This window comes from Microcebus murinus, chromosome 19, assembly GCF_040939455.1.
Source record: "Microcebus murinus isolate Inina chromosome 19, M.murinus_Inina_mat1.0, whole genome shotgun sequence".
NCBI classification, from domain to species: Eukaryota; Metazoa; Chordata; class Mammalia; order Primates; family Cheirogaleidae; genus Microcebus; species Microcebus murinus.
In genome coordinates this window covers 7,711,237-8,287,952 of record NC_134122.1, presented here as the reverse complement: position 1 = coordinate 8,287,952, position 576,716 = coordinate 7,711,237, and the positions used below count along the sequence as shown (strand labels likewise).

The window sequence follows — 576,716 nt, the reverse complement described above, 5'->3', positions numbered from 1 at the left end:
TGAATATGGGTCATATGAAATATCCCAATCTGAGGAATAGAAAGAAAAAAGAATGAAGAAAAACGAACATAGCCTAAAAGAGTCTATGGGATACCATCAAATATACCAACAAACAGAAAATGGCAGTCCCAGAGGGACAGAAAGTGGCAGAAAGAATATCTGAAGAAATAAGAGATGAAAACTCCACAAATTTGATCAAAGACATCAATCTATATATCCAAGAATCTTAGAGAACTCTGTGAAAGATAATTGCAGAGAGCTCCACACTAATGCATATTTTTATAATAGGAACTGTCAAAAACCAAAGAGACAGAGGGGATCTGGAAAATAGCAAGAGAGGCCACCTGTGGTGGCTCACACCTGTAATCCTAGCACCCTGGGAGGCCAAAGCAGGAGGATTCCCTGAGGTCAGGAGTTAGAGACCAGCCTGAGCAACAGCAAGACCCCATCCCCACTAAAAATAGGAAGAAATTAGCTGGGCATGGTGGGGCATGCCTGTAGTCCCAGCTCCTTGGGAGGCTGAGGCAGAAGGATCGCTTGAGCCCAGGAATTTGAGGTTGCTGTGAGCTAGGCTGATGCTATCGCACTCTAGCCAGGGCAATAGGGCAACACTCTGTTGAAAAAAAAAAAAAAAGAAAGAAAATACCAAGAGAGAAGCACCTCATCATGTACAAAGGATCCTTTAAAACTTCATCAAGATGTACACTTATCACATGAAGACTTTTTTCTCTATATATATTTGTGGTAGATTGCCACAATAATGACTCCCCAATTTGTTCACATCTCCCTGTATCCAGATTCTTGCTAGACCCTTTCTACACTGACTCTGGACTTGGCCATATGTTTCTCTTTGGCTAATGAGACAACAGCAAATGGGATGTAACAGGTCCCTGAAAAATGCTTTTGCACTGGGACTTGCCTTCTCTTGTCATTCCTGGAAATTCTGCTGCCATGTGAACAAAATCCAGGCTAGCCTGCTGGAGAATGGAAGAGCACATGGAGAGAAAATTCAGCTATGTCATCCTTCCAGCCTAGTGGCCTGGTATGTCAACATCTAAAACCCAAGCATAACCTCACCGAGTCCTTCCCAGAATTGTGGCCTGCATAATTTTGAGCTAATAAATCATCGTTGTTTCAAACTAGTAAATTGTGGGCTGATTTGTTACACAGCAAAAGCTAACTGATAAAAGATAATATTTCAATGAACACTGCTTTTTAGGAAAAGAAGTAATGGAGCGGGTAGCCTTCTTGAATTGAAAGTAAATCTGAATCTTCTTCGACCCTCTCTCTTGCAATTGCACATGCTCCATATGGTAGAGACATTTGGAAGCTGTACCTGAGATGTTGCAAGATCTCATGAGATAACCATATTTATTTGCACTATTCTATAGAGATTTCTTTGTATCCTTAAAGCTAAGAAAACAGGTATCAGGCATATCTTAGCAGTCTTTTTGTCAACACTGAAGCAAGGAACAAATGATAATTGAGTCAGTGGCTGGAAGACAGTGCTACTCAAAGAATGGTCTACAGACTTGCACCAACAGTCGGCAAACAGTTATTGGTTTGCTGTGAGATGAGGACAGAAAGTGGCAATAAGTTTGGTATCTTGGCCTGGCACAGTGGCTCATGCCTGTAATCCTAGCACTCTGGGAGGTTGAGGCAGGTGGATAACTCAAGCTCAGGAGTTCAAAACCAGCCTGAGCAAGAGTGAGACCCCGTCTCTAATAAAAATAGAAAGAAATTGATTGGCCAACTAAAAATATATAGAAAAATTAGCCGGGCATGGTGGCGCATGCCTGTAGTCCCAGCTACTCAGGAGGCTGAGGCAGGAGGATCGCTTGAGCCCAGGAGTTTGAGGTTGCTGTGAGCTAGGCTGACACCATGGCACTCTAGCCTGGGCAACAGAGTGAGACTCTGTCTCAAACAAAAACAATAAAAAAAAAAAAAAAAAAAAAAGAGTTTGGTATCTTAGTAGCAATTTAAGATTGCTAAGAAAATTTTATTATATTTTACAGTAATGTGGCCCACAACAGATGGGAGGAACAACCCCAACTGATCTTTTTACTGAAGATAGGGAGCTAAGTAATGCTTCTAAAGCTATCTTATGCTATCTTTACTTATCAAAGGGATTTTGTTGTTTCTCTTTGTTGTTCCCATTGCACTTTATCTTCTCTCCACATTTTATCACTTCTTCAGGCTGCCATTACCATATGGATGGAATGGAAGACAAGAAATGATAGGATAGGATATTACTTGTTGATCTTTTTCTTATTCAAGACCAAAGGTTTTCTACCCAGACTGTACATTAAATCACCTAATCCAAAAAAAAAAAAGAAGAAAATCACCAAATCCAATTAATGTATATCAATTAAATCTTAATAAAGCTATTTAATTTTTTCAATCTCTGAATTTGTACTATATTCTAGATATTCAGATTTTGTTGGTCTGGGTGGGATCTGGACATTGGGCTTATTTTATACTTTTTTGTTTTTTGGGGGTTTTTTTGAGACAGAGTCTCACTCTATTGCCCTGGCTAGAGTGGCGTGGTGTCAGCCTAGCTCACAGCAACATCAAACTCTTGGGCTCAAGTGATCCTTCTGCCTCAGCCTCCCGAGTAGCTGGGACTACAGGCATATGCCACCAAACCCGGCTAATTTTTTCTATATATATTAGTTGGCCGATTAATTTCTTTCTATTCATAGTAGAGACGGGGTCTTGCTCTTGCTCAGGCTGGTTTCAAACTCCTGACCTCAAGCAATCTGCCCGACTCGGCCTCCCAGAGTGCTAGGATTACAGGCATGAGCCACCATGCCCGGCCTAGGCTTATTTTAAAAAGGTCCTCAGCTGGATCTAATATACAGTCAGCATTTAGAACTACTACCCAGTTTGTAGTCTCTACCAGAATAAAGATTGGATAGTAAATGCCTTTTTGTACTCATATAGCATAAACTGGGCTCCTCACACTGGAGTATGTAGGAATATGCAGTTCTAGGTCAAGGGATATGCCCAGCTAGACCAGAAACACAGTACCCATTGACAGAAGGTAGACTTTCTTTGAAGATTTAGGGAGTCTGGTCCATAACTTCTAAGATGGGTTCCAACGATCCCCACTTGGGAATCACACCCTATTTAATTCCCTTCTCATTGAGTGTCAGTTGGACTTGCAACTGCTTCTAACAAACAGAATATGGCAGAAGTTATTGCATGTCACATTTGAGATTCGGTTATAACAAGAACATGAATTTCTCAACTGACACTGGAAGCTAAGAGACAATAAAGAGGAAATTCTGTGGGGAAATTAATTTCAATCCAGAATTCTATACCTAGCTAAACTATTGCATTATGAGGAAATAATAAAGACACTTCAGATGCACAAACTTACCTAAGATTTACCTCGCATGCACTTCTATTAGGAAGCTATAGGAAGATGTGCTCCAGGAAAATGAGGAAGTAAACCAAGAAAGAGGAAGTCACAGGATCCAGGAATCAGGTACTATAATAGGAGAAGAATGAAGGAAATTCCCAGGACCATGGAGATAGAAATCTCAAGCCTACAAATTTGCAGGAGACTTAGAGGAAAGTCCCTTTAGGAATAGATCAAAGGACTCTGAGAGAGATTTCCTTAAGAAGAGGTAACTGATAGCAATTTATAACATTTGCACATACCATTGGGAGAAATGGTATGTGCAAATGTTAGGGAGTTAAATACCATTGGGAGAAATGGTACGTGCAAATGTTAGGGAGTTAAATTTGAGATAAGTACATCTGAAACTAAACAAATCTAAGAACGGTTATTAATGAGATGGAAAATAAAATTGACAGAAAAAAGGTGATCATGGTATACTCCACGGACAAACTATTCATTGCTATAATAATTTTTACATTATGTTTACACTAAAGATTGATCCAAAATTGTGATACAACTATACAGAGAAGATGAAGGAATAGGAAGTGTACGTGGCTGAGTTCCTGGGTCGGGGGAATATGATCAAAGAGAAGTAATTTTTATCTTTCGTAATGTGAAGTCAATATGATAATGTTCCAGACAAAAAGTTCAAGATGACCAATAAAAGCTTTTTAGTGATGTGCATGTATAATTAATAAAAATAAAACTTTAGGCCAGGCATGGTGGCTCACACCTGTAATCCCAGCACTCTGGGAGGCTCAAATGGGCGGATCGCTCAAGGTCAGGAGTTCGAAACCAGCCTGAGCAAGAGCAAGACCCCATCTCTACTAAAAACAAAAAGAAATTAATTGGCCAACTAAAAATATTAAAAAAAATTTTAATAAAAAACTTTAAAAGATGGCCGGGCGCTGTGGCTCACGCCTGTAATCCTAGCTCTTGGGAGGCCGAGGCGGGCGGATTGCTCAAGGTCAGGAGTTCAAAACCAGCCTGAGCAAGAGTGAGACCCCGTCTCTACTATAAATAGAAAGAAATTAATTGGCCAACTGATATATATATAAAAAAAAATTAGCCGGGCATGATGGCGCATGCCTGTAGTCCCAGCTACTCGGGAGGCTGAGGCAGAAGGATCACTCAAGCCCAGGAGTTTGAGGTTGCTGTGAGCTAGGCTGACGCCACGGCACTCACTCTAGCCTGGACAACAAAGTGAGACTCTGTCTCAAAAAAAAAAAAAAAAAAAAACTTTAAAAGATATTTAGGCTGGGTGCGTTGGCTCATGCCTGTAATCCCAGCACTTTGGGAGGCCAAGGCAGAAGAATTGTTTGAGGCCAGGAGTTTGAGATCAGCCTGGACAACATAGTAATACCTTGTCTCTACAAAACTTAAAAAAAAAAATTTAGGCCTGGCGCGGTGCCTCACGCCTCTAATCCTAGCACTCTGGGAGGCCAAGGTGGGCGGATTGCTCAAGGTCAGGAGTTCGAAACCAGCCTGAGCAAGAGCTAGACCCTGTCTCCACCATAAAATAGAAAGAAATTAATTGGCCAACTAATATATATAGGAAAAAAATAGCCGGGCATGGTGGCACATGCCTGTAGTCCCAGCTACTGGGGAGGCTGAGGCAGCAGGATTGCTTGAGTCCAGGAGTTTGAGGTTGCTGTGAGCTAGGGTGACGCCATGGCACTCACTCTAGTCTGGGTAACAAAGCGAGACTCTGTCTCAAAAAAAAAAAAAAAAAAATTAGCCAGGCATAGTGGCACTCACCTGTAGTCCCAGTTACTTAAGAGGCTGAGGCAGAAGGATCACTTGAGCCCAGGAGTTTGAGCAGGGGTCCTCAAACTTTTTAAACAGGGGGCCAGTTCACTGTTCCTCAGACCGTTGGAGAGTGTGCACTGTGGGCCCGGGACAAGTTGCCTGCTAAGCAGGACAGGCAGCAGCAACAAAAACAGCCAGTGGGTCAGATAAATGTCCTCGGCGGGTAGCATGTGGCACACGGGCAGTTAGTTTGAGGATGCCTGAGTTTGAGGCTGCAGTGAATTATGATTGTCCCACTGCCCTTCAGCCTAGGTGACAGACCCATCACAAAAATGAAAAAAAAAAAAAAAAATTTAGTGAACTAATGTGTACAAAAGGCCTGGCATCTCCTAGGAAAGTCATAAATATTTGTTGAAAGTTGAATAAGTGTAAAAATGAACAATAACAAAAGTCGTCATAGGGGTTTTTTTTTTCACATACATGGAAGATTATTTTAGGATTCAAAAAGTTAAACTATGAAATTTCAAAATTAAAACTGGTGAAGGCTATTGGACCATAAAGATTACCCTTGTTTATGCTTTCCTACTGACTTTGCAGACAATGTAGTGTACATATTTCAAGTTTAATCTTGATAAAGGATGATCTGTCTCTTTAGCAACTGAAATAAGTGAGCTCATATACATTCAGAATGCACTAAGCCTGTGTGAAAACAAAAGTGACTCCATCTTCAATGCTAACCTGCCATGTTGACTTTTTGATTTGAAACAGAATCTCACTCTGTGCCCGGGCAAGAGTGCCATGGCATCAGCTTAGCTCACAGCAACCTCAAACTCCTGGGCTCTAGTAATCCTCCTGCCTCAGCCTCCCAAGTAGCTAGGACTACAGGCATGCGCCACCATCCCTGGCTAATTTTTTCTATATATTTTTAGTTGGTCAATTAATTTTTTTCCTTTTTTAGTAGAGATGGGGTCTCGCTCTTGCACAGGCTGGTTTCGAACTCCTGAACTCAAGGGATCTGCCGGCCTGGCCTCCCAGAGTGCTAGGATTACAGGCGTGAGCCACCGCGCCAGGCCCATGTTGACTTCTGATTAACCCCAGTACCAGGAATGCCTCCTGATTTCTACTTTATTTAATGTCCCAGGTGTCAGAACATGTACTCACCATAAATCCTGCTCTAGGTCAAAGCAACTCTGATGTTATCGCACAGATTATAAGCTATGACGCACAGAGCATTGCCTGTTCTGGAAGGTTGCCTTTAATTACACTACACATTTTGCATACACTCTTTTTCTATGGTATATAAGCACGGGGTCTGGGGGGGTGACAGTGCGGACATGTACCTATCTCGCTGCTGCCAAAGACTGCGCTTCTGTCCTTAAGTTCCCCAAGAAATCACCATTTACCAACAAACTGCACTTGTCTGCCTCCTTCTTTGGTTTCTCACCTTCTTCTACATTTGGGGCTCACTTTGCATATATTGCCCTTCCACGAAATACCCTGCAAACTCTGAAATTATTCCATTCTTGTCAAAGCTTTACTTTGGGCGAAGTCACAACACTTGGGTATCTGAGCAGTAGACAATAATGTCGTTAAAAGAAAGGTGCCTGCCCAAGATAGTGTTACAGAATATAAGGTGTCTTTGATGGCACAGTTTATGAAAACATCCACAGGGTGATAATTATGCAAAGAGGGAAAGGCACCACTTTTTTAGTCTCCTGGACTTTCCCACATGGTTGCATCACTGCCAAGGATATGGCCCAAATAGAGTAAGAATTCTGGTAGGCTACAGCTGCTTCCCCCTTCCTGATTTGAGAGAGTCTTTATACATCTATGGTCCCTCTCTGCAGGGAAGACTTAGGTCATATATCTGTTTACCATATGCTCGTCATGAGTCTCTGGTCTCCAATGGATTGATAGAAAATCACTACAGCACAGCCCAAAACATTTACATTACTTAATGCTTGTTAGTCTGGTAACCAGCACAAACCAACCCAGCACATTCCTGACCATTTATTTGAAGGCTAGCCTCCAAAGTCTGCTTTTATTACAATTAGGCTCTAGATCTGAGGTCGGTTTTTACCCAGATTATCTCAAATGATGTACTAAAGTGAAACTTTGCTTTAATATTTGTTTCCACTGCATAAGCTCAAGTTTTATTCAATCCAGGGTTTTTTCTTTTTTACTTAAGTCAACTTTATGGATGTACCATTACATTTAAAAAAATGCACATATTTTAAATGCAAAATGAGTTCTGAGAAACAGAAGCACCATAATAGTGAAGATATGGAACATTTCTATCACCTACCCTCCCCCAAATTTCCTTGTACCCTTTGTAGTCACCCCAACCCCAAGATCTGCTTTCAATCAAAATATTAGTTGTGTGTGTTCTAGAATTTATTATAAGTGAAATTATACAGTACTATATTTAATCATTTATTTATTTATTTTTATTTTGAGACAGAGTCTCACTTTGTTGTCCAGACTAGAGTGAGTGCTGTGGCATCAGCCTAGCTCACAGCAACCTCACACTCCTGGGCTCAAGCAATCCTTCTGCCTCAGCCTCCCAAGCAGCTGGGACTACAGGCATGCGCCACCGTGCCCAGCGCTAATTTTTTCTATATATATTAGTTGGCCAATTAATGTCCTTCTATTTATAGTAGAGACGGGGTCTCACTCTTTCTCAGACTGGTTTCGAACTCCTGACCTTGAGCAATCCACCCGCCTTGGCCTCCCAGAGTGCTAGGATTACAGGCGTGAGCCACCTCGCCCAGCCCATCCATGTTGTTTTGTTCAGTTTTTTCTTTTTAAATGGGGAGTAGCATTCTATTGTATGGATGAACCACACTTCGTTTATCCATTCCCTGTTCATGGGCCTTTGGGTTCTTTCCAGTTTTGTCAATTGTGAATAAAGTTGCTCTGAACCTGTGTGTATAAATTGTTCAGCAAACATGTTTCTTGTTTACCTGGCAGTGCAATTACTAGGCCATATGATAAGTATATGTTTAACTTCAGGGGTCAGCAAAAGTTTTTTCTGAGGATCAGAAAGTAAATGATTTAGGCTTTGCAGGCCATGCAGTTTCTATTGCAACTTCTCAAGCCTGCTGTTGTAGTATGAAAGCAGTCATAGGCAATACATAATTGAGCGGGTCTGTCTGTGTCCCAATAAAACTTTATAAAAACAGGCAGTGAGCCTGATTTGGTTCAACAGACTATAGTTTGCTGAACCCTGGCTTAATCCAAAGTTGTAAAGATTCATTCCTATATTTTATTTAGATATTTTATAGCTGTAGCTTTTATATAGAGATCTAGATTGATTTTGAGTTAATGTTTGTATATGGTGTGAAGTTACAGTCCAGGTTCCTTTTTTTGGTTCATACTATTTTTCTTATTTTGGTATCATTTGTTGAAGACTGTTCTTTCCCTCTTTGAATTGCTTTGGCACCTTTATCTAAAACCAATTTACTGTTTCAGAACTTCCTATTTGTTTCTTTTGATCTATATGTTTATTATCATACCAATATCCCATGGTTTTGATCACTGTGATTTTATAGTAGTCTAGAGATCAGAGAATACAAATCTGTTTCCTTTTTCAAAATTGCTTTGCCTAATGTAGGCCCTCCACATTTCTGTATAAATTATACAACCCATTGGTTACTTTAGATTAAAAAACAGCTGCGGGCCAGGCGTTGTGGCTCACGCCTATAATCCTTGCACTCTGGGAGGCCGAAGTTGGCGGATCTTTTGAGCTTAGGAGTTTGAGACTAGCCTGAGCAAGAGTGAGACCTCATCTCTACTAAAAAGGAATATAAATAAATTGGCTGGACAACTAAAAAAGAAATATAAATAAATATATATATACATATATATATATAAAATTAGCTGGGCATGGTGGCACATGTATGTAGTTCCAGCTACTTGGGAGGCTGAGGCAGGAGGATTGCTTGAGCCCAGGAGTTTGAGGTTGCTGTGAGCTAGGCTGACAGCACGGCACTCTAGCCCAGTGAGATTGTCTCAATAAATAAATAAATAAATAATATATAATAATAAATAAAATTAAAAATAGCTGCGGTGATTTTGATACTTACTATATTGGATAGAGAAATATAATAAGAATTAACATGTTAACAATTCTGAGTTTTCTAAACCATGAGTACTTAACATTCTGACATGTATATGTACAATTTTTGGTTTTTTGGGTTTTTTTTGAGACAGAGTCACACTCTGTCATCCAGGCTAGAGTGCTATGACATCAGCCTAGCTCACAGCAACCTCAAACTCCTGAACTCAAGCAATCCTCCTGCCTCAGCCTCCCAAGTAGCTGAAACTACAGGCACATAGCCACAACACCCAGCTAATTTTCCTGTTTTTAGTAGAGACAGGTTTCCAGTTTTAGCGTTGGGCACGGTGGCGCATGCCTGTAGTCCCAGCTACTTGGGAGGCTGAGGCAGCAGGATTGCTTGAGCCCAGAGTTTGATACCAACTCTTGCTCAGGTTGATATCAAACTCCTGACCGCAAGTGATCCTCCTGCTTTGGCCTCAGAGAGTGCTACGATTACAGGAGGGAGCCACTGCGCCCAGCCACTACAATTTTTTTTTTGAGACAAAGTCTCACTTTGTTGCCCAGGCTAGAGTGAGTGCCCTGGCGTGTCAGCCTAGCTCACAGTAACCTCAATCTCCTAGGCTCAAGCGATCCTAATGCCTCAGCCTCCCAGGTAGCTAGGACTAGAGGCATGCACCACCATGCTCGGCTAAATTTTTGTATGTATATTTTTAGTTGGTCAATTATTTTCTTTCTATTTTTAATAGAGACAGGGTCTTGCTCAGGCTGGTTTCGAACTCCTGACCTCCAGCAATCCACCCGCCTCGGCCTCCCAGAGTGCTAGGATTACAGGCATGAGCCACCACGCCTGGCCTGCCACTACAATTTTTGTTAAAAAGTTTACTAGTGGCCGAGCGCGATGGCTCACGCCTGTAATCCTACCACTCTGGGAGGCCGAGGCAGGTGGATCACTCGAGGTCAGGAGTTCGAAACCAGCCTGAGCAAGAACAAGACCCCGTCTCTACTATAAATAGAAACAAATTAATTGGCCAACTAATATATATATAGAAAAAATTAGCCGGGCATGGTGGCGCATGCCTGTAGTCCCAGGTACTCGGGAGGCTGAGGCAGGAGGATCACTTGAGCCCAGGAGTTTGAGGTTGCTGTGAGCTAGGCTGACGCCACAGCACTCACTCTAGCCTGGGCAACAAAGTGAGACTCTGTCCCAAAAAACAAAACAAAACAAAACAAAAAATTTTACTGGTAATCTGAGTGCTGGTATCATCAAAAAAATTTTTTTTTACTTTTTTGTATCAAAAATATTATTTTAAGAATATTTAGCTAGTCCAGAAAAAGATACTAATTTTGATCATGCAACAGCTCCATTTAATTTGAATGATTCAGAGACAATTAACTATATTAGCAAAAATGAGGATAATTGTTCCTTTCTTTCCAACAAAAATAGAAGATTCATTATCAAAAGAAAAAAATATTTGTCCTTGAGAACTAAACTGTCAAAGGTAATTGAGGAAAAGAAAACAAGGAATCATATATTCACCTAAATCAAAGTTACTTAGTGCACCTTCACCCAAATAATTCTTTTGTACAATGTGAATTCATGATCTATTTTCTCTTTTGAAAGCAAAATAAAATGTATTTCCTAGCTTTCCCCAATAGAAAAAGCCAAGAAACAATGACCAATGTAATGGCAATGGACCATCCTAGTGTTCAGTCTAAATATTATTTCCTACTCTAAGAAACCACTGCCTCTTAGAAAAATCGCTGATTCCAGGTCTGGAACAGGAAAGTACAAATTAACCTGGAACATCCCACATCCAAGGGGAAGGGAATTGAGTTTCACCTCTTAAATAGAGGAGTATTCTAGAATTTGTGGACATATTTTGAAACTACCACGAACTCATTTTGATTTTTTAAAAGGTGCCCAAATCTGTACATATCTTTATGAAACTCAAACAATATAGAAACATTTTTATACAGTAAAAATTGAAATGTCCTCTCCACAAGGAAACTTGCCCATATCCCTAACTCCAACCTTCCTAGTATGACTTTACAGACTTTATCCTAAATACACACACACACACACACACACACACACACACACACAGAGGTTTAGAGTTTTGATTATTACATGAATGGGCTTACTCTACCATCCTATTTATTAAGACATCATATCTTGGCCGGGCGCAGTGGCTCACGCCTGTAATCCTTGCACTCTGGGAGGCTGAGGCGGGCGGATTGCTCAAGGTCAGGAGTTCGATACCAGCCTGAGCAAGAGCGAGACGCCGTCTCTACTATAAATAGAAATTAATTGGCCAACTAATATATATAGATAAAAAAATTAACTGGGCATGGTGGTGCATGCCTGTAGTCGTCCCAGCTACTTAGGAGGCTGATGTAGGAGGATTGCTTGAGACCAGGAGTGTGAGGTTGCTGTGAGTTAGGCTGACGCCACAGCACTTACTCTAGCCTGGGCAACAAAGCAAGGCTCTGCCTCAAAAAAAGAAAAAAAGAAGGAAAAAAAGACATCATATCTTGAAGCTCTTTGTGTGTTAGCATAAAGATAGCTCATTCTTCTTTAAAACTGCACCATATTTCCTTGTGTTGATGTATAGTAATTTATGTAACCAATTCCCAACTGGAAAGCATACATGATGTACACACTCTTTTTTCTATTATACACATTGTTGCAGGGAAATCTTTTCACAGTCTTGTCCTCTTAAGTTCTGGAAATTAAACACCTAGGAGCGAAAAAAGCAGTTAAGGGGTTAAAGGGTGTGTATATGTGGGTATGACGGTATGAGTTAAAGGGTATGTATATGTTAAAATTTGAGTAATTGCCAAATGGTGGGTTCAGGAATAAATGGGTCTGAAAGGGAAGTTGTTCCAAGGAAAAGAACAGAATTTTATCAGCTAGGCTGTTTTATAAGTAACAGAAAACAACCCAAAATAGCTCATGGGAAAGGGGAGGATGTTTATTAAAAGAGAGAAGGGCCAGGGCAGGGGCTTACTCTCTTGTAATCCCAGCACTTTGGGAGACTGAAGCAGGAGCATTCTGTAAGCATATGAGCTCAAGATCAGCTTGTGCAACATAGTGGAGACCCTGTCTCTACAAAAAGTAAAAAAAATAGCCAGGCCAGGTGGTATGTGCCTGTAGTTCCAGCTACTCGGGAGGCTGAGGCAGGAGGATCACTTAAGCCCAGGAGTATGAGGTTGCAGTGAGCTATGACGACACCACTGCGCTCTAGCCTGGGTAACAAAGTGAGACCCTATCTCAGAAAAAAGAAAGAAAAGAAAGAGAGAAGAATAGAGCCAGGCTGTAGTAACATAAGTGAATGAGGATTCTATCTCTCATCTCTACTTTTCCATCTATATGGTAGATGGAACGTGACTACCCCAAAGGCTCCATATTTGCATCCCTATCCAAGAGACCCATCTAGACTAATCGGAACCCCAGGTTTCAAAAGGAGGTAGCCTCCTTGGCTCAGACTGGGCCTGGTGAGTGGAAGATGGGGAAGGGTCCTAAACTACTAATGGAGGACCTCCCACTGCCAGAACGTAACCTCCCACTCATAATAAAACATCAGGGTTGTGGGTAAACTATTTCCAGAGAAAAGACAACATCGTGATCTCATGTGATACAGACACATTATGTGTTAATCAAATTTACTGCTCTAAGAATTAACACAGAACCAGATTCAATGAAAGTAACAGAAAATTGGAGGACTTCTGAAGTTAGTGATTGTAAAATAGTGTCTCCTGTCACCTCCTCCATGCAGGGACTAAGATCCCGCAGATTCAAAGTAGCTTGAAAATGTGCAGTGGAAATGCAAAGTTACTTAGTGCAACTTTAGCCTGATAGTGTTGGCTTTCCTGGAGTTTTAAAAAAAGAAGGAAAAAAAAAGACACAGAACTGCCACCGAGACTCAGTAGGAAGTAAGGCGCCGAGCAGCAGGGCGCCCTGGTGAGCCAGGGGCAGGCCTTGACGCAGCAAACCCCTCACTCCGCAAGACCTGCTGGCCACGGCGGCCTGCCGTTATCCAGACCCCTCCGCCCCACCCGGGTTGTGCGGCTGCGCCATTGGGCCACAGAAATGGCCGATGACAATGGCGGCCACCGGAAGTTCCGGTTCAGACCCGGCGGCTGAAAAGGTGAGGACACCGCGCGCGAGCTCCGCCCCCTCAGCGTCAGCCAATGAGCTGCGCAGATCTGGGACTCAGGGTGACCTTTCAGTCCCTGTTGGATGAAACAACCACTGGAAAAGGTTTTCAGGGCCGCAAGTGGGCAGGCCGAGGACAAGGATGGTTTGGACCGTTGCTCTTGACGGGAAGCCAGAGATGGTAGAATGGCCTACCGCCTTGGGCCAGTCAAGGGTGCCCACCACCCCTGGGGAAGATTCACTGGCCGCTGTGGAAAGCCCACGCATATAATATGACCAAGCCGCTTTCTGCCTTTTTACACATTCGTATGATAAAGTAGAGCTAGAAAGTCGCGTGGCTTGTAAATCATTTGTTTTTTGTTTTATTTTATTTATTTTTGAGACAGAGTCTCACTCTGTTGCCCAGGCTAGAGTGCCATGGTGTCAGCCTAGCTCACAGCAACCTCAAACTCCTGGGCTCAAGCGATCCTTCTGCCTCGGCCTCCCAAGTAGCTGGGACTACAGGCATGCGCCACCATGCCTGGCTTATTTTTTCTGTGTATTTTTAGTTGGCCAATTAATTTCTTTCTATTTTTAGTAGAGATGGTCTCCTTTTGCTCAGGCTGGTTTCGAACTCTTGACCTTGAGCGATCCTCCGGCCTTGGTCTCCCAGAATGCTAGGATTATAGGTGTGAGACACGAAGCGACAGCAGGAGCAGCAATGGTCCATGTCCATGTTGGTCAGTGGTTTAAAGCTGTGGTCCCCAACCCCAGGAGAGGAGGCTACGGAACTCTGCTTCCACCCTCTGCCCCCTCCCCAGAAAAATTGCCTTGTAGTGGCAGCTTTTCGCTCTGGAGTTTGGTGGAGAATGGATAATTACTCGAAATGCACAGTATTCAAAGAGAAGGGGAGAGACCAAAGTCTTAAGGAGAAAATAGCCTCCTCTGCTAAGTTCCTTCCCGTATTTATTACCAAGGATACGTGCGAGAGGTCGGGGAATACACAAGAATGTGGAAACTTAAGCAAACATAACTCTTCACAGATAAGGAACAAGATGTGCAGATATCAGCTAATAATTCTTAGAACAAAGAACTTGGCTAGAGGACAAAGGTCTGGGGCGTTTGCCAACTTATTTAACGACATTGGTACACATCAGCTGTTTTCAGCTGACCTTTGCACACAGCAAACAAGCAGCTTCAGGTGGGCATTTTCGTCTGTCCCTTCATTCACCCTGCTTACATCCTTTCCATCCATCCATCCTTTCTTCTAGGCCCAGCTCCAATATGGTCTTCCATGGAACCAGTCCCTGGTGCCAAAAAGGTTGGGGACCAATGGTTTAGAGGACACGGACCAAAAGGCCCATAGGAGGAAGAGGAGAAGCTTCCATGCCAGTCTGGGCATATTTATAAGATGTCTTCATATTATAACCATGTTCTCTGTGTACATGTTATCCCTCACTGTATATACAGCTGACAATGCTAAGTACTTTTTTGGAGTATCTAGTCTTTTTAGATGTTCTAATGCATTTCATTTAATATTGCATGTGCATTAAAGGATAAACATGATCTTATGTCCAAAGTAGTTTAAAAGTACAGGAACGGCCAGGCGTGGTGGCTCACATCTGTAATCCTAGCACTCTGGGAGGTTGAGGCAGGCAGATTGCTCAAGGTCAGGAGTTCAAAACCAGCCTGAACAAGAGCGAGACCCCATCTCTACTAAAAAATAGAAGGAAATTAATTGGCCGACTAAAAATATATAGAAAAAATGAACCGGGCATGGTGGCGCATGCCTGTAGTCCCAGCTACTGGGGAGGCTGAGGTGGGTGGATCGTTCAAAGTCAGGAGTTTCAAAACCAGCAAGAGCAAGAGCGAGACCCTGTCTCTACTAAAAATAGAAACTGATTGGCCAGCTAAAAATATACAGAAAAAATTAGCAGGGCATGGTGGTGCATGCCTGTAGTCCCAGCTACTCAGGAGGCGGAGCCAGAAGGATCGCCTGAGCCCAGGAGTTTGAGGTTGCTGTGAGCTAGGCTGACACTATGGCACTCTAGCCTGGGCAACAGAGTGAGACTCTGTCTCCAAAAAAAAATAAAGTTTGTTTCATGCTTGCCTTGCCTTTGGTGTGTCTTCTTCGGCCAAGAGCGCACCAAGATCCATGAGCAGACAACTGCTGCTTGCGGCAATGAATTTGCCGCAAAATTAAAAAAAAACAAAAACTGTTTCTAATTTTTTCTTGCTCAACAGCCTTTCCTACTTTAAAGAAGGCATCTTCTGGTCTCCCACAGTATACTTGGAAGACTTGACTCACAGATTGAGGCCATAGGCCCTGGGGGGTCTGTCCCCTACCTCTCCCAGTTGCCCCTGGGACTGAGCACATGGGTTACCCAGCAAACCCTAGCCAGGTCCAAAGCACACGGGCGTGCCAGTGTCAAAGTGTTACAGCGGGTCATTCCGAGGACATTCCGAGGGGCGGGCTCAGAGGGGTCTCACCACCAGTCTGAGCCCCCTCTACCCAATTTTTCCCACTTTTATTAGGTTGGGGTAGCCTGAGAGGTGGGGTCTCAGGTGGCTAATGTGCCAGATGATGCACCAGGTAATAGGTTAGTATTATGTTGATGCACCAGGTAATTGGTAAGTATTATGTTGATGCACCAGGTAATGGGTTAGTATTATGTTGATGCACCAGGTAATGGGTTAGTATTATGTTGATGCACCAGGTAATAGGTTAGTATTATGTTGATGCACCAGGTAATAGGTTAGTATTATGTTGATGCACCAGGTAATAGGTTAGTATTATGTTGATGAGGGTCTCCTGAAGGGCAGGGGGGTCTCAGGTGGCTGATGCATCAGGTGACAGATGGGGGTCTTCCTTATCACCAGAGCCACTGGCTGGGAAGCTCTGGTTTTAAGGGTTATTAAGGAAATAGAAGCCACTGGACCTGGCAATTGATTTGACAAGGGAGGCGAGTGTGAACTAAAATAAAATCTTAAGCCTCCCAGTAGACTGAATGGGGCACCCCAGAAAAACCTTCAAGCTGAGTTTCTGGCCATGAGTTGAAGGGGAGGTCAGACACACTTTGTCATGTCCCCTCCCTTTTGGAGATATTCTTTGTAACAAAAAGATGCAACAGGCCTAAGGCCATATAAGAGAAACCTTAAACCACACCTGCAGGCCATTGATTGACTTAAGAGAACTCTTCAGTTTCAGTAAATGTCTCCAGGCTTGTGGCTGATTAACAGACATCCTTAAGTTAAAACATTCCAAGCCTTTATGGGACTGCAAACTATTACAACCTCTATGGAAAGTAATATGGAGATACCTCAAAGAGCTACAAGTAAAACTACCATTGGATCCGGCAATCCCATTACTGGGCATCCACCCAAAGGAACAAAAGACATTCTATAAAAAAAGACACCTTCACTAGAATGTTTATAGCAGCACAATTCACAATTGCAAACATGTGGAAATCAATGGAAACCAAGTGCCCATCAATACACGAGTGGATTAATAAAATATGGTGTATATATACCATGGAGTTCTACTCAGCCACAAAAAACAATGGTGATCTAGCACGTCTTGTATTATCCTGCATAGAGCTGGAACCCATTCTACTCAATGAAGTATCACAAAAATGGAAAAACAATCACATGTATTCACCATCAAATTGGTGTTAACTGACCAACACTTAAGTGCACATATGGTAGTAACATTGATCGGGTGTCGGGCATGTGGGAGGGGGTAGAAGGGATGGGTATATTGGACACGCTTGAAGCTCTGACTGGGGCGGAACAAAGGTAATATGTGTAACCTAAACATTTGTACCCCCATAATATGCTGAAATTAAAAAAAAATTCCATATGGTAGTAACATTGATTGGGTGTTGGGTAGATGGGAGGGGGTAGAGGGGATGGATATATTGGACATGCTTGAAGCTCTGACTGGGGCGGGGCAAAAGCAATATATGTAACCGAAACACTTGTACCTCCGTAATATACTGAAATAAAAAAATCCAAGCCTTTAGACAAAGTTTCATTCCTTTAACCCAGGGGTCCCCAACCTATGATGAGTTGTATAATTATTTCATTATATATTACAATGCAATGATAATAGAAATAAAGTACACAATAAATGTAATGCATTTGAATCAGCCCGAAACAATGCTCTCCTCCCCTGTCCATGGAAAAATTGTCTTTCATGAAAATGGTCCCTAGGGCCAAAAAGGTTGGGGACCTTGCTAACCAATTACAAATCAAAGAATCTTTAAACCCACCTGTTACATTTGTTCCAGGTGGGAACCCAAAAAGCGTGTATAGGACGGAATGCGATTAATGGAAAACTCAGGCTTGTAAAACAGCTGCAAGTCTGGAGAGTCCCCGGGACACTGTAAATCTAACAGACAGCACCAGCCAGCATCCCCCTCTCCCCAAGGGAGGAAATTTATCCCTCCCTAGCTGAAGGATTGATGCGACTGGAACAGGGATCCTAGGAGCTGGTTGTCTGAAAAATAATTTATTACAAGTGTCTGTCCTGGCCCAGTTACTTACTCCCCCCAGAAAAACTCTCCATAAAACCAAAGCTTTCCCCTCCCTCATGGTGGCCTCCACCCATCTGCACCCAGATGCTCAAAATAACCAGCATTTTGCTACACACGAGGCTTTGTGTCTCTCACTCAGCTTTGGACCTAACACCACCCATATAACCTGTAGGCTCCTCCTCTGGCTTTGAGATGTTCTGCCTTTCCAGACCAAACCAACGTGTGTCGTCCACATAGTGACTCAGGGTCTTACGTGTATTGTAATTCCTGTCTTCGTGAGTATATAAAACCAAACTATAACCCAGCTACTCCAGGCGGCACATTTTCTTTTTTTATTTATTTATTTTCCCAGGCACATTTTCTTAGGACCTCCTGAGGCCCTGTGCTCTGGGCCAGTCAATAAATCTCTTTAAATTATTTTACAGAGTCTACGGTTTTTCCCATTAACACAAGTAAGATGAGGGAATGCAGTGTCTGTTTGGGCAACAGGGTGGAGAGTGGCCCTGCAGATGCTAGCGAGCAAGGATGCTCATAGGGTGGGATCACAGGGGCCTTACCAGGAAGGTGGCTTTGAAGCTCTGGAATGTGTGACAAGAGAAGGGGGAGGGGAAGTGGGAAAGGGGGATGGGGAGGTATACATAGAATATTCTTCATCAGACCTTCCCTTCATCATCCACTGATGCAGTTGTTGAGGTTTGTATCTGGCAAGGTTTGACTTTCAGGCAAAGGTTCTCATAAATAAATAAAAAACCTCAGACAATAAATGGCCTTCCATGCCCTGAGGGCTTTGATTTGAGGGAGGTGGCAATCTTTCCGGTGCAAAAAGAATTCCCAGAGAATCCTACTCAACCTGTAAGACCACTTCTGTCTTTTTTTTTTTTTTTTTTTTTTTTTGAGACAGAGTCTCACTTTGTTGCCCAGGCTAGAGTAAGTGCCATGGTGTCAGCCTAGCTCACAGCAACCTCATACTCCTGGGCTCAAGCAATCCTGCTGCCTCAGCCTCCCAAGTAGCTGGGACTACAGGCGTGTGCCACCATGCCCCGCTAATTTTTTCTATATATATTAGTTGGCCAATGAATTTCTATTTATATTAGAGACGGTGTCTCGCTCTTGCTCAAGCTAGTTTCAAACTCTTGAACTCGAGCGATCCGCCCACCTCGGCCTCCCAGAGTGCTAGGATTACAGGCGTGAGCCACCGCTCCCAGCCTTGAAATGTATTATAAAAGGTCATAGTCATTTCAGAAGGGAGTAGCGGGGGTGGAGGGTGGGCTGTGGTTGGGGGGTTTCTGGACTATAGTACATGAACATATTCAAGTTGAGGACTGAACTCTAATTTTTTTTGCTAAAAACTCCTTCCTAAGGAGGCCAGCTGAGTCAGGCTGACAAATGGTAAATTCCCATTAAGCGGCTTTTGTTAACCAAACGAAGCAGTGGTTTACTTCCTGACCTGATTCTGGTATGGCATTAACATCACCTAAAAGATAAGAAGCCCCTGTCTTAACTCAAGCATCCTAGCAGATGCCTATTCTTAAATTTAAAACATCTTAAAACATCCTAGCAGGTGCCTATTGTAAATTTAAAATGTCCTCCTGTCTGGACCTCCCAGAGTGCTCATACCCTTATCTTAAAGTAAGCATATCCTTTCTGGTCTTCTAGATAAAGTCTAACTCTCTCAGCCAATTGCCAGCCAAAGAATCTTTAAACCCTCCTATAACCTGTAAGCCCCCCCGCTTCGAGATGTCCCACCTTTTTGGGCCAAACCAATGTATGCCTCTCATGTATTGATTTGTGACTTTGCCTGTAACCCCTGTCTCTGTGAAAATGTATAAAACTGAACTGTAACCCAGCCACAGCGAGTCCACTTGCCCAAGCCTCTTGGCAGTGGCTCTGGGTCATGGTCCTCAAATTTGGCTCAGAATAAATCTCTTTAAAATTATTTTACAGAGTTTGGCTTTTTTACATCGACAAAGTATTGCTTCGGGGACTATATAAAGACACACATCACATAAAAGATGTTCTAGCAATTTTCCTACAATTTGTTCTATAGCATGATTAGTAACAGTTGCTACTGCGATAATTTGACGGCTATATTTTTACATTTTGACTCACAGTACCATGAAAAGAAATCCAACGTGGAAACGATTACGTCAGAGGTTCGGAGACAGGATCCAGGAGGGTGTGAGGAGTCGCACCCCGGTTGCAATCTCGTCCACATCCAGGTTCGATCAGAACTTTTCAATTGGGCCAAATCAAAAAAACGCCCTGAAGCAGCAGCTGCGTTCCGTTAGAACTGTTTGCACCGGGCCTGATCGCAAACCTGGGGAGGCCAATGCGCTAAATTAAGCAGATCATCTTCTGGAAACATCCTCAAATGTCAATAGGCCTGTAGGGGAATAAAACAACTTCTTATCTGAGGACCGGGAGCCCCTTTAAATTGTCAGGCACTGAGGCACAGCAATGTAGCAGCAGTCACGACACTCCCCCTGGAGCTACATAATTGCCTTTTCCCTTTTTTTGAGACACAGTCTCACTCTGTCACCCTGGGTAGAGTGCAGTGGTGTCATCTTAGCTCACTGCAACCTCCAACTCCTGGGCTCAAGCAATCCTCCTGCCTCAGGCTCATGAGTAGCTGGGACTACACTCCTGTAACACCACGCAGGACCAATTTTTCTATGTTTTGTAGAGATGGGGTCTTGCTCTTCCTCAGGCTGGTCTCCAATTCCTGGATTCAAGCGACTCTCCTGTGTATCTGGGACTACAGATGCACACCACCACACCCGGCTATTTTTTTTTCTATTTTTAGTAGAGACGGGGCATTGCTCAGGCTGGTCTTGAACTCCTCAACTTAAGCAATCCTCCCGAGTCAGCCTCCAAAAATGCTGAGCCCCTGCTCTGACCAAATAATTACCTCTTGAAGCCACTTACTATGTAGGCTCTAGACTGACTCCAGCTATCCATAAAATGCCACACACCCGACAACCCGACAACGCACAACCAGTGTTATTTCTGTAAACCGAAGAGAATTCCCGATGCACAACTTGTGCAATCCCCTTTCTCCTGATTTTCTTTCAAAACTCAAGCCTCTTTTGTTCTCCAGGGCACTATGGTGTGTGCCCCATGGCAATTTGGTGTGTCCTGGCTTGCATTCCTGCGCTTTGTCCAAATAAAGTCTATTTTGCCCCTCCTTTCAGGTCTGCTGGCCGTTTGTCAAAGGCAGATAAAGGCTTCCACTTGTGCAAATTTGCAGGAAACCTCCATGAGCCCGGCCAGCCTCACCTGGATGGAACATGATTTAGCTGCTCGTTGGACTCGTGTCTCCTGAATTGCAATTCTTAAAAAAATGCCTTCTCTTTTGTCTGTGGGGTGCTGGTTTTATGTCTTATTAGTCGACCCTCCTTAATTCCTCCTGAACTTTGGGGATGGTTTTTCTACAGGCACAGTTGGCTCAGGGGCCAGGGGTGGAAGCACTGGGAGAATTTAGCAGGGAAGGCGCCGCTGGGTCTGAGTCCGGTTGAAAGGATCAAGCTTTCTTTGTTTCACGCAGGGGAGGGAGGTGATTACCTCCTTTCCCCCTCCTCCTCCTCCTCCTGGGGATGTCTCTTTGAAAACACAATCGGCCCCACAGGAAGTTGAAGGAGTGAAGGATGTGCCAGATTGGTATACTGAGTATTTTAAGCTGGAAATATTGGAGAAATCGTAGTTTTAGGAAAGGTGAGCTCCTCATCTCTTCCTGCACGCAGCCAGCCACGGTAACAGGAGGGGCGCCCTCCCCTCTCCAGGGAGAGACAACAGCCCCGAGACTGGGGACTGTGGGGGTGTAAAGGGCCTGGAAAAGTACACCTAACGAAGTGACCCTTGTCTTCCACTAGTTTTACGGGCCCCAATACATCTCCTGGTGACACCTGTAGAAATTTACTGCCCCTAGCCAGATCCCTGCAAACAAAAATAAAATCCTAAGCCTCCCAGCTAACTGAGTGGACCCCCACTTGGCCAAGGGGACTCCAGAAAAACCTTGCAGCTGAGTTGCTGGCCTAGTTATGCCCCATCCCTTTTGGAGACATTCTTTGTTAACAAGGAGATACCAAATCCTTAGCAGGCCTAAGGCCATGCGAGACAAAGCTTAAACCACACCTGCTGCTGTCCATTTACTAAACAGATCATTTGCATTTCCATTAACAGACATCCTTAAAACATTCCAAACCTTTACAAAAACAGGCATTTATTTAACCAATTGCAAATCAAATCTTTAAACCAACAGGTAACCGCCCCCACCCCTGCTTGAGGTGTCCTGCCTTTTCCGGCCAAACCAATATATGCCTTCCAGGTATTGATTTATGACTTTACACGTAATAGCTGTCTCCCTAAAATGTATAAAACCAAACTCAAGGATTTTTGGACTCGGCTCTCTGGGCCACGGTCACACGCATTTGGCTCGGAACAAACCTCTTTAAATTATTCTACAGAGTTTGAGTTCTTTTCCATTAACATCCCATTTGTTGTGTTATTTCTTCTCAAATTTCTCATTCTTTGTCTAAAAAGAATAAAAGTATCTTGTTTGGGCTACTTCTGGGGATTTCACTCTCTTGCGAAATCCCCACGTTCAGGTAAACCTAATAAAATGGGCATGTTTTCTTTTATTAACCTAACTGGTATCAATTTGATTTCTTCGACACCAGCCTGAACACTGCCTGAGCACAGTCAGACCCCGTCTCTAAAAAAAAAAAAAAATTTGATTTCTAGATCCAGCCAAATAGCTTACATAAGAGCTTAAGGAGGGGGCTTGACAGTGATCTCTGGCTCCCCTATAAGGTTTAAACTTTGGATTTTACAATACAAAATTGTGGGCTTTCTGATCCTTGGAATTGTAAACAGATACCTCCAAGGCTGACATAGAAATCCCTCACAAGGCATATAGCAGACAGTTACAGAGATAAGATGTTTTAATTATTCTTTCTTCAACTTTTCTGTATAAATGTGTGTAAAATTCTGTCCAGACTTTGTCCGGACTGTTAACCCTGAAAACCAAAGGAGGAGGAGGAATGAACAGATCAGCAGCAACGAACATCTGGTCAGGGACCAAGGTTACAATCCAGGTAGCAGAGACTGTACCACCTAAGAGCGTTCAGGGACTTGCATTTATAGGAACTTATTTAGATTACATAAATTGTCACATTTCATAGGTGGATTAAACAAATAAATCTTCCGTCATTGGTAGAAAGATGCATTTGTGTCAGTTCGTCAGGAAAAATCTATATACAGAAGGTTCATAAAGGTTACGACCAGTTTCCTTGTATTGTACATTGTTGAGAACATGGTTGTTTGTAAAGGAATTGTTTCTCACAGTTTCTCTGTGGGTCTCAAAGTTTGGCAGCAATTCGACATGGAGCCAGTAGCCCAAGATGGAGTCGCTGATGGCAAACCTGGAACGTTGCTGAGCTCAATGACCCGAGACAAAGACTCTGTCCTTGACCGAACTCTACTCAGGCTTTCCCGAACTCAGTAGGTTTTACCTTTGCTATCTGATCACCTTTAATCTCTAACTGGGTTCCTCACCCCTGCCATCCCCTAGGTAATGTCTGAATACCCTGGCCCTCGTGCAGCAAGAATCCTGTTATGCCTGCCTCTTAGTAATTTTCCATCCAGATGCCCCCCCTCCCCAGCAGGGAGGAGCAGGCGTGATGGGGTCCTTTGGGTCAATCTATTTTATGCAGCCACAGGGAAAGGATGACTGGGAGGACGAGACAGAAGAAGGAGTAAGGATTTGTCAGGAGCTGAGATTTATCTCCAGACTCGGAAATTCTTTTGGGTCAATCGCCAACATGCTAAAATGTCCTTTGGACATCTTTGAGGAGGAAATGGAAAGAGAACTCCAGAGTCAGGAAATTTGAATTGTAGTCTAAAGAGCTAGGAGGCCTTGGGCACGTTAGCAACCTGCTCTGCACCCGGTAGGAGGGAATACTAAGAAAAGTATTCATGGCCTGGCGCGTGGTGGCTCATGCCTGTAATCCTAGCACCCTGGGAGGCTGAGACGGGCGGATTGCTCGAGGCCAGGAGTTCGAAACCAGCCTGAGAAAGAATGAGACCCCTATAAATAGAAAGAAATTAATTGGCCAACTAATATACATAGAAAAAATGAGCCGGGCATGGTGGCGCATGCCTGTAGTCCCAGCTACTCGGGAGGCTGAGGCAGGAGGATTGCTTGAGCCCAGGAGTTTGAGGTTGCTGTGAGCTAGGCTGATGCCATGGCACTCACTCTAGCCTGGGCAACAAAGTAAGACTCTGTCTCAAAAAAAAAAAAAAAAAAATTCACATTGCTAATTTGATTCTTCATAAAATCTCTCCCTCTACTTTAAAATATTTGTGGTCCTTATGAGTGTTGGAGTGCTGATGAGCATTGAATTTCTCTAATGTATGCTACTGCAATATCACAAATCGAGCAAATCATCTTAACTTTAGCAGAAACAAAATAATATTGCAATTCCCAAGCCTCATTAAAAAAATCTGTTTTCTTCAGCATTCTCTTGGTCTTCTTTGACATGATGGGCTATTAAGCAGACAGAATTAAAAAATACTGTTGAGCTGTGCAACTATTCACAAATTCCACTGCAAACAGAAACACAGTGCACTGTTGTCAAAGGCTGATAACAGGCTGGCGTACTCGACCCCCATAAACTCTCGCCAACCAGTCTGTGCCAGTCAGGCAGGGAAAGTTAGAACTAAATCATGAGCGTAGCAGCCTTGAAGTCAGCCCTTATGGCTTATTAACGTTCTAATTGTGCAGGTCAACGTGGGAGGATTATTTCGTTGAAACTTATTTTATTCTTTGGTATTTTAAATGCATTCATTTTAAAAACAAATAAAAATATAAAAGACGAACAAAAACGTATTAATAAAAATAAAAGGATTTGTTCCATAAAATTTGGATTCAGTCAAAAGGCCGCACGTAAGGACCTGGGAGGCCACGTGCGCGGTCTTAAGACTGCAGGTTCCGCCCCCGGGCACCGCAAAGATTTTCTGGGCACTATTAAAATCTCACGGGAATGTAACCATCTGCCTCACTAGCCATCCTCCTCTTCCTACCTGCCTTTTCCCCTTTAAAGAAATTCGTAAATACTAAGCCACCTGAAAACCTCTCAGAAGAGCACAGGCCACAAGTCTGTCACTTGTGTTTTCCTGGGGATACCGTCAAAGCTCTGCTTCAACAAACCTGGACAGATTGACACTCTTGCCTCAGTCTCTCAGCTGGATTGACAGTAGAAACAGGTGGATTATTATTGACTAAGCTGCCCCTAACAGTAGCCTGGGAACCTCTTGTCTGGTTTGGGATCCCTTGGTCTGTGGTTTGGGGAAGGGCTCCACGTACTATTTATGGCCTTTCTTTTCCTACCCTTTATTCTAAGCAGCCTGCATTATCTCCAACAGCAAAGTCAAGAGACCAGCCTCACGGTCCGTGCGTGCTTGTACCAACAGGAGCTGGTACAGGTACACGTTTGCCGATGGAGTAGAACGTGACGCGTATGAAACCAGGGGTTGGACCGGGAGGTCAGGGTTAACACGTCTGAGAACTGCTCTCAGACCTATTGACTGGCCTCTCAGGGAGGAAGCCTGGCTTCCCGTGCAGTCTGTTTGGGTTACAGAAACTGGTAAAAGCTGAGTGTGAGAGAGTAAACATCCTGGCAGAATGCTGATGTGATGGAACGGGGCTACAGTGGGATGTTTAATCAAACGGACCATGGCCCAAGGTCATACCATGGCCAGGCTGACACACCCTCAACCACAGAGCTGGTAAACCAGAGGCCAGGCTCCACCTCCTGGAGTCTGACCTGGTTCCACTAAGTCTGTGTTCTGCCCTGTATGGCAGTGGGCATCGGGGTCGGGGGCCACACTCCTGACCTTGCCATCTCCATATCCCTCCCAGTAGCTTCGTCCTCCACTTGGTGTACCTGCTGTCAGTCCTCCTCCCTTACTTGCTCAGTAATCCCCATAAAATCTTTTCTCACCTCCATCCTGAACTCTTGGCATCCTGGAACTTGCCAAGACCCATCTAACTCTCTTAGGAGTTAGAAAAATCTGAGGTGTCTTCTCAAATAAATTGAGCAGAAAAACAGTGAAGAGAGCCTGGCCACTGGCATCACAATAGGTTTCACATAGGAAAAGGGTGCAGGGGGGCTGGACCATTTATTGAGTTGGTAAAAAAAAAAAAAAAAAAAAAAGACTTTTATTACTTTCATATTCTAAGAGGACATGAGAGGTGGCATACGATACATATAAACACGGCATTTCCCCCTCATTCATATGAGTTGCGTACAGAAGTCCGTTCACAAAGCTTTCCATCAGCATGGTCACCCTTGAACAACTCGAGGGTTAGACCACTGCCCCTGCGCAGTGGAAGATCAATATGACTTTTAAAGCCTCACCAATAACATAAAGTCTATTAACATATATATTTTATATGTTACACGAATCATACACCATATGCTCACAATAAAGTAAGCCGGATAAAAGAAAAATGTTAAGAGAATCATAAGAGGAGGGAGGAGGGCATGGGCAATATATGTAACCTTAACATTCGTGCCCCCATAATACACTAAAAAAAAAAAAAGAAAAAAAATCGTAAGAAAAGATACATTTATAGGACCGTACAATGTTTATCGATACCGTAAGTTCATGGTGTCTGTTTACAAGATGAATCCTATCTGAAAAGGCAGCAACCGCCACTGCAGCCCTCAGTCTACAGCACATCCCAAGCAATTCAGCTTCTTCTTGCAATGTCATGACTCTTCTCTGCTTCTTGAGAGCACTCGCAGCACCGCTAGCGGCACTTCGGATGGGTCCCATGGTGTTATTAAAGGTGTACAGGATTGTGCTAAACATGATGAGAAATACACAAGAACCATTAAAGATCACTTTGTACTGTGATACAAAATTTCCCTGGAGGTCAGGCCCACGCCTATAATCCTAGCACTCTGGGAGACCAACGTGGGAAGATCGTTTGAGGTCAGGAGTTCGAGACCAGCCTGAGCAAGAGCGAGACCCCGTCTCTACTAAAAATAGAAAAATTAGCCGGACATGGTAGTGCGTGCCTATAGTCCCAGCTACTTGGGGGGCTGAGGCAGGAGGATCGCTTGAGCCCAGAAGTCTTGGGCTGTGGTGTACTAAGCCCATTGGTATCCGGCATCTGTATGGTGACCTTCTGGGAGCAGGGGACCACCAGGTTGCCTAAGGAGGGATAAACTGGCCCAGGTTGGAAACAGAGAAGGTGAAAACTTCCATGCTGGTTAGTAGTGGGATCACAACTATGAACAGCCTCTGCACTCCAGCCTGAGCAACATAGGGAGACCTTGTCGCTAAAATAAATTGAGTTCAAATAAATCAAAATAGATCAAGAAAAAATTTGGAAAGGCAAGGAAATTATGATTTAAATTTGGATGTGTGATGTTATATCTGTTTGGTGTTACAGTCAAAATAAATGCTGCAAACAGGGTTGTTTGGTAGGAAAGATTTAATTGTATATGTCAGGTGCTCAACAGATATTTAATTTTTACCATGGTATGTTTATCCAGGAAGCCAGGATGTCAAAAGAGATAGGGGTTGAAAAGAGAAAAAGTGTCCAAAATTTTTTAAAAATTAAAAAATTAAAATAAAATTAAAATTAAAAATTTTTACATGATCCAGATATCGATAACAACTTGAACAATCTGTTGATAGAAGTGGAATTTTGTTGTTTGATGTCGTCATTAATTGGTGATATATCTCATTCACAGCCTTGTTTGTGAAGTTACAATTTAACCCAAACAATTGTGAACTAAAATACAATTTTAAGGCTCACCCCCTACTGGATGACTAAATGGATCCCCTTGTGGCCAAAGGAATGCCCTAAAACTAAATTGCCTGATAGGAGGAGGGGGGTCAGACAGGCCTTATGTTCCCCTCCCTTCTTGGGGACATCCTTTGTGACAGGCCTAAGGCTGTGCAAGACAAACCTACAGGTCCTCAATTTACACAACAAATCTATGTCTGGTGGCTTATCTCTGATAACAGCTCCTTATGTTAAAACATTCCAAGCCTTTAAACAAAGCTTCATGTCTTACCAATTACAAGCCAAAGAATCTTTAAACCCACCTATAACCTGTAAGCACCTCCTCATTTGAGATGGCCACCTTTTCAGGCCAAACCAATGTATGCCTCCCACGTATTGATTTAGGACTTTACCTATAATCCCTGTCTCCCTAAAATGTATAAAACCAAACTATAAGGCTGGTGGGGGGGGCCGTCGGGGGGGGGGGCCCTCCCCTCCCTAGATAAAAAGAAAAGGCTCAGGAGACCAGACCTGCCAAGGACAACTGCCAGGCCCTGCAGAAAACAAACAGCACCTGGATGTCCACGCGATAAGAAAGTTTTCGGTTCCTGGATTCTGCAAATACTGCCGGCCCCTCCTATTTCTCAATGACCACCAAAGGTCACCCCAGTTCTTCCCGCCAAAAGTCCTTAGCTGACTTAAAACGGTATAAAAGCCTTCCCCCCTTTCAAACGGATGCCACTTCCTGCCCTCGCCTTGGGACCCATGAACCTCGTCCGGGAATGCACAATAAAGCCATGTTGTTTGGCCCCCCTCTCTCTCTCTCTGTCTTTTCTTTTCACCTCTGGGGAAACCTTTACACAAACTGTAACCTAACCACATCAAGTCCACTTGCTGAAGGCTTCTTGGGAGTGACTCCGGGTCATAGTCCACAAATGTGGCTCAGAATAAACTTCTTTCAAATATTTCAGAGTTTGGAGTTTGAGATCAGCCTGAGCAAGAGCAAGACTCTGCTGTCCTCAAAAAAATAGAAAAAAATAGCTGGGCACCTTGGTGAGCACCTATAGTCCCAGCTACTGGGGAGGCTGAGGCAAGAGAAGCGTTTTGAGCCCAGGAGTTTGAGGTTGCTGTGAGCTATGCTGATGCCAGGGCACTCTAACCCAGGGAACAGAGAGATCTCTCTCAAAAAAAAAAATCAGACTTTGATTACTATTTACACCTTGTGGGTCTACATTATTTTAATATGGACCGTTTCACAGTTGTTTTAAGAGTTGACAGAAAGTCTGTCCTTGACCAAACTTTACTGAAATTCCTCTGAGTCCTCTTCCCAATTAGGTCTCACCTTTTGGGCTTCTTTTTTTTTTTTTTTTTTTTGAGACAGAGTCTCGCTTTGTTGCACAGGCTAGAGTGAGTGCCGTGGCATCAGCCTAGCTCACAGCAACCTCAAACTCCTGGCTCAAGCAATCCTCCTGCCTCAGCCTCCCAAGTAGCTGGAACTACAGGCATGCGCCACCATGCCCGGCTAATTTTTTGTATATATTAGTTGGCCAATTAATTTCTTTCTATTTATAGTAGAGATGGGGTCTCGCTCTTGCTCAAGCTGGTTTCGAACTCCTGACCTCGAGTAATCAGCCCGCCTCAGCCTCCCAGAGTGCTAGGATTACAGGCATGAGCCACCACGCCCGGCCTCTTTTGGGCTTCTGTGTCCTCCTTTGTGTCAATTTTTTTTTTTTCCAAGATAGGGTCTCCCTCAGTCATTCTAGGCAGGTATTTGCTATGTTACCAAGGCTAGTCTCAGACTCCTGGCCTCAAATGATCTTCCTGCCTCCCAAAGTGCTGGGATTACAGACTGTGTTGCCCAATTTTAGCAAGAATCCTGCAAAGGAAAGCAGTTTAGCCAGAATTCCCCACCCTTGACATCTGATCACATTCCTCACCCTGCACCATCCCCTCATGGGTCCTAAGGCCCTACCCTGCCTGCAGCAAACATCTTGATAGGTCAGTTTAACCAGAACCCCTACCCCAGCCCTGACGTTTCCTGTTAGTAATTTTCCAGTCCTTGACCCCCTACGCTGTTTCTGGGCAGTAAATTGCCACTCGCATTTGTTGTATTTGGAATTGAGCCTATTTCTATACTGAGGTCTCTTTTTTGCTATTGCAATAGTTGCTGAATAAAATCTAGTTTTGTTTGTTTGTTTGTTTTTGCCACCATGGAGGCCAAGGGAAAGACTCCCCTTTGCCCTCTAGTTTGCTGAAAAATTAAACTCACAAAAGGAGATTAATAGCAGAAATGGCATCCAATGCATTAACGTGCGCACAGAGGGGAATCATGGAGTGACTCCCCAAACTCCCAAATGGGGTGCAGATGCTTATAGACCATCTTTAGGTTACAGAAAGAATGGGGGCTCCGGGCATGGCCAAAACCAGGTTATAGTGGTGAACTGGGTTATCCGATTACCCTGGCTGCTCAGGTTCTGCGAGAAAGAAAGAAGAGGCTTGGCTTGCAAAAGTGATCTTGTTTCTTTCTTTCTTTTTTTTTTTTTTTTTTTTGAGACAGAGTCTCACTCTTTTGCCCAGGCTAGAGTGAGTGCCATGGCATCAGCCTTGCTCACAGCAACCTCAAACTCCTGGGCTCAAGCAATCCTCAAGCAATCCTGCCTTAGCCTCCCGAGTAGCTGGGACTACAGGCACGCACCACCATGCTCGGCTAATTTTTTCTATATATATTAGTTGGCCAATTAATTTCTTTCTATTTATAGTAGAGACGAAGTCTTGCTCTTGCTCAGGCTGGTTTAGAACTCTTGAACTCGAGCAATCCGAGCAATCCGCCCTCCTGGGCCTTGATCTTGTTTATTTGTTGTTGTTGTTGTTGTTTGTTTTCAGAAAGAAGTACTAGAGTGAAAAAGGTGGTCTTGTTATGCAGATGAACTCTCAGGGTAGCAGCCAGCAGAGAGAATAGAAGGTGTTTCTTTAATCTCCCCCATGAAACACAGCATGGCAAGGCTACTTCTGCTTGCTGGCTCTCTACACAGCCATGTCCAAATATGTGAAAGAAATATATTTTGGGGTAAAATATTTTGATTTCCAGCCGGGCGTGGTGGCTCACGCCCGTAATCCTACCACTCTGGCAGGCCAAGGCGGGTGGATCGTTTGACCTCAGGAGTTCGAGACCAGCCCGAGCAAGAGAGAGGCCCTGTTTCTACTAAAAATAGAAAGAAATTAGCTGGACAACTAAATATGGTAAGAGAAACCCCCATCTATTACTTGGGTCGCATCAGGCACCGGAGACCCCCACCACTCACATCAGCATAACACTAACCTGTTACCGGCCCATCAACTAGTCTATTGCCTGGCATCAGCATAACACTAAATCTACTGCCTGGGGCATCAAGATAATAATAACCTGTTACCTGACACATCAACTAACCTACACCTGATACCCCACCCTTCAGACACCCCCCCCCCACAACTTAAAAGTGGGAAAAATTGGGTAGAAGGGACTCAGAATTTGGTGGCGAGACCCCTCTGAGCCTGCTGGCGAATAAACCTTGGTTCTTCGACTCTCTGTGTGCTGCTCAGTTTGTCCTTGGGACCACCTGTTGTTGTAGAACAGGAATGGGAGTAGGGGTGACTCCATGACAGGCTGAACCTCCTGGAGTAAGCCTAAGTTTCGGTTTCCCGACCAGGGTCCTCCCACTTCCCCGAAATGACGCTAATTACAACCGGAGAGTCCTGGGCTCGGAACCGACCAATCAGGAGCCAACACCACCTCGGAGCCAACCAATCAGGAGCCAATGCGATCAGCCAGTTGTAAAGGAGCAAATGAACTGGGGTGGGAGGAGGGATGGTGTGTCCTGCGTATGTAACCCACAGAAAAGTATAAAAGCTCAACCTTTGCCCCAGGGCGGGGTCATGGTCTGGAGGGGGGCCACAGCATTGGTGCTCTGGGACTTTGGACCCGAGCTAGCCAATAAACTCCTTTGTTATTTGCAGCCTCAGTGACTCTGCCTCTCTGTCCCTGGGGCTGAGGAAACCGCGCTGTAACACTTGCTCTAACAAAAATATAGAGAAAAAATTAGCAGGGCTTGGTGGCACACGACTGTAGTCCCAGCTACCCAGGACTGAGGCCGAGGCAGGTGGATTGCTCGAGTTCAAGAGTTCGAAACCAGACTGAGCAAGAGAGAGACCCCATCTCTACTATAAATAGAAAGAAATCAATTGGCCATCAAATATATATAGAAAAAACTACCCGGGCATGGTGGCGCATGCCTGTAGTCCCAGCTACTCGGGAGGCTGAGGCAGCAGGATTGCTTGAGCCCAGGAGTTTGAGGTTGCTGTGAGCTAGGCTGATGCCACGGCACTCACTCTAGCCTGGGCAACAGAGCGAGGCTCTGTCTTAAAAAGAAAAAAAAGAAAAGAAAAGAAAGAAAAAATATTTTGATTTCCTTCACTACTTTAACTACTGCCCATCTCTGGTTTTTCTGGACAGAGTTAAAATGGTTACTGTCTGAAAAGCACTTAGACTAGAACCTGGCACACAGTAAGTACTATATGTCTTAGCTTTGTGATTAATTTTTTTTCTTTTTTTCTAACTGCTGGTGGCAGGGGCCCCCTCCCCTCCCTAGATGGAAAAAGAAAACGCTTAGTGACCTGACCTGCCAAGGACAAACTGCCAGGCCCCACTGAGAGGAACCACACCCAGATCTCCACCTGGATTCCCTGCTGGATTCCACAATACCTCCAGCCCCTCCTATTTCTCAACGACCTTCCAAGGTCACAATAGAGAATCCCAGCTCTTCCTGCCACAAGTCCCTAGCCCCGCCCAAAGGGTATAAAAGGCCTCAGCCCCTTCAAACTGCGGCGACTTCCGGCCCCCCCCCCCCCCCCCCCGCTCTTGGGGCCCCAGAACCTCGTCCACGAGTGTATAATAAAGCCACGTGGTTTGGCCCCCCTACTCTTTCTCTTTCTGTGTCTCTTTTCTTTTCGCCACCTTACACTAACCTTCTCGAATCAAACGTATCATTAATTTTGGAGCCTTGTACATCAGTTTCCCGACTGAAGGGAGCGCAGACACGTCTCTGCTAAGTAGGTCTGTGAAGCACCCCCAGTCCCCCTGCCTAACTCTCTAAATCGCCTGGACCCCGGGGCCTCCCCCAACCTCCCACATGCTTCCCTCCCCTCCCTGCCCAAGGCCTGGGTCTGGGCTGTTTTCTTCTTTTGTTCTTTAACGGCTTTCCAAAGAGGCAGCTTCTTATCCTTTTTCAAGGGCAGTTATCTGCTCCACTCCCTTCTCCCCAAGGCCGTTCGTTCTCAGCCTGCTCCGCGGGCAGCAGCTGCCCCTCTATCTACATCGATGGTGTCCTCACTGGGCTTTGAGGAGGGGGTTGAGAGAAGGTTTGAAGCCGGGGACCCCTTCTAAAATGCCTGGGAAGTCTGGGGTCACGTGGAAAGCCGAAGACTTCATAACAATTCCATAATCCTTTTTGGGTTTTCACGGCGGCTGCCAGGGTGGTCAGAAAAAGGAAAATTGATAAGAAAATTTTAGCTGAGGCCCATGATGGCTGCAGTCAGGCTGGTGGGCAACAAAACCTCAGCCTACAAGCCAAAGCTGACCTCCTGTGAAACCGGAGTTCGTTGAATATTTCACCGCAGGTACTGGTTGTGAACTAAAATGCTCACCCCCACACCGGCAGACTGAATGGACCCCCTCGTGGCCAAAGGAATATCCTAAAGCAAAATTGCCTGGCAGGGGGAGGGAGGTCAGACAGGCCTTATCATGCCCCCCTCCCTTCTAGGAAACTTCCTTTGTAACCCATTAACAGGCCTAAGGGTATGCAAGACAAACCTGCAGGCCCTCAATTTATGCAACAAATGGTGGCTTATCTCTGGTAAACAGTTTACTTAAAACATTCCAAGCCTTTAGACAAAGCTTCATGTCTTTAGCCAATTACAATCTGAAGAAACTTTAAACCCACCTATCACCTGTAAGCCTCCCTTCACCCCCACTTCGAGATGGCCCTCCTTTTTGGGCCAAACCAATGTATGCCTCCCACATATTGATTGATGGCTTTATCTGTAACCCCTGTCTCTAAAATGTATAAAGACCAAACTGTAACCCAGCCATGACCAGTCTACTTGCCCAAGGCCTCTTGGCAGTGGCTCCCGGTCATGGTCCTCAAATTTGGCTCAGAATAAATCTCTTTAATACTCCTGGATACAGCTGGAACCCATTCTACTACGTGAAGTATCTCAAGAATGGAAAAACAAGCACCACATGTACTCACCAACAAATTGGAATTAACAGATCAACACCTAAGTGGACATATAGGAGTAACATTTATCGGGTGTCGGGAGGGTGGGAGGGGGCAGGAGGGGAAGGGTATATACAACCACAACGAGTAAGATGTGCAACATCTGGGGGATGGACACACTTGAAGCTCTTACTCGAGGGGGGAGGGGGCATGGGCAATATATGTAACCTCAACACTTGTACCCCCATAATACGCAAAATTAAAAAATAAATAAATAAATCTCTTTAAAATTATTTTGCAGAGTTTGGCTTTTTTTCCGTTGACATGGTCATAAACCTGTTTATGAGATGTGGAACAAAGACAGGATATGATCTGCACCCTCTGGCAGACCCTCCACCAGACCCCAAGATGCCTATCCTTTCTCCCTCCCACTGGGCCACTTAGTCACCTTATCACTGAGCACCAGTCACAAGCACAGGAACGGAATTGCTGCTGCACTCACCAGCTTCTCCTACTTCTGTGCCAAACGTATCCCCCTGTTAGAAAATGTATATGTACTGTGCCTCATGTAACCTACTTCGGGACACATTCTCCGTCTATACTGAGTCTGTGTTCCCAGGTTTAAATCCTCAAACTTGGCTCAGAATAAATCTAACCATGATTTCTCCAAGTTCTAGTGCCTGTTATTTTACTTTTTGGTCAAAGAGTCACATATTTTTCTTTCCTCCACAAAGCTGCATCCACGCTTCCCACCCACCTCCTGCCCACCTGTTTTTAACTATAGGTATATTTGCCCAGCGAAACCAGAATTAACAAAAAGCTATAGTTAGGACCATCGTCAGTACCCAGTTTCTTTTTTATTTTTGAGACAGGATTTCACTCAGTCACCCGGGCTGGAGTGCAGTGGTGCAATCATAGCTCACGGCAGCCTCAAACTCCAGAGCTTCAGTGATCCTCCTGCCTCAGCCTCCTGAGTACCTGGGACTCCAGGCACACACCACCACACCTGGCTAATTTTAAAAAACGTTTTGTAGAGACAGTCTTGCTATGTTGCCCAGGCTGGTGTCGAACTCCTGGCCTCAAGCAATCCACCTACCTCAACCTCCCAAAGTGCTGGGATTACATACTTGTGCCACAGTGCCCAGCCAGTCAGTACCCAGTTTTGAAGAGTCTTTGTGGAAACTCCTATAACCAGACAAAAATCCTGGTCTGCACATAGGAATTCAGTAGTAGCCATCTCAAAAGCAAAATCTGTAGAAATATATTGAAATGAAAAAATGAAATTAATTAAAAACATATATATATATATATATATATATACAGTGATTTTTCAATAGCAAGGGACAGAAACGCAAACCAGACTGTCTTCAGCAATAAATGCAGAAATTTTTGACTTATAACTGAGACGTCTACTGGGACCAGGTTCAGGGACAGCTGGATGCTCCAATGATGTGATCTAGGTGCTCAAACGATGTGATCAAAAATCCCTTTCTCTTACAGCCATTAAAAATGTTTAAAAAAAAAAAAATCCCTTTCTCTCCTTCCTCCCTCCTTCCTTTTACTAATTTCTTGGTTGGCCATTTATATTTTCTAGCTTAATTACTGGGTAATTTCTACATGAATTGCCCCCTGGTAATAAAATGTTTTTATTCCTACAGTTAAGCAGCCCCCATGGAAAGAGAGATCCTCTTGTTTAATAATTCTCAAAAAGTCCTGGATTTGAGTCTTATCACTCTGGCCCGGAACACTTGCCCATCTCTTAGCCAATCACAATGGCCCAGGAAACAAAACGCTTTGGGTGCCTGGACCTCATCCGTGGGCCTATCCCAGAGGGAAGGGCTGGGGTCAGTCCTGGTGGGGTCAGGCTCCATGGCAATCACACAATCTGAAAGTAGGAGGAAGTTCCCTGTGAGATCTGGCATCATTCCCAGGGGGAGAGTGGATGTGGGACAGGTGAAGAGTTTTACCCACTGCAATCAGCCCCTAGTGATGGTATTGGATGGAGGGGGAGGGGAGTTACTAAACTTTTGTGTATGGTCCTTTGTTCTGTTTGGTTTGTCACTACCAGCATATATTACATTTAAATTTACTTTTGGGAGTTTAATCAAGCTAAAACCAAAATACAATAATCCCCCTTATCCACGATTTTTGCTTTCTATGGTTTTAGCTACCCATGGCACAGTAGAATAAGATATTTGGTGAAAGAGAGAGAGAGAAAGAAAGAAAGAGAGTGAGAGGACATTTTTAAAGTTTTTATTACAGTATATTGTTATGATTATTCTATTATTTATTATTTTTTTTTAGACAGAGTCTTGTCGCTCTGTTGCCTGGGCTAGAGTGCTGTGGCGTCAGCCTAGCTCACAGCAACTTCAAACTCCTGGGCTCAAGTAATCCTCCTACCTCAGCCTCCTGAGTAGCTGGGACTACACGCATGTGCCACCATGCCTGGCTAATTTTTCCTATATATTTTTAGTTGTCCAGCTAATTTCTTTCCATTTTTAGTAGAGATGGGGTCTCGCTCTTGCTCAGGCTGGTCTTGAACTCCTGACCTTGAGCAATCCGCCCACCTTGGCCTCCCAGAGTGCTAGGATTACAGGTGTGAGCCACTATGCCTGGCCTGATTATCCTATTTTGTTATTAGTTATAGTTTTTCATCTCTTACTGTGCCTAATTTATAAATTAAGCTTTATGGTATGTATATATAAAACATAGCATATATTAGGGTTTAGGACTATCCTCAGTTTCAGGCGTCCACTGGGGGTCTCGAAATGTATCCCCCCATTGATAAGGGGGGGCTACTGTAAAACAAATAACCCAACATGTAGGTGATTGACTTTGTTCATGCAGATGCAGGGACCAAGGCAGGTTCACTGAAAGAGAAACTCACAAGGCTGGACTGGCGGCTCACACCTGTAATCACAGCACTCTGGGAGGCCAAGGAAGGCGGATTGCTCGAGGTCAGGAGTTTGAAACCAGCCTGAGCAAGAGCGAGACCCCGTCTCTACTATAAATAGAAAGAAATTAATTGGCCAACTAATATATATAGAAAAAACTAGCCGGGCATGGTGGCGCATGCCTGTAGTCCCAGCTACTCGGGAGGCTGAGGCAGGAAGATTGCTTGAGCCCAGGAGTTTGAGGTTGCTGTGAGCTAGGCTGACGCCATGGCACTCACTCTAGCCAGGGCAACAAAGCGAGACTCTGTCTCAAAAAAATAAAGAGAGCAACTCACAAGAAGGCAGATTAATAAGAGAAAGGGATTACAGATTTATTTACTGTGCATACAGTGAGAACCAGAGAGATTGCCCAATACCCCAATGGGGTCCAGGAGCTTATGTAGCCTCCTAAGGTTACAGAAAGAATGGGGGCTTGGATCCTGGTAAAACAGATCATGGAAGGGGAGCTGGAGAAGAATTCTATGGAAGAATGGGGGCTTGGATCCTGGTAAAACAGATCATGCAAGGGGAGCCAGAGAAGAATTCTATGGAGGGGCAATAAATGATTACCAGCGAGAATGATTAGATCTGGGAGAATTTAGCTTGTACATAGTTTTCTTGGAATTGAAACAATCTTTGGACAGTCCTTATCTTGTAAAGGGGTCTGCTCGTGTGTGGTTACATTCTTGGTTTTCTTTCCTGTAATGGATGATGAGATAACAGCTAGGAAAACAGGAGGACTGTTCTCTTTGGTGGGTCCGTCCTGTCTTTATGTAGTCAGGGCAAAAGTCTCTTCCGAAGCCTGCTGATCTTGGGGATTTGGGTTCAAAATCCTCGTGATACCACAAAGCCGTATTTTGGGGTGGAATTACCTGAGCTCCTTCACAGACAACTTGTGGTTTTCTGGGCCATCTGTTTTCAAATCTGCAAAACAGGCCGGGCGTGGTGGCTCACGCCTGTAATCCTAGCACTCTGGGAGGCTGAGGAGGGCGGATTGCTCAAGATCAGGAGTTCAAAACTAGCCTGAGCGAGACCCTGTCTCTACTAAAAATAGAAAGAAATTAATTGGCCAACTAATATATATAGAAAAAATTAGCCAGGCATGGTGGCGCATGCCTGTAGTCCCAGCTACTCGGGAGGCTGAGGCAGGAGGATTGCTTGAGCCCAGGAGTCTGAGGTTGCTGTGAGCTAGGCTGACGCCATGGCACTCACTCTAGCCTAGGCAACAAAGTGAGACTCTGTCTCAAAAAAAAAAAAAAAATCTGCAAAATAAAATACAGGATGAAAGAGGTTAGGGTGAGTAATTGTGGAAGATTAGCGGATGAGGAAACCCTTCTTTTTGTCTGGTTGATGGGGAAAAATCCCTGGGGCCCAGAGGAGGTGCCACATATGCATAGCCTGCTGCTGATTGGATGGGTGCTCTTTCAATCCTGCTACTGATTGGTTGCTTTTGAAACCCACTGCTGATTGGACAACACTTATGCTCACAGTTGATTGGTTGTGTGTAACCCCCAAAATTGTATAAAACTGGAGAAGAACAAGGAAGCGGTGCTCAGAATTTGGTGGCATGCTCCTCTGAGCCCGCAGGCTGTTTCCCTGGTCAGTCGCTGTTAACATTTGCTGTAACATGGCGACTGGAGCTTGGTAGAATGAATAGTTTAAAGGAATGAGGCGGAGCTGGCCAATAACTGCCTTGCTCAGGAATCTTCACTGGTGTCTATATCTTACTTTGAAATACATCCTCTCTCCCCACAAAAAAGTATGGGTTGATGGATGGATGGAAGAATGGATAGATATATGATAAGGCAAGTATGGTAAAATGCTAATTAGTAAAATCTAGATAATAAGAATTAATACATGGGTATTCATGAAAAAAATCTTTACAACTTTTCCCTATCTTTAAAATTTTTCATAATAAAATGCTGAGGGAAACCCTCAATGACTCCCCATTGCCTACAGAGTAAATCAACATCTTTCGTGACATTACTCAGTCTACCCTCCCAGACTTAATCTAATGACCTCTTTCCTGTACCTGTTTCCCAAACTGGGGTTTTCCTGGAGGGTGTGGGGTCGGTATTGTAGGGCTCTTTAGCAATTACTGGTCCAACACATGTTTACCCAGTGCTCCTGACAGACTGACCGATTGTGGCTGTTTGAGACAGAGCAAGGCATGGTTTGCCAGTTTTTACTATGATCATCCCAATTTACAGGTGAGAAAACTGATGCTCACGGGGTTAAATAATTGGCATAAGCTCCCACAGCCAAAATTTAAACCCAGGCCATGTGACTCCAAAGTCTACACCTTACTGCCAGCTGGGACCGAAAGCAAAGGTCTGTAGGACATGATTCATTACTTGGCCCATGGGCCAGGCAGCAAAAGTACCATAGAGTATGGAAATTGACCTAAACCAACTGGCATGCAAAGTAATTCAACTCCCAACTGTCCAATCAAAATGGTTCCACGGTGACGTCTGAGCCACTAGGGAGGTCCCAATCCAGGAAGTATAAAACAAGACGCAGACCATAACCAAGTCCATTTTACCGCACCCTTTCGTGTGCTCTTTTCCTGCTGCGACGACAGGTCCGGTTGTCATCTGTGGTGCATGCATCACATCACACTCTGTAAACCTGTATCTTGGTCTTGCTCTATAATCCTATCTTTCGCTCCTCAGTAAACCTCATCTTCGTGCTTGCCTTACTTTGGTGCGTCTGGTCATTCTTCGGCTATGAGCGTGTCAAGAACTGACATTTTCACACTGAAACCTGATGCAAGGGCCTTGGGGGAAGAGCATTTCAGGCAGAGGGAACAGCTGTGCAAAGGGGGACAAATCCTCCCAATGATAAAAACCTGGTTCCGAGCCGGGCGTGGTGGCTCACGCCTGTAATCCTAGCTCTCTGGGAGGCTGAGGCGGGTGGATTGCTCAAGGTCAGGAGTTCGAAACCAGCCCAAGCAAGAGCGAGACCCCCATCTCTACTATAAATAGAAAGAAATTATTTGGCCAACTAAGATATATATAGAAAAAATTAGAGCTGGGCATGGTGGTGCATGCCTGTAGTCCCAGCTACTGGGGAGGCTGAGGCAGGAGGATCGCTTGAGCCCAGGAGTTTGAGGTTGCTGTGAGCTAGGCTGACGCCACGGCACTCACTCTAGCCTGGGCAACAGAGTGAGACTCTGTCTCAAAAAAAAAAAAACAAACAAAAACAAACAAAACCTGGTTCCGGGGGAGACTGGCACAAGGTGAAATTGGCGAGAGAACCAGGGGCCAGGTTACGCAGTTAACGTTAATGCAGCGAGACAGCACGGGTGGGATTTTATAGACAGGGGGTGCGACGCAGATACTCTTTATGTCGTTGAAGATGGCGCTGGGCTATGGCGTGAAGGATGGAATGGAACAGGGTGGGACTGGAAGGCCTTCCTGATGCCATCAGCAAAGGAGGCCGATTCCCACCCACCTCAGTTTGTCACGTTAGCTGAACTCACCAGCTCACGGCGCAGTTGTCCATCCCACAGAGGGACGTGATCGTCATAGCAACAAAGAAAACACTCACAGTCCATTATCTCGCCTCTGTGGAGACACTCCGAAACCCGTGTCGCCAAATACAATCTTCTGCTCGTGGAATGTACCTTTTCACGGGCATTGACTTGGCACAATGTGGCCATTTATCAGAATGTCAGGGGCCATTGTCTTAAACATTCAGGGACCTAAGGAAGCTGCCTGTTCCTGCGAGCAGTGCAGGAAGCCTCTTTCTAATTATAGCCCTTCTGAATTCCTTGTCCTTTACTTTAAATAAAGTGTCTAGCCATATGTTCAATGAGTAGTATTCTAAGTTTCATATCTTGCCTCATTTTCTTTGGAATCTGTCAATGTCAGAGCTTTTTACAGTGCTACTGTAAAAATAATGTACTGAACTTTGGTTGAGAAAACTGGCTTTTCTGAAGATAAAGCAATTTTTTAAAAAGGTTGTGTGGGAGTCTGTGTCCTGGTTGCAAAAATAGTGAAATCAGGCCTTTCAACTAATTCCCTACTTAGAATTTAGCTAGCTTTTTCAACGTTGCGTTAACTGTTTTGCCTGGATTTAAACCCATTTTGTTTGCAGTTCAAAATCATCTCATACTTTTAACTAAGTTCATGGAATATCTTTACCCAGAGGCAGCCAGAGTTGGAGAAAAGTAATGACTAAATAAAATGCATTGAATATATATGAGAACAGAGACAGACATAATGTCCTGTCTCTGAATTAAACCATATTGGGACCAGGAATACTTTTCAACAGTCTTATATCAAATAACATGGAGCCCAGGCTTAAGACACTTAGAAGTCCTTGCTCCTAAATTTGGGGTAGGGAAACTTTTCATGTTGGAAGGCTATATTAATTTAGCTGTAATCAAGCCTGCATTTAAGAAACTTCAGTTAGATATACTTAAAAATGTACATTATTTTGTAAAAATCTAAGTACTATATATTAATAATTTTAGAAAATAAAAACTATCCATTAATTTTAAAGTTACCTAAGCTTCTAATGACTTTGTTGCATCTGCTTTTTGTTGGAAAGCATTTGAATATTTGGTTGCAGCATGGAGGTCAGCAGTTTCAGTTGATCCTCTAGATGAGTATCAGTCACCTGTGGCCTTAAGGACATCTTGATTTGGGTTAGGTAGGAGAGTGTAGATTCTCAACAATAAGAAGTTGAAAAGCAAGAAAGCATTTTTTTTGGGCATATTGCTGAAGGCGTGGGTATTCTGTTGCATTTTTCCATATTTCAGTTGGATCTTTCTTAGTAGCATCAAATAATGACTATAAAATGTCATCTACTGAGAGCTCAATCAATGTCATCTGTAGTTCTTTAGGTGCCTTGGTGATATCAAGTAGGAGAGGCCGAAGTGCAACTTTGAGTGTGATGTCATGAATCTCAAAGTCAGTGAACCTTTCATTGTATTCTCCAATTAGTAGGTCTATAACAGCTGTGTATCTTTCAAATGATTCGCATATATCACCCTGCTCATTAATAAGCTTTGCTAACTGGGGAAAACATTCATCTGAAATTTCCTTTTTAAGAAGAGTTTTGGAAAAAAAATAGCTATTGTTGAAATGCCAGGATTTTTTTGCCTCATACCATATATAGACTTAGTTTTACCTTGCAAAGGAATATTTAAGTCATTTTGATTTGACATGATATCACATAGAAGTGCTGCATTCCTATAGAAATCTTCCTTCAATCATTCACATTGCTGATTCTGTTCTTCATAAAATTTAACTGTCTATTCTTGCAGAGATAAAATTTTCACTAACACCTGTTCCGGCAATAGCCAACACACTTAAGAATGATATAGCAAATCCACACTGAATATATGTCATCTTTCAACTTTAGTATGTTAGGAAATTGATGATGGCGTGTTGCATTTGCACAAATATAATTAGCAATACTTATAACTTGTTGCAAAGTGTCACTTAAAATCTCCCTTTAGCACAGAGATTTTGGCAATGCAAGATACAATGAAAAGAAATGAGAGCCTCTGGATCTGTTAATACTTTTTTTAATCTATGCAATAAACCCTTCATGCTTTCCTGTCATGGAAGGTGCACCATCTGTACATACACTCACTAAATTTACCAAGTTCTGTCCAACTTCATGACATTTATCTTGAAAGTTGTTGAAGATATCTATTCCCCTTGTTTTGTTCACAAGAGTGCACAAAGCAAGCAACTCTTCATAGCAAAGAAAATCTTCTGTTATGACCTGAATGAAATATAAAACCTGCACTGAATCTGTAGTGCCAGTTGATTCATCCAAAGTAATTGAATAATAAATATTTTCCTTTTGAAGTATTGCATGAAGTTGTTCTGTTAAGCTGAAGGCTAATTCATGCTGCCAATCAGTTATGGTTCTTGAAAGAGGCTTTGTTTGTACTTGGAAACATTATCGGGTTTAAGCATCCTAACAACTTCAACAATGCATTCTCTCACCATTTCTACATCACTGAATGGCTTCCCTTTTTTCCTGAGTATATAAGCTACTTTGTAAGTTGCTTCAGCGCATTATTTCCAGGTCTTATTGCTGCTTGAAAGAATTGTCTTTGCTTTTGCTTTTTGTCTTTTGATTGCTGCAATACAATCTTTTGTGCCTCTCCCTCTAATTTAAAATATTCGTGGTCCGGCTGGCATGGTGGCTCACACCTGTAATCCTAGCACTCTGGGAGGCCAAGGCGGGTGGATCGCTCAAGGTCAGGAGTTTGAAACCAGCCTGAGCAAGAGCGAGACCCTGTCTCTACTATAAATAGAAAAAAATTTATTAGCCAACTAATACATATTGAAAAAATTAGCCGGGCATGGTGGTGCATGCCTGTAGTCCCAGCTACTCGGGAAGCTGAGGCAGAAGGATTTCTTGAGCCCAGGAGTTTGAGGTTGCTGTGAGCTAGGCTGACACCACGGCACTCACTCTAGTCTGGCCAACAAAGTGAGACTCTGTGTCATAAAAAAATACATGCAATAAAAATAAAATAAAATATTCATGGTCCTTATGAGCATTATAATGCTGATAAGCATTGAATTTCTTTAATGTTGATATTGCAGTATCACAAAGCAAGCAAATTATCTTATCTTTAGCAGAAACAAGATAATATTGCAAATTCCTAATCCTCATTAGAGAAATCTGTTTTCTTCCCTCAGCATTTTCTTGGTCATCGTTGACACGATGGGCTGATTAAAAAATACTGTGGAGCCGTGCAACTATTCACAAACACCACTTCAAACAGAAACACAGTGCAGGGTTGTCAAAAACTGATGACAGACTGGTGTACTCGACCCCCATAAACTCTCCTCCACCAGCCTCATGAGGTAGTGGCGCCAGTCAGGCGAGGGAAGTTAGAACTAAATCATGAGCGAAGCAGCCGTCAATTTAGCCCGTGTGGCTTATTAATGTTCTAATTGTGCCCGTCAATCTGGTAGGATTATTTTGTTGAAGTTTATTTTATCCTTTGGTATTTTAAAAATAAAATAAAAATATAAAAGACGAATACAAATGTATTAATATGAATAAAAAGATTTGTTCTGTAAAATTTGGATTCAATCAAAAGCCTGCACTTAAGGACCTACAAGGCCACATGTGGCCTTAATGCTGCGGGTTCCCCACCAGTCCTAGAAGGTAAGTTTGTGAACCAGCCAAAATAGGTCGATCCTCAAGATTTGCTTCAAGACTTGGGAAACATTGTGCCCACCTACCTAAAGCTACCATCTCGTAAACTCTGCCCTAGTTACAAATACTCCTTGCTAATGAAAGGGGTCAAACTATGCCACGTTGGCGTAAGAATTATTTTGAGCTGAAGATAATTAAGAATCAACAGATGCAAGAAGAATTCTCTGCCCTCCCCTTCTCTATCTGAAAACAATTCATAAATTTCCCTTTGAGAAAGGTGCTCCTATCCCACCTCATACCAAGGAAAGAAAAGTGACTCGTCATTAATCAGGAGTCAATACCAAGAGGAATTTGTAAAAAATAGGCCTTACTACAATAGTCTTTACCTTCCATTATTTCTCCCCACATGTTTCCTACTCACTTCCCCAGAATTTATTGTTTTTTAAGGCCCAAATGTTTGTTAAAGGGGGACATAAGCCCCCTAGATGAGTCTAACTGTGTCTTTGAGTTTTTTCATCTTTTCTGTAAATTCCCATGCAAGTAAATATTAATAACAATTGTGTGCCTTTTCTCTTGTGACTCTGTCTTTTGTTAGTTTAATCAGCAGGCCCCAGTTACTAAACCTAAGAGGGTAGAGGAAAAGCTTTTCCTCTTTGACAGTAATTTCTCCATTTCGTGATACTACCTAGACCAGGCTTCCTCAAACTACGGCCTGCGGGCCACATGTGGGTGTTTTTTCACTTCAAGATAAGATATGTGCAGTGTGCATAGGAATTTGTTCATAGTTTTTTTTTTAAACTATAGTCCGGCCCTCCAACAGTCTGATGGACAGTGAACTGGCCCCCTGTTTAAAAAGTTTGAGGACCCCTGACCTAGACCCTGTCAAAGTGGTATTCCCCCCTAGTGCAGTAAATGTAATAAATTTAGTTTTGTGTGATCAGTAGGCTTTATCAGAGATCCTTGGGGAGTTGACAGCCAACATACATATAGAGTGTGTGTGTGTGTGTGTGTGTGGTATAAATGCAGCAAAACTCCCACCAAAATGCAGTGGTTGGAATGATTTGGTTGCATAAAATGTAGGATGATCATGAAGGTAATGAAATTCCCTTTTGCATGATCAATCTTTCCTTCTCAGTTGTGAGCCATTTACACTTAGAACCATGATCTAGCCTTACAAGTATGTTTAAAGTTTACTCTACATGAAAAACCTGGTGTGGCAGATTGGAAAACGACTGCAATTCTTGACCTTTCCCTCTAACAATGCCCTTTGCAATGTAACCTTGAAGCTCCTCCCATCAAGAGATGGAGTCCGATGCCTCAGCCCTCCAGTCACACCTGGCACAGGGACTTGCTGTGGCCAAAGGATGCAGCAGAATCCAGGGTGTGCCGGCTCTGGGTCTGGGCCTCAACAGAGCCTTCCATCTTTTGCTGAAGAAGCTCTTGGAACCCTGAACCTCCCATATGAACAAACATAGAGCAGCCTACTGGAGAACAAGAGATCATATGTAGAAATGTGTCCAGGCTGCAACCAGCCTACCCGTCATGTGAGAAAGCTTAGCCTAGATCCACAGAGCCACCTCCTCAAGCCTCACCTGGCACAGATGCGTGAGCCCCACTGAGACCAGCAGAATCATCTAGCTGACCCTATAGACTCTACATGCCTATTATTGTTAAGGCTTTGAGTTTTGGGATAGTTTGTTATGCAGCAGTAGCTGACTAATACATACAGCATGGCAGACACTGTTCATTGCCTAAAAACATCAATTTCCCTCTCTTCTTCCCAGCTAACAAAATTCAATTTTTTTTGACCTTAGAGAAGGTAGGTAGTGGCTAATTACATTGTTCCACATCTGGCTACACATAAGAATGGGCACATGATCCAGCCTGGCTTCTCATGGGACCACCCCTATGGTCACTATGATGAGCTCAAAGATGACCGTGTGATTGAAGGTACACCAACCAAAATTGCTCTCTGGAGTTTTATATATGGAGACTAGACATGAGAAGAACACGCTTAAGTCAGGCCGGGTGCGGTGGCTCACGCCTGTAATCCTAGCACTCTGGGAGGCCGAGGCGGGAGGATTGCTCGCGGTCAGGAGTTCGAAACCAGCCTGAGCAACAGCAACACCCCGTCTCTACTATAAAATAGAAAGAAATTAATTGGCCAATATATATAGAAAAAATTAGCCGGGCATGGTGATGCATGCCTGTAGTCCCAGCTACTCGGGAGGCTGAGGCAGGAGGATTGCTTGAGCCCAGGAGTTTGAGGTTGCTGTGAGCTAGGCTGACGCCTCGGCACTCACTCCAGCCTGGGCAACAAAGCGAGACTCTGTCTCAAAAAAAAAAAAAAGAAAAACATGGTTAAGTCAGATTGATTTCTTTTAGGATATAAGAAATGAATTTTATTATTTATTTATTTATTTATTTATTTTGAGACAGAGTCTCACTCTGTTGCCCAGGCTGGAGTGAGTGCCGTGGCGTCAGCCTAGTTAACAGCAACCTCAAACTCCTGGGCTCAAGCGATCCTCCTGCCTCAGCCTCCCGAGTAGCTGGGACTACAGGCATGCATCACCATGCCCGGCTAATTTTTTCTATATATATTATTTGGCCAATTAATTTCTTTCTATTTTATAGTAGAGACGGGGTCTCGCTGTTGCTCAGGCTGGTTTCGAACTCCTGACCTCGAGCAATCCGCCCGCCTCGGCCTCCCAGAGTGCTAGGATTACAGGCGTGAGCCACCGCGCCCGGCCAGAAATGAATTTTATATCTCAATATTTTAGAGAAATTTCATACAATTCATATCTGGAACGGTTAACTTAAATGTCACCTCCATCATACTACAAGTTCATAGCGAGCCTGTAGACTTCCGGGAAGAGAAATCCTGTATAAAGATAAGATGATACATAATTATGTTTATGATTCCCACTGAAATTTTCTTTTGTGCCTGGATAAAAAGAGTTGTAGCAGTGGCTGTTTATAATGGATAGGAGAATCAGGTCAAACAAACTCATCTCCAAGGAGATTTAAAAATTTAAAATGCTTTTGAAACCCTTCTTGATAGAGACCACATTTTATCCTTTTTCTTTGAATTCTATCATTCTGGGCCCTGTTTGCCAGTCCCAGCAAATTGTCTCACATCGATATTTTAGACTGAAGCTCCATCTTCTGGAGAAGAAATGGCATGGAACAACTGCTCGACACATCGACTAACAAAGTCAGTTTGGAAGTTCCTGAGATGTCTTTCTTAGTCATCTGGACAATTTCTCTTTGGTAGCTCATTTTTCCTCCTTTGGAAGGATGTCATCTCAGCTGGGCAGGGAAACTAGATGTGGGCTATTCATCACCTGCCCTTTCTCAGAGAGAGATTCATAGCATAGTTCCATCTTTATGTTTATGGTTTCTATAGCAGGAGCCTGATTGGAACGACGTTCTTCTCCTGGGCATGTTCCTCCTTTGATCCTTCCTATCATTGAATAGGGCCTGGGTATTATTTTTTCACCTCCAGAGAAATCAATTTCTCTGCAGCTTTTGCTATATTTTGTTCATGTGGTCTATTCCGAAGCTCCTTTTTGAATTATTTTAAGATGTAGTTTACTTTGATGGCATAATTTTGAGAGATTCAAAAGTGGTCAATTTTTGTTTTTGTTTTTTCTTAAAAATAAACTTAGTTTTTTAAGAATTGTTTTTTGTTTTTGTTTTTTTGAGACAGACTCATGCTCTGTCACCCAGGCTGGAGTGCAGTGGCATCAGCCTAGCACACAGCAACCTCAAACTCCTGGGCTCAAGCAATGCTCCTGCCTCAGCCTCCTGAGTAGCTGGGACTACAGGTATGCACCACCATGCCTGGCTAATTTTTTCTATTTTTGGTAGAGACAGGGTCTTGCTCTTGCTCAGGCTGGTCTTGAACTAACTCCTGAGCTCAAGGGATCCTCCCACCTTGGCCTCCCAGAGTGCTAGGATCACAGGTGTGTACCACCACACCTGGCAAGAATAGGTTTAGATTAAGAGAAAAATCATGAAGACAGTACAGAGTCCCCATATGCCCTGCACTCAGTTTCCCCTATTGTTATCTTCCATTAGCGTGGCATAACTTATAATTGATGGACCAATATTGGTATAATTATTATTAACTGCTAATAAAGTCTATACCTTTTCCAGATTGCCTTAGTTTGGCATAACTTATAATTGATAGACCAATATTGATGTGCTTTTATTAACTAAAGCCCATACTTTATTCATATTTCCTTAGTTTTTACTTAGCGACTTTTTCTTTTTCTTTTTGAGACAGAGTCTCGCTTTGTTGCCCAGGCTAGAGTGAGTGCCGTGGCGTCAGCCTAGCTCACAGCAACCTCAAACTCCTGGGCTCAAGTGATCTTCCTAGTAAATGGTCAGAATTCTCCTGCTTGGAAAATATATCTATTGTCCCTCATTTATTTATTTATCCGACCAGGTATTTCTATCAGTATGGACTCTTGGATATTTTGAGACAGTTAACTTTTCAATCTAGGGTGTGAGAGCCAAGGGTGCTGGTGATCATAATGGCTCCCCACCACCGGCACCACCACTGAGAGTTGAGAGCAGACGAAGTGAACGGGGCACGTGGAGTCTCTTAGAACAATGCCTGGCTCCTAGTAGGCAAATATATAAGTGTTAGTTATTGTTGTCATCTGGAAAACTATATTTTTCATCACCTCAATCTATGAGGTTGTTTTCCTCCAAGTGCACACATTGGCCACATTGACCCACCACCGCCAGGACGTGGTGGCAGGTGTCTAGTCATCAAGCTCTTTCCTGGAGTTTGCCTTTTTTTTTTTTTTCCGTTTAGGTTTGTTATGCAGCAGGAGGCGTTTGCCTTTTGGGCTGGTGATGAGGCTGGTGAAGGGCACGGGCACGTCTCTAAGCATAGGCTCGAGTTTTTCCTTGAGAGTCTAAAACCTTGACTCCATAACTCTTCTAGTCTCTGGTTCAAGGAGCCCCAGATCGGTTTTCAAGATGTCTCGGGATGAAGTCAGCTTTGGTGGTTCTAATTCTCTGTTAAGAGGAGAAAGAATGGGGACCTCGAAGGCAGACAGATTTGGGCTCCAATTCTGGCCCTGCTTCTCGCTTTCTGTGTTGCCCCTGGCAGGTGATCTAACTCATTCGTGCCTCAGTGTCCTCATCTGTGAAGTGGGGATAGTAAGAGTGACAACTTCACAGGGTTGCTGTGATGATTAAGAGAGAGACTTCCCAACCTTAACACTTGTACCCCCATAATACGCTAAAATTAAAAAAAATAAAATAAAAAAATAAACTTAAAAAAAAAAAGAAGAGAGACTTCCCGCTGAGCAATGAACACAATGTCTAGCACATAGCAAGAACCTGATAAATGTTTGGTGGTAGAATAATCATAATGAGTAATAATGATAATTTGTTTCTGGTACATAGACCCCGTAATAATCTCCTGTCTGGAGAACTTGCAGAAACCCTGGTTGAGTTTCATTCTCATGCAAACCGATGACCAGAGGCGGGCTAGTGAGTGCTTAATAACCTCAGTCTAGTCCTGAGAAAACATCAAATTAAAGGATATTCTACAAAATAACTGATCTGCACTCCTCCAAAGTGTCAAAGTCATGAAAAATAACAGAAGACTGAGACCCTGTCAGAAGTTGGAGGAGACCCAGGAAGACATAACGGAATGCAAGGTGGGCTCCTGATCCGATCATGGAGGGATGAAGGGTGCAGAGTATTTTGAGCTGAAAGCATTTGAGTTCCTGAAAGCCCTTGTCTGCCTAAAAGCAGAGCCTCCCAGAAGAACATAAAAGAACTCGATTGTCATAAATCCCCTCCCTGGGAGCAGCTGCGGGCTTCTCTGAGAAGGAAGTGAGTGTCACACCCAAGCAGACATTGTCACAGAACCTCTCCTATTGTCAGGGCGGTCCACCAAAACCAGCCTGTTTCGCTTATCCCGCTCCCGAATTGAGCAGCTACTGATACACAGAGATGATGAGGTGATTTGGGGACATATTTCTGATTGGCTGATTACTATGTAAATGGGGTGACTTTTGTGAAAACTTGTCATTGGCTAACTGTAACCCCCCCAAAGGTATAAAACTAAAAGAAAAAAATGGGCTGGGCGTGGTGGCTCACACCTGTAATCCTAGCAGTCTGGGAGGCCGAGGTGATTGGTCCAGGTTGGGAGTTCTAAACCAGCCTGAGCGAGACCCAGTCTCTACTAAAAATAGAAAGAAATTAATTGACCAACTGAAAACATATATACAAAAAATTAGCCGGGCATGGTGGCACATGCCTGTAGTCCCAGCTACTCGGGAGGCTGAGGCAGCAGGATCGCTTGAGCCCAGGAGTTTGAGGTTGCTGTGAGCTAGGCTGACGCCACGGCACTCACTCTAGCCTGGGCAACAAAGTGAGACTCTGTCTCAAAAAAAAAAACAAAACAAACAAACAAAAAAAACTAAAAGAAAACAAAAAAGGGGCACTCAGAGTTTGGTGGCAGATATGCCTCTCTGAGCCTGCCGGGGAAATAAAGCTGACTCTCCAACTCTCCCTGCGCTGCTGCCCGGGTTTTTTTTTTTTTTTTTTTTCGGCCAAGAGCTGTTCACACCTGCCGGAACACTATCTCCCATCTATTCTCCTAGGCACCCATTTATCTTTCCATAAAGTCATTTGTTTTTCACAAATGCCCTTTCTCCCCATCCTCTCACCTATGAGGTTGGTGTGTAAGCCCCACATTCTAACCACTGCTTGGAGTCACAGTGTTTTGGGGTGAACTCCCAAAAACACAGGTACGGACACACCAAGACAAAGACTTGCCTTTTCTCTTGCTAATCTGTCTTTTGTCAGCTTAATGTCCAGGCCCCCAGTCCCTGAACAAAAGCAGGCAGAGGAAACGCGTTTTAGTGGAAAAACTGGTGAAAATCGAGTAAGGTCTGCGGCGAATTGTCCCAGTGCTAATTTCCTGGTTTTGGTCATCGTGCTCAAGCTCTGTAAGACCCCAACATTAGGGAAATCTAGGCGGGGTATACACAGGAATGCTCTGTGCTATTTTTGCAACTTCCCTGTAAATCTAAAAGTATTTCAAAATAAAAACGTTAAAAGCAGTGCAAAATCACAGCAATCACACCATCAAAGAGCTGAGGACTCGAAGCCAGCCCACTCTGGACTTATTATTGTTGTGATTTTAATTTTGATTTTTTTAGCTGGACACTATTGATTAGAATTCCACTCTGGGTTTAAATCCTGATCCTTCTACTAGTGAGCTGAGTGAAGCTGGGGCAAGTTAGCCTGGGACTGTCTGTCAATTTCCTCATCCATAAAATGGGCACAATGGTGACAACATGACCCACCTTAGCTGGGTGTGGAGGTACAGTCCTGTGTAAAGCTGGTAGTGCCTGCTGGTGTTCTGCAGAGCCACACCCGTCACACCTGCTGCTTTGGCCCCTCCTGTTTGTGCTGGGCTGGGGAGAGGCACAGGCCCTGCAGCCAGTCTCTGGTGTCAATGGAAAAGAAACCGAACTCTGCAAAATAATTTTATTATTTTTTTTTAGACAGAGTCTCGCTTTATTGCCCAGGCTAGAGTGAGTGCTGTGGTGTCAGCCTAGCTCACAGCAACCTCAAACTCCTGGGCTCAAGGGATCCTCCTGCCTCAGCCTCCCAAGGAGATGGGACTACAGGCATGTGCCACCATGCCTGGCTAATTTTTTGTTTCGAACTTTTTTTTTTCTTTTTCTGAGACAGAGTCTCACTCTGTTGCCCAGGCTAGAGTGCTGTGGCATCAATCTAGCTCACAGCAACCTCAAACTCCTGGGCTCAAGTGATCCTCCTGCCTCAGCCTCCTGAGTGGCTGAGACTACAGGTATGTGTCACCATGTCTGGCTAATTTTTCCTATATATAGATAGTTGGCCAATTAATTTCTTTCTATTTTTAGGAGAGATGGGATCTCGCTTTTGCTCAGGCTGGTTTCAAACTCCCGACCTTGAGCGATCTGCCTGCCTCAGCCTCCCAGAGTGCTAGGATTACAAGTGTGAGCCACCACGCCTGGCCCTGGCTAATTTTTTGTATATATATTTTTAGTTGGTCAATTAATTTCTTTCTATTTTTAGTAGAGACAGAGTGTTGCTCAGGCTGGTTTCGAACTCCTGACCTTGAGCAATCTGCCTGCCTCGGCCTCCCAGAGTGCTAGGATTACAGGCGTGAGCCACTATATGCCTGGCCTAAGTTTTTTTTAAAATAAGTTAAAAACTAAAAATAAAAAAAAGACTCTTTGACTTATAATTGGTGAAAGACATGAAACTTTGTCTAAAGGCTTGGAATGTTTTAAACATGATAAAGAGCTGTTTTGTCCCGGCCCTCGGGACCTTCTGTTACTCGTGGGGGTCAAGGGGGATCGTGCCTGAAAGAGATGGGCGAGAGAAAGGAACGAGACCAAGCAAATGGTTGTCAAGGTCTACTTTACTTGGCTTCCTTGTAGGTTTTATAAGCATACAGAAACAAGGAAGTAGAAACAGAAAAATAGAGTGGGGTGATGATGAGTCTTGGGTTTGGGCTAATTAGCCCCAACCAGCGTCTTATCAGTATCGAGGCTGTTTGTGACTGATTACTCAACCCCAACCTGGCAAGTGGTCGGGAACAATTGCAGTTAGCACACCCTGGAGCATTTCGCGGTCAGCGCACGTCATGGAATGCATTCTTTTCAGAGCTACAGCTGGAGGGTGGGGTGCTGTTTTTGTCCTAGGAATTTTCCAGGGCGAAGCCCGTGCGTAGGACAAGTCATAGGGGTGTTGAGGGTCCCAGCTTCTAACATCTCCCCCTCTCTTTATTAATATGAGGAAGATTTATTATATAGGTTGGTGGAGAGCCTGTCTTAGGCTACGCGATGGGCTTCCGCGACCAGCACCCTAAATATAAGATTGGGCGATTGATGTGAAGGTGAGGCCTCTGTCTTAGGCTATGTAGGTGGCATCCAGCTCCGGCACTTCTGATTATGAAGTGTGCCCTCGGGCATGGACCTACACTATTCCCGTCATGGAGTCACCTCACCGTCGGCAGGGTGTGCATTTGGTACACGGCATCGCGATAATCCCGTCATGGGCGTCTCCACAGCTTTTGGAACCAACTGCGTTCCATGTCTGAGGCAAGGTCTGAGAAATTTAGACCTTTAGTGGGTGTATTGGGAGACTCTTCATGGAGGTCTTCTCTGGAGCCTCTTAGTTCTAGCCGTTGGTAAAACAGGGAGACCGATTTTTGTGTGGCTGCGTCTACCTGTGACTTGACAAAATCAGTGAGTTTTTTGAATGCCCAAGGCCCAAAGGTGAGAAACAACAGAAAGCCTACAAGCGGCCCTAAGACACTGGGAAGCAATGTGGATAGCCAGGGGATGTAGAAAACCAATTTTGATACCATGCTTCACTCTGTTCTCTCCGTTTTTTCCTATCTTCTAGGCTTTGTCTAACTCTTTCAATTCTATCTTCTACTAGGCCTGTTTTGTCTGTGTAGAAGCAACATTCTTCCTTAAGTGCTGCGCACAAACCTCCTTCTTGGAGGAACACTAAGTCTAGGCCCCTTCTATTTTGTAACACTACCTCAGAAAGTGAAGCGAGGGATTCTTTGAGATATTTTAGGCCCTGCTGTAGCTCTCGGAGGTCATTATCGATGGCTACAGAGAGCTGCAGGTATTGCTGGTTGGAGGTGACTAGAGAGGCTATGCCTGTTCCAGCCCCTGTGGCACCAAGGCCTAGAACAACTGCGAGTGTTATGGCCGTGATGGGCTCTCTCTTTTCTCGGGGCATTGTGGTGCCGCGCTCCCAAAATTTGAGCAATTCGTCAGCAGGATGTACAGTGAGTCTGGGGAAGAGCATGACTAACACACAATATTCTCTATGCTCAAGAAACGTTGCAGTGACTATATACGGGGTAAGGCCGGAAGAACAAGCAAAATAAGAGTTATTAGGTGCCTGAGTATACTGAAAGGTGGAGTTGACAGTAATTGACTGATTGCATATTTTCTCTAAGGGTGCAGGGGGGGAGGAGCATTCTTGGGCCAAGAAGGCAAAGGCCTAGGCCTGTGACTTGGCTGTTAGGCCATCATGGCAAAAGGAGGGTAGTGAGTGACATCCATTTGCCAGAGCTCCCCAGGGATCAGGCCGCGAGGGTTGACTCCTAGGTGTGGTTCAGGGAGAAGGGTAAAACAGGCTCTGCATTGGCGGATGATCTCTCTGGCTTGTTCTCTAGTAATGGAGAATTTAAGTCTGAGGGTATGGGCATTGAGATGGCGTAAATTATGAGCTTGGCGTGCAGCGCAAACAGGATCAACAGTGATAGTGTGGACTGCGCCTGCAACGCGGGTTGCCTGATCAACAAGATTATTTCCAGCGACTAGAGGCCCGGGAAGGCCAGTGTGGGCACGAATATGGCCTATGAAAAAGGGCGTAGAGCAGGAGTGAATGAGTCTTTGTAGTTCTTGAAACATTTGAGTGGTATTGTTAGAGGGCCGAATATGAGGCACAGTTTCTAAAGTGGCGACAGCATGAGCAACATAAGAACTATCAGTATATAAGTTAAATGGTGACTGATCTATGTGTTTGAAGACCGCGACTAAGGCCGCTAACTCAACGAGTTGAGCAGAGGAGAATCCGGTGGGAAAACTGCGGACCTGGCCATTAATGGTATAGGCCGCGGTGCCTGAGGAGGATCCGTTGGTAAAGACTAAGACGGCTCCTGGAATGGGGGAGACTCTTGTTCTCTTGGGAAATATTACAGGTGTCCGATAGAGGAACTGAATTAATTTATTAGGGGGGTAATGATTATCTAGTTTGCCCTGGAAAGACGTACAGTTAACCGCCCAGTCATCATCATTTTGTATTAGCCACCGAATTTGAGAAGCATTGTGAGGGAGTATTATGATATCTGGATCCTTTCCAAAGAGCTTAAGGGAGTTTTCTCACCCCAAGCGAATAATTTTAGCTACTAAGTAAGGGTAGGTGGGAAGGACTTTAGGGGGGGAAGCCGATAGGTGAACCCAAAAAAGGGGCTTGCCCTGCCAGAAGAGTCCCGTGGGTGAAAAGGGGGTAGGGAGGACAATGAAGTACAAGGGGGAGTCGGGGGAGAAGTAGCCAATGGCCTGGGCATTTATGGCCTGCTCGACCAAATTAAGTGCTTGCTGCCCTTCTTTAGTTAGGGAGCGTGGAGAGGTTGCATTGGCATCTCCCTGCAGGATGTCAAACAGGGGTTTTAACTGTCCTGTGGTGAGTTTTAAATATGGGCGAAGCCAATTAATGTCTCCTAGAAGGCGCTGAAAATCATTAAGGCATTGAAGAGAGTCTTTTCTGATTTGTACCTTTTGGGAGAGGACCTTATTGGGGAACAATTCAAAGCCTAAGAACAGGTGAGGGGGGCAGACCTGAATTTTTTCAGGGGACAAGCGGAGGCCTCGAGCTTGTAAGGCCAAGACAACCTGCATGGTAACTTGATGTAAGGTTGCCTCGTCGGCTCCGGCGAGAAGAATGTCATCCATATAATGAATTATATATAGCTGAGGATGTTGAATTTTAAAAGAATCAATTGTCTGTGCCACATATTTTTGGCAAAGGGTAGGGCTGTTGGCCATGCCTTGAGGCAATACTCGCCATTGGAAGCGCGGAGAGGGTCCTATACAGTTTACTACCGGGAGTCTGAACGCAAAGCGTTTGCAGTCATCTGGGTGCAACGGTATGGAGAAGAAGCAGTTTTTTAGGTCAATGACTATCTTATAGTAGCCTTTGGGGATAGCTACGGGCGAAGGCAAACCAGGCTGGAGTGCCCCCATGGGAACCATTGTTTGGTTAACAGCTCGTAAGTCTTGTAGCAGCCGCCATTTGCCAGTCCTTTTTTGAATGACGAAAATGGGGGTGTTCCATGGTGAAGTAGAGGGCTCTATGTGTCCAGCAGCTAATTGTTCCTGCACTAACGCTGTAGCTGCGGCTAGCTTGTTAGACGGGAGGGGCCACTGATCGATCCAGACAGGGGAGTCACTTTTCCAAGTGATTTTATCTGCCTGAAGTGCAGGGGGATCAATGGCCCTTACGAAAAATGGTCTTTGAACCCTAGTCCTGATCTGTCTGACTTAGGGAGGGTGGTTAGGGGTGCTTTTAGTCCCTGACCCTCTTTGCCTAAACCCTGTCCTGGGAGGAATCCCTGTTTAAGCATTTGGCTGGTTACAACTTCATTGGGGCTGCACATAATGACATTCATCTGTGCAAGGATATCACGCCCCCATAAGTTAACAGGTAGGCTCGGGACTACAAAGGGTTGAGTGGTGCCTCTGTTTCCCTCAGAGTCTTCCCATGTCAAAATTTTTGAGCTCTGGAAAGTATCTTTAGACTGTCCTATACCTTGTAAGTGCGTAAGGGAGGGCTGCAGTGGCCATGAATCGGGCCAGGCGTCTTGGGCAATAACTGTGGAATCGGCGCCTGAATCAAGAAGGCCTTCAAAAAGTTTACCATCTAATTTTAGCCGCAGGGTGGGCCGTTCTTTGGTGATAGCTTGGACCCAATAGAGATCAGAAGAGCCAGGGCAAGAAGCACCTCGGTTAGAGGCGATAGCTGGGAAGGATGTATTAAGGAGCAAGGGCAATGCCTGAGCTAAGCACTGTCCCTTAGAGACATACACAGGGCCTGTAAGCGCACTGGCTAAGATGTTAATTTCCCCGGTGAAGTCACTATCTACTATGGAGGGGTGGACTATGAGTCCCGAAAGAGTGGAGGAGGCTCGGCCCAGAATAAAAAAGAACATATTAGCCGGGGGGGCGGGGGGGGGGTCCAAAGGAGCCAGTGGGCAAAATTTGAACACCATCCTCAGGTCTTAATATTGTGTCGGAGGCGGCACACAAGTCCACTCCTGCGCTCCCTGTGGTTGCTCAGAGGAGTCTAGAGTCTGGGGGCTCTCTTGTCGGCTGTTCCCCGAGGCCGACTGAAATTGAATAGGACGGGGGGCCTGGGGCTGGCCCCTCAGGCCGTTTCCCAAAAGGGAAAGGGGTTTCCAAAGACATCAGTCTTGGAGCAGCACTGATTGGCCCAATGCTTTCCCCTCCTACAGCGAGGACAGAGGGAGGGGGGCTGGGCTGGCCTGCCTGGCGGTCCACTGAGGTTAGGGGTAGCAGAGGAGACGGCTAGGGGGCACTGCCTCGCAAAGTGCCCTGGTTGACCGCATTTAAAGCAGTCCCTCTGCACCGCGGTCCCTTGGATGGCGGCCCCAACCGCAAGCTGCACGGCCTGCGATACCTTATGGGCAAAGGGGTCAACATCGTTACACATTCTAATCATGTCATTAAGGTCTTAGTCTTTAACTTTGCCCCTGAGGATGGCCCTACAAGTGCTGTTGGCATTTTCATAGGCCAATTGTTTAATGAGTTTATTATCGCCATCCTCCGGTCCGAGGGTCCTCTCAGCAGATTCTAAAAGCCTACCTACAAATTCACTAAAGCCCTCTTGAGCTCCCTGGGTGATTTTTGTCAGGGGAGTAAGAACAGATCCCGTAGAGGGAAGTGTTCGCCAGGCGCCGAAGGCGGCTGCAGTGGTCTGAGACAAAAGCCCAATTGGGAGTCTCCTTTGGCGCTGTTCAGTGGCAAATCTCCCTTGTCCACTAAGCTTTTCAAGGGTCCAATTGGGGTTTTTTAAATTATTAGCAGCCGTGGTCTGACAGCGGTCGAGAAAGTCGGCCTTCCAAGAGAGGAACTGTCCGCGAGAAAGGACCGCCTGTACTAGTTTGACCCATTCTCCGGGGAGCAGGTAGCCGCCCCCCGAGGCTGCCTCTAGGAGGGAGTAGGTAAAGGGTGCATTGGGCCCATACGTCCTAACAGCAGAATTTAGTTCTTTTAAGGTTTTAAACTTTAGTCTGCAAAATTCAGTGGGCTCTGCAGTGGGCCCCAGGACTGTCTCCTCCGGGGGGTCATCACTTTCACTTTCCCTTTCTCTCTCTTCTGTATCCTCATTATCTGAATCTTGGGGCGGGGACTGGCTCGAAGAAGGGGCAGCAAGGTCTTCTCGCCTATTAGACCGGGTAACTACCGGGAATGCTAGGGCTTTATGGGAGGACTTTAAGGATTTAGTGTTTAAGGTGGCGTGCGATTGGGCGGTCTCATGACGTGGGTGGCTAATGAAAACAGAATCTTTAAGCGTATCTTGGAGAGAGGACAAGTCTTTGGAAAGCTGGGCAAACTCTTTTTGAAGTTGTAAGACATCCTTTAATTGCGTAACCCTTTGACTTAAGTCTTTTTTGGCACGCAAAAGCAAGGGCATTGTAAGGGGAGGCATTAACGAAGGTGCGCAAATCTGGGGCGCGTAAGGAGGAGGTCTATGGGGGGCCGTGGTAGGAGGCGGCCATTCGGGATTGTGATATTGGGCCGCCTCCTCTTCGAGGGTTGCCTCTTCCGCGGGGTCGAGGGACTCTGGGAGGGGTTGTTTCTTGAATACCGGGTAATTAAATGCATGAGGGGCTGTACCCTCGGGCAAGGGAGGGTAGAGGGTCTTGGTGTCTGGCCTACTATTCGGGGCTCGTCCCTAGATGTCTGGAGCTCAGCGAGGGGTCCTGAGGGGACATATTAATACAAACCGAGGGGCTAGGGGAAGGGCATGTTGGTCCCTCAGGATTATTAGGGGAAGCTGGCCCTTTAGCCGGCTCTAAAGATGTTTTCGAAGCGGACCAAGACACAGGTCGGAGGCAGAATTCTGCTACCGAGAGCAGCTGCTTTTTATTGGGTTCTGAATCTGCTCCCTCAACAATATCTCTGATTAGTCCCCAGTACGAGAAAACGGATACAGGGACGGCATCTGGGCCTTGATTCAGAAGTAAATTGTTTAAATCTCTACCTACTTTTTGCCACTTGTGTGGGTGAATCTCAGGTCCACCAACAATAAGCCAGGGACAAGCTCGGTCAATGAACACAAAAAACTTTACTAGGTCCTTTTTCTTAACTCTAATTCCTCTCTCTCTGAGTGAGGCCTTGAGATCCTTAATGAAAACGGCCTCTTTAGACAAAGAATGGCCCATCTCGATGGAGTGACAATGTAAAAAATTTACTCACCAGACCGTCGACTCTGTGAGCGGCAGAACGAGGGTCTCTGTAGGGTTTTCTTCGGCCGAAGAGCGCTCTGCGGCGTCACCCGACAAAGGTCCGTACCTCGTGCCCCACGTTGGGCGCCACTTGTCCCGGCCTGCGGGACCTTCTGTTACTCGTGGGGGTCAAGGGGGATCGTGCCTGAAAGAGATGGGCGAGAGAAAGGAACGAGACCAAGCAAATGGTTGTCAAGGTCTACTTTACTTGGATTCCTTGTAGGTTTTATAAGCATACAGAAACAAGGAAGTAGAAACAGGAAAATAGAGTGGGGTGACGATGAGGCTTGGGTTTGGGCTAATCAGCCCCAACCAGGTCTTATCAGTGTCAAGGCTGTTTGTGACTGATTACTCAACCCCAACCTGGCAGGTGGTCGGGAACAATTGCAGCCAGCACTCCCTGGAGCATTTCGCGGTCAGCACGTCATGGAATGCATTCTTTTCAGAGCTACAGCCGGAGGGTGGGGTGTTGTTTTTGTCCTAGGAATTTTCCAGGGCGAAGCCCTTGCGTAGGACAAGTCATAGGGGTGTTGAGGGTCCCAGCTTCTACCACTGTTTATCAGTGATAAGCCAGGACAGTGTAAATTGAGGGACTGCAGGTGTGTCTCGTGCAGCCTTAGGCCTGTTCATGGGTTACAAAGGATGTCCCCAAGTAGAGAGGGGGCATGATGAGGCACCTCTGACCTCCCTCCTCCTGGCAGGCAGTTTGTTTTTAGGATATCCCCTCGGCCAAGAGGGGGTCCACTCAGTCAGCCGGTGAGGGGTGAGCCTTGACATTTTATTTTAGTTCACACTGGTGGGGCCAACCTTGCTCTAAGAAGAGAGATGTCATCCAAAATTCTTCTTTGTCTTTTAAAACAGAGGAGGTTTAGGCCAAGCAAATGGTGTTTTTTCCCTTGTAATTCTTCTTTCTATAGCCAGACAAAAAGGCACTCACCCTCAAGGACATTTATCTGTGTCTGTCCTGTTCTCTAGCCTCTCTGTGACCTTGAATGGCGGCTTTTTGGAAGGAGAAGCCCAGTGCCCTGTTTTCTGTCTTCAGCTGACGCCGCAGTCGGGCTGCTCGGGTCCCCAGCAGGGAGGAGCAGGCGTGATGGGGTCCGTTTGGGTCAATCTATTTTATGCAGCCACAGGGAAAGGATGACTGGGAGGAGGAGACAGAAGAGGGAGTCAGGATTTGTCAGGAGCTGGGATTTGTCTCCAGACTTGGAAATTCTTTTGGGTCAATCGCCAACATGCTAAAAGGTCCTTTGGGCATCTTTGAGGAGGAAATGGAAAGAGAACTCCAGAGTCAGGAAATTTGAATTGTAGTCTAAAGAGCTAGGAGGCCTTAGGCACGTTAGCAACCTGCTCTGCACCCGGTAGGAGGGAATACTAAGAAAAGTATTCACTAAATCATCTGCCAAATGCCTCACGTCACTGAATGAGCTAGACAACGCCATGAGGTAGACATTAGGCTAGTAACCCAACAACTGTGATGGCAAGATTAGCAACACCAGCAATTATGTTTTAACTCTTACCATGTGCCAGGCAGTGGGGGTTCAAAGTGCCTAGACCCATCCTTTGGCCATTCAAAATCTAGGGGTGAAGAGAAACGGACAAGTTGTGCTATAAAAGGAAATATATTTGGTTTTTATCCTATCCAACCATCCATGTATCTATCCAATAAGTTTTTTTTCGGGGGGGGGGGGAACAGAGTCTTGTTCTAGAGTGTAGTGGCATCATCATAGCTCACTACAACATCAAACTCCTGGGCTCAAGTGATCCTCCTGCCTCAGCCTCCTGAGTAGCTGGGACTACAAGTGTGCACCACGATGCCTGGTAATTAGCCCAGCTAATTTTTCTGTTTTTAGTAGGGATGGGGGTCTCATTCTTACTGAGATTGGTCTCCCCGAGTGCTAGGATTACAGGCATGAACCACTGCACCCAGCCCATAACCTTTGTTTTAAATATAATATATAATTTATATTTACATATAAATATATAATTATAAATAAATTTAATACTTAAATTTTTAATAGGGGTTGTATTTTTTTTGTTGTTGTTTGTTTGTTTTTTTGAGACAGAGTCTCGCTTTGTTGCCCAGGCTAGAGTGAATGCCGTGGCGTCAGCCTAGCTCACAGCAACCTCAAACTCCTGGGCTCAAGCAATCCTCCTGCCTCAGCCTCTGGAGTAACTGGGACTACAGGCATGCCCAGCTAATTTTTTCTATATGTATTAGTTGGCCAATTAATTTCTTTCTATTTATAGTAGAGACGGGGTCTTGCTCTTGCTCAGGCTGGTTTCGAACTCCTGACCTCGAGCAATCCACCCACCTCGGCTTCCCAGAGTGCTAGGATTACAGGCGTGAGCCACGCGCCTGGCCATAGGGGTTGTATTTAAGAATCAGTTTAGAAGATTCCTGAAAATGTAGCAGTCAGCTCTCGTGAGCAGTCTGCATTGGCTCCATACCCCACTGCTTCTGACATCTTTGGCTCCCTCACCTCCATACCCAACCCATTACCTAGACCTGTTGATTTAATCACCTAAATTTCTTCTTAAAACAATTCTTGGCCAGGCATGGTGGCTCACACCTGTAATCCTAGCACTTTGGGAGGCCAAGGTGGGAGGATCACTTGGGGCTAGGAGTTTGAGACCAGCCTGGGCAACATAGTGAGACCCCAGCTTTCCAAAATAATTAAAAAATTAGCTGGGTGTGGTGGTACAGGACTGTAGTTTCAGTTATTCCAGAGACCGAGGCAGGAAGATCCCTTGAACTCAGGAGTTCAAGACCAGCCTGGGCAAGAGAAAGACTCCATCTCTACAAAAACTAGAAAAATTAGCCAGGCTTGGTGGTACACAGGAGGATCACTTGAGCCCAGGAGTTTGAGGTTGCAGCGACCTATGATGACACCACTGTACTCTGGTAGGGGCAACAGAGCAAGACCCTATAGAAAGGAAAGAAAGAAAAGAAAGAAAGAAAAGAAAGACATGCCTGTAGTCCCAGCTACTCAGGAGGCTGAGGCAGCAGGATTGCTTGAGCCCAGAGTTTGAGGTTGCTGTGAGCTAGGCTGACACCACGGCACTCACTCTAGCCTGGGCAACAAAGCAAGACTCTGTCTCAAAAAAAAAAAAAAAAGTAAAAAAAGAAAAAAAAGAAAGAAAGAAAAGAAAAGAAGAGAAGAGAAAAGAGAAGAGGAAAGAGAAGCGAAAAGAGAAGCGAAAAGAGAAGAGGAAAGAGAAGCGAAAAGAGAAGAGAAAAGAGAAGAAGAGAAAAGAGAAAAGAAAAGAAAAGAAACCCCAAAACCTAATTCTCTTTTCTCCATCTTCACCGCCACCCTTCTGGTCCGAGACGTGGTCCTCTGCTGCCTGGATTGCTGCAGACCCCCTTCTGACCTTTAATTTTCATATGCTCTTCCTTCCCTCAGATTCTTTCTTACTCGTGAAGCTAGAGACATCTTTTTAAAATAGATTTTGTTTTCCAGGGACGTTTTAGGTGCCCAGCAAAACGGCAGGACAGGTGCAGAGACTTCCCGCAGACCTCTTGCCCCAGCACGCGCACAGCCCCTGCCATCCACGTCCCCCACGGCTCACTCTTGGTGCCGCACACCCCCTGGGTTTGGGCGGATGTACTCCACCGCGACAGGTATCCACCATGGCAGGGCCGGACGCAGCAGTTCCACCGCCCGAAAAATCCTTTGCGCTCCGCCTTTCGTCCCTCCCTCCCCGCTGACCTCTGGAAGCCAGGGGGCCTTTTTTTTTTTTTTTTTTTTTTACCGTCTCCATAGTTTTGCCTTTTCCAGAATGTCGTAGAGGTGGAGTCACACCATGTGTGGCCTTCACTGATTGGCGTCCTTCACTTAGTATAATAACAAGCATTTACATTTCCTCTGTGTCTTCTCCTGGCTTGAGAGCTCATGAGAGATATCTTTTCAAAATGCAAATCAGACACCCTCCTAAGGCCTTCTGCTCTTAGGATAAAAGCCATCCCCTTAGTCTGGGTCACAGGGACCTGCACACTCAGGCTCAGCACTCTTCTAGCTCCGGTTCCTCCTGCTCTGCCCAAACCTGCCTCCCTCTGTCCCCTGTGCGGTCCTCACCCCTCTCCCCTGCCAGGACTCCCGCAGGTGCCGGGGCTCTCTTCCCGATGGCTGCTCCTTCCCCTTCGGCACCTGGGCAACGCTTGTCCCTCCTCAAGCATCCTTTCCTCAGGGCCTCCTCTGCCCCCTCTGGGTTAAAACCTCCTAGTTGAGACCCTTTCATTCAGCACACGCTTGACGAAACCTTCGCTGTGTGTCTGATAATTGTCTGTCTCCTCCCGTTGGACATTAAGACATTTGAGGACAAGGATCCAAGCACAGTGTCTGGCCCGTAAGGGATGGTCAGTAAATATTTGCTGAATGAATGAATGTGGCTCAAAACTAATGAACGCTGAGTGTTGTAAGTCTGGTGTTTCTTTAACATGTTCCAAATATCATTGTCCAATGACATCCGAGGCTTGGTCAGATCCCCGACCCAGAACACCTCCAAGTCTTCCTCCTTGGTTAAGGTGCATCTCACTTCACTCTTTACATCGGCATTTATTCCTTTTGCCAATTTATGCTCTTTATTTATTATACAAAGACCGCTACACTGCGGTAAGAGATGTTGGGACCCACAGAATGATTCCCCAAAGTGAAGTCCATAGAAGCAGCATCAGAAGCAAAGTCTGGGCCGGGCACGGTGGCTCACGCCTGTAATCCTAGCACTCTGGGAGGCCGAGGTGGGTGGATCGCTCAAGGTAAGGAGTTAGAAACCAGCCTGAGCAAGAGTGAGACCCCCGTTTCTACTATAAATAGAAAGAAATTAATTGGCCAACTAATACATATAGAAAAAATTAGCTGGGCATGCCTGTAGTCCCAGCTACTCGGGAGGCTGAGGCAGGAGGATTGCTTGAGCCCAGGAGTTTGAGGTTGCTGTGAGCTAGGCTGACGCCACTGCACTCTAGCTCAGGCAACAGAGTGAGACTCTGTCTCAAAAAAAAAAAAAAAAATGTAAAGATGAATCTCTAAATTTAGGTTTTTGTTTGTTTTGTTTTGTCTGAAAGAAAGAATTGCAATTTGGGGCATGCACACAGACCAATTCATCTTTGGTATAACTGAAGAACAAAGAGAAGGATGGGAGTTTTATATAAAAAAAAGGAATGTTAGATGTTGTCCTGGGAGAAAGTTCGTTGGTATTATTAATATTAGTAGTAAGTTTGGGGAGCTGCCGGCTCTGACTAGTAGGCAATGGACGTGGGCAACGTTAGTCCTAGAGTCGCAGCAAGTTAGCTCAGCGGTGATAGACAGAACTAGTTCCAGGTTACAACAGATAGTTTCAGCCGCTGGACTTGCAGAGAATGATATTTCTAGAGCAATGTTGTGTACCCTGAGTGATTTTCCCCGGCCCCTCGGCCCTGATTTAGGTGAGTGTGACAAGAATGGCCCAGTTTGTACCATCAACTTTCACATGACCTACAATCAAACAAGGTAGGTCAGGTGATTTCTGTATGTCCAGTTTTTATATAAAAAGGCAGTCGGGGGAGTGAGAGTCATATTTTTAGGTTTCATGGTTGGCTCTGGGGAAAAGAGGTTCTGGTTTTTCTGATCCGCCTTGGGCAAGAGGGATTCCGGTTTCTGTGGCTTGCCTCGGGGGAGAACGAGGGGCCAGGGACAGGAGGGCAGGAGAAGGTCGGAGAGACAGACTTTGCTTCTTTTTTTTTGAGACAGAGTCTCACTTTGTTGCCCGAGGTAGAATGCCGTGGCGTCAGCCTAGCTCACAGCAACCTCAAACTCCTGGGCTCAAGCGATCCTCCTGCCTCAGCCTCCTGAGTAGCTGGCACTATAGGCACATGCCACCACAACAGGTTAATTTTTAAATTTTTTATAGAGATGGAGGATCTTGCTATTTTGCCCAGGTTGGTCTCACACTTCTGGCCTCAAGCAGTTCTGCCACGGCTTCCCAAAGTGCTGGGATTACAGGCGGTTGTCCCTGCACCCGAATTATCTCTACATTTTTATTTTGACTTTGACAGTCACAAGATTCCCATTCCGGGGGTTGGGGGGGCATCCTTTGCAGTATCTAGAAGGAAGGAATGCTGTTCAGAGAGGCCAAGAAGAATCTAAACAGGCCTTGCTGGGTTCCCCACTCAGCATACTAGTATTACATCCATTTTTGTCCAATCATATTTCTACACGATCATCCATATACTTTGTTGAGCCTAAGCATAAAACTGGACAGCATCCTCTGTATCTTTGGGTCTTCATTCTGAAGGCTCCTGTGTCACATAAAACTATCCCATAAATTCGCATGTCTTTCTTCCAGTAATCTGCCTCTTGTCAGTTGATTTCCAGCAAACCTTCAGAGGGCAAAGGGGGAGCTTTTCCCTTGCCCCTAGAGGAATAAGAAATGTAGAAACTGTTTTGTTTTCTGTATTTCTCCTAGGTTGAGTTTTCCAGAAACAAGATGAATATTTACAGCAGTATGAACGAGCTCGCTTATCACCAAGTGCTGGCTTTGTAGAAGTCCCCTGGATGCCGGTACCTCTCACTCTTTTCTTTTCGAGTCTTTTGGCCAGTAATTACTGTCTAGGGTTTTGGACAAGAAAGGAAATCCGTCATTGGCACAAAGCCCTTGTTTGTGTATTCGAAAAGACATTATCCAGAGTGGGAGGATTCATTAAAGTTGCTCAAACACTCCGAGCCATTCTTTTAGCACCATTCGTCTGTGGCGCTTTGGGGCAGAAATTAATCAAATTTTTGGCAGAGATTGGTAGGCTGTTACTGTTGGTTGAGGATTTGATCTATTGTTTTCTTAAAGTGGGAGGAAGAGATACCAACTGCCCAGCTAAGGCCGAATCAATTGGATGGTAATTTACATGGGAAGGATTAGCCATTCCTCCCCGTGGAGGGTGAAATGGAATACCTTTGAGCGGGTGATGTGCCCGGAGGGTCTTTTCCCACGGAAACTACAGCCCACGACTCTTGGTTCCTAGTTTAATTTTAGGGCATCTCAGGGCCAGGGCTTCCCTAGCTTTGCCTGAAATATCCAACCTCTGGATACAAAGTAGAGAATCTCATTCATATCGAGATGGCCCTGAGCATGTGGGAGTTTGACCTTGTGTTAAGGGACTGAAGAGATCTTCTGTTCGAAGTGTGGGGACTGAGGGAAAACTGCCCCTTCACCTTCCCTGAAAAATCAGCTGAGGAAAGGCAGATTAACAGGCATACAATTTATTATCATGCACAGAGGGAAAGGGCACAGAGTGACTGCCCTGCCACACAATGGGGCACAGCAGGATACATACCCTTCTAAGGGGAAAGGGAGATGGAGAAGGGTGGATGATTTTACCGGAGTAGTAAATGACTTTTAGGGGGATTGTCCTGACCCAGGGCAATGTGTGTTGGGCCCACAGAGCAGACAATGGTTTGTGACAAAAGTCTGTCCAGGCGTGCTGACAGATTTCAGTCTTTCTTCATGTGATATGAGTTCAGTTAATGCAAACTCAGGGAAGGAAGGGACCACAGGCCATTGTTTGCTTCTTTGGTGGGTTTGCACCTGAAGTAGATAAAGAGGGAACTTAGAGAACAATTTCATCCTATGCACCAATTGGGAGAGACAGAGCATTGAGAGACAGGAGGAGGGAGGAGGAGGAAGGAAGAGGAGGGGGGAGGAGGAAGAAGGAGGGAGGAGGAGGAGGGAGGAGGGAGGAGGAGGAGGGGTAGGAGAGAGGAGGAGGGGGAGGAGGGGGATGAAACAGGAGGAGGGGGAGGAAGAAGGAGGAGGGGGAGGAGGGAGGAGGAGCAGCAGCTATGGTCCTTTGTTCTGTTTGGTTTGTCACTACCAGCGTATATTTCGTTTAAATTTACTCTTCATCAAAGCCAGCTCAGTATAATTGAGTAAAATGTACAACAAATGAAATATCATATCCAAAATAATTGCAAGCGAATCAAAGGAAGCTATTATGATTATTGTTAACTTTCTCATCACTGCAACTGCATAACATCTTCGTGTCTATAGCAAAGTACCAGTTAGTGGAAGGTGCAAGGTGGAAGATGTCACACACAAAAAAGGGCAGCCTAAGAATTAGAGGTTACATCTTCTCTTTTCTATCCCTTTTCTCAGATACTCAGTTCTGCATTCCCTCCTCCCCATCCCACCAACACCAGCTGACATCACCACTGCCTTGGTCTGGCCTGTCTCTACACTGCTGGTAGAATGACTGTTCCATCAGACAAATCAGATAATTCACTCTCTCTTCCTCCTCTACTACTCCTTTGTCCAACACCTATTTACTGAGCATCTATTATGTGCCAGCCACTAACCTAGGAGCTGGGGCCACAACCACGAACATGACAGGTGAGATCCCTTGTAATAATGTTCTTCATCCTCCTCCTCCTGCTCTACCTTCCCCTTCACCCCTGCCCTAGTTTCACTACCTGAGGCTCCAATACTAGACCTTTTTGGATTTTGTATTGCCACGGCCCTGCACAACAGGCCCTATTTCCATACATGTTTCTGCAATAGATGAATGAATTCTCTATTTATTGAAATGATTTCATCAGAGCCTGGAGGCCAGAGCTGTTAACAGAAGGAATTAAAAAATTAGCTGGAGTCTTTCCATTTTTATTAAAATATGAGTCAATACAATAACAAAATCATTACGGAAATTAATAAAATGGAAAGCAAAACTCTTCCATGTCTCTAACCTCAAGAGAGAGAGACAATTTGATGTATGCTCCTCCAATTTGTTTCTCCCTTCTGATGTAGCTGTATCTTTCTCTGTACACACCTACATATGTATATTTATATTCTGTATATAATTTAAAAAACCCAAACAGGATCATAGTAGTCAAGTGAATCTTCAACTGCTTTTTAATTTTTTTCTTTTTCCATTTGATAATATATTTTGGCATGGATTGTACTGAATTTCCTTTAAATTCCTTTCCAACTCTAAACTGTGTGTTTCTGAATCAAGGCCAAAAGCTCACTTATTTTTATTAACTAGTTCGTATTATTATAAAAGAAATCCATGTACATGATGAGTATGCTAAACAGTAGGGAAGGGAATAAAAAGAAATGTAAAAGCCTTCCTCCTCTCTGCAGTGTTTCACTCTCCCAAAGTTGACTATTTTCACAGTTTCCTGAGTACCTTTTCAGAACCTTTCAGAAAGGTCCAGGGCAAACAAATATACATCCTCCCCACCCTGCCCACCCCTACTTTTTTCCCACTTGTTATATAATTCAATGGAAAGAATTCCAAGCATGTAACAACTTTATTTAGGGTAAATTTTTATTTCAAGAACCCCTGGAGGCCGGGCGTGGTGGCTCACGCCTGTAATCCTAGCACTCTGGGAGGCCGAGGCGGGCGGATTGCTCAAGGTCAGGAGTTCGAAACCAGTCTGAGCGAGACCCCATCTCTACCAAAAATAGAAATAAATTAATTGACCAACTAAAAATATATATGCAAAAAATTAGCCGGGCATGGTGGCGCATGCCTGTAGTCCCAGCTACTCGGGAGGCTGAGGCAGAAGGATCGCTGAGCCCCGGAGATTGAGGTTGCTGTGAGCCAGGCTGACGCCACGGCACTCACTCTAGCCTGGGCAACAAAGTGAGACTCTGTCTCAAAAAAAAAAAGAACCCCTGGAAAACCAATGAAATCATTAGGTCTGAAAATCGTCAAGTACTTGGTTGCATAGCCATGGCACAAATTGCTTGCCATTGTTTAAAAGCCATTCTCTTGGCTGGTGCGGTGGTGGCTCACGCCTGTAATCCTAGTGCTCTGGGAGGCCGAGGTGGGCAGATCGCTCAAGGTCAGGAGTTCAAAACCAGCCTGAGCAAAAGCGAGACCCCGTCTCTACTAAAACATAGAAAGACATTAACTGACCAGCTAAAAATATATAGAAAAAATTAGCTAGGCATGGTGGCGCATGCCTGTAGTCCCAGCTACTCGAGAGGCTGAGGCAGGAGGATCGCTTGAGCCCAGGAGTTTGAGGTTGCTGTGAGCTAGGCTGATGCCACGGCACTCTAGCCCAGGCAACAGAGTGAGACTCTGTCTCAAAATAAATAAGTAAAATGAATGAATGAATGAATGAATGAATAAATAAATAAAAGCCGTTCTCTTCTTCTATGATAAGAAATCCACCAGGTGGTAGCTGGACAGGCTTCCCAGAACTAAAACTACATTTCCCAGCCTCCTTTGTAATAGGGTATGTCTATGTGACTACATTTTGTCCAATAGGCAATGAGAAGAAAAGCCAGGTGGGGGGACAACTTCCCGCTTATGCCTTAAAGTATGGTGGTGTTCCTTCCTTGTGTCATTTCCTCCTTTTTACTGGTTGGAATGTGGACCTCAGACCAGGTGAAAACAGGACAGCACCTTAGAGATAAAGACGCAATGAGACAAAAGGATCTTGGGCTCCTGACACCTTTGTGAAGCAGAACTCCCCAAACTGCTTTTGGACTTTGGGAGAGAGAAATATATCAATATTTGCATTTTGCTCTTATAAGCTACGGCTGTTTGAGGTCTGTGCTATACACAGGTGACTGTCTGCCCTCTCAGTGAGCATTATTACTGAGAAAGAAAAGAAAATTTTTGTCTGAGGCATGTGAGTCCCCTTTAAATTATCAGACCCAGAGAGACATTAAAATGAGATACTAGTCACATCACACTCCCAGAAGCCATAAATTAACCTAACATGCCCTACACTGGACACCGTAACTCGTATCCTATAATTCAACAATGGATAGCCAATCAATATTCAATGCTATTTCTATAAACCAATGAGAATTCCTGAAAAAATAACTCTTGTAATCACTCCCTCTCCTGATTCATCCTTTTTTCTTTAAAAACTTTGGCTTCTCCTTTGTTCTCCACAGCCCTCCCCAGTGTTTCCTGGGCTGCCATCCTCAACCTTGGCCAAAATAAACTCTCTATATTAATTTTTTTTTTTTTTTTTTTTTTTTGAGACAGAGTCTCACTTTGTTGTCCAGGCTAGAGTGAGTGCCGTGGCGTCAGCCTAGCTCACAGCAACCTCACACTCCTGGGCTTGAGTGATCCTTCTGCCTCAGCCCCCCGAGTGGCTGGGACTACAGGCATGCGCCACCATGCCCGGCTAATTTTTTATATATATATATCAGTTGGCCAATTAATTTCTTTCTATTTATAGTAGAGACGGGGTCTCGCTCTTGCTCAGGCTGGTTTTGAACTCCTGACCTCGAGCAATCCGCCCGCCTCGGCCTCCCAAGAGCTAGGATTACAGGCGTGAGCCACAGCGCCCGGCCTCTATATTAATTTTGATCTCAGTTCCCTTCTTTAGGTTGACATAATAAGATCTTATTTCCTTGTGCAAAGGTCAATCTTCTGAATCACAGAAAACACCAAGGATGAGTTAAGAATGTTCTATCATGATGGTTAAAATTATTCTGGGGACATTAATCCCAAAGTCAATCCCTTGGAGAGAGGAAACGCAAGGGAAAAAACTCCTGTGAACATCAACAAGGCAGGAACAGAGATACGTAAGCTATTTCTTTCCCATCTTAGTCTCTAGTTTCTTCCTCAGGAAACAAGGGCAGGACCACAAGGACCCCCTGGAACAGAAGACTTTTTGCTCAGGATACATTTCCTACTAAGCCAGTAGCAGATTTTCTGCCTCTACACATGATGACTTTTCTGGGAGGCATCTGACTTTCCAACAGTAACTGAAGTTAATAGAGAAGGGCAGTTAGGAGAAGACGTTTTAAATATTGGCAAAGGGGAGAGAGGGTGCAGATAGCTGGGACGTAGGTTTTCCCTGTTGTCAGCATGAGGAGTCACATCCGTGGAAGCTGGGAGGAAGCTCCTGTCCCCAGCTCCTGACCGAGTGTCGGACTTGATTATTAGCTGGTGACATAGTTCTGCATACGGGTCCTGACCAGGCTTGGGAGCAGCAGGGAGAAGAGGCTAAAGGAAAGCTCCATGGTAAGGATAGTTGGGAATTTCTCAGGAGGGCCAAGGAGCAGGCCACTCTATCATCTACAATAACAACAATAACATAGGTGTTGAGACTCATTAAGTAGAACCACCTAAAATTTGGAAATAAGGCAAAAAAAAAAAAAAAAGAGAGAGAGAGAGTGTCATACTAGAACATTATTTTTAACAAACCTGCCTAAAACATTTTTAACTTTCTAGGAGTATACAACTCTATTGCACAAGTGATTAGGGCCCAGATATCTTACAATTCTGTAAAACTTATGTGGTGTAGTGATTTTTTCTTTTCTGTCCAATGGAGAAAATAAACTCAAAGGTTGCAGTTTTATAGCCCTGTAAGATATTAACTACAGTGATTTTGTGTCTAGTTTGGTAAGAGCCTTTGTGGCTCAGCATTCTTGTGCTTGCTTTTTAATGTTTATAACAATTTGGTTTCTCACATGGAACTGCCTTGTCATTATTTTGCTTCCTTCATAAATGAGTTAAATAAGACTTGGATACATGCATAAGATCTATTTGAATGAGAATGATTTTTTTTTTTTTTTTGAGATGTGTCACTGTGTCACTCAGGCTGGACTGCAATAATATCATAGTTGACTGCAACCTCAGACTTTGGGGCTCAAGCAATCCTCTCACTTCAGCCTGCCAAGTAGCTAGGACTATAAGTATGCACCGCCATGCCTGGCTAAATTTTTAAAAAAAATTTTTTGTAGAGATGGGGTCTCACTATGTTGTCCAGACTGGTCTCTAAACTCCTGGGCTCAAGGGATCCTCCTGCATGGGCCTCCCAAAGTGCTAGCATTACAGGCATGAGCTACCATGACTGGCTGAAAATGATTGTTTTTAAGAAAAGCTTTTGAGAATTATGCTTTGATGGAGTTTTTAGGGCTCTGAAACTGATGCCCCAAAATATTATGCTTTGATATGCTGAACTGAAGAAAGACCTGTAAGGTCTCTCTGACTCCCCCACCCCCACTCCCTTCTCTCCATCCTCTGTGTCTCCCAAAGCACAGGGTGAAGGTCTCTGCAGTTCCTCGTCTGCCTGAGTCGGGGCCTGCCAAGGTGGGAAGAAGTGACCTCTGGCCCTTTCCCTGAGTTTTCATTAACTGAACTCATACTGCAGAAAGACTGAGTGTGTCAGCACACCGGACAGACCTTTGTCCCTTTGGAGCTCAGAAAATAACACTCCAGGCCAGGCGCGGTGGCTCATGCCTGTAATCCTAGCACTCTGGGAGGCTGAGGCGGGCGGATCGCTCGAGATCAGGAGTTTGAAACCAGCCTGAGCAAGAGCAAGACCCCGTCTCTACTATAAATAGAAAGAAATTCATTGGCCAACTAATATATATAGAAAAAATTAGCTGGACATGGTGGCGTATGCCTGTAGTCCCAGCTCCTCGGGAGGCTGAGGCAGGAGGATCGCTTGAGCCCAGGAGTTTGAGGTTGCTGTGAGCTAGGCTGACGCCACGGCACTCACTCTAGCCTGGGCAACACAGCGAGACTCTGTCTCAAAATAAATAAATAAATAAATAAAATCACACTCCAAAATGAAGGCCTCAGAAGTCAAAGGTTCTCTTTGGCCTTCTCCTGTCCTCCTGTCCCCCAGCCCCATTCTGCCCTGAGGCTGGCCATAGAAACTAGAACCCCCCTTCCCCAAAGGGGGTCATGGAAACCAGAACCCCTTTCCCCCCTAGCCAGCCACAAAACCTATAAACATTACTCTCACTTTCCTTCTGCCTTTCTGTGTAAAACCTGGGCAAAAAGAAATGATGTGATTTACCTTGTTTGACTACAGGTCATAAGACGCCCCCATTCCAGAGAGGGCCCCCACACCCAGAAGAAAGGAATGCATGCTCAGAGAGGCCAAGAACATTCTAGATAGACAGGTCTTGCTGAGTTTTCCCACTCAGTCTATTAGCGTTAGATCGTACGCTTTTTCTCCAATCATATTTCTACAGGATCATCTATGCTTTGTTGAACCTAACCATAAAAATGGATAATTTCCTCTGTATCTTTGGATATTCCTTCTGAAGGCTCCCATGTCATGTAAAACTATGATCAAATAAATGTGTATGCCTTTTCTCCTATTAATCAATCTGCCCTGTGTCAGTGATTTGCAGCCATAGTTTGAGGATGCCTGCTTAGCGTAATAAAGTCCGGCTGTTGGAGGGAGGCTCCCTCTGGCGCCCTGGAAGTTCTGACTATTGTGTAGATCCTTTTCCCTGAGAGGGAACTAGGGGCCTCCTGTGGGTGCCACAGAGCCATGACATGTTCTTCAAGTCCCCTGAATTCTCCTAAAAATCACTTATTAATCTCCTAAAAATCATCCATACTTCCCCATTTCCCTTTCCCCCAACAAAGGTATGTAACCAGCCGTACCCCACGGAGCTACTTACTCATTCTCCTGCGATTCCCTCATGCTATGCATAGTAAGATAAATTTGGATGCCTTTTCTCCAATTAATCTCCCTTATGTGAGATGATTTTTCAGCAAACCTTCAGAGGGTGGAGGACAAGTTTTTCCCTTGGCCCCGACAGAGTACAAGGTTTGACCTCAGGAAGCCTGGTTTTGAGCACCGGGTCTAACAATGAAACTGCCCTTCAGTGGCCGGGCACGGTGGCTCACGCCTGTAATCCTAGCACTCTGGGAGGCCGAGGCGGGCAGATTGCTCGAGGTCAGGAGTTCGAAACCAGCCTGAGCAAGAGCAAGATCCTGTCTCTACTAAAAATAGAAAGAAATTAATTGGCCAACTAAAAATACATATAAAAAATTAGCCGGGCATGGTGGTGCATGCCTGTAGTCCCAGCTACTCGGGAGGCTGAGGCAGGAGGATCCCTTGAGCCCAGGAGTTTGAGGTTGCTGTGAGCTACGCTGATGCCACAGCACTCTAGCCCAGGTGATAAAGTGAGACTCTGTCTCAAAAAAAAAAAAAAAAAAAGAGACTGCCCTTCAATGACGGGGTATGAGGTGAGAACTATGGCAAAGGCTGAGCTAAAAATAAGGCTAATAATTAGTCGCTGTCCCCCTGTTTGCTTCTCCATAATTGCCACTCCGGAGGCAGATTCTTAACTTTCTCCATGGATAATATCACCTTTGTGAAACCTAGGGGTAGCTTCTGAGATGTCTTCCAGGTCCCGAATTCCATGGAACGGCTGACCCACCCAGGCCAGCGGCCCAGACCGGGGACCTGACTCCACTGGTCTTGTGACCCTCACCCAAGAACCTGGTCAGCAAAGAAGACAGTTTCTACAATGCTGTGGTTCTGCCCCAACCCCAGCCTATGGCCAGATACAACTGCCTCCCAAATTCTCAGAGAGGAGGATTTGAGAAATTTATCCCATCTCCCCACTTAGCGCTATGCCGGATAAAGACTCTTTATCCGAAGAATAAAGAAAGTGGGACTTACTCAGCGTGTGGGCGTGTGGGCTTCTTCTCCGGCAGCAGTGGTGGTGGTGGGGGGTTGGCAAACGAACCTGGATGGGCGGCAAGGGCACTTCTCAGCTCTGTGATCGGGAGCATGCCTCTCACCCTCTCGGAGCCTCACCTGCCTCATCCATAAAGTGGAGACAGGACAACCAGCATCTCCTAGGGACAGGACTGGCTCACAGTATGAATCTATTAAAGGCAGTGTCAGCAAATGAGAAATACAATCGAGGCCAGGTGTGGTGGCTCACGCCTGTAATCCTAGCACTCTGGGAGGCCGAGGTGGGCGGATCGCTCGAGGTCAGGAGTTCGAAACCAGCCTGAGCAAGAGCGAGACCTGTCTCTACTATAAATAGAAAGAACTTAATTGGCCAACTAATATATATAGAAAAAATTAGCCGGGCATGGTGGCGTATGCCTGTAGTCCTAGCTACTCGGGAGGCTGAGGCAGGAGGATTGCTTGAGCCCAGGAGTTTGAGGTTGCTGTGAGCTAGGCTGACGCCACGGCACTATAGCCCGGGCAACAGAGTGAGACTCTGTCTCGAAACAAACAAAAAAAACCCCAAAACAAAACAAAAAAGAAATAAAATCAACACTATGAAGCTGCAAAAGAAAAGAGAAGGCAGTTTAATTTGGGTTTTTAGGAATCACAATTTGGGAGACAGATCTAGCCGAGCAGCTGCACCGTGCTCCGTCCAGGTGGGGTTAGCCAGGGCCCACGGGGGTTCACTTTGAGTTCACACAGGTGGAAGGTGTTGCACAGTCCCGCGCTGGTGATGGCTGGTTGACAGCTTAGACTGTCTCCAGGCGGGATCGGCTTAATTCGGGGCAACTGTCTCTTCGGGAGGTTCACACAGGCCCCGTGTGAACAGCTCAAACCAAACGCAGCTGCTTCTTCCCGACGTTTTCCATTTGGCCGCGTCCACCAGGTCAAATTCCGTGTTGTGGGGAGCTGTCCTGAAGACAGGAACCTTGGGCTGTGGCTGCTGCCCAGAAGACTGGGGTCCTCGGTGACTCAGCACTTGTCCCCAGGTATGGCTCTCCCATCCTGATTCTACCGGTGTTTCAGGCTTAGGTACGCAGCACAGTTAGTCAGTAGCTAAAAATTAGCCTCACAGGCTCCAGAGGCTTTGCCCTGGAGCTAACAATAGAGAGAAATAGAAGATGGAAATTGATTATTTGTAAGCTTGACTAAATAAAGGTTTTGTGATATTAGTTGATGACCCCTGAATGGAAACTTTTAGCTAATAGGAAAGAGGCATGTGTGCCTCTGCACATAAGCAGTTACCCTATTGTATTGGCTCTCCTTTTCTCTTGTATAAATGCAGCCCCTAAAATAAACGTGGCACGGCAGTCCTCCCAGACTCCGTCCTCCCGTTCCCATCTGTGTCTTGTCTCTTTACTTCTCATCCTCACCCCCAACTCCAGGTTCTGCAGGTCGCCGGTGCTGGAACCGACTCCTCGTGCCCTCCCGGCTCTGTCTTAGGGACCTGTGGCACGGTCGCCTCTGCTGTGGGGCTGTGCTCGCAGCAGCCGCTGTCCTGCGTGCCAGGAGCCGCGTGAGACAGAATTAGACAAGGAGTTCCCCGCCAGCCCCCACTCCCACCTGCGACTCCCTCCCAGTTTCCAGGGGCTGCACCTGCAGAGCAGTAGTGGGAATTGTTTTACATGCAACCCAAGTCGGAGGAAAGAGGAGACACTTTAGAGCAGGGGTCCTCAAACTTTTTAAACAGGGGGCCAGTTCGCTGTCCCTCAGCCCGTTGGAGGGCCGTGGGAGAGTGCGGCACACATTCCATGCATGGGCACTGTGGGCCCGGATGGGATGAGCCGGCTGCTAAGCAGGACAGGCAGTGGTGGCAAAAACACCTGCCAGGCGGGATATCTGTCCTCAGCAGGTTGCATGTGGCCTCAGCCATAGTTTGAGGATGCCTGCTTAGCATAATAAAGCCGGGCTGTTGGAGGGAGGCTCCCTCTGGCGCCCTGGAAGTTCTGACTATTGTGTAGATCCTTTTCCCTGAGAGGGAACTAGGGGCCTCCTGTCTTCATGCCCCCAGGGGGCCCAAGTCTATCCCAGGTAACTGGATACAAGGAGACCACTGCAAACTGGCAGAGAAGACGTGTCACAGGTGGGGTTGGGGCGCACATGCCCAGAGGAAAGACCAGATAGGCTGACGTGGGCCATCGCAGGGCCAAGAGGCCAAGCCAGACAGAGGGAGATTCTGGGTCCAGGTCTCAAGGTGAGTAGGTGACAGAGGCAAGATTTGAATCCACGGAGAGAGCAGAAAAAGGCAGAAGAGGGACTCCCATCACTTTCTTCTGTCTGATGTACAGAGAGCAACTGAGTCCTCTAGAAAAGAGCTGCTGCTTTACGTTATTTTATTTTATTTTATTTTATTATTTTATTCTTAGAGACAGGGTCTCACTCTGTCACCCAGGCCGGAGTGCAGTGGTGTGATCTCAGCTCACTGCAGCCTGGAACTGCTGGCCTCAGGGGATCCTCCTGCCTTAGCCTCCTGAGCAATTGGGACCACAGGCGCAAGCCACAGAGCCGGACTTTACATTTTTTGAGATTTGAAAATATTTTATGAATTATTGTTAGTATTTTGACAATGAACGGCAGCAGGGGCCAGCAAAGTTTTTCTTCAAAGGGCCAGATAGTAAATATTTTAGTCTTTGTGGGTCACACAGTCTCTGTCATAAATATTCAACTCTGCCCCCATCGTGGCACAAAAGTAGGCACGGAGGATAATAAACAAATGGGTGTGGCTGTGTTCCAATAAAACTTTATTTATAAAAAGAGGGTGCAGGCTGGACTTGGTCCCTGGAAGGTAGTTTGCTATATACCATTGTGTCTTTCCATTATGAGGGACATGATAAATAAGGTATCTTTTTTTTTTTTTTTTTGAGACAGAGTCTCACTCTGTTGCCCAGGCTAGAGTGAGTGCCGTGGCGTCAGCCTAGCTCACAGCAACCTCAAACTCCTGGGCTCAGGCGATCCTCCTGTCTCAGCCTCCCAAGTAGCTGGGACTACAGGCATGTGCCACCATGCCCGGCTAATTTTTTGTATATATATTTTTAGTTGTGCAATTAATTTCTTTCTATTTTTAGTAGAGACGGGGTCTTGCTCAGGCTGGTTTTGAACTCCTGACCTCGAGCAATCCGCCTGCCTCAGCCTCCCAGAGTGCTAGGATTACAGGCATGAGCCACCGCGCCCGGCTGATAAATAAGGTATCTTTTAACCTTTATAGCAATGGGGTACAGATTTTTATCCTCATTTAACAGCGGAAGAAACGGAGGCTTAGAGGGGCACTTTCTAAGGCTTCACAGCTAGGAGGTAAAGGAGTTGGGATGAACCCAGAACTAACTGCTCCAAAGACCATGCGTGCCCTGTGGACTATGGTGACATCACATCCTAGATGTATAACGATTATGAATTTCACCTATGCTCATTGGGGAGGAGGGAAGAGAAAGGGGAGGAAAGGAAGGAGAGAGAGTTCTAAATACCTGGGACATTCACCCTTCAGTCAGCAATATGTGCTCTGGGGCAGCCAAGTGATGAGATGTGACCGCTGGTCCCCTGGCAGTCTGGGGCCCAGCATGGCTCTCATTCTCTGAGCAGATTGCTCTATGTTAAAGAAGGAGTTTTAGGTGGAGGGGTGTTACAGCCTGGCCCCCAAACATAGCGCACCCATACCGTCTAGTGCCTGGCCCAGGTGCTAGTGATGTCTCCTTTTACTGCAGGACAAGGAGGGCTGGCTGGGCTGGGTCTAATTAGGGATGATGCAGGCGAGTGGTCTTTATGAAGAGCCTTCAAAGATAATTCAGTCTGCATGTAATATCCACCTTAAGTGCTGGTTCTAAAACCCAGCCCTACCAGGCCCAGGCAAGGAGGCCCCTAGTTTGGTAAAGCCATGGCATTCAGCTCCTTGGCCATAGTCTATGATTCTGAGGTTTTTCTGGAGGTTGTAGATTCTTGCCTGGGTGCTAAAGAGTCCTGGGTGTGGTCAGTGTTGGCTGAGACCCACCACGGGTCTGCCCAGAGCTCAAGAGAGTTGATGCGCTTGTCACCTGAGAGATGAAATGATGGCAGTCGATCTCTATAAACTGTTGCCATTGACTGGTAGACACGCTCCCTGCCACCCGTGCTTTGCAGTCAGGGCTCTGCCCTACAGGTGTGTTGGGAAGAGCATGAAGTCTTCCTCCTGTTCTATCACTGGTTTGCTCTATCAGCTCCGGCTCTGTGTGGTTCCACGCTGCGTCAATTTCATCTGTTAGATGGAGCTGGTATTGCCCGGGAAAGAAAATGAATATTAGGGTAATGAAAACTATAATTATTACTTAGCGAGTGAGTGAGTGATGCTTTGTCATCATTAATCTCATTTCTTCTTCCTTCATTTAAGCATTTTTGTTTATGACTTTCTGAGTCAGCCTCATTTACCCCCTAACTGTGGAGGTCACTCAGATGCTAGGCGACCACGCACCCCGGCTTCCCTGCCTGCCCCCGGTTCTAACCCTGAAGCTCAATCCCTACCTGGGTCTTTTTCTTGCTTCTGAGCCAACGAAAAGCCATCCCAAGCTCCAGGGTTGGTAACAGTGGCTGCAGCCCTGCAGGAACCTGGGTCTTCAGGGAGGCAGGTGCATGAGGACATGGTGTAGACCACGTGGGTCACCAGTGGGCCTGACCCAGGGCACCGCTGGGATGGAGCAGAGCTTTCCTCCAGACCAGTCTTGCCTTTGCAAATGCAGGGCAGGAGAGTGTGGTGGATTAAAAGCAAGTACGAGTATTCCTTGCTATCTCACTTCATTTGCACAGTGAGTGTTTGTTTAGAAACGGATTGCAGTAATCTGAAGTCAGACCAGCCTGGGTTCAAATCCTGACCCTCCCAGTGTAACTGGGTGAAATTGAATAATGCATTCAATTTATCTGAGCCTGACCTTCTTTATCTGTAAGATGGTGATAAAACCTACCTCCAGGAGCTGGTGCAATGAGACAACGTGCCTGAAAGGCCTGGGAAGTTTTCAGTAAATGTTAACTGCGCTTATCTGGCTAAAATTATTCGATGTGAGTACGCAGGGCCAGCCTCAGAGGGCAGTTCAGTCCATGGCGAAGTATGAGCTGCTGGCGGTTTGCAGACAATTCTCTACTGGCCTCTTGTCCATACCTTACGAAACAAAGTACTCACTGCCTTTTCAAAAAAGTTCTGGACTTTTCAAGGGTGTTTGTATAATGAACAGCTTTGGAAAAATAGAGACGGTGTCTCCCTCTAGAGCAAAGGGGAGCTTGCTCACTGCCTGTTATAAAAGACTGAAGTTCCCTAGGCTTAGGGTTCCTTTCCCATATTGCATCGCACTGTGCGTGCAGCAATCATTTGACGATTTGTGTTACTCCTTGGGAATTGGGGCTTGAGGATCTGGCACAAAAAATGCTGACTGCTGCTAATGCAGTGAGCAATAAATTCCTTTGCCAGCCAGGCGTGGCTCACGCCTGTAATCCTAGCTCTTTGGCTGACTGAGGTGGGAGGATTGCTTGATGCCAGGAGTTTGAGACCAGCTTGAGCAACATAGTGAGACCCTGTCTCTCCAAAAAATAAAAAATTAGCTGGGCATGGTGGTGTGACCTGTAGTCCCAGCTACTCAGGAAGCTGAGCCCAGGAGGTGGAGGCTGCACTGAGCTATGAGGACGCCACTGCACTCTAGCCCAGGCAACAGATCGAGACCCTGTCTCAAAAAAATAAAAATATTTCCTTTGTAACCCAGGAGTCTCATGTCTTTTACCAATATCTATAAACCGTGGCAGGCTCATTTATTAGCATGCACAGCTCAGACCCCTCACACCTGTGGCCACTGACCTGGTCACACTGGACAGGAGGAGGAGAGAAGGAGGCAGGGGGACAAACCTCCTTCCTGGAGTGTTTGGTCAGTGGCACATGTCTCCCCCAAAGGGCGCGCCTTCTGCTCCAAGGCCTGCAGTTCTGTCTGCAGAGGAATCCTTCTGGAACCATTGCTGAGGGGGAGAATGAGAGACCACATAGGACAAAACATCAGGTATTACCTTTTGCATAGAAAAAATGTTCCCTAAACTCCAGGTCTTTGAGTATCATCTTGATTTTCATTTTTGCCATATCTACTTATAATCTCTATAATTACTTTCATAATACTATTTTTAATTTAATTTTATTTTTTTAGAGACAGGGTCTCACACTGTTTCCCAGGCTGGAGTGCAGTGGCATGTTCATAGCTCACTGCAAGCTCAAACTCCATCTGAGCACTTGGGACCACAGGCATGCACCACCATGCCTGGCCCAGAATGCTATTTTTAATTGACTTGCCCTTTTATTTACTTAGATAATTCTTTTAGAAAGAAACTTTATATTACCATAGTACATGGAAAACTCAGCATCACTGTGTCATTGGAAGACACTTTGCAAAAAGATACAATGAAAGCAAAAGAATGCTATCAAATAATTGCTAAATACAGTTGCCTCTGAAGACCTCAGTCCTATTTGTATTGTTGCAAAGGAACATTAGCCAGGATTTGAGAAGTTTTAGAGATGAACTAGCACCAAACAGACGGTGTCCTTGGTGTCATGGGCAGCACTGGAAGATAAATGAAAAGCTTACATGCTTGATATTAGCCTAAAAAAAAAAAAAAAAAAAAGAAAGGAAAGGGATGACCTCTTGATTGTAGGGGCCATGGGAGAACTTCCCCTTCACTCTCTGCAGGTTCGCTGAAAATCAACTGGCAAAAGGTAGATTAATAGGAGAAAAGGAATACAAATTTATTAGCTCACGGGGGACGATCACAGATTACTCAGTATCCCAATGGGGTATAGTTCTTATATATCCTACTTCTTAGGGGCAAGGGAAGACGGGGAAGTGCAGATGGTTTTAGGGGGTAGTGAATGATATTTAGGGAAAGTCAATGGGCTTGAAGGACATACAATGACCTCGGACAAAGTCTGTAGGACCTGCAGGGCAGATAATGGCTTGTGACACAAGTCTGTCCAGGTGTGTTAAGAGACTTCAGTCTTTCTTCCTGCGATATGAGTTCAATTAATGAAAACCCAAAGAAGGAACCAGAGGTCATTGTTTTCTTCTTTGGGGAGTCCAGACTTTAGGCAGATAAGGGAACTTCAGAGAACAACTGCATTCTGTGTGCTTTGGGAGAGACAGAGAAATGAGAGACAGGAGGGCGGGATGGCCAGAGAGACCTTAAGGCTCCTTCTTCAGTCTAGGGTGTCCAAGCATCATATTTTGGAGTATTGGGTTTCTGAGGCCCAACATAACCATATGATTCACGGTTATCGAATGGCATGGGAACTTGCTACCCCAAATCGCCCAAGTATTGGCAGGGGCTTAGGTGCCTCACTTTTGGAAACACCGGTTAGGAGTGATGTCCAACAGAAGGGTCTTCTGCTTCCAGAATGCCTTCTCTCCCTTCCGGCTCAGAGTTGCCTCACCTCCAGAACCTCAGAAGGCATCTTCCAAAACTCCAATCTCAGCCCCATTTCACGACTCCCTATTTCCCTGAGGATAGTGTCCAAGTCTTCAACCAGCAGCCAAGGTCATCCGCATTCTGGGCTCAAGCCCACCCAACCCTCGTCCTGCGTTAGTCAAACAGGACCACTTACAGCTCATTCATTCATTCAGCAATCTATTGAGAGCCAGGCACTGTTCTAGACCCTGGGGCCACCGCTCTACTCACTTTTGCTGTCATGGGCCCCTTCCTCCATAAAAAAATAATAAGAGTATAAAAAATCATATTTTACAACTGTGTTGGTGCAAAAGCAAATACAACCTATTCTGGATAATAAGGAGTATTGTTATGTATTCATTATGATCATATGGATGTGTGACTTCCAATTTTAAAATAAAATGAAAATTAAAACACGATATTTACAGTAGCATGGGCCCTATGCACTGCATCTACCGTGCCCGAGGGGACGTCAGTCTTGCCCGGGGCACCATGAGTGGACACACACACAAAATACCTGTACAACTGAAGCCACGGTCTTGTTTCGTGAATATTTTGGTTTTTTCCCCTCTCTGAACCTTTGCCCTCTCGGCCTCCAACTCTGTTTCTCCCCTCCTCTGCTTGGTTGGCAATGTTCAAGCATGCCCTGCTTGGCGTAGAGGATTTGTTTCTAGACACCAAAGAGTGCTGCCAGTCGAATCCGCCCTGGGTCATCCTGGTTCATGGCAATTGATTTTCACCATAATTTGTTAACTCTGAACAGCTCAATTATGGGATTGCTGGTCGATGTCTCTGGTAGCTGCAACCAGGCGGGGAGTACAAACCAACGCACTCTTTAAGCCTTTAGAATCGTACACTGTAATATCCAGCTCCTGAATTGGGCTGTGAAGAATCCCTGTTTGTTTATCTTGTGCAAAACGCTCTGACTAATCGCTGGGAGTTGCAAGACTAGCAGCCTGAAAATAGGATGCTAATGACCAGAGGAGAGACAGCAGCAGAGTAAACAAGCCCAGCAGACTGGGGGCCCCTCTGGGGCCAGAGGAAAACAGTGATTTCCTCAGCCTTTGACCGAGTGCCCTGGGAGTCCTTTGGAGACAGCTGCAGGGGCAGCTCCGGAGGAGCCAGATGCACAGTCCTCAAAGGCTCAGGTCGCTCACCAGCTTCTTCCATCGCTTGGTCAGTGTGTACAGACCAACCGCAGTGTGCAAGACCCCGGCCAGGACCAGAAACACTGGCCGGGCTGAGGAAGCCCCTCTTGGTGACTGGGTCCCTCCCCCAGAGGTTAATGTCCAAGGAATGTTTTCACGGCACACTCTTAGCAGTTATTGTTCCGCTCTCTGTCTGGTTACTTATCCATTCCTTGAATAAAATGTTGCACATTTCATTTACCTTTATTTTTTTGTATAGTATTTGAAAGCAAATCCCGGCCAATGTCATATTTTACCCTTAAACACTTCAATAGGCATCTCTAGAAAATAAAGGGCCTTTTCTTATGCCACTTCAGTGATCACATTTAATAACTCAACTATCATTCCTTATGTAATCGCTGGTCTATAGTCCACTTTTTTTTTTATTTTTTATTTTGGCATTATAGTCCACTTTTTGGATTGTCTTCATGATGTATTTTTTTTTTTTTGAGACAGAGTCTCGCTTTGTCGTCCAGGCTAGAGTGAGTGCCGTGGCGTCAGCCTAGCTCGCTGCAACCTCAAACTCCTGGGCTCAAGCGATCCTCCTGCCTCAGCCTCCCGAGTAGCTGGGACTATAGGCATGCGCCACCATGCCCGGCTAATTTTTTCTCTATATATTAGTTGGCCAATTAAGTTCTTTCTATTTTTAGTAGAGACGGGGTCTCGCTGTTGCTCAGGCTGGTTTCGAACTCCTGACCTCGAGCGATCCAACCGCCTCAGCCTCCCAGAGTGCTAGGATTACAGGTGTGAGCCAGCGCGCCTGGCCCATGACGTCTTTATATAATGGGGTTTTCGAATCAGGATCCAAACAAACTCCACAGCCTGCAGTTGGTTGTTCTGCCTCTTGAATCTTCATAAATCCAGAACAGGGTCCCCACGTCCCCCTGCACCAGGACATTAACTTGTGCAGGACACCAATTCAAAGTTTGTTTTCTTTCCTCTCACACACTCTCTGAACTCTGCAGGCTCTTGGGGCTTGCTGGAAGTTAGGTTTTTTTTTTTTTTTTCATTAACAAATGATTTATTTTTCTATTTGTAATGGACATTAATTATAAGCTTTTAAAAAAGCGGGTGGTAAGATCCATTCTCTGTGCAGAGTTAATTTTTTTTTTTTTCGGCATATTATGGGGGTACAGATTTTAAGGTTTCAATAAATGCCCATTTCCCCCCTCCCCCCAAAAGTCTGAGTCTCCATCATGACCATCCCCCAGATGGTGCACATCTCACTCATTGTGTATGTATATACCCGCCCCCCTCCCCCCTCCCACCTGCCCAATACCCTATTACTGTAGCACCTATGTGTCCACTTAGGTGCTGATCAGTTAATACCAGTTTGCTGATGAGTATATGTGGTGCTTGTTTTTCCATTCTTGGGATACTTCACTTAGTAGTATGGGTTCCAGCTCTAACCAGGAAAATATAAGATGTGCTATGTCACCGTTGTTTCTTAGAGCTGAATAGTACTCCATGGTATACATATACCACATTTTATTAATCCATTCTTGGATTGATTGGAAGTTAGGTTTTTGTCAACCTAAAACCAGCAAAAGGTGCAGGGTCCATTTAAAAACATTTATTCAAGTGCAAAGTGTGACAGGAGGCCACAGGAAGTGGGGGATGGAGGTGGAGAAACAGAGAACAACCAGGCATGTTGATCAGTGCCCCTAGGGCAGGGAAAAGTGAAGAGTGTGTGTATAGGCAGAGGAGTGGAACAGAATTGCAACATTTTCCATTAAAGGCTAACATCTGGCTTACTTAACAGTCTATTGCAAAGAAGTAACAATCACAAGGGTCTCTATTTCCAACCTCATTTAGTGTAGGAGTGAATGAAGACTAGGGAGTCTGGTTAATGTGCAACCTCTCAACACAAAGGTCTGGAAGCAACGGGACTCAGTCTCCAGGGTTAGCTTTTTTCCCCTTGGCATTATACATTTGGAAGATCTTGATTTTTTTTTTTTTTTAATACAGTTTTGAAGAGGTTGGTGGAATTCCTTCAGGGAGGTGGGGAGGTGACAGGCTGTCAAGTAGTTGGAGATGGTGCAGATGTTCATTGTAAATCTAAGGTTTGGTTATTTGGGCTGCGGTGGGGTAGGGAGGGAAGAAGACACACCACACACCCGTAGCAGTGTGGGGCCAGCTGAGCTGCGGCTGGGGACAGGAGGAACAGCAGGCGGCCTGGAGCCAGGAGGGCTGAGACACAAAACTGCGGAAGACCTCAGAGGCAGAAGAAACTTAGAAGGAAAACAGCAGCCCATATTTCTCGCTGTCTTTAATATACACTACTGGTCATTTGGTTTTTTTGTTTGTTTTGCTCCCTCTCTGCCCCCCAAGTTCATGAAATGAAGGACTTTCTCTTCCAAGGCCACCACTATGTCTCTGTTACAGCAAGGTGTACAGCAAGTGTTACTGTAAGATACTGGGCTGGAAGGACAATGGACACCTTCCAGCTTCTGTTCACTGCTTGCTTGCTAACCGCAAGGCATTATGAGTGCATTATGGGATGCAGAGGAGAAAGACAAAGAACGCGGAAACCGGAGTCTCGCAGCTAGGACCCGGAACAGGTTGGAGCCTATCGGGGGCAGGATGGAGTAAGAATCACTGTGGGGCGGATGCATGACCAGTGTGTAAACAGCTTGGGTATAAAAGGCTCACTAACACACAAAGGGGGGTCCCTGCCCAAAGAAGAGGCCACTGCACTGGCACTCTGGGGGCTCGGACCCTAGCTCGAGCTAGACAATAACACTCCTTTTGATAATTACAACCTCGGTGACTCTGTTTTTTTGTCCCGAGGCCCTGTGAATCTCGGCTATCTAACTTTACAGCTAAACAACAGAGTGACACACCATCCCCCTTCCTTGTTCTCCTCCAGTTTGTATACCCTTGGTAGGACTCAAAAAGCGTCCAATCAGCAACAAGCTTTAACATCCAATCAGCATCAAACTTTAACATCCCATCAGCATCAAGTTCTAACATACAATCAGCATCAAGCTTTAACATCCAATCAGCAACAAGCTTTAACATCCAATCAGCAACAGTGGGATTCAAAAAGTACCCAATCAGGGTCACTCGAGCAGCGCTGCTGGAGGACAGGAGCAGGCGGCTGAGCATGGAGCGAGGGCCCGGACTGGCATTGGAGGCCCAACCCCAGCAGCAGGCACCTGCCTTGGCCTCCAGCCTGCCAGGCACAGCACCGGCCCTCAGGGATGCAGACCGGCAGGGAGGCGGCCAGAGGCCAAGTCCTGGCGCCCAAACGTATTCCCCATCATCTCTAGCACTCAGAACAATGCCTGACTCAGAGGGAGGGCTCAGTATTTGTTGGATGAATGAATGAATGAACCTCTGGCTCAGACGCCTCCTTTGCTGGGGTTGGAGATACCACCCATCTGTAGTGTGTTGGAAGGATTCAGTGACTCAAGTGTGTTAGTTTCTTTGCCTTTGGAAAGTGAACTCTTTGATATTAGTGGGTTTTGCATATTCTATATTTTTCTGACACTGTCCGGATGGCAAATGCCCCGTGTCATCCTGTAATCTTGTGTTTCTCTGTGCAATGACACCTACCAATTTTTGGTCCGGAAAATACATTTATCTCACTGAGCCTTAGGTTGCTCATCTGCAAAGTGGGAATAATAATAATAAAAATATCAACTTTGTAGTAGGGTTCTTGGAAAGATTTACTGAGATGAACATAAGATACCCAATGTTTAGTGTCCAGTAGGCATTCAATAAACATTTATTGCATGATTGGATGAATAGGTGGGCATGTAAACAAAGGCAAAATGCACCCAAATAAAGTTGGTTAATCTAGTTGACATCGATCTGTGAAGCTATTAGCACATTGTTTTTGTATTTGTTTGAAAACTTAATTTGTTTAATTGTTTATCCTGCTTAATTTGGTCAACCACTCTTGGTGAGTCTGATTAATTAATGTGGATGATAAAGAGACGTTTTATACTCTCAGTGGCCTCAGATGACTTTTTGAATCCCCCGAAGTTGTTGCTTGGCTAAAAACAAGCTCGGGATTCCAGGATACTTGCTTATGGGAAAGAGGGAATTAATGCATACTAATTTTGATTATTCTTGTGTCCTTAAAGGGAAAATAGGTGATATTTAGCAACTGTGTCCTGTAAGACAGAAATACATTTGTCCTATTTGACTGGCCAAATCCCAGCAAGATGTGATTTAAGGACACACAGTTTGTGAAAGAAGAAAGCTGCTTCTTAATGAAATTCAAAGAACATGTTGAAAGACTCAAAGCAAATCACTCAAGCCTTCCACACTCTCCCTCCACCATCTGAACCTACACTTCAATCCTAAATTGCCACTTAGAGCTTGTAACTTTGGGGAGGGTCACAATTTCTCTTGGCTCCCAAAAGAAACCAGGTAGAAGGTAGAAACATTTCTCTTACCTACATTGTTATTAGCAATAAGAACGGCTCACCGGTGTTGGGTACTAAGACGCTGACAAGAACAACACCGCTGTTCTCCCAGTGGTCCTACAGTTATTCCTGGTCCACAGTCCGGAAAAGCCAGGCTCAGAAAAATCAGGACTTCCCCAAACTCTTGTTGCCCCCAGCAGGCTACCATTCTCATTTAAATATCGCACAAGGACATACACTTCTTCCTTGTCTTCAAATAAAACCACCCAATCTCCTCCCCCTTACTCACCTTCTCACCCCTAATTGAATCCAGGTAATTGAGAGAAGCTATTAAGATAGCTTTTCAATTTCCACAAAGTATAGCAGTATAAGAAGTAGGGGAGTTCATTGTGTTATTTTGCAATTTTTTTTTTTTTTTTTTTGAGACAGAGTCTCGCTTTGTTGCCCAGGCTAGAGTGAGTGCCATGGCGTCAGCCTAGCTCACAGCAACCTCAAACTCCTGGGCTCAAGTGATCCTACTGCCTCAGCTTCCCGAGTAGCTGGTATCACAGGCATGTGCCACCATGCCTGGCTAATTTTTCTATCTTTAGTAGAGAGGGGGGATCTGGCTCTTGCTCGGGCTGGTCTTGAACTCCTGACCTCAAGCAATCTTTCTGCCTCAGCCTCCCAGAGTGCCATCACACCTGTTGGTTTTTTTTTTGTTGTTTTTTTTTTGAGACAGGATCTCACTATGTTGCCCAGGCTGGAGTGCAGTGGCTATTCACAGGCACAATCATAGCCTCAAACTCCTGGCCTCAATTGATCCTCCCTCCTCAGCCTCCTGATAGAAGTTTTTAATGTTTTCAAAATAAAAAGTTTAATTCTAAAAAATGAAAACATCCACAAAAGAATTGAAAGCAGAGACTCGAACAGATATCTGCACACCAATGTTCATAGCAGCATTATTCACAATAGCCAAAAGGTGGAAACAACCCAAGCGTCCATCTGTGGATGAATGGATAAACAAATTGTGGTGTTTACATACCATGGAATATCATCCAGCCTTAAAAAGGAATGGAATTCTGATACATGCTGTAATGTTGTACTTTGAACTTTGCAGACATCATGCCAAGTGAAATAAGCCAGACACAGAAGGACAAATATTATATTTTATGATTCAACTTCTATGACATACCCCAAATAGTCAAATTCACAGAGACGGAAAGTAGAACAGTGGTTGTCCCGGGCTGGCAGGAAGAGGGAATAGGGAATTAGTGTTTAATAGATACAGAATTTCTGTTTGGGATGATGATAAAGACCTGGGATGAGGCCGGGCGCGGTGGCTCACGCCTGTAATCCTAGCTCTCTAGGAGGCTGAGGTGGGCGGATTGCTCGAGGTCAGGAGTTCGAAACCAGCCCGAGCAAGAGCGAGACCCCGTCTCTACTATAAATAGAAAGAAATTAATTGTCCAACTAGTATATATAGAAAAAATCAGCCAGGCATGGTGGTGCATGTCTGTAGTCCCAGCTACCCGGGAGGCTGAGGCAGCAGGATCACTCGAGCCCAGGAGTTTGAGGTTGCTATGAGCTAGGCTGACGCCACGGCACTCACTCTAGCCTGGGCAACAGAGTGAGACTCTGTCTCAAAAAAACCCCCACAAAACCTGGGATGGTGAAGCTGGTGATGGTTGCACAACAATGTGAACGTGCTGAATGCCACTGAACTGTGCACTGAAATACAGTTCCAATAACAAATTTCTTGTTATGTGGCTGGGCGCTGTGGCTCACGCTTGAGCTCAGGAGTTGGAGACCAGCCTGAGCAAAAGGGAGACCCCATCTCTACTAAAAATAGAAAAATTAGCCGGGCGTGGTGGCGCATGCCTGTAGTCCCAGCTACTCGGGAGGCTGAGGCAGGAGGATCACTTGAGCCTTCAAGTTGGAGGTTGCAGTGAGCTAGGATGACACCACAGCACTCTACCCAGGGTGACAGAGTGAGACTCTGGTTTAAAAGAAAAAAAAAATTCGTGTTATGTATATTTTACCATAATAAAGAAAAAGAGGAAAAAAACAACAAAAACATTTGGCTTCAAAAGGAACTAATTCATTCAACTCGTGGAGTCAGGCACAGTGCTAGGCACTAGCCAGACAGCTCAGATGAAGACAGTTCCTGCGTCATAGAGCTAACGGTTTACTAAGGGAGACCGACATCAAATAAATAGCCACGGAAATAAAAGTGTGACTCAAACGCCGAGCCGTTAATGCAGAGCCTTATTGTCACCTGCTCTGTTAGGTCCGAATGGAAGTTTTGGCCATTTCTCTACGACTCTGTCTCTTTCAGGATCAAAAAGAATGTCTTCGTTCGTTTATCCTTTACGACAGCTGCTAGAGTGATGTTCGAAATTTGAAGTCGGATCATGGGACTCGGCTGCTCCAAGCCTGCCAATAAACTCTCAGCACAATGGACATAAAAACAAAGTCCTCACTCCCCCCCCACCCCTGCCAGGCCCCAGGTGATCCGCCCTGGCCCCAGGCCCCAGCTCATTTTCTGCCGCTTCCCACCTCCTTCTTGGGGGGCTGTGATCCAATGTCTCCTCTTGCAAGAGGCCATCTGGGAAGGAAAGGGTTACGGCTGGGCTGTCACCCATCCCCCTTCAGGGGAGAGAGGACAGTAAAAGAAAGAGATGAGATGATCAGGCCAGATCTCCTAGTAAGCACCACAGAGAGATAAGGGAGGCAGGTGTTTGTTCAGCTGCTGGGTCTGGGCTATGTTGTTACAGCAGACAGTCTCTGAGCGGCCTTGGTCTGATGTGACAGTCCTGTCCTTGTTTATCTCACCTTCCTTTGACCACATGGTCCACAGTGGCTCATTCTTCCAGTCCCTCCTTACCCTTGATCTTGCAGTTCTTTTCTTCACACCGTTTATCACTCTCTGATAACATAGTTGCTGTTGTATTGGTTTCCTAGGCCTACAAAGTACCATACACTGGTGGTTTAAACAATAGAAATTGGCCAGGCACAACGGCTCATGCCTGTAATCAATCCCAGCACTCTGGGAGGCAGAGGCAGGAGGATTGCTTGAGGCCAGGAGTTTGAGGTCAGCCTGGGCAACACAGCAAGACCCCATCTCTGCAAAAAAATAGAAAAATTAGCCTGTCGTGGTGGCCAGCCACTCAGGAGACGGAGGCAGGAGGATTGCTTAGAGCCCAGGATTTGGAGACTGCAGTGAGCTAAGATCACGCCACTGCATTCCAGCCTGGGTGACAGAGCAAGACCCTGCCTCTAAAAAAAAAAAAAAAAAAAATTAAAAATAACAAAAATAAAAATTAAGAAAGCAACAGAAATTTCTTCTCTCGAAGTTCTGTAGGCCAGAAGTGTGAGATCGAGGCTTGGGCAGGCCCCTCTCTCCTTTAATGCTCTAGGGGAGGGTGCCTGCTGCCGGTGGCTGCCAGCGGTCCCTGTCATTCCTTGGCTCGCAAATTCATCACTCCACTCTCTGCCTTTGTCTTTATGCAGCCTTCTCCCCGTGTCTGTGTTCAATTTGCCTCTTCTTATAAAGAGACCCACCAGTCACTGGTTTTGGGGCCCACCCTAATCCAGTACGACCTCACCCTAACTTGATTCTATCTGCAAAGACATTATTTCCAAGTCAGGTCACATTCATAGGGACTGGGGCTTAGGGCTTGAGAGTGTCATTTTTGGGGGACACAATTTTACCCATTCCAGGTGTTAATTAGTTTATTTCATTTATTTTGTATCTTCCCTCCTGCTACAGGGAGGCCTGCCTGGTCCTTTCTCCTTGCTCTAGCCCCGGCACCAGGAGTGGCATTGGAGACGCAAAACAGTTGCTCAGAAACAGTCCGTCGAATTAATAAGTGAATTTGAAACTCTGATTTCAATGCTCAGATGAAAGTCCTGGCACCGACGCGTCCCCAGTGCCCCTCTCACCCCCACGGTTTGGGACCAGTGCCCTAGGAAACAGCAGCGACCTCATAAAAGCCCTGGAAGGAACGGTTCACCCAGGGAGTTTTGCAAATTTTCATCCAGAACAAGAAATAGCTTGTAGCGGCGGACGCATTGCGATTAGTCTTTCATGAGCAAGCATTAGTTGCAGAGATTTTGTGTTTGAGTATGGCAAAATGTTCTTATGCCCAAAAGAAATGAAACCCACAGAGAGATTTTTATGTTCCTACTATGATCTGGATTCATACAGAAAAAATAACTTTAAAAAACCCCGTTTTTTTTACATGTCACATTCTGATTGACTAGAAGGATACCAGAAATTAACTGTTGTGCTATCAACACAATTTTTAAAGTGTTGGCCTTGACGCTGAGCCCCACCCATGTTTAAGTTTGGGTCTGGCCTTGGTCTTAGCATTCTCCTGAGAGTCTTTGCACTGGGTCTCAGGGCGGTTGTTGCCATCTCTTTGCTGATCTGCCAATCTCATCAGCAAGCTGGATAGAGCTCAGAACACAGGAAATAGCTATTTAATTTAATTGGTCATAGTTCTCAATTAGCAGGACCTCAAATTTAATAGCATTTGTACTTGTAAGCACATTGGACTAAAACATCTTTTTTCCTGGGGCTTGGGAGACTTCCCTGGTGAACCTGCCTTACATAAGGCAGCAGGATCTGGAGGTTTGGAAACAGAAACCTGGTTTAGAGCCCTCCCTGTGGACTTTACTCGCTGTCTGACCTTGGGCAAGACACTGAACCACTCTGAACCTCAGTGTCCTCATCTGTAAAATGGGAATTTATGACTGCTTTCAGGGTAAGCTAGGGATCAAATGAGATATTATAGGTGAAGTTCTTAGTCCAGTGTGTGCAAAGGGATCAAGTAATTTTGGGGGGCGGTGGGGGCACGGGTATTGAGGTGACAACATTACTGTTTTGAACATTGTTTGGAATTGATTCATTAGAATTATGCAAGTTGAGTTGGCATTCCAGAAGTTTATTGTTTGTTTTTTTAACAATACAGGGAGCATGAAAGAAGGCTATACGAGGTAGATTTGGAATAATACTGAATTGCTCAAAAAATGGTAGCTATCTCTTGCCTTTCATGTCATCTAGGGTCCCAGGGGGTGGGAGTTAAGCACAGGAAAGACTCTAATGTGTCCTGGGCATAGACACAGAGTCTTTCCCTGCATACCTTTCATACTTCTGCCACATAATTGACTCCGGTATTAATAGTATAAATGGATAACATAGTGCATATTAAAACTTTTCTTGAAAATAAAGATAGCATTGGTGATTACTGCATGTTACTGAGGTCATGGAGTGTAGTGTTAAGACTATGGTCCAGGCCGAACGCAGTGCCTCACACCTGTAATCCTAGGACTCTGGGAGGCCGAGGTGGGAAGATCGTTTGAGCTCAGGAGTTCGAGACCAACCTGAGCAAGAGCGAGACACCATCTCTACTAAAAAAATAGAAAGCAATTAGCTGAACAACTAAAATAAATATATATATATGTGTGTGTGTGTGTGTGTGTATATATATATATACATATAAAAAATTAGCCGGGTGTGGTGGCGCATGCCTGTAGTCCCAGCTACTCCGGAGGCTGAGGCAGGAGGATTGCTTGAGCCCAGGAGTTTGAGGTTGCTGTGAGCGAGGCTGATGCCACGGCACTCTAGCCTGGGCAACAGAGTGAGACTCTGTCTTAAAAAAAAACAAAAGACTATGGTCCAAATGCCAGTTCTCTCCCTTACTGGCTATGTGTCCTGCTCACAGTCACTACCTCTCTGAACTGCAGTGTGCTCAGCGGTAAGATGGAAAAGATAACAGGACCCACCTCTTATCAGATGAATCTGCATGTGGGCAGCAGCTAGAATAGCATCTGACATCAAGTGGGCGCATAGCAAATGTGAGGACTCATTTCAGCAAAATTTTCCCCATTTCTATGGAAAAGCCTTTTGTGTCTCTAAAGCATGTTCTTCCATGATGACTTATTTTGCTTACTGTTCATCCAGATGGAAATTTTAGATGCAAACAAGGTGGACATTGGTCTAAACAATTGAAAAATCAGAAACTGGAACTGGGTTTGCAAACAGGCAATTTTCTTGACTTTCGCCATAACCACCATTGGACGGAGTTGCTATTAAATAGAATCGCTGTCTTGAGAGAAATTTAGCCTTTCTGGGCTGTGGGACCTTTGACCTTTGCAGTGACCGACACCTCTTTGGAGGTGAGGAGCGAAGTGGTCATCACCTCTACTGGGACTGTTTGCTGCACTGCTTCACTGCACACAACATGGCACCAGAGATCGCTGTATTTCTTTTTTTAAAACATGGAATCCTTTTGGCCAAGAATACATTTGCTTTTTTATCTCTTAGGGCTCATTTTGGAGCTAAAATAAAATGTTAAAAATTAATTTTAACTGCAAACGAAGTCTCTGGGAACCACAGACGCCAGAAACGTGTCCTGTGGTCGCCCCTGCCTTTGGCAGTCACTCACCTGCGCCTGACCGCCCAGGGTGTGTCTTCTGGAGTGTGTCTGGGGGGCTGTAGTCCTAGGGTCGTACATGGTGCAGTGGCCCAAAAAGCTTGGGAAACACTGGGTTAAATGCCGCCAAATTGGCTTCTGCAATTAACAAGATCGTTCATGTGAATATTCATTTCATTTATTCACTTATCACATCCTTAACTGCGTGCTTCCCAGCGTTTTGCTAGGAGTGGGGATGCCATAGTGAGCTAGACTGGATCTCTGACTTCCCAGAGCTCCAGGAATAATGACTGCAGGACTTCCCAGGGTCTCAATTAACTGAAGATGCCTAGTTTGCTCAAAAAGGAATGGGGTATCCTGCATTTGTGGTCCCGAGATCCTTTTTTTTTTTGAGACAGAGTCTCACTTTGTTGCCCAGGCTAGAGTGAGTGCCGTGGTGTCAGCCTAGCTCACAGCAACCTCAAACTCCTGGGCTCAAGCGGTCCTTCTGCCTCAGCCTCCCAAGTAGCTGGAACTACAGGCATGTGCCACCATGCCCAGCTAATTTTTCTATATATATATATATTAGTTGGCCAATTAATGTCTTTCTATTTCTAGTAGAGACAGGGTCTCGTTCTTGCTCAGGCTGGTTTCGAACTCCTGACCTCGAGCAAGCCGCTCGTCTAGGCCTCCTAGAGTGCTAGGATTACAGGCGTGAGCCAACGTGCTGGGCCTATATATATTTTTAGTTGGTCAATTAATTTCTTTTTTTTTTTTTAAATAATTTCCATACTTATTCATGCTGTAAAAGGAAAGAATTTCTTTCATAATTTTTTTTAACCTACCATTACGAACATAATATTTTTGAGATCCTTTTTAAAGAGAAACACTTTTTGAGTTCAGTATTCATTGGGACACACCTTTGGGAAACTCTTGAGTCAGGAGTGTCATTGCTTCATTGTGGGCGCCGTAACCACCCCCAAACCCTGGTGTGCTCAGAAACCTGGCATTTACCTTGTGCCCTTCCCATGCATCATTGTGTTTAATTCCTACGATGATTCTCAGGTCGATACTTTATCATCCCTACTTGACGAGGAAACTGAGGCACAGAGAAGCGATGCAATCTGCCCGAGACCACCCTGCTGGGAAGGGGCAGAGCCCACATTTGGACCCTGGTAGAACCCTGCAGAGCCACTTTAACACAGGGATTTTTGACCCAGGGCGATTTTGTTCCCCGGGTAACAGTGAGCAACGCCAGGAGATGCTTTTGGCTTGTCACTAGTGGAGATGGGGGCGCCATTGGCATCTTGTGGGTAGAGGCCAGGGATGCTGCTAAACACCCTAAAACGCACAGGACAGTGCCCATAACAAAGAATTGTCAGTCCCGAATGTTGACCGTTTCGAGGTTGAGAAACCCTGCTTCCGCTGATACAGGACATAGGTTTTAGGTCCACGCGCACCTGACAATTTAGTGGGGAGACGGAACGAACGGACATACTAATTCTACTGCGAGCCAAGAGGCGTGCTACGGAAAGGGTGCAAACCATCTCTACGGCCCTCGTTCAGGCCTTCTTATTTCTTCATCTTTATTGCACAGCCACATCATTGCTAAGTCCACTCCGGGCCACTTCAGCTTGGGGAAGCCACTGAGCCAGTCCCCCCTGACTTCTGGCGCCTCCTGGTGGCCTCAGGAGAAACTCCTCGGAGACCCTGCCAAGTCCTTCCCCACGTGGCCTCAGCTGCCCCTACTCCACCCATCCCTGGGGCACCAAGCACCCTGACGCAGTCCTGTCTCCCACCCCAACCCCGGTTGGGCAGTCACTTCCTGGCCGCAGCCTGGGGCCTCTCATGGTGCTGCCCTCTCTGATCGGACTCCCCACCCCCAAATTCTTCTTTTCCTTTGCAAACTCTGCTCCCCACTTGAGGCTGTGCTCAAAGGCCCTGTCTTCGGCACACACTCTCTTCCTGATTTTCCCAGAAAGAACGAATCGCAGGGTCTTTTGTGCTTCCAGCTCCTTGGACACGGCTCAGGGATTCATGGTTAGGTGGTCACTTGCTGACTTGTATGTCGCCCTGTCTGTCCATCTGGCTGTCGCTCAACCTGTGGCTTCTAAGCCTGACTATGAAATGTCCTGGAGGAAAACAAGAAAACAAATGCAGCCCTCACCACTGTATTTCAACACAGTAGATCTAGGATGAGGCTCAGGAATCTGTACACATGTTTGCATTGCCGGGAGGTTCTGCAGTACCTAAAGTTTGAAAAGCAATTCCTATGTTCTTGTAGTTGAGATCTAGCTCCAATGTCGCCTCCTCAGAGAGGCTTTCTCTGACCATCTTCTGCTCCTGCCTGCCGTCTCTTTCATATCACTTGATGTTATTTCTGTGCAGAGCATGTCCTGCTGTTTGACATGTTTCTTGTTTATTTGGCTAATTACGGGGGAAACAGTCTAGCGTGGTGGTTAAGAGCATAGACTCTATGTCCTGGGTTAGGAGCTTGGTCCACCATTTACCAGCTTGAGGATTTGGTTCTTATTTGACCCCTCCAAGTCTCAGTTTCCCCGATCCATAAAATGGGATTATAATAGTACCAACAGCAAAGGGTCATTATGAGGATGAAATCAGTAGGACCTGTGATGTGCTTGGAAGAGTGTGGAAATCACAGAGTGCTGTGCTTGCACCGTGACCTGGCTAGCTGCAGGTTTTCCCCAGCAAGACTGAACCCAAACTGGGGCCTTGAACATTCCCAGGTACTGATAAAGGTATCTAGGTTGTTACTCCAAGCACTAAAAGAAACAGGCCCCGGCTCTGAGCCAAATTTCTTAAATCCTCATACAAACTCCATGCCCCGAGCCCCCTGCTGTGGACATACCTGGGTAGAACACCCCCTTTCTCTCGCCATCCATAGGGAAGATTGCTGTAGCCCTCGGTAGGTAAGTTCCCCTAATACATGCTTTGAACTGATCAACCTGGTGTTTAGCGCTTCTTTCTTTGGAATCCCAGCTGGTCCCACTTTGGGAGGGTTTGGGGCACTCCCTTGTGGGAACTCCCCTGTTGCCAATTTGGGGAACTCCCCTGCTGCTGGTTTGGCCATATGAAGCACGGCAGCCAGAACATGGTAAGTCCTCCATACACATTAGGGGTTATTATTTATTTATTGTCTGTTTCTACCACTGAAATGCAAGCCCCATGAGGGCAGACACCATGACTGTCTTGTTGCTGCTATAATCCCAGCCCCTGGAATGATGCCTGACATATAGGAGGAGCTCAGTCAGTATTTACTGGATGGATGCATGCATGGATGGGTGGATGAATGCTTGGGTGCATGGATGTAAGGATGGCTGCATGGATGGCTGCATGGCTGCATGGCTGCATGGATGGATGGGCAGATGGATGCATGGATGAGTGGATAGATGCATGGGTGCCTGAATGCATGGATGGAGCATGGATGTATGAATGCATGGGTGCATGGATGGATGGAAGGATGGATGAATGGAAGCATGGATGCATGGATGGATGGATGAACTCCTGGACTTTACTGGGAGCTCAGAGGGGCAGGGGACTGTGTCTGATCCAGCTCTTTATGTCAAGCACCTGGCATGGGCCTGGCCCAAAGTTGGTGCTCAGGAAATGTTTGTTGAGTGAACGTGTGAATCCATGAATGGGGATTGGGTGGGAGTGTGTTGGGAATTTGATGGAAGACACAATGGCTGGGAGTGGATCTGAAAAAAATTCTCAATAGGCATGATATTTTTGAGCTGTATCATAAAGAATCTGAATATTCAGGAACACAGAGGGCATTGCAAGGAAAGGTCCAGATTGAGCAAACTCTGGGAAACAGGGAATGGACGGGCCAGTTGGGCTGCAGCATGGTGCAGGGGACCTGTGACAGGAGAGCATGGTGGTCACGTGCCAGTGTCTTGCATTCGTCATACCTGGCTACCAACCTTAGCTGGGTGGTTGGGGGTAAGTTACCGCATCTCTGAGCCCTTGTTCCCTTGTCTCACGGGCTTGTCATGCAGATGAAACACAGTCATGTAGATACTGTGCCTGGCATGCTGTATTAATTTCCTCATCAAGTATTTATTGAGTGCCTGTTGTATACTTGGCAGAGGCTGTGAGTGTCTGGGGGGTGTGCAGTCTGGCCAGGCACCCGCTGGAGCCCAGTACAGGTTTCTGCTATCATTGAGTGTATTAGACAAGGCTGGAAGGAGGCGGCCTGAGGACTTATTGTTGGAGACTCTGAGGGCCAAGCCAAGGCAAGGCATGGGGACGTGGCTTTGTGGGTTTCGTAGGGTTGTTGGAGGGAGGGATGCGATTCATGGCGAGTGTTGGGAATATTAGTCCAGCAGGTGGGTGCCAGATGGATGCAGGACCGGTGAAGACTAGATGTGGGGAGTTTCTATTATGCCAAGAGGCTCTGGGCTTGGGCTGGTCTCAAGCTGGGATTCCGGAGTGTGGGCGAGGACAGAAGGGGACGCCGTGCACATGCCGGCCTGGCCAGGTCCGGGCGCGGACTGGCTACGGGGAGCCCCGAGGCGAATGAGTGAGACGTGGCACTCGGGTTCCAGCGTTGGCACCGGAAGGCTGGTGCTGCCCCCAGAGACAGAGAAGGCCGGGAGGAGCTCGTCTTCCAGGGGCAGGTGACGAACCAACGCCGAGACCCATTGAGTTTGAGATCCTAAGAGGACCGTTTGAGGGGAGACACGGAGGACTAGAAGGCTGAGAGGGGGGACCAGAGAAGAATCCCTAGAAGCACAAGGAATGGCCAGCCCGCGCCTGCTACTGGTCCTCCGCCAAGTGTGGGGCAGGGGCGGTGGGGGAAGCAGGTGCTGTTCTCGCCCTGGTGGGGCTTCCTCTGTCGTGGAGGAGACAGCGGAGCAATGTGCCCGGTGCTTTCCCTAATGAATAACCGTAAGTGCTTTGAAAGAAGCAAGATAAAGCAGTAGCGAGTGTGTCTGGGGCTGGCTCCCTAGAAGCAGGATCTGAGGAGACGACGACTGTGCGGGTGGCTTATTGAGGGGAGGCTCCCAGGGGAAGGGAGGTCAGGGCAGCCAGGCGGACGGTCCCCTGGAGAAGGCTGCGTTGTGAGCCTCCCGCAGCCAGTGTCCCCAGCAGCGGGGATGGGGCGGTGGCCTCAGGACGTCCACAGTGTCTGTCCCTAGCGGTCAGGGAGGTGGCGGCAAGGCTGAGGCCGGAAGCCTGGGGAGGGGCTGCCAGGAGGAGCCCGGGCTCTGGGGTGGGTGGAGGGAAGGGGGGGGGCTCAGCATTCCAAGCAGAGGGAACAGCATCGCCATCGTCCTGATACAGGAATGAGCTTGCTGTATTCTGTGCGACATTTTAAATTAAACCGTTGAGGCCGGGCGCGGTGGCTCACGCCTGTAATCCTAGCACTCTGGGAGGCCGAGGTGGGCAGATGGCTCGAGGTCAGGAGTTCAAAACCAGCCTGAGCAAGAGCGAGACCCCGTCTCCACTATAAATAGAAAGAAATTAATTGGCCAACTGATACATATAGAAAAAATTAGCCGGGCATGGTGGCGCATGCCTGTAGTCCCAGCTACTCAGGAGGCTGAGGCAGGAGGATCGCTTGAGCCCAGGAGTTTGAGGTTGCTGTGAGCTAGGCTGATGCCACGGCACTCACTCTAGCCTGGGCAACAGAGTGAGACTCTGTCTCAAAAAAAATATATAAATAAATAAATAAATAAAATAAATTAAACTGTTGAATTTAGTATATTAAATAATTTCATAATTAAGTTTTAATATTCCAAATTAATATTTGATATTAAAGGAAGCCAGCGTGGCTGGAATTTCTGGGCCGAGGGAAGAGTGACCCACCATGAGGTCAGAGGATCATGAGAGACTCATAAACTGTGACGAAAAGTCTGGATTTTATGCTAAGAACCATGAGATGCCTTGGGAGAGGTTTTAGGTGAGCAGTTGCCGAGACCTGATTTACGTTTCAAGACCATTCTCGATGCTGCGCAGAAAGTGCAGTGGGGTGGGGCGACAGTGGGAACCCACCGTGCTAAAAACTTTATAGGCCTTCATGCGAATCCCACAGTTGTCCCCATTTTACAGAGGTGGCGACTGAGGCCCGGTGAGGGTGAGCAAGCTGCCCAAAGACATACAGCCAGCGGGTCGGCAGAGCTGGGATTCGATCGCAGCCCCGTGTCGCTGCAGAGCGTGAGCTCACGGCCCCCTCAGGGTCTGCCTGTTCCTCACCCTGACCCAGCAACACCCAGCACAGGGCAGCGGCTCCAGGGACGTTGGTTGGAGGAAGAGCGTGGGAGTGAGTGGATCTGAACGGGAAGCACAGGCAGAGAGGTGGAGAAAGAGCCGACAGGAGCAGGCAGGGGCGGAGAAGTGGGCGGAGAAGGGAGTTAGGGGAGGGTGGTGGCGTGGGCAGCGGTCACCAAATTTAAATGCTCCTAAGTGGCACCCTCGGGCCATGGAAAAGATGCTGGGCTGGGAGAGTGGGCGTCGTTGGTGGCCCTGGCTTGGGCAGGTTTGGGTGGCGTAGGGAGGAAGCCAGATTGCAACGGATTAAGGAGTGAGGGGGTGGCGAGATTTGCTGTCCTGATTCAGCCGCAGCGCAGCCGGGGCTGGCTCTCCTCCCACAGGTGCGGGCTCCGCATGCGGCGGGAACACGTGTGCCTGCTCGTGCCACATGCATGCGAGGGGGTGGAGGGGGCGGTCAGGGAGGACCAGGGCGCGGGGGTGGGGGGCCGGGGGCAGCCAGGTGCACAGCCCGAAACGGAGAACAGAGGGCTGTGGGCTGCACCAGGCCGCATGTGCGAGTCCCCACTTGTGGGCTGTGTCGGGGGTTCCTACGGGGGCCGGGACGCCCGTCTTTGGAGATGGCAGAGGGAAAGAGGGAGTGGAAGGAGAGAGAAAGTGCTGAGCTGGGCAGGGAGGCCGGCAGAGTGGGGTATTTGACAAGGGCGTAGCAGAAGTAGCAACCAATAAATAACAGCAGTTGTTTATCGAGGACCTGCCATGTGCCCAGCACTGTGCAAAGGGCACTTAATCGTCCTGCGAATCCCAACCTTACGAGGGGTGTATTAGTTGCATTATTCTCACGCTGCAGATGGGGAAAGTCAGCGCCGAGTCAAGTCACGTGACCACCGCTGTAGTGCTCAGATGGGACATGGGCTTGGCAGACTCAAAGCCCCCGACCTTAACCTCTTTTTGGTGCTGTTGCTTTCACCAAAACTTTCTGGTTAAAGTGCAAACACCTTCCTGGGAGGGGGTGACAGGTGGAATTCGGAGGCAAGGAGGCCTGGGTACCCGTCACTGCCCTGTGACTTTGGGTCACTCCCACCCCACAGGGCTCAGTTTCCTTTTCTGCAAAGTGGGGATATGGAGACACTTTGGGAAGGCTGATGTGAGAAGCAGCTAGATAAGGGCGATTCATGCATTCATTCATGCATTCATTCATTCAGCAGCAGGTGTGTTGAGCACCTGTGCGTGCCGGGTGCTACGCTGGTTGCTGGGAAGACAGTTAAGAACTAGATGAAGACTATGATCTCCTGGACCTTAAATGTAGTGGAGAGGGATGGAGAATAAGTGAGTAATGAATTGACTAGATAGTTCTGGATCACAATAGGTTTGCGAAGAAGAGAATGTGTAATAACGAGAGCAAGGAAGCATGACGGCTCGGGGGCTTTGCAAATCGTTATCTGTGGGGCAAGCGGCAGCGGGCAGTGTGATGCTTCAACTTCCTGCCCCAAACAGAATGGTCCAGAAACCTCCGCCTACATATGCCGGGACAATGGGAAAATCCACTCCAAAGATGTGGGATTTGGGATAAGACTTGCCACGCCTTTCCATTGGTTATGTTATCCTTGCAATGACAATGTATCTTAGAGACCCAGAGAGGTTAAGTTACCTATCTGAGGTCACAGAGCTGAAAAAATGATGAGACCAAGAGACACCTAAACAACTGGATTCAGGGAACTGTGCCCGTCACCAGTAAGCCACTGAGAGGACGGGCACTCCCTGTTAAAACGCCACCGTCAACCCTGGAATGAATAACCCACAGGGCTCTTTGTAGCTGTCGCATGGAATTTCAGAGTGCGAAGGTGCCCTCAGTGATCATTCAGGGGCGTGAAGATCAGAGAGGTGACGTCCCTGCCCAAGGGCACACAGCAAGGCAGCCACAGAGCTGCGTTAGGAGCCTGAGGACAGATGTCTCTCCAGGGCATGGTGCTGTCTGTCTCCAGCCTGAGGCTCGTTCAGGGGGTGCTTGTCAGCTGATCACCGCACCTCAAAGGTCCGTCAGCTGCGCTGGCTCTGCACAGCAGCCGGTCTTTACGGGCAGGGACATTCGTACGCCCTTTATTCGGGCAAAACCCATTCCAGAATTTGAGTAACTGGGGACACGCTTCACTGAGCCCCGGGCGCCTGAGTTGGCTCGCGCTGGGTGACGATGACTCACTTTTATTGCCCCGTCGCGTTCCAGCCTGTGCCCGCTGCAGATGACCTTGCGGGAGGCCGCAGCTGGCCCGGAGGGACGGAGGGAGCCGCTCCCGGGCTCGCCTGGTCCTGCCTGCGGCAAAGGCGCCATCCAGCCCTCCCTCCTCCCCTGCTCAGCTTCCCCTGCCCACCTCGCTCTTCTCGTTTCTGCAATCTGTCCCCTTGGGGAGGAAACCTGCCACCATTTGGGCCCAGGATGAGTAATCGGTACTTAGAAGAAAAATAAAGATGCCAAACACGTCCACACGTTCGCCCGAGCCGCGCCGGTTTTCTTTCAGACCCCAGTGGCGCGCGGCCCTGACTCGCTCGCCCAAGCACCCTTTCCCACGCGCCTCCCTGGGCCGCACGTGGCTGGGAGCAAGAGAGACAAAGCGGCCCCTGGGCTTTGGGGCACAAGGGAACAGCTGTAAGCGGACATTTGAAACGGCGACCCCCGCGGGCGGCAGCCCCGGTCTTTGCAGGCAGCCTGGATTCTGGCTGTGCTCTGGGAACCTGGCGCGTGGGTCAGAGCCTCCTCTGTGGGCATCCTGGTTCAGACAGCGCAGTTACGACCCACAGTCGCTTACTCATTCGACAAACAAGTGACCAGCACCCCAGCTCCTGGTCGGAGGTGCCGCAGGGCACAGCACACATGGGGTCCGGCTGACATGGAGTTTATGGTCTAGGGGGGCGGATGATTCTCGGGGGGTAATAGCAGCGGCTACCGCATGACAAGTGCCACGCAGAAGGGCGGGAGTACATAACGCACCCCCTGCCCTGGCTGGGAGTCTTCAGGGAATGTGCTTCCGTCCCACCCTGCAGCCTGGCTGTGGCCCGTCCTCGATGCTGTTCGCGTCCTTTAGATGAGCAACAGAGCCCGAAGACGCGGAGACCACAGAGTGCCCCCCCCCGCCCCCCTCCCCCGCAGCTGTGATGCCTATAAGTGATCACGTTTTTCTCCTGCAAGATCTTGTAACTGTATCAAAGATGTGCTTGGTCTTCAACGTAGAACGTGAGTGAAATGGCTCGAGCCGGAAGTCTCTCTGTCCTGGTTGTGACCTGGTGACTGACAGCGCCCTGTGTTGACATCTGTGTTTCCATCTATCCAGCTAGCCACGCACCCCTCCATCTACTTTATCTTTCTACCTTCCATCGCCACACATGTAAAAAACCAATCAAGCCCGGATGCCCATGGACTCTGGGCAGGGCTACTCAAACGTGGCACCGCTCACATCCTGGGCCAGATAATGCTTTGTTCTCTGGTGGGGGCGGGGGCCTGTCCTGCATATTGTGAGGTGTTGAGCGGCTTCCCTGGTCTCCTCCCACTCATTCCGGTAATACTCCCCCGCCCCGAGTTGCGACAGCCAAAAAAATGTCTCGAGACAAGTCCAATGTCCCCCTGCCATAGGGCATGACCTCTCCCTTCTCCCACCTCCGCCCCCAGATCCTGAGTCTCACGATGGACCTTCCCACAGCTGAGTTGCCAGCCTGGCCCCGGCGTCCGCCCCTGACCTCGTCTCAAACCCTCCTTGCTCACGCGACGGTCCCGAGGTTCCAGCTGAGTCGCCTTCCCCGGGCTGGGGACAGAGCCAAGGCTGGAGTCTGAGGCTGAGCCGACCCTCGGGTTGGCCCGATCATCTGCACGGGCACTGGGCCGTGTCACTGGGGATGTCCCTTGGGGTTCACACGCTCGGAGACCTTCCGGACCGCTGTTCTCCCCAGCACTGCTGTGCCCCCTCCCAACCATCTGTCTTCTCCAGGAAGTCGCTGCTCTCCGCGTTCTTCAGAAACTGATACGGCTCTAGAGGATCTTCCAGCTCTAAAGGGAGTTTATGTGACCACGTGGAGTTCTCAGTAGACATTAACGCCCTATCAGAATCACAGAGCCATAGAACTTAATGGGACTGAGGGAAGAAACAGAAACTGACCGTCTCTCCGTTCTGCGGGCCAGAAATCTGAGATCAAGGAGCCTGCAGGGCCCTCTCCCTCTGCACCCTTCCTCGTCTCCTCCCCTCTGAGGGCCCTCTCCCTCTGCACCCTTCCTCGTCTCCTCCCCGCTGCTCCTGGAGTGCCAGAGACCTGAGGCTCTTTGGCTCCCAGCCGCATAGCCCCAGTCGAGGCCTTGTGGCCACACGACCTTCTGCCTGCATCTCTGCCTTCACGTGGCCGCTTCTTGTGAGGACACCGATCATGCCGGGCTACAGACCACTCACTCCGGCAAGACCTCACACCGACTTCACCCGTTGCACCTGCGCAATCCTATTCCAAGGTAGGTCACGTTCACACGCTGGTGTTAGGACTTCCGCGGGTCTTTTTCCCGGCGGGGCTGAGTTACCTAACTCCACGCGCCTGCTGTTGGTGTCTGTTGTCCTCTGCTCTTATTCCTGTTTGTGTTTGCGTCTCTGTCCGTCCCCTCCCCTGCTGCTTCCTTTCCATCTCCCCTTGCGTGGCTACGATACTGACCTGCAGTAACATCACTTTATTTGCTGCCTGTGAAGTGCAGTTCTCCCTTGGACTAGGAAGCCCGTTGCGTTATATTCTTGCTGCTGCTGTAACAAGTTAGCACCAACGTCATGGCTTAAAACAACACAAGTTCATCACCTTACGGTTCCGGAGGTCAGAGGTCCAAAATGCGCTGTATAGGGGCTAAAATCAAGGCGTCGGCAGGGCTGTGTTCCTTCCCGAGGCTCCAGGGGGAATCCGTTTCTCTGTCTTTCCCAGCGGCTAGGGGCCGCCTGCGTCCCTGGGCTCGCGGCCCCTTCCTCGTCTTCCGAACGCTTCACTCTGCCTCCTCATCGTGACTCCTCCTTCCGACCTTCCCGCTTCCCTTCCGTAAGGGCCCTGGGATGACCCAGGAGCATGTCCCCATGTCCAGTTCCCTAACTCTATCGCCTTTGCCAAGTCCCTTTGCCATGCGAGGTGACGCGTTTACAGGTCCTGGGGATTCAGATGCGAACGTCTCTGGGGGGCATTGCCATCATGGGCCCACGAATGAAGGATGTTCTTACCCGTACTCAGAAGCTGTGTGCCTCTCTGCAGAGGCAGTCCCCTCGTATAAAGGACCGCGACAGGACAGGAGCAAATACCAAGGTGGGAGTGGGGATACCTGCCTGTAATTGCTAAGCGGACTGCCGTTTCTGAACCAAGAATCAGGGCTTACGTCAGGTCCAACAGATAACTATCCCATTCAAAATGGGGCAGTCCCCAAATGTCCAGGACATCAGGCCACCGTGGACCCCCATATCCAACCAAGTCCTGTCAATTCTCAGGCATGTGGGGATTCACCCACGTCTCCCCACCCCTACGGCTGCCTCCCTGTCCCAGCCACCATCGCGCCTCACCTAGGTGACCACGGTCACCCCCTAACAAGTCTCCTGCAGCCACCCAGCAGCCCGAGGGATGACACCCGCTCTTCCAGAGAGCATCGGCCCAGACCCCTCTCTGCCAAGAACGCCTTCCCTGGCCACCAGAGAGGTCAGCTCTGTCCCCTGTGCGTGTCCTCCTCTTGCAACGCAGACCCACCTTGGCTGTCACTACTGGGTTAAGGCCGTCCACCCTGCCAGACTTTAAGCTCCACGAGGGCAGAGCTTGTCTCGTTCACCATTAAGTCCAGAGGGCAGCAGCTGATATGTGGTGAACCCTCAGCACAGAGGCACTGGCCGGGCACAGTGGCTCATGCCTGTAATCCTAGCTCTCTGGGAGGTCGAGGTGGGAGGATTGCTCGAGGTCAGGAGTTTGAGACCAGCCTGAGCAAGAGCGAGACCCCGTCTCTACTATAAATAGAAAGAAATTAATTGGCCAACGAATATGTATAGAAAAAATTAGCCGGGCATGGTGGCGCATGCCTGTAGTCCCAGCTACTCGGGAGGCTGAGACAGCAGGATCGCTTGAGCCCAGGAGTTTGAGGTTGCTGTGAGCTAGGCTGACGCCACGGCACTCACTCTAGCCTGGGCAACAAAGTGAGACTCTGTCTCAAAACACACACACACACACACACACACACACAGCCACTAAGAGACTGACAGATGGGCTCCGATCTCAAATGACTGAGTGACTTGGAGAAAGTTTTATTCAACCCCTGGGAGCTTCAGCCGCCTCATCTAGAAAAGGGGTGGTAGGGATGGGTTTTACATTCGCCATAGGTATGTTCAGTGCCCTTTCTCTCTCTCTTTCCATCCATCCGTTGTTGGGAGGCACAAGTGAGCGGAGTGTTTGAGAGGCAGCAGGGTACAGCGGAAAGAGTGCAGAAGTCAGAGAGGCCTGGCTTGGAGTCGTGATTCTGCTGTTCTATGCTGTGTGACCTTGCGGCAACTCACTGAGCCTCTCTGAGCCTGGCTTTACTCATCTGTAAAGACAGGGACACTAACAGCACCAGCAGAGTCACATGGCATTGTGTATAAAAGCACAGAGCCAGGACAGAGTCGCTGCTTTATGAAAATGAAAGCAATTAGTATTGCTGTTATTAAAAAACACTTGACATGATAAAATCCATTACCAATCCTTTTTTTTTTTTTTTTTTTTTCTTTTAGAGACCCGTTGTCGGGCAGAGCAATGTGGTTTACTTCCTACTACCCCAAACTCCTTCTCTCCACCAGTTCCCTACTCCTCAGCACTTGTTCTGTTCCGGAAACTTGGCAGATAGTGTGTGCAGTTATTTTCAGAGGAACGAGTGGGTAAAATCGGCAGCAATTCCCCCGGAGTGTCTGTGCCCGGGGAGTATGAGTTTATGGTGCATCTGCTTTGTGTATAAAAGCCTCGGCCTCCCCCCCCACCGCCCCCCTGCCGCAGGGGCAGAGCGAGCGGGGACCTGGCCGCCGCCTGCACCGCTCTGTCCCTGCAGCGGAGGGTTGCCGGCCAGCCTGCATGGCTGGTGGGAGGTAAACAGCCATGAGGATTTTCCCTCCAGGCGCCTGGATGGGCAGAGGAAAGAGGGCACCGCTGGAGGGCAGGGGCTTTAGAAGGACTTGGGAGAGTTCAGAGGGTCCCTCCCCCACCCGCAGCCCAAGCTGAGACGATGATGAAAATGATAGTGACCATGGTGGTGGCTGATGGCACAGCGGCCCCCACTCCCACCGACTCAGCTAGGAATGCCTAGGCGGGAGCGCCTCAACTCCCCCCGTGTGTGTGTGGGGGTCTTCCTCACTGCCCTGCTTGGGGGCCACAGGCTGCCTTAGGTCTGTGGCTGTCTGGGGGTGGGGCGTGTTGTGGCCGAGGGAGGCACGTGCTCTTGGGGCGCCTGTACGTGGGGTGAATGCATGACCGTAGGGCGGGCGCCTCTGTTGCCCCAGAGGGCTGCCGTGGAGCAGGGGCGGAGAGCGGAGGAGGGTCTCCTCCCTCTCCTTCCCCCCCCCCCATCCCTTTCTCCCTCCAAACCCGAGTCCTGCCAACAGCGTGTCTCTCACGGTAGCTCTTGTGGCAGGTCACGCTAATCCTCTACCGACCCTTAGCGACAGAGCCAACACGACCTTAGGGATAGAAAGTCCTTTCCCCTTTTCTAAAGGGCAGGGGGGCTCAGTCTTTAGCAAACACAAAATTGCTACTTTCTAAAACCCAGAGCTCAGTTTTTATAATTATAAAACAAAAACAAACAGGCCGATTCATTACTTTAACCCGTATTTGAATCTCTCCCTCCATTTTGCGGGAGAAGAAACCAAAGCTCGGAGGGGAGAGAACCGGCAGCCCTGCCAGGGTTCCAACGCCGCAGGCCATTGGCGTAACCATGGCATCCTCTCCCCTCCTCAGTGACCTTGGGCAACGCAGACTCTCTGAGCCTCAGTTCGCCACCCTGTTCCAGGGAGAGGACACCTACCTTGCAGGGTGGCAGTGACAGTTGTGCAGTGGGGATGACGATAGTGGCAGGTGCTTGCAGGTGGCAGTGACAGTTGTGCAGTGGGGATGACGACAGTGGCAGGTGCTTGCAGGGTGGCAGTGACAGTTGTGCAATGGCAGTGACGATAGTGGCAGGTGCTTGCAGGGTGGCAGTGACAGTTGTGCAATGGCGGTGACGATAGTGGCAGGTGCTTGCAGGGTGGCAGTGACAGTTGTGCAATGGTGGTACGATAGTGGCAGGTGCTTGCAGGGTGGCAGTGACAGTTGTGCAGTGGCGATGACGATAGTGACTAGTGCTTGCAGGGTGGCAGTGACAGTTGTGCAATGGCAGTGACAATAGTGGCAGGTGCTTGCAGGGTGGCAGTGACAGTTGTGCAGTGGCGATGACGATAGTGACTAGTGCTTGCAGGGTGGCAGTGACAGTTGTGCAATGGCAGTGATGATAGTGGCAGGTGCTTGTAGGGTGGCAGTGACAGTTGTGCAATGGTGGTGACGATAGTGGCAGGTGCTTGCAGGTGGCAGTGACAGTTGTGCAGTGGCGATGACGATAGTGGCAGGTGCTTGCACACACGACGCTCCCTGCTTGTCTCCCTTGAAGCATCTTTTACGTGCGGACACAACAGCCCTGCGAATGGGCGCTCGGGTCACAGGGCTGGAGGCGACGCACGCAATGCAATTACGACAGCGCCTGACATGCAGGGGGCTGGGATGCTGGGTCTTATTATCACTGGTGGCAGTGACACGAGATGAAGCCGGTCTTGGGCCTGAGAGGACTCACGAAAGCACTGCCTTCATCAACATTGGCTCCCATGCTTTGGGAACTTTCTAGCATGTTCCCTCCAGTTTGGCTGTTGCATTCTCTTGGCACCTTCCAAAAGATAGGCAGTCCCCAGACACGTAGCGGAGAGAAGTGATGTCTCTCTCTAAAGCGCTCTGCTCTGCTCTGCTCTGCTCTGCCCTGGGCGTCCCTGCCCGTGTTGGGCGGCAGCGCCCCTGAGCGCAGGTCCAGCCGGTTACTGGTTTCTGCATGCAGGGACCCTGGTGCTTCTCTTCGGAGGAACCAGGAAAAACGCCTGCACCCCCGGGGAGAGGGAGTGGCCGGCGTGGCCCAGCCGTGTGCTCCGAGTCACGGGCATGGCTCCGGCTGTCGGTGGCGGGTCCCCGAGCAGCACGGCTCTTTCCCCGGGAGCTGCTGCAGCCCCTGCAGCGCCAGCTCCCTCTGCAAGGGGGAACCTGGCAGCGGGAGCAGCAGCCCACTGGCGTCTGAGCGCCAGCTGGCACGCTGGGACCAGCGACAGAACCGAGTGCTTGTTTCCTTGGGATCGGGTGGGAGGGAATCCGGGGCCCCAGCGCCACCGCGGTGGGAATAATAACAGTGATGTCAACAATGACAACAACACAGCCGCAGCAGCAGCCACCGTTTCAGGGGTGTCAGACTGTTTGTCAGGCGCTCTGCATTGGTTGTCAGGGTTCACCGGTAATAACCCCAGGAGGTGGGTGTCATGCCCGCATGTTACAGGTGCTTCAGGACCCCATGCCCCAGGTCAGAGGGCCACCGAGTAACCAAGAGAGGCTTCCGACACAGATCCGCCTGATGACAGAGCCGGGGTTCTCTCCGTTGCACCACGTGGGGTTTGAGGGCGCAGTGGCCCCAGTATGTGGCAGCCACTGGGACCGTGGCTGGGATTGAATCCGGTCTCTCCCCCTTCCCAGCTTGTGACCTAGGGCAGCGTGCTTGCCTGAGCCTCAGTTTCCTCATTAGCACTGATGGCAAAGGTAGTGTCTCACTCGTAGCGTCATTACGAGGATTAAATGACGCAGCACTTAACAAGGCTCAATGCCTTGAAACGTAACGGGGTTTCTCAACCTCGACGTTGAGATTTGGGGCCAGATAATTGTTCCCCGTGGGGGGCTGTCCTGTGCGGTGTGGCATGTTTAGCAGCTTCCCTGGCCTCTATCCGCCAGATGACAGTAGCAGCCCTATGGTTGTGATAAACAAAAAAATGTCGCCAGACATAGATAGATGTCTACTGGGGGCCGCAGGAGGAAGGAAAGGTTGCCTCCGTTTGAGAATCGGTGGCACATAGGAAGCGCCGATGCATGCTGGGAGTTTTATGATGGTCATTCTGACCAGACCGTGCGCTACCTGCAAGCTGGTCTGCTGAGGGAAGCCTTTGGGGAAGCCCTTAAACAGCCTCCCTGCCAGCGGGGTAGCCACTCATGGGACTTTGGAGCTTTCCCCTGGCTGCAAGTGGCTGAAGGGAAAAACACCCTAGATGCAGAGCTACGCTTCCTCTTTGATGTTTTTTTTTTAAGACACAGAGTCTCGCTTTGTTGCCCAGGCCAGAGTGAGTGCCGTGGCGTCAGCCCAGCTCACAGCAACCTCCAACTCCTGGGCTCAAGTGATCCTCCTGCCTCAGCCTCCCGAGTAGCTGGGACTACAACAGGCATGTGCCACCAAGCCTGGCTAATTTTTTCTATATATATCAGTTGGCCAATTAATTTCTTTCTATTTATAGTAGAGACAGGGTCTTGCTCTTGCTCAGGCTGGTTTTGAACTCCTGACCTCGAGCGATCCACCCAGATCGCTCTCCTCCCAGAGTGGGCCTCGGCCTCCCAGAGTGCTAGGATTACAGGTGTGAGCCACCACTGCGCCTGGCTCCCCTTTGATGTTAATAAGCAGTTTTTGCTCCCAGTTCCTTTTGCGGGGACCGTTTCAAAGTGCCTGGGCCTTCTGCCTCGCTATGACTACCCGTGCGGACTTCCTTTAAAGCGGTCTGGGGTCGCCCATCACTTCACTAATCCAGGCAGCAGCAACCGAGCACCTCTTGTATGCCGGACTCTCATAGGAGAAGGGTGTTTATTGAGCCCGCACCTCTCAGGCCCTTACAGGGTGTCAGGCACCGTCCTAAGTTTCTGGCCCACGTCATCCCGGTCCGCCGTCTGTGATGGTTTTATGTGTCAGCTTGGCGGGGTCAGGGAGGCCCAGATACCTGGTAAAACGTTATCTCTGCGTGTGTCTGTAAGGATGTCTGCAGTGAGATGAGGTCAGCATGTGGAAGCGGGGCCGGAGTGAAGATCTGCCCTCCCCAGCGTGGGTGGACGTCGTCCAAGCTGTCGACGCCCGAATGGAGCAAAAGGTAGAGGAGGGAGGAAGTCGTCCGCTCCTACCTGCTTCACCACTCGAGCCGGGACATCACGGCTCATCTTCTCCTGCCCTGGGACTGGAATGTGCACCTCGGCTCCCTGGTTCCGAGGCCTTCCCACCTGGACTGAATTACACCCTGGCTCCCCGCGTCTCCCGGTGGCAGATGGCCGGTGGTGGGGCTTCTCAGCCTCCGTAATCCTGTGAGCCAATTCCTCATGATAAATCTCCATCTGTACGCATAACCTATCGGTTCTGTTTCCCTGGAGGAGCCCGATGAGTACACCCTCGACACGTGCCTGTCGTCAACCCCATTTCACAGATGAGGAAAACGAGGTGCAGAAGAGTTAGAGCTTCTTGTCTGTGATTGCACAGCCAGCCAGGGGAGGGACAGGTGGCTCCTACCCAGGTGGGGCTGGCTCCAGGGCCACCTCGGGAATCTGCCGTAGATGAGACGTCCTGCGCTTAGGGGGCTCACAGCCTGGGGGGGAAGCCAGGTGATGGCAGCACAGGGGGAGGACAGAGACAAGCAGGGGACGACGCATCTGTATCGGTGTGGTCAGGAAAGGCACACCCAAGAAGACAGGCTGGAATTCAGCCTTAAAAGGCCAGGTGATGAGCGGGACAGTGGCATTCTGGCTGCAAGGACAGCGGCCTAGAGTCCCAGAGTCCAGAGACGTAGAACTACCGATGGGCTGGAGCCAGGAGTGTGAGGCAAGGACCGCTGGGAGATGACAAAGGGGAGATGGTCCAGGGCCAGACCCCAAAGGGTGCCAAGCAGTGGGACTAGAACGCCAGAGAAACCCGTTACTCTCTGTGAAAAATACCCAGGGTGGATTGGGCTGGTGGGACGTGGTTAAAGTAGGATAGCAGGTACATGTTTATTAAGTGAAAGAACGAGAAAAGCCAATGCCTTTAGAAATGTTGGCCAAAAAATGGACAGAATTGCACGGAGCTCCAGGAGACCTGAGCATGAGTTATCTTGCCCGCTGTGTCGGGATTGCTGGATCGCACAACTCCAGGGGGCGCCACCCGCATCACAGTCGAGATCAGTGGTGCTCTGCGGAGCAGTGCTGTCCACTAGCACGTTCCCAAAGGTGGGACTGTTCGATGTTTGTGCTGCCTGTTACGACAGCCGGTAGCCACCGGCCACATGTGTCTACTAAGCACTTGAAATGTAGCTGGTGTGGCCTAGCAACTGAACTTTAAATTTTATTTGATTTTAACTAATTAAAATTAAAATAGCTGCCTGTGCCTAGTGGCTGCCGTTTGGACAGCGGAGCCCTGGAGCGCCCGGTTGGTATTGCCTGTAAGTTGTGGCAGTGACCTGTATGTTCCTTTCAGAACATTGTCATTTTTCCTTGTGTCCTTCTTCAGGAGTGCTAGAGTGAAACATGCAGTGGAACAAACTGGCAGGCATCCCAAAGATAATTAATGGTTTGAGTGATGTGAAAAAGCCAAAACCAGCCAACCGACAAACCAAACAACCAACAAACTCAAATGGCCAGTCAGTGAGAAAGTTGGCATGCTTGATATCCCTGGAACAGAGAGCGTTGGCTGGGCGGTGTTGGAGGAGTCGGGGGAATCTGTCTCAAGCTGTACAGGAGGACCTGCTGAGTCAGGGTTTCAGCTCGCACCACGTGTGAGCGTCTTTCAACTAGGGTGGTGCCTGCTTGCGAGTTGAATGAATGCCTCCAGTTCTTCACCCCTCCCTGTAGCCACGATCTTTGACTTGGGCCATTGCAACTCCTCCCGTGGAAGAGGCAGGATTGCCCCTTGATTATGGGATCCACTTTAGCCAATGGAATGGCAGTAGGTTTGATGCCAATGAAGGCTTGAAAAGCGCTTGCATGACACAACTTGCCACATTGCACCTCCCTCGTCACCATGAGAAGGACCTGCATGGGCAGTTCCCAGGGAGTGGATGGGAAGCAGGTAGCACAGAGCTGCTGCACCAGCCCTGCCCGGCCCAGCCCGGTCCCAGCCAGCCCAGAGATACACCAGTGAGCTCCGGCTGGATCAGCCAAGCCCAGCCAGTCACAGGCACGTGAGTTTCATCTGATGTCACTGAGATTTCATAGTTGTTTTGTAGCAGAGGTTAACTGATCCATGGCTGTTAATTATGTGATTTGAACTGTCCTTATTCTCCCTGAGAATTGAAATTTCAGTGTTTTAAAAAAAAATATGGAATGCTTCATGAATTTGTATGTCATCCTTGTGCAGGGACCATGCTAATCTTCTTCGTATCCTTCTAATTTTAGCACATGTGCCGCTGAGGCGAACATGAAATTCCAGTATTTAATGGTCTATATTACCATCCTTTCTGCCCTTTGATACTCTGGTTTCTTTTGATGGCATTTGCAAGTTAAATATTTCTTTTGGACTTTTAAGGGCAATACATAGTCATTTTAGAAAGTAGTATGAAAAAGAAACTTTAAAAATCACGCAGAATATCAACCCCCAGACATGACTATTACCATTTTCTTGTATGTTCTTTCAGAAACATACAGAGATAGATACATACATATCTGTACATGCAAACAGCCCCCCCCACACACATGGGATCATATTATATAGATCTGTGTTCTGCATTATTTTATTTAGCTCAATATTATATACATCAGCATTTCTCTACATCATTAAATATTCTCCAGGAACATGATTCTTAACAGCTGCACATTAATATTCTATGGTATGGCTGCATCATATTTTATTTAACCATTCCCTATTTTTGGACATTTCAACTCTTTGCAATTTTTCACTATTACAAATGATGCTGCAATGTTCATCTTTGTACATAAATCTCTGTGTGCTTCCGTGATTGTTCCCTTAGGCTGTGTTCCTAGAAGTGAAATTCCTCGGTGAAAGGGTCTGAACAATTTTAATAAGGCATTGCCAAGTCGTCCCCCGGAAAGGGCAATTTATAACCCTGCCAGCAGATTAGGCAAGGGGCTGGTGTTTGTAATTTACAAAGGCACATTGGGGAAATTTGAAAGCAGCCTGGGACTGGAGTCTCTATGGGTCTGTGGTTTACACGGGACCATCAACCTGGAGTCATGTGGAACTCTATTAAATGTGACATTGAGGGGTGACCCTGCAAAGAATCAGGTGGCCCCAGTGCTCTTCGCCTACCCGATCACGTCTAGCTTTGTGATCTCTGGTTAGAGCCTGGATAGCGTTGTTTAGAGGAAATAGACACAACCTGACTTTTAAAGTTCGTGGCCCAGCAGATGTCTTCTTACCTGACATACCTGCCCCTGCTGAACATCCCAGTCACCTACGGGCAACTCCATCGCTGTATAACCCGGACACCTTGCCAATCTACCTATTCTCTGTGAGCCCAGTTTCCTCATCAGTAAAAAAATGAGGGTAAAATTGTGATTTAAATGGGCAAAGCATCTAACAAAGAGCTTGATGCTGGAGGTTACTCTACAAAAAGTAAATTTTGTCCTAATGAGGACAAAATGAGGAACCAACCCTGCAGGTGAAGTGGGAAATGGTTCTTTGACTCTTGAATATCCTAGATGAAGTTTTCATGGGTTTTTGACAAACGAGAAAAATGACGATGTAGACAATTATGAACAGAGATACATGTATTTGTAAAGGCTTGTCCTTTACTGTGAAATAGTATGCTTTTGATTTTTTTTTAAGAGCTAGACATCTTTTCTAAAGTGAAATGTGGAAATTTGTGTCTGGTAATAGCCAAGTAGGTGCCTATTGGGCTGACCTTCCCATGGGTAACAGATTTAATCCCTGTAAAAATAAAAAAGAGCCTCAACTACCTAAAGGATGGGTGATAGTGGCTTAAACTCCAATAGAAAACCTGCATTTCTTCTGGCCTGAAGAGGAGAAGACAGAGTTATAGACACCTGCTCTAATAGGAAAGCGAGGCAGAGGATACAGGAAAGGAGCCAGAGACAGGAGACTCAATTCTCTATATAAAATCTGCCAAATCTCTGGCTGGCTTCTGAAGTATCTATGCACAGGGCAAACCTTACTCAGCCCGGATAGAGCTAAAAGAAAAGAACTGAAAAATGAGCTGCTGCCCAACTGGCAGAGATTCCTGTTCGAGCCCAACCAAGTTAATCGCCTCCAAAAAAAAAAAAAAAACCAAACCAACACTCTTTGGAGAAATAGAACAGAATCCAGAGTCTCCACAATATAACATTCACAATATCTAGGATATAATCAAAAAATCATGCTACATGCAAACAAATAGGAAAATGTGACCCATTCTTGAAAGAAAAGACAATGACTGGAGACTGACTCTGTAATGACCCAGATGTCAGAATTAGCAGACAAGTATTTTTAAAGCAGCTATTCTTGCAAAACTCAGTGATGTAAGGGGGAAATCTGCTCACGATAAAGATGAAAAGATAAGAAATTTCAGCCAAAAATAGAAACAATTAGAGAGAAACAAATGGAAATTCTAGGTCTAGAATATGCAATACCTAAAATAAAACATTCACAGGAAGGGGTTGACTACAGAATAAAGAGGACAAGAGCACGAGTCGTGAATTTGAAGATGAGTCAATAGTATTTTCTGAAATATTGATTGATGTGCTTTCCCCCATTTATATCCCTCCTACCTCAATCTAAGCAGATGGCCGGGCTCCTTGCCTAAGGGGAGAGATGGGACAATATGAAAAGCAGAAGAAAGTCTGCAAGTGCCTGCCTGCCTTGAGTGTCCAAAAGCCTAAGCCCTTTGGAGAAAACAAACGATTCAGGAGAATTCCAAAATGTCTAGAACAATCAGAGCTCGAAGACAGTGGGGCTTCTCCCTAGACTGAAGGGAAGGGAGGGCAAAGGGGAGCTGAGCAGAAACAAGGTGTCCCCTGGAGAAAGAGCAAGGCCAGGGGTGCCACGGAGGGTCTGGTGCTGTCGGGTAGAAGCTCGCTCTGCTCACGGCTCATTGGGCAGAACTAGTCACGTGGCCCCGCTCAGCCACACAGGGCTTGGAGGGGTTTCCCCATCATAAACCTACAGAGCAGAAAGCTGAAAATATTTCAGGAACGGTGCCGGCGATTACCATGGTGTTCATCTTTGCAACCCAAGTCTTTCCCCACTGGAATTACCAGAAATGCCTCCTGTTACGGACTAAAGGTGTCCTTCTGAAATTCACAGCTGGGAGCTCTAAGCCTCACTGTGATGGGAGATAGGGCCTTTGGGAGGTAATTAGGGTTGGATGAGGTCGTGAGACTGGAGACCCTATGACGGGATTGGTGCCTTTGTAAGAAGAGACCCAGGAGAGCTTGCTTTCTCTCTGTGCCGTGTGGGGATATAGAGAGAAGGCAGCCGTCTAGGAACCAGGCGGTGGGTCCTCACCACGCTGACGCTTTGACCTTGGACTTCCATCCTCCACAACTGTGAGAAAATAACTTTCTGTTGTGTAAGCCCTGCAGTCTATGGGGTTTGTTAGGGCAGCCCAAACTGATACAGCTCCTATGGGATCTCCCTGCCGGAGTCTCCTGACCTTTGACCAGTCTCCATCCAGTCCTCCTCCTCCAGAAAGCCAGTGTCACGGGAGAAAATGGGATGATCTCAAGTGACACAACTTCACCTAACTGGTTTGGGATTGGTTTAGATCTCTTCTTCTGGGGTGAGTGTGCTGCCCGGTCTTGCCGGTCCAGACCCACGGCGGGGCAGTTCACAATTCATCATAGTAACAAGTTGTTCCCTCCTTATCTGTGGCCTTGTCACCATGTGGGAGGTTTCCTCCCCTCGCAGCCACAGCGATTCTTCTCTTATCTCAGGCGACCTTGGAAAACCAAACCTCCTCCCTTCATCACTCAAGGAATGCAGGTGCAGACTAGACTTACAGAGACCTGTGCAGCTGGTGGGGAAAACCAGGGGTGATGGTTCCATCCAGGCCTGAAAGTTCCATCCAGGCCTCCCACCTCCTGGCCTCTCCTGCCCCATCTCATGTCTTTTCTCTGGGTGCCCATTGTTCTCTTGGCACACCGAACAGTTTGCAACTTCCCGAGGGCGCCGATCTTTCCCGCCTTTCGCTCTCCTGGGAATGCCCTTCTCCTCTGTCTTCCATGTGGGCGCCCACAGGTTCATCCACCAAAGGTAATTCCTGAACATCTAGGGAGTGTTAGGTGCCACCCCAGGTGCAGAGCATACAGCAGTGGAGGGGGACAGACACAATCCTCGCCCTGAGGGAGCTGCCAGTCCAGTGGGGGAAGCCAGGCGTTAAGCAGAGAACCCCCAAGGAGCCGTGCCGAGAATGACTACGGCAGGTGCCTACGGGGAGGACAGTAAGGAGGACCTAATGCGGATGACAGTAGTCTGGGATGCTTGGCTGGGGAAGGGGCATTTAAGCTGAAACCTGGGCCGGGCGCGGCGGCTCACACCTGTAATCCTAGCACTCTGGGAGGAGGCCGAGGAGGGCGGATCGCTCAAGGTCAGGAGTTCGAAACCAGCCTGAGCAAGAGCGAGACCCCGTCTCTACTATAAATAGAAAGAAATTAATCAACCAACTAAACATATATATATATATATATATGGAAAAAAAAAAAAGCTGAAACGTGGCGTGTGGGCAGAGACCAGCCAGGTGAAGGTTGGAGAAGAGCTTCCCAGAGGGAGCAACAGCATCTACGGAACCAGAGTGCCCACAGCCGGAAGGCGCTCTGTGCTTTCGGAAAACGATGGGGCACTAGAGCCAGGCCAGCTCGTCCAGGCTCCACTCAACGTCCTCCCTCCGCGGAGCCTGCTCCGACCCGTCTGCGCCCGACAGCACGTGGCACGCCCTTCCTTCACGCACACTTCTGCCAACACCGCTCGTGTATGTTGCCCAAATGCCGCTGGGGCGCCCCTGTCCCTCGGGGGCTCATTTGGTCCCACCACAGATGTTTGTTGAGCGCCCGCCACGTGCCAGATTCCGTGGACACGCTGGTAAGTAGAGTAGGGCCCCTGCCTTCACGAAGTTCAATTCTGGGACCAGGGAGACGATAAACAAGGGAATGCATAAATCAGCGGTTCAAGTTCAGAGGACGGAAAGCATCACGAAGAGACTGATACAGAATTATGTGGCGCAAATTGAGGGGGGAGGTGCTGGAATACACAGAGCGCCAAGGAAGGACTCACGCGGGGAGGTAACACTTGAGCTGACAACTGAATGATGAGAATGATGCGGAGGACCCAGCCTTGAGAAGAGCATGGGGGTGAGAGGGTAGTCGAGGCAGAGCAAAGTGCCAGTGCAAAGGCCCCGGGGTGGGAGCAAGAGGCACGGTTCAAGGGTCAGAAAGAGGGATCTTACAGGGTCACGAAAGCCAGGGTGAGAACCCTGGATTTTGTTCTAAAGGCAACGGGAAGCCATCGGAGGGTCTTAAACAGAGGCAGGCTATGAACTGGACTCGGAACGGCAGGAGTTTAGGTGTCAAGACCTAGTTGCATTTTAAAGGCTCAGTCTGGCTGCTGGTGAGGAGTGGATGGTGTGGGAGGGGCAGGCTTAGAAGCAGGAGACCACGTAGGAGGCTGCTATAGTCTTCCTGGTGGGTGCTGGCGGCAGCTTGCAGCCTGGCCTCAAATGTCCCTGGTTGCCTGGTCTGAGACGGCCCAAAGCCTCCCCGTGCTTTCTCCAGGGCTCAGCTCCTTGCTGTCTCGGTTCACTCCCTTGCTGAGGACGACAGGCGACACACCACGCATGCTCCTCCTGGCCTCCCCGTTCAGGTCCTGGCACCCCCCTTCGTGTTCCAATCTGGGGAACAAACAAATCCCCCTCACTGTGGCATATGGAGCAGTTTCCTCCTCTTTTCTCACAGTCTTGGCGCCCGCAGCATTCACGCCCTTAGGAATCGATTCTGCCCCCAGTGAACCTACTAAGACGCGCGCTCGAATGAACACAGCACTTCCCCAAAAGGACTCCCGGCCGAGGAAACAGTCTTCGGTTGGTGGCACGCCAGCCTCTGCGGGCAGCCGGAGCGCTGTCTCGGCGGCACGGCCGTGTATGGATAATAATAACATGTGCGTCCTGGGCGGGGTTTTTTCCAGAATCAGGCTCTGGATGAGGATCCACGTGCAGGCGTTTATTAGGAAAGTGCTCCGGGGAGAAACTGGCCTCAGAGCTGGGAGGGGGAAGTAGCCAAGCAAGGGTGAGATTTTAGACCAAGTTCAGCCCCGGCCTGATCCCGGGGGAGCTCTGGAGGGTAAGTGATGCCTTCGAGTGTGTCCTGCCTTGGGCCCAGGAGCGGCTGGGCTTTCTGTCCCCCCCCACCCCACGAGTCATCGGTTAAGGGCTGCCCTGGTGGTGCTGTGGGGTCGCAGATATCAGTGACGGGCTCCTGCGGCCCGAGGGCAGTCTCTGGAGGAAGGCGCCGGAGCGAGCTGGGCACACACAACCTTGGACACGAGCACAAAGGCCGGGTAAAAACGGGGCAGAGCACCCCCGCCGTCCGCTCCCGTTCCCAGAAGGACGGGTACAAGGTGGGTGCTCAGTGGTGTTTGTTGAATGAATCAAAGACATTATTGTCCAAGATTACAGTCTGGTGTGGATGACAGTGGGCACGAAGGGACCAGAAAGGCAGAAAACTCTTCTTAGCAAAGAAGGCTCTTCCAAGCTTCAGGAACAGCATGCAGGCAGGCAGGGCTTGCAATGCCAGGGTCATGGCAGCTGTGGTCTCGGATGTCATCATGGTGGTCAGCCCTGCCCTGTTGTCTGAGAATGTCCCAGCAGCAATCATTACGTGTGTGTAGTGTTTCGACATTGACGAGTGCCTTTGACATTTAACTTTCCCCATAGGGTCTTTAAAACATGCACACGGAAGAGATTATTCCCATTTCAGAGATGAGTTTTCTCATCTCCTGGGCCAGAGTGCCGTGGCGTCATCCTAGCTCACAGCAACCTCAAACACCTGGGCTTAAGCAATCCTCTTGCCTCAGCCTCCCAAGTAGCTGGGACTACAGGTGCATACCACCAGACCCAGCTAATTTTTCTATTTTTAGTAGAGACGGGGTCTCACTCTTGCACAGGCTGGTCTCCAACTCCTGAGCTCAAGAAATCCTCCCACCTCGGCCTCCCGGAGTGCTAAGATTACAGGCGTGAGCCGCCGCGCCAGCCCAAGTCCTGGCTTTGACACTTGCTGTGTGACTTTGAGAATGTTACCTCCCCTCTCTGCGCATGGTCTCTTCATCCATACAATGAAGACTTTGGACTTAATTTCCAACTTCCTGCAGCTGGAACTTCCTCTCCCACACACCTCTGCGTTTACCCTTTTGTGGTGGGAGCTGCCTTTGCAGGCTCTGATCTGAGCTGCCCCTGCTGGGCGGCCCCTCCTCTTGTCCTGATTCTCCGCACTCCAGCTGCTTCTCCATCTTTGGGGAGCCCTGTCTCCATCAGGGGCCTCCCTCCTCATTCCACAGGGGGTTGCCGGATCATTCCGCTTGGCTGGTTGTTTACAAAACGAGAGGTTGACCACGATCCCCTTCCCTTTCCGGTTAATATCTGCAATTTGCCCTCATTTAATCCGCATGTTTTAGCTATTAGTTTGCTCACCTTCCACAATTCTTTTCAAGCACCCTTGGGCTCGTAAAGCATTGTTCCAAGTGGCGTGTTGCCTATTTTAAGAACTTAATTTGTTTGTAATGTGCACATCAGCTGCTTCGTTTGTTTCTTGCTGGTAATTAACTTTTAAGCTGATGCCGTTCCCCCGGCCAAAAGTGAAACTCGAGGTAAAGTTGGTAAGATTAATCATGCTGGCTGCATCCAAATCTTCTGACATCTTCGTCGGACTCAGCAAGTTTGGGGGAAAAATGGTAATTTTTTTTCCCTTCCACTCCCATCTGTTACCCTGCCGATCTTGGAGCCAATCCACCCATTAGTGGGCTTGAGTGTCGGAGCTGGAAGCTGACACTTTTCAGTTTCTATACCAAGGCAGGCAGACTTTTCCTCCAAACCCTCTCACCCTGCGACTGGAACCCATCTCTTCCTTCCTGAGGGGGTCCCTGGACTCCTGGGCGCTGATGAATCATGAAACGGTTGTGTAATACCTCCCAGCTTCCCTTAGCGCCCGTGTAGAGTTAGTTGCTAATTTCCACGGTCTTTTGCAGCTACACGAATTAGCAACGTCCCGGGTTTATAGTCTGCATCGGTGGGGCGAGTGTATATACGTAACTTTATTAAGTTAATCTTTCTGTCTAAAGATGCCCTACCTGCGGGTTAGGGGTGACATTTAAATGCCAGGCAACATTCCTTCATGGCAAAGCACTTTGGGGAAATTAGGTTGTGCTAGATCAGTGCTTCTCAAACCTTACTGTGTAACTCCTGGGTGAAATTACGATTCGGGAGGTCTAGGACAGGGCCCGAGAACCTGCACATCGAGAAGCTCCCAGAGGGGCTGACGGGGCTGGTCTAGGACCACGCGTTGAGAGGAAGGCAGTAGCTGCCAGCTTCGTGAGGGCTGGGATTTCATCATTCTTGCTCCTCATTGGCATATGGACACTCCTGACTATTTGGAGGCTGGATGACTGAATGAGCTACGCCCAGGAATGTAGATAAACCCCTAGCGGATCGATCTTATCAGAGTGAGACGTCTTCCTTCTTATTCTCACACTAGCGCAAAAAAAAAAAAGTAGTAATTTTACATTTTTCCCGATTTAGGAAGGGCTAAATGTCATACGCAGATATATCCTCCATCTATATGGTATTTATGTGTGTGTGTGCGCACACACATATGTTTGGCTTTTGGAGATGAATTTATAGTAACAGAACTGCTCTTCATCATGCATAGCTTTCTAAGTATAGCCTGCCGCCTTCATCCGAAAGGGCCCACTTCCAGAGAGCCCTGCAGATTGAGAAATCCTTGTTCCTGTTTTTAAAATTCTTCAGAGAGCTGCCTGGTTTTCCCTCTAAAGCACAGGTTTTTCCAGTGTTCTTCCAGATTTCTAATCACGTCAATGGGGGAGCTTCAATTAAGCGCCGGCTTTCTGGAACACTCTCTCGCACACCTTAAAGCATCTATCATCCTCCTGCTACTTTGGTGGGTTGTCAAGTTTCCATGAGGCCACAATGGTAAACACACACACACACACACACACACACACACACACACACACACACACACACACACACACACTCACACACTCTCTCTCTCTCTCTCTCACTGTATTTTTTGAAAGTGGGAGATCAGGACTTATCTGTCTGATAAGGGTGCTCCTATAAAGAGCTAGCAGGGCAGAATATTTTAAATTGGATCCTTTGCCCAAGGTGCCTATTTTTACATTTACATGGAATCTCATAGTCCGTTCCTGCAGGAGGCCCTGCGAACTCCTTCAGCTTCAGGCTCCACCTGCACCCCTTCCTCCAAGACAGGCTGATTACCCCGCGAGGACACCTGAGCTATGGTGCATTTCTGGGGTTTCCTGGCTGGCCCCTGTGGTTGTGGGACAAAGCCGAAAGGAGGAACAGAGGAGCTCAGAGGTTGCCGCTTGCCTGAGGCCTCATGCCTAAGGGGTGGCGGATACACTCCGCAAACCACCGCGCAAACTCAGGCGGCCTGACCCAGAGCCGGTGGTCTTAACTGTTCTGCCCCACCGTTGAGTGTTTCCAGCTTAAGCGCCAAGGAGTCTTCCGAGGACGTTGTTCCAGTGCAGATTCTGATTCCACAGGTCAGAGGTAGAGCCTGCTCTTCTGCAGGTCTGACGAGCTCCCAGGTGAGGCCGAGGGTGGCGACCTGTGACCCACACTCTGAGAACCACTGCTCCGGGGGGTCTCACCCTGACTGCATTGGAATCACCCAGGAATCTTTTAAAAACTGCCACCTTGGCCCAACCCCAGAAATTCTGGTTTAGTTGCAGCAGCCTGGGCTTCATGCATTTTTCAAAGCTCCAGGGTGAATCTAGCGTGTAGCTGGGCTGAGAACCACTGCTCCAGGGCCTGTGCTGAGACTTCATCTGTTTCAGGGTCCCCTGAGACCCCCGCCCAGCTGCCGTCCTGCCGAACAGTCCACGTGCCCCCACATCTGGGATGGGGAGCCCAGACGGAGGCATCCTCAGCATCCCCTCCAGCCCCCCCTGCCCCCGTGCTGTCCTGGGCTGGGCGGTTGGACAGGAAGTGCTCCGGGTACCGTGGCAGTGGGGGGCGGGCAGGTGTGAGGCTAAATCTGGCCACGGGCACCACAAGGAGGGGAACAGAGATCTCCTCCGGGCCGGCCAGGAGACACTTCCAAGCTGTTCTGTGCCGAAACGCTCGGCTGCCGAGCTGAAAATAGCTTCTGCATTGCTGAAGAGGCTACCTGAGGGTCCCCTCCTGCGGGGGGTCCTGGGATCCCGGGGAAGCCGACACCACCGGGCTGCGATGTGTCCGCCAGTCCTGGAACGCCGAGTGCCTGCGGGTCTCTGTGGAAGGAAAGGGTCGGGCCGACGCGGCTCCTCTCCGCCCCGTCACGGAGCCACAGGGGAGGCTCAGCTGGTCCCGCTGCTTTGCGGCAATCTAGGACCTCGCTGGAGATGCTTCCGGGGACATGTCGCTTCCCCATGGCTGCTACTGCAGATACGCACAAACCAAGTGGCTTAGAGCAGCACAGATTTGTTACCTTACAGTTCTGGAGGTCAGTAGCCAGACCTGGGTCTCAGTGGGCTAATAATACGCAGGGGTGCCTTTCTGGAGGCTGCAGGGGCGAATGCTGCCCGCACTCCTCGGCTTGGGGCCCCTTCCTGCATCGGCAAGGCCAGCAGCCGCAGCAGGCCGAGTGCTTCTCACATTATAGCACTCTGGCCTTTCCTGCCTCCCTCTTCTGCTTTTTTTTTTAAAAAACTGCTCACTGGATCAATATTTATTAGGCATCTACGCAGTGCCGGGCACCAGGCAGGGCACTTTGCATCCAATGGGAATGAAACAGACAAAATCTCGACTTTCATGGAGTTTATATTCCAGGGAAGAGGCCAATAAAAACAAAACCGATAAGTAGATATATTATGAACCATATTAGAAGATAAGTTCCATGGAGGAGAAAATACAGAGGAGGAGGATGGGGAATACTATTAACAAATGACCCTCTTTCACTTTTAACGACCTCTTCTGATTGGATCGGGCCCACCCAGATACTCCCGGATAATCTCTCTATTTTAAAGTTAGCTGATTAACAACCTAAAATGCATATGGAAACTTGATTCCCCTTTGTCAGGTAACAGAACTTTGCAGTCACAGGTTCTGGGCATTAGGATGTGACATCTTTGGGGCGGGGATGTGACTCTGCCCAGCTCAGGGACTCTCAGTCCCGGACCTCGGTGCCCCTCCTTTCTGATCTCCCACTTCAACCAGAGCAGTTCCGTTCGGTATCTGCTTCCGTGCAACCTTTCCTTTGCAGGAAGTACTTCAAAGCTAGCAAAAGCCTTTCAAGCAATGCGCTGGTCCCTTGGCACTCCTGGGCCAGCGGCCTGAACGTCGCCGGGCAGCTTGCTGGGGGTGCAGAGTCCCAGGCTCCCCTGGACCTACTGAGCCAGAATCTGCATTTTGTCACAGACTGGGACAAGCTGTGACCACATGGAAGTGTGAAAAGGACCGGGGTAGCTCCCCGCCACGTTGGCAGCTCACAAAACCACCCAGAGAGTTTCGGAAACATCGATGTCTGGGTCCCACTGAAGACTCATCGGCCGGGGGTGCCGTCAAGGGCGTTGGGATTTTCCGAATCTGCTGGGTGATTTTAATTGAGAATAGCTGGTCTGGTTTAGCTTCCTCCTGGTGCAGAAGAGGAAATTTCTCAGAAAGTAGGGGGAGGCAGTGTAGGAATCCACCCGTCATGGCGAAAGCTGCTCTCATTCAAGGCAGTGGAGGTGACCGGGCCAGGGGTGCGCAGAGCGTCGTCGCTGCCACCCCCAGAGGAGGCAGGTCTCGTGACTTCCTGGATTGAGGTCTTCTGTCTCTACCGAGAAAACAAAAACAATAAAAACAACAACACGGCAATGTGGGTGGAGAGAGGGGAGGGAGGAAGCGGCTTTTCTCCCCCTTCTTTCTGGATCCTTTTATAGAGTTTGAATTGTTTTTAATGTCAAGCATGTTGTAGTGTTTTTTTTTTTTTTTTCGAGACAGAGTCTCACTTGTTGCCCGGGCTAAAGTGAGTGCTGTGGCGTCAGCCTAGCTCACAGCAACCTCAAACTCCTGGGCTCAAGCAATCCTCATACCTCAGCCTCCCAAGTAGCTGGGACTACAGGCATGTGCCACCATGCCTAGCTAATTTTTTTCTACATATTTTTAGTTGTCCAACTGATTTCTTTCTTTTTTTTAGTAGAGATGGGGTCTTGCTCTTGCTCAAGCTGGTCTTGAACTCCTGACCTCGAGCGATCCACCCGCCTCGGCCTCCTAGAGTGCTAGGATTACAGGCGTGAGCCACCGCGCCCAGCCATGTTGTACTTTTAATATATAAAAAATATTAAAGACTAGTTAAAAAAACAGGTGATAATGAAAACTCAAGGGCTCTGATAATAGCAACCATTTTTTCGAACCCCTGCCATGTTCCAAGAACGTTGTATACGTGTTTTCCATGGAATCCCCCCTGTGTCTTGGCAAGGTGGGAAATAATTGCCCTATTTTGTACTTTTTTGGGAGGCCCTCCAGAGTTCTGTGGTTGAGGCACTGGAATCTTGCTGAGGACTGAAAACCTGAATGACCCACAATGAGCTGGTGGCTTGGTCCCTGTCATAAGGTGGGAGGGGTGTGTGTTCAGCAGCCCCTAAAGATCTTATCACAGTCTCCTGTTTCCACCAGTCACTTGCTCTGTGGGTCACTGAACCTTGACCATGAACTTGACCATGAGCAGACAACCAGGAACAAGGTGCCGTGTGCTCCTGGCCACGACCCCCAACTCTTCCTCCTCTGGCTGGGGACAAACCACTTGCCTTTGCCTTTTTTTTTTTTTTTTTAATTTTTTTTTAATTTTGGCATATTATGGGGGTACAGATTTTAAGGTTTCAATAAATGCCCATTTCCCCCCCTCCCCCCAAAAGTCTGAGTCTTCATCATGACCATCCCCCAGATGGTGCACATCTCACTCATTGTGTATGTATATACCCGCCCCCCTCCCCCCTCCCACCTCCCCAATACCCTATTACTGTAGCACCTATGTGTCCACTTAGGTGCTACTCAGGCCTTTGCCTTTTTAAATTTGGTTCCTAAACAGTCTTGGGGCACAATCATGCGATACAGAGGAAACGATTAGAACTTTAATTATTATTACTGATATTTCAGAGTTCAAGCCCAATGGATAACGCTTATCTACTTTACTGGATTAGTTGTTGTAAGGATGATAATAATGATCATAATAAATAGCTAGTAACATTTCCTGAGGTTTAGTCCTTGCCAGGTTCTGTTCTCGAGTGCCTAGGAGGGCTCACAGCCCCATTTGACAGATGAGAAGATCGAGGCACAGAGATTCAATGGGCCATGCTTGGGAATGGCCCGTGGCCACCAGGCGCCTGGCAAGTTGCACTCAGGGCTTCCTGTCACGCTCCCTCTCCCTGACCCCAGAGCAGGCTCCGAGGATGCCCCGTAAGGCCCCCCTGGCCGAGGGTCCTCACTCGGGGGGGACGTCGCCCCGTCTTTTCACCTCAGTTTCCTCTGCGCGGCTCTGCTCTTCTCTAGGAGGTGCTGGGAGGATTCTGTAAATAGTTCCCTCGAGGTGCTGGAAGCGCTGGGTGGAGAAACTCACTATAAATACCCGGCGCTTATAATTAGCTTTCGTGGCGGCACAGTTCTGCTGTGGAGGAGGCGAACACCTGCAGGGGCAGAGAGTCACAGTGGAGGCCCCGGGGCGCTTGAGAGCAGCTTCTTGGCCCCACCTGAGCTGGAGAGGACCTGTGAGGAGTGGGGACCCCCAGACAAGGACACGCTCCCTCCCCATCCCCCACTCCCTCTCCCCGACACCCCCTGCAAGTGAGTGCACCCCCCCGGAGCCTCAGTTTCCCCGTCTGTGAGATGCATGGTGCCATAACGCCCACGAAAGCGTCTTGCGGGGCCGTCACTACCTGTCACTCATCAGGATGATGCAGCCTGGCCCTGGGGTTGCCAGGAGAGAAAGCGACGTCAGCACAGGTGTGACTTTCCTGAGCCTTAGACTAGAGCCGGCCCTTACAAGAGCAGCGGGAACTCCTTCGGGAAGCAAACGCCCGGGAACGGACCCGGGCCGTGCGCAGACGTAAGAAGGGGACGGGAGCTCCCCAAACTTTGACAGTGGTCTCTGGAGGGACACCCTCCCGGTCAGTCGGCCATCTGACCCTCTGGCTATCTGGCCCATGCCACCGGCCTGCTCTGCTGTCAGCCTCGTGAGAGCACTGTCAGGATGAGCCGCTGGGAGTCAGGCGCCGTCTAAGGCTCGTCTTTGGCGCTGATCACATGGAGGGGGGGAAGCTTGTCAACCAGGGCCACCCGAAAGGCCCGATCTCGGCAGGTGGGGATAATCACCCCTGCTGTGAGGAGTTAAAGATAATGTGTAGAAAGCTCCCAGCATTGCTGCATGGAGTGGGTGCTTAGCACACGCGAGGTTCCTCTCGTTCCCTTCGCCTGCACAGCTCGTCAGATGTCATCTGGCTTGCAGTCGATGGCCCTCTCCTACCCACAGACTGTCTGAGCCTCCCGGTGGCGGCAGAGGCACCCAGTGGCTGCGTCTAACTCCGTGGTCCTTCCCCGAGTGAGACTCACTTCTTGCTCACCGCGGTTCCCCTCAAACGTGTGTCTGGAGTCTTTTTCCTTTCTGGCCTGGCGCCTTCCCGGATGTTGCTGGGACCTGCCCAGCCTGGGCGACAGTGCGGCCCAGACGCATGCGCTACTCCCCCTCCTTCGGGCGGAAAGTCCTGGAAAGCTTCCTGCACACTTCTCAGGAGGTTCCTGCAGCATGGAGCTTCTGTTGACCCCGGGGGTGACCTTGACGAGGAACATGTATGTGAGTTTCCTTCCTATGTCTTTCCTCTCCCTGGTTCCTGCTTCCTGAAATCGCCTCCCAAATCATCCGCCGGCACCCAAACCCTCGTCTCGGGCTCTGCTTTGGGCGAAGCCAACCCATGAGAGCATCACAGCTTAGAGCAAGATTCGAGTCCCTGCTGTGGCTGCAGGGCCCTGCACGATGCTCTTCTGTCATCCCAACCGCATCGGCCACCCTCTTCCCCGTGCCTGCCGCCGTCCCCGCCACTCCGGTCACTTCTTCTACCTTGCCAGGCATTCCCTCCTCAGGGCCTTTGCACATGCTGTTCTCCCTGAGTGGGATGCCCTTCCCCTTGTCCTTCCTCTGAGTCCACCCTGCCATCCTCCAGCGCTCAGCCTACATGCCAGTCCCTGCCACAGCGTCCCTCCCCCTGGCCTTAGAGCTCTTTCGGGTTCCAACCCCCTTCATTCTCTCTCATAACAACTTGTTTCCTTCCCTTCGTGTGGACGTGGAGCTGTGTATTTATCCGAGTGTTTATTTGTTAATGATCTGTGTCGCACTAGACTGTAACCCCGTGTGAATAGGGACACATGAGCTCCGGAGCATCCAGAAAGCCCCTGGCACCTGGGCATAAATACTCACTGAATACATGTGGAATACGGGCAGGTTGGTGGGCTCCCCCTCCTCGTGTCCCAAGCTTTCTCTCTCTCTTTTTTTTTTTTTTTTTGAGACAGATTCTCACTTTGTTGCCCAGGCTACAGTGAATGCCTTGGCGTCAGCCTAGCTCACAGCAACCTCAAACTCCTGGGCTCAAGCAATCCTCCTGCTTCAGCCTCCCAAGTAGCTGGGACTACAGGCATGCACCACCATGCCCAGCTCATTTTTTCTATATATATTAGTTGGCCAATTAATTTCTTTCTATTTATAGTAGAGACGGGGTCTTGCTCTTGCTCAGGCTGATCTCGAACTCCTGACCTTGAGCGATCCGCCAGCCTCGGCCTCCCAGAGTGCTAGGATTACAGGCGTGAGCCACCGCGCCCGGCCCCCAAGCCTTCTCTACTCTGCCTGGCTACGGGATATGGGCAGAGGGATCTCGTGGAAGTGGGGGTGGGGCAGGGCTCTGGAGCGGGGGAGGTGAGAAGAGCCAGTCCCTGTCCCCATCCTCATCTTCCTCACCCCTGCACCTCCAGGACCAGAGCAGCACTTGAATGAGCCACGCCAGCCCAGGCTCAGGCTCTGGGACCCCATAACCGAGCACTTCCTCCACGGCCAGGGGATTTCTTGCCCACCTGGCGGGCGAGCTGTGATCCCAGGATTCTAGGTCTTCCTGTGCAGCACGGCTGGGGCGTGACTGCAGGGGACCGGAGTCAGCCTCTGTCATCGCCAGCCTCTGTAAGGACAGGCCCGTCCTGCAGCCAGTCTGGAGACTCTGTGCTTACCTCCAGAGATGCTGGGACCATGGGCTTGGCCGAGAAAGGATGGGATGCATTGATCAGGGGTTTATAACATGCTGCGTGACGTCCAAAACTGCCCGGAGGTGCCCTGTACCCACTTGCTTATTGGAAGCACATAGATGGATTGTCTGCACCTGGCTCCGGTTATTGTGCCTGGTGACTCCCCCTGGTTTTGGCTATGTGACCAGAGGGAAATAACATGAACAAATGTCTCATTGAACTTACGCCGTGGCGTCCCCGAGGCCCAGATCCCCCCCATGCATCTAGGCCGTTCACGGTCCAGAGACCAAGCTCGTCCCCTGTGACTGTGCGGGCGCCTTAGCAACTGCTCGTGGATGCGGCGGATCTTTCTGAAGCTGCTCCCAGCTTCCCCACTCTTACTGTTCTGCGTCCTTTGCCTGCAGTAAAACCTTTCAGGACTTGTACTTTGAGTCCTGTGAGTGCCTTCGGTGGTCTGACCCGGCGTGACTGCGCAGCCTCTCTTTTGCTGGGCTCTGGCTCCTGGCAGTTTCCTCTCCTGGTACAGAAATCGTAGCACCCTTGGGGGGTCACTGGCTCTGGCACCTGCTTCTTAGGGAGGAGAAGGAAGAGCCCTGAGGACCCAGCCCGAGTCTCACCAACCAGAAGGCAGAGCAGCAGAGACCCAACCTGAAGGTGTGAATGGCCCATAATCACCGAGCACTAGACTCTAAGAAAATAACGTGACCTATAATCCCATTACCAGAGACAACACAATGGCCCACATTTTAATTCAGTGCCTTTTAACCTTTTTCCCCCACATACATATTTCAATATAATTGAAATATATTGAATAAACCATATTATGTCCTATTCTTTAACATTGCATTATAAGCCTTAGTTGATGATCTTGTAAAGACTCAATTTCCTCATTCGTAAAATAATAATAATAATAATGATAATGGTGATGATGATGATAATATCAGTACCTACATTCCAGGGCTATTGTGATGAAATGACATAATGCACACAGAACCTTTCGGCCCAGCGTGTGGGATATACCAAGGGCTCAGCCAAAATTATTATTATAACAAAATACTTTAAAATCACAAATGGGTGCAGAGCAGTCTGAGCGAATATGTCATTAGTCATGTGACTATTCCTTTATTGAACCCACAGGTAATGTTTAAGAATCTTGCTATCTTAACTCCCAACTCAGTGCTTTTTCTACTCGGGGATTATATTACCTTTTTTGCAATGTGAGATGCAAAATGTCGGTGCTGATGTCACCAGAGTCCATGTGGTTGTGGATAAGTGGTCACAAGCTGCAGAAAAAGCAAGGGGTGCCCTGAGCTGCTTGACCCTGGGGTGACGAGGCCATTTAGGTGTGCAAGCGTCTTGGAGCCGAGTGGGGAGGAGCTGGCAGATGCACGGTGACAGAGGCAGGGGACGGTCTGCCACACAGATGCGGGCAGCAGATGGAGCAGGAGAGCACGCTCCAGTTGGGCTGGGGAGGAGGGCGGCGAGGGCAGGCCAGACCGGGCACCGAGGTGGTGCTACTAGGTGTATGTCTCAGTTTGAATCCCTCTGAAATCAGAGCCTGAGACAAGCACCTGGGTGCAGGTGTTTTATTTAGGAGAGGGACCCCAGGAAGCAGGACGAGGAAACAGGCAGAGTGAATCTCAGAAGGGGAAAAAGCCAATGAAAGGCGCGCTGCTGACAACTGGGTCTCGGTGGGTCTGCGAGAACAAGCTCCGGAGTTGCTCCCCCAGGGCAGGGGCCTGGCATTTACCCATGGGGGGGGGCTGCAGGTCGCCCACGGCGTGACTCTGCAATTCCAGGCTGCCTTGTGCGTGGAGACCCAACAGACTGGGATTCTGTGGTTCTAGAGAAAGCCCCCAAAGAGAAACTTGGAGAGACTCGGACGCCCGAGGCGAGCCGTGTGGGGACCAGACGGGCAGCTGCAACCACAGCTGGCGGGCGGGGGCCTGAGAGCAGACGGAGGATTCGCTTCCCAAGGATGCCCTTGCTCTGCAGCTTGGCCTCCCACCGCAGGCAGGAGTTTCCCCTTATTCTGCGAGAATCTCCGCGCTGGCCGCACTTTCTTCCCGTGTCCCCTGGCGCCGGCGGCTGGCCATGGGCCGGAGGAGACGTCCGGAGAGCTGCAGCTCCTTCCTTGCGGGCTAGACCGGTGTCCTCAGAGGACCCCGCTCCTTCCCTGACTCTTCTTCTCGCCCCCTCCTGCCCGTGTCCTAACCCGCTCACACAGCCGGCGAGCCTGACCGTGGCTGGGGCGTCTGCCCTGTCAGGTGGCCCAAACGCCAACGTCACCCCTCAATGGTGGCTGCCGCTGACATTCATTGAGCGCTCACTGCAAACGGGGCCCCGTGCGAGGTGCGACCCTCATCTCATTTAATCCTAACAACCGCTCCTTGTGCCAGGCTCCCCGACTCCCCCCCGTGCAGCCGAGGAGACGGGTCTCAGGGAGTGTGGTACTTTCTGGCACCACGTGGAGCTGGGCTCGGTCTTACCCACTTCGCCTGCTCCCGTCTTTGAGCAAGTCCCCCTTTTGTGACATGCCTGTGTTCAGAAACTCAAGGGCCCACTTCAGGTTTCTTCTGGAAGCTTCGCTGGAGGGTGTTCCTGGAGGGGCCTTTACTTACCTGCTTGGTCCTGGGTAGGAGACGACGCTTAGTGCTCAGAAAAATGATGATCAAAGTAACAGTGTGACTGTTCCTTGAGTAACTACCGTGCGCTTGTCCCCTCTGTACCCGTCCAAGCCCTGGACAGAAGAGGAAAATGGGGTTCAGCGAAGCGACTTACTGAAAGCCACACACGTGGTGAGTGTGGGAACCAGGCTTGGGGTTCCGTCTATTTGAGTGCAAAGCCCACGAGATCCCCCTCTAGCGCTTATGGGGCGCTGCCTGCAGGGTGGCCATGAAGTTCAAAAACGGAGGTTGGCATGCATCTAAAATGGTTCATTGACATTAAAATACACGACCAAATGATGTATGGGGCCAGACGTTACGATCTCCCTGTAGGTACCCGTTGGGAGGGGAGGGGCTGGGAAATGGCTCAAGGTCACAGGTAGCTTTGACGTAAGCACTGGGAGGTGAGAACGATGTCCAGGCAGAGGGACGCTGTGCAAACTGGTTTCTTTTAGGACAAGAATTGGCTCGAAGGTCCTCTGAGAAATCCGAGGTCCTCTGTCACTTTCAGGAAGGGGAAGTGGAGGCCCCGAGAGAGGAAATGAGCAATCTGAGCCCCCACCGCCTTTCGGGGACGGACCCGTCGAATGGCAGCTCTCCGCGGCACATGCCCACCGCGAAGCCTGAGCCCGGCCGCCCGGCTCAGCTCTGAGGATGCCCGGAGGATGAGCGGTGTCCTGTGGCTCCTTCCCTCCCCCACCCTAGCGTGCAGCCTCCCCAGCCCGTTCCTCCCCTCTCTGACTAAGAGAACCCCCGAGGGCCCCCTCTGCCAGCCCCCAACCGCCCCCTCTCTCCCGGAGCCCCCAGGCCTGTGCGCGGGGGCTCCACGGAGAAGAAGCAGGGCCGTGGGCGGGGCGAGCGGGATAATTATACTCTTAGAAGGTTTGACTCTCTGGCTGAGAAGCAGGGAGGCAGTTCTTCCTGCCCGGTTTGGGAGCTGGGTCTGAGTCAGAACCCATCTCCCACAGCTCAGCCTCCTGCGTGTCTGGAGCGGCTGGTCCTGCCTTGCCCTTCCACCCTTGGGCCAGGCCTCGCGCCAGTTCATTCACTTACGAAATGCTGATTATGTGCTTGCTGCACGCCAAGCTCTGTGTGGAGCCCGGGGACACAGATGGGGGGCCGAGGGCAGGGATGACATGACGTGGTGGCTAACAGTGCCTTCCGTCAGCCAGGCTCCCTAGGTTGCAATCTTGGCTCCACCATTTGCCAGCAGAACAATTTTTCATGCATTGTCTAAACGTTCTGTGCCTTACTTTCTTGTTCTGAGAAATGGGCATTATAAATATCCCCCTTGTACAGCAAAGGGGAGAACATATGTAAACTGCTAAGCACAGTGCCTGCAGCAAGTTGAAGGCATACACAAGGGGAGTTGTCACAGCTGTTATTATTTTTAAAATTTTTATTAAAGAGATAAATAATGTACAGTTTCTGCTCTGGAAAAGCACGTAATCTACAGTAGGGATGGCAAGGATGTTTCATTTTACCTGTCAACTCTGGCTGATTGATAGAGGCTGCTTGGAGTACTGTGTCAAGAAAGATTCTGAGGCTCAGTCCAGACCCATCAGGAAAAAGAGAACAATTGGTTAGGGTTAGGTTTTAGAGAAGGTGGAGGTGGCACATGTGCCTAGTACCAGCCATCCCTGTTGGTCCTGAAGAGGAGAAGAGGAGGGAGTGGGGACGGTGGTCAGAAATTTAGAGGAGTGTAGAGTCAGACCTGATCAGGTATTTGAGACAAGTGTTGGAGAATCCAGGGCTGCCTAAGACCTGTTCCTATGTGGATATTTCTAAGCATCCGTAAGAGATGGTGGGTTGTCCCTGCTCCAGAGAGGCAAGAGATTTTTGTTAGACGGTGCACACAGGTTTGAATCCTGTGTCTCAATTCCCTATCTGAATCCTTCCATCATTTTGGATTTTGGTGAGGATTAAATAAGATAGTATTGTGTAAGTCAAGAAATTAGACAGAGTGAAGGAAACAGTCAACAGAGTGAAAAGGCATCCCGTGGAATGGGAGAAAATGTTTGCAAACCCTGTATCTGATAAGGGTTGATGTCCAGAATACATAACGAACTCTCATGAGTTAACAACAACAGCAAAACCAAATAACTCAATTAAAAATGGCCAAAGGACATAAACAGACATTTCTCCAAAGAAAACATGCAAATAGCCAACAAGCATATGAAAAAGTGTTCAACATCATACTCTGTAGGGAAATGCACATCAAAATCGCAATGAGGTACCACCTCATGCCCATTAGGATGGCCATTAGCCAAAAACCCAGAAAAAAGCAAGTGTTGATGAGGATGTGGCGAAACTGGAACCCTGTGCACTATTGGTGGGATTGTAAAATGATGCAGCGAGTATGAAAAACAATAGAGGTCTTTCAAAAAAATAAAACTAGAATTACCATCTGGCCCAGCAATCCCACTTCTGTGCATACAGATACTCCCCGACTTACGACAGGGCCATGTTCCAATAAACCCATTGTAAGTTGAAAATATTGTAGGTTGAAAATATTGTAGGTTGCAAAAGCATTTAATATACCTAACCCACTGAAAATCATAGCTTAGCCCAGCCTACCTTAAACATGCTCAGAGCACTTACATAAACCTACAGTTGGGCAGGATCAACTAACACAAACCTATTTTATTAACAAAGTGTTGACTATCTCATGTAATTTGTTGACTACTGTACTAAAAGTGAAAAACGGAGTGGTTGCATGGGTGCCGGAAGCACAGTTTCTACTGACTTTGTATTGCTTTTGCACCATCGTAAAGCCAAACAATCATAAGTTGAACCATCGTAAGTCGGGGATGTACATCCAAAAGCACTGAGAACAGATCTCAAAGAGCTATTTCCACGCCCATGTTCATTGCAGCATTATTCACAATAGCCAAGAGGTGGAAGCAACCTAAATGTCCATTGGCAGATGAGCGGATAAAGAAAATGTAGCATATACACACAGCGGAATATTATTCAGCCTTAAAGAAGAAGAAAATCCTGTCGTATGTTCAACATGGTTGAGCCTTGGGAACATTATGCTAAGTAAAAGAAGCCAGTCCCAAAGACACGAATACTGCATGATTCTATTCATATTTACAAGAGGTATCTAAAGCAGGCAAGATTATAGAAACAGAAAGGAGAATGAGGGTTGTCAGGTGCTGGGGAGAGGAGGGAAAGGAAGCTGTTGTTCAGTGGATATAGAGTTTCAGTTTCGCAAGATGAGAAAGTTCTAGAGATTGTGCGTATGACCCATGTGACAATATGCATATAGCCAACACTACTGTACTATATACTTAAAAATGATTAAGATGGTAAATCTTATTAACATGTGTATGTATTATTTTTCTTACCATAATAATTAAAAAAAAAAGAATTTAGAACAGTACCTGGCTTATAAGCACTCAAAAACTGGTGGAGAGCCATGAATATTTTGTTTGCCGTAAAGAACTGGAGGGTGGGCCCGAGCTGTCTTTGTAATCCATTATCAGTCAAATAGTTCTACTCTGTGTGAAAGCCAGGAACAATCAAGGATTAGCTGGAACAATCAAACTGTTAAAAAATAGAGGATTAGTTGGAAAGAGCTTAGCACTTCAAACAATTGGTGAATTGCTCAAATAAATTGTGGTAGGTTACACAACATTATGTAAAATGCAATTCCATTTTACAAAACGAAAAAGTATTAATTCATGTAAGACCAGAAAAAGATTTGGAAATGTGAACACCTTGGAGTTAACAGTGATCGTCCTGAGTGGGTGGGTTGTGGGCGTGCTCATTAGGATTCTTAACAGAAGCCAACTTGGGCTAATTAAGCCGAAGAGGAGTTTGTTAAAGGGATTTGGGGGAGTCCCAGTCCTCCAGTGGGTGCCTCAACTTTCAGGGGCATTACCTGAGCTTGTCTGGTGAGGGGACCACTGTCACCACCAGCGAGCCACGGGTCTTCCAGCTTGTCCAGAGCTCTGTGGCCCAGGAACTCAACCCTGAAGCCACCACGATTCCCGAGTCTCATTAGCTCAACTCTTTGTGTCTGACATAGATCTATGACTAAGTATCTGTATGACTAATGGATCAGTAGCCCAGAACAAGGTACACATAAGCCCTTCCTCCAACTCATGGAGTCCATGGGTGGGTTGCTCCTCAATCCAGTTCCCCTCAGCCCCTGCTCCCTGGTGGGCTGGTTCCTCTGGTGGATAGTCTGGGGCTTTCCACTGTGGTCAAATCTCTTCCTAGTCATTAGGGAACAATGTCTCCCAGCCCTTGCTAACCTGTTGGCCCTTTTCACTCTTCTTTCTGGCCTCTGTCTGTGGTACTCAACCAGTATCAAGATCATCAGACCCTTCTCTTACCTTATAGCACCTTTTGGCATGAGAAGGTTCTGAAGGAAGGTTTTTTTATGGGAGGGTCTCAGTAGGAGTTAGGGTGAATCTGGAAGGCTTCATGGAAGAGGAGGTTCTGCGATGAACCCTAAAGGACAGTTAGGATTTTCGCAGGCAGGGCTAGAATGGGGAAGAGAGAAGGGCAAAGGCACTCTGTGGCCGTGATGGGTCAAGACAAAACAAGACTGCTCCACGACCATGCCAAAACATGAGACAAACACAGACAGAACACGAGCATTGCCCAAACCACAAAAGGGACCAAACAGCCTCCGTCCTGGCTCATTAGAGTGACCACTGCTTCTCCACCAATTATAGCTTTAGCCTTGCTCCCTCACTTTCCAGATTACATTTATTAAGATACCCAATTATAGACTTTTCTCCTGCTTCCTTATAGCATTCAATCTGGAGCAAAGTCCCACTTTCTTAAACCCTCCTCCAAATTACCTAACAGGAGCCCAAATTCTATAATAAGGCCTTCCTAGCATGTTCCTATGGAGATGCCCCACATGGTATGAGTTTCCCTCGTTGCAACAAGCCAGTAAACCCAATTTTGTTTAACCCTGGGCGTGTTCTCGTGGTCTTTGGCTGGAAGGCATCAATACTTGCTTTCCATCATTCGCAACCCAAGATCTTTCAAGCCTCCAGGGCAGGTGCCTCCGTTTGGAATGCGGATTTCTTCCTCCCTCACCTTGCTCTCTCTCCTTCATCCTTCAAGATCCATAGCAGTGGTTACTGTGTTTTGAACCCTTCTATGCTCCAAGTACCGTGCTTTGTCTTATTACTTGCATTAAGCTACCCATTTTGCAGGTTAAGAAATTGAGGCTCAGAGAGGCTAGTTAACTAACTCAAGGCCACACAGATTCGAGGCGGCATGCTTTTAACCATTACACTGATACTTCCCAAGTTTTAGTGCATATAAGGATCATGCATCTTATTAAAATATTTCTCTCCTGGGTCCCATCCCTAGAGATTTGGGTTGAGCAGGTATATTAGTTTCTATTGCTTCAGAATAAATCCCCACAAATATGGCAGCTTAAAACAGCACACATTTATTATATCATAGTTTCTATGGGTCAGGAGTCCAGGCACAGCTTAACTGGGTCGTCTGCTCAGGGTCTCACAAGGCTGCAATCAGGGCATTGGATGGGCTGTGTTCTCATCTGAAGGCCTGACTAGGGAAGAACCCATTTCCAGACTCACATAAGGTGTTGGTAGAATTTATTTGCTTTGCAGCTGCATGATGGAGAGCTCTGGTTTCTTACTGGCTATAAGTGGGAGGCCACCCCCAGGTCTAAGAGACATTCCGTTGTTGCCTGCCACACGACTTCCTCCATAGACATGACTGTTTGCTTCTTTGGGGCTGGCAAGAGACCCTCTCAAGTGTGTTAAGACTGAGTCTTATGTAATGAAGTGTAATCACAGGTGTGACATCCCTCCCATCACCCCTGCCATCTCCTATTGGTTAGAAGCAAGACCCTGGTCCTAATTCCACCCAAGGGAAGGGAATTACACCAAGGTATAACATCAGGTGGCTCACAGGGGACATCTGAGAATTCTGTCCGTCCTGGCAGGTCTGGGGTGGGCCTGTTAACCTTCATCATAATGTGCCCATCCCCCTAAGTGATTCAGATGCAGGTGGAAGGTGAGGCCTTATGCAGGAGACGGTGCAAGGTGGTAGAAAGTATGTGAACCATGCCTGGGTCCAAATCCTTTCACTTGGAACTTGGAGCAAATTCCTTAAACCTTAAAAGCTTCATTGCCTCTATTTTAAAAATAGGAACCATGATCATCATTGCCATAACTACTTCATAGGGCTGTTTTGAGGATTCAATGAGATAATACCAGCAGACTACCTGGAGCACAGTAAGCAATCAGTAGATGTTAGGTATCATGCTGTTGCGTAATACCTCCTTCCAGCTCAAATGGAAAAGAAGGTTCTCAAAACCCTTTCCCTCCAGTCCTTCCTGGGTAGATCTGGAGTTGGTCTTTGGGACTTCTGCAGCCCCTTTGCTCTCTGCTATCACAGTCCTTATCTGTTTATTATGTTTTCCCCTTGGACTGAGAGCGTGTTAAGGCAAGATGGCATTTCAGTTACACCAGGCTAGGTTTTGCTGCTGTAACAAACAGCCCCCAAAGCTCAGTGGCCTCTGACAGCAAAGGTTTGTTTCTGCCTCATGTTGCATGTCCACTGTGGGTTGGCAATGGCTGTGCTCCATGCCATCTTCACTCTGGGACCTGGCAGATGGAAGAACCTCTAGGTGGAACATTGCCAGTCTCCAGGCAGACCAAAAAAAAAAAAAAAAAAGACATAGTGAAAAATGCGTGGGCTCTTCAATCTGCTGGGAAGTGACATGTGTCAGTTCCACCTGCATAGTAGTGGCCAAAACAAGGCACATGGCCCTTCTTAAATTCAATAGGGTAGATATATAAATATCTATAAAAACCTTCTTGCAGGAGGTAATCCAGAACATTTGGAAAGCAGTGTTAAAATTAACCCGGAAACTTTATAAAATTAATTTTATGAATAACAACAACAATACTAATAGTAGCACAACACCAAAGTTTTCACATAAATTAACCCATTTTATCCTCAAAACAGCCTTGTAAGGAAGGGACTATTGTTATCCCCATTTTACAGATGGGGAAACTGAGGCACCGAGTGGTTAAATTCACAGGCACAAGACTGCAGAGGGTAAATGGAACCTCCTGGGCAGTGCAGCCATGATGGAGATGGAGCAGAGGACCAGGAAGGAGCCGCGGTACAAGATTCCTGGAACCAATTGGTTCCACCAGGTTCCTCCCTCCTGTGGCTGCTCCTCAGTGACCTTTTCCTCTGCACTGGGCTCTGTGGGTCCCCAGCCCTTCCTATAGTTCTTGTTCAGCTTCCCGATGAAAATCCTGTGTTTAAGGCCTGCTGAACACCATAAAAATGTCAATTACGTTGATTTAAAAACGCTCCCAGTCTCATTAACAACAAACTGTTGTTAGCGCTGTTGCAGCCAGACAGGGCTAAGAATAAATAATATGAATATTAAAAGGGTTCTGGTGTCATTAATTATCAATAATAAATTATCCCTCATCTCCATCCTTTCTCTGGCTGCCGGGGGTGGTGCTTTCTTCTCTTGGGCAGGAAGAGTCATCACTAGACGTCTGAGACTGGGCTTTGTCATCTGCTGCAGAGAGAGGGAGGGAATGCAGAGAGTGTAGACTCAGCCCCCGGAATCACGGCTCTGCCTTGTGACCTCTGGTCTGACGATGTAAAATCGCTGGGCATGGTGCAGCAGAGCAAGCTGACAGGTGTGGGCTACAACCCAGTCCGTCTGACCCAGAGCAGGCGCCCTAGCAATGTTTGGTGGATGAATACATAAATGGGAATAAAGGTATGAGCTTCCACTTGCACCTGAGTGTAGCTCCCGAGCTCTGTGACTCTGAATGTGTCACTTAACCTCTCTGTGTCAGTTCCTTCTTCTGATAATTAGTGGCTACTTCAAAGGTTTGCAAAGATTAAAAGAGACGATGCATGTTAGAGCCCCAGGCATGCTGTAAGTGCTCAATGAATATTACTCATCATCATCTTCGCCATTGTTTTAATTACAATCGCAATTCTGTGGTGGAGGAACTTATGGCGTCTCTATCTTATGTCCTCAAAGGAATATTCTGCAGCCATTAAAAATGATGTTGCAGACTTCTCCATAATGAGGAAAATTATCTTAAAATTACATTAAAAAAAGTAAATTGTAGAATTTTATGTGCCTTGTGATTGCAGCGATGTTAAGATGGACAAAAATTGGAAAGGAATATATCAAAACATTATTGATGGTTTTTTCCTAGGTGGTAGTTATTATGTTTTCTTTGGTATATTTTCTGTGGTTTTTTACTTTTTACAACAAGCATGTTTTTGTTTACTATAAAAATTTCCCCCCCCCACACAAAAGTAGAGAGACTAGTATTATGAATAGCCATAAACCCATCACTTAGATTTTATGATTGCTAACATTTTGCCATATTTGTGGCATCTTCTTTTTTTCTTTTGAGTGAAATATATCAAGGTTACTGAAATCAGGCTATTTTACTCCTAAGTGTTTCAGTATGTATCTCTAAAAAAATTAAGGATATTTATCTACCTAATGGCAATATCATGATTATATCTGACAAAATTAAGACTAATCTCCCCTCTTTTATTTTATTTTATTTTTTGAGACAGGGTTCTGTTGCCCAGGCTAGAGTGCAGTGGTGTCATCATAGCTCACTGCAACGTCAAACTCCTGGGCTCAGGCTATCCTCTTGCCTCAGCCACCCCAGTAGCTGGGACTACAGGTGTGTACCACCATGCATGGCTAATTTTTCTATTTTTTTTTTTTTTTTTGTAGAGACAGGGTCTTACTCTTGCTCAGGCTGGTCTGAAACTCCTGACCTCAAGCAATCCTCCTGCCTCAGCCTCCCAGAGTGCTAGGATTATAGGCATGAACCATCGTGTCTGACCAGAATAAGGAATAATCTCTTAATGTTATCTAATACATAGTCCATATTCAAATTTCCCCAATTTCCTTCAAAATATTTTTTTCTTTTTCTTTCCTTTCATTCTTTCTTTTTTTTTCCTCCACAAAAGATTTGTTTGAACCATATCCAATCCGGGACCATACATTGCATTTAGCTGTCATGTATTACAGCTCTCTTTAAATCTAGAACAACATACCTCTAACCCTTTGTCCATCACATTGACTTGTTGAATAGACTAGACCCATCATTCCATTGAGGGTCCCGCCTTCAATGGTCTTGCCTTATGTCTTTGCCTTTCTTTTTGGTGGCACTGATTTTATAATATAAGGACAATGTGATAAAGATGCCGGCTCTATAGTTTCTAGCCAGGTGCTCTTCTAAGCACTTTATTTTCATTATCTTATTCAATTCTTACAATAAACCCATGATGTAAGGATTCTTTTTATCAATGACGAAAATGAAACTCACAAGTAAAATACTTTGCCAATGCCACAGAGCTGGGCAGACCAGCTCTCAAGCCAGCACACATAACCACCCTGCCATATTAAAAGAATGGAAAGAGATGCTACAAACTAGGAAGGCAAGTAGGGAAGCCAACCCTGCCTTTCCTTGGGGATGCTCAACCAAAACTGAGGAGCAGATTCCCCAGGACGCCCCAGGACTATCCTGGAGGGAGGCAATAGATCAGCCGTGCCAATGAATGGCTCTTCAGCCAGAGCTTGGAGCTGTTCTGCGTCATGTCTGACATTTCCTCCTGTTTCCTTTCTCTTCCATTATTAGCAGGTTGGAAGGGTTCCTAAGAAGCTGGGTCTGCTATTCAAAGGTAGACCCGGAGAACGGCCCTCAAGGGATGTCCCTTCCTACGGATGCCTCCATAGCTACCAGGGCGGGGGACACATGGGCTTTACCAATGATTACATTCTTGGGTCTTCATTCATGAGCATTCTGGAAAAATCAGGCAAGTACACAGTGTGTTCTGGGAAAGAACACTGGAGGAGGAGCTCAAGCACCTGGGTGCTTACCTGGATTTGCCTCTGCCATGGATAGGCTGTGTGTCATTGGCCATGACACCCAGCTTCCCCGAGCCTCAGTGCCCTCTGTCTTGTACTAGGTTTAATGCTGTCAGTTCTGTTTTCTTTGTGAGGTTGTTATAGATGGGGATAATAGTAGAAGCACTTTGAAAAGTAACCATGGGAATATAAGGACACCCTGTAGGGTCTACAGTGGAGTTCTGGCTAGGCAGGTAGCAGGAGGTTCCCAGGAGTGCTGCCATGTTCTAACATGACCCCGCCCCAAAGTGATGGCTGATTGGTCAAGGAGTTGGCAACTGATCTGTGTTGGGCCAATGAATCCCTGCCCTGGGATTTTTGACCTTGGGAAGGGAAGGTGGTCAGTCATTGTTTCCTGTCAGGTTAGATCTAAACTGTGAAAGAGGAAGATTTGCTATGAGTGTTCCTTGACTGTGGAGGGAGACAGTTTGGAGAGGGAGGGGGAATGCAGTAAGACAGTGAGAGCAAGAGAGGGGGAGAGAGATAAATGAGACCCAGATTCCAGCGGTTCTTGGAATCTACTTGTATCGAGATATGACTGTTCAATCCCAGGTTTGGCTACTCTTGAGCCAACTAGTTTTCCTATTTTTGGTGTAAGCCTCTTTGGGATTTTTTCCCTGCCATTTATTCCTAAAAGAATAGGCAATAGGACACTCTTAGTGATCCAAAGGAGGGAAAAGCTAGAGTCAATCAGAAGTTTAGAGAGCATCTCCTATTCCCTTTGCCTCAGTTTGCAACGAAAGTCAACTACCTTGCTTCAGATATCCAAGCAGATTAGTGACAAAACCAACATAAGAATTCAGGTTTCCTGATTTTCATCCCTGGGCATTTTCCACCTCTCTGATCTGCCTCTTTTATATCTGGCAGCACATAATAATGACACATTAGAAAACAGTAACTTTTACTGTTTATTAAGCACACACTAAGTTCCTGCCTATATAACACTGTTGCATTACCGTACTAGCACTCCAATGAGGAAACTATTATTATTTTCATTTTTCATGGTGGAAAACTGAAGTTCAGAAAGGTTAAGCAACTTGCCTAAAGCCACACAGCTAGTAAGTCATAGAGTCAGATTTCAAATTCAAGTGATGTGGCCCTAGCATCCTCATGTTTAATCATGGTGCTCTGCCTGCTCTTTGGCTTCCTGTCCTACCAAGAGTGGCAGTGGCCACACACTCCTTTGAGCTAGTAGTACCTTGCTGAGGCCGTGAGTGAGACTGAGTAGTCCCTAAGAGATCTGTCATTTCCTGCACCTGTGGCTACTGGCATGGGAATATTGTTCTTGGACTTGTGTTATTTACTGAAGAATTTGCAAGGCTGCTCCTTGCTTAGGTAGCAAATACCTCTGCAAATAAGGATGGAAAATTGGATTTGCTTACCCTGGAGTGGGGAAAGCTGCCAGCATTCTTGGGAAAGGCATTGGTGCAAACATGTGCAGGTGCAAAGGATGCTCAAAGTTGATTGGGTGTCACTTATCAACCCCATGGGAGAGGAAGGGGTTCTTTTTTAAAAAATAAGCTTTATTGATGTAAGATTGCATGCAAAAATAACTGCACCTATTTAATGTATACAATTCGCTGAGTTCGGATATAGGCATATGCCCGTGATACCATCACCACATATCCATCAGAGGAAGGGACTCTTGAAGTCTCTCTGCTAACGAGGCTTTGGTGCTTACAAACAGGAAGTCCGCAGAGTGGTAGACAGGAACTAATGTTCCTTCCACAATCACAAAGGTGGCAAAGGGCAATCTGTTGCAAGCTGTCGCCTTCTGATTACCAGGGATGAAACTGCTGGCAAGGCCTGTTAAAAATGCGGCCTATTGGCTAGCGATTGCAGTGTAACACACTGCTCCAAATCTTAGTGGCTCAAAACAGCCAGTTTGCTGATGAGTCTTCAGTTTGGTCGGGGTTCAGCAGGAATGTCTTTGCTGGGACAGGTCACCTGGGGACTGGAGGATCCATTTTTGGGGTGACTGACTCACAGGGTTGGCAGGTTGGTGTCTTGTTGGTTGGGAATTCTGCCAGGGCTGAGGCCTGTGGACCTTGATCCTACTCTATGTAAGCCGAGGGGATACTTGGGCTTCCTCACGGCATGGCAGCAGGATTCCAAGAGAGCCGAAGAGAACAAGGTAGAATTACATTGCATTTTTTCTGATCTACACCTCTGCAATATTATCTTGGTTGAAGGAGTGAAAAAGGTCCACTGAGTTTCAAGTGTTCATAAATTTAACCTCTGGGTGGGGAATGTGTCAAGGTTCTAGAAAAGCATGTGGGAGGAAAAATATCGTTGTGACCATTTTGGAAAATACAATCTGCCACATGCAAATTCCCATAATTGTACCACAGACCTCCAGAATCAGAATTTATGCAGGCAGGGCCCAGGAATCTGCATTTTAATATCTTCCATAAAGCCTCTATTGATCAATGGATGTTGAGATTCCTGAAGTTGGGGTTAATGTGCCTCCTCCGTAAGACAGTGCTAACATAGTGGTTAGGTGTAGTTGGCCGGGAGCCAGAAAACAGGCTTTTGTCTTAGCTACATAGCTGGTTTCCTGTGTGACTTTGGGCAAATAATTTACTATTTCTGGCTCATTCTTCTTAAGTGTAATAATTATACACAGCTCAGAGGATTATTCCAGGGACCGAAGAGTATAAAGCATATAAAATGCTTAGCCTAGAACCTGGTACAGAGTTAGTATTCAAATGACAAATTAAAAACTAATGACAATTAGTATTACTGCTAAAGTCTTTGTAAATCTAAAGCTCTATTTTATCATAATTATTATAGCTACTATTTGCTTAGAGCTCTCTCTCCGTGCCAGGCTCATTATTATTTAGAATTTGCAGGTATTACTAACACCATTTCACAGAGGAGAAAACTGAGGTTCAAAAAGGTTAGATGACCCACCCTGGGATGTACTAGGGTTTGAACTGATTGCAATCTGGTTCCAAAGCCCTTGCTCCTTCTACCCAAATCACACTGCCTCTCGCTATGTCATAACACAAGTTTTTTTTTTTTCCAAAAATTAAATCTGTGTTATTGCATCACTTTGAAAACGAGGTCTATAACACCCTACTTGCCTGAAGGTTGGTGTTGGGGTTAGTCATTCTTTTTTTTTTTTTTTTTTTTGAGACAGAGTCTCACTTTGTTGTCCAGGCTAGAGTGAGTGCCGTGGCGTCAGCCTAGCTCACAGCAACCTCAAACTCCTGGGCTCAAGCAATCCTCCTGCCTCAGCCTCCCGAGTAGCTGGGACTACAGGCATGCGCCACCATGCCCGGCTAATTTTTTATGTATGTATTAGTTGGCCAATTAATTTTCTTTCTATTTATAGTAGAGACGGGGTCTCGCTCTTGCTCAGGCTGGTTTTGAACTCCTGACCTTGAGCAATCCGCCCGCCTCGGCCTCCCAAGAGCTAGGATTACAGGCGTGAGCCACAGCGCCCGGCCGGGGTTAGTCATTCTTCCAACACGCAGGGATCCACGCTGGTGGTTATTGTAGAACCCTGGCTGCTCCCCTCTGTCGGCTGTGGTGGGAATTGCAGTTCCAGGAGTTGCCAGGAAAGGGAGAGGCTTACCGTGCTCTCCCCGTTTAACAGGGCCCCATGCACCTGCCCAAAACCAGCGTGGCCGCTTGGCCGCCTCCCCGGGAGGCCGTAGCTGGGAGCCTACGAGGCTCACTGGGTTGGATTCCAGAAGCCTGAGCTCAAATCCTCACTTTAGCAGTTAGTACCAGTGGGGTCCTGGGTTAAGTGCTTTGGGAGCACTTCACCACTGGGGGCTTCCGTGTTCTCCTCCATAGCATGGGGCTGCCAATTCCAACCTTGTGGGTTTGCCCTGAGGATTAGATGAGCTCAAGCAGGACAGGCATCTAGGAAAGGTACCTAGACAGTTGGGCGTGTCCTGCTGTCACCGGGGGTCCTCAGCCCCTTGCGGACAGTGGGATCTCTTTCCATTTGAAGAGATGGATCAGATCAGGCAGAGTGGAGCTCTCGGGGGCTCCGGGCCTCGGCATGCTGGAGCCCAGGGCCCTGCCTGGCTGTGGAGGCTCCTTCTCCTCCGCTCTGTGTTGGAGTTGTTGCTTTAACTATGCCCTGACGCCTGGGAGCGCACACACACACACACACACACACACACACACACACACACACACAGACGCACGTGAGCACACCCACCTGCTACTCTCTGCCACCTCAGCCTTTTATTCACTGTCTAAGCAGAAGGTAATCTGTGTGCATGCCAAAACCAAATCAAGCCCTCCAGTGAGAAGTAACCCTCCCTGTTTCACCTGTCTCTCTTCCCCAGACACCTAGTTTCTCTTCCTGGAGGCAACCACTATTACCAGTCCCTTGGAGAACCTTCCAGAAATTTTCTATGGATATATAAGCATCTAGGTCATTTTCTTAAGCATATAATGTTTTTTAATTTTTTAAAAAATAAACTTGTTATTTTGGAATAAGTTGAGGTTTATAGAAAGGTTGCAGAGGTAGTACACGGAGTTCCTATGTATCTTTTGCCTGGTTTTCCCTAATGTTAACATCTTACACGACTCGGGTGCATTTGTCCAAACTAAGAAATTAATATTGGCACATCACTGTTGACAAAACTCCAGGCTTTATTCTGACTTGCTGGGCTTCCCACTAATGTCCTTTTCCTGTTCCAGGATTCAATTCAGAATCTTACATTGCATTTAGCATATTTGCTTTTTCATAAGCAGAAATTAAAAAAAACCCCTTCACCCTTTTGTAAAGAATAAAATAAAAGCAAAAGTACAAACAAAACAACCACAAAAAAACACCCCGCAAATATTTCACTCATCAAAGAAAAAATAATAATACCAGGTATTCCTAACATTTGTACCCCCACAATATGCTGGAAAAAAATAATACCGGGTATTAAAAACTCAATATATGCCAGATGCTTTATGTAATTTAATTCTCACAACAACCCTGATTTTGCAGAGGAGGAAACTGAGGCTCAGGAAGGGGAATGACTTGCCCACAGTCACACAGCCAGGGGACAGGTGCAGAACTGCGGTCCCAGCCAGGTCTGTTGGCTCCTGGGTCTGGTTGTTCAATCAGTCTTTCTTCTCCCTGTAGCCCGAACCCTTGGACAACTTTGCCTAATGAAGAGAAATGTTCTGTACGCAATTTGGATCTGACCGCTGGACTTGGTGACAATTTATTTTGTGACTTCGCAGTACAAATGGAGTTCTTTTTTAGGAACAGTGGCTCTCAGAGGGCAGAGCCAGGAATTTTAATTGGGTGAGAGGCAGCAGCGAGTAGCAGAGTGAGCACCAAGTGGGAAGTCGGGGAGCACCTATTTCAATCCTGACCTTGGGCAATAATAGCAATGCCAACTAATAATAATAATAATAATAGCCTCTACTTACTGATCTCTTATTATGTATCAGGTGCTCTGTGAAGCAACTCCTGTGCATCACCTGACTTAATCTTCTCAGCAATCCTGTGAGGGAGGCATACATATCAGCCCCATTTTATAGATGAGGAAACTGAGGCTGCAGGCAGGCATTGAGCAGCACGCCCAAGGCCACACAAAGAGGAAGAGGTGCATCGAGGACTGGAGCCTGAACAGAGGGGTTCTGAAACCTGTGCATTTGCCACTTTGCTATAATACTGTCACAAACAGGAATATGACGCAGACATGCAGAGCAGCTAATGTTTATGTTCTACGTGGCTTGCACTATTGCAATCACTTCATGCAATATGTCACTGAGTCCCCACAATGACCCTAGGAAGTCAGTGTTATTACCATCTCCCTTTTTCAAATGATGAAATTGCCTTCTCGCTTGTTGGGGAAAGTGGTCATTTCCTATCTGCTCCCTGGTTGTTCCCTGAGAGCTGTCACTTTCAGGAGAAGGGCCAGGCCAGGCATGGACTCAGGTAATGTGGGGGTGGGGACTGGCTCTTGACCAAGCCCCTCCCTTTCCCTGGCAGAGAGGAGATGGGGGAGCTGCAGGAGCTTGGGGGGGCGGCTGGGCCAGCGCCCACCTGCACCTTCTCTGGAGGCTGGAGGCGCAGGCCGAGCGCCCCGGGGCGCTGGGCCTGGCTTGCACCGGGCGGCCCGCCTCCTTGGCAGAGCAGGCAGCAGCTCGAGGCTCCTGGACACCGCGCGGCTCGGCGAACTGTGCAAGGAAGGGAGGCACTGCCAACGTGTCACCGGCCAGCACCCCCGTGGACGCCATCTGGGACACACGGAGCTGAAGAGCCAGGGCTGACCATGACCGCCTCCTCCGCCCTGTGGGCCACACCTTCCTGAGCACCCCTAAATGCTCCGCCCAGGAAAGGTATCCGAGGGTCCGGGGATGGCGACATCTCAGTGGGGCCCCATAGAGCCAGATGAGACGATAACAAGTACACTAATACCTGGCGTTTATTAACCCCTCGCCATGGCTGGGCGCTGTGCCAAATGTTTTATGCACATTGTCTCCTTTAATCTACTCCTTACGCACCCCTACGTGGTAAGTACTATTATTATCCCTATTTCATAGATGAGGAAACTGGAGCACAGAGAGGCTGAGGGATCTACCCAGGCTCACACAGCCAGTAAGTTTCGGAGCCAAGGTTCAGATCCTGTTTTTATTATTTAAAAAATTTTTTTTTGAGACAGAATCTCGCTTTGTTGCCCAGGCTAGAGTGAGTGCCGTGGTGTCAGCCTTGCTCACTGCAATCTCAAACTCCTGGGCTCAAGCGATCCTCCTGCCTCAGCCTCCCAAGTAGCTGGGACTACAGGCATGCACCACCATGCCCAGCTAATTTTTTCTCTCTATATATTAGTTGACCAATTAATTTCTTTCTATTTATAGTAGAGACAGGGTCTCACTTTTGCTCAGGCTGGTTTCGAACTCCTGAGCTCAAGCAATCTGTCCGCCTCGGCCTCCCAGAGTGCTAGGATTACAGGCGTGAGCCACTACGCCCCGCCAGATTCTGTTTTTATTAAAGCCTGGCTGGCCGTCATGAGTCCCGGATTCTAGTCTCTGCCACTCTCTTGCTGATGAGTAACCCCACTCATCCGTTGCTCCTTCTGGTCCTCACTTTCTTCTGTATGATGCAGGGCTTGGACCACATTTTCAACATGAGCTCGCCAGGGGCCCAGGGTTCGGTCCTGAGCTCTGGTGTGAATGGGCAGGAGGTTTGGGGGGCTGGGGAGAAAGTGGGGTGTGTCAGACTTCCAGCCTCTCACCTGCCTTTTCACCTGAGGTCAAAGCTTCCCCTTGAGGAGCTTCCTATGTTAGGGTGACCTACGAGAGTTGGCTCACAAAAGGAGTCTGCTGCTTACGACAAGTGTGAACACTTGGAATTGCTGATCTGATGTTCTTGCACCCTGAGAATGGAGAAAAATGAGCCTTGAAGAGGTTAAGTGACTCCCATCTAAAGGGACTGAGCAGGTTAGTGACTTAGGCAGATAATATATTGGTTCAAAGTGCAGGTTCTGGAGCCAGACACAACTGGGCTCAAACCCTAGTGGTGTCCTTGGGCAGAGTCAGCTCTTGGCTGGCTGGTAGACCAGGCCTGTTTTACTACCACCTAAGTGCCCTGGGTGGGATTATTTATGTCCTGAGTTAGTTCTCTGATAGAAGAACTCAGTAACTAGTCATCTTTCCCTCCCCTTGTCACCCCTAACCCAAACTCCCATCCAAAAGGGCACAGGGCACCCGGATGTCTTTGACCTGCCCGGTTATGATGCATGTACGAGGGAGACCCAGGGACTGTTCCCCCTCAAGGACTGTTTTGCGGTGACTTTCTGTCTGGCACCCTCTTCTGGAGTGCACGTCCAGTGGAGGAGTCTGTGTTCATGGACAGGGACAGGGCTGTGCTTGCGACAAGATGACATAAAAAAGGGACTGTGTATCGGCTTCTCGGAGTTTTGGCTAAGATCAAGTGAAAAAGAGACTGCGTGTGACCCTTCGTAGCTAGGGGCTCCTTCACCCCTGAGTTCACATCTCTAGGCTTCAGAGTTAAAAAGTGGTGTTGGGGGTTTGGTCGTCCACGGCTTCAGGATGGAACGCTTCAGTGACCCTGGACACCAGGAAATACGACCTCTCTCCCAGATGCACCCAGATGTTTCCTTGAGAGGTTTTCTCCCTAAGTGCAGAGTCAGACAGAGACTTTGTGGCTTGAATGAGGACAGTTTTGAGCACTCCAGGCTTTGGGAAATTTGGTTGAAATGGTCTGACTTCAGGGCTTTCAAAGCTCTGAGGGACTGCCCTGACCAGCCAAGGCCAAAAGAGAGAGAGAGAGAGAGAGAGAGAGAGAAGAAGAAGGAGGAGGAGGAGGAGGAGGAGAAGAAGAAGAAAAGAAGAAGAGGAGGAAGAGGAGGAGGAGGGGAGGGGAGGGGAGGGGAGGAGCTTTTGGTGGGGCCAGCGCCTCCCCAGTGGAGCCCCAGCCAGAGCCGAGAGAGGACTTCCCTGCAGGAGAGGCCTGGGCTCCTCTGGGGGTGGAAGCCGCCCCGCAGTGGTGAGTGTGGGAAGGAGACTGCGAGGTGTTTGTCCTGCATGGACATGTGACAAGCTCTTCTGCCCTTTCCTGTGGAGGAGGAGTCGCCAGCTTGGTGGCTCAGACTCGAGAATGCTGATGGAGTCGTGTGTACTGGTGGGGCAGGTGCCTGGCTGTTAGAAGGTGACTCACGTGCTTGGCTTTCCCCTCGCTGAAGCCCAAGTCATAAAAACCTCAGGCCCATTTCACAGTGGAGGCCCAGCCCTCCCCCACCGCTGTCCCTGTCCTTTAGCCACACCGCCTTGGCCCACACCCTCCTGGCTTGTTAGGAGTGTGGCCAGTGCCCCACTTGTATCTCCTTGGCCCACACTGGAGGTTGCTTATAGAGCATTCGTGTGTGTGTGTGTGTGTGTGTGTGTGTGTGGCTTCCTGCACGTCCCTGTGCACGGCTTGGGCTGGAAGCCTAGGAGTTAATGCCTCGGGAGGGGCCCTCAACCAATAAGGGATGAGGGGCAGATGAACCTCCCAGCCTCCTTGTCACCCAATGGGATAATTCCGAGGTGTGTTCTACTCAGCCACATCCTTTCACAACCTTCACTGTAGTGCTGGGGTAGGCAAGGCGATTTTACTCCCATTCTATTGATGAAGAAACTGAGGCCTGGAGAGGTTACTGACCTTTCCCAAAGTGGCAGGACGTAGGACTCCTGACTCCCCATTCACTGTCCATTTCTCAACAGGGTGCCTTGGTGACTTGTAGGCTCCTGTCTGCCATAGGTAGAATACTGAGTCGCACTGGCTAAAGACCAAGGAGGAAAGGTACCTTTTGCCCCGTCTTTATTTTAGTTCTCAAGACTAGCAGTGGATTTGTTTAGGAAAAGCCTGCCCTTTGATTAGAACTACTGATACTTGAATTGGGTCATGAGAGCAGAAAGGGATGCATAAGATTATATATAAAATATACTGTAAAATTATATATAGAATATGTACAGCAGGTCCTTGAGGATCAGTTTCATTGTTTCATTACAACTTTTTTTTTTGAGACAGACTCTCACTCTGTTGCCCGGGCTAGAGTGCCGTGGCGTCAGCCTAGCTCACAGCAACCTCAAACTCCTGGGCTCAAGTGATCCTCCTGCCTCAGCCTCCTGAGTAGCTGGGACTACAGGCATGTGCCACCACGCCCGGCTAATTTTTTCTGTATATTCTTAGCTGTCCAATTAACTTCTTTCTATTTTTGGTAGAGACGGGGTCTCGCTCTTGCTCAGGCTGGTCTTGAACTCCTGAGCTCAAACGATCCTCCCGCCTCGGCCTCCCAGAGTGCTAGGATTACAGGCGTGAGCCACCGCACCCGGCCCGTTTCATTACAACTCAGATGAGAAAAAAAATTGATTCCTGACCTAGGGCTACTGTCGGTGTGGTGTTTGCACGTTCTCCCCATGTTTGCATGGGTTTCCTCCAGGGACTCTGGTTTCCTCACACGTCCCAGAGACATACGTGCACATTAGGGTCACTGGCGTGTCTAAACCGTCAGTGTGCGTGTGCGTGTGAGAGTGTGCCCCGAGACCGAAGGGTGTCCCACCCAGGGTTGCTTCCCGCCTTGCACTCGGAGCTGCCAGGACAGGTTCTGGTCACCCGTGACCCCAGACTGGAATAATTGGGCAAATAATTATCTCACTTGTTTTTATTAATCTTTCTGTAATATATGTGTAGTTCACATTTATTTTCAATGTTTAATAGTAGAAGTGTTTTGGTCTTTGTTTAAAAGTTTGGTGATGCTTTTGTGACCAGAAATGTGGCACAGGAATTTAACTCTTGTTTACAACGATTAGCTTACGGTAAAACTGGTTTTGTTTTACGTTGTTTCGCTTAAAGTGGCGGTTTCCAAGAACCTATTGATGTCAAGTGAGGATTCACTGTATGTAAAATGTAACATATAATAGGATCTCAAGGAAATAGAGGGGATCAGAGTGAGACTGTGCTAAAATGAGGAGTCCAAGAGTACTCCCTGAGTCGGGAATGACAAATTGGAGGCAACGCTAATCAACCGATGGGGCTACCCAGGATGCAGAACTGAGCAAGTCCAAAAGGCCCTATCTAAAGTTTGAAGGAAATAGTTCAAGAATTGATTAGTGATGTCTGGCTTGGCACATGGTAGGTGAGTATGGTTTATCTGCCACAGGGTAAAGACGAGATCAGGAAGGCCAGATCCATGGCTAAGACAGGGTCAGAAATGCCCAAGATTTGGAACCCACAGGCTAGAATTTGAGAGATGGTGAAGGTAGACCACCAGTGACAAAACAGTGCCCAAAGGTAGTGTTTAGTCTGGTGCTCAGGTGACTCAGCAACTCATCTGAATTGCTATTGACTTAGTAAAGACCTACTTTTTTTCTAACCTTTTCTCAAGATTCTATCATACTGCTTTGGAAACTCTATAACCTTGTAGATTGCAAAAACACTTTGTTTTGCATAGCAGACAGTTATAAGCAAAAGTTCTGAATCTTACCTCAAAATTTGCCTTTAACCTCTAGTCTTACAGCACTAAAATTGAGACTTTAGTCCCACTTGAGCCTCAGTTTCCCCATATGCAAAATAAAGTTGTTGGGCCAAGTCGGAATTTCTCAAAAAGGATTCAAAGAAACACTAGTTCTGTAGGATGGGAGCAGCTGTTATGTGGAATAACACAGGTTTCCATAATGAATTTCATTTAGACTGTTGCTAGATTAAAAACACATTTCTAACTGGAGGACTCCTCAGACCCTTTAATACAAGAATTAACCTTGAAGAGACTCAGGTAAGCACTTACTTGAAAACAGAAAACACACCAAACAGAATAGTCTCTAAAGGCCTTTCAGCTTCAAAATGCTAGAATTCTTTATCAATTTCCTTTGAGACTAGAGATAGAAAGAGAAGCACAATCAATGATCGGCTCATTTTAGTTCTATCCTGTAGACATGATATGGTGGTTGGTCTTTAACAACTGTGTTTAAGTGGCTCAAAGCAAGTGGCAGCAATAGGGTCATTTCTTTAGTAGAGCATTAGAAGATAAATCAATTGGATTGAAAACAGTTGGTTCTTAAGACGAGACCATATTATTTCAGTTACTTTAATGATGTGACTGGTGATAAAACCAATTAGCAAAATTGATTGCAGAATGATGTTGTCTTGCTTTTGTTTTTGGTTTTTTTTTTTTTTTTTTTTTTTGAGACAGAGTCTCGCTTTGTTGCCCAGGCTAGAGTGAGTGCCGTGGCGTCAGCCTAGCTCACAGTAACCTCAAACTCCTGGGCTCAAGCGATCCTCCTGCCTCAGCCTCCCAAGTAGCTGGGACTACAGGCATGCGCCACCATGCCCTGCTAATTTTTTCTATATATATTAGTTGGCCAATTAATTTCTTTCTATTTATAGTAGAGACGGGGTCTCGCTCTTGCTAGGCTAGGTTTGAATTCCTGAGCTCAAACGATCTGCCCACTTCGGCCTCCCAGAGTGCTAGGATTACAGGCATGAGCCAGCGCGCCCGGCCTGTTTTATTTTTTTTAAATGGTCTTTGTCAGTATAGCTGCTATGTAGAAGCTTTTCCACCTGAGACCCTTGAGTAGCAAAATCCTGTTTCGCATCCTAAGTTGCATTGTGGGTTTAGCTTTGCAGCATTGCATGGGGTAAGGTTGCCATGATCCCATACCCACGGTCACAGTCCCTGCATGTGTAGTGAAGCTCCAGGTGCCCAACCTCAGTGGTTCTCCACACTGGGGTGATGTCCAGCCCAGGGCAACTCCAGCTGCCTGTGCCTATTCTTCAGAGACATTCTGTCCCATCAAATGAGGGGCTGTCTTCCTTCTCTATCCCAAAGAGGTCACACCTGTTTGATCTACCTTTCTATAAGTCTGATCATGAATAACTTCAAACTTTCCATATTAATTGTTTTTTTGAAAGACAAATCAATTTCAGGGTTGGCATTGGTACACAAAAATGGAAAACACAGGGCCATCCTCAGAATCATCTATGGCTTTAAAACAAATGTCCATGCTTGGCGCCACCCCTGGAGATTCTTGGTGGAGTAGATCTAAAGTGGGTGTAGGCATCTGTATTTTAAAAAGCTCCCCAGATACAACCCACATGTCCATCAATAGGAGACAAGATACACAAAGGGTGGCTTATTCATGCAACAGAAAGCTAGCTACTCACCAATTAAAAATAAAAAGCTGTTGATATATACAGTATACAGCAACATGGATGAACTTTCTAGACAACAGGTTAAATAATAAAAAAAAAAAAAGCCAGTGGTCAAAGGATGCACTATGTAGAATCCCATTTATATGAAGCTTCAAAAAGGGCAAAACTATTATATGGTGTTAGCAATCAAAATTGTAGTTTCTACTAGGGGGGCATAGGACTGAAAACAAAGGGAGACAAGGGAATTTTTATCTGGGGGTGATCAAAATGTTCTGTACCTTGTAAGTGATGGTCTACTCAGATGTACACAGTTTCAAAACTTAACTGAACCCTTGAGAGATATGCATTTATTGTATATAATTTATGCCTCACTTAAATAAAACAGTCTAATTCTCCATAAGACCCCAGGTTAGAATTCTCTACCTGAGCCAAGGAGAGGTCTAATAACAGCCCCAGTCACAGACTCAAGAAATGGGACACTTCCCTGTTCTCTGCCTTATATCACACAATCTCCCATTTTTATTTATCTTCTAGGATTCCCCCCCCTTTCTCTGTATATTGGTTATTAAAGCTCCAGGGAACTCAACACACAACAAGCAGCTCAATAATAAATCCATATGTCTCAAGGAACTGTGCCCCTTTCTTCTCTCAATTTCAGCATTCACACCAGCATTCCTAGAAGGAGTTCCTTCCCTTCTGGGCCAGCGGGAAGGGACATCACATTAATTGAGAACCTACTATGTGCCGGACCTTGTTGACTCCTTTACCAAGGCTATCTCTTTTTCTTTTCAAAATAATCCCGAGAAATAGATATTTTTACTGCCCTACAACCATTTTCCAGATTATTAATCAATAAGGAAAGATAAAATGACCCAAAGGTGATGTTTTAGTTTGCCCTGACTGCCATAGAAAATACCATCAGCTGGGTGGCTTATAAACAACAGAAGTTTATTTCTCACAGTTCTGGAGGCTGAGAAGTCCAAGATCAAGGTGCAGCAGATTTGCTGCTGTTTGGTGAGGGCCAGGTTGTCAGTATCTCCTCCATTTGGCCTCACCTGGTGGAAGGAGCTAGCTAGCTCTCTGGGGCTTCTTTTATAAGAGCATGAATCCCATTTTGTCCTTATAACTTAATTGCCTCCTAAAAGCCCCCACCACCTAATACCATTACCTTGAGGGTTAGGATTTCAACATATACACTTGTTTTTTTGGGGGGGAGGGGCAACGCAAACATTCAGAGCACAGCAGGTGACATTATGCTGATTAGTAGAGGAGGCAGGGTTAGGACAGTGATTGCAAAATCTTTCAAAACGTAAGACCCCTTTCCTTCCGGGGCCTGAAGGGAGAGAGGCAGAGACAGGCCTTGGAGATACAGGTGAGGGTGAAAGGGGCAAAGGGCCTCACTTGACATGTGTTTCCTGCCCAATGTCCAGAATTCAAGCCAGCCAGCCCCACACACCCAGGCCGTTCCATGTTCTCTGGCTCACCCCTTCTGGTAGCTTGTAAGTGGCAACCTCAGGGCGACTTTTGTTTGGTACAACTTAGAAAGGGGATGTAGATGTCTTTGCTTTTAGGATTCTGGCTTCCTGAGATCAGAGGAGTGGGTTCCCGCACGGGGGTGGCGAGGAACAGGGAAAAGCATTGGAGCAGACTCTGTGCGTGCGTGTATGTGTGCGTGTGTGTGTGTGCGTGTGTGTGTGCCCGCGCGCCTGTGCGCGGAGGGGGGATCGCTGTACCCAGCGAAAGGCACTGGGGGAGGAGGAAGCGGTAGCAGAGATCTGAATAATTGATTCTTCAGCCGCACCAGACGCCCAGGAGCGGGCGGAGAGCGTGGTTCCAGCACCAAGGATAGCGGTGCGCGCCGCCGCAGGCGCCCCAGTCGCCAGCCAGCCGCCTCTCCCGGCCTTATTCGCCGCGGTGCGCTCCCGGAACGGGTGCCCCACTCCGCGCCGCCGCCGCCGAGGGACTGCGGGGTCTGCCTCGGCCCACCTCCGAGCGCAAGGCTGCGGGCCGGAGACGCGTTCGCCTGCCGGAGCTCCAAGCCTTTTCGGCTTGCGCGGGGGGCAGCTGCGTCTAGCCGACTGAGAACAAGTCCCTAAGTTGGTGTGGGGGGCGTCCCTGCCTTCCTCCTCCTCTTCCTCGGAGGCGACCGCAGCAGAAACGACCCGGGAACCTGGCTTTGCCAGTGCCGTGAACCAGGTTGGCCAGGCACCCTTCGGACTCGCGCTGGCAAGTGGGGAACCGAACGTCCGGCGCGGAGCTGGCCCCGCAGCGAAGGGCCAGGAGGGAGCTGCTTTTCCCCGCCCGCGCCTCCCTCGGCCGGGGACCGCGGGGATCCCCGGCCACACGCGCGCGCGCGCTCCCACATTCACTCACACACACACTCGCCCTCGCACACAGCAGCCCGGAGCGGGGCTGCGGAGAGGGTGCTCCGGCGCGCTCAGGGCACCGGGCGGCTGCCGTCCGGAGCGGGGCAGGAAGCCGAGCTAGGGTTCCTGGAGGGAGGCTCCCAGGGCTTCGCCGGATCATGGGGCCGGGTGAGCGCTGACAGTCGCGGCCGCAGCCATCAGCCCTGGAGATGACCAGGAGCGGCCACTGCTGAGAACTATGTGGAGAGAGGCTGCGGTGAGTGCTGGCGCGGGACGCGGGGCCTGGGGGCCCTTGAGAAGGGGAGGTGGGAGGCCTGGATAGGAGGGGGCGGCAGGATCGCAAGAGGGTCGCTGCGTGGGAATGATCGCACCTCCCTCGGGGAAGCAGGATCGCGGGAGCCCGCGTCCTTCCCTCCCCCTCTCCTCCTGCCTGCTCGTCGCAAACTCAGCCAGCCCCCCCATTCCCTCCCTACCCCCCTGGCTCAGCGTCTCCTGGTCGCGCAACTCCGAGCAGCCGGCGCTGGGGAGGTGGTAGGGGGTGAGGGTGGAGGTGCCCAGTTAGCTTCCCGTGGGTGGCCGACCTGGGGCTCCCATGCTGTGCGCCCCGGGGCGAAGCGCCTAGGATCAGCCGCGGGGTCTGGGGACCCGCACCGGAGGCGTCTCGGGCACGGGCTCCGGCTCCCCACCTCTGGTCTAGCCTCCGGGGCGCACAGGGGGCTGTGAGCACTGCGGACTGCAGCCTCCCGCGCCGGTGGGTGGGCTGACCTGCCTCTCCCTCTCTCCACCAGCAGAGCCCTGCTGCAGAGCCTCCGGCTGGGATAGCCGCCCCCTCTGGGGGCGATGCGGACAGCGCGGGACAGCCAGGGGAGCGCGCGGGGGCCGCAGCATGCGGGAACCCGCTAAACCCGGTGGCTGCTGAGGCGGCCGAGATGTTCGTGCGCGCAGCGCGCCCCACTGCATCCTCGACCTTCTCGGGCTACAGGTACGTCCCAGCGGGAGACCGGGCTCGGTGGGTCTGGGAGGAGGGAGGCTCGGCGGGGAGAGCGGGAGAGGGGAGAGGCGAGAGAGGCAGAGCGGGAGAGGGAGCCGGGTGCCGAGCGCCGCAGGAGCGCCAGGGGGCGCTGCGGCCCCGCGCTTCGCCGCGCTCACCCGGAGAGCCCCGCGGCCGCCGCGAGTTCGCCCCAACTTCCCCCGGCCCCCGCCGCGCCCGGCCCGAGGGGCGCGCGCCTGTGCTCGCGCGCACGCCCGTGGTGGTGTGTGCAGGCACGCAGGGCTGTGCACCTGGCGCGGAACATGTGTGCGCCCCGCCCGGGGACGCGTGAGGACTCCGGCCGGCCGTGGGCACCGCTGTCGCGGCCTGCGGGTGTGCGCGGAAAAGCGCGCGTGTCTGTGAGCGTGTGCAGCCCGCTTCCCACGTGCACCTCACACTCGGCACCAGCCCCCGCAGGAGAAGGGCTGGGGAGGGGCCGTCCACGTCCGTCTGGGAGCTTCTTGGGAGCCTACCTTGCCCCCCACGCACGTTCTCTGCCAGCTCCCACGCGCTGGCCCGCGGGGGGACGCGCCTACTCTCCGGAATTCTGCATTACACACGTGCGAGAGGATGTGGGGGCGCGTGTGTGTGCACGTGCGCGTGCAGAGGGTGAGTCCTGGGGCGCCTGCAGTGAGGTGAAAGCCCCTCAGCCCCGAGGTGGGGCAGCCCCGAGTGCCCTCAGGCACCGGGGAGCCTGGGCCCGCAAGGGAGCGTCCTCACTCCCCAGCGCTTCGGTGTACCCTGCCGGAGAGCAGCGGGGTCCACGGCTGGTGCGGCGGATGGAGCAAGGTCTGTGGTGTACCCGTCGGGCTTTAAGGGCCTACGTCAGTCACCCAGCTCAGAGAGCGCACGAGGATACCGAGTCCCCAAGCTGCCACCGCGCGCCTGGGCGGGTCCGTAGTGCGCGCCGCGTGCGCAGGGGGCGGGGTCCGCAACTTGTCCCCTGTGTGAGTGGGCGGATAGAGGTTTGCTCTGTGCGCCCACGAGCTGGGTAGCGACTGTGGCTCGCTTGGCGCTTAGGGGCTGTGGTCCGCAGCTTATTTGAAGAATGCGGTGGGGGGTGTGCACAGAGTCCAGGATGGGGAAGGGGCTGGAGACAGGGGAGGAACAGGAGGCTGGATGCGAGGGTGGGTTTGGGGACAGGGATGAAAAATTAGCTCGGATTGGCGTTGTAGACAGAGTTGGAGATGGGTCGAGGGGTGTGGGTGGCGTCGGGGCTCGGGAATGGAGTCGGTGATTCCAGCAGCCTGTGCTGGGGCTGGGTTCCATACCTGGCTCCTAGATAGAGCAGGGGGCCCCAGTTGGTCATCCCTTTCGTCCGGGCGCCTTGCTCACAGCGGCCCGCCCTGCCTCCCTTTCCACCTTGCAGGGACCGTAAGTGGCGACTATGGGCAGACCGGGCTATTGGACACTGCTGGTGCTGCAGACCCTTCTGGTCTGGCGCGGTCCGGCGCAGGGCGCGGCGGCGGAGAAGGGTCCCCCCGCGCTGAACATTGCCGTGCTGCTGGGTCACAGCCACGACGTGACGGAGCGCGAACTTCGAACCCTGTGGGGCCCGGAGCAGGGGGCGGGGCTGCCCCTGGACGTGAACGTGGTAGCGCTGCTGATGAACCGCACGGACCCCAAGAGTCTCATCACGCATGTGTGCGACCTCATGTCCGGGGCGCGCATCCACGGCCTTGTGTTTGGGGACGACACGGACCAGGAGGCCGTGGCCCAGATGCTGGATTTTATCTCCTCACAGACTTTCGTCCCCATCTTGGGCATCCACGGGGGCGCATCTATGATCATGGCTGACAAGGTAAGACTGGGAGGTGACGGGCTGCCAAGACCTGGGGGGGCAAGGGCGTCAGCTACATGGCAGCCACCGCAGGTCCTCGGGCGCCCTTAGCATCTGTCTGGATCCGAAGGTGGGGGTCGTGGCCACTGGCCCTAGTGAGAACCAAGTCCTGCCTCCCTCTCGAATCCGGAAATGAATGGAAATGGCATTTGCTTTGGTTCTGAAAGTGGGGTACTCAGAGGCACTTCGATGTGCCAGGAAGAACTCAGAAAGTGCACAAGTAGGGTGGGGGCGGCGGTGGGGGATGTTTGGAGATTTCTGAGTGCCGTAGGGCACAGAGGTGGGCCTGGGCACGCTTGAGACGATTCGGCTCATATTCCCATGCTATCAAGTTTGCCTGCTTGTTTTGTGGAAAAATACCCATTTTTCCATTGCATGGTAAGTGACTAAAGCTATTTTTAAAAATCATTAAATGTGTGTATGTTGTGGCATAAAATGCAAAGGTTTTAGGTCAAACACAACTGGACAGAGAACTGTCATGCTTCTCCGGACTTTCTGCAGTGAGAGGGACAGACGTGGGGAGCTTGAGAAGCCTTGGGCTAGAGGAACACAGGAGAGACCCGGTCCTCTAAGGGAGTGGGGGTGAGTGGGGAGGACCAACTACAGACCCCGAGTGTGGAGGGCCTGGCACTGTCCTTACTTGGTTCCTGAGTGAGGCCGACACTTCATGGCAGGGGCTCCAGAGCCCTCACGTGGGGGAGTTGGCTCCCAAAGATGGGTCTTCGCAGTCAAGTTGAAGAGTTCCAGAAAGCAGGAAGGGGTGTCCACATCTCTTGGCTTAAAATGAGAGGGAGGGTCTTTCTCTGGACTGCCTGGAGCACTGGTTTGGAGCAGAGGGGAGAGAGATTGGAAGATGTGAATGAAATGTAATGAGGACCTGGTTTTGGAATTATGCTCCAGTGCGGGGTGAAGAAAGAAGGTTGGACTGCAGAGGTAACGTGAGGAATGAGGAAGTAGGGAAGCCCTGGAGTTGTTGGTGCCCCGTGCCTCTGTCTCGGCCCCAAGAAAGGGTTAGGGACTAAGAAGGGGAGGGAAGGGTGAGTGTACTTGTGTCCCGTGGTCTCTGGCTCTGAGACCTTCTTGGACAGCGTTCCTTAGATAGCAGGAGCTATTCTAGGGGTGTGAGCAGACATTCGTTACAGCACTTTCCTTTTGACGCCCTCAAAACACTTTTATATTCATCAAATCAGATTCTGCCTCTGCCTCAGCAATCCCCACCAGCCCCTTGGGGAACTGTATTAATTCTTTCGGGTCTCCTTGGCTGCAGCACATCCAGCCGAACTACACAGCTGATGATATATCTTATTAAACATTCATTCTTAAATGGTTTGTAGCCCAGAAGAATCCCTGTGCATGGCTGAGCATTTTTCCTAGCCACCTCTCAGTGTTTTGGGGATGAAGAAAGTCAGGAATACCCATGCTCTACCACCAGCATATGGGCCACTGCAGAACCGGAGAGGGCCTTAAGGTTTCCTTTAGTGTTCAGGTGAAGTGACTGAGGCATGGGGCAATTAAGAGACTTTGCTAAGACCACACGGTGGGTGATGGAACTAGATAGCTGGTTTTCTGGCTGCAAGCTGTGATCTTACATTCCACCAAATCAAGCCCATACTTTTAACTATGTCATCGCATCTTCAGGAGGGACAAAGAGTTACTCCTGTATTTATGGGAGGCGCTGAGCTGTGGTGCAGCAGCGAGGTACAGCAGATTGGAACCCAGGGAACTAGTGCATAGATGGGACCAGGTTTGGAATGAGGGCATGAAGAAGGAAGAGAACAGTAGTTTCCAGCAGGGGGTTGGGGTGTGATTTGGGATCTAAGTATTACCATGGATCCCTCCTGCCTTCTGAAATTTTGACTAAGGGAGCAACAGATAGAAACCAATAACTGTATCGAAAGTGAAATGTCTGGATTCACGAGGGTCTGGTACAGCCCATGGAGAAATCTGGTGAAAGCTGGATTGGATAAGGTGGCTTGAGGCTGGGAGATCTGAGTAGGTTTCCAGCTCTTTCTTCTAAGCTGGCAGGTGTGTGGCTCGGGCTTTCACCTGACTTATCCATCCAGCTGCAGGCAGGGAGGCAGGAACAGACAGTAGCGTCAGTGGTGAGCACCCTCTTGATATTCAGTGACCCTGCCCACTAGCGAATGGTGACCCAGTGGACGTCATCAGGCTCTGACCAATTAGACCAGCAGCTGTGCCTCCCTGGAAGGGGCATCAGAAAGGGGGTTTTGAGAAGCCCAGGATGAAACTGCCTTATGGGAATGGAGACAAAAGCACGATCCCCCTCAAGAGTAAGGAAGACAAAAGGACTCAGGGAAGGGCAAGAGGAAGACAAGAAAGGACATTTCCAGAAAAGTCAAGATGAGAGAGATTTAGGAGGAGATGGAGAGGAGAAGAATGGAAGGGGTCCATTGGTTCAAAGATGGTCCAGGGAATTCGATACTCCCCATTGTTGCTGGTCTTGGAGAGGTTGTCCCCCACTCTGTGCTTCTGGTGGAACTGCAGGGAGATAAGGCAAGTGGCTGGGAATCAAAGAAGTCAGCAGAGGGAACACTGGGGTGGATGTTGGGTCCCGTGTATGGGATGGGCAGGTGACACAGAGAGGAGTTGACTTACAGGGTGGTGGTATCTTGAAAAATCTGTCTCTAGAGAGGAAAGAGATTGAGATGTGAACAGCCCTTCCTTCCATTAGTAACACATCTAGTTGGCTTATGCCTTTGCCACCTGTGTTTCATTTAGAGCTGAACATTGAGTGCAGTTTATTTGGGTCCAAAACAAAAAAGCAGCCATGGGATGTTGCCTAAAACTCTGCCTTGCTTGGGTGTGCCAATGGTGTTCTGACCACTGTCTCAACCTCCCCCAATTGACAAGGCCTCTCTGCCTCCCCCTGAGATGATGCTGATGTGGCAAAGCCACCCGGGACACAGCTGTGTGGTTTTTACTCCTAAAGTGGCCTCAAGATAGTGGTCCCATGGGTAAGAATGGTATTAATTTGATTATCAGTTAAAGTGAACACGCACATACACATGCACCCCACATTTTAGCCTTTCCTACGGCCTACCTGACTCATGAAGAAAAGAACAAAGCCTTGTGATAATTGAAATGGTGTTCAAATGCGGCAGATATTTGTGGTGTTAATTTAATTTACAATGGAGGTATTCATTTTTGCTTGTATCAGTGGGTAGTTTCACAATATAATTAAATTAAAGGTGGAAATAATACTTGATGCAGACAAACTTGTAGTCTTGTCTCGGTTTGGTCATTTTGGCCCTGTCTAAGTGAAATACACTCTGGCTGCAGTGACAGTCCCTAGTAAACCCAGCATGCAGACTAAACCTTTACGTTTCTGCTCAGGGTCCTCCACCCCCCTGCTCCCCAACCTTATTTCTAATTGCTTCCTGGAGGAAAAGGCGAGGCTCAGGTTTCAGCCGTCTCTGTCCAGGGCTCTATCTGCTTGGGTTTTTCTTTGTGTTGTTTCCATACGTGCATCATCTCTTCTACTAGAGTATCAGTCCCTTGAGGGCAGATCTCTTTTTTAAAAAAGTACGTTTATCTGTATATGTGTATTGGAAATAACAAATGCTCCTTGTCCATAGACACTTTATAAAAGTAATGTCTTTTCATTGTAGAGCACTTAGAAAGTGCATTAAAGTTTAAAGAAGAAAATAAAAATCTCGCTGCAAATCCTATCACCTGAGTAACCACTGCTGACACTTGGGTGTATTTCCTTCTGAGCTCTGTTTATTTAGTCACAAGTTCAGGGTTATGCAATCTATATGGTTTCTCTTTTAGTACTCTTCACTCTCTGGCCTTTCTTAGTGAGAAGGCTCAGGTTTTTCTTTAGTTCTGGAAAAAAAAAAATCTCAGCTACTATCTGTTGGATGTTTCCTTTCCACCCTTATTTCTATTCTTTGCTTCCGAAGATGCATACATTTATACAGTCAGGCGCTGCCTAACGACGGGGATACATTCTGAGAAGCGCGTTGTTGGGTGATTTTGTCGCTGTGTGAACGCAGAGTGTACTTGCACAAACGCAGATGATATAGTTTGCTGCACACCTAGGCTGTGTGGTATTGCCTATTGCTCCTAGGCTCCAAGCCTCTATAGCACTCTGTACCGTATACTGTAGGCAGTTGTCACACTCTGGTAAGTATTTGTGTGTCTAAGCATATCTAAACATAGAAAAGGAATAGTAAAATTTGATATTGTAACCTATGGGACCACCATCATATATGTGGTCCATCGTTGACCTAAATGTTCTTATGTAGTATATGACTGTATTATATATATGTAGTTTCTCAATCAATTCTCCATGTATCTTAAATTTTTTTTTCAATTCTCTATCTGTGCTGTGTTTTTGAGGTTTCCTCAATTCTATACTCCAGTTAAGTACTTCCTTTCATTTGTTTCTGTTGTATTCTTCTTCTTCTTCTTCTTCTTATTTTTGAGACAGAGTCCCGCTCTATTGCCCAGGCTAGAGTGCCATGGTGTCAGCCTAGCTCACAGCAACCTCAGACTCCTGGGCTCAAGCAATCTTTCTGCCTCAGCCTCCCAAGTAGCTGGGACTACAGGCATGCTCCACCATGCCCGGCTAATTTTTTTCTATATATTTTTAGTTGTCCAGCTAATTTCTTTCTATTTTTTTTAGTAGAGATGGGGTCTCACTCTTGCTCAGGCTGGTCTTGAACTCCTGAGCTCAAATGATCCTTCCACCTTGGCCTCCCAGAGTGCTAGGATTACAGGCCTGAGCCATCACACCCAGCCTATTTTGATGATCTGTTGAGGTTTTAATTTCAACAATGATATACTTTATTTCCCAGATATACAATGGATCCCTTTTCGTAACTCCCTATTTTTCGTTTTATGAATAAATCTCATGTTATGCCAATAACTCCCGCCTCTGTCCCTCTGAGGATTTTAAAAAAAATACTTGTTAGAAGGTTCTTCTCTGACTGCTCTAGCATCTTCGTTTCTTCAGTTATGAATTCTTCCATTTGTGGAGTCTTGTGAATTGGATGCTCTCATATGTTCTCTGATTTTTGTTTGTGCACTTGTTTTATGATTTCTTCTGCCTTCTATCTGTAAGGGCGTTTGCTTTTAAACCAGAGCTCACATCAGCAGCTAAGCATTCTCTTCCTGCTCAGTAGAGCCTATGGGGCAGCCTTGGGTGCCAGGCCTATGTCGGTGACTTCATCCCGGCTCCTTGACACAGACAGGATCCTCGTTTTTGGCTGTGCCGGTTGGTGAATGCTCCAGCCCCATCCGCAGATAGCAGCATGATCCTGTCTCCCGGGAGAAGTTTATGTCGGACCCACATCTCTACGGATTGTGTGGCTTTGATTTCTGCCTGAAATGGTAGAATCTCACCTTTTGATTCACTTATTTTTAGGGAGCCTTCTCTATTTTTGATCTGTGATTCCTTTTTCTTATTTCCAAGCAATACCATGTAAATTTTTAAAAGAACTAAAGAGTTTTCTGTAAATTCTGTGTCTTAGGAGCAGAAGAGGGAGGTTATTGAGTGTGTTCACTCTGATTTTGACCCAGTTTTATTTCGTAACCTGCTTTTATTTTTTTTTTTAACACTTGATTATATATTCTTGGAATTTTCTCTTATCATGAAATAGATTTCTCAAAGCTGACTTTAAATGGCCGCGGAGTGTTCTGTTTATACCACCATTGTTTCAGCTATTCCCCTATTTTTCCACCTTCAGTATGATTCATTCCTATTGCATACGTGGGTCCTTTTTGGCACCTTGCACTGGTCTTGCCCTTTGCATTTGTTAAATGGCAAATGTTTGTTGACTGAATGAATCAAGTCCTTGGTTCTGATGCCAGCTTGTTGCAGCTTCCGGACAAACATATCACAGTGTGGGTCAGGGCATTGCATGGGGCGTGCGTTCCCTAAATGCTGACTGATGTCACAGGTGTGTGCCAAGTCCTCTCTTCTCTCTAGTGGGCAGGTAATTGCCCGTCATCCTGGGGACTAACGTAGACCACCGGAGCCTTGCATACAAAAGGCCTGTGGAGCACAGCTGAGTAACAGTCGTCGGCAGGAGGCGGACGTTGCTGCTCTTGTACCCGGCAGCTCTGGAGTTTGGATGTGAGTGAGGGGCCTGCCCGTTAGACACGGAAGGCTCCTGGCAAGGGCAGGCGTGCAGATCCGAGTGTTGGCGGGGCCCACTCAGCTGCTGCTATGGGGGCATCAGGTAGTTCCTGGGAGAGCGGGGAGGCCTATCTTTAGTCAGATGCGATCATCGACTCCTCCTCGCATAAGTCATCGGAGAGCAACAGGCGTCCTCCCGACAGGAGGACTAACTCCCCAGCTGGGCCTCTGGGGCTGCCCGGCCCCTGGCAGCTGCGTCCGGCGGGTTGGCAGTGGCGCTTGTCTTGTCCCCGGTGGTCTCAGATGGGAAATGCTACTCCAGGGAGAGGGAAGGGGGAAAGCGAGGGAGAGAAAGAGCAGTATGGGGAGGATAAGTAAGAACTGAACCCCAGGTTTGTAACGGAGAGCGGGGAGCCTCTGGCAGGTCATTGTGTCGAGGAGAGGTCATAAGGTTATAACCTCTGGTGTGTTTAACTGGCGGGTTTTGTGTGTCCTGTAACCCCTGCCCTTCATGTCTCAAATCTGAATTAGCTGCCAACATTTTAAAGTTGGGAGACATCGCATTGAAAAACAAAAAATCCAAATTTCGGGCTTCTTTGGAAAACTCAGAAGGTCTGGGCACGCCGGGGCCCACTTTCCCCCGTGGCAGCCGTTGGCTGGAGGTGAACAATCCCTGTCCCCATCTCGTGCTGCCATCCGCAGTTTCCCTTTCTTCAACCCCAGCTCACCCACGTCACTCATTCGTGCTGCGTGTTTGGCCCCGAAGGCACTGCAGTGTGACACGCCTGGTGCAGGTGAAGAAAGCAGCTGGTGTGGGTCAAGAGGCCCCGCGTGGGCATTCTCCTTCTCTCCCAGGGGCTGCCCCTTGGCAAGGTGGCACTTCCATGGCGCGTGTGTGGCCGTGGATGCTAGTGTGTTCGCTGCTGGTCATTGATCTCCCGTAGCGCTCTGTCCTGCTGAGTGCACAGACCTTGAGTCCTTCTCAACACAGCTCCCCAGGCGGCCACTACCGGTTGACTTGAGTTGGAAGACCCCAAAAAACCTTGGACAAAGAGTCTGAGGCCCTGAATTCCATTTCCAAATACCAACGTGACCTGGGGGAAAAGGCCTTTCACCTTTCAGAACCTCTGGTTATCCTTCTGCGGCATGAAGAGTTGGGACAATACTATCTCTAAGACTCCTTCCAGCTCTAGAAATTTTATGCACCTTCAAGAAAAGACCGGCAAGAAATAGACCAAAATGCAAATAGTGGTTATCTTTGGGTGGTAGACTCATGGCTGCTTTAATCTTTTAAAGAATGTCATTATCAAGTGGTTAATATGTTGGAGCTTGAGTTAGGCCGTTTGGGTTTGGATTCAGCTTCCACCTCTTACCAACCGGATGATCGTAGGGAAGTTCTTAATCTCTCTGAGCCTCCACGTCTTCCTCTGCAAAATGGGGGTGATGATAACACCTGTGTCATAGAGTGGTGGGACTTAAATGAGATAGTGCATAAAAACTAAAAAAGTCCAGTGCTTAGCTTATAATAAATACTTATCATAGGAATGCTATTATTTGTGTCTACATTATAGATTTATAATTTTTCTCCAATATACAAGTATTTTTTAATAACCAAAAAAAAAAAAAAAGAAAAGGGATGAAGTAAGGGTGATGTGGTTATCTGAGGGTATCCCCTGCAAGAAACTGGGAATGAAACCCACAGAACTCTCAAAAATGGAGGGTCCAACATGACATGATTCGTATTTTCTCAATTGGGACAGCCATCAGCTTCCGTTGCCTTTGTAGGGCTTGCTGAGAGCTTTCTCCTGGCAAACTGAGGATTAAGCGTGGCCAGTGTGAAAGGAACTGTGAGAGAAGACTACCTCATTGACCTTTGCACTAAACGACTCCACCAACTGGACCATATGTTTGCGCTGGGCTTAGGGATTTAGAGTGTAGACATATATAATTTCTCATTTTATCTCTGCCAAGGATTAATAACTCAGTGATAGCCTGGGGAACCTGGCAGCTCAAAAATATTTGTTTAAAGAATCCCTATTTTCAGAGGAGGAAATAAAGGTTCAGAGAGTTGCAGGGATTTTTTTCGGAGCCGTACCGCCAGAACCTCCTAAGACCTTGGATTCTTGTTCTTTTGCTCCTACGTGATTACCCTCTCAAGTTATTGCTGGGGAATCCGGTAGACTTAGGGAAGGGGCTTAGATTCAAAACAGACAACACATTTTGATGTTAATATTTTTGTTGCCTTAAGTAAAATGATCAAAGTATTGGATGATGGAATTAAAATTCAAAACTGTCTTTCCGGATTGAAGTGATGGACCCATACTGGACTACGTTAGAGGTCCCCCACCCTCCAGCTTTACTGAGATTAATTGACAAATAAAAATTGTATATATTTATGGTGAATAGTGTGATTTTGTTTGTTTGTTGGTTGGTTGGTTTGTTTTGAGACAGGGTCTTGCTGTGTTGCCCAGGCTACTTGCAATGTGGCTGGCTCTGTTCCAGCCATCACATCCTTACATGCCAGCATTCGAAACAGGAAGAAAAAGGAGAGAAAAACAAGCTGTCTTGTTGTAGGTCCTCTCTCCTTTCATTAGAGTAGACTTCTTTTTACATCTCAGTGGCCAGAAAGGGGCCATCATCCTCTTCTTCAAATATCACTGGAAGAGACTGCAATCTAGAATTCTTCTCTGAGAATGGTGACTTGGCACCTTAGCAACATGTGTGCCTGTTGGCAGGGTTATAGGAGCAATGCCTCCTCAACTGATGACATTTCCAGCAACATGAACACCATTATCGATAGAGAGTTCCACTTAGTTCTGGGGAAAAATATTTAAAGATGGACATTGAAAAATTGCAATGTATGCAAGAGAAGGGCCTTTAGGATTGCGTAGGATCTACATAAGATATGTTAAGAGTCTCAGAAGAAATATTTAGGGATGTTAAGCCTGGAGAAGGGAAATCTAAGAGGGGACATGGGAGGTATGTTCATATACCCTATGGGCTGCTGTTATAGGGTAGAAGGTTTAGTTTTAATTTTTTGTCATTGCTGTTGTTCTGGGGACAGGAGAGAGAGTGAAGTTATAAGGAGTAAAGTTACAGCTGGACAGAGGAATAAGCTTTGGCAATCAGGTCTCTAATAGAAGACTGTGCTGTTTCGCAGAATAGGAAGTATCTATCAGGATGTGATTGAACTAAGAGTTTGTCAGGAATTGGGTGGAGAATTGGGCCTGCGTGGGCAAGGTTGGGTTGGGTCACCTCTGAGGTTCTCTCTTATCCAGACACTCTGTACTTCTCAAATCCTTGACTTATTTTTTTAAAAAAATCCCCAAGCCTTGGTGCTTTAGGCCCTTGGATTTGGCTGAAAACCAATATCCTCACTCTCTCCAAGTGTGTGAGTAATTCAGTATAAATTTGCCTGCCATGGGGGAGGAATTTATAATCCCTGCATCATCACCTCAAATCCCCAAAGGACTTTGCATTATCCTGAAGGGTAGATGATATTTGAAAAGTAGAAACCCTATGTATATATCAAGTCACACACACATATATAAATATAAACATAAGTAGGTCAGCCGGCATCATCATATTTACTAGTGGAAATGTTTTTGGCTAAGAAGCTCATCCACAGAAGAGGATGTTTAGAATAATTGCCAGTGATCTCTAAATGGGGTGTTTTTGCAGTTGCATCAACTTAATCATTATTACTTATTAAAGTGTATTCAAATTTTTTGCACATCTTACTGTAGTAACATGTTGGTATCCTAAAGAGATAGTGAGAACACTCTGGTATTTCAGTTGTCAAATTGTTCTTTTTGTCAGACGTACTCTCTGGCATTTTGAACATTTGCTTACGGTAGAAAATGCTCTAGGTACTAATCTGTTGCTTGTCTACTTCCCCTAGTTCACCCAATGAAAAACAAAACCTGAAATTTCTTTCCAAATGCTTCACTTTCCATTCAAATTATGTAACTTTCCAGGCCAGGTGCGGTGGCTCACGCCTGTAATCCTAGCACTCTGGGAGGCCAAGGCGGGAGGATCTCTCAAGGTCAGGAGTTTGAAACCAGCCTGAGCAAGAGCGAGACCCCATCTCTACTAAAAATAGAAAGAAATTAATTGGTCAACTAAAAATATATAGAAAAAATTAGCCTGGCATGGTGGCGCATGCCTGTAGTCCCAGCTACTCGGGAGGCTGAGGCAGGAGGATCGCTTGAGCCCAGGAGTTTGAAGTTGCTGTGAGCTAGGCTGACGCTGTGGCACTCTAGCCTGGGCAACAGAGTGAGACTCTGTCTCAAAAAACAGACAAATAAACAAAAAAACCCCAAATTGTATAACTTTCCAAATGATGGCAATGGATATATTATTTCTAATTATTTATTTATAGGTGAAATAGATGTTTGTGTACAGAGTAAAAAAAAATTTGAATAATACAATATAGCATCCAGAGAGAGAATATTTGCTCAACTAATCCACTGCAGATTTGTGGACCTCCTGTTCCCCTTCACGGAGGTGATTGTATTGTATCTGTTCACCCACATACACACTCAGGGAATTTAATATAATTTGGGGTGTTCTGGGGGAGTCAGGGACTGCTTTATAATCTAATGAAGGCCATGGGCCCTTCCCAGGGAAGTGGGCGTCCATAAACAGTACATTCAATACTATGCGCAATTTCAGGGGTTCACAGGCCCTCTGAAACCTGTTCATAGACCTCCTTGGAATTGATTTATTTATTGGCTTACTGATACAGTTGACCCTTGAACAGCACAGGAGGTTACAAGCATTGACCCCGTGTAGTTGAAAATCCATGTATAACTTTTGATTCCCCCAAAACTTAACTACTGTTGACCAGAAGCCTTACTGATAACATAAACAGTCAACACATATTTTGTGCGTTATATGTATTATGTACTTTATTCTTACAATAAAGTCAGCTGGAGAAAAGATAATGTTATTAAGAAAATTATAGAGAAGTGAAAATATATTTGCTGTTCATTTAGTGGAAATGGATCATCATAAAGGTATTCATCCTCATCATTTTCGTGTTGAGTAGGGTGAGGAGGAGGAGGAAGAGGAGGGGTTGGGTTTGCCGTCTCAGGAGTGGCAGAGACGGAAGAAAATCTGAGTATAATAAAGTTGGACACGCGCAGTTGAAACCCTTTTGTTCAAGGGTCAAATGTATGTTCCTTCTTCACACATTTACCGAGCTGCCCATTGGGCCAGAATGTTCTGTAGATACATCTGTGATACATCTTGTTTTCCTTGGTGTAACTCAGAATCTGGTTGGGGGAGATTTACAGTCCAAGCCCGGTGTGATGCAGCTGTGATTGGGGTAGCTCAGGGGACCCTGGAAATGTGGAGCAGGGGCGACCTCATTCAGAGGCAGAGTGCGGGGATCTTGATTCAAACTGGAGGACCGATCTAGAAGAGGCTGGCGTCTTAGGTGCCTATAGGTCACGATCTTCCGCGGCCAGGGATGAGCTGCGGAGTGAAGGCTTTCTGTGCTCACGGAGGACCACAGGCGAGTTTACCGTCTAAGCCTCCCTCGCCTTTTAACATGTTCCTCAAGGCTGCCAGACTTGAGTGATGTTTTGATACCTCCTGAATTTTCCTCTGGATGGCATTTCTTGCAATCAAAACATTGAGCTTTCTGCCAGTTTCTGCTTTGTTGTCACAAATGGCTGGATGTCTCCTGCTCTAGCTTGTCTTTTCAAATTAGGAATACCTAGCCAGGAAGAGTGAGTGGCATTTGAAATCCATATTGTCTCGGCTGTCTGTAGTCCTAGGGCTGAAAAAAAAAAAAATCACATATTTTCCAGGTGAATTGTTTTAAAGCCGAGCTGTTTGTAAGCTATCTGTAGGGCCGAGGAAATGTAGTATTAGTTGACTTGGGCGAATAGATTCAGAACCACATGAAGAGGGGCTGTTGAGCTGTAGAAAAAGACGGGCTTGCTGTAGTGGTGGTGCTAGGTGATGAGCATGGCTTCCACTAATGGGATTTCGAAAATTGCAAGCCTTGGGCGAAGACCTGAGCTTCGTGGTCAAGTTTGCACTTTAGTTAATTGCTGTTGGTTTTGCCTTGGTTAATTGGTTTTTCTCCCTCTCTCTCTCTCCCCCTTTCTCTCTCTTTTTCTCTCTGTCTCTCTCTGCTATTTAGCAACATTAAAAGGAATATTTTTATCATGGCAAATTTCAAACACATACAAAAGTGGAGAGAATAGGTTGAGCCCCAACAATCCAGCTTCAAAAATTATAAACATATGGCTATTCTTGTTTCCTCTATAACTTCACTCACTCTCTTCACCCTGCCCTGCTGGCTAATTTTAAAGAAAAATCCAAGGCATCGCTGTAGTTCATCTGTAAATATGTCAGTATGTATCTCAAAAAGATAAATAACTGTTAAAAAAACAATCACGGCTGATACAAAAGTAAACTAAGTCACGCACACTTTGGAGGATGTGTGAGAATCAGAGAAATATAAAGAAAATAAAAATAACCTTTAATCTCACCGTCCACAGACAGCTGCTGTTAACACTTTGGCTTATTTCCGTCTAGTCTTTTCTTCTGCACCTTATATACAAATGTACATACATAAACACTGATTGTAGAATTTCATAGATAGCTTGTGATTTGTTTAACATTTTATCATGAAAATTTCAAATTGTTTCTTTCTTTTTTTTTTTTTTTTTTTTGAGACAGAGTCTCACTCTGTTGCCCAGGCTAGAGTGAGTGCCGTGGCGTCAGCCTGGCTCACAGCAACCTCAAACTCCTGGGCTCAGGCAATCCTCCTGCCTCAGCCTCCCGAGTAGCTGGGACTACAGGCATGTGCCACCATGCCCGGCTAATTTTTTTTTCTATATATATTAGTTGGCCAATTAATTTCTTTCTATTTATAGTAGAGACGGGGTCTCGCTCTTGCTCAGGTTGGTTTTGAACTCCTCGCCTCGAGCAATCCGCCCGCCTCGGCCTCCCAGAGAGCTAGGATTACAGGTGTGAGCCACGGCGCCTGGCTGAGAATTTCAAATTACTTCTAAATATTTCTCCCTTCTACGTTTTCCATTCTATGGATACATCATGATTTACTTGATTATTTAGATTTCTTCATATTTGTTGCTATTAAAACCAACACCTTGGTGAACATCTTTGTAATGAAATGTCAGCATGACAGATTATTGGTTTTGGATAGAATTCCATGACCAAAAGGAAAGATTTTTAAGGTTCATGATACATAATGTTAATTGGTTTCCAGAATGATCAGGCCACTAGACGCTTCTAGTAACTATGTCTTAAAGTACCTCTGTCACCTAACTCTGGCCAGCACTTGCCAACAACATTTTTCTAATTGGTTTGATGAAAATATGAACTCGTTGTTTTAATTTGCATCTCTTTTATGATACCTGCTGTGGAATAGATTTTAATTTAATCGTCCCTTTTATATTCCCTACGTATTGCATGTCTTAACCTCTTTGATAGTTCCTGTCGTGTAAATGGAAAACCTTAGAGAATGATGGCTTCCAATATCAAGTATAGTGAAATAATTTGAATTTCTAAAAAATAATAAATATTTTGAAGCTTGGCAGGGAGTTCTATGATTATTCATTCTTAGTCACCAGGCATTGCTCAACCGTTGTCTCTATATCCATGCTGTTTGAAGAACTGCTTTAAAATGTAAAATTTCCGAGCAGAACATCATTTTGTGGGACCTGAATATTACGGCGTTCCAGGAGGTCCTAGTGGGCCTGAGACGGGCGTGCTCACGCTGCAGGCTTTGTGCGGTGTGGTGGGGACGTGGAGCCATTGTTTGCTCTGTGCTCTAGGAAAGCAGAGGCAGGGAGAGGTCGTAACAGTGACCGCCTCGCAGTAGGAAAGGGGTATCTCGTGGGTGGCAAGAAGGAGCTGTTCTCTGTGCCCATGGTGCGAGGAGGGGCATTAAAATGAGTTTTAAACAACAGTAGAAGGGATTTAGGGTTGATATTAGCAGGTGTGGGGAACACTCAAAATATTTAACCACCATGGCATGATTATAGACCCATCAGAGTTAGACACCTGCTGCATACGGTTCTGGAGCCGCTGTGGTGTCAGGCGTGTGGTCCTCTTTTGTCTGGTTCGAGGAGGTGGGGGCTTCCTGAGAGAGGGGCAGAGCTGCAGGGGGCTGGTGGCAGTGGCTATTCTCAACAGAAACCGAAGCATTTTGCAGTCTTTTAGTAACCAGCCCGGTTGCCCCAGTGCACGCCAGTTAGGATATTAGTGGGAGCTCATGTGTCTTTTATGCCAATGCGTATGCAGAAGGTTTTGCAGGGAACGTTCTAGAACAGGACACAGGGTGGCTGTCTCCTCTGCCATGGGCTAGCCATGCCCCCAGATGGGGAGGTGGGGCCGAGCAGATTTTGAAGCTCCTTTTCTTAAAATATGGAGACAGAAATGGGCTTCCTTCTAACCTTCCAGCTCCTGCGCCTGCTGCTTTGGCCTAGCTCTCGCCATCCTCCATCAGCAGGGAGGGAAGCCGCCGGCCCAGGAGCCGGAGCCAGCTGCCGGCCCACCGCCCACTCCCACCCCCTTGTTCCCTCTCTTCTAGGGCAAGAGATTCCCAAACAATTCCTGTTTTCATTTGGGATTGAATGAAGGGGGCCTGTTTCAGCCTCTGGTTTTGGGGTGTGATGTGCTCATTTGCAGAAGCATAAAAATAATCCTGTAACGCCCCAAAAAAATACTCCTCGGCCTAAATTAACTTCGTTAAAGATCAACTTTCAAAAGAGAGCCTTGGATGAGCCTCAGCGGGATCATGTGCTCAGGCTGCTTGTGGAGACTGGCTCTTCTCCCTCCTCCGAAGTGGAAAATTCTCTAGCCCCGTTCCTGGTTCATGGAGGTTTTCAAATTCCAACGGTTTCCAGGGAAAAGAGGCACGGCTCTGGCTTCACCTGAAAGTAGGTGAAGCCTGGGATAGTTGGAGTTTATTGCTGGAGAGTGTTATGGGCTGCACTGTGTCCCCCTAAAAGTCATACGCTCAATCCTAACCTCAGGACCTCAGAGTGTGACTTTTTGGAGATAGGGTCTTTAAGAGATAATCAAGGTAAAATGAGGTCATTAGGTTGGGTCTTAATCCAATATGACTAGCGTCCTTGCAAGAAGAATAGGACACAGACACACACAAAGGGAAGGCTGTGTGGAGACACGGAGAAGATGACCATCTGCAAGCCAGAGAGAGAGGCCTTGGAAGAAACAACCCGGATGTCACCTTGATCTTGGACTTCCTGCTTCCGGAACTGTGAAAAAATAAATGTCTGTTGTTGAAACCACCCTGTGGTCCTTGGTTATGGCAGCCCGGGCGCATGAACCCAGAGAGGTTGGGAGGTGCTTTAAGCTTCATTCCAAGCCCCTTCCTGCTCCTCTTCGACACCTAAGCTGCGGGGCAGTTCAGATACCCCAGCTCAGAGGTCGACGGCCACCTGCTCTAATGCTGACTTCCGTCTTCCCATGGGGGTTCCCCTTCTGGCCTCTGGGCCCCTGCACCGAGGAACCGAGTCCCTGCCTTGGCATCCTTCCTGAGACCCTTCTAGGACTGCCAGTTTTGGTGCCTCTTAAGAATTTTCACTCCAATAGCCCTGGAGGGTACGGTGGACAGAATCATGCCCCCTGGCCCCCCAGATATCCATGTCCTAATCTCTGGGACCGGTGAGTACGTACCTCGTATGGCAAAGGGGACTTTGCAAATGTGATCAAGTTAAGAATCTTGAAATGGGGAGGTTAGTGTGGATTAGCCAGGGGCATCCAGTGTGATCAGCAGGGCTCTCACGGAAGGGAGGAAGGGGGGTGAGAGTCAGAGAAGATGTGACAGCAGACGCAGCGGCTGGAGTGATGCCCTTTGAAGCCAGAGGAAGGGGCCACGATCCAAGGAATGCAGGCGGCCTCGAGAAGCTGAGAGGGCAAGGAGACGGATCCTCCCCTGCAACCCCCCACAGGGGACACAGCCCCGCTCAGCCCTTGATTTTAGTCCAGTGAGACCCATGTCGGACTTTGGACCTCTCGAGCCATAAGAGGACAATCCGTGCCGCTCTAAGCCACTGAGCTGGTGATAGCTTGTTGCAGCTGTAGGACACCAGTGCAGGGGGAGTCTGAGACACACCTGCCCTGGAGGCCAGGCTGTGCCTCTCGTGGTCCTCTCTGTGTTTTATCTTAAAAATTCGTGCAGGCTGCACTTCCCACCTCCTAATGTAACTATGTTGGTATTAAGGTCAAAATAATTTAAAAATAACTTACTAAATAGCTGTATCAATTTTCCCCCAGATAGTCAAGTAAAAGTAACGCTCTAGGAATGTGTGCTTTGAAACCCCCCCCCCCAAACCCCAAATCTGGCTCCTGGGCTCTCTAGCTCTGTGTCCTTGGGCAAGTCACTTAACCACTCTGAGCCTCAACTTCCCTATCCATAAAATGGGTTAACAGTAGCATCAATCTTGCAAAGTTGTGAAGAACAGTAATTATCTTATTTAAAAAGCGTATAGCACCTTGCTTGGCATGTAAAATAGAACACACTATGCACTGGGCACTGCTCTAATGCTGATATATTTTACATACTAGCACTTCTCCTCCTTGCAACAGTCAGACGAGGTAGGGGTCATCGTCGTCTGCATTTTGGGGTTGAAGAAACGAGGCCCAGAGAACTTAAGGCGTGTGTCTAAATTCACGCTGGTGGTAAGTGGAAGAGCCAGGATTTGAACCCAGCTAGTTTGCCTCTTGGGCAGAGTTTCTCAATGTCAGCCCTGTGGACACGTTGGCAGACAGTTCTGTGCTGTGGGGGGTTGTCCTGTGCATTGTAGGATGTTTAGCAGCATCCCTGGCCTCTACCTAGTAGATGCCAGTCGCAGCCTCCCACTTGTGACAACCCAAGGATCTCTGCGGATTTGGAGAGATTTGGCCAAACGGGCCCTGGGGCGCAGTCATCCTTGGTGGAGAGGCCCTGCTGTAGGTGTTGAGGTCTGGTCACTGGGCCATGCCGTTTACAAGGCAGTTGCTGAATAAGTGAAGTCTTCATCACACGTTGGGACCCGCGTTTTACAAAACATCCGAAGCTGTAAATAGAGAAGTGGCTGTTGGTGTTCCCACCGTTTGATCTGTTCAGTGCCCCATAGAGTCCATCCGCTTATCTAGGGCTGCTTCAAATGTCGTGACTGTGAAGACCAGGCGGGGCTGTGTGCCCGAGCGTGTCAGTGCTTTTCGCCGGCTCTGGTGGCCGAGGAGCACTGCAGCAGACGGGGTTTCAGCTCCCACTGCAGAAGGCACGGAGGCTTGTGCCCACACCGGCGCTTAATAGATTTTTGAGAAGGATGATTCACGTGGCTCGCTCATGGTCTTTCAGGGGATTGTCAGAACAGCCAATGTGCCTCCACCAAATTCTTCGCAAGCCAATTTTCCCTGTCACTTTTGTGCCTAGAGGGGAAAAGAGAGTCAAGAAATTCAGGATACCTGGGGAGGAGACAGAGAGAGAGAGAGGAGAAACTAACGATGAGCTTTCTGTTAATTGAGCATGTCTCCGAAACACATCAAGATCGAGTTTTATCTCTCAAACAGATCTGTTAATTTTTATGGTCAATTTGGGTAAATGCAATGGGTTAGAAGGATGCGTTAAAACAGCCCGAATCTCTGGTTCAGCTGCACATGTGTGGAAAGCCTCTGCTCCCCACCAAGCAGTTGTATCAAAGATCTGACTTGTCAGCCACACAGAGGCCACATGAGAGATGTAGATGGGTCTTTGATCCTACTTAGAATGTGTGTGCTAATGAGGCCCCCTTGGTGCAGCCTTCTCTTTTGTTCTCAAACCCAGAGCTGATGTCTCGGCCGGGGTAGAATTCAGAAGCTAGACGCAGCCTCGTCCAAGTCTCGTCCCATCCAAAGTTCACCTTCCCTGGGTCCACTCCCAGGTGCACTGCGTGGTCCTGCTCTCTTGGTTTATGGAGACCGTATCCCACTTATATTTATGACTCCAGCACCCAGTTTGGGGCACAGCAGGTGCTTGGTAGATGTTTGAAAAGAGTAGGGGGTGAGCAGAAGGGGCCAGGTCCAGGACGGTATTAGTTTCCTACAGCTGCTATAACAAGTTACCACGAACATGGAGGCTGAAAACAACACACCTTTATTCTCTTACAGCCCCAGAGGGCAGAAGTCTGAAGTCACGTTCATTGCACTGAAATCAAGGTGTTGGCAAAGCCGTGCTCCCTCTGGAGACTCCAGGAGAGGTTGTTTCCTTGCCTTCACCAGCTTCCAGAACTGCGTTCCTTGGCTGATAACCCTTTTCTCCATGTTTGAAGCCAGCACTGTAGCACCTTCAGTGGTCCCATTGCCTCCCCCTGTGTGCAGTCTCCCCCTGCCCCCTCTTTTAGCACTCGTGATTATATTTAGACCCTTCCCCATAGTCAGGATACTCTCCCCATATCAAGATCCTTAATTTAATCATATCTGCGACATCTCCATTGCCATATAAAATAACATTTACAAATTCCAGGGATTAGGGCCTGTGTATTTTGGGGGGGCATTGTTTAGGCCTCTGTATAGCTCCAGAACATTTTCATCACTGCCAAAGGAAGCTAGTAACCGTGATGCAGGTTACTATTCATTTCTCCCCACCCCTGGAGCCCCTGGAAACCATCAACTTACTTTCCATATCTGTGGATTTACCTATTTTGGATAAAATGGAATCATATAATATGTGACCTTTTGTGTCCGGTGTCTTTCATTTGGCATAATGTTTTCAAGGTCCATCCATGCTGTATGCATGTGTCAATACTTTTTTATGGCTGAGTAATATTCCATCATGTGGGTATGTCACACTTAGTTTATCCATTCATCAGTGGGTGGCATTTGTGCTGTTTCCACCTTTTGGCTATTGTGAATAGTGCTGCTATGTGAACATTTTGTTTGAACATCTGTTTTTAATTCTTTATACCCAGGAGTGGGATTACTGGGTCATGTGGTAATGCTATGCTTTACCCCATAGCGCTTTTGTTTACATCTTAAAAGAAAACAAATATATTTTTAAAGGAAGTGGTATACCACTACCAAAAGGGGAAACCAGTTTCACTTGCTGTAAATAGAAGGCAACAGTAAACTAATAAATAAATAAACAAAATCATGCAAATTACAAAAGAAAAACCCAACTAAAACTAAAAATAAAAAAGAGGAAACACAATAGTAATATTAAAATATAACTAGGTACTATTTCCTGCCGAGGCTTGCTTAGCGTGTTATTCTCTCCTTACGAAGATTAGCAGGTGTTAGAAAGGTGTTGAAGACTGATTAGCACCAAAATGAGACTTTCTCATCGGCTAATTAGAAGGATTGAAAGAGAATCAGAGCTTTGTCCTGCGTGCTTTAATGTTATTTTGTGTCTTGGTCTACGTAAGACGTAAAACCATCTCTGGTACCACATGTGGCCCTCTGGTTCTGTCCATTCTTCCTCTGCCCAACTCTTGGTGACTTCCTTCCTGTCCCTGTCACCTGTCCACCTGAAGTCTGAGTCCAGTCTTCTCACCTCCCTGCTCATATCCTCACCATCAGCCGCAGCTCGTGCCCCCCAAAGCGGACGCTCTACCGTCAAAACTTTGGTGCTATATCCAAAGTTATTTTCAGGGTATTATTATTTTCAGGGTAATTATTGTAATTATGGTCCTATTATTTTCAGGGTAAAGTCTAAACCCTTAGCCAGGCATCCAAGAGTCACCTCAGTCTGCTCCCCGCCACGCTCAGGCTCTGGCTGTCTCCCACACGGGACACACCGGGTGAACTAGAGGCTTGCTCTCTCTCCCACACGCCCGTGGTGCTGACTCCATCCCTGAGCTCTCCCTCCACCTCTGTCCTCACCTGTGCGAAGCGTGGGTGATCGCCTCTCGGCCTTCTTACGAGGATCAAATGAGATAAAGTCTGTGGAAACCCTGAGGGCTCTGAAAAGAAGGATGAGCGTGAAACCTGTCATTGCTAGCCCTGCTTTGCCTTTATGTCCTTTGAGGTTTGGGTGTCACCGGCTCCAGGGTCCCTTTTCCATGTTTTAGGTTTGAGGCAACGGCCTTCCCCCGCCTCCAGTGCACTCGGTATCTTTTGTGCCACGTGACGGACGGAATGGCCTTCCCACGTGACTGTGAACTTATTCCTCTTCTTTACCCATTTTCATCTCCCTTTCCCCCAGTGTCCAGGGTGTGTGGTTTGAGAGAGCGAATCTGTGCCTCCCTAAGGGACAGACCGTCTTGTCATCGCAGATCGGGAGTGGCGAGCACACAGCCACGCCGCCTCTGTTGTACATATTTTCTTTCCTTATTTTTTTTCCCCCCTGTTAGTTGCATCTTGGAATGTGCTTCCTCTAATAGGAAGTGACAGTTTAATTATTCAGGTTTTTAAAATTTATATTCTGCTGCACAGCTGGCCGCAAGTGAAGAGCGGGCAGCCCAGCACTATGGCATGGCTCCTTTCCTCTTTCTCTCTGCATCGGAAGGTCTGGGCGGAGCCACGGGGTGGCTGCTCTTGTGGGTGCCGGGAGTGTTGAAAATCGCTGTAGGGGTCGGGCGGTTCCCTGGGGAGAAAGAGGACAGGGAAGTGCGCAGGTGCAGAGTGGGAGAGGGGGAGGGAAGCTGACAGTCCTCCTGGCCTCTAGGTCACTCCATTCCTTTCATTGTCCAGCGTCCTTCCTATCACTGAAAATAGACTTTCTGCATGGCGATTTACTCCCATCTCTCCTTCTCGAATCCCTTGAGCCTTGGAGCTCTTTCAGTGGAAAAGATGGCACTTCAGACCATCACACCAAACATCACAATCTCGGAGGGTGTCACAGTTACACTACCTAACATGACGATTGGCAGAGATCATAGAATGGACGTACAGTATGTAACAGGAGCCGTCACACAGATGTGTAAGGCGAGGCTCAGAGAGGCTCAGGACTTGCTGAGGGGGGCACCCTCCTCCGGAGTCCCATCACTTGTTACAGTTGATGAACCTACATTGACACATCATTGTCACTCGAAGTCCATAGTTACATTGTGGTTCGCCCTTGGCGCCGTACGTTCTATAGGTTGGGACAAATATACAATGACATGTATCCACCATTAGAGTGTCATACAGAGTAGTCTCACTGCCCTAAAACATCCTCTGTGCTCTGCCTACTCATCCCTTCCTAATCCACTGACCCCTGGCAACCACTGATCCTTTTACTGTCTCCGTAGCTTTGCCTTTTCCAGAATATCATGTAGTTGGAATCATACAGTCTGTAGCCTTTTCAGACTGTCCTCTTTCACTTGGTAGTATGCATTGAAGGTTCCTCAACGTTTCTCCATGGCTTGATAGCTCATTTCTTTTTAGCGCTGAATCCATTGTCTGGATGTACCATCTTTTAAGGTGTGGTTATGGGGAGAGTTCTGAGTTCAGTTCCATTGCCTGCCAAGAAGATAACATGGATTTAACTAGAGGAAGAGTGAGTTTATCAGGCTATGGTGAACTGAACACTAAACCAAGAAGGTTTATAAAGCTAGAGAGCCATTAGCTGAGGTCACAGGAGAATGACCCCGGTCAGAGTGAGTGACTGGGATTGGGGGTGGTGGTGGTAAGGGGGTCGGAACGGACTTGATGGATGTGCAGGATTTCAATAGTAGAGCTCAGGGTAAAGATTGACACATGGGATCCATCGAGTTGAACCATAATTATGTCCATAAAAAATGCTAACTCTGGCAAAAATAAGCAGTTTCCTTGCCGGAGAGAACAGCATGCATAAAGACATGTAGGCGGCCAAGTACATGGTGGGTATGGAGAGCCATATGCAGATCGTTCTGGTTGGAGCAGGGGGTGTCTGCATTTTAACCCTAGCTATTCTCAACTATGATGCTAATTTGGGGCCAGTGGAAATGGTGCCAGCCACATTCTTGGATCTGCCAGGTGTTTTAATTTTCTGGTTGCAATGTCTTGATTTTTTTTTTTTGCTCAGAGCTGTGGTCCTTTCTTGCTCAAACCACCATTGTCCTGGCTTCCCTGGTGGCCGCTGCCAGGGACAGGGTGCCCGAGATGGGCTCACTCAGGCACATTATGACTCCTTCCCAGGATGGGGGACGAGTGCAGCATCTCTGCGGACATGGTGCTAAGTCGGCAGAAGGTTCCGATTGTGCAGGTTCAGCGTTTATCTCCCTGCTGGTTTGAATGAGTGTCTCACCTGCGGCCGCAGTGTCTGGTGAGGAGGGTCAGAGGCCAGACAGAAGCTGGGCTGTCTTGCTTGGTGACTTTGAGACATTTTGTTTATATACCAGGTTGGTAATTCCACCTGGTGAGCCTTTAATGCCTGGAACTCAGAGGTCTTGGTGGAGCTTCTACGTTAATGGGTTTGCAATTTCTTTGGAAGGCTTGACATTGCTGGACAAACACAAGGTGGTAGCGGCCATTATGGTAATTTTGATAAAGGTGAGAGGAAACTTTCAGTTACCTAGCCTAATATGTCTTTAAGGATACAAAAAGGGAGGCTGATGACGTTGGGCAAGTATTGATTTTGCAGAAAATGTCCTGCTTTCCTATAGGTGAGAGGCACCCTAGGAAAACTACTCAGGGGTCCAGGCAGGGCTTTGGAGGCATGCTGTTCAAAATTAAAAAGCCTGTTGGACTCAGCATCCTGTGTCTCGGGTCTCTATCAAGGGAGGACATTTAATAGACTCACCAAGATGGCAGACAAAGGAGTGAGGGTTTCCCAGCGGCATTCGTGGTCATCATGATGCAGCCAAAGAGATTAACACATGCCCTCCTCAGCATGGCTCAGTCTCCAGCTCCACCGCCGCCTCCTTTGGGAAGCCGCCTTTGACTTTTCCAGGGTGGAATTCATGCAACGTATGATATTCAGTGGATATGTGAATACCCACCATGTGCCAGGCACATTCAAGGCAGCAGATACAGTGATAAACAAGATGGACAGGATCTCTGCCATCAGGGAGTTTATGCTGCAGAGGGGAAGGTAGATACTAAATAGAATGAATAACCATACAGGATAATTTTAGGTGGCTGTAAGTGCTAGGCAGGAAAATAAGCAGGGAATGGTGAGAGGCAGAATTCTGGGGATGAGTGAGGGTGGAATATTTAGGATGGGTTGACCAGGAGGGGTCTCTCTGAGGACATGAGGCAGTGAGCCGTGTGGAGTGTGGGCAGAGGGTGACAGCAGGTGTCTAGACCCTGGGTAGGTAGGGATGGGTGGGCTTGGCATGCTCAGGGAACAGCAGGAAGACTAGGTTGGCTGGGGCAGAGGGACCAGATGGAAACTGGGAGGAGACAAGCTCTGAGAAGTAGACAGAGGGAAGCTCCCACAGGACTGGCTTGTGGTTCCCACAAGACCATGAAAAGAGTTTGGACTTTATTCCAAGTGTGATTGGAAACCACTGGAGGGGTTTGAATGAAGGATTGATCAAACTTTATGTTTTTGAAAAAATCACTCTGGATGCTGCATAGTAGAAGGGAGTGGGGAGGGGACAGAGGGACACCAGGGAGGCCAGGTGGGAGTGTATTACGATCCAGGTGGAGACAAGACAGGACAGTTGCTTGAGCTAGGAGGTATTGGTGGGGGTGGTGAGAATGATCAGATTTGGGATGTGTTTGGAAGGTGGACTGCTCCGTACTTGCTGATGGAGTGGATGTGAAGAGTGAGAGAAAGGGAAGAGTGAAAGAGAAAGAGTGATTCGTAGGGTTTTTATTTAATAAACTTTTAAATTTGGGAATAATTTTAGACTTACAGAAAAGTTAGCACCAAGACAATACAAAGAACTTTGGTATATCTTTCGCTCCGGTTGCCCTCGTGGGCAAAGTCCTGGAGCTTTGATGTGGTGTGGGTCCCATGCTGTTTGCAAGGTGGGAAAGGCAGAGAGAAGAGGGAGACGTCTCTAGCTCCGCTGTGGCCATGTTATCCAGTCATTTCACATCCAAGTGGAAATAGATGTCAAATCTGTTGGCTGGATATGTGAGTTTGGAGCTCAGGAGACAGCCAGGGTTGCAGATGCAGCTGTCGGCATTTAGATAGTATCTAATGTCATGGAACTCTCTAGTCCTGTATGTTTGAGAATTTCTATAATGAAAAATTCATTTAAAAATTGAGTGAGCATGAGGGAAACATGATTAATAATTTAGGTCATACTTTTCTGCAAGTGGCCAATAGAAGATATTTTCAGCTTTGTGGGCCATTTGATCTCTGTTGCAACTTCTCAACCCTGCCATTGTAGCACGAAAGCAGTGCCAGATAATACATACATGAATGGGCATGGCTGGATTGTAACGGAACTCTCTTTATGACAACTGGGCAGTAGACTGGATTTGGCCCACAGGCTGTAATTTGCCATCCCCTGGGTTCTCTGATGTTGAGAAGTGGGGAGGAGGGGAAGGGACTGTCAAGGAGGCTGAGAGGGAGCCACCAGTGGGGTGGCAGGAAAACCAGGGCAGTATGATGCCAGGAAGTCAAGTCAAAGAAAGGAAAGAGCCACTGTGTCATCACCGTCAGGGAAGGGGCCTCGGGGTGCAAAGAATTGAATGCTGTTCTCCCTCTTTCAGTCCTTACTAGGCCGCCTTCATGGATTTTGCCTTATCAGTGTATCACCTGCCTCAGGGGTCTACAAGCTATGGCCTGCTGACTGTTTTTGTAAATAAAGTTTTATTGGAACAGAACTATACCCCTTTGTGGATGTGGTGTCTATGGATGCTTTGGTGCTGCAATAGCAGAGTTAAGCAGTTGCCATAGAGACTATATGGCCTGCGAAGCCTAAAATATTTACTGTTTGGTCTTTTATAGAAAAGCACCCTAATCCTTGACCTACATGGTTATTTAGTCAATTTTTTAAAAATTGACTTTAATTTTAAAACACATTTTTTATTATGGAAATTATCAAACATACAAGAATAGAGAGACTGTGTAGTAAACCCTCATGTACTCTCATTCAGCTTCAACTCATGGTCAATCTTTTTTAAAAAAAAACCCACCAGATTTATTGAAGTATAATTGATATATAAAAACTGTGCACATTTAATATATATAATTTGATGAGTTTGGACATGTGCATACAGCATTACCACAATCGAGGTAATAGATATATCCTTCACCTCAAAAGTTTCCCTGTGTCTCTTTGTTTTGTTTTTGTTTTTGTTGTAAGAACACCTAATATGAGACCTCTCTTAACAAAATTTTAAGCTTTTAATACAATATTGTTAACTATATTGTCCGGCAGAGCTCCAGAACTTACTCATCTTGCATAATGAAACTTTATACCTATCGAACAACTCCCTGTTTCCCTGTCTCCCAGGCCCCTGGAAACCACCATTGTATTCTTTGCTTCTATGAGTTTGACTATTTGAGATGTCTTATGTAAGTAGAATCGCGAGATATTTGTCCTCTGTCCATTTCACTTAGCAGAATGTCCTCCAGGTTCATCCGTGTTGTTGCAAATAGTGCGTGCAAATTCAGCCTTTCGTTTTAAGGCTGAATAATTTTCCATTTTATGAATGTGCCACATTTTCTTTGTCCATTCATCTCTTGATGCCCATTTGGTTGCATTTTTTTTTTTTCAATATCTTGGCTATTGTGAATAATGCCACAAAAAAACTTCTGCACAGGGGAAAATAAAAACCAAAAAAAACCCCACCAAAAACCCAATCAACAGAATGAAAAGGTGTCCTGTGGAATGGGAGAAAATATTTGCAAACCTTGTGATCCGATAAGGAGCTAATATCCAAAATATGTAAGAAACTCTTACAACTCAGTAGTGGGAAAAAACGGCCCAATTAAAAAATGGCCAAAGGACTTGAATAGACAGTTCTCTAAAGAAGGCATACAGATGGTTTTGAAAGGTTTGGAAAAGGTTCTCAACATCACTCATCATCAGGAAAATGCAAATCAAAACTACGATAAGTGATGGTGAAATCACCTGACACCTGTTAGGTTGGCTATTATCAAAATGACAAAAGATAACTGGCGTTGGCAAGGATGTGGAGAAATTGGAACCCTTGTACATTGTTGGGGAGAGTGTAAAATGGTGTAGCTGCTATGGAAAACAGTGTGGAGGTTCCTTTAAAAATTAAAACTAGGGGCCGGGCGCTGTGGCTCACGCCTGTAATCCTAGCTCTTGGGAGGCCGAGGCGGGCGGATTGCTCAAGGTCAGGAGTTCAAAACCAGCCTGAGCAAGAGCGAGACCCCGTCTCTACTATAAATAGAAAGAAATTAATTGGCCAACTGATATATATAGAAAAAATTAGCCGGGCATGGTGGCGCATGCCTGTAATCCCAGCTACTCGGGAGGCTGAGGCAGGAGGATCGCTCGAGCCCAGGAGTTTGAGGTTGCTGTGAGCTCTGACGCCATGGCACTCACTCTAGCCTGGACAACAAAGCGAGACTCTGTCTCAAAAAAAAAAAAAAAAAAAAATTAAAACTAGAACTACTATGTGATCCAGCAGTCCACTTCTGAGTACATGTCCAAAAGAATTGAAAGGATCAAAGAGATATCTGTACCCCCATGTTCACTGAAGCATTATTCATAATAGCCAAGATAGGATAGATCTTGTTTACTACTACTCGCTCCTCTCTAAAACCTTGCCCACTTCCTGATGATTTTAATGTAAATCCCAGAGATTGTATCATTTTATTATAACATTTCAGTAAGTATCTTAAAAGATAAGGACTCCATGTCTTGCACATAAACAAAATTTTATTGTCACACTTAAAAAGTTAATAATTCCTTAATATCATCAACTATCCTTAAATAATTTAAGGCTTTTAAACATAAATACCTACTTAAGCTTCACTCCAAGAAATAATTTGCTTGAAATTATGGTTTGTATATGCTATTTATATTTTGTTATACAGTAAGATAGCTACTGAATTATTGAAATTTTAAAAGGAAAATGTATCCATGTGTCTAAAATTATCTTGTATACCATCGGCGTGTCTCACGTTGGAATACACCATGTTAAAGAGGCTCTTAGCAGAAAGTTTTGCCTACTTCCTCCTTTGCTGGGCATGAAAGGTCTTACAGTGTCCTTGTTTTCACGACTCAGACGGAGTTAGTCAGGGCCTGGAGTGAACCCCAGGGACATGCAAACCAACCATGAAATCTGAAGGAACAGCAGCCTCATAGACACCATCACCAGCTCAGCACAATTTATAATACAATTAAGACCGACAAATATAATTGGATAAACAGAAAATAGAATTAAGGTAATCTATCCTAAGTGTACCAAATTCCTATAATGAGTTGCTTTCAGCAGTTGTGGAAACATGTAATTACCAAACAAATTACATGTTATTTTTATCTAAGAAGCTAATTAAGTGTTCTGTGTAAATTATTATGTGGTGGCACAAGGATCTGAGTTGTATAAAGTACCTAATTGGAAAAGGGACAAGACCCGGGAATTTTACGTGGGAATATCATGGAGAGAGATCCTAGCAAGAGGGTCTGGCTCCGAGGCAGGGACTTATGAGAAGCCGGGTGGGGACGGGAAAAGGGTTGGGTGCCTGTGGTTGGTTTAACTTGAGCCTGGTGGTTGAGGTTAAGTCAGGGCTCTAGCCTTTGCAGAGGCCTGGGTCCTTTTTACTCACCTGTTTTTTTTTTGTTGTTGTTGTTTGTTTGTTTTTAACTTACTCCTTTTCCCAAATGTAAGCAGTGAAGCTCTGTTTGTTCCAGCTGACTTTAACCAGGGTTCTGTCTTTTTTGTAGCCCTTACATAACTTCCTTACTTTGTTCTCATTTCCTTGTGACTCAGAAAACCTTCCACTATCTCCTTGTGGATTTGTACCCTTTTGCACCCTGGAATGCAAGGAAACAGGCATTTTGGGATACACACGTCTTCTTTTCCATAGCTCAGAACAGGTAGCCTGGAAGAATTTTGCAACGAAGCTTTGAGCTGGAACCGACCTCACAAAACATATTCATTGCTGTTGAGTGCTGTAGGAGAGACAGACACTTCCCCTGAGTTGAGGCAGGGGAGGAGAGAGTGGAATTGTTATTTTCTCGCCAGGTTAGACATGATGCTGTGGTGGGAAGTGCTCTGAACTGGAGTCATAAGACCAGGTTTATTGTCCTCATCTCACCATTGGTGAGCTGTGTGACCTTTGGCAAGGCATTACTTCCCTCTGAGCCTTGGTTTGTCATAGAGGTGCTTTTAGGATGGCACACCGTAATGTAAATGAACATGACCTGTAAAGTCTAAATCTTAGCACGAACAGGTGTTACGGTTGTTGTTATTAACCAATGGCAGCCATGCAAAATCAGACAAGATGAGTGATATCACTGCAAATACCAGGAATCATCCTTTAGTCTGGCTGGATTTAGGTGTCATTGGGATTTGGTCTCTTCTGTTTTTCAGCTTGGGCCGTCTCAGTATTGGCTTCATTTTCAGGGAATATCTCCTCACCCCAACTCCCAATGTGGCAAGATGGTCACTAGAAGCATCGTACCTTCATTCTCCCAGTTTAGTACCTCAGGAGAAACAGAGTACAGGGTCTCCTTCCTGGGAGCTCCATCAAAAGGCCCAGGGCCAACTCTGATTGGACTCCCCCGGGTCATGTGCCCATAACTGAGCCAACCACAGTGGCCAGGGGATAGAATACACTGATTGGCCAGGCTGCTCATGTGCATATCCTTAGGGCTGGAGATGCTAGAGGTGCCCCACTTGAGCCACAGGTAGGGATGGTTCATTCCCCAAAAGTGCCAGAAGAAAGAGTATTTTCTGGACTGGAGAAAACATAAGAGCTAATTCTCCTAGGGGCTACCTATTTGAGTTATAATAAAAAAATTCATTATCAATAATGTCTGTACACAAATAAAATAAAATAAAATAAAAATAAAAAATAAAAAAATTCATTAGATTGGGAGTCAGAGAAGACTTGGATTCTAGTCTTGACTGTCACTACCACTCTGCTTGAGCCTGGGCATGTCAGTTCTCTTCTTTGGGGGACACAGTTTTAAACTCTGTGAAATAGACTTGGGCCTGAATCAATCAGAATTTCCTCACCTTTTCTCTACCAGGGACTCTTATCCTGTTGCCTTTAGTCCCCATGGTATACTGTGTGTTTTGTCAACAAAACAAAATACATTAAATACTAATGCCTTTTATTTTAAAAAATGAATTAACAACATGTGATTGCCATTTAGAAATGGGAGACCAGCAGGAAGTAAAATAACTGGTGTAACTGTACTAAATTACATATATTCTAGCCCGAAGCAAAGAAACTTAAGGTTTCTTTAATCTTACCTGGCGTAGGTGGGGGGCACCCTGGTTACAGGACCATTTGAATTATGCCAGGCCTTATGAAATATTCAACGTAGCCATGGACTCCTATTTCCCATCTACTAGATTCCAGGAATCAAAAATGGTTGTCTGCAGATGTGTTTGTTTTGCTTACGCGGGAGCCCTAAAATATATCAGGACAGTTCACTGAAAATTCTGAATCTGGTATTTATGGTGAAAAGTCAAAATATTTTGAATAATAGGGCTCAAATTCTCTCATGGCAACATCTTATTTGTGCAGAAAAAAGGCAGCCTCCTTTGGCTGAGGCATATTGTGTGAAGTTTGCCACAGTCCCCACTGTGCCCTATTGTCTACACCTGGATGGTTTAGATCATTTATTTATATTTGCATTCTGGGGCACTTGAATTTGCTGACACAGGCCAAATCAGTATTTTCTAAATCTCTCTGATGTTCAACATAACTTGGGGAGCTTTTAAAATGTACAGCTTTTTAGGTATTACCACCCCCCCCCAATTTTGATTTAATGGATTTGCTTAAAGTTAGATAGTTGCCTTTTTTTTTTTTTTGAGATGGAGTCTCTTTGTTGCCCAGGCTAGAGTGAGTGCCGTGGTATCAGCCTAGCTCACAGCAACGTCAAACTCCTGGGCTCAAGTGATTCTTCTGCCTCAGCCTCCCGAGTAGCTGGGACTACAGGCATGCGCCACCATGCCCGGCTAATTTTTTGTATATATATTTTTAGTTGGTCAATTAATTTCTTTCTATTTTTGGTAGAGACAGGGTCTTGCTCAGGCTGGTTTCGAACTGACCTTGAGCAATCTGCCCGCCTCAGCCTTCCAGAGTGCTAGGATTACAGGCGTGAGCCACCAGATAGTTGCCTTTTTTTTTTTTTTTTAATTATTTTTTTTATTATTTTGGCATATTATGGGGGTACAGATTTTAAGGTTTCAATAAATGCCCATTTCCCCCCTCCCCCCAAAAGTCTGAGTCTCCATCATGACCATCCCCCAGATGGTGCACATCCCACTCACCATGTATGTATATACCTGCCCCCCTCCCCACTCCCACCTGCCCAATACCCTATTAATGTAGCACCTATGTGTCCATTTAGGTGCTACTCAGTTAATACCAGTTTGCTGGAGAATATATCTGGTGCTTGTTTTTCCAATCTTGGGATACTTCACTTAGTAGTATGGGTTCCAGCTCTAACCAGGAAAATATAAGGTGTGCTATAGATGGCGGACGAATAACACCGCCAGACAGAGGGTCTCTGCAGAAAAGACCGATTCTAGCAGAAACTAGAGGAAAGAAGCAAGAAGACGAGCATACAGCGGACAAGGGCAGATAGTTGCCTTTTTAACAAGATATCCCCAGGTGATTCTTATCATATTCTTATTCTAGAGTTTCTGGTTTGGAAACACTAGAACAAATCATATCTAAGGCCTTACTGCTCAAAAGTGTGGTCAGTGGACCAGCAGATGTATTCGCTGGGGCATCCTGTTTAACTTTCAGATGCCAGGCCCTACCCCAGACAGATAACTGGAATCTTCATTTAACAATAGTGGTAGTTTGGCCTTTAACTTGACCTCTTTTCTGTTGTCATTTCATTTTCTCTTTTAATGTTATTTTTAGTTGACAAATAATAATTGTATATATTTATGGGATATAGTGTGATGTTTTGATATGTGTTTACAACGTGGAATGATTGAATCAGGCTAATTAACAAATCCATCACTTCACATACTTTTTTTTTGGTGGAAACATTTAAAATTTCTTTTAGCAATTTTGAAATAAACAATGCATTATGTAATATAATAACCATGCTGTGCAATACATCATTAAAGCCCATTCTTCCTATCTAACTGAAACTTTGTACCCTTTGATCAACATCTGAGAATCTTAAGTGTATAATTGAAATTGGTCATTTGTGTAGGTTCTGATATGTTGTATGTCACGTGCATTATACATCATTCGTTTTTAATTTGTTGTATAAAATTTTAAAAAGCTGATTATTTTACTCCCTTTGTTAATACATGGCTCTCCTTTTGGGCCATTTAGGATTCCAGTCTTATAGCTCAGGACTGAAATTTGCAAATGCATAGGCGCCGGTCATGGCAATGAACACTTAAGGCTTTGCAGCTGCCCCATAAGGGTATGGTGGAGACCCGGTCCCTTCCTGTGGGATGCTCTTCCGGTGACCTCCCGTCACTGAGATGTGAGATGGGAAGGTGTTGTGCACACAGCCTGAGATCTTGCCCCCTGAGGGAAGGCAGATTTGACCCCCAGGCCTCCCCTCTAGGTCCTGGGAAGAACTAGCTTTGCAGATTACACACCTCCAGGCCTGTGTACTTCATAATCTTGACTTTGACTTGGCTGATAGGTGCTGTGGGCATTTCACATAAGACTGGGCTTAGGTATCTGGGCCAAGCATGGTCCTTTCTTTTTTGGTTTTCTTAATTGCAAGGTTTTTTGTTTCCCCAGTGAACAACTTCCACGTGAAGAATTCTGACATCCAGGTACTCAGAGCTTAGCAGATGATATTCTTCTCTCAGCACTGATTCATTCATTCATTCATTCATTCATTCATTCATTCATCATTCGGCAAACCATCCTTCAGCACATTCTGTATTCAAAATGGTCGGATAACGATGGCATAGTAATAATCGTAATAGTAGTTGGCGTATGTTGAAAATCGAAAACTGTGCCATGTACTATGAATATCTCATTTAATCCTCACAGTAACTCTGCGATGCTGTCACTATTCATACCCCCATTTGACAGATGAGAAAGCTGAGGCTCATAGAAGTGAAACAAAGTGCCCAGTGTCTCACAGCTGGTAAGTGATCGAACCTGGATTCAAACCCAGCCCTGTCTGACTTCTGAGTCTGCCGTGCTAACCACGACACACACTAACTTGAGTTAGACTTGGTGGAAAGGACCCACTGTTCATGAAGCATTATCTGTGTAGCCTTTCATTCTTACTACTGCCACGAGGAAGGTGCTGTGTCCACTTTGGTGAAGACCAAACTGAGGTCTGGAAGTGGATTGTTCAGGTGACAGTCACATGGCCAGGGATTGGCAGAGCCCAGACTTGGACCTTGGCTTCTTGCTTTAAATCCAAGGCTCTTCCTACTGCCCCCGACTGTACATTTCATCCTCCCAAGGAGCTGGCCCTCAGAGGGGGAGAAGTCATCTTCAGTATCTGGGAGTCTGTGACGAGTACCGTGTGGCTTTGGTGGGTGGATCCCCAGCTCTAAGGGTGAAGCGGTGACTCTTTGGGTGAGCTCTTGACCACACAGATTTGCACTGGTCCAGCGCATCCTGTGCGCTAAGCACTTCATTCTCTCTCGTTTAATGCTCTAACAACCCCATTTTACAGGGGAGGAAACTAGGGGCTAGTGTCTTGTGCAGAACAGCTGCACAGTCAGCTTTTATTGAAGATAAGAAAAATGGCATGTAAGTCGGGTCAAGGGCAGGGCTGGGGTCAGAAGGCACATGGTGGCCTTGGGGACAGCCCAGAGGAAGAACTGAATGCCCGAATGCCTGAGTAAGGAGAGTCTGAGCTTGATCTCGCAGTTTATAAGAAGACCATGAGGGGAGATGAAACTGGTTGTCGTGAGCAGGAAGGACTAGAGGCAGGTGAGAGCGTCAGGTCATTGCAGGCCACCAGGTGTGGGCAGCATGGCCTGAACTGAGCTGGAAAGGGCGGGAACCCAGAGGAACTGCTTGGATATCAGTTTGTGTGCTGGGTAGGAATGTGACTTCAGAGTCAGATAGACCTGGGTTTAATCCAGCCCCATCACTTAAACAAGTTACTCTGTCTTCTCTGAGCCTCATTTTTTCCCCCTCTAAAATGGGGACGCTACCACCTCCTCGTTAGGGTTCACAGCGTATGCTGCTCGAGCTGCCCTGAAGGCAGCTCACTAGTTACCCCTGCGACTCTGCCTGGGGGTCTTTTCTGGCTGTGGAAGCTGGGTTAGCCCATTTGCAGGGTGAGCGAAGGTGCTGGAAGCAGACGAGGATAGATAGCGTTTGTGGATATGTTCTCCAGCCCCTTGTCCTGTAGGCAAGATGACTGTGATGCAGGTATTTTATGCTACCTTTCGGATGTCGCTAGTGATATTAAGGTTCGGTTCCCAAAACTGGTAACTTGCTTGAAAATTCGCCATTGATCATTTCCTTTTACTGCCCTGTCTCATTTTTTTCCCCCTTACCAGTGTTTCCTGGGATCATTTCTCAAATAAACTACTGGGAACTTGAATTCTTTTCTCAGGGTCTCAGGTTAGAACAATGATCCAGTGAAATGCTGTATGTAAAGTGCTTGGAAGGGAAGGGAACAGTGCAGTTGCTTGGCACAAGGTAAGTACCCAATTAATGGTAGTTACCATCAATATCATCATTGTTATTATCCTCATGAAGGTGAATGAACTCATTCTTTCAAGACATTTCCGCTGACAAATAACTTCATCCAAAATATGAAGAAAAATGTGAAGGAAAAGGTCACCTAGGATGTGTGAGGCAAAATAGTGCAATGATTTCATTTTTTAATGAGACAGTTTATTAATTATTAATCAGTATTTGTAACCTTTAGTCCTTGTCTAACACCACGGGTAACAGGTCTACAATCGAGTGTGATTAGTCAAATGCCTCTTGCATCCCAAATTGGCCATTCTGAGCCGCCCATTTTGATTTTCTTGGAAGAGGAATTGGTTTCATTAGAAACTAGTTGCGAATGAGTCTCTCACCCTTGAAGTTCCTGTTGATATTTGAGCTTGCGATTTTAGCGGGAGAGAGAATTACTCTTGGATTGTAAGTCGTTTTAGCCTTCATGTGTTGAAGAGGTGGGATTATAAGGTGTGTACTGTGGGTTTTTGCACTCCAATGTTTACAATATCGGCTTCCCGAAGTCCAAGGTGACGGGCTTGCTGGGAGAGTAGCTCAACGAGGAGCCTTCGGAAGCAGTGGGGTTGGATGGTGGAGCAGAGGGTAAGGGGGAGAGGGATGAAAAGTAGAGTACTGGGATGAGCCCATCTGCCCGTGGACGTGCTCATTTGACTTACGTGTGCTTATCTGGACCTGAGACCTCTGAGAGGGAGTACAGAAATGCATGAGAGGCTCTTGAGTGCTAGGGACATAGCATGGTTGATGTGACAATATTAACACCTGCATGATGGTCACTTTTATGTGTCAACTTGGCTAGGCTATAGTCCGCAATTACTCAAACTCTTATCTAGCTGTGGTTGTGGACGTGTTTTGTAGATATGATTTTAAAGTTTATGATCAATTGACTTTAAGAGAGATTATCTGGGTAGTACTCTGGGTGGGCCTGGTTTAATCAGTCGAAGGCCTTCAGAGCAGAGCTGAGGTTTCCCTACAGAAGAATAAATTGCACCTGAGGATAGAAGCTATCGATCATGCCCCAAAGTTCCAGCCTGCCTGTGGATTTTGGACTTGCCTAGCCGTTACCACAATCATGTAAACCAGTTCCTTGTCATAAACCTCTGAAAATGTATCTCCTACTGGTCAGCTGAACCCTGACTCATATAGAGTTTGGTGCCGGGGATGAGGTCCTGGTGTCTTAAAAGGTGAAAGTGGCCTTGGAATTGAGCGTTGGGCAGAGGCTAGAAGAATTTGGAGACGGATTAGAGAAAAATCCTAGATGTCCTTGAACAGATCGTTGGTGGAAATAATGAATGTTAATAATTTCGCTATTGAGGGCTCAGAAAGAAGTGAGAAGCGTGGTAGAGAAAACGTATATCATTTCTGAGAATACCTAAATCGTCACGAACAGACTGCCGGTGGAAACATGGACGCTGAAGGCACCACCAGTGAGGGCTCCCTAAGATGGAGAAAAGGAACATGTTATTGGAAACTGGAGGAAAACGGGGTCCTTGTGACATAGTGGCACATGACTGAGTTGTGTGCTGGAGCTATGTGGAAGTCTGAACTTACGGGTGATGAACTTGGATAGTTAACTGAGGAGATTTCCAAGCAAAGCGTTGAAGGGGCAGCCTGGTTTCTTCTTGCTGCTTTTAGTAAAATGTCAGAGGAAAGAGGTAGATTGGAGGAAGAGTTTTTTTTCGTTTTGGTTTTTATTTTTTTATTTTTTTTTATTTTTAGGCAGAGTCTCCCTCTGTTGCCCAGGCTAAAGTGCCATGGTGTCAGCCTAGCTCACAACAACCTCAAACTCCTGGGCTCAAGCGATCCTTCTGCCTCAGCCTCCCAAGTACCTGGGACTATAGGCATGCACCACCACGCCTGGCTAATTTTTCTATTTTTTTAGAAGAGACGGGGGTTTCACTTTTGCTCAGGCTGGTCTCAAACTCCTGAGTTCAAGCGATCCTCCTGCCTCAGCCTCCCAAGTGCTAGGATTACAGGAATGAGCCACCGCTCCTGGCCAAGAAGAACTGTTAATCAAAAAGGAACCAGGATTTGATGACTTGGGACACTCTCAGCCTATCCTGGTTGCAAAGGTGTTATTATAAAATTAGGAGATTCATTGTCAGGAAAGCATGTCATGAAAGGGCATGGCTGAACAATTTTTTGCTAGTTCCTTCCACCAAAAGGCCACAGTGTTCAGTCATATTCAGAGGGCTCTTTGAAGAGATTAGGTGTATGATTCATGGGCAGCTCAGCCATTTAAGCAGAAGCCAGGAATAAAGGTAGGATTATGCAGGAAAGATCTGTGGAGAAACTGTTCTGTCTAATGGAGTGAAGCCCCATGACATACACAGGAGACCCACAATGTTTTTGAAGTTTCATACCAGCAGAACCACCGGCAACTTGGATGGAAGGGAACAGAGCGGATGAAATGAAAGCCCATCCCACTCTCCAAATTCTACAGGCAGGGAGCAGACTGATAAAAGTACTGGGCTGAGAACAATCGCCATCCCTCCTGAAAAAAGAGGGGTTTACACTTGAGGGTGGAGCCTCTAGCCCGGAGGGCAGAACTGTGAAACGCAGGGCATGATTTCCAGGCTTTGAAAGCTAGTTTTGGTTTGCCTAATTGAATTTCAAACTTGTTTGGGTCAGGCGACTTGTTTTTTTCTTTCCCTTGTTTCCCTTTTTGATTAAAAATGCCTATAACTTGTATCCTATGCCAGTTCCACAATTGCATTTTGGGAGCAGATAATCTGTTTTCTGGTTTTCCAGGTCCGAAGATGGGAAAGAAACTTTGCTTCAGGTTGGATCATACCCAGAGTCTCATCTGTACTTGATTGAGGCGATTGAGATGATGAGATTTGGGACTTTAAGCTGATGAGATTTAGATGAAAAATTTGGACTTTGAGTTAATGCTGTATCATGGGTTGAAACTTTGGGGAATGGGGCGAATGTACTTTGCAGGTGGGACAGGTGTGAGCCTTTGGGAGCCAGAGGGTGGCCTGGCGGGCAGAACAATGGCCTCCCAACGACGTCCACCTTCCAAACCCTGAAACCTGTGAAAATGTTATGTTTTACGGCAAAAGAGATTTTGGACATGTGGTTCAATTATGGAACTTTCCATTTTGAGATGAGACGCTCATCCAAAATTATTTGGATGGCCCCAGTGTAATCACGAGTGCACTTATAAGAGGGAGGAAGGAGTGTCAGAGGCTGAGAAGGAGCTGTGACCACGGAAACAGAGTTCACAGTGGCGTGGCCGTGGGCCAAGGAGTGTGGGCAGCCTCTACACGTTGGGAAAGGCCCCAAATGGATTCCCCTCCAAAGCACTCGGAAGGAAGCTCTAGGAAGCCCTGATGACCCATTTTAGATCTCTGACCTCCAGAACTTTGAGATAATAAATTTACATCGCTGTAAGCCACTAAGTTTGTGGTAATCTGTTACAGCCACAATAGGAAAGTACTGTTACCTGTTAAGTACCACGCTTTTGGCTACACTATTTATTGATTGATTGATTGATTGATTGATTGAGACAGAGTCTCACTGTGTCGCTCAGGCTAGAGTGAGGTGGCGTCAGCCTAGCTCAGAGCAACCTCAAACTCCTGGGCTCAAGCGATCCTCTTGCCTCAGCCTCCCGAGTAGCTGGGACTACAGGCGTGCACCACCACGGCTAATTTTTACTATTTTTAGTAGAGATGGGAGTCTCGCTCTTGGTCAGGCTTGTCTTGAACTCCTGAGCTCAAGCGATCCTCCCGCCTTGGCCTCCCAGGGTGCTAGGATTACAGGAGTGAGTCACCACGTCCGGCTGTGGCTACACTCTTTAAACACATTATCTTGTTTAATTCTTTCAGCAGTCATTCAGAATATAGGTATTATATTCCCCATTTCTCAGTTGTGGACACTGAGGCATTGCAAGTTCAGGGAGTTTGCCTAAAATGGTAGAGGTAGTAAGCGGTGGCTTTGGGATTTAAACCTCATCTCCAACTGATGCCACTGTCTGTGGACTAGGTTTTATATAATAAGCATCATGGGACGTGAGAAGCAGGTTGGAAAACCAGGAAGACACAGCTCCATGTGTGGCTTTATGCACGACATCTGATGACCTAACCCGAAGTGGTACAGCACATGTTTACGTGCACTGGAGACATCTCGCCCGGGTTCAAACCCAGCTTTGCCATTTTTACTGGGTGTGTGACCTTGGGCAAGGTGGGTTATTTCATCTCTCTGGACCTCAGTTTCCTCACTTATGAATGGGGCTTACTGGAGCATCTTTCTAATAGGCATATGGAGCTTGGAGGAGAATAATCCGGGTAAAATGCCTAGCACAGTGCCTGGCACATAGCAAGTGCTTATAAGTAAAATAATAATAATGATAGCAGTAGTAGTAGTAGTAAAAACAGCAATAATAGCATGCTAGTAATGATGACAAATGACTCTTCCTGCTGTGTAGCTCTAGGCAGAGTGACATTGGGGACAATGAGCAAAGAGAACAGCAGGTACTCCAGCCCTTTGCGTGTGTCACATGTTCTCCACCTGGACCACTCTTCTCTGCTTCTTAAATTGGCTACTCCCTTCTACTTCTTCATCTCTCTCTCAGAAGCCCTGTCTCCCAGGAAGTCTTCCCTGACATCCTTGGCTGGAATGGGTGCCCTTCCTGGGTGGGCTGGTCCCCACCGCAGTCTTGTCCACGTGCTGGACATAGTCTGGAAACTCCCCGAGGGCGGAGGTCCCCTGTGTCCCACTCTTATTTGTTGCTACATCCTGGGCATTTGGAAAATGGAATGAAGGGTGAGCTGGGACTGGGGCGGTCCAGGGCCACAGCAGGGAGGAGCCCCTTGGCTTGCAACTCCCGATGGCTTTCCCCTGAGCTGGTTTGCTTTCCGTTTATCACGGAGAACACCCCAGGAAGAGGTGCGGACACAGGGGGACCCGCAGGATGGGACTGGCTGCTTAGCGTATGCGTGGCCCCTCACCACGACAGCCTGCTGTCCCTGGGCCTCTTTAAAACCCGTTCTCCACCAGCCTCGGTGTTTAACATTTATCGATCGCTCACAGCATGCAAGCTGATCAATATGTGTGTTCAGGAGCTCACTCCACACCTGCTTGATCAGCTCCTGCCGCTTCTTTCCACCATCCTGGCTCTTGAAATCTTGTAGATGTGCCTCGAATTTTTTTTTTTTTTTTTTTTTTTAGTGCTTTTCTAATAAAGGTCCCAGCTGCAGACATGCAGTAGCTGAAGTTCCATTTCATTTGCCTCCCAAGCCTTGAGGGCGCTGGGTTTTATATAGCTGCCGTATCCCTCTCCTTCCTCCTTCCCCGCACTTTTCGGGACGGCCGAGGGGGAAGGAAGAGGCCGTGGCCGGCTCTGAGTCCCAGCCCCCTGGGAGCCGCGCCCAGGCAACAGCGTCCATGCCAGCGTGAGCCGCCTCACTCCCCTCGCTGTTCGCCTTCCTGGGCATCTGCCCGAGCCTGGCTGCCCCTGAACTTCCTTAATGAAGAGATGACAGTGGGTGGCTGGAGATGGGGAGTCGGAAGAGAAGGGAGAAGGGGAGAGAGTCCCTGGGGTTCCATCCCTGTTACTCAGGATTGTTGAATTGGATCCTCAACATTCCGTCATGTGATGTTTGGATGCTGGGAGGGGAGTTAAATATAGAATTCCTCCTTTTGGCATTTCGGGAGGTTTATATAATGTCCTGTTCCTTTTGACAGCGGGGAGAAAGCGAACAGGACGGCTGGGAAGATTGGTCTGGGTCCGGAGCTCCATTTAAAAGTAAAGTCTACTCAGCAGCCTGACCCACCTGCCTACTCGGGGGATGTGAATCATGTTTGCAAAGACGCAGGTGCCCTTTCCAGCCGGAGGATCTGCTCGGCTCGAAAATTCTATTAATTCTAAGATTCTACAAGTAGCCTTCACAAGAGTGGGTGCTGAAAATAGATCAGCCACGTGGCATGCCCTGAATTTGCCTGGGTTACTGATTCGATTGTTCCCTCAACGCGTCTCTGAACGTGGCCTGCAAACCGAGCTCGCGTTGCCATTTGAACCCTTTCCTGGAGCCCCAGGGCCCAGCATTCTAACTCTGCCTCCGTCACTTCCCAGCTGCGTGACCTTGACCGAGTCTCTTGGCTTTTCTGAGTCTCATTTTCTTGCCTTTATGCATGTCCCCAGACCTGTGCCTTCTCCTGCGTTTCCTGCCTTAGTAACTGCCCTCACTCCATTTAGCTGTTCAGACTCCAAGCCTGGGAGTTATCTTCCTCTTTCCCGCTTACCTGCGATGTACGAACCCTCAGCAAGTGCTGCTAGCTCTCCCTTTAAAACATACCCACAAGACATTTTTCCACCTTCACTGCAGCTCCTTACGAAATCCACCACTGATGACAGCAGCATCTTCCAAACTGGTCTCTGCTTCCAGCCTTGACACCCCACAGTCAGCGCATGGCCTGGCTGCCCAGGTGATTAAGAGCATCCACAAAAACCCATAAATCGAATCACATTAATCTTTATTAAAATCTTCCTTCAGCTTTTCCTTTTACCTGGAGTTAAAGTCAATTCCTTGCCATGGCCTAGAAGACCTGCTCTTGTCTCAGACCACATCCTTTTTTCCCTTCCCTTGGTCCCTTTTTTCCCTTCCTGGAACATTCGTAGCACCCACCTCAGGGCCTTTGCACTTGCTGTTCCTTCTGCCTGGGTAATTGCCTCCCCAGGGTCTTCCTATGGTTGGCTTCTTCCCACCACTCAAGTTTCATTTCCAACATTGCTGCCTGGGACAGGCTGCTCTTGATCCCTCAAGTCCCAGTAGCCTCCAACTCAGCCATTATCACGTTACTCAGCTTCCTTTTCTTCCATAGCTCAGCTCTATCTAAACATTATTTTGTTGATGTTTTTATCTAACGTCTCCCAATAGAGTACGTGTCCTTTGAGAGCAGGGAACTTGTTTGTCTCGGTCATCTCTGTATCTTAAGAAGACAGTCATGCACATAGTAGGTGCTTAATAAATATGCGTTAAATGCATGGGTAAAGAGTGGCTTTGGGGATGAGATAAGAGCACACTCGCACACACACGTGCACAGGTCTGTGTGCGCTGAAACTGCCACGGTAAAGACATGTCATTGCTGATACCTGGCAGCCAGACCTTCCCCAGGCCTCCCCGGATCATGTTATGCTCCCAAGAAACTTTACTTGCCTCTTGTTGAATTAAAATTCTTTAACTTCTCAGCTACCTCATGGGCCTTTGCATCTGTTCTGCATCTGTTTCTTAGCAGACTAGCTTGGCACACGGCGCTTTTTGGAGACATTTAGCATGTAAAGATATTTATAAAGGAGGGATTCTCTTCTATTTTTGCCCCGTCATCTGTCGGCGAGAGGGGGAGCGGCAAGCAGGCACGCATGATTCATTGCTTGCCCGGGGAGCGCTGCCCGTCTCCGTCCGTGCGGGAAGGGCGGGGGGCCGCGGGAGCAGCCCCATGCCAAGGCTGGCTTTCCTGAATGAAGCGCCCACGATGGTGGTTTTGCCGAAAGTCTCGGCATTCCGAAAGTGGGCCTCTTCTTTGTGGTTCACACTTCCCAAGTGGGTTATGACCGTAGCCACTTCCGTCAGAATGTCCCCGACGGGTGGAGCTGCGAAGACGGACGGGGTGGGGGGAGTTCATAGAGCCACCCTCATTCCTGACACCCACTCGAGTCTGAGGGTCCCCGGACCACCCTTGGTTTTGATAAGTCACTCGGTGCTCGCAGAACCCACTGCAAGCCGGACGCCCACGTTATAGTTTGTCACAGCTAAAGGGGTACAGGCCAAAACCAGCCCAGGGAAGGGGTGCATAGGGCGGAGGCCACGGAAGTTCCAAATGTGAAGCTGCCAGTTGTCCTCGTCCCATGGAATCATGGACAGCTCTACTTTCTCAGCAACATGTATGACACTAAGCAAGGAATATTGCCAACCGGGGCAGCTCCCCGAGCCTGGGTGGCCGGGGTTGTCGTCCGTCACTGGGTCTGTGGTTGAGTGCCAATGGGGCCAACCTCGGTATCCAGGTTGTGTGATTCTGAGCGCCCACCTTGAATCTCTTTGTTGGACTATCTGGCGTGACCCAAGCCCCCCAGGCAAACAGAAACACTCCTCTCCAGGCGTGACATTCTGAGGGCTCAGTTGAGAAGCTGAGGGCAAAGACCAGCCCCCTTTCCTTGAGCAAGACTCTTCTATCAGAGCTAACCCCAATGCCTGGGTATGGATGACTTGCGGACAGCAGTGGGGCCAGCCCTTCTCTTGCTTCTAACACCGGAAACGATCCATGGGTTCCACAAATACATACTGATTGTGAGCTCTGTGCTTGGCTCTGCGCTAGTTGCTAGGGATACGTGGGTGAAAGACCTAATTCGTGCTGGAAAAAGGTCGGGGAGACAGATAAACAGACAGTTATCCATAATTATGCCATGACGGTGCTAGAAATGATATTTGGGGTTCTTGGTGTGGAGGGTGTCTATTCCAGCCTGGCTGCTGGCAGAGGCTTCCCGGAGGTGGTGCTAGTTGGGCTGAGGTTGGAAAGGTGATTAGCAGTTGGCCGAGCTGGGTGGATGTAGGGGTAGGGAGGTGGTGTTTTGGCAGAGGAGTATCACGTGCAAAGGTGCAGGGGTGAGGAGCCCCACGTTTTCTCGGATGCCACAGCTCACAGATGCTTCAGATTGAGCAGACAATAAACACCCCCATTTGTACCACTGCAATTGGATTTTGAAACCAAGGAAATGAGGTTTATGAGAGGGACTCTTGGCACCTGTTGCTGCCAGGAATCCTTTTAGACATAAGAGAATGGAGGAGATGGAAGGGCTTGGGGGCGACCAAGAGAGTGTGAGCTTTGCCTTTCAGTGACCTAGGGCTTCTCCAACCCATCGAGAAATGGCCCTTTGTTTGTGGTGGCATCAGGACTTCAGAGTGTGACTCAGAAGTTCTTTAGATCTGGTCACTGCCTCTACAGAGGCAGAAAAAGAGTCTGTTGGAGCTGTAGGCCAGACAGCGTGGTTCATAAAAGCAGAAGGAGTTCTGAGACATTTTGGACACATGAACAGGTGACTCATGGACGTTCTAGAAACCATGTTTCAAAGACAAAATATTTTTGGCAGAATCAGATGGCTGCTTTGTGGTCTCTTCAGAGAGTTTAAGAAACACCATGAAGGCCGGGCGCGGTGGCTAACACCTATAATCCTAGCAATCTGGGAGGCCAAGGCGGGCAGATTGCTCAAGGTCAGGAGTTTGAAACCAGCCTGAGCAAGAGCAAGACCCCGTCTCTACCAATAATAGAAAGAAATTAATTGGCCAACTAAAAATATATAGAAAAAATTAGCTGGGCATGGTGGCGCATGCCTGTAGTCCCGGCTACTCGGGAGGCTGAGGCAGAAGGATTGCTTGAGCTCAGGAGTTTGAGGTTGCTGTGAGCTAGGCTGATGCCAGGGCACTCTAACCTGGGCAACAGTGAGACTCCGTCTCAAAAAAAAAAAAAAGAAAAGAAAAAAAGAAACACCATGGAGAACATCAAGGGAAACCAACAAATGGTCGGAGGGAAAAATGTCGGTGATACATGCCGAAGGGTCGATGTCTTTCATGCGCAAAGATGACTTACGAATTAAGAGCAAAACACCCTCAAAGAAAAATGGAAGGGGAGAATTAACACGTGGTTTAGAGAAGAAAAACTCAAAGGTTAACAGATGCCTGAGAAAATGTTAAAGCCCACTAATAATGCAAAACAGTCCAAATGAGATAATGAAATCAATCAGCTAACACAAAGATGCTGTGAGCAGGACTTTGTATTATTTTTGTAATTAAGGAAAGCAAACTGAGAAGTAAGTAAGGAAAACAGTGCAGTCTGAAGGCGCTCTCTCGGAAAGCTCTCTTATTTAATTCAGCGGAAGCAGGGGTGGGGAGGGAGGTCTGGGTCTCTTCCCTTCTGTGTCCTCATTTTGTTACCCTCCCCCCGGCCCCTGGCTTCCCTGCAGGTGTGGATGTGTCAGGCCTCCTCCTGTTCCGAGTGGGAGAGAGCTTGCCGTGCTCCAGGGTGCAGAGTTGGGGAAAGACGGGCCCCTGAGCATCCTCCCCCAGCTCTGCCTCCCTGAAGGATGCCCGAGTGTCTTGGTGAAGGAAGAAGGGACCCTCTCTCTCTTCTTTCCCGAAGCACCCTAAATGTCGCTGTGGTGGGCAAGGCAGCCGCCTTCCCCTGGGCCACCCAGCCTCGGGTAGGCCTGGGGCTTAGCAAAGCAGCCGAGGACCGGGAGACCCCGGGGCGGTTTGCTTCTTTCTGGCTGCGAGCAGCCTGGGGATTATGCCTTAGCTCCCTAGCTTTGCTTTTAGCCTTCATACTCGCCGGAGGAGAATCTCCCCTGCTCCTTGTCTTGTCTTGGATTTGTGTAATTGAAGGAGGCTGCCCGGGCAATTTATGTAGGGATTTACTTATTCCTTGGGAGCGCTGAGCTTGTGGCGGAGGAAGGGGTTGCTCAGTAGTGATTTACTTGACTTCTCCTAATAAGGGCCTGCCCCACGGGGGCCGGTCTGTGCAGCACCACCTGGGACTTGCAGGTACAGCCCAGTGTTCTTTGCTTTCCCTGTCCCTTCGACAATGAATGCAAAAGGCATTTAAAGACATTCTGTGCTGGGGTTATGTCCCCGGGGACAGAGACCTTCAATTTCGAGCTGGGAGCAGAAGCCCTAACAGGTCAAGTTCTGACTCCATAGTCTCAGGCCGTTGTGAGACTTGATTCCTGCATTGAGCAATCGATGGGTCTGTAAGATAGATGTATTAAGAACCCTTTCGTGGCAGCCTGTGGCCTTTAGGGTAAAATCCAGCATCCTCACTGTGGCCTAAGAGGTCCTGCATGACTTGGTCACTACTGGCTCTTTTTGGCTTTCTTTCCTGCCATTTTCCTCCTTGCTCTTGCCAACCCCAGGCATACTCATAATTCCCTCTGCCTGCATGCTCTTCCCGCTACTCTGCACTTAGTTGACTCCTCCCTCTCCTTCAACATGTGGCTTAAATATAATTTCATTAGAGAGGACTTCTTGGCAATCCTGCTAACCTCTTTCATAGGCACCCTCACTTCGTTAGCCGTGGCCCAACTTTAAATTGATCTGTTCATTTATGTAGTTCTGTCTCTTCCGTGAAATGGGTGCTCCTTGGGGCTGGGGCCTCTGCTCTGTCTTCTTCCCCACTGAGAGTCCTGTAGAGCAGCGGACACATGAGTCAGCTCACAAATACCCTGACCGGATGAGCGAGGGAGTGAACGAATAGCTCTCCCAGAAAGCAGTTGTGTATCTTTCCTGCCATTTCTTAGCGTGGTCTCATCTGGACCACGGAGAAAAACCTCTTGCATCCCATAATCTCAGCACCCTTGTCTGTATCTGAGGCCGTGGCAAAGCTCTCCCCCCGAGCGCAGAGCAGTCCTGCTCTTCCTCATCATCCTCTTCATGTGGGCAGGTGGGCTCTGCTTGTCCAGGGCGAACAGAGTTATCAAGGCCCGGTTGCTGGCTGTGTTGGTTTCCTCTCCCGGTTGCTGTTGGGAGGATGGGGCTTTGATGACAAGCGCAACAACAGCCTCCAGTTATTGAGAACCTGCTGCATACGGGGCAGGCACTTATCCCTGGTCCTCACAGCAACCCTACCTGGTAGGTTTGGTTGTCCCCACGTTGCAGGTAAGCAAACAGAAGCTCTCAGAGGTTCATTTGCACCCTGGGCTGCCTGACTTCAAGACCTTTGCTCCTTCTGCACTATACAACGTGGCCTAGATTTTTTTTTTTAATTTAAAAATTTTAATTTCAGCATATTACAGAGCTACAAATATTTAGGTGACATACATTGTCTTTGCCCCACCCGAGATTTTGAAACACACAGACGCCCCCCCCCCCCGACACAGCCCTTGTCAAACTATGGTATACTTGCTTTGGTAACAACCTAAGCTGGTAGGTTGGGTTGTGAGGGTCAGAAACTTGCAATTTCACTTCTTCTGCCTCTAGGGACTCTTCTGGGTTTTCTTTTTTTGTATGTTTGTTTGTTTGATTTTTGGCTGGCAAGGAGGTGAACCCAAGGCAACTGTGAGGGGTGATGGTACTAGAACAGCAACAGCTGACTGTCTGGGTGCCCATGTACCACGCACGGTGTTGAGTGGTTTATGCGCATTGCCTCATTTCACCCTCATCGCAGCTCTATTTGTACTATTATTTTGAGCACCATTCCACAAATGAGGAAATGGAGGCCACGGAAAGTAAGAAGGGATAAGCAGTAGAGACTGGGTGCAAATCCGGGTGGTCTGACCCCAGAGCTTGAAGGCTCCGCTCCCGTGGACATACTATAAATAGAGCTTCTCTGGACCCTCCCACCGTGCAAGGTGTGGCCCCTGGACCAGCAGCGTCAGCGTCCTCTGGCAGCTCATTAGAAGTGCAGAATCTCAGGTCCCATGCCAGACCCACTGAGTCCGAGCCTGCACCTTAACAAGACCTCCTGGCAGATCCGTGTGCGTGTTAAAGTTGGAGCAGCACTGGACTAAAAATTCTAAGCAATTAAAATACATGTGGGCTTCCTGAAGTCAAACAGCTGGAGATTTTAGGGCACGCGGGTTCTCAGAAGCCACCTGTGACTGCAGTATCTTGCAGTTGATGGCATCAACTGATGGCAGTTGTTTCCTCTGCTTGAGGGAACGAGTGATGACAAATTCATTTGGTACCCTCAATGAAAATAAAAGCAAGTTGAGCTTGCGGAGTTGATCCAAGGCTTAAAAAAATAAACTAATGACAGAGAGGCCGCCGCGGCCTGCAGGACGCTGTTGACATAGTGTCACATCCAAGTGAGCAGGGAGCCGCTGAGCCAGCGTCTCGGGCTGTCCCTGTTGCAGGTGGAGTGTCGGCAAACAGAACCCACGGACCGAGCAGCTAACTCCTCTGTTGGGTCTTCCTGTAACTTACGCGTGTGCGAGTGTGGGAAGGACTAAAGGAGTCTTTGATCCTGGAGCGACTGGCCCCATGTCCCTGTGTCGGGGGAGAAACATTTCTTTCACGCGGAACACTGGCCTTGCTAGCTGTGTGTTGGATCGTAGGCGCTGGGAAATCATTCAGCTCGGCTTCTTCATTTCATGAGGTCCTTTGTAGCTGCTCTCTTAGATACCCCGAATCCCTAAAGCCAAGGAGAGTTTTTAGGTTTTTTTTTTTTAACCTTTCCCAGTCTATAAATGCCCCAAGGGCTCTGAGATGTCCACGTGGGCTTTACCGATGATGGATGGGATGTGATCATCCTTGAGTCAAAAGGATGAGCGGTTGCATGGGCGGTGATGGATGTTGGGTACCCGAGTTGCCTCGGTTTCTGGGGAAGGGATGTGCTGACGGTTCGTTTCTCCAGGCCTGGCCGCCGCCAGCAGGGGGCCCAGGAAGGTCAGCACCATTTTCCTATTTCTCTGCCACTTCCTTTCATCTTGCCAAGTTACATTTAGCAGGTTATTCATCTAATTTCTTTTTTAAAATTTTAATGCTTCCCATTTTTCTTTTTTTTTTTTTTAAGGGACAAAAAAGATCCTTTTAGGAAATAAGCATCAGGAACTAACCAATCAAAGCAGAAACTTTCTGGGAGGAATCTGACAGCAGCATGTCTCTAATGACCTTCAAAAAGATCACATGCTCCAGGCAATTACAGGATTTGGGAGAAAATAGCTCGTTCTGAATAGCCTAACCTGCTGCAATTTCATCACTTCGCAATGGTCCCCCTGCCCCCCCCCCCCACCGCCCCCGTAGCTGCTTCCTTACCAAGAACCTCCTGAAAGAGATTTCACTTGGATTAAAACTCTTCCAGCTTTAACAAACTGCAAAGGGGACAGCTGATGCTAAAAAAAGGGGATCTTTTGCACGGTGCCAGGTTTCTCCTGTAGCCAGGGAGTTTTTTTTTTTTTTTTTTGCTCTGGCTACAGGAGGTGCGTAATGCATTCTGACTCAGGGCCAAATATTATTAGGGGATTTTGCGGCTCAAGTTCTTGAGTATGGGTGCAGCTGGAAAAATCACCTATTTATCAATAGGTTACCAATTTCACAGCTGGCAGTACTGGAAAGGGCACAGAATCAGCTCCAGCCAGACCCACGCTGCTTGGTAAGTGAAGCTCATCTGACATCAAGTCTGTGTGAAAAGGGCACTTAGGAGCTTAGAAGCAACATTTTACTTTATTTTAATTAAACCACGTTTCCTTCTTGTTTGCAAGGCTATGTGAGATTTTGTGCAGATTTTTTTTTTTTTTTTTGCCTGACAGTGTTTCTCCATTATGTGAAATCTTTCGTTCTAGGTAAAATTAGCCAAGGCCAGTGCTGCATTAAAGTGCCAAAAGTTTCAGCATTTGCTCACTCTCCTTTCCCGGGGAGAACAGGTTTCTCTACATGATTGCCTGTATGCTTTGCTATGAGTCATAGTTTAGAGAAACCCCCACGTTCCTGTGCAATGAAAGAAACAGCATAATGATCTCAACTCAGGCAGAATGTCCTGGAAACCCGCGACGTGTAGCTGTGCCCCGCCGCCCGCCGGTGCCTTTGCTTGTGTTGGGAGCCTTTTGCGTCGGTGTTATGGAAATGAATGATGAGCTCGTGCCTTTGTGTTCCTGCATTTCTTGAGAGCTGCCTCATTTCCATGGTCACAGGGACCCAGAGCAAGATGCGTGGGCCCCGGGCTCTGCTGGTCACTGCTGTCGTGAGCGATTCCAGAGGAGGAAGCTATCTATTAGGGTAATCTTCGAATGGTGCATTCTGAAAAGCCCCGTCTTCTGAGCCTGAACCTCATAACAGCTTCTGAGCCTGAAGGACCGAGAATCGTGGTCCCTTAAAAACGTATTCCAAAGCAAGGCAGGTGATGACCTACCCCAGGGTTTCCAGGGGGGAAGCAAGCCAATCCATGGGGCAAAATGAGCGACCAGCCACCTCCTGGTCGCTCAGTTTAACTCTGCGTGTGGCTGACGTCACTCAGGTTCAGAGGGCGGGAGCGAGACAGCGTGTTAGAGATGTGGATCTCGGAGGTTGCCCCGCTCGCAGCCCCTGCTTCCCGAGGCCCCGCCCTTCTTCCTGTGCGTGGCTGGTTTGACCAGGGGTGTTGGACTGATCAAGGTGCCTCCGGTCCCCAGATGGCCTGATGACCTGTGGCTTATGTGGCTGGTCTTGAAAAGATGAGCTCGAATGTGGGGTTTTGAATTAGAAACTGGATAGGATTTTCCAGTTAGTGTTGTTGATGTAGGAGCTGAAAGAGTGCCAAGACGAGCTGAAGTCAGGAACGATCATGGTGAGCCTGGAGGTGAAGGCTCTGGAGGGGGCAGAAATAAGGGACCATGGTGAGGAAGGGGGAAGAATATGAAAGATTTCTAGTGGCAATCTGCATGTACAATAAGCAGTTTTCTCTTGAGCTAACTGGCATGGATCTCTTTTCTTGGCAACCCAAGACACCTGCATAGGAGGAGGGAGACAGAAAGAGAGAGCCTGTGCGTATTCCAGAAAGATCTTCCTGTGTGTTTTAACATGGAGTCTCTTTCTGGTCTTCTTACCTCTCCTTTCCCCATACTCTAGTCTATACTGTCTCACTTGACGAAGAAAAAGACATAGAGATAAAAAGGCTAAATTCTAAGACGTACCCAGAAAACTGATGAATGAGGAAGCTAAGGGAAAGGTCTACTGGCTTCAAAACCTGGCAGGATTCGGTAGTAGGAGGAGGACTGAGAAAGGTATAAAATGATTAATTGATCAAGTTGGGGAGGAAAACTCAAGTTAGAGCAGAGTTTCTCAGCCTCGGCGCTATTGATATTTTGGGCAGAATTCTTTGTTGGAGTGGGGCTGTCCTGTTCGTTATATTATAGGATGTATAGCAGCGTCCCTGGCCTCTACCCACTAGATGCCAGCAGCTGTCCCCATTTGTGAAAATCAAAAATGTCTCCAGACGCAGCCAAATGTTGCTGGAGGTAAAATCTCCCTGAGTTGAGAACCATGGAGCTACACAAAAAGAAAGCCACCTTCCTTCCTTTCTTGAATGAGGTTTTTGTTTGTTTGTTTCTTTGTTTGAATCTACTGTTTGTGAAATGCTGCGGAAGCTACAGAGATGACGAAGGCGCAGTCCCTGACCCGTATGAACTAACAGATTCCTGGAAAATATTAAGCATAAAAACACCCTATCAAATAAACTGGAAAATCCCTTTCCCTTGGCTTTGAAGAACAGCAAGGATATCTACCTGTCTAGAATGAGTAAAGCACATACTAACTCAAAGTGTATTAGGATAATGGTAGATGCTGTAACAAACAAGCCCTCGATTATTAGTGGTCTAACATGGTAGAAGTTTGCTTCTTGTTCACGTAGTGGTGTTCCCAGTTGGTGAACATCTTTCCTCCATGTGGTGATTCAGGGACCCAGACTTCTGCCATGTCATGGCTTTCTAGTCCCCAAGATCTTACCATGCATTGTTTCCAATTAGCAGAAAAATGAGTAAAAAGAAGGCATGCGCTTTTCTTAAGAAGCCAGGCCTGGATGTGACTTTGTTTATGCTCATCTTCCAACAGGAACGAAAAATAAACTCCTGACGATTTCTTATCAAGTAGAATAAATCAATATTTAATTGCTCTTCTTGGCTAAGATGCTGTGACACTCTCTGGTTATGAAAATTTACCATTAGGAGTCTGTTCATGTAAAGTGTTTTCTTGAGCAGTGGGGAGAGTTTTACAAAGAGTCCTCTTTATGCATAGTTCGAGGTGGAGCTGGGAAGAGAACCCAGGTCTTTACATCCGGCAATCCATCTGCTCTTTGCATCTCTTCTCTTCCCTACCGGGATTGGAAGACATGGATTGTGCCCAACTAATTTCTATATCCCAGGACCTACCATAGGCTTGGGCATGTGAAATGTTTTTGGAGGGGATGAATGGATGAGAAATATTGTTTACATCTTCAGAAGTATGGTGCACTCAAGGAAGATTTTACTTGTTAATCTGAAAATTGCAACACATGTGCTTGTAGGGCTGGACCCTCAGCAATGCATTGGTGTTATGGGTATCAGGGCAGGAAAAACTCCAATTGCTGCATTGCAGAGTTCTCTTCATTAGCCAGGAATGTAAATGACAGAAGTCTAACTAAGAGAGCCCTCAGCCAAGTAGAGAAAGTTTACTTGACCAGGCAACTAAAAAGTTCAAGGGTATCTGGCCTCCAGCAGGGCTGAGTACAGGTACCTAACAATGTCATCAGGAACCTCTCTCTCTCCATTTCTTGGCTCCACTTTCCTCCCTGTTAGACATATTTTTTGGCAGATGTTCCTCAAGTGATGGCAAAGATGGCACCAGCAGTGACAGATTTTCATCCTGCAGTTTAGCCACCCCAGAGGGAAGAGGACTCCATAGAAAAGTCCCAGGGTTGATTTTCATTGGCTGGTCCAGTGTCAGGTGCCCATCTTTGCACCAATCACCATAGCCTCCCTCTCATTGGCCAGACCAGGTCACATGCACCACTAGAACAAGAGGTTCCCAATCCCCAGGACAGTGCTTCAGTAGAAAACTGAACTGCTGCTACTGAGACGGGGAAAGGCCTGCTGGATGAGCAAAGATACTTGAAGTCCACTATGTTTCCGATGTCCTTGTGTAGCGGACCTGTGTATTTTCGCACTTACCACTCATTAACATTTTCCTGGTAATTGTACATGATTAATCTGTGTGAAGCCCTATCTCCAGCTGTGTCCCTTGAGTTTCTTATAGAGTTTTACCCCCAGTTCAGAAATGGAGCATATGGTTTAGACTTGGGCCACCAGGGTCATTACATTCCCCTGGTCTCAGTGACTGGCTCGGGCAGGGTTAGCTGGCCCAGGAACAGCCAATGAGATGAAGTGAGACTTTAGCTCACACTTGAGCAAAAGCTATTTTTTTTTTTCAAAACTAACTTTTTATTGTGAAAAATTTCCAACATACATGAAAATAGGGGTAACCATAATAATAAGCGGAGGTAACCCTCATGTACACACCATCCGGCTTCAGCGTTTATCAAGTCATGGGCAATCTTGTTTCATTCCATCACCAGCTACAGTAGATTATTTTGGAGCAAATTCCTAATGCCGTATCACTTCATCTATATACTATTCAGTATGTGTCTGTAAAGATAAGAGCTCTTGGGGAAAAGGACTTAGTATTTCCTATTAAAAGTGAATCTGAAAAGATGTAGAGGAAAAGTCACTGCCGCCATCTTGCGTCTGCTTGGAGCCAGCAACTGGAGCCAGCTGGAAGGCAAATTTGGGGCCCTGAATGCAGCGGTGTGTGAAGTCAGCTATGCCACTTCACTCCCCCCCCCTTTGGCTATGTTGTCCCCTTTAGCCAACGTCCTCTCGGCTACCCTGAGGCTCACCTGAAGCTTGAATAGACAGTTCCCAACACAAGGATGGCTTCACACTGCAAGCTCAGTCCCTCCTCTGGCTGCAAGACTGTGTATGGCTCCTGCATGTGGCAGACCAGAAGTGGCAGGGACAAATGTCCCCCAGAGCCACCCTCCACTAGAGGGACAGAAGTTGGCATACCCAGCTTCCTCGAAGCTCAGGGGTGAGATGACACTGACCGTCAGAGGGTCCCTGGCGGGGTGGAGTCCCCGTTGCTCCCAGCAATAACCTTCCCACTACTGCTATGCTGTTGGCTTCTCTCCTTTCTCTGTCTTGTTTTTCTATTCCGATGCCACACTTCCTGTGATCACTTCCCCACTAAACTGCGTATCCCCAACTTCTTGCTTTGGTGTCTGCTCTAGAGAGAATCTAGCCTAAGACATCCCCCTCCTCCCTCTTTTTGCTTGAGCCTCCAAGGTTCTGTTTCTGGTCATTCTGGAAAAAACAAATGTCCTCAGTAATTGTGCTGCATATTTCCCACGCCTAATACTTGCTTGGGATATGAAATAACGGATACCTCTGGGAAACTGTGTCCCTACACCCCCACACCCCCAACATGCACACAAGGTGTTTCCAGCCCGAGGATCCAGTTGCAGAAGGGAAGTCCGGTCTCAGGAACCACCTGGTTTGCAGAAGGTGTCACCTGAAGCATGGTAAGGTGCAGGTGCTGTCGCCTTGGGCACAACTGCCGGGCTCTGGTGAGTAGAGTGGGTGCCCTGGTGGCTTGGCCTGATGGCTCAGACAGTGACTGACGGGGACAAGGCTCCAAGATGTGCACATGGAAGGGTGCTCTGCTTGCCGTCCCGGAGGTGGATTTCTGGCATCTAAGGCAGGAGGAGGTGGGGACAACAAGGAGTGCTGCTGGCCCTGTGGGTCCTTTTCCAAGCATCTCTCTTACTGCTTACAAGTGAAAACACACAAATGGACACTAAGCTGGTAATAAAACAAGTAGCTTTAAAGAAGGACCCAGAAATGTCTCACTAATTTAGAGACCATTTATCTAGCATTTTGAACCCAGAAGATCACAAAAGAAGCTGAAAAAATAATTTTTGTTTAGATCCTCCAAACCAGTGGTCACAAAGTCTATGGACTTTACTCAGAGGAGGACCCTCTTAGATGCTTACTCAGGGCGGGATGACTCTTACTTTACACACGGTTCCAACAGAACGTTCACAGATCCACATTTTAAACAGGGAGGGGGCACAGACACCTGGGGCTACAGACTCAAAAAATTAAATGAACCAGGCAAATATGGAAAACGAGTGCAGGAGGCCCGGCAGTTGGCCATTGCTGTGCAGAGACGCAGGCCCAGTGTTGTAAGTTCTTCCAACTTTTCAGGGAAAAAGTAGAAATGGAGATTTTTTAAAAGTTGAAATAATCTCACTTTTACATCAAAAAATATTTAAACAAAACGTTTTTAAAATAACGTGTGGGCCTGATGCACTGGGGGCCCGACTTTGCCCCATGGAATGAGCATGGATTCTCCGTCGTGCCCTCGTTGCCCCTCCGTGGCTCTCACGGGACCTTTCACCTGTGACGCCTTGGCTCTCAGGTGACCAGACTCTGGAGCACAGGTTCTGGGTTTTGCGTGTCTTCTCAGGAAGCCCTGTGGGAGAAATCAAGGCGTGCGCGTCCATTCGCAGAAGTCACCCCTGTTTTGGCTCAGGGGGTGGCGCGTTTCGCCCTGTGCTTGTCGGGCGGTGCGCTCAGCTGCCCAAACAGACTAGCTGTTTGCGTCCTGGGGTCCCTGGGACTGGTGCCTGGGGCCACAGAAGGTACGTCTTCCTCCTCCCTCTCGTGTGTTTGCACAGTCAGCCTTCAAAGGTTACGGTTCCTCCGTGGGCAGCTGTCCTGCGGCATTTGCTCTCTGCTTTGCTCAATTCGGTTCATGTCACCCAGACTGGAGCCTCGGAGTCTGGGCTTCTCCTGGCTTTGCACACTGGTGCCCTCTGGGGCAGGTCAGAAATCACCTCTTCAACTGTCCCTCAGGTGCGCGAGCAGGTTCCCCCACGGGGCTTTTCCAAGAGCGTGTTTCTGCACTGGCATCGCCACTGCGCATGGCGACACAGTCCTGTCGTGTGGCTTTGTGAAGGCTCAGACCTCTGTAAGGTTTAATCCTTCTAAGGTGCTCTCCAGGACTCTGTTCCTCGAGGTCGTGAGATGGTCTTTTACATTTTTTTAAAAATTGTGTTCATTGCATTGGTTCCAAGGTAAAAAATATATTTTTGTATGCCCATTGTTTTGGAAATACAGAATTAAAATGAAAGGTATCAATAATCCCATCACATTTATTGAATAATTATGGCATTTCCCCTTTATTTCCTTCTATATATGTGTGTGTTTATGTATGTGTATATGTACTTGTGTGCATATACATACACATATATAGGAATATATGAATGTATATCCATGATTAACACAATTTGTACATGTAGTTTGTGTCTGCTTTCTTCCCGTACTATCAAATTCTCTGTTACATAATTTTTAAGGCCTTATCATAATGGTGCTTATTTAACCAGGTACTCAATGTTGGATGTCTTGGTCATTTTTCATAGAAACTTTTCATTATGTTAATGTAAATAACACCATGATAAACATCTCCATGCACAGATATCCACAGTTATTGTTACTTTCTCAGCATAGACTTCCTTTTAGAAGTGGAATTAAACTAATCTCTTGAGAGCTCCCAAACGGTCTCGTTTCAACCTATCCTTTTAAGCGCTGAAGTAAGAGTATTTATTCCTAGCTCCATTTAACTGGTCAGGCTGATAAACTTGATTTCTCTCTGGACCAGTTAGGTTAAGAATGGTCACTTTAACACGTAAGTCCCCCAGTATTGGGGACTCAACCCAACAGAAATTTGTTTCTCACTCATCTGATGTGGGTGCTTGCGCTTGGAGGGCGGCCCTTTGACAAGTGGTGATTCAGGGACTCAGTCTTGCGGCCCTGGCATCTTCAACGTCTGGCTCCCTTGGCCACCAAGCTCTTCTGCATTGATCTATAGAAAGTGAGGGCCATGGGAGGTTCCTTGTGGACCAGATGTTCCTAGGAGAAAAAGGAGTAGGGTCCACGATCGCTTATCCAGACTCTGCTACTACAACTTCTCCTTGTCTCCCTCCTCTCGCCGTCAGCACATCCTCTTGGTTTTGTCTTCAAAGTGCACCTTGACTCATTCTCCTCTGTCCCTTGAAGTCTGCAAGGTCTGAAGTCTGCAGTCTTGGCCACCGTCATCACACCCCTGGGTCATTCGCATAGCGTCCTAGCTGATAGCCCTCTTCCATGTTTCCTCCTGCCAATTGCTTCTCATTCTGTTAAAAAAAGTGTTATTAAAACACGAACAGTCTCGCGTGGCATTCCCCAGGTCAAAACCATTTAACAGCTTCCTTTTGAATTTACAGTAAAATCCAAACTACTTACCTTTATCCAGGAGGCCCTGTGTGGTCCAGCCCTTGTCTGCTCCCAGGTCTCATCTGTTCCCACTCTCCCCCGACCTGCTGAACGCTGTGCAGAATGGTTTCCACTCAGCTTTCCAAACTTGCTAAGCGCTTCCCCACCGTGTGGCCTTTGCTCATGCTGCTCCTTTGCCCAGAACTTTCTTTTTCTTGCTCTTCCTTTAACTGGTTCTTTCCCATCCTTCGGATTTCAGCCCAACATTCATGGTGTATGTAAACCCGCTTGGTTATGATGGTTGCTTTCTGATATGTTTTTAGATTTGATCTGCTCCTGTTGTGCAGGGTGTTTTTACATGCACGTTCATGAGGAATATTGGTCTGTAGTTTTCTTGTGATGGCCTGCTATGGTTTTGGAATCGGGGTAACACTAGCCTCCTAAAATGCATTGGTCAGTGTTCCCTCCTGAACACTAGTTTCTGAATTAATTTGTGTAGGATTGTTTCTTTCTTTATTTTCCTTAAATGGTTGATAGAATGCATCAGAGAAGACATCTGGGCCTGAAGTGGGGTTTTTATGGTGTGTGTGTGTGTGTGTGTGTGTGAAGGTTTTGAATTATGGGTTCAATTTCTTTAATTGATATAGGGCCGTTGAGGTTTTCTATTTCTTCTTGGAAAAGCTTTGGTAATTTGTGTCTTTCAAGGAATTTGTCCATTTCATCTAGGCTGACAAATTTGTAGGCATAAGAGGTTTGTAATATTCCTTTAGTATCCATTGATTTATTTATTAGAGACAGAGTCTTGCTCTGTCACCCAGGCTAGAGTGCAGTGGCCCAGTCATATAGCTCATTGCAGACTCAAACTCCTCGGCTCAAGCGATCCTCTTGCCTCAGTCTCCCGAGTAGCTGGGACTACAGGTGTGCACCACTACATCCAGCTAATTAAAATAAAAAACTTTCTTTGTAGAGATGGGGGCCTCACTATATTGCCCAGGTTGGTCTTGAGCTCCTGGCCTCAAATGATCCTCCTGCCTTGGCCTCCCAAAATGCTGGGATTATAGGCATGAGCCATCGTACCCAGCTAATTCCTTTAGCATCCTTTATAATATCTGAAAGGTCTATAGTGACACCCCCTATTTTATTTCTGATTATATTTTCTCTTTTTTTCTCAATCTGTCTAGCTTTATCAATTTTATTGCTTTTTTAAGAAAATGAATCAGCTTTTGGGTTTCATCAGTTTTCCCTATCATTTTCCAATTAGTTCTCAGCCTAAATGTCTCCTCAGAAGGATGTTTCCTGGTGGCTTCCCCTTTCCCTTGCATTCCCCTGTCATTATTTGTTTTCTACCTCAGACCTGTGTGTAATTATTTATTATTTGCTCATTGCTTGTTTGTTATGTGCTTTTTTTGCTGCTTTGTTATTTGCAGGTATTGGTGAATAGTAACCAGTCTACCCAGCATGCTGATATGCCCGGTCAGTTTCCAAGGACACATACAGCAATTTCTAAATGTGTTGGAGGAGTGGGATATATAGTGGTTAAGACAGTAGGGTCCAGAGTCAGCCAATCTGAGCTTGAATCCTGGCTCCACCATTGGCTAGGTGTGTGACCCTGAACAAGTTAATCAACCTCATCCGGCCTCAGTTTTTGTATCCGTAAAATGGGGATAGCACGGTGCTTATCTCACAAGGTTGTGGGAGACACGAATGAGTTAACATGTATAAAGTGCTCAGCATGGTGCCTGGTACACAGTAAGAGCTTAATAAAGGTAAGCTGCCATTTTTAGCTCTTGGAGAAGCATCTTGCAGAATAAAGTTCGAGAAACACTGATGTATGTCCTGGCTGTTCATGAGTTTGACATAAGTGGCGCGAGATGATTGAACGATTGCTAAGAGCTCGTGAGGGAGGGAGCCCAGCTGAGCATGCAGAACATGCCACCCAGGCTGGTTTGGGGCCCTCCTGTGATTCCTGTGTTGGGCTGCAGGTACGGTTATTCCCGTGTTCCCGAAGGCTGATGCCAAGAGGAATCCCAGGCTGCGGGCTTTCTGTGTGTTTTGTTCACCTCTGCACCCGCCGCCTCCATCGGTGTGCTTAGAGAGCAGGCACTCAGAAATACTGGTGAAATGGATCCTTCCTGGTGTTGCTTATTCAATCCGTGACTGTGGCTTGAGTGTCCCAAAGCTCGGCAGGAGAACGACAGCCTCAACAATCTGGCCCTCGGTCCTCCCTGCCGACACCTGCTTGTCTCAGCTGAGCTGCTCATTTTCCTCTCTGGAATCTTCTAGACTGTTGGGATCCCTCTGGCAGGGACGGGACCTCCGGAGATCTTTCAACCGCTGGCAGAATATCAGCTTTCCCTCACAGGAGTGTGTCTGCTCTCCTGCAGCCCCGGTTTGCAAATTCCAGACGTGGCACTGTGCTATTTGCTAGCCTCACCCGGCAGGAGCTCAGGTGTTTATTCAAAGGCTACAGGACTCTGCCATATAAAGTAAAAACAGACACAGCAGGATGCTGTGAGTCCTCCCCATGCAGCTATCTGCGGTGAATTTAGAGTTGGCTCCTGGCAGTTTCGATGCCGGTGCTGGAGGAGAGAGGTTGTGTGTACTTTGTCCTCTGGGGGCTGCTTCTATTGTTGGTGCCCTGTGGTCACCTGTGGCGGAAGCAGATACACCTTTCTCTTCCTCTCCCTCTTCCTGCACTGACATGCCCTGTTATCTAGGGCTGAAGCGGAGGCTGGAAACAGTGTCGTAGACCAGCGCCGAGATCTCCCACCTGGCTCTTCCAAATACAGAGAGAATTTCCCTCTGTACGGTTGGCACCGAGGTGCACATGCCTGGTTCAGCGTTCCTTCAGTAGGAAAGCCTGCTCTCCACCCGACACCCACACCTTGCTCTCTCTAACTTCATGGTGTTACCCCTTCGTGGGGTGAAGATTTCTGGATTCAAAGCCAGCTGACCTGGGTTCAGATCTCCACGTGTACGTTAATGAACATCACATCTTCTGTCCAATTCCCTTGTCTTCGTTTCCATATTTGGAGATGCCAGCAGCGTCTACCCTGCAGTGTTTCTAGGAGGCCGGAATAGTCCACAGGCTCGCCCATCGTTACACAGCCCACGTCCCTGACCTTCCTTCTCTCCTCTGGTGAATCCCTCTGTGTCCTGCTCTGCCTGTTGCATTTCTGTTCACAAGAGTATTTTGATGGAGATACCTGAAAGAACTAAACGTGGAACTACCATTTGAGCCAGCAATCCCACTACTGGGTACTTATGAAAAGGAAAAAAAGACATTCTATGAAAAAGACATCTTCACTCAAATATTTATAACAGCACAATTTACCGTTGCAAAGATGCAGAAACAGCCCAAATGCCCATCAGTACTTGAGTGGGTTAATAAAATGTGATAAATATATACCACGGAGTACTACTCAGCCATAGAAAGGTGAACTAATACCTGTGGTATTAACTTGGATGCAACTGGAGACCATTCTTCTAAGTGAGGTGTCACAAGAATGGGAAAACAAACACCACATGCACTCACCATTAAACTGGAACTAATTGATCAACACTTCTGTGCACATATGGAAATAACATTTATCAGAAGTCAAGCAGGTGGGAGGGAAGGGAAGGGGATGGGTAAATTCACACCTAATGGGTACAGTGTACACTCTCTGGGGGATGGGTGCACTCATAACTGTGACTCAAATGGTACAAAAGCAATTTATGTAACCAAAATGTTTGTATCCCCTGCAATATTCTGAAATACAAAAAAAAAAAAAAAAGAAAATTTTGAATTCCTGTCTCATTCTCCTCCTTCTCCAGAAGTGAAGGAGCTGCCTTCCTAACTTTCTGCAGAATGCCAGTTTACTTTGTTCACGAGATCACATTTCCTCACGTGCATTTTCACTTGTCCATTCAACAAGCGCTGTCCGAGCACCTTCTAGGTGTCAGACTGCTTCCGGGTACCAGGGATCCAGGCGCACCCACTCATGCTCCCTGCCTTCAGCGAACTTAGAATCAGCCGCAGGGAAGGATGCTATAAACGATCCCATGTGTGATGGTATGGTCGGCATGGCTGTGCTAGGGTGGTGGGGTTTGGGAACTTTTTCTTATTTTTAAATTAAAAAAGTATTTGAACAGGAATTAAAGCAAGTTGGAAAAAAAAAAAAAACACCCCCAAACAAACAAAAAATGCTCTTCCGCGAATTCCTTTCCTTAGAATGTTCATCATCTTGGGTATTTTGGGTGGGGATGTGTGCATGCCTCATTTTACCTGCGGTGATCCCAGTGCTTGGGAGTACCAAGTCTTCCACACATAATTCCTTTCATAATGGATGGCTATACAAAGAAGGTTTATCATGGCTGGCTGCATATACTGTGTGCATGTATATATACATGCAAATATGTATATGCATGTATATATATAAAAATATGTATACATGTATATATACATAAATTTGTATATATACATATATATGCATAAATACATTTTATGAATATGTGTGTTTATATTGTATACATTTTATTTTGCTTTATTTATTTAGAATGTCATAAGGAATTCTTATGTTATTAAAATTACGTTTATAATGGCTGCCAAACAGTCTATCATATGGCTTGTTTTAAATGCATTTAAATACCCACCACTGTGATTTTTTTTTTACATGATTTCCTTATGTTTTATACATTTTTAATATCTCTGATAAACCCTGGGTCGGCTGACCTCACCATCCAGGGGCAATACTCACAGCCCAACAGTCTCTTGGTCCTGGCGTGACCGTGTGACTCCCCCTCTCATTTTTCTGTGTCTGCAGGAAGACACGGCCCTAGCTGTTCCCTTTGGAGGTTTTTGGCAGCTTTGCTAAAGGGCAGGGATTTTCCTCTCCGGGGGACTGGCTTCGGGTTTGAACTGTCGTGCTCAGCACTGCTGGGTGATGCTCCTTAGGCTTTTTGTCAGGGTCTTGGACAAAAGTCTCAGAGTTCTGGCTTCTGCGGAACTCCGTCCCCGGCTTCCACCTGTGGGGAGGACTCGGGGTGCACTCTGGCCCCCCCGGGAGGGACTACAGCTCCGACCGGGCGCCAGCCCCACAGCAGCCCAGTTTTAATCTTGCCAAAGAAGACCAAAGACTTTATTTTTTGGTAACTAATTAAAAGTTTACTTCAGGCTTCTCTTATTTTATCCCTCCTCTCTGCTCTTGTAGCATGTAGCCCTTATCTGTCATATAGCTTGTCACATTGTGTTGTTCCAGTTATTTTGTTGTATTTTGCCTTTCCCATCAATCTTCCTAGACTCTGAGCTCCTGGGGCACTTAGACCTCCGACCCGTTTCTCCTCATTCTCCCGGCGTCTCTTGCGGCCCCTGCACACAGTGGGGTCTCAAATGTTGACTTGATAGGAGCCGAGGGAGCATTTTATCGATTTTTAAGGCTGGGTATTTATTTTTGTGTCTGCCTTGCGCTTCTGCTCTAGGGAATCAGGACTAGGCGTAGAAGCTTGGCACTGTCATGTGGGCAACCTCGAGCATCCAGTAAGTGGAAAAAGTAAATATATCTGCAGGAAACACAGGAGGCTATCGAGCACGTCCAGGTGAGAGGTTACAGGCACTCGGGCCGAGAGAGAAAAGAGAGAAGTGCATGGATTTGAACAGTATTGATACATAGAAGGCGCAGAGGCAGGGTGTGGGGTGTGAGGGAGGCAGAGGAGGCAGGACACCCAGAGTTTTGGCCTGGGTGACCGAGGGGACGGTGGTGGCCAATGCCCTGAAGAGGGGGGTCAGTTTGAGTTGGGGAAGGTGATGAGTTTTTTCTTGCACGTGTTGAGTTGGAGGAGGCCGCAGTTGCTCCTGCTGCTTGATACGTCAGGATGCAGCCCAGAGCTGGGAGGCAGGAAGCATTTGGGAGGCTTCAGCTTTGGAGATGGACAGGACCACCCAGGGAGAGCGAAAAGGATGGGAAGGGTCGAGGACCACGGGCTGAGCTTTAGGGTGACCCACTAACAGTCTGGATTGACTCTATTTACCATTGTACGCCCGGCCCCTCTCTCAGGCCACAGTCTGAGAACTAGCGAGTACCTGCGAAATGAACGAACAAATAAAAGAAGGAATGAATAAGTGTAATAGTTATTTCAAACTGGTTTCTGTTAAGAGAACTATCATTTATGCTTTTATGGGGTCCCAGAGAAAAATCTAATAATCCTTTGCTTCTGCCGGATGTAGTTTTCCAAGCCCCTTCACAAATACTCTCATCCCTGGCTGTGCTCGTGTCTGGGCTCTGAATCCGCAGAAGGACATTGATAAACTGGGCTTGTTAAGAGGAACAGGACTAGGGGAGGCGCGGGCTGCTGGAAATGGTTCCCTGAGAACATGGATGGAAGAATAAGTGTCTGTTTCTGAAAGCAGAGAAAAACGGGGAAAGGAGGGGTTGCTAGATTGCCATGCGCACTCGCTAGAAGGGCTTCCGTGTCGAAAATGGAGCAGATATATTCCGTGTGGCTTGGGAATCTAAAGCATGAATAGAGTCTACAGGGGACAGTCTCTGTCTCCAAAAAGGATCAGGAAGAGCCAGGAGGTGACTAATGAAGTTTAGTGTTCTCTGTCAATTGGAGGTCATCGGCAGAACAGATGTGTCAGGGCCCCATTAGGGGTTCTGGTGCCGAGCTTGACTTGGATACGTATGAACTTCCTCGTCTCTCAGATTTCTCCGATTCTGTGAGGTTATTAGGACGTCTGACAATATTCTCATCTGTAGATAGGTCTTGCTTCAGCTACCTAAACCAGTATCTTCTTGTACCACCCCCACGTTCAAGAGCCATGGTCATAGAGCTGGAAGAAGAAGGATTTTGGAGCTTCATAATACCCTTGACTGTTAGAATTGTATTTTTTTTTATTTCAGCGTATTATGGGGGTATAAATTTTAAGGTTTCGAATAATACCCTTGCCCCCCCCCAAATCTGAGCTTCAAGTGTGACCATCCCCCAGATGGTGCACATCTCACTCATTATGTATGTATATACCCGTCCCCTCCTCCTCCCTCCCACCTGCTCAATACCCGATAAATGTAATCCTATGTGTCCACTTAGGTGCTGATCAGTTAATACCAATTTGATGGTGAGTATATGTGGTGCTTGTTTTTCCATTCTTGGGATAATTCACTTAGTAGTATGGGTTCCAGCTCTATCCAGGAAAATACAAGAGGTGCTATATCATCGTTGTTGCTTAGAGCTGAATAGTACTCCGTGGTATACATATGCCACTTTTTATTAATCCACTCATGGATTGATGGGCACTTCGGTTGTTTCCACGACTTTGCACTTGTGAATTGTGCTGCTGTAAACATTTGAGTGCAGGTGTCTTTTTCAGAAAGTGACTTTTGATCTTTTGGGTAGATGCCCCGTAGTGGAATTGCTGGATCAAATGGTAGATCTACTTGTATCACTTTAAGGTATCTCCATATTGTTTTCCACAGAGGTTGAACTAGTTTGCAGTCCCACCAGCAGTGTAGGGGTGTTCCTCTCTCTCTGCATCCATGCCAACATCTATTGTTTTGGGACTTTTTGATAAAGGCCATTCTTACTGGAGATAAGTGATATCTCATTGTGGTTTTGAATTACATTTCCCTGATGATTAGAGATGTTGAGCATATTTTCATATGTTTGCTAGCCATTATTCTGTCTTCTTTAGAAAAGTTTCTGTTCATGTCCTTTGCCCACTTTTTGATAGGGTTGTTTGATTTTTTCTTGCTGATTTTCGTGAGTTCTAAGTAGAGTCTAGTTATCAGCCCCTTATCAGATGTGTAGGATGTGAAAATTTTCTCCCATTCTGTGGGTTGTCTGTTTGCTCTCTTTACAGTTTCTTTGGCTGTGCAGAAGCTTTGTAGTTTGATCAGGTCCCATTTATTTATTTTTGTTGCTGCTGCGATTGCCTTTGGGGTCTTCTTCATGAATTCTCTGCCCAGGCCGATGGCTAGGAGAGTGTTTCCAACATTTTCCTCTAGAATTCTAATAGAATTTTTTGTGGTCGTGATTCTCCTTGTATCTATTCTGGTCTCATTTAAGACGGTGGAAATGATTGATCACTGCCCTTCAGAGACTCAGGTATTTTCGGCTCTGCAAAATGCCTGCAGATCGCATCCTAACGCGTGCAGGAGAGCCCTTCCTGCGTCCCCGAGTGTGCTGTCTCTTTCAGGGGTGGCAATTCAGAGGCTGTGATGTATTGGCCTACCTGGGTTGGGTTTCTGCCTTGTCACGACTGGATGTATGTCTTTGGACAAGTCTGCCTTCTCCTATCTTCGGTTTGTTTTTCCTTAAAAACAAAGTAGTTGTTGCTACGGATAGTCTCTACTCCTCGTAGTTAAGAGTGGGTCTCCCATGGGAGAACATGAAAGAAATTACTATATAGTATCTTCCCAACTCATCTTTGAGCTCCATGATGTCAAGGACCATCCGTCCCTGTCTCCCCAGTGCCCAGCATAGGGCATGGCACAGAGTAGACGACAGGTGCTTGGTAGATGGTGCAGCAACTGAAGCATCCTCTCTGTGTCTGTGAGTCGGGTGACTGTCTCAGGGGAAGAGTGCTCCAGGGAAAGAGTGATCTAGGAAAATGGAGGAAGGGATGATAAACATAGTCTTTGTTTCTGGAGGAACCTGAGTTTGAATCCTAGCTCTGCTACTTACTAGCTCTGTGGCCTCCAACAGGTTACTTAACCTCTCTGGGCCTTTGTGTTCTCACTGAAAAAATTGGTGATAAGATCCTCAACATCAAGGAGTCCCTGTGATGACTAGATGAGCTAATTATGTAAAAAAAAATACCCTACAATGCTAGAATCATACTCATTGCTCCATAAATGCTAATTGCTGCTATTACCATCATTAGGGTTACCGCCATGTTGTCAGTTTTGCCTGTCACCTTTGCCTGCATGAAAGTGGCTTGATGTCCTAGAAATTGAGACTAAACTTTGAATAGATTTCCTGAAACCTGCCCAAACACCCCCCAAGTTACTGCCGTTGCAGTTCCCTTCTAGAGTGTTGTTATCTCTCCAGTGGAAGATTCGAGGTTCTGCAAGGGATGCTTTTCCTCTTGTCTCCATCTGATTTCTTTAGCCTGAGACCAACGCTGATTTCGAAAGCAGGGATTGGTAAGGTATAGTAGCCGTCAGTCCTGGGTTTTCCTTGCTGTGCAATTAGGCTCTTGTCCTAGGTTTATAATAATTAGTGTCCACGATAAAGGATTGAGAGGTGTTGGCCAGTAGGGGAGAAGAACTGGCACCATCACAGCCCTAAATGACCCCTGGGATTCTGGCCAGCACCAAGGAGCAATCTTTCTTGGAACCCCAACATCTGCTATTACTCAGAAAGCTTCCTGGTAATTTGAGCCAACTTAATTAATTAGACAATTCCCTTTCATAGCTCTTGGAGTTTTTAATCCTCTGAGACAATGGGCTGCTCTGAGTTACTTAACTTACCTAGCTCTTTTATTAATATGTGCTTCCTCGTGTGGTAGCTTTCAGTTTCTCTTCTCCCCAAGGTGAGAACGTCGGATCCTCTGGGAAGCAGATGCTGAGATGAATGTGGGGTGCAAGAAGTTTAGGGGGGGCATAAATACCTATGAAAAATAAACAGGGGAGGAAGGAAGCAGGGCTGGGCAAGGGAGAGCCTCAGACTTGGTGCAGATGTGACAAAACATCTCCACCAACCTAACAGAAAGCTCTGGAACAGAGGGTGCCCATGAGAGCAGTTCTGCAGTGGACAGAAGCAGCCGGGTCATGGGATCCCCACCGTGCTCGGCCACTGGCTGGGGACTGCCCGGGGAGAGCGTGGCCTCAGCCCAAAAGCCGAAGTGGATCCCGAGGGCTCTGTAGCTGGAGGCTGTCCGTGACCTGCCCTCCTAAAGGCCGAATGACACGCGCTTTCTTGCAGGCAGATCCGATCAGAGTGTCTTCTCCACGGAAGCCACCCCTGGAGAGGTCACACCTTGCAAAGTGCGGACCAGCGTGCCTGTGATGGATTAACTCAAGTGGTCAGGGAGCCTGGCCCAGTGCCACCACCCGGGCCATTCGAGTCAGTTTCCTGCACAAATATTTACTTATACTTTCTGGGTGCTAATCACCCCCGGTGGGTGACCTAATTTGATATCAAGTGAATCCGGCGGGGACCGTGCCTCCAAAGAACATAGAGCCTCACAGATGAAATGAGACGTGTGGGACAACGGCCATTTAAAAAGGCGTGAAGGGACAAGGGCTACGGAGAAGATCACCTTTGTAACAACGGCCGGCGCTTGTCACATCCTCATGAGTCAGGCCCACTCTATGTGCCTTCTCGTATCGCTGGGAGGTTGAGGCATCGTTACTTCCGTGTGTCAGATGAGGAAATGGAGCTTCCGAGGGAGGTAACGTGGTCAACATTCCACAGAACCGGTGGAAATGCTTCCTCCGTCTCCTCCATCGCCTCCGTGGTCCAGCACTCCACATCTCTCGCCGGGGCAACCGCAGGTCTTCAGAGCACTCTCCCTGCCTGCATCTCTGCTCCTCGCCCCAATCCGTCCTCTCCCCACTGGAGCCAGCAGGATCTTTCAAAGTGCAAACCCGATCGCATCGCTTCCCTGCGTAAAACCGTTTGATGCTTCCCATTGCTCTGTTGTCAGGAATAAAAAGTGTCTCCATGGCCTTCAAAGCACCGCGTGGCTGACCTCAGCTACCTCCCGAGCCCCGTCTCGCACCTGCCCCCCCTCTCTTTGCACGGACGACGTTGGCCTCCGTGCGGTTCCCCTCACGTCCCCCTGCCCCTGTCTGACACGGGCCCTTTGCACCCGCTGTTCCTTCCACTCCTGCTCCTTGACTAGTGAATTCTTTTCATGTGCTTACATAGCACTCACTACCATTTGCGATGCTCCGTCTACTTTCGTGATGATTCGACTAACTCCTGGCCCCCTGAACAATCTGAACTAAGCTCCAGGAGGGTGGAGAATTATCTGTTTGTCTTCACTGTTGCATCCCCGACCCCCGGCATAGCAGGTGCCCGAGAACGTCGTCGAAAGAGCAGACGTTTCAGCACTGGTGTTTGAAGTGAGAACAAATAGTCTGACTTCGTTGCCGTGGAAAAGCAGAGTTCCTTTGGACTGGTCGCAGGGGGAGGGTCCTGAAAGCACGTTCTAGGATGTAGCATTTGAACCCAGCCCGTGAAGCAAGGTAGCTTGACTCTGTCTCTGGCTCTGGTAGGCAAGTCAGCAAATCAAGAGTGTGGAGATTGGCAAGACCAAGTAGCAGAGTGGGGACAGAGCTTTTCTGAGCCATCCCACCCGTGGAAGAAAGCAGCTCCAGATAGTGCAAATATCATCCTTGTGAAAAAGCACTAGCTTCCACATTTTTGTTGAACTGGGGAGCACTGGTTACCTGAAAGGGGGTGGGAGGAAGGAAAGCAGAAAAACCTCCTATTTCCTTTTCTCAGTGATTTGTTTCACCCAGTGCTAGAGAATCAGGCACTCCAGAGACAGCCCTGAATTCTGAGCCCTGGTGATTTGCATTTAATTACTGAGAATGGTTTTTTTTTTTTCCTTTTTAAAAATTGTAATGCTGCTTGAAGTCTTAAAAGAAGTTCCTATTAGAATGAAAACACCAAGCCTTTGAATAAGTATCGTTTATCCCAAACATGTGCAGTTATCCAAAATAGGTACTTGATTCTTATAATGGTGTTGCAATTACCAGTAATGATGCCCTTTGTAAGTCTTGAAGGTCAATGGGAAAAAAAATCATCGGTCAGATGCACAAGGTATGGGGAATTTTAGAGATTTCTTTTCCTCCATCCACATTCCTCTAGATGAGGGAGTTTAAGAGAGAAAGTGCAGGAGGCTCGGATGCAGTTTAGGAACCTGCCCACATTTGTCAGCTATCCATGTCACTGCTGCTGCCAACCTCTGTTTCAGTATAATCTAAGATTTGCCCACAGCTGCGGACTCGGTTAGGATCTCTTTTCAGTCCCTGCGTTTCAGGAGGGTTTCGGGGATGAGGAGGAAGAGCAGAGGTAGGCTCTGCTGGCCCTGCTTATTGAGCTGGCGTACCTGGCTGGAGTCCCCGAAGGTTCATACGCTAGGTCACAGGAGAGCGCAGTCTCCAAGACACCAAGACGGTCTGTGTGGGGTGAAGATTTCACAGGAAAGGAGCCCGACCTCCTCCTCTCAGTTTTCCAACTTCAAACATCTCTACGATTATTTGTTTAATGTGTGCTTTAAATCACTCTCTTTTTAATTTAAGCACATTTATTTTAAAAAAAAAGCAACTTGGCATCAGAGCCAGAAATGGAAAACCAGTATCACTTCCCACAAATAGAAAGTGAGTGCAAAAATATATACAACGAAGACCCGGCAGCACGGAGCCTGCGCCCGCCTGAGCTCTGAGCACGAGGCCTCCTCTCTCTCTCTCTCTCTCTCTCTCTCTCTCTCTCTCTCTCTCTCTCTCTCTCTCTGTTAAAAAAGGAGATTAGCGAGGGTTGCAGGGTGTTTGGGACTTTTCTCCTTGATGCTTTCAGAAGAGTTGAAACAGACTTGAAAGGGAGCAACTTTCTCACCATGTGACTTGATATTATTTAATTCAGTACCCTTGCACCACCTAAAAATCATCACGGCTAACACCTGTGGCACAGCCTCACGCTGGGGAAAGGGTGTGAGCCTTTTTCAGTCGACACCCTTGAACCGTTTAGTTAATTCTGTAGTGATTCTCGGTGTCCTAGGCAGGCTCAGAGAATGTGGCTTGATAGTGACGTAGAGGACAGGTGGGTTTCCAGGAGTGAGTGGTGGTTGCAGCAGGACCCCGTACGGGATACTGACCAGCAGGGGGAGTGCAAAGAGACGGGGTGCCTTGCGTGGAGAGGAAGGAGGGCAGGGAATTGAGACCATCAGAGAGGAGGGGCTGGGAGTTGGAGCAGTGGAGGTAAAACCCACGCTTTTCCTGTTGTGCCTAGGCTGTGCCTTTTGGGAGACATTTGGGAAGGGTGTTGTTGGATTTGAAGTCTATACTGACTGGTGAAGATAGCAAATTGTGTGTGTGTGTGTGTGTGTGTGTGTGTGTGTAAGAAAAAACTAAAAAGAAGAAGAGGAACACTATCAGTCCACCTGAGAAGCAGTGTAGACAGTGGTGGTTCCACACTTGGTGGCATTGCAGCCTCTTGGGAGGCTTGGCTAAAGCAGATTGCAGGTCCACCTCCGAGTGTCTGACTCAGCAGGTCTGGTGGGACCAAGAATTTGCACTTTTCTAATAAGTCCCCGGGCACAGCTGCTGGTTGAGAACTGCGCTGGACCATCCACATTGGTACCCACGGGTCCAGAGGATGTCAGAATATAACTATCCTCTAAGACCCATAAAGCCAGGAAGTACATTAGAATCACCCAAGGAACTTAGAAAACAAAAATAAAAACAAAAACATGGGTCCCTGGACCCCACACTTAGGGAATCTGATTCTAATTAGTCTGGAGCGGGGCTTGAGTCCACATATTTTTTTAAAACTGTATATATGTTAGGGTATATTTTCGAACTTACAGAACAGTTGAAAGAATAGTAGGAAAAACCACTTATATTCTCTTTACCCAGATTTACCAGTTGTTGGCATTTTGCTTTATTTCCTTTGCACATTTTTTGTCAGGGACATCACTGAGTGACATTGTGTCCTTCTTGGTGCATGATGTCAGGAGACACATGACATCGGTCGGCTCTGATATTGGGGACACTAATTCTGATGACTTGGTTAAGGTGTTGTCTGCAATCTCTGCCATAAATCACTATTTTTTTCTTTGTAATTAATAAGCAATTTGCAGGGAGATACGCTGAGACTATAAATATCTTGTTTTTCGTTGTGTGTTTGCTCACTAGTTTTAGCATCCATGGATGTTTTCTAACTCCATCATTCCTTCTCTTTATTTTTTTGGTGGTCTGCTATAAGGAAGAGCATTTCCTTTTCCTTTTACAACTTATACTAGCACAGACTTGTGATTCTTAACTCTTTTTTTTTTTTTTTTTTTTTTTGAGACAGAGTCTCGCTTTGTTATCCAGGCTAGAGTGAGTGCCGTGGCGTCAGCCTAGCTCACAGCAACCTCAAACTCCTGGGCTCAAGCAATCCTCCTGCCTCAGCCTCCCATGTAGCTGGGACTACAGGCATGTGCCACCATGCCCGGCTAATTTTTTATATATATATCAGTTGGCCAATTAATTTCTTTCTATTTATAGTAGAGACGGGGTCTCGCTCTTGCTCAGGCTGGTTTTGAACTCCTGACCTTGAGCAATCCGCCCGCCTCGGCCTCCCAAGAGCTAGGATTACAGGCGTGAGCCACAGCGCCCGGCCTGATTCTTAACTCTTTCCATGGGTTTTTAACCCATTACTATTACTAGTTATATTTATGCCGGTCAGCACTTCTTCAGGGTGGCTCTTGTATTCTTTTGACGTGTCCCTGTCTTAGTCAGCTGAGGCTGCCACAGCAACATACCATAGACTGGGTGGCTTAAACGACAGAAATGTATTTTTCATGGTCCTGGAGGCTGTCAGTCCGGGATCAGGGTGTCAGTATGCTTGGGTTCTGATGAAGGCTCTTACTGGCTTGCAGACAGCTGTCTTCTGCCTGTGTGTTCACGTGGCCTTTCCTCAGTACATGCTGGCGGGGAGGGAAAGAGAGAAATCTCTCGCTTCCTCTGCTTGTAAGTCCACCGTCAGGTGAGGGTCCTGCGCTTACGAGCTCTTGTAACCTTTGCCTTCTACGAGCTCTATCACCAAATATAAGCAATTGCAGGTTAAGTTTTCAACATACCGATTTGTGGGGGACGCAGTTTACTCCATACCTGTCCCCACGGTTTTTTGCACACTCCCATGTTTTCTGGAACAAGATGCTCCAGGATCACCTTATACTTTCCCTGCCGCAGCCCTGGAATCAGCGAATCAGCCATTGCTGCAAGGGTCTGGATTCTTCTTTCAGCAAGTGCTTTCAAGGCGAGCATAATATGCAGTCATAACTGAGAACTGCAGTTCTGAGCCTGTCCCCTCCTGCAACCCACATTCTACAGGTGAGCAAGCTGCCATCCGGTGATGGGGAGTGACTGGTTCGAAGTCACACAGCAGGCATGTGGCAGAATTGAGACTGTAACCCTCACCTTCTGACTCTCAGTCTAGTGGTTTTAAAAAATCGTATCTTGCTCTGCCCTGATTTCAGGGGCATCACTGATTCCCTGCATCATGGATTAGGGACATTATAATCGGAGACCCAGCCGTGCTGCTTCTTTGTATCTCCCCCAAGGCATGTGGCTCGGGGCTGAGCAGGAGTGACTGCTCAGTAAACCTCGGGGCGTCAGACGACTTGCCTGACATCTGGGTCCCGGTACTTCCTGCCCGGGAACTCGGCCTAGGAAGACAGGAGCCCGGGGTGTCACCATAGCTCTCATATCGACTCACTGGGTGATGCGTCAGTTCTCGTCTTAGGGCCTCATTTCTCATTTATCAAAGGAGAGAAGCAAGACTGCATGAGCTCTATGGTGGTGTCTTGGGCCGAGGTCCCCAGACAATCTCTTCCCTGTGCTCTTGGACCGCCCGCACCCGAAGCAAAAGCCCGAACTGGCACATTGCTACCTGTCCCTCCCTCTGTCAGCCAAACCAAGTCAGATGGCCACACCCTAAGTGGGTGAGGAAATAGATCCTGCTTCTTTAGTGGCAGGGACCACAGAATCACACGACAGAGACATGTTTACTCCTCCCTTACCATACGGGAGGAAGAATTGGGCCAAGAACGCAATCATGCAATCTACCACAAAAGCCTTCCTTTTTGTTGTCGTTGCTGTTGCTAGGATATCCCGTAAAATAGCCAGAGACTAGCTCTCCAATGTAAAGCCAGTTGATGCCACCCGATTATAATACTGTCACTTCAGGTAAGGTGCTGGGGCTACATGGCAAAGGTAAGAGAGATGCTGCATTTTGGCTGTAGGTAGTTAGAAGCTGTGGATGCCCAGCCCCCCCCCCCCAAGTCAGGGCTGAACTCAGTGGTGCAGTGACACGGGGAACCCTGGTGAGAAACAGGACACACACTTGGGACATGCCTCCGAAAACTGAGATCGTCTGACAGGCTGTTGTTGTCAGGACTCAGCAAGAAAAAAAAGCATGTAGTTTCCCTTGTATATCAGCCACAGATACAGTCGCTGGAACAATCGTCTCTACCCCCCGTCTGCCGTCAGGACATACCCTGCCTGCAGTGGCGAGAAGCTGTAACTCTTAGCTGCGCTTGCTCTTCTTCTCTCTGGGTCTGAAAAGGGCAGAAGGTGGCTTTGAAAGTTGCTTATGTTTTTCGTGTAATTGGGGATTTAGTGCCTCTGAATGCAAAAGGTGGAGGGTTTCAGAGAAGGGACTGTATAAGTTATTTGCCTGGTTTGAATCCTGGCTCCGCTATACTAGCTTGCTGTGTGATCTTAGGCAAGTCACTTAACCTCTCTGTGCTCTAGTTCCCTCATCTGTAAAAGGGGGATAAAATAGAACTGGCCTCAGAGGGTTGTCATGAGCATGAAGTTAGTTAATACATATAAAGTGTTTGGAACAGTACCTGACATACAGTAATCAGGCTATGAGAGTTACTTATATATTATAAAAGACAAAAATCTTTGAGAGAAAAAATAATGCCCAGTGAAGGCTCCTTCTGTCCTGACATTCTTGAAAAGAGACGTACCCATGGGGGCAAAGGAGGTGACACTGTCCCTTGTCTTCTAGCTGCTAAGGTAGGTGGATCTCACACAGCACTGCATCTACTGAAATGTGAGTTTATTATTCAGCATAAAGACTGGCTTTCCCTGGACTGTAACAGGACTCCTGTTCTAGAATTTAAGAGATTAAAAATATATGCATGAAACTATTGTGCGGTTTGTGTCACTTTTTTATTCTTTCTAGATACTGTTTGGGTAGGATTATTCAGAGAGAACAAGGTTAAAACCCTTGTAACTCCAGAGAAGCCTCATTTGACTAAATTCTTCTACCTTTGTTGAAAGGACTACATGAAGGCACCCAGATGACTAGACTATTGGGTGGAAGGGTGGCTGATTATTTTTACAGATTAATCATTTTTATAATTTTACAAACTATTAAAGCATAGTTTACATATCATAAAATCCACTCATTGTAAATATACAATCCAATGATTTCTTTTAGTAAATTTATAGATTTTTGCAACCATCACCCCAAATCTGTTTTATTTATTTATTTATTTTTTAATTTTTTTTTTATTAGTTGGCCAATTAATTTCTTTCTATTTATAGTAGAGACGGGGTCTTGCTCTTGCTCAGGCTGGTCTCGAACTCCTGACCTCGAGCAACCCACCCGCCTCGGCCTCCCAGAGTGCTAGGATTACAGGCGTGAGCCACTGCGCCCAGCCCCAAATCAGTTTTAGAACATTTTCATCACCCCTAAGCAAAATTCTCTCAAGCCTGTCAATCATTGCTTCTGCCCCCATTGTGTTACATTAATTGATTTTCAGATGTTTAACCAACCTTGCATTCTTGGGATAAATCTCACTTGGTGATGGTGTATGATCATTTTTAATATATTGCTGAATTTAGTTTGCTAACATTATATTGAGGACTTTTATGTTGTTCGTCATGAGGGATATTGGGCCATAGTTTTCTTTTCTCATAATGTCTTTGTTTGGTTTTGGTATCAGACTAACACAGGCCTCAAATAATGAGTTGGAAAGTATTCTCTATGTTCTGAAAGAGTTTGTGAAGGACTGGTATTATGTATTCTTTAAATAATTAATAGAATTTAGTAGTGAAGCCATCCAGATTTAGGCTTTCCTGGGAAAATTCCCACTAATCCAGTTTCTTTAATTGTTATAGGTCTATTCAGGTTTCCTATTTCTTTTAGAGTTCATTTTCATAATTTGTGTTTTTCTAGGAATGTGCCCATTTCATCTAATTTGCAAAATTTGGTACCATAATGCTGTTCATAAAATTCACTTATAACCCATTTGATTTCTGGAGTTGGTGGTGATATCCCCTTTTTTCTAATTTTAGTAATTTAAATCTTCTCTCCTATTTTCTTGGTCAGCCTAGCTAGGGATGCGTGAATTTTGTAGACATTTTAAAAGAAATGGCTCTTGGTTTTTATTTCTTTTTCTTTATTGGTTTGCTGTTTTCTGTTCCACTGATTTCCAATCTGATCTTTATAATCTCTTTCCTTCTGCTTCCCTTGGGTTTAATACGCTCTTCTTTTTTTTTTCAGTGACTTAAGATGGGCACTTAGGTTATTTATGTGAGACCATGAAAACCAGCAGCAGGGATCTCACTTGATGCGGGGCATTGCCCGTGACAGTGGCATTCTTAGAGGCAAGTGCACAGGGACGGCTGCAGCTCTGCTCACCCGAGGCTGTGGCGCGTTCCCGTGTGGGCAGGCCACACGCCTGTGCGCCAGCCAGGCGTTAAGTTCTTATCCAACTTGAGCCCAGCTTTTTGCTGCAGAGAAAGGGCAACTAGCAGGTGCTGTAAGGCCCTGCCCCGTCTCATTGAGGGGGAGTGTGGTCTTTGCCTCTTACCCTCACTTCTTCTGTCTTTATTTTTATTTGAAGGCTTCACCTGATGTTTATTGTAATCTGATTTGTTATGGCTACCGGGGACCCCTCCCTCTAAGGTCTGATGGTGTTTGGGATAAATATTGTAAGGAGACAGAGAATCTTGGTCACCACTGTGTCTTTAGCACCTCATGTGTGCCTGGTAGTTCCTAAATACTCAAAAAAAAAAAAGCTGTTAAATAAATGGGTAAAAAATATAATACACATGGTATCATCCATATCTTGGGATTAGGGAAAGAGAGGTGACATCCACAAGGGCTTTGGCATACTCTACTGTGATCATTAGAACTTGAGCCTCCCCATCGTCAGTTTCATCTCCCTCCCATCACAGCTCCTGGAGGAGGGTGGGATTGATTGCAGGGGGGGTTTGGAAAGCAACTGTCCCGTGGTTAATTATAAATTATTGAGAGTTGGAGGAACCTCATCATACCTTATTGTTGAAATTGTATAGTTTTCCATTTAGACCTCTGTTATTATGGTCTGATTATCTGATTATTACTATCAGTCAGAGGTTTTATATGTCTAACATTGTTGGGTATTGAGAGGGACCATCAGTCATGCTGCCCTTTCTGCCTGGAACGGAGTCCCCTGACCCGCCCCGAAAGAATCACACATCGTCAAGACCTGTCTGTCGGCATCAGCTCCATAGAGGAGCCATTCCTAGACCACTGCCTACACCGTATTCCCTCACCGAACCGTGTACTTCTCCTTGGTAACATTTATGGCGTGGGTACATCTTTTCTAATCATTAGTATGATTATTTTTTTAAAGTTTTATTGAGGTATAGTTGATAGATAAACACTGTATATATTCAATGTGTGCCATTTTGATGAGTTTGGACACATGCATTTACCTGTGACACCATCATCACAATTAAGGTCCGAAACATATTCCTTTGCCTCCAGGTTATTCGATGAATGTAAACTTCTCCCAGGGGTTCATCAGCTTCACGGGGTTAGGGACTATGTTAGTTTTTACTCACCGTTTTATCCCTCATGACTACCACAGTACTTGGCACAGTACAACTCCCATTTCACTGAGCATTTGTTTTGTGCCAGGCACTATTCAAGAGCTGTGTGTGGTGCATGTATTAAAGTATTTAATAACCACAGTAATCTATCAGGCTAGTCTATTATTTCATTTTGTGAGTGAGAAAACTGAGGCATGGAGAGAGAGAGAGAGATTATGTAGCTTGCTCAACATCATGCAGGCAGTTTGTAATGGAGCATGTAGAAGCGTCTCAGCAAATATTTGTTGAACAAATGGGTGAATAAGAGAAAGGAAGAAAGAGTGAAGCTATTGCTTTGTTCCTTGTTGGAAACATGGCCTCTACGGAGTGCTGAGAACTGTCTGTTCTTGGTGAGTGTACGGGAACATAAGGCTACGCAGAGGTCTAGGGGACTGCTTTGAACTCTGATGCTGCTCTCGGGCTCAGAGTGGGGAAAAGGTGGGGGTTGGGATAGTCTAGAAAGTGCTGGCTTTGCGCAATAGAGCTGAGTGGGTGGGAGCCCAAAATAGCCCGTCCCTTGAGTAGAAACTCCTCCAGGGAGGAAGCGTTCCTTTGAAATTAGACACACAAATTAGCTGATGATATCTAAACACTGAAGAACTGCATATTCCCCAGTGAGCCCGCGGCCCAGGATCGGATGCCAGTCTTGTGGAGGACAGAGTTAGCGACGCCACGGGCCGGGGGAGGTATGGGTGGTCCCGTTGTGCCACCCTCACTCGCAGCCCTGGGTGCAGAGGCGAGGGCAGGCCAGGGCCAGCCAGCCCCCTCCGTCCAGGTCTGCTGAGCCCCGCCTCCCGGTATGTCCTGGGCTGCTTTTGGTCCAGGGTGGAAAGCGGCCCTGTGGCATTGCCACCTGTCTGCACTCTGGGAGAGTTGAGGTGACACAGAGTGTGTGTTGGCAGCATGTCCCTGCTGAAGCTCAGGAAACCTACTTCAGGAGAGCAGAATGAGCTCCTCAGCCTGGGTGCCTCTAGCCTGGGATGTGCACACTGCCTGCGGTCGCCTTCATAATTGTGTCCAGATGTGCACTTCTCAAGGCAGAGGGTCCAGCACTTCCATTCGTTCCAAAAGGGTGGGGACCCATGATGATGATATTGATAATATCAATAATAAGTGAACTTTATTGAGTGCTTAGAAAATGCCAGGTATGCATTAGGTGTAGTATATAGTTGATCCCATTTAACCTTTGCGTCAGTCAGTTTAAGCTTATTTATGCTGCACTAACAAAACAACTCCAAAATCTCAATAGCTTGCAAAGAAAAGTGTATTTCTCATTTGCAGTTTATGTCAGGTTCGTTGCAGCTCTGCTTCATATCTTAGATCCAGGACTCAGGTTGAAGGAGGGATCATTGCTGGTCTGATGGCAGAGGGAAAAGAGAAAGGTGTAGACCGTGAGGTAGGTCTTAGAGCTTCTTCTGGAAGTGGCTCCACCACTTCCACTCGTATTTCTACCAGCTCCTAGCCTGACATCAGCGAGGACCCCAATTGTCCAGTGGGGAGGGGATCCTGTAGGGAAGGCCAGCGAGTATTTGAACAATAATGCAATTTACTAAAACCCTTATCAAAATCAAGGAGGTAAGCAGATGGTGGTGATGATTAATATTGCTTACCTTTTACAGACGAGGAAACGGAGGCTCACGGAGGCTCACAGAGGCTAAATTTTCCCCAGTGTGGCCTGATTATTAAGCAGTGGGTCCAGGATTTAAGTGGACTGTATCAGAGCCCAGAGCCTGCGGCTTTAACCACTGCATTTACCAACTTCCACTGCTGTGGCAGAAGCAAGCTTCTCCTCCCCAGCTCATGACAATCCAAATACACCCAGTTTTCTTAAAGCTTCACCAACAACTCCCTCTCGAGATTCCACGTTTTCATCACTCCCAGCCTTTGGACTCGCTCTGGAGTGTCCAGCTAGGCATTTGTTTGGCAGGATTCCTGCCCACTAAGAGCTTCCCATTCGTGTCTCGGTGGGAGTGTGCTGGGTATTTTTAGAGCCCAGGAGCCGAGCGGTGCTGTTTGCTCTTCCCCGAGGTCTGTGGATTAACCCAGGAGCAGCATATGCCCACGCTTTGCTTGCCTGGTCCTGGTACACGGTCCTCAGTGCTGTTGAGAAAACAGATTGTCCCAGGTAGATATGTAGCCAGATTTTTTTTTTTCTCTCTCTGCTTCCCCTCTTTTTCTGAGCTGCTCCTACCCTTCGTACAGTGCAGCTTCTCCTGGGAGCCCCCTGTGATTTTGCAGCCGCTTCTGAGCTGCAAGGGAAGAAGGTGGGATTTGCTCACTTGCAGGGAAGTCTGGCCAGACAGCTGCTGCCTCTCGCCACAAACATCTCGTGTGTTCGCAGCCTGGCCCACCCTCCCGGGCAGGCAGAGTGCTCATTCCCTCCTCAGGGAGAGCGGGAGGATCCAGAAGGCTCAAGGGGCGATCATTTCTTTTGGCGTCATTGCTCCTCCGAACTCATTATCCGCATGTATAGAACACTCCCGTGGCCCAGAATCTGATGGCAGTGTCACTGGGTGGCAGCCTGGCTTCTGTTTGCTTATCGTCAAAAGCTCTGGATAAGGACTATTAACAATGTATTTTGTTTCCTAGGTGTTGTGAATCTCCATGGAAAGGAAAGGTGGAGATTTGCATGAAAAGGTGTTTACATGGTCCCAAAGCACCAACGCAGGTGTGAGCTAATGCAACAAAAATGCCCTGCGTGCCCACCGTGTGCAAGGCATAGGCATGGGAGTTTGCTCCAGGTAGAGGTTATAACGTTCAAGAAGACACCTGGGTAGCAGGCAAGGACATTCCCCAATAAGCCCCAGGCATTACATTTACAAAAAGTAATAGACATGGCATTTTTGTCCATTCATTCATTCATTCATTCATTCTAGCGTTGCAATTAAGAGCATAAACTTTGGGCCAGAACTCCTTGTTTTGAGTTCTTCCTCTGTAACTCACTGGCTATAGAGCTGGACAAGCGACTAAAATTCTCCTGCCTTAGCTTCTTCCTTCCTGATATGGGAATAGTAACAATATCTAGCTCACAGAGTTGTTGCATTGATTACATGAATTAATATACTATACACAGAGCCCTCAGAGCCGTTCCTGGTGCACAGGAAGTAACTTCAAAGTGTTGGCTGTTACTACTACTACTACTATAATTCATTGAACAGATATTTATTGAGTGTCTCCTATGTGTCAGGCTCTGACCTGGTGATATAGTTTGGATATTTGTCCCCTCCAAATCTTGTGTTGAGGTTTGATCCCCAGTGTTGGGGGTGGGGCCTGGTGGGATGTGCTTGGATGGTGGGGACGGATCACTCATGAATGGCTTAGTGTGGTCCCCACGTAATGAGCAAGTTCTTGCTCTATTACTTGCCATAAGAACTGATTGTTAAAAAGAGCCTGGTACCTCTTCTTTTCTATCTTCCTTCTAATCTTACCATGGGATCTCTGCACACATTGGCTCCCCCTTCTCCTTTTGCCATGAGTAGAAGCTGCCTGAGACCTTTACTAGAAGCACCAGTTCCTTGGACAGCCTGTAGAACTATGGACCCAATATACATTTTTTTTTTTTTTTTTTTTTACAACTCAGCCAGGTATCCTTCATAGCATGGGATAAGACGCCTTGGTCCTAGCTATGGGCACTGAGCTCAGTCCATCTTCTTGGCCTTGTGGAGCACACACTGGGATGGAGGCATAAAATAAACAAATGCATAACGTGTCAGAGGGTGATTGAAACTTAGGAGAAAAGTCATACTCCAGACAAGTCAGATGAGAGAGGCGGATTCCTGATTGGGCAGAGATGACGATAAACTTCCCCCAGAGGAGAAGACACTGGCGGAGATGAAGGTGCAGTTGATGAGGCAGGCACTCAACATCCAGTCCCCAAATGACACTTGGCCAGGACGTGGGAACAGGCGCGGGAACAGTCTCCTCGGGGCTTGTATCGTCACAGCTCCCTTTTGCTTGCCTTCTATGAGCAGAATTCTCAGTGATGTCAGACACTGGGGTTTGTTTCTGGTCCTAATGAGCTTGGTGTTGGGCTTGGGGTTTCAGGAAGCCTTTTATCCTAGTGACAGGTTCCAGGAGAGGATTCATTTCCTTGGGAGACTGATACAGATAGGGGCTTGCTGATTATGAGGCACTGAGCTACGCCCCACGCTTAAAAAGTGCAGACTGGGAAAAAAAAAAGGCAGGGTCTATGCCCATTTTGTACTCTAGGGGCCCATTCAACATTTGGTACTTTGTAGTTGCTCAGTAAATAATAGAAATAGCCACGGCGTGTTTAGCATGTCCTAAAGACCTGCCACCAGGTTCTAAACCCTTGATGTGTGCTCATTTATTTCATTTTTTTTTTTTTTTTTTTTTTTTTTTACAGCTGGATGTCTATTTTTGTCTCAGTTGAACAGATAAGGAAACAGCTCAGGCAATGCTAGGGGTATCTGAGGACTCTCCATAGGAAGAATCCAAGAAGGCTGCTTGGAGGAGGTGACTTTATAAAGCAGGTTTTAAAAGACACATTTTTTAGGCATCAAACTTGGGGAGTGGGGTGTGGAAAAGAGCTCTGGAAGGAGAAGCAGCTCAGTGTTGCCCAGGCTGGGGTTCAGCAGCACAATCATAGCTCACTGCAGCCTCAAACACCTGGGTTCAAGCAAACCTCCATCCTCAGCCTCCTAAGTAGCTGGGACTAGGACTACAGGCTAATTATTTTGCTTTTTATTTTTTAGAGACAGGGGTCTCATTAAATTGCCCAGGCTGGTCTTGAACTCCTGGCCTCAAGCAATTCTCCCGCCTCAGTCTCCTGAGTCTCTGGGATTACAGGTGTGAGCCACCAAGCTGGGCCAGTAATTTAGGTTTGTATCTTGACTGCATTGGGTAGCCATGCAAGTAATTCCTGGATGGGAAGTGTCCCATGATCAAACTGGCTTTACACAAAGGTCACCATTTAAACCCAGCAACGCACAGTTTAGCACTTAATTAAAGACTGTCTCCCAACGCTTGCTCCCATCTCCCAGGAGCCAAGCGAGCCTTCTCACGTGCAGGGGCACTTGCGGGGTCTGGGGCTGGAAGCATTCACGTGAGGACCGCTGCGCCTTGCACACCTGTCAGAGATTTGCACACCCAGAACTGGCTTCTGCGTCATCGCTCCTGTAGCTCTTGCAAATGCCAAATGGTGGGAGTTTCTTCTTGGCTGAAGTTGTTGATTTTTTTTTTTTTTTAAGGTTTGAGACTTGAATGTTTCCTTTGAAAACATTTTTTTTTTTTTTTTTTTTTGCAAAGAGCAACTTGTTCCTCCTCCTATGCTTGCCGAATCCTCTTTTCCCTAACTCTTAGAAGAAGCTTATTTAATCATGCTGTGATCCAGTCAGCCCAGGGTGCCAACGCTGGCTTTTAATTTTTTAAAAAGAGAATGACAGGAAAGGGAAATGGGCCAGTTAGGGTTTGAAGTCTTTTCTGTGTTATTATTACTAAAGGAGGCCTGTGTGGGAGAAAGTCTAGTGCTAGTTTCTCATCTGGGTCCCACGGGCAGCATCCTCACCTTGACCTCTGTAGGAATTACTGGTTCTCGGCTGGTGTATTAGCTATCTACTGCTGTGTAACAAATCACCACCAACTCAGCGGCTAACACCCTTTTATCATCTCATAGTTTTTGTGGGTCAGGGGTCTGGGTGTGACTTAGCTGCGTTTTCTGCTGAGGGACTCACAGGCCTGCACTCAAGCTGTCAGCTCGAGCTGTGGTCCCCTCCGAGGCTCTGGGTTCCTTCCTGAGCTCATGCAGTTGTTGGCAGGATTTATTTCCTTGCAGCTGGAGAACTCACAGAAGTTTCCTTCTTTAAAACCATCAATGGAGTGTTTTGGGGGGCAGGTTGTCTCTGCTGCGTCCAGTTCCTGAGTGTAGAGAAAGTCTAAGCTGTCTTTTAAAGGGCTCACCTGATGAGACCAGGCCCACCCACGGTCACCTCCCTTTTCATTAAGTCAGAGACAGCCGATCAGGAGCCTCAATTATATCTGCAAAATCTCTTCGCCATTACCATAGGATGTCACAGAACCGCAGGAGTGATATCCTGTCATGTTCGCAAGTTCCAGCCACACTCAAGGGGAGGAGATTGTACACCACGGATGTGAGCCGCTGCTGGTCATCCTCAGAACTCTACCTACTGTGGCTGGTGACCAAACCAAAGGATGGAGAGACTCTATCCTATTCTTCCTGGTCTGTGGGTTGAGACTGTGGCTTTGGAAACAGCCATTTTCCAAAGCCCTCTCATCATTCCATCATGGGGGGGGGTGGAGTGTGGCCGTACAACATTTTGGGAGTTTCAAGTCGTGGTGAAGTGGATCTACCGCAGACGGAAGAGGCGTCTTGTTTGTGGCGTCAGACAAAAGCCACCGTTTCTAGGTGGGCTTCCGTTGCAGCTGATTTCTCTGCTGGATAAAGCAGATCAGTGGCTTCATAACACCATGGAAGAATAAGGGTTCTGGAAGTCGGCGCACTCTGGAAGTGGGGCTAGCCTCAAAGCTGACTCCAGGTCTAGCACTGTTCTCCTCGGCACCCAAGAGCTTGTCTGCTTCCTGTCCAGAGGCCTCAGCCTCTCCATCTAGAAAGTGAGGGAGTAGGGTCAGAGGGTCTCCGAGAGTCCCACCCACTTTAATCAGTTCCATGGAGTGACCCAGGTCCAACATGCATCAGATTCGAGCATGGGCCAGTTATGAGCAAGCAAATATTGGAGAGGTACCAATAGGCCCATCTCAGATGCGTTTGTTTCCCTTCGCAAACACAAAACACAACCAGTTCCAGCTAGGAACTTTGTCTTCGTGCAGGTAGGGAGAACTTCTGGGCAGAGAGAAGTTCTATTTGTATTGGCTACTGTCCCAAGCTGTGCTTGCAAATGGCAGCGTTGGCCTTAGGGGTCCCGCGGGTTCACCGATCTTTCTTTTTAATGCCTGGGTCGTACTTTTAATCAGCGCAAATTTAGAGCATTAATCTTCAGTGCTTGCTCTTGCCATTTCCAGCCACTCGACACTTTTTCATAAACAAAGTGACAGTTTGATTGAATGTGGTTTTTAATTAAGCTGCCTTCTCTTGGAGCGACTTTCCGGGGGCATATGTAAGGAGCAGAACTCAGAAGTGCAAGCCGAGGCTGGCTTCCGAGTGGCTTCGCCGCCAGGCAGGGTTTGGGAAGAACAAAGGGAACCAGGCAAGTGGAATTAACCAGGCACCCGAACTCGGCGCCTCAGCTCCCGCTGCATGCCAGCCTGCTGTCCCTTGAAACGAGCGTGGGACTTTGCAGGTGAGTGCGGTTGCCTCATGCTGCACTCGGGGCGGAAGCATGTGGGAGACCTTAGGAAACGGACCCCTGGCAGGTCTTCCTGTTAATGGCATTTGTCCCGTTTATTGGCACGTCACTCTCTTCTGCAGTTGGGACTCTGCAAAAACAAAACGGGACAGGACCCCTCTGATTCTGCCCTCAGGCACGACTCAGAGTTTTATGAGCAACGGTGGGTTCTGCAACACGAGATCCTAGGATCTAACAGGGAGGCGAAGACATTCGTGGGGGCAGGACACACAGGACAGGAATTAACGAATGGGCCACCTGAGCTGGGAGGGCGGAGCTCTACGAGCCCTTCAAAGGGCTGTTCTAATAGCACGGGGACAGTATGGCAGATGACAGCGCCCAGCCTCCTTGAGGTGGGCGTTTGCCTGGTGCGGGGGTCCCGGGCAGTATCACCCGGCTGCAGCGCGGGGGTCCGGGTGACCGTGGTACTGCTTTAAGGAGCAGCGACCGTGCTCTGTCCCTGCCTCGGTTTTCTGTGGCGTATAGATCTGCCCTGATAAATAGCTGCTGCCTCGGAGGAATCCATCAAGCCTTCACCCCCAGCATGACTCATCTCCCCGTGGCAGGCGCGGTTGCTCGGCTTCCAAGAATAGCCTAGCCCGAGGGATCCAAGCTCGGAATCCCTTCCAACTTTCAGGGCTCTGAAGTTTGGCACCCACAGAGGTCTGTGCTTAGGTAACGGGGTGCAGATGGCTCAGGGTTTGCAGAGACAGCGGCTAATCACCCTCTCCCTCCCACCTTTCCTTTCTGCAAAATCGCGGGGACAGCAGAGTCTCACTGCGCACAGGGGAGACCTAATCACAAGGAGGCGCCTTTCGGAGGCTTAAAGGGAGAGCAATCAGGGAGCCCACTCGTTCAACAGACACCCGATGACGGCCTTGTGAGCGGGAGCCACAACAAGGCACCCAACAGGGGACCTTCGGGAGGTGGGTCAGATCTCCGTGCTGGGCCTGGAACATGCCCTGCTGTGCTGGATTCTGGCATCCAGGCAGGGGGCGGTAAAAATGGCCGGCATTTACTGAGCACTTATTATGAGCTGTGTGTTAAGCACCTTACATCAATTCGTTTGATTAACATGCACAAAAGTGCCATCAGTTCGGTTCCATTGTCCTCCTTGTGCGCGAGTTGAGAGCAACGTGGCATGGGGGTCATCTGTTCAAGCTCATGCAAGGCGGGAGGCAGCCGGGTCAGGCGTTGAACCCGGCGTTCTCTGCTGGGAACACGCTTACCAAGCGCGACGCTGACGGCATTCCGTTATCACGGCACCCTTCTTCCAGTCTCTCCTTCCCAGATTGCGCCAAGCTCTCAGTCTGTTTGGGCTGCTCTAACAAAATACCATAAACTGGGTGGCTTGTAAACAACAGACATGTATTTCTCACAGTTCTGGAGGCTGGGGTGTCTAAGATCAAGGCCCTGGCAGACTCGGTGTCTGGTGAGAGCCTGCTTCCTGGTTCGTAGACAGCTGTCATTTAGTTTTGTCCTTACGTGGTGGCAGGGGCCGGGGATCCCTCTCGGGCCTCTCTTATAAGGGCACTAAGCCCACCCATGACCCAGTCACCTCCCAAGGGCCCCACCTCCTAACGCCAGCACGTTGGCGCGAGGATTTCAACACGTGGATTTTGGGGGATGCAAACGTTCAGACCATAGATAGCACCTACCCCATGGGCCTTCATGTCCCTCTGCTGGAAACGTTACCGCCTTAGCTCTTTCCCGTCTTTCGGGTCTCAGCTCAGAGGCCGGCTCCTTAGGAGGCCTTCCCTGACCACCCGGTGAGTTCTTTCCTATTATTCTCTAGGAATAGAGAATTCCCTTTCCTGCACAACCTTTATCAGATGGTGACGTTACTGTGTTTATTTGGCGGTTTTCATCCATATTGCACCGGCCCCCACCAGTCCCTGCTAGAATTCCGGCTCCCCAAGGCACGACGAGCCTTGTGTATCTCGTTTCCCTCCGCGGCCTCGGCCTCGAGACGCCGCCTGGCAGCGGGCAAGTCCTCGGCGCCTGCTCTCTGGGTGGGCAGAGGGAGGAGCCGGGACTGGGGTCCTCTCCGACGTGAGCAGACCTCGGGCATCGTTGGGGCTCGGTTGTTCGAAGGGACGGAGTGCGAGGCGGTCCTGTTACGGTTACCACTGCCGTTACCACGGCCAGCGGAAACCGAAAGAGCCCGGGGACTGGGAACACGCGACAGCGTGTGTGCGGTGCAGTGCGGAGCACCGACCGGCAGTCAGCGCGCCCCCCTCCTGCGGGAACGTGCCGCTCGCGTGGACAGGCTCATCCACGGGGAGGTAGCGGCGGCAGCAGCTCCCCGGCAGCCTCTTGCCTCTCTCTGCACGACCGGGGTCCTGCCTTTTGTTCTACCGCTTCTCCCCAGAAGGGGAGAAGATTCTCTGCGTCCAGGGTGCCCGGCCGGGCAGCGGTGACAGGGAGCAGAGAACGGAGGCCACAGCTGTGCCCTCCTTGGGGACGTCGCTGTGCAGCCTGGCTCCGCTGCCCCCGGGAGCTGGGGACCTGCCAGGTGCTCTGAGAATTCCCTGCTTCTCCTGTTTCCCTCCCTCGCCGCGTCTCCGTTTGCCTCGGACTCTGCTTTTCCCTCCTACGTGCTGCTTCATCTATCAGTGGGACACGCTGGAAAAAGGACTTTCTGTGTTCTAGAACGTTCTGCAGGTGTGGCCTCAGCCTCACCTTGTTCATCTGTGAAATGGGGATCACACTGGCCGACGTCGTGGTCACGAGTATCAGGTGAGGCTGTCATTTCCCCGGAGCAGTCCCAGGCACTTGGCTGGTGAAGCTCTGTGACCATAAGTCAGCCACATCTTACATTTTATGAAGATGTTTCAGGCACTGGACTAAGCCCTTCATTGTTGCTGTTGTCATTTTTATTAACATTTTTCAATTTTAACAGTTTTGTTGAGACATAATTGACATGCTTGGTAAACGGTCCGACTTGGTGAGTGCTGACGCAGGCATACGCCTGTGAAGCCGTCGCCACGGTCCCACCCAGGCCTTGCCACAGCCCCATTTATAGATGAGGAAACAGAGGCTTAGAGATCGATGCCTTTTCCTGATCGCATGGGTGACCCAAAACAGAGCTGTCTGATCTGGGCCTGAGTTCACCATGGCGACAAGGAGTACCAGAGACGAGGCTGCAGTTTGAAGTGTGATGCCAAGGCAGACCTCCCAGGGAAGATGATATTTGAATCAAGACCCAAAAGAGGTGAGGGGGTGGGCTCCCTAGAAGAGCATTCCAAGAAGAGAGAACAGCACGTGCAAAGGCCCTGCGGTGAGGGCATTTCTGGTGTGCTTGAGAAACACGTAAGAGGAAGGGGATAAGGGCGGAAAAGGAAGCAGAGGCTGAACCCAACACAGGGCCTTGTAAGGTCCAAGGTCTTGCCTGGAAAATCACTGCAGGGTTTTGGGCAGGTGGTGGAGGACCGACTGACGGGGTCATTCTGATGGGGAGTGTGGGGTGGACAAGAGTTACTGACGGATTTGTAAGAAGTGAGAGAAAGAGAAGAGTCGGAGATGCCTCCCAAGTGTTTGGCCGGAGCACCTGGAAGTCAGGGGCTGCTATGACTGAGACGGGCAGTAGATCGGAGATGGCCAGCTAGATAGCAGATTCGTTTTCTATTGCCGCTCTAATAAATCACTACATGCTTGGGCTTCAAACACATCCATTTACAATCTTACAGTTCAGGAGGCCAGAAGTCGGACACAGGTCTCACTAGGCTAAAATCAAGGTATCAGCAAGGCCATGTTCCTTCTGGAGGTTCTAGGGCAGGATCCATTTATTGCCTGTTTTTTTTTTTTTTTTTTTTTTGAGACAGAGTCTCGCTTTGTTGCCCAGGCTAGAGTGAGTGCCGTGGCTTCAGCCTAGCTCACAGCAACCTCAAACTCAAACTCCTGGGCTCAAGCAATCCTGCTGCCTCAGCCTTCTGAGTTGCTGGGACTAGAGGCATGTGCTACCATGCCCGGCTAGTTTTTTCTATATATATTAGTTGGTCAATTAATTTCTTTCTATTTATAGTAGAGACGGGGTCTCGCTCTTGCTCAGGCTGGTTTCGAACTCCTGACCTTGAGCGATCCGCCCGCCTCGGCCTCCCAGAGTGCTAGGATTACAGGCGTGAGCCACCGCGCCCGGCCCATTTATTGCCTTTGGCAGCTTTCCGAGTCTGCTGCCCACAGCCCTTGGCTTGTGGCCCCTCCCCCGTTTCCAAGGCCAGCAGCGTTGCCCTTCTGTGTGCCTTTCTTCTGCGGTCACATCGCCCTCTAACCAGAGCCAGGAGAGGTCCTCCGCTTGCAGGGACCCTTGGGATCATATCGGACCCGCCCGGGTCGTACAGGATCACCTCCCCATCTTAGGACCATTGACTTAATCACACCTGCCAAGTTCCCCTTGCCACCTAAGGTAACAGACTCACAGGTCCCAGGGACTAGGGCGTGGACCTCTTCCGTCGCCACTACCGTGCCCGCCACACATCTCTGCAGGCGGAGATGCTGGGAGACGGGACGTGTCCGTCCATATTTCAGGGGAGCGTGTGGCTGACATCGCAGCTCTCACAGCGCCCTCGACTTTTCCAGACTCACGTTCAGTCCTCGTGGCCCCTCCTCCTCTAGACTCCGAGCACCAGGGGACGCGGGGAGTCCTGGGCCTTTTCCTCTTCGCGGTTCTCAGGGCAGACGCCAGAGCGTTTGCGGATCAGCTACGATGTGAAAATGGTCTGCAGTGAAAGTCAAACCGAACTGGCCTCTCGGGCAGAGGACACGACGCGGGCCCGGCTCTCTCTCGGGACCGCTGCCGCGTGTTCTCCTCCTGCCCCTGCCTGCCGCGAGGCCCACGAAGCCGGGTGAGAGTGCATGGCCGCCCCGGAGCCTGCCCGACTCAGCGTGTCAGCTTCCACGTCCCCGCCTTCGTCCGTCTGGGCGCGAACGTGGCCCCGTGGTTCCCGGTTTCTCGGGACGGAGTCGGGGGATGCTGCCCCGAGAACGTTCTCCCGCGGGTGGGTTTTGGGTCCAGGCCCGCTGGACCCCGTTGAGTTAATCTGCAAAGCTCGGCAGCGCCTAGCGCAAGCCGCAGAGAGGGTGAATAGACGCGAGCAGCGGGCAGACTTCCTGCCGGCGACGCAGAGCCCCGTGGGGATGGGGTCCTCGCCCCACGTGGCCTCCGGACATCCCAGGGCCGGGGCCGGGGGCCGGGCTGGGCGTCTTCCCGTCCCGCTGTGAAGAACGTTCGCGTTTCGCTGTGCTTCCCCATGAGCGCACAGTGGGCACGTTTTTCAGTTTGCACGTGGGTCTCAGAGTGAACTTGCCTACGGCTGAAAAAGGGGACAGTTTGAATTTCCTCACTGCCCTCATAGAAGCTTAGGGGCTAGCGGCAGTTTCTGGGGTCTCTCCGTCTAGGCTCAGAGCCCAGACTTACACATATACCAGCTGTGGGATTTTAGACCAGTCGTGTCATCTTTCCGGGTCTCGGTATCCTAATCTGATTGTAGAATGCATGACTGTGAAAATCTCAAACTCAGGGTGAGCAGGAAAGGGAAGGAGAAGGGAAGAGAGGACCTTTAAGTGACCACCCAGAATTTACTAGGTGCTCACTATGTGCCAGGCACTGGATACTGTTATATTCTCTGCTATACAGATGGGGAAACTGAGGCACAGATGCGTGAAATGACCAATGCAAAGTCCCAGCAAGGCCAGGGCTGAGGTTTTAACCTCCGTGGTCTGGCTTCAGAGTCATGTTTCCAACTCCCACGCTGTGTTGTCTCTTGGCATTGATAGAAACCACTTCGCAGGAGTCTTTGAAGGATTAATGTTGAAGGAACTGATATTTGGTTTGTGTATGGTGCTTAGCCCAGTGAGGAGAAGTTGGTCAATACATGATAACGGGTATTATTTTTAAATGTTTTTAGTTGAGGGATAATTCACATAAGATTTACTATTTTAAAGTTTACAATTGAGTGGTTTTTAATATATTGACTGTATCTTGCAGGTGTCACCACTATCTAAGTGCAGATCATTTTCAAAACCTCAAGAAGAAACCTGGTACCTATTAGCAGTCACCTGTCATTCCATTCCCCTTTTTCTCCAGCCCCTGGAAACCAATCATCTACTTTTTATCTCTATGGATTTGCCTATTCTGAAAATTTCATGTAAATGGGAATCATGCACATGCGGCCTTTTGTGTCTGGCCTCTTTCACTTAGCACAATGTCTTCAAGGTTCATCCGTGTTGTAGAAGCCATCACTACTCCTTTCCTTTCTAGGGGTGAATAATATTCCACTGTATGGGCATACCATATTTTGGTGTATCCTTTCATTGATTGATGGGAATTTGGGTTGTTTCCACTTTTTGGCTATTATAAATAACGCTGCTGTGAACACTTGCGTATAAGTTTTTTCTGAACGTCTGTTTTCAGTTCTCTTGTGTCTTATGTATACCTAGGGATGGGATTGCTGTGTCACTAATTCTTTGATTCGCTTTTTGAGAAACTGCCACATTGTTTTCCCTGGCACCTGCACCGTCTTACATTCCTGTCTTCAGTGTAGGAAGGCTCCTGTTTCTCCACGTCCTTGTCAACATTTGTTATTTTCCATGTTTCCACAATTTTCCATGTAAAAAATTGTGGCCTAGGTGTGAAGTGGTGTCTCCTTGTGATTTTGATCTGCATTTCCCTGGTCACAGATGAGGCTGAGCGTATTTGCATATGCTTATTAGCCATTTGTGTGCCAGCTTATGGGACACGTCTGTTGAAATCCCTTGACTATTCTTTTAACTGGGTGGTCTTTTTATTGTTGATTCGTAAGAGTTCTTTATGTGTTCTCGATACTAGATCCTTAGCATGTATATGATTTGCAAATATTTTCTTCCATTGTGAGGTTGTCTTTTCACTATTTGATAGTGCCCTTTTGATGAAGAGAGGGTCTTTCTATTGATGAAGAGCTCCTAGCATTATTGTCTGTGATGCATTTTCCACCTCTCATCCTACGATTTTATCCTCTGACATCACAGTGGCTTAGGAATGTATTAACACTGTGCTGGTTTGGGGGGGTGAGGAAGACCAGCCCAGCCCTGTGTGCTCCATCAGACCCCAGACTCAGGATTAGAGGGAAGGTGAGAAGAGGACCTTCCGGTCATTCCATTGGGCTGGGATTTTAGTGGCCGCCACCACCTCCTCTGGCTTCCGAATCCCTTTCCCAGACCAACCTGCGTGGCATTGACATGTGGTGAGACACTGTGGTGCATCTTTAGAGGCACCAGTCTGAAAATGTTTCCCCTGTTCTCCTGCAAGCACCTTCCATCTTCCCTGGCTTTCAGGAATGCTCAAGAATTATGAGACCTCGTCACCAAGTTTCCCCAGCCTGCCTCTGCCTCTGAGCTCCTGCGTCCTCTTGCTTCTCCACTGTGCTGAAAACCAGCCACAGGCTCTGACTGCCTCCTATTCTGGAGGGTCCCAAACTTCAGTGACTGTCGGAATTACCCAGAGAGCTTGTTAAATATGTGGATTCCTGGATCGTTCCCCAGAAATACTGAATCCAGTGGTTGGGTGGTAGAGCCGAGGATGGTGCACATATAACCAGATTCCCAGGCGATTCTGATGCCCGGGGGGTGCACAGACCACATCTGGAGGAGCACTTGCCCTATTCTAGAAGCCTGCTCATGCAGACGTGTTCCGAGATTTCAAGAGTGGGTAAGCCCAGTGGTTCTCAAACGTGGCTGCATATCAGACTCACCTGGGGGACTTAAAAACCTCTCGATGCCTAGGCCACGGTGCAGACCCATCAAAACAGAACCTCTGGGCATGGGACCCGGATGTCAGTAGTTTGTAAAGCTCCCCAGCTACTTCTTCCGAGTTGCAGCTACTGCTGAGAGGCTGTGGTTATAGTAACATAACAACCCTCCTGGGACTTGGGGCCGTACAATTGTAGGTTGCTGTTTCCCTTTGCTGAGTCCTTTAGCCCACACAGGTCAGCTGGATTTGGAAGTTTACTCTTTACTGTTTTATTGATACTTCCCTTTATTCTCTATTCTCACGCGGCACACCGAGGGTGCAGGATTGCCAGGGCTGGAGTGTGCACACGCGTCCAGTTCCCGACCAGCAGGAAATGCAGCAGGGGCTGGCCGCAGTGCCCTAAGCCACGAAGGGCATCGCTGGGACATCTGCGCTCACTCTCACGACAGTGCGAGATTGATTTGGGCTGATTGAGGGAGCCACAGAGGTTCCCAAGCCCCCAGGTGAAGGTGTCATCACCTTTGGATCATGAACCTGGGGCATGAGGGTCTTCCTGGCGAGGACTCTTCTACCTAGTGGTCAAGAGTGTGGGTTTTGGAGTCAGGCAGCCCCCTTTGGATGGTAGCTCTCCCACTTAGGCGGGCAAGCTACTAGTCCTCCCCCAACCTCCATTTCCTCATCTGCGGAATGGGGATAATCAAAACCTCCAACCACAAATCCCAAGTTTTCATTCAACAGTATTCAACATTGGACCACGTGCTGGGCGCATGGTTCTTTTATGTACGTATCACTTCAACTGATTTCCTAACTCTAACACACTGGACTTTTCCTTCTGATCAATACTGCCCATCACTTGGCACAAGGGGAGTGCTGGATAAATGATAGTAGTTACTTTGGCAAAGACGTGGAGTCGTCATGCTCCCCAGCGACCAGGCATCTCAAATGGTTGCCATGTTGGTGTGAAACCCTCTCCCAAACAAAGAGATGTAGGGAGAGGAAGACAGGAAAAGAAATCTGGACAGAAGGGAGTGGACTTCTTAGAGGGCAAAGTCCCCCTGAGAAAAGCAGGTGAAGGAAAGAGAACCCTAGAAACCCAGGGGTCCAGATGGCCTGCGTGTGAGGCGGTCTGCAGGACTGGCTGATCCAACTGCACAGTAATTCATAGCCAGTCCACAAAACCCCAGAGAGGAATTCTACCTTCAGGGCCCTGGTCCTAAGTTTGGTCTGTCCGTTATCAGTTGCCTGCCTCTCCCAACTGACTGGACGCTCCAGGAGGCAGGGTACTCGCTGTCTGATCTGATGCTGCATGCCCAGCACCCAGCTGTAGGCTCGTCGTAGATGCTCAGTACATGGTGGCTAAGGGCCTGAGTGAATGCATGGAGAACTGAGCCTTGGGGAGGTGGAGGACAGGGAGGAGTGCATACGAGGCTCTAGCGTTCCCAGAGGCATTTGCTACATGCACTGCATGTCTGCCATCGTCCCATCTCGTCTGTCCCACAGGTTTCCAACAGACTCATTGGGAGGCCCAGGGGGTTTAATTGACCTGCTCAAGTTCCACAGCCCCTGGGGAGCAGAACTGGTCCGCACTCTGCTGTGTCTTAGCCTGAAGCTCCTTAGCTTTGGCATCAAGACATTTGGGACCATGTCATTCTTTATTATGGTGGGTGGCGTGGCTATCCTGTGCATTGTAGGACATGTGGCCTCTACCCATGCAATGCTGGTACCCTGACCAATTTATCACACCAGAATGTCTCCAGACTCGCCAAATGTCCCTTGGGATGGGCACTTGCGTCTCTTTGTTGAGAACCTCTGGCTTGGCCTGTGGGTAGTTTCAGCCTCCTACGTGCCTCTCCCCCAATCCCTGTGCACCCCAGTCCTCTCTGCGCAGTGCTGTGTTTTCCTCGTGGACTCTTTCTCACCCCGCCTTCCCCGCAGTCCTCCTCGGGCATCCTCCGGGAATGCAACAGGTGGACGGCGAGGTTCCGAGCGTTGCCGTAAACGCTCGCTCTTCCGGTTTATTTAACATCAGCCCCGTGTCCCGACGGCTTGTGTCACTGGCGCAGATGCTAACGAGCTGTCTGGAATATGTGCAGTATATTTTTTCCCTTTTGCCTAAATCGCACGTCTGATTGTTTAGCATGAGATAAACCCGTGTGTTTACGAGGAGATAACTTGTCAAAACAGACTCGTGGCTCCACCTCGGGAGGGCCTAGCCTCCTCGCCTTTCTTCATTTGGAGATTCAGTGTGAATTTTTCCTGGGTGTTTTCTGTGGATGCAAAAGTAAAAATTTATTTCCTGCCTTTTCATTGTGGACAGAAAAAAAAAGAAGGGAGGAACACAGCTTTAGGAAAAGCCACATATACACATGTTTTTTTAGGCATAAGGCATGAAGAGAGAGAAAGGAACAACAAAAAAGAGGGAATATACTAGATAGAAAATGTGAGCGAGTTCCCAGCTAGGGGATGCCATGAGAGGCAGGGCTCCCTTTCTGTGCTCATTCATTCGTTCATTCATTTGTTCATCCAATCACCATATCATGAGCTGGGGAGCGTGCCGGCGCGGAATGGACATTTGGGTTGTTTGTTTCCCCCTTTGGCTGTCATGGATAATGCTGCTACGACGGGCTGGTCTTGTGCATCAGCATTAAAGCCAGCATTTCCTAAGTGCCTGCTGCCGAGCCGGGCACCGTGCGGCTCTGCACACGCACTGTCTCACTGCACCCTCTCCATCTCGCGGGAGGTCGATCCTCCGTCGTCACACTTAGCGCACGTTGGGGGGGAAGGCGTAGCCTGCGTCAGTCAACTCATCCCAAGTCTCGGAGTGATGCATCCTGGTTGGAAACTTGGATCTCCTTGTAGCTCATCGTTTGTACAAACAGAGTGAACGCTAGTGAGGCATGATGCAATGAGGAAGACGAGATGGCCCGTAGTAGTTTTTTGTCCCTGTCGACTGTGAGGTCCCCTTGCATTTGTGTAGAACTGACGTTTTTTTCAGCACGCATCCGTCTTCAGTGTGCCGTTTTCCCTCTGCAGGCGTTGGCTAACCTTGAAGCTCTGCGCCGTCCCTTCCTCCTCTCTTTCTGTGACAGAGAGACAAATAAGCTGGCGATGTCTCCAGGAGAAGGACACGATGAGACAGACAGCGCCAGACTCCGGGAAGGAGCCCAGGGGCCGCTGCGTGAGCGAGTGCTCAGCCAGCCCTCCCCAGAGGTGCAGCGTAGCAGAAGTAAAGACCCCCAAAAGGCACAGAGGGGAAGACGCGCCCCAAACTTCAGAGGCTGTCAGGCTCTGACGCCGAGAGACAGAAAGCCCTGCTCTCAGGGAAGAGCGTCGTCCGCTTTCTGAAGCCTGAAGAGTGCTCCCACTCAGCTCCACGATGGGGCGGCGGTGCAAGGGGCTGTGGGTGGTGTTAGCAGGACAGGATAAGTCACCTTGTTGGAGTCACGATGCCTAAGTACGTTTCCGAAAGCTCTCTCTGTCTCTTTAATTTCAGAATATTACGGGGGTACAAATGTTCAGGTTGCATATGTTGCCTCTGCCCCGCCTGAGTCAGAGCTACAAGCGTGCCCATCCCCCAGACGGAGCGCACCGCACCCATTAGGTGTGAATATACCCCTCCCCTCCTCCCCCCTGCCACCTGCCAGACACACGATGAATGCTACTATCATATGTGCACATAAGTGCTGATCAGTCAGTGCCAATTTGCTGGTGAGTGCATGTGGTGCTTGCTTTTCCATTCTTGTGATACTTCACTTAGAAGAATGGGCTCCAGCTCCATCCAGGATAATACAAGAGGTGCTAGTTCAGCATTGTGTTTTGTGGCTGAGTATTACGAAAGCTCTCTCTCAAGGGACAACCTTTAAGGTATGATGGGCAGGTAGCTTTCAGCATGCTGTTAGAGTAGCGTTGGTTGGGATGGGGTTGAAGTAAATGATGTATCTAACCCTCTTCCAGCTTAGCATTCTACCTGGGGCCAACGAGATCTTCCATAATTATTAACACTATTGAACACGTGCAGTATGCCAAGCACCATGCTAGTGTCTTATATCCATGCTTTCATCAAATCCTTTTTAGAAAAAACCCTATAAGGTAGAAGCTACTATTAGCCCCATTTTACAGATGAGAAAACTCAAGTGAAGTCACTTGCCTGAGGTCACACAATGAGCAAAAGATAGAGATTTAAATACACATTAAGTGAATTTTAGCGGGTAGAAAAGTCCTGGGTGCACCTTACAGAGATGGACAGTTATCAACCTGAAGTTGGAATAGAGACCTCTGTGTCATGTGTATTGAATTGCTGTAAGTGGAGAAAGAAAACAGTGGTTTTAATAAGGACCCCGAAATAAAAAGTCCTAAGAGCTGATGCTCTGGGTTGCAGGTGCCCTACTTTGCTAGCAGGTTGTTTCTCACCTGGGCACCTCTGCACAGCATGCCCTTGGCTGGACGGCAGTGACCTGCCACTTTAATGATGATGGTTAATCATTTAATGGTTAATAATCCTCCCAACGAATGCCAGGCAAGCAGGTTACCTTAAAATAAAGCACAGAACTTATTGGCATGTATGGGAGCACAATTGCATCAGATATTTATTAAGTTTCTATCTGTGTGGGATGCAACGTGGAGAGTGTTTTTATAGGTCAACCACAAGACTTTGCTAAATTTCCATGTACTTTTTTGCATGGTCCTAACTCTTCTCTTCCATTCGTACTCATGTGGATTCTCCAATTCATGGTGCCTTCTGGTCTCTGTATGTTAGTGATGTTGAAAAAGTTTAACAATTATTAAGGCGTGGGCACCTGGTCTGCTTGAATGAATTCACTGACCAAATGGATGGTTGGTTGCCAGCCATAAACAACTCAACTGGCTGGATCTCCAACAACTGGCTGGATCTCAATCTTGCCCTGAAGCAGTGGACATTTCCCCCTAGTTTATTTAGTCTGTGGGATCAGACAATAATTTGTGTTTCCCTGAAGTATATAGAGAAGTCGAAACAGAGAATATCATATGAAGCTAAGATCTCAACGGAGACATGTGTGTGCTGTGTTCCTGGCTTGGTGGTAGCAGGGGCTGTTAAACATATATGTCATATATGTTTATAATGACATATCTTGATATGTATTAGTCACAGTATCAATTCATCTCGCGATTTCAAATAACATTAGAGGAAAACGCAAGGTTAAAAATGTTTGTGAAGCAGGCGTGGGTTGTAAAAGCTTGAGAAACACCAAGGCGAAGGCATGAGCAGTGGAAGTGAGCATAGGTTTGATGAGTGGCTGGGGTCACATGGAGTGGAACTGTGCATCTTTTTCTGGTTGGTGAATAAGGCCCTCAATAAAAATGTTGGAGGCTCTCTGTGCGGGGCTTTGGGAATCAGGCCAGACCCCAGTCCCCAGGGAGTGAAGGTGAGACGGGACCAGGGCTGATGCCCTCCTGGTGCCTCAGAACGGGCGGAGGAGGGGAAGCGCCCGGGACGCGTTGCCCAGCATCCAAGCGCCGGCACGTGCGGGGCTCGTGCACGTTGCTGAGGCTGGTGGGGGGCGGCTTGAGAAATAGAAGAGCCAGTCCCAGCTTCTCAAGGAATCTCTGCTCTAGCAGGAGTGACAGAGCACTCACCAGTGAAGCCAGTAACGTTCTGTAGATATTGGTTGGGAGCCTACCGTGGGCAAGAAAACCTCTCTGCTTGAGAAGTCACTTGATCATTGCAAAATGACACGTCAGTGCGGTTCGAATGAAGCAGGGCAGAACAATCCTATACGTGCTGCTGAGGCGCAAGGTCCCGGAATTCTAGGAGGGCTCCAATTAGGAAAGGCTGCCAGGAGAAGGTGACCGCGGGGTCGTGGATATGGTGGCAGCCTCCTCGGGGGAGCCTGAGAAGAGGACTTTTGCTCCATTGCCAGCCCGGCTTTGGGCAGCGTGAGAAATGGAGGCTGCTCTGTGTGTAGCAGGCTCTCGTGTTTTCACCACCTGACGTGGTTCTCTTTATTATTTTGGGCCCCTGTGCACACTGTGTTTTGGAGAATTTTATCTACCGATAAAATCGTATTGAAGCAACAGTTTTTTTAACTCATCAAATCTACCTGCTGTGACTTGTTATCCAGATATAATTTGCTTGAGATCGATTTATTTATTCAACCAGATATTCACCAGATACTGAATCAGTTGGATCAGATTTGGTGGTGTATCACAGAAAACCGCCAAATTGCCAATGGCTGACGTGAGACGGAATTTTATTTCCCGCTCACATAAAAGAAGGGGAGAATAGATTTTCAGGTGGGAGGCTGGTGGTTGCTGTTGTCGGCACCTCCTAGAAGCCAAACACCGGGCCACGTGCTGCAAATAGCTGGGCAGGAAGTGGCTTTCACACGCGGTGACGCGATGCGATTCTGCCCAACCTTCTCCAAACCTCAGTGTGTGTCGGGGCCATCGGGAGGGCTTGTGAAAATAGATTTCTGATTGTCATCTCTGGAGTTTCTGATTCACTGGGTCTGGGGGCATGGGGACTGAGAATTTGCATTTCTAGCAAGTTCTAGATGCTGCTGATTTCTAGCAAGTTCTAGATGCTGCTGGTTTGGGGACCACATGGATCCCCATGGTTAGGGGGAGGGTGGCAACCTACACCCTGCAGGTCAGATGCAGCTGGCTGGCTGTTTTTGTAAATAAACCTTACTGCAGCACAGCCACGCGCTTTTGTCTGCTACTGCCCGGGCTGCTTTTGTGTTCCAACGGCAGCGGAGGTGCGTGGTCGCACCCTAAAGTGTTTACCATCTGACCCTTTACAGAGGAGGTTTGCCAGTCCCTGCTTCTGGTGGAAGCCAGTACTCAAAATGCACCAGAGAGGTGTGTACATCAGCGGAGAAGTCAGTAAATATGGGGCTCAGGTCCTCATCCCCGCCCAGCCCACCCACTAATTTTCTGCACGACTTCGGTCAGGCCCTTGCCCTGACTGAGCCTCGGTTTCCTCCCTTATGCAATGGAAGAATTAGCGAATGGTCTCCAAATCCGTCCCAGCATTTCTCCGAGTTCAGCAGAGAAGCCGACAGAACGGCGGCCTGTTGGCGCCTTACAAAGTGACGGCCCCCGGCTACACACGGTCCCATTTCGCCGCTGAGCTAGATTCGCCCGTGCGTTCCTTTGTCAAGGTGTCCCTGCAACCCTTTTGGAGGGAACTGCTTCCTTTCTTCACTTCTGACTGACAGCTGACATTTGTCGGAGCTGGCACTCGCCCGTCCCTGCCGTCCCAGCCACTTTCCAACACGTTCTTATTCGTCACCGTGGCTTTCTTTTGTTGTTGTCCCTTTGCCGCTGCTAACCTTCTCGGAGTTCGGGAGAGAGGCACTTAGAGTTTATAATGACACATATAATATCACGCCACCTCTCTCTGCCCCACAGTCATTTTCGCTGTGGGTTCGAGAGCCTTTTTCAGAAGGAACAGGGCAGAAAGTTCTCCTTTTAATGGCACCCAGTGAATCAGAGTGATCCCCCACAGTTGACTGTATTTAAATCAGAGTGAATGCGTGGCGATGAGATTGTAGAGGAGTCTCTATTCATCTGGATTTTAGTAAGTATTGTGGGCAGGTGCATGCATTGGGTAGGAATTGTTTTTGCTGGTAAACAGCCCTAGAAATCAGTTGCTGAAACAAAATTGAAGGTTATCTCCCTCCCAGATTAAAGCAGTTTGAAGATAGGTGGTCTGGGGCTGGCAAGGTGGCTTCATGGTGTCATTTTAGATTTAGGCTCTTTCTGTACTTCTGTTGTATTCCTAAGCACATGGTTTGCATCATCAAAATTGCTTCATTCATTCTAGATAGCTGCTAGGGCTCCAGCCATCACAATCACACTCAATGCAGGAAGCAAGAAGGAAAAGAGCAAAAAGGGCACAACCCAACTATATCCCCCTTTTTCAGCATCTCAGAAGTCCTACCTAGCATTTCAGCCTACATGTCATTGGTCACCTCTAATAGAAAGGAAGGCTGGGGAATATAGTATTCCACCTGGGAACATTGTGTTTAGAATTAAACTGGAGTTCTGCTAAAGACGAAGGGGAGAGTGGACTCTTCTGGTGGGAAACTCCTCCTTTTTGCTTCCTGTGTTGAGTGTGAATGTGATGGCTTGTATAAGCTTCCTTTTAACATGATTACTTCTGAACTTCAGAAATTCCAAGAATAACTTTGATTTTACCTCTAAAATGTATCTTCAACCTGCCCGTCTCCACCACCAGTCCAGGTGTGGACTCGTTGAACCCTGCACTTGCATGGTCCCGAGTGTGAGCGTTTCCTTAAATTCTGTACCCAAGCAAGACACCTCACTCACCCCACCCTGTCCCCAGCCCTGGCTCTAGCCACCACTGTCTCTGACTTGAACGGACGCAGAGACCTCTAAGCTGGTCTTTTCTGCCAATTACGTTTTCCTCCACAATCCATTCTCCTCCACTCAGTGTCCAAGGAAATCTTTTAAAAAAAGTATAATCCAATTCTGGGATTCCGCCTGCATAAGCTGCCTCGGTGGCTGCCCGCTGCACTTAAAGCACAGCCCGAACCCATTCCCCGGGGGGCTGCGGCTGCTCCACCTGTCTCCATCTCCTGTCGTCGCTGTCTTCACTGTGCCCACCTGAGCCTTTGTCCTGTTTCTCAGACACCCGGCTTCTCCCATGTCATGGGGCCTTTGCCAAATCCCTCTTCCCTGTGCCCTGACTTCCATGCTCCTGCACAGCTCGCTCCTCGTGGATACTAGCACAAGGGAAGCCTCCCGTCCCCACGGCACCCTTGGAGTCTCTTGCTAGCAGTTATCACAGTCTGCAAGTCGCTTGTTTATTCACCTGCCCAGTGACTGTCTCTGCCCACTAGAATATAAGCTCATTAGGGAAGACGCCACATCTGTCTTTTTTTGCCTCCGTGTGTCGCTGGCACTAACTATATTGTCGGGAATGTCATCAACACTCAGGATTTGGGGGAATGAATGAGTAAATAAATGAAAGGATGAATACATGAATACCTAAATACCTAAATCACATAAATCGGCCCCCAAGGCGTCTGTGGATAGGATTCAGTGGTCTGTAAACTTGGATGGGAAAAAAAATTGCCTATTTTCATTTACCTCTAACTGAAATATTCATTTTGAATGGTAGCAACAAACCACAGTAATAGCAGCAGCTCTTAAATCACATATATATTCATATGCCATTAGCATTGTTGCAGATATCTCAGAATTGTTCTTTACTTTCACCAAATTATTTTGAAATCATTGTCGTTAGCGTACACAGCACAGATTGTGTGAATTAGCATGTTAATTCAGATGTATGCACATCACAGGTTCATTTAAAAATTATTATGGCTGCATTTTGATATAGTTTGGGGTTTTTTTTTTTTTTGTAATCCAGTATATTTTATTTTAGTTATTTAACAGCTTTGTTCTGAGAAGGAAACTGAAGTTTTCTTCGGACTGCTAAAGTGGTCCTTGGCACATGAAAGTCACGATTCCTCAGAATAAATGAATGATTTCTACACTTGTGTTTAATGAGGACCACCCTAAAAATAGGTACCCCTCTCTCACCCGTTACTTAAATCTCATTTATCCTTCAGGGTCCAGGAAATCTTTCTCCAGGGAACCTTTGCTGTCCGCAGTGGGGTCTCCCTGCTCTGAGGGTGCCCAGCAGTCATCCCAAATCCAGTAAATCCTGGATTCTGCATTAAGCCCTTTGGTGAAGTGATGCTTTTGACTTCTCATGGGTGTGTCTTGTTTTTCCAACTCAGGGAGGCTTCCATCACTCTCCAGCCCTAAGTAGTGCCCTGGCCCCTGTAGGGCTGTTATCCTCTTTGTGGAGCTGAGTTCTTGCCTTCATAGGATGTAGCAAAACCGATAAACGTGTATTTATTTGTATGATTATTTATGTAATGTCTATATGTCCATCTGGGAAGAGACCTTGGATGTTTGCGCATTTCCTGGTGGAGGCTCCAAAACTTCAAATTTGGAAGGGCCCGAGTGCCACCAATGTGGTTGCAGGTGGCAGGGATGGCTATGGAACTTGCCTTGAAGTTCAATTTTTATAGCAAGCCATTATATCTACTTAGATTGTATTTATACTTGAGGTCTTGGGATATCAGCATACACGGGAGGCAAAATCCATGACAGGTTGCTACTGCTGTTGTTGTCATTGCATACCTAGCGCACAGAGCAATGCTTGGCACATAGTCCCTAAATAAGGTATTATGTGTGGATGGATGACAGATGGTGGACAGGTGGCTGGGCGGATGGATGGATGGATGGATGGATGGATGGATGGATGGAGGGGTGGGTTGTTGGGGGGAATTACTGTCTGGAGCTTGGGGAGATGGAGAGGAGGGCTTGGGGGGGGTTTCCTAGAGCTGCTGAACAAAGTCCTGCAAACTTGGTGGCTTAAAACAACAGGAATTTATTGTATAACAATTCTGGAGGCTAGAAGTCCAAAATCAATATGTTGGCAGGACTGTGCTCTCTCTGAAGACGCTAGGGGAGGACCTTTCCCTGAGTCTTCTAACTTCTGGTGGTTGCCAGCAATTCTTGGTATCCCTTAGCTTGCGGAAACATAACTCCAATCCATCATTATATAGCTGCCTTCTTGTGTGGGTATCTGCCCACTCCTCTTGTCATGACACCAGTCGTTGGATTAGGGTCCATCCTAATCCAGCATGACCTCATCTTAATTTAGCTAATAACATCTACAAAGATCCTATTTTCAGATAAGGCCACATTCTGAGGTTCTGGGTGAACATGGATTTTTTTGGAGGACACTATTCAATCCAGTACAGGTGGTTAGAGGGCTGGGGGGATGAGCGTATGGAGCAATGGAAGGCAGTTTAGTGGGTGGGTGGAGAATTGGAAGGGGAAATCAGGGTGGTGGGAGGGCGGGAGGATGGGTGGCAGGGTTGCCATGTGAATGGAACAGCGGACAAATGGTTTGAATAGATGGGTGGAAAGATGTAGGGCTGAATGGATGGGGGTGGAAAGTTGGATGGATGGAAGAGCAAATGGGTGGAGGGATGGATGGATGGTTGGCTGGAGATATATATGGGCATATCAGTTAGATTATTAATTTCTTCACAGTAGGATTTGTGGTATATGTATTTACCTTCTCTGTGTTACTTGGCAGTATACTTTGCATTTAGGAAGTGCTTATTAAATATTTGTTGTCTGGTTTTCTCTGCATTCAGAAATGCTGTTCACTAAATGGCTGCTACCAGCTGTCCTGGGCTGTGAACTTCCAGGGGGCGAGGGGGTGTAGGTGTAAATTTGTTTGGTGCAATGTTAGTTCGGATTATGTACAGCCTACAGTGTGCTTCTGGTGCCTATGGCAACTCTGAGAAAGAAATTACATGTTGGGTATAATTCCTGCTGTTTAGGAACTGAAAAAGAATATCGATACCACTGTTTATATCTCAGTTATTGTTTATTTAAAATCTTAAACCTGATGTCAGATATATAGGCCTCAGACATTCACACCTGCTTTCATTATTTCAGTCTGGACAGGGGTAAACGTAGTGTTGGTGATCCTGAAGTTCGGGTACATTGATTTCTGTCGAAGGTTTTATTTTATTTACCTAAGGGAGAGCTTAGTTGATTTTAAAAGCATCTATTCTGATATTGTATATTTAAATGACTGAGCTTGCCCCTGCTCTTTTCATAGGGGGTTGGCAGGTTGGTGCCAGGTGGAGTCATTTTATCAGATGCTTGAGATCTTCTCAGATGTTTTCTCTGCTTGGAGCATCCTTTAGTCTTGGTCCAGAGATCTCTGGTGGACTCGGAAGTCTCAGAGAAGTAGTCATATGGTTGGGTTTGAAACTTTAATTTTTCTCTCTCTGCAAAGAAAAGATTTATAAATGCTGGAATATTGCAGACATGCAGAGAAGTCCAGAGAATGAAATAACAAACACTCATGTACCAACTATTCAGATTTAACAAATGTCAATATTTTTTGTCACATTTATTTCAGATTTTAAAAATAGGAATAAAGATGTTGTTGAAGGCTGCCGCCCTCATTTCATTCCCTTCCCTTCTTCATCAAGCGAAGCCACTGACCTGAAGCTGATACACATGTTTTTCCATATGTGCATGCAAACCTAAAGAGCATATAGCATTAGTATGTTTTAAGCTTTTTTTTTTTTTAAACAACACTCTATTGTATCTACCCTTTTCCAACTTGTTTTTCTACCCAATATTATATTATTGGGATTGATCTGTGTTTATAAATGTAGCTGTAGTGGATTTATTTTAACTGTTTTGTGATATCCATTGTAGCACAATTCACAATTGCAAAGATGTGGAAACAATCCAAGTGCCCATCAATACATGAGTGGATTAATAAAATGTGGTATATGTATACCATGGAGTTCTACTCAGCCACAAAAAACAATGGTGATCTGGCACCTCTTGTATTATCCTGCATAGAGCTGGAAAACATTCTACTAAGGGAAGTATCATAAGAATGGAAAAACAAGCACCACATGTACTCACCATCAAATTGGTATTAACTGATCAACACTTATATGAACATATAGTAGTAACATTCATCGGGTGTTGGGCACTTGGGAGCAGGAAGGAGGGGATGGGTATATTCACACCTAATGGGTGCTGTGCACACTGTCTGGGGGATGGACATGCCTGAAGCTCTGACTCAGGTGGGGCAAAGGCAACCTATGTAACCTAAACATTTGTACCCCCATAATATGCTGAAATAAAAAAAAATGTTACTTATCCGTGAACTGAATGATGGGCACCTTTTTGTTATTAAAAACAATGATGCAGGCCGGGCGCTGTGGCTCACGCCTGTAATCCTAGCTCTTGGGAGGCCGAGGCGGGCGGATTGCTCAAGGTCAGGAGTTCAAAACCAGCCTGAGCAAGAGCGAGACCCCGTCTCTACTATAAATAGAAAGAAATTAATTGGCCAACTGATATATATAAAAAATTAGCCGGGCATGGTGGCGCATGCCTGTAGTCCCAGCTACCTGGGAGGCTGAGGCAGAAGGATCACTCGAGCCCAGGAGTTTGAGGTTGCTGTGAGCTAGGCTGACGCCACGGCACTCACTCTAGCCTGGGCAACAAAGTGAGACTCTGTCTCAAAAAAAAAAAAAAAAAAAAAAAAAAACAATGATGCAGTGAACATCTTTGCACAGATGAGAAATTTTCTCAGCAATAAACACCTGTAAATAGAATTTCTGGGTCATGGACTGTGGACCTCCTCAACATCACTAAAGATTGCCAATTTGTTCTGCAAAATGATCCAGCCAGTTTATTATGCTCCTGCAGCAAAGAACGAAAGACACAACTTTCTCATATTCTCTTCAAATCTTGGCACCATTAATCTTGTTCATTTTTACTTGTATGATAGATGTGAAATGGAATCTTACCGTTGCTTCCGATTGGCATCCATCTTATGACTTAAGAAGCTAAGCATATCTTCACATTTGTTGGCTATTCAGGTTTTCTTTTCTTTGGTTCGTTTTTCTTGAATAGTCATGTCAGAAGATTCTTTTAATAGTTTCTTTCCCCCCAAAGATCAACTTATGGTTTTATTTGGCTTGTTTTTTGCTTGCCTTTTTTTTTGGTTTCATATTATCCATGTGTATAGTCTTTTCTTTGGTTTTGCTTCTTTATTCTGTACACAATTTTTTAAATTAAATGTTATTTTATTATTATTGCCCCATATTCAAATATATACATTTAAGGATGTCCGTTTCTCTCTTTTTGCTGCTTTCATTGCATCTTACAGGTGACCTGCTAAGCACAAGGGCATTGTCACAGCAGGAGGCAGGACGCAGAGCAGGCAAAGCGGTCTAATTCTGGCTCCATTTTCTCCCCCAGGCCAATCCACCTTGGTGCAAGATTTGCCCTCTTAAAACTCCCCAAGAACGTGTCCCCACCTGCTCCAAAGACATCAGTGACTATGCTTTGCTCATACCTGACAGTCCCTGGCACAGATAGTACGCAGTGAAAAGAGTATGGGCTTTCGAGATGCAAACATTCAGGTGCAAGTTCTAGTTCTTCTCTTACTAGCAGGCTGACTTTGGGTAAATTCAGTTAAAACAGGAGCATTCATGTAGGGTTTTGTGAAGATCAGACAGTCTGATCTGTGTTGCATGCTCAGTAAGTATCCATTATCTTTCTTTCAGCCTGACATTTAAGGGCCTCTAGGTCAAACCACCTCTCCAACGGGATCCTTTACTACCCACCTACAGAAACCATCTGTCCCAGTCACCTGATTTTCTTCAGTTTCAGGTGAAACCCTTCTGCCCCCACTCCACTCTTCTCCATCCAGTTTTTCCCAGCCTGGCCCCAGACTGTGTCAGAACTACCTGTGGGGTCCGTTAAAGTGCAGATTTTCAGGTTTGACCCAGTCCACTGTCTGATTTTCTAAGGATGGGGCCCATGGTCTACATTAAAGAGAAGCTCCCGGTTTGAGTGGGATCCTCTTTAGGGATTGAGACTTCCTGCCTCAGCAGATCCGTTCTTCATGCCCAGCTCGGGGCCCGCATCTTCCAGATCTTCCCACCTGCCAGCGCTGGGCGAGCTCGCCTTCCCTTCGGCTTTCAGGCAGAACGTGTCTTTGCCCACCCTCTCCCTGGCTAGCGGGCATCACTCCTGTCCCCTGGGCAGACGATGAGCCCCTTAAGGACGGGGACAGCGTCTTGTTTTCAACTTGACCCGTCCTGTTGGAAGCTCAATACGTGATGTGTGGAAGGACTGGGGGAGAGGGTGGAAGGGAGTACAGGCTTTGTGGATGCCCAGGTTCAAACCCCAGCTCTGCCAAGTCGCCGGGTCTGGTCCACGGAGCTCAGCCCACTCCATCTTCTTAGCTGTGAAATGACGATAGTGCACCTACCTCACAGGTCTTCAGGGGAAGACAAAATGTGATCAGCTCTTTGAAAAGTAGTTCTCTATTCTCACTTATTCCAAGTGGGGAAAAGCCTGAATGATCACCAGAATACATCTATTATTAAGATTATCTTTTTGTGTTTTTCCACTCTCAGTAGGATTTAAAAATCTGCCGAATTTCCTGATGACATTGTTTAGGGCACAGATGCATGCTGTCTTCTGACCATTATCCTTGTTTTTTAGGGACTTCTCTTTCCACTCTGTTATGATTCTGCAGTTTTTTCCCTCGTTAGTAAAACAGGTAGCTTGAGATCTTTCAGCATGAACAAGGCTTTTTAAGTATCTGACAGTGATGTGGGAAATGAAAATGCATCATTATGGTGTCCACGCTGGATTATAAAATACCTGAGTGTCAGAGCTGGGCCCTGTGGCCGACAGGAGCAGGCCAGCCTGCAGGTCAGGTGGGGTCTGGTTAGTCCCTCTACCCCACCTTCTGCACCAGCTGCCGGGGACTTTGCTCACCCTGGCATGTTCTGCTCTCCTTGGTATTTTCCTGCCTCCTTGCTCTCTCTCATGCAGTTCTGTGTCGCTGGAATGCCCTTTCTCTTTGCCAAATCTTATGAATCCTGCAGAGTTCAACTCAAGTGGTTCATTCGCTGATACATCTCCTTAGCCACACGTACACGCAAGGCAGAGTTTATCCCTTCCAGCTTCGTACACCTGGAGCACTCTTAGAACTATGTTGAGTTACTACTCACCCATTTGTTCACTTAATAGACATTTTTTGAGCACCTACTATGGGTCAGGCGTTGATCTAGGCTCTGGGGATGCACCTGTGAAAAGGCAGTGCCCCTGCACCCGTGGACTCTGCCTTCCCATCGTTTTATTGCTACTCCTTTATGACTGCTTTTTTCCACCAGGCTCCGAGTTCCATGCAGGGCAGTGCCGTATTTATATCCGCGCATTTTTACTGCTGACTGTGGTCATTTGAACCAGGAGGTGGGAATTTCATGGAGAGGAAATTTATGCCCCAAAGTGCAGAGTAGATGGTAAAGAGATTGCAGGGTGAATAGTCATAATGCAATAGCACCAAAATCCCAGGAGCTGAGTTTTGCACACAGTGTTACTTTTTATTTGATTAAGTCCTTTGACTTTGTATGGATGACAAGAGGAAGAGTCCGAAGTTAAAGTGGCGGCATTTACATCCTGCCGCCTACTGCCTGGGGGGTCGGGGACATGCTCCTGAGTCTCGGCTTCCTCATCTGAGTAATGGGTGTGCTAGTTTCCTATTGCTGCTGTAACAGATCACTGCGAACTTTGCAGTTTAAAGTGGCACATGTTTATTGTTATCTAAGTTATATTGTTTGGAAGACTGAAGTCCAAAATGGGTCTTATTGGGTTAAAATCAAGGGTTGCAAAAGCAGGGCTTTGCTCCATTGTAAACCCTATGGCAGAAACTGTTTCCTTGCCTTTTTCCAGCATCTCGAGTTCACCTGCACTCATTGCTTGGCTCATGGCTCCTTCCTCCACCTTCCAAGCTAGAAGTGCAGTATCTTCAAATCTCTGTCTCCCTCTCACCCTTCCACCTCCCTCTTCTAAGGATACTTAAGATTACATTGGGCCCAGCCAGATTATTCAGGGTAACCTCCCCACATCAAGATCCTGAATCATACCTGCAAAGTCCCCTCTGCCAAGTAAGGTAGCATACTCACAGGTTCCTGGTGTTAGGACGTGGACATCTTTGGGGGTTGTTATTCTGCCTACTAGGTACGATGGTATGGGAATGATGATAGCAGTGGCTCTCCCATTAGATTATCAGAGAGATTCTGGGAGATCCATTTATTCATTCTTTTATTCAGCAAATATTAATCAAATGGTTCCTATGAGCACCGTTCTCAAACACTTGTACATTTCTTGCCATCATAGAGCTTCCATTTAATCAGGCGAGACAGACGAAATAAATAAGCACATTATAGAATATATGGGAGGTGCTAAGTGCAATGGAGAAAATCAAGAAGGGAAGAGGACTGGGGAGTGCTGGGCAGGGTGTTGCCCATTTAAATAAGGTGATGATGTTGGGCTTCGTCGAGAAGGTAACATTTGAGATAATGAGTCTAAAATACTTCGTGCAGTGCCTGGCACAGTCAACAGAGTATTTAAATGCTAATTAAAAATAAGTTTAAACAAATAAATAGGCAAGCCATCTCTTCATTATCATCCTGCCATCCAGAAAACAAAACCTAGTTCTTTCTGGATAGTATCATTCATTGAAATTCATTGGGTTTTTGCCAAGAGGAACTCTGAGCTTCGGAAGGGCTATTTCGGTATGGAATGTGTCATACCAGGAAATTAAAATACTATAATAGATTTTCTCTCTGGCTTTCTTTTGGAAGAGCAACAACTGGGAGGTAAGCAGCTTAGATTGGGGAGAGCTAAGATTCTGATGCAAGACTGGGCAGTGGCTGGGGCCAGAGAGATCCCTGTCCCTGCTTCTCCTCCCATGTCAGCAGAAGGGAGGCTGTTGTAGAACTTGGCCCTGGAACTTGCATTGAGGTTCCAGCTGCCGTGTAGAAAGGTTTTGGGAAACAGAAACCCTACAAGGTTGAGGTGGAGGGAGGAAAGGGGGAGAGAGGTCCTTTATTGTCTTGCAGGATGGACTTGCTGCCCATTCTGCAGCCTGAGGATTGTACGTTTCTTCAGGGCTCAGTGCCGGACTGTGTCAGTATTTGGGGACACTGACATCTCTGGTCTTTTCTTCCAGGCGAGGAGGGGTGGTTCAGCAAATGCAGATGGATCCAGGCGCGTTTCCTGAATAGTAATTCAAGTTCAGGAATCCAGGCAGTTTGTGGGCAACGTGTTCTTGCATATGTCTTCACCAACAAAGGGTGGAATTATGCTTTGGGCAAATAGGAGAAGCTTCCTTCTTGCTGTTGGCTGTTTTTGGAAATTAGACTCTTAAATAATTCCTGATATGTTGACTTGAAGTAGTAGGCAACAATTCCAAGCCCTGGAGACTCGAGTCAGCCTGCCAAAGAGACCGGGATTGATTATGAAGGAATTAAAAGGAATAATGACTTACGTAGGGCTTGCTAGGTGTCAATCACAATTTTACGTATTTAACAAATATTAACTCATTTAGTCTTCTTGATAACCTTGTGGAGCTAACTATTAATAATATTATCTCCATTTTACATAAAGAAAATGGAGTCATAGGGAGATTAAATAACTCACCCAAGGCCACAAATTAATAAATGTTTGAAAAGGGATTCTAACCAGGAAATAACAATTCCAGAGTCTGGACTCTAAATCATTAAAGTAAAGGGAGAGTGTCTTGGTTGGGGTCCCTCTAGAACAGACCCTGACTAAAGATTGAGTGCAACTGGTTTATTTTGGCCCTGCAGCGATGTGGGCATGGGAGAGGGGAGGTGTGGTCCAAGGAGGGGGAGGCCGCCAGTGAGGAGTTTGCTACTAAACCAGATACCATGGAGGAAAGAAAAACTTAATCCTGCAGGGAAGCTCCAAGAATGCTTGTAAAATGCGTGCATGAGAAATATCCCTGCCCAGGGGTGAGGGAGCTGAGGTATTTATACTTCTGTGCCCATAAGTTGTCTTTTAAAGGCTATTCCAGAGTGGAGAGGGGTACGTTCATTCTCAGACAGTTCCGACCCTGCAAACATGCCGGCAATGTGCTGTCTAATACTCAGACGGTTTCTCTTCGACAAAGATGCAGGTGCTGGCTGTGGCTACTGGGAGTCAAGGTGGCTTTGCAGAAACGGTAAGAGGACCTGAGGGGATGCAGGTGGCGCAACATTGCTGTCAGGTGTGGGACTCGAGTCTGAAATGTCGTAGGACAAAGTGAAGCAGGTTAACAGACGCTGAGGTCCTAATGTCTAAAACCAGACAACAATCTCTGAACCAAGAACACAATAATATTAAGCAAAGCTAACATTTATTAAGTATTAATTGTGTGCCAGGCATTTTGTTAGGTGTTTTGCAGTGATTATCCTATTTAAGTCTGAAAATGATCCAGAGGGCAGGCTTTGTCAGCCCCGTTTTCTGGAAGAAGAAACTGGGATTGGCTGGGCGAGGTGGCTCATGCCTGTAATCCTAGCACTCTGGGAGGCCGAGGCGGGAGGATCACTCAAGGTCAGGAGTTCGAAACCAGCCTGAGCAAGAGCGAGACCCCCGTCTCTACTATAAATAGAAAGAAATTAATTGGCCAACTAAAAATATATAGAAAAAATTAACCAAGCATGGTGGTGCATGCCTGTAGTCCCAGCTACTTGGGAGGCTGAGGCAGAAGGATCATCTGACCCCAGGAGTTTGAGGTTGCTGTGAGCTAGGCTGATGCCACGGCACTCACTCTAGCCTGGGCAACAGAGTGAGACTCTGTCTCAAAAAAAAAAGAAAAAAAAAAAAGAAACTGGGATTGAGGCAGTAGCACCCACAAGCTAATAGAGAGTAGAGCCAGCATTTGAATCTAGATCTATCTGCCACCAGATAATGGGTGTGGCACTTTTATGTCATAAAAAAACAAATGATTGTTTATACAAGAATGTAAATTCCTTGAGGGAAGGAAACAAATCTGTTCCATCTAGATGTCACCACCGTCTACACCAGTGGTTTTCAACGGTGAGTATTTTTGTCCTTCAGGAGCAAATGTTTCCTGTTTGGCAATGTCTGGAGACATCTTTGATTGTCCTGACTGGGTGGCATCCAGTGGGTAGAATCCAGAGATGCTGCTAAACATCCTATGGGGCACAGAACAGCTTCCTCCAACACAGAATTGTCCAGCTCAAAATGTCCACAGTACCAACGTCGAGAAACTCATATACGCAGTGCTTAGTACATTGCTAGGCTTAATACATGTTAGCTGACTGTCTGGATGTTGGGTGGCGAATGTGCAGACATGCCACCCTCCAAAGGATGGTAGGCACTGAAAATAAATTGACACCCACAAAGCATTTGGGATTCATTATGCATTTTCCTCTGCATGATCTCATTGGACCATAACACAGCCTCAAAGGGGTGCTGAATTGATGGGTTTGTCACCATGCAGGAGAGGAAGGAAATTAAGTGACAGAGCTGTGTGTGTGGAGCTGCTGCTTAGGCTTAGCTCTGTGTGACTCGGAATCCAGGGCTCTTCAAAACCACCCTGTATAGCATTCATTTAAATGCATTTAAAGGTGATGTTTTGATTTACTAAGGAGAGAGAGAGGCAAAGGGGGTTTGTCGTGGAGAAGATAGGAAGGTGTACGTATTGGGATGCCTTTGGCTGCAAGTAACAAAATTTGAACGCAGATTTATTTCAGGACATTTATTATCTTAGGCATAAGGAAAAGTCTTCTCTCTGAGGCACGGCTGCCTGAGGGTTGGTTAAGTCAGTTGGAAAGCTATGGCTTTAAAACAAAACCACTTTTTCATCTCTTTCACTCCTGCCATTGGGTGCGTCCTCAGGGTGGTTGTAAGATGTGTGCTGCGGTTCCAGGTATGAGATCTAGACATGTCAGCAACCAGAAAAGGGAGAGGGGCTTTCCATTTCATATCATCTTAGGAGTGAGAGAACATTTCCCATAAGCCCTCAAGATGGCTTCTGTTGTGTCTCATTGGTCAGAACTGGATCACATGTTCACCCCTAAACCAATCACTGATGAAGGCAATGGGGCTACCATATTGGCTTAGAGCAGTGGTTTTCATCCAGGGCAATTTTGTCTACCTCTCCCCAAAGAGCAATGTCTGGGGATATTTTTGATTGTTAGAACTAGATGTGTGTGTGTGTGGGGGAGATGCTACTAATATCTAGCATTTAGGAGCCAGGGATGATGCAAAATACCCTACAATGCATAGGACAGCTCACATAGCAAAGAATAACCTGGTCCCAAATGTTAGTAATGCAGAGGTTGAGAAACTCTCCCACAGGGCAAAAAGGATTGAATCTGAGCCTCGTGGAGAAGGGATGGACACCTGAAGAAAATGAGGACTCCATCAGCATGGAAAAGGGTGGCATGGAAGTTGGGTGGGGCACCAAGATCACCAGCTGCAGAAGGACATTGCACATTTCTGTTGACTGATGTCCTAGGAGACTCATGGAGCTCTTTTCTGCAAAATGTTTCTGGATGCCTCTGTCAGACAGTGCCGTGGCCTGAACGGGCCATTGGTCTGACCCGGTCTGGCATTTCTTATCTCCATCAGGCTCACTGCCAAACCCTGAGGATAGGATGTCACCCCTGGCAGAAGATCATTCAGGATTAATTGATGGTGAAGCTGTGTCCCACTTTGAACTCTTATGCAGCCAGAGCAGTGCAGACCAGTTTGCAAGAGGTCTGAGAAGGAAGTCTGCTGTACAAAAGGATGTGAACTAGCCAGAGCCCCCTGGTAAACAGAAGGGAAAGAAAGAATATTTTTAACTTGCTTCTATTTGGGGAAAGAAAATAATAATTTCCTGGGGGAGTGCATCTGTACTCTTAACCGTACCACTTGGTAGTTTTGAATTCTTGGGATACATTTTCCTAGGCCAAATTTTATCAGAAATCCTCAAGTCAGGTTTGCAACCTGGTGGTGCAGGGCTCCAAGGAAGACTTTGGTCAATTGGCAAGGAACTGTCCCCAACTTGAAGCAACCTATGGCATCAACTAATGATCCCCCAAAATATTTTTAAAAAGAATTATTTTGAACTGTTTGTTGCCGGTAAACGTTTGATTCAAGACCAGTACCTTTGAATTGCCCAATACTTCACTGGTCATTGCTTGGGGAACAGTAACCCATTTCATGCTTAACTGGTCACAATCATCACACGCTGATCTGCAAATAGTTGAGTGCTTGCGTTATGCTGTCTGCTTGGTGTTAGAGACACGATGGTGAAAAGAATCCATTCCTTGCCCTCGGAAACTCACAGTCCAAGAAAGGAGACAAACTAGAACACACGACTGCAGTGTGGTGGGATGAGACCTGTGACAACTGTCACAGGAACACAGCAGACACAGGATGTCATTTGAATGATAAATGTGTACATCCATTTCATCAACATGTGTTGAGCATCTGCTATAAATCAGCCATTGGTGCTTAGAGAATTAAAAGTGTGTGTGTTTTTTTTTTAACACACCTGATTCCCCAAAGCTCTTCAAGAGCAGATAATTGCAAAGCAATAGAATGCTTGTTTCATGACAGCTATGTACAGAACACCATGATAGCCTAGGTGCAGTGACTTAATCTGGGAGTCTGGGAGTGGCGTTAAGAAAGACTTCACAAGGATTGAGCAAAGCCTCCAGCAGAGGGAAGAAAAGGCATCAAGGAGGGCAGGCAAGTCAGTGTTCTCAATGCAGCAAAAAGCCATGTAGACATGATTTTAAAAATAATATTGCATCCCCTATCCATTGACTGGATAGTGGGCAAGTGTATGTTAAGCACTGAAAGCTGTGATGCTAGACTCAGGACTGACCAAAAGGGGCTTCTGGTGCAGGGATGTGATCTTAAGAAGCTGGCAGTTTGGCTGATGGGGGAAGGTTAGGATGCTTGCTACCATTTGAAAGCCCGTCGGCACTAAACTGTGTGGTTCCGGGCATCGGTACAGTAGGGCTCAGGGCTGGGAGCCTTCCCCACGGGCTAAAGTGGTTGCAGAAGCTTTCCTAGCTGAGATAATTGAAGGTTGGTGGTGCCTTTGTAGGATACTGAGAAATAATAACTTACATAATAAGAAGTGGAAAATCACATCAAGACCTGTCCAACTTTGGTAGGCTCCATGGCAGAGGGTAATGTTCAGCTCCGCATGAAGATAAGGAATTAGCATTTAAAGTTTGGGCGTGTTGCTGAGTGAGGTAGTCCTGGTTGTCTTTCTGAGTGAATCTTGGGGTGCTTTCTTAGCAGCCACCATGCTGCATTGATCATCAGCATGGTGGCTAGGGAAGAACGGTGACTTTGAGTTCAAAGGGCTGCCACTGAATCCCACCTGTGCCTCTCACTGGCTATGACCTGGGATAAGTTATTTAACTGCTTTGAGCCTCCATGACCTCTGTAAAGAGGGGATGATAATACCTAAATGTAGGATCCTGGGGTATTTACAGATCCCATTAGGATAGTACTTAATGTGAAAGTTCAGAGAGTGCATTAAATGGTAGCTCTTTGAATGAGTTGGGTTGTGTTTAGCTGCAGCTAAGAGAACTTTGACTCAAAGTAGCTTGTACAATGTATAAATTTATTATTGCAAATGTCTAGAAACTCTGGAGTAGATCAGCCTGTGGGATTCATGGATTCAGTGGCTCCATGGCGTCAGTAAGAACCCACCTGTTCCCTTCTCTCTGCCCCATCATCCTTGTTGTTGTCTTCACATATAGGCTGATACCAAAAGGGTTCCTATAATTTCAAGCATTGCACACAGATACAAACATCTTGTAGCAGAAGAGAGACTTGATCTTCCTATGGCCCCTTTAGGGGCGAGTGAGTGAGCCTGGGATGCCCCACCTCCACCCCAGCAGCTTCCTCTCAATGTATTGTTGTCCAGGATTGGGTTAAAACCCTGAACCATGCACTGATGGGGAGTATCAGTTAGCTATCGGTGCATAACAGATTGTCCCAGAACTTAGAGACGTGTGAAGCAACACGCATATTATCTCGCATATTATGTGGGTGAGGAATTCAGGAACCACTTAGTTGGGGGATCCTGGTTTAGGGTCTCTTGTGAATTTGCAGGTGGGACAATGGCCAGAGGTGCAGCCATCTAAAGGCTAGACTGAGGCTGGAGGACCTGCTGGTAAGACGGGTCACCACTCCAAGGGTGCTGACAGGAGGCTTCACTTATTCACTTTGAGGACCTCTCCATGGGGCTGCCTGAATGTCCCCATATGATGGCACCTGACTTCCCCAGAGCGAGTGATCCGGAAGAGAGAGAGAAGGGGCCACAGAGTCTCTGCTGATGCCATCTCAGAAATCACAGACTGTCACTTCTGCCACTCTCTGTTCATTAGAAGCAAGTCACCAAGTACATGGTGTGTGTGTGTGTGTGTGTGGGGGGGAGCATTAAGCCTCACCTTCTGAAAGAAGGAGTGTTGAAAAAATTTGTAGACATATTTTAAAACTACCATATAGGTGGTGCAACAGAAACCCCACGGTTGTCTTAGAACGGTGATCTGGGGCTCAGGGGTGGAAAGCACGTTGCAGCCAACCTCAAGGTCTGCCATCCTAATGCCATTAGCAACATAACGAGCATTCATGGAGCACCCACTGCGTGTATCTCATTACACGGAGAGGAATCAGATGGCGCCCCAGTGATTATGGTATGGAGGAGGCGAAATATGTCCTGGGACATTACTATGATGCAGAAAGCTAAATGTGGACGGGGCAGCTAACGTGCTGGGGGTGACTGCAGATGGCAGGAGGAGAAGGTTTCCTTCCAGTTAGCTCATTCATGGAGGTGGGGTTTGGACGGGGTTCCATGGAATGGGTTAGATTTACACATTCAGAGATGAGGATTTGGGTCGGTAAAGAGAATGATCATACTAAAGGTATCCGGCTGGCAATTATTGAGCTCCTAATGTGTGCCAGACTCTGAACATGTATTATCTTTAATGCTTGTGGCATTCCTGAGAGACAGGCAACATTAGCCCTGTTTTACAGATGAAGAAACAATTCCAGAGACAGTAAGTGACTCCCCCAGGCCATGTAGCCAGTAAGAGGCCCCCTCAGAGCCTTACCTAAGAGATACTTGTGTGTCAAAGAACTTGTAGGATAACACATTTCCTTAAGAAACTTGCCTGGCTTGTTCAAAGTGAGGCTTTTATATAACAATTTAGCTTTAGGGAGCAGGTACAGCAGAGTGAGTAATCGCGTTACAGAGGAATTTGTCATTTTATTGAACCTTTACAGAAGACTCTCCTTAATTATCAAGCCCACACCCCACCCAGAGCATTGAAAATATGATTCAAAATTTATGGAGATTTACTTTGCACACCTTTCCCCCTGGAATTCCTACTCTGCATTATACCTTTTGTAGGCTGGGTTGTTGGAAGAATTTAGCTGGTAAAAATCAGCATATAAAACTGGGAAGGTCTCACGGAAGAACTGAAGTCTTAAACGTTAACTTCACTTTTTAATGATAAAAGTGATAAGGTTTATTGAAGTGAAAAGACATTAATTGTTGTTAATGAACACCTGGAACTCCCCCCCCTCCCCACCCCCCGTAGTCAGGTAACCACCTGTGTTTGGAAGTGAGCAGGGCTGAGTCAACCACGCTGGCTTGGCCAAGGGGCTCTGGTGTCTGCTGAGGCAGAGAAGGGCTCAGGGGAGGCACAGAGAACCACCCCCCCAGCCTGAGGCGAAGGGAATGTTCTAGGCTGTAGCTGCTTCTGCAGGACACAGATAGGGCATGTCACCAGGAGCAGTGCAGGACCTGATGGCCTCCCCCCAGCCATGTCACCCTGACAGCCATTCCCCACCCCCCCAGTCATATCCTGCCCCCTGTGTCCACCCCCCCCCCCATAGCTGTATTTCAGCCTCAGGAATGGCTGACTGAGGAAGAGAAGCAGGTGTAAAGAGAATGAGAGGCAGAGCTGTGTGAGTGTCGTTGCGTGGGCATGTGTATCCGTGCGCGTGTGTGTGTAAGGATGTGTACAGTTTGCCTGTGGCGTGTTGTTTTGTGTGTGTAGTGTGGAGGCGTGCATTTGCGTGTGTATGTGAGTCTGTATGTGTGTATTTGTGAGTGTGTGAGTTTGCGTGTGTGCGTGGTGTAGATATGTGTGTAGGTTTGCATGTATTTGTGAGTGTGAGTTATGTGGTATGAGTGTGTTTGTAGCATGAGTGTATTTGTGCATGGGGTTGTGAGTGTGCATGTGTGTTTGTGTGTGTGCATTTGTCAGTGTGTGCCTTTGTCAGTGTGTGGGTGCCTGTGTGTGTGGGTGCCCCGTACCCCTCCTTTGAGAGGTGGGGAGAGAGGGCTTCCCTCTCCCCTTTGGCCTGGCTCCCGCACAGCTGGGGGAGGGGAGGGGTTTCTCCCTGGTCCTCAGGCGCCGTTTCTGAAGTCGCCTCCTGCTGGCTGAGGCCCCTCCAGCCCACTGCCCCGCCCTGGCCTGGCACCAGCCCGCTCTGTCTCAGCTCTCTCTGCTCCTGCGTTGTTCTGCAGGTGCCAACCTCGGTAAGCCCTGCAAAAGCCTTTAAGACATGAAGACTTTAAGACTTCAGCTTCTCGCTTTTTTTTAAAAAAAAATTCTACCTTTTACTTTTTACAAAAGACCCAGTGAGTGCGTTTTAACAAAGCCACATTCACCTGAGGCCCTGGGGGTGGAGAGCAGATTTTCGGAGCTGATTTGGAGTGTGGTTCATACCCGCTTCCTCTGCACATGCCCTGAGCGTGCGAACTGCTGAGAGAACATGCGAGACCCAGTCGAAACTCCTTAAATCCTGGCAGCAAGGGGCAGGGCCAGCTCCCCCTCTCCCTTTCTTTTTCACTCCCCTTTTTCATGCAGTCGATCAGCAAATGTCAACAGGGTTGGGGTGGGCCGGGGTCTGCTCCCTGCCAGGCAGGAACTGCTAGCACCAGGGGCACGCAATAGCGGCAGACCTGGTTCCTGTCTGATCTGGGGGAGACCCAGCTTCAACACACAGTGTGCCATGGGAGGGGTCGGGGCCTGGAGGAGGGGCAGGGGAGCTTCCTGGAGGAATTGCCCTGACTTGTAAAGGACCAGTTAGAATTATTTAGGACAGGGGACACTTGGCACTATCCAGGGATGTTTGTGGTTGTGCCAACCAGGGGGTAAGGACGGGTTGCTACTGGAGCTAGTGGGTAGAGGCCAGGGGTGCTGCTAAGTACCTTGCGGTGTGTGCTGGACAGCCCCCTACGGTGCAGGATCACCCAGCCCCACGTGCCAGCAGTGCTGAGGCTGAGAACACTGGCCTAGGCAAGAGGGGAGAAAGCGCTATGGTCTGCTGAATGTGTATGTCCCCCCAGATTCGTAGGTGGAAATCCCAACCCCCAAGGTGATGCTATGAGGAGACAGGGCCTTTGGGAGGTGATGAGGCCTTGAATGGGATTAGTGCCCTTGTAAGAGAAGCACGGGGAAGATCTCTAGACCCTTCTATCTTGTGACCACACGGCACGAAGGTTGCCGTATGAACCGGCAACCCCCACCTGACACTGAATACACCAGCACCTTGATCTTGGACTTCCCAGCCTCCAGAACTGCGAGAAATAAATTTATGTTGTTTATAAGCCACCCGAACAGACTAAGACAAAAAAGGCTTCCAGGGCATTAGGATGTGGACGGAGGGGAGCTGCCAGGGCTGGCTTTGTCTGGAAGAACAGCCGGGAGTTGGGGGAAGGGCTTAGACATCGGAGCAGAGAGGTGTCAGATGCAGATTAATGAAGACCTTGAATGTGGAGCTAAGGAGGTTCGACTCTATCTTAGGGGAAAGGGAACATTATGGGGCTTTCGGCAGGGGGAGTGCCATAGTCCAAGCGTGGCAGGTCAGGTGCAGGGTGGCAGGGCTGGGCATGGGGTGAGTGGCTCCAAGTAGGGGCTGTTAGTGTGTGCAAGTGGAGAGGCAACATGGTGTTTGCACAAGAGGGCCCAGAATTGGTTTAGTTAATTCAGCGCGATGGTGTGCAGTTATACAACAGGGCCGTTTTTATATTGCAAGCAGAAAGCTGTGGGAAGAAAAGCATTAGTGAAGGTAGAGTTTTACGTGGCTACCAATGCCTTTTCATTTAAATGACCGGCTGGGTCAGCACACTGCACAAGGACATGGGCAATTGACTTTTGCAAACCTAAGCGGAATTCTCCAGTAGCCCCAATTCCGGTGCTTGGACTGGCGATGGGGGAACGTCTACGAGATGGTAGGTCACCAGGACAACTAATGAGTTGTTTGTCTCCATGGCACGGGTCCCTCCTGGGACCGGGGGTGTTACCTGGTGGATGTCGTGGGTTGAAACGTGCCCCCTGCCCCGACATATGTTGGCATCGTCCTAACCTGCAGTAACTCGGAACGTGACTTTGTTTGGGGAGCGGGTCCTTACAGAGGTATTCCAGTTAAAATAAGGTCATTAGGGTGAGCCCTAATCCCATATGACTGGTGTCCTTAAAAAGGAGAAAATTGGACCCAGAGACATGCAGAGAGGGAAGATGATATGAGGATACACATAATGTTTTAAAAATAGTAAGTGCTAATATTTTTATTATGGCATTAAATAATGAAAACACCACCTACAAGCCAAGGAATGCCTGAGGCTGAGAGAGAGAGGGAGAGACGTGGACCAGATTCTCCCTCAGAGACCCCTGCTGACACCTTGATCTTGGACTTCTAGCCCCAGAACTGTGAGAGAATAAATCGCCATTGCTGAAGTCACCAAGTTTGGGGTGCTTTGCTGTGGCAGCCCTGGGAGACCGACGCTAACACTAAGTACACAGAGTGATTAGTCTGGGAGAGTCCTGGTGCATTTCAGAGAGACCCTCGATCTCAGTCATGCAGGTGAGATTAGTACGGGATCGGAACGGCCATTCGGTTATGGTTGTTACCTGAAAGCAGCAGGCAGAAAGGCAATTAAATTGCACAGGAATGCATTGGTTGCCCAGTGCCGTGGTTCTCAAGGTGTGTTCCCTGGAACAGCAGCATCAGCATCACCTGAGAAGGCAGGCTCTTAGCTCTCCTGGATCAGAAGTGCCAGGGATCTAGCTCAAGTTTGACAGCCAGTGGCCTAGCGTCCGTGAGACCCTGGAGAAGGCAGGGGAAGCTCCAGGGGGGAGGTGGCCCTTGAGATGTGCCTTGAGGGGTGGGCAGGGCTTTGCTGGGGGTGGGGGAAGGACATTTTAGATGGAGCAGAGGTGGGAGGTTTGGAAGCATGAGACTTATTTGGGGGAGACAGAGCAGTCCAGAGGAGGGTGAGAGAAAGTGAGCAAAGATGCAGTGGGAAGTGAGGATGAAGCCAAAGATGTCGTCATGTAAAGGAATTTGAGAGCCAGGTTGAGTTTGTACCCAAGCGGGGGGCCGCTGACGAGTTCTAGGACGATGACTGTAGGATGAAGCATCAATGTGTAACGTGTGTGTGTGTGTGTGTGAACATGTGATACACAGATTGGCTGAACCTGGTAGCATGCTCTCAGCCAACAAACCACCATGCACACATACTCAGCCACTCCTCAGAGTGTGGGCCGCAGACTCCCACACTTGAGGTGAGTGGCGGGGTCATGCCAACACCAGGAGAAACCTAGATATGGGAAGTCTTTAAGAATGCCAAGGACTAACAAGTCTCCTGAATGGAGACACCAGTTCTCTGGCACCTGGGGCTATTCAAAGATGAGTGACCCCTTTACCTGTTGGCCCTGGCATTAGCCAGCGAGTCATAATTATTCTCCCCAGAGTCTGGCTCCATCATCTCTGAGCCAGGTGTGACCCAAGTTCCTAAGCTCACTGATCCAGCCCGGAGGCAGAGGAGGACAGAGCCTTTGTCTCTGGAGGAATGTGACTTGGTCACATGGAACGCACAGCTTCTGCCCTTCATGCTGCCAGTCTCAGCTCTCGTGGCAGCCTGGGGACGGGAAGACATCCATCTCTGCCAAGGCTGTGTCCTCATCCCAGGAGGTCTTTCAGCAGGTGTTCCTTGCTGGCTGTTTGGCCTGGCGACAGGAAAAAGCAGAAGAGAGAGTGGGCCCATGTGCCTCTGTTTCCTCTTTGCTCATGACCCTCTGGGGTAGAAGAAGGAAGATGCTTCTCAGCTGCCTTTCCCATGGTTGGCTGCTGGGCTGGGCTGGGGCCAAGAAACTTGCCTCTTTTGGTGGGCAGTGAGCAAGCATGGATTTGGTGCAGTGTCAGGATGCATAGAGGCTGTGTTGGGAGGAGCAGGGACAGGGCTCCAGAGAGGACTGACTACGGCTGTCCCTTTAATGCTGGTGGCACATGCTTTCACACGCTGGCTCCCCTCCTGGACTGCACGGATGGCTCGTTCACACCTGAATGCCCGGCGCCTGGGCTCAGCTAAAGCTTAGCTTCGATTTCCAAGCCTTCTGCATTTGCAGTAGATTTACCATTGCCATGTATGCTTTTGGAAAGTGAGGTTTGGAGGGATTGCGAGACTTGCCCAGAGGTACTCACCTCATCGGAGGGGAGATCATGGCCCTGCTCTAAAGATCTCTCCAACTCTTCACTTTCGGTTTAATTCCATCACACCTTCCTGCTTATTTCCATCAGAGCTTGTATCACAGCCACCAGTTTTCTTGCTTGTTACTGTGTTTAGTATCTGTCTCTCCTACCGCCCAGTGGCTGCACCCCCGTCTCTTGGGCTCACCCTGGTAGCCTGAGTATGCGGCACAGGTGTGGCATATGGCAAGGGCTCCACAGTGTTTGTCAGCAAGACGAATGAATGAATGATTTGAACCCAGGCTTGTCTGCTCACTAAGGAGTTCCATGTGGTAGAATCTTGCTTGGGAGGTGGTGATGGAATGGAATTGCAGTCCAAGGTTGGTAGGCGGGGATATCAGATACACGCGCCTGAGAAAGTCACAGAAACGCAGCCCGATGCAGATATAAATGCATGCCCAGGAGTGAAGGGCAAACTTTGCCCCGGTGTAGACCAGCTGGGGCACCTGGGGTGTGCTAGGAGCCTGGTGTGCCGAAAGACATGGTATGCTTATGGGGTCAAGGGGCTCCCTATTGGGTGAGGACCCTGGAAGTTGATTGCTCATACGATCAGAGCCTTGTGTTACGAGTTCCAGCTGGGAGTCAGGCAGAACATGTGATGAAAATGAAACCCTTACGGGCCTCAGTTTCCCCATTTGTTGTATGGTGTAGGTTCCACCACTGTTGCTTGGTGGTTCAGAGAATGCCTGTGTTCAACCCTGAATCCACCACTTTCTAGCTGTGTGTCTCTTGGCAAGTTTCCATTCTCCTTCATGACTCAGTTTCCTCATCTATAAAATGGGGCCAATATGATAGCATTTACCTTTTGAGGGTGGTCATGAACGCTAAATGTTAATTTATAGAAACCACTTAGAACACGCAGCAAGCGCCCAGTTTGGTGAGAAGACTCCATGAGCTATCGCAAAAGGCTCTTAAAGAACCTGAGCAGAGGTGGCATTTGGATCAAGGTGTCTCCGTGGAAGGTTTCAGGTTCAGTTGATCCGGTGAGAGACCTGGAGGTGAGTGGACCCAAGTTTTTAAGCAATCGCCTGATTTGTAAAACGTGTGCCCATCTCTACAAAGCATCATCGAAAGTGTTGCCTGCATTGTTCGTGCAGTCCTTGAAATCCAGGCTCGGTGCGTTTGAGGAATGTCATAGACATCAGTGTGGCTGGAGAGGAGGGACACAAGACTTATCTGGGGGTAAAGAGAGGACGCTGGAGAACTGGGAAATGACGTAGCCTGAGTGGCAGGGGCGTGCCAGCACAGGCCTTCCTTCTCCTGTTCTAGGGCCCCACGGCCCTTTCCCAAGTTCAGGTTTCTCCCATGACCTTGTGATGTTGTTGCTGGTTCTGTGTCAGCAGCCAGTATGGCAGAGCCACCCCCTGAACAGCACAGCACGTGGGACACAAAACCAAAGTGGCTTTACTTTTCGTGTTTTTTTTTTTTTTTGAGGGGGGGGGTGACAAATTATACATGTACCTGTTGCTTTTCCCACTAGAACGTAGGCACCTTGACAGCAGCAACTTTGTTCCCCGCTGTATCTCCGAATCCTTAAATAGCGTCTGAGATTATAGATGTCAGTAACTATCGGAGTGAGCTGATGGATGATCGTGCCGCACCTGAGTTTCTATGTGAGGCCTCTTCGCCAGAGAGCAGAGTTGCAGCAAAGAAATGGGGTTCAGGGAAGTTTAAAAGGAAGAGAAAGACGGGAGAGGCCCCTTTATCGTTCATCAATATGAAAGCGCAAAATAGAAAGTCTTGGGCTTGAGACAGAACGCAAGGAGAAAGTGTCAACGACAAAACCCTTCTGTCTGAAACATGCCTGCGTAGGAACCTTGTGTAGGAACACTCCTTAGGGCCAGAGAGAATGCGGGCAGGACAGCAAAACCAGAACCCTTCCAGATCCCCTCGCGTCTCTCCCCCGTGGCAACGGCGATGCCTGAGCAGGTGGCTGGAGAGGGCAGCCACGCCACTGTGGTCCCGTGCAAGGAGACGGCGTCTCACCTGAGCGCATGCGGCAGACGCAGTTCTCTTCCTGGTCTGCAGCAGAGAAGGCGGTGAGAAACTCAGCACGGGTCTGTTTTATTTTCCGCCAGAAATGACAGCAATATTGAGTGACGAGAGAAATGCCATTTATAACATTTAACGACACACACAAAATTCATCCAAGAACGCGGAGATGACTTGGAGAGTCTCTGGACATGATTCCTTCCTGTTCGTGGGCAGGGCAGCCCGCACGTTGCCTAAGCTCGGTTTCCGCCACCAGCCGCAAACGTCGAGGAGGGAGGATGCCACGGCCTCCGTTGAGTTTCTGCTCTAACCGGCTGCGTCGTGCAAACCATGAGAAAGCCGCGGCGTGCATGAGGCAGGGCGCTTTTTAATCACAGATGAGGTGAGACATAAGCTGAGTCCCCCGAATACATGTTGGGGCATTAACTTTTAAGTGCTGCATTGGGTCTTTCTGTGTAATGTTTTATGCCGCATTTCTGTTCTCTTTTTTTAAATGCTGTTTTTTCTTTTTTATTGGAATCTACACGCCGGCAGCCTTTGGGAGGGTGTGCGGCTGGGTGGGGAGGGAGAGTGCTCTTTATGGGGACCCCCCTCGCGATCTTCCACGGGCAGCGAAGCCTGTGGCCTGGCTGCGTGGCCCGCGCACGCTCTGGGGAGCAAAGACCGAGGTGGGAGAGTGACACCCGTGTCTGGATGAGCAGCAGACCAGAGGGGACTCTCCCCTCCTGCGTGCGGCTTGGTTAACATCAGCTGCAGCGACAAATAATCCCCGCACAATCGTAATGCCTTAACCCAGGGACCTGTTTGTTTACGGATCACCTAAGGAGGCTTTCGTGCTGCCACGGCAGAGTTGAGTCACTGTCAGCTTGCACAGTGACAATGTTTGCTCTCTGGCCCTTTACAGAAAAGGGTTGCTGCCCTCTGACTTAACGATTAAGCTTTCACAGACTGGCGCATTTGGGTCTTAAAAAAAAAAGAAAAAAAATATGTAAAAAGTATAATTTTTATAATTAAAAAAAAAACAATTAAGCTTATTTCTCACTCTTCTGGGGTCAGCAGGCCACTTCTCTTCACGTGGGGATTTAAGGACTCAGTCCCTACCATCTGTGGCTCTTAGGGTTTCCTGCAACCAACCGGTGGAGGGCGGAAGGAGAGAAAAGAAGGTACCCCACCTCTTCACAACTCTTTTGGTGAGAACCAAGGCTACACCCAGGTGCAGCAGGTGCTGGGGAATGTCAGCCCTGGCTGGGCAGCTGCTCTTGGAGACAGCGCCTCCTGGTGACAGTGCCACATTTATTTGGGGCACATAGCTGTCACCACCATGCTGTTTCCCTACTATGCCACATACTTGAATTTGGTAGTATATTTTTTAAAAAATTTATTTGAATAGATTTAGTGGGTACAAGTTTTTGTTTTTTTTTTGTTACATGTACATATTGTATATTGTTGAAGTCAGGGATATGGGTGTATCTTCCACCCGAATAGTGGACATTGTACCAATGGGCTTCACCTCCCTCCCACCCCCACTTCTGAGTCTTTAGTGTCATTTTGTCACTCTGTGTGAGCACGTGTACCCATAGCTTAGTTCCCACTTATAAATGAGAACATGTCATATTTGGTTTTCCCTTCCCGAGTTACTTCACTTAGGGTAGTGGCTTCTAGTTCCATCCAAATTGCTGCAGAAGACATTATTTCATTCTTTTTTTATGGCTGAGTGGTATTCCATGGTGTGTGTGTGTGTGTGTGTGTGTGTGTGTGTGTGTGTGTGTATCACATTTTCTTTATCTGCTCATTGGTTGATGGGCATTTAGGTTGATTCCATACCTTGGCAATTGTGAATTGTGCTGGGATAAACATATGAGTGCAGGTGTCTTTTTGACATAATGGCTTCTTCTTTTCCTCTGGGTAGATACTCAGTAGTGGGATTGCTGGATCGAATGGTAGATCTACCTTTGGTTCTTGGAGAAATCTCCATACTGTTTTCCGTAGAGGTTGCACTAATCTACATTCCCACCAGCAGTCTGTAAGCGTTCCCTTTTCACTGCATCTGTGCCAACATCTTATGGGTTTTTGACTTTTTAATAATGGCGATTCTGGCAGGGGTCAGGCAGCATCTCACTGTGGCCGTAGTTTGCGTTTCCCCGGTGAGCAGTGGTGTTGAGTATTTCCTTTCATGTGTTCGTTGGCCATTTGCAGATACGTGGATTTGAACCCTTGCTCTCCTCCATATTGACTGTGAAACTTTGGGGAGTTTAATGAAACTCTGTGCCTCAGTTTCCTCATCGCCGGGTCAGTGGGTGCAGCAGCACCCCCGGTTCCGTCCCTCACCGCATCGTCATCCCCCTGCTTGTCCCGAGTGGGGTGGGGGCGGGGAGCATCTGCATGGGAAGTCGCAGAGGCACCGCGCCTGACCCCCCTGGGCGCTCGCCAACTCTAGCGGGTGACACTCCAGCAAGGGCTCCGCATGTCTCACTGGGTTCCCCTCCCACCGCCAGACCCCGAGGAACTTCCCAAAATATTCTGTCCAGAGCAGTGCCGGGGGGTAGTCAGAGCAGGGTTTATTTATCAGCCCATTTTGCAGATAGTAGATGGAGTCACTGAGAGGCACAGCACCCTCACACAGCTAGTAAATGCAGACCCTGGACTGGCAGCCAGCGTCCTGTGATGCTGCTGTGACGTCGGAGGTTGCTTCTGAGACAGGGCTGGACGCACAGTCCTTGGGGCACTGGAGTCCTTGGAACAGTCCTTGGAGCAAGAACAGTCCTTGTCCGCTAAGTGTTCAGACCAGGGCGAAGAATAAGACCAGTTTTGGGGAAGCTCTCAGTGTGCGGTGGGGAAAGAGAGGCAGGGAAATAGATTATGGCGCAGAGTTGGGACGGGGGCACTCGTTCCGTTCCTACATTGATGCTTGGGTTTTCCTGATGGCCGAACTGCTAAACATCCTCATCTGTAATATGGACGACTCCCCTGCACCTTTATGTGGATGCCAGGGGTTGGGGAGAGCTATACACAACTTGTTCTCTCATGCAACAAATTCTATTAATATTTGAGAGCCTTGCATGGGTTGTGAGTGCCAGGGATACAGCGGCCAGTGGAGGGGGCAAAGCCTGTCTTCTTTGTGGTTGGACCCAGCGCTGGGGGAGGCAGGCACAGACACAAACAGGGCAGGTGCGCAGTATGTCAGCTGATGTTAAGCACCAGGAGAAATGGATGAGGGAAAGGCAATGGGAGGGCCAGGGTGGTGGCATTGGGGGGGGGGTTGACTAGAAATAGAGCCATCAGAGGGGGCCTCACTGGGCCACTGGGGGACTAACCGAGACGCTGCATGACAGAGAGCTCTTTGGATGGACAGTGGAAATGCCTGGACTTGTGACTGCTCACATGATTTCTGTCTAGGTCCAATTAGCAAGACAACAATGCCCATTTGTAGCAACACGCACTGCAAACCTTTATCTCAAGAGAAGAGAGGGCATTGAACCAGGGCAAGAGGAAGCACCAGAAGGCTCCTTCTGGCGTTTTAATTCCTTTATGCTTGTTTCTTTCATCGACAGTTGATGAGGACTGGTCAGGACTCACATCAGCAGTAGTAGTAAAAAATGGGCTCATGTTGGTGTTCAGATCCTGGTTTGTTGTCCCCTTGCTGGTTTTAAGATTTGTGCCAAGTTACTAAACAAATCTTGGGCTTGGTGTTTTCCCACCTATAAAATTGTAATCATAATACCCACTTGGAAGTTTTGTTGTGAAAACCATACTTGAAAGCACCCAGCTATACACAGACGTGAGTACTATAGAAAATAGGAAGTAGACTATGTAATTTTTGTCCAATGTATTCTACTTGGCTTCTAGTGATTGTTTATAGAGCCATTGCCTCAGTTGGCTGAAGAATTTCAGATTTGGAAATAGCTCATTCTTTAGCTTTGGAACATTGGGAGCAGCGTGTGGTCATGATTTTGTTTGTTTATCTTGCAGTCTAAGATTAGCCTGAGAGAACCCAGTTGGAACCTGCCGTCTCATTATCCAGTGGTGGTTCATTCCTCATTGGTACAGCCCTCTTTTTCCAGGCTTGGGAAGGCTGGTTGATCATCTCAAGAAAGTACAGTTATATTATCCTGATTAGTATATGTTTTCCTGCAATTTGTGTATGAACCTAAAAACGGAGCAGTTCATTCATGGTAGCCAAAGTGTGACACTGCATTGATCATATATTATCTTGCAGTGCTTTCTGGTGGCACCTCTATTAGGCCAAATTTTGATTTCCTTAGAATAGTGTCACTGTTGTCATTTTCTCCCAGATAGCTGGCATAATACTAAAAAAAAATGGGTTCTTGTTAAATTCTTGTTCATCGATTGAGTATGGTAGGAATAGAACTGTAGGAGTATATATTTATGGAAAAACAGCTTCGTGGTATTCACTCACTCATTCAGTCAGTCACTGAATGCTTATTTATCATCCTCAAAATGTCAGCTAAGTGTTCAGACCAGGGCGAAGAATAAGACCTGTTTTGGGGGAAGCTCTCGGTGTGCGGTGGGGGAAGAGACGCAGGGAAATAGATCATGGTGCAGAGTTGATGCATACTCTGTTTTGGGTTTATGAAATATTGTAGGGACGTAGAGGAAAATGAAACTAGCATTTGTGCCAGACTTTGAAGACAGCTAAAACCCTGCAGGTGAGGGAGATGGGGAAAGACATTCTAGAGGCAGAGGGAAGAGATTTGTAGAGATGTCAAAGTGGGACATAGAAGAAGAGCAGGATGTTCTGTGTGGCTACAGTGGTGTGTGTGTGTGTGTGTGTGTGTTTGTGTGTGTGTGTGTGTGCAAGGTTCAGCTGGAAAGCTAGACTTGGGTCCTATGTGCTCTGCCATGGAGTTTGCATTCATTTACTCAACATGCATTTATCAAGCACCTGCTTTGTGCTTGATGCTATGGTGTTTTGCATGTGTTACCTTATGGTAACCCCATGAAATAGGTATTATGACCATTACTCTCATTTTACAAATGAGGAAAGCAATGCTCAGAGAGGTTAGCTGACTTACCCATGGTAACACAGCATGAGCCCCATCACTGGGTGGGGCGAGTCCATTTGAGCGGAGAAGTGAGGCTGATGGGACAGACTGCATCCTGAGGTCACCCAGATTGTCCTGAATGGGGCTGGTGGACCATCTTCCTCATCTGCTCCAGCCACACTGGCTTTGTCTCAGTTTCCTGACAGTGCCAAGTTCTCTCCCACCTCTGGGCATTCACATATGCATTTCTTTCAGCCTGGAATGCTCTTCCCCTCACTCCTTCCATGGCTGCTTATTGCTCATCATTATACATCACCTTCTCAGAAAGGGCTTGCCTCCCTCCTGTTGCTCCCCTCCTGCCCATCTTCACCATCTCCGCTTCTTTCCCCCCCTTCTCAAACTTCTACCACTGCTAAGTGGGAGCGGCGAAGAGCTTGGAGTCTGGGACGGATTGCTGGGATGAGACTCCTGTATTCCACTTACCAGCCGCTGGGACATTGGGCCAGTTTGTCGCCTTTCTGGGTTTCATTTTCTTCTGTAAAATAGGGACAATAATAGATTCTGCCTCCTAGGGCGATTCAGGGGGGATTCTAGGAGGGCAGAGTCTGGCGCACATAGGAATTCAATAATATGCGTTGGGTGGAGCCATGCTTGACCAATCTGTTCATTCGCTACCTAGCTCCCGTGGCTGCCGCAGAGCTGGGAAGACGCAGGTGTGTTAGGGACCCAGCTGTGGTCTTCCATCTCCCACCTGCCCGGCGGCTGCTCTCCCAAGGCCCTGGGCGTGCTTCCGTGGGGGTTCTACAGCCACCTGCCCCCTGCAAGGACTTCTCCCAGGGCTCAGCCTGCTGAACCGCAGCCAATTAGGGCTGATTAGATGCTAATGAGTTTGAAGCCGCTTGGTAAGCTGGTTAGCACACACTCGGAGGTGCAGAGAGAAGCCTGGGGACGTGGTGGCATCACAGGCAGGCTGGAGGGGTGCAGAGCGCTGACCAGGGCCCGCTGCATCTAGTTACGTCCCCAAACTCTTGGGCTGTGACTTTTTAGGCGGGGGCCGACACAGGTAGAATCCCTGCTACCCCGGCAGGGGAGCAGCAATGATAATAATGACGGTGATGGTTATAGCCAAGTAATTCTGTTTATTGAGCATTTAACAGGGGCCAAGCACTATGCTCGGTGCTCTATATGCACTTACTTTTATCTCGTCCTTACAACATTGCAGGCTACACCGTGGTTATTCATCCTCATTTTGCAGCTGAGAATTGGAACACTCAATTAATTTGCCTTGTATCGTATAGCTGGTACGCAGCAGAGCACACGTTTGATCTCTTGACTCCAGAGCCCACGTCTTCCTTGGATATTCAGGAACTCAATAAGAAAACCCTGATTTTACATTTATCGCACGCACAGCTGCAGCTGTGTGCCCCGTGCACTAAGCTCCCAGCGTATATTGAAATCATAATTTGCTGCAGCTCAGCTTTACTTTTATTGATCACCTACATATCAAAGGTGCCTTTTTTTTTATACAACTGACTTCTGAACTTCTTGGAAAGATATTGCAGGGAAGATATAAGGATTCCCATTCTCCAGATGAAGAAACTGAACCCAAGGAGGTTCAGTAAGCATGAAAATATAGGCAACTTAGCGATATATATATTTTTACAAAATGGGATCATTTTAAAAACGTTGTTTGATAACCTTTTTCTATTAATATGTCAATAACTACATTTTTACATTGTATTTTTCAATATGGATGCACCAGTATGTAATAAATCATCTTTGATGGAAAAAAAAAAAAAGAAAGTTTATGCAGCTGGTGAAGGGTAAAGTCAGGGACACCTGAGTTCAAGGCGGGTCTCCTCCCAACACACCAGCGCTTTGCAAACAGCCGTGATGCGTGCTGCAGTTTAGTGTGTTTGTTTATTTAATTGCTAGTCCTTCGTTGTCAGATACTTTGATAAAATATAATGAAAATAATTACTAGAAAAATGATTTTGTGTTTGGGCATTGCAGTAAATGCCCAATTGCAATAAAATGTCTCTAAACACTGTTCTTAGTTTCTGTACTTACCTTGGCACGGACCCATAACAAACAGGTCCATGGGCCGCACTTCAAGCAGCATGTCTGTCTTTCTGCCGCCTCATGTTTTTCTTGCCCAGTGGCTACCAACCCTGCGTGCACACCAGCATCTGCAGAAAGCTGTTCGGCTCTAATTGCTCTGGAGTGGGGCCCTGGCATCCGTACTTCCCCCCAACCCCCGCGCCCCCCTCGCCCTTAGACCAGGCCTAAGCACCTGTGCTTTCTAAAGATACCCTACGTGGTGTGAAAGCACAGCAAGCTTGAGATGGCCTCTGAGTGTTTGCACCCACTATTTTTCTTGAAACCATGCTGGAAAGGAGGCAGTGGGAATTACTCCCAATTCTTCTCCTTTCTTGCAGAGAGGGAAGCTCAGAGCCAGAGAGATTGGGTTCATGGTGGAGCCCATGGTGGGGCCCATGGTCCCAGTTCAGGGTTCTTTTTGTTCTTCCTGTACCCCCAGAGAAAGCCCTTTCCTTCCTCAAGGACCCCGGAAACCCCTCTGTTTAATGAGAGGCTGAGTCCCTGGGAGCCTGCATGCATTTGCTAGACCTGTGGCTGGGTGGTGGGGAGGGAAGGGAATGAGGAAGCCAGTCCCTGTGGCAGGAAGGAAAGGTGTGAGCAGCCCCTGGAGGCTGGAGCTGCACCTGAAATTGCAAAGGCAGTTTGCTTGCATCCTCAGTGCCTTGCAGAGAAGCGGGGCTTGGACCAAGCAGCTCGCCGAGACCCCTTCCAACTGTAAGGTTTGTGATGCCAGCAACACTGAGCCCAACAGGCTGGGTGGCACGAGCCGGCTCCTCTTTTTTCTCCTCCTTATTTATAAACTAACTCAAACACGTAGAAAAACGCAGAGAGCTGTTTTACAACACTGGCTTTTATCCCCCTAGGTTGAATCACATTTACCCAAGTTTCTGGCCAAAAAGTAGAGACTATTAAAGAATTTTCTTAAAGATCTGAGACTAAATGTTCTAAACCAACCACCCATGGAGAAAAAGTACAATTTTGTGGTTTCAGGTTGTGAGCACAGAGCTAGAGAGATTTTTCATTTCTTTGGAGTAATTTCTTTTTTTTCAAGCTTTGGGTATAATTGACAAATGAAAATTGTACATATCCAATGTGTACAAAGTGATGCTTTGATGTATATATAGATTGCAAAATAATTATCACAATCAAATTAATTAACACATCTATCACAGTTAACACTGTTGGTTATCATTGTGTGTGTGTGGTGTGTGTGTGTATGAGAGATGAGGACATTTAAGATCTACTCCCTTTGCAAATTTAAAGTATGCAATACAATATTATTAACTATAGTCACCATGCTGTATATTAGATCCTCAGAACTTTATAATTGAAAGTTTGTACCCTTTGACCAACCCTGACTCTGGTCGTCCTGGGCTGGGCTGAAACTGACCTGGCTGTGATCTCAGAAGAGACCATTTGCCAAGCAAATGAGTAATACAAAGAGGAAATGGGGCACGGGGCAGTGGTGGTTTAATCGACTTGAGCGCAGACCGTTTTCTTGCTTTGTGTAGATAAATTGCTTGTGTGCAAATAATGCTACTAACTAGAAATGTGTGTGTGTGTGTGTGTGTGTGTGTGTGTTTGTCTTTTATTTTTACATTAAAGCAGGCCCACAGATTTCTGCTTAGAAATACTATTTTAGCTTTGAAATGCTTGCAGGTCTAACATTTCCTACCTGCCATCCTCAGGAGAACATCTTGCATTTATTGTGCCTCTGCCACGTGCCAGACTGTGATGGATGCTTCACATGCATGATCTAATTCTAATCTTTACAACCTGATACTAATAATGATAGCAATAATTACACAACAACAATAAACAACAGCTCTCATCTGTCGAATGCTTGTCATAGGCCGGGCCCTGACAGCAGCTGAATGCTGCTTTTCCTGTACTGACTCGTGTTGCTCTCATACTTGCCACCAGGAAGGTACTGTGCGTGCCCCCCCTTTCACTAGCAAAGTGTCAGCACCCCGCTTTTATTGATGGGGTGATGGAGGCAGAGAGATCTAGCAACTTGCTGAAGATCACAAGCTTAAATTGGGATCCAGATCTTTCTTAGAGATCTCTACTTCTTGGATTTATGGGGGTCTGGATGATCCTCACCTCATTGTTAAAAATATGTTTTCCCAAAAAATAATTTTTCCTTGGGATATGGGAGAAAAAAATGGTGTCTGAGCCGCCAGCATGGTCTATGGTCACTGAGTTTAGGCCACAACAGTGCCCAGATCAAAGAGTGGAGCTGTGACTCTGGGCGCGTTGTCATTTACGACAATCAGGGTTTCCGAGGTGTCCGCGGCTACCCAGGTCTGGGACCTGGAGGATCAGAGTAGCCTGGAGTTGGGAGGTGAGTTTCTCTCCTGCTCATCCTCTGGTGCAGGCAGAGCCGGAGTGTGCGCCGGGTGGGTGTGGGTGCAGGCAGGCGCGTATGCCAAGCTGCATGCCACGGCGCCAGGATGGTCACCTTCCTGGCTGGAGTTCCTCTCGTGCAGCCTCAGCAACAGCTGGAGCAGAGGCTCATCCCTTCCTCTGCAAAAGTGTCCCCTGTGCAGACAGCCTGGAATGGCCTCCAGGATCCTATCATGTAGATCCTGTCTACAGGCAGGGCGGAGCTGAGACCAAGGCCACCATAGCACGCGGCTGCTGGTCTCCCTCTCGTGCTTTGGTGAAGGGATGGGATTGCTGTCCCCAGGGGATGTCTTCTGGTGCCACCACAGAACCCCACCTTCCAGCTCTTTCCAGAAGACACTGGCTTGTCCTTCTCTCAGAATTCTTATAATACCCATTATTGTTTCATTTAATGGGTCCTTTATCACATAGGATTTTTGTATTTGAAATGGCTCACCTGTGTATACTTTGTCTCCCAAATTAGACTAACTGCCTTCTGATCAAGTGCAATAGTTCATCTCTTTAAGATAGTGATTTTATCTTGTTTTTCTACTTATAAAAGTAACACACACTCATAGAAAAATGTGAAAGAAACGTATTAGGGCCAGGATGAGGGTGAGGTGGGGTGAGGCTCCTGCCTTAGGTGCAAAATTTCAAAGGGTGCCAAATAACTCAGCTGTTAGGGTAAATACTACTTTAATGCAATATTTTAAAGAATATAAATCACTGCAAAGAATCCCAAGATGAACAAAATATTAGATCTTTAAATAAAGAGAGGACCCGACAGGGTTGGGACTAAGCTTAGACAAGTGTGGGATTACCAGATCCTATCTTTATGTTAAATTTAGATTTTTTTTCTGTAATAGATTTTTTTTTGCATTGGTTTTGATTTGTGAAAAGATTTGCATTGAAATGTCACTTACCTTGATTGCTGAGTCTTTGGAACCCCCTTACATTTTGCACCCAAAGCAAGAAGCCTCATTAGCCTTGCTCTAGTCTCAGCCCCAGTACTAATGGCTAATATTTACCGAGCACTCAGGTGTCCTAACCTTGTTCTTATGCATTTTGTCTGTATAATGCTCACGACAGCCCTCAAAGCTAGGAACTTTACTGTTCACAGTTCTCAGAGCAATTGAGGCTTGCAGGATAATAACTTGCTATTAACACAGCCGGAAAGAGGCAGGACCAAGATGCAACCAAGGCCTTTCGGCTCTAGAACGTGGACTCAGGCCACCACACCCTGCGCACAAGTGATTTCTGGTCCCATCTCCTATTGTGACACCTGCCCCCGCTACCCCCAGGAGCCTTCTCGGATCCCCTGGACCCATCGTCATAGCACTTAGCAACGCCACGTACTGATCTCCACATACTGATCATCCTCTATTTACTTGTCCACCTTCCTCACGAGGGCTCCTAAAAATGGCAGTGTCTTCATGTCTCCATGGCTATTTTGTGGCCCAAAGATGAGGGACTCAGGCGCCACTTCACTCAGGCTTGCTCCCTGCTCACCGTGGGCTCTGGGCTCAACCTCACTGGCCCAGAAACAGGCCGCTGGGCTTGTCGACCCTTAGTCGGCGCACGCGGCCTTTCTCTGGATCCGTGCTCATCCTTCATGGCCCCTCACGCTGCGGTGGCTCGGGGCCATTTTCCAGAGTAGCGTAACTGATGATATTGGAAGATTTGGTGGAGGAGGCGTGGGGGGCTGGTCCTCTATGCCAGCCCCGTCCTGCCGCCCTGCATGGATGTCTGTGGTGGGGACATGGGGTGGCCGGGGTCTGCACTGATCAGGGTCATGGAGTCGTAGGTGCCCACTTATGGCAGGCGAGGCTGGGAGGCCCAGAGAGCAGGTCAGAGATGGGTTGGCTCACGTGCATGGCCCTGATATGGGAGAGAAACTGTTGCAAAACCCCAGCTAAACTGAGCTGCTGGTCCCTGTTGTTATCCGTTCATCCCAGGGACAACGACTGGGCGGCCACTGATGCTGTGTCGGACACTGGGGTTTCAGCGGCGGTCCAGAGGGGCAGGGCTCCCTGCCCTGTAAGGCGGGGGTTAGCGAGTGCCATCTGCAGTGTCCACTGAAAGGGGGTTGTGATTGGCCGGCAGCTGCAGCCCCTTAGCAGTACTAGACGCGGGGCGTCCATGGGCAATTGTCCTTCTGTCCTTTCCCGTGTGTGTGTGTGTGTGTGTGTGTGTGTGTGCGTGTGTGTAAATGCAGTGTGCATGAAGCGGAGGTCTGACCGCGTCCTGTCTGAGCTGGGAGCTGAATTGGGTGACAGGAAACACTTATCTCGAGAAGTCCACAGGCTAGTCGGGGAACTAAACAGCTCTCAGATACCCAAGGACTCGTTCCTGCCTGCCTCCCATGCTGTCGCGGGCTGAATTAAGTGTCTCTTCTCTGTCTCCCGCCATTCCCCTGGGTTTCGTCGCTCAGGGCTTGCCTGCCGTGTTGTTTGGTGAGCTTCTGCTTGGGTGTCCCTTTCCCACCCCGACCATGACCTTCCTCATTGCAGGGGCTGAGTGGTTTGGCCTCCCTGTGCCCTGCAGCTGCCATCGCCTGGTAAATAGTATGTGCTAAGTGTTTGCTGAAGGAATGCAGCCAGTGGGTGATTGAGCAGGTGAAAATACTTGAGAGAAAGCTTACTCTGCAAAGTTAAATGCGTGCAAATGAATCTAGTGCAAACTGCGTATGTAAGGCCAAAATGATTTTCCAAATGTGGGTGTGCTCAGAAATTTCAAAATAGCCAGGGAGTCTTTTTTTTTTTTTAAAGTTATTATTTTTTTTTCACTAGTCACTGTGTCGCTGAGTTGGAATAAGTCACCTGGAAGCAGGTCTCCAATGGTATGCCACAGGTCTGTGTACTTAGGTCTATTTTATAACGTGTGGGTCTTCCAAGCCCTTCTCTTGCTCTCCATCCTTCCTCCTAGCCTAGATAAGACCCCAGTTATTCCTCTTTTAGGCTATTGCAACAACCCTCCAAATGCCCTCCTACTTTTCTATCCATTCAGCCTCCTCTAGACATTAGATTTTTTTTTTTTTCTGAAATGCAAGTGCCACGCTCCTGTTATTCATCCATCACTTGTTGATAAAGTCCATGTTGCTGAACTTGCTGCATCAACCCTTTTGTTCATAGCTTTCCAGGCTTGTCTGTCTTCACTCGCCTGTGTTTAAACCACTTAAAACAGGTGTCACTTCTTGAGACATCTCCATTTCCTAGTGAGGCTTTTCCCTGTGGCTGGATCTCCTGTCCCATCCTCGCCTGCTTACCTCCTGCTTACCCCACAGAACTCAGCTTTCTTCAGTGTCACTCCGCGTTTGGTCTCGGGGAGGTCCACGTGTGTCTCTGTCTCTCCTGCTAGACCGAGGGTGGGGTTCGTGCCTTGCTCACCTGTTCATCTCCAGCCGCCCTCTGGGCCCGGCTCATGGCAGCCACTCAAGGCGTGTTTGTAGAATGAATGAAGGCCAGAGTTTTCCAATAAATTTGTAAATTTATTAGGCCGGGAGGGAAGTGCCTATAATGGCCAAATGAAATCAAGCAGCAAATGTGGGTCACTGAACTGCAAGGCAGAGTAAAGCTGTCGAGGTACCCTGCAAGAGGCATAAATATTGAAGCCCTGCATTTAGGTTACAAAAATTTATTCTACAAGTGCCAGGGTGAGAAAGTAGAGGCATCCAACCACGAGAAAATGACCAAAGGATGTTGGTAGGTGGAAATTTTCACTGGTTCTAATTAACTAGGCAGAGTATCAACAAGGTGGACTCCCCCAGACCCCCACATTTATTTATTGGCTGGGCTAGGCACTTGGGCCCTGCTCCCACGGGGCTTATTAATCTAGAGGGGGACACAGGCATCGAGCAACTCGCCACAGCAACTGTGCACGGTGACCGGCAGGGCTGAGTGGTCTAAAGGAAAAGGGCGCTCAACAGAGGGGCTCGCCCCAGACTCGTAGCTGGTCCGTGAGGATGTGGTGCTTGAGCAAGATCCCAGGGGCGAGGGGAAGCTGATTCTGGAGCTTGATGATCCCTCGGAAGAGCAAGGAGGCTGGAGAGAGAGGGATGGAACAGTAAAGCCCCCGGTTGTTGGCATGGGTGCTTAGGAAAGCAGCCAGCATGCCTCACGTGGCATGTTTAGGCAGATGCTAGTTCGCTTTATTCAGAATAAAGCAAGGGGTGCATTCATGGGGGTGGAGCAGAGGTGAAAGGGCAGACTATGAGCTGAATCCAGCCCACAGATGCGCTCTGGGCCTCAGGGTGCTATAAAAATCAAATTAGTTTTCACTCAAATAGCTAGCATTGGGTTTCTTTTCAAAATCCAGAAGACCTGGCACATGGGGCCAGCATTGCAGAAGTGCGACGACTGTTAGCAGCGATACATGACGTATTCGTTTCCTACTGGTGAACTAAATCGTCATGAGAGTAGTGACTTAGGACAATGCAGATTTATTATCTTACGGCTCTGTAGGTCCGGAGTCTGAGATGGGTCTCGCCAAAGCAAAATGAAGGAGTTGATAGGACCGCGTTCTTTCTGGAGGCTCTAGGGGAAAATCTGCTCCTCTGCCTTTTCCAGCTTCTGGAGGGTGCCTGAATTCCTTGGCTCGTGGCTCCTTCCTCCCTCTTCAAAGGCAGCAGGGCAGGATCTCCAAATCTCTCTCTGACTGTACTTCCATCCATCACTTCTCCTTCTATGCCTCTTTTAAGGATATTTGTGTTTACAATGGACCCACCCAGATAATCCAGAATAGTCTCCCCATCTCAGGATTCCTACCTTAATCACATCTGCAAAATCCTTTTGGCCACATAAAGTGACCTAGTCACAGGTTCCAGGCGTTAGGGCATGGACACCTTTTGGGGGCCATTATTCTGCCCACTGCATACATGGCCACCCTTTTAGAGCAGGGTTTGCATGTTTGTTTTACCTGCCTCTCCGCTGTAGAGATCGCATTTGTGATTCCCAGGTTAAAGGGTTTGGCTGGGTAACCACCCTTTCTGCGGTTATCCTATAATTAGAAATGAGATTTAGGCCGGGCGCGGTGGCTCACGCCTGTAATCCTAGCTCTCTGGGAGGCCGAGGCGGGTGGATTGCTCGAGGTCAGGAGTTCGAAACCAGCCTGAGCAAGAGCCAGACCCCGTCTCTACTGTAAATAGAAAGAAATTAATTGGCCAACTAATACATATAGGAAAATGAGCCAGGCATGGTGGCGCATGCCTGTAGTCCCAGCTACTTGGGAGGCTGAGGCAGAAGGATTGCTTGAGCCCAGGAGTTTGAGGTTGCTGTGAGCTAGGCTAACGCCACGGCACTCACTCTAGCCTAGGCAACAAAGCGAGACTCTGTCTCAAAAAAAAAAAAAAAAAAAAAATCCACCTCCTCCTAGCTCTTAATCTTTACTCCATCCTTATTTATCTACCTTCTGCCTCTCTAGTGTGCTCCTATGATTATATATTTTTAAATATTTGTTTTGAATAGGCAATAGCACATATGATTTAAACAAATTAATCAGTCCACTGTGTGTCTAGCAAGCATTTTCCCTTCCTAGTCTCCCTTTCTGGAGGAACTGCTGTCTGTTTCTTGTACATCGTTTTGTCTGGGTGTGTATTTGGTTAGACCTTATGAAATAACCTTCTACATGGGTCAGAGTGGTCACCTATAGGCAGTTTCACATGGTTCAACCAAATGCAAGCATAAATATGGGACCTTTCCCCTATCACCACCCGACACATAGCATTTTCATGTGTATTGTGTGTCTTTCCCTTTCAGACTATAAACTCAATGGAGCCGGGGCTAGTTTTGTTCACTGCTGTCTCCAGAGCCTGACACCAAAAAAAGGCTCTTAATAAATTAATATACCACTCTCTTTTCACAAGTAGCAGCCAACTATGTACACTGTTCTGCACCTTGCCTTCTTCATTTAGCACTAGGTTTTCCAAATTGTTATTTTTTGGTACCTGCGAATTAGCTTTGTTTCCCAACAGGTGCATAGGGTGTGCCTCCTTGGCGAGGATGTGCCTAACTTATGTGACCAGTCCCCTACTGATGGTCATCTAGGTTGTTCCCAGCCTCTTGCCGTTACACACAGAGATGCCCTGAGCATCCTTGCGTAGATCTCTTTGCTCAAAAGCAAAGAAGTTTCCTACACGTGGACCGGCTGGTTCTGACATTGTGTCGCTAGTCTGAGTAGACATTGCATGACTGTTTGGTCGTATTCTCAGGGAGGAGTCACGGTTCCCATGGGTTGGGTCTTTGGTCTTTTGGTTAATGCTGTTGGAAACAACCCACCCACTTTCCTGGGCTCTGCAAAACCGCAGCAGTGGGGCAGTGACCGCACACTGTTTAGGCTTCTTGAAGTTTCTATTGCTACTCTCTGTGGTCACCGGCAGTCCATTCTAATGGACTGTGTGCTAATCTGTTACATTTGTATTAGAAGATGGATTTCTCAGCATGACACAACCAAATTAGTTTTGCTGTCGGAAGCCACCGTGGGATGCTAGTTGGGGCACAGCTGTCGCATAGCCACGAGACATCAAGACAAGGGGAGGTGCTGTCATAAAATCACCATCTCTTTCAGGAGCAGGAGCTGTCAGGGTTCTGGAGAACAGTTCTCCTCCACCAACTTCAGCCCCAACCTCCTCTCTGTGATGTGATCGCTTCCCCGCAGCAAGTTCAAGTTCAGCTCACGTTCATAGAGCGCCTACTGCATGCCAGGTGATTTCTGTCCAGGATCTAATTTAAGAGCCCTGTGGAAAAAAGATAATAGCTGCATCTTATAGAGGATATAATAGAGTATCTAGCTATCTATTTTTTCTTTTTAAATTAAGATTTCAGAATATTTTGGGGGTACAAACATTTTGTTTATATATATTACCTTTGTGCCGCCCAAGCCGGAGCTACAAGCGTGCCCAAACCCCAGAGTGTCAAAGAAGTAGAATGACTTGCTTTTAAAAATATAAATAAGACTTTAAAAAATACAAATAAGTCTAAGTCCCTTCCTGCTGGAGTCCCTGCATGTTCTTACCTATCCTCTGACAATACCTCCAACTTAATCTTAACCCCACTTTCTTCCTCCCACATCTCTCCCCAGCGACCATAGCCTTCCTTCTGCCACCTAAACTTATGTGCTCATTCCTACCACAGGGCATTTATTTGCACTTCCATTTCCCTCTGCCAAGAACAGTTAGCCCCCTGGATTTTACATGGCTGGTCTCTTCTAGCCTCAGCTAGACTGACACCCCCTCAGGGATGACAGTCTTCCTCGACCTCCGCCCCTCGGCATGCTCTAGCTCACAGCCTGCTTTATCTTGCTCCTCTCACTGTCGGAACAGATTGTTTTGGTTGTTCACATGTTTGATTTGTTGACATAGACTTTGCAGTTGCTTTTTTAAATACTGGTTTTAAAAATCTTTGTTTCTTTTTGGCTTTGAATATGTGTATGTATTTTATTTTATTTTATTTTATTTTATTTTATTTTTTGAGACAGAGTCTCGCTTGTTGCCCAGGCTAGAGTGAGTGCTGTGGCGTCAGCCTAGCTCACAGCAACCTCAGACTCCTGGGCTCAAGTGATCCTCCCGCCTCAGCCTCCCGAGTAGCTGGGACTACAGGCATGCACCACCATGCCCGGCTAATTTATATATATATATATATATATATATATATATATATATATTAGTTGGCCAATTAATTTCTTTCTATTTATAGTAGAGACGGGGTCTCGGTCTTGCTCAGGCTGGTTTAGAACTCCTGACCTCGAGTGATCTTCCCGCCTCAGCCTCCCAGAGTGCTAGGATTACAGGCGTGAGCCACCGCGCCCGGCCATATTTTTTATTTTAGAATATTATGGGAGTACAAACATTTAGGTTACATATGTTGTCTTTGCCCCACCATTACTCCTGGTTTTAAAGATCTAAGTGAATGTTCCTTTGTCTGAGATTGTTCCATTCAAGTCCTGACTGAGGGCCAGGAAAATCTTTTTGATGACGTCTCTGGCTTCAGTTAGGATGGTGTCCCAGGTTCCTGGGACCATCTTACCTAGATTGACCACCAGGGCTAATCCCATTGCATTTGTGGGGCTTGTTTTCTCTCACATGAAGTAGGTTATTATCACAACCTATAACCTTACATAGATCTTCACTGAAAGGAAAACATTGCTGGCCAAAGCCGTAAGATGAGGCTAACAGCTATCCTGTAAGAACTTGTGATTCCAAAACTAATTTATGCAACACAATCAGAGGTCTGTATGAGTGTGTGCATATGCTTGCATAACAAATAAACAAATTCAGCGCAAATACGACCGCGTCATTCCACTGGATGAAAACGTCCCCTTTTTGTCTCAGGTTTAAAAAGTCAAAAGTATTTCATAAAATTTATAATGCAGTCTGCAAAGTGTCACGTTACAGGTTGGATCAGTCTTATTCAGCTTGCATGGTGCTTTGGATTAGTCTCCAACATTTAAAAATTAGGAGATGTTACATGAAATTCCAGATTTTTAACTTTTCTTGAAAATGTACAAGCTCAGTGATACTGCCTATTGAAATGGCAACGATGAGAGAGAGAGAGAGGTGAATACTGCCTTTTTATCCAGGTGGGAAATGCACTCTCCGTTTGTCGCTGTACCCATCTGGAGCACTTCGTTCCTTTATGTTACATGCTCTTGGCCCCTATGACATTTGGTTTTGTGACCTTCACTGTGAAATTTCTCATCCACTTTCCTTCAGAATGGAAGACAACAGGTAATGTGAGTAATAAAAAAAAAAAAAAGATATATCCATGTTTGTTAATTTGTTTAATTGCCCAAGCTTACAAATGAGAATAGCAGATGTCTGAGAGATAGTAGGTGAGAAATCAACATTCAAAGTTACATTGGCTCAGAATATAAGTAGCTTTTGATAGCTAAATCTTCCCTGCCACTTTGTATGCCAGTACTTATTTATATAATAATAAGGGCTGGCAAAGAAGTCATTTCTTGAAATCATGACTTTAAGTGATGTACATAGCTAGGTGTAAGTTTTCAAATGGCTATTTTAATTGGTTAACACTTGTAACCTACATACATACCCGTGGCCCTGGTATATAAACACTCTCAAAACTGTTTTAGAGAAACCCTGTTAACTTTTATTTAAAAAAAATTCCCACCTTTACTTGTATCTTCCCGGTAACATTGATGGAGATCTAATTTATAATTCACTGTATGTAACAATTCTCAAAATTGACTTTCCTTTCCACGTGTACTCTCTCTTGGCTGAATAATGGCTCCTTGCAATGTCCAAGTCCTAATTCCTGGATCTTGTGAATATTTTACCTTTTATGGCAAAAGGGACTATGCAGGTGTGATTAAGTTAAGGATATTGATATGGGGTGATTATTCTGTCTTATCCAGGCGGATCCAGTGATATAAATCACAAATGTCCTTATAAGAAGAAGATGGAGAGGCAAAGATATAAAATGTAACCAAAATGTTAAGAAAGAAAGAAAAACAAACATTTGTCGGGTGTGGGGCATGTGGGAGGGGGGAGGAGGGGATGGGTATATACATATATAGTGAGTGTGATGCACACCGTCTGGGGGATGGACACGCTTGAAGCCCTGACTTGAGGGGGGAGGGGGGACAAAGGCAATGTATGTAACCTTAACGTTCGTTCCCCCATAATATGCTGAAATCAAATAAAAGGAAAAAAAAAAAGAAGACGACAGAGCAAGATGCTATTACTCTGGTACTCTAGTACTTCTAATACTACAGGAGAAGAAGACAATGTGATGATTGATGAATGATGCTATGCTTCTTGCTTTGAAGGTGGAGGAAGGGGCTGTGAGCCGAGGAATGCATGCTAGGACTCTAATTCTAGGTGCTGGAAAAGGCAAGGACATGGATTCTCCCTTAGAGTGTCCGGGGAGAATACCTTCCTGCTCACACCTGATTCCAACCCGGTGCAACAGATGTAGGACTTCTGATATCCATAACTATAAGAGAACTAAGTGAAAATTGTTTTAAGCCTCCAAGTTCGTGGTATTTTGTTACTGCAGCCACTGGTAACTGATACGTCCCATCATTGGCCTCTCTCTCTGTGGATTCTCAAGCTCCTCCATGGCATTTCTCCCAGTCCCCCTTGATTGCCTTTCATGGGCAGTAGTGAGGCAGCACCCGCTGGGAACCAGGGTGGTGAACTACCTTCTTTCTCCACTCCAAGATTCCTTCCCAGGAAGGACGCAGGAAAGTGGAGCAGACGAGGTGACGTGGACATCTGACTACACGATCTGTTACCCACCAGGACTTGCCCCAAATCGGTGGGAAAACCAAGTCTGTAGAATCCACAGCCTTTCTCAAGCGCTTATTATCCCTTTCATTTATAACTCAGTGTCTGTGCCTGTATGGCCTCGTTCTTTGCTGCACAGGCCCGCCCAGGCTATCCCCTAGCCGTCCCTCTGACCTGGCCTTGTCCAGACGACGTGTGGCTCTGCCTCTAATTGCAGCGCGCTTCCTTTGCATGAGGTTTTACTCATTCTCGTGTCATTAGTATAAAGTGGGAGTCTCATTGCCAAGGCAACCAGAAGTGGGAGCGTGTGCAATTTCAGCCTTGTCCAGGAAGTCACATCTACTCAGCATCCTCCCACTGTGTTCTTGGTTTTCCTACCTTCTATAGCCAAAATAACTCACACTTATTCCATGGTCATCCCTGTTCGTGTTTCTCTCTTTTTATTTTTTTATTAATGTTTTAGCAGTCCTACCCACTTTTTCCTGAATTTACTGACTTCATTCTTTATTTACCCCCAGCTAATCCTGATATCTTTTCCTTTTCCTAGGTCAGAGATTTCCTGTCTGAAATCCCTCTAGGATAATTGCTGCTGTCAGCGCCTTCCATGTGGGTTTTCCTCTTTCTTCTGCCCTCCTCTTGACCATTCCACACCTCTCCCATTGGAATTGGATGCAGGGATTTCTGTCGCTGCCCTCCATCTGGGCAGGGCCACTCAAAAATGGGTGGAGGCTCAGGGACTCCACACTCCTCGTATAGAAAGACAGATGGAGGCCCCCGAGAAATGTGGTTCTAATTTTACATTGACTGCTTTATATTCTCTTTCCCCTTCAACATGCATCAAGAGCTCATTTCAGTTCTACTGTCCATAATTGTCAGTTGCTATGCACTCACTCAGCAGCAACGTGCCAGATTTTTCTAGTAGTGAATGCTTAGAAGTTTATGGCATTTTACAACATATTAATGAATTTTGATGTGAATAAATGGCTTTATGGTGTCCTATGGGGAAATTTCCCTTCTCATAAAGTCCATGAAATGGTGGTCCTTTGGGGGATTCTTATACACAAATGTGTCCTACACAAGATCTTAAATGTGCATGGGTTGCCGACTGTTAAAATAGGAAGATTTCAAGAAAACCTCTGATTTCTCGATTATCTTGAAATACTGAAAGTTCTGCAACAGCCAGCTCATATTCCCGTGCGGCCGCAGACAGCTGGAGTTGAGTAGTTACTCCCCTTCGGATGAGGAGGCAACCTTTGCTTCATCTCAGGCTACTCTTAACACACTCTGCTTTGCTCAGTTTTGGTACCTGCCTGATTTCTGCAGGCATCTGAGTTTGCAAGTTCTCTCATGGAGTTCCAGGCTTACAGGGAGGAAGGTAGCTATAGACGTCGACACTGTCCCCCTCCTCTTACCCACTTCATTTGTGAATGTCCCTTTTCTGCACCTTGAAACGGTCATTCAGCCCGCAGAGATGGAGTTCTCATTGCCTTCTTCCGTAGTCATTCCGTCCGTGATCGGCTCTCCCTGGGAGAAGGTTCTCCCTCACATTGAAGTAGCTTCTTCATCTCTTAATTGCTCCCATCCCTTGGTTGGAGATCTACTGGTTGAGCATCTATTTGGATTATCTTATTCCTCCGAAACGCAGTTTCCACTGCATACCCAAGGGCTCAGGCACTGCAAAGGCTGTCATTCAGCATTTTCACTGCGCTGATTTAAAGCACCGAAGACTCCAATGCCCCCTCATTTATACTGTGCTTCACCTGGTCAGTTTGTGCCCTTTGAAAGCTCCACTCTGCTGTGTGCGGCCACCTGAGAGTTTCCCCGAGGTTCACCTGGTAGGACTCAAAGGAACCCATGTGGGTGTCTACAATGATAATGGTGTTGATAATGATGATGAGTTTAGTAGCTGCCTTTTATGGGAGACATGCTGCCAGGGTAAACGCGATGCTAGGATAAATGATTAACAAGCACCGCTGTATCTAATCCTCATGAGAGGTAGGCATTGGATCCTGGTGTACAGACGAGCAAACTGAGACTAGGGGAAGTTGAATATACTCTCAAAGGCCATGGTGGTGGACCCTTGTATTTGTCTCCTTCACATTTATTCCTTTTTCCTTTGGTAACTGCCATAATTTTCCTCTGGATATCCACCCCTGTCCCATGGAGTTCATGTCCTTTGGGGAAAGCAGGTCATGTGACTGAGACCTGAACCACTCAGCACAATTCTCTGGCCGCAGCGATGGGCTCATTGATTGGGATGAGTCACAGTTAAGAACAGTGAGATTGGAGAATATTTGATGGGAGGGCTCCTAAAACCCTTGTGAAGAGACCCTGTCCTTATTGCTCAGGACATGGAAGGAAGGACATGCAGGGACGAGCTCCTGGAATGGTTGGCATATTTCCATTTTGTGTCCATGAGTGGGTACCAGCTATAAGATAGCTGTAACTGGAAATCTTTTTGGGGAGGGGGAGTATTTATGACAATTGTCAGAACTATCGGAGAGGAAGGTGCTCCCTACTCTCTTGAAAAGGAAACAGAAAAAGCAAGGGAGAGAGGGAGAGAGAGAGGAGTGAGACTGATACTGAAACAAATTGAGAAAGATACATAGAAAGAAAGATATGATACAAACACAGAGAAGAGGAATAAGATTTTGCAGGGCTATTTGCCAATCTTTACTAAAATTAAACGAGCGTAACCTCTGTGATCCAGCAGGTCTACATTTTTAAAAATATTACAGTAAAATACCCGTAACATGAAGTTTACTATTTTAAACATTTTAAGAGCACCATTCAGCGACATTAAGTATATTTACAATGCTGTGCGAGCATTACCACCATCTAGTTCCAGAGCATTTTCCCCACTCCAAACAAAAACTCTGTACCTGTTAAGCAGTCGCTCCACATCCTCCCTCCCTCCCCAGGCCCTGGAAACCACTCATCTACTTTCCGCCTCTATGGAGTTGCCTATTCTGGACATTGCATAGAAATGGAATCACATAGACGACGTCTCGCTTCTTTTGCTTAGCATAACGTTTTCAAGGTGCGTCCGTGTTGGGGTACACTGCAATAGCAACCACTAGGTACAGATTAAATATCAATCGCAGTGCCATGGGGAACCTATGGCACACCTGCACCCTGGGAAGGACTCACCCGGTAGAATGAGCTAGAACCTTGTACTGATGTGCAGAGGTCTCCAGGGCATGTTCTTGCATGAAAACAGCAAGTTACAGAACAAAAAGCATATCCTTGTATGTATGTAAAAAGTTATGAGATGGAGAGATTTAATTCTATGCGTAAACATAGGCACATCACTGCACGGGCAGAGGTTTGGGTGGGCACAAGACAAGCACGCAACACGAGAGAGTTTGCTGCTGTAGGATGACTTGAGATTAGCAGTGATGGTCAAGAGGACTTTAGCTTTGTCTCTTATGTTTGGATTTGTCAAAGGAGAGCATAGTCACACATTGAAAGTGTCTATGTAAATGAGTCAAATTGAAAGAAAACAAGAAGAGAAATGAAAGACAGAGAGAGAGAGAGATGAATGATGTTAAGAAAAGCACAGAGGGAAGCCCACACGGAGGAGATCCCCCAGGGATGGAATTTGGGTGGTCCGGTCAGCACACCATTGCCGTACCCTTTGGAACGGGAATAGTGTGTGGGGAGCATTGAACAGTGAGAGCTTGGACACTCAGCCTTCTCCCTGTTGTGACAACTTGACTTTAATTACAGCATCTTGAATGCTTGTGATTATTGTTTTGTTCCAGTGTTAGAAAGTCTGGAGCCCAGTCCAGGATGAAGCTACTGTTTTGAGTCGTATTCCCAATCTCTGTTTCGATGTTAGAGGAAGTTTTCCAAGGTTGATCAAGTTGTTCTTTCTATGTTCTCAGGATGATGGATTTGGGGGATGGTAGTGATAAAAAAAAAAAAAGTCATGGTTTGCTTAACAGAATGGAAGAGCATGACTTAAGGCATTGTGTAAAGATTGGTAGTTTTTGTTTGGAACTTCTTAGCAATTCAGAATTTAATGATTAAGAAATAATTTTATGATTTTTTTCAAAACCTGATCTTAGAATCAGACCAGAAAAATGAGCACCTTTGTTTTTATCCTGTTTTCCTTGTTGAGAACTGTGAGTTCTGGCTTGAGATTCCCACCCCTATTCATTTACCCATCCTTCAGAAGTATTTAATGAGTGATTGGTCTGCGCTAGGTGCTGTGGTGTTAAAAAATAGGCCTAACCTCTTCCCTTGGGTGGAGCTTAGAGTGTACTGGGAGGGGCTAGATACTCAACAACATTAGTGGCAACAGCAATTCTGTATATATGATTATAGATCCTGACAAGGGAAATTCTGTATAGAGAAATGAAGTTTTACTTGCAGGTGTGCCTAACACCATCCGCTCAGGGACAGGGCACTTGGGAGGAGATGTCTAGTTGGATTTCCAGGCTCTGGCCTCAGGCAATTAATTTTCTCTCTTAACAATTACCATAGTGGGTAGGAGCAGGTCTTCCGGAGTTCAGTCTGCATTTGGTGGAACTCGATTTCCATGTCTGCCCGAGTCCGAAAGCATAGCTGTCATCCAGATGCTGCCCGCCGTCTCTGACCATTTTCTCCTGCAGTTGTTCTTAACCTTGGGGGTGGTGGGCGGTGGTAGGAGGGAAGACCTCGAAGACTTTGATGAAACAAGAACTCTCTGCACCTTCGGAAGATGCTCATACACATGACAGTTTCCACTTCCCGCTATCTCAGGGGGTCCCTCTGCTCCCCAGATCCCACCCCTGGACTTTTCAGACATCAGCACCACCAGGTCAGTCTCCAAGAGCAACCCCCACCCTTGTCATATCCTACCACAGTAGCTTGCATTTATTTGCTTCTTAACTCTTACAATTAGCTGAAATTAGGTTATTTGTTTATTGGCCACCATCAAGGTTCTGGTCCAGAGGACCTCCGTTATCATGGCAACGATGGGCAACAGGAAGCACTTTTTCAGGATGAAGGAAATCCAGTGGAGGTGCTGAGCCTACAATTTCATTTAATATTTTTTCGTGCTGTGGTGATGTACGTGCCACTGGCCAGAAACTTAGTTCAGAAACTCGCAATGCTATACCTGGTAGCTTCCATTTGTATTCAAATCCGTCCCTGTGCCCGTTCTTCTATTTGCTCCTTGTCTATTCTGATAGAAATCAATAGTTTCCCTCATTTTGCTCCTGCATTTAGAAAAGCGAACCAAGTCTCCAGGTTCCACGCTCCGTTGACACACAGGGGTCAGCCTCTTGGAGAAGTTGGTCCTCAGGGCAGGACTGAGTTAAGAGAATGATTTCCTCCTAATTGATTTGATCCTGTTACGTAGACTCTCTCGTTCCACGTCCCACCTGGGGACGTGGAGGGTTCCACAGTCCTGCGAACAATGACATTTTTCTTGATTGCCTGAGAGAGAAGGAGCTACAAGGCATGGGGCGCAGGCAGTGTGAGGCCAGCAACCCAAGTCACCTCTTCAAATAGCCGAAAGAAACTGTCCGGGAGCCGATAAATGAGCTTTGTATCCTGACAAGGGCAGCGCCCTTTTCTGCAGTTTTCCTTGGAAATTGGAAAAATGAGCCTCACAGTTGAAGATCTAGCATGTTCATTTTGCTTTCTAAGTGAGAAAGGAGGTGTTTCATGGTATCGCTGTTACTGCTGAATATTTGTGCCAAAGAGGTAAGAGTATAACAGGCAGGATGATATTCTGTGTGATGAATTTCTCCTTCCCTTGCTACAGAAAGTTCAAAAATAAGGTTTTCACCTGCAGTTCCTGTAGAATGTCAAACTACTCTTTGCAAGTGAGTAGAAACAACCGTGCAACGGAAGACCAGAGGATTATAATGATGCTTCTAAAATCTGGGACAGTGTCTAGAACCAAAGGATGCATCTTCTTCCTCTTGAGAGCCGTCTGTACTGATCCATGGTGCTCTCTGGGGCCACTTGCCTCTCTGGGCTCTTTACCAATGGGCGTTGGAGGTGGGGCACATTCAGGATTTGGTCTTAGTTCTCCCTTTGCCAGAGGTTTTTGGGTGACTTTGGGGATGTCACTCATTTAGTCTGTGTCTTTCTTTTCCCCACCTAAAATACAGGAGGGAGGCACACCCATGTATACAGGTAAGACTTGAAATAGAGGCGTCTCAACTCTTAAGGAAAAAACAAAACAAAATTAATCTATTAAATGACAGTGTATCATTGCTATTTGTTGCAGGAAAAAGTAGTGTTGGAAACAAGATTGAAAAGGAGGTCATTTGGGGCCCGACTGTGGCTCACATTGTACTTCGTGTTATGTACTGATTCAATTACTTAGCTGGCTATCGTTTCTCCATCTCAGATTTGTTCAGTGTCAACATTTCCCTGGGAACTGTACTTTGCATGGCTGCGTTGATTCATCTTTGGCCTGATTTATCAGCCCTGGTGGATGCAAAGTGAACCTCTGTGTGAAATCAAAAACAATTTATAACCTGCCCTATCAGCAAATATCCAGAACATTAGTTGCAGGAAATGAGTTAGTTGGTCCCATTCCTTGCCTCTGGTGGAAGGAGCTAAAACAGGGCAGGTTATTTTCACCATAGACACCTTCTCCTTAACTTTGGGAACCAAGAAATATATTGACCTGTTTCCTAGCTTTGATGGCACAAAGAAATAGGACACAAACAGTCTGCAGTCAACTGGTGGAGAGTGAAGCTGGCCTTTATCTGCTGGGCAAATAGAATCTCTCTTCCCTGTTCCATCTTCACATGAGAAACTTCAGCTTGAGAGCCCCTAGACATAGAGATTCCTCTCTTTATATATCTTCAACTTCCTCTGTAAGCTGTCTTATCCTCTGAGAAGCCTTTATATTAAGAATCATGATTGCAACTTGGACTCACATCATTTATTTTACCAATTGGACCATTTGATAATTCAGAGCTGGACTCTGGAGCCAGATGACCCAAATCCAACTATTTCTCCACCTCAGGGATGTCATGTCCTTGCTCTGGGACTTGGTTTCCTTATTTGCAAATGGAGTTAATAATAGGACCTGATATTAAGTTGTTGGGAACATTAAATCTGATAACTCCTGTAACGTGCTGAGTGGTGCCTCATGAAGACATACCAGGCATTTGCCTTTTTCCATTTTCTTTTTAATGAGGACATAGGCATCTTAGAGATACCAAGTTATTTGTTAAAACAAGAAATAAGTATTATTCGACGCCTACCTTGCAAACTCTGCTAGCCAAAACCTCTCCTGCACTTGACCTTTATGAGAAGGAGACAGGTGAGGAAAAATGCCAACATTAAGAATGTAGTCAAGACTCTATTTTAAGGCAGAATCTAGAGTCACCACTCATTTTCCCTCAATGGTATAGTTTTGATCCCTGGGCAGATGATAGATGTTCAGAGAGTAGTATCAAGACCCTGTCACTGTCATTATCACACATCAGTATTCATCATTACACATTGTATAGCAATATCACACCATTCCCCATAAACACGTGTAATTATTATGTGCCAAATAAAAATAATAATAGGCTGGGCCTGGTGGCTCATGCCTATAATCCCAGCACTTTGGGAGGCCAAGATGGAAGGATCACTTGAGGCCAGGAGTTACAGAGCAGCTTGAGCAACATAGTGACACCCTCTTCTCCTCAAAAAATTTTAAGAAATTAGCCAGGTGTGGTGGTGTCTGCCTGTAGTCCCAGCTCCTTGGGAGGTTGAGGCAGGAGGATTGCTTGAGTCTGGGAGTTTGAAGTTACAGTGAGCTATGATCAGGCCATTGCACTCCAGCCTGGGTGACAGAGTAAGACCCTATCTCTGAAAAAATAAATAAAAAAAAAAAAAAGAAAAAAATATATCAGTATGAACTTATGATGTATTTTAACTTAAAATGTAAATACCCTAGCGCAGTGACCAACCCAGTAACAATACGCACCCCTAGCACTCAGATTTTTGTTTCTAAATACTATTTTCCACGGAAGGACACCACTGGGAAAGTGGCCAATTCAAGGTGTAGGGCTGGAAACAAACAAGATGAGTTTCCCTAGAGTGTCTTGCGGTAGAAAAGGACAAAGCAGTTACCAAAGACTATAGGTTACAAAGTTATCGGTCAAAAGGACTCAGAGCCAACCTGAAAAGTACCAGCTGGCCAGAGGTGGAACAGTTCAAGCATCAATGAGCATACTAAAGGATAAGGGATTGAAACACATAAAATCAATGAGTTTTGTAATAATACATTCATGAATTTATTACAAAATATTGACAAAAAGCCTTATTGGTAGCCTTTGGACTATGCTAGGGAACCAACTAATTGTTTTGAAAACCTACATGAGGGGGAAAAACCAAGCATTGACTGTATGCTACCTTTATGTCAGCGTTCTCTCAGGCTAACCAAATAGTTGATGAGTGAGCGTTCTCTTTTTGACATTGTTCCAGGTAGTAAATGAAGGAGGAATAGTAGAATTGGAAATATCCCTGTATCGAAAACACTAATGAACTAACAGATCCAGGCAATGATGATCCATACCTGCTAATGTTACAAAAAGAGACAATAGGAAATTTCTATTTCCTGAAGAAAGTACTCACATCACCTGTTAAGTAGCCTTGAAAAAATAAATGAAATCTACGTCTGTCTCTAGATTTAACTACCGTTTTTCAGCAAATATAGGAGAGGGTATAAGCCTGTTAAATGACACCACAGGAATGTCATCAACAAGACCCAGACTGTGGGGATCTGTAACAAAATACCTAGTTTTTTCAACCAAAAATGGAATGCAATAAAATAATAAGGTAGAAAGGGAACCTCTGCATTAAAAGACTCAAGAGCCACATTAACAAATCATGATATATGGCTCTTCCTTGTGTTATGAGAAAAAAAAAAGAATTTTAAAAAAAGTATTATAGGATAATCAGTGAAATGCGAAGACAGACCAGACACCTGAAACTATTAAGGGTTAAAAAAAATTTTGGGTATGATGATGGTCTTGTGGTGACATAAGAAAAGGGAATCCTATTGGAGAGAGTCGTTCTGAAGTATTTACAGATGAAATGGTACGATGTCTGGGGTTCACTTCAAAATAATCTAGGGAAAGGAGAACATTGGTAAGAGAATGGAAAAAATAAGATTGGTCATGAATTGAAGATTTTTGAAACTGGGTGATAGGTACGGGGGGGGTACCTTATTCTATTTTCTCTCTTTTCTACGTCTGACATTTCCCACAATGACAAGTTTAAAAAGTACGTAAAGTGATGTAGGTTTATGTAAACATTTCTGGAAATGACCTAACTGGGCTGTAACTAACAAGCTTTGCAAATCTATCCGCCCAGTAACGTTGAGACGTCGGTGGAGGCTCTGAGAGTAGATGGAAGCACTGCCCTGAGATCATAGAAGGAAACCACCCCATGAGGAAGCGAACACCAGGCAGCATGGATGGCATTTTCAGTTTTCATTCTACTGCCAATGCGTGCATTTCCTGTCTTGTAGTCCTCCCAGCACCTTGTGGGGGCCTGACAGTGACAGTGACTGGTAGCTTTTTTTAAGTTTGGAGCCTGTGCCAACTTCTTTTCCTCCTCTAAGTCAGCTGTGGGGTGTAGGGACTACTGGGTGAAACTATTCTCTGGTTGGAGAGGAGAATTTTCCAGTATTGCCATAATGGTTTCACTTTCTACATTATGTTACATGTATATAATCTATCGTATTTATATGTTAGGTATATATGACATGCTTTTTATCATGCATATATAATAGGTCATTATGTCATGAAGACATACCAGGCATTTGCCTTTTTCCATTTTCTTTTTAATGAGGACATAGGCATCTTAGAGATATCAAGTTATTTGTTAAAACAAGAAATCAGTATTATTCGACGCCTACCTTGCAAACTCTGCTAGCCAAAACCTCTCCTGCACTTGACCTTTATGAGAAGGAGACAGGTGAGGAAAAATGCCAATATTAAGAATGTATGTTGTCACACATTCTACATACATGAATATATGTAGTCATATATATATATATATATATATATATATATATATATATATATATATATATATATAAGGGTGTCCAGAAAGTATCCAGCCGTTGTATCCATGTATCCATTGTATCCATGGCTGGATACTTCCTGGACAGCCTCATATATTATATATGAGACTATACATAGTCTCATATTCCCTTATATGTCTATAGGGCTTGACAGTTCCCAACTGTTTTCTAATATATTCATTCATTCAGTGAGTGTTTATTAAATGCTTAAATAGCTGGCATTGCGTTAGATGATGAGGCTATGGTATGAAAAGACCAGATTCTAAGGCACGTGACCGTGTGGGGAGATGCCGACGCACCGGTGAAAAGACTAATTGCAGATTAGAGTTTGAAAAGTGCTCTGGGGAAAAAATTAAACGCAGCTCTGGTGATGACTAATGGACCAAGGCCCCGCTCTAAAAAGAGCAGACCTCTCAGAGCCTGTGACATCTAAGCTGTAACCTGAAGGGCGAAAAGGAGCCGCTGGCGATGGGAAGAGTGGAGAAGGGAAAAGCATTCCAGGCACAGGGAACAGCCAGTGCAAAGACGCTGAGAAAAAGCCGACTGTGGTGAGGAACGCGTGGAGGTCTATTGTGGTCAGAGTATAATGGGCAGGAGGGAGAGTGGCCTGAGGAATAGGAGCTGATCTGGCCTTCAGAACAACCATGGGGACCTGTTCTCATTGTTCCTCCCATTTCACAGATGGGACAACTGAGGCAACCATCTCGTGTCATTGCTAGGAAGTCATGGACCAAGAGCTCCAGACTCCAGACTCCAGATCTGGTGTCCCTCCCAAGCAGATACAATGAACTTGCTCCAGTCTTAGTCTCCTCTCGTCTCTCTCCTCTCACCAGCAGAGAGGCCAGCCCAAGCTGTGGTTGGTGTGACCGCAGCCGGGGACTTGCACCGGGCGGGGGGAGGCAGGATCCCATGTGCTCCTCGGATCGACGTCAGGATTGCTTCACGGGTTTCTCCGTGGGAGTAGGAAATGTGGGCACAACTTTTCAATGTCTTAGAAGTGCCTGTGGGCACATGGCAGAATTCGCTGGCGCATCCATCTGCCGCTCTCCCTCTGTCTCGCTGAGTAACCTGCCCTGTGACAGGAAGAGCCCGAGCCACGGTATGTCATCGGAACAGAGTCCGTTAAGACATGGCTCTGGTTCCGGTGGAGCGTCAGTTCGGAACACGGAGCCCCTCGCTCTGCCCCCGGGGGCTGCCAACTGTTGGCTCCCGCTCGCCCTGCCTCAGCGAGGAGAGGCGCCACGAGAAGCCTTCTGGAGGAATTTTCCTGCTGGCAGAAACTGTCATGCTGAACTCGAGACAGGTCGCAGACTGGGAGACATTTAATATTATCACTGGGGGAGGACCCTTGCCTTGTTGAAGAGGAGGAAGAGGAAGAGGAAGAGGAGGATGAAGTAATGGAAGAGGAGGAAGAGAAAGAGAAGGAAGAGGAAGAGGAGGAGGAAGAGGAGGACTAAGGAGCAGACAGTGTACTACTAAGCACCTCCGTGCTCACGTTAATCATCACGGAAACCCAGCAAGGCTAGGAATTGATCATCAGCTTTGATCATCTGCAAATGAGCAAACTGAGGCTAAGCAAGGTTGAGGCCCCGCCCGAGCTCACACAGGTAGGAGGAGGCTGAGCCAGGCCTCTGTAGCTCCATTTCCCTGAAGCACAGCTTCTCCTTGGTTGCTTTGAAAAGTGAGTGTCCCCAGCTTTCTAGCCCAAATCTCACTTAACTCCGACAACCTGTTGCTGCTGCTTTGTTTTCAAGTTGCGCTTTGCTTATGTGGTAGCATCCTTGTGGTTTAGAAGTGCAATATCCAATTGCCTTTTTTTTTTTTTTTTTTTGCAAGTAAGAAAAGGCTCAGAAAGGGGACGAATGTGTCCAGACTCATCCAGCCAGTCGGCAGCAGAGCTAGCATCCACGTTCTAACTCCAAGTCCACTGCCTTCTTCTCAAACCGTAGCTGTCTTGTTCTCATCCAAGATATTTTCCTTCTTTACCTTTGTTGTCAAGCTCCAGGGTCAGCCTGGTGGAGGACGTTCCTTTGGGAATTGGAAAAGATTTTCAATTTGCTTGGCATTGAGACTGAGGCTAAGAGAGATTAGACCAAAGTCTACTCTCCTGGAAAAAACTAACCAACAGAATTGAAGCATGTGTGTGTGTGTGTGTGTGTGTGTGCGCACACACATGTGCATGCATGAGGGGGTGGGCACATTTATATATGTCCTACTTAAGATTTAGGGGCAGAGTTGCTTAGACGTGTGCAATGATTGCTTCAGCGCTGCCTTCAACTCTTAGCTTTGGCATGGGTGGTGTATCCTACACTAAACACCTTCACATTTTAACACGTGTGCCCCGATACACATAAGAAGCTGAACATAGTATATGGCAGGTGGTATGTGATGCAATTATAATTTTAATTATAATTATTATTTCATTTAGGATGAGGCAAATAAATACTATTTCCTCAGTTTTACAGATTAAAAAGTTGGGACTTAAAAGGCTTAAATAGCTTCCTAAAATCGTCCCATTGGCAAATGACAGGCCCAGGATTCAAACCCAGGTCCGTTTAATTTTTGAAACCGGTGTCTTGCCCATGCCAGCTTCGCGGCGAGTGGGGCCAGGTAACGAGCTGGCGGGTGAGAGACTGAGCACCGCCATCAGTCAGGAAGCGGGGAGAGGCGGCTCTCTCTTCGTTGTTGGAAACAGAACCAAAATTATTTGGGGCCCTCCTGTTTCAGGTCTTGGATGAGCTTCCTTTGTAGCAGGGAGCCGAACATAAGCAGGATAGACTATTTGTGTTCCACTCATGTGGCAGCCTTTTCCTGGTGAGACTTGGTTCCCGGATCTCATTTGTCACCTGATGTGGCGTCAGCCTGGCCACCTGATGGATAGTGGCTTCTCCCCGGGGGATAAATCTACCAGTCATGCCAGCTGAGTGGCCTCGGAGGACACATGCCATTTGTGAGGCTCCTTCAGGGTGGGAGCCTCCTGGCTCTGGTTCCATTACTGGAATTGGAGCCCTGACCCCCGTTTTTCTGTAACGCCGCTGATGGCATCAGTCATGTTAAAAAGAGAGCCCAGACTTGGCTCTAAATATTCATGGATGCTGGCTGCCCTCAGCACACCTGACCCTTTGAGTCGGTACAGGATCCTGGAGCCTGTGGCTTTCTGTTGGATTCTAAATACCAACTTTAAAGAGGAGGCTTGGGTTCCACTCTTATTGTTAATCAAAGGCTCAGCAGTACAGAGGAAGGAACATTTGACAAAGGATCAGAACGCCGGGACCTGGCAGTAACTTGTTTTGTTACATAGACTAGTTAGTGTCCTCCTTTGCACATGTGAGAGAGTTGGGTTATGTAAGTGTTTCCCAGAATACAGGGTGCGCATCACCTAAAGTAAATGAGATGCTTTTAGGTGGTGTTCTCTAGCCCTCGAGAACATGGACTCACAGAGTAGGCATGCCATGGTGTCTAGCTAGATTTTAATAATGCAGTTAGTTTGTTTTATTTTTCTGGTGATTATTTATGTAAATGACACAGGGCTTCCCATTTGTGGAAGCCGTATAATTTCCTTTGAAATAGGTTAATTACATTTTGAAAAGAGAGTTGATTTATAGACTAATAATAAGTAATGGGAAATATCTGTGATTGGCGCTGAAGAGAAACCATGATGGCGGAGTTGTCTAGGTCTCCCTTTAATTCCATCATGTATTTCGAGGTTCTATTATTAAGTTCATACACATTTATGATTTCTCCATCTTTCTGATGAATTGATCCTTTTCTCATTATAAAATGCCCTTCTGGTAATAACTCCTTGTCTTGAAGTCTGTTTTATCTGATGCTCCTAAAGACACTCCAGCCTTCTAATGCCTAACTGGTTGGGCGGTATATCTTTTTTCACTAATTCGCTTTCAGTCTGTCTCTGTCTTTACATTTAAAGTGCATCTCTTGCAGTTAAAGAATAGTTGGTCTTGTTTTTTTTTTCCCTATCCATTCTAGTTATTTATAACTTTTAGTTCACTACCATGTGTTGATGTGTTTGGACCAGGTATTCCATTTTATCCTTGTTTTCCAAATTTCCCCTTGGTTTTTCATTTCTCTCTTCTCCCTTTCCTGCTGTATTAGTGTCTCTATTGCTGCTGTAACAAATTATCCCAAACTGAAGGGCTGTGGGTCCGAGGTCCCTTTCACTCGCTGTCTGGGGGCTGGGGGCTGGTCTTTGCTGCTGGGGGCTGCCTGTGTTCTTGCGCATGCTTTCCTCATGGCCCCCGCCAGCAACGGCTGGTCAAGGTCATTCAAGGTCGTCTTGCACTGCGAATCTCTCCAACTTCTCCTCTGCCACGTCTCTCTGACTGCAGCTGGAGAAAGTTCTCTGCTTTTAGGGCACATGTGAGTAGACTCCATGGAATATTCCAGTGTAATCTCCCTATTTTAAACCCCACAACCTTGATTATATTTGCAAAATGCCTTTTTTTCATGCAGCATTAGCACATCCACAGGTTCCAGGGATAAAGGTGTGGCCATCTTTGGGGGCCATTCTGCCATCACACCTACCTTCTTTTGGATTTCTATAATATTTTTGAGAACTCCATTTTAACTCATTGGCTTTTTACCTACGCTTCTTCACGCGACCATCTCAATAGATGCAGAAAAAGTACTTGATGAATTCAGCACCCTTTCATGATAAAAATGCTCAGCAAACTAGTCATAGAAGGAATGTATCTCAACATAATAAAGGCCATTATACAACAAGTCCATAGCTAACATCAGACTCAAGGGTGAGAACTGAAAGCTTTTCTTCTAAGATCAGGACCAAGACAAGGATGCTCAATCTTACCACTTCTATTCAACATGGTACTAGAAGTCCTAGCCAGAGCAATTAGGCAAGAAAAAGAAATAAAAGGCATTCGGATTGGAAAGGAATAAGTAAAATGATCTCTATTTGCATTTTAAAGTGGTTGCTCATTTTTAAAGGGATTGCATTAAATATCTTTAGCTTTTCACAGGCTACTTAGGGTTAATATTGTACCACTTCACATTACAATGTAGGAACCTTTTAGTGTATAGCCCATTACTACTTCTCACCATCCTTTATGCTATAGTGTTATATGCATTGTATCTACACATTAAAACCCCACATGGCAATGTAAGGATTTGTGCTTTACATAGTCATATGCAAAGGTATTTTTAAAAATTAAGACGAAAATTAGTTTTTTATGCTTGTCCATGTTACTTATGTTTCTAATGCTCTTTATTAATTTCTGAAGGAATCTGAATTGTCCTCTGGCATCAACTTAAAAAACTTCCTTTAGCATTTCTTGAAGTGCTGGTCTGCTGGACAGGAATTCTCTTAGTTTTCTTTTATCTGAAAAGTCTTTAATTTTCTTTCACTCTTGAAGGACATTTTCACCAAATATAGAATTTGGGGTTTTTTTCTTTCAACACTTTAAAGACATTATTCCACTGTCTTCTAAACTCTATAATTTCTAATGTTAGGTCTGTGAAAATTTTGAATCATTCTTTTCTATCTATAATGTGTTATTTTTCCCTTGCTAATTTTGAGATTTTCCTTTTCTTTTGATTTTCATCAGTTTGACTATGATGCACCTAGCATGGCTTTCCTCACATTTATCCTGTTTGGGATTCTCTGAGTTTCTTGAAATTATACATTTACATATTTTACCAAATTTGTTTATGGCCATTATTCTTCAATATTTTTTTCCTACCCTCTTTGTTCTCTTTTGGGACTTTAATCACATGTATGTGAGACCTTGCCTTGTTAATTTTTAAAAGCTTCTCTGCTTGAGTCATTTCTATTGCTCTATCTTTAAGGTCTCTGGCTCTTGCCTATGTCATTTCCATCTTATATTAAATGTCTATTTGATAAATTCTTTATTTCAGATATTTTATTTCTCAGTTCCAAACTTCTATTTTATTTTTGTATTATTTGTTCTTCTGCTGGGATTTCCCATCTTTTTCTTTTTGATGAGCATATTTTCCTTTACCCCATTAAGTATATTGTTGTACTAGCTGCTTTTATATCTGGGTCTGTTGACTCTTTTTTCCTTGAGAATAGGTCACATATTCTTGTTGTTTATTAAAATATGTAAAGTGATTTTGAATTGTACTAGTACTCTGTGAATGGTATATTGTGGGATCTTTGTGTTATGTTATGTTTATTCAAAGAGTGTCATATTTGTATCTTAGCAGGTAATGAAACTGGCTAGACTTAAATTTCCAACTCTGCCTCTTGGATGGCAGCTCAGTTCTCAATTCTTTTTTGGGGATTAGATGCAAACTACTTCGAGCCTTATCCACTCATCTTTCATTCCAGGATTGGCCAGAGATTTGGGCAGAGTTTACATGTATATGCCAGAGACTTCCTTCTCTAAGTGTCTTTTCTCTCGGATTTTTGTTTCATACTCTGTTGGCCATGCATTCCCAGGTCTCTAACTTCCAGCTTCTCAAGACAGAAGGATGTTGGTTCTCCTATTAGAGGTTGGGCTACCCAGTGCCATTCCTGGACAGCAGCATGCATGCCATCAGGCCTGGGTGGTAAAAATGCAGAACTCATGCAAAAGGTGAGCCTGTCATCCATGTTTCAATGTCCCTCTAAAATCTACTGGCTATTTTCATTTTCCAGAGCCTTTGGGTAGTTTTTTTTTCCCTCTTTCCAGTTTTAAGCTTTTTTTCTGTTTGGGCATGGGGGGAATCTATTAGGATCTTACTCTACCATACTAGGAGCAGAACACATCTAGCTTCCTGTCACTGTTCTCTCTCACCCTTCCACACTGCTGGTACTGGCGTCAACTATCTTTGCAGATAAACTAAATCAGATAAACTTTGTGGCTACATTAAACTGAAATGTCATCATCTTTAGCCATCCAGTAGCAATATATTAGAATATTCTATTATATATTGCTACTGCAAACTTTAGGAGCTTAAAATAGCAATCACTTTATTATCAGTCATGATTTTGTGGGTTGACTGGGCTCTGCTGGGTGGTGGCTCTGCTCCACGTGATGTCAGCTGAGGCTGCAGTCCTCTGAGAGCACAAATGGGCTGGAAAGCCCAAGATGGCTCAGCACATGGCTAGTGGTTGGTGCTGGCTGTTGGCTTGTGGGCTCAGCTGAGTTTCTAATGTGGCAAAGAATGGCATTTGGGTTCTGAGTTAAAGTGCTCAAGGGCAAGTGTTGCTTGGGGGAGGATGCAGAAGCTGCCATTTCTCTTAAAGGTTAGGCCTCACTGGCCACCCAGCCACAGTGCTAGATAGATGCAAGAGGAGAATAAAGCAACTCCACCTGTCAGTGAGAAGGATGGTAAAAAAAAAAGTATGGACATCTTCAATTCACTCTACTTGATATGGACTGCTCTTATTTATTCCTACCACCCATGGCCTTTGTTCATGCCTTCACCATCTCTTTACAGAATTCCTGAAATAGCTTTCTAACCTGTCCCCTTCCCTCCAGTCTGCCTCTCTCACATGTCTGTCTACACAAATCTTCTGCTTTCTCCAGGAAGACTTCCTTTATCCTCAGAGTGAATACAAATTTTCATCTCTCCATTATTCCATAGCATTCTGTACATACTTTAGCATTTACTGTATTGTTTTTTTTTTTTGCAATGATAAGATCTATTTGTCTTCCTCAACAACCAGTCTGAGTTTCTCAGGGGAAGGGACCATATTTGACACATCCAACATTTCTCCCACCGAGAGTTCACCAGTCTGTAATTTCCTTAAAATTGGGAAATTTGCCTGTTTTACTTCCTAGCTTTTTGTCTGGCTGATAAGAGATGCTTGATATGGATTTCTCGAACCGGAATGATTGTTTTGGAATTCACATTATTAGATAAGGCAGAACCAGAGCTAGATTCCAGATTTGTTTCCCTTCTAAGAAGTATGAGCTGAAATGTGCTCGAAGTGTTAAACTCACACTGAATTTCAGACTTAGTATATAAAAAAAGAATGTAAAGTACCTCAATAATTTTTATATTGATGGCACATTAAAATGATAATATATTGCATATGTAGTGGGTTGAATAAGATACATTATTAAAATTAAATTCAACTTGTTTCTTGTTACTTTTTTACATGTGGATCGTAGGAGAAGTAGCATCCCATGTGTGGCTTGCATAATATCGCTGTTAGACAGCACTGACATAAGAACAGAATTTCTGTGGGGAGGGGAGGACTAAGAAACAGCTGACAGTGGGTTGAAGAGTGAGCGGAAGGTGAAGATTTGGAACTGTGGTTCTCGAAGTGGAGACTTTGGAGCAACATCATCAGGATCCTTTGGGACAGGACAAAAATGCATATTCTCAGGCCTGAGCCAGTCCTACTGAACCGGAAACTGTGGGGTCCGGGCTCGTCAGTCTTTCTGTTAAGAAGACTTTCAGGCGATTCTGATTCAATCTAAAAGTTTAGAACGCTGCCCTTTTGAAATCAAATCATTCCTCTTCTAGTTCAAAGATTCTCAAACCTTGGGGCACTAGTTAAAATGCAGACTTGGGGCCTAGGATGCTGCGTACTTAACAGATCTCAAGATTATTCTGATGAGATACCAGAGTATATATTATAAAGCATGGGTTGGAAAATGTTTTATGTAAAGGGATAGATAGTAAATATTTCAGGCTTGGCAAACCAAGGGGCCACATACTTTGATGTTGTAATAAAAACAGCCACAGACAATACATTCAGGGATGAGTGTGGATGTGCTTTTGGGCTGTATAAAATAGGCAGTGGGCAGGACTTGGACCGTGGGCCATAGATTGTCAATCCCTGCTTTATAATCTAAATGTTATCCTTTGTTTGATCCTGGGTGATTCCTTATTCATTCATTCTTTAATGCAACAGTTTTCATTGGTTCTTGGCTGTGTGCCAGACAGTGACTAGCTATCAGAGATTGGCTGCTTACTCCCTGGGAAGATTCTTGCTTTCATGGAGGGTGTAGTGTCATCAAGTGTGGGGCAGATTATTCAGTGGGGTCAAAATCTATCATAGTTTCTGCTTAAAATCAGGGAGGGAGAGTTTAGTGGCCGTCCAAGGAGTCTCTGATTCCATAGCCCAGCCCATTATGCTTTGTGTTCAATTTCCTAGCTTTCTTCTTGCCCAGCTTCTAATGAAGTTGAGGCAACTTTGGGAGCATTTTTGGTTCCATCCCCCCAGTTGCCTTGAATTCTTTGCAAATGGTTCAGAGAGTCTCCTTTACCCACCACCAGGCTGCAGCCATGTATGACTCAGACCAGCCCAGCTGGTCGATATGGTACAGAGGGTTAGGAGAGGAATCTGTTCCCGCTGTTGGTATGGAGATGCTGAAACACCATGCAGTGTTTGTTCTGCCAGCAGGCGCGTATGCAACTGATAGTGTTTGGTGAAAAAGTCTTACTTTATTAGGAACTTTTGTCTAAATGGAAATTCTAGATTTGTGCATCTTTTGGAGTTGCTCCTTAAGGCCTGAGCATTGCCAGGCTCTGCGACTGATTTGGTTCAGATTTGCATGCCTGTTGACACCAGGGGATCTGGCATTTCCTTCTCTTGCTCTTGAATCAGATATAATAATAACAATATTAATATAAGAGCAGGTAATGGTTATTAAGTGCATACTATAAGCTAGCCATGTCATATGTGGTAGGAAGAATGATAGCTCCCCGGAGATGTCCACACCCTAATCTCCAGAATCTGTAAATATGGTTCTTTATGTGGCCAAAGGAGCGATCGAGGTTCAGGGCCTTGAGATGGAGAGATTATCTTGGATTAGCCAAGTGGGCCAGAATTAATCCTATAAATCCTTAAAAGTGAAGAGCCTTTTGAGGCTGCGGTCAGAGAAAGATGTGCAGAGGGAGGAGGGGCCAGAGAAGTGCAGCATCGCTGGCTGGGAAGATGGAGGAAGGGGCCGCGAGCCAAGGAGTGCAGGTGGCCTCTAAAACCCAGAGAAGGTAAGGAGATGGATTCTCCTCTTGAGCCTCCAGAAAGGAATGTGGCCCTGCTAACACCTTGATTTAGTCCAGCGAGACCCATTTCGCACTTGGGAACTACAGATGTGTGAGACAACACATGGGTATTGTTTAAGCCACCACCAAGTTGATGGTGATTTGTTACAGCGGCAGTAGAAAGCTAACACACCGTGGTTGACCTCATTAAATCCTCACAAGAACCCTAAGTTAAGTACTAACAACTAAGCTCGGTGTATGTTTACATGCGTGTACAACCGTGTGAAGTACAGTACTTGTTCATGTACTCGTTTACTGAACGGCCTATCGTTAAGCCTTGACCGTGTACCCAGGAACCACTGGAGCTGTATTTGTGATCAAGATACAGAACACTGCTAGCAGCCTACACAGTGCTCTTTTTGCTGCCTTCCCATGCGCCCCAAGATAACCCCTATTCAGAATTCAATCACCATAGATTAGTTTTGCCTGTTCTTGAACTCGATCTAAAATTTCTATTGTTCCCTGTTATGAATGGAATTATATAGCATGCATTCTTTTGTAGCTGGCTTCTTTTGCTCTAGCCTGATGCTGAGGTTTATCCACCATGTCGAGTGTAGAAAGTTCTTTACTTCTGCACTCCACTAGTGACGCCCCATACTATTAGATGGATTCCCAGTCTGGAGGATGCGACCCCTTGTTGAATTACGGCTCCTTGTTGACACCCGAGTGGTACCCAGTGATCCAGGCCTGTGATGTCTTCCTTGTAGAACACAGCTCCAGTGGTTCCTGGGTCGAGGCTTAACGATAGGCCCTTCAGTATACGAGTACATGAACAAGTACTGTACTTCTCTGACAAGCTATTAGGTACCCAAATCGTCCACATGCTGGGTGCCTGCTGCATACCAATCACTAGAGCGCTGAACGTTTTACACCCTTTATCTCATGTAACAAAACAACAACATGACAACACACTTGGTAAATGCTATTAGCTCTAGTATATAACTCAGGAAATTGAGGCTACAAAAGTTACATGCTGGGCCCAGGTGATATAGTTAATAAAAGATGGACTGGTTGACTCCAAAGCATATGTTCTCCCTACCCACCCAGGCTTTGTATTTTTCAAGTTAGTTAATTTTTCATTTAAAAGGAAAACAGGTTAATTATAGAAAATTTGAAAAATACATAAAAGCAGAAGCAGGAAAATATAAAGGCATCCATGTGCTACAACCCAAGGATAATCACTATTAATATTTTCGGGCATATTACCTTTTGGCTTTATTTTCTGCATATAGTTTATTGCTTGTTTATTTAATATAGTTATGCTCACAGTACACATGCAAAATTATATCTTGATTTTTCATGTAACTTTTTCCCAGGTTGTTATAAACTCAGCGGCTATAATCTATTTCATCTCATATTCACTCAACTATTTATGAATTACCTATTATAGGACGCTGTTCATTGCTCCCCTTTTATGTGCAGAGCACTATGCAAAGCTCATTTTTTTTTTTTTTTTTTTTTTGCCACTAAGCTCTATTGTCTCCTACCTGAGCCAGCCAGCTTAGTTGGGTCCCAGCCAGACACACCATCTCTGCCGTAGCATGTTGAGTTTGCTGGATTATGTGCCTGTAGTGGGTTCTCAGGTTTGATGCTATTTGCTACTTTTTTAATTAATAAAAGAAGAAAACCGTGGACAGGTCTCTGCGGATCCCTTGGGCTCCTTGCTTTGGCACAGTGGGAATCCTGTGTAACAAATCAAAGGCAGAGACCGGTGGAATCCATCATCCCAGGTGAGGAGTTCAGACGTCGCAGGCGGGGAGTTGGGCTGCATATTTAAATACTAACAAGGCTTGCTCTGCAGATAGATTGAAAAGATTCCAAAACCTGAGTGCTGTAACTTGATTTTCGGAACCAGGTGGAACCTGCAAGCCTGTTAGGAGCCCTTACAGGAGGATGAGCAGGGCACAAGGACTTGAAATAGGAGGAGGGGACGTGACATCAGGAATTTCACCCCAGGTTCAGGGATGAAAACTCATGGGTGTGTTGGGGTGAGCAAATGAAACTAGCTTTTTTATCTCTTAGGGCGTTGGAGATATTTTCAAGAGGGCTGTGAATCATTTGAGGCTGATTGCAGGCCCTTCTGGCAGAAGAGTGCAAATCCAGCCCGTTGCTCTGGTTCAGATGATTACTTGTCCTTGTGACTCTCAAACGCAAATATTTGAATGGAAATGAGAATTACGAGGTAGCATCGAGACAGACCACATCTGCTTAAAGGCTCCTAGCAGTTGCTCAGTGGCTTCAGGGAAAGATGGTTATAAAAATTTGTGCTATCAGGCATAAGCTGAACATTTGTCTGTATCCACATAAATTAGCACCAATTCTGCTCATTTTGCGCCTTTTTCATACCCACTCCTCTGTGTTCATCCACTAATTCATTTATCCAGCAAATATTTATTGAACATCTCCTGTCTGCCCAGCACAGGGGATACGTCAGTGAGCCAGCCCCTGCTGGCATGGGCTTTATAGTCTGCTGGGGCAGTTTAGACTCTGGTATCTGTTCTGCCCGCTGCTACACGTGGCTTGGGGAGAGCTGGAAGAAGGAAGCTGTTCAGGCTCTTAATTCCTGCCCTCAGTAGCATGCAGTCTGGTATGAGAGCTACTGTATGCAACTGAAACCTACCGCATCGCAAACCTTCTTTCCCCATCTCTCTGTAATGCTTGATAGTTCACTTTGGTGAGATGCTTCCATCCCAGGGGGTCTGTCCTAGGGCCAATTAGAGGACAATTTGTCTCAGAATCTGCTTTAAAAATACAGATTCCTGAGCCTCACCTCAGACGTACTATACCAGATAAAAATCTATGGCAGGGGTCCTCAAACTTTTTAAACAGGGCCAGTTCACCGTCCCTCAGACCGTTGGAGGGCCGGAGTATAGTTTTAAAAAAACTGTGAACAAATTCCTATGCGCACTGCACATATCTTATTTTGAAGTAAAAAAAAACAAACGGGCAAAAACACCCGCACGTGGCCCGCGGGCTGTAGTTTGAGGACGCCTGGTCTATGGGAGTAGGGCTCAAGGAGAGACTATATGACAAAGACATGGAAGTGGGCTGAACGTGTGTGTGTGCGTGTGTGCACATGTGTGTTTGTGTGTATGTGTGTGTGTGGTCGGTAGGGCACTGGATACGTGTGAGGAGTAGTCAGTGGTCAGTCTGGCAGCTCACAGTCTGGTTTGCCAGCAAAGATGGGCTTAGCCAGCATCACCCAAGTCAGCAAGAGAGAGCGTGGCCCTGTGGCCAGTCAGCATTCAAGGATGGGTGTCGCAGTACGTTCAGGGTGGACCATATGACATCAGTGGTGATTACGACAGCAACTAACTAAATGTATCGGGAGTTCATTGCATGCCAGGTGCTTTTACCTCTATTGCTCCCTTTATCCTCACAGTCACTTTTGCAGAAGGTACAGTTATCTCCGTTTATGGAGGACGAGATCAGGCACAGAGAGGTTAAGCAACTTGCCCAAAGTCACCCAGCTTGGAGATAGCAGAACTGGAGTCCTAATGCAGCTTATTGCTGTCTCTCTTTTCCCGTACAGCTGACAGGAAAGACCATAAATGTGCAAAAAAGCCAGCCTGTCCCTTGGGGAAGATCTTCATATCACCGGCAAGTGATGCTCATGGGGGTGGCTAATGTGACGCTCTGTGATTCCCAGAGTGCTCTTGCTGGAAAGCTCCAGAAAGTGGCTCAGGTGATGTACTCCTGCCCAGGTCTGTAGAACGGTTCTCATGTGAGGCTCACAGAGGTCCGGAGATCACCTCTCTAAGCAACCAAGCACTTCGGAGATGTCACGAGTCACTTGGGGTTGTTAAACAGCCCATTAAAGAAGAGTTGAGATTGCCCATTTTTGTGTGCGTTTTCCTGTGCTTGGAAATTCCGATCCCATCGCTAAGTATGATATGATTGCATCATCTGAGTAATCTCCCTTCCTCTAGGAAACTGCCTCTTGAGGTTTGTATTTGCTTTGTTTCTGCTACCCAGTGCATTCAGAGAACAACTGTGCATTGTGATTTTGTTCCTGGTAATGTCTTTCCAAGTGAACTGGGGTTTCATAAGGGAAGGCATGAAAAAGGTTCCTTATAGAAAACCACAGTATCTGGACTTGAATGCTGAGGAGTGCTTTGAGAAGTGGAAGACGTTCAACAAACATATGAAAAATGCCCAACATCTCTAATCATCAGGGAAATGCAAATCAAAACCACAATGAGATATCACTTCACTCCAGTGAGAATGGCCTTTATCAGAAAGTCCCAAAACAATAAATGTTGGCCTGGATGCAGAGAGACAGGAACACTCCTACACTGCTGGTGGGACTGCAAACTAGTTCAACCTCTGTGGAAAGTGATATGGAGATGCCTCAAAGCAATACAAGTAGATCTGCCATTTGATCCAGCAATCCCATCACTGGGCATTTACCCAAAAGAACAAAAGACATTCTATAATAAAGACATCTGCACTTGAGTGTTTATAGCAGCACAATTCACAATTGTAAAGATGTGGAAACAAGCCAAGTGCCCATCAATCCATGAGTGGATTAATAAAATGTGGTATGTGTATACCATGGAGTACTATTCAGCTATAAGAAACAACGGTGAGCTAGCACCTCTTGTATTTTCCTGGATAGAGCTGGAACCCATTCTACTAAGTGAAGTATCCCAAGAATGGAAAGACCAGCACCACATGTACTCACCAGCAAATTGGTATTAACGGATCAACACCTAAGTGGACACATAGGAACTACATTTATCGGGCGTTGGGCAGATGAGGGGGGGAGGAGGGGAGGGATATATATACATACATAATGAGTGAGATTTGCATCGTCTGGGGGATGGACATGCTTGAGGCTCTGACTCAGGGCAGGTAAGGGCAACATATGTAACCTAAACATTTGTACTCCCATAATATGCTGAAATGAAAAAGAAGTGGAAGACGCTGTTCCTTCGTGGGCAGCCCGTGGGGCACAGGTGGCTATGTCACACAGGGAGAGCTGCCGTGGGTTTGGAGTTCAATCCTGTGTCCGCCGTCTGTGTTCCGAACCCGGCTGCTCCTTTAACTCACGCGTAACGCTGCTGTCTGGCACCAGGTGGGTTCTGGTCTCCCTGGCTGAGCACAGGCCCAAAGCGGGGGGCACACAGGGCCAGAGTGAAGGCCTAGGGCATTCCCAGGGTGGGGGAAGTTAAGTGCTTTCTGCGATCACAGAGAAGCAGCTAATAAGGGAATTAACACCTTTTCTCTGATTAGCAGCAAGGGAATTATTGAAAGGGATTATATAGAAGCTGTGAAAATATTCTTGGGCAACTGAGAGGTGAAAGAAAGGCAATAGTCTTTTCTGTAGGTATAGAGGAATAAAAATACATTTTATATGGAGAACACCAGCCTCTCTCTCACCCTCCCCACAATGGTTTCCTTTCAGACCCTCACACTTGCCTCCTACCACAGGGCCTTTGCACATGAAGCTCTCTCTCCAGAATAGGCATGCTTTCCTCTCCTCTTTGTCTAGGTGACTCTTCTCCCAGTGTCCAGGGAAGTCTCTGACCATCTATAGTTCTGTTTCCCCCATGGTTGGGTGCTTACGGTACCATAAACTTTTCAGTAGCAATTTCAGTGTCAGTAGCAATTGGATATCAGTAGCAATGTCCCATGTGCGTGGCTGTTGGGTTAAATGCTTGCCTCCCCCACATGGGCAGATGCCGTGGCTGTCTGTGTTCCCCGCTGGGTCTTCAGCCTTGAGCACAGTGCCTGGTGCAGAGAGGAATCAAGAGTAGAATAAATGAATGGATTAATTAAAGAAAGACATAGTCACATCATACTTCACATCTGGCCCCTCGTGCAGTTCTAGAAGTCTTGGTAAGACTGGCACTGTTTGTCATTCCCTCGACATCTCTAATCATCAGGGAAATGCAGATCAAAAACCACAATGAGATACCACTTATCTCCAGTGAGGGTGGCCCTTACCAGAAAGTCCCCAAACAATAAATGTTGGCGTGGATGAAGAGACCGAACCCCTGAAGATCAGTGAAATGCAGTGACGTTCCCAAGATGTACAATCCACACGTGGCAGAACCAGCACCGGCACAGAACCTTTGAGAATCTGCATTTTTATTCTTCTTTGCTTTAAATGTGTTGCTTGTAAGGAGAAGTTTCAAAAACGTGAAAATCACAACAAGCAGAAAAACAACAAAACAAAAATGAAAGACAGCAAAGCCCACAGGACAGTGGATTATTTTCAGCCGCCTCCCCTCAGTGCCACCTGTGTTTGAAGGAAGTCTACTTACTGCGTTTAAATGACCTGGCCCAAGTCCCAGTGCTCACCTGGTAGCAGCAAGGATGCAACCCCTGAGAACAGTTTTGCACCTTGACCATGGGGTTAAGCAGCAAAACCTGCCAGGGACGATGGGACAACCTTAAGGGGCGGCGTGGAAATGACGGCAGGAACCCGCGCCTGGTACCTGGCAGAGACGCGTCGGGCCGGCAGGACGCAGCGCGAGACCCTGGGCATTCCTGCGCAAAGGCCAGGCCGCCTGCTGAGTTACCTGGGCCGTTGGAGTTGGAGGTGAGGGGAGAATCCGAACTCAGTGTCTTCCTTGTTGCCGTGTGACTCCCCTGACACAGTGGGACAAGACTCCTGACTTCATTAAAAACAAACCAGTAGACCCAAAATGGAATTAGGACTCTACCGCGTGATTAGTAAAACAAAACAAAAAGAACAAAATAAGGCATCCGTGCCTCCATGGAGAATATATTCCCGCGGGGGACACATACACGCGTGAACCATGCCTGTAAGAAAATGTTAATCCACATTGTATGGAAATACAAGGCAGAACATGGAGAGAGGAGATTTGCCTGATCAGTGAGGTTATGGAAGGTGTCGATTAGGAAATGCTCCAGCAATGAAACGAAGAACCGACAGGAGTTAGACCGTGAAGGAAGGAGCATTCTAATAGAGATAGAACAGTCTGAGCAAAGGCCCTGTGGTAGGCGCAAGGTGGCGGAGAGGCCGGTGCATGTGGGGAGGGGAAGGCACAGGAGCGTGCGGCCTCAGACCAGATTACAGGGACAGCAGGGCCCAGACCTGCTGGTGTCTACGGGCCTCTCGCGGTGGTTTGTTGTATTTGTCCCAGGAGCAAGTTGACACCGCGTGGTCAGTGCTAGAGTGGAGGTGAGCTCAGGCTGTCGAGACAGTGAGACCCTCCCCTGGACTCAGGCAATTGGCTGCGAGGATTTATGGAGCGGCCCACAGGGATGACACCAAACCCATCCCCGGCCTCAGCCGGTCTGCAGAAGAAGCGCATCGTGGTGCCAGGTAATAGAATCCACCTCATTGCAGTCGCCATTTGCATAACAGCTGCACAGTAAGTCTAACTCCACTCGCTATAAACTGATCACTCGTTGGCATGATGGACAGACAGGACAGTGGCCTGGGGAAAGGAGGACTGTGACTGTCACTGAATTCTAGGGCTCGTCCCACAGCCGGAGTTAGATGCACTTATTTCATCTAAGCGTGGAGAGGATTTGAATGTTGGGGAGATAGACTCATTGAGAGGCAGAAGGTACATTAAAATCTCCACTTTTTTTTTTTTTTGGTACCAGCAATATCTCTAATTTTTGGCTTGACAATTTTGCTTGGCAAGGGTTTAAAAAATGGAGAGTTGGGGTTATATGCCAGGATTTTCTAATTGCCGTCTCCCACGAGCTTTAGAAGAGGTGTCACCTGTGCAGGCTATTAATGCATTGAGGGTTCAGTGGCCCCTCGATGTTCCCCCATCAAATATAGCGCCTTGGAGTTTTAATAAGCTCTTTTCTCTGTCCTGCTCAAATCGGAGGGTTTTTAGAACAAATCCTCGAGGAGACGTCAACAGAAAGGTGACACAGTGTGTGCGAGCTGCAGAGAGCAGCCCTCACGACTCGGAGCGTGTCTGTGAAGCTGTCCATCTCAGTCTGCCGGCCGTGTGCACACGCAGCTTTTCCTTTCTTTCTGTCCTTTGGGGCGTAAGACATAATTAGGTTGTATGTTTTATCTGCAAAGAAAGAGGGATGTCCAGAATAAAGAATACACCCTTCGTCACCAAGGGTGTATTGCAAGCATGCATTTTGGAATTAAAAAGGAAAAATGGTCACTTCATCTTGTCTTAGCACGTAGGGACGTCCTGTGTTTTCTGGCACAAGGTTCTTTGTCAGAGGTAGAGGACCTGGCGAATGGAGGGAGAGGGGAAGACAGGAGGACAAGCCGCCTGACCCCGAGGTTCAATCTCGGGATTCAGAGGGATTCTTCTCTCTGCCTCTGAAATACTTTCCGTGTTGCAGAGGCAGCGTGGGGCAGTTACGAATAGAGAGTGTTGGGGTTCTTTCACTGTCCCCTTCACTTGTGTGTCTCCTTGACTCGTCCATATCACCCTGAGGTCTGGCGTCTGCCCCCTCACTCACGTTAAAGCCCCCAGGGAACTTCTCACTGGGCTGTGCAGCAATGCCTTTCCATCTTCATCTTCCTGGACGCTAGACACCTTTTGCCCGTGCATCCATCTTCAAGCTCTTATTCCGTTGGCATCTAAGTTATCACACTCCCTGCCTGTCTCCCTGTAGCTCTCCTACACTCCTTCTCTGCCTCCTTTCCATGCATCTCTCCCTCTGCCAGCTCAGACTCTCTGATGCTCCCCCCCAAAGTTCCCAAGGCTCTTCTCATTCCACAGAAGTCAGGAGATGTCATCCACAGCTGCCAGCAACCGCTGCAGGTAGACAACTCCTAAATCTCAAGCCTCAGCCCTAACCCTTTCCTCATCTTCAGACCTGCTTATCCATCCACCTGCCTGCTGGGCTTCCTACGTGGAGGTCTCATGAGCAGCGAGCCCCAAACTGAATCCCATGTGTATTTCCTCTTCCCCTACCTATGTCTGCTGTCACCCTTGTCCACTCATTCGTTCAGCAAACATCAACTGAGCTGCAGCTATATGTCGGCGACAGTGCTAAGTGCCAGGGCTGCAGTGGTGAGGAAGACAGCAAGGTCCCTAATCTGTTCTCTGCCTTTGTAGGTGATGTCACCATTCACCTGGCCATCCTCCTCCACACCCCAAGACCCCTGCCAGTCCCATCGATCCATTGCCGAAGCCACTGAATCTACCTCCTCAACATCTCCTGGACCTTTTCTTCCTTTATCTGAATTGCCACGATCCCAGCTCAGGTCTTTCCCTCTTTTCTGGAGTCACCTCAGTGGGACTGTGCTTGCCTTGCCGCCTGCCTCCATCCTTTCCCTCCTCCAAAACGGTCGTCATACTTGAGCCAGAGTGGCCTTCCAGAAGACACAGGTCCGGTCATGTCATGCTTCTGCTTAAAACATTCCTCAATGGATGCTTCTCATCAACCCCAGAAAGTCTTAGCTCCCCAACAATTCCCTCACTCCTTTCTGTGTCTCCCCAATCTTCCTTCCCTCCCTCTTTCTCTTCCTCCCTCCCTCCTTCTCTCCCTTTCTTCTTGCCTGACTTTCTCCCTTCCTTCCAACAACGATCTGAACGTCTTCAGTTCGGTCGCGCAGTTGCAGGCGTTGAGCTCGGCATATGCCAGGCTCTGCCACACGGACTTGGGCTCCACCAGCAAACAGACGAACAGTAACCCTAACCTCCCGGAGCTCATATTCCAAAGGCAGGAAATAATAAACATAGTAAGTAAAGCACATGAACTGTATGGCATACAGAGGCGTTAAATACTACGGGGCCAGGTTCAAGGGTCCTCCGCATCGTGAGCCAGACAGACGTGGACCTGCCCGGGGGACCCAGCCCCTTCCCGGCCACATGCTCCCCCCACATTTTCCTTTTCGATTCTGTTTCCTAAGCACGAAGCTGCTCTTGTTCCCAGTGTGCGCTGTGTGCCTCAATTTCTCCGTGTCTTTGTGCACCGTGCTCTGCGTGCCGTCTCTAGCCCCTCCCAGCCTATGTCTGGCTGCTTTCTGTTCAGAAGCAGCCCGGGGGTCACCTCCTTGGGGCCCGAGACCCCGTCTCGCTGGGCGAGGTGGGAATTCCGCACTGTCTGGATTCCCTGGGCACCCCGAGCTCTCGGCGCCGCTGGACCCGGGCGAGGGCGGGCTGCGCTCCGTGGCTGTGCGGCTCCCTTCCTGGTGAGTGTGGGAGGCCAGTGAGGCCCCTGCCCCCCAGCCTTGATTTTGTACAGAATGGAAAGAAAGAGAGCCTTCTCTAGATTTCTCACGGTTGCCACAAGACTTGCAGCAAATACGAAATGCCTGCAGGTGAGGGCTGTGAGGTCACTGGGTGGCGTGCGGCAGGGCTCCCCTGGCCTCTGAGTCCCCGAGGAAGGTGTCCCTGCTGCTGTCAACAGGGGAGAAGGTAAACCTACCTGAGGCTAAGACCAAACACATCCGCGGACTTGGGCGCTTGCCGGACGCCAGCTCTGAGCCTGACGGCAACCAGGACGCCCCGGGCTGAGCACGGACACAGATGAGCCGCCATCGATTGCGTTTTTCTCCTTTCAAATAGTAATTTGGAACCCTGTTTGGAGGCTAACATTCAATTTTCCCTTTCATATCATTTCCCAGAAAAACTCTCAAACCATCAATTTTTCTGTTAAATTTTCTCCTCTCCCACCTGTCGTCTATGTTCCTAATGCCTTTTGTGCTCGGAGTTCAGTGGTGATGGTGAACTCTGGTCACAGTTAGTTCCTCCCCTTCTTTTGAGCTCCACGTGAGTCCTGGACAGGCCGCCCGGGTTAGCAGTTATAGAGGGAACGAACAAATGTTAGCTTTTTTTGCATACACGCGTGTGCGCACGCACACGCACACACATGCACATGTTAGAATTCTGTGTTGCTCTGTTAGAGGGTGACAATATTATATATTTGGTCTGATGGTCTCCAAGGACATTAGAGATGAATAAATCTGATATTTGTAAGATGCCTTTATCTGCGTAAGTCATAGGAAGCTCTGTATTCTGTTAGCTTCGGTGGGGAAGTGATTAGCAGGCAGAATATTACGCTCAAGTGAAACGGCACAGGTTGGGTTGTTAATCTGGCGTTATTAGTTCAGGCTCATCCTTCTGCTGTGGATGCACCTTGCTGGGGGGAGGGACGACCTTCAGGTGGTATATGAGTGTATGCAACAGGAGCCAACGCTGAGTCGGGAAAACGGAGCCAACAGGTTAAGCATTGGGAAGGGGAAGGGTGCATGTTGCCAGGGGTGAACAGCAGGGTTTCGGAATCCAATAAAATTCAAATTAATTAGTTTTGACATTAATACTACCTTCTTAGTGGGGTTGTGTTAAAGATTAAATGAGAGAAGGTGCAAGAAGTGACAGGCATGCGATAAGTAATCAGAAAGCAGTAGCTTCTGTGCCTGAGCTCATCTCATCCACGAGGCTGGTGGTGGTCGCTTTTCCTGTCCTGCAGCCCAGGACATGGAGGCTTAAGGGGGTCGAGCCAGTTTCTTAAGGCCACATTGGTGGTGCTGGGAAGAGCTGAGATCTGGACCTAGATGTGTCTCATCCCAGAACTTGAGTGCCTCCCATTGCACCAAGCCACCTCCCACGATGGGGTTGGTCCTTGCTCTCGCTAAGCCATCCTGTTTGCTACCCTGTTTAGCAGCCCTGTTAGAGAAGGCTGTTGTCATAGCCCACTCAAGTCGTAGGTTCTGTAAGGCCAATGGGGTAAGACTGATGGTTGTCAATCTTCTTGGGGGCTTTGGCTACCTGGGAGGAGCAATAAGATACAGGTCCCCAGGTGCCAGATGGGGGGTGGGAGCATCCTTCCTCCTAGAATTCTAGAAGTTTCTTCTTTCCATCTTGGCCAGGGCCTCAAGTGGCCACGAGGTCCAAGGGCTCCCTAAGGGCTCCCTCACACCAGCTTCAAGATTGAAGGCACCAAGGAGAAGCTTTTGCAGAGGATACGTAGCTGGGGATGGGAGAACAGGCTTGGGAGTGAGCTAGAGATTATGGGAGGGAAACAATCTGTCCCTGTGCTCATGAGAGCCCTGAGTCAGCTCTGACAGCCGCAAGCTTCTTGTTGGAATCAAATCCTCTATTCCGTTCCTCCTCTCAGAGGGAGTCCACTTTGCCTGAATCTGTTTGGTTCCTGAGTCCTAGAGAGCAAGTAAAAAGAGTTCAGACAATGAGGAATACCAGCCCATATCCCCCCCAAATTGTGTATTCATTTTCTGCCTTCAGATCATAAGAGTTTGGGTAGCGAGGGATTTTCACACTTCAGACACTCAGTCCTGCCTCTGCGCTCCTCAGCTCATCCCTGCCCTGCAGCTCCCACTTAATCCCCCGCCCCGGAACTCCACTGACACGCAGTTAACTCAGCCACGCCTTCTCACTGAATGTTCTTTATTCCTTCACTCTCTCATACCCACAACTCACTTCACATTCATCTATCCATATATCCCTCCCTCCATCCATGCCTCCCTCCCTACGTCCATGCCTCCCTCCCTCCACCCATGCCTCCCTCCCTCCACCCATGCCTCCCTCCCTCCATCCATGCCTCCCTCCCTCCACCCATGCCTCCCTCCCTCCGCCCATGCCTCCCTCCCTCAGTCCATGCCTCCTTCCCTCCATCCATTCATGCATCAATTCATCTCTCCATCATTTATCTATCCATCCATGCCTCCATCCATCCATCCATTTATCTATCCATCATTTATCCATCATGCCTCCATCCATTTATCCATCCATCCATCGATCATTTATCCATCCATGCATCCCTTCATCCATCCATGCCTCCATCCATTCATCCCTCCATCCATCCATGCCTCCATCTCTCCATGCATCCCTCCATCCATCCATACATCTACTCACCTGTCCATCCATCCATCCTTTCACTTACACCTTCAGCAGACATGTTCTGAGGTCCGCTGTGAACCAGGAGCCAGGCTGGGTGCTGTTGCTGCGGAGATGCATTAGCATTAATCTGGTCGCATGGAGACAGATATTTAAATAGACACCAAATACCTGGTGATTATGACAGTGGAGGCCTGGGCAGTGTGTTCTGGGAGCCCCGCGAGGGTGCAGGGGACAGAGGAGGTGGCAGCTGCTCCTTATTTACCCAGCAAGCTCCCAAATTGCTCCTCCGCTTTTCAGTTCCTGGAGCTGTTGCTCATCACCACGTCACGGATGCCTGAGCACCCCTCCAGGTAACTAGAGAACCAGTAGGTCCATTCAGTAGATGAAACCATGGAGGCCCAGGGAGACTGCACAACTTGTTTGTATTGGGAGGCAGCGGGGCGGGCGTGCAGGGAAGAGCGGCTGCGTCCCAGGTGGGGCCGTCGCCCACCTGGCAGATGGCCGTGGGCACCGTGTGGCTGGTGGTTCCTTCTCTGTGCTCTGCGCGTTCCTGGGTGGCTCCAGCTCCCTCTCGAGAGTGGGGCGGCTCACCCTAGGGCAGCCCCTCTCTCTTTCCTCCCTCGCGGCACGTTCTGACTCAAAGCTGAACGTGCTCTGTTGGCTAAGACGGTGGGGACCGACAGGCCGTGACGTGCAGCTGTCTCAGCCCAGGAGGCCTGGTGGAAGCGCACTGTGGTGAGGATGGCAGCCCCAGACACCGGCCTGCATCACCCCCCACCCCTCCCTGGGAGAGTCAGACGTCACCCGGCACGACCATGGTCAGAGGCCACTTTGGAGTCGGACGCCCAGGTCTGCACCTTCCCTCTGACAGAGGCTGTCTGTGTGGCCTTGGACACGTGACTCTGCAGCGTGGCTACTCCGAGCTTGGCCCATGGGCCGGCAGCTCCAGCACCTCTGGGAGTTCGTCAGCAAAGCCCCTGCCCCTCCTGCTGCATTGCAACATGCCCCAGGTGCTTCTTGTGCTCGTGAAAGTTTGGGAGGCACCTCTGTGTGAGCCTCAACTTCCTTACCTGTAGCACAGGAATAGAAACACCTTGCCTGAAAGGTTAGTGTGAGGATTAAATAAATGCACTTGAAGTTCTCTGTGTGATTGACCGATCGCCCGTTTGCCCAGGACCGAAGGGGTTCCTGGGATGTCGGGTGTTCCGTTTTACCACTGGCACGAGTCACCCACTGCGCTCAGCTCGGCGCCTGGCCCGCCACGGGAGCTGCTTTGCAGTGGCGTCGCGCAGAGGCAGGGTGCAGGGCACGTGGGAGGAGCCACGGGGGACTGTTTGTGTTTGCACTAGTGCCGTGCTGGTGGGTTGTGGTGTTTGGGGCTTTGCTGCCGTCATTGTGGCTGGTTCTTTCTTGATTACAGCAGCCACAACAAGCCCAGCGCTCGTCAATGGAGCTCTCAGTGTGCGCTAAGAGCAACACATGCATTATCCTAATCACAACAGCCTCCTTAACGTAGGGACTAAAATTCCCTCCACTTTAAACTGAGAGAATCGAGCTCCGGAGCTAATAAGGGTTTTTGCTCAAGGCCCGGACACCAGCGAGAGAAAGAGCCAAGATCAACCCTGGCGTTGGCGGTAGCGTCTGTGCGTTTAGCAACGTGGACATGCCGACTCCCAAAGGGACAGTTTCCTCTGGAGGCTGCATGCTCGGAGCTGTTGGCAGACTTTTCTTAGAGAACAGTGGGACCTTTTTGAAGAGGGCGTTCCTACTACAGCGTTGACCACGAGGGCCTGCCCCTAGCAAGGGTCATGGGGAAGGCTTAATCATTTCCAAAAATAAGGCTACCTCCTTCAGTTCAGGAGCGGCCCCTCTCTCTCTCTCTGACAGCCGGAGACAAAAACGTAATGAATGGGACTGGTTCGGTTTTTCTCTTCGCTGGAGCAGCTTGATGACAAGCGATTATTATTGGTGGCAACTTGTCATGTCTTAAGTCTGGGTCACGGCAGTTGTGGCTGTCAGACTCTCCCGGAAGAAACCAATCTCTGCAGCATGTTAAAGAAAAACAGAAAACAAAGGGGGAATGAAGAGCTCACGCAGGGAAGTGGGGGAGATGGGGAGAGAGGCAGGCACCCCTGGGAAGAAAGTCTGGGCAAGAAAAGGGAAGAAGGATGAAGGGAAACACACCACTCTGCAGTTTTGAGTTCTTCTGATCCAAGTTTGGGAAGATGAGTGAAGAATGAATAACATTCTTCTTCTTTTTTATTCCTAGCCAAAGTGGTGTCAGGAATCTTTGATTGGAAGTGACAGAAAAGCTAATTCAAATTGGCTTAAGCAAAACGAGGTAATTAATTGGGACATGCAATTGACAACAAGAGTTTTGTTGGCTTCAGGTATGGCTTGAACAAGGTGCTCCACAAGGAAGCCAGCATTTGGTAACTCTCCATCTTCCAGCTTTGCTTTTGGCTATGATGATTTCCTTCTTAGGATGGTTTATGGTGGTAGAGTGACTCCCAGAAATTTGGGCTGAACATCCTTCCAGGTTTAAGTCTAACGGTATAAAGGAATTCCTTTTCCTGGTCTCTTTCTCCACGAATCCTGGGAGGCACTCTGATTAGAGCAGGTCAGGACATATTCCTACTCTTGAATTAATTACCGACACTCTGGGGATTGGATGAGCCAATTGGCTTGACTGCGAGAGGGGAAATGGTGTTTCCCAGGGGAAACTCACTGTTACCAGTGAAGGAAGAACGGATGCCCCGCGGTCAGAATAACAAGTGTTCACGGGTAGCTCAGGGAGAGCCGTGCTTCACTAAGGAAAGGGGTCTGAAAAACATGGCATCAGGTGCGAGGAGAAGGCCAGTGGCTCAGTCGCAGCTGGGGGGACTGGCAAAATAAAGATGCTGCCTCGTACTTAAGTTCATCTGCTCCTCAGAGACCTGACCCAGTGGCCTCTGGCTCAGGGAGGATTTTTCTCTGGCTCGGCAGGAGCCAGGCTTTGTGTGTGAGACAGGCCGGGCCCGGTCTCCGGCAATGCGTAATTGCTAACAACCCTGCCTGGGAGCCCGGAGTCGGATGCTCCCCCGCAGGTTGACGGAGCACCAGGTGAAGGCAGCTTGGGCCTTGCTGTGCCTTGCATAGAAATCGGGGCCTGAGTCTCAGCAGGTGTCTCCTTTGGACCAGCCTTGCTAACGATCTAGAAAGCAGGGCTGGGTCGAAGCGCAACAGTCCTCGTGTGGCTCCAATTAATGCAGAGTGTGTCGGGCCGTCCTGAAACTAGTTGCAGCAGGAATCAAGGCATGTATCTCTCTCCATGCATTATGTATTCTTTCCTCTAGCGTTGTAGATCTTGCTACTGGGAAACCTGGCTCTGCGTGCTGAACTGGGACAAGGTCTGGAATTGCCAGGCAGACTAATAGCTCCGGCCACAATATTTGAGGTCAGGGTACCAGCTGATTAAACGACACAGCAAACAGGCATGTGCTTGGCTGCATCTTCAACGGAGGCTGACACAGGTCAGAATTTCAGGGAAAAGAGCAGGGCTGGCTCACGCAAAATCCCCAAGTTCCAAGTTCCCTCCCGGCTTCTCTGTTAGGAGACACTGTTGGTGCATTTAGCAGAAGGGGTTATTTGGAACAAAATTGACCTAGGAATCGGATCCAGAGCCCTTATCGTGATCCGAAGGGCACTCACCGTGTGATGTAGCTTCTGCTTCCTCCCCTAAACTCATCTCTCACCATGCTCCCCCTGGCTCCCCATTAAACTTCAGCGGCTCTGACCTCCTGTTCCCTGAACTTGCCAAGCCCTCTCCTGCCTTGGCATGTGCTGCTGCTTCTGCCGGAACAGCTCCGCCCACCCCCAGCCCACACCTGAGCTCTGCCTGGCGGAGGCAGCCCCAGTGCAGCAGGCTCGATGACACCACCCCTGAACTATGCCATCACCTGATTTTTCTTGAAATTACCCTCCTTGTTGATTTCTTTTCTCCTTGTCTCCTCCCATAAGAACGTACACCTCATAAGAGCAAGGCCCTCCGGGTTGGGAGCCTCCTCCCCGAGCTCCACTTTCTGGAACGATGCCTGGCCCATAGCAGGAATGTGTTGAATTTGTTGAATGAATGAAAGGCAATCGATAGATGAATGCTTCTTCCTGGAGCAGCAGGCCGCCTGGCCGGTCTGCTCAACTGTGCGAAGCACTGGGACTCCTTCCTGCCCACTGGCCGGCTTGAGGACTCAGGCTGCTTGTGCCAGTTTCATTCCCAAAGCGGTGGCCCAGCAAGTGGCTCGGTGCTGCAGAGTGCTTGGGGGGCTCAGAGGAGCATCGCGCCATGCGCTCAGGAGCTCTCAGTCTGAGCGGCGCACGAGATTTTACCTCTCACATACCATCTGGGGCTAAAGACAAAGATGTGGAAACTTAGAGGAGAAGGAGTAAATAGGAGTGGGGGCACTGGGAAGTCCACGGCGGATGTGGGACTCAGGGCTTGATGGATGGGGCTGCCGTCTTCTCCACCGTCAACACCAACGCATCTTGGCCGAGCCTTTCCTACGTGCCAAGCGATTTGTGTCCGTCCTCGCTCAAAATATGCACAGCAACCCTTGCTGGTGGTGACTGTTATTATCATTCTTATTTTTCGGGTGGGAAAGCAGAGGCTGAGGTTGAATAACTCACTTGCAGTAAGAAGTAGGTCCCACCCAGGAGGGCTGTCGGGAAAGCCCATGGCTTTCCTGCAGACTCCGTTCCTCGGAGACTCCCTTTGTAGAAAATACGAGAAGGCATCATGACGCAACAGAGAGAGAGCACCGAATTAGGAGTCAAGAGACCCCATGTCTATTCCTTCTGTGCCACCGATTTATGTGAAATTTAGAGCAAGTCATCTAAGTTTCTGGAGCCCGAGTTTCGTCACCTGGAGTACCAGAGTCTTGCCATCCATCAGCACGTTCTGCTTATCCTGGGGAAAGGACATCCTGCAGAGCTCCTCAGTGGAGAGTCTGACTCAGTGGGTGTGGTATGGAGTCTGCAAACCTGAAGGTGTAAAAACTTCCCCAGGTGGGCTGATGCACAGCTAGGGTGGGATACTGGAGTGTTAGATTAGCATTTTCAACCCTGTGCGTTAAACTTACCCAGGGAATTAAAAAAAATTCTGGAGGCTGGGTGTGGTGACTCACGCTTATTATAATCCTGGCACTTTGGGAGGCTGAGGCAGGAGGATCGCTGGAGGCGAGGAGTTCAGGACCAGCCTGAGCAACATAGCAAGACCCCTGTCTCTATAAAATATAGAAAAATTAGCCAGGCATGGTGGTACAGGCCTGTAGCCCCAGCTACTCGGGAAGCTGAGGCAGGAGGATCGCTTGAGCCGAGGTATTTGAGGTTGCAGTGAGCTATGGTTACACCACTGTGCTCTAGCCATGGTGACAGAGGGAGACCCTGTCTCAAAAAGAAAAATAAAAAGAATGAAATCCTGCCATTTGTGAAGATGAGCCTAGAAGACATTATATTAAGTGAAACAAGCCAGCACAGAATGACAAATACTGCATGATCTCACTTCTATGAGGAATATAAAAAAAGTTGAACTCGTAATAGAATGGTAGTTTCCAGGGGCCAGGGCTGGGGAAAAGGGAGAAATGGGACAGAGGGTACAAACTTGCAGTTACAAGTTCTGGAGACCTAATGTGTAATCTTGTGCCCTTAGTTAATAATAATATGTACTTGAAACTTGCAAAGATAGTAGATAGTAAATATTCTCATCTCTCTCTCTCTCACACACACACATGCAAAGGTAACTATGTGAGGTGATGGATGTGCTAATTAGCTTGATTATGGTAATCATTTCACAATGTACACATATATAAAAACATCACGTTGTAGCTCTTGAATATAAACAATTTTTATTTGTCAGTTAAACCTCAATAAAGCTGAAAAAACAAAGAAAGAAAAAAAGGATCTTATGCCTAGAAAACCCTAAGGACTCCTCCCAAAGACTCTTAGATTGGATAAATAAATCCAGCAAAGTCTCAGGTTATAAAACCAACATACAAAAACCAATAGCATTTCTATACACCAATAAAGACCAAGCTGAGAACGAAATCAAGGACTAAGTCCCATTTACAATAGTTGCAAAAGATAAATAAAATAAAATACCTAGGAATATATTTAACCAAAGAGGTGAAAGATCTCTACAAGAATGACAAATCACTGCTGAAAGAAATTGTAGATGACACAAACGAATGTAAAAAGATCCCATGCTCGTGTGTTGGAAGCATCAATATTGTTAAAATGGCCATAATGCCCAAAGCAATCTACAGGTTCAATGCAATTCCTGTCAAAATACCAATGTCATTTTTCACAGACTTAGGGAAAAAAAACCAATACTAAAATTCATGTGGAACCAAAAAAAAAAAAAGAGCCCAAATAACCAAAGCAATCCTAAGCAAAAAGAACAAAACTGGGGGCATCATATTACTTGACTTCAAATTATACCTCAGGGCTATAGTAACCAAACAGCATGGTATTGGCATAGAAGAAGCAGAGACATAGATCAATGGAACAGAATAGAGAACCCAGAAATAAATTTCTTATTTGAAGAGAAGGAGGAGAGAGCAGGTAAAGGAGGGGTTATGTTATTTTGAAAGAGTGCTGGTGGATTTGCTCCTGAGAGGAGTAAAGTGGGGGATAGAGTATAAATAACAAAATGGTGTGATGAGCGGCGGTTGTCTGAGTGCAATTCTGTGACTGTGAGTGATGGAGTTGATGTTGCCTTGGGAAATGATGGACGGAACAATACAAAGTCTTTCTTTGGTCTTCCTGCCAAGCACACATTTCTGGGTTTCCTGGGCTCACCCAGTCATCCAGCTGGTCCCGTGTTCATGGAGCACCTGGCCCCTCTTAGGTGCTGCAGTGGATGTGGAGCCCCCAACGCTGAGTTCAGGCTGCCATGGGGCTGGCCTGTGTTTCTGCTTTGTTCTGAAGGGCATGCGAGCTGTTGGATGGGGGCATGCTCCAATTTGAACTTTCGAAAGACAGTTCCAGTAGCAGCGTGGAGGGTGGGTCAGGGGAGGGGACGAGACCTGGGTAGGGGCTCCAGGCAGGAGGCTCCCTCTGCAGTTTGAGGGAGACCTGCCACGGGTCTGAGCATGAGCAGGCAGAGTAGGGAAAGGAAAAAGAAAGAAACCGGTGGGGTGCTGATGAGGGCATGGACGCCTCCAAGCTTGGGCAGTGGTGAATGTGGGAAGAGACACTTCCTCCTGTCCCTAGAGGAGCAACGCTGGGGGTAGAAGGTCAATCATAAAATGGTCCAATGAGTGAGGGTTGCTTGTAGTGGAATTGTGCATTTGTGGGTGACGGGTCTGATGTGCCTTTGGGAAATGGTCCCTGGGTATGATTTCCCCCTCCATCCCCAGGCTCCTCTCTAAACCAGTTGTTAATGGCACGGGAGATCATTGACGTTTTCCCGTCTCTGGGGGATTTTCTCATTGGGTTGGGCGCCTAGAGAGAGATCGAGTGGTGGTTATTCACATGCATGCACACACACACACACACACACACACACACACACACACACACACCCATGCACACACGCACACACATGCTTTCTGTTCTGCACACCCAGAAGCAGATTCTGGATTCAGACCGCCCGGCTTTGAATCTCGCTCAGCCACGTCCTAGCTATGTGAGTTTGACCAATGTACGTCCTCTGAGCCTCAGCTTTAAAAAGTGTAATGCAGGGTTGATAATAAACCTCCCACTGTATGCTACATAGTGCTGTGTATTGGATATGCCCAGTAAATATTAGCTGTGATGACCATGGCGATGACGGTGAGGAAGAGGAGGAGGATGGATGTGATGACGACGGGTGACGATGAGGCAGGAGGAGCGGGCGCAGGGGTGATGACGGGGTGGGTGTTCTCCAGGGGGGCAGACTCAGCTTATGTGCCTGGAGAATTCCGTTCCTCTGAATCCTCAGGCATGTCAGGCGTACTTGATACCTTCTCTTTCCCCCTCATCCATGGAAACGGGAATAAAGTCTGTTTAACGGCTCGGTGGCTACACCGTGACCATGAGAGTCACAGAAAGCACATTGGGGCTCACCGGGGCACCCCTCCAGCAGGAGAAAGCAGATTCCTCTGGAGTCTGTCTGGATCTTTACCGCGGTCCCTGCGTCACCCCCTTGTCTGTGGGTGCCCACCCTGGCGGCAGCAGGAAGATGAGCGGTGCCAATGGGTGCGGGGTGGTCACAGCGACCGACCCTCTCGTGCTTCCTGGGGGTAAAAGCCTCCTGCTCTTCCGCCTCCTCACCCGACATTTATCAGGCCCCTACTGCGTGTTAGACGCCGTACTAGGCTTTGAAGACACTGAGTTGATTGACACCCATCCTACTGTTGAGATGAGACAGAGGAAAACCGACAGGTCAGCTTTGGGGTTCAGACACTCAGGCCGCAGGGATGCCATTGCGCCCAGATGGGCACAGGACACAGACAGAAGCGGTTTTTGCTGTAACCGTCTGAGGGATTCTGACGTGCGGTCAGGAATGAGCCCCTGCTGCGTGCAAGGCAGCGCTGGGCATGCCTCACAGTAACCGAGCCCTTGTCACCGCAGAGCCAGGGGTGTCTCGGGGACATCACTTAAATCCCTTCCTGTGTCAGTATGAGAAACACGGTTTATGAGGCTTCTACCACTTGCCTCATCTCTTGGGTAGTCAGGATCAAAGAGATGCCGGGGGTGGGTGTGCTTTGTGACCTCGCCACTGTGTAAGTGAAACGGAAGTTGCTGTTAGAGTCTGTTGAACATCAGACCGTGGTACCCGTGGAGTCAGGCGTCACCCTGGGGGCTCAGCAAGCTCTGGAACATTCTAGAACAGGATGCGATGCTCCGGACCTGATGGGATGAGACCTCCGTTCTGGGGAGACTGAAACACAGAGCCTGGAGCAGACACCCAGAATCCCACACCCCCTGCCTCCCTCGCGCTGGGTTGGAGACAGTTTGTTCTGTGCTCTGCGGAGCAGGGAGCATGGGGAGGGAACGGCTTTTGCTCAGAACCCAAGTGGGTGTGAGAAATCTGTTCCTCTCCCCGGCTGCACACTCGGAGGAAGCCGAGTGCCAGAGGTGGTCAGACACTGATCTGCAGCATCCGAAAAGCACAGGCTGAGCCATGGCAGGAGGAGGTCCTCACAGGAGAGGCATCTACCATCCAGGCAGGGGCTTGGAAGCAAGGGCCATTTGGCATGGTGGATGCCAGGCCTGGGAGTGCGGCCAGGCTCCCCGTAACCTCCTGCCAGCCCATAAAATCACCTTAGAAAAACCCAACGCTAAGTGCGAGCCCCCTCAGGGCCTTGCTCTGCAATTATGTTTTGCAAATAACTCCTCGCTTCCACCCTTCCGAGGGGTATCTGATGCCTTTGGTCCTCGGTGGTTTGCGAAGCTGAAGTTTTAGACGCCAAGAGAGATGCAAGTGGAGCGAGGGTAGCTGCAGGAGGCCCAGGGAGGACATTAGTGACGGTTCCTCTCCAAGCACGGATTCATTACTGTGCAGAAAGCCAGTTTCTCCTCCTCGTCACGCAGGCTCCTTGGGCTCAGAACGAATGGGCTGGTTTGCAGCGGGCAGTGGGGATGCGGAGCTGTCATGTCAGCGGGTCCGGAGGTGCCCTGGGTTTCTGGTGCCGGCCACGCAGTCTGTGGGCCTGGGGACGTGGAAGGCGGCACTGGGGCTGCTGGGGTTGGGCGTGGACAGATGAGCCTCGACCAGTGCGCCTCATGCTCCAGCAACTCCGTGGACTGCTGGTCACCAAGCCCACCTTATAGGTGAAGAAACTCAGACCCAGAAATGTTAAGCATTTACCCAGAGCGACATGGTTCGTTAGCGCAGGGCCAGGACTTGAACTCGGGTTTGGTAGACTTCAGAATCTACGGTGTTTCGTCTATAAAGCTCGACTGGTTCACATAAAGGGGTAGGCTGGGGAGTTTGAACTTAATGTGGTATAGCTAGGGGAGCCACTGAGGACTACAGAGCAGGGGAGTGGCATGGTTCAAGCGATGCTTTAGGAATTTCAACCAGGCAGCTATGAACAGAGCGAGTGGTTGAGATGCTCCTAGCCCAGAGTGTGAATCACCTTGTTGAGGGAGTAGCATTGTCCCCTGATGTGAGATACCAAGGGGATATTTTTTCCCCTGGGAAAAATAATAGTCACTTACATTTGCTGGCACTTGGTATGTGACAGGTACACAGCACTGGGTGCTCTGATGTAGGAGATCATTTCATTCCTACAGCTTGCCGAGGAAGTGCCATTATTGGCCACAGTATGGTACAGAGGTGGAAAGGTTGGGATCCTGAAGACAAGCAAACCTGATTTACTGCCTGTGTGACCCCAGAGAAGCCACTCTACCTCTGCGTGTGTTTTTGTTTTCTCATTTGTAAGATGGGCGCAATGCTAGTACCCACTTAGTAAGGTGGTTGAGGGTGGCATTGAACGAGATACTATCTGGAAGGTATCTGGAGAGTGCTGAGCAACACGACTCTCGTAGAGTAAGTACTTCTGGCATGTTAACTAATAATTATAGTAGCCTAGCCACACCCATTTTATAGATGAGAAAACTGAGGCTTGGAAAGGTTGAGTGTTTTTTTTTTTTTTTTTCCCCTTCCTCAAGGCCACATGATGAGAATTGAAGCCGGGAGATCTAACCCGAGAAGTCGCACTCGTCTCCTGGGGAGCAGCTGTTAGATCGGAGTAGAGGGCGACAGGGGAGAGTCAGCTTGGGCTCAAGTGTTGCAGGACAGGGAATGGGGGACAGCACGGAGCGAGGGTTTTTTGCACATGCCCTTTCACAGATGGCCTGTGCCGAGCTGGCTCCGGGCCGATGAACTGCTGTTCCTGTGATTAGCTTTCCCCGTCATGAAGTTCCCCTCCTCTACATGTGGACAACCAGGGAAGACTGCATTCGCTTAGGGCTCTGCTTGTGCACAAATCTTCTCATGGATACGCTGGTCACGTCTAGCTCAGAGCACCCGGCCCAAGGGTGTTGGAGGACCCCAAACTCCATCGTCATCTCGCATGTTTGGCTTCTGCCTCTCTCCACCAATACCAATGACCCCAAGGGAGGAGTGTGTGTATACGGGTCGTCTCATAGACCCTTTTTATTGGTTCCAATTACGCACTGAGAGTCCTGCTGAGAACCGTCTCTCTTCCGCATGTACGCAGTGCAGAAAGATGGTGCTCCCTTGCCTTTTGCAGTCTGACGACTGGCTCCCTCAGAGGCATTGTTTCTCTCTGTGGGAGTCATCACATTTCTGTTGCGATTAAGTTTGGCATGTTTCAGTCCCATCCCACGAGGCCCCTGCCAGTGTGTGACGTTGACAGATGTACCTGCCTTTAGACTTTTCTTCTGTGCTGTCTTCGGTTGGTGGGTTCTTTATGTTTGTTGTCTTTTTTGGTATTTAATGAGGTTTGATGGACAACTGCTGAGGTTTATAGGGCTTCCATATTCTCCTCCTTATCAATAAAGGACATGCTAAAATATCTTTGGGGCGTTGGATGCAGGAGTGGTTCTTTAGGGTAAGTAGGTGTAGGTGATGATGTTGGAAGTCGTGCTTTGTTCTGGACATGCTATTCAAGATCCACACAAAATACAATACTGAATTCTCCCCCCTCTAGCTTTCCTGTTTAAACCAAGGACACTCCTCCTGGGCTTCATTCACACCTCCACTCGCTCATGCGTTCCCTCATCATCCACTTATGGGTGTGCCACGTGCCAAGTCTTCTGCCAGGTTCTGGGGACAGAAAGACGAGGACAGCAAAAATTTCTGCCCTTGAGGAGCTCACAGTCTTGTTGAGATGTGATTTAAAATGATTCATCAATCCAAGAATATTGGACTTCTCCAAAAGCTACTATAGGGAAAAAGATAATTACCCAACGTCTTTAAATTTGTTACCCACTTTAATTGATTTAATTAAGTAAAATTCATAGAACTGTAGTGTTGGACGGGGCCCAGAAGGCATTAATTCCTGTTTCTTCTCTCTGCCTTCAGGCCACAGTTCGCTTAAATTATCCCCTACACCCATGCATTTCAGAAAAGAGCAGTATTTCAGAGAACCGCAGCTCTTGGCCCATTCCGATAAAACTTTCAGTGAGCACCCACAGGAAAAATGATGTAGACTGGTTGAAGCAGTTGACATGCACAGCTACACAGTATTGTTCTGAAAGACGTGAATAGAATCATCAACCCTTAACACACACACACACACACACACACACACACACACACACACACGCAAAACGGAATATCCATAAGCTGTACTATTGAGATTGTGTTAGATGCACATGGTAAATACAGAATGTAAAATAAAAACATGGCTATAATATAACAAGAACCCTTTGAGAATTCTTTCAGTTCCCAGGGAAAAAAATATATATCTCAGCATTTGTCAAATCCTGTTTTGCTGCAACACAGGGGCCTACCTTCTGTTTGGCTGGCATTTTTGCACCATGCCAGCCAGTCAACAACACAGTTTAAGTACCTGCTCTACACAGAACTTCAATGATCCCAAGAAGGCTGTGGTTGAATCTCTAAGGGGCTGGATGTGGCGGTACAGAACTGGGGTTCAGATGCTTACTTGCTGTGGGATCATTTTCAGCCTCATTTCTCCCCGTTAACGAGACCAACTTGGTAGGATCGTCGCGGGGATGTGGTGAGTTCAGGGGGTGTGAGGGGCCGTTTGCAGGTTGTACGACAACATGCATCACTTGCCTTTTCTTGATGAAATTCTTTTCTCATGATCATAGATTAGTGGAGATGTTAGGACCAATTATGCCCTGGAACCCAGTGTAAATTATCATGTCACTTTCCAGTGTGACAACATTCAGTGGCTCAGGACCTACAAGGTGGGGCTCCTGCCAAGCTTTTCCGCATCATTTTATCCTCCCTACTTTGTGAGCCATAACCCGTTCTTCTACGGTTTCCAAAATGGCCAAAATGAATCCCTAGAGCTCCTCTGATTGTAATGTCCACTCGTTTCTCCTCTTCCTCGCCTGGGTACTCCTTCACCATCCCATAGGCCTCTCTCAGTCCCCAGTTCATGGGAGTTGCTTTTCCTCCAGCTCCCATCAGATCCACGAAGGCAGAGGCCATGTCTGTGTCTGTCTCCTGAATCATTATTAAAATGGTGTTGGCACCTAGTAAGGGGTCGACAAATAGCTTTTGACTGAACAGATAGATGGTCACACAGTATGCGTTGTCCTCCGTATCCCATGAGAGTCTCTGGTTCATGGGACAGAAACCCTATTCAAGTTGACTGATGTGGAGATGGGGACCTGTTGGCTCACACAACCGAGAGGTCCAGGGTCAACGGCGTCAGGTGCGGCAGGCTCCAGGGGCTCCCAGATATGTCACCAGAATTCTGTCTGTCTTTGCTGATGCTATTTTGTCTCCGTGGCTGGGGCCAGATAGAATTTGTTCTTCTGGAACCATATGGACTCAAAGGAGGGAGGAGTGGGATGAACAACAGGAAAACAAGGATAGATGATGGGCAAGCGACCACAGCAGATGTCCTTCCCTGTATCTGGCTGTGGGCTCTCGAGTGCAGGGGCTTCTCCCACCCCTGCATTTCTCGTGTCCGTTCCAGAGTCTGGCACGAAGTAGGCGCTCAGGAATGTCTGCAAAGGGATAGGTGTGTGATTTATTTCCCCTGACTTCTATGGAGCCTCTTTAAACCCATGGAGACATAGAGCTGTACGTAAACTGCCTGCTGCCTCACCCTCTCTTTTGCTTTCTTTTTACCTGTCGGCAGGATCCGACCTCCACCTTCTTCCAGTTCGGAGCGTCCATCCAGCAGCAAGCCACGGTCATGCTGAAGATCATGCAGGATTACGACTGGCACGTCTTCACCCTGGTGACCACCATCTTCCCCGGCTACAGGGACTTCATCAGCTTCGTCAAGACCACAGTGGACAACAGCTTCGTGGGCTGGGACATGCAGAACGTGATCACCCTGGACACGTCCTTTGAGGACGCCAAGACGCAAGTCCAGCTGAAGAAGATCCACTCTTCCGTCATCCTGCTCTACTGCTCCAAAGACGAGGCCGTCCTCATCCTGAGCGAGGCCCGCTCCCTCGGCCTCACCGGGTATGATTTCTTCTGGATCGTCCCCAGCTTGGTCTCTGGGAACACGGAGCTCATCCCCAAAGAGTTTCCATCGGGACTCATTTCAGTCTCCTACGACGACTGGGACTACAGCCTGGAGGCCAGGGTGAGGGACGGGATTGGCATTCTCACCACGGCGGCGTCTTCCATGTTGGAGAGGTTCTCCTACATCCCCGAGGCCAAGACCAGCTGCTACGGGCAGGCGGAGAAGCCGGAGGTCCCCGGGCACACTTTGCACCAGTAAGAAAGGGCTCTTTGTTTGTCCCCCAGCCTGGGATCCGAGTCCTGTCGTTGCTGTCTGTTGGTTTACATACTCCTTGATAAAAATGCGCACTGCCAATGCAGAATGTTGTGTGTGTACTTATGGGATTTTTATTTTGTTCTCCCCTTTCTGCACCTCCTCTGTTCATAAGATAAGTAGCATTGTACTTTAACTGTTTTCTGCAACTTGCTTTTCTTCTTTTTAACTGAACAATATCTCCTGGAAACTTAACACTTGGGATCTATCATCTATCTCTCTATAGCTACATCTTAAGTATATTTACATTCTTTGTAACTCACAAAGATTTGGACAAGTCTAACTCCAGGGCCCACATCACGTTGCTCAATATGGATTTGCCATGATTTATGGATTCTATCCGCATAATCATAGAAATTTAGGGTGGGTTTTTTTTTTCAGATTTTTCCCCATTAGCAGCTAAACTGGAATGATAATCATTTTCCTTGTCTCTTTATGCACATGTGCAAGTGTTTTGCTAGGGTTGATGCTAAGAAGTGAGATTTGGGGTCATAAGCCATGTGTATTTTAAAATTTAAATATCTCTTGCCAAACTGCCCTACAAAGTAAGAGTCCCAATTTACCTTCACACCAACAGTTTGTGAAATCGCCCGATTTCCCACATCCTTACCCACACGTTACGCTTTGGGAGAACTGCCCACACTGCTACTCCTGGTCTGTGTTTGACTTTGTATCTGGATTTCTTCCCTTCTTGTATCCTACGTGTTTTCGTAGGTCGTTGGAAACCCGGGCAAACATCACTCTCAGAGCTGCATTCTATTGCATCATACGGAGGTATCATAATTTATTTAACTACCCAATCTTGGTGGACGTTTAAGTTGAATTTTATGTTTCTGAGAAGTGTCATTGCTCCTTCTGGGAGTCATTATGGCTCAGCTGTTGAGATTCAGAATTATCACTCCTACACCCATTTTGCATGTTTTTTTTTTTTTTTGCCTGATATTCACTCATTCAACCCATGCTTCATTCCTCTGATAATGAGTGGGGTAGTACTGTGATGAAGGGACTAGATTTTGGAGTTAGGTTTGTCCGGGTTCCAGTCTTGTCTCATCCACTGTCTATATGGCTTGGGCAATCACACTACTTTTCTGGGCACCAGGCGTTCGTTGCAAAGTGATGGTAATAGCACCTCCTTTCTAGGCAATGGTTCTCAAACTTCTGCATGCACCGGGATCTCTGGGAAGGCTTGTTAAAGCACAGATTGCTGGGCTCCACGCTCAAAGTTTCTAGTGTAGTTGTAGATCTGGGGTGGGCCCCGAGGATTTGCAGTTCTAACCAGTTCATGGGTGATATTGATGTTGCTGGTGTGGGGTCCATGCTTTGAGGACCAGTGTTCTAGGGGTTTTCATGAGTGTTAAATGGGGCGGTGCACGCAAAGTGCTACTCGGCCCAGTGCCCGCCTACCACCTGGTAATTATTTAATAATGTTCAGAGTGACTAGTCACGTGTTTGGCCATCAGAAATTGCAGTCAGCAGATCATATTGGTTTATTGCCAGCAGAATACTAAATGTCACCCTAAAATGTCTCTGGAAGGTTTTAGGGATTTGACTCTACTATGGTCCAGAGGTTATCTTGGAACTGGGGCTGTGTGTGTGTGTGTGTGTGTGTGTGTGTACAAGCATGTGTGATGGAGTGGACAGAGTATACTTCTTTACAATTAACATACAACTAAAAAAAAAAAACCTCTTGAAATAAGGAATCCTGCTCCTTCGACATTTCCCTTCCCCTCTTTAGTGATCCTGTTTCTACGCTGCCACTTTTTCAGCATTTTAAATAATTGTCCGAATACCAGGAAGGAACTCGGATAAATCAGGAGGAGGCAGGGGAGGCTCTCACCAAGGCAGGATGGCTGCCAGCCCGAAGACAAGCGCTGGGATGATGAGTTCTGACTCCCCACAGAAAGACGTGCCCTGCAGCTGGAATTTCCAGAAATGTATGATTTTGATGGGAACATAACTCAATTTTAGGGCAATTGAAATACAATACATACAGGAAAAGGAATTCGAGAGGGATGATTGGCAAGACGTGTAGATGCCTTTCCGGTGACCAACCCGGATTCCATTCTTAAAAAAAAAATAATGAGAAAAGTCCCGCTGCCGTGAAATGCTGTTGTGCTATTCCCAGAAGTCATGCCTTTAAATGCAGCAATTTGGTAAATGATATTTCAGCCCCGGAGAAGCACTGCATCCAGTGTGGTAAATTGTCACCCACTTCCTGGGGTTTAACGAAACGTCTCTCTGTCCGTGGAGGGCTGGTAGTGCTCACCCGCGTGTGAGGTCGGATGGTGGCACAAGCAGTGTCTCCTCGCCACACCCCCCCCACCACCCCAGCGTCTCTTCCACCCACCCCAGGAAAGGGGGGAAGCTGCCAGGCTGCCCAGCCAGAGAAAGCCCAAAGAAGGCAGTTAAAAAAATAAAAACACCAACTCCAATAGTCCTAAGGGCACTGTATTTTTCTATCCTCCACCCATCATTCCCTCCATCCGTCCAACAGCCCCTGTGCTAGCCCCCGGAATGCTTGGGTGGATTAAGATATTAAGATTCTCTCCTTTAAGACCTCGCAGTCTGATGAAGATGGGGGAAATTTGTCTAAAGACAAACTCAGGGAATAAGAATTCTTTTTTTTAATACTGAAAAAAAAAAGAATAGTACAGAAAGATACAGACTATGATAAAATACACAACCCCATAGTCACCACAGAGAACAAAGGTTAAAATGTCAAAGGTTAATGTCTGTTTCAACATTTTTAAAAGAAATAAAGAAGTAATGATAATGTGGAAGTCCTGATTGTTCCTCTTCCCGGTCCCACTTTTCTCCCCTTCTCTCTGGGAGAGGGAAGGACAAGGTGATGAATTTGGTCTGCACCCAAATCCACGCAGGCATTTTTGTACTTTCCATATAGTTGTATATGCCACTGTACTCCCGATACATAGTTCTTTTTCTTAATGCACACAAATACTATCTAGACTTTCCTTTACTTCAGCCTTATGTGTTCAAGATCTCTCTATGAAGACAATGTAATTCCAGCATAGCTGTCTTTATTGCTGTTAGGTATTCTGTTGTGTATAAGGGTTCCATCTTTTTTTTTTTTTTTTTCTCTAAAAGTTATTCCCCTTTTGATGGACACTTAGGTTGTTGATAGTAAGGAATCTTCAGTTTGGATAGCTGAAGATGGAGAACAGATATATCTGTCTGTAGCCTTAGTTGAACCCATCAGCTTCTTCAACGGAACCTTAGTTAGAGGTGCCTCACTTTAAGCTTAAAAATATTACATTTTCAGCTGGGTAAAAAGTCTTTCTTTGCAAAGCATCTGGTAAACAAATAGCTCTCATTCTTTCCCCAATGTAGTGTGGAGGGTGCAAATAGCTTCAGCAGAGGTTCCGATGAACTCATTCCTGGTGGTTTCATGATGAGTTGCTGAGGGGATCTGGGGTCCAGCTTTGACTGGTTGAGAGCAACATCTTGGAGCCAGCTGGACATGTCGTTTGGTCATCCTCAGGGACTTTGCTCATAATCTCATACGAAGAGCTTGTGCAGTTAGGACATTGTGAGCATGACTTATTGCTCATGAGGCTGGTGTGGCACAAGGGGCTGCTTTGGGAGGGAGGGCATGTCCATGACCTTGCCATTGACCTGTTTCTGCCCATGGGATTTCAGGGGGAAAAAAGTAAGGGAAAGGAGGAATTTTTTTTTATGTTTAATATTCCTGATTTTACAGAAGACACTTTGAAAGGAGCAGTCAGCATTTTCCAAAGTTCAAAAATAGCTCAGCCATGTTATATAACCTCCTCCTCGCTACTGCAAAGTTATTAAACATCTGTTCCTTCACCAAGCACAGAGCATGTCACTGGTAACTCCCAGAATCGCGACGGTAAACCACTACCTGTTTTGCTGGTGCAGAGCCCAGGCTGGTCTGTCCAGTTCATTAGTGGCTGGGGTGCCCCAGGAGACAGTATGTTATCGAGGCTAAAAGCATGGGCGCTGGTGCCAGGCTGCCTGGGTTCGAATCCCCAACCTGCACTTCCCTAGACCTGACACTTTGGGTGAGTCACTTAACTCCTCCAAGTCTGCTCCCTCAGGTGTAATACAGAGATAAGAAAAACATTTGCCTTTTATACCACTGCCTGGCACATGGAAAAGCAGTCTATAAATGGTTACTACTATTGATGAAACTTATAGATGTAAAATCGTGAGTGAAACAAGCGTATCTGCATGCCAAAGCCTGTGATATTAGCATGCATTCATTCAAAAAATGTGTCTAGTGCCTTATACATGCTAGGTGCTAATTATCCGTAGGTGGTGAGATGCAGAAAGGCCACCCTGTAAATACTGGGTGGGGCGGGGTTGTCATCCGTCTGTTGTTTGAGGTCTGGAGACCCGTGGAATATTCCACGGTAGAGGCCCAGCTTCCCAGTTGGAGGTATAAGAGGAAGGGAAATGTCCTCATGGTGAAGCGCAGCACCAGAGACGAGGAGCTAAATCTGGATGACTCAGTGGTCTATGAATATTTCCCAAGCTTCTTTTTGGTAGCTTTTATTCTTTCTTCTGGTGCTTACAGCTCCAACTGTTAAAGCCCATGTCGGCTCTTGGTTCGAGCATGTAGACCCAGATGAAGCTCCTAACACATTTTAGAACTGTGGTTTTGTGAGATGCAGAACATTAAGTTTGTGCTGTGAGTGATACGTGTTTGTGTGTGTACATGTGCATGCATCTATGTGTCCATGCGCGTGCACATGTGTTTGTGCACGCACACGTGCTTGTTTGTGTGCATGTGTGGGTGGATGTTTCCTCTTCTGCCTTAGAGGGAGCACGTTTTATACTAACTGAAGAGGAAGTTGAAGAAGAGAGAAGGTGGATGTTTTCCAGACCTAAACCTCTTGCCAAAATATTACCTTGGGGGGGAATATAGCAGTGTGGCATGGAGAGAGGTTCATGGGCTGGGTAGTATGACAGACTTGACTGTGCATTTCCCACATACTTACCACGTGTAAGTTACCAGCCACTCTGAACCCAGGATTTTTTTCTAAAGTGTGTGTGTGAGAGCAAGATAGCCATCCCTTCTTCTTCTTTTTTTTCTTTTTTTCTTTTTTGAGACAGAGTCTGGCTCTGTTGCTCGGTCTAGAGTGCCATGGCATCAGCCTAGCTCACAGCAACCTCAAACTCCTGGGCTCAAGTGATCCTCCTGCCTCAGCCTCCCAAGTAGGTGGGACAATGGGCATGTGCCATCATGCCAGGCTGACTTTTCCCCCCCATTTTTAGTTGCTAATTTCTTTCTAATTTTAGTAATGATGGGGTCTCGCTCTTGCTCAGGCTGGTCTCGAACTCCTGACCTCAAGCAACCCTCCTGCCTCGGCCTCCCAGAGTGCTAGGATTACAGGTGTGAGCCATGGCTGGCTAGCCAGCCATTCCTTCCTATTGTAGCAGAATTAAATGAAAGGATATATGTAAAAGACCTAGCATGGTGCCTGGCATATGTAGTAGGCATTTCACAAATAACTGTCAACTCGTTATCATTACCTTATTATTGTTATGATCATCATTATTATAACTATGCTTTTTATACTGTATGCTATACACAAGGTAGAGAAGTGAGAAATGGAAGTGTATTGTAATTTTATTTTTCAACTACTGAATTACCACTGCATGTTCTGTGTCTCCCATTTAAGTTAAGGCAGTAGGACATGGAGAAGTTACTGCATGGAAGTCAAATCGAAGTGCTCACCTACATCCATAGCACAAGTGAATGGGCAAAAAACATCTTTCCTGGTAGAGTTATGAATTAGTATTAAAGGGAAGTTATTTGGCCTTAATTGATAATACATGGCTTGACCATTTTAAGTGTTTTCCATTAACTTCTTTTATTTATGAAGTCAGGCTTCTGCTTTAAGAAGCAACAACATTATAAATTATTACCTGGGCAGAAAGGGAATTTGGAAGGAAGATGGATAAAAGAGGAAACAGTTTAACTCGTGTCCAAGTTACATTGATACTTCTTTCAATCTTCTCAAATAACCACCAGAGAAGTTCCTGGCTTAATGACCCATTAAGAGATTGTACTAAACTTCATTGGCATATTTTTATTTGATAATCAGAGTTATCACTGCTGGGTTCTTTTTTTTTTTTTTTTTTTTCATGCCTATAAAAGAGCCTGCTCAGTTAATTCTCTGAGCTTGACCGGAGTTAAAACTTCCCTGGGTGAATGTGATAACTCTTTGCAAATATTTATCTGTGGGATCACCATATGCTGCACAAACATTTCTGGCAGTAACAACAGGCGCCCCGGAGACCGAGCTACCCTGCGAGCCCGTGCGGTACATCTGACCGGGACTCTGGACTCAGGAAGGGGGAAAGGCTGAGCCTCGGAGTAAATCAGTAAGAGACGTGTAGCGAGAGAATACAGGGGCACGTGCCAGCCCGGGAACACAAAGCACGTCCCCCAAGCCTGTGTGACTTTGTGCGCTGTGGATTTAAACGGTGCTGTGTTCAAACCCTCTTATTATCTGGGTTATTCTGGGCAAGTTGCGTAACTTCTTTGAGCCTCCATTTCCTTGATGGTAAACAGAGAAAACTCCAACTGTGGGGGAACGATGAGGACAATTAGATGCACGTAATATACTTAGCCCAGCATCCAGGACATAGTCGGCACTCTGCAGATGTTAATTCCCCCTCACGTGTTCTGACGGAGCCGTGCAAGGCGGGCTGAGCTCGCTGGGTGCTCAGGCTGGGCACAAAGTTAACAGCCTCTCTTCAGCGTCCTCTCTGTTTGTGGCATCTCTCCTGGAACACGGCCCTCCCTTTGTTGGCCGGGAGTCAAAAGAACCGTATGCCAACCCTGCAATGCAAGTCAATCATTTCCAATTGGCACCCGGTGAATAGCTGGACAAATGGCGGAAACCTGACGCTGGCAACTTGGAAGGGGCAGGAGCTGGCCGTGCCTTTACCTTGAGGGAAAGGTGGCTTGGGTTGTTTTGAGGTCACGCAGAAAGCACCGATAATTGCGCTTCAAATTTGCCTGAAGCCAGATGTACGTCTTCGGGTTTTGGAGCCAGCATGCCTAGCAAAAAGATGCACTGATCTGTTTCTTCCAGGGCTGAATACTGGAGAAGTTTTCATTCTGAAGCCTGGCCATTTGGTGATATATACTCATTAGTTGCTATAACTCTCCTCTGTGAAAAGATAAAGCAAATGAAAGCACCATCTTTATTGCTCTGTATATTGCGGTGGGAGGTCTCAGTGTGTGAGGGCAGGAGCAGCCGGGAGACCATGGCATCATTCTGGCAGAGAGAAGGCGGTGACCTGGATTACAGCAATGGCTATGGCTTCAGAGAAGTGGGCTGGCTTAACACACAGTTTGGGTATAAAATGAACAAGACCTCCTCGATGAATATGAGGTGGTACAAGAGATATAATCAATGATAATTTTTCACTTGTACAGCTGAGTAGATGGTAGAGCTTTTTACTAAACAGAAGAAACCGGGGAAGAAGAGTCGAGGGGGAGGGGGGCAGGGGCAACACCTAATTTCAGACGTGTTAAATGGGACATCCTTTTAGGGTCTCTAAGTGGGACCGTCAAGCAGGCAGTTGGAAAGGACAGTGCGAGCTCAGACCAGAAACACAATACACAGAGTTTGAGCTTATTGGTGGCAGTGAAAGCCCCCAAGATTTGGTAAGATCACCGAGAGGAGAGGAAGACTCAGAAGGGGCTGGGCTCAAACCACAAGGAAGTTTAACCGTAATTGGGTAAATAATCTCTCAAGGGGAAGGATGATATTGAAGAGAAAGAGTTAGGCTAGGAAATCTAGCCTTTCCTCACATGGAGAATCTCTGTTCCCAATATTTTGTTTCAAGCCTGGTGGGCATCAGAACAGTGTGTGCTCCCTGCTAGACATTGTGATAGGTTCCATAAACCTTCCAAAGATGTATAACCCATGGCCATGGCTAATCTATCTGGGTTTAGCCAGTGCAACCTACTAAAGTTAATCATATCAGCAGGTTTATTTAATCAATACATCGAGATAGTAAAATTGACTGCATGATGAACTGCCAGGCAAATCATCCCAGCCGTGGATCCTTTGGGTCGTAGGAAACTAGCACGAGGCTGGGCTCGAGTCCAGCACTGACGAGGAGCCAGGCTTTGGGTCTGGACCGATGAGGAGCTGATAGTTTAGGCAGGGGGAAAACCTCTGGCTTTGTTGCATTCTGGACACGATTTGGGAAACATCTGATGTCATACAAAACGACAAAGTTAAAAGTCCTTTCTACGAAAAGGGAGAGGCATGTGGCAGAGCGTGAAGAGGCAGGTGCCCAGGGCTGGTTTATGTACAAGCTGTCGTGGGGTTGCTTTCCCGAAAGAGTATCTTCCTGCCCACCTCCTTCTATGCAGGACGGAAGCCCTCCTTGTCATCTCTCCCGGGTGGGAGCTAGGGAGCCAGAACAGGCCTCTCTACCTGTTCTCTGCCTTTGTCTCCTTGCTTCCCTGCCCTGCCCTTCTCTTGCTTCCGTGTGGATGCCGCCTGCCTGCAGGTGCGACCGAGCCCCCGGCCAGGTTCCTGGTGCCACAGAGCCTGGCGCGGATCCCAGAGACGGAGGTGTCGCTGTCCGGCTTGGTGGTGCTAGCTGCGTTCTGCGTGGGCGTGGGAGGCCAGCCATGTTTTCACACGGGCCTCGAAGTTTGGTGAATGAACTGGCAGATCTGCCGATGTCTGGTGTGCTGTTGTCCAAATCCCACAGCCGGTTTCCTGAGGATTTGCTTCATCTGGTGAAGTCCTGGCCAAACACAATGAATCCACACATACCGCTCAGTGTTCACCGGATAGAGGATAGCTCTCCTGGGACCTGTGCTCATTCCCTTTCCATTTCCATCACTCTTAATAAAGGAAGTTTAAATATTTTAATTTAATTAATGCATCATTACGTGTGAGCGGTTGGGGGGGAAACTTCAGGTTTCATAGGTCATAGTATGTAAGTATATATATTCTCAGATGTGATGTATTGGAAATATGGAAATAATCTAATGTATTGACTGTTTCCTGCGTGCCAGTCAGTTTGAATACATTACCTTTAATCCTTAGGTGTGAGTTAGGATGTTTTTACTGCAGGTAACAATCAACTTAATTCAAAGCTATGTCCTTGAATTATTTCACATAACAGAAATTCGAGAAGTAGTTTGGATTTCGGATGCAGGGTGATCAAGGTTCAATTGATTTTCCTTATGACCATGTGACTCCACTCTTTGAGGAGTGTGATCTTTTTTTTCTCTAACTGGCTTCCCCATTCCCTCAAGTTTGCTTTCATCAACACCTGGAATGACTTCTTCATGGCCAAATCAGGTCATGTGCCCGTCTTGGGGCCGGTAACAGTGATTTTGGAAATGCCATGTACGAACTGGCTTCATGCTAGACTCCCGAGCCAGTCACTGGAGCTAGAAGTGGGGCAAACATCACCCAAGGCCCATGGACTTATGGGAGGCAGAGAGTCTCAAGGAAATTTGAGTTCTGTTAAGAATGAGGGAGACAGAAGTGAATGCTGGGTAGACAACCAGCAAGCAATTATACACCATAATAACTCATACTGCAGAGGAGGGAACTGAGGACCAGAGAAGTTATAAAACTTGACAAAAGCCACACAGCTGATATGAAATGGAGCCAGAATTCCAATCTAGTTTTGTTTGGTTCCAAACCCACCATACTACTTTCAAAGCCTACAAATTGACCTGCATTGTATGTGTGTATGTAACTCACAGTGTATTTTTACTGCTTCCAAAAGTCAAGAAAGTCCCAATGTTTACAAATTATAAGATTTCACAAAAATTATGTTTTTAGCTTATTGTGAAAAATATGAAGATGTGGTGACAATAATCCCACACCCCTGCCTGGTGATGGTCAACTCGAAGTTTGAAGTAACTTTCGCCTTTAGACGGAGATTTGCCCAGGACACCTTGGTCCACACCTGGACCCCCACCCATTCATACTACCTCCAGGGTTTCTTTAAACATTTTATTTTATCGCAAGGTGTCCTGGATTTAATTTTTACTTTTATCATAATCATCTTCTTTCCTTTTCTTTCATTCATCAGTTTATTTTTTTCAATTCTCCATAATTTTTTTATTTCAGAATATTATGGGGGTACAAATTTTATGTTACATATATTGCCTTTGCTCTACCCAAGTCAGAGCTACAAGTGTGCCCATCCCCCAGAGAGTGCACACTGCACCCATTTGGGGTGAAAATACCCACCCTCTCCTCCCCCTTCCCACCTGCCCGACACCCGATGAATGTTACTACCATATGTGCACATATGTGTTGATTGATTAGTGATTTGTTGATTTGATGGTGAGTACATGTGGTGCTTGTTTTTCCATTCTCATGATACTTCACTTAGAAGGAAGGGCTCCAGCTCCACCCAGGATAATACAAGAGGTGCTAGTTCACCATTGTTTTTTGTGGCTAAGTAGAACTCCATGGTATACATATACCACATTTTATTAATCCACTCATGTATTGATGGGCACTTGGGTTGTTTCCTCATCTTTGCAATCGTGAATTGTGCTGCTATAAACATTCACATGCAGATGTCTTTATCATAGAATGCCTTTTTATCCTTCCGGTATATGCCCAGTAGTGGGATTGCTGGATCAAATGGTAGTTTTAGTTCTTTGAGGTATCTCCAAATTACTTTCCACAGAGGTTGTAATAGTTTGCAATCCCACCAGCAATGTGTGAGTGTTCCTATCGCTCCTCATCCATGCCAAAATTGTTTGTTTGGGGACTTTTTGATAAAAGCCATTCTCATTGGAATTAGGTGATATTTCATTATGGTTTTGATTTGCATTTCCCTGATGATTGAAGATGTTATTTCTAATCATTATCAAAACAAGAACTCGATGATGAAGACCAGTAGATATTAGAAGAGTGACAGCAGGAGGTTTCAATATTTCCCGTCCAGGGATCTTTATACCTGAGTTAAGACAACTGGATGTGTGGACAACCTGAGCCTATCTTACCCTATATGCTTGCAGTGTTACTGCTCAAACATTCCTGCCTAAAGCTGCTGGTGAGATCATATAAAGCCCTGCTGATTTATATGATTTTCTATGACCAGAAACTTCTCAAGATTGGAGAGGCGCCTTTAATATTTTACCCATATTTTCTCAAAGCAAGACAACAACAAAAAAATAAAGATGGCTTTCAAAGTCCCAGCTGGGGTACCTGGGACATAATTTTCTGGGACTTAGTGGTCATTTTCTGCAGCTTTAGGTCCCAAACCTTGTTCTTTGTTCAACTTACAGGTGAGAATTTGAGTTGGTTATTATGCCTAGCGTAGCTTGCCCAAAGGCAAGAACTTATTGAATTATCCAAGGAGAGTTCCCATCTATCAGATGCATTAATTTGTATATGTGCTTTAAAAGCTGGAAGAAAATCTTTCTTCTCTGGTGGGAGGTGGGACGGGTACTCAGCTTTTCTTGCAATACCATGAAATTTGTCAAATGAACAGCATTCATTAAATTTTCAGAATTCATTCCATGAAAAAGACCCTTTATCCAAGTTATCCCTTGGCAGAAACCCAGGCCTCTTCGGGAAACTGTTCTGCACTCAGGCATAAGTTACGTGTTCTGTTAACCAAGTTATTGGGCATTTGGCCCTTTGCTTAGTTAGTTCTTGCTCAGGAAGGTCAGGAATTGATGTCCACACAGAGGTTTGGAGGTATGAGGGCATGGAGAATGTGTTTCCTGACAAAAATAATGGAAAACTGGGTCCAGATGGGTGTGGGTGTAATTCGCAGGCAAGCCATATTCCCTGAGCTCATCAGAGTTTTTGTGTGATGGTGGAAATATTACCCAAATGAGGAGTTAGAACATGGGGTTTCAATCCGTGCTTGTGCCTGTCTATGGCTGTCATCTGTGTTAAGATTCTTAACTTTTCTGGTTCTAAGATTTCTCCTCCGTGGATTGATGGATCGTGTTGGCTACAATATTCCCAAATTGAATAGTGAGATGTCAGGACAGGGTAGGATGCTGGAGATCACGTAGGCCAATAATTTTAAATTATTTCTTTTTCCTTGTCCATAAGGAGGCTCTTAGGTGCTTGTGCAATATCATCTCAGTCCCTAGGGCGTAAGTGTTAGCTCTATCCCGTTCCTTCCCATTCAAGAAAACATTAGAATGCAAGTGAGTAATGACAGCGACTCTGCTCCTATTCATATTTTTAACAAGGAATTCATGAAATTTGGCTCAAATTGATAAAAAATATGTTAGTTGATTAGTTGCAAGAGATTATTTTCAACTGGTTTTACAAAATCAAAATTGTAAATTAATTCTCTGCGCTGTATTACAGGCAAGGAAATTGAGGCCCCAAAGAGACAGGGTTAATTTTTCACTGTCTGGCTAATGGCAGAGACGTGATGAAAGCCTCATTTTTCTTTCTCCCAGACCTAGGTGTGTTGCTTCTACGGCATCCTGCCCTCTTTCCCTCTTTGTCCCGTGATGAATAGCAACAATGCGATGATAGAGAACTCCAGGGCCCGTGCCCGTTTTATCTTTGCACGCCAGTACCTGCGATGGTGTAGACGCTTAATAAATATGTGATGAATAAGTGCGTAGTGACAATTATGCTAACGCGGCACTTGTTCTGACCTGGGTGCTATGTTAAGGGTTTTTACATGCACCATTTTATTTTTATTCTCACAACGTCTCTGTGAAACAGGTTATGTTGTTATTCCCATTTTCATACAAGAATAAAAAAAATTTCAGAGAGGAAAATGACTTGCTCAGGCTCAGGCTCATCAAGATCAAGGTGACCTGTCTGACTTTAGCACCTGATCCTCTGATTCTCTGGCTGCTCAGAGGAAAGAAAAGACTCCAGGTGTGTTTTTATGAGGCCCTAGGGTGTCTTCCAGTGCCATGGGGCCCATGCAAAGATGCTCCCACCCTGGGGGCAGGACTCAAGTGCTTGTCTTTAAAGCTAATTTATCATAAAAGTGCGATTGATGACATTTTATACACTACAAAACCTTTCTGAAAATGTTAATATTCTCGCCATCGATATCAATTATTATTATTATTGTTGTTGTTGTTGTCATTATCACAGGGATCTATGTTCGGCATTATTGACGATAAGGCAGGCAGAGAACAAAGGGAAGAAGCCGGTCTTTCCAGGGAGGATTTTGATGAGAATCGTCAAGAGCTCAATTGCACAGTCATCAACTCCCTTTAAATTCATTCTACATGAGTCCCCCGAGACTCTGTGCACCCCTAGGAGGGCCCATGAATAGTAACTCTACAAAGAATTAGTCAAAAATGTCAGCGAAGGAATCTTAGTGATTCTGACTAGGCAGAAGGAAGGAAATAGAAGGTAGAAAGGAAGAAAGAAACCAATATTTAATTTTGATACTGGGTGCAAGCCAGTTCATAATGGGGTTGTCTGCCTTGGTTTTTAAAGTATTCTGTTCACACATATGCAGGGAAGTCGAACCACTGGTAAATATTTTCCATTCAGTTTAGGAGATGGTGGGGAGTTGGGGGGAGAGGAGGGATCCATCATGCTTCTGAACTCTTTACTTGAGTTTAAACTTTATCTTGAGTTTAATAAATCTTCTTCTTTCAAAGCGGAGCATTTCTTAAATAGACTCAGAGCTCTGAACGCAGGACTGGGAGAAGGTGTTTGTCTTTAGCCGACTAGGTGAAAGCAAAACAGAACAAAACAAATAGAATAAAAACAGTCCCCTAGACATCTGTCACCCACGTGCATCTGCTGATTGCCTGGAATTCATTCATTCACTTGTTCATTTATTCATGAGTTCATTTGTTTTCATTCGTTTACCTTTCCTTGTGTTCTATTGAGCACTTACCACGGGCGAGGACTTACAGTCAGTATGAGACACACACAGTGACGTATGAAACAGACAACGGCGCCTTTACCTAAACCTCCCGTTCCAGTGGGGAGAGCAAAAATAAGTGAATACACACAATGTCAAGTTGGTATTGATATGGGCAGGGTAACGGGATAGAGAATGAAGGAGGGTTATTTTAGCTAGAATGGTTGGGAAGGTGAAATTTTGGCAGATTTATGTGAACGAAGTAAATAAGAGAGTAATGTGACAACGTGGGGAGAGAGAGATGTGTGGGGGAGGGGGGGACCAGCAAGTGCAAAGGCCTGAAACTGGGGCATTGCCTAGACGGTTTGAGGAACATGTGGCAGTCAGAGTGGCAGAAGCAGACCGGCCAGGCGGGGCATGCATTGGAGAGTTGGGCCAAGCTCGGCAGGGCCTTGGAGGCCATGGTGAGGGTTTTGGGTTTTGAGTATTACGGGGAGTTTCCATGGGGAAGTGAGCTATACTGCTGCAGTGACCTCTGAGTTGGCACGTGTTGTATCTGGAGCCTGATTTACTTTTTGTTTTCTGTGTGCTATTTCATCTTCCGTCAGAAATGAGCTCTGCTTGGTGTGGGGTACAATGCAATTGCTTTCCTAGATTCTATGCTTCCCCTCCCCATCTTGCAGGCCTTGGTGGGTGGGTCCTATTTGGCACAGCCAATCAGAACCGTCTCATCCAGTTTCACTGCAGTGATTGGTTTAGGAATGGACGTATGATCTAAGTGGGTCTGACAGAGAGAAATTCGGGGCTATTTGATACACGTCAAGTGTGTCGACGTGAAGCCTGGAATTTTGGCTGCCATTTTTCTACCGTGAAAGAAACCCGGCTGAGGTTAAAGGCGATTCACACGTGGGGTAGAACTAAGAGAAGTGTGGCATGGAGAATGAGCCAGAGCCATGATCAGACTGCACCTGAAGTCCACCCGACCGTGGATCTTTTCAGATATTAACCACCAAACTCACCTAGTGGTTCAAGTTGGTTCAAGTTAGCTTCTGTTCATTGCAACCAAAAGAACTTCGATGGATATGCATGTTTGGCAGCTGATCTGTAGCATTATGCTAATTAGTTGATGTATTATGCCCTTTAAGGTACATGGTTGCATTTAGCAAAGCTGAATGTGAACAACAAAGTCATGTTATAAGTAAGAATTTCAGAAAGGTTGTTTTACACTATACATGTTGGCCTTGTATTCCAGACAGAAAACTCCTTGATGGACATAATTTGTGGTTGGTGTATATTTGTAGCTTTGGGAGGATTCAAGCCTATATAGTAGTACCCCCGCTTAGCCGTGGTTTCATTTTCTGTGGTTTCCATTACCCAAGGTCAACCATGGTCCAAAAATATTACATATGATAAAATATTTTGAGAGCGAGAGAGAGATCACATTTGCATAACTTTCATCACAGTATATTATAATTGTTCTATTTTGTTATTAGATATTATTGTTCATCTCCTATGGTGCCTAATTTATAAATTAAACTTTACCATATTATATTAATTTATAAAGTAAACTTTAGCATAGCTATGTGTATGTAGGAAAAACCATTGTATATATGTGTGTGTTGTGTTTTGTGTGCGTGTGTGTATGATTTAGTACTATACAAGGTTTCAGATATCCACAGGGGAGTCTTAGAAATCCCGTAAGTAAGGTGTGTGTGTGTGGGTTACTGTACAAACACAGGCTTTAGGACCAGATTCCAGATTTTTCTGCCACTTATTGGTTCCTTGCTTGAACCTTGAGCAAGTAACTAAATATGTCTGAACCTCATTTTTTGTCATCAGTAAAATGGAAATAATACTTGTCCCCACTCACGGTGGGGGAGTTTGTGAGAATTAAATAAAGCATGTAAAACATTGAGCTCAGTGCCTGGCACATAGTGAGTGATCTGTGTTAGTTCTTATATAATAATATAATTCTCAAAATAACCAAGGAAAGTGGAACAAAAAATACCGCCCAGACAGCAGAATTGCTCTGCATAGCTTAATTAAGTATGTTTCATTATTCTAACTCCCTGAGGATTTTAAAGGAAAAGTAGATTTTTTAAAAGAAATTTAGAAAGGCAGTCTCATTAACTAATAGAGCAGGGAAGGGGCAATCTTTGGGCAAGAAGGGAGAGGGAGAAAGTGGTTGGTGAAATTGTGGAGTAGAATGCATAAGTACTGATGTTATCTTGCTCCTTAAACCGTAAATGCACACATAGAGCCACATAACCATGTCTTTCCAAAGGACTTTTTTTTTTAATGTAAGAAGAACTTAGGTTTTGTATAAGAATGAGATGTTACCGTATTTTACTTAATAAAGACGCCAGCAATTATAAGATGATCTTTATTTTAAGAAAAAGTTTAAGTGCTAAAGATGTGCATTTTAGGATTGATGCAGTAGAGTAACAATGCATGCTACGTCCAGTGCTCCAACTAGCTATGAGGTGAGTATTATCCTCCTTAGGCATATGAGAAAATTGAGGCTCAGGAAAGTGAAGTGCCCTTTTCAAGGTCATGTTGCTAGCGGACAACCATCACAATGACATTAATCCATTTATCTGAAGAATTAATTTATCTAGTGTTCAGGGCTAAGCCCTGCAGGGGATACACCAGTGAAAACGACAGTGTATGGCCCCTGGGGTTGCAGTCTAATAGGGAATTTAGACAAAACACGAGTAAGGGATCAAATAAAATAAAATAATTACACTATATTACGACTCCTGTGAAGGACAGATGTGGGGCACTGAAATAGAAAACATCAAGGATGGGAAGGGAACATCTCTATGTGTGATAGACGAAGAATGCCTCTCTGCAGTGTGACATTTCTACTGAATGCTGAAGGATGAAGAATCAGACGTGAAAAGAGCCAGAGAAAATCATTCCAGGCGAAGGGAACAGACTGTGCAAAGTCCCTGAGGTAGGAAAAACTTTAGCATTCATGAGGAAATGAAAAAAAATAAATGTCAGCATGGCAGACTCAGTTTTGTGTCTCTGTAACTTCAAAGGCTGTGCTCCTACCCATTAAGCAATACTCCTCCTGCAGAAGGGAAGTTGAGTGTCTGAAGGCCAAGAGACCCCCGTGACGTGGTGGCCGTCAAAGGGATCCTTATCCCTCCCTCCCATCTATTACTTAATTCTCCAGAAGAGAATGCTTTTTGAACGTTATAGGACCAATCTCATACCTGCCCTGGGGAAGCTGGAGGAGATGTTTGCTTCCATGTGGGATGTGGGTGGGGGAGGAGGACTGGTGGGAAAGGGGTCATGACTTAAAAATGTTGGAGAAGGGGGGATGGTGGGAGGAGAACTAGAGTGGGCAGCTGACCTGGAGCCAAAGGCCTGGTCAAGAAGGCTGGGTCCCTGGCCAGCTCCAAGGTGGAACGCTAGGTGTCTCTGTTGATCCACAGCCGCCTAACGGAAAGCCCATCACACTTGTCATGGTATGGCTCTGGCTCTTAAAGTTGTGCCTTTTAGTTCCAAATGGTTTTCATCTCAGGACCTTCCTTCCCAGCAGGAAGCATTGAAAATAAGGGAAGAATGAGAAGGCCTTGACTTATAAATGCCTGCAGATTTAGGGTACATGAAAAACTCCCACTCTCCATCTCTGGTTCTCTTGGGAAGTTGGTTAATGCTTTTTTCTTATTGCTTTTTCCAAGTACTTAGGTCATGAAGCTTTGGACTGTTGGGAGAATCTGTAGCATAATGGGACCATCATTTTTCCTGGTTTATCTCCCTTAATTAGATATAATTAATAGTTATGATAATATAGAGAGTATTTTAGATTTATATATAAAATATTTACTCCTCATAACAATTCTATGAGTTGCATGAAATTATTCCCATTTGACAGATAAAGTTCATAGACGTCACATAATACACCCAAGATTGCACAAAGACATTGACCCAACTCTTGTGTCTCCAAATCCAAAAGATACCAGTTGCAAAGAATTGGAAGATACGGGACTGTTGCACCTCTCTCAGCAGTCTCAGGGAGGAAGTAAAGATGTTCATGAATAACAACTAATGGTATTACCACTTCTACAATAATTGGCATTTATTGAGTGCCTGGAGTGTGCCTAGCACATTGTGCTAAATTTTTTCTATTTATTAGTTAATTTAGTTCTCATAACAACTCTGTGAGGTAGGTGCCGTTATTATTTCCATTTAACAGATGCAGGAAGTGAGGCTCAAAGAGGTGAAGTAGTAGCTTACCCCAGTCCCCATAGCTATAGGGTTATTAAGCATGAAACGTCCGATCTCCTTAAGTACTAAGTTTGACAGTTGATATCGCTAACATTTCACTTTGACACTTCTTGTTTTATTTTTATTGTGAAGGTGCATCCTCAGTCTTTCAAATGCACATTTTGGCTTGTGATTATCTTTCAAAAAATTTTTTTAGAGCAGGTTTTGTAAAACCATGGATAAGTGAAAAATTTGTGTTATTTTCGAATATGAATTCCGTCGTGGAACCAGTGTGGCACAGAGAGCTCGATATGTCAACGAAGTGTTTGGGAAGGACGTGGCTAATGAACGCACAGTGTGTCGATGGCTTGAGGAGTTCAGTTCTGGTGATTTTAATCTTGAAAATGAGTCACATGGGCAACCTGAGACCAAGGTGGGTAATCATGAGCTGAAAGCTGTAGTGGAAGCGAATCCATCTCAACCTCCACGTGAATTAGCAGCAAGGTTTGACGCTACTATTCCAACAATATTGGACCATTTGAAACAAATCAGCGAGGTAAAGAAGCTGGGGAGATGGGTTCTACATGAAGTAAAAAAGCATCAGAAGAGAAATTGTCCTGAAGCTTGCCTTTCTTTGCTGACACACATAAAGGTGAACCATTTCTACACCGTATTCTTACATGTGATGAAATATTGAGTCTTTTTGACAATCACAAGCATTTGGCACAATAGTTGAATAAAGACGAAGTGCTGACACACAGTCCAAATCCGAATATTCATCATAAAAAGCTAATGGTATGTGTTTGGTGGTCCGGCACTGGTATTATCCACTGTAGCTTCATGAAACCTGATCAGTCGATGACAGTGGAAATCTACTGCAACCGATTGGACAAATGATGAAGATGCTTGTGATTAAGCAGCTGAGAGTTGTCAATTGAGACAGGCCAATGCTCTTGCAAGACAATACTTGACCACGTGTTGCATAAACAATGCTTCTCAAACTACAGAGATGGGACTTACAAACACTCTGTCATCTGCTGTATTCACCAGACCTTGTACCAGCTGACCACTGCTTCTTCCAGTCTTTGGACCACTTCTTGCAAGGAAAAATATTCCATTCTCAACAAGCTATGGAAAACACCTTTTGCGATTTCATCACCACTCGCTCTCCAGGTTTCTTCCATGCTGGCATAAGCAAGCTGCTGTTTCGATGGAGAAGCTGTGTTGATACTGTAGGCACATCCTTTGATTAATCCTACTGCTTCTTGTTTGAGGTATAATGAACTACACTTTTGATTAGAAATTGGACACTTCCTATTTAACAACCTAATAGCCAGTTTCAGAGGTAGTTTCCGGACTTTAAAAGTTTAACTGCAGAGCCAGTGCTTGTTACCACCACCTGAACTAGCTCCATCGATGTGCGTACTTCTGATACTAGTAGCAAGTCCATCAACTCGCTGGACAGAGTGTATTTCCAGTTGTGAATCTCATCTCTTACTGTTGGTTAGAAAAACACGAAAGTTTTAGGAACGGCATTCCATTATGCTGTCTCTGACCACATAAGCAAATAGAACCAAGTAGTTGGATCAATTGCCTTGATAAATAATCCTACTCTAAAGCTACCATCATGGAGAAAACTTGTTTGTATGCATTTTCTACATGAATCAGAACATTTGGATGGCTGTGTAGGTCCATGCTGTTCTTCTTAAGGAAGTGGGTTGCTATTATTATGCTAAGGATCATAGACTCAGTTCAAGCCCTCCATGTTTTGACGTGTTTCTTCACCAGTTGATTCCTATTTTCCTGGCTTGTATTTTGCTGTCAGCTTCGGCTTCTTCTGCTTGCCTTATTAAGAATTCTGCATAGTCAATAGGATGCAAATAAATGGAAACATATGCACCTCCCCGCATGTGGGAAATGTCGCTGTTGGCTCTTCTGCCCCTTAGCTGCCTTTGCGGCATGATACTTCAGCTTTCAGTTGAGCCTCTTCATCTCGGCTTGTCTGACTGCCACTGTCACCTCCAGGTGATGGAGGTGACACAGCATCCAGAGCGAGTTTGAATCTGCTGGCTTCATCTTTGGGTCTGGGAGTCCCCCAGGCTCCAGCCATTTTCCCATCTCCGATAAGCCTGGCTTTTGTGCCACGGCACATCGCGTGCATGTGGACTGGAGCTGGTTCCAGCACTCGCGCGTTGGGAAATTCTCTGCTGCGGTTTAACACGGCGAGAAGCACTGGAATAGACTGCTGTCCAGAAGCCAAATCTGATATTGAAAGCAGGTGCAGGCTTGTCAGCCACACAGCTGGTTGAGTTAACTCTATTAGACAGTATTGGACAATTTTGTTGTCTGAAATAGAAACCAGTATGGTGGCAGGCTGTCTAGGCGCCAAATGGTGCCCCTGCTAAGCTAGTTTAGGTCTGCCTTCCTTGTTGGTGCATCTGCTGGGTCTAGCTGCCAGCGTGTTAGAAACTGGCAGTTCTGTAAAGTTTTATTGTCTTCCTAGGTGTTTTGGGACAGAAACACTCAGGTTTGCCATTTTTGAGTGATGACTTGGCATTTTGATTCTCGGCTCTACTTCGACTGGAAGAAATTTGTCTCTGATTTTATGTGAATACTGGAAAGTGTATCTTTTTTTTGACTAACAAGGATTTTCTAGTCTACTCTCTGCACCATAGATTGTTGGGAACCTCTGTTCTAAATTGTTTTTTCACACTCAATTTTAATGCCCTACTATAATGGATTTTTGAAATTATTTTCCTTCCTTCCTTTCTTTTCTTTTGAAAATCAGCAACAAGTACAAAGAACCCCTGTGGGTGAAATACAATATCCCTCCTAAGGGAGATGTGGAAAAAAAATGTTCTCCCAAACTTCAAGCCCACACCAATGTTATCTGTCTTCTACATTTTAAGCAGGCTGAGAGCCTTTGAGGACTGAGTCAGAGAATTCAAAACGTGACCTCTTAGTTAAAGGCAAAAGCTAAAAAAAGGGACCTAGTACATCAAATAGCTCTTACCAAAGAGTGTTTTGATGAGTGAAGTGCAAATGAAGCGTAGAATATAACTCCATTCCAGGATACAAGACCCAATTTCCGAAACATGCAAATATTCTCCCCGTTGAAGGCATTAGCTGCTTAGTTGCAGAACTGCTGAAGTATGAAATGGGATAACTTATATTAAACACTCAGCACCATGCCTAGCACATGTTGGGCCCCCAACTTAGTAGTATCATTAATTACTCCTCTATAGAGGTGAAACAGAGAGAAACTGGGTTCAATGACTTCTTTGATCTGAAATATAAGATTGCACAACTCATTGTAGCAAGTGTCTATACATCTTTGCAGATTGTTCCCTGGGGTGGAATCTCATTCTGAAAATGTTATGAAAATTCTAGATCCTGTCTGGAGAAGAATAGAGAAGAATCTGCAAGTGTGTTGTTGAAAGGAATAAAGTACCCATGTCTAATGTGTGTCTTATGAGGAATGGTTGACGGAGTCTCTAGAAGAGCCTTCTAAGGGGTGACCCAAGAACTGTTTTCAGAGTTTTGAAAACTTGCCATCTGGAAATTGTAGCAGAATTAGTCTCCTTTGCTTACAGTAGAGAACTCAAGGCAGTGGGTTAAAGTTCCAGGGAAATAATTCTGACTCGGTGGAAGGACTCTCCTAGGAAGTAGAAAGATATCACATGGACTCTGGAACCCTCCGGACAGGTGGGCAGCTGCCCGTCAGGAAGACTGGGAAGGGTTTCTGCAATGCGTGGTGGGGCCAGGCGTGGAAGGAGGAGTTCTGTCGGTTTAGATAAAAAGCCTTAAAATCCTTCTTTGTGGAGAGTATTGGGGTCCATTAAATTCTCTGCGTTACTATCCTTCCATCGACTTTTGCTGAAAAGCGCAGCTATTGCTGTCCTTCAGACGTGAAATCCAACAGCATTTGTTTCCCGGCGCAGATCATTCCACCTTTAATTGTGTGCATTAATAGCAGGGATCACTAGTGTTTGTTCTTCAGTTGCTGTGTTCCAGATTCTGCACGGAGCACTTTGTGCATCCTTTTTAATGCTCAGAGAAGCTCTGTGAGAATCTATCCCCATCGTGCAGATCTAAAAACGCAACCTCAGAGAGGTTGGCAGGATCAACTCACAGATGCACACTAATGTCTAGCAATGTGGGGATACAAAGCAAGGACTCCAAATCCAGACCTTCTGCTCGTGACCACATCTTTGTGCCATCCCCATCACTTCGAATTGTGAGAGAAGTGGTTTGTCTCCTCATTGCTCCTTTTCCAGCTTGCTAAAGCTCACAGGTGCATTTCAACCAGCGGCTGAGTTCTGGGAGTGGCGTTTGTGGGACCGAGGTTCTGGAAAGGGCAGAGCCATCTTTCTAGAGCTTTCTAAATGACGCTAACATTGGACTCATCATCACCATCTTCATTAATAGCATGGTCATTGTCATCACCATTATCACCATCACTGTCACCATACCGTCAACATCACATCATCACCAACATGGTCATCAATCATCATTGTCATCCCATCATTGTCACCACTGTCATTAACAACATCTTCTTCTTCCTCTTTCCTCCCTGTTTCTTCTTCTTCTTCTTCTTCTTCTTCTTCTTCTTCTTCTTCTCCTTCTCCTTCTCCTTCTCCTTCTCCTTCTCCTTCTCCTTCTCCTTCTCCTTCTCCTTCTCCTCCTCCTCCTCCTCCTCCTCCTCCTCCTCCTCCCCCTCCCCCTCCTCCTCCTCCTCCTCTTCCTCCTCCTCCTCCTCCTCCTCCCCCTTCTCCTTCTCCTTCACCATCACCATCATCACCACCATCATCATTGTCATCAGAGCTAACACATACTGTGTGGTCACTGTGTGCCAACACTTTACATGTAGTAGCTCAGTTACTCCTCCCATCAACACCACAAGGAAGGTTCTGTTATTAAACCCATTTTATAGTTGAGAACACTGACACACAGAGAAAAGAGCTCACCCAGTCCTGCTCCCAGCAACCCAAAAGCGTTCATGCCTCTCACCCTTTCCGGGCTGCTTTTCAGCTTGACTCAGGGTGGGAGCCATCACTGGGATAAGTCATAGACACTTCCCAAAAGTACTGAAAGTGTCCACTCCACCTTTATACTCAGGTTTGGTTCCATAGAATCCTTTAACATTGTCTAGTTACTATAAGCGTGTGCTTCTCCCTGTGTCAGGACAGAAAAATGATCATCCCAGGTTATGAGACAGACCCTTCCTTCTGGAGCTAGGACTTGCCATGTGCACTGCCCCGTTCGTCAGTGGGAGGGCAGCATTAACATTCATGGGTTAATGATAGTGAGAGCCACTGGCATGTTTCAATACATAGGGAATACGGGAGTGATGCTTGGTACTCTCTATGAATTTTTATTTTACCCTCACAGCAAATCTGTGACATGCATGCTATTATCATGCCTATTTTACAGATGGAGAGACCAAGGCCAGGCATAGTTAAATAACTTGCCTGAGGCCTCACCTCTAGGAATTAGCTGAGCTAGGGTATAAACTCGAAATTGTCTGACTCCCGAGCTAGTGGACTTCATCGCCATGTTTCACTCTCCTCTCGATCATGCTATGGCCGTTTTGCACTCTCTACGGCTGGCCTCTGCTGCCTCCTTGCTGTCACTCCTCAGTTAAGGTTGCTGCTGGCCTCTGCCATACAGCCAGACATACAGTGGGGCTACATTCCTTTGGGGCTCCAGAACACAAGAAGTGAAAGTTGCAAGATGGAATATTTTAGTAGAAATGGAGAAGACCTTTCTAAAATGTATAGCTTTGCAGCAACGATAATTGGTTACTTTGGAGAAGCACCGAGGCCTATTTTTTTTCCGTGGAGGTGGACAGGCCGAAACACGGGCCCCACCTGTATGCTGGAGATAGTGGAGAAACGGTTCTTGAGTATGAGGTTGAATCTGAAGAACTCTGAAAACCCTGATGATCTTTGTGTCCCAATTTTAGACTGCTTACTATGTGCTTTGGGTTAGCTCAGGTCTACTCAGCCATCCACTTATTCCCTTCATTATGGTCATTTAAAATGATATTTTATTGTGGCTAAATACATATAACATAACATTTACCATTTTACCTGTTTTAAGCTATGTAATTCAGTGGCACTAAGTGCATTCACAATGTTGTGCAGCCATCTCCACTATCTGGTTCCAGAACCTTTTCATTACCCCAAATGATCCTACTTCTGGCTATACACCCAAAAGAATTTAAAATAGGTATTCAAACAAAAACTTGCCCATGAATGCTCATAGAAGCACCCTTCACAATAACCCAAAGCGTAGATAACCCAAATGTCCATCAGCAGATGAATGAATAAACTTAATGTGGTCTGTCCTACAAAGGCACATTCTCCAGCCATAAAGGAATGAAATACAAATGCATATTCCAACACAAACGAACCTTGAAAACATTATGCTCAGTGAAAGAAGCCAGGCACACAAGGGCTACGAATTGTATGATTCCATTTATACGAAATTGTTCAGTACCTTTTGTTATCTCTGTAAGTCCTTTGTGATATTTCTCAGATAGTAGTTTTTATTTACATTGCCTTGCTTTTTGTTAACATGTATAATTCCACTACTTCTTCCTGAGCAATGATATCTATGAAACAGTGGGTTTGATATGCTAGTTCCATTTTTTTCAAACATACATGAAAATAATGAAATCGAGTTCTAAAAATAAAGCTCACCCCTGTGTCATCTAAATGCATCTGTGGACCACCCAAAGTTCACTTCAGACATAGCAGAAAACAGTCTTTTTTGGTTCTTCTTGGCACTCGATTCCTTTTTGAGTGTGATCTACACGGCTCTTTTCTCTAAGCCAGTGTGACAGCCACTAGCCACGTGTGGCTATTTACATCGAAATTAATTGGAGTTAAATGAAATTGAAAGCTCAGTTTCTTACTGAACTTCAGATCCACGTTCCAAGGGCTCAGTGGCCACAGGTGACCAGCAGCCGCCACACTGGGCAACACAGACATGTCGCGTCGCCATCGTGGCGGTACGTGCTATGGGATGGCGCAGCCCGGAGTTGGTGTTGGTTCCTCCCCTTGTGCTAGGGAAGCTCCCCTCTCCCAAGTCGACCTCTCGCTCAGCGTCCTCACTCCCACTGCCCGTTCCCGGCCGGCCATTCATCCCCCAGCCAGCGCCGAGACTGACCTACTTTTCCAATGTCACCAGGGAGGGCCCGGTGCCAGGCTGCAGCGTGGTGCCTCCTCTCTCCGCTCCCCTTCCTGTTTGCCGCGTGCCCGGCCCTGGACTCGCTCCATCCTGCCGCTCTGCCTCGCCCTCACGTCACTGTCGGGAGGCTCTCCTCCCACACGGACCTGGCCGGCTTTCCTGAAGGGCTCTGCTCCGCTTCAAGGTCCATTTTGTGTTGTTATTGACCGTGAGAACACATCACCTCTCCTCTGCCCACGCTTCTCTCTTTACCCTCTTACTGCTCTCTCTTCTTCTACACCTGGGCTTTCCTTATCTTTCACTTCTCTTCCTTCTTTCCCCCTTTCTACTCCTTTGTTTCCTCTTTCCCTTTCTCCTGCTATTTCCACACTCACTTCTCTATAGTTGTAAAAGCAACCCCTTTTTAAAAATGTTAATGTCTTGTAGAGATGGGATCTTGCTATGTTGCCCAGGCTAATCTCAAACTCCTGACTTGCTCGATCCTCCCACCTCAGCCTCCTAAAGTGCTGGGGTTGCAGGTGTGAGCCACTCCTGGCCAAAAGGAACCCTTCAAAGCTGCTTGAAAACAAGCAGAAAGAGAAGGCACACTAAAAAGTAAAAACCTATTTTTTAAAAAATCGCTTATGAAGAAAGAAGCCCTCATTGATGGAGCCATTTTTTTTTGCTCTTTAGTGGTAAATGCATCATTTTCTTCCCCACCAAGAGGGTGACCTTGCAGTTATGGGTGAAGACATGAATATCAGGGCAGTGATTGGGACTGCAAAGCTCCGTCTTTTGGAGAACACATTTCTGCGCCAGAAACCTATGGCAAGATGTGAAACACTATCACTGCTGAGTTTACACCCGCCTGTCAAGTTGCCTTACGAGGCGGCACTTCGGCCGCTATTTAGGCCAGGACACAGTTAACTCTCCCCTGATGGCTCCGAGGTGTCACCCAGCACACTGGGACATTCTCCTCCACGCTGCTGAGGACTCCAGCCCCGGCCAGATGCGAATCTGCTCCTGTTCATTCAGCAAATGGTCAGCGACCGCCTGCCATATGCCGGGCGCTGTGCGGGGCGGGGGGCGCGGCCAGGCTCAGACCCGCGCCCGTTCCGCGGGGCTTGCCCTGCGGCAAAGAGCATGTTGCGTGTGTGTGTGCGCGTGTGTGTGTGTGTGTGTGTGTGTGCTGAGAAACTCTGGGAGGTGGGAAGGGACACGCAGGGGAAGTGACGGTATTGCAAGGAGAAGGTGGAGACCGGAAGCGCAGCGGGCCTCTGTGAGAAGAGGCGGACTCTGAGCTCAGTTTTGGAGGATCTAACATGTGCCTGTTTGGGGGAGAACGATCTGTATATTGAATTGAGACTTCTGTGATTTTTGCTTTATTTATTATTGTTATTTTTTTAGTGACAATTTTTGATTTTATTTTTAAATAATATTCAGTAAAATTGAGTGTAAATAATATTCAGTAAAATATTCAGTAAAATAAAGATTCATGATTGTATGAATCTTAACACAGAGATATTAATAGATTCATGTAATCACTACCACAATCAGGATACAGAACGGTTCCATCGCCCCCCCCCCACCCCAATCCCTTATGATGTCAATTTATTGTCACACTGTCCCTACACCTTTAACCCTTGGCAGTCACTGAGGGTTTCTATAGTTTTGTCTTTGGAGAATATGTCATATAAAATGGAATCACATGGTGTGCAACCTTTTGAGACTCCTTTCAATCAGCAGAATACCCTTGCTATTCATCCAAGTTGTTCTGTGTCTGTAGTTCATTCCTTTGCATTGCCATATAGTATTCTGTTGTATGGATAGCCTAGTGATCCCACTCTTAGGTATTTACACTAAAGAAATAAAGTCTTACGGTTACACCAGAACTTCTACACAAATGTTTATAATCTCTCTTTTCATAATTGCCCTGGACTATAAAAAACCTATATGTCCTTCAATGGCTGAATAGATAAATAAGACTTTTGTGATTTTTAAGTGATAAAAAGCCAGTTCTCATTAACTTAAGTGAAAACAAAAGACAATGAAAACAAAAGGATTTATTTGTCCATTCAACTAGACGAGATAGGTAGACTTGTTACCTTGTTGTCTAGATCCAGGCTCAAATGATGTCTTCAAGTCTCTCTCTCCCCACCCCCCATCTTTCATGTTTCTCTTTGTTATGATACATTGTTTCCCCCAACGTCATCTAAAGTAGGTGTTGATTCACACACTTTCAGCACTGTATCTTTTAAGTCCAGGAAGACAGTGATCCCTTCTAGCTAATGCAAAACAAAACAAAAATTCCTGGAGAAGAAATATGATTGGATGGGCTTGAGTCATGTGCCCAACCCTGAACCAATCACTGTGGCCAGAGATCCTCTTATTTGTGGGTGGGGGAAGATCTATTATCAGGAAATGAAAGTGGCCAGAAACAACAGCTATCCCTGCTTTCCCATCAGAGGAAAGTGTAGGAACAAAAGCCAAGAAGTGAGAAATCATGAGCGTTTAGTGAGATACCATGAGTGGTTTGGGTTTGCTCCAATGCAGAATACTGTTAAGATTGCGAAGAACAGTTTTAGGAAGTAAGGTTGGAAAAATTAAAGTTGTCTAAGGAGTATGGGTTTTATTTTTCAACAGTGGGAGGGGGGCATTTCAGGCTTTTCAGAAGGGTGGGACAAGATCAGAGCTGAGGTTTAGGGCACTAATCTGGCCGGTGGGCTTAATAAGAGTGTGTAGGATGCTATGCAGGGAATCTGGGGAGCAGGTGATATGTCCCAACAGTCCAGGTAGGGTCAAACGGAGTGTTACTTGGAGCATGTTGGCGGCAAGCAACAAAAATGAACTCTGAGTAGCTTAATTTAAACAAAAGGAGATAATGAAGAAGGAATGATGGAAAATATTTTGGGATTTTACTGAGGTAGCTTTAAAAAAAAATCAAAGTAAAAGTTGAGCAACTAAGCTTTGGAAGGGTTAGAATGTGAGGCCATATTCAGTGACCCAGGAAAGTCACTGTTACCTTGGTTCAGAGCCAACAATCTCTCATCTCTGTGTCTTACCTATCAAGTTTAACATCCCTAGGAAAGAGAATCTGGATGATTCACCTCAGGACAGGTGTATCCCATCTCTTGATCTTTTCTTTTTAATGTCCAGGGGGAAAGAATAGGTATTCAGGTATACATAGGGAGGCCCTTTTCAAAGAATGGGACTTACCATATGTCAATAAGTCCCCCTACAAGGGGTACAATCCTGTGAACTGTACTAGTATAGAAGGAAGCTGGATTTTTGCCAAGGGAAGAGATATGAATATTCTTCACATGGTTTAAAACAGAGAATTCCAATCAGTGGTCAGTAGATATGTTTTATTTCATTTACATTTAAGTGGATTTTGAATGCCTTTCGCTGGGATTTTCACCATGGTTATAATCTTGCACCTGGTGCATTTTACTCATTGATATTATCTGCCCCATCCTGGAAAGCATGAGAGTTTTTGATTCTTCCTGAGAACTCAACTTGGTGTTTGCCCTGAAAAAAGCAAGTAGAAATGGAGTAATGGAAGATTAACCAGTATTCTGATAGGTCAGGCTCCCCTGCTAACGTTTCTATAGCAACAGAGACTTAAGCTGCAAATATGTTGCCATTTATTGTAATTATTTGTATAAAATCTACTCTCCCCTTAAACTCTCAATGATGACAGAGAAAGGACTACACATTTTTTACTTACCACTTTATTTCCTATACTATGCTGGCATATAGTAAGTACTCAATTAATATTTGTGGAATTGGTGTGTTTGCTAAGAAGTAGATTTGAAGCCTTTTGATACATGTGCTTTTGGGGTGCTGCTTCGTGGGTCAAACTCTTAATTTATAGTCCATAATTTATGGTTTTGGTTTTAGCACTGAAATTTTCATGCCCCGGGAAATTCCTCAGCCCTGCGGAAAACTGGGATGATTGGCCACACTACTAATGGGTGTCAATCAAAAAATGTATTTATCATCTTCTAAATCTTAACCGCTATCACTGTGAAACTTCTCAACAACACTGTGTGATTGTTATGGACTGAAAGTTTGTGTCCCATCCATTCCCCCCGAAAATTCATATGTTAAAACCATAATCACCCCCAACATGATAGCATTTGGAAGTGGGTGGGGCCTTTGGGAGGTAATTAGAGTTAGATGGTGTCATGAAACTGACGCCCTTGTGTTGGGATTAATTCCCTTATAAAATGAGAACGAGGCACCAGAGCCATCTCTCTCCACCACGTGAGCACATGTTAAGAAGATGGTCTTGTATAAACCAGCAAGAGGGCCTTCACTGAGGCCAAATGTTCCACTGGTTTGACTTTGGACTTTCCAGCCGCTCAGAACTGGGGGGGAAAAATGTTTCTTGTTTAAGCCGCAGTGTATTATAGCAGCCTGAAATGACCACCACGGTGGTGTTATCCCATTGACACAGGGGTGGGCCGAGTCTCTTGGGGCTTGATTTGCTTATGGGTACAACGCCAATCACGGTAGATTAAACACTCAACTCCAATTTGCCTGTCCCTAAATCGGCTCTTCTCTCTGCCTCAGTGTTCCCGGAGTTCAAAGTACCGGGCTGTGAATTCATATCCTCGAGGAGGTCACAGCCTAGCAGAGGTGAGAAAGCCGTGCAGGCTACGAGTTGCTCGAGCCCAGGGGGCACCCTTCACATCACATCCATCAAAGACTCGGGTTGTCCTTTCTCAGTTGTTCTGGCAGAGGGGCTGAAGAAAAGGGTGTCTTTTTACAAATCAATGCTAACATAAATAATGAAGGTGCACTCTAAGAGAGGAGCGTGCCCCACGAGGACCAGGGGTCGAGAGCCGGAAGAGAACACATCTGGTTTGCAGCAGTCGGCTCCGCTTTGTGGGGGTAGGTGTTGCCATATTTGAGATGACCATGAAGAGCATCCAATAAGCACCATGCAGGGGATGAAAAGGAATTATGCTGCCGGAAAATGATGTGGATGAGGCTATGTGGCCTTGGCTTATTGTCACCGCTCGGTCTTGTGTTTGGTGCGAAGTGGGAAAAACGTGGTCCCGAGGTGAAGATGAACGTATCACTTTTCGAATCAAGTCAATGGGTGGTGACCCCTGTGCCTGTCGGCTCGCTGCTAGGTAAATTCGAAGGACGGGAGGGGAGGGCTGATCTTTGCTCCTCCTGGCAGGGGCCAAACGTGCGAACGTGGAATCCTCAGAAAACAGCAGGAGACGACGTACTGCTAAAGGCTATCGCATGAAGGATGGATTAAAAAGAATCACGAGAAGGAAATAGCATCAGGAAATACCACATGGAAAAAATGGAGCTCGAAATCAGCCTTACCAATAAAAAAAAGTATTTGGTAAAGTATTGAGGATGATGAGGCAGAAAGGCATTTGGGGCAGGAGGAACAGCATATGCTAAGAGATGGGGGTAGCGCCAAATATATTGGGTATTCGTAGGGGTTGGGGGAGAGACCAGGAGAGAAAATCAAATATTGCAGAGCTAGAAGGAAACCAAGGAATATGTGGTACCTCTCTCAGATTTTTCAGAGAAGACAACTGAGGTGTAAGAGGTTCAACGGAAGCTGGTGCAGCTTAATTCAAAGGAAAATATTTTGGTTCAAAGAGTAACTCTACCACTTAAACCAGGTAGGATTAATTTTCTTTAAAAACAACAGAAAGTCTAAAACATAAAAGTGGCTTAAATAAGTAAGGCATTGAATTCTTCCTTGTGTCAAAGACATCCAAAGGTACTCTGGGCTAGTATGGTATTCCACAGTGTCAGGGACCAAGGGTTTTTCTACCTTGTGCCTCTGCCACCCCCAGCTGGTGACTTCCACCTCATGGTCCAAGATGGCTGCTCATGCTCCAGCCGTCATGTCTACATTATAACCAAAAGGAAGGAAGATAGAACAAAGAAGGGCTCACCTCCTCCCTCTAAGGTACTTCCTATAAGTTGTACATATCATATCTTCTCTCTTCCTATTGGCCATATTGTCACATGGCCATGCCAAGCTGCTAGGGAAGCTTGGATATAAGGGGCTTTATTATTGGAAGTTCTGAGCCCTGGGGCTTTCTATTACTAAGGTAGAAGAAAAGAGAGGATACTGATGGACAACCAGAAATCTCTGACACCGTGTGTAGCCTTTTTCACCATTATAAAACCCTCTGAGCCTCTGTTCCCACTCTTTGTAAAATGGGAAAATTGACACTTAGTTTTTAGGGTGAGAACTCAGGTAAACATGGGCGGAATCTGGTACATTTGCCCCATGTTAGAGACTAAATACATCTGAATCTCTTATCTTTCAGCGGTTGCTCTCACTCCTATATCCGGGGAGGTGAGACAAGATGCTAGGTCTCCTGATTTGAAGACCAGGGTTCTCTTCTTCAGCAGCATGGAGGGACAAATATCTTCATTGTTTTCTGGGTTTTTTTAAATTTATTAATATAAATAGTAGCATTTTTTCCAAATAATATCTCATAAGGAGGAAAAGTACATTAAAAATATAAATGCAAGCAAGAATCCTGGGAACCCATTTGGAATGTCATCCTAACCTTTCCTCTCTGCATTTGAGTTACCGCTGAGATTCCTAGCAGGGATCCACAGAGCATGATAGACACCCACTGGACAGACAGGTAAAGTAGGGCTCATCGTCAAAGGTAAAAACAAGGACAGAGAGCTGAGACTTTTGTTCACTCAATAAATAGGTGTTGAACATCTGCTCATGCCAAACACTCTTCCAGGTTCTGCAAGTGGAAAACAGCAATGGACAAAACAGACAGAGCCCTGCTTTCCCGGGTCCCCTATTCCAGGATAGGAATATCCAGAACCTCTTAGATAACACTGCACCTTGAATTGAGTGTCAGTCGATCCATATCATCTTATTCTATATTTTGGGATTTGGTGGGGGAGGCAACCTCCGTGCATACCTGCCTCTTTGAGGTCTTGAGTAATTTTGTAGCATAGGAGACTGAGTGAGCTCAGAAACTGCTTGTCATGTCACCTGCTTTTTTTCTGCTCTCTTGGATTGGAAGCTCATTATGTGAGCCGGTTCCATTGGCTCTTGTGCCAGCTGGCTCCAAATGATCAGGCGAGGCATAGTCATTAGAGGCTGATGGTGATATAGTTGGTGCTATTTTAACAGTGTTAAAAATACTATCTAGACTTTCCAGGTTCTCCTACCCCAGGTTACTGAGACAACTCTAGGAAAAACAGCAGAGTGGGATTCAAAGGACCAATTTGTTACAGCAGATTGGGATTCAAAGGACCAATGGCCATTCAGGCTTCCCGTAACTCCTAATAAAGCAGAATTAGGACATGCACTGTAGCACTTGCTCTATATGCCCTGCTCCCCATTTTCACCTTTGGCCGGCTGGCTCGGGGGTATGCTCTCTGGGGTAGGGAGGAGGGGGAGAGTCATTTTCAGAGAAAGCTTAACCCTAACTTACTTGCCCCTAGTTTCAGCTGTAGAGGTTGTATTATAACAGACAGCATGTCGGGTCCTGTTCTTTGAGAGTCACCCTCGACTCACATGTGTCCACCCCATAGAGATGGAAGAGGGAGGGAAGCTCAGGAGATGTGAGTGGCAGGCTGGTACCTGGGCCATGGCTCTTGCACCATAGGAGCCTCAATTTTTGGAAAATTAACTGAAAATCGAGAAACATGAAATGGGTTATGGTGGCATTTATGAAACAGTAAGAGAATTAAAGTCTAAAGGGAAATAGTGAATAATAAATATGTCTAGAGAACATTTCAAATAATCAGATTTTGGAAGTTAAAGGAGACTTATGACGGCAAGGCGAAAAGAGATAAAATAGAAATGTGGAGGAATGAGATATTTTAAGGAATATAGTTAAAGGAGCTCTTGTAGCCCATGTGTGGTTGGCAGTTAACACAAGGACAGAGGGACCAGAAATGAGTACACTAAATGGCAAAGAGAAGCATAGCTTTAAAAAGACCGAGTTGCATTTGTAGTGGGATGTTAGAGAATATGACAGGGTGGGAAAAGATTGAAACATACATGGGAATCCAGTAAGCGCAGCCCAGGGGGATATTGTGAGCTCTGGACAATCAGATTAGCTCCTCCTCTTCCCTTGGGGTGGGGCCTTGAAGAGGGTGCATTGCCTCCCTTGTGGGGCTGGAATTAGCAGCCAAAAAGGTCCTCCAGCCCTTTGACCTCAAATTTTAGGAGGGGGAAAGATAAATTATGTGAAGCATGACAAATACTGCTGCTTCTACCGCCATTTACCGAACACCCATAACCTGCCAAGCGCTCTGCTGGCCATATTACATCTGTCTCTCTTTAGACTTCATCTAGTGTAATCCCTATGATTACCCAGTGACACGGCCATTATGACCTCATTTTTTACAGAAGAGGAAACAAATACTCTGAGAATTTAGGAAACTTAACTTGACACTGAAAGCCACAAAACTGGATTCTAACCCAGGCTATCCGATTCTTGCAGAATTACCTCTTTGCAGTGGTTGCACTGGAATTGAACATTGAACGTGCGAGATCCTAGAGACCCGTGGCTGCTCATTCATTTGTTCACTTATCCAATGAGTGCTTTTGAGCTCTGGCTGCAAGACACATGCAAGTTCTGGGTGTTTTAGAGTTGCAGCGACCAAAGCAAAGATCCTTGCCTTTAAGGATCTTTCCATTTTCTGTTCTAATTTCTTTACGATTCTGTATTTCTCGGCCAAGACAATGAACATTTTTTTTTTAATTGGCCACAATAGAATTTGTGTTGAAAGAGTAAATGATACTTACCTCTTTTATTTTGTAACCTATTTCTTTTTTTCTATTTCTTTATGCTGTAGTTTCTAAGCCTGTTTTGGAGGTTACTGGTGTAGACTATGCAGATCTGTGTGTTGGAGTGCTGAAGTTTCTGTCTTGAGATTTAAGTCTCGGCTCTGGTGTCATGCCTTGGTAATTGTTCAGGGGAAACAGGAAACCACCGTTGATTACTATATATGATATTGAACATGGAGCAAAGAGGAAGGCACACTCATCAAGAGATTGCTGAAAAGAGATATGGTATGAGAGTGTTTGGGGGAAGCAGAGAAAGGGGAGGTGTATGAGCCAGGAACGGAAAACTGGTAAAAGTAGAATGAGGTTGCTCTAAAGAGGGTTGAGGATTCATTTGTGTCCATGAGGGAATAGTTAATGGAAGACGAGAGAGCACTAAGACAGACATCAAAGTTGAAGAGATTTTAAAACACAGGAGAAAACTGGAAAGAGCAAAAAAAAAAAAGAAAATTCTAAAAAGGAAAGTGTCTTCAGAATTGAGAGGAGGTTAAGGAAAACAGCAACTCTGTTTTCAAAAACATGTAAATTAAATGACTAAGGAAGAGACGATGACACCCAGAGCAGCCCGAGGAGGCATTTAACGGGTCCTGTGATTCGGGAAGCGGCCCTGGGAGCTTGGGAAATGGCAAAGCAGATGGAAAATTAACCCAAAATGGAGAAACACTAAATGAGTTATGGTGGCATTTATGAAACGATGGGAGAATTAAAGTCTAAAGGGAAATAGTGAATAATAAATATGTCTGGAGAACATTTCAAATAATCAGATTTTGGAAGTTAAAGGAGACTTATGACAGCAAGGCGAAAGAGATAAAATAGAAATCTGGAGGAATGAGATATTTTAAGTAATAGTTAAAGGAGCTTATGTAGCCCATGTGTGGTTGACAGTTAACACAAGGACAGAGGGACCCTGGAAATGAGTCTATTAAATGGCTTTATTTATTTATTTGTTTTTTCCTGTTTGCTATGATTTCTTTTTTTTTAATTAATTTATTTTTATTTTAGTGTATTATGGGGGTACAAGTGTTAAGGTTACATATATTGCCCATGCCCCCCTCTCCCCTCGAGTAAGAGCTTCAAGTGTGTTATTAAATGGCTTTAAAAAGGCAGAGTTGCATTGGTCGTGGGGTGTTAGAAAGTATGACAGGTGGTAAAGGAGTGAAGAATACATGGAAATTTTGCATAAACGTTAACGACAATCTATTAGGCAACAGCTGTATACTAGGCATTGGGCTAGGTATCGTGTGTGCACTATCGGGTTAGGTTACACCACATGAAATTGTCGTGGCTAGTTTATATGGTTTAACCCAATCCATTTTTACAAAAATGGACATGGAGGCTTAGAGAATTTTAAGTATGCTGCCCAAGGGGTCACAGCTGGAGAGCAGCACAGCTGGGCTTTGATCCAGGTACTGTCTCGCTGCAATGCCTGTTCTCCTTCCTTGACATCATGAAACCTCAACAACATAGGAACAGCGGCTCGTGCTCTTTTATTCATTCAGCACGTGTTTATTCAGCACCAGCTCTGTGGCAGGCACCCTGTTCAACACTGGAAACACGATACTCAACAAGGCTGATGAGGTCTCTGCCTCTATGACGTATACAGTCTACTAGTTTAAAAAAAATGAGAGAAAAGAGAGTCTACAACAGCTGTCCAATAGAAATACAATGTGAGCCACATGCAACTTAAATTTTCTAGTAGCACATTGCAAAAGGAAAGAGCAGCAGATGAAATTCATTTTAATAATGTATTTTATTTAACTCAACATGTCTATAAATGATTCCAACATGAAATCAATATAAAATTATTTATGAGATTTGTTACACTTTTTAAAAATACCAAGTCTTCAAAATCTGGTGTGTATTTTACACTCACAGCACATCTTACTTCAGACTAAACGTATTTGAAGTGCTCAGTAGCCACATGTGGCTGGTGGCTGTCCTATTAGTGCAGGTCTGGAGAGAACTTGACAATTCTGGCGCCGTTTCTGGCCCATTACATCTGAAAATGTAATTTGAAGCTTAGAATCATCCAGAATTTCTGGTATTTTATCTGCCCACTAAAGGTTTATGGTCAATTTTTGAGAGATAAGAAAAACAGTGATAAGATTTTACTGTTTAATACAAGCACCCAGCAGGTGTTAATGGGGACCAAGCGATGTGGCGTATAATGGTATTTCCCCAGGTAACGGATTTTGCTCTGGAGCAAGTTAAAATGGGAAGAAAGCCCAAGGAAATATGGGTTGTCCTTCCTAGAAATTGGATGGGGGAATTGAAGGTAATAGGTACTTGCTCCCTGCCAACTTCATAATGAAATTACTGTTCAGCAGAAATCTCTGTTAAGAGGTTTTTTTTTTTTTTTTTTTTTTTTTTTTCTTCCTAAGGGACTAGAGACTCTTAATAGCAAAAGAAAGACAATATTAACATTGAGTATATGGAGCCACTGGTCCAGAATATTGAATCTTAAAGGAACACAGAAAAATCTGGCACATGAGCATTTCCAGATAGTTGTTTCAATATAATCTGAAGACAAGTGTTTGCATCTAAATATCTACCCTGCGAATTCCATCTGATTTCACTACAAAGTGGAAGAAAAGGGAATGAGTGGAGGAGATGGCGATGGGAAATTAAAGTAGGAGATTTAAGTAAATGCAACTGGAAAATCCAAAGAAAAATGCTCCAGGGTACTTGCCAGTCTCTTGATTAAAATGATTACGTGACATTCAGGTCATGTAACGTAACCCCTGAATGGCTCTCCCCGGGGTCATGTGTCTATGTCAATACCAGAACATTTGTTCCCTGATCTACCTTTTCCAAAGCAGATAACAAACTGGGAATTTTTAAACCTTTTGGTAATTTGCTAAATTTTTCAATTTTCCCATATTTGGGGCTCTCGGTAGATCCAACCTGACCTCCCTTCACCCCAAAGTGTAGGATAATGGAAACCTGGCTTGAGAGCTCCTGAGATTCAATTAGAATATGTCAATGAATGGGCTGGCCCAACACTGAGCTTGGGCAGCTGGCACAGGTGTAGAGAGACTGTTTTCCATTAGCTCAGGTCCTCAGGTCAAGGCCACTGGTATACTCGTCTGCAGTTTTTATACTGAAATCCCACCGGGGCTGCTCACCTCTCAGTCCAATCTCTTTATTACAACTGCTGCTGCCTTTGACTGTCAGCCCTATTTCTTGCCTCGATTACTGCAAAGCCTTTTCTGTCTCATGCAAACTTGCTCTTGAAGCCCCGACCCCCAAGAAACACAGGATGAAGTGCAGATCCACAGGACGGTCTATACAGCACTTAAGTACTGACTTACCTGACTGCCGCTTCTATCTCTAGCTCCATCCTCAGGTTACTGTCCCACACCCACCCCACATCCCTACCATTCTGACCTGACCACCACTCATTGAGCGTGTCATGGTGTTTCCTGGTTCCCTGCCTTTGACTCTGCAGTTTCCTCCGTGTGATGTGTCTTCTCCCTTTCCCTTTGCCATTCAGCTGCTCAACCCTTACTCTTCCTTCCCAGCACAACCCAAACGTCTCCCGCTTTGTTTCCTGATTCCAGCCCTGCCCTGCAGTGGCATTGGACATTCTGTTCCTTATGCTCTTACTGGCTTACTTAGTATGCGTCTCTGTTTTCACACTTGCTATTCTATATTGCAGTTACTCGTGTCCCTCTCTCCAGCCTTGGACACTGAAGTGTGTTTAGTTATTTTCGTATCATTTTCCTAGCATAGTTCTCAGTACAGGGTGTGACACATAGTAGGTACTCAAATATATCTACTGGATGGAAGAATGAATGAATGTATTAATGAGTACATTTATGGATAGATGGATGGATGGATGGATGGATTAATGTGTGCCTGGATGAATGTATCGATGGATTGATGGATGGATGTATAAATGCATTGATGGATAGATGAATAGATAGGTAGATGGGTGCATGTATTGATGGATAGATAAATGGATGGATGGATTAATGTGTACCTGGATGAATGTATCAATGGATTGATAGATGGATGGATGGATAAATGTATTGATGGATGGATGAATAAATGGGTAGATGGGTGAATGTACTGATGGATGGCTGTATAAATGTATTGTTGGATGGATGAATAGATGGCTAGATGGGTGAATGTATTGATGGATGGTTGGATAAATGTATTGTTGGATGGATGAATAGATGGGTGGATGGGTGAATGTATTGATGGATGGATGAATAAATGGGTAGATGGGTGAATGTACTGATGGATGGCTGTATAAATGTATTGTTGGATGGATGAATAGATGGGTAGATGGGTGAATGTATTGATGGATGGATGAATAAATGGGTAGATGGGTGAATGTACTGATGGATGGCTCTATAAATGTATTGTTGGATGGATGAATAGATGGGTAGATGGGTGAATATATTGATGGATGGATGAATAGATGGGTGAATATATTGATGGATGGATGAATATATGGGTAGATGGGTGAATGTATTGATGGATGGATGAATAGATGGGTAGATGGGTGAATGTGTTGATGGATGGATGAATAGATGGGTAGATGGGTGAATATATTGATGAATGGATGAATAGATGGGTAGATGGGTGAATATATTGATGGATGGATGAATATATGGGTAGATGGGTGAATGTATTGATGGATGGATGAATAGATGGGTAGATGGGTGAATGTATTGATGGATGGATGAATAGATGGGTAGATGGGTGAATATATTGATGGATGGATGAACAAATGGGTAGATGGGTGAATGTACTGAATGGATGGATGAATAGATGGGTGAATGTGTTGATGGATGGATGAATAGATGGGTAGATGGGTGAATGTATTGATGGATGGATGAATAGATGGGTAGATGGGTGAATGTGTTGACGGATGGATGAATAGATGGGTAGATGGGTGAATGTATTGATGGATGGATGAATAGATGGGTAGATGGGTGAATGTACTGATGGATGGATGAATAGATGGGTAGATTGGTGAATGTATTGATGGATAGATGGGTAGATGGGTGAATGTGTTGATGGATGGATGAATAGATGGGTAGATGGGTGAATGTACTGATGGATGGATGAATAGATGGGTAGATGGGTGAATGTACTGATGGATGGATGAATAAATGGGTAGATGGGTGAATGTGTTGATGGACGGATGAATAGATGGGTAGATGGATGAATGTATTGATGGATGGATGGCACTTCTGGTGATGATCTGTTGACATAGTCACCAAACATTAACTGAGTCCATACAGTATGCCAGACAATGTGACAGGGTTAAATATAACCATGGGAAACAGAATCAAAATGTCAGCTTGAAAAATAAAAACAACTTAATTAGGTCCCACATGGTTACTCTGAAGGCCCACTAATAATGAGGAATTTGACTGAAGTTCAGTTCTCCTCTAAACCTCGGTCCCATGCAGATGTCGCTGTAAGGTCTCAATAAGGGATGTGAAGTGGAATGCTTCCAGGTGTGCCTGTCTGGAACACGTTCCTTTAGCTCATCAAACTCCAGCCAGGCAACATCAAAGGGAATAAAGAACAGGAAAAAAAAAACACAAAACAGTTTGAATTATCTAGATAGTGAATATTTTTTTCCAAAATATTAAAGGAGTACAAATGTTTTTGTTACATGGATGCCTTTTATAATGCAAAGTCAGGGATTTTAGTGTGTGCATCAGCAGACTATAGTGTTTGTTGTGTCCGATAGGTAAGTTTTTACCCCTTCCTTGATTTCTAATAACCTTTACATCTCTTTGTGCCCCATGTGTGCTCATCCATCAGCTCCCAGTTATTAAAGAGAACATGTGTGTTTATTTTTCCATTTCTGGGATTCTTTACTTAGGATAACGGTCTCCAGTTCCATCTAGGTTGCTGCAAAAGACATTATTTCATTCCTTTTTTATGGCTAAGTAGTACCCCATGATATATACTAATACATATCACGTTTTCTTAATCCACTCATACATCGATGGGCACTTAGGTTGATTCTACATCTTTGCAATTGTGGGTTGTGCTGGGATAAACATTTGAGTGCAGGTGTCCTTTTGATAAGAAAGACTTCTTTTCCTATGGGGAGATACCCACCCATGAACAAAAATAGCGATGTTCTCTTCAAGTGCACAGAAACATTTTTTACTTCTGCTTCTATTGGCAGCGGACCTGAGTAACTGACTCTTCTGCTTAAAACCTTTCGTGGATGCCCGTGGCCTTCTGAACAAAGTCCAAACCCTTTAGCGTGTCGTACAAGGTCCCTTATGGTCTGGCTTCATGGATCCTCTGCAGACCCATCCCACTGCACATAATGCAGCCGCCAGCCTCACTAGGTGTCCCCTATTCCCCCAGGGTGTGCCAGGACCTTTGCCGGCTCTTCCCTTTAGACGACCCCTCTGTTCAGAATGCTCCCTCCCACCTCTCCTCCACCCCCTCACCCTTCAAGATTCCCTGGGAAGCTCTGCCTAGATCCCCCAGCTCGGGTGAGGGGCCCTTCCTCTGTGTTCTCACAACTTCTCACACTCTCCCTGGGTGCACAAGCGGCATCGTAGGTGTTGCTGCTGTCCGTGCGCCTGTGTCGTCGAATCGTAAGGATGTGGGCAAGAGGGTGGACGAGCGCTGTGTTTGTCATTCCCGTGTCCGCAGGATTTGCCGTTAGGCCTGACACTTAACAGATATCCGGTAACCAGTGGTTCAATCAAGAAAGTATCACCTACGACGCGATCTGAGACACTCCAAACGCACCAAATAAAATAACGATTGCTCTTTTCTCTTTCTAGACTAGCAGCGTTTTATCTGTCTTTTTTGTTAAGGCATTTGATTGCAGAGAATTTGAAAAATACAAAGGCACACAAAAGAAAATGCAAAATACCTGTAATCCTTGCATGCATAGATAAGCTCTATTTTCATTCTCTTTTCTGCTTTGGTGATATTCAACAGCGAGCATTTTTTCCATGTCATTAGCTTGTCTTCAAGAACATGACTTGGAATGATCCTCAGAGTCCATTGAATATTAACAGATTCACAGCACTGTTCCTTGCCTTTCCCCCAGTCTCTTCACCTTGTCCTTGGAGACTGGGTTCTCCCCCGTACCGCACTGTCAGACTCGTCTGTATCGTGGTGGCCCAGGGACGGACATATGACCCGCTAGGCCAGTCTCTCTTTTTGGAATTTCTTGCAGCCCGGTTGTCCTCCTTGGTGGCTTCCTTCTTCAGCTGCTGTTGGTGTTAGTGGAGTAGGAAGCAAGAAAATGCTACGGCTTCGAGATACCTTTTCTTTCTGGGGAAGCCTTTGAATGCATCAGTCCACCACACTGTGTTTACCGTGTGTCTGCTAAGTGGCCACCGCCGTGTTGCCTTAGATGTCGTTAAAGACATCTAACCCTTCCGCAGAGACAGGCTGCTTGTGACGGATCGCAGCATCGTACGTTTACGGTTTTTCAGGGTTACACAGATGATGGCAATCTGGTTATTTGTTTGACCTCTTTAATTCTTCCCTAAAAATTTGTCTTTCTCTCTTCCTCTTTCTAGATTTATGGTCAACGTGACATGGGGTGGCAAAGACCTGTCCTTCACCGAGGAAGGCTACCAGGTGCACCCCCGGCTGGTGGTGATTGTGCTGAACAAGGACCGAGAGTGGGAAAAGGTGAGCAGCCTCCTGCGTGCCCCAGGCAGGGAGGGAAGAAAGCGTGGGCAGTAAAAGGGGCCCAGACTGCTTCTTTTACGAAACCTTTTCTCCTGAGATGTCTGGACCCTAGCCCACAGCCAAGAGCAGCCCTGTGTTGGAACAAGGCAGCCTGAATAGCGTACGCTGCAATTGGAATGCTTTCCCTGGGTGAGCCGTGGTAACTGCGCGCTATTCCCCACGTGGGCTCTCAAATCCCAGTAGGAAGGGTCCAGACTTGGGATATTTAAAGCCAGTGAAGCTTGGTTTGCAGCGCTGCCATAGCAAATGTTGACTGTATAGCAAGGATCACACCAGTTTGCCTAAGCCTCATCACTGTGTGCCATACCCACCATTTTGGCAGATGGATAGACCCACTGTATTTTCATTTACTTAGTCTTCTACTTTAAATACACTAATTTTCAAAACTTAAACCTATCACTTCTGTAAACTGTAGGTTGGAGAGAGAGAGGTTTTATTTCTTGTAAAGCACATTTTCTAGTACATACATATCAGCTATTGAAAAATGTAAAAATTTAGTGTGCAGAGAAAAAAAGTATCTAATGTACTGCACAAGCCATGACCTGAGCCAGAGAGGAGAGACTTCATGGGGCATTTACAGATGATCTCATACAAACAGTGGCAATATCTGACCCAGTCGCACTCTCTTCTCCCTCCATAATTCAACTCTTAAATTAGTCGCTACAGTATCCCATAAAGGGCAGGAATAAGGACCAAGAGGGAAGCCTGTATTATTATCTTGTCTTTTTTGGCAACCAAGGCATGACCTCTCAAGTACTTCAACATTTTGAGATTTAGCTTCATTTTGCACATCGATGGAGCCTGAGTGACCCGAGAGGGGAGGAAGATACAGGATGTGGGGTGGGAGGCATAATACAGCTCACTGGAATTGGGAGAAAATACACGCAAACAGAAGCGTTGACTTTGGGGAGACAAGGACAGAGTCCTAGAAGGGAATGGTGAAGAGGATGCTTAGGAAAATTTTGCTACATCCAACAGCTACAAAATACACATTCCACAGTGCACCTGGTCAATCCACCAAAGTAGACTACTTTCTAGAGCACAAAGTAAGTCTCAATATATTTAGAAGGACTGAAATAATGCAGAATGCATTTTTTTTTTACCACAACAGTGTTAAAATAAAAGTTAGTAACAAAAACATATCTAGAAAAATGCCTAAGTGTTTGAAAAATTACAATATATTTCTAAATAATCTACAGGTCAAAGAAGAAATCAGAAAATATTTTGGACACTGGAAAATATTTTGAACAGAATTGTAGCGAACATGCAATATATCAAAATTTGAAGAGTAAAATTGAATACTTATTAAGAGGGGAATTCGTAGCTTTAAATGCTTATAATTAAGGAAAAAAGGGCAGCCTAACGTCAATGATTTAAGCTTCTAAATTAAGAAGCTAGAAAAAGAAGAGCAAAATAAACTCAAATGAAGTAGAAGGAAAAAAATAATAAATATAAGAGTAAAAATCAACAAAGTAGAACACAAGCTAAAGAAAAAAGTCAACAAAGCCAAAAGCTAGTTCTTTGAAATGATTAATAAAATTCATAATTCCTAGCAATAACGATCACACAAAAGTGAGAAAACACAAATAACCAATATTAAAAATGCAAGAGGGAATAGCATCACAGACAGTACAGATCCTACAGGCATTAAAATGATAAAAAAGAATATTATGAAAAATTTATGCCAACAAATTAGACAATAAAGATAAAAAGAATAAAGTCCTTGAAGAAACACAATTTTCCAAAACTGACCTAAGAAGAAATTGACAATCTGAATAGCTCAATATTTGCTAAAACATTGAAAACATACCTAAAAGCTTTTGCACTTAAAAATAGGCAAAAGAACAAACTCCTGGCCCAGTGGGCTTCATTGTATTAATATAGTCTATCAAACATTTAAAAATACAATGCCAATCTACACAAAGTATTTCAATATATTACTAATCATAATCCAACAGTGTAACTTTTTTAGTTGAAAACTATAATTTCTATAAGTCTTATATCTTTTTTTAAATTTTCAGAATATTATGGGGGTACAAACATTTTGGTTACCTATAATGCCTTTGCCTCACCCAAGCTAGACCTACAAGAATGCCCTTCCCCTGTACAGTGTACTCCGCATCCATTAGCTATGAATTTACTCACACCCACCACCCTCCTTCCACCTGACTGGCACCCAGTGAACATTACTACCATGTGAGCACCTTAGTGTTGATCACTTAGTACCCATTTGATGGCGAGTACATATGGTGCTTGTTTTTCCATTCTTGGGATACCTCACTTTGAAGTATGGGCTCCAGCTCTATCCAGGATAATATAAGAGGTGCTAGTTCACCATTGCTTTTTCTAGTTGAGTAGAACTCCATGGTATACATATACCACATTTTATTAATCCACTCATGTATTGGTGGGCACTTGGGTTGTTTCCACAGCTTTGCAATTGTGAATCGTGCTGCTGTAAACATTCGAGTGCAGATGTCTTTATTATAGAATGCCTTTTTTTTTTCCTTTGGGTAGATGCCTAGTAGTGGGATTTCTGGATCAAATGATATTTCTATTTTTAGCTCTTTGAGGTATCTCCAAATTATTTTCCACAGCAGTTGTACTAATTTGTGGTCCCACCAGCAATGTAAGAGTGGTCCAATCTCTCCACATCCATGCCAGCATTCCCTGTTTTGGGACTTTTTGATAAAGGCCATTCTCACTAGAGTTAGGTGATATCTCATTGTGGTTTTGATTTGCATTTCCCTAATGATTAGAGATGTTGAGCATTTTTTTTTATATGTTTGCTGGCCATTATTCTGTCTTCTTTTGAAAAGTTTCTGTTTATGTCCTTTGCCCATTTATTGATGAGGTTGATTTTTTTTTTTACTCATTTTCTTAAGTTCTGTATAGATTCTTGTTATCAGCCCTCTATCACATGTGTAGAATGCAAATATTTTCTCCCATTCTGTAGGTTGTCTATTCACTATAATGTTAGTTTCCTTGGCAGTGCAGAGCTTTTTAATTTGATCAGGTCCCATTTATTTATTTTTGTTGCTGCTGTGATTGCTTTGGGGGTCTTCTTCATAAAGTCTTTGCCTAGGCCATCTTAAAAAGGATAATGCCTAACAGATAAGTGAAGTTTATCTTAGAAAGACAAGATCGGTTTAACATTCAAAAAATAAATCAATGTAATTTATCATATTAACAGAATAAAGGAGAAAATTATTATAACATATGGTCATCTCCATAGATGCAGAAAAAGCATTTGACAAAATTCAGCATCTATTCATGATAAAGAAGGTAGATTCCTCAATCTGACAAAGGATATCTATGAAAACCCTATAACTAATATCTTATTTAATGATGATATAATGAAAACAGATTCACAAATGCAATTCAAGTGATTTTGGATGAATGATTACAACAACATGAAAAAGGAAAGTCTTTTCAATGAATAGTATGAGATCAAGTGGATATCCAATGGGGGTAAAAATAAACCTTGACCCACTGTTCACACTGCACACAAAAAATTACTTGAAATAAATTGCAGGATTATCTGTAAAAGCTAAAACTACAAATTTCTGGAAGAAAATATAGGAGAATGTTTTTGTGATCTGAGAGAGCCCCAGATTTCTTAAACAGAATGCAAAAAACATTAAACCAACAGTAAAAATAATAAACTTTATAAACTTTACTCCATCAAATTTGAAAACTTTTGCTTGTGTAAAGATGTTAGAAAATGAAAAAGACAAGTTACACATTGGGAGAAAATATTAACAATACAAATATATTACAAAGAACTCATATCCAGAATATGTAAAAAAAAAAAAAACTCCTACAAATCAATAATAAAAAGAGAAATATAGCATAACTAAAAGTGGGAAATTGACTCAGATAAACACCTCATGAAAAATATTATTCAAATGGCTAATACATACATGAAAACATGCCGAAGAACATCATTGGCCATCAGGGACATGCAAATTAAATCCATAAAAATAAAAATAAAAAATTGACGATACCAAATATTGGTGAGGACGTGGGGAAACTGAATCTCTTACGCACTGCTGGTGGGAATCTAAAATTACAAGCAATGTGAAATACCATTTGGCAGTTTTTTATAAGGTTAATCATACACACACCTTATGATCTAGCAATTTCACTCCTAGTGATTTATCCCAAAGAAACGTAAATATATGTCATGAAAGTAATACTTGTACAAGAGAACATTTGTTGCAACTTTATTCATAATATAGCAAAACATAAGAAACAGCTCACATGCCCATCAACAATGAAATGGATATTTAAATTATGGCATATTCATAAAATGGAGTGCTACTCACTAATAAAAAAGAATGAACTGCTAATACGCACAACAACATGGCTGAATTTCAAAAACATGGAACAAAGGAAGACAGACATAAGAGATTATACTGTGTGATTCCCTTTGAGTAACGTTCAGAAAGAGGCAAAACTTGCCTTTGGGGCTAGACATCAGAATGGTGGTCGCTTCTGTGGGGTAGGACCATCGTCACAGGGAGTTTTCTAGAGTGATGGCAACGTTCCCTGTCTCAAATACTTGTCACAATTCATCAAACTATGATACAAGATCCATTTATTTCATTGCATGTCATTGTACTTAATTTTAAAAAAATTAAATCCTTCCAATTAGGATACTTGGTGCAATTAACTAATGATTTTTGCTAAGTATTCATATTTAACCCCTAGACAGGAATATTCATTATAATAACAATAGCCGTTGTTTGCCGATCACTTATTCTATTTTTCCTTTAGGTGATCTACCAAAGCACTAACTTAGTGCTTCATTTATTCATCTATCCATTCAACAAATATTTATTCAGTGCCTACTGTGTACCAGGCACTATTCATGATGCTTGGAATCCGTCAGTGAACAGGGAAAAAATAATTTCTGTACTCAGGGAGCTTAGATTCTAGTGCCTATATGGTGGAAATGGAGTAGGCTGGGATTCTATGTACTTCAGTCATGCTTGTGTGAAGAAAGTGTTAGCTTCTAGTTAACTGTCCCTAGTTTTTACCTCCTTTCTCTGATTCCCCCTAGAGCCCACCATATAAGTGGTTCACAGCTCCACCCACATGCGGTATGTGCTGGGTTCTCTTATGCATCTGGGACTTTGAACTTGCTATGCATTTTTCTTTCTTTTGCCTGTAATGTTTTCTTATATCCTTATCTTCTTTTATCCATCCTTCAACTCCTGATTTTTCTTTTCTCTTACAAATGCAAAGGCAACACGCAAGTCATGTTTTTCTTATTAATAGGGAGTAGAGAATTGCCTTTTTGAGTTTTGGGATTTTCAACCTTTGAATGTTACACAGTCTGAGGATCCCTTTGGAAGCTGTAAAATCATTCTCCTCGGTTGGATTTAACCAGTCCGGGGGCAGGCTTGGCTAACACCTGTGAATTTTCCGTGCTGTCTTTAGATCTGGCTCATCTGCCAGAGAAGTGGTTCACAAGGAGGCCCACTGCGGTGCAGGAAGGAGCATGGAGTAAAAGAAGTCTGCTCTCCATATACTCCATTTCCAGATGCAGAAAATGCCTTTTAATATTTTGTAGGTCCTTCTTCAAATTCCTGTTGAAATACAGCAATTTCCCATAAAAGGCAGCTTGGGGAATTGCTGCTGAGTTGAGCTTAGAATGCACAAATGCTTCCTGTAGTTGCTCTATTCTCTTGACACTCAGGGGATCTCGTGCTTCAGAAATAACTCCTTGCGCTTCTGTCTCGAAGAAAGAGGAAGCCAGTGGAGCAGGTAAATATCAGTCATGTTATCCTTAAAGCTGCCCCCAGCACTGCACGCTGGCACGGCGGGGCAGCGGAGGGCACGGGCTGCGGAGGAGGGAGCTGTTATTCTGGGACTCGGAGATGATTTCTTTTCATCTGCGAGGTCACCCAGTGGCGTCACTGGGAGCAACAGCGTGTAATGAGGGTGTCTTGGAAAACATGACAAGTCCTCAGAGGGGTACTCGCTTTTCGCTGAGCCTTTGTGTGTGGCTGGCGTGGACTATGCCCGTGCCGCGCCCCGTGCCCGCGTGCGCGCTGCAGACACGGAATGCAGAACGGAGCAGGCTTTCTCTTGCAAACCAGGACTTTCTGCCTTTTGTCTCTCCTTTTTTTGTTGTTGTTGTTTTTTTTTTTTCAGTGATTTTGTTCTGCCTTGGAATTTGATGGGTCCAAGGCTTCCCAGAGATGCTCAAAAACAATACCCTGGAGACCAGCCAATTACAGTCAAGGCCAGCACAACCAGTGGTCCCTGGGTGACTTCCGTGTGGCCAGCAGTCTATGAGGCCCCAGGGCTGCTGCAAGGAAGAGCAGGAAACCACCCCTCTCCTCAGTAGCTCATAGCTGAGCCGCCCTGGTCACAACCCGGCATGTGTTCTACTGGCTACGTCCACAGGGCAGGACAGAGAGGAGAGAGGGAGGAACTTGGCCTGGTCACTTAGGGAAGGTATTTGTGAGGGTTTTGGGCATTAGAGTTGGGCCTTGAGTGACAGATTGGATTTCTCCAGACTGAAATACTTTCTTATTAACTACCTGAAAAAATACTTTGAGGAATAATTCTACTTACCATTTTAGAGTTTCAATAGCTTTAAAATGAAAGTATATATGTGTATAGGCACACCCCTTATATAAACATACAGACTAGCTTTTTAAAGTTTGTTTTTTAAATTAACAAATAAAAGCTGTACATATTTATGGCACACATCATGTTTTGATATATGTATGCCTTATGCAAATGCTAAATCAAGCTAATTAAGATATTCCAGACTTACTTTAAAAGGGCTATATATTGAGAAAGAGAGAGAGAGAGATATTTAAAGAAAGATTTTTGAAGTTTTGACTTCAAATATAAATAGGACAAAAACATACATATAAAAAAAGACATTCTATAAAAAAGACATCTGCACTCAAATGTTTCTAGCAGCACAAGTCACAGTTGCAAAGATGTGGAAACAACCCAAGTGCCCATCAATACACAAGTGGATTAATAAAATGTGGTATATGTATACCATGGAGTACTACTTAGCCACAAAAAACAATGGTGAACTAGCACCTCTTATATTATCCTGGATAGAGCTGGAGCCCATTCTACTAAGTGAAGTATCACAAGAATAGAAAAACAAGCACCACATGTACTCACCAGCAAACTGGTACTAATTGATCAACACTTACGGGCACATATAGTAATAACATTCATCGGGTGTTGAGCAGGTGGGAGGGGGAGGAGGGGATTGCACCCCTAATGGGTGCGGTGTGCACCATCTGGGGGATGGACACGCTTATAGCTCTGACTCGCTTGGGGCAAAGGCAATATATGTAACCTAAACATTTGTACCCACGTAATATTCTGAAATAATAAAAAAAGTAAAGCAAGCATTTTATTCCCTGGAGATGACCTAATTAAAAATGATAGTGATGTTCTGGAAGACCTAAGGGAGACCCCTTGGTTTCAGGTGCCAGATCTCTCTCTGGAGCCCAGCTCTGTCTCTAGACTCCAGACTTGCCTGCAGAACACCCCCACGTGGGTGACCCACAGACACCCAACATTATCTTGTGCAAAGCCAATTTCATCATCTTCCTCCCACCAGCAAGCTTGTTCTCCTGTGCCCCAGCACAGAAGCGCTTCCTTCTCATCCCCTCACCATCCCTCGAGACCTCATGTTCAGTTGTCATCTGCTCACGCTCGACTCCCGGATCTTCCCGTCCCTTCAAACATTTCCCTGTTTGCCAAGGACACTCTCGCCACGGACTCTATATCTGAATCGCCCAGAGTGGGTTGGACGCTTTCCACATCGTTTCTGCAGACCCGCGCAGTGCTTCTCGAGAGGGCTACCAGCTTGCTTTGCCGTTGTTCGCCTGCATGTTCATCTTCCCTCGGACTAGGAGGCCTGTCGGGGGAAGGTCTATTCCTTTCCTCTGTGTTTCTTCACCTCTAGCACAAGGGTTTGGGATGGGGAGCTCTACCGTCTGCTGGTAACGGTGACTTCAGCCACCATTTATTAAGAGCTGCTCTGTACCAAGAACTATGCTGATAACTTTACATTCGTGATCTCCTGTGGTCGTTTCAATAACTCATCTAAAGTAGGTATTCTTATCCCTGTCTCAGAGATGGAAATTCAGGTTCAGAGAGGCTAGTGACCTGCTTGAGGTCCCCAAGGTAGCGTGTGACACCTGAAGAAGGGTGTGAGTGTAGGTCTGCCTGGCCCCAAAGGCAGTGCTTCTCATTACTACATCCTAGGGAATGACTGGTAGGGTGCAAAGGGTATTTTAGAGGGAAAACTGAGGGAGTTCCTTCTCTTACCTTTAGAATGGCATCTGCTTTCTTTTTCTCACTGGATGCCGTAGATTCCACCTGCACCCAGCTAATTGCAACTTGGGGTATAAACGTTTAGCGCAGCTCACAGACCTTGCATTCTTTGGTCTATAGCCATTTCATCTTCCAGTCTGACTCATTTGGGAAAAGGATGCACCTGGCCTTTTGTGTCTTGTGCACAAAGAAGAAGATGCCAGTTACAGAATTCCTAGTACAGATAGGATAAAGGAGATCTTATAAAAGCTAAGATTGCTCTCTCGCGTCTGTGGTTCTGACTGTGGCATATCAATGTGTTATCAGATCTAGCGAGGCGTGGGGATGCATGGGGAGCAACTGTTACATGGTGTGGTTTGTAATTATAGAATGCGGTGGCTCCCTCCTCTCTAAATCATTATAGTTTAACTCCCTGTCCCTGCCATCTCTTTCCTATCCCTTCCACGATGTTTAACCTAGAAGGACCCAGTGAGTCTCAAGAACTAAAGAGAGTGTGCACGTTGTTAGTGTGTCTGTGCTTCTCTGTGTATGCGTGAGAGAGAGCGAGAGAGAGAGAGAGAGAGAGAGAGAGAGAGAGACATCTGTAGTTTGCAAAAAGGTTCATCCAGCCAAAGGATTGAAGTATTTGTGCAAGCACTGTACTTGGTTTCTGCACCTACATTCCAATGAAGATTATGTAAAAAAAAATCCTAGAGGAAAATTGTTATTGTGAGGATGACAGTAAATGACAATTGATAGAACAATTATGTGGATGGCCAGAATTGAAGTGCATTGTTTACGCATCCCATAGGCAGGCAGAAACATATTATGGCTCACTTTGCTTAGAAAGACAACAGCAGCCCACCAAAGTAGCCGTGGATTCTAACTAGTGCTGAGAGCATACAGTGTGTTTGTTTTCAGGTTTGCAGTTTTTCCTTTGCCATTATATCTCTGGTATGCAGTAGCAGAGGCTCAATAAATATTTGTAGGATGGATGGGAGAATGACTGGGAAGACTCCCCCACCCCATTTATTTCCCCAGATGAGGGACATCTTTTGGTGTGGTCATGGTCCAATGTGGTTCCTTGGGCTACCCATATCAGAATCACCTTGAGAAAGATGTAAAGGTCTGAGCCCTCCCTCAAACCTATGTAATGATTTCTGACTCTGCATTTTTTATAAGCTCCTCTACTGATTCCCATGCCTGTTAAAGATGTCAAACTACTGCTTTAGGGCACAGACTTACTCTTTGTAGCCCTGAAATGCTTTTATCTAGGTCATGCTGTTATCAAGACTCCTTGCTTCTTGGCCTTTGTGCCTCTTTTTCCCTTTGGAGTACACCGCAGAGGAGCAATGCTTAGGAGAAAGTGTAGGGGGAAACAGGAAGAAGGAAATTGGAGTCTCGTTGCACCTGGAGTAATCTCCGCTAAGCGAGAGAGCAACGAGGCCAAATAAAATGCCGTTTACGAATGCAGCTCGGTGCCCATCAGCTAGTTTGTCCTCGATAAATATTAAGTTATTAAATGACTTTTTTTTGGTTAAGTCTTTCCCCATAAACAGAGATAATTGAATTTGGAGAGTATAATCCATATTTATTCACACATTCATTTGATCCAGTAAAGCTGCCTGAAATACCTACTATGTACAAGTCATAGTTGAAGGTTGTAAAATAAGAAAGACTTTAAGAGACTTGGGGTCTAGCAGGGCTCTTGCTTATAACTACAGGAGACCATGAAGTGGGCCCCAAGGATGTTCTCCAGGGTATTTAGAGAAGAGATAACTTTTATGTACACAATAGGATCAAGGACACTATTACAGAGGACTTCTCATTTGAACGAGGTCTCAGAGAACAAGCAGGATTCGAGTTTCTGAATATGTGTGGGAAGTCCATTCCACGCAGCAACGGGGAAACTGCAAATCAAAGTCCAGAGGCACGAGCGCTCAAGGCCTGTTTGGAGAAGAGTCCAATGTGTTTGGAACGTAGCTGGTGCGCTGCAGGATTCTAAGGACACCTCCAGTGACGCTCGCCCTTCTTACAAGCCAATTCCCTGCGAGCGTGTGACTATGATGAGCGATCTCTCCTGTGCTATGTTAGGTCACAGGGCAAAAGGGATTTTTCAGTTGATCTTGAGTTACTCAAAAGGGAGATTACAGGGTGAGCCTCACCTAATCACACGAGTAAAAGTAGAGTTTTCTGCAGCTAGTAGCGGAAGAGAAATCCAAAGCATGAGAAGAGTTAGCAGCCTGACCGCTAGATGTCAGGGTGGAGATGGCCACGTGACTAGGAGTGCAGGGGCCCCTGGGCACCGAGATCTGTCCCCGGCTGACAGCCAGCAAGGAAGAAAAGACCCTAACCTCCAACCTCAAGGATCTGAGCTTGGCCCTCAGCCTCAATGAGCATGGGAGTGGATTTTTCTCGGATCTTCCAGATGTGAGCCCAGCCCGGGCGACACCTTGATTTTGGCCTCGTGACACACCCTGAGCAGAGCAAAACCCAGCTGAGCCCACTTGGATCTTCTGACCGACGGAACTGTGAGATCGTAAATGGGTGTTGTTGCAAGCGGCTAGCTTTCAGGTAATTTGTTACACAACAGTGGAATGCCAGTGCAACTTGTTTCAGGGGAAATGACGGGAATAATGGATGATGCTGGAATTTGAATTGTACATGATGACACTTAATTCAGTCATTTTTGAGGCACTGCTGAAGAGCTTGAGGTGAAAGAACAACACAAAGTAATAACGGCGATCACTAACGTTGGCTGAGCATTTATGGTGCGCCGTGCAGGTTGCTAAGCACACATCCAACCCTCACATCAGTACTGAGATACGGACCCCGCCACCGCCCTCTCTGAAAGTGTAGGGAACCAGAGGAATTCAGTAGCTCGCTCAGAGTCACAGAGCTGGTCAGTTGCAAAACCAGGATGTTGAACCCAAGATCCTGCACTCTTCAACGTGAACTCTACTGCTTCTTTAAGAAGACAATGGTAGGCCAGGCGCGGTGGCTCACGCCTGTAATCCTAGCACTCTGGGAGGCCGAGGCGGGTGGATTGCTCGAGGTCAGGAGTTTGAAACCAGCCTGAGCAAGAGCGAGACCCCATTTCTACTATAAATAGAAAGAAAATTAATTGGCCAACTAATATATATAGAAAAAATTAGCCGGGCATGGTGGCGCATGCCTGTAGTCCCAGCTACTCGGGAGGCTGAGGCAGGAGGATTGCTTGAGCCCAGGAGTCTGAGGTTGCTGTGAGCTAGGCTGACGCCACGGCACTCACTCTAGCCTGGGCAACAAAGCGAGACTCTGTCTCAAAAAAAAAAAAAAAAAAAAAAAGACAACAGTAATTGGTATCAATCTTTGGGAAATCTTCCAAGGGGCTATTGAGACGCCTTGAGGATTGAAGGTGTGAGAAAGAACAGTGGCAGGAGAATCGCAAAGACATTTCAGAAACAGAATTAGAAGCCCAAGGCATCGACTGTACTGATTCTCTGAGAGATGTGTGACAGAGAGGAATCCGACACTCAGACTTTTTTTTTAATTTTTAGGTGCGGGTCTGTAGTTAGGAATGTTCAGAACAGGTATTTCTAGAAGAATTTTGTCATGCTTGTAAATGACATTGTTCATCTCTCTTTCTTCCCTTCTTCCCCCTTCCCTCCCTCTCTTCCTGTTCTTCTTTCTTTCCCAAATCCACATTTAAAGTCAAGTGCCCTTTTGTAAAATGGGTTTGCTAATATCACCAACCTTAGCAGAGTCTGTGTGGAATTTAATTTGTTTCCTTATAGAATGATCATTAAGTTCCTCAAATGATGGGAGCCAGAGAGGAAAAGAAAGTTAAGCCGTTACAAAAGATTTAAAATTGTCATCTGACTTCCCTAGAGTCACGCATAGTGACTATTTTAAATGCCCACACAGTACAATACGTTAGGTCACAGTGGGGAAAATATAGCAGGTCTCCAGCGAATTAACACACTCAACTGAAATAAGCGACGCCGTCTCCTTACACGCGCACGTGTGTGTATGTGCGTGTCTGTCCTGCACGGGTTCTTTTGTTGCTGCTGTTGTTGCGGTTGTAGCATCAAGCTGACTCCAAAAAGAACAGCAGTTGACCCAGCTCTCTCCTGCAAGGCAACATTCTGCTGAAAGTTTTCTATGAATACTTTCAGAAGTTAAAATTTAAAAAAAAAAATGCAGTTCACAGAAAAGACGCCTGTATGGGAACATGCATTGACAGGGACGTTAATGATAAAGGTGATTGATGACGACGATGATGATGATGGATGATGGTACTGTTGGCGATGTCATTGATGATGGATGGGACAGTCCTGAGGGCAGCAGCTACATTAGCTGAGCTCCCGTTAGGTGCCAGACCCCATGCAGTGTATTATCTCATTTAAGTCTCCATTTTCTCGTACCTAAAAGAGAGATGATGAGGTGGAGCCCAGCTGGCAGGGCTGTTAGGACACTTAAGCAGGATAATACGGCACGTGCCCAGGACACCGACTGGCACACAGCAGCCGAGCACTAAATGCCATTTCCAGTGGTAATTCTTTCTGCCCTTATGTGATAGGAGAGAAGTTGGAGGCTACGCGGGTTGAATGACTTGGCCAAGGTCACGTGGTGGGGAGAGGCACAGTCTGAGCCCAGGCGAGATTACAGTAGAGCCCGAGTCCACCCCGTGCCAGATGGAGCCCCCGTCTCTACCCCGCTCGCAAACCCAGAGTGCTGCGGAAGCTCTCGGAGGGTGACGGGGCCGTGGTCAAGCTGCCAGATGGCACAAACGGGAGACAAAAGCCGCACCCTCGATCGTGTGCCGTCGCCATCCATTATGAAAATGAGTGAATAGATTATTTAAACGACCTCAGATGAGTAAATTATTCAAAGAGCCTCTCAAGTCAGAAGTATTTCTAGAAACTCCTGAATAGACAGATGAAACCCATTTTGATTTTCTGATGGAGTCATCAACTCCTCTGTGTCGCAGAGGAATGCAAAGCCCTGAGCGAGGGTCTCTCACGGAGGGAGGGGGGAGAGAGGGAAGGAAGGTAAGAGGGGGGGAGGGAGGTAACACGAAACAACTCTGGCTTTTAGGCAAAGTCCCCCCCCCAAGTATGTTCCCTGGAATGCTGGTTTCTTTCAGAACCTGGAGAGGCACAGGGTCTGTGGGCGTGCAGGGGTTGATGAGGCAGGTCCAGCTTCAACCTGAGACATGGTGAAGCTTTATCTGCCTATTGCAGGGGTCCTCAAATTTTTTAAACAGGGGGCCAGTTCACTGTCCCTCAGAACGTTGGAGGGCCAGTCTATAGTTTAAAAGAAAACTATGAACAAATTCCTATGCACACTGCACATATCTTATTTTGAAGCAAAAAAAACCAAATAGGCAAAAACACCCGCATGTGGCCCACGGGCCGTAGTTTGAGGACGCCTGGCCTAGTACATCGGGTTCAAAGTGAGCTTTAATTTAGGGAACAGCGTAATATTTAAAAACTAAGTTTGAAAGCAAGTGGAGTCAGGGGTTGACTGTAGCAACTCTCTGAATGCGGTTCACATAAATAAGGAGCGGTTGTTGAGCCTGTGTTCTGCACCAAGCCTTACCATGCGGGCTTTCGTATTTATTATTTCGCTTTAGCCACCTGAGGACCCTGTGACCGTGACGTGGGCGGTGTTCCCTCATTCTCTATTTGAGTTGTGCAAACCTGGAGGTGTTCACTGATGTTTTTTATCAGTAGCTAAGAAAGAATCCAAATTCAGGTCCTCGAGTCTCCAAGTCTGGTCCTCATCCCGCTGCTTTGCACAGTTTCTACGATGGGTGACGGAAATGTTCCTATAGAACCTGGAGATGCTTGTAGTCAGTGTCTGCCTCGGCAGTTGAGTGGGGGAAGCATGGCAATACCTAGCCATGGCATTGGTCCTAGTGGACTCAACTCCTATTGCCTGTCTAATGGGATTGAACTATTTGTCAAGCCATCCACCCGGTCATCCAATGACCAATCATCTAAGAAACCATCCAGTCTTCCCATCTGACCAACCGTGATCCATCCATCCAAATGGTTCACTCCCCAACCCACCCACTTACCCACCACCACTCTGTCTGCCAAGTCCTGCCCCATCACCCGCTCCGTGCCAGGACTGTGGCAGGTACAGGTGGAGCAGCGATTGACAAATACGATGTCCCCATATGTTCAGGGAACTCGCAGGCTGGTGGGAGCGGCAGAGGGTTCAGCTGTCAGCCAGAGCATCCTGAGATGAGTGTGAATGGTAAAGGTGTGCAGAGGACACTGTGGGACACCTGTCTCAGCTGTGGGGGTGGGGGTGGGGTTGGAGGTGAAGAGACAAAACTTCCTGAAAGAGCTAAGGTGGGACTCGAGTGCTAAAGGTTGGAGAAGAGCTATCTGAAAGGTGAGGGTCAGCTGCCCCACGCTGTTAACTGCACCGCAAACATTTAGGGCCCTTCATCACTTTTCTTTGCACCGCGGTTCATCCGGACTTCTGCCCCTGCCCACCCACACCTGCCAGACCTCAACGGGCTGCCGTCTGGGCCTGCTCTCTGCTCTCTCAGCATCGCCGCTGTCAGTTTCTGTTCTTTCCCCATCTGCCTGCTGATAGTGCAGACAGGAATGACATTTGTCCCTAAGAAAACAGACAGAACGGGCGGCTCTCCACCCCAGCAGTCTGCGTCTGGCGCCACGTGGCGGTGTCACACTGTCTCCGTAGCTGCAGCTTGGTTTTCTCCCCTGTGCCACCGGCAGCATGAGCTGCCCTTTTCCACTACCCTGTGTTTCTGGGCGTTGGAGCCTGGCTTGGACCAGGAGGAGAAAGAGAGATAGAAAAGGATCGAATATTTCCAGTGCTAGTCTCTAAGCTGTGGACGATTTAATATGCTTTCCAGACTCCGAAGACAAAGGAATGGGCTACCTGATATGTTGACATAATTCCCCACATTTTATAAAATAACAATTATTATTATTATGGCCTAGGAGCTATATATGCATTACTTTGAACCCCCGCTTCCCCTTTTTGAGACAGAGTCTTGCTCTGTTGCTTAGGATAGAGTGCAGCGTTGTTACCACAGTTCACTACAAACCTCAAATTCCTGGGCTCAAGTGATCCTCCTGCTTCAGCCTGCCAAGTGGCTAGGACTACAGGTGCCCGCTGCCATGCCTGGCTAATTTTTCTATTTTTTGCAGAGATGGGGTCTTGCTATGTTGCCCAGGTTGGTCTCAAACTCCTGGCCTTAAGGGATCCTCCCACCTTGGCTTCCCTAAGTGCATTGATTACAAGCGTGAGCCACAGTGCCCAGCCAACCTTGATTCCTTTTTAGCAGACATTCAAGATGATTGCTTTTGCCCTTCCCCCATCCTCCAGTTACATATGAGGAAACTGAGGCCCTGAGCGGATTGGTGGCTTGCCCAAGCTTACAAAGCAAGTAAGTGACAAAGTCTAGATTCCAGCTCAAGTCCGTCAGATTGCAAAGTCTATTTTGATTTCCCTACACCACGTGGTAGGGATGGGGTTGTCTGCATATCGGTAGTGAAGGTTGTCAGTGCTTTAATTATGAAAGCCCATGTTGGGAGTCCTCCCATCCCTGCACAGTAGACATGCTCCCAGCGTTTGCAAGAAGGACTATTATGGATACAAAATTCCCCGCCGAACCGTGTGTCTCTTCGTGAGCTCAGCTCAGAGCATCCCACTGTGCTGTATGCAAATCTGCCTCTTAATCAGTTGCTTGCATCTCTGTGCGAAACCAATCAGCATTCCTCTGCAAGTCTGAAGATGTAAATCAGCCCCCACCCTGCGGTAAACTGCTCCTTCGATCCTTATTACCCCGCCATATGGTTTGTTATCCAGCCATTCTCTTTGCAAAATGTGTTTTAAAACTCATCGCAATCATATCTGTAGTGTTCTGAGAGTCTATATTCCTTCCATTTGAATTATAATTCTGCGAATTAGAAAGACTAAGTGGACCTGTTTGAGATGGGGAGAAGAGAGGCTGCCGAACCACCTTGATTTCTCTCTGTGCGAAGAAAAGACTCCATTGGAAATGCATGTGACGAGAAAAATCCAAAGTTGGGGAAAGACAAGAGGATCTACTCTTATTCCCTTCCAGGGAGTAGTAGAATGACTTTCAGAAACTGATGGCCTCTTGCTTATGTTGTGTTTAACTTTAAAGCGGAAACAAACAGCCCAAGTCGGAAGAATGCTGATTCCCACCGGGCTGGCCTTATGTGGGCAAACAGATGATAACTGACGGCATATATATATTTTTTTCTTTCCACAATTAAAGTGTGTTTGAAGAAAATAGGACAGGCGGATCTGAGGAAGGAAAAGGTGGCAGGAATTAGTTTTGGGTTTTGGATCCTGACAGCCACGCAGACACGTTTACCTCCTTTTAACAGGTGAGGAGATTGAGATTCCGAGAAGGTAAGAGACGTGCTCAAGGTTGTTCTGCAAGAACTGTGCACGCCTCGTTCCCCTGGCAGCACACACGTTGGTAACTTGAATCAACACAGCGAGAGCCGAGTCTCATTACCGAAATGGCACCCGAGGCTTTGCATTCAGAAATTGTCATCTCATTGAAAATGGATGAGGATTCAAAAATGTGGGTGGAACATCCAAGTGGCACTGTAACTCAATGGGCACAGAAATTGGAGACAAGGATGTGTCTGATCAGGATCCCCAAATCCCAAATCAGTGTCAGGAGATAAAGTGACAAGTCCATGCAGACAATGAGATCAATATCACGGTCGGCAGAAAGGGGCTGGTGCTCTGGTCCCCTGGGTCAATGAGCATGGCTCTTGTCAGCAGCTGAACCTTTTCGGGTAGGGCGGCTGTGATCAACGTTTGTAGGGTTGAGCTTGGCCACGGGCAACACTTAGTTCTGAGGCCCTTAGAGAGCTGTGATTCTTTGTATTTCTCATGTAATCTGTGGTTTCATCCATAGAATGGAGCTAATAATAATACCAACCCCGTGGGTTTTTGTTGAGGATATTAAAGCCATCATTTATCTCTTAATTCACACAAAAACCTTTTGATGTGGGTACTATAATTATGCCCATTTCATAAACGAGAAAACCAAGGACCAGAGAACAAATTAATAATTTCCAATAATCTAAACTGTGTTTTGAACTGTCATTTGTACACAGTTGAGGAGGTAGAGGATTCAAGTGGGAAACACATGGAGTTTGGTTTTCCCATGTAATTCCTAACAGTAACAACAAAATGCCTAACAGTTTTCAAGCTCTGACTCCCTCATAGGCCCTGAGCCAAACACTTTATGTACAATTAACCACATTTTATGTTCACCCCAACCCTACGTGGCAGATATTATAATTAGTTTTATTTTGCAAATGAGAACAGAGAGGACCAGAGAAGTGAATAAATTAGCACACGGTCACCCAACCACTTCATAGCTTGCAGGGATCATATTAATAAATAATATATAATGTCAAGCATCTAGCATAGAGCCTGGGCCATAGTAGAAAGAGCTTAATGAATGGGAAGTATTATGCAGGCAGAGTGCAATCTGGACTTTTAAATGACAACGATTAGGGCTGTTTTGTCTTGTTTCTGCATTTTGAGTGGATGTTCGGGAAGCCTTCAGACAGCATTCCCTTTTCTCAGAGGAGCTGGAAGACCAGCATCCTCCAGAATCATTGTCCCTTTGCTTTCTCTCTGTGAGTCCCACGCAAGTGGATAAATACTGCAACACATACAGCTGAGCGAGTGCCGGTCCAGGAGACAGAAGCTGTTTCCGACTCTTGCGCACATTTGCTGTAACTTGTGCGATTGCAATGGGTGGTGCACAGGTGAGGAAGTGGCTGGGCTGACTCAGAGGTGGGCGTGGTGGTGCCAGGTGGGCGCGACAGGTAGGAAAGGGTGGGTCTGGCGACACATCTGTTGATGTGATGATGAAGAGGTCTAGGTTGGGACGAGGAAGACGTGGGGGCAAGGATGAGCAGATTGACTGGGAGAACACAGAGGGGCCCAGAGCCTGGGATCAAAGTGACCTCAGAAAAGAGACGTGAGGATTGTCCTTACATTTGGACGTTACTTGAATGAGCATCCGTTTGCTGCTCAGAAAAATTGTGATAATATCTCCTTCACCTCTATGTGACCCTGCTGTGATGGCCAAATAAAACGAGGGGCAACTTGTAACCCGCACGGGGCTATACAGACTCTGGGACTTTGATACTATTATCCACATAATGACACACGGCTTTTGGGGCCAGGATGCTTCTTCCCGTGTGTCTATTATCTGAAGTTTTTATTTTATTTTTTTCTATTTATTTTCATGTTTTTCCAATACAGCTTCTTAACTCGTTGAACACTAGCAAGTATTGATATACACACATAAGGTTTCACTTTTTGGCATAAGAATCCAAGAAAGCTTGGGTTACATTTATAGTCGCGAAATGGATGGCATGCATTAATTGTGTAGAACCTCAAACTAGCAAATGAAATTAAAAATAATTGCCGGGACTTTGGATTTATTGATAGAACTAAAATAATACCAGGCTGCTTTTGGCAGAGCTGCCTTCTCTGTGCACAGAATTATATTAATAGGCAATATCAGTTCTATCCAAAGTAGAGAGGAGTAAGTGAAGAGCATATTTGTCTCCCCTTAGTGGGGGAAAAAAAAAGAAAGTACATTCCCTAAGTGTCGTTTTGGTATACAAGCCCCGGGCCTAGAATTTTGATGAAATCAATACCTTGTTCTTACCTGCTCTGGAGTTGCAGCCACTGTCCCCCATTCGACCTGGTGAGGACATGCACGTGGTAGGTGGGAAGGAACTTGACCAGATGATGCCTGTAAGCCAGGCATCTCGGTGCTGGTTAACAGGTGAGGTAATGCAATCCTTGCAAGATCCCTATATGTATACAATAAAACACCTAATAGTGGTTGAGCAGCAACTATGTGGCAGCGGGGGGAATAAGTGCTTTGCAGTCATTATTTTGTTTAGTTCTCACAAGAATCCTACCATATGGTTACTCCTATTATGCCCACATTACAGATGAGGAAACTGGTGTCTAAGAAGTAAAGTTAGCCAGGGGCAAACAGCTGGCAGGCACAAGAGCTGGGTCTTTGGGCTCAGGTTCAGACGATGCCAACATCCACATAATTCTCAGTCCCTATTACCGGAGGAGAACAATTAAAGTTGGTAATTGACTGCAGGAAGATCACAGTTATGGTGGTCATACAGGTACCTTCACTTATTAGCTTGTCCCATTTGCTAGAAGCAGTCATGCATCTGTTACGTAAGCAGCCCCGGGCTCTGCAAAGGCAAACAGAACACGGCCCCACCCTCGGTGAGCCTGCTAGAGCCGACAGATGAGTATGTGGGTACTTGCAGTACTTGAGGAGGTGAGCAAAGAGTGGCCACCTACCCAGTTTTGTGGGGTCAGGGGCTGCCTGGCAGAAGAGCTGCCCTCTACGTTGAGTTCTAAGGGACAATCGGGAGGGTGCCAGGCAGAGAGTGGGAAGGGGTGAGCGGCGTGTGTTGAAACCTGGCACTGAGAGAGGAACCCAGTGTACCCAGAAGCCTGTGATTAGCTCTGTGTGATTCACGAGTCGATGTGGGGCAGGGCTGGAGCTGGGAGTTGGTTGTCAGAAATGAGGCTGTCGCGAACGCAGGGAGATTGAAAGGCCTGGGGAGGGGCCGGGTCACCTAGACCATGGTCAGGCATTTGCACTTTATCCCACCTGTCGTGAGAAACCATCAGAAGGCTTTGTGCATGAGGGTGGAACGATCAGATGCACAGAGATGCTTAGAGCGATGGCTCGGGCTGCTGCCTAGAGGATGGGCTGGAGAGAACACCTACCCCGGGCAGGGAGACCTGCGGGGAAGCTGTTGCATAAACCAGTGAGGGGTGGGGGTTGTGAGTCAGGAAAGACATGCAAAACACTCAACAGAGATTAGAGCTATCAAGGCTTGGTGATTGATTTAATAGATATGGGGGCGGTGGGAGAGAGACGAATATTTTCAGGATTGGGATTTCAAGAACTCATATTTGGCAGATGGGAGAGAAACTGTATTTTTTTTTAATGATTGAAGGTAAGGAGATGAGTTCTACTCTAAGCCTACTGAGTTTGAGGCTTGTCGGAGGCAGTAGGGAGGAGGAGCATGTGAAAGCCAGCAGATCGGGGGCTGTCAACATAGAGACTGTAACTGGAGACGACAGAGCAGAAGAGGCCTGAGCGTGGACGTCTGGGGGCAGGAGGGAGGAGAACGATGTATAAGACATGCTCAGAGAAAGAGAAGCCTGTGTTTTGGCAGGGCTGGATCAACCAAAGTGGATGAGGGTGGTATCGTGACACTCCAGGGCAGGAAGATAGGAGTGGCTCCCAGTGTCACACGCAGTGGGAGACTTATGAGCAATGCACCTGCTGGATTTGGTGCAAGCCATGGAGATCTTTGTAAGGCCCATTTTTAGAGGACAGGTGAGTGCAGAAGAGGATGTGCCCAGAGCACAAAGAGTAGGATTAGCATTGGGCTAGAGGAGAGATGCTTCCTTCATTATTGAAAGAGGGGAGAAGGAAGACGTGTGTGCAGAGGCAGGTAAGCTCGTGGGCGATGTGGGTTGTCCATAGAATCTGAAATAAGACACAGATTCATCGACTGGGAGTGAGGATGGAGCTGGCAGCCTCGCAGTCTGGTGGGCAGGTGTGAAGGTTTGAAATAGTTTCCAGGGAATGGGAAAGATGCAATTAAGAAAAGAGAGAAAGATTTTTTTAGCCAGAGAGGGAGTCCTTAAATTTGAAGTGACATTCACCTGTGTGGTCATGCGATGTTCTCCACCTGTACTCGCTGTACAGGTGAGGAAGTGGCTGGGTTGACTCAGAGTTGGGGGTGGTGGCGCCGGGTGGGTGTGACAGGAAGACAGAGTGGGGGCAGGAAAATTGTGGGTCTGGCGAGAAATCTGTTGATGAAATCTGGAGGAAGAGGTCTAGGCTGGAATGGGGAAGAGGTGGCGGCACAGGGGAGTAGGCTGATTGGGTGGAAACAGAGGGGCCCGGGGCCAGGGGCCGAAATGATGCTGAGAAGAGACATGAGAATAGCCCAGTGAGAGCTGCGGATCGTCTGAATTTAGAATCATTCAAATCATGTGGTTCTAAGTGAATTTCCCCCAATGGGAACAGGTGGCCAATGGACAGAGAGTCAAAAAACTGACTTCTAATTTTATCCAAATACTCCGACAAGTATGAACGTATTTGTGAGGGAAATGACATCGATTCTTTGCACACAGGACACTTCTAGAATATCAGCCATGCGTGGACGAAGTCCCCCATATCGTCCCCCAGGGTGGAGTCAGTCATCAAGGGGTCCCAAGGCCAGTTGCCACTTTGAACCCAAATGCAACCAAATGCCAATGTGCACGTGAGGACTTTAGCCCGGCATCCGAGGCCCCTGAGGTCCTGTCCCAACATCTCCCTTTGTTCCTCCTTCTGTCCCTTCCACTGTGCATACTGTGTGGTTGTTCACACAACCTCCTAGAGCATCGACATGTCCCTTAAGCTCAGCTTCTAAAAGTTTGTCCAATGATTCTCTCAGCTTACAAGCCCCTTTTCCTCCCCTCCATCCTGATTTTCCAGAATGTCCCGTCCGGTCTCCTTTGCAGACCCCACGGCTCCCCTAGATGGGCACTCCTTGCGTCGTTTCCTCCTCCGCTCAGCAGATCTGCTGTCTCCCCTCTGACGCCCCCTGCATTTATCTTACCTTTGACCCTTTGGCAATTGTCATTTTCTATTTCATGCTTTACTTCTGAGGACATTGTATTTTATCTTTCTTACTGGAAAGTGAGTCCTTTACAGACAGGGACTTAGAGCAGAGGTTAGCGATTTTTTTTTTTTTTTTTTTTTAGAGACAGGGTCTTGCTCTGTCACCCAGGTTGGAGTGTGGTGGCATCGTGATAGCTCATAGTAGCCTCAAATTCCTGGGCTTAAGCAATCCTCCTGCCTCAGCCTTCCAAGCAGCTGGGACTTGGTGTGCACCACTGTACCCTGCTATTTTTTTTTATTTTAATTTTTTAGTTTTTTGCAGAGATGAAGGCTCACTATGTTGCCCAGGCTGGTCTTGAACTCCTGGTCTCGAGTGATCATCCTGCCTTGGCCTCCCAGAGTGCTGGGATTACAGGCGTGAGCCACCTCACCTGGCCAGCAAACTCTTTATGTAAAGGTCTAGCTAGTAAATATTTTAGGCTTTCTGGGCCATACTGTCTCTATGGCAAGTACCCAACTCTACTGTTTTAGTGCAAAAGCAAGCATAGACGATATGTAAGGAAACAAGCATGGCTGTGCTCCAATCAAACTTTATTTATGGGCACTCAAATTCGAATCTTATGTAATTTTATAATTGCATCACAAAATATTATTCTTTCAATTTTTTTTTAACCATTTAAAAATGGAAAACCCATTCTTAGCTCATGGGCTGTACAAAAACAGTTTGCCCTTGGGATGTCATTTGATGACCCCAGGCTTAGCGGTCATTCCCTGCCATGTCACCAGTGTTAGAACAGCTTGGGCACATAGTAGGCACTCTATGAATACATGTTGAACGAATGAACCAATGAAATCAATATAATCTGACCCTAAGTAACTGGAAGCCTGGAAAATCGCTTTGCTTATTGATTTTTAGCGCTCAGAATAATCAGGAATGTTGGGATCTGCCTTTGGCTGCAATTTATGTGAGTCTCAAAGGTTTTCACCCAACTAAGGTGACACAGCTAAGTAAGCATCATAGTTGAACTTGAACTTGGGTCTTCTGACTCCAAGAAGTATAGGGTTCTTCTAAATTGCTGAGGTTGCCAAGATAATCCTGCAGGGAAAGCAATGGTGAATAGCTGCCTGATTGGTTACTGCCGTTCTCACTTTCTCCCAGTAGCTCCACAGGGCTCTGGAATTGTTGATTAATGTCTGAGATGAGGATAATTTGGTTTGAGTGAAATCAGATTGACAGTCCTAGGTTACTTAGGCTCAGTTTTCTGAAATAACAGAGTCTTATCTGGCCCATCCCAAGGGAAGCCTCCTCTTCCCCCACTGCCTTCTAATAATCATGTTTTTAACAGTGGGCAAAGCTATCTTTAAGCTTATTACTGTCTCCTCACCAGCACATCTTCTGTTGGTTTTGGTATTTCAAAGGATCCTCTTGTTAGAATACTTTAGGGCTCAGACAAGCCTGGAGCAAAGTAGTTTGGGGTCAGGGCTGAGCAAAGAAAAATGATTGTCAAAATACCATCTTATTTAAAGAAAATTGAAATTCTGATCTGTGTGCATTTCATCATAGCAATGAATTTCGCCCATGCACCAAGGGATTTGGTTAGCATCCTCATAATAACTAGCAGGGCCCCAGGCATCCACCCCTGGCTGGCCCTTTCATTTGGAAGGAGAGAAACATCCATCTCAAAGATTTGAATCTATTATTTTGCCCTAGAGACAGAACAATTGCCCATCAGAGACCTGCCACCAAGTCCCAAGCACTTCAACTCCCACAACCCAATAACTTCTTCCAGGCAAGGGGATGAAATGCTTTTCAACTGATCGATACTCCCAGGTCCTCTAACCTTATTGTAAAACTCTGCAGACACTGTCAATGAGGTTAACTTTGAATGTTCAGGGCTGAAATCCAAATGGAATCGGCTTCTTTTACATAATGCTGAGCGAGGAAATCCATCAACGCTTGGCCTGTTACATCCCGTAAGCCGGGTTTGATGCATTGAAGCCTCCTGCTTCCTAAGCCTGCCATTTAATTAGCTGGAACTTATCTCCTTTTATAAACTGTTACACAGTCAACCTTATAACTGTTGCCACTTTATAAGGTTTTCATTTTTTAAAATAAAGTTGCCATAGAGTAAGAGGAGGAGTCCTGTTTCTAGGCATGTTTGGCCTTATAGTTTTCAGGCTAGAAAGAATGAATTGATCATCCCAGCAAGTGATAGGCCCTGTCCTTGTTCAGCCCTGGACCAGAGCACACCCCTCTTGACCACTCTTTAACTCTGACTGGCACCTCTGCCCAGGGAACAAGAGCTGCTAAATATCACTCAGGTAAATACTCCCCAAAAAAGAGCTATTTACTCTGCCAAATTGCAAATGGCATTTCATTTATCTTACAATTGGAAGCTAGGCTGATCTTTGAAATTTACCCAGAAAAAGTACATTAGAAGGTCAAAAGAAAACCTTTAGCATATTTCTAAATTGTCATTGTGGAGGTATTAGTAATACTCATAGTTAGCACTGATATTGTAATAGAAGACTACCTTAGGTCAAGTTCTCAGCCGATGCTATGTGCTTAATCTTCCCTACCTCCCAATTCCAGTTTCTGTGATTGTCTTAATTGCCTTCACATCTCCTCCTGCACCGTTTTTGCAGACCTGTGTGCATTCTGGTTTTCTTCTTCAAGGCAGCCGCTCTTTGTGGACTACAACCGAGTTTATGTTTGGGTTTCAGTAATAACAGATGCAGCAATGTAAACACCATTGTGTCGTCTTGGCCGGCAGTATCTCAAACACAACACGATACGAAAGGAAGATGGAATTCTCCCTTCCAAGGCCCCTTATGTAATGGATGGAGATTGCCACAGAGGCAAAGAAGAAGTCTAATCAGCTGTTAGAGACTTAATTACGTTTCTCTTGGTTGAAATCCCCTAAATTATCTAATTGTCACACGGTTCACATTTGAACAGTTGATCACCCCCCCCCGCCCCCATCTATTATTCGAATCACCTTTTGGATGTCCGTGTTAGTGGCAGTGGAATCCAAACTCCAGCCTGCAAAGTAGGGCTCACTGCAGCTCTGCTGTGAGAGGCATTTTCCATGCTCGAATTCAAGGTCCTTAGAAAAATCAATTCACAGGCGAACTAAGGAAACAAAACTGTCATGCAGAACAGCGAACGACAAGACCACCTCTGGCTGCTCTCCCCCTACTTCCTGTACTTCACGGGGGAGGGAAACTTTGTCCTTCTTGAAGGGGGAGGCTATTATTCCAGTTGGGAGCCACAGCCCAGGTGTTCCAGCTCCCAGGACACTGTGCCGTCAGCTGCAGGGTGCTCATTACTCTCTTCCCAACTGACCCGTGGAATAGTCCCTCAACAAAGTAAATGCCTCATGTTTGCCTTAGCATTTCTCAAAGCAAAATGAGGCCAGCTTTGGGACTATCAGGCAGTGGTGATGGCCCGGGCCCTGGAGTCCGAGGTGGCTGGAGCTCAGATTCCAGGTCCTCTCTCTTGCTGTTTTGGTCTTTGGCAAGTCACTTAAGTTCCCGGTTTCCCAATCTGTAAAATGAGGATAACAATGGCCTTTTTTCTTATAGGACTGTGAGGGTGAAATGAGAAAATGCCTGTTGGGGTGATCACAGAACCTCAATAAATGCCAGTGGTTATGCGTGTGAATTATTTAATAATTATTAGCACAGCCCACGGAGGACCGGATGATAGAGAAGTTGCACAATGAAAGACTCCCAAAAAGCACATTCAAAAAATTAATTAGCGATTATGAAAGAGCTCCTTCTTATTTTTGCTGATTTTTCACATCTCTGATGTTATATCTTTCCAATGTGGAACCAAAGAAGAGAGAGAAAACACTATTAGCTGGTTAGCTAATTGCCAGAACTCATCACTTTTAAGAGCACACAAAGAATTAAAAGAAAACCAAAGAAATAGGACTTTTATCCATCTCCAGGGATCTGGGAACAGAGGAGCTCTGGGGGGACTGAAGATTATAAATGAACTCCTGAAGAAAATGACAGCTCACTGTTCTGAAGATTTTTCGCTTTTAAATGTGAGGCTGAACAAACACCGAGCTCTTCTCCCGTTGGCTGGGCGTCAAGAGGAGAATGGAGGCAGATAGGCGGGTTGTGCGTGGAAGTAACAAAGATCAAAACACGTCTTCATGAATTGCCAGATCAGTCCTGGGCTCCGAGACGGTCGACGCTGTTATCCGTGAAGATATTAGATTATCCCGAGAGCAGTTATTATGGGAGAAAAACCTGCTCCAATATGAGCTGTGTAACAATTAGGCAATTCTGAAATTTCAACTGAGAGGAATTTAATTAAGGCTCTAATAGCTGATTAAACTCATTTAGATCTGCCAGCAATTGCCACTGGTTACATAAGTAACCTAAGAAGAAAGATTCCCATCCTTTTCTTTTGCTGCATTTCATCCTGCCTGTAGCCATACGCATGATTCTCTTCGGACCGCTCAGAGCAGAATGACTTGGGGTGCTACGCGAAAAGTCAGGTTCTTAGACCTAGTCCCTAATCTACTGACACTCCAGAGAGCCAGGAGTCTGCATTCTTAATCAGCTTCCAAGAAAAGGTTCTTACTCATGCTAAAGTTCCTTAATCCCACTGCCCTCCATCGCTGCATTTAAAATAGCACATTTAAAGGGAGCAGGCATTTTACCTCGGTATTTAAAAAAGCAATTCTTAGTTTCCCTCTGCCAATGGCTATTGCCTTGAAGACAGAGTAGATTTGACCCACAGCTGCTTTTCAGCAATTTTTTTCTCGGAAACTTCTTGTGTGTAGACCGTGCAGGGGGAAACCGAGTTCTAAGGTGGCATTTGGTTTTTCATTAGACTAGCTGTCTCAGACAAACTTTAGATCAGGTAGGTGTTGGTTAAAAAAAATAAAATCACTGAACTCAATTGCAAAGTACTCCAGACAGAGTCTATTTCGACTTAACATCAAGCCGTCGCAGTGGCTCAGATATCTCTGCTGTAGTTTCCGATCTGCTTATGGTTTGAAGCGGCAATCCAAGACACAAAATTACTTATGGGTAAACCTGCAATCAGCTTGCTTGCGAGTCAGATGTGCGCACAGAAGGATGGAAGTGATGCTAATCGGGGTTGCTACTTAATGCAAAATATGGACACTGAATCATCTCAAATTTCCTTCATGGTCATTCTTCTCATGTCCTTTGGAAGACTTCCCTTCAGGTGGAGAGAAATCTGCCTCCCATCTGCTTTGTTCTTCCTCCTTCAGTTCCTCTTCCTGAAGAGTTAATTACTCATATTTTTCTCCAGCTTGGGAGTAAATCACTGCTTATTATCTGGAGTGAAATGTTCTCCGACGGTTTGCACTAGTGAAGTGTTTGTTTTAAAGCCTGTTTTCCCCGTGGTTATGAAATCACCCAGTGAGCTAACCGGGCCGGGTCGAGCTGGAGCACAGGCAGCCTGAACTCTGCCTCCACTGTCGGTTTTAATAAATTTCCTCTCTGATTTTTAATTTTGCAATTCCTGTTGTCTTGTCTCCAAGGAAGGAGCTGAGTAAACAGGCAACTTTCCCCTTTTAACTTGGAATTCTAAGTAAAAATGGATGGCAGGCTGCAGTCAGAATTGAGCTCAGTTCCGCAAATATTTGTCAAACTGGGTTGCGGGTGAACACGTGGGTCGCCTGGTTGGGGAAGACTGGCCAGCCGGGAGATTCTACAGAACCATAACTCAAGGTAACCTGGGCCCTCACCCCCGACCACGACACAGTCGGCCTCTCAGTTCTGTTGATCTTAACCCTCTGAGATCATGAGGTCACTCCAGTCCTAACCACTGTGGCCCTCTGTCATGCAGATGCACACAGCTGCCTCCCAGTCCCTCACTCCACCTTCAGTATCTTATAGCCACAAACCCTTTCACTGCACTGCACTGGGAAGAAGTGTTCTAGTACTCTTCTTCTAATCAGGGGAGGGATAACATCACTCAAATTAGAGAAGATTAAAAGTCTCCACACTTCAGTTGTTCGTGGGATAAAGGTAAAACCCCTTAATAAGACACATGCCAACTTTCCTGGCCTGGTTCATATTTTTTGTTTTTAATTTCAGAATATTACAGGGGTACAAATGTTTAGGTTACACATATTACCTTTGCCCCACCCAAGTCAGAGCTACAAGCGTGTCTATACCCCAGACGGTGCACACCGCACCCATTAGGTGTGAATGTGCTTGTCCCCTCCTCCCCACACCTGCCCGACACCCGATGAATGTTCCCTCCATATGTGCACATAAGTGTTGATCAATTAGTGCCAATTTGCTGGTGAGTACATGTGGTGCTTGTTTTTCCATTCTTGGGATACTTCACTTGGAAGAATGGGCTCCAACTCCATCCAGGATAATACAAAAGCTGCTATATCACCATTGCTTTTTGTGGCTGAGTAGTACTCCATGGTACACATATACCGCATTTTCTTAATCCACCCATGGATTGATGGGCACTTGGGTTATTTCCACATCTTTGCACTTGTGAATTGTGCTGCTATAAACATTCTAGTGCAGATGTCTTTTGGTTCATAGTTAGAAGTCACATCTTTCGATTCCCTTCCAGTGTAGGAAGCTCTCTTCTTCAGTATCATCCTGTGCTTACCCTCAACACATTGTTTATCTCACTTTATTGCTTTTAAGCTTTGACATCTTCTCTCCAACCAGACTGGAAACTCTGAAGACAGGCACAGTCTCTCTCTGAGGACTGTTGACCACTGTAGCCCCAGGACCTCCTGCAATGCCGGATACGGCAGAGAGCACTGGACACGTGTGTGTTGACTTCATGAGTGAATAAGCGAGGGTGAAAAAAGAGAATGTTCTAGAGGCACAGAGAATCCAAAAATGAATTCCAGATGGAGAATTAGTCTCCAGGGAGAACTGGCATTTGAGCTAGGCCTGAAAAGAGTGGGTCAGGTCTCAGCAGAGGGAGATGTGAAGGAGAAGCATTCCCAGCAGAAGAAATCATGTAGGCAGGGAGGTGGGCGTTGTTCAGGGTGTGTTTTGTCAAAAGTATATGCATCACTGTAGCTTAGTATGGAGCGTGCGTGTCTGTGTGTGCATTGGGTGTGTGTGAAGAGGTGTGAGTGTATGGTGTTAGGCAAGTGTATATGTGTAGTTGTGCAGGTGGCTGTGGCTGTGAGTGGATGTGTGTGTATACCGTGAGTCTGAGTAGGTATGAGTGCACGAGTATATAGGTGTGTGTTTATGTATAGGGTCGTGTACAGATGCATAGGTATTTGGCATTTGTAGACATGTGTGTAGGTGTGTGCATGTTTAATTGTGAGTATGTATAGATGGGTCTGTGTGTGCATGGCATACATGTATGTGTTTTAGTGTGAGACTATGTATAGGCTGTATGTCAGAGAGAACGAGAGAGAGAGAGAGAGAGAGAGAAATAGTAAATGCCAGATACAGAGAGAATAGTGAGGTTGATTGGACCGCTATTATATCGAGGGATTTTATCGTAAAGGGGAGTCTGGATTTGGTTCTGTAGGTGCTATGGGTCATGGAAGGATATGGGTAGAGGTCGATTTATAATTTTGGTGTTTAGATATATGTTTTTAGGAGGTGGCTTTGGAGACCAGGAGACCAGTCGTGAGGTTGACTTAATTGTCTCTTATAAGCATCTCATAAATAGATCAAATAAGATCAAATGCTCACATCCCTTTGAAAGAAGAGATACGTACATCTATTAACCTAATTTCTTCCAGCCTTTTGCAGTCTCTGTGACATCTCTCTGAATTCATCCAGACATGAGGGGTGGATATTAACTTGAGACATACAATTTCTGGAGAGGAAATTATCTCTACTCTGAGAAAATATTGGCTGAACATTTTGATAAGTAATCACTGCCCTTTCACAAAACTCTTTCTAGGAGCTGAAGAGCAATTAGCTTCCTAAAAGCACTATATTTAAATTTTATTAATAAGGATGGGAAAAATCATTACAAAGTTAATTTCCTCTTTTTATATTTCTTTTAGCAAAATCACTTTTCTCCATCAGGGGCCAATTATTTTTCTTTGTCCTCACAACTTCAGTATATTTGCTGAAAACACTCAAAGGTTTATCACTAAAATTCAGTTTGTTGTGAAGGTAAAGATTTTTTTCCTCCTCTCACACAGCCTATTTGAGTGAGTTGGGTGCTGTTTTTAAGTACAAAAAAAATTCATGATAGAGATTTAAAAAAAAAAAACCAGTCTGTTCATAACTTTCTCTTTTGTATAGAGAGTTTATTAGAATTAAAATAGTGCTCAGAATAATGCCTAATACATAATAAGTGCCCAATGAATATCAACATTTACTGTTACAAGAGCACAAGAAATGCCATCACCACCTTATTTCTCTCTTCTTTCTATTTCTTAGCTCAATATTCATTCTCAGAGAGGTTATTCTCTCATGACGACCCTATCTTCCTAGTCCCAGCAAAAGTCCCAGGGGAAACTCTCATTGGCTCAGCTTAGGTCACATGCACATTCCCGAGCCAATTGCTGTAGCTGGGCGGACTGCATGTACTGATTTGAGAAATAAAGGACATGTACCTATTCTTGAAATTGGAAGCAGACATCTCTCCAAGGGAAAAGTTAATATGCTGTAGCCAAAACACTGGTAATGGATGATGGACAGCTACAATAGCAAAGGCTATTATAGAACCCTTGGGGAAACGTGGGGAAAAGCATGATTTATGTCTAAAATCACTGATGTGGAAAAAACTGTGTCCAAATCAGACTAAAGCTAGTATCAAGATAAACTTTTATGAAGTTAAAACACAGGATAATATGAACTCCCCTTAAATAGGATTTTCTTCCCCATTGATGACAAAATAGCAACACACAGTCTTGGGCATTCCTCTGCAGGCTTTACATATATTAACTTCTTTAGTCCTCTCAGCAATCCTATGAGTTATACCACTATCATCACCCCAGTTTTCAGATGATGAAATTAAGGGGGAGACACGTGAAGCCATTTACCCATGTGGCACAGCTGGATTTTAAGCCAGGGTGGCTGTCTCCAGAGTTCACACTCTTGACAACTCCGCAACTCTGTTTCTCTGAGGGTGTATTTGCTATTTTTTTAAAATTCCCTCTTTTTCTATTTAAAAATATTAATTAATTTGGTGCAAGTGTTTTCATCACATGGATGTCTTATATAATGCTTAAGTCAGGGCTTTTGGTGTGCCCATCACCAGAGTAGTGTTCATTGTACCCAGTAGGTAAGTTTTGATCCTATCCTCCCCCCTCCTTAGTTTCTCATGTCCTTTATGTCACTCTGTGCCCACATGTCCCCATCTATTAGCTCCCACTTATTAGTGAGAACATGTGGTTTCTGGTTTTCCATTCCTGAGATACTTCCCTTAGGATAGTGGCCCCCAGTTCCCTCCACATTGCAGCACATGACATTATTCCATTCCTTTTTATGACTGAGTAGTACTCCAGGGTATATAAATACCACATTTTCTTTATCCACCCATGAACATCTTTAATGCTAGCAACGACAGCAATAAAAAAATAATGGCAGCTGCCACGTATGTTACATGTCATGCTAGGTTCTGTGTGCCATGTTTTAGGTACATTTTTGGCTCATTCCAACCTCACTACAGTCCTCAAAGGCATACCCTGTTGCTCTCTACATTTTACACATGGAGAAAATGAAGCTCAGAGAGGTTAAGTGACTTTCCCAAGGCTACTCAGCTAACTGTTGAAGCCAGGATTAGCACTTAGTTCTATTTGACTTCAAAAGCCATTCTCTTACCCGGTGAACTACCCAGCCTCTTTTGAAGGTTGTGTTTGAGTTTTCTAAGATAAGTGTAAAGAAAAAGGGTTGATACAACATGTTCCAAAAGGAAAAGCTTGTATATCTCTTTATCTGTTTGCATATTTAGGATTGTTGGTGTGGTCCTTGTCCTGCACGGACTGATAGTTCCAGAAAGACAGGAGGCGTTCTGTTTTATTCACAGTTGTTTTCCCAGGCTCGTGCCAGCACTTAGTAGGTCCTCAAAAAAAAATCCATGTCGAACGAATGAAGAATTAAATGAGCTCGACATTCTCCCCAACCTGTGTGACACATCATAGCACAGGTGGACAAACGTGTTTGTTTGACCAAATTATACCACCGACCTTCCTATCTTACAGAAGATGGTATCAACGAAGCTGGACAATTTTGTGATTAAGCCACTCAGGTGTTTCTTTACAGCCAGCAAAAACTTTCCTGCCCGAAACGATGAGGGTAGTCTCAGAGAGCGCCGACTCTCTTCTCTCCCCCAACCCTGTCACCTCTCCTGGTGTCCGGCGTGCCTGCATCCTATTTAAGGGCCTGAGGCTCGTTTCTGGTGACACTCACATTACAGGAAGAGAGGGGAGCGGGCTGCGTCAACACAGACAGGTCTGGACTTGGCTCTTAGCTTTTCCGACGAGGTGTTTTCCTTGAGGTTGGCGTTACAAATAAAGCGCTGACCCGTGGTGTCAAGCAATCGTGCGTAGGAGCCGGAGGAGAAAGGAGAAGAGAGAGCTGCGGGGGCAGCTCTCTCCCGGCATGTATGCGAATAGTGCCAATAAGCTGTCAAATCAAATTAAAGTTCAAAACATACAGCCCTCAATTTGATTTCACTCAGATGCCGACCGCTGCTCAGAGGGAATACGATCGATTCTGTTTTGACAGGTCTTGATGTGCGCTAAGCAGGCGCAGTCTCCGCTCTGCGCCAGATTAATAAAAGTTCACCTTAATTTGCAACTTAAATAGAACCATCTCTGGGGTTGAAGTGACGCTTCTCTTGTCCTCACCTGCTCTGCCCACGCTGTGTCGTCTCATCCCCCAGTCCTCTTCTCCTTTTTACTCTTCAACCTCATCTTCCTCTCCTGTTTCCCCCTTTTCATTCGTAGCACCTTTTTAAATGTTTCTCCTTTTCATCTTCTCTCCTCTATACTTACTATATATATATATATATATATATATATATATATATATATATATATATGCGTGTGTGTGCATATAGGATCCCTCCCATGTGCCAGGCACGGTGCTTTTGCTTCTCATGCATCGCCTTATTTAAATTCCAGGACATCCTTATGAAGTGGGAGGACAATGTGCCTGCTTTACAGATGAGGAAACGGAAGCTCTTCGTGCTTTAGAGCTTGCCTGGCATTGTGCAGCTGGCAGGTGGCAGAGCTGGGGAATCGGGCCCAGACCTCTCTGACTCTAAAAGTCTGTGCTCTGTCCATGGCATCAGTGGTCCTGAACTCTGGAAGAACATTAGCACTACCCAGGGAGCTCTAAATTACTGTCAGAGCTTGGGCACCACTCCCAGACATGCGTATTTAATCCCTCTGTGTGTGGGGGGGGGGAGGCCGGGATGGGGAGCTGCCCCCCAATATTCTGTTCTCTCTTTATGCCCATTTCTCTCAGCCCGCAAGCAGCTGCATATGTTCAGGTATGCAGCAGAAAGGCCCTTACGACTGCAGGATCCCTTCTCCTGCACCCGCTGCGGGGAAGGCCCTGCCTCTGGAGAAGTCCGTGGTGCCAGGAAGCACAGACGTGTCTTTGTGCTTGTGATGCAGGTGGGCAAGTGGGAGAACCAGACCCTGAGCCTGAGGCACGCCGTGTGGCCCAGGTACAAGTCCTTCTCCGACTGTGAGCCAGACGACAACCATCTGAGCATCGTCACCCTGGAGGAGGCCCCATTTGTCATCGTGGAAGACATAGACCCGCTGACCGAGACGTGTGTGCGGAACACGGTGCCGTGTCGGAAGTTCGTCAAAATCAAGTGAGTGTCACGGATGCCGGAGGCTGGGTGTGCCCAGTCCTTTACAATAGCATGTATCCTTGATAATAACGTGGCCCATAATTTAATAATAGCATGCAATATAAAATATACTCTATTATAATAGCTATAACGTAATAATTGATTTAAAAAAGACTCAAATGAATGCCTGGAGATGCACCAAGCTTGCATTCATTTAATTCCAGCAGCAATATGAGGTGAGTAGTTTTGCCTTTTGTAAATAACATGGTCAAACTGGCTTATAGGGAGATTAAGAAATACGTTCAAAGCCACCCAGCTAGGAAATGGAAGAGGTAGGCCACAAACACCGGCTCATACCACAGTTGTATTTTTAACCCTTGTGTTGAATCAATCCTCCCTTTCAGTCTTTTTGAAAACAATTATTTCTTCTGTACTTTTCTGGCTGCCCCTCCCACCACTCCCTTTCCAGCACGTTTCTCTTCCTTCCAGCTCTTTTCTATTTCCCAGATCCACACTTTTCAAAAATTGTAAGAACTTCTCTCCAGTTGGGGTTAAACACACGCCTTGCATCTCTGATGAGATTCAGGTGGAAACTGAGCTTCTAGCAGTTTCCCAGCTCACCAGCAGCAAGCAAGCATTGCCTCTGTGTCGCTTCCCCTTTTTGTTATGTCTGAAAAAGGACATGGAAAGCTCCACGGCCAAGCCCAAGCCCAAGCCCCTGATCATGGTCTTCCCTGATGTAGACATGAGCCGCCATTGTGGAGGTCTCGCCAAAGGAAAAGGCCCACTACTGGATGTAAATCTGTCTTTCTGAGTATTTTCTCATCGCTTCCTTTATTTGCCAGACTTCAAGCTATACTACAAGGCTATAGTCATTAAAACAGCATGGTATTGGCACAAAAACAGGGACATTGACCAGTGGAACAGAACAGAGAATCCAGATATGAAACCATCCTCATATAGCCAACTAATCTTCAACAAAGCAGACAAAAACATACACTGGGGAAAAGAATCCTTATTCAATAAATGGTGCTGGGAAAACTGGATAGCCACATGTAGAAGACTTAAACAAGACCCACACCTCTCACCTCTCACAAAAATCAACTCACGCTGGGTAACATACTTGAACCTTAGGTGTGAAACTATTAGAATGCTAGAGGAAAATGTTGGAAATACTCACCTGGACAATTCTTAACATGTCCCTTAAGTTTGGCCACTGCCCCCCCAAGGTGATTAGCTACCCCCACGGTACCCTGGGCATATCCCCATCCCTACCCTTATCACCTGTCTTTATAGTTTCTAGTTTGTCTGTCTCTTTTCCTGGCTTGTGAGCTGTCTACATATAAGGAATGCAACTTATTAATCTTTCTACACTCAGTTACAAGGACAGATATGCCGATGTTTGTTTCATGACTAGACGACGAACAGGTTCTTTTACTCCCACGTTGCAAACTCCAACCTCCATGGCTATTAAACGAGATGCAAGTGCCCAGATCTCAGTGCTTGGCATCAGGATATACTTTAAAATATATATATAATTCATAAATGTATTGTGTGAAGTTTACTATTTTGGTTTGGAGACCATTTTATCAATGAGGTCATTAAAGTCAGCATCTTTGGAGTTGAGATTTGGAATAGATCATGCAATAAATAAATACATTCCTCCTACCTAGGCCCTCCCCCTCTCCAGTGCCCCCACTTGGGTCCCAGGGCTGGACTTTTCCTTTGGTAAACAGTCCCCCTGCCTCGAGGTCGAGGGGGAGGTGAGGCACACCCAGGAAAGGCAAGGAGGCAGCCCTGTTTGGAGGCATGCGGGTTTTAATAATTTTTGCTGGATTCCTTTACAACTAAATGACACAGATATTATTATAAATAAAGTTATAAAAGAAGAATAAATAAGTAAGTATGCATTAATCACAGTTTATGTGTCAGGCACAGTTCTGGGCATAGGGGATAGATACATCGATGAACAGAGAAGACAAAAGACAAGGACCTTGCAGCTGTGCATTGTACACTGTTAGCAAACAGCTGGACCAGTGAGGGAACAGGGCAACTCCATGCTGGGATCAGCCCTGTGCGGGTTATAAAGAAGGAGGTGTGAGATGAGAGTAAATTGGGTATGTGGGCCACTTTAGCTCACACAGGTAAGGTTTCAGGTGACATACAAAGGGTGAGAAGAGGCCAGACATGTGAAGATCTGCGGAGAGAGCCTCCCAGGGAGAGGGGATGGCAGGTGCAGAGGCCCGGAGGAAGGGAGGGGCTTGGAAGTTTGGGAAGCAGAAGGAGACCCAGGGCCATGCAGGAGAGTGATGAGCTGCAAGAAGGATGGAGAGAGGATAAAGTGGGGAAATTGTCACAGGAGGATCTGACTCAGGTGGATGTTCTTTGAGCAGAACTTGGGCAGATGAAGAAGGCAGAGTGGCTGGCAGAAAGCCAAGCATGTACCCGTGGCAGGACACCTCCGTCATGGTAAGGAGGTCCTCCATGTGTCAACAGGGCTGATCACAGTGGGGGTGGGGGTGGGGGGGCTCCTGTGTTTCCCAATCAATAATAGGAATTTAGAATCTTTAAAACCAAAAGCCCTGGAGCTGGAAACAAGTAGATCCCCAGGTCCCGAGTCACATTTGTATGAAGGAAAGGAACCAAAATAAATCACTCTCTTTAAAAGAATTGACTTTTCCACCGAAGACTATAAACAGCTTAACAGGTTCAAATACACGTTCTTGGTTTCTGCAGGGAGGTAGTAGCTTGAAGCTTTCCTTTTTCCACTTGGGGAAATGAGAACTTTACTGTGTGTCTAGGTAAAATTATTAAAGTCTTTGACTTACCTGACAGCAGCAGAAAATTACCAGGATCCGCGAATCCCAACATTAACCCAGATTAGATCAATTGCATTTCTTAAAGGTAGCATTTTCGAGGCAGGCAAAAAAGTATTCCTGTTAGACAACATGATCGTATTTGTTTTCTCGGTAATAGTTTTACAGGGAATACCCTTTGTTTCTCACTTCTGGTAAATGGTGGGGCCTCGAAGGCACACATCAATCTTCTAAAAACCCAGGTAATGAGAAATGAGCTAAGAGATCAGACTTTCCTTCTAGTCTGCTAGATGGGTGGTAAAGACGTGGAGAAAACGTTGGATAAGGTCTTTGGCCTGGTATGCAGGAAGAAATGGTCATACTGTCAATCAGACCCTCAAACTATCAAATCATTGGCAGAAAGAGAGGACACTTATTTTTAAGTGCTTACAGGAGAAGTGCTTTAGAGACTTTATTTAATCTTCTCCACTGTCCTGCAAAGTTAAGTATCCGATGCTCAATTTACAGATGAGCAGACTGAGGCTTTGCATGGGGCGGGACTTCCCTGAGTTTCCAGGGTTGAGAGGAGCCAACCCAGGAACTGAACGCAGCTCCGTCGGAATTGCACGGCGCTGCTCTTACCCACTGGCTCCGCTGGGAAATGGGAGGGCCAGTAAACTAGACCATTTGTTGCATCCCTTTCCCCATATTTATTTTTATGAGTCATTTTTGTCTTTTGGGTGGCGGTAGAGCGCTGAGAGAGATGGCACGGGGACCATTTCTCAGATGTCTGTGTAGTTAAGTCACACCCCCTCCACACCCACGCAGGGGCTGTAATAGGAACCGGCAGAAGTTTCCAATTACAAGCTGGTCTGCGATTCCATGATCACCACGATAAATTCAACCGTCGCAGTTGCTGCATGTCCTTTCCATCCTGCGTCCCCAGGGACCCGGTTTCATGTCTTGCACATAGTAGGCACTCAGTGGGTACCTGTTGGGTGAACACGCATCAGTGACCGTCTGTACGTAGAAATGCACCTCGTATTCGGGGATGTGTGGGGATACGTATCCCATAAACCGGCTGAGGTTTCCAGTGAGACCAAAGAAAGCCCCTCAATGCCTGTGGCCCCGAATCTTACACCTGGGGAATTCGTAACTTCCGTCTAAACTCGGGGATCTTGACCGGGTGGAGGAAGAGGCTGTGATAGGAGGAGCAGGGAAGGAGCAGAGAGTGCAGGAGTTGCAAATGAGCAGAGGTAGGGAGGAGGCGTCCTCCCTGCACGGCCTACAGTGGCTGGGAAGGAAAAGAGAGATTTCGATTTTGATACATTTTTCAGAGCCACATACAGCAAATAAAAAATGGTTTCTGGTCATCTCATTAATTTAATGTACTTAGGAGACAATTCTATTGTATTCATGGCAGTTTTAACTCCAGAGTGACCCCCTCTGCTCTGGGTAATTGGTGGGGGTGGGGCAGGCACCTGCCTCCCATGACGCCACAGCATTGAGGCCACCGATCATCACATGCGAATATAGGCAGATGTGGCCACCCCCTGTCCCAAGCTGAGGGGTCATTGAGCCTCTGGACAAGAGAGCGAAGTCTCCACGGTGGTCTGGGCTGACAGAGGCAGGATGGTTGAGCAGAAGCCGGGGGAGGGTGGGAGGGGCGTAATGGTGAAGCTAGCAGTTCAGGAGAGGTGATCTGTGATCCTGAGATGAAGGGATGCATTGGAAAAAAGGTGTCATTTGCAACCTGCTTCCATTATTCAAAATTATATTGTCAAGTCTGTCCACAGTCACATATAAATATTGATATACATCAATGGTGCTTGATGTGTGTGTATCTCCAATTACATGGGTAGTACATACTCACTAGGTAATTTGGGGGGAAATGCCCTAAAAACACGAAAAAGGAAAAGCTGTTTTCCACTATTCAAAAGAGCTATGCTTCATGTTTCATTGTTTTTCTATAGCTCGTCTGTTCTCACATAGCTATGGTTATTCTGTTTGTGCTACTGTGTAACCTACTTTTTTCATATGATGTGGAAACATAAGTATTTTCTTATTATGATGTTAGGTTTCCATAAACATCATTTTAGTGCTTAGGTAACACTCCAATGTGTCGATGTGCCCAAAATGGAATATGCAAACAGAGCACATGTTTCATGACAGGCATGACTCAAAGATAGAGTTGAGCTAACAGATGTCCCAGTGCACGGTGGAATGGAATAAAGTGTACTGCCCAAAGAGGCCTTGGTCTTCCTACATGAGTTGTCTAAGTACTTTTGCTATCAGTGGGGTAGTGTTTGCTACCTTTTTGAAAGGTGTTTATGGCTTGTGTGCGTGTCCTTTGAGTATGATTTGGTCAGGTGAATAAAGCAGGGTGGCTCGTACAAAGCAATGAGCATAACCTTGGGGGATTATATGACATCATTTGAAACGGCAATGCTCTCTGTATGCCAGTCGGGCTCTTTGCTCATCAAGAACATTGATTTTTAAAAAGTGCCACCTTTTATACCTCAGGCCATGTAGGCAGGTAGTGCAAACGTTATGAATGAGCCCTCATGTAACATTCAGCTCTATCGAGAGAAGTTGAGTCCATGAGCTCAGGCATGAGGTAGGACTCAGGTCTCCTGACTCTTAGCTGAGGAATTTTCTAGGTACCCTAACCTCTTCCCTTTGGTTTCAAGCCTCTGTAATGATGGGACGAAGTAAAACCCTACTTCACCTGAGGATTCCACATCCTTCTCTCTTCCATGTCCCAATAACTTTTTATGATTTGGTTTAGATCAGATGACTAAACTCTGGTCTAAAGAGGTTGTATGTGTTATAAACACATAAAAAAAAAAAAAGAGTTGGTAACTCTTACCTGTTTAACGGCAGTAAAAATACCACCTAATTTAGAGAAATGTCATGATTCAAAAATTAATATAAAGCACTTAGGATAGTGCCTTGCAAATAGTAATTACTCAATAAAGGTTAGCTGTTGTCATGATAACTGCTGTGATTAAGAACACTTTCTACTTTTGCTGTCACACACTCACTGCAGGTCCCTTGGAAAAGCCACTTCCCCTTTCGGAGCTTCACTTTCCCATCTGGAAAACAGGAGAAGGGTGTAGCTGAGGATTGTGAGCAAACCTTCCAGTACTAACATTCTGTGGTCTTGGGATTTTCCTTACAGCAATTCAACCAATGAGGGGATGAATGTTAAAAAATGCTGCAAGGGTTTCTGCATTGATATTCTAAAGAAGCTCTCCAGGACTGTGAAGTTTACTTACGACCTGTACTTGGTGACTAACGGGAAGCATGGCAAAAAAGTTAACAATGTGTGGAATGGAATGATTGGAGAAGTAAGTTGCCTTTTCACCCCGCCCAGCACACATTCAGACGAAGGGCTTAAGATCCTTAGGGGTGTAGGGAGGAAGAGTAAAAGTATTGCTGTGTCTTTTTTTTTTTTTTTGCCTTGCATCCAGGTGGTCTACCAGCGAGCAGTGATGGCAGTGGGCTCGCTCACCATCAACGAGGAGCGCTCTGAAGTGGTGGACTTCTCCGTGCCCTTCGTGGAGACGGGCATCAGCGTCATGGTTTCGAGAAGCAACGGCACTGTCTCGCCTTCTGCTTTTCTAGGTGTGTGAACCTCATAGCAGCTGTTGCTTTCCCACAAGGAATTAGATGTGCTCTTCCTTGTTTGCTATCAGGATGGGACCTTGTTCGTTTCTGTTTGATCATGTCCACGTGTTCCAGACCATGTTGCATTTGAATTATGCCAATTCACCTTTTCCCCTGGTTCGCTCACATCTTTAGCTTGGAAACACCTGCTGAAAAAAAAAATACTGTCACATATTCAGATAATGGTCTTGACTCTGCAGAATGTAAATGAATAGATACATTGCCTAGAGCCACCTTGAAAACATTTTAAAAATAAACCTGTCTGTCCACAGTTAATTAATTAATTAATTAATTTTATTTCAGCATATTATGGGGGTATAAATGTTAAGGTTACGTATATTGCCCTTGCCCCCCCTTCCCCCTCCCACCTGCCCAACCCCCGATAAATGTCATTCCTATATGTCCACTAAAGTGTTGATCCGTTAATACCAATTTGCCAGTGAGTACATGTGGTGCTTGTTTTTCTATTCTTGAGATGCTTCACTTAGTAGAATGGGTTCCAGCTCTATCCAGGAAAATACAAGAGGTGCTATATCACCGATGTTTCTTAAAGCTGAATAGTACTCCATGGTATACATATACCACATTTTATTAATCCACTCCTGTATTGATGGGCACCTGGGCTGTTTCCACATCTTTGCGATTGTGAACTGTGCTGCTATAAACGTTCGAGTGCAGGTGTCCCATTTGTGGAGTGTCATTTGATCTTTTGGGTAGATGCCCAGTAGTGGAATTGCTGGATCAAATGGTAGGTCTACTTGTATCGCTTTAAGGTATCTCCATATTGCTTTCCACAGAGACAAAGCAGACAAAAACATACACTGGGGAAAAGAATCCACAGTTAATTTAAATCAGCCCGATAAACCCTTACTCAGCATCCACATACCCATCCTCCATCCTACACAGAATGACAGTCATTTATTTACTAGATGTAAGAGTGAAGATAATGATTACTGCACAATGATTGATGGCAGTGTTTGTATAAAAGAAGTAGAAGTAGTCTGAAGAGAATCCACTGATTTAAAATTAATGAAATCACATTTTAAATGTGGCTATCCATTAAGCCAAATGGTTTATAAATCAGGAGATTTTTTGACTCTCCTTTGAACCATTTCATAAATTTATGTTTTTACATAAAATATATTTTTTTTCAATCAAGGAAGAGCTATATTTTCTATCATCTGGTTTTTTTTAGCTCTATAACTGTATGTACATTAGATACCTTGGCTGGACTGTTGAAACTTCACAGACCATAGCCAGGCACTATTAAAATTTTTTTTATTTAAAGGAAAATGTTTTGTTAACTGGTTACCATAAATGATCTTTGATAGTGGCTGTCTTGTTGAAGATCATGGCATTAAGATGATTAATTCCCCCTTGGCACTCTCATAAAAGTGGGTTTGTTCCAAATTTGGGAAGCATATGACAAACCTTAATCTCTAGAGGAAAACTGCATGAGAGAGGGAAAATAGTTATACTAAGATCAACTAGATGTCTTACAGTTTTACATAGACAAAACCTTTATCTATTAAAGAAACTTACAGGCCGGGCGCGGTGGCTCACGCCTGTAATCCTAGCACTCTGGGAGGCCGAGGCGGGCGGATTGCTCAAGGTCAGGAGTTCAAAACCAGCCTGAGCAAGAGCGAGACCCCGTCTCTACTATAAATAGAAAGAAATTAATTGGCCAATTGATATATACATAAAAAATTAGCTGGGCATGGTGGCTCATGCCTGTAGTCCCAGCTACTCGGGAGGCTGAGGCAGAAGGATTGCTCGAGCCCAGGAGATTGAGGTTGCTGTGAGCTAGGCTGACGCCACGGCACTCACTCTAGCCTGGACAACAAAGCGAGACTCTGTCTCAAAAAAAAAAAAAAAAAAAAAAAAGAAACTTACAAACTAGAACCGATTTGTGGACAACATCACCAAGCTCTTAGCCTTATTCTTCCACAGTCTTCATTTATATGTAATGCTACCATCCAGTGACACTTTTATGCTTCGTTCTCTTGAATGAAATGTTGACTAACAGGATTTTGGATACTGCCTAACTTACAGAGGCATATGGATTTACCATTTTTCTATTTTTGATAATCCATTTTAAGCTGTCCCGAAATCCTTGCCACTCACTGGATTTGATTTTGCGCTCATTGCCTCAATTTTTATAACCTTTGTTGGAGTAATGTAGACCTTGACAAATACATACCTCATTATGTTCCTTTTGTTTCTTCATCTGACATAGATTCAGATACTCAGACATCCCATGCCATCTGTATACCCAGCTTGGAGAATTACTTTATCTCTATTCTTGAATATTAAGTACTTTAAAATCTCTTAATCATTTATTTATTTATCTTCCTTTTTGGATACACCTCATTACTAAATTGCTGTGATTTTAGGGACATTTAGTACTCAATAAGGGAGCATCACTATACAAAAGAAACATGCAACCAACTGATATTGACAACTCATGAAGAATCTCAATAATTATTGGATGGCTATTCATTCTTTAGTTGCTCCAAGTCATTTTTTCTCATTCCCTATTAGACTCTTTAACAAGGATCCTTTGCCCTGCAGGTTAAGAAAGGGTTGGAGGGCCGGGCATGGTGGCTCATGCCTGTAACCCTAGCACTCTTGGAGGCTGAGGTGGGAGGATCCCTCAAGGTCAGGAATTGGAGACCAGCCTGAGCAAGAGTAAGACCCCCGTCTCTACTAAAAATACAAAGAAATTAGCTGGACAACTAAAAATTTATAGAAAAATTAGCCGGGCATGGTGATGCATGCATACAGTCCCAACTACTTGGGAGGCTGAGGCAGAAGGATAGCTTAAGCCCAGGAGTTTGAGGTTGCTGTGAGCTAGGATGATGCCATGGCACTCTAGCTCAGGCAACAGAGCAAGACTCCATCTCCAAAAAAAGAAAAAAAGAAAGGGTTGGAGGAAGCAAGTTCATAGAACAAAATGGAAAGAAATTAGTTTCTTTTCACAAATTGTTCCCGTATCTCCTTAGTGAGCTAGAGAGAACTGTTTTCCAGTTCAATCAGGGAGGAAAAAAATCGATTGGTATGTCTCATAAAAATGGGTCACTGATATTTAATCTGGCCTCAGCCCAGTTTCCCTAGATTTTTGTCTTACCTGCATCTGTAGAACATTTCCATACAAAGTCAAGTATTTTGCTAAATGTAGCAAATCGTCCTTTGCCCCGTACTTTTCCTGCTGTATCTTTAAAAATAAAATAAAATAAATTGTAGCCAGAGGAAACTATTTTCAGAGCTGTTTTTACGCAGTAGGCTTAATATTTTTCCTAGTCACTAAATTACATCCCTATTCGATTGACTGTGCACCCTCTTATTTACGGTCATTATCTGCAGGTTTGGAAAGTCATAATGAACCATGCTAAGCTACATTTTTCCATTCAGTGGCTCAGTCATCTGGAAGAGCCAAAACATTCAAAATCTGATTGCATTGCTCTTCATTATTTCTTATTCTCCCTCCTCCGCAAACTCCATTAACTCACATCGGAAACACTCACAGGTAATGCCTCGGAGCTTTTGTGCGAAAATGTAACCAGTGGCTCTTCAAGGACAGAGATGACGTCTCTTGCAATATTTCCATCTAGTTAATTCTAAAGACCTTTCAAGTGAGTTGGATTCTTTGATCCAAAGAAATCCTGACCTGCTGCCTCCTAGATTGAAGTTCCTTCATGGACAAATATTGAATGTTTTAAGCCATTAGAGGATGTAATCCAGAGCTTTTTAAAATATCTCTGTGTCACTCCTTAGACACTGTCAATACAATGCTTCTACATTGTCCTAACGTTTTTCTTCATCACAAAAGCGGTATATGTGCTTGTGCTTACGTGTGTGGTGTCTGAGAATAACAGGCCTTTGGGGGCACTCATAGGTACTTCATTTCCTAAGTCCAGAACACTGCAGCAGAATCCTTTTTAATCTCTGTGTCATGCTCACAAGTTAAGGCACAATTCTGGTTATTTCCAAGTGAGACAACATCTGGTATCAGTGGCCTCATTGATATCTACCTAATTTATGACCAGTGTGTTACTGACTAGTATGCACTAAGGACTTCCCCTAATTTTTAAATAGTGTTATCACAGCATGCACAGAAATGGAAGTGATCAGATTAAAAAGTGCTTTTTAAAAAAGGTCACCAGATATACATACATAATGAGTGTGATGCGCACCATCTGGGGGATAGACATGCTTGAAGCCCTGACTCTGGGGGGAAGGAGAGGAAAGGCAGCACATGTAACCTAACATTTGTACCCCAATAACATGCAGGGGGGGGGGAAAGGACACCAGGGCACCTTTTCAGCACCATGGACAGCACACTGTCCCCATCATTTCTGGCTTTAATCATGAAATCAAAAAGCGATTCCATTTAATATATTGTGTGTATAAGCGTGTGAGGCACACTGCAAAATGCCTTACATGTATGTGCTTACGAATTGCAATGACCCTTCTCTGGTGAAACACACCATGCCATCAGTGTACCCAACTTGGAGAATTATTTTATCTCTATTCTTGAATAATAATCATTTATTTATTTATCTTCCCTTTTGGACATACCTCATTACTAACTTGCTGTGATTTCAGAGACATTTATTACTCAAGCTAAATTTAACTAAGATAAATTTCAGTGGCTGTCCCATTGATTTCTTGGGGTTCAACATGTGTTATTTAGGTTAAGTAAGTTGTATTGTTACCTGTTGCTTTTTAAGGTATCTGCACTATCAAAATACATTGCAAAGCATTCCTTCCAGCTTTTAAATTAATCCAGTAGAGTTAAAGTTCAGGCATATTAGTTCCTTTTTACACAATAAGCTCATTAAATTGGAATTTGTGTTAGGTAGTCACAGGTTCTAATAAGAAGGTGGCCTGCTATTAGGTGGCCTGGCTTCGTTATTACCAGTAGCTCCATTAGAAAAACAATTCAAAAATAGTAAAATGTTTACTGTTCAAGAGGTATTATTGGACTTACTTCACCTTTGAAAAATGTTTACTTGTGGAATTTATAAAAAAAATTTTACGTTTATTGTTGTCCATGGGCAGTTTCTTCCCAATGATAGATTCAGGTGGAGAAGTATTCATTTTTAAAATGTTAGTCTCTGATGATTTTCTAGCAAATCTGTATTGTAAATGGATAAAATGGCTTCAATCAGCTAACTTTCATATCCTCAATCAGGTTGAATGGAAATGTTAATTTATTTTACATAGCATCCCTTACCTTTCTAGAGTGTTCTAAGGTTTAGAAGCTTGTGACTTGGCCTCCCCTTCTGGGATATCTGCCTACTTCCTAAGTCACATGGAAATGAACTGATGAAACCTACTTTTAGGGAAAACAATCATTTATCCATCTACCACTCCATGGCCTCTACTCTTTAAGGAGTGTTTTTCTTTTATTGAATTATCATGTGAATATAATATCCTTAATAGACTTTCGGTTGCAATTTAGCCTGTTACCAACATCAACAAGATGAATAAAACTGCAGAGATCTCATCAGTCTGATGTGGAGTGTGATAGCCGTGGTGGCACACTGTGACTTTCCAATATTCCTATTAACCCAACGATTTTATAATCCTTTCCTAGTAGGTTATAACGCTCCCTTTACTTTTGGAGTTCCCTGCATATCATCCCTCCTGTATGTAAAAATAGTAAAAACCATGCCAGTCTGCAGTAGCCTCATGGCTGTTTAGATCTAGTCTTGTTTCTCCCTAGCTTCAGCCCCCTGATGGTTCTGTAATTTGTAGGGCCCTGTGGCCTGTTTTTCTGCATTGTAACTCTCTCTTTTGGTCTTACCGTTTTTTTTTTTGTTGTTACTATCCTTGGCCTAATTTGTAAAGTGTCATATGCTCTCCTCTATTTTTATCGTATTGCATGCAGTCATGTAGAATACCTCAACTGTTTTGTAGAATAAAGAATGGTTTAAAGGTATGAATAAAAAACGAGTAGCTTCTTTTGAATGATCAGAGTCGTATTAGAGAAAATCTTTCGGTGAGTCTGCAAATGCATGTCTGGGTTCCTGCTCAGGGTGAGGAAGAGCTAACTGACTATCTTTCCATCCCTCTGGTCTGTTCATTTGCAGAGCCCTTCAGCGCCTCGGTCTGGGTGATGATGTTTGTCATGCTGCTCATTGTTTCTGCCATAGCTGTTTTTGTCTTCGAGTACTTCAGTCCTGTTGGGTACAACAGAAATTTAGCCAAAGGGAAAGGTAAGGAAGCTTTCTTGAGCATGATTCAACATCGATGCTATTTCCTTTACCTTCAGTGAAGATTTCGGTTTTAGAATGCATCAACCTATATTGCCTTGGTGTGCCATCGTATGAATGGTATTGGGTCGTTGATATTACTTATAATGCCAGACAAGTATGATTTATTCACTTCAACTGAAAGAAGGATAAAACAAAATGAAACATTTTAATCTTCTTATAATGTGAAGTCAAGAGTTATTAGGTAACAACCAGTGATATTTAGTTTGTTAAGAAAGGAGATTTGAAGAAGAGTTCTTTTGGCAATTAATTTTTTAAATGTGAGTCAAAAGAAATGCTAAAATTATAGTGAGCCTCAACTTCAGTCTATGCAGAGAAAATGGCTTTACAGAAGCTAGTTTAAGAACATTCTTCAAACTACTGAATCAATTTGCATCAGTTTAACAATAAATATAACTATAAATGGCATCTTTCCCCAAAGAGTTACATTTTCCTCTTGATAGTGCCTGACCTTAGTGCATCATGTTTGATCAAAGGGCAATTAGTAGATAGAAAATTGAATTGAGAGGCATTCAGTGCCTATAAATCATTAAAAGACTCCCACTGGGAGTTCATGTCACATACATAAACACATTACAGCATTTGAGTCGATTTCCCCCAATGCACTAAGTGGATGTTATCAGAGAGGTGCCATGTCCAAATCTCTTTCCCAAAAAATGACTTGTTATAGTGGAGGATAGGATATCTTAAAGTGTCAAATGCTTTCAAAAACAGGACACCTTCCTTTGGTACCTATTCTTTCTACTTGGAAGATTCAGTGTGGGAAACACTCATCAGTTCCTGGGAATCTCGTAAAGAATTTAGTTTTATTGAAATCTTCTTAACCACTGAAGAGTGATGACCATTACATTAACCATCTCCAATCAACCAAACAGTAAAAGTGCCGTACATGATCGTGCTGTGCTTAGTGGGACATGGCAAGCCTTCGCTAAAAGGGTAATGGAAAATGAACACGGATATCACAGCATAGCATTAAGGAGCTTTCCAACAGGGTGCAATCTGAGACAATTTCTGTAAGCGATCACACCGTGCTGGCATGGATCCCTACATTTGCATAATCCGAGTTTGTGCTGTGGTGATTTACACATTTACTTAACAAATATTTATCAAGCGGGTACTATGTGCTAAGTACTATGTTGGTAAATCAGATAGAGACTCCTTGACCCTCAGGAGCTTAGGGTTTCATTGTGGAGATAACGTGCAAACACACACGTTAATAATCACAGATTGCAATGAATATCAAGAAGAAGAAGAAGAGAGTGGCGTGATGGTGTTGGGGAGGGCGTCAGATAGGACGGTCACCCAGGACAGGACGATCGCGGAGCTGACACCTGAAGGATGAGAGAGAGTCAGTCATGTGTGAAATAGATAAAATCGTTCCACGCAGGAGGAACAGTGAACACAAAAGCCTCCAGGGGGAAGTCAATCTCTCTGTGTTCAGGAAACAGAAGAGATGTGAGCGAGTGAGGTGGACAATAGCATAAGATGAAGTCAGATGGATAGGCAGTTGACCATGGCAGGATTTCAGATTTTCTTCCAGACACGATGGGAGGGAGCACAGGTACAGTGCAAGAGGGTCTCTGGGGCTACTCTGTCAACATAGTGGGAGGGGACCGGCAACAGTGAGAACAGGAAGGCCAGTTAAGAAAGTGTCAGTTTTCCCTAGAAAGGTTTACAGTGGCTTGGTCTTGGGTGAGAGCAGTGAGGATGGAGATAAGTGGATACATGTGAGACATATCTTGGAAGGTTAAAAATGGTCCAAAGGCCATCATCACGTGCCATAATTCCCTGCCCCCCCCCACCCCCTGATGGAAGCATGCACAATAAGGCTCTTGTAGAGAAAAGAATCTGGCATGCTGCCTCTGTGGACCTTCCATCATACTCATCTGCTTCCTGCTTATCTGCAAGTGGAAACTCCCAGGAAAATGACAGCACCTTGTTTCTTTGTGCAAAATGGATTTTTGTTATGTTTCACTGCACTTTATGGGGCAAGTTATATGGCCCAGTAATAGTATTCATGAATCAGGAATTCCTGAAAGTCTTAGATAGATCCTTTGCAACTGTCTGTTTACGATTCCCAACTAGCTGTCACTTCTGATCAATATGCCTCCCTAATAAAAAATTAAGTAGTTCATAAAGTTAACTAGATTGACTCAAATTATTTTTTTCTTCCTTCAGAGTTCCCAGCCTCATGGAAATAAGCCCAGAAGCGCATAAAACTAAGCAAAGAGAAAACAAGAGGTTGAGATTGAGAATAATAGGATTAATTGCCTTCTCTTCCATGTGTTGTGTTATGGATGTTATAAGTGCTGCTGTAGCCTGCATTTGGCCTCCGATATGCAGAAAGCTTGCTTTTCCTCGGCTTCCTGCCCAGAACCTCATAACTTCCATCAATCTGAATTCATTTCTCCATTTTATTTATTGCCTGTTCTGCTTGCATTGCTAACTGAGGTCTAAGTGGATCATTTTTTCATATCTTCATTTACTTAAATGACATAAAAATTAACCTTCTGTTAAAGGAAGACCTTTTTTTCTCCATGAAATGAGGGCATACATTGATTCTTATTTTTTTCCTTGCAAAACAAAGACTTGAAAACCCTAATGTTTGTGTTTTACAGCCTGCCTATTCCCCATCCCAATAAATTCTGGCATATTGTTCTGCCTCTTTAGTTAAGTCTGTTGCGAGGAACACTTAAGAATCTTAAAAGGGACCTGTAGCTCTTGCAAGGATACGCTGAGGGGAAAAAAGTGCTGTGATCCCAGTGTTCATTTTCCGTGACCCTGCAACGGGATATCTTCCATCTGTGAAGTGTTGGGAGAATTAAGCTCTATTGTTTCATTCCTTAATGTCTCCATTTGGAGAGGCTTTCAGCTTGGTTTAATTCCTATATTGTGCACACTTTACATCTCAGTTTGAGCAGGAGCAATTACGCGGGACAATCGGATTAGAATACCAAACATGGGCCCCACTGAATTGCATGGATCTTGTACGATAGCACATGCAACGGATTCTGAAGCGGCTCTCGTGCACACATGTGTGCCAGGCTCTCTTTATATTTATTAAGAAGATTGGTTTTCCCGAATGGAAATCCAATCCAAATTTAAAACAGGTCATAACACTACTTCTTATTCAAAGCCTCATTTGGCACAACCATTTTCTTTTCCTTTCTTTATTGTTTTCTTTTAAAGAAATGCAGCAAAAAGTCCAGTTAGATAGAAATGTAGGAAGAATGCAACTTTTTAAAAAAAAGTTATCATGGCTGTGGTTCCAGGGCAATGACAGGACACAGCTATGATACAATTACACCTTCCGGCAACCTCCAGTGTTGCTGGGGGCTGCCGTATAGTGATCATATATGCACAAGTTTGCATTTCGAGATAATGCTGAAAATGTCCTTTCTGCTTTTGCAGCACCCCATGGGCCTTCTTTTACGATCGGGAAAGCTATATGGCTTCTCTGGGGCCTGGTGTTCAACAACTCCGTGCCTGTCCAGAATCCTAAAGGAACCACCAGCAAGATCATGGTGTCCGTATGGGCCTTCTTCGCCGTCATCTTCCTGGCCAGCTACACGGCCAACCTGGCTGCTTTCATGATCCAAGAGGAATTTGTGGACCAAGTGACTGGCCTCAGTGACAAAAAGGTAAGGTCACCTTGTTTTCTCCTCTGTCTGAGGGCTGGTCTTAACTGTTCTTTCAGAAGGGGGTGATTCAGGTGCCTCTCATGTGGACCCATCAACTCTACAGCACAAAGCTACACTTTTTTTTTCTTCTTAACTCAAATTGTCACATTTCTGAAAAATTTAGGAACAGAACCTTAAGCTTAGCTCTCTAAGGTCTAAAAGAGTCCAGGTCTAATTTGGAAGCACAGTTTCCCCAGGTGTTCATTTTCCCCATTTATGTGATCTTTCTGATGTTAGCGAGGGTCTATGATTCAAGAGCACGGTAAAGCTTAGGTTGGAATTCACCCTTTCTAGGAGAGCATGATGTTGAGGAAGGTCCCCTAGCCTGGACGAGGAGACACTTGGGTGAAGGAAGGCTGTAGGGTTAGCTACCTCCTGCTCCGGGACCTTGCATGAGTCCCTTATACACTTCCTGCCTGGGATTCCTCAACTGAGACATGAAAAAAAAGGTCATCTCTTAGCCTTAGCCAGAGACAATATTATCTGACAACTCCTCTAAACCTCACAGCCAAATCGGCCTCATCTTTAGCACCTGTGACTCACCTGAGATGTCTTTACGGCACACTAAGGCAGCAGAGACCACAGCACACAAAAGACGCAGACAGGGTTTTCTTTTTCCTTTTCTTTTCTTTTTTCTTTTAAAGTTCCCCCTGGTTCTTTCTACTCACACACATCTCCCCTCTTCCCCCGTGGGGCTGTGCCTCCCACGTCAGCCGGATGGGAGTGTCCGCGCCTGCTCTCTGCTTTCTCCACTGCAATCTAACGGGGCTTTGGGGGTTTGAGTGGCTGTTCAGAAATGCACACAGAGGAAGAAAAGAGGAAAACCAGGCGCATCCTCCTTTTGAAATTTTAGTTCAGGAAGCAGATCGTGACTTGCAAAGCTCAGCAATGTTGAGACTGCAGCCCCGCAGAGATTCTTCTGTTTGGTGTGCGCGAGGATAATTTGTCTCCCTTTAGCAAACCTCGCTGTCCTGTCTTGTTGACATAAGCCTACGTACATCCCGTCGGCATTCATGCACAAACCGCTGAATAGAAAATCGGTCCGTGAAAAGCCTCTCCCGCTCCCCCATGACATACGCCGTGGTTGAAAGAGGTACAGACAGTCTTGTCAAGAGCGATGGTGAGGGTCGGGGCTAAAGGTGGAGTCGCTGTCACAAAAGGCGCCGTGTGAGTGGTTGGCCTCTCTGATGGCTTCCGCCGTAGCTGGAGCAAGGGCCACTCTGCCAACCATGGCGCACAAAGCCCTGCCTTAACAGCCTACTCCCACGTGCTTCCTCCCTCTTTCCTGAGCACTCTTCCCCTCTTATTTCCACCCCCGTGTCCTTGAGCTTCCTGCCCTATGCAGGGGTGTTTCTCCCCCCAGTCTTCTCATGGTTGAATCGCACCTGTCTTTCCTGGCTACCGTGATGAACGTGGCAGGCTGAGCTCAGGCTCCCAAGACATTTAAATCCTAGTAGGAAGAAATAAGCAACGCACACGTAAGCATCAAGAGCGAGGCAGCTTTCAGGCAGGGATACGTCTTGCAAAGGAGATAAAACTGATGAGACTAAAATTGGCTTGTGGGAAGAGGACCTTGGGGATGTGCTTCGGATGGAGTTGTCTTGCACTTGGGGATGCTCAGTGCGTGCTTGCTGGATGAGTGAATAAATGCAGGGTGTGTTGCATATGATACGTGCCACACTTGGATTTCCTGGAATCCCTTTTCCAGCCCTGTTTTGCAAGCTTTGCTGATGAAGGCTCGAATCGGAGTTCTTCATAGGATTATTGCTTTCGGGCTCTGGAATGGTAAATGCCTGGGGATTTAAGTGCCTCCAAACCTTGTGGTCGCCTAGAACCGACAGCTAACAAGTGTGAGAGTGCAGAGGGCCGGCTGCTTCCCGGCTTCTAAGCAGGACAAACTCCGAGGCACAGTTTGCCCTCCAGAGCTCCCCAGGGGAGATGGACATTCGGCCTTACATCAGACCCTTGCGGTTGGCTTCTTCCCCTTCTCCAATCGTCCCTAACCTCTTCCCCACCCCCCTGCTGCTGGTTTGTCCTGAAACCCTTCACGAATAAATTATGTCCACCCAAATCCTTGGCCCGATCAGGGTCGTCTTCTGGCAGGCCCCTCCTAAAGCACCTGGCATCTGAGAGGCGGCGCGTAAAACGGCTGCATTTAGAGTCAGAAAAGGTGTGCCCTGTTTCTTCCCTGCCACCTACTAGCTGCGTGGTGTCTTCAAAGCCATGTAACCTCGCCGTGCCTGCACATTCTTTGCAAATCCGGGATCACGATTGTGGTAAGGGTGAGAGGAGACTGCCCATGTAAATGTGCCTCGTAGCCCGCAAATCCCTCTACAGGCACACAGCGCTGTTACGTGGCCCCTTCACGTTGTGGGGTCAAAAGTGCAACTCCCGGAAGAAGTCGCTGGAGGGACGGGAAACAATGGGAAGCCATGTCCCGGATGAAAGGATTTTTCAGGAAAGTAGTTGGCAACAGCGTAGTTTGCTTTGTGTTGCTATTTTCAAAGGCAAGGGGGAACAATCCCTTGCTGCATAGTTTTGGCTCTAACTAACATGACCACTTGTGGGGGAACTCATTAAAGCCACTAATAATTTGACTGACCTTCACTGGCGGGGAAAGACCCTGTAACAGGCTCCACAACCTCGGGAGACGCGGCTCAGTCTGCAGGCTGGAAGCGTTCGAGGCAAGCCGACAGCTCTTTTAATTAAATGTTTGATACAATTAGATAAACAGCAAAATTCTTGGAGTAAATAAAGCTAAATGCTCCCAGAAGATTAACAGCAGATACACCAAGAAAGCCTACAAAATAAAAATTTGTATGGAATCAATTTATTTTAATACTGTACGCAGTGGTTGGTTTGGTTCTGTTTTTTGTTTCTTTTCTTTTTTTTAAAATCATGAATACCTGTGTAACAACTTGGGTTTGCAATGCTCTGAGGCCGTCAGTGCTCGCTGTGGAAGCAAGCAAGCATATTTGGAGGCCCTGGTGTGCTCAGAGGACCTGGGGCTTTAATTTTAAGCAGGTGAATTGGAGGGTAGACGCTCCCCTAGGAGATAGGAGAGGAAGTTGGAATGTTGGTGCAGAAGTTTTTCTAAAAACGTCGGGAATTATGATGATACAGGAAATCCATCTCTAGAAGGCAGATTTATGTCGCGGGAAGAGCAATATTGTGTGTGGGGGGCGACTAGAGCTGGGTTCAAATCCCGACTTTGCTATACAATGGCTGTATCGCCTCCCGTATGTCAGTATCCCCAAGACTTTGTTTCCTATTAAAGGGAAGACATTATTTTCTTCCTGGCAAGGTTGATACGGGGGTTAGAAATAATCCACACACCATGCCTGGCACATGGTAGACAACCCTGTTGTGTTAAGTGCCATTTCCTCCTTCCCGCTCCCCTCTCTTTCCTCTCTCTCTTCTTCCTCCCCCTCCTCCTCCTCCCCATCCTCCTTATGATCACTGCCTGATCCCAACTGTTCTTCACTTCCAGGACCTAAAGTGTTACTGCACCAACTAGGTCTTTTTGGAAGGAATTCAGGGAACTTCACTGGGAGGATGAGCCCGTGAGTGTGTTGTCAAGGAGTCGTGCTGTCTCTGGGCACTGCGACTGTCCTGCCACATGCTCCCAGTCCAGGCAGGCGGCCTCCAAGTTAGTCCTCCCTCTGCCGAAGGCCACACCTGCTTGGTGCTCTCGTCAAGAAGCACGTGGAGCTTCACCATCAGAAGACTGTGCTAGAAATAGGGGCTCCGGTTGCCAGATGTCCCGTATTTAAAGATGCAGGAGACAGATATTTTTAATAAATGGGTAGCTTTGGGTTCCTAAGAAGAATGAAGCAATGTCATGTTAATTGCTGCATTTGTCCTGCAATGTTTATGTCCTAGCCCTGTATCTCTTACCTCCTCCATCATAAAATGCTTGCCATGTCTTAGTCACTGGGAGGACCCCTTGGACCTGTCCCCATAGTGAATGAGAAAAAAAAATAGAAAATAATCCTCTGTTCTCCAAACCGAAGGGAGACAGTCTCCCTTATCTGACTAACGTCGCTGTGGGTAAGGACAGGTGGTACCTACCAAGCCTCAGAGGATGTCAGGTGTTCTTTTGAGCACTTTAAGAGTAGTTGCAAAAGCAATCCTCAATTTACAGATACAGAAACTGAGGCTCAGAGAGCTTAAGTGGCTGCCCCAAATGATTCAGTTTCTAAATGGCAGAGGAGAAGCTGAACTTGGCTTCTCTTAAGTCCAAGGTGGGATGAAGCCAGTTAACATAAACAGCGAGGGCAGCCCGGAGAGCGGCCAGCAGAGTTCTTTGAATGCTGGACGTGGTGATTACGTTGCTCTGTGGTCTTGCTGACAACAGAGACCTTTGCCCTGCCCCTTCCTTTGCTGAAGCCCACAGTCGTTTCTTTCTGCCTGCACGAGGGACTCTCTGGGAGAAAGTTGCACTAGAAATCGTTCCTGTAGGGAAAACATGGCATGTGTCCGTAATGTTGACCCTGGGACTTAACAGATGAGCCACCCTCGCTCCCTAACTGTTTTTCCCGCCGTATGTCAGTCATGACTCCTTAGTGAGCCACGAAATTGATTTAAGGGTTGCAAACATTTTTTTTAAAAAAGAACATAATGGATAACATCAGAGTGTATCCCATGTAGAAAGAATGAGTACCGGGAAGTTCGGTATGTACTATGGCAAATGTACCGTGAGTCATGCTTTAGAAAGTGTGACAGTCTGTCGTCTAGAAGGAAAGAGTCCTGGATCTTGGTGTCGGGCTGAATTCTGTGTGGGCGATGGTACTATCAAGGCCAGGGAGCTGGAGACACCATCACGGAGGCTGCATGTCTGTCTCCGTCACCGTGCAGACCAGAGGCAGGGAGGAAGGCGAGTCTTCAAAGAGCTCTCTGCGGCAGATGGGGAGTGAGGCGGAAGGCATTGAGTCAAATAGGCCGGCTCTGGATGTCTCTGGAGACGGGGAACGGCTATCACAACAACCTGATTTATGAACAGAGCTAGTGCCTCTGTCCCTCCGAGCAGGGCCTGCCGTGCACATGCGCCTGGGCTTGTGCCTTGTCATCTTTCGGTGAAGAGTTAAGGTGCCGCTTGGCAGAGTGACCGCCAAGAGCATTTTGCTGTTCACACGCATGCACGTGCACACGCACGCACACGCACACACACACACGCACGCATACACGCTGTCCCGGCACAAGGCGCGCCCTGGCAGGCGCATCTCATTTGGACAACGGATGGCCACTTCTCCCAAACCCGGTTACGTCTGCTTATTAGGCAGTGGCAAGCCTAATTTAGGGGAAGTGATTTTCAACTGGAAATTTTAATTAACAGTGAAATGAAGTGTGAGTCTGGAAAAAAGAATAAAGTTTCTAGTTGTCTGACTCTTGGGTAAACGCGCACAACTTTCTCTGGCAGCTCTTGGCTCCGTGGGAGACACGCTGGTCTGGACGTCGCAAAGGCCTCGTGGTCCTGGCTCTGACACTGAATTGCTGGGTGTTCTTCCCCTTGGGGGTCTCCGGGTCCCTGTCTCTGAAGGAGGAGGAATTGCTAGCAATGGGCTCTGAGGGACGATAGGGTGAAGACCTTGGCCTGTGGCCAAGCGTGTCTAGGTTTGAATTCTGGGACACACATACTAGTCGTGTAGCATTAAACACGTCACACAACCTCTCTGAGCCTCTGTTTTCTCATCTGTAAGATGGAGCTGCTAAAATCAGCTGCCTGGCAGGGTTTTGTGAGGACTAAATGAGCCGACATTTGTAAAGTTCTTGGCACAGTGCTGGCCCTAACTAAGTTCTCCAGAAAGTGTTAGTCAAGATTATCATTACTTTCTCGTTCCAGAATTCCATATTTCGTAGAAAAATGAGGCTCGGGTTACTTTTTTGCCCACAATAATAATACAAATTAAAAGTAGCAATAAGGGCTTTAGTTTTGAGTGCTTGTTCTGGTCTGGGCACTATTCCAATTACTTAACAAACATTATATTTTTAGGCCTTCATAGTGACCCTACCAGGGAAGTGCTGGCATCACCCCCACTCTGCACATGGCAGTGTGACAGGAATGTCTTGTCTAAGGTCTGACAGTTTGTGAGGGATAGAACCCGATTTTCCAGCAGTCAGTATGAGTACATACTCGGAACCACTGCCCTGTGCCGCCTGTAGTTTTTAGTTGTATTTGGGGGACTCAGATCCAGTTCCCTTGACTTCTAATCAGGTTGAGTCACCTGAAACATGAAAACCGTGGACTGACAGTATCAGCCAGTCCATCGGCAAAAACTCATGACTCCCTTCCGGGGGCTGGAGAGCCAGGCAAGACCCAGGTATGGCCAGGAAACCAACAGTCAACAGAGACAGCAGCTCCCCAAGGATGCATGGCGCCTGCCACATGCCGGTCATTGGGCTCTTGAGAAATACTGCTTATACGAATGAATGAATGAGCGAATGAGTGCAGGATGAATGAATGGCAGCACATGGTCATTTCTGGGTGAGGTGAAGGCAATTGTAAACGGGGTTCAGAGAAGGGAGTGATTGTGGAGATCATGGGAACTTTCATCATAAGGTGGATAAATGAACAAAGGTAGTACCTTAATTCCATTTCGGTCTGCATTTCCTGAGCACCAACTGTGTACCTAGCACGATGCTAGTCTCCATAATGGCACAGAAAAGTTCAACCCAACAAATATCTATGGGGCACCCCGCCAGGCCCCGAGCTGGGAACCGGGGAACAGTACAGAAGACAGGCACTGTTCCCACCCTCCGGGAGCACACAGACCTGTGTAAGATGCGATTAAGTAGAAAGAAAGCACAAAAATAAATGTTTCTTTTTCTTGCTGTCCTGACCTAATGTATGCATATTTTGACCTCCCAATATCACATGAAATGATCACTAATTTCTTCTTCCTCCTCCTCTTCTTCCCCTTTTCCCCTCCTCCTCCTCCTCCTTCTCCCCCTCCTCTTCCTCCTCTTCCTCTCTCTTCTTCTCTTTCTCCCTCCAGTTTCAGAGACCTCATGACTATTCCCCACCTTTTCGATTCGGGACGGTGCCTAACGGAAGCACAGAGAGAAACATTCGGAATAATTACCCCTACATGCACCAGTACATGACGAAATACAATCAGAAGGGAGTAGAGGACGCGCTGGTCAGCTTGAAAACAGGGTAAGGAAGGTGGACTCTTTCTCTCCGAAGGCCCACAACCCCCGCAGACATGGGCTCTGCGTGCCTCGGTGCTTATCCGCTCCCTCCCTTGTATTTTCTGGAGAGCGACTGACTGCTGTTTTTGTTAATCTAATGAGCTTCCAAGGTTTCCTTCAGGTTGTGTTAAGGCAGAGCAAATCCAGGACACTTTGAAATGCAGAGAACCAGGGGTGTTTCTTAAACTGATAAAAAAAAGTTTGTCCAACTCCGTGGGATATTTTAACCAGATTAGAGAGATCTAAGAAGGTTGAGAGTTTACAGTAGTGTAAACAAAGGAGGATTTTTTTGAGGGGTGGTGGTAGCATACTGATAACAGCTTTATATGTAAACTAATTGTATAACATCGATGACGGAGAAAGTAAATATGGAGAAAAAAGCGATGAGAACTCAAACCATCTCTCTAAAGGTGTGGCTAACATTCTCGTCCACCTGTGGCCCCGTGGAGTGTAGCATATATTCTATAGCCGAGCTGTGAAAAAAATAAGGACAGCACCATGGTGAGGAGTTTCCGCTTTAAAGAGAGAGTGCCTTCTGCCAACCCTCATACCTAAAATGGGAATAATAATAGAACCGAAGAGAGAATATTAGATGGAAAGCATTTTAGATAGTGCCTGGGACGGGGACAGTACCTAATTGTTAGCGTTGTTACTTGTTGTAAAGGTTAAATTCCATTGCGTGGACTCTGTGTGCAATGCATTTTGGAAAGGGTTCCATAAAAAATTTTTAATTTTAAGTGAAAGAGCTGTTTAAATGAGGAGGGTTTTGATTATCCGGAAAATTGACTTACATGGGGCATCTTGGCCGTCAGGGATTCCTGAGACAGGCACGTGACTGCAGGTGCCTTCTCCTTGCAGGTTAATGAGTAGCCTCTTCCTCCCTGGCTGTTCCGTGGGCCCATGGCGAGGGCCTTGCTGCAGGCTTTGTATGTGGTGCGGGATGGCGAGAGTCCCTTTAAATCATCAAAGCCTGAACCTCTGCATAATCCCCCAGGAGCTTTGGCTGCGAACCTTCTATCCTTTCAGCTTCTGTCTTTGGAATTTCTTTGGTGTCTTAGCAGGGCCTGGGAGAGCATTTATTTAGAAGTCAAGCTTATGACTTATCCAAAACCCATTCACATACTGCCCATTCTGGCTTGGATTATTTTCTCTTAAATTTGAAAGTATAACAAAAATGAAAAAAAATATATAAATATTAAATATACTGCTTTATGGCTTTGCACAAACTGATCACCCGGGTCATCAACACCCAGAACTGCCCCCCCACACACATACCTTCTGCTGATCAATATCTTCCATCAACCACCCTCCCTTCTAAAGCCATAGATTCGTTTTGCTTGTTATTTTAACATTTAAATCAAATGTTGTTTTGACATATAAATAAAATCATGCCATACGTTTTCTTTTCTTTCTTGTTCTTTTTTTCTTTTGGCCCGATATTCTGTTTGTGAGATTGTTGCATGTCATTCCAGTTCTTTCATTCTCATTGCTGTATGGAATTTCATTGTTAGAATATACCACAAATTTCTCTCTTGTAATCTTGGTGAACATTTGAGTCATGTCCTATTTGGGGCCATTACGAATAATGTTTCTAAGGACATTCTTGCACATGTCATTTGTTGCATGAGACAGTGCGTTTCTCTTGGTGTGTACCTAAGGCTGTGCTTATTGAGCCATAGAAGGTGTGCGTATTCAACTTCAGTAGACACCAGAGAAGACAGATTGACTTTCACAGTTTGACCATGGGTGTGGGTTTTTTGTTTGTTTCTACTGTGGTCTTTTAATCAACACATACAGTTGCTCTGGATAGGCGGTGAGCATGAATGTGGATGGCAATGGCTCCAAACAATGGCTGCAGCCTGGCTGGCTCCCTCTTCACCCATTTATTACTCAGAGCACAAAATGGGATGTTTTCTTTCTTTTTCAATCTTTTTTTTTATATACAATACAATAAAAAGGGGTAGAGAAATGGAAACCAGCCTTGGCCATAAATTGTACAAATTGTTTTCTGGAAGCCATATAATAATTATAACATCCATCTTAGCAAACTTGGGCAGATGGTAGGTTCACTCTATCCTTAATCTCCCATGTGGGGGATGCTTTGCACTTTAAACTCAGAAAGTAGAGCTAAAAGAATATGAGTCTTTTTTTAAAAAGAAATAACTTGATATGCCCTTAGGGATGAGAGCTCAGCAGGGTTCTCATCTCCTCCTGGAGATTCAGTTTCAGTGGGGTTAATGTTGAGGGACACGTGTGCACGTTTTACAGGCTCCTTGGTTAATTATTTGAATAAATTGGACTAAATTTTGAATAGATAATATATGATTGGAAAATCAAAAGGTATATAAAAAGTGAAGAATCTTCCCTCTACGTTATTTCTCATCTAGTACCCCCTGCATAATAATCACATTTACTCTCTATCTTTCCAATATTTCTTTCTACACCAGTGCATAAAGAGCTATAGAGTTATTTTTTTTATAGATTTACAGTCTTTCATTATGTAAATGTATCATACTGTATTTAGTCAGTCCCCTAGTGATGGATATTTAGGTTGTTTCTAATCTTTTGCTATTGCAAACTACACTTCAATGAATATCCTTGGATAGGTGTCACACACAATGTAGAATAAATTTTTGAAATAGCAGGTCAAAGACTACACATAATTTTCACAGATATTGACAAATTTCCCCCAAAAGGGAATTCATCCTTACCCCATCAATGTATGAAAGAGTTTATTTCCCCAACATTGTTTTTGCCAAAACAATGTGTAATCAATATTCTAAAATTTTGATTATAGGTAAAAAGTGTGCTGGCATATATTTTAATTTGCATTTATTTTATTTTTAGTAAATTTTGACCATATTTTCATAACATCATTAAGAGCCACCTGCAATTCCTTTTTTTTTTAACTTTGATTAATTTTTCTATTGGTTTGTTGGTCTTTTTCTTACTAATTTATATATTAGAGGGATGAGCCTTTCATTTGTGGTATGATTACAAATGTTTTTCCTGGCTTTTTTGTTTGTCTTTTGATATGTTGCTTGCTGATGATATGTTTTTTTCCATGCAGATTTTTATTTTTCTCTAGTCAAATGTATCAATCATTTTCTGATAGCTTCTGGATTTTGAGTCATAATTCAAAAGTCTTTTGCCACTCTGAGATTACGAAATACCTTTTGCTTCCTTCTGTTTTGATTGCATTTGTGGAATTTGGAATTTTCCTGGGTGCATGGCATGAGCTATGACTTCATCTTCTCTGAAGATGATTAAAACAAAAATATGAGCACCGTCATCAGAGAACTGCACCAGGGTCTAGTCAACTCTTTGTTGACTTCTCATGTCCCACCATGAAACTGCTGCCTTTCAAGTGTCTCCTTCACCACACTTACAGAGCTTTTCCTTCCCTCACACGGCTTCTTGTTTCCTTTTTAAAATTTTTTATTATGAAATATATTAGCATTTAAAGAATAATAATAATAATAATAAAATGAAATCTTCAGGTATCCACCACTGGGCTTTAAAAAATAGTCATTGCTTTTTTTTTTTTTTTTTTTTTTTTAATAAACCATATACGGCATCTCTAGAAGTTTCCATCCCTCTGGAAGGTGAAGGGAGATAGATGCTCCTAGCCGAATTGCTCAACTTCAGGACATTCCCTTTATGCTGCTGCCCACCCCCAACACTTTAAACTCCAGCAGTCCTTGACTTAGGACACCCAGAGCAGGCAGCTGAGCTGTTGAGTCTCTCCCCTCCATCTGCTCCTCAGCAAAGCCATGTGCATATAGACACCAAGGGCAGTGAAATTCCAGGTCGTAATCTCCTGGGAGAGCCTTGAACACAAGAGGGACTTTAGATGATGCTCAAGTGAGAGTCCCAGGTGGGTCTGAGTCTGGATTCCATTGTTAGCTGCCCGTGGCTTTGGACAAGTTGTGTCACCTCTCTGAGCCTCAGTTTCCTTGTCTAGAAAGGCTTGAATTCTTTTGTCTCTGAAATAGTTCCGAGATTCTTTTGTGTCAAACACTTACCAAAATCCAGACCAATCTTATATACTAAATGCTGTCGATTTTGCAGAAAGGATTTAGAATAATGCTCCAAAGCCAGGTATCTCCAAGCCTGACCAGTGGACCAATTGTACTTGAATCACATGATTGCTTGCTAAAATGCAGATTCCTGGGCCCAACACGGGACATTCTCTCTAGCCATGGAACCTGCGAATCTGTATTTTCACAAACATTTGCTCCCACTCCAGGTGATTTTGAAACATGCTAAAGTTTGAGAACTACTATTCTAAAGAAGTTCAATAAATACATTTTATTGAGACAGGCATAGAAAGAGCAGACAGACCAAATGCTTGTCTTCGGAATCCATAATTAATTAATCCTTGAAGAGACGCATAAGCACAGAGACTCTGGCACGTTCAGTCTCATTGTTTGTTGAAATTCATAAGAAATAAAGAAATTCTCATGGTAATCGGTGAGAAAATAGGATTTGGTGTGTAAACATGGACAGAGATAGGATTTTTCAGGAACAGATACGTTCTGCTGTGTGGGGCACCCCCAAATCAAAGGTGGGTGAGCCTTACTGACTTCAGGTTTATAGGTTGATGCTTTTCAAGGTGTAGCAGAGTCTGAGGTCAGCAGGGGTGCTAACAAAAATGTGGGTTCCTGAGCCCCAGTGAGCCAGTTGCATCAGAATCTCTGTGGGGAGAGGGGCCTGGAAATCTGCATGCTTAACAAGCTGCTCAGGTGACTCCAGTTGACGCTAATCAAATTTTAAGAACATCCGCGCTCAGAGAGGGAACTGAAGCTGAAATGAGAGGAGACATATTTAGATTTACAAATGCTCGATCATCAGAAGCTGATGTTCTCCAAACAGTTTTGGCAAGTGGGCAAAACTGCAAGCATAGCACTTGTGCCGGGTTTAAATTAAACAATGTCCCCAGCACTCCAGAGATCCTCATATTTCAAGGCGCAGTGGGATGGTTTGTGTTTTTATTTTAATTGGTTTTCGTACACAACTAGGTGTGTATGCATTTATGAGAAAGTTCTGATTTCCTTAGAAGCATCAATCTGCAACCCTTAGACTTCCCGAGTCCCCTGTGCTATTATATTCCCAGCTCACTCATGTGGGGAAACAGGTCTCTTTTGGCTTCCTTTATATCGAGTCGTGGGAGAGAGGAATTGGAAGGGAAGACTGTCTCTTTTTTTCCATAATTTTTTATTGTGTTAAAATACAGCATACAATTTACCCACCTTAACCATTTTTAAATGCACAGTGCAGTGGTGCTAAATACATTCATAATGTTGTGCAACCGTCACCATCATCCATCTCTAAGACTCTACATTTTGTAAAACAGAAACTCTGTATCCATTAAACAAAAACTCATGGCTCCTCGCCCCCGCCCCTGCAACCACTGTTCTACTTTCTGTCTTTATGAGTTTGACCACTCTAAGGACTTCACATAAGTGGAATCATACAGCGTTTGTCTTTTTGTGACTGGCTTAGTTCTCTTAGCACAGTGTCCTCAAGGTTTGTCCACGTTATTGCATATGTCAGAATTTTCTTCCTTTTTAAGGCTGAACAGTATTCCATCGTATGTATACAGCACATTTTGATCATCCATTCGTGTCGATGGGCACTTGGGTAGCTTCCACGTTTTAACTATTACGAATAACGCTGCTATGAACATAGCGGTGCAGATATATTTTTGAGACTCGGATTTCAATATTTTGGGTATATATACAGAAGTGGAATTACTGGATCATATGGTAATTATATTTTTAATTTATGGAGGAACAATCACACCATTTTTCACAGTACCATTTATATCCTCACCAACAGCACACAAGGGTCCTAATTTCTCCACATCCTCACCAATACTTGCTGTTTTCCGTTTTTGTGATAGTAGGCATCCCAATGGGTGTGAGGTGGTATCTCATTGCAGTTTGGATTTGCATTTCCCTAATAACTAGTGACATTGAGCACTTTTCATGTGCTTATTGACAATTTATATATCCTCATTTGAGAAGCGTCTATTCACATCCTTTGCCTGTTGTTGAATTGGGTTGTTTGGCTTTTTTGTTGTTGAATGTTAGGAGTTCTCTATATATACCAGATATTAAGCCCTTATCAGAACGATTTGCAAATAGCTTTTCCCATTCTGTGAGTTACCTTTTTACATTTTAGCTATTATTGTTGATAGTGTCTTTTTTAAATTAATTAATTAATTTCTTAAGACTGAGTCTCTCTCTGTCATCCTGGGTAGAGTGCTCACTGCAACCTCCAACTCCTGGGCTCAAGCCATCCTCCTGCCTCAGCCTCCTGAGTAGCTGGGACTACAGGCATGCACCATGACGACTGGCTAATTCTTCTATTTTTTGTAGAGTCAGGGTCTTGCTCTTGCTCAGGCTGGTCTCAAACTCCTGAGCTCAAGAAGGCCTCCCACGTCAGCCTCCCAGAGTGCTAGGATTACAGGCGTCGGTCACCATGCCTGGCCTGTTGATAGTGTCTTATGATACACAATTTTTAAATTTTATTTTGGGGAGGATTGTCTTTTGACAATAGGCATACTTGTCTGAAAGACTTAAGTTGTTCTGAGTGATATGCCTGAAAAAACAAAAGAAAGGGATGGTCACGTCTCCCTGCCAGAGTCAAAAATGTCTTCATAGAAAATTGAGCATTGAACTCCTTTTCTAGGATCACAGGTTCTCAGCCTGTGCGATTGAGGAACACATATTTTGATTAGTACCGCCAGTGATTCAGGTGTAGGTAGTCCGTGGGCTTTGAGAGGTTAATAGTTGAATATTGAGAGATCGAGTTCTGTGTGGAGTGGATAGGAGAAGGAAGAGGGAAGGTATTTCAGAAGGAAAGTGCAGAATGAGTGGAGATGTGGAAAAACATGAGTTTAGGTTTGAGCATATTAACTTGGGAGTGCCTTTGGCAAAACATGATCATATTTCCATGCCATTTTTGTGATTGTTGAGACCTTACAATTTGTGAGCTACAGCCCTGAGCACTTCACATGCCTCATCTCATTTAATCCTCACAACACTACTATGAACGGGATATTGTTAATATTATTATCCCTTTTAAGAGACGAAGAATCTGAAACTCAACAAGGTTAGCCTGATTACCCAACAGGGTATTTAACTAAATTACTGCATTGTAGAATTATTAAATGTAGAAGTTAGGCTTGCCTCCACCATTGGAAATGCCAGCGAGGCAGTTGGTTAGATAGGGTTAGAGTTCAAGGAAGAATTGGAGACTGAAGCTATATTGATATAATGCATATTGTATTTAATATGCATGTATTACAAGCAGATTACTTCGTGATCTGAGAGTTGCTAAAATCACAGCATCCTCATTTCTATTCTCAAAGCAAACTGGTCCAGGAATATCGGAGTTGTCCGGGCAAAGGTAGACCAGGAGGGTAGCATATGCGGATCCTCACTGAAGTTTAGTTACTATGCAGAGCAGGTTCTTCCAAGGATGCCATTTGCACAGGTTTTATCAGTCAACCAGAATCAGACATGGATGGTTCATTTGCAGCTACTGAGTTTGAAAGCAGGTGTAGACATCAGGGTTCATTCAGTGAGCCGTTCTAAATGGGATAGCGTCATCTCCAGAAAAAATCAGACCAACCATGACCTGGTTTCTGAGATCCACCCCCACACTGCAAATAAAGCTTAGAAATAATTGCTACCACATCATAGAGTTAGAAAATGTTTTCCTAAATAAAAACTCAGAAATGTACAGCTTTTCTCTCTCTCTCTCTTTTTTTTTTTTTTTTTTTGGTGCTTGGAATTATTTCCTGTTCAACCCTATTAAAACAATATTAAAGAAATTTCAAGGCCATAAAAAAACTGTTAAAAGTAGAAAAAATCGGGGAGGGGGAGTTAAGGTGTGATCACAATCTTTAAACTCAGAGATGGATAGAGAAGGAAAGAAAGAGATGAAGAAAGCAGACTAAAAGGAAATACGGTAAAATGTTATCAGAGGTATTGCTAGGTGATTGGGATTATGGTCTCTATATCCTTTTATATTTAACAAGTTTTTACTAACACAAGTATTACTTATATTACTCAGGGGAAAAAAAGCTGCTTCTAAATGTAATCCTTCCACTTCTTTCGGTATTTCTTGCTTATCTTGTTGACACGTATATACAGTTTACGCAAGTTGAATCGGTGTGTGTGTAATTGCAAATCTGTGTTTTGCTTTTCTCAGTTGTACGGTTCCCTTGGTTAGTTTTCGTGTTTAATGGCTAGGTAATATTTTATTTAGCTGGAGGAATATTAATTTAACTTTTTCTGTTCTGTGCTTTCATTGTGCCTTGACTAGCATTGAAGGATACTACAAGAAATAGTTATTTTTAAAGCTTGCTGTTCCCATTATCTCAGGACAGTGTGTTGAGAATGCCATGCTGTGTCACCCTTCAGACTTCTGCAGCATGAACGGCATCATTTTGTTCAGTTTAAGGCATGCTTTTCTCTTGTGAACGGCACAATTCTTATAGCAATCCATAGTTTTCTTTTCGCCTGGACTACTACATAATTCAGAGATTAATCTGTCATCTTTCTTTAGCAATTGTAGGAGCTCACAGCTTGAGTATCTGTTTTCTGACTTTCCCTATGGCTTTAGCTACTGTTCCACCTCAGAATTCACTTAGCTCAAATGGCTTTATCTGTATGTTTCAGCTATATTCTGTCACATTGACGGTAAGCTACCTGCATTGCTTCGGGAACTAAACGAGGTATTTCTTTCTTTTTTTTTTTTTTTTTTTTGAGACAGAGTCTCACTTTCTTGCCTAGGCTAGAGTGAGTGCCGTGGCATCAGCCTAGCTCACAGCAACCTCAAACTCTTGGGCTCAAGCGATCCTCCTGCTTCAGCCTCCCGAGTAGCTGGGACTACAGGCACGAGCCACCATGCCCGGCTGATTTATATATATATATATTAGTTGGCCAATTAATTTCTTTCTAGTTTTATGGTAGAGACGGGGTCTCGCTCAAGCTGGTTTTGAACTCCTGACCTTGAGCAATCCGCCTGCCTCGGCCTCCCAGAGTGCTAGGATTACAGGCGTGAGCCACCGCGCCCGGCCTAAACGAGGTGTTTCTAACTAACAGATAACACATCTTGGGAGCTTGCTTAAGTGCCAGGGACCGTTCTGAATGTTTTGCCCACGTTATCTTATTTAGACCTCGTGACAACCCTATGAGACAGTGACTATCACGGTTTCCATCCGCAGTTGAGGAACCGGGCATTGAGAGACTGAACAGCGTACCTGGGGTCACTCTTGTTCCGGAGCTCATGCTTTGAGTCGCAACTTGAATAAACTAATAAATGTGACCATTTGTATAGTATGGGCACGATTAGGCTGTTTCTAATTTTCCACTATTATGCAAAACCTGGTACCAATTCTGTTCGTGTTTTAAGATTTTTCTTTTCTTTCCTTGAAAGCCTTACGACTGTTGGAAAAGAGGAAATATTTCTTCTTGCATTGAGATAAAGAAAAGAACAGAACGCACAAGGGGTGGGCATGGCTAGAAAACTCTTCCTGGGGAGAACTGTAGAGAATCAGGAACTCCCTGGCAGGTTCTGCATCCTCGGGGCTCACCTGCTAGTGTCGATTTCTGAGCCCACATGGGGCCGTCACATATGCAATCCCATTTCATCCCGATGCACCTCTGCCAGATAGGCACTCCCCATTTTACAGAGGAGGAGACTGAGGCAGCCGCTTTTCCAAAGGCTAACAGCCAGTGGGTAGCAGAGCCTGCACGGAGACGAAGACCCCGCCACTCTTCTGAGCCCTGGTGTGCTACCCTCTGCTTGTCCTGAGAAGGGATCGACTCTGGCAAGGGCCGGACCCGTTTGGTCCCCGGACACGAGGGTAGGAGCTGGGAAATGGACGCCCTTGCCCATGGGCAGCTCAGATTCGGAATATCTCAGCATCGTGCTTCCGTTCCCCGCGCATAAAAACCACAAGCAGGTCTCCACCGGCGCACGGGCTAACACGGCCATGGCGTTATAGTGTCGGCCCTGGGTGTTCTCTTGCCAATGTCTTTTCCCAGCAGCTGGAGGGAAGTTTCCAGGTGCCGTCTCACTCGGGCCATGGGAGGCCTCTAGCACGGGTTGGGAGAGACTGTTTATGCCCCGTGGCAAGTACTGGGGTCAGCCCCAAACAGCTGCCTCTCCCCAAGCAAGCCCAGCCTCCTGCCCCCTGTAGGGAAATGCAGGTGGAAGAGTAATAGGAACTCAGGTTCCACACCTGCAGGTCTCCCCTGGAGTAGTCTCCTAGGGTGGCCGTGACTTACGACAGCAGAATTTTGTTCTCTCACAGTTCTGGAGGCCAAACCCCGCCGTGAAGGTGTTGACAGAGCCTTGCTCCCCCTGAAAGCTCGAGGGGAGGATCATTCTCTGCCTCCTCCGGCGTCCGGTGGCCCCAGGTGTTTCTCGGCTTGTGGCAGCGTCACCCTAATTTCTGCCTCCACCTCCACACGGTCATCTTTCTGTGTATCTCCTCTTATAAGAACACCATATACGTTGGATTTAGGACCCACCCTAAATCCAGGATGATTTGATCTCGAGATCCTTAACTAATTACATCTGCAAAGACATGGTTTTCAAATGAGAACACACTCGGAGTTTCCAGGTGGAGAGTGCGGAGGGTACGCTCACCTAGGCCACAGTGCGGGTTTCCCAACGCCACCTCCTGACAGGGGTCCAGCGTCAGCCCTGCCAGAGAAGGCCGTCCTCGGCATCTGGGGGCCCAGGGAGGGAGGCCGCACTGCCCAGGGCTTTATCTGGGTATGTGCTCCAGGGAACGGTGTTGTATTCCACAGGGGTGCACAGTGCCCGCGTATGCAAAGTGGGTTCTCCCGTGAACCCCCACTGTCGGGTGACTGTCATGCTGGCTGGTTTCCTGTGCCTTCTCCACGCAGATCTTTAGGATGCCCTCACTATAATCCTCATTCGATCCTCACAGCCGCCCCACGAGGTCGGCACATCCTGCGTCTGCATTGCACAGACGAGGAAACTGTCACACCGAGAGGCTAAGTCACTTGCACGAGCCCAGTGCTGGTCAGCTTCAGAGCTGGGGCTCAAGCTGGCTCTAGGAGCTGTGCCCTTACCCATCGTGCCGTACTGCTTCTTACTGTAAAATATATTCTCAGTATAAAAACACAAAAAATACAGATCAGTGAATGTCCCTTTGACCATGTCCCACTGTTACCTGTTTGATACACATTCCATTCCCCTAGATAATTCAGTTATATGCATTTGCGTGTATTTATATGTCCACAGATAATTGTCAAATTTCATTCCATAGGATGCTATGGAACTTTATGCGGCATGTCACAGTTTGGTTTTCAATTGATGATACGTTTTGAAGAGCTTTCCATACATGTAGCTTTCCATACCTTCATTCTCTTTGACTGATGGAAAGAATTTGACGGAAAGTATGTGCCATAGTTTTTCAAGCATTTCCTTCTTGTTAGACTTTTTTTTTTTTTTTTGGCGAGTGGAGCACTACTAGTCACATAGCTGTGTTAAAACTCTTCAGTGAGGCCTCTGTGCACTTCTGCAAGTAGTTCTCTAGCAATGATAACAAGGAGTATAATTTCTGGGTCAAAGTATTCATACTTTCTTGAAAACTTTAGTCTTCTATAGTCAATTGATTGATTGATTGATTTGCTTATTCATCTATTTTCTGAGTGGCCTTTCGCTGCAGAGCATGGACTTTGGAGTAAGAACTAACTAGTTTCACATCCTAGCTCTGACACTAATAGCTGTGTGACCTTTGTCAAATGAAATGACCTCTCTGAGCCTGTTTCCCACATCTGTAAAATCCTATCTCTCGGAATTCCTTCAAGAATTAAATAAACTGACTTATAAAAAGTACCCAGCCCTATATCTGATACAGAATAGAGTTTTGACAGATATTGATTTTTTTTCCCTTGTTCTCTCTTTCATGTTTTCTGGTTTTTAAGATTCCCATTCTTTCAGTCCTGGTGTATGGCAAGTTCTGCAGTGTCATTATTCCTACTAGCAATAGGATGGGATACTTAAAACCTAAGCTCCTGGCTTCGAATTCCCACGCTGCTGATGTCCATCTGTGGGACAAGTTAATTAACCTCTTAGACTCCAGTTTTCCTCTTTTATAACATGATGCTAATGGCAGATACCACTTAGGAACTCATTGGGAAGATTAAATGAGATATTCAGGTGAAGAACACCGTGTCTGACCCAGAGTGAACGTCGGAGGAAAGTCTGAATGAATAAAACATTTTCGAGCATTCTTTACGCTAACGCTATGAAATCCGCAGCAGGATGCTTATCTCTGATCTCACTCCTTGAGAACTGTAATCTCAGGAGCTCTATACACGATTTACAGTCCAGCAGGAATGCATGCCTTTCCTGTTTGGGGACATGAGTTGTGGTGCGAAGTAAAAGCAGCATTTGCATAATGCTTTGCAACGCAGCCAACAAATTTATAGCTGTTACTGCATTCAACCAGCCCATGAGCACGTGCGAGAGACCGTTTTCCTTCCTGTCCGATGGGGATATCGAGGCTTAGAGAAAGGTAAGGACTTGCCCAACTTCCCACAGTGTGTGCTGAGTCGGTTCTCTGACCCCATCTGCCATCCGAGCCCTTGCGTTCGGGAAGCCCTGCGATGGCGTCTTCGGTGCCCCTTGCTTTGGTGAGTAGTAGACTGGAATGGAGACACTGACGCTGTGGAATGTCAGAGATCTCTGGGCCTCAGTTTCCTCATCTGGAAAATGAAGAGACTGGATTCTATGATCTTTCACCTCCCTGGACATTGTCAGTTTGGGCTCAACGTTCAATTTAACAGACGCAAGTCCTTACAGATGGATTTTCTATATTGTTTCAATTCTTCCCTGGTTTTGAGGTTAGCGGTCAATAGGCAAAGTATGTGTGCCTCATCACCTGGCCTCCTGCACTTATTCTTTTTCTCTTTCTCTGTCTCTTTCCCTCACTTTCTCTTTGTCATTCTTCTCTTTTCTCTCTCTTTGTTTCTCACCATCTTGCTGTTTTGCTTGGCACCTGCTTCCATCTGGTTCTCTTCCTCCTCTCTCTTCCTCTTCCTCCCTTGTATCCTCCGCACTTCTCTGCCTCTCTTTGTCTCTGTCTTACAGAATTGCTCAGAATTTTCTCAGTTAAAAAAAATATATTAACTGTCAGTCTTTGTTGCCCAATCTTCACTGAACATTACTGGTAGAAATAATCCACTCAAATTAAACTGACAATAACTAAAATCACACATGCTGAAATTTGTTATTGATGAAAAATCCATACAGCATAGATGACTTGAATCTCCTGGGCTAATTTTAGATCTCTGTACCATTTTGACCCGGGAGAATGAGCCTGTGTAGAAATAATGACCACAAAAGAAAACTCAAAGTGGCAGCAGTTATAAATTAATAAAATTTGTTGTGGTCCAAACACTGATCTATGAAGCAAATCTTTGTAGAATTCAGACACAAAAGAAATGGCCCCAGTAAAAATAGTTACCCTCCCCCCAAAAAATTGAAAACAATTTAACTTAGCTATGCAAGACATCGATCTAGGAATTAAATTAGCTTAATGGAGTTTGCTCTGGAAAAATGCTTCCTTAGTGAAAATTCATCACTGTCAGTATATTTCTGACTATAGAATTTGTATTCACAAGCTCAGAGTCTAATGGGATCCTATGTCACTTTCTGGAAGCCAGTTTTAGACCATCCCATGTTGATGGCAGATACAGTCTCCATATAAATTGAGTGTCTCTTGCCCAAGTAGACACTTTCAAAGGTTGTCATGCCTCAGCGGTACCAGTTCTGGGGACCATGAATGTCCTTCCCCCACCGAGAGCCCTGAGCCTGGGTGTCTGAGATAAAAACCACCACCATTGCTTCTCCACAGAGTAATATCGTCACTGCCAAACCATCTCCTGAATTTCACCAGTATCTGCAATTGCAAAGCACTTTCACTTCCATTTTGATCCATTCAACAGCCAGCCCTGTAATAAAGATAGTATTTCCCCATCTCACAGATGAGAAAACCGAGGCTCAGAGAGGTCCCATGGCTGGGCCTCATTTGCAGAGCTGGTGAAGATGGATCTGAATTCTGGCCACCGTTCCGCAGTTGCCCAAACATGCTGACTGGCCTAATATGCCGATGTTGTCCTCTTTTTTGGAGGGGCTCTATTTGACCTAAAAAGTACATTTAGTTATCATCAAAGAGATGTTTAATTTTCAGTAACATTTTAGACTAGACCTCCAGCATACATACATACCCATGCACACTCTGCTTTCATTAATTCATCAAAACAAGTCGATGTCTCATTAAAGGCTTCTTGAATGTTAATGAATGAATAATTAACTTTAACTATATAATTAGCCTTTAAGTGTGCTGAGACCCCCAGAGAGCATCTGAAAACATGCATAAGAAGATGATGAGCTAAAACCGGAAACTTTTGATTAGGAAATGTCAAGCCTCTTGACAATACAAGTCTCCACATCCAAGGGGACCAGGCCTTGCCTATGGGACGGTGTCTTCCTCTGTGTCCAGGAAATCAGATGTCTCGGGGCTAGGAGTGGACTCTCAAGGCCATTGTGCAGGGTATAAGAGAACCCGACCGACTGAAGTAACGAGGTCAGATCTGCACACTTGAGAATGCTGTAGCAGCTCTTCAGAGCTGTCAAAATACCTGGCAGGAAATCGCTAGGTTAAAGTAGCATGGGGCACATGTGACATCCCTCCTTACTTGGCTTCTTTGCTAATTTACAGAGAGGAGGTCTTGTTTCCCCCTCTCATGCTGAAGTGCTGTCATTTCTAATCAGTCGCGTTCCTCGAGGACTGCCGGTGCCAGAGAGGGTGACGGCACCCACACAGCCTCTCAGATGCCCGGAGCGGGCAGGGGGCAGGTCACGCAGCCAGGGCAGCACAGCATTCACTTTGGGCTCCAGTCCTGCTCCAGCCCTCAGGTTGGGAAGTTGAGGTGTCCTCTGATCTGTCACGGACGTTGGAGAGGAGGATGGTGGTTCTGCAGGTAATGGAGGCAGAGAGGTGGCATTGAACCCAGTGCAGGTGGGAGCTCTGTCCCGGTCACAGGTAACGTCTCACGGTTCTCAGACCTTGTCCCTTGAGTCTCCTCCTGCCCAGGGGGAAAAGCACAACCCTGGGACCTGCCAGGAGCACAAAGACGATCTCCTCTTAAAAAGAAGGAAGTGAACGTGCCCGCCCAGCAGAGAAGATTACGTGGGTCCCCTCACCTGTAAGCCTCCACTGTGCTTTTCAACTGGCTGCTCTGAGCTCTGAGGGACCTCCAGTGACATCGTTTGTCTGTGTTGCTCCAAACCGGCGCTGCCAGCCACAAGCTGCAGCCTCACGCACCACTCTGGCTCAGGCAGCTGCAGCTCGACTCCCCCAAACGCTTCTGGTCTGAACTGGGCTTCGGGTTCAGGTGGCCTTTTACTCTTTCCTACCCTTTACCTTCAACAAGCAGCTATGACCATCTATAAGTGAATGTCTCCCAAAGGAACAGGGTAGGATGCGTTGGGGCAAGAGAAGTTTTCTATGGCAGTAACTCCAGCCCCTTCCCATGGTCTGCGTCTGATGGGGAAGCTGAACAACCCCCCAGACCTCATTAAACTCCGGCTGCTGGGTCCCATCCTTGCCTCTTCTTTTGTAACTCTTGGCTTGACTGGTCACTGTAATCCCCAATCTGAATTTCCTGAGTAATAGACAGAGCTGCCTCCACTTAGCCCTCAAGTCTTAGGGATGGCGTGGCTTGGGCATCGTGGGCATGTCCGTGGCCTTTGGTATCAGACTGTGTAGGTCTACATGCTGCTTTTAACACTTCTAGTTAGGGTGATGATGTTGAGTCACTTTAATGGTGCCTCAGTTTCCTCCTCTGACAATGGGGGTAGCAGTAGGATACCCACCCCTGCACAACAAGAAGAGTAAACAAAACAAGATAACACGTACAAAGTATTCAGAACTGGAGTTCTCATGTAGGATGTATAAAGTTTGTGAGCCCCTTTGCTATAAAACCTGAATTCGATTAAATGCATTTATGGGTTTTGAGCAGTTGTTACGTGCCAGGCATTGCACACACACTTTGTGTATACAATGTCGCTTTATTCTCAGTGGCCTTCTGAGGGCAGATGTTGTCAGTTCTGCTTTGCAGAGAGAAAACCCAGGCTCAGAAATGCAGGTGCTTTGGCCAAAGTCCCTGACTGCAAAGCTCACTGTCCAGGGCGTCAACGGTTTGCATTTCTTTTCCTCTTAACAACAGCAACAATTATTCTTTTTCCAATTGAAGACAAATCAAAAGTAGACCTTTTGGGGTCGGAGCAAGAACAAGAAGGGGAACCCAGTGTCCTGCCTGGCTGTGCTGGCCACTACAATAGCCACCAGCCACTTGCGACCACTCACATTAACATCTGAATGAATGACATTAAATAAAATTAAAAACTCAGTCCTGAGTTGCACTAACCGGATTTCAAGTGCTCCGTACCCAAACTAGATGGAACAGACACAGAGAGTTTCCATCATTACAGAAAGTTCTGTTGGACGGCGTGGCCCTAGAAGGTTTTGTAGTAGAGTTTGGAAATATCTCTGGTGAGCTCCCGGCTGCCTTAGGTGAGACTCAGGAAGTCTAACTAAAACCAAGGTTCTCAGCGTCTCCATGGCAACTCAAATTTGTGAAGTACTGACGTAGCAAGCACCTCAGCTTTATTAAGAGGGCAATGCCATCTGTGGCCTGAAGTTCTCAGGATACTTGTGCCTCAACTTCTCTTTTGGTAGTCACGGAAGGTGACCATTGGCTTACAAAATCATAGAGTGCCATAGCTGGACAAATATCGCAGCAAGACCACAGTGGCCACCTCCTCTCACAGATGAGGAACCAGCAATCCAAAAGGAGGAAGGGATTTTCCTGAGGTTGCCCCATCATCTAAGCCTGGACTCGAACTCAGATCCCTTCTACCTGGTTCCTACAGTGCTCCTGGGGCACACCCTATTACTACCTTGCAGAGCTCTTCATCCTGTATTTCTGCGGGTCTCAGTATTGCTGGCTGTCCAGAAATGCTGCTTCCCAGTTGGTTTGTCAGCTCTGGGCTGTCATCACTGTTGACAACGCCCAGCTTTCTTCTGCTGCTTGGACGATCTGATTCCTTTTCAACACTCTCAGAGCTGAGTGCCACACCTCTGATCCACCCAGCCTGGAGATCAAAGCCTCAGAGTCTTTCTGTGGGTGAGACAAGCCCTGCAGTTATGCCCCATCTCAAATTATCACAGAAACAAACAAACAAACAAAATTCAGATGAAGCATGCGGCTGTAAACCTTCCAAATAGTTTTGCTCCTACAGGGAGTCCTGCAGCAGCTGCCTCCGAAAGGATGCGGCATTTCACATCCTCTCTCTTTGCCACTTTTATTTTTCTTTGCTTCACCTGTTTTATGATTTCTTGTTAAATAAAGGAAGGCAATAAAGTCGAGAGAGCGTCAGGAAGTGGAGTCATCTCCGATTTTGTTTTCCTACCTGTTTCAGAGCTGACACATGCAGCCCTGATTCAGCCTGGTTAAATAACTTTAACATTTGGAAGCAATATGCGTGCTGTTGAAAAGATCACTTGATGCTTGCTTTTTTAGGGGTGCTAACTGGGAGGGTAAATACAGGACTTCCGAGTTGATGGTAAATGTCCCAGATTTTGAACTACGTGGTGATTTCGAGGATATAGAGGCACCTAAAAATTTATCGAGCGCTTTATTGCCTATACGTTATACCTCAATAAAAATAAACATATCAAAAAAATAAAGAATTTAGAAGTGCTACGTTTATTGTTATGAAAATACATTCACTATGAGTGAAATGACAGAAGAAAACAATCTGTGAAACAGTTCGTATGGTACGGTCAGATTTTCAGGGTTAAAACAAGGGTCAGAAAAACTACAGCCCGGGGACCGATCTGTTTTTGTAAATAACGTTTTATTGGGACAGAGCAGAGTCCATTTGTTTTCACGCTGTCTGTGGCTGCTTTGGTGCTACGTATTAGTTTCCCAGGGCCGCCATAACGAAGTGGTGCAAACCGAGTCACGGTTCTGGAGGCTGGAAGTCCAAGAGCAAGGTGTTGGCAGGGCCACACTCCCACTGAAGTCCCTAGGGAGAGATCCAGGCCTCTCTCCTGGCTTCTGCTAGTTCCTGGGCTTGTGGCAGCTAATCCATTCTGTATGTGGCGTTCTCCTTCTGTGTATGTAGATGTCCAAATTTTGCCTTTTTGTAAGGACGCCAGTCACAGTGGATCAGGGATTCACCCTCTACTTTAGTACAACCTCATCTTAACTATATTACATCTGTGATGACCGTATCTCCAAATAAGGTCACATGCCCAGGTATTGGGGGTTAATATTTCAACATATGAATTTGGGAGGTGGGTACAGTTCAGCCCCCGACACCCTACGACAGCAGAGTTGAGTAGTTGCAACAGAGACCGTGTAGCCCACAAAGCCTAGATTACTTTTATTACCTTGTCTTCACATAAAAAGTTTGCCAACCTCTGTGTGTGTATGTGTGTATGTGTGTGTGTGCATAAACAAAAAACATTTGCAAGGTTGTTCACCAATATGTTAACTGAGGTTGCTTCTGAATTATGGATAATTTTAATTGCATTTTAATACTGTATTATTTGGGTTTTAAGAAATGATGGTGCAATCATTTTTGGTTTATAAATAAACAGTGCGTGTATTTATTTTGGGAAAAAAAAGACATTGTTCTTATGTAGTCCCTCTCCCTTTCCTGTGCACTGCCACCAAACTCTCCTGTCCCCTAATGGTTTATTTTGTTCTGATGCAAACCTGTCTAAATAGGCCACCGTTCCCCACTGTTGGGAGTGTTAAGGACAAACACTTAGCAAACCAGCAAACTCGACTGTTTACTCACTTGGGTAGATGGATTCTTCGTGTCCTTATTTAGCTGCCTCTTGTACGTTGGAGAGAAAAGGTTCTGGCTTTTATCTCCTCATTAAAAATAGATCCTTTTATGACGAAAGGATGGAGCAGCCATGAGTCATCATCCTCAGCATGAAAGAAAGTTTGCGATGCTGGATCAGGCCTCAGGAGGACCGTGCGATGGTACCCAGCCACCCCCGTGACTCCCTGGTTTCTTGTCATTTCAGGAAGCTCGACGCTTTCATCTATGATGCGGCGGTCTTGAATTACAAGGCCGGGAGGGACGAAGGCTGCAAGCTGGTGACCATCGGGAGCGGGTACATCTTTGCCACAACCGGTTATGGAATTGCCCTCCAGAAGGGGTCTCCTTGGAAGAGGCCGATTGACCTGGCCCTGCTTCAGTTTGTGGGTGACGGTAAGACCCCGGGTGACCCCTTCCCATGGTGGGGAACTGGGGACCCTCACACTCTCTCTGTTTTCTAAGGGGCTGTCCAGTGGATGTCTGTACAACGAGTTTACTCACTGATGGTATTTACTGCGTGCCTGTCACTTGCTACCAGGGTTCTTCAGGTTGCTCTAATGGAAAGCAACGCTAGATAACTACATTTTAAAAAGGTATCCTAAGGACACAGAAGCATCATGTCCTCAGTTGCTCAGCGAATTGAGGAACGAGTTAAATAGGTTCAGAGACAGACGATCAGCAGGACAGTCCCGGTGCCTTGATGGCGGGGATTTGGGCAGACATCGTACGGTGCCCAGGACAGCCCCTACACCGGGAAACACATCATTGCCCAACCCCAAGTGTCGCTAGGCTGGAGCTGAGGGACCCTGCTCTAGAGCATGCATAAGTAGGCCACACTACGTCCTAGTCTCTGTTCTCTACGTGCTAGATTTCAAACTCCGGAGAAAAGATTCCTGATGTATTTGGGATCAAAGACTCTTTTCTGGACCCATCAGAAGTGACTAGGTGTAGGGTCACGTTGCACTAACGTTGAGTGGCTCCTGGCATTATCCCAATGAGGAATGGAGGAAAGGCAATCACTAGAAAACAGGGAGAATCCCATGGGATTTCACTATAGTTCATCCCTTAACTGCAAAAATTTTTACAGTTTTCACCCTCATGGGGCTTACAGTCCAGTGAAATCATGGCGTTTGTGGAACTGTGCAGCCAGCTGAGCCAACGGTGTCCCCAGAAGCGTTTCCTTCTGTCTCCCTTCCTACTTCACACTGGCGATCTCACTGCAGCCTGGACATGGCACCAACCTGCCATTTCCAAATAGGAAAAGCAAAGTCAGCACAGATTAGCGGGTTAACACCGCAAACGTTCTCCGTGTGAGTAGGACACAAAAGCTCAGGGCATAGGTCAGAAGCTCCATTCAAGAACAGGTGAAGGCTATATTCAGAGACGCTGAGAGAATATACTACACTTGTCCACAGTCGGGAGAGGAAAATCCAGCAGCCACTATAATCAAATGCAATACCCAGATAAGCAGAGGTTAGTGCATAAGGTTGGTGTGAACTTGAACATGGTGTGTAATTCCTCGCAGCTTCTTCTCTTCTCCCAACTCCCAGAATTAAACCCTAGATTCCCACAGTGCCGTCAAGCATTTTAAACGTGTTTTATATTTAACTTTCAAATCAGAACATCTGATTCTTTGAATTCCCCATAGGGCATTTGTACCTTCCTCAGGTCACTGGCCATGTTCTCTGCTGCGTAATAATGATTTGTGGCTATGTTGGTCAGCGTTCGCTGTGGAATCTTAGAGGCACGCAACAATAACCATTTGCTTTGCTCGTGGGAGTGCAGGCTGAGCGGAGGAGCTCTGACTCAGGCTGGGGCGTGTATGGTGGCTCTACTTTCTGCTGTAAGCCCAGAGGCCAACAGTGTGGTCTCTGCTCCACGAATGTTTATTCTGGGTCTCAGGCTGAAGGGGCACCAGTCACATAGGGCAGCCCTTGTCCTGGCTATGTCAGAAGCACAGAAAAGAGCACCTAACTGCACGTGCACATTCAGATCTCTGCTTTGTCACGTTGCTGTCTGCTAACACCCTCCTGTCTAAAGCAAGTCAGATGGCCTTGTCCATGGTCAAGGTATTGAAAGTACATGCTACCATTTATGAGAGGAGTTTTGAAGTTTTATGGCAAGAAGTGTGGACACTGAAGACTTGGGGCCAATTGCTCTGTCTATCACAGGGGTGCTTAAGCACCCTACATAGGTGAACTACTCAGCACGCAGGTGTCTTGTTTCCAGCATTTACCAAAAACCCCTGAACATAACAGGTAATTGGTCAAGGAAGGATTGAATGAATAAATACATGTATAGATGAATGGTTGGTGTTGGGATGTATTTCATTTGACAGGATGTGGTGGTATCTGTCCGTCTGGTATATGTGAGGGGTATCTGTCAATTAAGCAAGTTCTGAGTCTAGCTCTACTCACCATTGTCATTACTCTCGCAACATCTATTATGAAACAGCTAACATATTTAGGGACTAGGATATGTCAGTTGTACTGGATGCATCACATGTGTTCTTTAATTTCATCTTCATAGCAGCATTATGAGGTTACATATTGCTTATCCCCATTTTACAGATGAGAGTCAAACTCTTGTTTAATTTAATTCTCCGAGATGTCTATCAAAGGTGACTAATTAAACTCTTGAGTTGTATAAACCCTTTAGGAAGGAATAATTTAGTGCATATCCAAACTAAATCTATTGTCCCATTTACAAATACTTCTGTGAAAGTATTTATCTTTCTCAGCCTCGGTTTACTCATCTGCTAAAGGGCACAGAAATATTTACCTACCAGGGTTGGTGTGAAGACAAAATGGGAGAATACATTGTGAAGCAGGTAGCTTAGCACAGCCTCTGGAACGTAGAAATGGTTCAATAAATGTTAGCTGTCACCATCATTATCAGCATTATCATTACCACCACCATTACCATTCTCCTCCTCCTCATCATCATCTCAATAATCATCATCACTATGATAATTGTCAACACCATCATTCTCATTACCATAGCCATCACCTCCGCCATCACTGTCATCATCATCATCATCACCATCATCCTCATCCTCATCATCACCATTATCATCACCGTCATCCTCATCCTCATCATCACCATTGCCATCACCACTGTCATCATCACCATCATCCTTATCCTCATCATCACCATTACCATCACCATTGTCATCATCACCATCATCCTCATCATCACCATTACTATCACCACTATCATCATCACCATCATTCTCATCATCACCATTACCATCACCACTGTCATCATCACCATCATCCTCATCATCACCATTACCATCACCACTATCATCATCACCATCATCCTCATCCTCATCATCACCATTACCATCACCACCATCATCATCACCACCATCATCTCAATATCACTATCATCACTATCATCACCATCACCATCATCATCACCATCATCATCCTCATTATCATGAAATATCATCACTATGATAATCGTCAACATCATCATTCTCGTTACCATAGCCATCACCTCTATCATCATCCTCATCATTCTTCTCATCATTGTCACTGCCATCATCTTCATCCTCATCATGACCATCACCATCATCACTACCATCATCATCATCATCATCATCATGTCAATATCATCATCACTATCATCACCATCTCCCCCATCATCACCATCACCATCCTTCTCATCGTCGTCATCACGGTCCTCTCCTCCTCATCATCACCATAGCTGTTCGTGCACAACTCTCTTAATCAAACACAACTTCTCTAGTGTTGTTCTGGCAATAATATAATCAAGTCAGTATCATGGAAACCACCTTTGTGGTGCTGGACAGAAAACGTTCTCTTTGTGGCAAATGAAAAATGAAAAGTGTTTGCATCCGGATAGGCCAGAGGTTTGTTCCTTGCACCTGCAGAACACGTAGGTGCGCATCGATATTTCACGTCCAGTCTCCCTGCTGTCCTGGCCAGACTGTGGGGTTGGCAAATGTGTCCTCTCAGCTTCGTCTCTGGAGGCCATCTGGAGGCAACGCCACGGGAGAGAAAAAGACGCTGCTCCAGAGGGCGTCTTAAGATAATCTTCCCGGAAAGCCATGTCCAATTCTGAATGTCTCTCTAGGAGTAAATACATGAATTAACACAGCTGCATAAATATTTCACTTATCTTATGCAGCTTCGGCAGGATTAATTATGCTCTAAAATTAGACCTGTGAAGAGCACAGCGCCGAGCGGTGCCTAATTATTATTCATCCTCTAGAATGGAGTGTTTATCTCTTGTTATAGAGTAGCTTCGGTGGACGATTACGAGTCTAATAAGTGTCAAAAGTATAAAAAATGTTCCTAATGAGCTGTGTAAATATAACCTTTGAGGGGAGCGTTTGATGATCAGGGGAACCTCTTACGTGAAGCCTGCCATGCGTTTCCCTAGGAAAAGGGGCTCCCAATCTGCCTCGAGGGGTGCACGGGCTCCCAGTAACACTTTGGCGTTCTTTCCTCCTCTAATCGTCTGTGTCCGTTCTGAGACGGTGGCGTGCACCGTGGGACCTTTGGCTCTCCGTGGTTTAGTAACAACATGCTCAGGTATTTGTCAGCACTGGTCAGCACGAATACCCAATAGTTCCGTAGAGTCAGATACCTTTATAGGCACTAGTGTTCCAGGAGGAGATATCATGGTCTTTTTCTTCTTCCCTTCAAGGAAATTACAGTCCATTTGGTTGACAATATATAAACTTAAAATATCTACTCTTAAAAAGAAAAACACGTTTATAATACCTCACATGCATGAATTTGTATATGCATATATGTAGACATACAAACACACACACACACATTATATATATATATATATATATATATATATATATATATATATATATATTCTTCTTAGGTGTCTTGGGTAAATAAGAGACTGGCCAAGGAGAAATATGAGACATATTAGTTTTTTTTTTTTTTAATGGAAGAAGGAAAGGACAGAATGAGTCAGAAAGAAAACAAGTGTAGTGAGATTTAGACCAAGAATAGAACGGACCAGAGTTCACAGAAGCCGCGGCCATTTATTCATCCAGCAACCGGCAAGTCTCCGTGGGGTACCAGATTCTTCCCTGGTGCCTAAATGGTGGCACTTGCGTGAGAACATACAGACTGCGTGAGCCTGGGACTTAATGAATGGCATTTCTGGCTTCAAAGTAAAGGCGGACAGGGGATCTTTTAGGTCCCGTCTATCTCATGGATCTTGTGACATTTTTGTATAATTCTGGGATTTGAAGAGGCAGAAGGAAAATTGTAAACGTCAAAACCCTTTCATTATACAAGGGCCTGAAAAAAGATATTGAGGGGACCAAGGTTGTATATTATTCAAAAACAAGTAATGCTGAGGATAGGGAAGGAAATGATTGTTTTTGAGCCCCTACTCTGTGTCCAAACCCATGCCAACATCACACGCGATGTTCTGGTAACTCTTTATGTGACATTCCGGAGTAGACTTATTATCTCCGCTTTGCAGAGCAGGAAGATGAGGCTGGCTGGGTTACGGAAGCTAGAGCAAAGCGTCTCCCACTTTACCAGGAACAGGAGTCATCCAGGGATATTGCTAAAGCAAAGCTTTCGTTTCAGTGGGTTTGGGGTGCAGCCTGAGACCCTGCATTTCTAGCAAGCTCCTAGGTTACTCTCATGCTGCCAGTCCACGGACAACACCCTGTGCAGATTTTTTTCATGGATGTAAAAATTGAACCAAGTTCGTCTGATTCCATTTCTGATCATCTTTCCATAAGCCATGCTACAGGGAGAAATCTTAGTTGCTGGTGGCCAGGTCACCTTAGCTATAAGTAATATTTTTAAGCACTGAGAAGCATTTAATCTTTCTCTTTGTACTTTGGTACAAAGTTTTCGTGGTTGTGGATTTATTTATTTATTTATTTTTTTTTTGAGACAGAGTCTCACTTTTTGTTGCCCTGGCTAGAGTGAGTGCCGTGGCATCAGCCTAGCTCACAGCAACCTCAAACTCCTGGGCTCAAGTGATCCTGCTGCCTCAGCCTCCCAAGTAGCTGGGACTACAGGCATGCACCACCATGCCCGGCTAATTTTTTGTATATATATTTTTAGTTGGTCAATTCATTTCTTTCTATTTTTGGTAGAGACGGGGTCTCGCTCAGGATGGTTTCGAACTCCCAACCTCGAGCAATCCGCCCGCCTCGGCCTCCCAGAGTGCTAGGATTACAGGCGTGAGCCACCGCGCCCGGCTGTGGATTTATTTTTAAACTCAGAAATATATTACTCGTCCCTGAAATCTCATCTAAGTTGATTGAACAAACAAAATTAAATATATACATTTTTTATCATATATTTTATGAGCTATTGACATGGTATATTTCATTGCACTTACATCATATTTAGGTATGTATAATAGATATTACATATAAAACATTTTAAAGCTATGGTACATATGTCTCTTATATTAATATTGTTTTAATAGACTGACCAACTCAACTGATTTTGCCAGGACCCTCCCAGTTTTAAAACTAGTAACCCTAATTATATTTGGGTATATATAATAGATGTCATATGTGAAATATTTGAAAGATACTATATAGATATATAATTTTAGTTCATTGGGTTCCCTCTGTCCCTTTTGTGCTAAAACTTTGCCAGCAGTCATTTAAAGGTTCATCCAGATTGCTAACAGATTGGAAGGGACCACAAGTTCTGCTCTTGCATCAATAAGAAATCTTGCTACCACTGATGCTAGAGCTTTGGAAAACCCCAACCCAGGATAATGATGCTCACAGATCTTGGAGTGGGGAGTCTGGGAGGGGTGTCAGTGGAGAAGCCCCTCCCTATCTCTTCGTGGATCAGTGCTGGTATCCCGATTCCTTTATCTGTTGGCCACTCTTCCACTGAAACATGCAGGATGGCATTTGGTGGCCAGGGACCCTACACTGCCAGGCGGAATAGAGAGCATTTGTGTGATTGCATAAGTTCTTGTATCTAATTAGACTTCTCATAAATTGCTGTGGGCCACTAAGTAGGTTGCTAATATCCTCAGCACTGCCCTTGTCCAACTTCCCAGCTTAATGTCTTTGGGCTGACGTCTGAGTCTTGGGGAGAGCCGGACACGCCTGCAGCTTGGACAGTGATGACCACACACGCCTGTCTGTTCTGAGAACAGCACATCCCTGAGAGGCCTTCACGGCCCATCTTCTCAGGGCTGGCTTAGGAATGGCATGGCAGTGTGGGCTGAGGACATTCCTGAAGACCCCACCTCTAAATACTTTTCCCATTCAGCTTTCCAAAATTCCACCATTTGAAGTTTTATCAGATAAGCGTGGACTGTTTGATGCGGGCCCCTTTACAAATGGAATTCCTCCTCCCCTCTTCTCCTAACCCATTTCCTGATTTGACACTGACTCACCCTTCGGCCTCTGTGTCCCTCCATGAAGTCTCCCATAAAGACCTCTAAGCTAGATACTCTTCCTAGAAACTCCTTTAGCTCCATGCTTGTAGCATTCCTGTGGTATTTAGCAAAGCAAGAGAAGTGAAATGAGCAAGATAAAGGTTCTACAATTTCCTAATGGTGATACCTTGGGAAAATTAATTTCTTTGAATCTCAGTTTCCTCATTTTTAAATCAGAATTGTTTAAAGATTAAGAGTGAAAACAAATATGAAGCAACCAGCCCGGTACCTGGCACATGTGAGATGCCAGCTCATTGGTGGCATCTGTGTCCCTTGGCCCACTTGAGTGCACTGTATTGTGAGTCCCTTGAGGGCATACACCATCCGTGTCCCTCTCTGTTGCTCCTTCTGTCCCCCAGAACTCACAGCTGAGCTTGGCACACAGCAGGTGCTCAAACAACATTTGTTAAATGAATGAATGAATTTGAAAATGCTGCAGACATTTACTTTTGCAGGATTTATGTCACCACTTGAATATTGACTATTGACTATCTTCTCCAATGCAGGAGACATTGCTTTCTTTCTTTCTTTCTTTTTTTTTTTTTTTTTGGAGACAAAGCCTTACTCTGTGCCCGGAGTGTCATGGTGTCAGCCTAGCTCACCGCAACCTCAAACTCCTGGGCTCAAGCGATCCTCCTGCCTCAGCCTCCCAAGTAGCTGGGACTATAGGCATGTACCACCATGCCTGGCTAATTTTTTGTTTCTATTTTTAGTTGTCCAGCTAGTTTTTTTTGTTTTTTGTTTTTTTTTCTATTTTTAGTAGAAACTGAGTGTTGCTCTTGCTCAGGCTAGTCTCAAACTCCTGGACATTGCTTTCTTTAGGAAGGACAGTAGACAATTCCAGAGAGATGCAAGGAGGTAACCACTAAATCATTGCCTGATGTGATAATCTTCCCAAGCCTCTTGCCACTGTATTCACTATAAGACAGGTGCAAATTCCTTCATTGTTTAATTTGTGTATTATTGTAGTCATTAATCTCTTTAACAAAATCCTCTGGGATGTGTATAGCCAGCAAGACTATATATTTCCTGGCTCTTAGAACTGGAGTGAATACGAATTGCTACTAGGTCCAGTAAAAGGGAGACTGAAGCCAGAGAGGGGTATGACCTTACCCAAGGTTGTACACCGAGGAGTGGCAGAGTTGGGCCTAAACCCCAGATTTCCTGCCTCCTAGGCCAGTTATATATTAAAAACAAAACAGAACTTTTAATGATCCCTTGTCCTGTTCCTCTGGGGAAGACCTGGCCTCCGTGGTAGGAGCGAGGGGTGAGGAGGACAGTCGGGGTGTCCCCAGCCATGGAGGCCAGCGGCACGCCCCAAATCATAAAAGCCTCCAATAGAACGAGCTCTGCTGTCTCCATGCCCCTCCCCTTCCCTGCAGTGCAGTAGAGGCAGGACAGGGGAGACCACACGGACTCACAAACACTTGGTTTGTCTTAGGGAAGACCTCACTAATGGAGGAACCAGAGGCAGGTTTCCCGCCCAGAATCTCCTCAAGCGCCTATGCTTGGTTTAGATCTTTCTTTGACACACCAAGGCTGCTCACGTCATCGCACTCTCTCCTTCGTAAGCATCCCCCAAGCTCCAGCCCGAGTCCCTCCCCCAAGGAGGAGCTTGTGAAATAACGCTGTGTTGCTCCACCCTCGATTTTTCCCACCTTCACAACTACCTGTGGTCTTGTTCATTGCGATGTCATTGGCATAAGTAGAGAGCTCTAAATCCCTGGCAACCCAGAGTGACGTCTGGAGGGTTGCGTCTTAGCCGGATCCTCTCTCTGCCAAACGGGGTTGAACCCCCACTGTGTTCTTTGCTGGGTTTACCCCTGTAGTCCTAAGAACTTAAATACTTGAAAGATTCCTTCTTAATATATATATCTCTCTCTCTGTCTGTCTCTCTCTCTGTGTATTGCACGTCTCTTACCAACCAAGACTTGTTTTCCAAATCCTCTAACTTCAGACAGTAATTCAGGCGTTCGCACTTAACTGTCAGCAACATGCATCAGCACTCCTGGCTCCTCCGTGCCCACCAGATCAAAGGAGGGTCTAGGACTCGGCCTCTTCAATCAGGAACCCGGGAGGGACTAGCCAGGGATGGGACCTGCAGGGGCCCAGCAATTAAAAAACACGAGGCTGAAATCTGTCCTCCATTCTGCTGGTTTGTGATCAAGGGGGTAACAAGAGAGAGAACATTTTCCTCAGCATTTGGCAAAACCCACGGCCCAGATAGAGCCACGGCCTCTTTTTGAAGACGTGGTTTTACGGAAACACAGTCACACCGATTCTCTTACGTGCTATCTGTGGCTGACTTCACACTAAAAGCAACAGCGTGGAGTCGTTGCGACAGAGACCATACGACCTGCAAAGCCCAAAATATTTGCTGTCTGGCCCTTCACAGAAAACGTTTGGTGGCACCTGACCTAGACTGTCTAGAGAAAGGTAAGGAAGGCAGAGGAGACTTAATGCTGCTGGCTGCCCCATCCTCCTAAGGGAAGGGAGAAGATTGAGCTCAGAGACAGGAGAAAGAAAAGGCAAGTAAGAAAGGAAAAAGGGACAGAGATATATTAGGGAGAAATTAGAAGGGAAAAAAGGAAGGAACAGGAAAAAGAACATGATAAAGGATAAAGAAAAAGAGAAAAGAGCAGAATCTCCAAGGAAGGAACGAGGGAAGAAAGAGGAGGCTACAGGAGGAGAAGGGGTAAAAGGCAGGGAGTGGTAAGGCTAAGGAGGAAGGAACGGGAGAGGAGAGGCAGTATCGAGCCTGGGCATCCACAGAGCAGGCTGGATTTGTTGGGCTGAGAATCAGCCACGATGCAGGGGAAACTCAGGGAGTCTCAGGGCCGTCCACTGCCTTGTCTCAGGGCCAGGGCTGTGGTGCAAGGTACAGACCACCAACTGACTCAATCCTGCCTCGAGGTGTCTCATCTGCCTCCTGCTGGCTTCTCCTGCCAGCAGTTCTTCCTGACATAGGCCCCTGTGTCCTCAGATGACTCAGCAACACCCTAATGAGACCAGCAGCCTCTGCCCATTTAAAGAAATAAATGCAAAACAAGGATTTGGGGGCCGGGGAGGGGGTTGGGGGAGGGGAGGTGCAGAGAATCTGAGAATCCCCTTGAAGGGCATGGGGCAGCTTTCCGTTTCTCTACATGGAAGTAGTTCAAAGCTACCATGATTATTATTATTTTTATAGAAATTTATGGTAAGTAACACAGAGTGGTAACTGTGTATCACAAAATCGTCTAAGTCTTTACCTGTATTCATTTCATTTGATCCTCACAGTGATTAAATGGCACGAGTTATGATTATCAAGCCCTGTTTCGAGACGAGGGAACTGAGTCACATGTAGGTTTCGTAAGGTGTTCAAGATCACCCAGCAACTCGGCAGATCTGAGAACCTACGCAGGAGGGCTCTAGGATCTTTGCTTGAACGGTTATGCAATGCTGTCTCTCCTTTAGCTGCGGGAACCTTCATAGGCATCTTGAGAGGCAGGTTTTCTCATCTGGAAAGGCGCAGAGCTGTGATTTAAACACAGACTGGTCAGACCCCAGATTCAGTGTTCCTTCGTCTTTTACTAACAGGACACGGCTTCAGTTCCCAGCAGATGATCCCGGGCAAAATAGCTTGGCGGCAGAGGTTGAGGGTGGGAGAGAAAGTGACCTCCACGTTTTTCCATTTTTCCACGGTGAAGGAGCCCTGTCCGTGCCTCAGGCCCTGGCACCAGGGGAACAGGCTCAGCCTAATTTTTGAGATCATTCAACCCTGGCAGTTTGGGGAAAACTCAGGACCCAGAAGCAAGAGATGAGAAGGAACGAAACAAGGACAGAGTGCAACTCAGGGAAGTCAGATGTTTGGCCCCGATACGGGCTTGCTCGCAGGGTTCACAAGGACCTGCCTGGGTTGCCAGAATTGCTTATTCCCCACTGAGCTCCTTGGAACTGCATAATCCCCAGCATTTCAGAAAGTTATTGTTCCTTGCTAAAAGTGTTTTAATCAAATTGAGACTTCAAAGGCAGAAATCGCAGTAGGGGCTGAGCTAGGCTACTCTGTAAATCACCAACTTTCTAATCAAGTTAGGAAGGACTGGGTGCCTTTGGCAAATCCTGCAATTTATTCACCCATTTTTTCATTCATTCATTCATTCATTCTCCCTTCTAGTCATTCATTCAACAAAGAATAACAGAGCAGCTTCCAAATTCCAGGTGGTGGGATATAAAAATGATTAAGCACTCCTACTCTATCGCCCTTTCCTTACGAAGATGCTTTTGACATTTTTGTGTCCGATGGAACGACGTGGGGATCCTGTTGAAATATAGATAACTAGTTTTAGCCCCTCCAGAGTTATTTTTACATCCTTTTTGGGTGAATTCCAATACACCATAATATGTAAGAATCACTCTTTAGAATCACGATATTTAGTATTTAGAAACATCTTACTCTCTGATTGGCAACTATTGGCAACCAGTGGCCAACAGATCACACAATTGGGACTCCATGATATCGGGTCTTTGCCTTGTGTTTTATTCACCCTCCTTCTCTCGGGGCTCCTAACTGGGTTTACACAGAGACCTTGGTGATTGTGAAAACCTGAGAAATAACCGGTGTGGAAATAACTTGTGAACGCCAGTCTGCACAGCAGCCACGGTAAGGGCCATAGGAGATATGAGGTAGGCTATGAATGGAGGAGGTAGTCAAACAGGCTTTAATGTGAAGCTGCCTCATTCAGGAAGGATCAAAATAGACATGAAAGTTTTTATTGCTTCCAAAGATTTCATTTTCATTTATTGACTGTAATAACCGTGTTAAAAATAAAGCAGGCAAGACTGAAGGCTCCACATTTAGGCAGGCCCTGAGCCAGCTCTTCTATTGATTGAATTGGATCTGGAACCCGATTTGGACGCGATGGCTCTCCTTACTCATGTAGATGTGATCTCATTTGAAGCCACCAGGGGAGTGTGGCTGAAGACCCTCAATGGAGTCTAATTTTTTATGTGGATCTCATTATGGCTCCTGCCCTATGTGGATGGTCTTTGCCTGCACATCAGCCTCCCTGTACACAAGGATAGCGGATTTGGGGATATATACTGCAAGGGGGTGATGGTTAATGGCCATTTTGATGCCCCAGCCAGCAACTAAGTCACTTTAACTCTCCTGTGAGCTAAAGGCTACGTCCAGGGCAAACTATTTATTCAGAAATGCGATGTTTTCAAAGCAGAAATGTGTCAGTTCTAAGCATAGATTAGCAATAAAGGGCTTAACTGCTTCTCCATTGGCCTGTGACCAGATGGTACCATAAAAATTAGACTTGTTTATCTCCCTCCTAATTTTAACTGGAGACATATTTGGAATAGTAATGGAACAGTATTTACTTGAGAAACATAAAATCCGTCAATATCCTGGAGAGCCATTGACTGTTCCTCGGTGTTAAAACTCCAAGGGTTTTCATCTGCGTTAAGTTTGCAGCAAATTTCCCACCAGGCCTGTTGAGATCCGGAGTCTCGGTGTTGGTTTTCAGTCCGACGCTGGGATTTGAGCAAGGTCAGCGGCACAAACCTGTGCCGGACAGGCACTGAATCGCTCAAACCGGGGAAAGTCAAATGGCAGGAGAACCATCAAAGTGGAAATAGGGCATAATGAATGGCCTGCTGGTAAGTCAAACATAGATGTCACATGGCCTCGTACAAGATTTACAGGATAAATAAACGGTGGCCCAAATCCCTCTCAGTCTATATTTTTTAAGCATTTTCGTTTGGAAAGGCAATATTTTATACATATATATATATATATATATATACACACACACACACACATACACACACACCCACACAAACTCCAATATCAAGTTAAAGTTTATACAGCTGTGCAGCTGCCCCCAGATCAAGATATAGAATGTGACCAGCACCCCAGAAAGCTCCCTCGTGGCCCCTGCCAGCCAATATTCCCCCCAAAGTAACCAACATTCTGCCCTCCATGACTGCGGATTGGCTTTGCTTCCTTTTGCACATCACATAAATGGTGGACTCATGCGATATATTTTCATTTATGTCTTTGATGACATTAACACATATTACTGCATGTAGCCACCACATTGTCATTGCTGTGTGGTATTTTATCGTACAAATACGCCACAATTTAGTTATCGATTTTGCTATTCATGGGCATTTGCATCATTTCTAGAATGTGTCTGCTTTGAGCATTCTTGCACGTTAATTATTCTGTGCATGAAAGCACTTGCTTGTTTGGGGATGTACCTAGGTATGAAATTGCTGGGTCCCAGAGTGCATATAGTCAGCTTTAATGGATGTTTCCAAGCAGTTTTCAGAAGGTGTACAGCCCATTTACATTCCCACTAGCCGTGCATGTGGCTCCTCCAATTTCTGACTGCCCTTTTCCTACCTTCCATGAGAAAGATAAAGCAGGCTTGTGCAACTGAACTCTGGGTGTGTTCACCAGGTGGCTGTGTGGTTGGATGTTCTTGTAAGATTACAGCCGATTATTTAGAGATCCAGATTCGTTTCCCAGCTTCCACACTGACTTATTTTGTGACCTTGGTGCACATAACCTGACCTCAGATTCATCATCAGTAAAACGGGGCCAGAGGACTGTGGTGTCTGCCCTGCATGTTTTCCTGAGCTGGAACATAAAGCCAACTACTCACATTTCCCCTATGTTCTTCCACCCATTCCCGGGCGTGGTCTCACCCCACCTGCTGCTTCAGACTTGGGGTGAGGGACAGGAGGCCAGATGAGCACCCCCACACCTAAGGGGGAGCGATATCATCAAAGGGAGAGCTGAGAGCTCTCTAAAGTCATAACCCAGCCCTCCCCACCACCCCAGCGTCCTCTATGAAAAGAGAAGCAGTCTTCCTCCTGCTGCAGTTTCCAACGGCACCGACAGCTGGCATAGGGTCCCTTCCATAAAGGGCCTGCCTCAGTTATCCCTTTTTGTCTCTCTCTCTTGTCCTCTTTTCCTCCCCTCCCTTTCTCCTCTCCCCTCTTTTTCCCTTTTTACTCTCTCCTCTTCTTCATCCCACAACCAAGGCTGGGGTGCCCACGGAGCTCCTCGTGCCGTGGGGAATGCAGATCAAGTGGAAGTGACCCATTTCGCTCATAGTCTTAGGGAGTTTGTTGACGACACTTCAATGAAAAAGAACCTGAAAAGCAGTGAAGTCGTTTTACTTGGGGATGTTTCTTGGGGTGTGGAATGGGAACGACACAGCAAAAGCTGCTGCCTAGACTTTAGAAGTAGAACACCACACCCAAAGGGCTCAAGCCTGTGGCCAGACATGAGAACTCAGAGGCCTCTCTGCTGCCTCAGACACTGGGCCCTCCCTGCAGCTTCCTTTAAGCAGATCATTCAGTCAGTCCTGCAAAAAGCTAAGGTGGCCACACCCTCTTATATGTGCTGCTAGTTGCCCTCCTCTCTCCCTCCCTCTCCCTCCCTCTCTCTCTCCCTGTGCCTGACTCTTCCTTCCTGTCTTGTGTGACCCCAGAGCAGAAGACTGTCCTAATTCATTGCACCCTCCCTGCCTAGGATCTGTAAGACCTTATTGTCTATTGTGGTGGTGAATTGAAGTTGCATCTTCTGTCTAAAGAACTAGGGACTGCCCGGGCTGGGTTTTCCCCTGCGGAGAATGCAGGGTGGGGCTCCCAGACCAATGGTCAGCTAGACATAAACTGGACACGGGTCGGAGAGCCTCAGGACGTCACCAGTATGAACAAGTTTCCCGTCTGAAGGATGCCCTGCTCACACATCAGACAGGTAGGCACTAGGCCGTCCTCCAGGTAAAAGAAGTGTCCTGTGGGAGGCACACTGTGAATGCCCATTAGGGCAGGGCTGTTAGCTGCTCTGGGGGCACTAGAACCCCAGTTTAGTCCGGGGGCTCTCAAAACAGCATGGGATATGGGATCATTGCTATCCTTTTCTTCTTAAATCCATAAACTTTAAATAAAACACAAGAACCCCTTTGTGATTCTAAAAAGCCCTCGTGTCCTTACACAATTTTTTACAAAATCCCGAGTCACAAGATTTTGAGGACCAAGAAAATGTGCGATGTCGAAACGTTACTATGAATTTATTTATGCTCACAAACACTTGTGCCTTTTAAGTCGTATCAGCTTGACCGTCTACATCTGTGTGGGGCAGATTAGGTGAGCAGACTCCAGAAGTGCTTGGTGACCTGGGATTTCCTAGACTTCCCGCAACTTCTCTGCAGTCTGACTTCAGAGGGCTATTTCTGTCCACCTTCACCCTCTAGTGGAAAATTCTGACCTTGTGCCTCATTTGACGTTTGATGGAGGTGCCCGATCCTCTCTCCTCCTTTTCATTTTTCTTCTCCAAAAGACACAGGGTGGAAACCCGTGTGCATAAAATTGCCCGGCTCCAACTTGCGCGTTTGACCGTGTGGCCTCTGGAATCCCAGGCAGATGGTGACAGGTGCCAATGAACTCTGCGATTCTCCAGCTCTGTCCATGGAGCAGAAACCTCAGTCGGAAGGTGATGGTGAGACATTTATGCCAAAGACAGCCTCTCTCTGCATCTAACTGGATACATTTAAGCCTAGCCCTATTTTTATTTTGGTTTTGTGACTTCTCAGCATTATACAGAAATGGAATATTCTGACATTTAAATAAGGAATATTTATCTTCCAAATTCAATCTATTTGTGTCCAGAATCTTGTGCTATTCCCCATCACCAGCACCATCGAAAGTATATTTTTTTTTCTCTTCAGCAAATAGTCCAGTGACGCTCTAAGGTCAAGGGCTTCAGAATGTTGTTTTCAGGCCTAAGGTTACATAGGTCTTGTCTTTTTAAATAATTAGGGTGTAGGGTCACCAGGGAGAAGGGGGGAAGGGATGAGTTTCCAAGAGGGTGGACGTGACTCACATGGCTTTGAGTCAAGACCGCGGCGTTAATGAGGCTGAAGACCCAAGGTCAGTGCTCGGATGGTCCTTCTGACCTTCCTCTGCTCCAAGGTCACAGACGCCCCCGCCTCTCACCAGCAGCCTCCTTCCAGATGCAGGACGACCAGGCCAGTGGAGAACTTGGCCTCCCTCATGCGGGTCCCATCCTCACTCCCACGACTGCAGCTCAGAACTTGATGACTGAGTCTGTCCCCATTGGGAACATGAGCCTGTGATGAATCTGTGCCCTAGATTTTCCACAAAGAGAGTTGTTCCTTTGCCATTTCCAATTCCAATAGGGCTTCTGAGAAACCCAAAGTGCCCAACCCCTGGGCAAGACATGAAACAGGATGAAAACGGGGTCAGTTTCCCTCTTGGTGTTCACAGCGAACTCTAATGGGATCAGCAGTGACATCCTCCTGACGTCTTTGGGCTATAGATGGAAGTTTGCTCCCTGTGGGAATCCACCAGACTCCGTTGCCAGGACCTTTGATTGGAATGTGCTTGCCCCAAGAGTCAGCCTTGATTTCTGGGTTTCGGAATCTATCCCTGGCCCCTTTGCCTGGGGCTTCACCGATTCCTTTCTCTCTCGGGCTCTTGCTGACCTCAGCTCCATGGACCACGAACTAATCAAGGAGAGAGGAGCCTCATGTCATCGGTGCAGTGAGGACCACATACTGTGCGCCAAGACCTGTGCCTCAAATTGGTGATACAAGAAGAATGAGATGATATCCCTTCCCTGAATAAACTCACCTCTCATTGATGAAGACTTAGAAGCAGGTGACAATTACACTCCAGTATGACAAGTTCCATATCAAAGAAATGTCCAGGATATCATGGTAGGAGAAACCACGGTCTCATTCCCACATTGCTGTGCATTCAGGGAAGGCTTCCTGGAGGTTGAGACCTCTGAGCTGTGCCCAGGGACAGCGATTGCCAAGCTTTCAGCACAATGCCACACAGCTGGTGTATCCGGTGTCAATTATAATACTATGGGTGGTGATGATATTGACGACAGTTTACAACGGGTCCTTGTCGGCATTTTCTTGCAGGTGGATTTCTCCTAGTCATTACATTTCCTGGGAGCAGGAGAACTTAAGCTGCATGTTCTGCCTGACCCTGAGATCAGGAAAGGACCCTAATAGTGATTATGTCACTGGGATAGAATTTACTAGTGACCTTCCTCCACAATGTAGCACCATCGTACGAATTTGCAATATGAAATGAGACATCCCACACACCCCCACAACGGCCTACTTTGCAAGGTTTCTGATCACGGGGTTGTAACTGGAGAAACATGGGCAGCAACTGAAGAATCTTGAGTCCCCCAAGCAAAGAGCTGGGCAGGGGTGTTCCCTACAGAAACACATCCAGTGGCCCTCATGTGCCCAGGATACCCCAGACTTCTCAGCACGAAAGCTGAGTCCTTTGCACTCTGGCTTGAACTCTACAGGCTTCTCCTTTAATCCCTTTGTCCTTCCCAGGAATTCTGCACTGCTATCTGATCCCCAAACCCTCCCTGTTTCTTCCTGTCTCCAGTCCTATGCCAAGTCAGTCATCTCATTTTGCCATAACTGCTGGTTTTCATGACTTTCTTTCCCACAGGACTCTGAGCTCTTAGAGACCAAAGACTATGTGCAATTCATCTCATTATGGAAATACAGAGATGCCCACTACATGTTAAGTGCCTTTAGAAATGTTCTCTTTCCAATGAGTGAATGAATGAGTGAATGAACAAATGAGTGCATGAGTAAAGAAAAACCAAATCACATCCCCGGAGAACCAAAAACCAAATAGTTTCCTTGGCCAGAACTGAAGCAGGACATCATGCCCAGCCTTCTCAAAACCACACACTATCTCTCTTCATACCGTCGCTGCCTGGGGTCAGGTGCTTTGGCCAGAAACCAAGGAAAAAAAATATGTAGATGTTTGCCTCTGGAAGCTGATTTTAGAAGATGTGTTTCAGCAAATTCTCAGGCCCTGGACGAAGCCTAAAGGGTACGAGTTCAAAATGGATTTTTCACAACTGACCTCAGGGGAGAAGTACTGAGGAAGTCTGAAGGCTAGTCACATTGCTTGCTATAAAATCCTCTCCTGAAGCAATCCCCTTAGCTCTTAGACAGTCTTACAGAATATAATGAAATCTAATCTGAAAAGCAGCTGCAGTCCCTCTGCAAGTGCTGAGAGTCAGTCTTAGGGAAAATAAGGAACTGGCTTCTCTTACTTTGGGTATAACAGAGTCTTCTCGGAAAGCCGAGCCTTCTCTCTGGACCTGCATTCTTGGAATTGTAGACTGCATGAGCCGGAAGGGCACAGGACGGGTTGCACGGTCTGGCCCGCCCCACCCCCAGCTTTCCTGACTTCAGGCAGTAATAATAATATCTCTAGAAATACTTACTGAGTAATCAATGTGTGTGCCAGGGACTTGTATGCATGCAATATCATTTAATTCTAACAAAACTCCTATGAGGTAGATACTCTTGTACTCCCATTTGGTAGATGTTAAAACTGTAGCTCAGAGAGACTGAGCAAGTTCCTTAACCTCTCTGTGCCTGAGTGTCCTCGTCTGTAAAGTGGCAATAATATGGGACCAGCCACACATTAAGGTTATATGAGTTAACTTCTTAAAATTCTAGTACATTGCCTGAAGCATAGAACAATTTTTTGATTTTGTTAAATAGAAAAATAGATACATGAATGGATGAGTAGGCAGACAGGTAAGCAGAGTATCTGGACCAAGATCACAGAGCCAGCAGGTGTGGGGGGCAGTCAGACTTAGATATTGATTCTGATAGGACCTTCTTGGGACTAGACTTTACCAGATGATTTGACATGTTCCCCAAAATCTTCAGGGAAGGGTGCCTCCTTTTGCAGCTCATTCTAGTGTTTTCCACCTGAAACATGCTTTCATGTGATTTACTGGACAGTGTCTAGTTGAATTTTCATTCATTCCTTTTTGCCAATATGAAACCCATGGCTTCTACCTTATAAGGGAGTTCTTATGCATCAGCACTCACTGTCTGTGTCCCTCCTTCCTCTACCTTTTGTCTGACCCACCCTCCTAGGACCGCCTGTAGCCTCCCACACGCAGCCAACAGAAGCGAATCTGAGACATGCACAACACTGCCTCTAGCCTTGCATGCTCGCTTTTAGATTGGGCGTCTCTCTGACTCTTGACTCTTGAAATCCCATCACTCTGCCTATTCATGTTGCCACCCTTAGGGAAGGAGAGACTTCCACAGCCTGCTCTGTGTACCGAACTGGCAGCCTTCCTTGGGAGGGTGCAAAAGTCAGAAGCTGGCAGAGACACTTGCGTTTGGCAACATCTTCTCCCCCAAAGACAGGTACAGGAAGAACTTTTAAACAGGTGTAGCTTTCCATGGGTGCAAAGGAGCTCTGCAAGAGTTCATGAGCGTACTGTCATTGGAGATGTAAACAGAAAGGGAGAAGGCTATCGATGAGCATGATGTGGGGACCAGTACTCCCAGGTAGGAAGAGACAATGTGGTACAACTGCCCACCCAAAGCTGCCCAGCCTCCCTCTGTTCCCACAAGAGTACTTGGCTTGTGTTTTCCCAGCAAGAATGAGTCTGCTTCAGGAAAGAGATTTAATTGTTCCATTTACTAGCTCTGGTTCACAAGGTCACACTGACAAAGATTGTGACCTATTTGTAATGGGAGAAAGTGATGGAGGAATGAGTATCACGGAGCTGCTCTTTGGAAAGATGACATGTGAAGCTTCGCCCTAGCAAAAGGCATGCACACTTCCCAGCCTAGTACTCTTAAGCCCACTGCAAGTTCCCTTTTGCTTTGTTTGTTTTTTTCCCTCTATTAATATGGCAGAATAACTCACCAAACAGACTGGAACACTTCTGCAATACTGCCCAATTTAAGCCTGGGGATATGAGGAGAGGAACAGAAACAGAAAATACGGATTCAATGCTCACTGCATGCTGCAGGCCATGAGAAATATCAAAACCGTAAAACACGGTTCTGATCTCCCTCAAGGAGATTACGATATACTTGAGTAAATTAGAAATGAAAGAAAGTATTTGAACTACAGTCCAGTACACTAGTCAAAGGGGGCCACAGGGCAGGAAGTGATTAATTCAGAAATGACTGGAACAGGCTGTAATTGGTATTGAGAAGGGCGCGTTTGCTCTCCTTTTAGGATTCGGGTCCGGTTTACCAGGTTGACTTATTTTAAAAAGAGGTGTTGTTCAGGCAGAGGGCAGAGGAAAAATCTTTATATTTATATCCCGAAAAGAAACATCGAGATGATGTTTCTTATATCTGGCTGCCTCTGTTATGGGCTTACAAACCTGGCTGTCCTTGGGACAACACCAAGAGGAAGATGTGTTGGGCATTTGACAAATCATGGTGAGAAGATCCATTTTTGTGTCCTCATAGATTCCCAAGGGAGGAAGAAGTCAACAGCATGTTGTATTTTGAAAGGGGAGGCATTGGCGTTTTTGTGAGCAAATGAAGCAGCCACATGTCTCGAGGCATATAAACGGTAGACAGAGGAATTTGGATGAATTTGCGGTGGTGTTGGGTGAACAAGGAGATAATACTGCAGAGTCTCCCGTGACATTTGTGACTTGCGAAAGCACTAGAGGAAAGGAATTGAATCAAGATACCCCCTTCCCATCACTTTACACCACTGATCAAACAGCACCCTTCTTTGTGGGTAAAAAGAGCTTAAGGAGATGGATTTCCTATTTGTTTACTTCATGAATATGTTGAATATGTATGCTTTTTTTTTCTGATTAGAAAATCTGAGACCTTTAATGAGTTAGTCTATGAAAAGAAGAGTAGGAATATCTATTTTCCATCCAAGTGATGAAAATGCAAGGAGGGAGGTTTGCCATGTTTGAAACTCTGAGTGAAAAATTAAAACTCAAATGAGTATTGGCGTCTAAATGTATGCTATGTAAATGGTACAGTAATCACAGTAAACATTTTTTTTTTCACACAAAAACTGGTACGTTGAAAACTCCCAGAGCCATGGCAGAAGCAAGCCCAGAAACTCTCTGTAGGGACATCCCTATAATGTAGTGTTCTTGGGAGTCCCGTGGGGCTTAGAGGGAGAACAAGCTGCAGAAGATTAGCTAATGATGAAAAGCCACAAATGCCACAAGGAAGTAAGTCACCATGAGAGTGAGAACACATAACAGAAGAATGAGAATCCCAAGAACTAAGGCAGGGGAGGAAGGGAAAATAATCTGAAAGACTATAGGTTTGAAATGATCAAATATATAAAAGTTTTAAAAATCATAACAAAGGATGGGATATTATGATAAAAGGAATAGGCAGAATTGTAAAAGAGTCAAATGAATGCCATAATTCAAAAGGAGAGATTAAAGTTAAAGCATAAAGCTAAATACAAATGAAAGAAGAAATGAACCAGAAAATAGATTTATGGAAATCATCCAACTGCAGCAGAGAGAGAGAGAAAGGGATGAAAAATATTAAAACCAGGTTAATACTCTGGAGGATAGAATGAGAAAGTCTAGAGTATTTCAAACAAAATTTTCAGGAAAAGGAAAAACACAAGAATTGTAGGACTATCATATGTCATTATGGAATTGCAAATTGAAACAATGATTTATTTTAGCCATATTGAAATGGCTAAAATCCCAAACACTAGCACTGACAACTCAAATCAGTGATGGTGAGGATATGGAGCAACAGGAACTCTTGCTCATTGCTGGTAGGAATGCAAAATGATATGACCACTTTGGAAGACAGTTTGGCAGCTTCCTACAAAGCATAGTCTTGCCATATAACCTAGTAATGATGATCCTGGGTATTTACCCAAATGAATTGAAAACTTATAGTCCACATAAAAACTTTCACATGAATGCTTATAATAACTTTGTTTGTAATTTCCGAAGTTCAAAGCAACCAAGATGTCCTTCAGTAGGTGCATGGATAAACAAACGGTACAGATCCATGCAATGGAATATTATTCAGGGGTTTAAAAAATGAGCTATCAAGTCATGAAAAGACATGGAGGAGTCTTAAATGCATATTTCCAAGTGAAAGAAGGCTGTCTGAAAAGGTTACATACTATATGGTTATCATATTAATATACCATATGATATTCTGGAAAAAGTAAAACTATAGAGACAGTTAAAAGATCAGTGGTTGCCAGGGGTTGGGAAGGGTTTTGAGCAGGAATGGATAGCTGGAGCACAGGGGATTTTTAGGTTAGTGAAACTATTCTTTATAATACTGGAATGGTAGATATGTAACATCACGCACTCAACAAAATTCATGTAACTGTACAACACAGTTGAACCATAATGTAAACTGTGATTTTTAGTTAATAACAATGTATCAATATTGCTTTATAAATTGTAAAAAAACCTGTACCACACTCAAGTGAGATGTTAACAGGGGAAACTGAGGGGCATGGGGAAGGGCAGTATATGGAGACGCTGTACTTTCTGCTCAGTCTTTCTGTAAATATAAAACTACTCTTAAAAACATAAAACCTATTAATTTTTAAAAAATGATAGAATGGAGAGAGTTAACATTCAAAGCAATAATAGGTGAATTTTTGCGAGCATCAAAATTATAAGTCATCAGATTGAAGAATCATGCTAAATCCATAGCAGGACAAATGAAAAGAATCTCTACTTTGATTTCGTGCCAAAGACAAAATGAAATTCTCAAAAACAATTAGAACATATAGATTGCATAGAAAGTAATGACAATGAGACGATCAGCCAACTTCTCAACAATTACAATCCAGGTCAGAAGAAAATTTAATAGAATCCTCAAAAGGTCAAGGAAAAATAATTGTCAACTTAGATTTCTATGTTCAGCTATATCAGTTAAGAATGAGAACAAACTGAAAGCAATGCAATACATACTAATTTCACAACATTTAAAAAATAGACCAATACTAAATCAATAATTATGATTGTCTTCTTCAAAAGAGAATCAATATAAACAGTATTTTCTTTATGTTTCTTTTATGTTTCTCTGCCTCATTTCATCTTTATGTTTCTTTATGCTTCTCTGCCTCATTTCATCTTAGAGATCATATATACCCATATAAGAAAATATAATCATACTTTTCATTTAACATTATATGCCTCTTTCTAGATTTTTGCTGTCCTTGAAGGATAATTTTTAAAGGCTGAATCATAGTCTAAGTAGCATAGTTTAAGCGAATTGCTAGACAGTTAGTGTAATTGCTAGATATTTAGATCAGAGAATTTTCTCCTAAATGGCACTGAATAAAAGGCACATAAAAGAGAGACAAAAAAATGCTAAGCATGCCTACGCTTTTTTTTTTCCTCATTGAAAAATCCACCTGGTTCTTTAATTGCCTACCACAGTTGGGGAGTGGGGGCTTAGTTAGCGAAGGGCCATTCAGAGCCAGTCGGATGTCTCCTTTCCATTAAAGTTTTGTGTTCTAAGTAGATGACGGCGTGCGTATGACTTTTTGCAGCAATCCCGGATGTTCTAAAGAGAGGGAAGAGAAGGAAGTGATAAACTCGATGACTACCATATGCCAGGTGCTGTGCTACGCATTTCCTCCCCAACAGTAAATGATGAAAACTTTTACGAACCTTTTCAGAAACACAGCAAGTTTTCATAGTTATTGTTATACCCATTTCACAGACAAGATAACCGTGGCTCCAGGGTCACGCTGCTAGTAAGTTACGAAGTCTGAATTGAAATGAAGTGTTTCCACCGTGGCATGCTGCCAGTGTACCCCATGTCTTGCTCCAAGCTTGGGTGGGTGTTGGGGGTAAGGTGTAGAAGAAAGCAAGGTGGGAAAAACATAATCACGAGAAAAGAAAAAGGCTCCAAAACAAAACCAAGAACTGTGCTGTTGGCCACATATGCTATCGTATTTCGCGACAACAATATTAGGTGGATGTTGTTATCATTATTATCTTTACTCAACAAGTGAGCAAACGGAGATCGGGGGAGCTCAGTAACTTGCCTTAGGGTCACACAGCTGTAAGTCGAGCAGTCCGTCCCAAACCCAAACAGGTGCCCGCCCCAGAGTGCGCACTCCAGCCCTCACTGCCTGTGGGTGTTGTGTTGTGTTCTGTGCAGGTGAGATGGAAGAGCTGGAGACACTGTGGCTCACGGGGATCTGCCACAACGAGAAGAACGAGGTGATGAGCAGCCAGCTGGACGTGGACAACATGGCGGGCGTGTTCTACATGCTGGCCGCCGCCATGGCGCTCAGCCTCATCACCTTCATCTGGGAGCACCTCTTCTACTGGAAGCTGCGCTTCTGCTTCACGGGCGTGTGCTCCGACCGGCCGGGGTTGCTCTTCTCCATCAGCAGGGTCAGTACTGGCGTTGGTGGCTACTTCCTCGTGCAGCAGGCAGGTCTGGAAATGCACGGAGATTCCAGGGAATCGGGGACTCTTGACTGCTCAGTGGGGTCTTCACGTTCCTCCCTCGCTCACTAGCCCGTTCCTCCCTCGCTCACTAGCCCTTCTCGGGCTTGTCAGAAAGGCACCCAGATCTGTGCATTCATGAGCCAGGGGTGGCAAACCCAGCTGACTGTGGAAACCAGGAAGGGACTGGGAGTGGGTGCAGCAGGCTGGACGTGAGAAAATAGCACACTTGAGATGCAGCAGAACAGCTGAGCCTGCTTGTCAAAGTGAGCGGATGATAGGGATTGCTGAGGACGGTGGCAAATTGCATAATATTTACGGTACCTAAAGTGGCCCGCCATCCTCAACTCCTGCTGAGTATTGTCTTAAGGGACTATAGGGCCAATATTATTAGGTCTTCTAGTTTTTAAAGAGAAAGTGTCATCCGATTTAATGTGAAACATTTCAGTTTTTAAATATCAGCAATTCCATAAAAAAATGCATAGGCCGAGCAGAGCTAGCCTGTGGCTTCCGTTACTAGTGCTCATGCATGCCACACCATCACTGCTAATGCCCCCACGCAAGATGTTACAATCCATGCGTGCACTGCAATAGAACATGCACAGTAAAACAAAGTCCACTTGCAATGCTATGCAATGTGCATTATCATCTAACAAAACACAGAAAGCAAGTGCATGCACCTGAAATGAAACACAGATGCAAAGTACCAGGAGAAAGCACACACACAACCAACAGAAAACAAAATGCACATTGAACCCAACATAAACAATAGCACAGAATCCACATGCTACAGTGAGCTCACATGCAATACGAGGGGGTCTCCCTTTGTGCAGCACAATATGGCACGTGTGTGTTGCCATTAAAGTTCATAATGAATCAATAATGGTAATGAGCATGGAAATTCTTGCATTTATGGAGCACTTACATGTGCCAGGTATCAAAAAAGGACTTTATATTCTTTATCTCATTTAATGTACAAACCAACTGTATGAGGTGGGTACTATTGTTAGTTCCAGATTTCAAATGACAGAACTCAAAAGGTATGGGGTTATGGGAATTACCCCAGCCACACAGTCAGTAAGGTGGAGCCAGGATTGGAATCCAGATGCACACCATCTGTGTGGCATCAGTCAAAGCCCGTGTTCTTCCACAAGCCACAAACATCAAACACAAGCAACACAAGAGATTTGATGCAATTCATACTATGAATATGTATGTACATGCAACTCTCATATGTTCACACATGCAACACAACCTAGTCACTTACCTGTATTCATAATAAAAGCACATACATGCATATTGTTCATGCATCTTTCAACACAGTGTAATCCATCTATCTATCCATCTATCCATTCATCTCTTTATCTACCTATTTCTCCTATTTACCCACCTTGGTGTTTTTATTTTTACCCTGGAAGAGCTTAAAGAATTAGAATTTGAAACATGGTGAAAAATTTTTGGTTAAAAACATCCAATTTTATATGCTAATGTTTACTGAGGAAACCAAGTAATCCTTGTAAAATAGATTTGTGTATTCTTAGCATTTGGCAATTTCAAGAACTTTGGAGATTCAGAAGGTACACATTAGCTTAGCGAGAAAGATTTATTTTCTCCATTCAGTTGCACTCCAAACTTGGGTTCTGTGCAAATACATATTTCCTAATTAGCTTGATGGCATCTAAACACACGATTGCTTAAAAATAACAGCATGCGTGCGTAGAGCTAGGTATTATGCCAACTTTAAGCTAATTCTACCAGCCAATTACTAAAGGCATTTCATATCCAAATGATTCTGGGATTATCACCCGGCAAATGCACACTGTTGCATTTACTTGTAAATCCTGCTTGTTTTTGGAAGAGCATTTCCCCCTTCTGAGATACCATCAAGGAAGCCAAGTTGATAGGATCGTCATCATGAGAAATGAAATAAATCCTCCACTGCATCTCCAAGCATCCTGAGGGATGGGAATGTGGGGGAAGAACTGGCAGCAGGGGAGCAGGCGTTGTTGGTGGCATTGTTGGCAGTCTGGAATTTGAACTTGGGCCTCTCCCTCCCTGGGGGAGCAAGGACCCCAAGTCCCATGGGAGCAATGTACGGACTTCTGTATCCGCTCGGGAACTCCCAGCCACCATCGCTGCTGTATTTTTGAAGGGTGGAGGGAGCCCTGCTTGAGCTATGACCCTCCTCCTCTCCAGATAATATTTGTCTTTTAAAATAAGTGCAGCCAGATGTGTATGAATAGGAAGATCTCTTACTTAATGCTTACTTGCTGTCTCATGAAGTAGGGGGACTCAGCATAGGTTCAGGCCCTAATGCTATCTGTGCACAGCAAGGCTCTGGGTTTCTAAATAAACAACCTTCCTTTCGGTCAAGGGCTACCGCCACCTCTAAAGCTTGTCTTCTACACACGTTCACACACATGCCATCTTGCATACATGCTTCCTCACACACAGAGAGAGCACACACCAAAGCAAAAGTGAATTCATCATGTGCATGCAATCATTTTCTCCAACAAAATCTGCAGTGGTGAATTCTCAAACAACCTACTTTCCACAAGTGCAGGATCACAACTACGTAATGAATTATGCCTAGTGCGTAGATACGGACCTGGGCCTGGTATGTTTCCTCTGTCATCTCTAACCCTCACAACAAGCAGGTTGTGAGGTTGATTTGATCACACCCATTCTGTGGATGGAGAAACTAAGGCCCCAAAGGTTAGAATGGGGCCTTTTGGGCTTCGCCTTATGTTTCCTTAAAACAATGGAAAACATCTTGCTTCATCTGTCACACCAGAAAGAGACATGAAAGAGGAAACCCATCTGTTGATGCAGGGTTGAGTGGCAGGCTTTACTAGACTTCAGTTTAGGCTTCTTTCTAAAAGATGCTGATCCGGGATGCTCTGAAAGTGGCTCGTTCCCCAAGGCAGGGTTTGCTCTGCATGGAAGCCGGAGCTCTCCCTTATCACTTCTTCCAGCGAGTGGAATATCCAGCCAGTAGACTTAAAGCTGTTACCAGGGAGGCAGATACACGCAGCCCTGCTCCTGGGCCCAGCATCCCTTGGGAAGCCCTTGGACAATGCAAACAGACACAGGCCTGAAATACGTGCACACCGGCCCTGCCGAGGGAGAAGGTCGGTGCTCACAGAAGTCATTTATTTAACATTGGAACCTATCTTCTGCCACTGCTGTGGCCCTCATCTTTTAGAACTTACAGAAATGCACCCTCCTGTCTATGGGGTGCTCTTGACTTTTGTTTTCTATCCAAGATGCTTTCCCTCCCATTTAGAAAAAAAAATTCTATGTCACCAGCAAAAAAGAACTGCCTCAATTGTCTCCCAAGACATGAGGAATGGGAAACATAGAAAAGCCAGAAAGCCAGGGAGCTGGAAACTGCAGCCACCTTCCCGATGATGTCAGACCCGGGGAGCTGTGAACGGAATGTTAGAAGCCTCAGGCTGACTCACAGCTGGGACCAATAGAAGTCGGATGCTTTAGGGATCAGGTCTGGGCTCAAAGGATGCAAGGACAGTAGAGCCCACACCCCCACTGAGAATGTTCAGAGAGGTCAGGTGCCCGCCGGGGGGCAGAGCAAACTGTCTGGAACAACACCCGGAGTCGCCCATGCTCATTTTATCTGGCTCTGAGCCCACTGTGGCACCAAGGGGGCGTCTTATTTCCCAAACCCCAAAAACATAGCTGGAATCTGTAAATAACAGAGAAGAGAAAAGAGAGAGAGAGCTTTGCAGGGAAGAAAGAAACTCTAGCCCAGGGGTTTCTGTGGTTCCCGAGGTAGGGTTTGGACTGCTTAAGTCTAACCAGAGAGCCAGAGTGGCTTTCTAGAACAGACTTTACATATTAAAGAATCGCATGCATTTCTCCCACCGTTGACACAATGGACCTGCATGTGCGAGCTTGTGGGAAGGGGGAAAGGAACAAGGTGATGACGCAGAAGTGAAGGTCAGAGATGACTGGGCAGCTCGTCCAGCTCACATTTGCTGACCGCCTGTGAAGTCAGGTGATTTATTTGTGTTGTTTTATCTTGCCCTGGTGCCCACCTCAGCAGGGAATGGTTCCCACTTTACAGATGGTGGAAACTGAAGCTCAAATAGACGTAGTGGTTTATTTAGGAAAGACCATGGAGCTACTAAGTGATGGAGCTGGGCCCCCGACGCCCAGTTACTCTGTAACATGCCCTCCCTCTCCCCAATGGTCCACTAGATTCCAGAGGATGGGTCAGCTCAGAACGCTGTTACCGAAACCTGGGGCACAGGTGGGTCCATCACTTTGACTCCTTTCCGTGACCTCAACAGGCAGACAAACACCTGGGGACTGTCATTAGCATGCTGGATGAGTCCCGGGGAAATGAGAGAGAGCAGGTAACCACCATCCTTCCTTCTCCTGAGCCGTATCTCAGCCCCCTGACCGCTTCCGTGGGCTCCCTCCAAAGAGAAAGGCAGCCAGCTCATGCCGGCGGTGGGGCATGCTGCCCCGAGGGTGCAGGGGTGGAGGGTAGTGCTTAGACTCTCCAGGGGACAGAGAGGAGTGTGTTAGAATAAACATGTACATTTAGGAAAATATCTTAGGAGCCACTGCTTTCATGATGCTACCAGCAGGAAGAAAAGGCACAGGTCTCGGCTGACTGTGACATAGAGAGACACTGATTTTTCACCCATAGTAGTGGAATCCCTCTGGGTCAGAGTATAAGGTTGTTATATTACTAAATTGGGAGAAAGACATGAGTTAACATGAAAGGTTAAGGAGCGCTGTGCTACGTGAAATGCATGGCACATCTGTGTGATTTCCTCATCCACAGTCTGGCTGCTCCAACAGCCCTGGAAGCAACGGAGGAGGAATTTTTGTTTTTTTTTTGGAAGAAGAACAGCCATCCACACATGGCACAGAGAAAGAGACCAAAGATAAGGTTGCAGGAAGGTTAGGGAAGGGCATGATGCCAGCACCTTGGGCCCCAGGGAGCTGCAGCCATGGACTCTGGGGCTGACAGCACCAGAGAGAGAAAGATGCTCCAACTTGCAACTGCAGGCTTTCCTGGGAACGGTTCCTTGAAGGCTGGAGTGGAGACCGTCTCTAGAAAACTACAAGCCAAACGTCGCTGTGCAAATGAGCGGAGGCCGTCACAGTTCCATGGGCATCCCTGCGGGTTGAGCTCATCCCGCCGTGGGGGACCGAGGCAGCCACCGCTGTCAGAGCCCACAGTTAATCACACATGCTCGACTGTGGTTCATGCCAAGGTCAGCAGCAGCTGCCGAAGCTGCTTTACAAAACCCTGCCTGCATTGGCTCCCTGTCAGTCTTGGGAGGACCAGGTCACTTCCTGCAGCCTAGATGTGATTGTTCCCTTTAGGGACGGCAGCCAAAATCTGGGGTAGGCGTGGGCAAAAGCAGGAGAGGCCACAAACCAAAATGTTTCTGATGCCCCTTTGCCCATTATTGTAAGCGTGAATCAAGAGCTCTTCCCTTGATAACAAGTAAACAGTTACTTTTAAGTGAAAATAAACAGTTATATTTTTAAAAGGAGAAGGAGTAGAAAGTGAAGAGACCTGCAGCTGGAGGTGTTTGTGTTTGGGCTTCCCAAGACTCCCCAAGTCATTCAGGTCCCTGGGGAATTTAAAGGCAGTGTCACTGTGTCATCAGAACTCTTCACTATTACCACAACTGAAACTCAACTCTAACTACATTGAACAAACTCACACACGAACACACAAAAAATATATTGCACAGATTAAGTAAAAAGTCCAAGAGAGTGGCGCCAGGGGTTCAGACTGTGTCTCTGTCCCTTGGGATTAGCTTTCCATGGTGACAGCCTCACTCTCAAGCTCATGTCCCCACCTGATGTCAAGACTAGTCTCCTGTGACTCCTGCTTCTACCCGAGCATCTATAGCTATGCCTCCAAAAATGTATGATTTCATGCCTTCCTTCTAAAGTAACCAATGTGACCAGGGGGAAAAGTTATCAGATCTGCCTACTCAGGGCACGTGCCTTGACGGTTAGCTTCAGCATGATGGGTGGTGGTAATTCCTGAAAAGAATTAACAGTGGGTGATCTTTTTATGCTGACTTTGTCAATATTTAGCTTTCTGGTGTGCAAACTCCAAAGATGATGCTGGGAAACTTTGATAAAAGCATGGCTTGATGACCCAGGCGCTGGGAGGATGCCAACCTAGAGGCACTAAGACGTTGACAGTTGCACGAGCATCCATGGATACCTTTTTCTCAAGCTGCAGGTGTGACTCTTTGCAAAGGTGTCAGATAACCCACAGCCAGAGCAATAAGATAAACCCGATGCTTTGCAACTTGTCTCATGCCTTTAAGAGACATTAGCGGGTTGAATCTCACTGTTCCTCCGGGGCTCCTACAAGAAGTACATATCTCACCTGTGCAGGTAAAGTTCAGGTGTGAATGGTTTCACGTCCACTGCTGCTGCTGACGGTGCTTTATGTTTCTCCCCCACAGGGCATCTACAGCTGCATTCACGGAGTCCACATTGAAGAAAAGAAGTCTCCGGACTTCAATCTGACGGGATCCCAGAGCAACATGTTAAAACTCCTCCGATCGGCCAAAAACATTTCCAACGTGAACTCCTCAAGAATTGACTCACCCAAAAGATCTGCTGACTTCATCCAAAGAGGTTCCCTCACCATGGACATGGTGTCAGACAAAGGGAATTTGATATACGCGGACAACAGGTCCTTTCAGGGGAAAGACAGCATTTTTGGGGACAACATGAATGAACTCCAAACGTTTGTGGCCAACAGGCATAAGGACGCCCTCAATAACTATGTGTTCCAGGGACAACACCCCCTCACTCTCAATGAGTCCAACCCGAACACGGTGGAGGTGGCTGTGAGCACAGAATCCAAAGGGAGCTCCAGGTCCCGGCAGCTCTGGAAGAAATCCATGGATTCCATCCGCCAGGATTCCCTGACCCAGAACCCAGTCTCCCAGAGGGATGAAGGGACCATGGAGAATAGGACCCACTCCCTGAAGAGCCCTAGGTACCTTCCAGAAGAGGTGGCCCACTCGGACATTTCAGAAACCTCGAGCCGGGCCACGTGCCACAGGGAGCCTGACAACAATAAGAACCACAAAACCAAGGACAACTTCAAGAGGTCGATGGCCTCCAAGTACCCCAAGGACTGTAGCGAGGTCGAACGCACCTACCTGAAAACCAAAGCGAGCTCCCCCAGAGACAAGATCTACACCATCGACGGCGAGAAGGAGCCCAGTTTCCACCTGGACCCTCCCCAGTACGTCGAAAACATGACCCTGCCCGAGAACGTGGACTTCCCAGACACCTACCAGGATCACAATAAAAACTTTCACAAGGGGGACTCCACGCTGCCGGCGACCCGCAACCCCCTGCACAACGGGGACGGGCTCCCCAACAACGACCAGTACAAACTCTACTCCAAGCACTTCACCTTGAAGGACAAGGGCTCCCCGCTCAGCGAGGGCAGCGACCGGTGCCAGCGGAACTCCACCCACTGCAGAAGCTGCCTCTCCAACCTGCCCACCTACGCGGGCCACTTCACCATGAGGTCCCCCTTCAAGTGCGACGCCTGCCTGCGCTTGGGGAACCTGTACGACATCGACGAAGACCAGATGCTTCAGGAGACAGGTAACCCGGCCACCCGGGAGTCCTACCAGCAGGACTGGGCGCAGAACAATACCCTCCAGTTCCAAAAGAACAAGCTAAGGATTAGCCGTCAGCATTCCTACGATAACATTGTGGACAAACCTAGGGAGACAGACCTTAGCAGGCCCTCCCGGAGCATAAGCCTCAAGGACAGGGAGCGGCTTCTGGAGGGAAACTCGTATGGGAGCCTGTTTAGTGTCCCCGCCAGCAAACTCTTGGGGAACAAGAGCTCCCTTTTCCCCCAAGGTCTGGAGGACAGCAAGAGGAGCAAGTCCCTCTTGCCAGACCACACCTCCAATAACCCTTTCCTCCACTCCCACAGGCATGACCAGCGCTTAGTTATTGGGAGATGCCCCTCGGACCCTTACAAACACTCGTTGCCGCCCCAGGCAGTGAACGACAGCTACCTTCAATCGTCCTTGAGGTCAACGGCATCGTACTGTTCCAGGGACAGTCGGGGCCACAGTGATGTGTATATGTCGGAGCATGTTATGCCTTATGCTGCAAATAAGAATAATATGTACTCTACCCCTAGGGTTTTAAATTCCTGCAGCAATAGACGCGTGTACAAGAAAATGCCTAGTATCGAATCTGATGTTTAGAACCTTCCATTCGTGTTTTATCCATAGGGGAACGTGCATAACGGCCGACCTTCTGGAGGGTAAATGTCGGATGTCCAAATAGTGCCCTGCTAAGAGCAAGAGGATTTAGGGAGGTACTTTTTTTTTTTTTTGTCGACTCTTTTGCACATGGCTCCATGCCATCTTCTTCCACTCAAGGAATCTTGTGAGGTGTGTGCTGAGCACGGCAGATACCAGACAGGCGAGTCCTTAACCAAAAATAAATAAATGGATAAATACGAAAGGGCAGGTCTCCGGGACGTGCCTACTAGGTATGTTGGCAATAATGGTGCGTTGGATGCCAATGGTGATGTTACGATCTCCTATCCTCCAAATTTCATTCTGGTCAGTCCACCATGTAATTTCCTCATCAGAAATGCCTGACGGTTTCTCTAATACAGAATAAGCAATATGGTATGCATGTAAATTCTGACACAGACGAAATAAAGCAGTTAAGAATGCATCTGCACTGTAGCGAGATTGGCGTGTGCAAGAGATTAGGAAGTTTGGCTTGTAACAGTCTCAGCTTTATCGGTATGCCTTCCATCACAGCCCAGGCCCGACCCCGGGAACTCCAGGCTCCCCCAAAGAATAGCCAATCCGTGTGTTCGTGGTCACTACACTACCTGCATTGTAGTCCATTTCCAAGACGCATCTGGAGCCAAAGGCCGGAGGGACCCTCAGGCGGAGAGCTGCGAGAATGCCTCTGGATGTTGGTGTCTGTGTGTCTCTCGCCCTCGGCTTCGATGGTCTTGTTCCGAGCTGCATAAGCTAACACGTGTCTGTCTTCAATATCTAAGTGTGGATCTTCTGTTTATGACACAGTGGCCGTTGTAGTTTATCCCGAAGACTCCTATGTACGTAAGTTTGCATCTGCTCCCTTCTGGTGATGACTCAGGGTTGTATAGTATCTGTTCCCCTCCCCCACCCCGTGAGTAACCATAGCCCGTTCAGTCCCCGAGCACCCTTGGCGGTGGCTAAGTAAGCAGTCGTGTGTCTCTCCTCCCAGAGCTGTTAACGTGGTGACATGCACCAGCAGCCGTGTGTGTGCTGTGATCTGTGAGAAGCGCGATGCCATCTGTCTGCCGACGGCTAGCACGGTTTCAGTTTTATCTTCCTTAGCATCTCGAAATTCTGTTGGACACCCATTTCCGCCGTAACCTTCTCAAATCTGAAGTCTCCAAAGCGTGAGACGCTCATGCCTTTCATCTACCCTGAATGCCCTCCAAACTTTGCATACACTTTAGTGAAACAAGTCATTTGAAATATTCTCTCTAGGGGAGGCAAACTGCTTCACCAGCACCAACAGAAATATATGAAAAATTCCTCAAAGCATTTGTCATTTCTGAGTCACCTGCATGATTCCATTCTTATTCTACTCAAACCCATATATATGAGATAGGAAATAATAATCATTAAAAAAAAAAAGTTGGAGACAGAGAAGGGGATATTTTTGCATGGGGAACTTCTTAGCACAGTGCTTGCCACTGGGGGGAAAAAAAAGTAATCTCAAAAAGGTAGTTGTTATATTATGGTACTTTATCAGATTAGGATTTTCTAGTTTAAAAGCTAAATATCATAAAACCTGCAAATAACATTAACTAAACATTTTTATATAGTTCTAGTAATTAGTATATTTTACCTACATTAATATTTTTGAAAGATTTGGGATACAAGGACCTTAGCTTTTGCAGAAGACCTGAGTTTGTCTGGGGACATGGAGACATGCTGCAGAAACCATTTTGTGGTTTCCTCCTGCATTCTGCTTTAGGTTCTTAGAGAAGGGAGCAGCATGGCAAGTTGCAAAATTGTCCTGTTTCTTCTCTTCATAGCGTGTTCTGCTTTGCAGGCGTATTTTCCTGTAAGTGAGAAGGTGCCAGAGACAATTCTTTTAGAGCCCGAGGATACATTGACTGGCTTCCTCTTTGGGGACATGCACCCGACCTGCAATCTCCCTACAGTGATGACAAGTGGCTGCAATAAATTTCAGGGTTAGTGGCAGAGAGGCAGAGGGAGGCAGTGGGAAGAGAGTCTTCTCTTCATCTTTGAAAGGCAGAAGAGGCTGACTAGGTGCTGGTGACAAATATATTTGAAAATTATATTTTATTTCTTGGATACTGTAACCTTTGCAGCCCCAAGACCCAGCAATAGAGAAGCCTGGATTGCAGGACCTGGAATGGTCACCCCAATTTCTGATCTTAATTTTTATTTTTTGTTTGAGATGGGGTCTCGCTATGTTGCCCAGGCTGGTCTCTAAGTCCTGGCATCGAGGGATCCTCCCGCCTTGGCCTCCCAAAGTGTTCAGCTTAAATTTCAGCATCTGTACAGTCTTTTAGCACTTGCTGCCTTTGTCCTCTCCTTGTATTCCAGACCTTTCTTCCCCTGGCTGGGATTACCTCCTTTTCCTCACGAGTCTGCCATGTCTTAACATGGAATGAATTAAAAAGTCTCCTTAGAATACAGACAGTGACAGGTCCTCAATCCAGAGAGACTTTGTGTCTTCCTCTGGCGTCCTCAAAACCCAGGGGGCCACCAGATGCCGCAGAGACCTCCGGGGAGAGTGAGAATTGCACTTGGATTGACTTCACAGGTGAAAAATCCTTCTCTGCATAGCAGTGTTGTGTCTGCTATTCACCCCATACGGCTCTGGATAAAGAACTAAAAATGTGGCTTTTGGAAGAACCAACAGTGATGTTGTGAAAAACGTATATTTCTTTTAATGCCCAAAGATTTTTTTTTAAAAAATAAATAATCAGAAATTGGATGCCATGTTATATATGCAACCTTTCCCTCCTCCACCAATTCACTGACTCTTAATGGTGATGATTCCAACCCCAAAAATAAATAAATAAATAAATTACCCACTGATCAGATGGTCAATTTCCAAGTGAAAGATGACGATGTAGCACTATCCAAAAGTAATCCAAGTCGGTTCAGTTCTTTGTAAAAAAGAATGTCAGGAATGTAACCCCCAATGGTAAATGGCACCTATGGTATGGGAAGTAATAAGAATTAAATAGGAAGCCCTGAGCTATAGATCCGTTACAGAAGGTTCTTGTGACACATCCCAGCTCTGAGATCTTAGATTTGTTGATGTCAAAGAGCCAGAATCTCTGAACCCAACCGCCTCAGCTTCACCTGGCTTAAGTCAGAGCTGGCGTCTGCAGTGATATTTAACTGACTCTAAATGATTCTTTCCCCACTTAAGAGGGGCCCGGTTGATCCTCAGGTAGTCACACTTGCATGCAAATGGCCAGGGTTCTGTCCGTGGGGAATAGCACGCACACGCAACCGATTTAAAATAGTCTTCGTAAGAGAATCTTCCAGGGTGCGACTCCACTCTGAGAATCCTTTGTGTTTCCAGAAGATGCTTGTCCCAGTCCTTCTACCGGTAGGTTCTTAGGCCACTTCCGGTTTCAGTCCCTGAACAGGCAAGTCCCCAGCGGGTTTTTCTGCCAGTGGGAGGTGTGGGGTTATAATCTCACCACTCATTACCTTTCTGCCCTCTGCAGATCTCTCTGAGTTGTTCTTGCCAGCACCAGGCCGGGGTTATCTCATGGATTATACTTCGTTTTCTCTTCCCTGTTTTATAGGTTGCCTGAGAAATCTAAATACTTAGCTTTTCTGATGAAAACATTAAAATTCACCCATTGCAGCAAAATCCATCAAATCATTTCACGCTTATTTTCTGGAGAGGGAAGAAAAAAAAAAAAAAACAGAAAATTACACCTTGTTTACAAATGAAATAGTTTCACTTAAATGGGACTCTCGCCAAGGCAGTTAATTAGTCAAAAGATCCACGGCTGTCATGTAGTCACACATTGTTTATTCTATTTGATATGTCTACCACTGATGTGTAGTTAATATTCTGCATCCTTCTCAGGAAATGACAAATGCCCTGAATTCTTTGCAAATAGAATTGCTAATGAAAAAGAAAAAAAAAGATATGTTGGTGTTAATTAAATGGTGATTAAAAATTTATCTCCTTTAAACCTAAAAAGTGCAGCTTTAATAATCAGTTGTCATATAAATAAATACCTTGTACTGAAATCCCTTGCGGTTTCAGACCTAAATAAATACTAATTTGAGAAACCTAAATATCTTTCAGAGGAGCTGAATATATTCATTAACATCATGCACATTCCTGTACTGTTTCTTTGTACCTAGCTGTTGTGCATGAACCCTTGGAAAGACGACATGAGTTGTTTCTGAAATGGAGCCTGTTTGTATTGACCATGGCTGTAGTAGACATAGTTGGACCTCAAGAAAAAAAAAAAAAAAGAAATCCAGTAGGTGGAAGCTAAATGCATTGGCTGATGTTTAATACGAGTTAAGAGTTCTATGTAAAGGCGATTTTCCTTCCGAAAGTACTGTTTGTTTTCTCTTGAGACAAAATTAGGCCTTTCCAGGCATTGCCATCTGCTTTTGGTCAACAGGGTTGAAATTAATGTGGGGTCTGTACTTGAAAAGTTCTCCCAACATGCAGTTGCCCTTTTCCATTCAATCCCTACCCACCGTGCTGTGTCCACATCTACTTGTATCAGACGAGGTCAGCTTGCCACTCGATGAAGATCAGCGGTGATCAAATGCACTTACCCTGTGAATACAAATGCTCGTGTACACATGTATATAATATACATGCTTGATTTCTACAATTCACATGTAAGTGTATTATCCAAATAAAAGTGTACATACTGTAAAGTTTATGTTAAAAATTAAATAGTGATGATAGTATTAACACATGGAAAACCCATTCTGGTTATTTTGATGGGGGGATATTTCCATAGAGAGGACACTCTATTTTTTTAATCTCAGTTCTAGGGAGGATGGCAGAGCCCAAGTGGGATTTGGATGTTGGTGTTCCTGGCTTCTTCTTTTAAAGAAAGAAAGAAAGAAAGAAAATCTGGGGTGGGGGTGTGTGTCGAATATTTTCTGCTCACATTTGCTGCTGAAGACAATGCTAATGTGGACTTGTGTGTGATTTCTGTAAACCCATCGAAGGGCAGGGATTTTCTATTAAATTTTGTATCCTCTCCCCCCACCTGTGTCCAGAGGTATGCTCAGTGCAGTATTAGCTAGAGGTACCTGCCCAGAAGGGTCTTAGAAGAGCTGAATTTGCAGAATTACACCAAGATTTAGGGGAAGGGGAAAGGAGATAACAAAAAGAAGTTTACAAAGGGGCAGCAATCTGTATGGGATCGTCAAGTTAGAGAGTATCGGAGCCGGGATTAGAACCCGAGACTTCATGTTCAGTTTCTGGCTCAGTTCCCTGGGCCAGGCTGACCAATTTCTGGGTTTCTCTCCAAGGGGAAACTCCTGAGTACCTCTGGGATAAGAGCCAGAGAATCCCAGAAACCTGACCTGGCTTCTTTTTGCCTCTTGCTCCCAGACAGATCCAAGCATGCCTCTTTGAATTTGATTTTCCTCTAAGCTCCTTCACAGTCCCTATCTCAAAATCCTGAAGAACAGGAGGCTTTATTCAGGGACCTTTTCTTTGGGAAGAATCTACAAGGGATGTAGTTTAAAACGTCAAACTGGAGAGAAAGGCTGGCAGTGGCCATTGAAGTAAGAGAGTTCTATTTTCCCTGCACTGAGGATGAACCAAGCACATTGATCGGCTGATAGGGCTCGACTCAGTGTCTGCTCCCTTTCGAAGGCCACTTTGGGATGCAGGGGGCTGCAAGAGGAATAGAAAATGTAATCTCTTCCCATAAGTGTGGTCTTATGGTTTAGAAATTCAGTTCCCTAATACAAAAGAGAAACAAGGACCCATGAAATGCACACAGGGACTAAACAGCAAAAATTAGGACAAAGTTCTTGCCAGGAAAAAAAAAAATCTGATTCTATGATCAAACTTGAACAAACAAACAAAAAAAGCCTTTCCCCATACCTTTAAGTAACTTTGGAGAATATAGTTAGTGTTCCTGGAGATGCACTTGGGTTTATTTTAATCTTTAAAAAGGTCCCTAAGAAACCCAGGAGCAGCCAAACAGGTGAACAAACTCACCCTTCTGTATTTTTGCACAGGCAGGTTTGGGTCTGGTTCCAACCAGTGCTCCAACCCTTGCCAAATCATGCCTCCTCCCACACCTGCTTTATGACATGTGCTTCGAGAAAAGGTTGAAAAAATTCCCCAAAGGATTAGAAAATAGACTGTGATGGGAAAAAGACAGAGCATTTCCTTAAAGCTTTTTTGCTTGGTTTTGTTTTTGGCTTTTGAAGAACATTTTAGATAGTCCAGGGTACAGATGTATCAGGGAAGGGTGTAGGGAGGATCCCTTATCGAGTCCCAAGTGCCTACTGTTGTGGCTGACAAAAGAGAAAGCATCAGGTTCCCTAGAGAGAAAATGGGGCAAAGAGATGACACACAGAATCATAGGTGTATTTCAGGAAGGATGGTGGGGTGGAGAGGGAGCTTTTTTTTACTCTGTCTACCCCATTCTGTGCATTGCTGGAATGTTAGATTCCCTGCTTATCACATGTACATGCCATGGGTCAACACCTGAAGTTGGAAATATCAAAATATAAATTAAGTGTAGACTATATTCTAGGCATATCCTAGAATGTGATCCTCAAAATAACCCTAGGATATGATTGCTCCCATTTTACAGACAAGGAAACCGAGGCTCAGGTTTTTCAGGGTTTTTTTGTTGTTGTTGTTTTCAGGTTTTTCAGCCTCATCAGCAACAGGAATGAAGCTAGTAAATCCCGAATGTTAGACATATTCTCGAAGTGCCTGATCTCCCCCAGGGAGGTCAGAATAGAAGTCTGAAAGAGAGATATGCTATTTTGAGGTTCCCAGGCTTACTCTTGAGTGTCAGCCTCTGTGATGAGGAAGTCTGTTAGCGTCCTGCCCCTCACTGTCTGGTTTGGGGTGTATCGAGAACTCCTGGAGATTTCACCTCTGTTCACAGTCCCTTCTGAGACTTGAACACTCTCTGTGTCTCTCCTCCATATTCTTGCACTCAGCACTTATTTTTTTTTTTTTTTTTTGATTCCTGGGGAGTTATTTTCTCCACTTAGCATGTGCCTAACCTTAAAAATCCCTTTCCTAATCCCTCATCTTTTTTATCAGTCGATATCAGGGCTAATTCCATGAAACACATGTACATAGCATGCTCTTACACGCACACGGCCTTGTGGCCCCCCATTGAAGCTCTGCTAAACATTGCGGCCCATTTTCAAAGAGGTAATGTCATGTGCAAGTTGATTGTTCCTCCTGTTACATGTACATGTTTGGTTGTCTTTGCCAGGCAGACAGAACGAGGTTCAGGGAATAGGAAATAGAGTTTCTGCATAAATGATGGAGAGCTTTAGTAATCAGAATGGCTGAGGGCCAGCTATTAAAATGTTGTCTTCCTTCTTGGTCTGTTCTTTTTTTTCTTTCTTTTTTTTTGTTTCTCAAATTGCCTTAGAGATACTTTCCTGGTCACTAGCATCAGGGTAACTGTCGAACCCCTGCTTGTTCCATCCCATTAAAGAGTGTTGAATTGGAATGTTCCCATGGAGCTTTCTAGGAGCCCAGAGGGGGCATGGTGTTGAATCCATTCTGTCGGCGTGCTGCTGATCACACACATGCCTTTCTTGTACCCCGCCCTCCCCATGTTCTAAGCCACACTTCTTTCCTGGCATCTATACTTCCTGTGAGGTGGGGTGCATTAGGCCCATTTTACAGGTGAAGAAACTGAGCTGGGATTTGAAGGAATGTTTTCCTGGGAAGCTCCATGAATGTATCCTTCCGAAGGGTCATTAACCTCATGTAAGCACCCTTGCCCTAGTCCCTGAGAAAAATTCTCCAGCTGTTTTCCTCTTTTAAGCTGGCAGTGAAAAGTCTCTTAAGACAGAAAGGTTATTATTATTTAATAGCTATTCTGAGATCCTGTCATTGGGTCTACCAGTGCATGACAGCATTCTCCCAGGGATGTTGAGCTATGCAGAAATGGAGCACTCCAAAGAACCATCTGGCCAATAGTGTTTCTTCTCTGGGGCCGTATTTCCAAGCCCACAGTTCTCCAGGGAACCAGAACCAAGTTGTTTAAAATGAAGTCATTCCTCAGATTAACTTCCTCAGAGAAGGTGTCAGCAGTCTGCAGAAACAAATAAAACAAAACCGAGATTATCGCTCATAATTCCCTCTTAGGTACTATGCCAGTGAAACAATGAGTTGGCATTTTTTGCAATTCTAGAACATTCCTCATTAGCGGTAGCCCTGGGTCATAACCTTTCCAGTTAATTCTCTTTCACACCTTTGGGAAGGATTTAAGATGAACCTTCAAAAGGATATTAACATAACACGTAGCCGATACCACAGCTGCCTTTTAAATTAATAAGGTTAATTGTTCTCCAGCAAACATAAGTTTGTCTTTGGCATTTTAAATGCTTCTCATTGATCTGACATTTTGCTGTTTCCTGCTTTTAAAGGGCTCAAATCAAAGACTATTGATAACTGAGCAAATAGTGAAGGTCCAGAAACATAAAGACATTGTTGGTTTTTCCATGAAAAACAATCATAGCCTTTTGAATTCAATGGAGGTTTTTACATTAGCCATCTAAGACTTATTGAATTAGTTCTATTCTCAGTCAAGCTAATTCAAGCGAATGAACAGTATTGACTTTTTAAATCTATTTTATTTTTTTAAAAATCTTAAATTTATTAGGTTTGTAGATACAGCTCTGGGGCCATGACCACTACAGAAATGTTCCAGTTTAGAAAAAGAAGATTCAGACCTCGATTTGGGGGCAAATCCACGTTATTTTCTTTGAAAATTCTGATGGATTTGGAAAGATGAATGTGGAACTTGGAACATTCATCTTCTCCAAATTTGTCACTGGGAAAGGATGCTAATTGCTCTTTTTTTTTTTCCAAATAAGATATAAGATTAAGAATAACATTTTCATAGAAAATGCAGTAAACTGCTTAATACAAGTAATTACATAGCTAGATGTGGTTCAGATGACTTCCAAGCCTGAGGATCCCTAAAGATTTCTTTACCAGTTGTTTTTAGCTATGAATCTTAATCTTGTTCATTCCCCTGCCAAAACACATTTAAAAGCGTTCGTATACTTGCCAAATTAATTGGTAAAATCGACTATAGTTTATATCACACCAGAATGTTTGTGTGTATGTGTTTATGTATAGTATAGTATGTATCTTTCAAGCTGAATATTCAGAAAGAATTAGGTGAGTTAATTGATTGCTTGAATAAGAAGTAGACCATACAAATTATAAATAATGGCCTTCTTGGACAGAAAAAGAGGGAAAACTACTCATTTTTCACTCATGTTGTAAGACGTGTTGCATAATATACAAGCTGGTCATTGCCCTGCCTGCAAGAGAGTTCTCGAATTGAGCAGTTTTTGCAAGGTTTATGTCTGAGTCCGTTTTGTAACCCAGTCTGGCTGGGATTGAACTCTATCTGCAGGGGGTTTCCATTCACAGCTACATTCAAACACTATCCAAAACCCACATCAGAACTGTCTTGGTCTCTCATATGGTGGAGCCCAAAGCAAGCTGTGTGCACTACACTCTGGTCTTCATTTGGGAATTGACGTTCGCTTACCAGTCGCAGCAGTTTATACCTGTCATGTTTTAATCCACTGCATGAGGAAGTGCTAATAACTGTATTAACTATTTCCAAGCATAGCTACAAAACTACACGTTTGCTTAACACCTTTCTATGATAGAGGAAGTATATACTATGGTTGTCTTCTTGTAGTATGTCTTTTAATTTTGTTCAATGTGTTATCAACTGTTTTAAGGAATGGGGTTTGAAATGTGTGTGCAAACTGATATGTACATAACTCCCGAGGCAACGCGAGTGCCCGGTCATACGGTGTAAAAATGTAAATACAGGAAAATTTCATTTTTCTAATAAAGATAATTTCTGCCAATTGATATGAAAATGAGAAATGGAGTCATGGTCTTCGTTGTTGTCATTGTTGTTGCTGTCGTGGGCGTCACTGATGTTTCAGGCCAGGCTTAGTATTTGTACAAAAGGGAAATAACTGCATTTGCCCCCACTTTTTGCAAGAGGGGAGTATAGAGGGAAGCATGGAATTGGGGTGAATCCTTGGCTTGGCTTCAGGATTTCAGCTGCAAGCTTAGCCGCTGTGCCATACTGGACCTCATCTTCCTGTGCAGTTCCCACACTTGCAGCCTTGAACCTGGCAATGCCAACCTTTCTGAAGAATCACCCTCCTCTATACGACTTAGGTAAGACTCACAGATGCTCCCCTCCTGCTTACCTATGCCAAGGCCAGACACAGACTCTCCAAATTCCTACTCTGTGCCTTATGACTGATTAACTGAACTGCTCAGCCCCACTAATCACCCGGAACAAAATGCTTGTTGACCAAACATTGGTTAAGCTGCCCTCCTCATACCAGCCACAGCCGGAGCCAGCACACGACCCTCCTTAAGAGCCCCTCCTGGGTATAGGCAGGCCTCCAACTCTCTGATCTCCTGCCCAATCATGCCTCTCCTGCGCATCACATTTTCTCATACCTGTTCTTTCCAGCTTTGTTCACTCCTACCTGTAAAAGAAAAACCCCTTTTCCTCACCCTGGAGATGTTTGTAGACCTATGGCCACAGCGTTCTCTCTATTGCAACAGTTCCTTCCCCACCAATTGCAATACTCTCTTTCTTCCCCTTGCAATAATCCTTTTCAATAAAGTCTCTCTTTACTAAACCCAAATTTGATTTTTATTTAACTCTTGTCTTCAGATCAAGTGACATTCCTAAAACCCAAATCTGACATGTCAACTCCACCTCTCCTTTACTTAAAACCTTCAGCTGGAGCCCCATGACCCTTGCCCTAGCACACAAGACCTTTTTCCAAGCCCGGCCACACCCCAGCCAACCACACATCTTATGCTGTATCTGAATCAAAGGTCTTTCTGCTCCTCTCCAAAGACAACATGAGCGCTCCTGTTCCCATGCTTTTGCTAAGGCTGGTCTTTCTTCCTGCAACGATGCTCTCCTCGTCAACTCTTAATTCTTTTTTAAGATCTATTTTAAAAAGAAACCTCTTCTTAGTCGTTCCAAGCTTCCCCCAGCAGAATGACTAACAGTTAACTTCTGTACCATCCATAGTCCCATGCACGCACCTCTATAAAATAATTTATCAAATTTTAGTATTTTTTTATTTTATTTTATTTTTTATTTTAGCATATTACGTGGTACAAATGTTTAGGTTACATATATTGCCTTTGCCCTCCCTGAGTCACAATTTCAAGACTGTCCATCCCCTACACGGTGCTCACTGCACCCATTAGGTGTGAATATACCCATCCCCTCCTCCCCCTCCCACTTGCCTGACACCTGATGAATGTTATTTCCATGTGTGCATATAAGTGTTGGTCAGTTAGTACCAGTTTGATGATGAGTACATGTGGTGCTTGTTTTTCCATTCTTGTGATAGTATATTTTTGATGTGTGCTACTTCTCCTTAGAATGTTAGCTTTTCCAGAACAAGGGCCATATAACCTTTGAATCCTAGCACCCAGCTCAGAGTCTGACACACGAAGAGCATTTACTAAACATTTTTAGATGGGAAGAAAGATAGCTAGACGGAAAAGGGAATGGTAAATGGCCTGTGGGTGGGTGGATGGATGGAGTGCGTTGGAATCAGTTCTCAGTTTACTGCACTCTTCTACCTCTTATCTCACTCAGTCTTGATTACCCCTCAATTTTTATATTTGGGTCCAACCTTCTCCATAAACTCTAGACTCAAATATGTCTACATCTCCACCTAGCGATCTTAAAGACATCCAAAACCTAAAATGTCATGACAAGTACTCTGGACAACTGATCACCCCGACAGGAATCTGATCCTCCCACAGGGTTCCTCATCTCAGGAAGTGGCACTGCTACTGACCTGACTTCTCAGGCCAAATGCCAGTTGGTCATCCTTCACCCCTAAATCCCCTTCCCATCCAGTCCATCGGCCAGCCTTGACTGCCTGACCTTTATTTTTTTTTTAAACTGTTTTTAGAGACAATGCCTGACCTTTAAAATGCATTCATGACCCATCTCCGTCTCCTCACTTCTGCCCCACTACCCCAGCCATCGTCTCCCATTTATATTATTGCATTAGCTTTTTAACTAATCCACCTGCTTCTCCTCTGGCCTCCCAGTATGTCTGTTCTGCAGACAGAAGACAGAGCAATCTTCTAAAAATGTCAATTTGATGATATATAAGGCTCACCTGCTCTCATGCCTTCGGTACCTCCCCGTTACAATGAGGATAAAATCCAAATTCTTCCCTATGACCTCGGAATGCTAACTGGTCTGCCTTGTCTCCTACATCATCTACTACCAGTCTGCACCATGTGCATTTGGATTCAGCCACGCTGAGCTTCTCTCTCTTCAAACAAAGGCAACTCAGGGCCTTTGCACTTGCTCTTGCCTCTCCATGTAACTGTCCCTCTAGGTCTTTCTGTGAATTCCTCCTTTGTCATAGTTGGGGCTCTGTTTAAATGTCACCTCCTCAGAGAGGCTTCTGTGACCACACTGTCTTAACTGGAATCTTCCCTGTCACTCTCTATCCCCACACCAGACATCATTTGTCCTTATAACACCACTACTTGAAATCTCATTATAGATTTATGTCTATTTGTTCATTGTATGTCTCCTTCACTGAATAAGAATAGGGACTTGGTTTATCCATTCACTGCTCAAGCCCCAGCATATGATGCAGTGACTGGTATATGGTAGGCACTCAGTAAATGTTGTAGGGAATGGATGAATAAATGGATGGAAGGATGGATGGATGGGTGGATAGATAGTAGATAGAAGTAAAGGGCAATACATGATTAGATGGGTACATGGCTAAATAGATGGAAGTATTATGGATGCATAAAGGTTGGGTGGATAGAAGAATGCCTTTGATCAGAATACATAGTTCCCAGGCCCCAAGATGCTTATCCCATCTTGCACCCCGGGCGCTCCCTATATGTCAAGGTGTACATTTTCCCTCAGAAATGTGGCTCCACAGAGTGGTAACTAATGCTGTGTTCTCAGTGGAGAGCTAAAAATATCCTTTGCCTCTCTTCAGTCTTCCCCCAATCTCTTCCATCTTCCCAATGATATTCGATGGGGAGTTTATGAAGGATGCCTTATACACCAAGCCCTGTGGACCCAGGACACGTAACAAAAGGGTTCATGGAAGGACTGGTGAAATAATAACAGGGCCCAGAGAGTCACATACACAAGGCCATAGTACCTGACTCTGGCAGCTACAACGCTCACAGCTTTCTGAAAGGAAGCAGGACTTGGGGATCAATCAAATTTTTCATTCTACCAAAATCTATACACATATCACGTACTTACTTTGTACAAGTCCTGCTCTTTGGGAGGTTATGGTCCACTGATCTCCTTGAATCTTTAAGATGATGGTGGCTTCCAACAGAAGCTCTTCTGTTTGGGCCCTGGGGTAGACAGCAGCAGCCTTCCCGCAGCTGGGAGACTGGAACGTTCCTCTCCAGGTGCTCCAACATGGCTGCTGAGCCCCACAGCCTTCTGGGAAGAAACGGTGGCTGCTTTATTCTGAAGAGGTCAGTGCTTTCTTTCTGCCTCAACAAGGTAGACTGAGGAAGACCTGAGTCCCTCAGTAGACTATTCTCTCACCCTGACCTACTAAGGTAGAGAAGAGATGCCCTTAAGGAGAAAGTTTTCAATGGGGGCATTGCCTGGGGCATTTCATGACGTCAGCAGGAATGGGAAAAATTGTTGTTCACGCCAGGTGGCAGGTAACTTTCACCTGTGGAAAGATTTGATCTGGGAAAGTTTGCCTGGTGCAGAGTTGTAACTTTCAAAAATGCTGATGTATATATAGGAGGTTGTGAAGAACAGAGTTCAGATGAGTGACAACCCAGGTGTAGGGTAAGAGTCAGGCATTGTGGTCCTTAAAGAAAATGAGGTGGACTGTCCCTCAGGGGTGGGTCTCTGGATCTCTCCACGTCCAGAAGAAATAGACCCTCACATAAGTGGATGGTTTTATAGAGGCTATGAAATAACAAGAAGATGTGTGGTGTCTTGGAGCCACCTCTTTTGTATTCCTGCCTGGCCCCGTCTGTAATAGTTCTGTCCCCTCTCTTTGTGCATGAGAAAACTAAGGCTGGGAGAAAGAGAATATGTCACTCAAGCTCACTCAGATCTTAGCAATCAAGATCTTTTGATTGAATCTGGCACTCGCTGAGATGGGTAAAGAAAACGACATTTCCTTGGCACTTGTAATGTACCAGACTCTGAGCCACTCGCACAAGCAACATATTATTAAATCCTTCCAACCATATGAAAGCTCAGATCCAAGTCCCTTTCCCGATGCGCTACACTCCAAATGACAACCTGGGTGTATACTAAAGGGCCAGTAGATCAATTATGTCATGAAGCAAATGTCATCATGAACAACAACAAAAAAATCCACTTTGTTCAATCCCAAAATAGCTAATCTATAAAGTATGAGGGATTGCTGGCATCAGAAGAATGCAATGGCAACTAACATTTGTGTGTCATTCTATGTTGCAGTAGAGACAGGTTATACCACTATTTTTATTTACCTCCATTTAACAGATGAGGAGACTGAGACCCAGAGACAGAGTGACTCAGCCCAGGTCACTGAATTGACATGTGGCAGAGGACGGAGGCCTCCAAACCCAGGCATTCGGACTCCGTGCCCTGAACAATTACAGCACAGTACACTCCCCAGGGTAAAGGACAGAGGTTTCCCTTTTCCCTCCTGTCACTCTCCATCTGGGTAATATTGCTTCTGAGCTTCCCTCAACGCTGGCCTTTTCTTTGGAGTAGCTGAAGATGGGCCATTTTCAACACATTTTCCATTAACTGAAGTGGCACTAAATACCATCGCTGCTATGAAACTAATCGGCAATTTGTGGCATGCCTTAACAGCCATGTAGCCCCATTTGGGGGCACAATTATTTCCTAATTAGGAGGTGATTTATACTTGGGATTGGGACACATGCTCCTGCCAGTGACGTGGCTGCCCAGAATGGTTCAGTTCCTTTTTCTCCACCCAAAATCCTGCTGGCTGAAGCCAAATGACCAGACAGCAGAGCAAACTTGATTAACAGACAGTTCTGATCCTGTGGGAGGGAGAAGCTCTCACTTGCCAGTCAAATTTGCAATGATTTCTAGGATAAAACAATAAGAAAAAAAATGTTTTCTCCTGGAACATCCTGTAGTCCTCTGCTGGGAATGGAGTTATTGGTGTCATTTATCTTTCTTTCTGAGAATTCCGATAAAATTTGTCGAAGTTCATTAAACTAATTCATCTTTATAAAGAACCCTCCTTTGTAGCATGGATTATGATTCCTATTTTACATAGGAGGAGACTAAGGCTTGCAAAGTTGAAGTGACGTCCTTAAGACCATAGAATCAGGTGGTCCTCGTGAAGCTGGGGCCAGGAGTGAGAACATGTCAGCTGGACACCACGTCTCATAATCTTGTATCTCTACTGTCACGCTCACTATTGCTTAGATCCCAAAAGAGTGCAGGCAGGAACTGCCCCTGGTTCCCTAATACCTAGTACAGCGTAAGTACTCAGTAGATATTTTTAAACAAGTAGCAGAAAGAGAAGTCAGGAATTCTGGGTCCTGGGCACTGTCCTAGCTGTGTGATCTCTGGCCAGCCACTCCACTTCTCTGAATGTTCTCATAGTCTTCTCGTGCATACCTGTGAAAGGGGGACTTTTAGCTCCTATTTGAATCTGCTTCATGGGGCTGTGCTGAGGCATTGTTAACCCTAGCAAACAAAGGATAACTATGTTTGCGCCTTTTTAGTTCCAAAACTTAGTAGTTGTGCTCAGAGTATATCCAAAGAAAAACAACGTATCTATAAAGTGGCTGGAAGTCCAGGCCATCTGATCCCCGCTTTACCGGGGCGACAGTGAGAATGACCCATGAGTCAGAAGTCATAGATGAGGCCTTTCTCTAAGCAGATAGAAAAGCGGCCGCAGGTTTTGTTTCTGTGCTCTCCATGGTGCTGAAAGTTCAGGCGAGGTATGTGCAAAGCCTTCTTTCCTACTCTCCTAAGACAGCAGAGAGAAAAGAGGCCCGTATTTTTGCTTCTGGGATCTCCAAGGTGCTAAAAGTTGCGGGGCTGAATGTGCAGAGCCTTCTGAACTCTCCGGTTTAGTAAAAACTTCCATGCAGCACGCAGGCTAGCCGAAACCAGGCACACACAGTGCTGCGACTTTCTGTTTGAAATTCTTTACTCTGCCTTGAAGAAGTGTCCAGCTCTCTTCCGCTTCCCACTGCCTGCTGACACGCCACCGTGTCTCAGATGTCTTCTCTTTATTCCTCCGGCCTCCCTCTCACCTTTTCTCTGCTCCTGTCTGAGGAACAAACAGCAGCCTTGCTCTTCTCAACCCAGCAGTACTGCAGGCAGTCGCACCCTCCAAAGGGCAGCCGCCCCCTCCTCCACTTCCCCCTGAGCAGAGAAGAATTCCTGGTCATGTTTTTAGAGGCTGGGGTCCTGGGAGCTCGTGGCATCATATATACTCACCGCTCTTGTCACTTTTGGTTGTTTGGGTCCCCTAATACAAACGAGAGCCAAGGAAGAGGAACACGTAGCAAGAGAGAGAATGAAGAGGGGGTCATTGCTCATCAGACAGCACCCAGAACCCACTGCCTACCCTGCCACCAAGCTCAATGAAGTTATTATGCTGTGGCTCAACAAGGTGATTACCTGTGGCCTCCCTGGCACACCCAGAGCAAACATAAAGAAGTCGGGGTCCAACCTGACTCACAGAATGGTAGCGTAGTTTCCTGACTTCAAGATGTGCACACATTATCAGAGTACGCAACGTGGTGACATGAGCCTGTTTCAGTGCAATCCACACGCCCACGAGGCTTTATAATCAGGGCACCCCAAATCCACTATTACGCATTAAATTGCAAACCAAATTTCTGCATCTTTCTCGATCCCCTCTCATCATCTTAACAACTCACATCCCATCACCAACGACAAGGGGGAGTAATTTAAAGGTAGAAGTGTGAGTGTTGGTACTGCCATTAGCACCTGAGAGGACTCACCTGGCTTTGGGCATTTTGGAAGTTTGGCTATAAGGGATGAAGTTCAGGGACACGAAGCTCACCTTTATTCATCTATGATAAGGTAAGCAAAGGGAGCACACAGATACATACTTTCAGCTGCCTCCTGGATACCTCAAAGGCACTCGAACCAACATGTTCAAAACCAAACGCATCCTCGTTGGCCCCACCACCAGCACTGGAGTCTCCTCTAGGCGCTGCTTTCTCAGACTGGGGCCTGAGCAGCCCCCAGCCTCCAGGCCACAGTCCTGTGTCGTGGTGACTTCTAACTCACCCCTCGCTTAGTCCTCCTGTGCCTCACACAGGTCATTATCCTTCAAGGGGACCTCACAGCAGAGACAGTAGTGGACTCCTCTCGCTGCTTCCTGCCCCCAGTCATGGCTAATTCCCCTGCCTGTATCCTCCCACATGCCTGCTGCTCTGCATTCCCGATTTCCGTCTCTCCTCGTCTCCTACACGAATTATTGTGACAATCTAATAACAGGTCTCCCTGCCTTCAATATTGACCCACCCTTAGTTCTTTCTCTGCATATCTGACAAAGTGATTGTTCTAAAATAAAATTCTGACCACGTCCTCCCCACCTGAAAGCCTTTTGACAGCTCCCCATTGCCTAGAGTGTAAAAGAACAAAATCTTGGGTGTGTCTGCAAGGACTTTTTCCTGGTCTGTTCTGGCTGATACTAATTTCCTAACTTCATCTCCCACTATTTCCTTGCACAGAGATGCTGACCCAGCCGTAACAAATATTCGTCCTCTCCCGAATGGGCCCTTGAAAATACTGTTTTTTATTTTTCATGAATCCTCTTTAAACATCTGGAAAATTCATAATTATCTTTTGAAGAAGCCTGGTTCACACGTCACCTCTGTGACTCCTTCCTTACTTCCCCCCCAACAGAGCCAGTGGCACCCTCTTCTGAGCTCCCATAATTTAGGAGTCACCAAGAAACACATCCCAATTAAAACTGTGGCTATGGAAGAGACCACTAGACACAGTATGCTGGAGTTGTACTGTGCCAATGTCCTAGCTAGAGTGGGCCACGAGAGATGTTTTCATGGGAGATTTGGGAGGAAAACGGAACTCTCCGTTTTTATGCTTGCATGGTCAGGCCAGGTGCCTCTGCAGCTCACCCACGCTGTGTGTCTGGGGGCTCACCTCGCTGGTGTGGCATGGCGGCCGCCCTGCACCTGCCCCACTGTCCCCTAGCTCCTCCTTCAGCTTCTTGGACTCCCGGTCCAGGTGTGGGTTTAGCTCCACGACAAAGGGTGCTGTAGCCGCTGCAGCAGGACAGCCACCTCACCAAGGCTGGAAGCCGTGAGAACTGACACAGGTTCCAGTCCCTTGTCATGAATTCCAGTTAATTCTCATGGAATCCGGGTGCCCTTGCTCCTTCTCCTCCTCTTCTCATCAATCTTCTCTTCCTGATGACATCAGAGTCAGGATTTAATACTAGACATGAAGACAACAGCCCTGCAGACACTGCTTAATCAGCTCCCATGATTGCATGAGGTCAAACTCCTCTAACAAACCTATCTATCTATCTACCTGCCTCCATGCTTATCTGATATCTGACTTTCAATCTATCTTCTACTGGTCTCCTATGATTGAACCCTGGTCAATATGGAATTTTGTGCCTAGAATGGGGTGAAAAAAATCTGTATTAGTTATCCATTGCTACAAAACAGTTTTCCCCAAAACTTAGCTTCAAATAACAAACATTTGCTATCTTAAAGTGCGTCAGGAATTTGAAAGCCGCTTCTCTGTGTGGTCTGGCTCAGGGTCTCGCATGAGGCTGCAGTCTAGGGGTTGAGCAGAGCTGCAGCCATCTGCAGGCTTGACGGGGGCTGGAGGGTCTGCCTCCAAGCTCACTCACACAGCTGCTGGAAGGGGGCCTTGCTCCTTTCTGGCTGTTGGCCGAGGGCTCAGTTATGAGTGAGTCACTAAGTCCAGCCCATACTCACAAGGAGGGAATTAAGCTTTGCCTCTTGAAGGGAGGTCTCTTAAATAATTTATGGTCATATATATATTTTTGAGACAGAGTCTCACTCTGTTGCCCAGGCTAGAGTGCCATGGCATCAGCCTAGCTCACAGCAACCTCAAACTCCTGGGCTCAAGCAATCCTGCTGCCTCAGCCTCCCTAGTAGCTGGGACTACAGGCATGTGCCACCATGCCTGGCTAATTTTTTATATATATTTTTAGTTGGCCAATTAATTTCTTTCTATTTTAGTAGAGACAGGGTCTCGCTTTTGCTCAGGCTAGTTTTGAACTCCTGACCTTAAGTGATCCTCCCGCCTCAGCCTCCCAGAGTGCTGGGATTATAGGCACGAGCCACCATGCCCGGCCTATGGTCATATTTTAAAACCACGATCTCTCTGTTTCCTGCCGCAAGAGGGAAGCTGCACCTGCCATCCCTCTGCCTGCAGCACTCCTGCCTCTTCCCGTCACCTGGTCACTGACAGACCTCAGCAGGGTTCAGAGCGTGGACTCTGGAGCCACCTGCCTGGTCCAGCTCTACCTTTTGCTAATTGTGTCATCTTAGGCAAATAAATCACATAACTTTTCTATATCTCAGTTTCCTTGTATCTAAAATGAGCAAAATAATCACAACTATATAACAGGGCTACTATGAGGATAATGTGTAAAACATGAAAAAAAAAACTGTGTCTGACATATAGCAAGGTCTATAAAAGAATCAATAATTATTATTATATAATAATAAGTATAATTACTCAGAAGAGCTTTCTCTGAACCCTCAGACTAGATCAGAGATCCACGATGTGTCTGTGTGCACCCCTACTGCACCTGCCTCAAAGGGTTGCCGTGTGAATTAAACAAAATGATGGTTACAGACATTTACTAGACAGTCACCACTTCTCAGTCACCAAAATTTTCAATCTTTTGCATGGATTATCCTATCTAATCCTCACAGAAAAAGCTATGAGGCAGGAAGGATTATTTCCCTCATGCTATAGATGAGGGCATGTAAATCTAGAGTGATTAAGTATCTTCACACTGGAAATGGAAAAGACCATGTTTGAACCCAAGCAGCAGAGACCCAGAGCCTGAGATCTCAATGCATCTTCCACTCTGCCTCATGCTCAATATTTAAGAAGAGCCTGGTGCAGATCACGTGTTGGAAGTACTGGCTGAGGGACGTTGAAGTCGAGGAAGGTCCACACAAGTGAGAGAGGCTCACCGTAGTACCCTGCTATGCACAAACACGTTCATTATCATTCTCTCCCCTACAGCTGCCCCCAAATACCGACCGACATCATCTCCAGATTATCTACTGACATCAACAACTGTTCAGAAAGCATCAGGGACTAATCAAGAGAGATATTTTCTAAGAATAGCTTTTATTTTCTCCACACCACTGGCTAATATCGTCCCCATCTACACAATCTCATCAGAATTCTTGCTGATTTGAAAGCAAATATAATAACAATGACACCACTTATTAGCATGCAGCTTAGAAGTGGCTCATCCAAATAGTTCATTTCTTTTTTCCACATGAAAAGTTTGGAGATAGCTTAGATGAGCCAGATATCACTTGGAGGCAGGAAAGGGTAGGAATATCTGAAGTCAAAGAAATTCCACGGAGAATTGGCTGCTGGGGGGTTGGAATGATATTAGGAAAGAACGTGGTGTGCATCAAGGGACTGCAGAGTCAAGACATGGGGTGGGAGATCGGGCAGGGGTCTAGGAGGAGAACTAGCTCACCACCCTGCTATCATTTGTAGTGACCTTACAATGTGACCAGGAGCATTAGCACATATTATTTCTAATCCTCATGAAAACCTTAGTATATAACATTCCTCTACTTTATGATAATAAAAGTGGGGCTCAGCGAGGTGGGATAACTTGCCCAGAGTTTAAAAGGTCGTTAAAGGCAGAGTGGGAATTCAAATAGCTGTGTTCCCCAGTTCATCATCCATGTTGTGTGTGCACAAGCACCCGTGTGTGTGTTGAATGACAGAGCACGTAAGCTCATTCTCCTTTTCTCAATGTATTCTTTCTCCCTCAATTCTGTCGAGACCCCCACTCAGTCTCATGGTGTTCGGTACAACATGTAGGCTGACAACTCAAAAATTTATATCTCTGGTCCGGACTGCCTGTGTGAGATTCAGACTCATTATTTTCATTTGCCCACTTGACATTTCCACTTGGATATCTAACAGCCATCTTAGACTTAACATTCCCGAAACTAAAATCTGGATCTCGTCCCAAAGTTTACTCATTCATCTTGCCGCCTTCCCCATTGCAGAGGTTGGCACCACTGTCTTCCCAGCCCAAAGGTGAGAGAGCAGAGAGTCACTCTTCCCACCCAGCCACACGGATTCCCATCACATGGCTCCATCCTGCCATCTCTCTCCTCCCACTGCATTCCATTCCACCACCACTACTGCAACGAGTGTGGTCTCCCTGCTTTCATGCCTGCCTCAATCCTTAGTCTATCTCCTACTGAGTCCATAGAATGACATCCATCCTCCCTGAATGAACTGCAAGGCACCCTGTGATTTAACCTTTGCCAGAGTCAGGGTCACTGTATTTCAGGCACACCGGCCATCTGTCAGCTCTCTAAATACACCAACTTTTTTTATGGCATGAATCTTCATACAACCTGCATTTAATCTTCTAAGCTTCCTCTTCCCTTGCTTCATCTGTGGACTCTTATTCATCCTCCAGGTCTCAAAGTAAATGTCACCTTCTCAAGGAGATGTTCCCAAACCACCCAGTCTATAGCATCAAAGGCATTTTCCATATATTATCTGTTTTAAACATTAGTTCTTTTTTTTTTTGCTCATTAGATATTCACTAATTACTCTTTCTTACAACTCAATGAAGTAGACATATATTTTCCTCTCTTTTATGAGAAAACCAAGAAACAGAGCAGTTGAGTGACTTTTCCAGGGACACGGAGCTAAGAAGTTATAGAACCAGGACTTGAATCCAAATCATCCTGACTCCCAAATCAACACCCTATTCATTGCACCATGTCACCTGCCCACCACACTTCCTGCATGATGCCCGGTGCACAGGAGATGCACAGTCCTACACAGTTCTCTTTCTTTTTCTCCTGTTCCTCATTGACTAAGTTGCAGCTTAGCTGAATGTGCACATCGCCAGTGTCCTCTGTTCTGTTCACCTCTCCTGTGCTAGTAAATAGAACTGCAATACTTCAAATATAATCTCCCAGCTTTTTGATAATGGGAGTTCCAGGGAGCCCCATTCCTGTGTTTACAAAACAGTTCTGAACTCTTTGTCTGGGGCTCTTGTTCTGAGATTGCTGTTATTTTTCTTTTTTCAATGTTCAGGACCTTGGACAGAGCCTTCTGGTTCCCATCCCTTTACTGCACGGAAATGTTCAGTACCAAGCTCAGTTCCCCCTGAATGAAGGTCCTTTGGCTCAAATGGCTAAAGTCTGGTTGGGAAGACTTGCAAGCAAACAGACAATTACTGCTCAGTGTGATAAGTGCTCTAATAATAGGCTGAATGCCTAGGAGACAGAGGGTCAGAGCATTCCACAGGCAAACTGCTTGACCCTGAGGCACAGACAACCAAAGGAGTTTGAGTAACAACAATAAAACTGTTCTCTGCTCATCTGGGACCCATGTCCTGGATGCCAGCTGGGCCAGTCAAAGATAAGGGATTGCCATTTTGAGTCATTCCAGGTTTAATGATCTCAGGACACAAAGACCTGAAGGACAATTCCTGATCAAAGAGCATGAAGGAAGAATTTTGCCTTCGAATGCCCAGGGCTTCTGTTTTAGTTAATCATGAGCCTGCCCTTGCTCTCCAAATTTCCTCCTCCCTTCTGTTTCTACTTTCCTGTCTGTCTCCCTCCTACCTTTCTTTCCTCTCTCCCTTCCTCTTCCTCTTCCTCCATTCCTCTTCCTCTCTTCCTTCCTCTCTCCCTCCCTCCCTTTTCCCCTTCTTTGCTTTCTTCCTTCCTTCTCCTCATTGATATTCATTGAACATCTATGAGCCAAACACCTTACAAGGTACAGGGACTTTACTGTGAGTAAGAGCAGCCACTGCCCCTGCTCCGTGCCTGTGCCTTCGTGGAGCTCCAAGGCTAGTGGAGAGAAGCCAAACAATTTCACTGGTCGGCATGTGAATGCAAAGGATGGTTACAGGACAGAGAATAGTGAAGAAAGCTTATTCAAACTAGGAGACCAAGAAAGTCATCTATGGCACTTCGGGAGGCTAAGGTGGGAGGATCGCTTGAGGCCAGGAGCTTGAGACCAGCCTGGGCAACATAGAGAGATCCTGTCTCTAAAACAAAAAATTAGCCAAGCATGAGAATGCTCTCCTGTAGTCCCAGCTACTCAGAAGGCTGAGGTGGGAAGATCACCTGTGCCCAGGAGTTTGAGGCTGCAGTGGAGTGGAGCATGCAGTGAGCTATGGCCATACCACTGCACCCCATCCTGGGCAACAGAGCAATTAGCATTAGAATGAAGGCTGAGCAGGAGTTAACTAGCTAAAGAGGGTTGGAGTAGACCACGTTGGGTAGGGAGAAGAGCTGTGCAAAGGCTCTGTAGGGGATGGAGCATGACAAGTTCAAGGAGGGTAAAGAAGAAAGTGGACTGGAACACACAGCTGCTCCCAATCTGCCACCCTGGCCCACCGTGCGTGCACACTGCTGTGCAAATATTTCTACTCAGGTGAACATGCTTGAAAACGCTTGGTGACTATACTATAGAACAATGGCAATAATTATTGCTTCAAATGCAAAATGGTGCATAAATGGCCCTGTTGGCTTCTATCTATCACCTGGAAACAGTATGGAATCACCATCTCTGCCTGTGTGGCACAGATCAGACATCCCATGGGGAAAGGAAAATGAATATATCCACAGAAGTCACCTGGATTGGGCTTTCTGAGCTGTGCCCACCTCCAGGTGACATGTGGCAACGCAGGCAAGATGTTCCACACAGCCAGGAGAAAAGTCCCATTTGGCGCAAAGCTTACTGAATACTGTTGAAATAAGCTCTCACCAGACAGTGCCTCGGGCGCTAAATGTCACCAAGCATCTATTAGGGGCCAAGCACTGAATTCGGCCCTGTGTCCATTGTTTAGTGTAATCCTCAGTGCAGAGCCTCAGTGAAGAGCTATGTTATTAGCCCACTGTGCAGACTGGGAGATGGAGCCTGGCCGGCCATCCCCTCTCCCATTCACTCCCCACCTCATGAACCCAATTTACTTCCTTCACAGCATTTGCTGTTATCTTCAGTCATCATGTGGATTTTGTGTGCACCTGCCCTTACCTTTCTTCCACTCCAACACATGCTGCTTGAGGTCCAAGCCCCATCTCTCTTACCCACCCCTGCACCCCCAGGACACAGGGCAGTGCTGAGCACCCTGAGGACAATGAATGAAGAGCTCAGAAGGAATCGAGTAACTCACCCAAGGTCAATGAGTCTAATGTGGCCTCATACCCAGGCACTAAAAACAAACAAACCAACCAAACAAAAGCCAGGAATGCCATAGGTATGGCCTGCATTTTATTACTCTCTGCATCCCACATTTGTTACAGTTCCTGGCATGCCGCAGGTGTTCAATACATGTCTGCAGAAGCAGTGTAAGTTGCACACACATCAGAGTAGGACTTGGTATTTCTCTTAGGACAGCATTTGTCAACCTCGGGCATTGCACCACCTGGGGAGCCTGCTGAAATGCAGATTTCTGAGCCGCAGCCCATATATACTGAACAGAATCTCCTTTTAAGAGCTTAATGAAGGAAGAATTTACAAAACTTTATTGTAGGCTCTCGCAGGTGTATCCGAGGCACATGAAACATAGATATTCCCCCAATCCTGTGTTTTTCCTCTTTCACCAGCCTGGATGGGGCTCTGTATTCAAATCAGTTCAACACAGATGGGCTGGTCTGGAGAGGGGTTTCACTGGGATCATCCTCTGGCTTTGTCTTTTATTGTTGGAAACCTTGAAAAGCACAAGAAACAGGGCCCAGCAAGGCAATGAAAATGAAAATTATTTGAATAGTTACTATGCTTCAGGCAGACACTTTGCTAAAGATAGGTAGATAGATATAATACATACTAAACATTATATATAATAAATATAACAAATACTGTATATTCATATAATAAAATATATGTTATATAACAAATGTAACCATATATTATTTATATGTATATATAATACATGTGCTATATATATATATATATATATAGAGAGAGAGAGAGAGAGAGAGACTAATTGATTGAGATTAATACCTCCATGGGATAGGCTTCACTATCTGTGTTTTGTACACACTGAGGTTCAGAGACGTTTAGCAACTTGCCCAAGGTCACAAAGCAAGAAAAGAGCAGAGCAGAGGCCCAGGTTTTCCGTCAATGTTCTCACTCTCAAACAAGAGGATACACAATTTTGTCCTTTGCAACCTCTTAAGGTACCGTTCAGCGAGGACAAGAATAACTGTTGTTCTGGGGTGTTGCTTCCGATTTGGTTCAGCTTTCTGAGCTATGTCCTGTTTACTAGAGAGAATAACTCCCATCTCCCAAGTTACTCCCTGTGCCCCACTCCCGGCTGCCCTGGCTGGGTGCTCCCTGGGTGCAAATAGCCTAAGACACACACTGGTTCTCCACTCAGGCTGCACAGCAGACTCTCCCGAGGAGCTTAAACGAAGACCACGCCGGGACCAATCACATCTGGATCCTCAGGCGTGGGCCGGGCATCGCTGCTCTTTAAAGCTGCCTGGGTGATTTGAGTGTGCGTTCAGGCTTAGCGCTGGTTTAGAGTTTTCCATCTCGGCCTTCTGATGAATCCCAGCTCAGAAGTGAAGGCATCACCGGCAGGAAGTTCTTTAGCCTTTTTAAAAATGCCAAATTGGGCCGGGCGCTGTGGCTCACGCCTATAATCTTAGCACTCTGGGAGGCCGAGGCGGGCGGATTGCTCAAGGTCAGGAGTTCAAAACCAGCCTGAGCAAGAGCGAGGCCCCGTCTCTACTATAAATAGAAAGAAATTAATTGGCCAACTGATATATATATAAAAAATTAGCTGGGCATGGTGGCGCATGCCTGTAGTCCCAGCTACCCGGGAGGCTGAGGCAGAAGGATCACTCGAGCCCAGGAGTTTGAGGTTGCTGTGAGCTAGGCTGACGCCACGGCACTCACTCTAGCCTGGGCAACAAAGCGAGACTCTGTCTCAAAAAAAAAAAAAAAAAATGCCAAATTGGAAATGGGTTAATGAGATGGCTGGTCCCCTATTAGGGCTTAGGGCTTATTGAAAACATCCTTGGGCATCTCAGATGTAGGAAGGAAGCATTGGTTTCCATTTGCTCAACAAATCTCAAGTGAGCAGCTTCTGGCCTGTGGGAGAACCACAGTGACTGTTTGACAGACAGACAGTCCCAGTTACTGACCCTGTGACCCCTGAGCCTCTTCTAGAATTACCTCCCTGAGCCTCTTCTAGAAAATGAAGCTTATAATGTATACTTTGTTAAAGTATAGGGATTAGAAACAGTATTAAGAACAACAACAAAAGAAAAAACTGGACCATGCCTGCCACATAGCAAGTGCTCAGTAAATAGTAGTTCTGAAGAGTAACAGTTGGCACTGATTAAACTGAGATATAGTTGAACTATATAACATGGCCATTCCATCAGTCAAAAACAAACATCAGCAACTTCCTTCCCGTGGGTCAGCCTAACCCAGAGTGCTGAGGCTTCCCACGGATTGTGGCATTAAGTCCTAGCAGGCATCAAACACTGGGTCCTAGAGAGGCACAGACTTTTCCTAAGATCACAACTAATAAATGGCCCTGTCTGCCAGGAATTCATGCCCGGGCCCTCCCCTGCTCCAGCTAACACATTCCCCAGCCCTCTGCCACCCCGCACCTGCTTTGTCTCCCTCTCGGCACTCACCTCCATCTCCTATGTTCTTGCTTATTATTGTGTCCTTGTCAATTCAACCTGAAATAGTATAAAAGCAGGGATCCCACCTTACTGACTGCTAAGCCCCCAGCATCATCCAAAACAGTGCCCGGCACAGGGTAGGTATATATTAATAATAAATGTCTGCGAAATGAATGATCCAATGAGCATAAGTCTAAACCCCGACAGTCTGACTCAAGCTCTTGGCCACTGCACAATACCAACATTATCACGTCTTTTCCCTGGTTATGATTAAGGCCTTGCCACTCTGGGCTTTGATGGTTGGTTAATTGCCTTCCGAGATAAAAATAGAGCCGAAAACTTGCAGGAGACGTTGGGGAAAGGGGAACCTGCCTTCCCCAGCGCGGGGTCTACAGTGAACATCTCTGGTTTCTCTGTTCCATATCAAACGTGTAATTCACACGGATGGAGACGCATTATCTGTAGGTTACTTTCTTTTTGCTCCATAATGAGGGAGAAAAAAAATCCAAAACTTGATCACAAACTCCCAGGCAGAAAACCATGGCGACCATCTCCTGGGTCTAATAAAAGTTTGATGATTCAGTGTCTCAAATAGCTGTATCCAAATGGAGCCTGATCGCACTCATCTTCAAAAGATCATGCTTCAGTCCCATCGTTTTGTAGAGATAATTGTTCTGAGGACGTGCAAAGCTCCACTTCATACAGGTGCAACATTCCTGGAACTGGTAGGGAACCCCAGGCCCGTCTCCTCAGGCCTGCTCGCCTGGGTGTGACATGGAAGCTTGTCCACCCCCTGGCAGCGTGTCTCAATGCCCGTGCGGTCACCACGGAGGTCGGGAAGCCCTGCGAACAACCACAAATGATACCTGGCCAAGTGTTTTTCAGCCTCTGCAGATACCCTTCCCTCTGCACCCGGGGATGCCTGAATCTCCAGCTGCCAGCTCTCCAAGTGAACACATGCAATAACGAAAAAGGGCTATTGTCTCTAGGTCCGGACATTGCTGAGTCTGAATCTTGGCTCTATCTCTTCTAGCTTTGTGAACTTAGGGAAATTGCTTAACCTCTCTGAGCTCTGAGTATCACTGTTTAGTAGGAAAAGTGTTCTTGAAGTCCTTCCAGGAAGAAAGGCTAGAACCAAATGGCTTAGATGTCATTTCCTGGGAAAAGCCCAGATTCTGCAAATCTAAGAAAAACCAGTTAGTACCACTATATGGGCCACTAATAAAAGTTTTATTCTTTTTTATTTTTTTTCTGGGGTACTTATACAAAGATGTAATATAGCCGGCCAGTGGCGTGCACCTCTAGTCCCAGATACTTGGGAGGCCGAGGCAGAGGTATTGCTTGAGTTCAGGAGATCTAGGCCAGCTTGGACAACATAGTGAGACCCCCCCTCCCCATCTCTACAGACAAATGTGGCATATCTTCTACTGAAGATTAGCTAGAGATACAGTTTTCTGAAGAAAAAAATAAAAATTATCTGTAATCTCACTAGCCACTGCTAGTATGTTGGAGTATTTCCTGTCTGATATTTCTCTATATGGGCATAAGGTGAAAATATGATTTTAAGATCTGGACCTGACTTTCTTTTAGGGTCTTACATAATGCATTGGGGAGGCATCTGGTGTGGAAGGTGAGCCTGCGGAAATCGGCATGGTTCAGAGAGAGATGAGGGTGGGGGCGGAGAAGAGGAAAGAAAGTCAGCCCGTGCAGAAGAATGAGAGAAATGTGTGCAGAGCTCCTGGGAGGGACGGGGAGAGAAACGAACAGGGCAGAAGCAAGGGCTGCCCAGATCGTGCGAGGCCACGGCTAGTGGAAATTTCCTCGGCAGAGGATGGACATTTGAAAGCAAAGGATGCACATTAAACTCAGTTTAAAGTTGTGCGGTTGTCTTTGGATTCATTCAGCTTTACTTTATTACATTCACAAATGCTATGCATCCGTGCGTGTGGCGGGTGTGAAGTAGGATGCTGTGGGCTGCTTAGACACACGGCTGGTGCAGATAGCTATTTCCTGATGCCACGCCGCCTTCTCAACACTAGACTCTGCAGTCACTGATATGCATAGAAAGTTTATTTAGTCGTTGGGGGAAAAAGGAGTTTTGACTGAGAATGGGAAAGAATGATGGAGCTCTGATTAAAATTCTATATCAGGTAGCATTGCTGGATTCAACTGATGGAAATCCAGCTTCTACTTGCAGGGTGGTGGGGGGTGGAGAGCAAGAGAGAGAGAGAGAGAGAGAGAGAGAGAGAGAGAGAATGGGTCAGGTGGTTCCCAAAGAAAAGTTGGGGTCCTGGAATTCAGTGAAGGACTTCAGTCTAGGCAAGCAGAAAACATAGTGTCTCTTTCTGTCCTAGTTCTTAAGATTGAATTTGGTTCCTTTTCTTAAAGCCAGATAGCCACTATTTTCCTCCTTCTCTTCTTCCCCCTCCCCAAAACCTAAGCAACTTTCTGGATTCCCTTTCACAGGTTCAAAGAGAAAAGACTCCCAGTCATCAGCAATAAGGAATGAATGCAATGTAAATGTCACATTCCTCTCCCACCCCCGTCCCTCATGCACTCCTCCCTGTGGACTCTCTCTGAGCATGACCTAGAAGTTCACCTCTCACAAGAGTGGATCTCAAACCTCAGAGAGTTGGAGGAAGGGGATAGGCAGGGGCATGAGGTTCCCATTGCATGGGGAGAGGCTCCTCTCCTTAAAAGATAACCACTGGAGAAAAAAAGAAATGATAAATGGATGCTTTGCTGTCGACTTGGAGGCTGCTGGTATCTCCATTCTGGGAGCTCTGGTGGTGGCTAATTGAACTCAAGCAGGAAAAAAAAGGAGGAGTGGGAAGAGAGAAGATCTGGGATTATTTGCAGACTCTGAGTGATTCAGAGGCAGATAAAGTTAGTAGCTTTCTTTATGTGTTTTCCACCAATCAGGCAAACATGGTCCTATCCACAGGGTCTGGAAGAGGGGAAGTGTTGCGCTCGTTGGTACGACATAATGTCCCAGAGCTCGAGCTGGGTGAGAATTCCCACCCTGCCTGGGTGAGAATTCCAGGGCCTTTGGCCTCTCTGAGCCTCATTTGCCTTATCTATAACATATGTGTGTGCTAGCCTGATTTTTACAATGGATAGCTCACTGCCTGAGTGGCATGTGACCCATTGCCACCACCCCTACCCAGCCAACATCCAGCCTACTATCAGGCATGTGAGCAAAGGCATCCTAGGTCAGCCAGCCCCACCCAACCGGCAGGCTGACCACAGGTACGTGTGCAAGTCCAGTAAAGATCAGTTGAGTCTGTCCCACGTGAGAGCACTGCCTGGTCAACCTGCAGGTGTGAGAACTAAATAAACACTTACTGTTTGAACTGGTGGATTGGGCTGTGTGTGTGTGTGTGCGTGTGTGTGTGTGTGCTTACACATGTGTGTGTGTGTACAGACCCTTATATAGCACTCACTATATGCCAGGCATAGTCCTAAATATATTCCAAATATCAGGTCATCTAATTTTTAAAACAACCATAAGAAATAAGAGCTCCTATTATCCATTTTCAAGGTGAGGAATTTGAATCACAGAGAAGTCAAGGCTACCCAGTTAACAAGCAGCAGAACTGGGATTTAAACTAGGCAGATTGGCTCTACAGATGATTTTTGTTATACTGTTGCTTTTCTCAAATGGCAAATGCAGCTTTTAAAACTACAGATATAATGCGATCCAATCTTTATTTTTAAAGCACATGCAGAATCTCTTATGTATATATGTATACATGGAAACGAACAAAACATTTAGGTCTGAAAGGATGGGCAGTGACATTTTCACAGGGCAGGTGAGCAGAGGGGCTATGTCAGCTTTTACGTTCTTGTTTCTACCTTTCAAAATTGCTGATTTATGTTTATTAGAGCACGTGTTATTTTTATAATCAGAATAAAAAGCAAATAAGGCAATTTCCACTTTGGGAAAAGAAAAAGCAAAGTAGGAGGCAACCCTGAGCCTTGTTTAGAAACGGTCTCCAATGCTGAGGTGCCTACTTCACTCCCACTGGTATCTTGCTGGGATTTTTCTGGGTTGTCATTATTTACTGTCTGTGGAGACACATATTGTACATCCCCAGCTTCTCCTGGGCCCTAAATAGGCCTCTCAGACAATACTTACTCTATTGCTTTAATCCGACCACATCTGACCTTCACTGTGGGGAAATGTTAATTACCATCAGTATTAGTCCGCTTGGGCTGCCATAGCCAAATACCAGAGACTGAGGAGCTTCTAAACAACAGAAATTTATTTTCTCATGGTTTTGAAGGCTGGAAAGTCCAAATTAAAGTCCAACCAGACTCAACTTCTGGTGATCTCTCTTCCTGATTTGCAGACAGCTTCTCAGTGGATGGGTTGGTCATCGTGGCGGCTAAAAACAAAAGTATGGATACAGAAAATATTGGCTTCAGGAGCTTCCTCCAAAGGCTTCAGGGAATAATAAAGAACAGAAAGAAGATAGTCAAGTTAAGAGATTGAGAGGCCAGGAGTGATTAAGAGTCCTAGAAGGAAAGAAAATGGAAATGGAAAGGACTGTTTGCAAAACGAATGACTGAGAATTAAGGATAGATGCATACATGCATGGATATATGCATGCCTGGATGCATAAATGGATGGACGCATGGATGCATGGGTACATAGACAGATGGATGGATGCATAAATGGATTATGCCTAAATGCATAAATGGATGGATGCATGGATATATGCATGGGTGCATAAATAGATGGATGCATGGATATATGTGTGGATGCATAAGTGGATAGATGCATGGATATATGCATGGATGCATAGACGGATGGATGCACGTATTCATGGTGGATGAAAATTATGGTGGAATTTGAATGATGCCTTCTAGTACAGCCCAGCTATGTTAGGGAGGAAACTAGACAGTTACTCTGTAGAGGGAAGGGCTCACTACAAGAGAAGAGGCTTCTGGACCTTCTAAACTCTAGAGAGGAGAAACGTTTAAGGCATATATTATGAGGCTCTGAGAACTGAAAGGAAAGCAACCCTGAGAGACACTTAGGTTGTCTAGAGAACAAAGGGAAACAATTTTCTCCTTCCTTCCCACATTTTAGTTTGGGCCTCACAGCTGAGGTTTGGTACCCCAACCAATCTTAGCCTGTCAATCAATGAACACAGTCAATGTTTCAAATTGGCATCCAACCAACCCACAAACTTTTATTTTTCTGAACAATGCCCTGACTCACATCAGCCCCAAGAATGGAAATCTGTATCTTTTCCAGCCTTCATGAGCCAATGTCTTAAAAAATAGGTATATATTTAGGGTTTTCAAAAGAGATAATGAGCAATTGCTAATAATTATTTGAAGCCATGAGAGTTGGACCCTGCACAACTAATGCTACTGTTGTTGAATCTGGATAATACCAGAAAGATAATTTCAGCTTGGTGCAAGGATAGCTGCCAAGGCTTTCCCAACAATGGAACTGGATTTTCAAACATTACAGATGTAATTTTTTCAAGCGGTGCAAATGCAAGTAAATTGAGTTACAACAAAACGATGGGCTCTTGTACATTTCCTAGAACATTCAGAATTGAGAGGCAGATGTTCCCACGGAGGGAACAAGCCGTTTGTAAGGATCTGGCCTGGTTCCTCCGGAGCTGGATGGGATGCTGACACGTAGCACCGGTTCAGAGCAGAACGAGGAAAGGCTCTTTGAGTCATGACTTCTATGTTAGCTTCCTGTGGCTTCTATAACAAATTATCCCAAACATGGGGACCTAAAACAACAGAAATTTGTTGTCTCACAGTTCTCAAAACTGGAAGTCCAAAATGAAGATGCCACCAGGATTGGTTCCCTCTGGCGGCTCTAAGGGACACCCTGTTCCATGCATCTCCCCCAGCTTCTAGTGGCTACTGTCAGATGTTGGCTTACAGATGCATCATTCCAGTCTCTGCCTCCATCTTTTCATCACCTTCTCTGTGTGTCTTCTCCCCTTCTCTTCTCTTATAAAGACATTTGAAATTGGATCTAAGGTCCATCCTAATCCAGGATGACCTCACCTTGAGAGTCTTAACTTAATTACATCTGCAAAGACCCCTTTTTCCAAATAAGGGCACGTCCATGGGTCCTGAGTGGACACAACTCACACAACTTCTAGGATGGTAGCCTCCTGTCCTCCTCTCACTTCACCTTCTACTACGATTCCCATCCCTTATTCACTTGAGGCACTTGGGCCTTCTGCCTGCTCCTCAAATGCAGCAAACTCCCCCTTAATCAGGAATGCTGCTCCTTCTTCCTGGGAAGTCATGCTTCCGTTTAACCACTCAAGTCTCCGTTCCAGTGTCCCTGCCCCAAAGGGAACTTTCTAGATTGCGCTATATAAATTGGCATCCCACGTTCAATTCCCTTCCATCACATTGTTCTGTTATATCTCATTCATAGCGTTTATCACCATCTGAAATTATGGCAGGTGTCTGTTTATTCTTTTGTCTCCCTTCACTAAAATGCAAAGCTCCATGAGCTCAAGGTCCACCCTGTCTCCATGACCTAAACAAGGTCTCCGACGATCTGGGCGATTTCTGCCCCATTGTAGATGCTCAATAAAGAGTTCTTAAGTAGATGGTTGACTATAAAATGCCATCTAGAGCATCACAAAGTCAGGCTTGTACTGTGAGAAACTGACCTTCCAAAACGAGGGAGGTTTTCAGCATCAAGACCACAAGATGTGGGACAAGGAGCGTTCTCTCATCAGCAGGTAGAACGTGGTTTAGAACAGGTGTAAGGAGAATAATCTCCCGAATCAAACATAGCATAGCATCCATCCCAGTGCAGCGATGATCAGCGTGGCCTTCTGCAAGCTCCATTGCCTGTTTGAGCCTTGATTTCCTCATCTATAAATCAGAGGGCAGGGGGATGGGAATGAGGACATACAGGTGCTGGAGGTACAGTGGTGAACAAAGCCAGACATGAGCCCTGCCCTCACTAGCATTTATGAAGATAGATGTCCCACTGCCTGGCAAAGAGGAGGTAGACCACTATATTCATCCATTCCACAAATACTTATTGAGACCCTACTGTGCACCAGATGTGGCCTGGGTTCTTGGGGTACATCCACGAGGAAAGGGAAGACCCCTGCCCCTGTGCAGCTCACATTCTAGTGGGAGGAGGAAGACGATGACCAACAAACTACACAGTGTGTTGGAAGGCAGTGAGTGAAATGAGGAAGAAAGAGCAGAGTGGGGCCAGGGTGGCCATGTGGTGCAGGGGCAGCACGTGGCAATTTTAAGCTGGGGGGCCCTGGCAGACCTCACTGGGAAGACGACACAAGAAGCAAGACACGAAGGCAGTGAGGGAGTGAACCATGGGAATACTGGGGTGGGGGGGACAGCATTCCAGATACAGGGAACAGCCAGCGAAAGACCCAGAGGCTGGAGCGTGCCGGGAGATTGAAGCACTGTAAGGAAGCCACCGCTGGTTGGATCAGAGTGAGCGAGGGGACAGGGGTTAGGAGACAGGTCAGAGAGGGGATTGTCAGGGTGTGTGGGCCACGTAGGGCCCTGAACATTGGGAATGAGTATGTGCCTGTGTGTGTGACTTCCTCTTTTATTATTTGGCCTCGGATCCATTGCCTAACCCTCCGTCTGTAGATTCTACGTTTTTCAGTGATGGAGGGAGGACTTTGGCATTCCTGCCTTAAATCTTCTCTGCTTCTGTCTTATCTCTGGCTATGAAATATTTGTCTAAGGAGGAACATGCAGTTGAGCTACATGGGCCAAGGTGAGCACAGGCTGTCGCACAATAGCTCTTCAATACACAAAGACTCCCACGTATCAGGGAACAAAGCCCTGGACCCGGAGACCACGGTGTCCTGGGTGCGAATCCCAGCCCTGTCTGCCTGACCTGCTGTGTGTCCCCGACAGCCTCTCTGGGCTGCAGCTTCTGGTCTGCAGTCTGGATAAATGGCTCTCTGACCTTCGTTCTCTCCGTCCTTGTATAGTCTTTCACTCCCGAGAAGTCGAAACCCAGAAGACCGCAGGCAATGTTCCTTTGACACCTTTGATTTTTTTTTTCTCTTCGAGCTACTCTGACTGCCACAGAAAACCAGTCATTAAAAAGAATTATGTCCCGGGCAGTCTAAGCATGTGCTAATTTACTAGTTAGCGGCTGGAAAACAATTCCAACCAGATGGAGGTGGCTTGCCTGGATACCAGTCACCAAATTGTTCACATTTTATCTCTCAGAGGGAGGCGGTCAGATATCCGAGGGAAGATGAGTTATTTTCTCTCCTTCATCCAAAATTCTGCTCTGGCTTAAAAAATTCTTAAATATTTCAAGTGCTTCAAACAAGCAAACAAATAAAACCCCTCCTGGATACTTTAATATTTCTGTGAAATTAGGCCCCAAAGAGGAGATGTGTTTGCATTTACAAGGTCGGAGCATGTCATGTTAATTGGAAGGCATGCATCTGAATCCCAGGTTCCCTTCCTGAGCATTGTCATTCTCACCTGTTTGCCGGATTTGAAGGGAAAGCATCTTTGATCTCCTCTTAAAGCAACAGCACCCTGCCAGCGCCTGCATGCTTGAGTCATCCGGGCTCCAAACGCCAGCTGTCCAGAGATCCCTGCACCCTGTCAGCTCTCACCGCTATGGATCTCGTCCAATAGACTCCAGCAAAAGCTGATTTGTCATAGATAACGAGTACATACTTACTATACACCGAGCACTGTCTTGGGAATATTAATGATCTTCGCTGAAACTTCCGTAGGACTTGCCCTGGGTCAGACACTGCTTCAAGGGCGTTAATATATATATATATATATATATATATATATATATATATATATATATATTGCAATACGATAAATGTATTGCATCCTCATAGCAACCCTACGAGGTCCGTGAGCATCCACACTTTGCATTTAAGGCAACTGAGGCTCAGAGAAGCTGAGTAAATTTCCCAACGCCCTTCAGCTAGTAAGTGGCAGATTGGAGTTTGAAACCCAGACGGTCTGACCCCAGGTTTTGAGGTCAACACTGCGCATGTTGAATCCCACCAAACAGAAGCCATTTCTGGTGCAAGGACAGCTTCTTCTCTGTAGCTGGGAAGGGGACCCTCTTCTACCAAGGGCTTAATGGGTGTCAGACACCGTACTGGCGACGGATGTAAATCTGCATTTTTATTGGAAGCTCAGAGAGATGTAAAGTGAAGGTCTGCACTCTACTCGGGAGAAACCTCACGCTCAAAGCTTAAGTAACGTTCCCAGGGCCATGTAGTCACTTGAGTAGAGCCAGGATTTGAACCCAGGTCTTGGGGATCTCAGAAGTCCACCAAATAGGACTTCTTTTTTTTTTTTTTTTTGAGACAGAGTCTCACTTTGTTGCCCAGGCTAGAGTGAGTGCCATGGCGTCAGCCTGGCTCACAGCAACCTCAATCTCCAGGGCTCAGCGATCCTACTGCCTCAGCCTCCCGAGTAGCTGGGACTACAGGCATGCGCCACCATGCCCGGCTAATTTTTTGTATATATATTTTTAGTTGGTCAATTAATTTATTTCTATTTTTGGTAGAGATGGGGTCTCGCTCAGACTGGTTTCGAACTCCTGACCTTGAGCAATCCGCCCGCCTCAGCCTCCCAAAGTGCTAGGATTACAGGCATGAGCCACCACGCCCGGCCAGGACTTCTTTCTAACAGGACCGTTCTAATGTTCAGGATACCCTTTGAGCACATATCCTACAACCAAGTGTATATTAGATGAGTGGGGAACAGAATTTGGATTGTAAGGCAGTCCTGAGTGTTCATGTAGATATTTATCAGATATTGACCCCAACAGCACTGGGATAGATGCCAGCTAAGCAGTGTAGAACAAAACAGACACAGTCCCTGTCCTATGGAGTCTAGCACAGAGGACCATTGTTAAACATGGGATGAATTATGTCATTTGAGATCGCAAAAAACTGTTATTAAGAAAAACAAGAGGGAGGGTTTAATTTAGCTGGGGGAGGAGTGACAGTGGAGAGTTAGCCAGGAATTTCTGCTTTAAAGATATGCTATAGGCTGAATCCTGAAGGATGAGGCAGTGTTTGCAGAGAAGGAGTGAGGTGGAAGTGCATTCTAGGAAGAAGTAGCAGCATGTGCAAAGGCCCTGGGGCAGAAACACACTTGGCACTTTGAAGAACGGAAAAGTCAGTTTAGCTGTATTAGTATTTATGGGGCCTGAGTCACAGGATAATGCAGAAAGGTGAACTTTTGGGGGTTCTGTCAGGGAGATCTAGCAAGCAATATGAGCTGCAGGTACAAAACAGAGCCATGAAGGTGGGTAGGTAGGAGGGGCTGGCCTCAGTGAGTCCACCAGCATCCTCCTGTACCTGTGCCAGCCCTTCTTCATCCCTGCTTATCTCTGTGATCTTAGTCCAGCCCCTGGAACTTTGTAGTCTCCCTGTTCCCTGGCCAGCTTTATTTTACCCACAGCAGCTATCGTGACCTTCTTCTCAGAGCTCCTGGAATAAAATGTAAACTCTTTAGCTGAGCACACCAGCTACTTTGTGATTTGGGGTCTGCCCCACCTCCCACCACGTGACTCATCCCATCTCTCCAACCCGTAGAACTGGAGTCCCACCGTTGCGCCTTGAGATTCCATAACCCCTCGCCTTGCAGTGGCCGACGGTTGGTCGGATAGATTATGTCAAAAATCTCTTCTAGCTCTAACAACCCAAGAAAGAAACGCAGGCAAAACGGATCTGCATTTTCCCCTCGCACCTCCCTTTTGAGCAAGCACGAGTTGCCTAATCCTGTCCTGTCACTGCTCAAGGACGAGCCCGTATGTGAGCCCCGTGTTCATCCTCACTTTCCTTAGACCCGTTCGCCCTTCGTGGATTGAGACGCATCCTGAGAACGGCAGCTCTGCAAAGAAAGCTGCCTGGAGAGCTGCTTTTGTGCAAAGATGTGGCCACCAGGCAAAAACTGAGCCTCTGTTTCCTTCCAGGGGAAGCCACCACGGAGTGCTGAACACGCTCGGCCGGCTCCCTCGGCCTCCCCCAGGTCTGGTGAGTAACCGACAGTTTCCCAGTGGCTTGGTCACCGAGGCTTTCCTGAGGAGGAAAGCGGTGTTCCTTACGCTGACAGCCTGGGAGGCAGGGGTGGGGCAGGAGACTTTGCAAGGACCTCCGGGCTGCGAATGCAGGTTCATCAAGAAGCTGCAGAATTATATCACCGGAAGGGCAGCACGCTGGTTGAGTCATTGGCGAGTGCTTGTGTGCTCTCTCAACCCAGGTGACCTTGGCAGTCTGCACTGCCCAGTTAAAGGACGCGGAAGTTCCGCGCCATGGGAAAAAAAAAGAAAAGAAAACACTTGTTGCTGCAAAACTTTCAACATGCTCTCAGACCCATCAGCTTAGGCCTTCTGGCCTCCTGACCCAGCTCCCACTGGCTGTGAAGGGTTTTCAGTGGAAACTTCTGAACCACAGGGCATTTGCTTATGTACCGCCTCCCAACGTCACAGCCTAGCCCTTGCCTTTCATCTGACTTCTCCCCACGGCCCACATCTCAACTCTGTCTCTTGACTTTTGTCTCCTCTCCTGCTTCCCCATGGCCACTGGCTTAGTTCAGCCTTTGGCATCCTTCAGCTACACCACTGCCATTGTCTTCTGTCAGGTCTCCTTGCTTTGTTCTAATTTTCCCTCTGCACCACTGACAGAGAACTCCCTGGAGCACAAACCTGACCACCTCCCCAGAGTGCTCCCTTCTGCCTGTAGATTGCGGTCCTGAGCCCCTGGCTGGGAGGTCCCAAGTCTACCTCTCTAGGCCAGATTACACCGCCAGGCTCTAGATTCATATTGGCAAGTTCCGACTATGCCTCTCTGGTTGGAAATTCCATGGTCACCTCAAACCCAACCTAGCAAAAAGTGATGGCTGCATAATTTCCTTCAAAACCTGCCCTTCCTCATTCTGGCATGGAGTTCTTCTCAGTCACCCAAGCCAGGGTTGTGGGCGTGGTCCTCAGTACCTCCCTTGCCCTCACCCCCTGCGTTAAGAACTCTCGAATCCACCATCCCAGCTTGGCTCTCCCGCTCTCGCCTGGATTACGGAGACAGCCACCAGGACCTTCCTGGATGACTGTGTAGCTTGCTAGGGCTGCTAGAACCATGAACCACAGACCAGGTAGCTCAAACAAAAGAAATTTATTTTCTGCAATTCTGGAGGTTCAAGATCAAGGTGTCAGCAGGGTTGTTTTTTCTGAGGCTTCACTCCTTGGCTCGTTGGTGACAGTCTCCTCCCTGTGTCCTCACGTGGTCATTTCTCTGTTCATGTGTGTGTCCTAATTTCTTCTTCTTATGAGAACACCAATCGTATTGGATTAGGACCCCCATGTATAACCTCATTCTACCCTAATTGCCTCTTTAATGTCCCTGTTTCCAAACACATTCACATTTTGGGGTAGCTTGAAGATTAGGACTTCCACATATGAATTTGAGGCAGACACCATTCAGCCCATACTAATGACAAATCAGAGAACATCACTCCCTTCTGTAGCTCCTCAGAGCTTTGGGATAAAGTCACAATACCCGGGGTACTTTGTGATTTGATGCCCATGCACGCCTCGCCATGTGACTATCGCCTCTGACCTAGTCATGCTGAATTCAAGTTCTACCGCTGCACCGAGAAGTGTCATAACTCTTTGCCTTGCACAAGCAGTTTCCTCTAACAGAAAGTTTATTTGCTCCTTCTTTTTCAACAGCTTTATTGAGGCATAACTGACACATCATCAACCACACTGTTCAAAGCACACAATCTGTGAGGCCGTCACCACAATCTAGGCAAGGAACATTCGCGCCACCCCCAAAAGTTCCCTCTTTCCCTTTCCAATCCTCCCCATCTCCTCTCCCGCCCATCCCCAGGGAAACACTGGCTGGCTTTCTGTGATTACAGGTTAGTTTGCATTTTCTAAAATTCTGTATCAACAGATTCATAAAGCACATACTCTTTTTTGTCTGGCTTCTTTCTCTCGGCAAAACCGTCTTGAGATGAATCCACGTCGTGCGTACCGACAGTTCATTCCCTTTATCGCTGTGCAGAACTCTGTTGTGTGGGTGACAGGTGTGCAGCATGCTCACCCCCTCACCTGTTGGTGGACATTCATGTTGTTTTCGGTCTGGGGCTGTTACAACTAAAGCTGCTGTGGGCGTTCATGTTCACGTCTTTACGTGGACATAGACTATTGTTTCTCCTGGGTAAATACCTAGGGGTGGAATGACTGGGTCAGATGGCACGGTCTTACCTTTGCATAGATCCTGAATAATTAGACACTGAGTTGTAGAGAAGATGTAGAAAATGATGCATGTGAGAGCCTCTACATATGGTTGTTCGATGCCTACAAGTGTTTGTCATGGAACCAGAAAAAAAAAATTATGCTTTATTTTTCTGTCTTCCTCCTTCTGCCAGCTGTCTTCCTCTGCATCCCGCCGGTTTCTGCCCTGCTGACTCCCTGCCTTCAGGGACAAAGACGAGTCCAGCTTTTCTCCATGGGTCAGGATGGTGTGTGGGCCCGGAGCTCTCCTCCCGGCAACAGCAGCCCCTTCATGATTCCAGGGTGACTCTGTAAAGAAACCAACCACGTGGGCTTCCAAAAGCAGGGACAGGCTCACTGCGTATTTATCCTGCGATGGGAGTCAGAGAGGAAAACACGCGCTAATACTATAAGCATCTCCCTTTTTCACCACCTTCTCCAGGCAACCAATATTCATGGGTCAAAGACAGGTCTGGAGTCAGACTGCCTGGATTTGAATCCTGGTTTGTGTCATTCTCTGGATGCAAGACCTTGTGCAAGATGCTTCCCTCCTGTGCCTCAGTTTCCTCATCTGTGAAAAGCAGATCATGGTATCTCCCTGAGGATTAAGGGCCAAAAGTACGGTGTCTAGCACAGAGTAAGTTCTTTGAAAACGGTATCATTGTTATTATCCAGTCTCCTCCCAGGCCAAGCCCTCTCATCACCATGGCAACCCATGTACCAAAGGAATCACAGGTGAGCTCTCCTTTGATGCTCCCAGAGTTTAAAGCACCACTGTTATTTTCAGCACTCTGCTTTGAAGATGCCTTGTTAACCTCTATTGTTTCATATCAATGGGCCTGAGACTAGCTGAACAATGAATGGAACAATGAATGGAAGTTGCACTGGTATTTTAAAGCAATTAGTTGGGGCAATAGAAATGCCCAAAGGAACGAAAGTAAAACCAATTATGTTAATGCATGGCAGTTCACTGCCATTTTCCCTGAGATAATGTCAAAAATCTAACAGAATGTTGGCAAGTAGGGGGGAACATTACAGGAAAAAAATTTATGATATTTCCCCGCACAAGTCCTGTTTAACTAATATTGAACCTCGGCATGACTAACGTCAGGCCTAGGTGAGACTGGCTTATCAATATTCTTCAGCACATGGCAGCTCGGGGAACCTCACCAGGTTTAGTGGCTCTAGAAAGCTTTGAAATATCTAGGGCTGAGTGGGGCTGTCTTTCAGGAATAATTACCTTTTTGAGCTCTGTCTGCTCTTTTGTTCTCTGCATTCTCCGCAGTAGGGCTGTCGGCTGCCCCCTCTCCCACCTGTTTCCCTGTGCTTCTCCTGTCCTCCTCGTCTTTTAGTGGTGAAAAACTTAGGAGATAATTTGCCTCCAATGCAGACTTCTGGGGCTGGGGTTTGCTTTGAGCACCGCGGCAACATCGCTTTGGGATCCTCCGCTGTGTTTTGACGTTGAGGTTGCTGACTCAATTCCTGCTCCTCGCTGGGAATTCGAACAGGCAACCTTGCTGGAAAAATAACCACTGGCATGCCAGCAACACGCCGCTTGCGTAGAACAAGGGTCAGGTGCTTTATTTCATTTGAGGCTTGCTTTAAACAAAGGGAAGGTTACAAACAGCCCAAGGGAAGCATTCCAACACACTTGCTGGACCAGTGGCTTGAGCCTCTTGACTGTCTGGTCAAGAAGCAGTGAGGTACGGTGGAATAATTTGGGTTTACGGTCAGAGAGAATCGGATTCCAGTTGCAGCCTTAGTTACTCACCGGTGCAGTGGGGAGGCTGGTCTCGCGCCCAGAATTTGGAGCCGATAAGCTTTTGGCCGTCAAGGGCACAGCCACTGAAGGTGGCTCAGAGCCTTAGTCTCCAGCCACCGGGGCAAAGTGTATTTATGCTTTCCTTCCTGCGACGGTTTCCCTCAGCTGCCCAGGAAACGGGCAGAGCCCAGACGCCCCAGGAGGGGAAGAGTCCATGAGGGCAGGCACTCACTGCATCCCAGAGGCTGGTCCTGCTTTGCATGGCAGGCATGTCATCGATATGTCAACGGAAAAGATGCCTAACTCTGTAAAATAATTTTAAAGAGATTTATTCTGAGCCAAATTTGAGGACCATGACCCGGAGCCACTGCCGAGAAGCCTTGAGCAAGTGGACTGGCTGTGGCTGGGTTACGGTTTAGTTTTATACATTTCAGGGAGACGGGAATTACAGGTAAAGTCATAAATCAATATACTCAATACGTGGAAGCCATACATCGGTTTGGCCCAAAAAGGTGGGCCATCTCAAAGTGGGGGGTGGGGATGGGGCTTACAGGTTATAGGTGGGTTTAAAGACTCTTTGACTTGTAATGACATGTAAAGACATGAAGCTTTTGTCTAAAGGCTTGGAATGTTAAGATAAGTCTGTAAATCAGAGACAAGCACCAGACATAGATTTGTGGTGTGAATTGAGGACCTGCAGGTTTGTCTTGCACAGCCTTAGGTCTGTTAATGAGCCACAAAGGGAGTTAATGAGTCTCCAAGGGAGGGGGGCATGATGAGGCATGTCTGACCTCCCTCCTTGTGGCAGGCAATTTGGTTTTAGGATATCCCCGTGGCCAGGATGGGGGTCCATTCAATCAGCCAGAATTGGGGGAGAGCCTTAAGATTTTATTTTAGTTCACAGATACTTGATTGAAAACTACCAGGATCTAGGATCAAGCCAAGATCACGAATGTGCATCACTGCGCATTCCTGGTACTTACGGAAATATCGTACGTGAAGATCTGTTTTTGTAGCTGTTTCAGTCCTAATGAAGACCGTGCTTGATTGAGTTTCACAGCCTGCCAAGCATACCTCACCACCAGTCCCCTACTGCAGCCCGTTTTGTCAGTTCTTTTCTCGACAGCTCCGTGTCTAGCTGGCGTGGGCCCCACTCAGCCTCCCTCTGCCTCTAACCTGGGTAATTACTTCAGTCCAAGCGGCAGCTCATTACCTGCCTGCAGGTGTTAACCGAAGCAGAGCTGACCTCTTAGGAGTCCATTAGTCAGATGCCAGAGGTAGAACATGGGCTCTGATTTGTTACGGCCTCTGTAGCAGGGCTATGGCCTAGAAGTTTCTCTGTTTGAACAGTTTTGTACCAGCCTGCTTAAAAGAAAAATAGTAATGACCTGTCACGTCGTGGCTATCTCCCTAGAGGATGCCTTGTTGCCAAACTTGGCCGTGGCACGAGGCTGCCCACTCTTATTTAGGGGCCAGGAGGAAAATAACCCTTAGCTTATTTTTATGTTTGCTCCAAGACTCTTGCCATGCTCGTTACCTAACACAGGGCCCTCCTTCTGAGAAGCTGTTGGAGAAATCCTCATTTGGTTTTTAGTATGAGAACGGGCAGAGCAGCTGGTGGCAGAGCCATGCAGCTCAGTGCAGGGGGGAAAAGAGCAGGGGGAAAGAGCAGGTGGGTCTTGGAAGGCTCGGCCCTGGGTATGAATTCCATCCTTACCACGTGCTGGCTCTACAAACGTGGGCCTCTCTGCCACCAGCACACTTGCAGAAGGATGCCTAGCATGGAGGCTTGGTGGGGAGATTAGATGAGATAATATATGTAGAGGCCTGGTATTTAGTTTGTACTCAATAAATGATAGTTGTCTCTTGAGCCCAGGCGCTTGAGGCTACAATGAGCTATGATTGGGCCACAGCACTCCAGCCTGGGTGACAGATTGAGACCCCATTTCTAAAAAATAAAATAAAATTTAAAGTGTAGTTGGCACTGTTGTTCTTATATATAGACATGTAACTCCTGCGGCTGGGTAGAGGACCTGCATATGAACCCCCAAAATAGGAAGGATGGTCAAGGTGAAAGCAATTAAAAAAAAAAAAAAAAAGCAAGTGCAGGAAAGCTCTCTGCCTCGCTCTGTGTGTCCAAAAGCAGGACAGAGATTTACAAAGAAGAAAGGTGTTCTGTTCCTGCTCTCTGCCAGGGAGAACAAAGGTTGGCCACTGAAGACAACTATTGACGCTCATGGGCCTGGAGACAGAACCCCAGGAATCGGCATTGACAAGCTTTGCTGGCCAGCCTTTATCTGCCATGCACTCGCCTTCCCGTAGAGACCATAAATCCTTTCCCTTTGTCTTGTTGCTTCTCTAAGAAGTGACTGTTCTTTGTTGAAGACGCTATTTAAGCTGGAACTCAAAGCTACCTGCCCCTTCCCTGGGTGTCTCCCTTGTACATATGAAACATACATGTTAATAAACTTCTATTTGTTTTTCTCTTGTGTACATGTCTTTTGTTTCAGGAGTTTGTCCCAACTAGGAATTTAGGGCAGTTGTAAAAAAAAAAAAAAATATTTTTCTTCCCCTACAGCTGATGTAGTCTTTATTTATTCCAGCTAGACACTGGGAGGCACAGAGGCAGATTTGTGGCCTCCAGGAAGTATCCTGGACTCCTCGGCATAGATCGTGTGCAACAGATTTTGCCCCTGGCTCTCTGTCACTCGATTGTTTAGATTTTTTATATTTGCATCTTCTTAATTACTTAGAATTTATTAAATCTGAACTATTGTATACATCTCTGATAACTGCCTCAAGTCTGGTTTGGAACAAGCTAGAATAGAAACATTCTCACACAAGATCAGGGAAAGAAAGCAAAAAGGGCTGTGGCAGCCTCTGGCATTTCAATTTTCAGTGGTCAATGTAAAAATTTTGGAAGGAAAAAAAAATCAATATAGAGGCGTCCATGATGAATGTTCACTCTTTAAAAATGAAAGGTATCTGCTTCCACTAGGAGTTTCAGGAGTGGATATATCTCCCTGTTGTCTCCGTTAAGGTGTGTTTTCTTGAAAACCTATTATTGGCCCAAGTGGAGCCAAATGTCAAAGTTTTCAAGTCAAGGTTGTTTGGTTCCTGGTCCTACTCATCCATTCTCATTTCTCTCTTTTGTGAGCTAGATTCCTTTCAGTACAAACATTCCCATCCCATTCCGGTAGATTCCACGCACTCTCCCAGTGATCTAGATCCGCAAGAGGTGTGGCTTAGACCCGGGTGACCTGGGTGACCTGGGCATGTCGCCTAACTTTCTGGGATCGCCTTTCTTAACTCCACCTTAATCTCACCTTCTTCACTTGTAAAATAAAGAGGGTAATTTCTTCTGCGTAGACTATTCTGATCAAAGGCAATAATGCACTGAGACCATCTGGCAGGTGCTCAATAAATGTTATTTTCTTTTAGCTTTCAAAGCCTAGGTGAACCTAATTTTAGATTTTTTAAAACAGGTTGTTTGAAACACCTGTTCCTCCTTACCTAATCTCGTCTCATTATCATATAAGCATAGTCCCTTTCCGATACTAATACTCTGGATCAGTTTCCATTATGCTAAACTAGTTTCTGCTGAAATCAGATGATAATAAATTGTATTTCAAACACATGGCTCATCAGCTTGGTCATCATTTGTCTGTGTAGACATCTGCAAAGACGGCATTTGTTTTAAGGAAGCCCGGCCCCAGATTGGGGTCCATCCGGCCCCCAGAAGGCTACCTCTGAAGAACACAGAGACATTCATAACCTTGTACTGTCTTGAGTCTACAATGCCAAACTCTTTCATTATATAATAATATGAAGAATAGCTAATATTGAACCCTTAGCCAGGCACCTTGCTAAATTTATGCATTTTACGTGCATTCCCTCACTTACCCCTTGTATTGTAATTTTCTACTGCTGTATAACAAATTACCACCAATTTAGCAGCTTACAACAACAAACGTGTACTACATCCTGTTTTCCATGGGTCAGCATTTCAGGCGTAGCAGTTCTTCTGTTCAGGATGTCATAAGGCCACACTCAAGGTATCGGCCAGGTTACGTCCCTGTTTGGAGGATCGACTGGGAGCTATAGTTTGAATATTTGTCCCTCCTCAAACTGATGTTGGAACTTAAGCCCCCAGCGTGGCAGTGGAGAAAGGTGGGGCCTTTAAGATGGCCTGTCTCTTAGGAGTGGATTAACCCATTCATGGACTAATGGATTAGCGGGTTAGTTGATGAATGGGTTATCATGGGAGTGGGACCGGTGGCTTTGCAAGACAAGGAAGAGAGACCTGAGCGAGCACGCTCAGCCCCTTGCCACGGGATGCCCTGCACCACCTTGTGACTCTGCAGACAGTCCCCACCATCTCATCGGATGTGGCTCCTCGACCTTGGACTTCCCAGCCCCCAGGACCCTAAGAAATAAACTTCATTTCTTATAAACTACCCAGTTTCAGATATTCTGTTATAAGCAAAAGAAAACTGCCTAAAACTCTGGGGAAGAATCCACTTCCAAATTCCTTTTTTAGGCTGTTTGCAGTTGTAGGACTGAGAGACCTGTTTTCTTGCAGACTCAAATCCCTATGGCTGCTCCACTGTTAACAGGACAGCTTAATTCTTTAAGGTGAACAAGACGGTCTCTGGCTCCAGAGGGCTACGATGGAGTCTTGTACAAGGTAACATAATCGCAGCAGTGATTATTTCTCATCTTTGCCATCTCCTGTTGGCTAGAAGCACGTTACAGGTTCCTCCTCACTCGGGGCGTGGGTGTCAGCAGGTGGGAGCCCCGGGGCCGTCTTAGAGCTCTGCCTGCCGCACTCTTCATCATGACACTCCACGGCAGGTACTGTTGTGGTCACCACTGTTCACACCAGGCACGGGGCCTGTGCAAGTCAGTGCAGTATGTGTCAGTAATCCAGCACTCAAGCCTCAGCGGGTCCATGTTCTTCAAACAATAAATTCCATGAAAAAGACTTTCCTTGCATTTTTTCCTAAAACAACCTCCTTCACGTTTTGGGTGTGAAGATGGTGCTTGTGATATGAGATTTGAGGAGTATCTGCGTGTACATGATCCCTAATCAAAGAATATTTAGAACTGGAAAGGATCGTAAGCATATTGTCCACATCCTTCATTTTGGTATATGAAAAAAACAGAAGATAAGAGAAAGAAAAGAGTTTGCTTCAGGTCACAGAATTGGTAAGTGTCAGAGCTAGCACCACACAGAAGACAGAGCAGAGATTTTTCTTCTTTCTTTTTCTTTTTTTTTTTTCTTGCTTGCTTGCTTTCTATTTTCTTTTCTTTTCCTAACTAGCATCCATTCCCCTCTCCATTTATTTAGAAATAAGACCTCAATTTTCCTTTATATGACACCTTTCCTCTCCTTTTAGCCCTTGGGATTCAGGTTGGGAGCCACAGAAATGTCTAAACGATCCAGGCATGGCCAGGCAGAGAAATGCATCTTCATGACCACAGGGATGGTTAACAATAGGCATACAATCAAAGTTGGGTCAGTAAGAATCAACAAGAACCCGCCTCCAAGCTTTTTGGGGGATTATTGAGAAAGAGGTGTTATCGTTCTGCTAGGGTGGCTAACTGCGGAGCTAGGGTGGAGGTCAGGAGCTGCTGGTGACCCTCGGTGCCATCACATGTGGAAACCCATCTTGAGGATAAAGCCAGAGGGAAATACGTAGAGGAAGAGATTCCTGATGTTTACTGAGCGCTTGATCAAGCCACACCTGAAGCTAGTGCAACTCCTACAATTCGAGGAGACATAAGCCAACATATTTGTTAAACCAATACATTTTCGTTCCTTTCTTTAACCCAATTTGAGATGTTTTCCGACACTACCAACTAAAAGAACCCAAATGATAGGCTTCTGAGTTCGAGTTCAGTGCTCTAGGCTTTGCACTTGTGATTTTAAAAATTATTTACAGTCATAGACTTCAGAGCACAGCATCTTCTGTGAGAACATTAATGCTTTCCATCTTCTCCCCTTGGTCATCTTATTCACCCTTTTCTCTATAATCTGAATACATTAGGGCTTTCTTGACATCCGATGAAAAGGCATCAACTAACTGAGATATCCCAACGGACGTGAAGATGCTTGGGTGAGTTAACATTTTTTCCTCCTAAAAATGACCAATATTTATCAGGCCCTTTGGTTCCAACCTACTACTGGGCAGCTGCCTTCTAGGGGTAGAGGTATAGTAATTACAGGGAACTCTCCATGGATCTCAGCTGTTAGCAGCATGTCCCTCATTCTCACAAGTTCAGAATGAATTGCTTTTTCATGTTACCTGCATTCGACATGGGCAGCCTCAGCTCTGTCTCTTTCCCAAAATAGTTATCTGCAAAATTGGAGTGAGGGGTCACACTGTTCAGGCAGGTGTGTTTTCGAAGGACAAGACTGCAAGCCAGAGAAGGTGGCCATCCCCCTCACAAATCGCTGTGAAAGAACAAAGGCTTAGAAAGCAATGAATTGTCTTAGGTTGTTATTGTTTTATTGAACAAAATCCTATTGGGACTTGATGATCCAATTGCAGCGTTTAAGGGCCACCATCAATCACCATTATCTGAGAAAGGGAAGCATAAGCTTTACGCTTGCAGGTAATAAAACGGTTCTATGAAATCAGCACATGGTACTGGAAGAATAATGGGCCTGGAGCTAGCACAAACTGGGTTCAAATCCTGCACGTGCTAATTACCAGTCATGTGCTCTTGGGGAATTTAATTTATGCAAACCCTCATAAAAGGAGATGATACTTATTTTGCAGGTTTGGGGGCAAATCTATAAGGTAAAACCCAGGCTCCAAACTTGAGTTACCCTGACTTTAATGAATAAGCCTTTAATTAATCCTGGTCTGGAATCCATTCTGCCCATTATAAGGATGAAGCCAAAAACCAGCCAGATCATTCCAATTCTGGGTAAAATGGGATGAGTTCACAACACCCTGCTTCTCCCGCTGAACAGGGCTATAAAACCTGAGCATACTGGATGGATGGGCTGTTTGAGAAGTCTGAAAAGTTAAAATTGGTTGGGAGAAAGACCATACTTTGAAGTGCCTGGAATCATCCGTAAGTTTAGCATTTTTTTTTCCCCTCTGGTATCTTGTATCCTGGACTGAACACAACATCAAAACCAAGAAGTGAGTGTCAGTGGAGGCAGAGAGCGCCCCGGAAGGAATCCTGTAATTCAGCCTCAAGAAACAGGACAAGGTTACCCTGGTGAGAGCAGCAGCCAAAGGGCTCTAAAGATCTAAAGAAACTCTCCCTTGCCATTTCCCCCCTGTCCTCATACTGCTTGACCCCAAACCTGAGCACAGCAAGGTGAGGAGAATAAGCCCAGCTCTCTGGCTAGAGGGCAAAGAAGGGGAGAACCAGGGAATCGAAAAACACAAGGAAGACCATGCACAGGTAGGAAGTAGCTCAAGACAATGCCTCATAACATTGTTTATAAACCACTGGGCTCACCCCAAGCTGCACATATGTGGGTCTGACTCTTTACAAAGTATCAAGGACATTGAGAACAGAGCTAAGAAACAGACACTTGGCCAGGTCCCAGACTGACTAATGAGAGGTTCGTGAAGGAGCCACGTCCAAACAGCACTGCAAGTCTTTGAGCATGGAGAGGACGTTGAAACTACAGCCCAGAAAAGGGTGGCAGGAACAGGCATGCTCTAACCCCACTGGGTCAATTCCTCAGTAACACAAAAATACCGACATTCTCAATAAGATTTAAACAACATCCAGCATCTCATAATATAACACGGGAATATAACCTAAAAGTACTCAGCCTATGAAGAATCAGAAAAACCTCAACTTGCGTGGGGGAAAAAAAAATCTAACAGATGCCAAAACCAAGATAACACAGATGTCGGAATTATCTGGCAAAGAGACTAAAACACTGATGGTAAAAAATGCTCCAACAGGCAAATACCCTTGAAATGATAAAATTATTAAGCATTTTAGCAAAGAATCAGAAGATAGATATAAAGAGGAATTATATGGAAATTTTAGATTTGAAAAATATAACAAAAATCAAAACGTACTAGGACAATGCAATAGCAGAATTAAATACCAGAGGGAAGAGTCAGTGAACTTTTAGGTCAGTAGAAAGTATCCAAGCTGAAAAACAGAGAAACAAAAGATTTTCAAAAACTGAATGCAGTCGCAGATATAATACTGAGGCACAAAAGACATGTCATGAGGAACAGAAGAAAGAGTGTAGAACAGAAAAAAAAAAATATTTCTGTTAATAATTGATAAAAACTTCCCAAGTTTGGGGGAAAATTCCCATAAAACTACAGAAGCTTGGTGAACCCCAAATGGAATAAACACCAAAACTTCATGCCTAGATATATCATAATCCAACTTCAGAAAATTAAAGACAAAGAAAAATATTGAAAGAAACCAAAGGAGAGGAGGAAAGTTTTCTTTGTAATGAAACAACAATTCGGGTGATTATGAATCTCTCATCGGAAACTACGGAAGCCAAAGTGAAGTGGAATAACATTTTTTTAATGTGGAAGAAAAGAGCTGCTAACCCAGAATTTGATATACAGGGGAAATATTCTTCAGAAATTAAGGTAAAGTATACACATTCTGATATGAAGGAAAAGTAAGCGAATTTCTTGTCAGCATGTTCTCTAAAAGGAATGGTAAAGGAAATTCTTTAGGCAAAAGGAAAACGGTAGCAGAAAGAAATTTGGAGCATTGGTGAGGATAGAAGAGCAACAGAAATGGTAAATATATGGGTAAATACAATAAACTATTCTTCTTCTCTTGAATTTTTAAGAATAGATGCAACTGTTGAAAGAAAATATAGTAACATTGCCTAGCAGAATTTTTAATGTATGTAGATATAATGTATAAGACAACACCATCGTAAATGAAGACAAAAAGATCTACATGGTGGTAATATTTTTATATTTCACTTGAAGTGGTAAAATATTGACTATAAAGAGACTGTGAAAAGTTAAGTGCTTTTAGAACAACCACTATAAAAAAAAAACTATATGAAGACATACAGTAAATCCCACAGTAGATAAACTGGAGTGAAATACTAAAAAAGGTTCAGATAACACAAAAGAAAGCAAACAAGAGGGAACAAAGTTTCAAAAAACAGTAGGAATAAAAAGAAAACAAATAATAAAGTGGTACACCTATTTCCAAACACATCAATAATTGCAACTATCATAAGTGGTTTAACAGACCAATTAAATGCAGTGATTGTGAGGATGCATTAAATATGATCCACTAAGTGCTCATACCTGTAATCCAATTACTTGGGAGGCTGAGGCAAAAGGATTGCTTAAGGCCAGGAATTTGAGACCAGCCTGGGCAACATAGAGAGACGCTGTCTCTAAAAACAAACAACAAGAACAAAAAATAGCCAGGCACAGTGCCACATGTCTGTAGTCCCAGCTACTGAGGAGGCTGAGGCAGGAGGATCACTTGAGCCCAGGAGTTGAAGGCTGCTTCTGAGCTTGATTATGCCCCTGCACTCCAGCCTGGGGTGACAGAGCAAGACCTTGTCTCTACTAAAAAAAAAAAAAAATCCTAATCCAATTATATGCTATCTATAGGAAATTGACTTCAAATATAAACATATTTGACATGATAATATAGGTAAGTTAAAAGTATAAAGAATTAAAAATGTTATACCATGTAAACAAAAAAAGAGAAAAGTTGGATTACTATATTAATATCAAGCAAAGTAGACTTCAGAGCAAAGAAAACTATCAAAAATAACAACAGGTATTACACAGTGATAAAAATTCAATTATCCCCAACAATACTAAATGTGTATGCACCTAACAACAAAGCTTCAAAATGCATAAATACGAGCTGACGGAATAGAAAGGAGAAATAGGCAAATCCATAATTATAGTTAGATATTTCAATACTTCTGTCAACAAGAAATGTAACATGCAGATAAAAGCTCAAAAAGGGTATACAAGAACTGAACAATACCATTTAAAAAACTAGATCCAATAGTTCACCCAAGAACAGCACAATACACTTCTCGAGTGTACATACAATATTCACCAAGATACGTTATATCTTAGGCCATAAAACAAACCTTAACAAATTTTAAAAAAATGAAAAATAGGCACAGTATGTATCTGACCATAATGTAATTTGACTGGAAATCAATAACAGAAACATAACAGAAAAATCTCCAAACACTTGGCAATTAACACACTTCTAAGTAATCCCTTGATCAAAAAATAAATATTGAGGAAAATTTTAAAATACCTGAAATTGAATTCAAATAAAATACAACAAATTAGAAATTGTTGCATGGAAATGAAAGAGTGCTTGGAAAGAAATCTATGGCATTAAATGATTGCATTAGAAAAGAAGAAAGGCCTCAAATCAACACGCTGAGCCTCCACTTTAAGAAATCTGAAAATAATGAGCAAAATCCTCAAAACAAAGAGAACAATATTATTATATTTTTTTCAGCAAAGAAATGATTAAGAGAAAAGCAGTAATCAATTCACTAGAGACAGAAAAGCAATACAGAAAATCAACAAAACCAAAAGATATTGATTCTTTGAAAAGATCAGTGCATTTGATAAACCTCTAACAAGACTGGGAAAGAAAATGTGAGAAGACATAAATTACTAATGTTAAGAATGAATAAAGGGGTAACACTATAAGCACTTCAGATAATAAAATACTAATAAAGAAACCCTACAAACAACTCTAGAAACATATATTTGAGTACTTAGATGAAATGCACCAATTCCTTGAAAAGTATAAACTACCAGATTCACCAAGATGAAATAGATAATCCCAATAGACTTAGATTTATAAAAGAAATTGAATCCATTAGTTAAAAGCCTTCAAAAAAAAATAATCTCTCAACCCAAATTCTAAAATTTGGTTGGGAATTTAAAGGATCTAGAATAGCCAAAATATTTGAAAACAAAGAATAAAGTTAGAGGAATCATACCTCTCAGTTTTAAGACTCACTATAAAAATTGCAATAATCAATACAGCATGGGATTGGCAAAGGGATCAACATTCATAAATCAATGGAAGAAAATAGAGAGTCCAGAAACAGATCCAGATAGATATGTCCAATTGATTTTTGGAAAAGTGCAAAAGCAATTCATGGGAGAAAGATATTTTTCCAACAAATGATGTTGAAACTATTAGACATCCATATGGAGAAAAAAAAGATCCTTGATCAGCATGTCACATTTTATACAAAACATCAACTCAAAGTAGAGTATAGACCTAGATGTAAAAAGCAAAGCTATAAAACTTTTGGAGGAAAATACAAGAGGAGATCTTTGTGACCTAGGGTTAGACAAAGAATTATTAGACATGACACTAAAAGCATACTCCACAAGAGACAAATGGATAAATTGGACTTTATCAAAATTTAAAACTTTTCCTCTATGAAGGATGCTGTTAAGAAAATGAAAAGACAAATTACAGACTGAGTGAAAATGTCTGCAAATCACATATCCAACCAAGGACTTGTATCCAGAATCCATATAAATAACTCTCGATCTCAACTGTCAGAAAACAAACAAGTTACAAAATAGGCAAAAAAAAAAAACAACCTAAAACTTCAACAGACACTTTGCCACAGATGTAAATAAATGTAAGCTAAATAAACCCATGAGATGTTCGACACCATTAGCCTTTATAGAAATTCAACTTAAAACCACAATGAGGTGCTACTAAACACGTATTCAGATGGTTAAAGTAGAAAATATACTGCCACTATCAAGTACAGGATGCAGCAAACAAACTAATCAAAACTGCCATACTTCACTAGCATAAATGGGAATGATAAAGCCACTCTGGAAAACAATTTGGCAGTTTTTAATGAATTTGAACATATCCTTAGTATAGGACCCAGAGCTCCTACTCCTGAGTACTTACCCTAGAGAAATGAAAACTTGTGTTCACACAAAAACCTGTACATGAACATTTATTGCAGTTTAATAACCTCCAAAAACTGAGCAACCCCAAATGTCCTTCAGCGAATGAATAGATAAAATGCGTACAGCATCACACTCTGGGATACTACTCAGCAATAGGAAGAAGCAAACTACCAGTACATGTAATAAGCCAGTTTCAGAATGTTACGTACTATAGGATTCCATTTATATGACATTCTCTAAAAGACAAAGCTGCAGAGATGAGAACAGCTCAGCAGTTGCTAGGGGTCAGAGGTAGAGAGAAGGTGGGCTGTGATTGAAAAGAGTATCATGAGGGAATTTGGGGCAGGTGATGGAATTATTCTGTATAATGATTATGGGAGCGGTTACACAAATGCATACATGTGTTAAAATTCATAGAACTGTACATCAAAAAAGTCCATTCTGACGTATGCTAATTTAAAAAAAATGTTTAAACCCCGATGATGTCACCTGTCATGGAGGAGGATGAGAATGAGGGTTCTGCTTCCAAAAACATCTTAACAAGAGGAAAATGTTCCATGAATAATAGCAAACATTTACTGAGCACCTACTTAGCAAGCACTGCAATATTACTCCATTTTATCTAATTTAATCCCCCTCGTGACACTAAGATAATCATTTTATTGTTATCCCCATTTTGCAGATGAGAGAAACTGAGGCCCAGGTCACATGGCTTGCCCAAATCCATGGCTAGGAAATGGAACACCTGCTGTTTGAACGCAAGTCTCACGGACTCTGAGATCTGAATTTTGTGCCAACCATTTTCTACTGCTTCTGGGGTTCCAGTGTTATGCTTTCCTTGTTTTAAAAGCCTACATATTAACTGCCGCCTTGCCAGACAGAAACATCATCTCTGCTCTGCAAATAAGCGCGCTCCCTGCCACTAGCCTCGAGTCAATGGGAATTGCTGACTCTTTGGCAGGGGAAATACTGCAATATTGATTTCCCTTGTTTTCTTTCTCTAATACAGCTGTTAAGTTCTTTTAAACAATGTCATTCATCATGAGATGGTCAAATCGTGGTTTATTGATGTAGCAATTAATTAGTTGGTTGCCCAGTCCTGCAAAGTTTGTTCCAGATGAACAGCTGGTCAGGCTTGGGAGGCATGATGCAAATCTAGCGGACACAATAGACACTGCTGACTTAATCACACTTGAGATGTTATTGGAGGTGGGTCCCCCCTGGCCTCTGGCTGGCTGGTGACTGAGCTGCTCTCAAAGCCACTGCAGGAACTGCCTCCATCAGCACCAAAGCTGGGGCTGGTCATTCCTGGCTTTGCCCAAGGAGGGTTCCTGGGCTCTTTGAGGAAAAAGTGACCTAATAAGTTTGTGATTTACCCTCATGCTAGAGTAATGCTATGCTGCGTAGTGGATGAGGAAGGGGGGTCTGGGCTCAGACTACTTGGGGTGCAGTGGTTGTCCCTTACCAGCTGGGACAACGGACCAGTCATCTTTTTTTAAATTTCAAAATATTAATGGGTACAAATGTTTTAGGTTACATGGATTGCTTCTGTAATGCTTGAGTTCCCGCTATAGGGGTGCCCATCACCCAAATAGTGTTCATTGTACCCATTAGGTAGGTTTTTGGCCCTTCCCTCCTCCCCCTCCCCTGTGCATTGATTTCCACTGTGTTATACTTTCCTCTGTGCACAGATGTGTTCAGCGGTTAGTTCCAATTTAATAGTGAATACATATGCTGTTTCGTTTTCGATTCTTGAGATACTTCACTTAGGAAAATGGTCTTCACTTCCATCCAGATTGTTGCAAAAGGTATTGATTCATCTTCTTTATGGCCAAGTAGTACTCCATGGTGTACATATACCACATTTTATTATATTAATCCACTCATGAATTTCTGGGAACTTGGGTTGATTCCACATCTTTGCAATTGTGAATTGTGCTGCAATAAACATTGGAGTGCCGGTGTCTTTTCGATGATAAGTTTTCTTTTCCTTTGGGTAGATACCCAATAGTGGGATTGCTTAATTAAATGGTAGGTCTACTTTTAGTTCTTTGAGGAATGTTCGTACTATTTTCCATAAGGGTTGTACTAATTTTCAGTCCCACCAACAGTGTATGAGGGCTGTCCAGGAAGCTTAGCTGTGCAGAAGCTTTTTAGTTTAATCAAAACCCATTTATTAATTTTTGTTGTTGCCATGATTGCCATTGGGGTCTTCTTCATAAATTCTTTGCCTAGGCCTATATCTAGAAGAGTTTTTCCTAGATTTTCCTCTAGAATTCTTTCATGCCTTAGATTTAAGTCTTTTATCCATTTTAAATTAATTTTTGTGAGTGGTGAGAGGTAGGGGTCCTGTTTTATTCTTCTGAATGTGGCTATATAATTTTCCCAGCACCATTTATTGAATAGGGCTTCTTTCCCCCTTGTACATTGTTGTGAAAATCCATCACTCTTCCTCAACAAGCTAGGCACAAAAGGAACATATCTTAGAATTATAAAAGCTATATATGATAAACCCATAGCCAACATCATACTGACTGGGGAGAAGTTGAAAGCATTTCCACTAAGAACAGGAAGAAGACAAGGATGCCCACCGTCACCACTCCTATTCAACATAGTGCTGGAAGCCCAAGCCAGAACAATCAGGCAAGAGAAAGAAATAAAGGGTATCAGAGTCAGGAAAGAGGAGGTCAAACTATCACTCTGCTGATGATGTGATCTTGTATCTAGAAAACCCCAAATATTCCACCAAAAGTCTCCTGGAATTCATAAATAAATTCAGAAAAGTCTCAGGATTCAAAATCAATGTACATAAATCAATAGCATTTCTATATACCAATAACAGTTAAGCCAAGAGTTAAATCAAAGACTCAATACCACTCACAATAGCTACAAAGAATATAAAATACCTAGCAGTATACTTACCCAAGAAGGTGAAAGACCCCCTAGAAGGAGAACTATGAAACTCTGAGGAAAGAAATCACAGAGGATACAAACAAATGTAACAACATATCATGCTCATGGATAGGTAGAATCAACATTGTTAAAATGTCCATACTACTCAAAGTTATTTACAAGTTCAATACAATCTTCATCAAATTACTGATGTCATACTTCACAGATCTAGAAAAAATAATTCTATGCTTCATTTGGAACCAGAAAAGAACCTGAATAGCCAAAGCAGTCTTAAACAAAAAGAACAGACCTAACGGCATTACATTACCAGACTTCAAAGTATATTACAAGGCCATAGTAACCAAAACAGCATGGTAATGATGCAAAAATAGAGACATAGACCAATGGAACAGAACAGAGAACCCAGATATAAAACCATCCACCTACCAACAATCAACTGATCTTCGACAAAACAGACAACAATGGAACAGTCATCTTTTAACAGCTTTATTATTTGCCAATTTTTTTTTAATTTATTTTTTTTAGCCATTCGAGAAAGCAGGAATATTATTTGCCAATTTTTAAATGAAGTTATTTGTCTTCTTATTGATTTTTAAGAATTTTTTATAGAGTGGGTACAAATTTCTGTAGACTGGCCAAAAACCCTCTGCCTCAAGTTTCCCTCTAGGCTGCATATCAGCGTTTTGTTACAGGAAATGCACACTCTGGTGTGATCTGTCCTTCTTTTGTTTGTTTGTTTCCTAATCCTTTCCCGGTGGAGAAGGGAGTTGATCTGATGCACTCTCTGCCTTGAGGGAATAAAATCCCCGACACAGCAGCACCAGAGCAGGGTCAGCTTTCTTCAGACTCGGACCTTTCAGTGCTCACTTTCAAAAGACAGGTTTCTCCTTTTCTGCTTCCCACCCATGCAAAATATTTTCCTCATCCTCCTTCCTCCCCTGAAAAAAACCCCCTAAATTTGAAATCGAAATTTCAGATTCTCAAGCTCTGCTAAAATATATCATCAAAGTATATCAGAAAAACACAAACTTGGAATTCAACTGCTCTGCCTTCAAATCCCACCTGTGCTGTCTTCCAGCTGTGTGTCTCTAGGCAAAATGCTTAACCTCTCTGAGCCTAACTTTCTTAACTGTCAAAAAGAAAATAAAACTTAAGCTAGTGTTGAAATGAAGAAGAGTATTTAAAAAGTAATTAGTGAGTGAAATCATCAGCTCATGAGTCTACTAGGCATTCAATAAAAGAACGTTCTCTGCTCTTTATTCATTTAATCTCATAACAAGTTTGTAAAGTGGGTGTTAGCATCCCAGCCTTACCAGTGATAGAACACGGGCTCAGAGAGGTGAATCACTTGCCCTAGGTAACACAGCCAAACCTGACTCCCTCCAGAGCCTGTGTTCTTCTTAATGAGTTGCAAATAGAGGGGCCCACTGTAATCTATGGCCCCATTATTTAGAGAAAATAATGAAATCAAAGTAAGAGCTTCCCTGTGGGGGTTATTTGTCTGTGAAATGTGTGCTTTGTGTGGGCGATTTAATCTTTATTGAGCAAAAGCACTGTGCCAAGTAAGACATACAATGATGAACAAAAAACCACAAATAAATGCACAAGTTACTATTTCCTTTCTCATGGTGCTAAGTGTCTGGGTTGGAATTCCAGCTCCAGTTTATGATGGGGATTCTTTGAGCATCGGTTTCCTGCGCTGCAGCGAAGCCTAGGAATGTCACTGCGTGAAGGTCTTTCTCTGTAGCCAACAACCAATTAAGGGCTGCAGCAGTGGTCATTGTCTTGGGCTGCCGTTTTCCGATGCATGCTTGCAAACACTCCCAGCTTCACCCTGCCGCTGTGAGGCCGGGGACAGCTTCCTCTTCTCCAAGCTGTGGTGGCCCGTGCAGCTCTGGGAAGCCAGCCTGTGTGCCTCCTGTCATAGGAAAACCAGACCCGACGAGCGTGTATTGTGTGAGAATACCGCACCTCCATGAGGAACTGCAGAGAAATCGCTGTGTACATGACCAGAGTTTCAAGGAAGTCACGTAAGAACAGACCACGCTAGGCTTCAGCATTCCTGCTGCATAGGAGAGACAATCTGAAACTCTATGGGAAGACTTCAATTAATTATATTATAAGGCTTTTTTTTTTCAATAAACGACTGCAATTGCTCTTGCAGTTGTATTTTAATAAATAGGCCAGAGCTTGCCTGATGGGGAAAGGCAGGAGGATAATATGATGAATGCATTGAAAAATCGTTGGCTCTGTCTTTCTGCTTACAGATTGCAATTAAATTGGACTCCAATACTTGGTTCTTAGGGGGAAAGTACCCTAGAGAATGAGAAAGTGAAACATCTGCAGATGAAAGATACTCAGGTCTCGCAGAACAGGTACAAGCTGAAATTTCATAACATGACATTTAAAGACTTTTGCCATGTGGCCAGGAATGGATTTCTCTCCTGTAGTCATAATTGTCAGGGAGTTGGGGATTGGCTGCCTGGGTTCACATTCACCCTGTGCCTCTAGCTAGCTCTGCGACCTCTGGCAAGCGACTTAAGCTCTCAGCGCCTCATTTTCCTTGTCTGAGACGAGGGGATAAAGCCACTACCTCATGGGGTTATGATGAGGATAAAGCGGCTTACAGGCTATGAAGTGATCAGCACGGCAGAGTTTCTCCAGCTCAGCACCACTGGCTTTGGGAGGGGCTGTCTTGTGCACTGTGGGGTGTTTAGAAGCACCCCTGACCCATGGCTCCTAGGTGCCAGTAGCGCAGCTGTGATAGCAAAAGAGTGTCTCCAGATAGTGCAAATGTCCCCCGGGGAAGAGGCAAAACCACCCCTGATTGAAAACCCCTGGAACACAGTAAGTGCTCAATGAGGGCTGTCGTTATCGTCTCCCACAGCTTGCCTCTGAAACCCTCCACTTAAACCCAGTGACTTGCAAGCCCCTGGACTGGAATGTGCTTTGTGACTGACATCCTCTGCTCATACCTTCCCTCCTGCCTCCAAAGCCCACCTGTGCCTTCTCTTCCCGAGTACTCCTGCTCATTCTTCAAGACTCAGTACAAGGCATCACCTCCTCCAAGAAGCCTTCCTTCCCTTCCTCTGTCCCAAAGGCAGGATGCTCTGTCTCTGGGCCCACAGAGCACCCTGCACTTCCCTCGTTCATTCATTCAAAACGTGCCTGCCTGGCATGCAGTCGGCGCTCGGAGAAGCACATATGAGCACAGTTATCACTGTCTGTTGGCATCTCTCTCCCACACAGGGCTGTGATCCTCAGAGGTCGGGGTTTCTGGCACAAAGTAGGGGCTCATGGACTATTCAGTGCAGGGGGGTGGGGGGAGGGGCCAATGCCTGGGGTCTTTCCCAGGAAGACGAGGGGACCAGCAGCCCCAGCTTCAAGCCTTCCCCCTCCTGCTCTCCTCTGGGTCCCCAGGACACAGCCCAAGAAGCAGCAGGAGTTGCGTCAGCCTCCCTAAATAAGAACTGCTCTTTAAAAACATCATTAGAAGCTCATTTACCGCAAGCCACCAAAACCGCGTGAGGCAGAGGAAATCGGCCCGTCCCCGACTGTCTTTCTCCCGTTCCATTTGCTCTTTTCTTTTCTCTGTTTTATTCCCCCTCGTGTTTTGCTGATTCTCTCCATTCCCAAAGAATGATTTCCACTGCTCCTTGCCGCCAAGTCCCCAAACAATCACGCGCACAGATCTGTGTGTTGCTCCAGGCAAGAAGAATGCCTCTGCCGCCGCCGTGCAGGCTTCCTGCAGCTTGCAGGCCTTTGGATTCCAGCACCCCGGGCCGCCGGAGCCCAGCCCGGATCACACCTTAACGTCCAGCTGTTGGATTTACTTTCTCTGCAAAAAAAAAAAAAAAAGAATGCACATAGGGGTTTTTAATAGAGTTAAATAGCTTGTGCTTTACAAAACTTTCTATCTTCCATTCCCAATTCTAACCAGTGCTATTGGTTGTCTCTGAAAATAACTATTTTTTAACTTATTTAAACATTGGCTTTAAAATAGATTTTTAAGACATCGTCTCCCACTCATTCAAAATTTTCTTAAGTTTTAGCAGGGAACCCGTTCAGTGTCAGCGCTTCTGCTGCTGCGGTTCTTCCCACTTGGAGAAAAGGAAGGAAAAGGACAGAGAGAAGGACGCTGGGCCCCCCGCCCCCCCACAAGTGCCTCGCCCCTTGGGAAAAGTGCTCGTAAACCGCGTTTATAGCGGGGACTCTTGGGCACAGAGAAGTTAAGCAAGTTTCTGACACTCACATGGCTAGGGGTGATGGAGGCAGGATTGCTAACAGAGCCAGCTTCTGGAAAACTCAAATGCGTCACTTCCTCTGTCCTCTTGCCCCACATTATTTGGGCCCTGATAACATACTAACCCCTGTGACAAGGACCCGTCCTGCACAGGAGCAGTGGGACTCCTTTCCGGTCTGCCTGTTATAAAAGGGGATTCTCATTTCCGTACTCCCAGGGCTGCTCTGAGGATTAAACTCACTCATTTATGTTTGCTCCACTGGGGACCCAGAAAGCGCTTTATCATTGTTGGCTGGTGTTATTATTTCTTCCTTCAAAACGGTATCAGTTTTCTGTCCCGTTCTCCAGGCCCTGCCTGCTACGGAAGATTTCTAGATGAATCCTTTGAGGACTGGACGCACCTTTGATCCTGTCCCCAGCTCCGAGCGCTGTGCCCGGGCCTGGACTCAGCCAAAGCTGGTTGAACGGAGCAGTGGCAGTGGTTGAGGGTTAAGTGGGTAAAGGGCATGTTAGCAAGTCTCCTAATCAGCTGAGGCAGCCGGTGCCCTGGGCTGCTACAAACACACATCAAAGACCCCAGTGCACTGCGCTAATGGAAGACTTACGAGACATGGTAGCGGGCTACGGGGAAATATGTAAAGGTAGATGGGAATTATTTTTCTCCTTCAGTTACATTGTAAGGAGCAGTGTGTCTTCTCTTTGCACATTGGAACAGTTCTATTTTTAAAGTTAGGCTTTCCACCCTTTTAAGTGCTAACAATCTGCTAGGTGATCAGCACCGTTACGGGTGTAAGGATCACTGAAACATATTCTTCCTTCAGGTGGAATGAGGTTTATGCAATGAGAAACACCATCATGAGCACCAACATGCAGGTCTCCTTGCTTCACGCACATGGAGACACTTTTCCCTCCTGGCCCCAGGTGGGGTCATGTGACCCGCGCTGGCCAACGAGTTGTGAGCACAGTGTCCCATTCCACTCCTGAGTTGGGCCGTGCATTTGCCCGGCGAGACCCTCTGAAGTTTTCTTTCTTAACCAGCCCTGCTTCCAGCAGCATTCAGTACGACGATTGCCACATCAGCCTGGGATCCCGAGTGATCAAATGCACAGAACTCTGCTGCTAACTCGCAGTGGACATGAAACACACAAAAGAAAGAAACATTTGCTTTGAGCCACTGAGTTTTGGGGGGTTAGGGGCTATTTGTTACTGCAATATCACCTAGCCTATCCTGACTCATACACAACAAAGATATATCTGATCCTGGCTATGAACCAGGCACTCACCGCATTACGAAGAAAGAAATTCTTCTGCGTGTTTTTAATAGAGCTGTGAAAAGTTGAGTAGCTCAGGGTCACCCTGATAGAAGACGAGGGCTCAGGACAGACTCAGGCAGTCGGACTCCTGAGTCCTTGCTCTTCACCCCTGGGTGGTGCCACACTGATGCCTGTCAAACAAGTGAGTGGCGTAAGAGGGGTATAAGCCAAGCCACCAGGAATTGGGAAGAGGGAGAGATGAACCAGCTGGGTAGGGATGGCAGTGGCTTTGTGGGTGAGGGGAGACTGGGAGGCTGCCCTTTTGAAGCTCAGGTAGAAGTCTGCGATAGGCAAACTCTCAGGTGGTCCCAAGATTCCAGCTTTATGGTGTTCACAGTCCCTGCAACCCCCTCTGCTGGGGTGTGGGCATATCTGTGACATGTCCTAGGTGATAGAATACAAACAAGTTGAGGGGATTTAAAAGATGTAGTTAAAGTCTCCAATAGGCTTTCATTTGAGATCATTAAAAGAGACATTACCCTAGGTGGGCCTGGCTTAATCAGGCGAAAGCCCAAAAAAGGGGCCTGGGTCCTCCCTGGGCGAGAATTCCTCCTTCCTAGCTTAATGGAGTGATGAAGAAAAGGTGACATAAAGGAATCCTTCATTGCAGGAAGCTGTGGGCAGCCTCAGGTTACTACAGGTGGCCTTCAGGGAAGAGTGGAAACAAGCCAGGGCCCTGAGCCCTAGGGTTGCAAGGAAATGAATTCTACCAACACCTGAATGAGCTCAGAAGTGGATTCCTCTCCAGTTAGACACCTTGAGTGCAGCCCTGTGGGACACTGAGCAGAGAGCTAGGCTGCACCTGGACTTCTGACCTATAGAAACTATGAGATAATAAATATTCACGTTATTTTGAGCTACTAAGTGGGTGGTAACTTGCTCTGCCATGATAGAAAACTAAGACAGAGTCTAGAATGGGGATAGGGAGGTCAGATGTCCCAGGAGGGAGGATGAGGAGAGGATGGGAAGCCAGCAGCTTGCCCCCCCCCCAGTACAGGGAGTGCTAAGCAGGGGAGAAGGGCAGGCCTGTTGCAGGAGGGCCTCGGATGGCAGGCTACCGTGGTTGGAATCTTTTAGGTTGAACATAATAAGCCTTCGAGCACCTTTCAACCATGGAATGATGCCAGGAATAGAGGTGCATTTGGGGAAGATTTACCTTGAATAGGAAACGTGGAATTTGGGGTAGGTAGTAAGTCAAAAGGTGATTCCCCCCTACCCCCCTCCAAAAAAAAAATGATATGTTCACATGCAAACCCAAGGACCTATGAATGTGACCTTTTTTGGAAGATGGGTCTTTGCAGATGTAATAAACTTAAGGATGAGACCATCTTGGGTTTCCTGGGTGGACCCTAAATCCAGTGACAGCGATCCATGTAAGAGTGAACTAAGAGGAGATTAGACATATGGAGGAGGAGGACACACATGACACAGAGGGGGCAAGCCCATGTGAAGACAGGGGAGAGAGTGGAATGATGCAGCTACACCCCAAGGAACACCTAGGGTAGCCTGAGACCCCCAAGAGCAAGGAGGAAGGAATGGGATGGATTCTTGCTTTGAGCCTCAAGGAGGAAGCAGTGCTGACAACACCTCGATTTTGCACCTTTGGGCTTCAGAGCGCTGAGAAAATAAACTTCTGCTGCTTTGAGCCACCCAGTAAATGCTAATCTGTTACAGCAACCCCAGGAAATGAATACAAGAGGATTTGTAGAGAGAAGACAGGGAAGGAACTGAGACCAGACAAGAGTATTGCAGCGGTCCACACATGAGAGTAAATGCTCCAAGCCCCATAGCAGTGATGGGAATGAATGGGCCAGAGAGGAATCCACACCCTAATTTTTCTTGTTTGATCTTCTATCATTTTTCCCTTATGCATTACACATACTCACAGACACTCATTTATTGAACACTTACCATGTGCCAACTACTGCACACATTGCATTCATTATTTAATTCACGTAATAAAAACACATTAGAGTAGGGATTATTTTTATTATTCCCATTTTATGGATGAGAAAACTGAGACTGGGATAAGCTAAGTAACTTGCCTGTGGATATAGCACTCCTAAGTGGCAGAGCTGGGGTTGAGGTTCAAGTCTGCGAAACTGGGAGGGCAATGCCTTTAACCAAATGCTATGCTGTCTCTGCATGCTTTCTTTCATAAAGAAGCTTCCTAAAAGGTTCTTAGATGTGGGAATTCAAGAAATCCTGGGAACACAAACCCTGGGCTTGGGTCTAAGCCCTTGGTATCCAGAGTGCTAATTAACATTTGTTTATCGCCTCTAATTATCCGAGACTCTCTGACAGTTTGAGTTCATAAATGCTAATGTGAGGGCAAAGTCGTGAGAAGTTAGAAGCAGAGGCCTCAGGCTTCACAGAAACAAACTTTGCCTTTTAGCTGACCCAGTGGCTTTTGACGGTGCAGAGAGACCGGGACGTGGAGTTAGAAACAGGGATTGAAATAAAGAGAGCCACTTACCATGCACCTCCTAGCCCAAGAGCTCTCACCTTGCTGAAATTATTCTCCAAATAACCCAGCTCAAGGACTAATGAGTTTTGAAAGATTGATGTAGTAATTTTAACATTTGTATTGCAAAAGGCTGTAGAACACATGTATTATTTTCTGCCTGCCCGGCAACCGTTTCTCTTTCTTCTGGTAATGGGACATTGATTTTGCTTGGGAAGCCACCCACCTCTACTTTAAGTCCATGCAATTCTGAGGCTGCGGTCCCCCAGCCTACATCCCAGCCCTAGGTTCCAAGAGGGACCATGCAATTCAGACCTGGCCAATCACCATATTCTGTCCCTGTGGCCTCAGTGATTGACTCAGGAATAAGCCAATGGGATTCAACTCCAATTTTGGGGAAATGTTGGAGGTGCCAAAGCTGCAGATGGGTCTAATTTGCAACAAGGAAGAGATGTCACTAGTCTCTAATCAAGAGTTTGTCATTCATTAACTCTGGTCCTGTTTTCCTCCATGTCGCTTCGTTTTGAGTACACACCGTCTATCTACATGTCAGGAATTGACTAACAAGCAGCGCCCTTCCCGGCCCCAGCATCCGTACGTCCAATTCCACAAAAGAATCCTCCACTGGCCCCACTTGCCTGCACAGTGCACACTTCGACCAATCGCAGTTGGAAAAACGAAGTCCTATGACCGGCCACGTCCAGGCCATCCTCCCAGCTGCGGGGAGGTGGGGCGGGCAGGCATGGAGTTCACTCCCGTGGGTCCTTTCTCCAAGGCAGGCACGGTCCGAATGCCCTGCCTAGCTCCTCTCTGCTGTGAGCTGCGAGTGGTCCCCTGTGCTTTGCAGGTGTCCAGAAAATGTAGCGTGTTGTCAGACCTCTCAGACTTGGACAGGCACGCTGGCTCTGCCGGTGGTGCCACTGGCCAAATCCCGTTCCTTGGAAGCCTTACAACCCAGTTTGTAAGCAGGTGTTGGGTGCACACTAGCGTGCTGCTGCCAAGACGTGGGAACAGGGGAATGGGCTGAGGGACCCACTGGGATCACAGATGCTGAGGGGCCCGTTGCCCTCCAAAATCGGGAGACAGAGGAGACCATGATCCCTCCCCCTGCACAGCCTCTTCTGGTCTCCCTGTCCACCCCCTTCCCCACACTCCTGAGAGAGTATTCCCAACTTAAGCTTCTGGTGTCACTCTCCTTCCAAAATGTCATGGGTCCACGTTTTACTGGGTCAAAGTTCAAGGTTCTAACTTGGCATCCAGGGCTCTTTCCGGCACACCTGGGATCCACCTTGCTCGTGACATCTCTTCCTTGTCTCTCCATCTTCTCATTTCTTTCATGTCTTGTTATTCTCCAACTGCAATGAGCTATTTTTTTTTTGTTCCCTAAAGGTTCAGGCTCTTTGGCACCCCTGACCTCTGCACGTGTGCCTGTGTTGCCTGGAACACTTGTCCGTGAACAATCTTTAAAACTCCCCCTCTACACTGTATTGCAGCCCTCCGAGAGAAGCTATAGTACAGGGTTATGAGCACAAATTCTGGAAGTCCAACATCCTGGTTCTACCAATTCCCGCCTGTGTGATCTTGAACAAGTCAGCCTCGGTTTCCTCATCTATAAAATGGGGGGATAATAATGGTATCTTCCTCCAGGAATCGTTGTGAGGTTTGAATGTATTAAATCATCTGGTAGACTTAGAGCAATGCCTGGCACATAAACACTCCAGAAGTGTTTGCTGTTATTTTTATTCATTCGCACATCTGTCTTTTTGTAAACTCCAGGCTCTTTGAGGGCATTGACTGTGGCTTTTTTCTCTGTGCCCTCAGTGTTTATTAGTTTCCCTCTTTCCTTCCCTTTACTGCAAAGAGATACTGGGTTTCCAAGCGCCCTGAGCATTAACAACTTCCAGTGTCATCAGAGGAAAACTCACCCAGACACAAATCTCAGCCGGCAGGGAAGCTGAGCCACCATGAGGGCTGGAGCTGTGGCACGATCACCACCACTGGGGGGCCAGCCGGGATTTCATGCCTACTGCTGATCTAGGGGCTACGATGGGCCATTTCAACAGGGGACAGTGCAGAGGATTGAACACGGTATTATGGAAACCAGCCCCTGTGCAGGGAAAAGCCGGGCCTGTGGGGAAATGCAGGAAACAGCACCAGGAACGTACTTGGGTATGGGGGGAACAGTGCCCCGTGAGCTGAGCATGCCGAGTTGTCTGCTGGGCGGCTGGCGGGGGGCCAGGACGCAGAGCAGTATTTAACGGCTCTGCTCTTGCTCTGAACAGCTGGGCTGTAAATGCTCATACCTCAGCTGAAGAATAAGCAATCTAATCTGAAGTCGTATTCCAGTAAAAATGAAAATATGATGGGTTGCATGAAAGAGAGTTGCATTGCCTTTCGATTCCACATCCCCCCCCACACACACACACGCATTTCTTTTATTGCAGAAATCGTATTGCTGCTTCTCCAGCTGTGGTAATTCTTTCAGGAATAATAAGAGTGCTCATCTGTCTGAAACAGACCCACAAAAGAATTTATTCCTTCTGCCTTACCTGTTTGTGGATATTGAGTTCAGTAACAACTGGCATTTATTTACCACCTTAATATGTATTATCACCGGACCCTCGGGGCGGTCATTAGAGTGAGGGGTGGTAATCATCTTGGTTATAGATGAGGAAAGGAAGGGTCAGAGAGGTGAAGCAGCTTGCACGGGGTCACACAGCCAGGGTTTAAGGCAAGATGGTATAAAGGAATGAACTTCACTTCGAGGTCATATAGTTCTGTGCTCTAATCTCTACTCTGCTCCTGAGCAGCTTGGTGAACTTGTTATTTTTCCTCCTCGAGTCTATATGTACTAGTTATTAAAATGGTATAGCAATGCCCACTCCATGGATGCATCATAAACGGCATGAAGCAGTTTTATGAAAAGTCTTAACCTCCAATATACAGTTTAATAACTCCTTCTCCCTTTGCTCCTTTGTACTCCTTTTTCTTCATGTTGAATAGAGTTGGAGGTTGGACATAGACCAGCTGCTCCCCAGCCCACGTTCCTGTCACCTCCCCGTGCTGCCTGGCATCTTTGCCCTCTGCCACTGCGACAAGACAGTGGCGGGGGAGGTAATGCCTTCCCACAAACCGTCTGTGATACAGCGAGGAGATCCCTGGGTACTCGAGAAACACACACTTAACTCACTTGGTCGATGAGTGAGCTCCATGAGGCTCATGGGGACGGGGAGTCCAGCTTCGAATATGCACGTGTTAAGTTGTCTGCGGGAAGACAAGTGGTGCTGTTCAACAGATGGATATGCCAAGCTGAAGCTTGGAAAACCAATCCGGGCTTTGACTGCGGATTCATGACTCATTGTTGCACAAGGGATCAGACTATAAAATACCTGCTCTCGTGACTCTCACAGGTGGTAGAAACAAGGTGTTGCAAAGACAAAAATAATCATAATACAATATAAAACACGACAAGTGCTGGATTACAACAGATCACAGCAGACAAGAACTCTGTCCTCAAGGAGCTTGGGTTGCAGTGAAATTTAAGGGACGTGAATCAAAATTATCATATATGTTAAAATTTGAAGTGCCAAACTCTCCAACTGGATGCATGGTGTTTCCAAAACTCATTCGTTTATTTGTTCGTTCTTACAAACGATATTTATTCTGCTCCGACTTTGAGCCAGACGTCACGCTGGGTTCTGGAGATAAGGGATGAACAAATGAAGATACAGTCTCTTCCTCCCATGGAGCTTAGAGTCTGCTGGAAGAAACAGATAGAAATCAAATATTTGTGTGATATGCACAGAATAGCAACTGTGGCAAAGGCTGTAATGAGTGACAAATGATACTAGAAAGTTTTGACCTGGTTTTGACTTCCCTGAGGAAATGATATTACAACTGGGAACTAAAGAATGATGAGGCATTGACTAGGTGAAGAAAGAAAGATGGAGAACTCAAAAGAGTCTCGTGCAAAGGCCCTGTGGTTGGAAAAGCACTGTGCATATAAAGGACTGACAAAAGCCAGTATAGCTTTGTATTCTGTGGGCATCTGGCTACAACATAAAATGCATTACTGTATCATCATTTACAGCACAAATTGGGGTTCCATAATGTCTAGTTACTTTGATTCCAAGATTTCAACGATTGTAAGTTACCCCACTGGCTTATTGACATTGGTTTTCTTAAATTGAAAATTAAAAGAAAGCTAATGTGAGCTTCATTACCACATTAAATGAATACACTGATGTTTCCATGAATTTTTATTTGGGTAATTTTAGATTTACAGAAAAACACATCAACTTAAAGATGCATTTTGAACATCAAAAGGTGAAGAAGATGCATCTCAGAACTGAAGTCCTGATTTCAACGATTAAGACAATCGCAGGGGCTGGCATTCAGTGGGCAGCTCACCAAAGGAAGACAAAACTGTAACAAAACAAGGAAAGTGGTTCCTGAACAGGTATAACCAACAGATTCTCACTACTTTCCTGACCATCTCAACACAGTCCTGCAGACTCTGGTGAGTCCTCCAGGTGTTCAGGACTTTAGACACCGTGGCCAGGTGTAGCAAAAGATTCCAGGCAAGATGGAGAGGAGAGTCGGGGCCAAAGGAACTTAATAGGAGTCTTTCAATGAAATCTTTATTGAGTACCTACCGTGGGTCAGGTACACTGAGGTAATACAAAGATGAATCAGACATGCTACCTTCCTTTGTGACCAAAATTAATATGGAAAAAAACTCTGTTTTCTATCAACAGGTTAGTATAGGTGCTACAATAAGTGAACAAAATTTTAAAATATAGCAATGAGAAAGATATTAATTTTGACATTGGGTTGGGAGGGTGTTGGAGGAGGCTTCCTGGAAGGGATGCTATTCGGGCTGAGCTATTTATGTGACAAATGTCTGTTGGGCCTCTATCATCGGTGCTGGATGCTGCAGAATCAGAAAGACAAGGCTCTTGTCCTCAGGTGGCTTCCATGCAGATCCCGAGGGAGTTCAACTCTAACTTGCCCGTGTGTCTACTTCCCTGGCACAATGCCTCCTCGAGCCCTCGCCACTACTTCTCACCTTTATTTTATCCACGTGGTGACTACTCATTTTGGACAAATGCCCTGTGCTCTCTCTCTCTCTCTTGCACCTGCAGATGTGCTCATGCTATTGTCTTGCCTGGGACTCCTCTCTCTTTCTACCGCTTCTGGGTCTAACCAATGACTACCAGGTGAGGTCCCTTCTCTTCTGTGCTCTCATGGCCCACCACGGTCTCCTAATTTCGTTGATGATGGTATAAGCCTGATTAGACTCTCTGTCTCTTTGAGGGCAGGGACTGTAGTGGACCCATCTTACTTCCAAGTATGTGTTCATTAAATTTTTGATGAATGAATGAATATCTGGGGAAACCCCAGATAGAGATCCACATCTTGGTTCTAGTCTTGCTTCAACACTCAAATTAATACAAGACCTTAGATAAATCCATTGTCCCTCCAAGTCTCTAATTTTTCATCTGTATTTTAGAAGCTTAGACTTAAACACTTTAAGGGTTCTCTTCTCAGTTCTGAGGTTCTATACTTTTCCCTCTCTTGTAAGAGGGTTGTGACAGTCTTTGTAGAAATGATACATGACTGTCATAAAACAAATAATTCAGAAAAGTGCCAAGAAAGAATGCAAAACTTACCCCAAATCCCACCATCTAGAAATAATCATGTCTAGCCTTTGATGAAGATCATTCCAGGCATCTTATGCTTATACCCTAATAGAAGGAAGATCGACAGATAAGAAATAAGATTATAAAAACAGGATCATAGTATCTTGACTCTTTTGGAATACAATATTAGATTATTATTTTTTCTTGGATGCAATAGAAGAAAAAGAAATTGAAATGAAGCTGAAGGAATTGCTGAACTTCCAAGTCCTATTATGCTGACATTAAATACTCATGAGGCTACAGCCCAGCAAACACCAACAATTCTGATACAAAGACATTTCAGATTGGAAGGCAGAACAGGCTTTTAATTCTGAGTGTGGAATCTCAGGCTCTAAGCAGGGGAAATAGGCTGCAGGGTCTGGACGATGTGATTCCAGCAGGCTTGTGAAGGCGTGACGGATGGCCAGCCGGCCAGCCAGGCTTGCACCGTAATTGATGACAGCACAGTATTGACCCGACTATTCTGCATGAGAAAGCCAGTTCCTGAGGCTGTCAGCTGGGGCTGTCAGCAACAATGCAGCAGAGGGCTCCAGCAAACCCATCCTGTGAGCCCCAATCCTGGGGAGTCGACATCTCTTGCCGCCTGACAAATCCTCCCCGGAATCTGAAATGATTGAGGGCAGAAGGGGGTGGTTGTCTGGCAGATCTAAAGACAATGTTCTGATTTGATTCCAGGGTCTTGTGGCAGTAAATTACACATTTGGCTGGGATCAGTCCATCCCCGCCCCATGTCACAGTCCCCCTGATTTTATCTACTCGGAAGTTGGGGGCGGCCATGAGAAGAAACAGAGATGTCTTGATTGATTAAGCAAGAGCATAGACAGCACAGTGTAGAACACGCACCGTGGGATTTTAAAGTTGGGTAGGGAAAAAAAGGTGTCATCACTGTAGGGCAGTGCAAATCCCAAAGGTCTGGGTTTGCATCCAGGGTCTGCCATACACCAGCTGTGCAAACTCAGACACGGTCCTAACTTTCCTGGTCATCACTTTTCTCACCTGCCAATGGAGATGATGATGATAATAATAATGACTGCTAAAGTTTACTGTGTGTGTAAAACAGTTACCATACACAGGGTTCTCGCTAAATGAAAGCTATTTGCGTGACCCTAAGCAAGTCAATATGGCCTCTCTGTATCCTGGTTTTATCTAAGATAACAATAGGCAACCAGAGATAACGTGTACTGAATTCTTAGCACGTAATAGGCACAATCCCAAAAAGGTGATTGAAGAGAGAGTTTCATGCAGTTCAATTTACAAAGGTGTGGGTCAGGTTAAGGGACATGATGAAGCACCCCCAAAGCTAGCAAGAGTGGGAGACCAGAACCCACTCAGCCTGAAGTGCTCCGAGGCACTCCACAGCAGCTGGGGACCTTGGAGAGGGCTGCCCGACAGTGGCATGGCCTCCAGGAGAGGAATCACACCCTGAAACTCACGGCGGCGCTGGGAGCAAGCAGGGGAGCAATGCCCACTTTCCACTTTCTTCTGCTCCTCCCATGGACCAAGCCCACCACGGGGCAGGGGAGCCCAGGAAGACGCGGTCTGGGGGTTTCAGCTTTTGGAGCACCAGGAGGATGGAGAAGCGTAAAGGGGACACGCAGCACAATGCTGCAGGTGCCGTTCCATTTATCCTCGCCACAACCCTGCGGGTGAGGACCGTTGTCCCCGCATCTCACAGGTGAAGGGACTGAGGCTCAGAGAACGCAGGAAGCTCATCTAGGTGGTACATCAGAGAAGGGGCAGAGCTGGCACCCAAACCCGGGTCTGTCTGATTTCGGGACTCATGCTCATAATGATTTCTGTTAGAGTCCAGAACCCTGCTTGTTCCTAGCATCATTGTGATGATCCCATGAGAAGGGGGCAGGGGCAGGAAACGCACGGGACACGCAGAAGGGGCAGCAGGACCATCCTCCACTTAGCCACAGGGTGATCTTCCTGAAACATGCACTTAGCCAAACACTCCCCACTTTCTTCCTGGCTCCATGATCCTCCTGAGAAAGGGACGTCGTCTCCCTGCTCTTTCATCTTCCTCCACTCCCAACCGCATTCGCCCTGCTCCAGCCACGCAGAAACACTGCCTCTTTCCTACACACAGTCGGCGTTCTCCAAAGGAATGGAACCGAGAAGATGCACATACATTCACATATCCACATACATATATTAATACTTATACAAAACAGATTTATTTCAAGGAATCGTGTCACATGATTGTGGAGGTTAGCAAGCCTGACATACACAGGGCAAGCTATCAGCCTAAAAATCAAGCAGGATTTTATGCTGCAGACTTGAGGCAGAATTTCTTCTTCTCCAGGAAATCTCACTTTTGCTCACAAGTCCCTCACATGATTGGGCGAGGCCCACCCATACTAGAGAGGGTAATCTGCTTTACTTAAAATCAGCTGATTGTAGATATAAGATACCTTCACAGCCAACACCTAGATTAGCATTCGATTAAATAGCTGGGTACCACAGCCTAGCTGGGTAGTACCATGTAGATACACAAAACTAACCATCACAACAACATCCTTTTATGCCCCCGTGCCTTTGTGCAAGCTGTTCTGGCTACCTGGGCTTCCCTCCCAGCCTCCTCAGTCTTGTGATTCTTGGAGGCGCAGCCCTAATGCCCATCCCCAGCCCCTTTATAAAGCCTTCCCTGATTTCCTCAAGCAGAGTGAGATCCTCCTGCCTTGTGTTTCCACGATGCCCCAGGCTCAGTCTGTCTAGCATTTATCACATTGCACGCAAATATTTACTCCCACCCACCACCCCACTAGACCCAGAGGTTTCCTGGGGCAATGGCTGGGTATTTTTCCAACTCAGTGTTCCCCACATCTTGCACATGCCTTAGCACATGAAAGGGGCCAATAAATATTTGTTCAATGAGCTCATTTGTTAGATTTAAGAAGAATTTAAAGAAGAAAAAAATCCTGAAGCTCAGTGGAGAGAGGGGGAGATGCCACTTCTCATATAACCCATCAATGTATAGATTTTATCTCACTCAGCTTTGATTTCAATGCCTTTCTCTCCCTGCTGCTTCGAGGCAAGTTAAGGCAGGACTGCCTTGGGACCAGATGAGCCCTTCATTAAAAAGCGAGGAGGGGGGATGCTGAGGATGAAGGCAGGCAGGTCTGCGGAGAGTTGCAGGTACTGCTTTCCTCGAGAGCCTCTGCAATTGGTATTCCGCAGTACGTGGCGTTTTTCTGCTTCCTGCTGGAAAACGCCAGGTGGTTGTAAATCATTCTGCTGCAGCTGTCCGAGTGATAAGTGCCTGGGAATTGGGAAGGGACATGGGGACGTGCTCCCACCCTCAGGAGACACGCAGGGCTATTTCTGAGGCCTGGCGAGTTATGCCAAAAAGCAGGGGCCTTGGTCCCTCAGCTCCGGATCAACAGGAGGCAGCCAACGTTCGTTCTCATGGTGGGGCCGAGGGTGAGAAGGCGCTGGGGGCCAGATCTCCTGGGGGAGCAGATCCTTCAGCATTCTGGTCGTGTGGGCTCTTGGCAATGTGGCCACTCTGGCAGGAAGGTAGCAATCTACTTCCAAGGCCACCTAACTTTGGAAGCATTATTTAAACTCAGCCTCATTCTACTTACCTGTAAAAAGGGGACAAAAATAGTAGCTGCTTTACAAAGTTGTTATGAGGATTAAATAAGTGCCATGTAACGTATGCAAAGCATTTACAACGGTGTTCGGCATGTGCTAATCACTACATCAGTGTCTGCTGCTGTCACCATCATCTTCATCACCATTATCACCATCACATTATCATCATCACCATCACCATCATCACCATCATCACTATCACCATCATCATCACCATCACCATCATCATCACCATCACCATCATCACCATCATCAGCACCACTGCCACCCTCTTTGTTGTTGTCATCACTATTGTCTGTCAAATATCTATAGGTCCTGTTACCTGTCACATTCTGTACGAGGCTGTGAGAATGTCTAGAGGTTGAAAGACAGGCTCCTCTAACAGGAGGCTGGGCATGCAGTATCCCAAAGGTGCTGCAGCAAAGGCTTGTTTAAGGGACACAGAGAAGAGGTAACTTAAGATGCCCAGAGGAACAATGTTTGAACTGAGTCTCTAAGAAGATCCAAGAGGAGGGGACATTGGTTCGACAGACAAGGGCGTGCTGTTTGGGTGCAAGACAACATTCCAGGCAGAGGCAAGGCGTGGAGCCCCAGACCTGAGAGATGCATTCTGGGAACTACATGGCTGGCACAAATCCTCTCAAAGACGTGAGAGCACAACCAACAGCCACTCAGAACATTCCTAAGGAGCATTCATGGCCGCAGCAGCTTCTTGGACCTCAACACACTCTAACGTGCATTCCAGGCAGGTGAAAATTTCTCTGCAAGCCTCTCTCCATAATATCCAAGGGAATGTGGATAATGCTAGATGGATAAACCCCAGGCTAATTTGTCCTGGGTTCCTTCTTCTGCCCATGAAAGCTCACAGGAAGGAAAAGTTGCTGCTCAAGTTCTTTTATCCACAAGATGTGGCTTGGATCTCTTTCTACATTTTACTGGGCATGTTGTATTAACAGGTCTCACTGAGTAGGTTTCCGTTTTATGTGCCTGGCACTGTCCTCCATAGTAAACACAGAGTATACCATTAAATCATCACAATGGCTACAAGGAAAGGAAATTACTAAGCCTACTTTATAGAAGAGGACTCAGAAGCTCAGGGAGCTTAACTGTCCCATCCAAGGTCATGCAGGTAGTGAGAGCCATAGCAGGGTTGAAATTTCATCCTCCTGAATCCTAAGCTTTTGGACCACTCTAGAACTGTGGCTGTTGACATGTACATTTAAATTAAGATTTCAGTTACAAGTTTCACTAGCCACCTTTGAAGCACATTCAATAGCAATGTGTGGCTGGTGGCTACCATATTGGATAGTGCAGGGATAGCAGCTTTCCATTAGCCCAGAAAGTTCCGTGGAGCAGTGCTGCTCTAGGTAACAAGCTACACCCTCCCTGTGTGTCATGTCCTATCAGGAGATCATGCCTCATTTAGCTGTAACTTTGCGACATCATACTTAGGATGCTCCGGAGACCCACAAACCTTACACTCATAAGGTTACCACGCAGGAATAACACATGTGGAAGGCAATTAGGCAATACAAATCATGAAAGCTGCAATTAATCAAAGTAAAAGGCAGAGAAAGAAGCTATGAAATGTGACGGGTGCTCCAAACGTGGAACCTGTACTGAGAAAAGAGCAGGTAAGCCCAAAAGAACATCAGGGCACCCACACCTCGTGCCCCTCCCTGGAATCAGGACCACGGAGTTGTGTTTCACAACGTTGCTCAGTGGCCTTCCTCCCTGTCCCTGAAGCTTGCCTTACAGAGCCTTTCGTGGACATTAACTCATTCAGTTTCAGCACAGGTGTGTGAATAGTATGTGCTAGGCACACTGCTAGACACTGTGCAGAAGAACCCATTTGGGATTTTAGCTAAACACCTTGGTCATGGGAATGGGGTGCAAGTCTGACGCTGCATCTCCCTGAGGTTTGTCCCAAGTCCCTTTGTGGCTCTGGACCTCAGTTCTGGGCCATCTGGAAAATGTTTGTGCCTATCGAATGAAATGATATACATACTAATCCCCCTGCAAGCTGAAGAGGACTGCCCTGAAGGTCGTTTTAATTGAACTTCCAGGCACGTTCATGGCACCAGTGGGGTTCAGATGACAGCTCAGAGAAGGAGGGAGGATGAGCTCTACTCGTTTGATTCCTTGTAGGTGGACAGGTGGACATGGGCTGAAATGGCTTTTGTGAACACACACAGGTAACCAGAGAGACAGAGAGTGACCTGAATTCGCAAGCTCTGGGTCTCTCTTCTTCCCACTCTGCTTGTCTTTGCAGCCTTGGCCAAGCCTCTCTCTGGGATCCAAGTGGATCCCTCTCTCTGCCCTCAGCACCCACGGGCTCTGAGTGGGCTTTCATTATCTGAGTCAGGAACAAAGGCCCTGCAGACCATTCATTAGCACTTATTATGGGCCAGATAACTGACACCCAATGTGGTGCTTAATCCCTGTATACAGACCCTTGTTGTACCGAAGGAGGAACACCATCAGAGAGGCTAC

The 576,716-nt window shown here is 46.2% G+C and overlaps 1 protein-coding gene and 1 non-coding gene across 5 annotated transcripts; one reads left to right on the top strand and one right to left on the bottom strand.

Moving 5' to 3' along the window:
* Positions 1-113,510: 113,510 nt before the first annotated feature.
* LOC142862553 (U6 spliceosomal RNA) lies at positions 113,511-113,615 on the bottom strand. The gene has a single exon (XR_012913626.1). It is a non-coding gene; the product is annotated as a U6 spliceosomal RNA (small nuclear RNA).
* Positions 113,616-156,537: 42,922 nt separating this feature from the next.
* On the top strand, positions 156,538-556,341 carry GRIN2A (glutamate ionotropic receptor NMDA type subunit 2A). 4 transcript variants are annotated; one of them, XM_012785171.2, is made up of 16 exons: positions 156,542-157,471; positions 158,007-158,197; positions 159,615-160,046; positions 348,403-348,995; positions 390,598-390,712; positions 424,358-424,563; positions 430,519-430,687; positions 430,811-430,964; positions 437,102-437,227; positions 440,696-440,925; positions 447,960-448,120; positions 467,327-467,514; positions 491,532-491,770; positions 498,295-499,459; positions 538,008-538,068; positions 540,464-556,341. In XM_012785171.2, exons 3-15 carry the CDS (start codon positions 159,633-159,635, stop codon positions 538,028-538,030), a joined length of 3,783 nt encoding a protein of 1,260 aa, XP_012640625.1. In that variant the 5' UTR covers positions 156,542-157,471; positions 158,007-158,197; positions 159,615-159,632; the 3' UTR covers positions 538,031-538,068; positions 540,464-556,341. The 4 variants fall into 4 exon arrangements, with proteins under 4 accessions (XP_012640607.1, XP_012640612.1, XP_012640625.1 ...); XM_012785179.3 differs by lacking the exons at positions 538,008-538,068; positions 540,464-556,341 and adding an exon at positions 499,800-499,910 and having other exon boundaries at positions 156,543-157,471; XM_012785153.3 differs by lacking the exons at positions 538,008-538,068; positions 540,464-556,341 and having other exon boundaries at positions 156,538-157,471; positions 498,295-500,756.
* Positions 556,342-576,716: the final 20,375 nt, after the last annotated feature.

What these genes read in the sequence shown, in the direction of transcription:
- GRIN2A (XM_012785153.3), top strand. Translation starts at nt 159,633, where the DNA reads ATGGGCAGACCGGGCTATTGGACACTGCTGGTGCTGCAGACCCTTCTG. An exon ending in CTATGATCATGGCTGACAAG is followed by an intron (nt 160,047 to 348,402) that starts GTAAGACTGGGA and finishes ACCTGTCGGCAG; the next exon opens with GATCCGACCTCCACCTTCTT. An exon ending in TGCTCTTCTCCATCAGCAGG is followed by an intron (nt 491,771 to 498,294) that starts GTCAGTACTGGC and finishes TCTCCCCCACAG; the next exon opens with GGCATCTACAGCTGCATTCA.